Source organism: Netta rufina, assembly GCF_964035555.1.
Source record: "Netta rufina genome assembly, chromosome: 8".
Lineage (NCBI taxonomy): Eukaryota > Metazoa > Chordata > Aves > Anseriformes > Anatidae > Netta > Netta rufina.
The window spans coordinates 6,144,836-6,721,551 of NC_140131.1; the positions used below are offsets into that span (position 1 = coordinate 6,144,836).

General features: G+C 40.4%; 16 protein-coding genes across 29 annotated transcripts; 9 read left to right on the plus strand and 7 right to left on the minus strand.

Annotated features, from left to right (window-relative positions):
* Positions 1–19,363: 19,363 nt before the first annotated feature.
* On the minus strand, positions 19,364–29,849 carry SHISAL2A (shisa like 2A; the record flags this gene model as incomplete). Its single annotated transcript, XM_084291154.1, has 3 exons — positions 19,364–19,545; positions 21,433–21,572; positions 29,668–29,849. 3 exons carry the CDS (start codon positions 29,847–29,849, stop codon positions 19,364–19,366), a joined length of 504 nt encoding a protein of 167 aa, XP_084147280.1.
* Positions 29,850–42,523: 12,674 nt separating this feature from the next.
* Positions 42,524–50,644, minus strand: GPX7 (glutathione peroxidase 7; the record flags this gene model as incomplete). The annotated part of the gene is made up of 3 exons (XM_084290683.1): positions 42,524–42,687; positions 43,917–44,178; positions 50,438–50,644. 3 exons carry the CDS (start codon positions 50,642–50,644, stop codon positions 42,524–42,526), a joined length of 633 nt encoding a protein of 210 aa, XP_084146809.1.
* A 3,544-nt stretch (positions 50,645–54,188) lies between these two features.
* On the plus strand, positions 54,189–97,922 carry TUT4 (terminal uridylyl transferase 4). Of its 3 annotated transcripts, XM_084291345.1 has the most exons (30): positions 54,189–54,304; positions 62,590–63,265; positions 65,055–65,218; positions 68,507–68,623; positions 70,875–71,052; positions 74,210–74,298; positions 75,309–75,360; positions 75,981–76,050; positions 77,189–77,315; positions 78,487–78,606; positions 78,961–79,182; positions 79,325–79,499; positions 81,450–82,189; positions 82,623–82,773; positions 83,197–83,283; positions 84,695–84,798; positions 85,169–85,226; positions 85,321–85,424; positions 86,035–86,124; positions 86,623–86,736; positions 87,851–87,928; positions 88,287–88,464; positions 88,743–88,790; positions 88,882–88,964; positions 89,424–89,539; positions 89,886–90,046; positions 90,972–91,069; positions 93,512–94,037; positions 96,606–96,779; positions 97,818–97,922. In XM_084291345.1, exons 2-30 carry the CDS (start codon positions 62,704–62,706, stop codon positions 97,907–97,909), a joined length of 4,878 nt encoding a protein of 1,625 aa, XP_084147471.1. In that variant the 5' UTR covers positions 54,189–54,304; positions 62,590–62,703; the 3' UTR covers positions 97,910–97,922. The 3 variants fall into 3 exon arrangements, with proteins under 3 accessions (XP_084147471.1, XP_084147472.1, XP_084147473.1); XM_084291346.1 differs by lacking the exon at positions 68,507–68,623; XM_084291347.1 differs by lacking the exon at positions 96,606–96,779 and having other exon boundaries at positions 97,818–97,921.
* A 1,471-nt stretch (positions 97,923–99,393) lies between these two features.
* PRPF38A (pre-mRNA processing factor 38A) lies at positions 99,394–103,521 on the minus strand. Its single transcript, XM_084291348.1, has 10 exons — positions 103,345–103,521; positions 103,102–103,261; positions 102,474–102,595; positions 101,886–101,971; positions 101,613–101,723; positions 101,078–101,190; positions 100,534–100,560; positions 100,359–100,456; positions 99,978–100,026; positions 99,394–99,731 (listed from the first exon to the last, which is right to left on the minus strand). The coding sequence occupies exons 1-10, from the start codon at positions 103,472–103,474 to the stop codon at positions 99,689–99,691; spliced, it is 939 nt and encodes a 312-aa protein (XP_084147474.1). The 5' UTR covers positions 103,475–103,521; the 3' UTR covers positions 99,394–99,688.
* Positions 103,522–103,673: 152 nt separating this feature from the next.
* On the plus strand, positions 103,674–120,388 carry ORC1 (origin recognition complex subunit 1). The gene is made up of 17 exons (XM_084290921.1): positions 103,674–103,757; positions 104,677–104,781; positions 105,191–105,318; positions 106,734–106,903; positions 107,392–107,767; positions 108,427–108,727; positions 110,002–110,106; positions 110,463–110,664; positions 112,260–112,366; positions 112,917–113,018; positions 113,505–113,676; positions 114,695–114,802; positions 115,565–115,714; positions 116,677–116,796; positions 117,990–118,156; positions 118,934–119,021; positions 120,048–120,388. Exons 2-17 carry the CDS (start codon positions 104,693–104,695, stop codon positions 120,240–120,242), a joined length of 2,580 nt encoding a protein of 859 aa, XP_084147047.1. The 5' UTR covers positions 103,674–103,757; positions 104,677–104,692; the 3' UTR covers positions 120,243–120,388.
* Positions 120,389–121,417: 1,029 nt separating this feature from the next.
* Positions 121,418–154,629, plus strand: CC2D1B (coiled-coil and C2 domain containing 1B). Of its 2 annotated transcripts, none has more exons than XM_084291583.1 (25): positions 121,418–121,474; positions 121,723–121,827; positions 124,708–124,849; positions 128,299–128,411; positions 128,650–128,769; positions 129,838–130,008; positions 131,990–132,263; positions 132,716–132,840; positions 133,002–133,077; positions 134,221–134,331; positions 134,636–134,766; positions 135,376–135,448; positions 137,585–137,697; positions 138,510–138,702; positions 141,011–141,183; positions 141,848–141,973; positions 142,480–142,538; positions 142,791–142,907; positions 143,191–143,264; positions 143,947–144,005; positions 145,081–145,132; positions 146,025–146,124; positions 149,504–149,594; positions 150,162–150,293; positions 151,232–154,629. In XM_084291583.1, exons 2-24 carry the CDS (start codon positions 121,762–121,764, stop codon positions 150,279–150,281), a joined length of 2,679 nt encoding a protein of 892 aa, XP_084147709.1. In that variant the 5' UTR covers positions 121,418–121,474; positions 121,723–121,761; the 3' UTR covers positions 150,282–150,293; positions 151,232–154,629. The 2 variants fall into 2 exon arrangements, with proteins under 2 accessions (XP_084147709.1, XP_084147710.1); XM_084291584.1 differs by having other exon boundaries at positions 129,871–130,008; positions 151,232–154,627.
* A 121-nt stretch (positions 154,630–154,750) lies between these two features.
* Positions 154,751–210,779, minus strand: ZFYVE9 (zinc finger FYVE-type containing 9). 2 transcript variants are annotated; one of them, XM_084291581.1, is made up of 19 exons: positions 210,643–210,774; positions 194,962–195,066; positions 187,771–187,875; positions 184,862–186,939; positions 181,064–181,163; positions 178,173–178,349; positions 177,664–177,833; positions 176,763–176,886; positions 174,850–174,972; positions 173,503–173,658; positions 165,623–165,847; positions 163,061–163,143; positions 162,223–162,327; positions 159,634–159,784; positions 158,112–158,192; positions 157,037–157,199; positions 156,119–156,224; positions 155,690–155,866; positions 154,751–154,921 (listed from the first exon to the last, which is right to left on the minus strand). In XM_084291581.1, exons 3-19 carry the CDS (start codon positions 187,838–187,840, stop codon positions 154,760–154,762), a joined length of 4,251 nt encoding a protein of 1,416 aa, XP_084147707.1. In that variant the 5' UTR covers positions 187,841–187,875; positions 194,962–195,066; positions 210,643–210,774; the 3' UTR covers positions 154,751–154,759. The 2 variants fall into 2 exon arrangements, with proteins under 2 accessions (XP_084147707.1, XP_084147708.1); XM_084291582.1 differs by lacking the exon at positions 194,962–195,066 and having other exon boundaries at positions 210,643–210,779.
* Positions 210,780–232,338: 21,559 nt separating this feature from the next.
* On the minus strand, positions 232,339–239,654 carry BTF3L4 (basic transcription factor 3 like 4). Of its 2 annotated transcripts, none has more exons than XM_084291485.1 (6): positions 239,541–239,654; positions 238,711–238,774; positions 237,711–237,824; positions 235,106–235,307; positions 233,420–233,479; positions 232,339–232,512 (listed from the first exon to the last, which is right to left on the minus strand). In XM_084291485.1, the coding sequence occupies exons 2-6, from the start codon at positions 238,762–238,764 to the stop codon at positions 232,466–232,468; spliced, it is 477 nt and encodes a 158-aa protein (XP_084147611.1). In that variant the 5' UTR covers positions 238,765–238,774; positions 239,541–239,654; the 3' UTR covers positions 232,339–232,465. The 2 variants fall into 2 exon arrangements, with proteins under 2 accessions (XP_084147611.1, XP_084147612.1); XM_084291486.1 differs by lacking the exon at positions 239,541–239,654 and adding an exon at positions 239,228–239,532.
* Positions 239,655–240,225: 571 nt separating this feature from the next.
* On the plus strand, positions 240,226–252,900 carry TXNDC12 (thioredoxin domain containing 12). The gene is made up of 7 exons (XM_084290919.1): positions 240,226–240,475; positions 242,531–242,591; positions 248,583–248,635; positions 249,348–249,421; positions 249,983–250,052; positions 250,142–250,225; positions 250,700–252,900. The coding sequence occupies exons 1-7, from the start codon at positions 240,388–240,390 to the stop codon at positions 250,777–250,779; spliced, it is 510 nt and encodes a 169-aa protein (XP_084147045.1). The 5' UTR covers positions 240,226–240,387; the 3' UTR covers positions 250,780–252,900.
* Positions 244,665–246,862, plus strand: KTI12 (KTI12 chromatin associated homolog). Its single transcript, XM_084290858.1, has one exon. It carries the CDS (start codon positions 244,691–244,693, stop codon positions 245,402–245,404), a length of 714 nt encoding a protein of 237 aa, XP_084146984.1. The 5' UTR covers positions 244,665–244,690; the 3' UTR covers positions 245,405–246,862.
* Positions 252,901–258,691: 5,791 nt separating the features above from the next.
* Positions 258,692–316,371, plus strand: RAB3B (RAB3B, member RAS oncogene family). Its single transcript, XM_084291269.1, has 5 exons — positions 258,692–258,773; positions 271,117–271,344; positions 305,178–305,296; positions 312,926–313,050; positions 314,855–316,371. Exons 2-5 carry the CDS (start codon positions 271,117–271,119, stop codon positions 315,040–315,042), a joined length of 660 nt encoding a protein of 219 aa, XP_084147395.1. The 5' UTR covers positions 258,692–258,773; the 3' UTR covers positions 315,043–316,371.
* Positions 316,372–319,310: 2,939 nt separating this feature from the next.
* NRDC (nardilysin convertase) lies at positions 319,311–346,242 on the plus strand (the record flags this gene model as incomplete). The annotated part of the gene is made up of 31 exons (XM_084290761.1): positions 319,311–319,639; positions 323,666–323,987; positions 324,173–324,254; positions 325,130–325,283; positions 327,010–327,083; positions 328,495–328,590; positions 329,451–329,573; positions 330,520–330,577; positions 331,543–331,616; positions 331,811–331,880; positions 332,260–332,337; positions 332,791–332,911; positions 332,993–333,051; positions 333,682–333,736; positions 335,118–335,222; positions 335,519–335,642; positions 336,183–336,269; positions 336,928–337,047; positions 337,806–337,857; positions 339,038–339,188; positions 340,265–340,392; positions 340,721–340,883; positions 341,574–341,605; positions 341,903–342,041; positions 342,511–342,558; positions 342,916–342,968; positions 343,581–343,664; positions 344,374–344,464; positions 344,774–344,890; positions 345,125–345,214; positions 345,495–346,242. The coding sequence occupies 31 exons, from the start codon at positions 319,311–319,313 to the stop codon at positions 345,690–345,692; spliced, it is 3,477 nt and encodes a 1,158-aa protein (XP_084146887.1). The 3' UTR covers positions 345,693–346,242.
* A 189-nt stretch (positions 346,243–346,431) lies between these two features.
* OSBPL9 (oxysterol binding protein like 9) lies at positions 346,432–406,950 on the minus strand. 3 transcript variants are annotated; one of them, XM_084290762.1, is made up of 24 exons: positions 406,804–406,950; positions 397,140–397,190; positions 393,154–393,232; positions 381,433–381,509; positions 372,737–372,832; positions 370,612–370,659; positions 365,809–365,838; positions 363,210–363,260; positions 358,889–358,927; positions 355,883–355,976; positions 355,255–355,356; positions 354,958–355,117; positions 354,183–354,295; positions 353,751–353,869; positions 352,187–352,272; positions 351,770–351,944; positions 350,226–350,310; positions 349,858–349,968; positions 349,441–349,504; positions 349,192–349,332; positions 348,219–348,297; positions 347,808–347,899; positions 347,337–347,472; positions 346,432–347,230 (listed from the first exon to the last, which is right to left on the minus strand). In XM_084290762.1, exons 1-24 carry the CDS (start codon positions 406,912–406,914, stop codon positions 347,156–347,158), a joined length of 2,214 nt encoding a protein of 737 aa, XP_084146888.1. In that variant the 5' UTR covers positions 406,915–406,950; the 3' UTR covers positions 346,432–347,155. The 3 variants fall into 3 exon arrangements, with proteins under 3 accessions (XP_084146888.1, XP_084146889.1, XP_084146890.1); XM_084290763.1 differs by lacking the exon at positions 358,889–358,927; XM_084290764.1 differs by lacking the exons at positions 381,433–381,509; positions 393,154–393,232; positions 397,140–397,190; positions 406,804–406,950 and adding an exon at positions 379,206–379,270.
* A 20,745-nt stretch (positions 406,951–427,695) lies between these two features.
* EPS15 (epidermal growth factor receptor pathway substrate 15) lies at positions 427,696–474,386 on the plus strand. Of its 7 annotated transcripts, none has more exons than XM_084291040.1 (26): positions 427,696–427,791; positions 435,375–435,416; positions 439,055–439,144; positions 439,494–439,541; positions 440,545–440,640; positions 441,068–441,133; positions 441,538–441,663; positions 442,098–442,157; positions 442,478–442,678; positions 444,291–444,436; positions 445,296–445,455; positions 449,009–449,094; positions 453,970–454,042; positions 458,864–459,025; positions 459,657–459,854; positions 461,712–461,909; positions 462,467–462,544; positions 462,895–462,985; positions 464,955–464,990; positions 465,521–465,657; positions 466,686–466,755; positions 467,302–467,378; positions 467,934–468,096; positions 470,406–470,584; positions 471,146–471,196; positions 472,487–474,386. In XM_084291040.1, exons 1-26 carry the CDS (start codon positions 427,765–427,767, stop codon positions 472,631–472,633), a joined length of 2,808 nt encoding a protein of 935 aa, XP_084147166.1. In that variant the 5' UTR covers positions 427,696–427,764; the 3' UTR covers positions 472,634–474,386. The 7 variants fall into 7 exon arrangements, with proteins under 7 accessions (XP_084147166.1, XP_084147169.1, XP_084147167.1 ...); XM_084291043.1 differs by having other exon boundaries at positions 470,484–470,584; XM_084291041.1 differs by having other exon boundaries at positions 467,308–467,378.
* Positions 474,387–489,318: 14,932 nt separating this feature from the next.
* Positions 489,319–522,608, plus strand: TTC39A (tetratricopeptide repeat domain 39A; the record flags this gene model as incomplete). Its single annotated transcript, XM_084290710.1, has 17 exons — positions 489,319–489,419; positions 495,597–495,728; positions 496,395–496,471; positions 496,961–497,028; positions 500,024–500,088; positions 502,503–502,602; positions 503,357–503,422; positions 509,736–509,844; positions 510,504–510,571; positions 510,702–510,761; positions 511,532–511,693; positions 513,384–513,475; positions 514,541–514,661; positions 516,628–516,739; positions 518,686–518,800; positions 519,344–519,460; positions 522,488–522,608. The coding sequence occupies exons 1-17, from the start codon at positions 489,355–489,357 to the stop codon at positions 522,606–522,608; spliced, it is 1,650 nt and encodes a 549-aa protein (XP_084146836.1). The 5' UTR covers positions 489,319–489,354.
* A 10,231-nt stretch (positions 522,609–532,839) lies between these two features.
* On the minus strand, positions 532,840–563,339 carry RNF11 (ring finger protein 11). The gene is made up of 3 exons (XM_084290920.1): positions 562,871–563,339; positions 534,616–534,785; positions 532,840–534,060 (listed from the first exon to the last, which is right to left on the minus strand). The coding sequence occupies exons 1-3, from the start codon at positions 562,991–562,993 to the stop codon at positions 533,889–533,891; spliced, it is 465 nt and encodes a 154-aa protein (XP_084147046.1). The 5' UTR covers positions 562,994–563,339; the 3' UTR covers positions 532,840–533,888.
* Positions 563,340–576,716: the final 13,377 nt, after the last annotated feature.

The following is a 576,716-nucleotide window of genomic DNA, read 5'->3' on the forward strand; positions in this document are numbered from 1 at the left end:
AATTTGGGAGTCAGAAATGACTGAGCGCATCACTAATATCCCTCAACACTCTTCAGTTTTCATTCAGCCACTGGAGAATACTTTAGTGGTTGAGTGTCGGTTTTTAATTACATGACTTTGTTGGAAAAGCTGCTTTATTTCAGTCCTCTGCCCTTCTGTGCCGCATAAACAGAACCGGAAATCTGAACTGCTATTTGAAAAATGGCTATTGTAAGACAACTTGTGTACAATGGCAGTTCACATACTTTTTTATCACTCAAAATCACATGGCGCCCAGATGTGCAGTATGCTGTTGTCCAAAATGCTATAGCATTAGAATCATATTCTGGAATTGTGCTGAGGGAGTTACAATGCACTTTCTCTGAAAATTGGTATGTATACGTAGGTTAGGTTTCATTTAAAGAAAGCACCTAGCAAGATGAATTCTCACTCCAACTGCATCAAGTCACATTAAGCGAGATTTTTAATTACATCCAGGTATCTGGAGGTGCAGTACAGTGCCTAACTTGCAGGAGCTGGAGAAGAAGTATGCTATGGTGTGTTTCATATACCTCACTTCAGCTTTGTTAAGACTGGCCCATCTTGTTTCTCTTTTCCAGCTCTTTCCCTCGGCTTTCTTGCCAGCATTTCAGGCTGGCTGTAAGCCACACGGCCACAATAGCACAGTCCTGAAGCTGAGCAAATGGAGATATCAGCATAGAGGCAGGGCTTTGCTAACCTATTGTTTGAAGATAGTACTTTCCTAGGAAGAACAGAGTGAGGTCATGTCTGTTCATAAAAATGTGTAGGCAGACCTCTAGATATCAAGGTAAATTCAATTATTCCTGCAAATTGCTGGCACATGGAGCAAAACAGAAATTAATAGCAAATCTGGCCTTAAAACTGTTTATGTATTGTGCTACTCAGGACTCAGCAAATGTTCTCAGCCAGCAAACCCATTGGGAATCCACTTGTTCTGGCTATCAGGCCCAGGACCATAAATCATTGTAGTAGAAATAACTAACAGTGAACAACATCAGCATGATTTAGCATTGTACAGCTCGCTCTGCAGAGGCGATACAGTTGCTAGAGGGATTAAACCCATTTTATGGGCTTTGGATTTGCACGGTGTCTTGGCAAACGGAAGCTGGGCCACCAATTACATGCTGAGGACTTCAGTGAAGTCTTTACTAAATAAAGTTAGTGGGAGCTCCCTGTCACTTTCTGTTAACCTGGTGTGCTGATATAAGCCTTCAGCTACAGATTGTGCTTCTCAAGTCCCTGAAGAAGTTTTTGGAACCTGCAAGTTCGATTCTCATCGATCCTCTAGCTACGTCTTCAGAAGAAAGTATCCATGCTAGTAGTACCCCTCAGTATTTTTCAGTGCTGGTCTCGCACTAGAAAGTGCAAACAGAACAGAAAACACCATCCATCTTTCCTAGCACCAAACGAGACGTTTTCCACCTTTCTTATGTGAGCAGCACAGCAACCTAGTAATTAGTAGTATGGGGATTTTTCATTCTGCCAGGCCTAATGAACATTAGCGATGTTGAGGAATACTGCTGTGAATAACCTGCTGTAGTTGTTTATCAAAGAGAATTTTCAATGTAGGTCAGACACGATGGGTTAAAAAAACAGTTTATCAAGCAGTATTGGGTAAAAAAAAGGACTTGCTGCAAAAACAAAACACAGGAAAGTTATTATGCAGGGTGCTAAAGAATTTCATCTTTAAGTGTCATTTAATATCTGTGAGGCATTCTGTTCTGGGACCCTTATGCCACAGAATTTGATCAGTTTGCATAATAACAATTGTATGTTAATACTGCAAACAGTTTTGTCCTGTGTTTTTTTTCTCTTAAATCTATATTCACATCAGTGGCTTCACAGAAGTCCTTAGGAAAGTAACAGCACCACAGTAGATTAGCTCAAGTGAAACCAAGCTGGTCATGTTTTCACGTGGATTAAAGCCTTTTCCCAGGTCCTGGTATTTTGCATTTTTGCCTACATGGACCTACCAGTAACAAATAAAAAGCAGTCCTATAACAGCCCCGTCAATATGATCAGAGTGTATACAAAAATCATGATTTTTTTAAATAATTGTTTATGTCCTGGAGGTTTGGCAAGAGGGAAGACCCCAGCAGGCAGAATCGCAAGCCCTCCCCACCAAAGAACACAGCAATAACTGTTCTTTTCTGGTTTCCAGCAAAACATTTGTTATAAAGCTGGGAGCGAGGCCAGATGTGGTCACAAACAAATTTGTGAAGGTGAAATAGTTATATGCTGAAAGTAATTGCTTCCTATTATGATTACCATAGCAATTAGTGTAATTCTCTAGAACACTGAGTAACATCTAATTTACCAGAGAAGAATAGCAAACAAATACCTCTGTCTGCTCTAGAAAACACATTAGTACCAAATCTGGTTTGCTATGTGGACAGCAGGGGAGCTGCATTGTCCCTAGCACTTCACTCTTGCTTTTAAATGCTTGGCTTAGCCAAAGTTGGAGTCAATTAGGTTGCTGTCCCTTAGCAACCACAGCTGGCTTCAGGAGCAAAGCACTTGGCAGCAGACGATGCCTGACTGCTAAACATCGCCACTACAGCACACCCAGGACCACTCACTCTCTCCTGCTTACAAGTGGGGAGACTGGGGCGCAGAAACAGAATCAAATGCCCTTTTAAAAAAGCATTCACATCCCATTTTTCAAGCTACTGCAGGAGCTTTATCTCCCTCTGATTTCCCACCATCCCCTCGCTCACACAGACTGCTTTCTGAAGAAGTGTTTGAGACAGTAAGAACACAGGTAAGAACCTAAGTGTGTCTCAAGGCATCTATTTGCTAACAGCACCAAAGCCAACTGCAGTTGAACACCTACGTACTGCAGATGTCCCTGTGGACCCCTCCTTCCATGTACTCACATGTAGCACTTGTGTGTTTTTGAAAATGCACCCCTCTGTACTTAACTCAGTCCTACCTATGCTTCAGCTGTCTCGTACCTTCATCTAATACTATTGGAAAATATTATACATGCTGCTCTGCCACCAACTGCAACATGGGGCTGCCTTTTTACTAACCAGAGTTGGGTTTTCTTCAAAAAGGTGCTTGCTTCAGCTGTGAAAGTTGTCCTGGAGTTTTGCCATCAAGCACAACATCACAGTATTCCAGGGATTAAATCCCATCTCACCCTGACTACTTCAACAATCAACCTTTTTTTTTGTCCATCAAAATTTCTTTAAGTTGAGTCTAGCCATATGGAGAGAATCTTGCAGCACAGTTCTTCAGTGACTGATGCTGGAATATTTTAAAGTAGGTACTTAGGATGTCCCTGCATAAAGAGGAGGTTTTGAATGAAAATATTTTTATTGTAATTGTACATTTCCTGTGAGTTATGGAACTTTATGGTACTTTAGAATTGGTAGACACTTCAAACAGTGGTGACAAAAATATCATTCCTATATGTAAAAGTACTCTGACTAACTCATTTTTCCCTCTCCTCAAGATATTCTAACTCACTGGATTTATAAAACCCCCACAATCCTCTGTCTACTCTTGTAGCATGCAGGAAGTCCTGGAGAAGGGAGTGGGCCCACAGAGCAGAGCAGACATTCTGTCCTAGACCTTGACACATACCCACAGCACAAATAATTAAATATATGCTAAGGGTTATTTGAGAAAATAAAGTGTATGAGACAGAAAAGTGATGCATTTTGAAGGATGCTTAGTTAAGATTCAGGGCCTAATTCTGATATTGTTTAAAGCTGTTTAAACCAGGGGCTCTGCAAAACCAAGGCCAATGTACACCTGTGCATAGGAGTGCAGCATCAGATATCTTCTGCTTACAGCTGTCAGCTGACAAAAGCACTCTTGAATCACAGATGCAGAGCAGAAGGCTCAGGGCCACACAGCACCATCCAAGAGTGAGAGAAGTGCATTTTCCCCTAGGAATTTAAACACAGGTTTGAAAAACATGTGACATATTACAGGAACTCCCAGTGCAAGCTGAAGCCCAGTGCGTCTGGTCTCAGAGCAGTGACTGGTGAGGATAATTTTGCTCTGATATTCTAGCACCCAGCTAAACTGTTCCAATCTGGAAGATCAAATAGATGTAGCTGAAAATACTTGTAGCCAACTCTTTCTCATTTCTTTTTGCAGCTGGAAAATACTATAGAAAACAGAGAAAATTAATTTGGCTGACACATGCGACGCTTTCCTGGTAGCCTTTAGGTATTTTGTTCAGCCCCAACACACAGGAAAGAAAAATGTCTCAATGTATTCAGTGAGGATCCAATTCTCCACTTGTGACACATGGCAGCAAATCACACATGGCAGCAAAACTCTGACTGGCAGGAGAGTGCTGCTGCTGCTGCCTGGGGAAGAGCAGCTCTCTCTTGCTACACCATGTCATCTAATCTATCGCTCTACTGACCTGCTTATTGATCGTTCCCTGGAGGTCCAGCTTTACAAATAGCATCTGCCAGGGATGCAGGTATGCCATAGAAATGGAGTCAACAGGTATGAAGTGGAATCTGTGGCTATGGGACATTGGCAGCTAAAGAGCTATTGCTCAGTCCCCTGGGCATCTCAAAGCAGTAAACAGAAGCAATCCACAGGAAAAGCCAGATTCCTTTCCTCACAATCACAATATCACAAGTCTACATCTACCTGAATCCCTTGCTGCCTCATCTCTTAGCCTCTGACCAGCTATGTTCAAGGTTGCATGCCAGCTGCATACATTTTGTGTACATTTTAATTCTCTGCTGCCCAACCAAAGCAGTCATACCAAGTTGCCCTGTGCTGCTGTAGATCCTTCTCCATGCACAAAGGCTTGTGCACTTCTGTTAGTCATGAACCTGAGTGTCTTCTTACGGAACAAAGGATTTTGAACTGAAGGAAATGGCACAGGATCAACATAGACAGTGGAATAAGAAATGCTTAGAGTCCTGTCTAATGACACTCGTAGGCTTTAGAATATGATGTTCAGAGCTCCTGGGAACTGCAGTCATAGCAGAGGCAGTGAGATGAGAAGTGATCATTTCAATGTAAACAAGGAAAGTTCTGTAAAACTGCTAACACAGAGCTAGCAACTACTTAGGGATTCGAGGCTTCTGTGTCTGAAGTTCTTGTGTTTTGAAAATGAAATTATAAGATCCAACAATATTCCTGGTATATAAGACACATATTAATTACGTTCTATAGAGAAATGAGATGACATTTAAATTGCTTCCAGTAATATAATTGCACAATGAAACTACTATATTTCCTTATGCTAAAATAAGAAACGGTTATGGCAATGTTTTTGTTTTAATGAGATAGATATATATATATTAAATTTACACTCCCGATTAGCACAAAATAATGGACAAACATTGCAAACTCAATTTATGCTTAACTATACTGTAACTGCTCCTTAACTGTCAGAGAAACATGTGCTCCCTGGTTTTTCCCTTCCAGTTCCCTTCTTAAGCATGGGCAGCATTCCTGCCCCCCTCAAAATTTGTTCTGTAAAAGGCTATGTGCCTTTGATACTGTGGGATCCTATTCTTCCTAGTCATCAGTCCTGAAAGTCTATTTTTTACCCCAATATTTGTTAAAATATTCACATCCTATATTGGTTTCAAGACTTATCTTGAATAAGCTCAGAAGAGCTTAGATTCTGAAAGTTACCTGGGATTAATACAGTGTTTTCCACTCAGACCCCACAGTCTTACATACTGATCTGAACATAGTGTTCCTGAAAGGGAAGGATAAATTGGAAAAATGTAAGTGTTAGGGAAGGCATTAGCCAGAAAAGAAAACACTACGTACTTTTCCTGCATCATCTTATGCTGTGGGACTGGAAATCCACACAACCACTGTTCTATCTTGAAGCAGAAAGAAAGAAATTTTTTTAAAAAGTGAAAAGACTGGAAATAACTTTCCCCCAAATCTTTCCCTCACATTTCTATTACTGTGTCAGACACCAGAAAAAAAGCACAGGAGTGGGTGAATATTTGGATTTTAATTTGCCATTAAAAATGAAGTCACAAGGGTGACTAACACAAGCATTGCTGACAATGATACTGTGAGCTGTGGCAGTTACAGAATCACACAGAATCACAGAATTTCTAGGTTGGAAGAGACCTCAAGGTCATCGAGTCCAACCTCCAACCTAACGCTAACAGCCCTCCACTAAACCATATCCCTAAGCTCTACATCTAAACGTCTTTTGAAGACTTCCAGGGATGGTGACTCCACCACTTCCCTGGGCAGCCTGTTCCAGTGCCTCACAACCCTTTCAGTGAAGAAGTTCTTCCTAACATCTAACCTAAAACTCCCCTGGCTCAACTTAAGCCCATTCCCCCTCGTCCTGTCACCAGGCACGTGGGAGAACAGGCCAACCCCCACCTCGCTACAGCCTCCCTTGAGGTACCTAAAAAGAGCGATAAGGTCACCCCTGAGCCTCCTCTTCTCCAGGCTGAACAAGCCCAGCTCCCTCAGCCGCTCCTCGTAGGACTTGTTCTCCAGGCCCCTCACCAGCTTCGTCGCCCTTCTCTGCACCCGCTCAAGCACCTCGATGTCCTTCTTGTAGCGAGGGGCCCAAAACTGAACACAGTACTTGAGGTGCGGCCTCACCAGAGCTGAGTACAGGGGGACGATCACCTCCCTAGCCCTGCTGGTCACGCTGTTCCTGATACAAGCCAGGATGCCGTTGGCCTTCTTGGCCACCTGAGCACACTGCTGGCTCATATTCAGCTGACTATCCACCATCACTCCCAGGTCCTTCTCTGCCTGGCAGCTCTCCAACCATTCCTCTCCCAGTCTGTAACTCTGCTTGGGGTTATTGCGCCCCAGGTGCAGGACCCGGCACTTGGCCTTGTTGAACTTCATGCAGTTGACCTCAGCCCATCGGTGCAGCCTATCCAGATCCTCCTGCAGAGCTTTCCTACCCTCGAGCAGATCGACACACGCACCTAACTTGGTGTCATCTGCGAACTTACTGAGGGTGCACTCGATGCCCTCGTCCAGATCATCGATGAAGATATTAAAGAGGACCGGCCCCAGCACCGAGCCCTGGGGGACGCCACTAGTGACTGGACTGCAACTGGACTTGGCTCCATTCACCACGACTCTTTGGGCCCGGCTATCCAGCCAGTTTCTAACCCAGCGAAGCGTGCGCCAGTCCAAGCCAAGAGCAGCCAGTTTCTTGAGGAGAATGCTGTGGGAGACGGTGTCAAAAGCCTTGCTGAAGTCAAGGTAGACCACATCCACAGCCTTTCCCTCATCCACCCAGCGCGTCACTCTGTCATAGAAGGAGATCAGGTTCGTCAGGCATGACCTGCCTTTCATAAAGCCATGCTGACTGGGCCTGATCGCCTGCTTCCCCTGCAATTGCTGCATGATGACTCTCAGGAGGATCTGCTCCATGAGCTTTCCTGGCACTGAGGTCAAACTGACAGGCCTGTAGTTTCCCGGGTCTGTCCTCCGGCCCTTCTTGTAGATGGGCGTCACGTTTGCTAGCCGCCAGTCGATTGGAACCTCCCCTGATAGCCAGGACTGTTGATAAATGATGGAAAGTGGCTTGGCCAGCTCCTCTGCCAGTTCCCTCAGTACCCTTGGGTTGCTCATAAATAACATGAAAGCAGCTTGCACTGAATACTTCTGCTATGGGGGTACATCCACATCCCCTCTGGAGCACTACGCCCCATGTTCCCCAAGTGCAAAACCATTTCATCTCTCGCCTGGTCCTTCTTTTCTTCTTTATGTGCTTTTCAAATAGTACAAGAAAACAGATGGAGTACCACTGGCATTGCTCCTCACAGCTTTGTCCCAAAGCAACCTGAACCAAGGGACTTTTTGCAAATTATGATAAAGCTGGACCTAGGCCTCTACTGCCCTGTGTCCTTGACAGGACAGATCAATACAGCTTTACAGATTGTACCTCTGAGGTAAACGACCAGACAGACCAAGGACTAATGCCTTCAGCAGGCTTTCTGTTATCTCATATCTGCTTTTGAAAAAGTCTTCTCCAACTCCATCCTTTCCCAATGTGCATGCTTGTTGCTACTCTATTTCCCTTTTCCTCTTCCTGTATGTTACTGTGTGGAATTAGCAGTGGATGCTGAACACCATGCAGATGCAGCTCAATGATTTGCCAGGGAATCCTCTCTACAGGTGTTTGAATACCCCAACTGCAACTTTCAGATTTAATTTAGTCTCATTATACCACTGAAACAGAGTTCTGCACTTTTATTATTCTCTGTCCTGGGATACTTTATGCTTCCTTTTGCTATTCCAAAAAGATATGGATGCAGATGCACAAAACATAACATTTTGTGACATTATTTTTGGCTGGCTCATAATTAACAATTACTGCGCAAGTTAAATTATCATTCCACCTCCCTTGACTAACACTTCATAGTGACTGCTCAATGCAACAACTTTTTCTTTCTTTTTTTTTAAAAAAAAAAAAAAAAAAGGATATTGTAGTCTTCTGAGTAACTTGGAAAATTACATTATTGAAATGCTACTGCTGCCACTGAGGACTCTTCAGCTCCTCATATAACTTACTGTTGCCAAGTTGATAAATATGAAATACCACCTGTTGATAACCCGAAAGGAACATTATTTTCCTCAAGTGGAGCAAGCTCTGCAGTTGAGATGCATTGGAGGGACCTTTACAACAACCGCCACCCATTAGCTTGCTAATCAGCAACAAAGTGAAGAGTCCCAAAACTCATAAGAACTTGAAGGAAGTCACTTGCACGTTACCAGTAGGGCTCGCATACATTTGCTGTTAACATTATGATCCTTCTGTGGTTGTTTTTTTTTTTTTTTTTTTTTTTCTCTCCACGGAATGGAGATGTTTGAGAGAGGTATTTTCCATCCTGACTTGATGCTTTAAATTCACATGCAGAAGAAAGAATAGTAAGTGATAATGGTGGATCACATGAATGAAAAGTGGAGTCAGAGGGGAAAAGGGCATAACAATTAGAGATTTCCCTTGCCATCCCAGAACCCCAGCCCCATCCTCTTCTACCCCCCTTTCACCTCCCTGCATATCCCCCAACTATTTTTTCAAATTGCTGTCTGAGCAATTAACTCACTTTCACTCGGTTTTCCCATTAGTGACCTAGACTCCCTATCCCTCCCAGGTGACCTGATCACTCTATCTCCAAAAATGTAGTTAACACACCTGAAAATGCTTCATGACTATCTGTCATACACAGTTTAGCAGTGCCATTCTTCTCCATAGGTCCCTGTTTGCTGTATGCGTTCTCAATTGGTAGCCTTCTAAGGTCTGCCAAGGCAGCGTGTGCATGTGAGTTGGCCAAACACTAGGTCACACCACTCAGGGGTTTAGAGATGAAGTTTTCACATTCTCAGATTGAACTCTCAAATTTCTTACCTATCAACTGAGGTAAGATATCAACTGAGACATACAATTTGTGTATATTGTTTTTGTCTCTTACATGAAATGAATATCCTCCATGTGCTGGCTTAGGTGCATTTACCTCCACATTTCCTCATCATGAATGCAGTGTAGGTGCAGGTAAAGCTATACAGGAGGCAACATGCTACTTCTTACTGACTGCTCTTTAAAGCTCCATCCTGGAAAGGGCTGAGTGCTCTCAAGTCTCCATCTAGTCAAAGAGAAGCAAAGTCACTTAACACATTAGAGTCCAGCTCATATCTTACAAACTCTATCTGCTATAAAATTACCGAGTGAAATCTGTCATTCTTCATCCGTTTAGCCAAAATGAGAAAATATTGCTAGGATATGATTGAAACTCAAGAGCTGCTAGAGAGGAGTTTGGGTCTCATCCTGCCTGGTACTGAGTTCACAACCTGGCTCTTGTGGCATGAAAACTGGCTATTCCCAGCAGTTTTTACATTTATTCTCTCAGTTCTAGCAGAAAATCAGACTTTTCCATTCCATCCGTCTGCCCCCACACACACTTTTATTGTTGTCATAAACACAGCCATGGTGTGCAGTCATCAGACGCTGAGACTTAGGACAGACAGGCTGGATTTTTCATGATGCTGATACCAAACGAGTGTCACACTGCTCCAGCATTTCAAATAAGAGGTCAGTAGAAACTCAGAGGGCTGTACGTTTCTTTCTTATTTTGCTCCTTTTTTTCTAGCCAATCCTACTGGAAGACCAGGGTCACTCATGACAAACCCCAAAGCCTGTCACAGGGGGACCTTGCACTTGCTGGAACCTTCTAAATCCTGCAGGGTTACTTTTCAGCATATAGGACTCCCATTTCAAGCAAAACTCTCTCCTGGGACCAAACAACTGCAGATGAGGCAGCAGATTCTGCTCTGCTGGGAAGAGAGAGGCATGTGATGGGGAAGAGAAGGAAAATGCTGTTTTCCTCTAACCCTTCTCCCCACAGTGGTGGTGCTGTGGGGAGAACACCCATACATCGGGACACCCGTACATCCCTGGACAGAGAAGGGGTGAGAATGAAAACTAAGGCTCAGCAAGACCAAGGCAGACCACACCAACAGCCCCAAAAAGGAACATATATCAACATACAGATGTGTCTACAGTATATACATCTTTAAAATCACAATCCTACCATGGTATTGTAACAGGCTTTGCCACCAACTTGTGTACAGACTCAGTATGTTTAAAGGTAAAGATCTGTAGGACTTACTACTTGTGTACTTTACCTAGCTCTTCACAAGATTTAACCAGACCTCCCAACCTTTGCTTTCCCAGTTCCTGCTATCCCATTGAAACAGAAAATAAAGATGAAATACACATAAATTACAAAATCTATTAACTTGTTCTTTAAAAGAACCACATTACTCAGTTGACCTCTACCTGTACTCATTAGAGTCAATAACCGTAATAATTGATTCCCCAGCTGTGGTTCAAACAGCTACTATTACATTTAAACGATGTTTTACATTGATATCAAATGTGTTTCTTGGAGTTACTTAATGTCTCCCATTAGTTGTGGAGAGATTCTGGATTTCTTGCATTCCACATAAATAAATCTACTTAATTTACTGAAAATATATCTGGCTTTTCATTCAGTATGAAGCACTCAGATCTGACCTCACGTGACATTAAAGGCACTGCACCATATCTTTCAGCATTATTAAAATAAGGTTTTTATATTTGCTCCAGAATATGAAGAAAAATGCTTCACGTGCAATGCTGTCTTCACTATGGATTTTAGGATGACTGTTTTTTATTTTTATGTTTTAAGAATGGCAACATGGAAAATGAAAAAAATAACAAGTTCCTCTACCTGTTTTAAAACCCACATATAAGAATTGTGACTTTTTCTTTCCCTCCCCTCATTCTTTGCACCTAAAATACTTTTTAGCAAAACCAGTAACAGACTGAAGGGTGTGCAGCTGATCTATGAAACTCAGAAGGGGTAAAAAAAAAATTAAAAAATTGGATTCTAAAACTTTGCTAGTAAGTTACCCTGAGTGAATTTTCCCATCTATGCTGCTCTTGTCTGTTCTCATTTTCCACAGGTAGTTACTGCATTGGCAATTTGAAGTATTGCATAAATAACTTGCTGGTATTCAGCATGTTGCTTTATTTCCTCTCCTATAATTGAGTTGTGTTGGTTTGACATTTTGATTTAGCATTGTAGAAAGAGCAGACTCAATTTACTGAAATTTCTGTGGTTGATGCATTTAGGGAAAAATAATGATTCCATTTTGCAGTGCATTCATTAAGGGAAAGGTACTTACCTGTTTGTTTGCAGAACCAGGTAGTCATCAGGAACAAGAGGAACACATTCCTCTTCACCCTCCTCTCTAGGCTAAGCAACAACTTTGGGCAGGGTGGTCCTGACCTAAGGCCTGATTTCCATGTGTTTTTTTTTCCTCCCTGTTTTCCCTGGATGGAGTCCAGTCCTATGTCTATTTGAAAATTATTTGCAGAGCCATTTTGGTACTCTCTTGGTCCTCACCTGAATATATAAAAGGTTTCCATCTGTTAAACACTGCCCAAAAGCAGAGGCAGAAATAATGGCAAAGGACCATGTAATTGCAAGGTTTTATCTGTGGAATCCAGATTATCGTATGAAATATGAGAACTGACAACATATTGCTTATCTGTTGCATAGCATTCTCATCCTCTGTTTTCAACGCAATACAACATTAACAGCTCTTTAACCACCTATTTAATGCCTGTTAACATTTGAAGTTTACTTATATTTTCTACTTATGTTTTTCCCTAATATTTTAAACTTAAAAAAGTACATCTTCCATGTACACCTACTATGTCTCCATTCCTCTAACCTTAGAGCTATAATCACTTCTGAATTTATTTGACAAAATATTAAATTCCTTACCTGCAATTGAGAGAGATAAGATTTCTTTAAGCTTCAGGCTTATAGATGGAAACTTAAAAGCTTCTCGTTTCTATCCTAGGAAGAAGCTGAATCTTTACGCTTTTCCTGCCTCATGTGCTCCATAACTCGAAGGATTGAGTCATCTCAGGAATCTTGAGCATTTGCCATGTTAGGAAAACAATTAAAACTGACATTACTTTCATTCAATAAACCTGTGACCTTTTGTTTTTAGTCCCATAATTTAGAAGTTGCAAAGGCCAAAGAACCTAACTGAGGTGATGAATTATGAAAGTTGTTACAAACTTGACTGATACTGTAGAACCATTATGTATTTTCTACCTAGACTAGTATTAGAAGTGAACAGCAAGTTAGTAATACTGAAATATCTAGAGAATGACAGGGATGACAAGGGTAGACCACTTTAGAGTGAGCTATTTCTACCAGTGTGACTTCAAAGAAAGATGCAGCCAGTCCCAGAATTACCAGTAGCACCCAGCCTGCCCAGTCCCAAGGAGATCAATCAGAGGCTGCTGTTTGTGCTGCTCTGATGATATTGGGTAGGTACACAGGAAGATAATGCAGACTTTCTATGCACAACAGTCACTGAGGCCTATTGCATATTAAGTCATTCTCCCCTTTTTATTTTGACCTTATAATTAACAAAATTCTTCCACTTTTAGGGGAAAAAAACTGCTCACAGCAACTCTTGCAAGTTCTTTTTATTAACATTAGTATACGTAATGGTAACAGAATAGCCTTGAGTTTGCTTTACTACAGTCATTTAAACAACAAGCTTAAAATGCTCCTTGAAATGCTCCCAGGGCAAAAAACAGGGCTATGCCTAACAAGTACATTAAGCCTTATGTCTGTAAAGCACAGGGAGACACCTTTGTTGTGATTGCACATTTGAAAGCAATTATGGGCAACACACTGAATCACCTAATGAAACCAGTGTAGGAGGTACTTTTTAGTGGTATTTAGAGACCCTTAATTACAAGCTAGCTAGCTAATAAATTGATTTTCCTAAGAGAAAAACAGAAAAAAACAGGCATTAGAAGTAAGCAAAACACTAGTGCTTTTGTTGTTGGTGGTTTTTTTTTGCCTTCTGGTTTTACAATTTGTTACTTTGGTATCTTAAAACACTCAAAATGAATAAGAAGCTCTGTATCCAAGGGATGATCTTATGAGAAATCAAAGATTGAGAAATTGCCCTGGAGACAAAAAGATAAATATTTTGATCTGCAACACAAAATACCTTATCACTTCACAATTTAAGAACTACAAGACTGCTAGTTCACTAACTAGTTTGAGTTTGTATGAAGTTTAAAGAACTTGAATCCTCTTTGTTCTAAAAATCTTTTACTGGTGGTTTAAAATGAAGAATACATTTCTCATTTCTATATGAATCTCAAGGCTGAATCCTCAAAGGAAACCAGATGGCAAAATTAAAATAAACTGGCAAAAATCATTTTTCCTTCTGCTCTTTGACTGGCACTTTTTGACTAACTTCATTTGGTAGGGAAATTTTCCCATAAAAATAATTCTAAAATCCACTTTGAGAAGTTCGAGGAAATAAAGTTGGGGAAAAATGATAAATGAAGAAAAATGCAACACAAGCAAAAGCCTGATTTTATTGAGGTACTGCACTCACATTTTTGTGTACCGAGCCATCGCATTTGGTTAAGTAGATCATATTAATGATGTGAGGACACCACTTTAAAATGGCACACAGGAACAGCTTAAAACAAAGCTTGGTCAACATGGTGTACCAAATTATGCTCTGCCTAATAACTGTTATCACATTGGAATTGCACATGATAAGACAACATAATTCACATAATTACACATAGCAGCCATAGCTGGTATGTGCAAATCAAAATATACACTTCCCAGTACAGTAGCCATATAAAAATACATATCCCAGCACAGCTTCAGGTTGGCCTCTGGTTATCAGTTGTGGTTGTAGGAACCAGGAAATAACTCTGGAAGAGTTGGTTAGGTTTTGTGGGTCTTGGTCCACCCTTGTGGCTTAGAAAATCTTTTGAATCCAGTTGGTTCTGCCAACAGCTTGCTTTGGTGGGGACCTCATGAAAAATGCAGCTCTGTACCTGCAAAATAACAAGCACAGTTGAGAATCAGATTGCACAGGGGAAGATTTTCCTCTGCTACACAGCACAGCTAAGGAGATCCTACAAACAAATCCAGAACAAACCAAACAGCTCAATGCATTTCACTGGGATTATTTATTCCAAGCATCTCACCGTGTTCCTAACCTTTATCATGTGAAATATTATACCTCTAAAGGGCATCACTGCAGCTATGAACACTAAGTGCCGCCTCTAGGAACATAACTGGATAGGTAGATCTGCTGTTGCTCCTCTACTTTGTAATTGGTGATTTCATCCTGGATGCCATAAAAAGTTAAAACACAATGGTGCTAGAGCAAGAAAAGAGGCCTAACAGACAAGGCAGTCTCATCTAACATTTCTACGCAGTACCTTTTGGAAAATTATCTACTATTTACATTAAACTCCTTTTTTTTTTTTTTTTTTTTAAGGTAGACATAATATCTATTTTTAAACCTGAAGGATAACAAAAAATATTCAAAACTACATATACAGAATTCCTACACAAAGAAATGATTCTACTGCTCATTAAAAAGGGATTGCTTCTGAAGTGAAGCACAACAGCTGTTGGCACAGCTGGGTTTAGAAGCGGATGTTTGTCTGGGTAGGCAAAAATAATAGGTATGCACTAAAGTCTGGCCAGAAATCTCAGCTAATTCAGCTACTGACAGAAGTTCTGAAGTGTGAAATCCTCGTTTTCAAGGCAGATGGCTACTAGCAGCAAAGAGCATCCTAACTGGCAAGAACATCAGCTCAATACTGGTTTGCTGGGAAGAGTGATGCTTATCTGAGTGATACTTTTTTGTAGATCCTAGATTTTCTTTTGCCTCAGGCTCCAGGGCTGATTACACATTCTGACTTGTATCAAAATGCACATGACAGATGTAGGCTTAGATTTGAACCCTCCCCCTGGCATTGCCATCTCTAAATACAGCATTTCCAATTAAATATCAGATCAGAAGGGACCTCAGATATTCCTATTATAGCCATCACTTTCTCCAGACTAGCAAGAAGACTCACAGGTACTCCGACAGCACACAAGTCTGTTTCTGCTCAGAGCAGGTGGACAGACATTTCCTTGCCAGACCTGGATGCAGTCTAGCAAGAGCCAAGGTCTACTGGTGTCACCTAAGAGATGCCTGGGGCTAAGACAGCCTCCCACACATCAAGGCTGTGAAGATGCTTCACCCATTTCACCTTTGACAAGTGTGAGTCTAACCTGCTCGTCAAGATCCCTTTTGAAGAAAGTCCTGTCTGCTGCTTCATTGCGTGGTCTAGTATTTCTGGTACCTTTATAGTTTGGAAGTTTTTCTGTTACTAAATCTGGACCTGCTTCAATGTAGAATCCAGCTCATTACTTACCTTGCCTGCCACAGACAAAAAAATCAGTCCTCTGCTTTACTTATCAGAACAGTCATCTTTTCTAAGCCAGCTTAGGCTTGATCTGCCTTTCTAAAACCTTTATCATTTTCTCATTTTGTCTCTTCTCTGGTTTATTAACACCTGAAGAGCATTGCTGTATCACAGGTACTGCCAGCATTAACTGGAATAAATACCATCTTACATCCTGAATACAGCTTCCCTCCTTAGTATGACGGACAAAAGATGGGCACAGAACATCAATACTGTTTATTACAAACTATAAATTCAAAATAATTTTTCTCCCACATTACTTAACCAGTTATTCTCCCTCAGGTAAAAAAGAAAAGTCAAATCCTGAAATAAGTACAGTACTTGGCTTTCATCTTTATTGCATTTCACCTTTTTGATTTCAGAGCTTTTCTTCAGGGCACCAAGGTAATTCTGAAAGGTAGTTTTATCCCCACAGAGTCTTGCAGCCTCTCCCAGGGTGGCATCATCCATAAATTTTATACAAATACTTTTTATTCCTGGAGCCAAGCTGTTAATATTCAACTGGAATGGTATTGAGACACCCTTCCCTCCAAAAATGTCTGCGAATGAGCCACTGAAAACTTTGGGCTAAATTTTCCATATATACTTGTAGTCAGAGCTACTTGTTCCCACTTAACTGACAGACAAAATTACCTTGACAAAGAGGTAAACTGGCTTATCGTGATTTGTCTTCATGTCAGATGTTTCTCATATATAGCTTAATAATTTGATCTGTTAACACTACAGGCTTGAATTAACACCTCCAGTTCCTCCCCTTTCCCTTACCTCCCCTTTCCCTTATTAAAGTAATGGCTTGTTTGTCCCTTTGATGAGAAAGAACATGCAGACAAACTTGATCTGTGTGGTGAGCTACATACATAGCCATGGTATAGGGTCCTGTCACCAATTTAAAATCTTGACTTGGACAGAAGAATGGATGTTAAATTTAAGTGCCATGTGGTGCTTTCTCACAGCAGTTGAAGGTTTGCAGCTACTGGTGGATGCAGACTGCACAGTAAAGTGGCTCCTCATAATAAGTGAGGGCATGGAATCTGCAACAAGTGGACATCAAAAGCAGAAGACAAAAGCAAATAGAGACCTGGATTTTTCCACCAAAAGTTCACCTGATTATCAGTTAAAGCTCAGAAAATATCCTTGCCTCCCTTTTCATTTTCACAGAAAGTTCCCAGCTGATGTATTCTAGATCTGGAAGCCAAAAAAAAAAAAGCTGACTGCATGTTTTTCCTTGTTTCAGCACAAAGAGGTCTCATGATAAAGCCAGCCTCATTTTGCCAACAAAGAAGAATTGGATAATTCATGCACAAAAAAAAGCTGCTAAGGTTTTTGGTCTTGATATAATGCATGCACTCAAACCATACAATGAAGTCCTTTGCAGCTGGCCTTTTAATTCTTGCCTGTTGCTCTGTTTCTGTAAGCAATAGTGTTTAGCAGGCTACATTTTACAGCACTTCCATAAACATCAGTCTCTATAGCATGGAAGAAAGCAGGCAAACTGAGGCACAATGAAACGAGAGGCTCCTGGCCTTACAGAAGAACGCTCCATTCACAGACCTGAACTGTGGTCTCATCTAAGTACTTAGTGCCTGACTCAGATATTTTTGAGTTTTCCTACTACGGAGGGCTGCAGGAGCGTTTTAAGTCTTCCTATGGCATTTTTCTCCCACAACGCATTTCCATTGCCACAGCAGAAGAAATGTGTAGAGGGGATTAGAAGTTTCAAAATGAGTTTTGTTACCACTAAAAAGCAAGGTAGCAAAAATAGCAGGACAAGCAATCCAAACCAACTTGTTCTGCTGATAAGAGTGCTGAGAAGGATGTCTTTGCACTTCTGATGCATGGGGTGGCTCTTTTTTTGAAGGATACAGGAGAAAATACACAAAGCAGGAAACTGACACATTTACTTTCCTACTGATCCAAGAACAACTGCTGAGCAAACAGAACCAATTTATTTCTGTGACAGACAATACTGATCTATGGCATGGATCCTCACATTCTGTGATGTTTAGCCATAAGCTTTCACCCCCCTGCAGGAAGGGAAATAACGTTTCATGCCAGCTGAAGTCTTCTGCATTATTCATTAATTCCTCTCAAGTCTGAAGTACAATTCTTCTGTATTGGCGTACATTTTAAATACTATTTTGCATGGTCTGTGCCATAGGCAGTTTGACCTTTAAACATGATTTCAGCATAAAAATCAAGTTAGCATATGAAGACTCATTTTTTGCATGATAACCCTGTTCATTTCTCTATCAGACTTGACTCAGCACTCACAGGCAGCATCACCAAAACATATGATTAAACTACCAGCCAGATACTTCACTGCTCTCACCCTTTGCCATACAGGAGCCTTTCTACCAGTTCATTATAGAAGAATTTCTTTTGAATAACTTACAATGGCTGCATCCTCAGTAAGGTCTAGTGCAGCTCAGACTGCACCAGGGAAAGGACAAAGACACCATTGGGGAAATGTAATGTTCTCTAGCCCACAACCATGAAGTACTCATGTACAAGTAATTCAAGATTTCTCCGTTCACGACAATGTAGTCATCTCTTGCATATCTTCACAAAGGAGTATGGGTGTATGTCATGTAGAGACTGTTATAAGGTCCACAAGCATGACCCAAGGTCCCCCAGCCTTTTCTGTTAGTGCTTTTTGCAAAACTAAAAACCCATATAAAGAATCATAGCACTTTGAAGAACACTTTTCCTATCTGCATCACTACGTACTGAACAGAGCAAAAAATATAAAGATACAATAGAGAATGGTGGAAAAGTGTTGTTACCATACCTGCTTCCATACAGCACTGGTAGAATCCATCCAGTACTTGTATTTTTTAACATATAGAACTCCCTCTAGCCTCACTGTCTGAAAAACAAAAGCATTTAGTAAATCAAATAGGATTATTAGTCTAACAGTTACAAGTAGTAATACATAGAAGCACCCATTGCACTAGAAAAAAACATTGAACACCATTGCTCAAAGCTAAACAGGCAAATTCCAGCTGATAAGCCTTTTGCAGAATCTGAAAATTTAATAGAAGTTGCACATCCATCTTGTTATATTTACTACCAAACTTTAAATTACTTATGTAGAAATTCAACAGTTCTACTTCCTATTTTTAGGAAGTCTTTGATGAGCCACGCAATAACCAACTTTTTGACTACTACATGAAGGAAGAAAGGCATACAATAATCAATTGTATGTTTAATGAAATACAGAAGTCCATCTGAGATGATATATTTTGACTGAAAATGCTTATAAGTACTGCTTTCATAAATGAGCATACACTGAATGCTACGGGGGTACTGACACTGATCACTGACCATCTGATGTGTGACAGGCTTCATCCGAAGGCAAGACTACTTTAGTTCAGGAAAAGCAGTACTAAACTGAATTCACAGGTAAAACCCATCATCCTAAGGCCTAAAAGCTTCTGAAGCTCCTAAAAATTGTTTTCATTTTTACTGCCTATAGAAAGAGCAGAAGAGAGGTTGCTTTTATTATTCCTTAGGCCTGAAAGCAGCTAACCAGCCAACTCATAAGAGGCTCTGATCTTGCATAACTTCCACGCAGAAGAAACCCAGGTATGATGAAGATAAGCACTCAGGCTTGTCAATGAAATCCTTCAGCTTTTTCAAAGATCTCTCAACCTTGGCAAAGCAATGGGCTTTCAATTTCTGGCAGTCTACCTCATCAACAGCTAAAGCTATCAGAACTTCTGTGTGAAATAATTGCCATTCAGAGCAGTCAAAGCAGCAGAATAATAAAAGTGAAAACAGGACAAGCAAAAAGTCAAACCAGTGCTTAAACATGAAGCAATGCTGTCTGAATAAAGCTCAAAACAACATGGGAGATGGTTAAGGAAACAGAGAGATCTCTCAACATCGTGAATCCTAATACCTGGAACTGAGAAAGAGAATACCTATGTGAACCCTGCAGTCTGGCACAAAGACACAAAGCATGAGAAACACTGCTGTCCTGGCAATAGAATAGACCAAGAGCTAATAACACAGCAAAAAAAAACTGAGGGGAAAAGTTAAACAGCAAAACATTGAAAAGCATAATGCCAGTTTATAAGAGTTCACTGGGTATTTTGTTCATCCTACTCAAGTGTTTATTTAGGCTTCTCTAGGTAGCAGGTCCTATTTCCACTGTCTGTCTCCAGGACAGGTGTCAAGTTTTCAATTTGCAGATTAGTAGCAGTTTGCTGAATGTGTGACTTTTGCTTTTACAGCTTGCTCAGCTTAGGTAGTTCCAAAGGAGGCTTTCCGTTTCCTGAGAGCCCTATAAACTGCATTCTCTAGAGAAAAAAACAAGATGTAGGAAGTTTGGTATGAAGTAAACTGAGTTAGATGCTTATTACTGTCTGATAGGCTATAATTACAATAACTCATTGGTCATCTATTGGCATTCAAGTATGGAAGCACTTTAAAAGCTAGTAAAAAAAAAAAAAATTGTTGAATTTGAGGTGATGGGGAAAAAGCAAGAGATTTCTTTCCATGAATTATTTCCCTTTTTCAACTTGTTCTACTTATAAGGCCTAAGTAAATAAAATCCAACAAGAGAACAAACATTCACTTTATTTCCAAAAACTTTACTTGTTGAACTAAAGCCAAATTTACACATTTAGAAAGCTCTCTCAAAAAAAGCTGAAACTTATCACACCACATCCTGCCATCAGAACTTGCAACTCGATTTCACATATGTAGGTTTCTCACATACATGTGAAAATAAATCTTACATAAGCCTAGCCATGCCTGCTTCCACTCCAGCTCTGCGATCGAACACCTGTACTCTTAGAGCAGAAACTTTTCTGCCACTGATCTGATAAAATGTATATATGGTACTAAGGCAATGTCAGCTTATGCCAATGCTTCCTTGGTTCTCTCAGATTTGTATTCAACTGAGAACACTAATTTCTAACTAATACCCAACAAGGTGACCTTTATAGTCAGTGGATAATGTATTGTACTGGCCAACCTGCATAAATGTTCTAATTCTTTTAATTAATTAAAAATAATTGTTAATACAACCAACCATCAAGAATGTCATCTTTGGAAAGAATTGTGAAACCCGAAGCTTTTAGTTACCATTACAATCTAAGCCACAAATACTGGGCTGAGGTAGCCACAGTTTCTCCTATGCCAGTAGGTGACATGCATTTTTCCTGTAGGTGTCTGCTCATCCACAGTCCATGCACAAAGTTAAGGCATGAAAAAGAATAATTCCTTGTCAGGGAGGAATCACACAGAACTTTTGAGAGTCTTATCCCTAGAATGAAATCATTACCATATGTTTGTGCACTTGGATAGGAAATCCAGAACAACTCATTTGGCCTCTTGCTGACGATGGGATTTATTTGTTGCATCCTTAATAAGGATTGCAGAATTTTACTCTTCCTACTAATTAAATATATTGAGCTTGTGCTAAATATTTTCATTTGAGTTCATTACAGATTTCATTTAGAAGTTAATCTAGCAAAACAGACTACAACCTAGGGCCACCATCAAGAAGAAAATGTACAGTTGGATTCTCCACATGTGTTTTCGACAGAGTGTTATCTCCTCCAGAGGAAGAGCTTTATTCTGTCAATATCCAGCCTTACCTGCCATCTGTAAGTGTAAACCAGTATCCAGCTTGCTGCGAGGCTTTGTGCTGATAAACAAGTAACAGAGAACACACACAGTGATGATAAAAGCAAACAGGACCACTGCTGCTATTGACAGGCCCACGAGCGCTCCAACACTAAGAGAGAAAATAAAGAAATTAGGTGTACAAACATGCTGTGATAGCCATTGAAGTAGTGGTCAGGATTATGCCCAGAGTTTACATGTACACAGGTAAGGGAATGACTGTACATAGAAATTTAGAGCTCGATACTTAGTTTGCATAAACTGCATTATTTTGTTGCCCTCAGAAGGGCTGATGATATTACACAGCAGTTGAACCTTTATGATATTTCATGTAACCTATGCACAGTAGCCCTCAGCTTGATTTCAGCTATGTCTATGAAAATCAGAAAGAACTTAATGCAGTAACTGGTGCCAGTGAATCAAACTACTCCAAAGCAGTGCATATTCCCAGATAAACCAAATCCAGGAATACAGGCACTGTGTTTCCCAATTGAAAGTACAGTCTGAAGGACGCAGAGACTTCACACAATATTACTATCTGTGCAAAAACTGGGAAAATTAACAGTGGTCTTCCCAAATAGACAAAAAAAAGCAAGGTATTTTGACAAGAAAATTAATGCAAACTACTGAAAAAAAAAATGGTCTTTAGTTTGTTTTGTTTTTTCTTTTTTTTTTTTTGCTTTACCTTTCCCCAATTTTTTCAATTCCTTAACAGAATTTTGACTAATTTTGAGAGTTGCTAAATATCACAAGGAAACAAAAAGTGGAATTCCAGAGCTCCAGGCAGTTGATGCAAGCTCCTTTTTCTCAAACATGATTATTAAAGCTGCATTTTCAACCTGAAATACCACATTTATTGCTAGAAAAACTTATCATAGGACTTCAAGCAAAGTACTTGTTTGTAACAGGTCTTCCTCCAAAGCTGACATGTCCATAAAAAATGGGATAAATGTGAAAGCCACATTATTCAGTTCTACTAGCAGCTCTGTAGATCTAGGTAGAATACTGTGATCATGGTTGTGGCTCTTTGTTAATATAAGAGACTTCTTAGGAAATTAAAAGTGGTGTTTTGATCATGGTTTGAGACTTGAGAATCCTTATATTACTATTCCAGTGTATTTATGATTTTAACATAGAAAAAGGATAGAGATGAATGTCTTAAGTTCTATGATATGAATTCTAGTGATAAAAATCCCCTAACACAGCACCACTATCAGAATTCACTTCTACTGAGGCCTTGCAGGGAGATGGTAAGAATTGTGTCTCAGGATGTTTTCAAGAACATCACATTCAAGTTACTGCAAAGCTTTTCTATGAGCTCCCATGACACAGATATATGTCCAAAAGAGAAACTCTTAAGTCCAGCAGGTATTAGTATGACTTTTACACAAAGTTCTCATTTGTTATGCCAAATCCATTAACAAAGTCTGTACAACATTTAGCTCTACACACAAGTAAATTGGTATCAGTGAAACAATTGGTTCTGGAAAAAATTATTTTGCCTTTATGAAGATTGCTCATGGTATTCAGCTACACAAGCTAGTTTCACATGAACACATTAAGTATATTTTTTGGCTCAAACAGAGCATAGAGGCTAGCAACGTTCTGATTAATATGGCATTTGATGATGTTCTTACAATCAGGGATCTCACACGGATTCTGGCCTCATTTTTTCATTTGAAACATCTTGACTCCAAGGACAAAACAGAAGCAATGCACTACGCTGGGCTAAGGCGAGCAGCCAAACCAAGAATGATCTCCAAAGCTGATTGATTCCATAAGAGGAAGTAACACATACCCGGAGGCTCTTCAGAAATAGGTATTTGTGCTTTTTTCTTCTGTTAGAATTAGCCCTATTTTAAGATTTCTTTCAAATAACAGTCTGCAGTGCAGGACAAAAGAAGTTGCTTATCTCCTATCCAAATGTTAAGCAGAGTCAGCTGTTCTAAAGCTAACTAAATCAGGTACATATTACTTTTTTTTCCTCTATTCAGGCATCCATTACTTCAGTTGTAGCTCTCCTCCATGCAGAGGCAGATGACACTGTTAAGCAGTACAGCTGAGCATTGTGCAGCACAATGCCTTGGCATTATTACTGTGCAAGATGCCTTGCAAGCTACGAACAACAAAGGTAAGAAAAAAACAGTTCTGGGGGGAAACTCTCCATTTCCTATTACAAGTCAGAGATTTATGATAGGTTACACATCACTAAAAAAATGTTTGTTATGCAGCAGCAACATGAAGAGATCTTACCCAAAACATGGAAATTGGCACCACAAAATCAAATACAGACATCCTAGATATCACTTCCTAAAGCAATCAGCAATTAAGAATCGGGTTGTACTTAGTTGTCAAACATGGTATGTCAATACCAGATTGTTCTCAATGTGCTGAAGCAATCAGACCTCTTAGAGTGTATTATTAATTTCTAAAAGGTTGATTTGAGGTTAAGGTTTGGGAGTGAGATTGTTTTTTAATTTATTGAATTAATTCAGGGGAATTTAAAATGCCTTCTACATTTCTGAACACTGAAGCATTCTAAGACAGAGGTACATTTCTTTTTATAGTTAAGATAGTTATCAAACAAAACGCCTAAATAGCCATCATTTTAATGCTCACCCTTCCCTGAAAATAAAGACAACCCTGCAGCAGGTCCCCTGCCTTCTCCAGCAATTACTCCACCTAGTAGTAATGTAAAGCTCTTGTTAAAAACATTTTGCCATGTTCACTTCAAACAGTGGGTGTTTAAAGTCTACACAGCAGTCCACATAACAGCCCACAGGTCTCAGGATGAGTCTTCAAGATCAGGCTTCTGGCAACACAGCCATTAAACAAGAAAACTTAAAAGTTGCTTTTGTCCACAGCTGTGGCCTCACTAACATTATCAATTCCCCACCCATCCTCAGATCTAGCATAAAAAAGCAGCTGTGAAGGCCTAGCAGTAATCCTGGTGCCATTTACACAACATGAGCAACTCTAAGTTTGACAGAAGATCCACAAACCAAACAAAGCTCTCCCAAGTTTTTTTTCCCTACATACAACAACACAGCCATGCACCACAAGCATCGCTGGTGCTCCTGGTGCTGTTACACTGAGCACCACGTGTGGCACTGCCACAGCTGCACTGCCAGAGGCTTTATTGAGCAGAGAGGCTTCACCATCTGCAGGCTCCCCAGGGCTTCCTCTGTGCTGTCTGGAGAGCTCCTTTGTGGGTCAACATTTCTTGCAGCAGAGGCTCAGCAGCCACCTGCAGTTATTTTTAGTCCTTAGAACTACTCCGTCCACACCAACAACAGCAAGGAACAATTTAAATATTGGATAAACAGATGCAGCACATCCACCGAAAGATTAAAAGGAAGCTCATGAGTCATCTGGATCTGAGTGAAACAAATGTTCCCAATACCATTGCTGCGGTGATGTACCGTACGTAGTACTTGGGAAGCAACTGATAAATATTAACAGAAGATTGGAAGAACGGACAGACAGGAGTAAAAGTCTTGCTATTTTGGAAAGCCAAAACACTCACGAAGATCTGTGCAGCTGAGCAAAGTCTGGCTAGAGCATTAGGTCACTGTGGTTCTACAGGTGTTAATAAAGTATCCTGATTGAGAGCTATACTTGGCATGCCTCAGTTTTAATCAAATATTATATGAAGCTAACAAAAGATAAGGCTTTGGAATGGACACTGTAATTCTATTTGATACTGAAAGAAGCCATATCATTTGCAAAATAAACTTTGAGCAATAACAATAAAGAACCCTAAGATTTTAAAACGAAATGTATTGACCAAACACACCAGCATCACAGTTCAGTCCAAGTGCTACCTGCTCAGTGCTTCCCCCTTCCACTCAGTTTGGAGGTAAAGATGTCCTAAGTACATGTACATAGCTCTGAAGGGGAAGTTTCTCAGTGCCCTGCTCACTAGTGATTTGTAGCATCTGTTTTGTGTTTCAGAAGCTCCAAAACCTTCTGGCAAATTCTTCACACCGCTACTTTTTTGCTCGTGTTCCTTCCCTGTTCCATGGGCTCCTGACTTGAGACAGGAAAAGACATCCTTCACTTTTCCTCCCTGAGGTCAGCTTTCCCAGAAAGGTAGAAAGAGCCCCTAGACCACAAACCAAAAGATACATTACTTGATCTTAACTACCAGGGGAAGAAAAAAGATAAGCAAGAAACAACTAATATTACAGATAAAAAGTTTAAAAGCTACATAATTTGTAAGAGTTGCTCTAAGATTTTTCTTGTGATTTTCCAGCAGCTCCTAGGACAGCAGGTGTTCGGGAACACTTCAAAGATCAGTTTTTGCAGGAGTGAGAAGGGAAAAGAAGGTTCAGTTTTGCCAAGAATAAGTGAAGCATATAGCTATAAACTTAGTACAGGCAGTAGTGATTTGGCAAAAAAAAAAAACAAAAAACAAAAAACAAAAAAAAAAAAAAAAAAAAAAAAAAAAAACGGTAAGCCTGCAAGAGACAATTGCTTCAGGTTGCCTAGGCTGCTGGTTTCTTCAGGAATTACTTCTGTCAGAGCTGGCTGCCAAGTGATTTGGCAATGTGTCTCCCACAGCAGGAAAAACACAACAGAAATGCACATTAACTGCCTGAAGCTGTTCCTGGTGTGTCAAACAGAAGTAATCCCTGAGATACCACCAACCTCTTGGTGGTGCGTTCAGCCACTGCTTTCAAATTAATGGGTGCAGCCAAGCAAAGGAAGATGCAGGATGAGGAATTTCAAGCTCTGGACTAAAGAAAAGCTTGTAACAGTTTCCCCAGAAGATCTTCCAGTTCCTTTCCTTTTTTTTTTTTCAGCAGTTTCACAATCTCCAGGCATATCTTGGCTGGGTTTGGCAAGCTCCTGAAAAATTTTAAGTCTTAAGGGTTAAGTCTTAGAAGTGTACCCTCAAAAGCTGTAATAACCACTTGAAGGATTATTTTAACTTATGGTTCTGACACTGATGTAGGCAACAGCCTGAAACAAAGACAAACAAAGCAGGGATCACCAAAATATTGAGAGCAATCAGAAAAATGTTATTTTAAACATGTCTTCTTTAAATGCCTAATGGAGCTGTCATGTACAAATATATACAGTTTAAGGTGCTGCAGTACTGTACAGCTTCCAGTGTTAGGAACTAAAAATTGTCCTTTCATTTGTTACTGGGAAAGCACTTCAGTAAACAGATTCTAACCATTCTGTTAATTTGCTTAGAGAAGTAAATTACATTTATTTGCCTCTTCTCTATGAGGGATAAAAACGGTTATGGCAGAACTTAAGCACAACCAAAACCACACCAACTGCAGTTTCCTCAGATCCCATCAGCGGCTTAGGGCCACCATATTGAAAAAATAATCAAATCCTGAAGTTTCAAAGTTTTGGCCCAAATTTCTGACTCAGAGGCTTAGAAGTCACTTCTCAGACCCTAGAAGATCTTTGTAAGTGAAGTTCCTTCAGAGAGGTACTTCATCAGAGCCTCTCATAGGATTTTGCCCTTTGAAGTACTTTCTGGAAGATCTAGCTTTAACAGCCTTCATTACACCAATCCTGGTGCAAGAGCATAACAAATCTTCATTATACACTAGTTCTGCCATCTTAAGAAGGCTTCCCATGACCAAAACAGACTATCCAAAAAAATTATACCATATAAAAGTTAAATAGCATGGTTATTCAATGAGAAAAATGTAAGAAGGACACTTGGGAACATCCTCTTACAGCAGGAAAGCTGAACAGTTCTGTATCAGTCTTCAGAGATGAAGATGCTTGGGAAACTCATGTTCAATATCAATGACACTAGATTTTAAATAATTGTATGCTCTCATTTATCTAGTGTACAGTACTGGACAACAAGAGCCCTGAAGAAATTGAGGTGTGAAATTGCAGGACCGCTGGCCAAGGCACTCCACGTAAGGCACTCTGTCAGAGGACTGGTAGGCTGGAGATGCAAGTCCAAGCTAACATAGGGCTCTAGGGGTGAACCCAGAACTACATACTAGCAAACCTGACTTCCACTTGGGCAAGAAAAAGGTCCATAAAAAAAGAGTAAGACCACTAAGCCAAGAGATAGACACAGCATCATGGCCCTCATCGCCCACTTCCCCAGTGCCCTGGATGCTCCAGACCAAGCCTATACAGCTGGTGGCCCTCAGGAGAGCTCTCCAGGCTCTGAGGGGGCTGCTTCTCTGTTCCTCCTTCCCTTGGGAGCTGCCATTAAGCTGAGGCTCTTACCCTGCACCAGGCCAATCCGTGTTGATCCAGGCCCTCACTTGCAGATTTACCTCCTGATTTGAGCTTGGACTTGCCTGGTGGGGATCACCAGGCTGTGACTGACTGGTTACTGTCTCCAGACCAACTCCTGACTTGCTCACTTAACTTCTCAGCTTGCCCTTGGGCCTGCATCACCACTGTGGACTTGCTTGGTCCTGGCTACTGCTCCAGCCAGGCCTGCCCTGCTCACCTCAATACAAGGGACAGGTCCCTCGCTGGTGAGGTCACCTCTTCAGCTACTTTCTTACCACACTCTGCCCTCAGGAAACTCCTGGTGCTCACTGCTTCCAGACACAAACTTCTGTAAAACAGCCAGCATCACCGCAGGGGGAAAATACTGCCTCGCTAACCTGCAGGATGGAGTCTGTGAAGTGTCAATAGGCAGATGGATAAAGGAACCCTGCATACATTGCCAAAGGCTTTTTGAAAATCTAACTATATCCCACACACAGGAGGTGGGAATAAAAATCCTGAACTGACACAGGATTGGGGAAAGTATTCTGTTCCAGATCCAAAATGACTTAAAAGAATAAGGAGCGGAGCACAGGGCTAGATGGTCCCTTTCCAGTACAAAAAGTCAGTGCTGAGACTTTTTATTCAGTCTTCATCTATGACCCGGAAAAGAACAAAGTCTGAGTTTGATGACCCTAAGCTACTCAAGTGATCATATTCTATGAGGGCAGGGAGTGCTAGGAGGCTCACAGGAAACCAATTGAGCAGATAGAAACAGTGCAGATGAACTTAAATGTACATAACCTACTGCGAAAATATACACAACCAAGCCTACATGACAAAGTCAGAACTGCCAGTTCTGAACGCAGGAAAAAATGTTTTAGAGTCAGTGACAGTTCAATAAAATCAGCATCAACATGAAGCAACAGCCAAAGACATCAACAAAGCATCAGCCATCAAAAGGAAGGATTTTGAGACCAAGACAGACGGCAACATTTTGCCACTGTGTAAAACCTCGCCTTACCCACATCTTGAGCATGCAGCTCCAGATTACGCACCTCAAGAACAGCACTGTGAAAAGGCAACTAAAACGATCAATGGGACAGAGTAACCCAAGGATAATCTAAAATGGAATAGGACTTTAAAGACTAAATTACTAGGACTGTTTAAATTTGGAAAGGTGAAAGCTGGGGGCTGATGCAAATGCTTATAATGTTTTGAGTGTTTTGCATAAACTGAACATGTAATTGTCGTTCACCAAATCCCACAATGCTGGAGGGCCCTCCAGAAAACTACCAGGAAACAGAGCTCTAGAAGCTTGTAAAGGGAACTATCCTCAAACAGCAGGTAGTGACTGCTACTACTGGGACTGCAGAAGCAAGTCCAGAAAGGGTTTAGATACATATGGGGATAACGAGACCATAAAGGAATACTGAAAGCATGATGCCAGGGTGCACCAACACCCCGACACAGCCAGCAGGGATGCTGGGCAGCCTGAGAGAAACCTGGCACAGACAGCACCAGGCTGGTGTGTGCTCCCCTACCAGCACCTCTGGAGATCCAGATGGACCCCAGAGACCATGAGTATAGTTACCTGCCATTTTCCAAATAGAAACTTACTCAGTGTTAGGTCATACTACACACACAGAGAAGTAGTTGAAGTCACTAGAACTTTATGCACAGACCAGCTTACAAGCTCTGGCCACAAGACCCAAGTTCCCCTCACACCAAAAGCACGGAGGGATGCTCCGTCCACAGGCACCACACCGACCATCTCCCACCTCATTGCCGGGATCACGAGCCATCTCCTCCAAAACCCACCCTGGCAGAAGCCCCTCTTTGAAGCAAATGCAGCCTGAAAGACTACAAGTATTTCAGAAATAGACCCTCAGGCAAGTCCGGACCAACACAGGTCCCTCACCTCCCGGAGCAGCCACCCAGCCTCGCCGGCGCATCCCCCACCTCCATGCCGGGCAGGGCGGGCGCCGCTGCTCCCCTACCTGAGCCACCACATGTAGCTGTGCTCGTAGGGGAAGAAGCTGTGGGGGTCATCGCAGCAATACTTCACGTCCTGGAAGCCGCAGCAGTACACGGCGCGGGCGTCGCCGCCCGCCCGCGGGCAGCTGAAGCCGCTCACCAGCACCTTGTCGGCGTTAAGGTAGCTGCTGCACTCGGCGCTCATCGTGCCGCGGCCGCCCGCGGGGCTGCCCGCTGCCTCAGCTCCGCCGGCACCCGGGCTGGAGGTGGGGCGGCGAGCGGGCGGAGCTCGGCCGGCCGGGGGGCTGCGGGGCCGTGAGGGGCGAGGAGCGGGGCAGGCGGCGGGAGGCGGCCGCCGGCCCCCTCAGCGCCCTCCCCGGGCGGCGCCGCGGGGAGAAGCGGCGGGAGCCGGGCGCCGCCCGCGCCCTGAGGTGAGGGGAAGAGCCGGGAGCCGCCCGCCCTGAGGGGGTTGCTCGCAGAAAGTGCTCTGATCGATGGGGTTTGGGTCTCCCTCAGCGGTCAGTCCGAAGTTGAGAAGAGACTTCGAGGGTCCACCTCTGCTTATAAGCCTCCGAGGGGTCTTGGTGAAGTGATGAGGTAGTTGAGAGGGATCACACCTTGGCAGCTGTGCTCAGAGCCCCTTGGTTTTATGAGGGATAAAATTACCCACATTATAGTTTGTTTCTACAAGACCTGTCTCCAGCTCATTTCTGAGGTTACTTACTCTCAATATTTTAAACTTAAAAACAAAACAACAACAAAAAAAGAAGTGGGGCCCAAGCAGTCATAGCATGACCTGTTAGAAAGAATAGATCTAACCTCAGGATAGCACATGTGCATCCATCACATGCCTCTGGGTACAATTTGGCTCACAGAAGGAAGGGTAAGAAGTAGTCCTCTGGAGAGCAACGTATGTACAGTGCACCCTCCAAAGACCCAGTCCCCAGCACTGCTGAAGGTGGTTTCTGGATTACAACAGAAGCTTTGCCACATGTGACCTTCTCAAGAAAAAGTTCAGTTCTTAGAGATGAAGGAAGTTGTACTTAAGAGAGCTTGAATTGTATTAACAAAACCACAATAATCCAACTAACACTTCACATTTTAATCTCAGGTCTTACCTTGAGATGAACTCCAGGCAAGTGAGAGTTTCTTGTCTTCCAGCTAACTAGAAAGAAGCAGTAAGAGCCAGAGCAACTCCAGGAGGAGCAGTGTCCTCGTCAGCCAGGGTCCTGTCCCACAAGGTCTGAGCAGGACCTAGCTGGTGGCAGCTGCCATCAGTAGCCTAGGCAAGGTAAGACACTGAGTCAAGTCCAGCATTGACTCAGGAGACAAAATGTGAGGTATGTTACCAACAGCATAGGTCTAAAGTTCATCAAGGAGGACCAGCAGTATGCTAAACTAGTAGGAAACGGGAGAGAGCACAGACATATCTCTGGTGTAGCTTTGGGAGGGCTAAGATGCTTACACAAGAACTTAAATGGGAATCCTGGACCAATGAGTAGAGAATGTGGGTAGAGGATGACCCAGGTGAGGCTGGTCAGGGCTTGGTAATAGTTTGAGCTCTGATACTGATATCTTCCAGTACTACATGCAGTCCCTCTACTTTAGGATGTTTTAATGTACTTGTTAAAAAATATAAATATTCTTTGGAATCTTTATGGATTTGCCAGAAATTATGTGCTTCTTACTTACCAGTCTTTTATGATTGTCATTTAACTTAAGTTTGCGTTATTTGCCCTGCATGTAAAATATGATTATTTTTAATTTTAGAGGTTCATTTATATATTGTAAAGCAATTTATACTTAAATAGAACTGTACAAATTCTAAAGAATTTTAGTAAGTATGTAATTTCTTCATATAGGGGATGATTATAAGGATTATTCTGAAACTGAGATACACAGTTGTAAGGAAGTTAGAAATTATGGACCTATTATTTCACACCTTTCGATTTAAGCAGGATAGCTATCAGATATAGCACCTGCAAAATGTGTAAATTGTTTGATCTTTTAAGCATTGATTCTATGTTAATAGAAAATGATATAGAAATAGAAATAGAAAATGATACGTCCATAGGTTCATAATGAATTGTCACTTTCTATCACAGTTTGAATTTACCCTGATTGAAACTGAAGATTAAAGAAATAGAATTTATGAAAACAAGTATGAAGCAGTGACTTCTAGATATCAGTGAACAAATAATATGTTAAAAAATCTTCCCACGATTTTCATCATAAAATTGAACCAAAGCTTATTTATTTCCTGTGTTTGGCTCAACTTCTTAGACAATTTAGATTCAGTCTTTTTAAGAGGATTTTTTTTTTTTTTTTTTTTAATCATATGCTGATTTGCTATATAGTTATATCAATATTTTTAAGTTATCCTTTTGGCATATTTTTGTGTACCTTGACTCACGGTTCTTACACTCAACCTTCATAGAAAACATTCATTCTAATTTATAATTCAACAAAATTCAGACATTAATAGCAGCAAGAACTCTTTCCTATTTAACTTTCCTACACAACTGTTTTTTTTATTTTATTTTATTTATTTATTTTATTTTGGGTGTAGGGGAATCATCTATTGGTAAAGTTCTGCAGCAAGAGAGAGGCTGTTTAGAGGTGCCTATTTACAATGGCTTCTTATCTTGCCAAACTTGATTATTAGGACTGAAGTTTTCTGTCCCAAGTTTCTCTCTCCTGTTGATTTTTTTTTTTAAATTTCATTCAGAAGTATGTTGTGAGGCTAGAAGACATGGGAGAGAGATTGAGACTGAATGAGAAGTCTGAAAAAGAGAAAGAGGGATTCCAAGGGAAGAGTTAAGGGAAGGGAGCTGGAAACAAAGAAATGGAAAAAAGTTCTGAAAGCTGAGGTAGGGGAGTGACAGCTTATGTGGTAAGGCAGAAATTGAGTGAAATAATATATTAGGGACAAAGATATGCAAGGTCTGATTTAGGTGGGGTAGGAAACTGAGAGTGTGATGAGAAGCTGAAGGATCAGGGGCTGGGATTTAGTAGTTAATGAGAACGGGGTTAGGATGAAGAGATGGGAATGGGGGAGAGTGACCATAGGCAAATTGAAAGGACTAGGCAAAGAGAACTAAGCTTTGGAAGAATAGGAAGAAGTCTGAGCTCACTAGGGGTCATTTATATGTAAAGTTTGGAAGTGAACACAGCTTTCCTGCTTGTCTCCCTTCCTTTTCTGTCAACAAGTGTATTAAATCCTGTGGTTTCATTTAGTTCTCTTTCACACATGTGATAACAAACAATGGCTCTTATTTATTTCATAAATACATGTGGCAAAGTTCTGTATGATAGTTTGAAATAAGCCACCTGACTCACATGGTTGCCAATGCAAAATTCCTCTCCTATTTTCTCTATTTTCAAACATAAGAAATTACATGTAGAAAGTTACATTCAAATAACACTAGGTTACTTGGAATTTAGAAATGCCAGACTTAAAATTGATGACATGATCACACACTATTTTTTTTAACAGATTCTATTTCACTTGGCAATGGGGTTTTTAAGTATTTTATTTTTTTATTCATTCCTAATGCATGGTTAAAAGTTTATCTGCTGCATGTTTACTGCAACTACTGTGAATACTGAATTATTTGAGCCATGTTTTTGTTCAAATAGTTATGACGGCTTCACAGATATTAATTAAACTTTCCAGTGTCCTGTGAGATGAAGGAATGGGATATTTATCTATTTTGTAGATATCTGAATATTTCATTACCTACCTGTCTCTCATACCTGACTCTGGAGGCAGAAATATCTATTGCAAGTCTCAATCATTTTTCTTCTGGTAGGAAAGCCAAGGAAACATACTTATTATTCATAAAATGCATGAGACCTTTGAGCAGAGAATTATAAAAAAGTTCAAAGTATTGCTTCCAATTACTACAACAGCATTTTATTAACGTGCAAAAATATTATTAACAGCCCTGAAGAGGGACCTTTTCTGTCTGCACTTGGCTGACATCTGGAATGCATGTTTCCTCTGCATTTAAAAATGCATTTTAAAAGTGTTCTGATTTAAAAAAAAGTCAAGATACTGCAAAATTACGTAAGCAATCAGAATCATAATATAAGTGTCAGTTCAACCTCACTGTTGATGACAGTGCTATAAGTTTGATGGGAAAGAAGTCAAGTAGTGTATTCCTTCTTGGTTCATGTATTACGTATAATTACAGGAAGATGGGAATTTGGACTTTTCACTTCTGATATTGTTATTGTGTTAGTCACAAGCAATGACATGTCTTTCTTAACATTTTTATTTTTTCTTGACAGTTCAGTTTTATTTCCTAGCTGCTAAAGCTCATTTTTATTCCTCTCTGGTGCTGAAGATGAGTTTGTTTGCCATCTTTGGAATACCACTGGATTTTGGGATGATCTAAAGAAAATCAATTTGCATAACCCTTCTACCTTTGTCTAAAGCTAGAAAGCCATTTTCAGTTTCAAATCCCTTTTCACTTTGACAGCAAAGAGGAGATGTTGTCCAGCATCAATGGATAAAGATAAAAAGTATATTCCTTTTTGTTTTTGTATGTCTTCAAGACACTCCACAGGTCTTTCAGATCAATTACATTTTCACAAAGTTGTTAATCACAAAATGGCTGAGGTTGGAAGGGACCTCTGGAAGTCCAACTTGCCAGCTGAAGCAGGCCCACCCAGAGCAGGTTGACCAGGATCATGTCCAGGCAGCTTTGGAAGATCTCCACAACTTCTGTGTGCAACCTGTGCATAGTAAAAAGCACATTTCCTGATGTTCAGGTGGAATCTGCTGTGTTGTAGTTTGTGCCCATTGCCTTTTGTCACTGGGTACCACTCAATATAATAATAATATGCAACTCAGGCATGTGATTATCTCTTGCTTATGTGTTCCTCCTGATCACAGCACCTCATTACTACCGAGTTGTAATGGGTGGAAGAGCTCTGAGGGATAGACTAGGCCTTTTGAAACTGCCACATGAGCTATTGGTCAGGTCTCCACTTCATCAGTCTTGGTTTGGTGAAATGCTCACTAGTTACATCTCAGATGAATGATTCATTTAATCTGATAGCCTTAGTCAGTAGTCAGAAGTTCTCTTAGAAATTGGATGGGGAACTAAGATCTATTCTATCTGTTCATCCTAACTGTCTCCTAGATACTACTGTCCACCTAAAACAGTTGACAGAACAGCATGAGCATGATTCAGCACTGTCTCAGTAAAAAATTGCCCTCTTAATTCAAGTATCTGAAGAGTGCTCTATAAAATGTCAGCTGATTTTGTGTTGGCTTGGATGAAGAATGCTCATGTGCCTTTGGTATGGAATGCTTTTTTCTGGGAAAGAAAAACTTCAACACTTCCTTTTCATAGGAAATGAGAAGAGGACTGGTTTTGGAAAGTGACATACTAAAAGGTTCAAAACCTGAAAAGTAATGTAGGGTCTATCTGTATAACTTTTTCATTGGAGTTATTAATCAGATGAACTGTGTGGTCCTTCAGCAAGGAGTAAGGTATGGTTTAGTGTGTTCACTAATATGATATCAGAGTGTCTCCTCCAGCCCAGACTAAGCCAATACACCCTTAGTGAAGTCTCTGACATGCATCATTCTTCTATACCTGGAATTTGTACCAGGCATTTTGACAGGAATTGTTTCTGTGTTGCTACTGAAGCAGAATGTATCAGTGCAGCTCATTGTCACAGACATGACAAACATCTCGACAGACTTAGTCAAAGCAAAAGCAAGCTAAGTTATCAGATTTACAGTAGCATTGCTGTTTGTTTTGTGGAAGGAAATGTAACTACTTCGTTTTCTGTTGTCTTCTTTTTGTCATTCTAAATGCTGCCAAATCAATCAACTTTTACATGATAAGACTTGCCTTTTTGACCTTTTTTAATTATTATTAACTAGAGGTGATATATCTGTACAAACTTGGAATCAAACAATGCCAGTTCTGTTCTTTGCTTTTCCTTTGCTTGTTACATGCTTTTGGAAAATGGTGTCACTCACATGCTTGGTTGCTTCCTCTATTAGATCAATATCAAGTCCTTTTTCTTGCTGCTGTGAGGTTTCTACAAGTCTCAGGAACAGAATATACTCATTAACATCCCTGACTAAAAGTGTTCAACTTTGCAATTCCTTATTATTACTACAGTTCCTGCATCAGTAGCAAACGTTCTTGCTTAAATTCTCCTACAAATATTCTTGTTTTGAACCATGTGACATTTGCTATGGAATAAACTTAGGATAAGACACATACCACTTCTCAAAATAAATGAAAAAAATGCATTCCACAATTAAAAAGGACAGTGGTTTGGGGCCTTTCCCTCTTTTTTTTTTTTTTTTTTTTTTTTTTTTTTTTTTCCGTAATCAGGGATGGATTTGAAGGTTAACAAAAAGATCTGCCAAGAAATTGTGTTTCTAATAGCATAAGTAAGAAGCCATCCTACCGGACTGTGTCAAGTCTTAATTGTTTAATTGAAAATCAGTCCAAACAGTGTAAATTTTTGAAGGCTGCTTTGCAGCAGCCAAGGCAAGATACATGGTTATGTTGAGCAATACCTACATAATGTGAATTGTAAAGAACGAGTGATCCTCAGGTGATGACAGCATTGCATGACTTGTCTTGAACTTTCTATCTGCATGTGCAATGATACTTGCTCATTGCATACAACTTCACACCTTACACTTGGGAAAGCTTTGTCCATATAAGATGAACATCTACTAATATTCTCTTAACCTCTTTTATATATATATAAATATATATACATAAATCTCTATTATGTTCTTTGTCTATTAAAGTTATTGAAAATATATTGTTACGTGTTTATTGCATGGATTATTCATGTAACATTAATTTTTAACTGAATTTTCTGATATATTTTGATTTTCTGGAACTGATTCTACAAACTCTTGGTTCCCAGTTTCTTAACCTCAGGCTTGCCAAATACATCTATTGTGCACACAGTTAAAAGCTATCATTGGTGTCCTCTAATTCCTGGTATTCAATAAGACTAAGTGATTCATATAATTCAGATGCTTGATCTTGCAATTTTGCTCAATGATTTATTCCTGTTCACTTCAGCATAGCTATTTGCTGAATAGATTGGCAGCCTCTAAACTTAGCAAGGCCTTTTCAAAAGAAAATTTTGTTATTAGAAATGGTCAATTCTTTTCTAGCCAAGCTCTTCCCCAAGCTGAAACTTGTGAGAAAAAGACATGTTTTCAAAAATTCACCATATCAATTTAAAAGTTTTCTATACATAAATACAAAAAAAAAAAAAAAAAAAAAAAAAAAAAAAAAACCACTATATTTATCTGTAAATCTATAAAAAAATAAAAATAAAAAAAAAGATTGAAAATCTGTATATCAACTTTGAAACATACCTCATTGACTTTATCCAAACAAAATGTTTCAGCTTAACCAAACTGATAGTTTGGGAGTTACTTCTGCTTGAAAACTTAAAATATTTATGTTCTGTACTAATTTGGAAATGGAGACTTATGTGACATGAAGACCTTTCGCTACCTAGAGATTAGTGGTCCTTTGAGAGAACAGTAAAGTATCAGTAATAGGATACTAGTATTTTCAATATAAAATTAGTAACAAATCAAAATGAGCGGTGCAACTCTAACTAAGGGTTAGAAAAACTGATCTGTAATTTAAACTGGGAATTCAGCAAGCACTTTAATTACAAGAATAGTTTGATAATTGTGCCTACTTTAGAAGACAGATGAACAATTTGTGGATTATGAACATTATTCCTCTACAGTTTTTCTTCATTTATCATTGTTGGATTCACCTGCTTGCTAAATAAAAGTGAAATGGCTTATCATATGAGTCAAATGAATGTACTTAATTGTGATGAAACAGCAATGCTTTTAGGGAGTGCAGAAAAAAGATGTAGGACTATTTTATATAATACGATAATAGCTTTCACTTAAGGAAACTATAACTGCAGCTCCTTGAAGGTAGGATTTTTGTTTGTTGTGTTCCACAGAACTGAATTTATACAGCAGGTGTTACAGAAGTTTGTTCTTCTGGAAACTGCACTTCAGTCTTTTCTATTGTTGTAGAATACTATTGTTTCCTTTTACTATTGTGGATCCATCAATTACAGCTTAGGAAAGAGTCTGACCTGGACACTGTTGATGCCATTATCTCTGAGTGGAGAGAAAAGAACTTGTAAGCAGCAGTATCTCAAAAACTTTCATGGTGTACTTACCTTTCAGAATACAACTCTGCTTACTTAACATACAATGATCTTTAACTGTTCTCATTTTCTGGTATTAATTTAGGAGATCTTCTTGTTGAGCAGGTACCTTGCAAGTGTTCTGAGATAAACCAGCATGCCTTATCTCTTAGGTCTGTAGGTTGACAGCTTGGGTCAGGTTTTCTAGGCTAAGAGTGGAAAGTTACTCAGGGCTCACTCCACTAGGCAGGTCCCCACTGTTGCCTACACCTAGCTGCTGCAGGGCTTGCATTAGTGATGTAAAAGATGAAGAGTAGAGTTGAGTTGTGTTATTTCTGATCCTGCAGCGTAGGCAGTGCTATGTTTGTGAGCTGGCTAGGTGGATGCATTAGCTATGTAGTATTAGATTACAGAGGCACTGCCACTGAATAACAGTTTTTCAGGTATAACTCAGGTATTTCCTTCTGCTTTGTGTAAGTCTCTGCTGAGGAGCTTTAATATGGTTCAGAATTAGTTCTCAAATCTCTTTGCACTTTCAGTACCTCTTCCATCAATGTGTTTGTAAACTGCTTTCTGTTTTGTCAGTGTTGTTTTTACTCCAGGATCTATTAATATCATGTCACAGAGAATACCTGATTTCTCTGCTTACTCAACTCTTTCTGTGGATGAGTCAGAGGTAAGCTTGTTAAGTTTCATTTGGCTCTATGAATAGCTGCACTATGCATTTACTTGGGTATAGGACATATTTGGTTGATCCAAGAATTGAAGATGGCATAAAATTTGGTTTGCTTATTCATACAGATACCCAGTCTTCTGAAAGTGCTGACTATAGTCAGCTATTTATTGAACCAGATGCTGATGTGTTTAAAACAACAAACTGGGTACCATCCAGGAGACAGAAATTAAGTTTGATTTGCTACTAATGTTTCAGACCAGAATTGCTACTAATGTTTCAGACGAGAATCACAATAGAAGCTTGAGGGAAATGTCACTAGCATATAACTAAAATACCAGAGGTGGATATAAGAATAACTAGGCCATGTGGTTTTGTTCTCTTTATGATGTTAAAAAGGAGGGGTTTAAAATCTTCTCTATTGCTCCATTCAGTTGTTTTATTTTAATGTAACGTATTCTGTTTCAGAACAGTTTTGGATATATGCAGGTCTGATTTTCCATTATTTATGAGACAAAATTCTGAAGGTTTGAATGTGCCCTGACTGATTTTAAACTCACAGGTAGGCTTTTAAATGCTTTATATCTCCTCTGGCATGCCACAGGGGGCACGACAGCATACAGTCATGTGTCTAGGTGCTTAGCTTAGCATTTAAATCAATGTATCAAGGTTACACCTTCAAATTTGCAAACTGTAAGAGATCAAGTCTTAGGTGATCAAGATACTCACCCTCCATGCATATATGTGCTCATCTGTTAAGGCACACTGATATTTTCTCTGCAAAGCAGACGAGCTGCAAAGCAGATAGTTTCATGCTATATATTCAGTGCTGTTTTACACTTTTCAAGACTTGCTATAGGGAAGATCTCTGTCAGATTGAAACTGTGTTTTGAAAATTTCATTTGCAATTTTTCTGAGCCAGTAGTCATAAAGAACTTATAACACGACTAGATGTGAATTAAACTGCAACTAAGAATATTTACTTTTCCTCTCTAACTTCCATTAAAAGACCACATTTGTTCTGCAAGCTATGATTCCAATGTGACAATGGATGGGATGTATGCCACATTTCATTTAATCACAAAAATGTTCCTGATAAGTTTAGAGAAAGTATCCACGTGCTTTAAATCATGTGCCTGTTCAGATTTCAAAGCTTGCATATGTAATAATTACCCAATTCCCTTTAAATTGCCAAACTGTTAAGAACAACACCAACTCCAATAGTCATCAGTATTAAGTTATTCATAGCACTCAGGCATCTGCTCAGACTTCAGACTGCAGAACTTCTTATCTAAAATCATGACACCAACAATTGCAGCTTCATTGTTCTGTGACAGAAACCTTTTAAAAATCTTGACAGCAATAATTCTTTTTATCTCAACTAAGTCACAATATACAGGTCCCTTTGTCTTAACCCCAGGATACTTTAAGATGAACCTAGTCTTGCCCAACTGCAGTGTTATTGACAAGTGAAACCTTTTTTTTTTTTTTTTTTTTTTTTTTTTTATGCTTAATAATGCCTTTGAAAGCAGCCCAGACAATATTTGTCTCTGTAGCATGAACCCTTTCCAACTGATCATTGCCATTGTATCTCTTTAGATTTTTAGTATTTGTTTAATAGAGAATACAAGATCATATATACGTAAATCCAGAGCTCTATTTGAAGTTGGCCACCCTAAAATGAAATAGAGAGGTCTTAAAATGTCTTGCAAAGTATGGTCTGGGCTTATCAGGGCCAGAAATATACTTTCTATGGAGAATATTTTATGGCTTACAGCACCTGCTAAGAGCATGTTGGGATGCTGCATTAGCATCAATGAACAGAGAAAAGATAAACAGGCTACAGAGTCATAAAAGACCTCCTTATCTAGGAGTTGGGTTCTCTGTCCCAGCATGGGATCAGTTGGATCCGATTTTGCTTTCTTTGGGATTTTCCTTTGTAGTAATTGTCTTAGAGTGATTCACGTTAAGAACAGGCTAAATGACTGAATGGGCTGTAGAGTCCACTTTCCTCTCCATCAGAGGAAAACACAGGCATATTCACTGCCACTGGCACTGATTTGCTGCACTCTTAAGTTACACTCCAAGTGAGAAATAGCTGACACAGCTTGGAACATAGTTATTAGTTTCAACATGACCTGAACTTCCATCTCTTATTTGTCCTCAAGAGTCTTTGACTGTAAACTGTTTTAATTTCCTTCTCATTTCTCCCTTCTAACTTGATCTCTCCTTTTGCTTTTGTACTTGTTGCTTCATCCTTTTATTTTCTCCTACTGTGTTTTTTTTTTGTGTGTATGTGTGTTTTGTTTTATTTTTTTTAATTTTTTTTTTTTTTCCCTACAAATAATAAAAGGTTGCTCTCAGTTTCTTTCAGGCAAAGCTTGTTTTGTACCATACAATCTCTCCTCCTCAGGGCCTTTCTTCAAACCCTAAAGTATCTCTAGCTCTTATTTCTTTGGGGTGGTCTACAGAACATGCCCACTACCTCAGCAGAGAGCAGCTGCTCAAGCATTGGAACTATAAGGTACTCTAAAATTAGCTCTTTTATTTCCCAATAAGTCTTCTGTAATCTTTCTCCTTTTCTGCAAGCCAGTGCATGCCATATTTGCCTTTGATTTCAGCTAGAGCCTGTTTGGATGCTGAAGAGCTGTAATGGCAGTGATGGGTTGGAATAAGTTCATACTGTGGTCAGAGCAATTAAGGGTTATTTATGCACCTGGGCCCTGACAACAATATGGATAAATATTGTTTGTGCTACTTTAAAAAGCATTACAAAGCACCAAAAAAGCTTTCACTTGTCAATAATGCTGCCATTGGACAGGGCTAGATTCTCCCTGGGGTTAAAAGTAGAGGACCTGCATATTGTGTTTTTACTGAGATAAAAAGAGTTCTTGCTGACAAGATTTTTAAAGAGCTTCTGTCAAAGAACAATGAAGCTGTAATTATTAGTGTTATTATTTTAGTATGAGCTAAGAAGTGCTGCAGTCTGAAGTCTGAGCAGATGTCTGAGCGTACATTTGTAAAGGGTACCATTAAATAATTATAACATTAACATAACATTAAATACTGTAACATTATGCAACAATCAGACATTTGAAAAACGATTTCCACAGAAAAATGTTGATTCTCTAATGTTTATCTGCACATGCAGAAAAATCACATGGGATCATAAATTGAAAAATAAACTTAACATCAATTGTAGGAGATAAGAGTAAGTCTTCTAAGCCAAAAAGTTACTAGAAAAAAAGCAATAGCCATTTCTTACATGCTCTGATGCTATAGATGCTCAAATGGCTATTCAAATATCATCTAAGAATCTTTACTGGATGAAAAAAATGCAAACATTTCCTTGCAGCTTTTAGAGATTTTTTTTCAAGAGCTTGTTTTCATATTTATTTCAATTAAGTTTTATAGATGTGTTTTCCTCATGCCCTTAACAACTGACTTTCCTGGCAGATGAAATTAAATGTGTTTGACTTTGGTAAACATACAAAACTTAAGAAAAACATAAACTTTGGAAAAACATATGTTTTTGTAAGTCTGCCTGGTTTGAAGGAATCTGATTTGGCCTTCTTCCTAATACATGCCTTAAATCAATCATGCACTTTTTACTCTTTATTTTTTCATTCAGTTCACAATCAAAATATGACAACAGAATTGTAGATGTGACTGAGATTCCAGTCAGAAAATTCTTATTATTACGAGCCTTTTTCCTCGAGATACTTTAACTGACTTCCAGTCGTGTTATCAATGATCAATAATTTGAGTCGGGAAAGAAACAATTGCCGATGAGGTCTTCCTTCTCAGAAAGGTAAAATAGAATTCAGTTGCAGATAGATAATTTTAAATTACTTTTAAATTTAAATTACTTTTGGTTGATTTCTACATTCTGAGGAGAGTGAATATAGATTTCACTGGTCGTGTTTTCCCTTCCCTGTATTCCCACTTTTGGAATGTGAAAAGTCAAAGTCCAGTCCTAATTTTTAATGAAGATGTAATTAGCATGCTGGAATTTTTGAAAGTCATAATTCATCTTTTTTCTTCAGGATGATTTTCCTTACAAGTTCTGTAACGTAAGGTCTTATTTCTTCAACAGAGACAGTAGAGTCCCAGGCCTTTACAACTTTCCCATTGGGGCCTACCAGGTATTTCCAGAAGTTCCAGGTTGGTTCTTCTCCTGTAGAATCTACAGGGAAGAAAAAACAAAGAAACAAACAAAAAAACATTAGCCTATTGATTACCATCTCAGAGTAAGAAGGAATGTAAAATTAAGAGGGAGTTCAGAGTGAATATTAAGATGAATTTTCTGACATGGAGATTTAACTAGACAGTAGTGCCCTGGAAAATGATGGAAAACTAACAGGGAAACAAAAGGAACGCAAGTTTCACATGATGTGTCTGCAATGACAACCCCACTACAAAAAACAGAAATGAAAGGACATGAAGGGGATTAAGGCAGTGTTGGCTAGCAGAAAGATCTACAATGGACACCTAGAGGGAGGAGTACTTTGGGTAGCCAAAAATAATACTAGCAGCACACCTCTAAATTCAGTGGAACATGGGTAAACATTGTGGTGCTGGCAAGAATAAGAAACAGTATGGTTCTTGCAGAGTACAGCTCATGTAATGCCATGTCATATTGGTCTTTACTATATATCATTCCTGGAAGATACTCCATTCACATTGGATAAAGGTTGTTATTTTAGTTTGGCATTTAAATGGCATTTAGAGCATCCATTCAGTGCCTGAAAAGTAGATCCTTGAGAATATTTTGTTTTACAGTGTATTTTGTTAGCTGTCTGCTGAGAACCAGCAAAACCTCTTCAGGTCTCAGTGCTAGCTATAATGCAGATTAGAGCTGGAAGAACTGTGCAGTAAGGCTCTTTCAATGTTTGGTAAGGAATGAGGAAGGGAGTATTCAAGGTCATCTCTTAGTGCTTGGTTTCGCCTTTTGATTGAAGAAGTAAATTATACAGACGCTTTTCTTCCACTTATCCTCAGCTCTTCACATGACTCTCATAAATCCAACCTGCAGCAGTTGTGTCAGAGGAGACACATTTACTAGATTACAAAGTGGAAAAATTAAGATAAGGGGTTGTATGCATACAGGAGAATATTTCAAGACCTGTATTCCACGTAGAAGTTTATTAGACTAGCCTTACAAGGTGTTTGTTATTGTAGGGTCTTTATCTCTTGAGATCTATTTAAAAGGCTAAACAAATCTGTCATGGATGCATAGACAGAAATCCTGCCTTGTGCAGGAGGATGGACCGGATGACTTTTGAGCTCTCCTGACACTTATGAACTGTAATTCCGTGAACACAGTTATAGGTAACCTTTTTTGATGAGATGGTGTCCTATGTCAGAGGAATTCTGTGCTGGGGAAACAACCCTCCAGTAGCCCAGATTACTCACCAATTAAGTACTTGAAGGCAGGAATTGCACCAGCTCCACTGACTGCGATTTTGCTGAACATAGGAAAGGTGGCACCATAAGTCTTTCGTGCAAAGCTCTCAATTTCTTTATTAGTGTCTGGTTCTTGCTGCCCAAACTGATTGCATGGGAACGCCAGCACGTTGAAATGATAGGGACCAAGGTCTTTCTGTAACTGTTGCAAGGCCTTGTAGTGGCTGTCTGTAAAACCACATTCACTTGCAACGTTGACAACTAAGGACACCTGAAGAACAAGAGAAAAAGAAATGTGCTGCATGTGTCAGTTTTCCAACAGGTAGGCTGGGATGCAGATTATTTTCAGAAAATAAGAATGTCTGCAGAACTGGGACTGAACACTCATATTTGAAACTACATTGAATTGCCAATAGGTAGCCATGAAAATAATCAAGAAACTTAAACTCCCAGTTTACAGAGAACTTGCATGTCTCTGTTCTGCCTTTTGGATAGTTTCTAGGCATATTTAAGAAATGACCATCTGACTGAGGTACTCTGAGCTGCATGAAAAAAATAATTCAAATTAGTGTTTGTTTGTTTTGACTGTCCATTTCTCTGTTGTACAGCATCTGTTGTGCAGCATCTTCCCTTGTGAAGAATTTATTACTCATACAGAACTGGTTGATCCATTTATCATTGCCAGCATAGATATCTTGACCTGGAAGTTAATAGCAGCAATTAGAGGATTTTAGGTTGGTCTATGCCATATGGACTGTAAAATTTCACACCCTGTCTAGAATAAGTCTACTCATTTGTGATGAAATGGCAACATATTTTGCATTAAGGTTTATTGCCTCAGTTACAGATTCTGAGTGGTGAAGAATGTACCCACTCTCCTTTGCAAGAGTTAATCCTGTAGATGACCATCTTTGATGATGTGTGCATCATGTCAGTCAGACAATGCCATCAGGCACTTATCTGCCTGCACAGATGAGGCAGAGAGGAAAATGCCAAACACAGACAAGCATTGTGTGGAAATAGACACACATGTAAGGAGTACATGGTAGAACAGAATGTGCCAAGAATTTGTTGAGGAAATTAAGTGATCTAACCCTGAGCTGATGCATTTTACACAGTTTCTCAAGGCCATGAAGAGCTTCCCGATGTTTTTGAGATATTTTATCCTTTAACTCCTAGAATTTGTTTTTAGACTTACAGGTTTTATTATCGTTATGTATTTTTAAATTTACAACTCATTCTACATAAATTGAGCCCACACTAAAGTTTTCTTGAGAGTGGATTCAAGCTGAATGTTGTAGACCTTTTAGATACGATATGAATTTATTAATAAAAATAGCATTACACCGTTTATAGTGAGATTTCTTTTACATATAACTACATGCTGTTCTTTTTTCAAACCATTCTGTAAGAGCAGTAAGCCAATATTTTTATGCACCCAGAAGATGAATATCAGGCATAGTGCAGAAGAACCATTATGATTTGGGAACCAAATTTCTACCTGGTTTACAGCGTATTCAGTGGGTTTCTACAGATTATACATCAGCCCAGCAGTTGCTTCTTCATTCTTAAATTGAAAAAAAACTTTGAATTCAATTTGGTGTCAGTGGGAGTCAGCAGTGCTGGAGAGCCCAGTGCAGCAGGCTTTCAGGAAAGCCTGAAGCTTGGACACGTTAATTGACCTGATCAGAGTTACACAAGAAGTAGCTGCAGGGCAAGAAAAGAAGTAAAAAAAATCCAACTCCAGTCCTCGTACTCATGTCTGTGACTATTGGCTTTGCTCAATTTAAACTTAGGATTCGAATATTACTATTGTTCCATGTTCCTATGCATCTGTTTTTTATATAAAATATATGAAATATCAATGGAGTACATCAACATAAATTATGTAATATATGAAAAACAAATGAGTAATTGTATATAGCACTTTTAAGGCCAAAACCCCCAGTGGCATATAAAAGCTCATAACCTGGGTAAGGCAGGGATAATAGGGTGATATACCTGAGGGGGTAGGAAGCAGTAAAGAAAAAAGGTAAGGAGAAGCCAGTGTTTATAATTTCTTATGCAAAACATTAGCACTTTGTGTATTTAGCGCATTGTATAAGTATGTGGCAGTATTTAAAATGGTTTCTGAGTGGCACTTTGGTTTTCCCTGGAAGACAGGTAATCTTACAAGGCAGAAATTGCTGTAATCTTCTTTGCGCTGTAGTGTCAAGAGAATGCAATCTAAGCAATCCCTGTGGACTCACATATAAAGTATTATCTGGAGCCATCTAGCTAACCTTCAAAGCATCACATTCATTCAGATTACATTTAGAAGCTCTATTTGAAAGTTTAAATATATGCCGTATAACTTGTTTTTGTTCTTTTCTTTTTCTTTGTTTTTTTTAAAGAGGTAGTGATTTTACAATGCATTTCTGTTGCTGACGGTCAGCATTTCATATAAAATATATGTACTGAATAGAATGATTGCTAAAAACTTTTTCCAAGTTATCTTTTAAGTGTTTCTATCTGGTACCACAAGCGATAAAATGTGGTGATTTGTATTTAATTTTAATTAACAACAGTTACTCTTTTTGTTCTCATTAAGAGACTGTACTTCGACTCCTTACAACTATTAATGGTTGAAATTAAGCTCAGTACTCCTCCTGACTGACTTCTCTCACACCTTAGACTCAGAGAGTGCAAGCCAAGCACACCACCTAGTGTGCAGCACCAACAATTCACCCTGGACCTTTCAAAAACGATTTAATTTAAGCTGAATTCTGCATAAACGGTTGTCTTATCTTTTAACCCTATCCTTTCCTTCCCTTTCCTTAGAAAACCCATTCATTCTAGTACTGAACTCATTTAGTTAACATTGCAAATGCAGTTCTTGGTTTACTTAACGTTTACAGTGTATCACCTTGAGGAAATCCACAGAGATTTAAGAATCTGCTATAAGCTTCAGGTAATCCTTTGTGGATCTTTCAGCAGAGACAGTAGATACTCGGGATTTTAGACCAGGAGTTTCTTAATTGGCCCCTTCTGGCTGACGGGAGGAGAAACTGCGAGGGTCACATTACACCAACTCAGAATTGTTAACTTTAGGGACAAAAATAGCAATAGTCTGTACAGTAATTAAGTATCTATATCCTGTATTTACACACATTCAGTGATACTACATTCCCTGCCTGCAGAGAGCTATGATGCAAAGTGCCTCCCATTACTTTCAATAGTAAAACAATACTTTACATTGTTAAAATGCCTAATGCTTTACATTATTATAGTACCTTTGCTTCAGGATTCCCAAGGCACTGCTCTAGTGTGCTTAATTATGCCTCGGTACATTGTACTCAGCTGTGGTAGGCAGGCAGGTACTATTATATGCAGATGGGTATAAACAAAGCAGGGAACAGTTGACAACTGGGAGTTCTGGCTCCCAGGTAAACCCTATTTTTGGAAAGACTGCTGCTTACTTAGAGCACATCTGAGAGAGGTCATAAAATAAAATAGGGGCTTTCTTGATTTAGGTAGGTGTTCTAGTAAGATGAATATTATCTGAACTCTTTTAATTCTTTTCTAATGACTCATCACTACCCGTCATGTTTAAGGCAGGTGAGTCAACATCACTCTGATAGCCTGGATAAAGTATAGGAGGATGGCCTTCTGGTGTAACAGAGCAAAACAGACAGCTTTTTGATCTATGGCACTTGTGGTATTTTTAAAATTCTATTTTACTAATTATAATGGTCCTCCCTTTCTCTGCTTTCAGGGAGATGTAGTATCATACCTATTTTGTAGCCTGTACCAAACTTTTAGAATTCTGGTAAACGTAATTTCTTATGCCTTCATAAAAAGAGAGTTCTCCCTCAACTCCTTTGATAATTTTGTTAAAGTGGAGGCCAAGTTATGTTTGTGCATATTTACTTCAGGAAAAAAAAAAAAAAAGTTGTGTTTTAAAAATGTTTATTATTTATGAATTGTACGTAGTACATTTCTTATTTACTACATAAGTTGTGGTACTCGTAATTTATATCAAAATGCACTTGACTGGAAATTGAATTAATATCAGTCAGCCTCACTTTTCTTCTGGGTAAGAAAATTTTACCTCTGTGATCTGAGTATGTGCTAATTTGTATCAATAATGAGTTATTGAAGAAAGATCCTGCAAGCCATGAATTGCACTTACTGGTTCTACTCAGCATGGCTCTTGTGTTTTTAGAATTAGCAATTTTTTTTCTTCTCTACTCTGGAAATTTTCTGAGTTTTTCAAATCCCAGTTAGTTTCTTGACTACAAAACAAATAACTATTCAACTAAATCAGTTGAGTGACAGAGTTGAAGAAAATACTTTCGCTACATCTGCTAGAAAGCTTAAGGCTGTTAAATCTGGTTTAGCAATTAGCAGACTATTGTTCCAGGGCTAACTAGTGACTCACTTTCTTTAAAACATCAGCAGCACGTACATAGTACTTATATATTATTTGCATTCTTTTAATTGTTTTAAAATAGTGTGATAAGCCTACATCTTAGCATTATCTATCTAACCACAGATTGAAGCAAGTTTATTTTAAGAAATAAATGGGAGCTTTAATTAACCTTTGTTTACCTTAATAATGAGCTCTGACAGTGTAATGACAGAAAGGGGGTGTTTTACTGTTCTAAATTAGCTACAAATTCTGATGTGCATTCTCAAACAGCAGCTGGACTGAACGTTGATAGGCTCTCTGAATGCAAATCTCTTTGTTCCATACAGAAGCTGGTCATCCCTTTTTTGAAATGAACTATTCCATATAGCCTAGCAGAGACCAAGGAGGATGGCGTTACCTTTGCCAAGGTATGGCTCTAGAGCTCTCCCTTATGAAACCAGTCACCCATCAAGGACAGGCTGCTGTCAGTGCCAGTGGAGATGCAGATGCACACCTCTAATCTGTTATGAGACACAACAGCAGGCTCTGCAGCTTGTTAGGGAGCGGGTAAACACCCACAGATCTCTGTGGAGTGGCTGGAAGAAATTCCTCTGAGTTTCCCTTTTACTCCTCTCCATGTGGATTCTGGCCCTAAAGTAAAACTGCAGGTGGTATTTGCTTATTCAGACAGATTTGCAGATGACCTGCAGACAAAACACACCACACTGACAGGTTTTATTGACAGAGCCTTTGGAAGGAACTCCTTAAAGGGGGTGGGGGGGCAAATATTGCTTCACATTAGATTTTTTTTTTTTTTCAGTATAGGTATTTAGGTGTGCATTAGACCAATTCTGCCCTATCCACTAACTAAATTGCAAATGCCAGAGGAGGAAGAGGACTTTGACCAGATAAGAGGCTCTCATTTGATTCAAATCCACGAGTATTCCCCTTTCTGCTTAGCTCAGGAAAATGTACCTATCCCATGGGCCTTCTCTCATCTTCCTGCAAATGCTTGTGACCCATCGTTGTGGAGCAGTAAGCTCAATAACCTCAGTGAGGTACCCGAGGAGAGTGAAAAGGATGGTGAAAACACAAAGCTGAGGCTAAAGGTGAAAGTGAGTAGTGGCGCCTGCCCTTCTGGGTAGCAGCTAAGCACTTGGAGCACCTGGCTGTATCACTTAAGATGTGGCACTTGACTGCTAAGTGTGGAGGCTGATGTTTTTAGTTTCTGGAATTTGTGAACCTGGCTACAAGAACTTTATAGTGTTATGTCCCCCTCCTTGGGCTAACCTCCCTCTTCTCTCTTCCACGGGGACTAAGCATCTTTCTTAGATTGTCAAACCACTAAAAAAAAAAAAAATCAAATTACATTCAGGGCAATTGTTTTTAAACTGGTAAGCTCTGCCTAGAACTCCTTAACGTAATATATAAATGAAATTTAGAAGACATCATAAAATAATGTGCATCTTCTTGCCCTTCTTCATATTGTTCTCTGTCATTCTAAAATCAACAAATGGAATAGGAGGATGTTGCTACAGTTTTACTGTGCACCAATACTAAAATACTTATTTTATCAATAAATCACTTTTTTATCACTTTTTTTTTTTTTACTAATGATGGCAAAATGTGTTAAGTCCACTAACCACTGGTTAAATCCCTTTGTAAACGCAGAACTTCAAAAAGAGATGGAATTCAGGGAAAAATAATCTACTGAAAGTCATGCAGTAAAAAGGCAGAAAAAAACTCCAAAAGTAAGCTGTACAAAGGTGCAAACTTCCTGTGCTTCTAGTTTAATAGCTGCAATCCAGTGCAATTCATCTTGCTGCACGAAGGACAGGCACAGAGGCATTCCTTGCCTGCCACGTATACAGGGAGCAGCCTGCAGAAGGAAAAGACTCGCCACACACAGGGGTTAGACTTGCAAACGTTTTATTTACAGTGCAAAGACCTACGGAGCGCTATCAAAGCAAGCTTACAGGCAACACTCCAGATCAGTTAAAGAAGAGTCGTAAATACAGATCTATCTGCATGCATGCACCGAGTTAATAATGAACAATCTCTTCTCCCGCACTTGGTTTCCGCAGACATGCAAGGACTGGCTGCTAGCGCCCCAGAGCTGCCCACCGCCGTGCAGACTTACCGAGCCCCTGTACTTCTCCAGAGAGACTAGCTTGCCCCTGATGTTTACAACTTTGAAAGTGTAAAAATCAGTCTCTTTCTGCTGCGTAGCGGAAAATGCTAAGAGCAGGAGTGCTGCAATTGCAAGGAGCATGGCTAGAGGGATGAGAAAAACTTTGGGGAAGGAAGAGGACGGCTTGTGCTCCACACTGCCCTCAGGATCTAGCATGCTGCACGACCGCGCTGCAGAGACACTTGCCACAATAGCAAAACCCTGCCGGAAAGAAGGGACTGCTGCAAACGGAGCTTTTGCAACAGTCTGGCTCCTGCAGAGGTTTAGTAGAAGCTGTGTTAACATGCAAAACCTCAGGGGCATGTATTTATGGAGGATTCAAATAGGCTAAACCAGAGTGTTTCATTGTGGTAGTGGTGTGTTAAGGGAGGCCGTTTATGGGTACAACACCTACTTCTTTCTGCTTGAGAATAGCAACGCTGTGTCTGTGGGATGCCAGATCCAGAGGCTGGCTTTAACCATGTCCTAGGGAAATAAGGGATAGAGGTTTATGATTTTTGATGGAGCTGCAAGTGCATTACTTTTTTTTTTTTAGTATCCTGACTATAGCATCTAGTAACTATGATGTAATGTCAAAGGATACCGGTGGCTTGGTTGCTAATGGTTACAGCTGCGAGTGCTCAGAGCAAGAGTCCCAGCATACAGTCGGCAAAAACTGAGAATTACAGACATGCCACGCACAATATCACGTGCAATGGAGCACTGTTTGTCAGGCCTTCAGGAACTTCTCCTCTGTGAGCACTTGGTTTGTGACAAGTGACAGGGTGATCTAGGAGAAAGCACATTACCAAGGAGGTTTCACGTGAGAAAGAAGCATTAAGCATTGGGAACTAAATTTGGTACCAAAGCTTTCAGTTTTCAGAGCCATGCCACTGCCTCAGGATCAGTGCACTAATGCCCTCCTTGGGTTGTCTGCATGAAAAACCAGCCATTTCTATCATTTGCTACTGTGCCTGCAGGAAGAAAAGGATTTGTATGTACAAGATAACAACAATAGAAAGCATTTGATGGTCATTGATTATTTTTTTTTTCTTGGACTAAGAAACTGGCCGTCCATGCCTCTGACTGATACTTCTTGGCAAAGAAGAGCAAAATGCAGAGATTTACAGAAAACAATTAAGTAGCATATCCAAGGCATATTGGAAATCCATCTTTTGAAGAGCAAGTTTTATTTCTTAATCTTACTGTGTGATTTTTCTTTTTTAACTGGAAGTTCTGGTAGATTGTTGGCAGCTTGATTAAATTTGGTTAGGTAATTCAAGCATAAGTGGCATTACTGAAAGTGCAGAAGCCATGTGTAACTAGTTCAAACATTAAACGACAGGTTTTCAATATTTCAGATTGAGCATGTTTTTATGTATTTCAGCTTCGGTAGACATCTAACATCAAGAAATCATGCAATATTCTACATGGATGAAAAATCTTCTACCGTGCTGCCTATGGGGAAGATACCCAGTGCTAAGAAGCTGAAGTTCTCATCTCCACAGGTAAATGCCATTTCCTGTATACTTTTCTGCCTGTAATATTGACCAAGAACTAAGTATGATTTCTTCACTTTATAAATAAAACATCTAAGAAGCTTTAAAGAGTTTCTTAACACACATCTGGAGATAGAGAATGGGGCTTTTATATACTCCGTACTTTTAAATAAATAAATACAAGTGAATTCTAAAAATAATCAAATTAGTCCAACAATTAAAATAATGTAACTTGCTTATCTTTTTTTTTCTTTTTTTTCTTTTTTTTTTTTTTTGCCAGAAAATTAAAAATAAATCTACAATACACTTCTGCATTATTTTTAGGTATAATGATATAGTAGTTTTGGTATGGAGCTACAAATAAGGCATCACTCTGCAACATGAGACAAGCGAGGTTTTGCTCTGGATAGGGACTTCATAAATTCTGCTTCCAACAGTTTCATGTTTATTGTCTCTGATTCCTAGACAAAACTCACTTGCTTTTAGAATTACATTTTCCTCCTACAAACTCAGCCCAGAATCTGAATGCTTTTGATCACTGTCACTGAATTAGGAATTCTTTAAATAATGGCCAGCTGGCAGTGGAATTCAGCTTCCTCTTTTACTGCCATGTTTCTATACTACTCCCTGCAATAAAACATTCAACATCAGCAAAGAAAGCAGAATTGTTTCTGAAAAAACACAGCAACTATGTCAACGACCATTGGTTTTCTGGCGGTTCAAGTTTTCAGAGCCAAAATGCTCTAACATGTTCAATTAAAGTCTATCCAACAGTTTGAACTAAATTGTTGAAAGAATCTGATACATTCTAATAAATTTCAGCTTGCAGGAAAAATGCCATTCAAGCTAACAAACTGGTGTCTGTTTGCTCAGTAGCATGTCTAAATATCGATCTAGGATGACAATATCCAGTGGCAAGTATAATTTAGTTACTTTTGCAATTTACTCTTTGGCCTACTAAACCTAATAAAAATATTTGTCAAATAGGACTGGATTGAAACCACCACCCAGCTAACCTCAGCTGATCACCAAACAGCACTGAAGCACTTCAATTTTTGTCGCTGCTGATTTTGACAGGATTAGGCCCATGTTTCTAAAGGCAAAAGCTCTGCGCAACTTCCCATTAGCAATACCCTGAGGTACCCATTCCTCGTTTTGTAAAACTTGAACTTCAAGTGAACCATGAGAAAGCAGATTAGCTCTGAGGATTGCACTGAACTGACAATACATTTCAAAGGTTTATTCCACCAGCATTTGCAGCATCCACTATTACAGATTTTGCAACTTTTACCTACACAGACTCCCTGAGGTAGTGTTTCCAGCACTGTTATTCACATTGTTTTGAGTAACTTCCTTTCAATCTCTTCAGTAGCTCAACAGCAATCTTTTATGCCCCTTGTTTTTCTGGACAGGCCTCCTTACCCTGGGCTAGGAGGTGCCAGCAACATGACATTTCCCTGCCAAGAAGGGGTAGTGCTGTACTGCATCACTGAGAGATTTGCCTTACGTAAACACTTGCCAATTTCTTTAGGTCACCCCCCAGCACTGCCAAGAGCTGGGCACGCCAGCTCTTCTCCCCTGAGACCTGCGCGAGTGCCAGCAGACACGCTGGCCAAGCCGCTGTCCCTAGCTGCAGCTGGGGCCAGCTTCGCAGCCAAGGTCAGGGAGCGTTTCCCTCAGTGTGTCCCGTGTTAGGGAAGGGCCCTGGTAGGTTCAGGGTGTCCTGCAGCTTGTTTACCACAGGCTGCTTTGTGTGGAGCACACCAGCCCTCCTGCAGCATGCAGAGCAGGCGAAGGGGCAAGAAAACCCCCCAGGCTCGGGCTGTGGTGGGGGGCAGACCCTCAAGGAGCCACCACAGCGGATGAACAAGCCAGAAGCCGGCTCTACGGGGCATGGGGGGGGGGGGGGCGGGCATTCCCTCACGGCTTGTGAAAAAAAAAAAGGGGGGAAAAATGAGGGGAAAAAATGGAGCAGCTGATTCCCTCAGCCCCCTGCTGCAGCACCGCGGGAAGGCGGGGGGAAGGCGGCAAGGGGGGCGCTCCCCCAAACCGAGGGAGCCCCGGGGAAGACCCGACGGGCTGAGGGAGGCTGAAGCGAGCCGAGCCGGGACAAAGAGAGCCCAGCCGGGCCAAGGGGAGCCGGGACGGGCTAAGGGGAGCCGGGCCGGGGCGAGCCGCCCGCCCCCGGGGCTCTCCCTCCCGCCCTGCCCCACAATGCAGCGCGCGGCGCGGCTGACATGGCGGCCGGGCCGGACTGAGCCGCTGCCGTCGGGGCCTCCAGCAGCCGGAGCCGGGCATGGGGGGGGCGCAGCCCCGGCACCCTTAGGGCCGCAGCCAGGTACCGGGCCCCGGGGGGCCGGGAGGGGGCTCCCCCCGACGGGGTGAGGGCGGCTGGGCGCGCTCTGCCCTCTCCCCTTTCCCCTCTCTCCCCCCCGTGCGCGGCGGGGCGAGGCGGGCTCGGGGGGCTCGGTGCCCGCGGAGCCCCCGGCCTCAGCCCGCACGGCCCCGGCCCCGCCGCCCGCCGGAGCCTCGCAGCCCTGGGGCCGGGCGCTGAGAGGCTGCGAGGGGGGGTCCCGGGCCAGCCTCGCCCGCCGGGCCCCCGTCCAGCCCGGCCGTGGCCCCTTTTGCTCGCCCAGGGGAGAGGTTCGGGGTTGTGGGGGGTCGTGGGGTGCCCGCAGCGCGTCCCCCCGTTGGGCTGTGGCTCCTTTGTGGGCTCGTCTCGGGTGCGGGGCTCCGGCTCCCTCAGATGTGCCAGTTGGCTCCATGTGTCACAGCCCCCGAGGCCTTCTTGCTGCTCAGGTTGTTCCTGGGAATAGCGACGGGGATGAGCGGTGAGGGCGCAGAGGAACAATGTGATCAGGTTCAGGCTGAGGTATTAGGGAGGGACTGGTATGCGAAACAATAGTTTTATCTGCGCGGGGATCCATTAATTCTTTTTGTTTTTCACGCCACCTCCACGTCACTTTGCTTCGTGAATGCCTTGCCCTGCCTTTGAGGGTCATTGCATCTGCTTGGAAATAGAGGATACATGATGTTTTTGTTTGACTTATGTTCCCGGCTCGGGTAGGTGCTTTTGGATAGTCTGACCCCGGGTAGTTATGACATAATTATTTCCGAGACAAGAAAAGTAACCCAGAGGTGGAAATATGACTTAATTACAGTACCTGACAGAAGAAGCTATATTAGGAGTGAGAGGTCTCCTTTTCAACCATTAGTTATGTAGCGAGCTTTTTTCTACCTGACCTTAGTGATAATCGCTTCATAAAATTATTCTTAGGATGAAATTGCAGTTTCCCAGAGCATACGTGTTGGGATATGATCACAGAGGATACATAGAGAGGGATCAGAAAGTTCTTTCTGTGTTCTGTCCTTGCACAGACAACAGCAGGGACTTTGTCTCCTTCCCACCTAGCACAGGAACAGAAACTGCCAGGTGCCACGGGGCACCTGCACCGTACAGAGGGTATTTGCCTGGTTCTTCCTCTGAAGGGAATTGTTGCTGCAGGGACAAAGGGGAGAAGGATTTCCCTGTGCCCTACTTGAAAGCAAGATATCCCTTGGGAGCTCTTCTTAAATTTCTTGTCGATCTGCCTGTCGTGGTTTTGGTTTGTATATTCGTATTGGTAGGTAGTTCAAAATTTTGCCCAGCTGAGAGTATATCCTGCTTTCTAGTTGTGCTTGCTTTTACATTTTATGAAGTGTTTTTACTAGATCAACTTTAATTATTGTCCCCATCTTGATGAGGTAACGCAATATTGGTATGGAGTATTTATTTTTTTCATGGAAGGACAGATCTTGCGTTTTGCTTATTGGATTAATTTGCAGCATGGAAGCCATCCAGGGGAAGTCAACGTTTCTGATGCTTTTGGCGCATTATCAAACAGCATACAATAATAATCACAAGTTGTTTAATTGTACGTAAGTGATAGATCAGTAACTCTTTTAACACAGAAGTACTGAAAATACATTGCCTGAGTTTAGTAACAATGCATACAAATCTCATTTTTGCTTTTGAACAGTGCTGCATACACAGATGTATATGTACCTGCACTGTACCCTTTGTTCTGATGTTTTAGTAAATCTTTGGAAAAAAAACAATGCATCACATGTTACTAGATTACTTAATTTTTATTTCTGCTGCTGTGTGAAAGAAATTTTGCCAACAAGAAGTAACTTTCAGATTTCAGTTTTTGGTGTCGGCAAAACATGACTTGGGAGTCTGGAATCAGTTTAGTGGTACGAACGGTTGTGAATCAATCCATGTGCCAACTATATGAGTGTATTTTTGACAACTTTTCAAAAGTAACAATTTCCAGCATATTTCTTTCAGAAGTGAAAGTGCTGGATCCTAGTAAAGCCGGCGTAAGGATGCTGGTGGTGACAGATCCGTTTGCTTTGGCTGTGGTTTGTGAACTAGTTTGCAGCTGGTACAAAGCAGTGCAAAGGATGGCCTCCTAAAGGATTAGGGTTTGGGTGGAAGGATCACTGTTAATACAAGATCCAGATAAAGTTCTATGCCAAAAATACACGCTGTTGTATTTTTATTGAGCACAAACAGCAAGTAGAAACAGCAGTTTAAGAACAAGATGGATACATAGAGTTTAAATATGTAGCTGCTATTTAAGCCAGCTTCATGATCAGTTCAGGCCTCCAGAAGCTATGTTAGCCTCTCAAAGACCTTATGCTTATGTAGTGCTGTATTGTGTTTTTTTTTCCTTTTTCCTTTTTTTTTTTTTTTCTTCTTTTCTTCTCCAGCCTCCTACCCTGTATTGGTACAAATGTTGTGTTTGTTCTTAAAAGTTAGAGCTAACTTGGATCAGTTTCCTGATCTGGTTACAGCATGTACCTTGCAACACAGAGCAACATTTGAGGCAGGTGGTACCCCTGTTTTTGGCTGCAGTGCTTAAGCCGATTGCGAAACTATGGTGTTTTTCAAAAGTTTAAACGACTAGTACAGTAAAATTGGGGTCAGACCCAAAGCTCAATGAGGCATTAGGTATCTTTATATGAAATACAGAGGGAAGGGAAGACGCAGTAAAGTAGTTACACAGCTGGTGGGACGGAGGGAGGGTGGCTTTCCTCTGTTTAGAGTGGGATTTGTCAGCAGTGGTAGGTTCAGAAATTAGTCCTTGGCATTTGCTGGTCGGTGACACACCTCTTTTATGCCTTCCCAGTCAGTCCGACCAGCTTGTAGGAAACACAACGGCTGTCAATGCAAATAGGAGCTAACCTGTATCAAGCACATTCTGTATGGATTTCCTGTCGTGCATATCTGCTTGTTTAAGGGCTTAATTGTGGGATAGTTATACCTAGATAAATTAATGCTAAGCTTTGCATAAAGCAAGGCCCTTCCTGTTACTTCGGTTACAAATGGTTCTTGCCTAATTCAGATACAACCTCATTACAGTTTTATATCCGAAGTTGTTTATCTAATGAATCCTTCTTAGAAGTTTTTAATCCTCCACACTCATGTTTAACATCACAGCTTCCTACTTGATTATGTGTCTTTGCTAGGGCCAGAGTGCTGGCTTGCTGTGTCCCTGTTTGTTTTTTTTTTTCTTTTTTTTTTTTTTTTGTGTGTTTAATTTTACGTGCGTGGCACTGGCTTCCTTCTCGATAGATTTTCAAAGTATTATACTTATTAGCTTAAATCCTGTCGCTTCTAGAAACAGGAAGGTGAGACACGGTATAGCACTTACATGCTTGTTACTAAGAATACCTATGGGTTTACTGCTGGTGGAGCCTGAGGCGCTTTAGTGGCCAGTAATCTCTGATAGTTTTAGTTTTAAGTAGTTTGGAAAAACACCAGGGACTGATAACAGTTTGTGCTAAGTTACGGGTAGCTTATCATAAAGCAAACATAAACATATTTTTTTAAGCAATTGGCACAGGACAAGGGAGAAGCTTGAATTGAAGCTTGTGTAAGTTCTCAGATGCAAAAAGGGGCCTGAGGCTATAACCAGTCCCGAAAAGAGGCTCTCCCTCTCCCCTGAGCAGATAGGGCTGTGTGGAGAAGGAGACATTACCTGGGATGCAACATGAGCAGAGCGCACAAGAAAGCCTTCCCTTTTGTTTCTGGCTGTTGCCTTTGTTTGTTGAATTTCATTTTATTTTGTTTGGAGGTTCAGCTGGGCTGTATTGGAAATCTGCCTGGGGAGGCTGAGGTTTATCAGCCCCCTTGCTGCTGGGTGGCAGGGAGGTTGGAGCTGAAGGGACGGTCTAATGGGACAGATTAAAGCAGGACTCGGATAAAAAGACAGGTCCCTCTATCTGTAGGGAGTGAATACTTTACAGAAGGAGGGTGATAACAGTTGTGTTTATAGTACTTTCTCTCTTAATATTTAATCTAGTTGTTCCCGAGGAATCAAAACTTACGAGGCTGCTCAGTTTCCCTTTAGTTGCTCTTCTGCACTCTCGGAGATGTTTTTGGATGTTTTAGTCAGTTGGGACCGAATTTTAGAACAGGCTTAAAATAATGTCAAAAAAAAAAATTGCTGAGTTCCTGTATGTTTTCTGGGAAAAATGATGTCTCACTAGAGGAGGGATCTTTGCATTTCCTCTTAGGGAGAAGCAAAGGACCAGACAGCATGGGTGTTCCCTGAGCTGCAGCACATCTCCACCTGCCCAAAGGACCGTGATGTGACAGGGAAGCACAAAAATGAGAGGATAGGAAACCAGGCATCTTTAGTTCAGCTTCTAAGAATGGCCTGGGTTGGAAGGGACCTTAAAGATCTAACAAGGAAATGATTAAAACAGAAATGCTTTGCGAAAGAGCTTCCTGTCACAGCTCAGCATGCAAGAGCTCAGTTTCGCTTGGTCTTCACCTTTGATAAGGCTGTGGCAAAATCTGACCCAAGATGTGGGGTTTTTAAAGGAATTAAATACAGTTGAACAACTTGGGATGAAGGAGTAACAGGGCAAATGGGTCGAAGTATCTTACTGAAAATGGGTTTTGTGTTGTTTTTTTGTTCGTCTTGTTTTGGAAGCGTTACCGTGAATTTTTGCAATTCAAATGCAGGATTTTCTAATGGTAGTCTGAGGGAACGAGGAAACAAAAGAATCTGGCAGAAATGAAAGTGAAACAATCTCGCTCCTTCATTTTGTGAGCCTGAAATTAATTTTACGATGGAGAAACCTAAGCCGATTTCAAACATTTTAAACATCGATTGTTGTAGGTGTGTATAGATTTAATCGTTTTCCAGAATTTGAGGTCGGATGGTGTGTTGTCTGACCTCGAGCTGCTGTATTCCAGCCAGATGATTTTTCTTCAGAGTGCCAAGAACTGAGCTAGATTTCAGAGGAGTAACTGGCACTGTGCATTCAGAGAAAAAAAAGGGAAACCGAATCCCCTGTAACACCAGGACATTGAGGAATAAGCTGAAATGATTTCAACAAGTGAATCCTTCCCCACATTGCAGATGAAAAACTCTGCTTTTGTTGCCAACCTGCCTGGGAGAAAATCCTGTTTTCATTCCAGGTCTGGCAATTGGTATGGGCCTGAGCTTGTGAATAAGACGTGCCATCCAGGTTTCTAAAAAGACGCCACCTCAGCAGTGATTCACTCTGCTCCAGCGTTGTGTTTCCAACCGTGTTATTCCTTTTGGAGGCACTCCTTTCTCTCCTCCTCCCTCTCTGATACCTGGATGCCAGGTACCTGGCAGAGGAGGAAGCCTCCTTTTTAGGCTGTCTTGCGTTTAGTAGTTATCTCTATTTTCTTTTTAGTGTTGATGTTTTGTTATTTGATTCATATTGTAGTTCTTTGTTTGCTGGGTAGCGAGGTTGATATTGAGTGTGTTAAAGCAGTTTAGATTATTTTTAATTTGCTAAATCACTTCAGTATTAATAATAATAATAAAATAAATATTAAATTATTGCACGTGCATTTAAGATTCGAATTTTATGTGGAACTCTTATTTTTTTGTTACGATCTTGACTAAATTGTGTAAGTGATCTTTATTTTTATTTCTTTGGTATAAAGAATAGCTCTGTGTTTTTTTTAACCTTAACTACTTGCATTTGATTATACTCGCTCTCTTAACGTGTAACTGTGTTATAGTATTCAATTTCTTGCTGAGTTATAAAGATAGTTTTAAACGTGGCAGGAAAAATCTAAGGAAACTGCTAATAGAAAGTATGTCACGTTTGTGCATTTGATTAGAGCTTATATATTCTTCGTGTAACTATATCGTATTGAATGGATGAGATCAAACTGAGTTCAGAGTAGTTTTTGTGCATTTTTTTTAAGCCTTCTTTTACAATCTGAACTTAACAATTTGTCATAGAAGAAGCAGAGCTAAATGAAGCTCTCCTTTTGCTCCAATGCCACGTTTTTATGGTAACTTCAAGCTGGCCCTCCTGCCAAGAGTTGTTGTTGCAGGGCACTTGTGCTGCTTTGCTGTTCCCCCCTGCTGCTGCTGCTCCTCCCCGGTGCCAGCGTGAAGTCCAGCTGGACTGGGCTGCAGAAGCGCTTGAGGGAGCACCGGAGGATTGGGAGTAAGGAGCTGGGGCTGGAAAAAAAGGCTTCTTGCTCCCATCAGGGCTGGTGCCAACCTACAGCGAATGCAGAAGCGTGGCCTGGGTGTGCTATAGTCCAGGGTCAAATGGTGGCATGTGTGTCAGAAATGAAAGTGGAACTGCTCTCTGCCTTCCTTCCCCATGCTCCCCACCCCAAAAATGAGCAACTAAAGCATAAGGAGGAATTCAGAATTTGAAATCTTTGCCTGCATTTTCTTTTGTTTCCATTAAAAAAAAAATCTTTGCAGGAGAGCAGCGGATTGTTGGCAGGTAGCAGTGTGCTGCATGTAGCTGTGACATCTATAGGTGATGGAGCAATGCTTCCAACAGGTGGCCAGGCACACGAGGACATTGAGCCCACCCGTGCCCTTCTCCCTGAGTGACTCTGGTATGGGTGGGCCATCGTTTCTGGTGCTGGGCTAATAAGAATTGCAATGGGAAAGGCCAGCTGCAATCCAAAGGCAAATACTGCTTAATATTCTGGATTTTTTGTCTAGAAGCGTGAGCTGGGTGTAATCAGTGTTTGATAGAGAACAGTTGTAATATTAAATACATGACTTTGTGACCTAAAATGCCTAGCTGCTGGAATGGATGTACTAGTATAGGTTTTTTGTTCTCTTTCAAGATTTCTTATTAAACACTCTGATGCTGTCATTAACTGCATAACAATTCTTGGTGTTGCTTTTGGTTTTGTTTTTAATTTTTCTGAAACATAATGCATATTTTTGGTGATATTAACAGAGGCTTAAGTTATCCATTTTTAGTATGTGGTTTGCATCCAGAAGTATTTCCTGGCTTGCATCTCTTTAAAGTGAGAGAGAGAGTAACTGCATTATATAGCCTGAAAAAATAAATAAATTACTGTCCTTTATATTGATGATATTCAGAAAAATTAGATTTTTAACAGACATTTTAATCTGATCCATTTGTTTTTTTCCTTTTTTAAGTACAGAAGTACGTTGTGTTACTCCTAATTGTTGTAATCCATGGATTTTTTTTTTGTTATTCCTTCACTAAATGATAAGCTACTTATTTGGATAGTTTCTCTAAAACCCAGAAATTTCCATGGATCACGCTTTTAACTACTAAGTATGTAGGTGGACAGGAAAGAGAGAAACTGTGCTCCAGAATTCCAAATCTTGCTATAGCTCTACAACATTGATTTTATTTTGTGTCTAATTCGTCGTTCTCCTTTTTTATTGCTATCTCAAGGTTGTGTTTTTTTTTTTTTTTGTTTTTGTTTTTTAAAGAATCCAGGCTTTTGCTACAGATTATTTTTCTTCATTTTCTACATAAGTGAGTGTAATTCCTTAAAAACAGGTTCCATTATTCGTGCTCAGCTTCCCGTTGTAACACTAATCTTTGAGTTGTCTCCAAAATAAAAATCAGATGATATACCACTTAAAGGACAGAGGTTTAGATAAGTCAAGGTAATCTGCAGCTAAACAAAATACCTCCTGCTTCTGTTTTTTTTTTTTTTTTTTTTTTTTTTTTGACTAATGAAAATCTTACTTAATTGGTGGCAATTAACATGTGAGAATTATATGTGTTAAATGTTGTGCTTAAGTATCTGTGGATGTAGGTGGCAGGTCAGATGTCAGATTTATTCCCAATAGTTTGAGTTATATCACTAAATATTTTTTCAGTTAAGAAAATGGAGCTTGTATGCTGGAAACTGAATTAGCTTTCTTGAGCAGTGTGTTTTGTTGTGTGGTATTTTTTTTAGATGTGTTATATTCTTTTCAAATTTTCAGTGTAGTTGCAGATATCTTGTTTTTAATTTTTTTTTCTAAAGCCAAAAATAGGAAAGAAAGAAAAAAGCAAGCTGTTGGCAGTTTAATCAGAGTGTTTTTATACCACATTCTGCCATTTTTTTTGTTTCTTCATATTGCCCCTTCTTTTATACAGAAGTAAAGTTTATAAAATTTTCATGAGTTTTATTTTAATGTGGAATGTGTTATGAAAATTCACTTATGCCTGTAGGGGGGAACATGCTGCCTCTATAACCATTAGGAGTTTCACTTTTCTTTAGAGAGGCTTATTTTAATGTTTCCTATGTAGAGCTTTGGTATTTTCCCTTCAGTTTACAAACGTGTATCATTTCTTCAGCAGACAATCAGCCACGATCCTTGCCTGCACAGTGGATTTAAAATCAACTTTAAATTACTGAAGAATTGCACTTCAAGTGGTCTCAAGAGACTGGAGAAGCAGGTCTTCACTATAATGGAAGAGGCCAAGAGCTCAAAGAATGGAAATCATGACCCAAGGAAGTCTGTCCGTCTTGTCTGTGAGGAAGGCAAAGCAGTCAAAGTTACAAATAATCAAAATTATAAACATAATAGAAATGACAAATCTGTGAAGGATATTGGGAGAAGTTCTCCAAGCGGGAACAACAGCAAAAAAAGTAAACAAAATGATGTTTTTCCTGAAAAACAAGGAGAAAATAAATCATGCAAAGTTAATAGTTGTAATCCTGGAACTAAAGATACAGTATCAAGCGTTCAGGATCGAAGTCATGGAAAAGCAAAAAAAAATTCTAATATATCATCAGCAGTGGAAAACCTGAAACAAACAAAAGCTCAACAAGTGGGAGAAAACTTTCCAGGCTCCCATGTTTCAGGGAATGGGGTCAGTGCGGAAACCTTAACAGCTGCTCAGAAAGGGAAACTGGCATTGGAAAATCCACTGGGAGTTCATGCGTTGGAGACTAGTGTTGATCAAACTGGTGATCCTGGTAAGACTGCTTCAGATCAAAGAAAACTGGAACAGAAGCCTGATGACTTCAGTGAGTATTATTCAGCACTGCTTTACTTGTTTTTGTTCTGGTAAAATGGTTAACAATCTGAAATGGGCTTTGAAATGTGTATATTGGTGTAATTTTTTCTTTTTTTCTTTTTTTTTTTTTTTTTTTACATATAGTAAGTTGCTGACTGCATTTACAGAGAACATATTAATATAAGCATGTTACATAGAGCATAAGAGATTATGGTAATAGCTGTCCCTTTTTCTTCTGCCTAAGACCTAAATGTCTTTGCAAGAGACTTAGAGTGCGTGGGTTTCAGGCAATTTTGGGAATATAATGTCTTGGGCTGGGGGAGAACCCTTCATAACATCACTGCCATTTATGGAAATGCCAGATATTCCTGCTTTTCAGAAAGAGCAGGAGAAAAAATCTGCAATAAGTCATTTTTTTTTTTTTTTATAGGTATGAGGAAAATATTTACCTTTTTTCTGAGGTTGTTACATTCTTTTTATTACTAAAAATGCTTAAAAGATGGTTTGGCAGATGGCTGTTTAATTTAGGGAGCTGTGGAATGCTTCCCATCCATCAGTGGTTACCCTTATGAGTGTTCAATTTTTGTGTCTTTTTCAATTTCAAAATTAAATATCTGGATCAGGATTTGTCTCGTTTTAAGTTAGCTCCTCATCACAGACTTAGTCACGCTTCTTCAGAACACAGTGTTTTCTAATAAAATACTGCTTTACAACGGCAATGTCAGAGTGCAGAGCTTCTACTTGAAATATTTCCCACTACTGCAACAGCTACAGCAGTGGCTTGTGGAGCAATACAAGGGAAAATATTAAAGTGCATTTTTTTTTTTAGCTATGCTTATAAAAAAAAAAAAAAAACTTAACAGGAAAAACAAGTTGAAATGGCAGCGTCCTCTGATCAGCCAGCTCTTTGTAGACTGCCATCATGTGCTGTAGGGACCATCTGTCACCGACAAACCAGGACTTGAAAACTTGCTCACTTTTTTATTTTTTTCCTAGTTAGTCAGGGAGGTGGAGGGTGTAAAGATCTTGGATTTAAAAAAAAAAAAAAAATAGGGTGGGGAGGAAACCCTCTCACCTTTGGTGATGCAAAAACTACTGGAAGAATTTAAGATGAAGATGTTTGTAGAGCTTAATGAGCAATGAACAACTCATAGGCATCTGGAGGAACTGGACTTTTGGAATTGACTGGTGTGTGTTTGTGAGTAGCAGCGTTCCAGAACTCCGTGGTTGCTAGCCCTTGGTGGCAAGGTGTCACGGTCTGTTCAGATGCAACTCCAACAGCCTTCTGACCTGAGCGGTTGAAATATCTGGTAACTGGCGTTGTAAGGTCATTTGGATGAGTGTCTTTAAAGCGATTTTATGACTGTTTCTATAGCAAAATGTATTGGGTGGAAAAAAAAAAAGCCTAGTATTTTTATGTCTGTTAAGTATAGCATTAGGATCTCGTGTTTTCTATTCTGAATAACAAAAAAAACTTTTTTGCCTTGAAGAACTTTGTAGAGATTATGAAGCTAGGACTGAAATACAGAACAAATCCACCTTGTTTGTTTTTTTCTTCTCTTTTTGATAGTGTGCTTAGTAGTACAGTAGTCTTTGAAGTCTCTCCAAAATACTGGTTAACATACTGGAAAGATTCTAATGTCTAAGGTGGTCAGATGGTCAGACTTCGGACAAAAAAACAACCCTAGAATATCGCTCCAGTTTGTGTCTGGCTTCTTAATGAGATGCTCTTAGCTGCTTTGGCTTCTGTACTCTAACCTTTACTTTCCTCTGAAGAAAACGACTGTTTCTTTCTCTAGGTAAAATAAAGAATTCTGAATCGACTAAAGAACATACCTTGGAAGCTGATTATTTAGAAAACACTGCTGTTATTGATGAATCTAATCTGACAGCTGAACAGCAACTGGGATTGAAACAAGCTGAAGAACGTCTGGAAAGAGATTATATCTCCCGACTTGAAAAAGTAGGTTGAGTTATTTATCCGTTAAAAAAGAAAATGGATGTCTTCTTTCACTGTCATCACCATATTTCAGGTTAGGTGGTATTTCCACTGTAGCCTGTTGCCTCTGTTTCTTTCTTCTTTATGGTGAATCACTTAAGTGATACTAACCGTAGTAGTTGACTGAGTCATTCATTGTGACAAAATATACAGACTGAAAATTTACTGTGCCTTTTTTGGTACGTGGAGTGTTTATAGAACAGTATTTTTTAAAAGTTTGCAGACCTGAAGGTTTTCAGTTTTATACTTTTGGAAGATTTTCTAGGAAGTCCATTTACCTGGAAACTTGGGTTATAGGATTGAGAGGAACTTCATTTTATCTTCAGTATACTAGCCTTTTACAAGTACAAATCACCTCTATTTAAGACAAAACCTTAAAAATGTTTTTTCTAAGTTGTTTTAGTAATCTCAAGGGAAACAAATTTTGATGTCATTATAAGTGTAACTCAGAAGTTTTTTCTTGATGTCTAACTTAAGTGTCTCTTGGAGTATTTTAATCCCTTGGATGCTGTCCTAAGATCTAACTTTCTTCAGCAATTTTCTACACATTTGAAGATCATTACTTTACATCTTCTTTTTGAAGATCATTACATTATATCTCCTTGCAGGCATGTCTTCCAATAGGATTTTGACTTAGAATCATTAAGCTTGGAAAAGACCTCCAAGATCATCTGGTCTGGCTTGTAGATTGACCAGCTCCCCACATCCTTTTCTTAAGAAATGTCCAACCAGGTGTTCCCTGCACTGTATTTCTTGCAGTTCACCATTTCTAAGGAAGAACAATACTTTGATACTATTTAATTGCAAGTTAATTACTCCATTTCTCTCATTTGCTGTGATCACTGAATTATTGTCTTACAAAGTCTGTAGTCTCACAATGGTGTTTTTCTCATGTGTAGTCAACATACGCTGTATTGCATTTCGTAAGTCTTTAACAAAAATGTGAAAGATTCTCACCCCAGAAGGACCTCTGTTGAAAACTATTTGGCACATGCTTTTAGACTGGTGGTGAACCAGTCTAAGGATGCGTGCTATGAGGACAGTTTTCTGAGCAGCTTCATTCTCACCTTATTCTTTATTTAGATAGTATTTATGGTCTCCTTTTAGAGTGATACTGTCAAGTGACAAAAACGTTGTAAAATTCAAGATGCAACATCTGCTGTTTCTTCAAGCTCTATGATTTTCTTTTAGAAAGGCAACCCTGAAATAGGTTTAGTACAGTTTGTTTATAGCACCTATGACCCACTTTTTTCCTATATGCTTATTAATAACTTATTTGTTACAGTATTTTTCCGGACACTAATACTGACTGGCCTGTAATTCATTGGTTCATCCTTTCTAGCATTTTAAAGATAGTCTCGAGTTTTGCTTTTCTAGTGATCTGGAACCTTCCCATTAAAATCTATCTGGCTCTGAGGTGGATTAGCACTGTGAAGAGCAAAGCACAAACTTCACCAGACCTGGCTTCTTCTAAGGCATCTGATTTACTGAAATATTTGTGTTTGTTTTTTTTTTTATTGTTTGTTTCTCATTCTTTCATTGGTCTTATGCATAACTAGATGGTGAAAATAGGCTTTATGACAGAGGCAAAATAAAAAAGCATTACGTGATTCAACCTTTCTGGCAATAATATCTGTTGGCATAATACTACAGATCAGTGTAGGAAAGAAATATCCAATCATTTTTAATACTGTTTTTGCTGATAGTTTCAGAAGAGTGTTAAAGTATTATTTTTGATCTGCTTCAGTCATCGGCTATTGAATACTTGAGCTAGCCAAATGTAACTGTAGATTGTGTTCCAAATAGGTATTTAATTTCATTTTATTAGGTAACAATCTCATTAAAATAAGGATGAAGAGACTTAGCGATGAGTGTCATGACAGTGTTACTGTAAATTGATCTGTAGTTGGAGACTCAGGGCTTCATTTTCCTTTTTTTTTTTTTTATATTTTTTTTTCCAAAAGCGAAAGATAGATTCATTATATGGAAAAACCTGCCCAAATTCAGCAGTGGTTTAGATCTTCAGTATAAGAAATAAGTGTTCTCTGTTCATTCATTGTTATGTCACTGTTTAAACAGCTGGTGTTTTTGGTATACTTTTCAGAATTAGTAAATATGGATATATTAAAATTAGGATGAAAATTCTAAGTAGGTGTGTTTTGCTCTCTTCCTATTATAGCTGATAGCAATTATTAGAAAAGCCCTAACAAGTCTGCAGGAAAACGAAGGCTTTTCTTTGGGACCCGTTCAAGAGCAACATGAGGAAGAACTGTCCCTCTTGGTCTTTGACGTGAACATATAAAAAGGTTTCCTATAGCTGTGCTTTATTAGAGTAAGAAACCATAACTGCAGGATGAGAGAGATTAAAGTAGAATTTCAAGAACAACACCACATCTTCGCAGAGACTGTCCTTTCTGCCTTTTGATCTTGTAGTTCTCTGTGTTTTCCTTGTTGAAAAACTCCACATTGTGCCCTCCTGAACCCTAAGAATATGAAGATTTTTTTTTTTCCGTTGTTTCTTAAGGCTTGTCTGCTCAACTGCTTCTTGCAGACTCTTGAGTCCGTCAGGCTGCAGCTCCCCATTTGGGTACTCTGTCTCTCCCAGCCTGTCCATCCAAAATGCTGAGCATAACAAATTGTTACTCAAAATGGAATAATTTTATCCCTTGTCAGAGGATCCCACCTTATCCAGGGTATAGTCATCAGTAAGTCAGAAACTGGCTATCTTTCTCCTTGTTGGCCAGCTGAACCCTTTTAAATAGAAAAAAAAATGCAGTACTTGCACAGCGCACTCTGAATATGCTAGCCAAACAACAACACCATCTGTCATAACATGTATAGTAGATAATGTGATGAATACTTCCTATTTTCTCATCAGAGAAAGGCGGATAGATGCTGAGATTTAATAAATCCATAGTTATTAAAAGCTTGAGCTGACAAGGGAATGGCTTACTGGCCTCTAGTTCAGCCTTAAGAGGCATAAACTCTTCAGTCTTAATCTTGCATCACTAAAATCTACTGGGAAGTGTAATGTCCAACTCATCTCATTTCCTTTCTTCATGCTCCCCACGTGTCATATGGGTAAAAATCCATTTCCACCGTGTTTTCTGAAGATTAGTTAATGTTTGCAAAGCACCTTGACATTACAAATGTTACATAATTGTTACATAGAATTTGTTATTCAAACAGTTGAGTTTTTCAGACACAATTGGCAGAAACATTTTCTTTTAATCTATGGCCATTTTTCCCCAGCGCTCCCCAGAATACACCAACTGTCAGTATCTATGCAAGCTCTGCTTAGTTCACATTGAAAATATCCAGGGAGCTCACAAGCATATTAAAGAAAAGCGTCATAAGAAAAATATAATGGTAAGTTAACAAATAAAAATTATGAATGATTTTTCCTGTTTTTCTTAAAGATTTTTTTTTTTTGTTATGTGGTATATTCTCTTTGGTCATCTTCATTTAGGTGAAAGTTTGTGTGTGCTGAGCAGAGATCCACAAATTTCTGTTGCTCCTTTTCTGTTTGAGAGGAAGGGCTTGATATCTGTCCAGACAGAGAGGAAAGAACATTTTTGGCCATTACTTCTGAATTAGTGTCTCTGAGTAGTGGGCAGTTCATCGCACTTAGTAAGAGAAGGCAAGGTAACTTAGGTGAGAAATGTATTTAGTTCTTCAGTTTCTTTCAAAAGTAATACCACTGGTAGCAAGACCTCCAGGGGCTGGAGTTGGGGTTGGGATTTTTTTTGTGTGTTTTCATGTGTGTGTGTTTTTCTATTTTTTTCTCTTTTGTCTGACTTGTTAGGTTTTATCTATATCCTTTCTAGGATGGGAAAGCAGAGGGGATAGTATGTCTGGATGAAAGAAAGAGCTAAAGCAGAGAGGGATTCATTTCCTGAGATGTCACTCATCAACTCTCTGGGGTTACAAAGGGGTTTGATATGAAAAATATCTGTACAGTTCTAAGGTTTTCAGTAAAAAAAAAAAAAAAAAAAAAGTGGTTTCCTTATTAGATACTCTTGTTACTGTTTGTGTTGTTTTAAGAAATGTTACATGCACAGATTTTCATGCCAACCCATTTTTGTAAATGTTGATAGAACTACAAAATCACAAATACATAGTTTTGTGTTTCAGATGGCTTGAATAATCTTCCTACACCTGTTTCCCAAAGTTCAGTCTATTATTCTTGTTTCCGTGCATTTCTTACCAAACTGGTTTGTAATTAATGCTCTATTTCTCTTAAATTTGCAAGTCATCACCTGGAAAAGTGAATGCTGTAGATCCTAAGAATCTTGTAAAGGAACACTTTTGTTTTTATGTTCAGTTACTAGTTGAAAAGGATACTGTTTTTTTTTTTTTTTTTCCTCTTTCTGGCTGTTAACTTGCACCAAGGAAAAAATAAATGACCAACAACTGAACAATAATGGCAACAGACCATCCCCACATTTGATATGGAAACACTTCTGTACCATGCTTTGCATCTGGGCATGGAAACAAAAATTGAGAGGTTTCTTTACCACTGAATGGAAATGCTAGAGAACAGGGAGTGGTTTCAGTTCTTAACACTTGCCTTCAAATAGTTTTATGTTGTACACCACATTGCAGTGGTAAGTGGTGTGTAACTGTCTAAATGTAACAACATAAAATTACAGCTCAAATTATTAGATGTAGGACTGTCAGATAAGCTTTGTAGCAGCTCTCGTTCCTTGATCGAGAAAATACATAAAGCAGTGACATTAAAAACAAAACATAAAAACAAAAACCTCAACCACTCACTTTTAAAAATGTGCATATTCTGTCTTATCTTTTCAAGTGAGAAAAGAAGAAGAGGTGATAGATGAAACCTAGTACTAATCAAACATTATTTTCATACCGGACTGATGTGTTGTCTTAGTGCATAAATATTTTCTGGTTATTATTTATTTATGGTGTCAGTCAGATTTTGTTTAGTTGATGAATTTGTGGAAAAAAGTTGTTTCACTTGTCCCTAAATGACTTGATGCATCTGACATATTAATTGCTGTTGGATTAAAATTCATTTTAATCTGATGCACTAAACCCAGCACTTTCTAGCACTGGCTGTTTAGGCATCAGTGGGAGGAGATTCAACTTCTTAAAAGCTTCTTGGAGCTAAGAATATCTTTTCTGCCACTGATACCTTTCCTTCAGATACAATCCACTCGTAAAATCTGTGTAATTCTAGAAAATCTTTTTCAACTCATTTTCAACTCAGTTACTTTTATTATGTAGGAACAGTTAGAGCTTTTTATTTCCTTGGATGATTTCTGTTTCAGAACTGTCAGAAAATGTGGTTCAGGAATGTAGCACACCAGATTTTTTCCCCAGTTGCCAGCTGTGAGACATGTTCTCTTTTAAACACTGAGCATCTACTGTCATTTGTGAGCCGCACTACTGCATGTGCCAGTTAGGCTGGGCAGAGTTCCTACCTTTGAAAATGTTTGGTCAGGACCCCATGTAAATAAGAACACAAACAGCAAACGATGCATTGCTTACATACCATGCAGTACTATGAGATACATACATTGATACATATATACTACGACATAACCTTTTCTCTTAAAATATCAGTTTTTACTTTTATCATCCAACAATTATTCAGGAAAAACAAGAAGAAAATGAGCTGCGTGCCCTCCCACCCCCTTCTTCTGCACAGTTGGCTGCTCTGAGTTTTACACTCATTGAGGCAGCAAATGAACAAGGCATATCAGATGATGACTTCAGAATTCGTCAAGAAATTGTAAACGAGATGGAGAAAATTATTCAACAGCCCTTACCAGGTATCCATAGTATCCTCCATTTTCTCTAGGTGAAAATTGTTCTTTTTATTAATGGTGAATTAATACATTTGAGGTTAAAGTATCTTTATATCATATGATATTAATATATATAGGCATTTTAATACTGACTGGCAGTTGATTTTTTTTAAAAAAAGCTAACAAATCTACAAAAGGAGGAAAATATGATTGTCCTTACCTTTGCTTCTTTCTGGTATGTGTTTATTGAAGCTATTGATCCTCTTTTAACATCATGATTTTTGATGAAGGTTGGAAATTTCCACCAAATATTTCCTTCCAGGTTATGTTTAAAGCCTCAGCCACTGAGGATCTCCCTCAGGCTGTAGTGCTACAAATCTTTCCACCTGTATCTAACTTAGCAGTTAGGTATAATTGTCTGTGGCTTTTATAATGTGACTTGTTTTTCAAGTGCACTTAATTATGCTAGCATGAATGATGGAAGGGGTTAGGAGGGAAAAAATGAGAAGATGCTTGAAATCAAATGAAAAGAATATGTATCTTTTTTTCCTACCAGTCCTTAAGTTATTTGTGGTATCTTTCAGACTCTTTCCTCCTCCCCCCCCCCCAGCCCAAATCTATGCTTTAAAAAAATAAAAAATAGACCTCAGTGGTTTTGGTACTAATCCGTAACTGTTCATTAAAACAAGTCATTCAGGTCAGCAAAGGTTATTGTTTAACAAGTATTTCTTCTTCTGTATATTTATAACTAGTGAGCAGTAAATGGAAGGAGGTGTACTGAGAGGTCAACTGGTGCTTCCAAAAGTCCCTTGAATTCTAGAGGTCTCTTAAAAAGGTCAAAATACTACATTTACTTAGCTATATATAAATATCATACCTCATCTGCCCTCTCCTTGATCAAAATGCGTTATGTTGATTAAAAACAAACAAACAAACAAAAAAAAACAGTCTGAGTAAGTATAATGTTTAGTCACGTTTATGTCTTCAGTGGCTCAATAAAGTTCCTAAAAATTGTCTGGATAAGTTAATTTTTTCCCCTTTCATATATGCAGTGTGGTACTGTAGTAGAACATGTTAATTCAAATCTAATTAATAGTACTGTTGGAAAATAAAGTAACCTAAATGTACACATAGACAAACATATAGACAAAATAAACTCTGGGACTTGTCTCTTTGCATTGATTTCCCATTATCTTCTGTAGTGCAATTGATACTGGAAATTTGAGAGCTAATTTTTGGAGCTGCCATAATGTTGACATTATGTGATCAATGGTTTGCTTTTCAGTGAATCTGAATGGAACAAAGTAATAACGGCATTGAGAAAAACTTTTTATTTAATCTGTATTAAAACTGGGTTGATTTTCTGACTTTCTATTTATTTTAGAAATACCTTACTTCTTCCACTTTGCTTTGTAAAAATATTGTAGTAAGAAGGATATTTTTTACTTTCTTTGCTGTAGGATTATCAGCCTTAGTTTTAGGAGCTGTATTATTTTTTTTAAACATAAGAATGCTAAGTAGAGGTAGGGTTTGTAGGGTAGAACTTGGATAAATGTGTTTGCTTTGTGGTATTGCCACATGTGGCTCCTATTACAGACTTCTGTTCTGACACACTATTGAGTTTTCCTCTGATAGTATTTTAATATAAGAGAAAACAAAAGAAATGATAACTATTTTTGTAAATAATTGTGAAGATTACTGGTGTCATTCAGCTGCTTGAATTGTTTGGGGTGATGAGCTGATGTGGAGCGGTGTGTCTGTAGCAGTGAGTGGCAACTTACTTCCCATTTCAAAGCCTATAGTGTTTTAGTGAATGTGTTTTCAAAAGTTGTAAATTAGGAAAAAAAATCAACTCACATATGGTGTAGCAAACACGGGATGTTCTGACATGGTTTTCTAATGCTTGAAGTCGTGATAGAACTATGCAAAAATTACTGCTACTATGAAAATCTACAGGAAGCAGTTACAGGGGATTGTTTATTCATATATTTAGTATACGCAAATTCATTTTGAGAGAACTAGTTTCCACACAGTGAGAAATAGACAAAGGATTTTTTGAAGGTGTGTATGTGTAAGGTTTATTTTCTCTTATGAGTTATTTTATGGTGGTTCTGCTGGAAAGTATTTGGTCAGAACACAAAGGCAATATGAAAAAATGCAAGAAAAAGCCGCTTTGCTCTGAGCCTGTTTGAACACTGGAACAAGTTGCTTAGAGAAGTTATAAAGTCTCCTTTTTTGGAGATATTTAAAACCCACCTAGACACAGTCCTGAGCATCCTCACCTCAGGGTGACTGTGTGTGAGCAGGAGGCTGAACTAGAGGGCCTTCAGAGGTCCCTTTTGACCTCAGCCATTCTGTGGTGAGAATCCTTGTGAGGGGTTCTGTGATCCCTCCTCACTGCCCCGAATGATAAGTGATTTGGAAGGGGTTGAGAATAGTCTTAATTTTCAGATGGCATAAATATGTCAGAGCCTTAATATGTATACATTAAAGGAAAGTTTTAGTCTATAGAAATTGATTAATGAAGTGGGATGAATTACTGTTTATGGACTGGAATGACATTTTTCATCATATCATTACTGAATGGTTACTTTCTAATTAGTTTAGACTAGGTCTGTTGTATATCATTGCAGGTAAGGAACTGTATTAACTACAAAAATACTGTTAAATGGGTACTCTGGCTTGAATTATGTTGAAGTTTTGTTTTATATGCATGTTTCATAGTGAATTGTGCGTAGGAACTTGCTAATGTCATTGGTGGAGTTTGTAGTTTATATAAAAATATTTGACAAAAGTGTATGAGGCAACAAAGAACTTTGTAACTGGCTAACTGCTCCTGTAAAATCACATTATTAACAAAAAAAGTAATTAAAATCTTGCACTGAGATGATGACACTTACTGTAAGTCCATAGTTAGTTTCATTAAAAACTAAATCTACAGGCTGCATTGCAAAATTATTTCAAAATAGCTTGAAAAATTTTAGACATTTGGCAGTTTTACTATTTGAATTACTAGTTTTCCTGTGATGCTGTGCTATACAAATAACTAGACTTCACAGGAATGAGAAAGTGGTTCAGTATTTATTAATCTGGGAGTACTACTTGGGAGTTAGAGTATCACCATTAACTATTTTTTTTTTTCTAGCTAATAATTATAAATAATTGTTTCTCTGTCTTCCAGACTGTTCACTGAGGATGTATGGCTCCTGTTTAACTCGGTTCGCTTTTAAAACCAGCGATGTTAACATTGATATAAAGTTCCCCCCTAAGGTGAGTAGATATTATCTTGTTTTAACTTAAACATTTTTTTAATCGAGTCCATTTGTTTCTTCTGCATTGCCTTAATCTTCTGTTGGGACCTACTCTTTTTAGAACAGCATGAAGTGTATAATCTTTGATTTGGTGTCAGGTGTACTATGAATCAAGTGCTAAAGTGTTCCATTATTTACTAGACAACTTGAATTCCATGTTTTGCACATTCTTCTGCTAGCCTTTCTTAAAATTTGTCGAAGAAGCATTGAGGCAGTATGAAAATAGTTGGCTCCAGCTAAGAGTGCTATTATGCACTCAGGATTCAGACAGCAGAATCTCCTAAGTCTTAATCTCCTGTCCCTTTTTTTTTTTTTTTTTTTTTTAAGAGGTTCATCTAACAGTGACAACTTTCCTTTGATGTTTTAGACAATTACAAATAGATGCCATATCCCAGGTTACGGTTCGCTGTGGTGCAGAAATCCTGCAGAGCAATATAACTTCCCTTTAAATGTTGGAATTGTTAGTTCATGTTTAGTATGTGATATGAGCAAGATATTTGTTAGAGACACAGCTGATGAACTTGCTCTTGGCCAGTATGTGTTCTGGATCTGGATACATATTTACACATAAAATTTTGCAATGATACAGCAGTTAGGAAATGAAATGAAGCCTTTTTCAAAAAAGTGTTTGTGGAGCATGTTGTGTCACTTCACAGAAGCTTAGAAATGGTGCTAATTTGTAGTTTTCTTTGAACAATTTACAGTGTATCCTTGAAACACTACTTCAAAAGTTATAGTTGATTTCTGGGAAGAAAAGCAAACTCATTGAAAATGTTAACCTTTAAAAACCATTGGGAAAGAAAGTTCTGACATCAAATACTTTGTAATTGTGCATTTCTAGTGGCATATTTTCACCTTGTTACTATATGGCATATAAAACATCATCACCGTGCAACTTAAATAGTTTGAAATCAAGTGTAAAATAGGTTAGTCTGAATAATGTAAACTGTTCTAATTTTGTCATTTTAGATGAGTCAACCAGATGTTCTGATACAGGTGCTTGAAATCTTGAAGAACAGCGGTGAGTCTTAGATGCATCTTATTCCTATTTAATTAAAATTCCAATTACTATTCACTTGTTTTTATGCTTAACTTTTTATTAAACTTTATTAAAAAATATTTTCAACCACATTATCTGAATTGTTTTTGAGTGTGATTTTTATGACCATCAGTGCTTGTCTAAGTGCAGCAGGAGGATGGCCACCCAGGTAGTCCAGCCATTTTGGACTGTCAGAATTAGCAGCAATACTTTTTGACCTGGTATCTCAAACATTTTCACTTTATAGGAGAAATTCCAAGCAGTAAACTTGGCAGCCACTTTCCACTTATATACAAACATTAGTGGGAACTATTACAAGACTTCTGGAATTTTGTTCTGTCAGGAAGTTATCTAGCTGCTTATCTTGAGCCAGGTGACACAAGTAACATTGCATTTTTGATCTTTTAGACAACGTATAATAGATCAGCTCCACTTGAAAGGAGTGAAAGTAACCAGAAAATAATGCTTAGTGGTTAGAAATGCAGCACTTAATTTGAATTTCTTTGTAAATGTTTGGTATAAATGTAACGTTAAATTTTGAAGACACAACTGGGAAAACTATGGACAACTTCGATGTCTAGTGTTTTTTTCTCCTTGCTTAGCTGTCTACTCAGACGTGGAGTCAGATTTTCATGCCAAAGTTCCTGTTGTCTTTTGCAAAGATATTAAAAGGTATGTGTCATTGGAAAGGATTTTAATGAGATTCCGCTTTCTGCTATGCTTGTTCATATCGGCTGCTTGTGTGCACTTGTGACGATAAGTGTTAGCTGACTTTCACATCAAAAGGGAATTGCTGATAACAAAAATAAAATCTAGAAAGGAAGCTTAGCTATGTTCATGTGCCTGGACTAGACAAGATACATAGATCTCGTTGGTTGTAGGAGTCTGAAAATAAAATTTCTACTTGTAGTTAAAGGAAATGTGACTGAACGGGACTCAGTTTATTTTAAATATTTAAATTAAATATTTAAGCATTAACATTAAAGTTTATTTACATACACTTAATATTTTAAATTTAATATTTAAATTTAATATTTTAAATTCAATACTAATATTTAATATTTAAAGTTTCTGCCATTAGATTAATCCAATTGTTTGAAAAGATTTTATAAGATTCACATTGCCAGTAAAGACATGTCATATGTCAGTGTTGTAAATTCCTAAGCAGTAGCAACCTACAAAACGAAATGTAGTTGTTGAATGATGTTCACATTGTTTTGACTGACTAGAAGCGTATGATTGAAGTTCTGGGGAATTAAATGCAACAAGGATGGGCGTATCTTTTTCTGCATTTGTAGATTATACAAATACATTTTAAGTATTAAGAGAATTGAAATAATTATTTTGAGAATCAAAACAAAAAGTATTTAGATAAACTTTTCTGTGGACTTAACAACTCTTACATGAAGCTGACCTGGTTTTATATGTTTATTTAGTGCGTGGAAGATGTACATGGAGTTTGTGAGTTGTGTAAGATTGCACAATTAAGTAATGGCAGAACTTGAACTCAGAGCAAATTCTTCTGTATTTTTAGTTGTACTGTAATGACATTTTTTATTTTTACATTTAATGAATTTCTGTAAGTTCCAGATTCAACTGATGAGTTAATAGGAAAGAAAATTAGAGTATATTCCATAGCTTTTGTTTAAAAGATCGGGATCTTTCATAGGGAGACACCTTAATGAATGTTTTTAGTATGGTGGAAATGCCCGCCCCCCCCCCCCCCCCCCCCCCCCCCCAAGAAAATGTTTGGGTACTCAAAGAGTTAACTATTTTTTGTTTCTTTTCTGTCTTGCATTTGCAATTACAGTGGTTTGACATGTAAAGTAAGTGCTAGAAATGATGTGGCTTGCCTTACAACTGACCTTCTGGCTGCACTTGGTAAACTGGAGCCTGTCCTCATCCCCTTGGTTTTGGCTTTCCGCTACTGGGCTAGAGTAAGTTTATAAACATTGAGGATATTTAAATATGTTTATTTCCTATTTTTAAGTACTGTGTACAGTGTAATGTATAATATACCACAGATGTATTTGTAGAACAGAACTTCATACCATTAGTTCACCTCTGTTACCTCAACGTGCCAGAATGTAACTGAAGACTTTGTTGGTGAAATTATATACGTTTCTGGAGCTCCCACTATTCTGTTGGCAAGCTAGTGTTCTGGTTTCTTAAAAATGGTTAATTTTCCTTAAAAACTAGCTCAGCAGAACAAACAGGTCTTGCAAACGCCCTGCTGTTGAGGTAGCATTGAAAAAAGGTACATTTGCTCAAAAAGAGGCTGTTGCCATATCCTGCTGTATTTCTTACAGATGTCAGTGGAGACCAGAGGAATCAAGTTAGTGTTCACAGCCAGCGTTTAACTGCCATGAAATGGAATAATGAAATTGCTGTCAGGCCATAGTTAAAACGTCTTTGCTTTATCAAAAAACTACTTTTTTAATGCTATTAATGTTGTATGATTTAGTAAGGTGTTTTGACTAAAATATCTGCTTTATAATATTTAAAGAAACAGCAATAGAAACTACGAAGAAAAACTATTTGACATCTGATACATATATTACATGTCTCATGAGTTCCCATGAGAAAGATCAATATCAAATTACAACCAGATGCATAGAATCTCCATACATGAGATACCTACCGCACAGTAGCAAGTACCTGGCAGTTGACTGGAATTGTAGATAGGAACATAAATGTGCCCTACAATCACAAAATGTGAAGAAACTAAGGAAAGTAATAGAAAATAAATTAGTGTAACTAAAACTGTATGAGTTATTTTAACTTGCATTTTCTTTATACATGGCCTGACTGACCTATGCTTTTAATTGTGGCAAATACTACAAGAAAAGTGGTGTGTTGTATTATGATCTGGATCACAGATGAACAATTGATGACTGAGAATTGATTGTACTACTTTACCATTTTTTCTATGCATTTCTAAAAATAAAATGAAACACATTGTTGATTGTGGTTTTTGAGAAAAAGGGTTTTCCATTTGGCTTTAGTGTTTATCTCACATCGTTTCTTAAATATTTGTGTTTTTATGATATATCTTAAATTGAAATGCTGATGTTATACCAGAAAAGTAATGGTTTTATTCTCTTACAGCTCTGCCACATTGACTGTCAGGCTGAAGGTGGAATTCCTTCATATTCCTTTGCCTTAATGGTGATATTTTTTCTTCAACAAAGAAAACCACCTATTTTACCATCCTATTTGGGTAATTGGGTAAGTGTTTTGATAATACAGTAACCCTACTGTTAACATTGAAATAATCTCAGTAATTTCTGTAAGGTCATAAAATATGGAAAAACAATTTGCTTGAGAAATTTGTAAATAGAACGTACTGGTATTTAATCCTCATACAGGTGATGCCTAAAGACAGCTGCTATAGCCTGTGCAGTTGTACCAAGCTGTATTTTGGAGGAAGGGGAAATACTTTGTACTTTAAATTTACTTTTCTGTCGTCAGTTATTCTTGAGAGGGTTAAATATTACAAATGTCATTGTTGCTTTTGGTGAAAACTTTTGGTTGTGTGTGTTATATACAGTCTTGTTTCAGAACTGCTCTAATTGTTGTTAGATTGAAGGCTTTGATTCAAAGAAGCCAGATGACCACCAACTGAAAGGTATAGAAGAAGAGAAGTTTGTACGGTGGGAGTACAAACCACCAACAAATGGTTCAGCAAAAAACTCAGTTGGAGCAGAAGGTAAAACTAAAGTTGAACAACAAAAAGGTGGTGGTAAGAAGGTAACCAGCTCAGAAGTGGAAAGCCAAAATAATACAAAGGAGAAACACGGCAATGTAAGTCAATGGTTTTATTTCGCTGAAATCATATTCTGTGTCCTAGTCCTGTTTTTGATCTTTAAACATTATACTGGATGGAACCAGGAAAAAAAAAAAGGCTGTATTAGTGCAGCTGAGTGTTCTTATCTGTCTATTTCAGTCACTCTTAGCATTCAAAACCCCTCACCAAGTTTCACTGGGGCAACTGTGGTTAGAACTGTTGAAGTTTTACACACTGGAATTTGCTTTGGAGGAATATGTCATCAGCATACGGGTACAAGAACTCTTAACCAGAGAGAACAAGAACTGGCCTAAAAGGCGGATAGCCATTGAAGGTAGGATAATACCTTTTTCTAGTTCTGTAGTCATCATACGTTATTATCTTCATATACCCTGTACTTAACAGGTCTGTCGCAGCATATCTGGACAGTAAATTAAATGACATTGGAGAGGAAAGTTTTCTTGTTTGTTTTCTTTTTTTGGTATATTCTGTCAACTGTTTAGACTGTTTACAGACCATTTTTCTCTGTAACATTACTTTTTGCAATTCTAGTCCTTAAAAAAACAACGTGTAAATTTTTCTCACCGTTTCTTAACGTTCTGTTCTTATCTCCATCTATTTATTTCTGTAAACCATTAATTCTGTAAACTGTTATTTTTTTCCTTTTTGTTAATTCTGATATTATGAATTTTTGGCATCTCTACATGCATTGCCATAACTGCAATGTATTTTGAGTGTTGCCAGCTATCAGTTTTTCTGATTCTGGTGCAGGTTGGGCAGAGAGGTTAACTCTGATCAGGGTGAACTGGAGCAAACCACTGAAGTAACCGCTGCCCCTTTCCCTGTTGGTAGTATTTCCATGCTGTGAAACTGAATAGCATGTCATAGACTATGCTTCATGGTCTGAATACCATGGTCTGAGAAATGCTTTTGTGGGGAGAAGACCATGTGAATTTAATGGTAATACGTAACCTGAGTTATGTATGTTGGGGAGAGAAAGACAAAGAAAGAAATGTGTTTTGTTTGTTACTTCTTTATAACTGGAAGACGTCTTTATTTCTGTTCCTCAGCTCAGAAAAAATATGTAAACGATACTTAACAGGGAAAGTCACAGAGCAATGCATGGCATTCTGAATTGGCCTTAAGAATACAAGAATTGGGGATGTGAGGAAGGCTAAGAAACCATTTAAGGTGATATTTTTATAAAAGCATGAGTAATGAATTTTGGACACAGTTGATACAGATATGTTGATGAATTGTGTTTTCTGTAACACATATGAGGTGAGAGAGGGGTAAGGATAAATAGGTCAAGGAGAATCGTACAGGTAAAGAACAAGTTACTAAAGGAATATTGAAGGACCAGTCAGTAAGGTTTTCCTTCTCCTTACTTTTCCTTCTAATTCAGGTAATGAATTGTTGAGGCGTATGTCAAGTAGAGGGTCTTGAAATCACTCACAAGGCTTTCTTTTCCCAATTCTTTTCTTCCCACTACTTTCCTTCGATAAGTTTTAGCTAGAAAGCTTTAAAATTAGACTAGTACGTAGTCAGTGTGAGGGAAACTAAAACCTGTAAGATGAAAGTACAAATTCTCGAGAAAGAAAGATTGTATTGGGCTTCTGTTGCTTGTGTTTTTTGTGTGTGCAGTAGTGTCTTTGTTTTTTTAATGTAAAATTTGTAACTGAAACTTTGAAGTGAGTAACAGAATCTCAATTTGATGCTGTCTTCCAAGGGAAACGTAGAGCAACTATGTAAGTGCTCTTTTTACTTGGAAAAAAATGTTTGATCTAGAAATTGCTAGGAAGGACTAAGAATGAAACCTGGTGAGATTAGTTCACGTCATACTTATAACCATAATATTACTCTTAGATAAATTAATTTTGTACTGAAAATGCAAATCTTCTTTAATGAAGAAAAATGTGCAGGCAGACTTACAAAGGCAAAATACATGTACGTTTATTTTCATTTCTAGCTTAGAAGTTCACCATGATATAGTGGCATAATGTACCTGTGTTTTTTCCTTTTAAAACTAACTCTATTCAGGGTAGCTTATGTTAGTTGGCCATTTGTGGCCACACGTGTTGTTTTGTATGGAGGAAATCCAAGAAGCCTTATGGGCCCTACATTGTTTAAGTGTATCCAAATGTGGTTCTGGATTACGTTATAAGAATCTTTCACTTTGAACTACTGTATCATAATTTAAGTGTTTTAACTACTTTAGTCTGGATTAGCTATTTGAAATGCAGCAATTAAAGATTGCTAATGAAATTATTGTTTTTCTTCCTAGATCCTTTTGCACTAAAGAGGAATGTTGCACGAAGTCTAAATAGCCAGATGGTATTTGAGTACATCCTGGAGCGATTTAGGACAGCGTATAAATATTTTGCATGTCCACAAAGTAAAGATGGGATTAAATCCAAGCCAGATACCAGAAAGAAAGAAAAAGGGAAAATTAATAAGAAATCCACAAGATCTGAAGAATCTGTTGCCAACTGTTGCCTTCCACAAGGGAAAAAAGTTGTAGATAAACAAAATACAGGAAGTGGATGTAACATACCAGAGAATGATCTTGAATGTAATGAAATGGTAGAATGTGTAGCCAAAAAATATACTTCCAAGAACAGAGACTCTTTGCTACTTTCAACATTGGACTCTAGTTATGATGAAGACAAAGAAACAGCTTTATCCCTTATTTCTAACGAGTGCTGTGAATTAAAGCAAAAGTCACTTAAAGAGAGGGAGGATCTAGAAATTTCAGAAGCTTGTCTAACTGAAGGTGAGCTAAGCCACCATTGTAACTGCAGTGAACATCAGTCCTATGACACAAATTCTAGTAATGAATTTTCTGATGCTGAAAGTAGACAGAATTTGGTAACAGAGTCTTCTCAGAATCAGTGCACTGGCACACCAGCTACCTCGCACAACTGCAAAGCAATGGTGGAAGCTCACGATCTCAAAGATGAAGGCAGACTCTCTACGGAAGAAATGCATTATGTATTTGATAAGTTTATTTTAACTTCAGGAAAGGTAAGTGGCTTATTTAAGCTGTGCTGGTATGAGTGGGCTGGTATTCTCAAATAACTAAAATTAAGGGTGGATGGGTAATGGGATTTTCTATCTGTTGTTCCAGTCTGTTATGAATGGTAGCTCTGGCATTTTTAGAGTACCTGTTACTCTGGACTGAAAACCACTGAACATTTACATCATTTATACTAGGCAGTCTGTTGCCCCCATATTATGCACAGCTTTTTGATTTCCACATCTACTTGTAGAATTTTCAGGTACTCTTATGCACTGTAAGAAATAAATGCAGCCTGTTGAGACGTGCTCGTGTTCTATGTAGATGCTCTGCTGTTCAGATGTTAAATATTCTTGGTTGCATAACTTAAATGCAAATGCTAGATCTGCTGAACAATTTTAAAAGGAAAATGGTGTTTGTGTTTTTTTCTTTTTTTGTAAGCCTCCAACTATAGTATGCAGCATCTGCAAACGGGATGGACATTCCAAAAATGACTGCCCAGAGGATTTTAAGAAAATTGATCTAAAACCACTACCACCATTGACAGACAGGTTTCGAGAAATACTTGATATCGTCTGTAAGAGATGTTTTGGTAAGTTGAACTGTGATATGTGATCTGAAAAAAAAAAAAAAGTTATAGGGTTAAAGTGCTCGTTCTAGTACGTTCAATGCGAAGTTCTGCTAGGTTAGTTACTAAGAAATTGCTGGTGTTCCCAGAAAACTTGTCTCTGGGCAGAACTAGATCTTGTGTTTGTCAATTTGTACGTCATCTTGTGGGAAAATCCCCTTTTGGGTGCAGTGTTTGGCTAATTGCCAAAAGATCAGACATTTGAAAGAAAATCCTAGCAACTGTAATGACATCATAAAAAGAAGGAAAAACATTTTAATTGATATTCAAGGAGAGCAAATGTTTGTTTAAAAAATGTATATAATCAGATTATTTTAATTAGCTGAAAAGATTTTTGAGGTAGCAGAATGTCACAGGTTGACTGTGTTTTAACTTGTTTTTATTTAGATGAATTATCTCCTCCTTTATCTGAGCAACAAAACAGAGAACAAATTCTGGCAAGTTTGGAAAGATTTATTCGAAAAGAGTATAACGGTATGTAACTGTAGGTAGTGATTCTTGATACTGCTTTCTCCACTGAAGTTGTCCAGTGTGAAGTTTTTTAATTCACCTCATTAATGCTCATTGTCCATGTTTAAAGCAGTGGCATCTGGTTTTAACTCTGCGTGTAAGCCTATCTTGTAGTCTTCTAAAGCGAACATCCGTCCTGTGCCGTTCCATGGGAGAGTCTCCAGAGTGTAGGAAAAGCTGCAAGAGTGATAATGCAGATACAGAACTATTGCAGTCAGGACAAAAAAAGCAAAAGACTGAATGGGTCCTGGCCAGCTGGGTTTCATGTTATCTGAGTTGTGGGCCAAGTACTTTAGTTGCCAAGTCACCAGTGTTCGAGTGTCTTGGAAATCTTAGTTTATATCTTCATGTCCCTTTTATAAAATAGGAAGAAGTATCATATTGTAGTGATGGAATCAAGGCATGGAGATGAGAAGTGACCTTTTTGGAGATGCTATAAAATAGTGCTAGAGGCAGGTACCAAACACAGGTCTCCTGAATTCCAGTCCATTGCTTTACACAGAAGACCATTCATTTTGCTGTAGCTGGCCAGTGATCAAGGAACTGTGAATTACACTTCTGTCTGCTGGCTGTGCCCTCCACTTACTGGCAGCAGCTGACGATTGAGACCTGTTACAGAGCCTTGAAATACTTTAAGATTTTGGATTCCATTAAAGGTTTAGGGCTCCAGTTTAGCAGCAAAATGTATTTTAAGAAGAAATTGCTTTCTCTTGGCTACATAACTTTCTTTTCCCTTACAAGAATGGAAATGCATTACAATATTTTGTTTCAAACAAAAATGTGTGTTGTATATAAAACCGTTTTGAAATACTGCTCTGTAAAGTATTATTATTCTTACATTGTTCAAGAAGATAAAAGCAATGTTATGGCTATAGAAACTTAATGAGGGCAAATTTACATAGTAACGGGAACAATATGCAACATAGATCCGGTAATATTTTTGGTTCCATTTATATTTTAAGTACCTTACCCCACAGACAAAGCAGAGCTATTTTGAGTTTTACTGCTGTCGGGGGTTGCACGTTGATTTATTTAAAAAAGGAAAGTGCAGTTGCATATTAAAAATAAATAAATAAATAAAATTACTGCGCTTAAGGATGACATTTAAATGGCTAGTGACACTGTAACACACCTCACTCAAAAATTGCATGTTTTTTCTTCCTACCTCACTTTGTATAAATCAGTTCAAATAGTATGCTTCTTCCATCATCAAATACAAATTGTTAGAAATGATGTTGTAAGATTGTCTAAAACTCATTTTTATGTGCACCCAGACATCTCAAGTAAGCAGTATTCCATGGTAAGCACTTACTGTTAAACCGCAAAAGAACTCTGTTTTACTTTATTTGATTTTTTGATCTACTTTCTTGATCAGACAAAGCCAGACTTTGCTTGTTTGGCTCTTCAAAAAATGGATTTGGATTTCGGGACAGTGATCTAGATATCTGCATGACATTGGAAGGGCATGAAAATGCGGAGGTAAGAACTCCTGAAGTTGGTGTGTTTTACTGTTTAAATTCAAGACCTCTATAAGGTTTTTCATTCAGTTTGGATTTCTGTGCACAGAGCAGGTAGGATTTTGCTAGTAGCACACTGGCTTGTTGTACTCCACACAACTGAAGCAAGATAAGATACAGCTTAGTTTACTTAGTGCTCTGTAGGTAGACATTCAGAGCACCGTAAATGTCCACACAGAGAGTATGAGTCACAAGTTGACATAAATGGCTTATTGATTTTCTTTTTTGTACGTAGACTTTTCCTATACAAAATACATGTTTGATGGTAAGTGTGCTTGTTGGGACAGAATCAATGTTTAAACATCTGAAGCTGTGATATTTATTTTCCCTAGAAATTGAACTGTAAGGAAATAATAGAAGGTTTGGCAAAAGTTCTCAAGAAGCATCCAGGTATGTGTTTTAAAGTATTGTCTGTTTTATACTTACTTTTACTATATACGTAGTTAATAGAAATGTTTTATGTACTAAAGTGTTGCCTCTCCAGGTTTGAGAAACATCTTGCCTATAACAACAGCCAAAGTGCCTATAGTAAAATTTGAACATAGACGGAGTGGCTTAGAAGGGGATATCAGTTTATACAATACACTGGTAAGCATCTGTTTGTTTGCCTTTGTGTTCAAGAAAACTTTTTAAATTGTTGCAACTCTTTCAAATAATCATCTGAGGGAGTAATTTTGAGTCTGGAATTACAGTGTTTGTGTGTATTCCTTTTTTCTACGTTATTTAAATAGTAGCCACACCCTAATCCCAAAGAAAGTAGCATGATGGCATATCAGTATCATGATACAGCATTTATGTGAATGCTTCCAAAAAGCTGTTAGTCAGTGGCCTTTCTGCCATCATGAATAGTACATCTCATCCCAGCTTACGCCTAGTACAATGAACTGCACTATTTCTTATGTAACGGGCTCACATTCTCCTATGAAAATTGAATTAGTCGGATTTGATCCAGTTGTGAGTCATCTTACAGACTTAGTTTTTTTGGTGGTGTTTTCCACGGTTATTGTTGTTAATGATGTCCTGATTTCACCTTTCAGTCATGTTTGTGCAGGAAATGTTGCATGAATATTGTAGAATAGCTGTGTGTGTTTCTTTATCCTCCAATTGTATTCTGCATTTCCTGTGCTTCAACTGCAGACTACACTATAGTAAACCATAAATTACATTGAAAAACCTATTTAATTTTGTTTTTTTTCAGGCACAGCATAATACAAGAATGCTGGCTACATATGCAGCTATTGATCCTAGAGTGCAGTATCTGGGCTATACAATGAAAGTTTTTGCAAAGGTAATATTAAAAGGTCATACTTATTTGTATGCGTGTATTTGTGTTTTCTGATACAACCACTAAGTTTATCTTTCCTTTACAGTTGCTATTAAGCAAGATAGCAGCATGCTGTTGATATGAAGACTCACACTTTCTTAAGCTGACTATACTCCATCTGATTATGTGTGTCAGAATCAAGTTCTAATCTCAGATTTCAATTGTCCATTTCCATGAAAGACAGTAATGTTCCTAACATGTATTCCAGCACGTTATAAACCAAAAATATTTTGTCTATTAGAAGGCTTTCTGTTTTTATGTCAGTCTAATTGGGTTCTGGGCTTGCCAGATGATACTTAATTCAAAAGCCTTTTATTTTTCATGTTTCATAGACCAATTTTTAGTTATGAAATAAATGCGTTGTTTATTACTGGTGGGGTTGTGTTTGCTCACTGTCATAGTTATTACTCTTGAATAACGTAATGTAAATTCGATACTTTATTTAAAATGTATTTTTTTCAGCGCTGTGACATTGGTGATGCATCCCGTGGTAGTCTGTCTTCATATGCCTATATCCTTATGGTTTTGTACTTCCTACAACAGAGAAATCCACCAGTTATTCCAGTTCTTCAGGAGGTAGGTTTACAGAAAAATAGGCTAGGAAAATAAATGCACTGTTGCTTCAAGCCGGACCTGAGAAATCTGTGCGTTTTAGGGTTAGAGGGATGAATGAAATACAAGGTACTTCCTCATTAGCAGGCTTCTAACTCTCACATGGTTTTAGTGGGTAAAGCTTAACAGGAAAGTCACAACAGAACCAGGAATCTGTTAGATTTAAATTCTGCTGTTAATTTACTTTGGGATTGTGGCTTTAGGATGATATTTACATAATGAGCAGGCTTGAACGAAAAATAGGCAGGTGAGGGAGGGAAGGGAATTGTAATAATAAGATTGTGGCAGATGCTCATGAGATGCAAGTCTATCAATTACTGTCAAACTTTTTTTTTTTTTTAAATGTTCAATTATTCATCTATAACAGAGTTCATTTTCTGTTTTTATAAGGTAAGGGGGGAAAAAAGGGGTAACGATTGCTTAGGTACAACTTTAAAGGTACTGTTTTGCATATGCCTGGCAACTTTTATTTAAGAAAATAACATTCTGTACCTTCTTTGTGTAAGTGAAGGAATATACTTAGTTAGCTATCTGCCTCTCCCTGGATACGCTGTAACTGTTGAGCACTTCCGAAAAATACCACTCTTGGACTTTCTGCTTGCCTGCTTACAAGAAGAGAATTGGTTTAAACACAGCAGTTGAGATTCTGACTTCCTTGGTGATACTTCAGTAGCGGTTGGGGGTTGTTATTTTATTGCTACCTCTGAGAGTATATTTAAATAACAGTGGAATTTCCCCTTGGCTTTGCTAAAGCCGATGTAATAGAAATCTCATAAAGTCTACTTACAGATTTTGCGGGCAAGAGGGATGTCGGAATCTTGATGTGGTAATTTAGTCATATTTTCGTAGTTGTAAGGAACAATTAAAAATAAAATATCCAAGGACTTTGAGAGAGAGAGAGAGATAGCAATAATACAAAAAGACTCCCAAGTTCTTTACCAATTGGAAATACTGCCCATATAACAAGTAATAGCTAAAATGAAAAGATTTCTATTTTTGTGCAGTTTCTTAACAACTGCAGGTCCTCTATGGTGACTTTGAATTAGAGTGGTAACTGTGTACCTTTCTATTTTGGCAGATATTTGATGGAAAACAGATTCCACAGAGAATGGTGGATGGATGGAATGCCTTTTTCTTTGATGACATGGAAGAATTGGTAATATTCTAATTCCAGAAGAGTAACTAAAGCTTAAAGATTGTTTTTATGAGAAAGTGATATATTTTTAACAGTGCAATTCACAAAAGAGTAGTTAAAATTCTGTATCCGTATTATTACAACTTACCACGTTAACTCTATTTTGCTGAAAGGAGGGTCTGCCTTTTATATTCATATAAAAAATAAATGTAATGTTAAATAATAACATCAGCCCGATCCAGGATTGCTTTTAACTATAGTGACTTGTTAGTTGCACCTTACGTTGGCCTGTCCATGGTAGACAAAGAAGTGGTTTGAGAGTAGAAAAAGTGTTTTTTTTAATACTGTACCTGTATAAATTGTCTTCAATTGCATGTAGAAGAAGCGTCTGCCTTCTCTTGGGAAGAACACTGAATCACTTGGAGAACTCTGGCTAGGGTTGCTGCGGTTCTACACTGAAGAATTTGACTTCAAGGAATATGTCATCAGCATCCGGCAGAAGAAGCTGTTAACTACGTTTGAGAAACAGTGGACATCCAAATGTATTGCTATCGAAGGTACTTGGTGAATTTTGATTCCATTAATGAAAGAGTGATGTATGCTGTTGTTTTGGGATCTGTTCTCATTGTTGCACAGGATCTTTATGTAAGCAAACTACCATCAATGTTTAAAAATAAAAAATTGCAAGTTCTACAGCTTACTAAGTGAGATTGGACTCCAGACTTTTAATTATACATCTTTAAAGTGCTGTTAATAAAAATGAGGTTAATAAAAGTTATGCTGCATTACATTTTTTTCAACTCAGATTTGTTTTTCCCCCTTTTTTTTTACACAGATCCTTTTGACTTGAATCATAATCTTGGTGCTGGAGTCTCTAGGAAAAGTAAGCTATTAATTTCTAATTATTAAAAGCTACTGTTTTCTAAACTGTTGTGCCTCTTCTGTTTCCTAATAATTTTATCTTTCTTCAATAGTGACCAATTTCATAATGAAGGCGTTTATCAATGGGAGGAAATTATTTGGTACCCCATTCTACCCAACTGTTGGAAGAGAAGCTGTAAGTTTTCATAGTTTTTAGTATTTTTTTTAATCTTCCTCAGACCACTAAAAAGATGTGTCCAGAGAAAATCTCTTGTATGTATTTATCAATTTTATCAACTTAATCTGTGCAATTATGCATTGCCTCTATAAAATGTACTGCTTAGTATTGGGCTTCTGTGGTATAAAATTCACAGGAGTAGTTGGGTGGCTGATGGGTATTTCTGGCAGTTTGGTGAGGAGTAAGCTTATTTTGGTGTTTTGTTTTGTCGTCTTCTCACTGCGTGGCATTAAGTATTGCAGAAAACAGCAAAATCAGCTTTAAAAGCTTTTGTAGCTATTTATGTAGCTAAAAAAAAATAAAAAAGACTCACAAGATGTGAACAAAAGAAGAGGCAAGCTTTCTATTATTCTTTCATTTATCAGTCTTTTTAAGTGACTGGTTTATACATTGTATCTGTCTGATGCATTTTGATAGGAATACTTTTTTGACTCGAAAGTGCTGACAGATGGGGAATTGGCACCCAATGACAGATGTTGTCGTGTCTGTGGAAAAATTGGTCACTACATGAAAGACTGTCCAAAGAGGAGGAGGTAAGTAATACATAAAGCTAACGTTTTAAAAGTTAAAATCTGAGATTGTGATCTGTTCTTCACAAAAACTGCTGCCACAGTGCAGCCACACAGACTCTCTCTCAAATTGTATGTACAGCTCATAAAATGGTACTAATATTCAATAATCCTAGAGCCCTCATGTTGAAGAAGACCTTTGCCTCTTGTCTTAGATCCTGATCACTAATAATTTTCTGGTATTTCCGAAGTACTTATATGTTGGTACAGCTGTTGGTTATGTAACAGTTTCCTTTGCACAATCTAACAACTCAACAGACATTTTTCTTTGTGGTTTTTATAATAGTGTTAATAAACAATTACCATTCAGGTTGAAGAAAAAAGAGAATGAGAAAGATGATGAAAAAGAAGTGAAAGAAGAAGATAGAGAAACGAGAGAGAAGAGGTGTTTCATCTGTGGAGATGTGGGTCATGTTAGAAGAGATTGTCCTGAATTCAAGCAAACCCGACAGAGAAATAGTAGTGTGCCAGGTATGGAAAGCTTTTGTTCTTAGTATCGTCTGAAAGTTCTGACATCCCTTCTTTCTAGGTTTCTATTCAGACCTGGTAATTAACTTGTGAACTGCAACTAATGTTTTCAGTCATTGCAAATACAGCTTTTAGATTAAGTGGTGCTTTTCTTCAAGAGAAGTAATACCTTTGTATGAGTGGTAAAAACATACTCAGCAGTAAGCGTAGCCTTCAGAGTCTTGCATTATTTGACTTCCGCTCTCAATGGGTGCATTTAGAAGTAGTAATCATAGTAATAATTGAATGCATTTCCTTTTCTAAGTGTTTCTTAAATGTTAGCTAACCCTCTATCATCTGTGAGAAGTAAGTAAATGTATTTTCACAAAAAATCAGCGGTCTTAAGTATCACTTCTAAAAGCATACAGATCCATTAAGAAACTAGATCCAGTTTTGAAATTATTTTTAGTATTTAGAGACAAATCTAACTGCAAACCCGTTCAAATTATGTCCTTCAGGGTCCATGGTACTTGAAAAGTAGGGAAAGACATGATAAACGAACTGTGGAGAGAACCTTGCTGCTTCTGTATTCTGATTATCTCCTTTTTTCCTCTTTGACGAAAAGTTTCTGCTGTTACTAATGTCGTTTGAAATCCCACTACGCAGCAATAGCGTGGAAACCTGTGTAAAGGAGCACTCCCACCTGTTAGCAAAGTGAACCTTGTTCATGCTAGGATTTGTATTACACAGAATTAGATTTTGGCTTTAGCTGGTGTCAGCTGTTACCAGTAGATGGAAAGTTTTCCCCTTAAAGGCAGGAGAGGTTAAAGTGATTTACCTACACTGTGTCACATGAGACTTACAGTGTCACTGACTCCCAGTTCTGTGTTCATACTGTAATCCATAACCTTGTGGTTTTTATTTAATTTTTTTTTTGTTCCTTGATTAGGCACCCAGTTGGTCCGAAGCATGGTAAATTCACAGCTAGTGACTGTAAGCCAGCAGCAAGTGGAACGACCCTTGCGTACTAGACAGTCATCAGAATGTGTAAGTTCCAATTAGCTACAGTATCAAAGTAAGCTTTAGCAAACCAGCAACCTGGGCTGCACTAGGAATAGATTTGCCCCGATTTTTTGAACAGATTCTGGACTTCATAATGACAACGTTGCACTCTACATTGCCAGTTAATGAAACTTTGATTTATAACGCAGTGTCTCTTTGAGACTGTTCATGGTCTTTCAATATGAAAACTGTATAGTCACATTTCATAGGAGATCTCAATTCTGAAAGGTCAGCTTCACTATTTGTCAAATTTAAGTTAGGGTGGGTTTTGAAGTCTTAACCTTAGTTATTCTGGCAACATTCTGGAATTACAAAGGGAAGTAAAGCTCAGCTTATTGTTAATGTGCTAGAGATCTAGGTTTGTGACTGTCATGATTCTCTGGTTTAAAAAGAGAACTGTCTGAGGGGACTGCCGTGAACAGACTGGGAACATGGGTGAATCATTGCTCAATTCAGATGTTATACAGGGAAATAGTCTGCCAGCACGAACTAGAAGCGCAAACAGGACAGTGGGGGAATGTTTGGTAGTTTTCTCAGAATTTGTTCAAGTGTATATAGAAGCAGATAAGATGTGTTTAACTTGCTCCAAAGTGTGATAGATAGCAGAGGGTATTTGAGTAAATACAGCTGTTAACATTTAATGTTATTGAAGTATAGCATACAGTATACAGTAGAAACTTAGTAATTTTAAGCTAGTAGCATGAGAAACTTGTGCCTGCTCATGAAGCTGGCAAGTAAGCAAATGTAGTAATTGGGGCTGCTGATTCCTAATGCTCTTTGTTCAGTTTACTACTTGAGGTGTAAAGTATTTTGTAACTGATGAGGCATTTATTGGAGTGTTTGCTCCAGTAACAGACCTTATAACATCATTTAAGTAGGGACTGATACAGTCCTAACCTAAATGAAGGAGTATCTCTGGAGCCTTCTGTTTCTGCTTGGGAAATTGAAGCTGGACGTGTGGGTATGCACGTAGACACATCAGATGCAGTAGGTCCAGTGTATGTGCACAGTCTTGTCATCTGGATGTCTTGGACTCAGTGCATGTGTTACATGGCTGTCATTTGGCCGGGATTTCTTGGAGAATGTGTGCTTAGGGTTGTTTGAGGATAGGAAGGGGGAATGCTAGTGGATCAAGAGGGAAAGAAAATAGAAAATAAGGCTGCAGAAGCAGACGTAGAGGCTGGAGCCTAACATTCCTCCTCTCCTGCTGCTGGCATGTCCGATACATGCCTGTGATAATTTAATATTTGCAAGAAGGCTCTTCCTTGTTTGATGATAGAAAGGTACAGGAGGCACTACAACAGAAACAGGTGGAAGAGCAGCAGGGAGCAATGCCAGCTTCTGGGCTTCAGCTTTGCTTAGGCAAAGACACAGCATGCTGCTCAATGTAACACACTGAATGGCTGGCGTGGGGAAGTCCTACTGGTTATTGAAGAAAAGTAACTGCCAATTTAAACAGTAGAGCAGTCATGGGTAGTGACAAGCTGCTGAGACATTTAACTTCAGATGTTTGACAGCAGCTGACTTGGAGCTTAGCTGTCTGCTGTAGTCTGTGGAGGAAAGCAAGCACCTCTAGGGGAAGATGGAAATCTGAGAATCAGATAATCATCTCTGACCTAGGCAGACATCTCACATATGAATCTCTCTTTGGAGGTACATTTCTCATGCCATCACTGTCTCATCTGAGTGTTTAAAAACAAATTACATTAATACCAGTAATAAATTTCTGCAGATAAGCTGGGGTACTTCTTTCCCTGTCAACTGAGTTCTTGAAGTGCTTCTCTGTTTAGCTGTAACACCAAACAGATGAAGTAGGCTTATGCCTGTTTCTGTTGCTGGTGAAAGGGAAAACTTTGTAAGAGCTCTGTAAATGCTGCAATACCGGCTGTTTCTGTTCCTTCAGTCACGACATGACATCAGGATATAGAGATTGAAACTGAGCCTTAGGAGGTTCAATTTCTTGTTTAACAGGTTATATAACAACTAAAGAAATATTTGAAACTTATTTTGGAATCACTTACAAAACTATCTGTAGTAATAAGAACAACTCTGTTTATAACTAAGTTACCTCTTCAATGAGATTCTGGGCTGTAAATAAACAGTGTAGGGAAGGCACTGATGAAAAAATCAGAAACAGATGTGTGAGGAGTCTAATGAAGAGCTTGTGGGTAATGTTTGCTTAAAATGATGATTTTGGTGGTGGGATGGGCCATGTTGGCAGGCCAAATCATCTGCTGGGGAAAAAGAATGTCAGCTGAACTGCTTTTATTTAAACCACCAGGATGTTGGACTTAGTAGTTGGGGTGTTGCTGGGGAGTGCTCTGCCTTTTTTATAAATAATCTAATAAGTTGGTTGCTTATTAAAGAAAAACACCATTAAATAGATAGTGAACTAATCAGAAATACATACTTTTTTTTCCCCTCCAGTCTGATTCGCATCAATCATCTTATTCTCCACAACCTCAACAATTTACACAGAATTCCTCTCAGCCAGCCTCCATTAACCAGACTCAGCCACAACCAATATCCCAGTCTAAGCACGTTCCACAACCACAGCAGGGTGCACAGCCACCCCATCAGGTCCAGCTGCCTTTGTTTAACTTTCCCCAATCTCCCCCAGGTCAGTATTCCACCTTGCATAACCTGGGACTACTTCAGATGCACCATCACCACCAAATTCAGCTTCCTAACACTTCATGGCCTATTCACGGGCCCGTTATTCACTCTGCACCGGGTAACCCTCCTCATTCTACAAATGTTCCATTTTCTATGAGATCTGGCAGCAGCACCACCGCAAATAACCAGAGCAGTGTAAGCTTGAATGATCCCAGTATCATCTTTGCACAGCCTGCTGCCAGGCCCATGGGAATCCCCAGCACTTCTCATGAGGGACACTGGCACAATCCTGTGACTCCAAACTCACTGGTGAACAATGGCACTGTGGGGAATTCAGGTAATTCTTCTCTGTTGTATCAAACCTCTCACACTTTGTGTACAAATGTTAAGTGTTACAGAAACAGCTAACTCTTCCAGTTTGTTTTACATTTTTTAAAAAAAAAAAGATGCTTAAGAAACTAAGTCATTACCTTAATTGTCTTAATTTCCTATAATTTTTATAGGAAAAAAAATTACGCAAGTTGGATCTCTGTAAAATTTTAGGCATGGTCCTATCAGCCATTAATGGCTGTGCAACACGTGAGAAAACATGCATTCAATAGAGCAACGTTTGAATAATTGTTTGAGTCTAAAGTACATTTCTGTGAGCATGCTTACAAATGCAGTTTCCATTTATGTTGTTACATAGATTATTAGATGAATGCTGAGATTGCAGCTATGATGTTAACACTGGCAGAATTAAGGTTGTGCAAGCTGAGTATTGTCCCCCTGTATTTAGTGCAATATGCGTGGTCTTATGCAGTCATTCCTCTTACAGTTTATCCTGCCTCACTTCCTTAATCTTGATGTTATTTCCTGAGAATACATCATAAATGTTTCCACTGCAACAGGTTGGCAACAGCCTTTTGCCTCGTAAGAATAAAGCCAAGTACACATATATATTTGAGGCTTAGAAAAATAATATTTGGTAATTAAAGCCCACAGTTTTCTAAGCAACTTAAAATGTGGCAGCCCTTGAACCTGAATTGTTATCTTTTAAAGCATAATAATGTTTTTTTGATTTATTTTAACTCTTCCTATATTTAAATATATATATATATATATGTATATATCCATCATATAACATGCTGATGCAGTTGTTCATCAGAAGAGATGGAAACTGGGGAAATCTCCTGCACAGCCTTTCTCTGCACTAACAGAGTAATTGGCAGCAACAATTAGATTTTTCAGATGTGAGTCAACAGCACTGAATGAGATGCAATACACCAGTGAGTTTTTCACACATTTGTTGAAGTGCAGGAGATGCATGTTTTTGTTTTTGAAGCTTTGTGGAGAGTGTATTTTAGAGGGTACAGGAACTGCTGCCAGTGTGCTGAGCTTTCAATGTGCTTTGTCCCTAACCATCCACCACTTCTGATCTTAATTCTCTGTCCAGACACCTCTCTCCTCTATGTCCAGCCCAGCCCTGACTTTTTCTCCAGTACCTTCTTCCAAGCCAACTCTTCTTACTTGGGTAGCTGCTTTCTTGCACACTAGCTCTTTGAATCCTAATTTCTCCTCCATTTTCCTTCCTCCCTTAGCTTGTCCCATTTTTCATCATGTAGTCCAGTCAGTCTCTGTCTTCAGTCTTTTTCCTTCTGCTCTGTTTCATTGTTTGCTTCCACTGCTGTCTTGCCTGCACAGCAGGTTTTCTCGATTTTTTGTGCTGTCGGTTTCAGTGCTTTTTCCCTCTCAATCAGCTCCATCTATTTCCAATCTTATTGCACTCCTTTTCCTACTACTCAGTCGTGCTATTTTTCCTTCTTGTATTTTAATCAGCTTTGTTGCCTTTATGGCTTAGATGCCATAAAGGTGGGGTCACTGGGTAGGCACACAGTAAAGATGAGCTGTCTGCTCTGTTTGAAGCCTGCTTTCATACTTGCTTGGGACAAGTTGGTAACACTGAGTTCATGGAAAATTTTGCCTTGGCTCACGTAACCTTGAATACTTTCTTTTCAGTAGACAATCTGATCAGGAGTAAGATCATTAGAAGTTTCAGACGGGGATGACCTTTTTATTTTTACTCCAAAGCCATTCTTCATGTTTTATGGTATAAAAGTTACAATTTTGAAACCTGTAGCTTGCTTCTATTTAATGAAAGTTGTCTAAAAGATTTCTGGTGAATCTGAAAGGGAACTGACTTACTGTTAGTTACTTAATTTTTTTTTTAAATGTACATTGATCATATTTCTAAATTAGCAGGCATTGCTGTATCTTACAAAACTGGGAGCTATGAGCAAAAAGAGCAGAGTTAATAGTACAGCATTTGGCGTAAGCTGTTCTGTGTCCTGCCTCCTTGGATGCTTGATTTCTCATGCTAAGTTCTGCAGTGAAATGAAATAGCTTACAATTTGTGTACTTATCTTTCTCTCTAAAAATGAATTTTAAGTTGGTCCAATGATCTGTATGATCTATGTATTGAGTTTCTTAAGCATACAGGTAATAGTGGAATTCCAGTGTATAGCTTCTGAGAGTTATTTTTTGCAGGATAATAGCTTTCATGTCACACGTCAGTGATAGTGAAGATTTGTGTGGGCTCAGATGTTAATAACGTTGTTCAGAACTTGTATTTTTTTGTCACGAGAATGACAGTCTAATTTATTTTTGTGTGAAATTGTAGGTCTCGATTCCACATATTGATTCATCCTGTGTCTTCCCCTCCGATAAATCCCATTATAGTGAATAATGAATTAATTTAGGTGGTAACTTTTATTATGTATATTTAAAAAATAAAAAAATAATAGCACGTCAGACTAATCACATTAAGTCCCCTGCAAACTGTTATATGAGATGTAAATTGTATTTGTGACTTACTGTTTAATTATTTCAACTTGCAATGTGCTTTTCCCTTTCAATTGAAAAATAGATCAGGGTTTCCAAGGACAGTTTGGTAAAATGAACCCTCCTTCTGTCCCTTGGGACCATGGGACCCCTACCCATTTTCCTCTCCTCCGAGGAGCGTGGCCTTACAATATGCCTCAGAACTACATGCAGCAGGGAAATGCCAGCTATCCACCGAACAAACCTTTCTACCCTCAAGGTACTAGAACTAGTATATGAATCAACAGCTCATGCAACATGTCTCTTTACTGTCTCAAAGGCTTTAAAAGCCAAGGATCATGTTTCACTTGCCTAGGCTCCCTGGAACCATAGCGAATCCAAGAGTCAAATCAACACTTCGGCTTCCTGTATGGATGGATGCAAATCTTTGTGGGAGGGAAGGGGCTAAATCCTTCTAAATTTGGAATCAGCTTGCATTCTGTTGCACTTCCAGCCTTTTTCCTCTTCCACTGCTGGTGTCTCACTATAGAGCCACCTCTGCTTCGCTAGAGATTAAGATGATTTGCCCATGAATGTTAAGAACTTGAAGAAAATTTTGTGCTGATTCATTTTATTTGACTTCTGTACATTGCTTGTGGAATGCCTTACAGACGTGAAAGCTTACAACTTACAAGACCATAGAGTAATTGAGGTTGGAAGGGACCTCTGGAGGTTATCTGGTCCAACTGCAATCAAAGCAGTGCTACCTTCAAAGTTGCATCAGGTTCAGTTATTGAGGGAGCATTGAAGAACTGACTTTATCTCAACTCTTTCTAATACTAGTGAGGTAAAGGTGTTCAGCATCTTGCAGGATTGGGAAAGGCAGTAGGAAAACGACCTTTTTCTCTGCTAAGAGAGAAACCAGGCTGAAATTTTACTTGGAAGCTTGCAGTTGCTGTGTTGCTGGGTCACGTTGTGTAAAATGAGATACTGGCACCAAATCCTTTTCTCAAAATCTAATTTGTTGGATGTAGCGAGGTTTCCAATTGAGACGCACATTTAAAAATTGTGAAATTATTTTTGTTAGCTGAGATTGAAATAATGAAACAAAATGATGTATTGATGATTCTGAGGGAGTGTTGGAGATAGCATCCAAGTAATACTGCATTGTCCCATTAAATGGGTTAGCTGTTCAGATAGCACTTGTGTCAGTCTTGTAAATTACTTATTTGCTAAGTAAGATTAATGCATTTAAAGTAGCCAAGCACTGTTAAATGTGTTTAATTTGCTGAAGTAATTGTAATCCATTTTCTTTTAGCTGGTCCACTGATGCAGAGTAACCAGCGGTTCTCGCTTCTGTCTCAAGGACACCCACACTTGAATCTGAATTACATTCAACAGAAAAAGTGAAATTGAAGGGGGTTGTGGGTGGGTGGGTGGGGGAGGGGAGGAAAAATTCAGGTTCTGATCTAAAATCTTAATGCAACATGTTTAGATACAAGATTATTTAAGACTGTTTTTAAACTGTATCATTTGTACATAGATACGAACTATAGTTTTTACTAGTATCACAAAACTAAGTGATACAAATTTCATCTATTTTATTACCCTATTTTTAAGGGGAATTGTGTTTTGTTTTATCTTGATAAACTGTAAAGAGAGAGAATTTTTAAAATTAAGTTCTTTATTTTCTATTAGCTGTATTCATACTTTGGTTGCTTCAGACTTTATATATATTGTTCTAAAAAATAAAATTAGAAAGGGATTTCATGTGTTTAAAAATTTGTCACTTCTATTCTTTACAGAACTATGTAGTGCCAAAAAACTTTTTAAAAGAAAAATAAAACTGCAAAAAAAAGGATATAAGACTTTTTTTCCTCTTCCCTATTTGTATGTATTTGACTGTAATTAGAATAACAAAAACAACTTATATTTAGGTATTAAAGCTAGTCATCTTTCATCTCATTTAAAATGAGACATACAATCAGTGCGTGTTTTTCCCTGTACCGTTTGCAGGCTTGTCTTTCTTGTAGAATACTTGATCTGAGGGAAATGTACACCTCTTCTGTTTATACCCTTTCTAAACTAATATGAAAATTATCTTAAAAAAAAGCTGTACAACGAGGTAACTCTAAAATGGACCTTCCATAAATTAATTTGGCTTACTACTTTGTGTTGTCAACACTCATTTGGCAGTATGTGGAAAAAATAAGATAGGCAAGTTGGGATGTTTATGTAGCATTCAGGTGATAAAACTGGCTGCCCACGCTCCTGAAGTAAGATTACGAATAAAGGGGTGATACAAACTGGACTTAGCACAACTGTGTTCCTGCCATATGTCATTAAATGTACTAAGAACCGTAACTTGAATAAGAACTTGAATATTTTTCATTTGAAAAACAGGGTTTCACTGAATGCTAATGTTGAGGGATGCTAGAGCTGAGCTATTGTGGGAGAGTGACACAGGTAGGCCATAAATACTCTGTTCAAAGTAGTAGTTTACTGTCTCTAACTGTACTTGTTAACAATGCTTTTCAGGTAAAAACTTTTTTTTTCTACTTGACACTTTTGAACTGTCTGATACTGGTATCAGAAGTGTATCATTAGACTTACGGATGATTTGTACAAAGGAGCAAGTGACAGCTCTGTGTTAAAGAGCAGATTTAAGTTACCTTCGGCTTTTAGTAAGCATACTGGATTTTCATAGCATCACTTCCTTTTCTGTAATAGAGGGTTACTATATTTTAGGCTAATAGTTCTTCACTGTTCGACCTAAACACATTCTAACTTTAGTAATTTAATGCAGCAGCTGTTAGTCAAAACATTACCTTGATTTGAAAGTAAAGCCAGCTTCAATTAGAAATGTAGAAGTATTACAAAAGAAACCAGAAGACTCCTTTAAAGACAGCTTCCCTTTTATTATTGCTCTTCACTGACTTTTACAGGCCTTGAGAAAAACACTTTAAAAACAATCCTCAACTTCTATCACAAGAGTAAGAAAGTAACTACCTAAAGAGGATCTTTAGCTTTCTTTTAGTTAAAAAACAAAGAAACAAAAACACTTATACAAGAGGAGATGGACTAAAGAAATGAGCTGCTAAAGCAGCCAGTACATATTCAGCTGTCCCGTAAAGCGGATAGGACAGTATTAGACCATACTTCCAGGTCCCCAGATTGCTGGAGTTACCATTATTCATTCCCTCGGCGACTCTTCTTGTGGCTTTTCTTAGATCTGAAACAGAAAACAGTTATGTAAAACAATGATTAGTGCTTTGTCATAAAATCAACATGATCTATAGTGGTTCAGCGTTTTCTGCAGTCAAATATGGATAATGACTTCAGTATTAACACAGGAGGAGGTACCCCATGAAATACTTTAACACTGTAAGAAGATCTTCAGTTCCCAAGATTCAATGACACTTGTAAGACTACCTACAACTGTAAAGCCATTCTTAAGAAATACACCAAGAAATACTACCTTTCAGGGGATTTGGAATGACTTCTGTGTCTGTGACTACGGTGGTGCCCTGTAAGAATAAAAAAAAAAAAAAGTAATGATTACTTCCATAGACCCTGGAATTCTTTTGTTTTGTCAATGCAATCTGCTTCTGGTGACAGTATTGTAGATAATAGCAGAACTCTAGCTTTAGTTAGGCAGTCAAATACCTGAAAAATGCACTCAAGGCAATTTGGTATGTATTGAAGGAGTTCTCCAGCAATGCTTTCATATAACTAATCACTTTAGGCGGTTAATCTACCTTATAAGCTAGCTTCTTGATACCATGACACAGATTTTTCTTGCAGTGGATATTCTGCTGATAAAGACATGCAACACTTAACGTGTAAACTACAGAAATACCTGGAGATTTAGATCTTGATCTGTGGCGCCTCTCCCTGGATCTGCTCCGGTGTCGTCTCGGGCTTTTGCTGCGATGTCTCTCCCGGCGTGGTGATGGACTGAGAGAAAAGAATCTCATAAGATAGCCATACTAAAAACACACACACTAAAAATAAATAATAGAATAAAGTAATACCTTCTTCTCTTTGGAGAGCGGCTTCGCCTGTAGTGGGGGGAGAAAGAGGGTCATTAAAGAAGAAACAGAACCAGCAGTTTCATTTCCTGCATTCCCCGGCAACACTACCACAGCTTCCCTTGCACCTTCCCATATTCCTAGTGTTTGTTTGGCCCAATGCACGAGAGGCAGTGCATGCTTCTGGTCTGGCCCATACAGTGAGCTGAAGAGTTAAGTCACGATTTTTTCTGGCTCCTACCAGCAAGAATAATTGGATTTTCTCTCCAACCTTTGGCTTACATGTAAACAAGCACTTGGTTCCCTTTAGTGTCTTCATTCTATTGTTAGATCTAGCTGACATTGGCCAGCAAGTTCAAGAGTTACTGAAGGACAAGGGAAAGGTACAGACAAATGTTGACTGCAGCTGTGCACTGTAACTCCTTACTTTAGGATGTGACTAAAGGAATTAGGTGTAGGAAATTCTGCTGAATTGTCACCTTCACTTTCATGCTTCATGCTCTGCAGCATTCTAGGTAAAAGTATTGCTTAAAGAGCCATGCGTCACCTTCGTGGAGACCTGCTCCGGCTCCGCCTGTATCGCACGGCTGGAGATCTGCGAGGTTTATCAAGGTCCCTGTAGCCTCTTCTGCGGTGGTCAGGAGAGGGTGCTCGCTCCAGCTGGTAACAGTGGGGAAAAGTATTTCTGTAACTGTTGTTTCATTTTTTTTATTTTTTTTTAATTCATGAAGGACTTCTGCTGTACTTCGTTTATTTATTGTTCATAACTGACTATGATCATCACCATAACTTTCATCATCACCTTCTCCCCTATGTACATAAGACAACTGACATGAACATATTTAGGTAGCACAGAACAGATCCAGATCTGTGAGTTTCAGCAGACAGGAAAGCTTGACAAAGCACCTTAGAGTCTAAAATATTCTCAGTGGCAGCTTATATAAAAATCCATCAAGGGAAGAGGTAAGAGCTGTAAACAGCCTTCTGAGGCTTCCCCTCAAACATTTCTCATAGGCCACAAAGCCTGGGGTGATCCATCCAAGCACCAGTTTAAACAATCCCTCTGCAAATAGGTCACTAACCTTTTCGTCTTCTTCCTCTTCCTCCTCGCTAGATTCTACATCATCCATATCTTCTTCCAAAGCACTAACACGAGGCTCGAGTTGCTCAGCTTCTTCCAGAACATACCGTTTCTAGAAGAAATTACGGCTTTATCTTACATAGCTCAAGAACAAACACCTAAGGAGGCATCTGATGTGCCCGTTGTACATGCCCTAAGGGCCTGAATCACAGCTTCAAGCAACAAGCCAGTAGCTACTAGATCTGATGCAATTAGACCATCCACTTTTCCGAACCTGTAATCGAGGCAGAATGATATCACAGACACGTTCCTCATGGAGTAGTTCATCAATAAATTCATCCACGTGCATCAACTCAAATTCTAGCGGGGGAGAAAGAAGAATTTAAAAGACAAGATTAATGCTAGCTGATAAAGATGAAACGCACCCTCAATGTATATGAGCCTCAACTTCATTGAGGGTGCTGTACATATAACAGTTTTAAAATCATGATAAGGGAAATCATTAGATCTGTCTTGCAGAAATGGGAAACAATGCATAGGATATACTAGGACTAGTAGTGCTCAGGGCTCACATGAGTGGTGTTTCTGGTATTTGTGGAACTGAGTTTCAGTGTCCAACAGAAAACACAAGCACGTGAAGAAAGCAAAATAAGCAAGGCAGTTGTTTGTACACATCGAGAAGATCAGCAACAAACTAGCCAAAGAATGAACACTGGGGAAAGAATGAACACGGGGAAAAATGTTTTTCCCGATTTTAAGCTGTATTACTAAAAGAGAATATTTAACCTTATCACGTTACATTTTTCTAACAAGAGGTCATCTATGAGGCATCGAGAAATCATAACAGCATAAGGCTGCTTACCCCCATTTCTGTTCTGACTTTTTATTTTTCGATAATCATTGTAGAGCGGTTCAAGATACTTGTAGCAGTCAATAGCTGTGCCTGTCAGCCTCATGTACAACGCACCGAGCATTCGGACGTACCTAAAAGGCAAACCATTCCACTTATTTACATTGTTTGCACAGTTAGCAGTTTGGGTAAAAGGAATTTCTGAGAGAAATTTCTCAGAGACCTCTGAGGAAAACCAGTACACTATCATAGATTTCTCCTTCAAGTACTCAAGCAGATACATGTACTCTGTGCAGGTTGTTTATGCATGCAGGAGTTGCTTATCAGTCCCAGTGATTAGGGAAAGAGAAAGTAGCTGAGTCCGGCTGCGTTAATGCACCTTGTTATGCGTACTTCAGCCAGAAATGCCTTAGCACAGACAGCACACACCATAAAGGTGAGCAATGTCAACAACCTACACGACACAGAAAACAAGCTCTTCAAAAGCAAGATGAAGGCCATGGACTAGGAAGAATTTTACCACACACAAGAGAAAGCTAAACCTTGTCTGGGGTTTCTCTGGCTGTTTGGGACAGCCGCGTTTTATTCATTACAAGAAGTTACAAATAGAAAACCACCACGAGAGCGTGCACAGGCTTACTTGAAGTCCTCGTTTTTGATGAACTCCACGATGATGTCCTTCTCGGGCTGGATCTGCAGCATCTTCAGCGTCAGGCACAGGAATGGCGTGGGCTTGATGTTCCCGCCGTAGACGCCCCCCACGTACTTCAGCTCCATGGCCTTGTCCACCACCAGCTCGGCTGTGAGGGGAAAAACAGCCCGTCAGGGGGCGAGGGGCGGCTCCTCACAGCCCCTCAGAGCCCCCAGGCCCGCCCCGCCGTACCGGTGAGGCCGAAGCACTCCTCCTTCCAGTACTTGGACTCGTAGATGCGGGTGCGGATGATTTTCTCCACCAGGTACTGCGGGTTGGTGCCGTGGATGCTGTGCGCGTCCTTCACGGTCCGGTTCGCCATGGCCGCCTCAGCCCGGCGGCGGCGGCTCCCTCCCGCTGCCCGCTTCCGTCACGGACCGCGACCGATTCCGCTTCCGACTCCCTCACCTTATTTTCGGGCAGGCGCCTCCTTTCCGGCGCCGCTGTTGGGCGGCGGGTGCCAGGTACAAATATGGCGGAGCTCCTCCTCCTCCTTCGTCGCTCGCCCCCTCCTCCCCGTGCGCGCTTTGGCGGGAAGTTCCACCGCGGAGCTCACGCTGCTGCTGCCGCCACCGCTGCGCGCGCGGGGCTCGCTGAGGGGAGCGGTGAGCGCGGCCCCGGGCCTGAGGGGAGCGGGCGGGTGGGGGGCTTTGTGGGGCGATCCCATACGGCCGTTACGGCCCCTTCCCAAAGCACGGAGCTCAGGGAGCAGGGGGCGGGCTCCCCATGAGGGAACCGGGGGCCTCGCTGATGGAGAAAGGCTCTCTCAGCGAGTAGGGTTCCCTCTGAGGGACTGGGGCTCGCTGAGGGAGCGCCCTTAACCGTCGTCGGTTTGCGTTTTCCTGAGGCAAGCGGCACGTTCCCAAAGGGAAATTTCTTCTTTAGGAAAAATAAAAAGCAAAAGCGAAACGTTCGTCGCCGTTTCACCCGCCTGGCCTCAGGGAGCTGGGTGAAAAGCAGCGATAAAATGGCCCTTGGCGGGCTGGGGGCCTTGTGGTGATGGGCGCTGAGGGGCCGCAGCCGGGCAATTGAACAGCCCAGTGCTGCTGGGAGCTGAAACTGCCTTCAGAGAAGGAGATGGGGGAAATAGAGCTTGGGGAGACGGCAGTAATGCTGCATCTTAGCCTCCAGTGTTTGGGAGAGTTTTGGTAGCTGGTGAAACAGAAGGCATCAGTCCTGGTAACTTGATCTGTAAACAAATGAGCAAGCTGATATCAAGGGAATCGTTTGTTTGTCAGATGTGTTAATCAAACGCTGGATTTAAAAAAAACAAAAACAAAAAAACACAGAGTTAAAGGATAATGCGCTACCAAAAACTTTCCTTTTTTCCTCTTTCCTTGAGGGAGTGGTGTCTGCAGGTGTCAGGTATGGTAGGTTTCTGTGGATCAACCGATTTATGCCAGCTCCTTCATATTCACTGGAAGAATTTATTTCAGTTCTAGCAATCCAGCAATCTTGGGTCTTTCTTTGCTTTTCTTTAAAAATAAAAATAAAAAATAAAAAATGTTTGTTTATTTGTTTTAGCTTTTCCTTGGGAATCATGAACACCCGGCAGCAGACCAAAATTATTTACTCCTGGTATGGAAAACCCACAAGCTCAGACAGAAAACTGAGGACTTTGCAGTACAAGTAAATAACATTAATTTCTGGTTTCTCAGGGGAACTTGAACGGTGCAGGCTTCTTTAAATTTTTGACATCATTTAGGTTACTGTGGCAGGAGGAATATTACTAAGGAGTAGTGGTTTTGCCATACTGTGTCACAACGCTTTATGGAAATAACAAAAAGTTGTCGTAAAGCTCTTGATTTGTAAATTGTATAATGTTTAAACAAGCATTTAATTAAACTTGAGAGTAAGTGTTAACTTACTATTTATTATTTAAAATCTATGTGATTTTTAATAGGGAAAATGAATTTTAGCCTTTGTAATTGGGCCATAACTAGCTATAAGGCTGGCAGGCATATCACCAGTTTTAATGATATGTGAATTATAAAGGATGTGAAATCCTGCTAATCTGCATGTGTGTGTCACTTTCTAGGGGGATCATTATAAAATCAGAAAGAACCAGAACAGAAAAATGTATACAGCTTGGAGAGTTTGTTTTAATAGAAGGGGAGAATGCAGATCGGCCTTTTGTGGCACAGCTCCTGGATTTATATGAAGATGGTAAGAAATAACTTAAAAAAAAAAAAAAAAAAAAAAACCTTCTATCTGAGAAACGTTAAATTAAAGACGCTTGTATCACGGAAATGTAGCTGGCATTAAAAGTATCACTGGCCAAAGTTATGAAGGAAACTAGGTTTTGGTAATCACTGCATCTATATGCACATACTCCCCAGATGTTTGCGGCTAATGGCTAATTTCAGCTAAATTGGAGAGTTAAAGCAGAGTTGAAAGGCATTAAAAGGCAAAATCTTTTGCTTAGTTGTTTACTTTAAAAGAAGTGGTCCTTGAGGAAGACGGTGTGAGCTCATGCTTTATTTAGAGATTGGAAAACTCAAACAGAGCAACAGTGCTACAGCCTTGGTACTTGCATCTTATTAGACACCAGGGACGTGAGGTACAAGGCTGAATAAATGGGGCTCATTACTTCTGTCCCCTGTAGAACTACTTATTTATAGAGGGAGTTATGAACAAATGGACCATGGCAGGTAGGCAGCACAAAGTTTGGCTGAATAAGAAACTATACGTTAGCTATATCTGATTTCTTTGAACACCTTTTGTTTGTTTTGGGCTGTGGTAATATTTTGTATTTTTTTTGAATTCTTTACTTTTTTAAACATAAGCTGGAGTGATACATATTTACTAATGCACATTTATTGTAGCATAACTGAACATTCTTTTCATTAATTTCTGCATTTTTGACAAAGTAAAGATATGTAGCTTTGTTTTATTAAAGAGTTCATCTTTGAATATATAGAGAGGAGCATATTCAATTGTAATATGTTCAAAATGCTTTTTTTTAAATATATCCACATTGAATCTGCTCATATTGTTTATTCAGACTTCTGTATATTTCACAGCAGGATTATCTGATTATATTTTTAAGGCAGCAAACAAATGGTCCTGGTTTATTTCTAAAATAACACTGAAATTACAAAAAATGTTCTGAAATTTCTCAGTTCTCCTTTTATGTCACTGCGTTCAGTTAGTGGAGTCCAGCTAGAACACATGCATGCAAATAAGGAACCTTTTTAATTTGTGACAGTGAGCTGGTGGATTAGTTGGTCTGCAGGTGTTGTGTGTTCTGAGACTCTGTGCAGGTAGTACCTTAAGCCTTGAAAGTCTCAACTCAGACTTCAGAGACCTGAAGGTGGTTCCTAATTTTGGTATTGACTCTGTGCGAACTTGAGCCAATTTCTCTCCTTCTGTCTTGACCATCTGGAAAAAGACAGCAGTGATATTTTCCATCCTGTTTTTTTGGTCCTGTCTAAACTAAAAGTTCTTAAGGAAGAACACTGCCTTTCATTACATGTACGTAAAGTGTCTTGTCCAATATTTCTGCAGAAGTCATTGAGGTAATAACTATTTCTGATGCAGCAAAATTCTGAGTGTTCACTGGTTTCTTTTCATTGTTACAGGCGCTCAGCAGAAACACGCAGTTGTGCAGTGGTTCTCTCATATTACAGAGATACCTCAGAATAAACGGAAACTGCTTAAAAGAGAGGTTTCTTGCCAAGAAGTATTTTTTGATCAGGTTTCTGGCTACGACAATGATATAGCTGTGGAGACAATTATTGAAAGTGTTCTGGTATGTATGGCTGCACATCTATACCTACAGGAAAGAAAGAAACCACAACGATTTGGAAAGTGTAACAGAACAGTGCATCTACTTTACTCCTTCCCAAACCAAACGTGTGATGTGTATTTGTATGTTAAAGCAATTGTATAGGAGAGTTCAAAATCGTTAATGTTCCTTCCTCCATCCCATGACTTTGGTTGTTGGCAGCCAGCTTGTTTAGAGGATTGCATGGAAAGAAATGTGATGGGAGGCCTGTAGTACAGTAAAGTTATGCTAGGCTAAGTATACCTAGACTGAAAGCATTGCCTTCTGTAATGAAAGATAGCATGAGTTTTAGGTCAGAGGTTGGACTCGATGATCTTGAGGTCTCTTCCAACCTAGACAATTCTATGATTCTGTGAGTTCCAATAATAAAATATATAAATAGAAAATAGTTGAATGCTAAATTAATAGGAAATGTTAAGGTATGTGTGTGTTGGTATTTTCTCCTTTTGTAGGTAATACCACTACATCCAAAGGAGGAACTACCCATTACATTAAACAAGGAAAAAATTTTCTATGTGAAACAGTCCTGGGATGGGAAATGCTTTAAGGCTTTGTCCAGTGACACGTTCTCTAAGCTGAAAGAAGCTAACAAGAAAGGAGATGGCGTCCCAAACTCTTTGAACTCGTTTGTTCCTTTGGACATCATTTCCTCCATGAAAGAGGAGACCAAGAAGGTTGCTCGGAGTGTCATGAAAACAAAAAATGTTGAGGTAGAAATAGAATCAAAACATTCTGCTTCCAAGTCTTCCCTGTCTAAGGAGAGACATTCACAAAGAGTGGCTAATGGCACCAAAACTCCAACAGCAAGGAAGAAGCTACAGTTGAACAGTATGTATATGTCAATCTTCTGTCCATTTGGTTTTGAATGTAGCATGTTTTGTGCCTCTTCATTTTTGGGTAGTCTAAACAGTGGCAATACTGTATTTTTAGCTACTTTATCTAAGCTTTGGGATGAGCCCATGTGTTTGGTGCTAGCAGTTCTTTGTCTTCTTATATGTCTGTTATTTCAAGCAACTATACTGCTTATGTTGAATTACTGTTGCAAATGTTTTATTTGTAACTGGTAAGTCTAAATTAATGTGTGTGCTTTCTGAAATGCTACCAGTCAGACTAATTTGACATTGTAATGTCTCCATTTTTTTTTTTTTTATATCCTCAATCTTCTAGCTAATGGTATATTAGAATGTAACTGGGCTGGCTGAGTAAGCACATTTGGCCTTTTGTAACACACTATATTCAAACTGAAGCCTAAGTAAAGTTGTAAGTGATGGAGAGAGTTTAGAAATGGAAAAATCAGTCTGTAGTACTTTTTTGTCGTCTTTGGAGAAGGACGCCTTCCAGTGAGATTTTCTTTGTTCCTGAAGCTTAATGCCATCACTTTTCATTTAAACAACAGCCACCAAGCCAATCATACTACATCTTCTGAAAGTTAACGAAACCATCCACATTACAGCCTGATAAAAGTTCATTTTGCTCTTGATTCCTAGGTCCCACAAGATTTCCTCAAAGCAAGCTCCTGGACTGTGATGTTTTGGAGCTTTTGGATGATGACTTTGATTCTATAGTAACGTTAGAACCATCAGCTGCTAAACGAAAAGTAAAATTCACTGGAATTCTAGGCTCACCACCAAAAATGCCTTGTCCTGATGATGACTCAAATTCAGTGGGTGATGCTTCAGAGCACCAGCAGAGGTTTAGTGATACAGTACGATTATCCCCCTACTATAGTAACGTCCAAAAATCTAACGAAAAAGCCAAGAATCGTAATAGTAAAGATGACACTATGTGGTAAGTGATAGCATTTTCGTAATTATTTTTTGTATGGAGTATCTTTAAGAGAACTACTTAGAAATAGCACACTTAGGAAAGAGCTCTGGAGAGAAAAGCAGGCAAAGTCCCTTTGTGTCCCACACGTTGTCTGTTAAGATCAGTGAGAGAATAGGGCATAGCCTCAATAGCTACAAACGTGCTGTGGTGAAGTTATAGCAAGTGTGTTAAGTGGAAGTGAATGGAAGATTGGGGAAGGTTGTAAGAGGAGCTGATGTTAAAACTGGGCACAAGCAGCTCCCAGTTAGAAGAACAGAGAGAGGACTGGGAATGGTAGGGTGATGAAAGGGATATGAAAGAGAATTGAAATATAACTGATCATTGAGGTTTGTACTCAGCAACCTGGATAAAAATCTTTCTCTGCAGTCTCTGTATGTATGTGGTACAAGCTCAGATGTGCCTTATTTGTGACAACTACTGAGATGTGCCAGACTGTAGGAAGAGCTGTGATTGCCTCATAAGAGTTCATGTGATAATTAAGTGTATACTTTCATACTACTGTTTGGAAAAGAACTCAAAGTGTAATTATCGTGTAAGTATATCTTCAGTCTTTAAAAATGGAATTAAGCTGGGCCAGGGGGAGAATGGATCAAACACCTTTACATAAAACAATGCAGGAAGCCAGAAACCAGTGAGGTTCTTCCTTTCAAATAGTAAATTTGTGGATGCAACACTTGAGGGATTCGCCCCCTTCTGTCAATTATTATATATAGCATAAAAACTATTGCTATTTCAATTTTTAAGGTAAAGCATTTCAGTGGCACTTGTAGACAGTTCTCAGATTTTATTTTTGTCTACAAATAATTAAAGCATATGTTAAAAACACATAATGAGATGAATTACTAATAGGAAAACCAATAATGGTGAAATGTTTCAACAGTAAGGATCAAGTTCCTAAGCTGACAGTGGAGGAGTCTCAAAACTCAAATAGAAAAATTGACTCTGAAGGAGAACAGCCATAGGAGCACTTACTCTATAATAGGAAATCTTTCTAGTGTAGACCATGAATGTAAATATTTGTTTTTTTTTCTGGACAAAGATGTGTCAAAGCGAGTGCCAGTGAGGGCAAACTATGCTGCCAGCATCCATGCCATTTCCAGTCAATAACAAGTAACAAGTTTGTAATGGCTGTTACTCCAACACAACTGTGCCTGAAGTTTGAAAGGCCTTGTCTCCATCTTTACAAGGGTGATGCAAAGAGGAAATACAAATAGCTTTCTGTTCTTTCTTTACAGCTTAAATGGCCTTCAGAAGCTGGGTAGTCTGAGCCCTGTACTCACCCCTCGTTCTCGTAGAGCATGTGCAAAGAAGACAAGTGCTCTCATTGCGCAGCAAATCAGGTACATTTTCACTTCCATGGTATCTTGTTCAGGTTGCTTTTGATAGCCTGAAGCCTTGAGAGTTTGTATAGCATAATATTGAAATGCAAATGATTACAGAAATAAGCTTAATTGCAGAGTGAAAAATGTCTTGTATTCAGAAACATTAAGCTGACTCAGTGTTCATCAGAAAACTGACTTCCTTTAAACCACTTTATTAAGTAGCTATGCAAAACTTAACAGCTCAAGTGGAGAGCATGTTGACTTGCTGATTATGGCAACTACAGGAAAAGCTGAAAATGTATCAAATGAAACTCTGTAGTGAGTAGAATTGCATGTAGTCTTTCAAAAACTCATGCCATTTCTGTTTTTTATAGCTTATTAAATATGATAGAATCAAACCAGGAAGAGGATTTTCTGTCTAGCTCAGATGGATCATACTCTTCAAGTAGCGAGGAAGAAGATAGCGATGTGCTTTGTTCGCCAGAAAAGAAAACTAAAGCAAGCAGAACATCCAGCGTCCCAAAATCTTCAAGGAAGCCTTCAGTTCACACTCCTGCCAAGACCCCAAAGAAAACTGTAAGGGTCCTTGTAGCTGTTGACATTTTAAAAAGTTGTTTTTGTTATTTCTAAGCCAGTTGTTGGAATGCTCAATACGATTGTACCAAAGTTTAGTATCTGAATCCCGTAGTTTTGAATGAAACAGTACCTTGATTCATATGAACTTCAGCACAGTTACGAAAATGCAGTACTTGCATATCATGAATGTCGTGACAACGTTGATCAGAAAACATCAGTCTAAGAGAAAATGTTGGATTAGGCTGGGAGCTGACTAGTGATTTATGCCCTATTCTCAGCCCTTATTCTCAAAAAAAAAAAAAAAAAAAATCAAGAGAAAGGCAGGAAAGGTGATGAAATTGATGGATTTGATTCTACATGGGTAACAATTGATAGCAGTATGTGAACTGTGAACCTAAAAGTGAGACAATATGGGAAGAGATAACGGTAAGTCTCTGAAATCATGAGTGGCAGAAGGGTTGAGCAGAAATTGACTATTTTCTCTCCCAATATAAGATACAAGCTCTCAAATAAACCTAGTAGGAATTGTGATCAAAACAAGAGTAATTAATTATTCAGTGAGTAGTTAGACCTGTGCAGCTCTTGGGCAAGGGATATTGTTACTGTAAGAAGTTTCACTGGGTTCAGTGAGAGACCATGGAAGTACCCAAGAATGATCCATGGGGGTGGTTACTAAAGAAACTACATCCATTTCTTGGAATCCTGTGAAGTCAAAATAGCTGAAGGCTGAAATTTATTCCTGTCCTGTTCTTACTGTTCTCTAAGCATCCATTTATAGCCAACATTTTGACTCTTACTGTAAACTGCACACAGAGACACTTTAGTGCATTTTCTGTGTAGTCTTTATTCAGCACAATCTCTATATACAGCAGTAAGCCATAAACCCAACTTTGTGCTGTCCTGATTCTTGAAGGCTTCCCAATGTGCTGATGCTGCCAATGCAGAAGGGGTGCTCTACAGGGTTCATGGCCACACCAAAGATAGCATGGCTGGCATTGTCTTGTAGTGTCACAGCCACTGGGGATGGACGTCCCTGGGATGAGATTCCGGGTTTGATGGATCTTAGGCTTGACCTGTTAACACTCTTCAGCACCTTTACTCAGGCTCATACTGACAATGGGTAATTTCTTCTCTATTTATGAAATGTCTAATGCAGAAGCCCTAGCATAACTAGAACCTGTAAGCACAATAAGGAAGAATATTTCAGATATTGCATGGCTTTTTTCTTTGTACAATGAAATTCAGATTGATCAGTTTCTATTTGCTTGCTGTTTCTTAAAATCCAGACCACTTTGTAACATAGGACTTCAGAAGAATATAAAGAACTTGACCTTTTAACTGGCTGAAGAATTTTAAAGTTGTCTGTGTCACCATTCCCCTCCCAGTTTCTTTTTTTCCCCTCAAGGAAGAAAAAGACTGAGGCTTATGTGGTAATTTCCTTTTTAAGGACTGTTTCTCTTTTAGTCTTCCTCTTCGATGTCCCCAGGTAGTCATTATGCATCAGTATCGTTTTGGAAACTTGTATGAATGATCAGGCTCCAGTAGAAATTCTTGTATCTAGCAAATCTGTTTGAGGTTCTAATTTTTCTCTGCAGTCTTTACCAGGAACGCCTAAGACACCCCGGAATGCAACTCCTGAAATTCCCAGACGCAGCCACGCAGCACAGAAACCAGCTAGTATGCTAGAAGAAGCCAGATTAAGGTAATGTTTGCTGAAGGGAAGAAATGATAGTTTTGTTTCAGGTATGCAGAACAGTAGGCTGTGCTGAAATAGGGAAATGTCAACTTTTACAAGATCGAATAAATTGGGTAAAAATGTGCCTTTCTAAGTCCTCACACAGTGGGGAAAAAATGCCTACAGGATTGATTGTGTCTTTCAAACTGAGTTTTAGCTTTTTCACCCCTTACTCTAAGCTATTGTACCTTTCTATCCCTAGTCTACCTTGACTTATTTTTCTGTGTGAATTACAACAGCTAGATCTTTATCATGTATTTAATGCTGGTTGCTTACAAAGACGATCATTCAGCCTTCTTATTCTAAAAGCTTGAAAACTAGAGAGAGACTAGTCTATTTCTTTTTGGATACTTGACATTGGTGTTCAGACTATGTAAGACAGATTTGAAAAGCTACATGCAACTGTAAAGGGGGGTGGAAGGTGGCTCTTTGTTTTTCACCAGTTGGCCCTTCAGGAAGAACTGTGAAAAATGCAATTCTTGGACTTCCAATTTTAAATTTATTTATTTGTCAAAAGGCTGCATGTTTCTGCTATCCCTGAATCTCTGCCCTGTCGTGAAGAAGAATTCCAGGATATCTATAACTTTGTGGAAAGCAAACTTATGGATGGTACTGGAGGGTAAGTTTGTTGCTGAGGCTTTAACTTCTACCTGTGGCATAACAGCAGTCAATCTACACTGCTTTTATTTAAAAATATATCCTTGTTTGACTAAAATAAAGGTCTTAGTGGAGGTTTTCCTACTTTTTTTTTTTTCTACTTGAGTGGGTTGTGCATATAACTAATATAGGCTCCTTTATTTTACAGATTCAAATTTAAGACAAATACCTAGTCAATTTTAAACATCTGGGAAAGTATTTTTTTAATTAAGAGATCAATTAGCATTTATAAAGTATTTTAGATTATTTGCTTCAGTAATTATAAAAATTCTCATGATCTTGCAATGTGTGGCATGCCCTTGTTTGCATATAAACTAACTGAAATACAGGGAATTTTGTGAAGTGACAGAGAGGTGAATAGTATTCAAGGGTGGTCTCTGAGCCCAGGAATTCCATCTTCTTGTCACAATTTTGCTCAGACTGCTAAAAAGGTGTTCTGCTTTTACAGGTGCATGTATATTTCTGGAGTGCCTGGAACAGGTAAAACTGCAACTGTTCATGAAGTGATTCGTTGTCTTCAGCAAGCTGCAGAAAATGATGATGTCCCAGCATTTGAGTTCATAGAGATCAATGGCATGAAGCTGACTGACCCTCACCAAGCTTATGTGCAGATACTAGAGGTAAGCAAAGCCTCTTTGATGGCTCCCTGCTTTGAAACAAGGGAAGTCCTATACTTTACCATCAGATCCTCGATGTGTTTCAGGATTTGAGACAATTAACAATCAATACTTCTAAAGTAGTCTCTCTGAGAGACAGTATGCTTTTATCTGAGAGCAGGTTAAAAAAGATTTGTTTAAGGCTGTGCCCAGCTTTGTGAACTGTCTCGCTTCTAGCTGCCTAAGGACATTGGCTGGGAAATAATCTGATTTATAACATTTACCCTGGTTTAAATAATAATAAATCTAAACTAGATTCTTTTAATATTTACCCTTCGACGGCTTTTTCTGTACACATGTTTAGAAAGTTACTGAGATGACAACTCTGAAAGTCAGTGTAACAGAGTAATTACTTAGATGGTCTTAACTGTAAATCAGTCATAGCAATCCAGTGAAAGAAGAACCATCTCTAGCAACCATACTGTATTTCAAATGTTTATGACAAACTAGTCTGCAGCGTATCACCTGGGACTACGGCTAGTACTTACACAGGTTTGAGTTACCCTTCTGAGGAATGGATTAAGATGCCAGTTAGAGAGTAACTGCACCAAGACCTTTGGCAGTCTAGACTACCTTTGGGCCAGTGATCTGGAAATGAAATGATGTGTTTCTTGAAGCATCCAGTCCCTTTCCTTAAAAACTTCTGCCCCATTACTGCAGTTACGTCACTTTCTTAGGAAAGCATATAATAAAGGGAACAGCAACACAAAGGCCTGGACAGTGAGAAAGTTAAATGCCTGGGTACAGTAAGTGTGCTTTTTTAGTTGTTTTCTTTTGGTTTTGTTCTTTTATGGACAGTTTTTGGTAGAGCTAAGTGTCTTCATGAGCCACGCTTAAAAATAACAATAATTCTGTGGGGAGTGACCAAGCATATGGTTGTTCTTGAGTGTTAGAGAAAAGTTGTAATCACATAAGAGTGAATCACACCAAAACCCTGGAAATCAGAAGTTTAACCTTGCAGCATTGTTTAATCCTTGTCCAGCTACTGACAGGTCAGAAGGTGACAGCAACCCATGCTGCAACACTGTTGGCAAAGCTGTTCTGTACTCCTGGACCAAAGAGGAAGACCACAGTGCTTATAGTGGATGAGGTGAGATGAGGAATCCTTCATTCTCTTTCCTATGGTATCATAAGGGGAAAAAAAAGGTTGTGGAGGATGGAAAAAGTGTGTGTATTTAGAGTATGTCATACATGGCCTAAAATAAGTAGACTTTGGAGAGAAGACACTCTAATAGTTCCTCTTAGTCTTATTTGAAAACTTGAATGTAAATAGGCAGGCATCCTCATCCTACTGCCAAAGTTGTTCTTTCCTTGGTTCTCATGTTGTTTTTTGTTTTGTTTTTGTCTAAGTCATGGAATGTGTGGTTCTGTGAAGTCCTAAGTACCATAGAATTCAGCACTGTTTTGTCAGGAAGCTACTGCCTTCTCCAGTGAGAACATTCACAATGAAATATCTGATTTCAAAACTTTTGATGTGCTTTATTCAGTAACAAGCAAATATGCATTTATGTTTTTCCTGTAAGCTGATTCAGGTCCTTGCATGAAAGGTCTTTTTATCTTGTTAGATGTAATATTAATGTCACAGTAGTGTTTAAAAATTCCAGCTTAATACTGCGATGAGTAGTGTTGAAACATCTATTGGGACTGTGCTTTTCCAAGAGATCAGAGCCCTAATTCAGAAAATGCAGTCCTATTAATAGATGAATAAAGGAGACAACAGAGACAGCTTGTTCAGTATCACATAAGAAGTGTTCTGTGGCAGAACTAGCTCTCTCACACCCCCAGCGAGTATTGTAAATACAAGGCCATCTTTTTTCAGTCAAATTTTTTCTCTCCCTTTTTCTCTCCTCAGCTTGATCTTCTGTGGACCCGAAAACAGAATGTGATGTACAACTTATTTGACTGGCCAACTCAAAAGCACTCCAAGTTAATCATCTTGGCCATTGCTAACACCATGGACTTGCCAGAGAGAATAATGATGAACAGAGTAGCTAGCAGGCTGGTATGTCCTCTAACAGTTTTGTTGCTATGCTAGAAAATGAGAACCGATTAAATATTGTATGTAGTCAAAAGTAATATGGGAGAAAGATAGGGTGGGTTATATAGAACTTCTATGTACAGAAGTTAATGCTTTTTTAATGCCCTCTTCTCTCTAGTGGGCAGATGATTAACATATTAATCTTAGCAAAGTAAGTACAGGAGCCAGCTCACTAATCAGATGTTATGCTGTGTAAGAATACTCTGTACTTGTAAGAATGAATTAAGAAAGAGAATGCAGATGTCTCTTTAAACATATTAGTATTTGGATAATCAAATGCCATGCCTCATGGTGAAGCTGCTTACACTGGAGTTCAGAGAAATTTCCTTCTGTTTTCCCTTCCTCTTTCCCTTTCCATTCGAGGCACCTAATTACTTATCCATTTTCCATTGTCAGCTGGTAGATTTTCTTTGTTGGATACCTGTGGACAGAAAATTGGATGCTTTACCACTCTACACATGTGTTTTATATATTTTCCTAGGTCATCGTTTCAACACTGCTATAAAAAGTGATTTGCAAAAACAGTGCTCTGTGCTTCCATCCTTCTGTGACTCAAAGACAGTTGCACAGTAACTGTGAATTGTTCTCCCACCCACTAAACCTGCAGACTAGCTGAAGATCTGAGAGTCTAGAAAAGATTCTTGTGACTGGGTGGCTTTGATTTGTTTTGTAATAGAAACTTGAATTCTAATAGCAAGCAGCACTTGCTCCTCAGGCCTACTGGGGAGGTGGTCCAACCACAGATCCTCACTCAGTCTGTTGTATTTATGGATGTGCACTTTTATTTCACAAATAGGAACCAGAAGAAATAATAAAAGCTTATCAAAGCTAGGAGGAGAAGGATGTGAAAGAGAGTGGTCCCACCAGAGAAATTAAAGCTACTAACTGTACAGGTTGTGCTTACTGTATTTTATTGTTTTCTGTAGGGCCTTACCAGAATGTCCTTCCAGCCATACACCTATAAACAGTTACAGCAAATTATTTCATCTAGACTGAACAGTGTGAAGGCATTTGAAGAAGATGCGATTCAGCTAGTTTCCAGAAAGGTAAATGCACACAGAACAGATTTGCATTGTTGTGCTAGGTAAAGAGTACAGGGAGTCACTGAGGGAGAACTTCATAACAGTAGTTGGGCTAAAAAAAAATAATAGCATACAGGCATGCTGAAAAATACCTATGTTATTTTTTTTTCTTTCTCAAGATGTTTAAGGCCTCAGTGTAATATGTTCTATTTTCAGTCTATGTACTCTGTACAAAAAATAATGCTTTAGGGATCAGTAGCTTTTCAAATGGGAGATGTATGCATTATCCAATGTCTTACGTTAGAATATGTTAAAATGCATTAAAATGATATGTTAGACCATCTACAAAACAGTATACTCAAACTGTTTTCTGGAAAACACTGCTTTACGATTAAAAACAGAATTCCCTTAAATAGGTCAAAGTAAACAGCATTAACTTTTTGTTATGAAGGACACTGTTTTTTATGAACAATAGTGATGAATTTGCAGACTAACCTTCTAGTACAACTTTTCTTCAGAAAGTCTACACAAACAACTTGTAATCAGATTTTTCTATAGGGTTTTTCATTCTTGGTTCCAGGAGGGTTTTGTGGCTTCCATAAGCCATGAGTTTCTACTGGGGAAAACAGGCCAGCCCTATATCTAGTGAACATTCATAACTATTAAAAATTGTAAGCCATAAGCGGGATTTTAAGAAGTATTTTGTTTCAGAAATTCTGGATACTCAATATTCTTCAGGCATTTCTAAGTTTAAATTCACTATCCCAGGTGTTTCTTTGAAACCTATTTTAAGAAGTCTTATACTCCTAAAAAATATTCCATTATATATGGGAAAACAGAGTTGTTTCTCACCTTCTTTCTACGTGAACATGGATTGTGATTGTCTCCATTTTATGTTTCTGAAAACTTTTGGTGCTCAGTTAAACCGTTCATATTGAATTTCCTGATTATTATTTAAACCTTTGACTTCCATGGTTATAACACCAAGTTGAGTCTCAAATTTGTGATTACTACATCAGGACGGGGTAGGGAGGTTGCTTTTGTTTGGTTTTGATCAATAAGACTGTTTTGTTTTTTCAAATCTGGATTTATTTGACATAGTCCACATGAACAATACTCTCCAGTTTTGTTTGTTTGTTTTGGTCTGTTGATTCTTGCTAAATATTTTTCTCAACTTATAGGAAATATTGCTACAAGCCTGTCATGTTTACTTTCAGGTAGCAGCATTGTCTGGTGACGCAAGGCGTTGCCTTGATATCTGCAGAAGGGCCACTGAGATCTGCGAGTTTGCTAGCCAAAAGAATACACCTGAAATAGTCAGGATGGCCCACGTAACAGAAGCCATAGATGAAATGTTTTCATCACCATATATAAGTGCGATCAGGTAAAAACATTTCTTAGAGGTGTTTCTTTGCTTTTGTGTCATTTTTACTGCTGATTTCCACAGAACCTTCAGTCTGCCCTTTTATCCCCTTTGAGTGGTGTATGTGATGCATCATGCTTTGTTAGAGCATGATTTAAAAAACACAGCCCGCAGCACAGCTAGAAGAGGGATACAAAATAGGAATGAAAGATGGGAAACCAAGACACAGAAATTGCTTGTTGAAAGTTGTACAGGATGTTTGCCTATCAGTGTCTGAATCAGGGATTTTGAAATTTCCCTGCTTCTTGTACATTGGGTCTGAAAAATGTGAATAGGTCATTAATAAATGTAAATTGACCATAACACACTGCAGCACAGGTATGGTGTCTGGTGTGGGTTCCCCCATTCTCAGTAGGGGGGTTGTAATTATTAAAGTAGCTACAGACTTGTCCTGCCAGCACAGCACATACACAAATATGTGGCATTACACAGTGATCAAACTTTGCATGGCATTTTCATTGAGTCATTAAGCTTTACATTCTGTATGGAATGAAATGTCTCCTATAGATAGTGAAAAAGATGGAGTGAAACGCAGTGTTCTGTGGTGCCAGAGCTGCAAGCTGTAATACTGGGTAGTGGACATAAGTGGAATGTCTTGCATTTTTCCCCTCTCAGATAGAAAAATGCCCTATGTTTAAATATTGTTACCAGGTAATTTCCCTTCCAGACATCTTCCTAAGGATTCATGAGTTCTTAACTTGGCAGACTAACTTCTGTCCCTTTTGTTTGGATATTCAGGAATGCCTCATTGCACGAACAGATCTTTTTGAAAGCAATTTTAGCAGAGTTTCGCAGGGCAGGAGTTGAGGAGGCAACAGTTCAACAGGTATGTTAGTGTTTCACGTTGTTTTTTTGTTTGTTTTTAAGGAAGGGGAACACTGTCAAAACTGTCAAGCATAAACGTTAAAATATCTGGGATTTTTATTTCTAGAATTTGATGGAAGACAAATGTAGTAAGGTAAACTGGGACATGGTAGTCCAGGCCACCTGTAAAGCATAATTGATGTTACCCCTTGTTTTCATTGGGACCAAATACTTGTCATTGGAAACACCTGCTCTTGTGTTAATATTACCAGTGGCCTGGCTCATGTAATGTTCTAGTCTGCATCTGAAAATAGTGTGCCTTTACCTAACATATTTCATAAGGGAGGAAATAAATGATAACCTGGAAATACCAGGTAACATAGATGAGGGAGGAAACCTCAAAGTTAATTCCAATTTCTGCATCTTCCTCTTCCTCAATGGAGGCAGATACATCACTAATAGCTTCAATTTTTTTGAGTAGGCCCATAAAATACACCAGCAGAGTCAAGTACAGAGTCCATTTCATGTTTCACAGTATGGAAGCTAAATGTTAATGCTTAATGATGATAATGTAGAACTGTATATTTACATAAAATGTTAGCGGTATCTGGTTCTACAGGTTTGTAAGTAAGACTTACAATTAGGTTTTCTGTCCCTTCTTCCTGAACATGTGTGTCAGTTGATCGCACTGATGCAGTGGGCAATCAATTCTTGAACATCAAAGAATATTTTGTTAGACTGATCTTTTATCTTTCTTCCTTAGTTTTTCTCTAACACCAAAAGGGGTTTTGTTCTGCTTTTTCTAAATAGAAAAGCCAATTCTTGGTAGAGGTTTTCTAGTCTGCATATTCAGTGACAGGTGAATTCTTCTGTGTTTAAAGGTGTATTGTGCCCTTCTGAGCTGTTTGTGGGTGTGTGCAGTCTGTTAAGACAACAGACTGAAACTAGTTTTTCATAGATGTGGAGGGAAACTTACCTTTTTCACCTTGGCCTACTATATTGCAGCAGGAGTTTAGCAGGAATTACATATTCTTTTTTTTTTTAATAGGTCTATCATCAACACATATCATTGTGTAGAATGGAAGGCATGCAGAGCCCCACGGTGTCGGATATCATGTCGATTTGCTCAAGGCTTGGTGCCTGCAGGCTCTTGCTGGTGGAGTCCAGTAATAAGTATCTTCACATGCATGTGCGACTAAATATCAGCCAGGATGATGTCATGTATGCGCTCAAGGATGAATAAGGCAATAGAGATTTTATTTTTATATTTGTATAAATGTTTTAAATATTGTGTATTTTAATTTTTTAAGTGTTGATAACATGGAAATAGTGGAATGTATTTTTCTAAATATTTTTGCTTGATGTATCCAAGCACCTTTTGTACAATAAAGAGTGTGCTTCGAAGCATTTTAAATATTTGAAATCAAACTATCTGTTTTAAGGAAACTTTTATATGCTGGTAAGTGTTCCCCTTTCAACTGAGGTTTATAAATTGATTACTTGCATCACTACCAACAAGCTTAATCAGTAAGGAGCTTTTTTATTGTTGAGACCAGCAGTGTCATTTGTGGCATTATGATGTATTTATTTCCCTCATTGAATGTTGTAGAGTATAAAACACATGACTAAAATGTGCCTAAACTTTTACTATACTTTGGAATGAAAATGAACTTTCTATTTGCAGTCAAGACTGGATATTTAAATTGGCTATCTAAAGGAAACTGCTTGATACTAGGAAAGTAAAAATAAGAAACTGGTCATTTAAGCAATTGTTTGCTTTTTCTTTGTTTGGATTGCCCTCTTGCCTTGGTATTGAGGATTGCTTTAAGGAAGTAACCTCAGGTAATTCATGGCTGTTTAAAAGCTGCCTCCATAACTGAGCTGTTTACCAAACCCTGGGTATCTGTTGAAGAGGGGTAGTTTGAAAACTCCTGTGGAACAGACTCCAAATGTTTGATCTTAGTAAAGAAGAAAATAGAACTGACTTAGACTGCACCTGGTAGAAAGCTTCTTAGAGAACTCCCTTCTCTAACGTTACTTTTAAGAAGCAGGGTATAATGCTTCAGATGGCTGGGCACCTGAGATGGGCATCCATTTATTTAGGGGACTGGAACCCTTGCCACAGCAGCTTCAGGAACCATTGAACATGGATGTGCCTGGCCGGAGAAGGGGCTCCTTTATGGCAATGCATATCCTAAATGCTACAGCTCCTTATTAACGCGTTTATTAGCCCAGCCTGGTTCCTCCCCGTTCTGCTATGTGCAGGGGCTGGCCGGGGCAGGGTGTACGGGATCTCCCATCGCCAGGGATACCCCAAGGATCCCGGGGTCGAGGCTCTGGGGTTTTGTCCCCCTTCCTCCTGCCCTGGGGTCAGGCCCGGCAGCCCCGCCCCCGGAGCCCCGGCGCAGGCGCTGTGCTGCGGCGGAGCCGCGGCCGGGTGGTGCGGGCCGGGCCGCGCTGCAGCGGCGGGCGGAGGTGAGCGGGGCCCGGCGGGGCTGTGCCGGCACGGGCCGGGCCCTCGGCGGCGGCCATTTCACGGGGCTTGGCCTCCCGCGGGCTGAGCGGCCGGGGAGGGCCGGGCGGGAGCGATGGGGAAGGCGGCGGCACCGCTGTGCCCGCGGCCGGGGGGCGTTGTGGGGTGCCCCCGGTGCCTGGGGGCCGTGCCCGGCCCACGCCGCCAGCCGGGTGCTGAGATACTGACGCTGGGCTCCTTGTGCTCTCAGTCCCTTAGAAACGCGGCCCTCTGAGACTCGGGAGCCAGCATGCTTGGCAGGAGGCACAAGAAAAGCCCCCAGGCGAAGGGGCAGGGCGCTGCAGTTGCAAAGCAGGTAAGGAAGGCGAAGGGGCAGGGAGGTGTGGTGGTACGGCACGGAGGGGGCCGTCTGCTCTTCGGGGAGCTCCTACCGCTCCTGTCCTGCTAGGATGTCCCATGCACTGATACTGTAGGGCTACGAAAACTTCCGAATTGTGTATTGATTGTTTTTCGGCTTTCTGCTTTAGCGCGTTCTTAAAGTAGTGATCTGACATGCAGTAGCAGAGGCCTTGGAAGGAAGCCACGATGCTGTAACACTGTAATCTTCGCATGAGACCGCATGACTCACGCTTACAGTAGTTTCCTACTTCACCTACATTGAGATTTAATAGCAAATTCAATAACTATATTGGGATTTTTCTTACACATCTAAGAACATAGAAATAAGAAGACTAGAATATCTAGTAACAAATCCAGGGGCGTGTATGGGATAACAATAAATCGACAATTATTTCTTATTTCCCTCTGTGTAGTCATTTATGTACCAGATAAGCTTATCTGGCTATGTCCCCGTCATGTAGCTGTAATGTAATCTCAGGGAGCTTAGATGTGTCAATATGTTGTTTTTTCATTCTCTTTACCTTTGGATGTGGTTTTGGAAGTCTGGAGAAGGGAGGCATGATTTAGTTAATAGTTAGGAGGTGTAGGAAGTCAGGAAGCGGTGTCAGAAATGGAAATCTGACCAAGGCAAAATTCTAGATACAGGAATGGGAGAAAAAGTGAGCTCAGTTAAACGTATAGAATAAGTTTGAACCATAGCGGAAGTTTAGAAATCTTCGAAGGTGGAAAAGGGGTAAGTCTGATGAGAAGAAATAGCTGATAGAAAAATAGGGAAATATGAGAAGAGATTGGAATGGGATAATAGCCTGGAAAAAATAGGTAAGATATTCCTTGTTGGTGACTTCCCAGGAACCAGGTTTCCTATACAAGAGGCAGAATGTTTATGTTAGAGGTCCATAACGTCAGCATTGCTTTGATACAAAAACTTGTAGTCATCAGTTGGAATAGTAATATATAAGAAAATGTAAAAGGTAAAAACATCTTTCACCCTCCCTAAAAAAAAAAAAGGGGGAAAAAAAAAAAATCTAATATTTTGCTAATTTCTAATGCTCTATGGTTAGTTATTTATCCCTTCTTATTTATAGCTTGGAGGGTCATTTTCTTGAATATGCTAATAGTTTGTTTACTTGCAAATGAATTTTTTTTTTTGAGCTGCATGTTAATACTAAACAAATGCTTCATATAACAGAAAAAAGAAGTAAAACCTAAACTTCGCAGTTCATGCGCTAACTTAATTGGAAATGTGCCTTGCTGAACAGATTGAGAAAGTCAGAGCTAGAAATGCTGGATTCTGTTCTTTTCTTCATGACTACACTCGCTACGCTTGCAGCGTAGTAACACAGGTCACAGCAGCTCCTGGTTCATTTTGATAAAAGATACATGTGTGTGTTCTATAGAAGGTGAATCTTTAGATCGCCATTAATAAATGTTCCCTAATTAAATCTTGTCTAGCCCTTCTTTCCATTCTGCACAAAGCTACGAATGGTAGTTTTCTTTTACAGAAGATGGACGAAGAAGGCAGGGGGTGGCCAACTGATTCGCTCTGTGCCTTACAGAATGTCAAGGGCAGGATCATGGCTAGGCAACAAGTAGCTGCTGGTTTTGAACGTTCTTCCTGATTCTTGGAGGCAGTATTTCTCAGCTGTGTTTCAGCTTCTCATTTGGGATTATACAAGGCTTCAAAGAGAGCATCAAAATATTTCAGGGCAGTAGCCACCAGCACCACAGTTCTGACAGTTGTCATTACTGATTCATGCTAATTGATAAACTGACAGCCAGCTTCAACTTCTGGCAGCACTTCAGGTCTTCTAAGGCAGGAGGAGGCTGTTAACCCTTGCAATAATAACTTTTTTTTTATTCCTCTGCTTGAAAGGAGCTGAACTGCTGCCTGCTTGGCCATGTAAAGACCAATAAGCCAAAAGAGGCTTGTGCTTTGAAAAAACCTGAGGAAATGTGTTCCACCTACCTCACAGGATGAATGGAATTCAGTTAATTCGTGTTTATACATATATAAAGCTTAGTGTATTTTGCATAAAGAACGCTTAGTCCTGGTTTGGTTGGTTTCTTCATCAGTGATACAAAATTCATTTCAAAATGGCATCTAGAAGAATGTCTTTCAGATTGCGACCTCAGAGGTTTCTTGGATATTTATATCCTTCTGCATATTTCGCCAAAATTGAGAGAACCACCACTACTCTGTCAAATTCTGAATACTGTTAATAATAATCTTCCCTGAGGTGCTGTCACTTAGCTGTAGTGATCTCTTCCTGCATAGTGTAGGCATTGCTGGGTTGGCCAGGTTTCTGTCTGCGTACGCTTTCCTTGTGTTTATGATTTACATACAGAGATCATGAGAAATAAAGAACAGTTCAGTATATGTAAATACAGCTTCTTCCAAGAGATAAGGGAGAAGTCTCTGTGGTGCACACGTCAGACCTGTATTATGTGAACCATGATTAAATATTTTTTAGCTTAGCTGTTACCGGAACTGCCCTTAGCTTCCTTGATGATATCTGCTTAATGAGGCTCAGTATAACAGACACTGTTTTATTTTACCTTGTGTCAAACTATTAGATAGGCTTTATTTTTAGAAATCATTGGTTATGTATCATTCTAGAGGGAGTATTTGTTGCTTATGAAGATTTACATACCTCAGCTGAGTTACATATGACTTGTACGCATTGCTCTGGTAATAGAAATGGTGTGATAGTGGGCTCTAAAAAAAAAAAAAAGCAGCATCCAGAATGCATGGAAATGTTTAATCTATGCAGTGTGATGCTTTTGAGCGTCATCTCTGTTCTCACTGCTGTATTTTTTTTCTTTCCCTTGTCTCCAGCTGGGGCTGTTTGTAGATTTCAATCCTGAAGAGATGCTACTGGGCGCAGAGGATGGTGAGGATGATGGTGACCTAGAAGCAGAGCTTGCAGCTATCACAGGAGCAAGGGTGAAAGAAGGGAAAGCAAAACCAAAAGTGAAAAGTAAGTTAAAGTTTCAGAATTTCACTTATTAATGAGCTGAATAATATATTAAAGATACTTATTTACAAATCACAAATTTATTTAAAAAGTTTTTTCGTCACTGATAGAAGCAGTTTCCTTTACTTTGAAAGGCTGAAGTTGTTACTGCAATAAGGGTGTTCTTGTGAACATAGGAAAAAGATAGACATGGCTAGCCAATTTAATAATGACTAAGTAAAGATGTGCTTCGTAATTTAGCATGTGAAGTCATAAGTGGTAGAAGGTGTAAGATCAATTCAAAATGGAAATGATGTTCCTAGTGGAAGGTGGGTTGTTTGCTTGTTCTTCTGGTTTTGTTTAGAGTTATGTTACATTCTTCAGTTACTTGGATTTTGTAACCAAAACAGAACTTGCTTTTAAGAGAGACATTCTGGAAATGATGGAGTTACCTGGACAACTCTGTAGCTTGCATTATGTGTGAGAGTAGAGTGTCTGTTGGAATTAATCATTATCATTCTTAATATTGTAAGAATCTGTTAATTTTGTCTGATAGCATTTGCTTAGAGCTGTTCAGTGTTTTACAGGATTACTGTGAGCTACTGTAAGTCAAGATTGCTTCAGAGTTTGGGCAGTTTAGTAGTGAGCAAGCTCTACCTCTGAAGTAGTACACATATTTACAGAGCTGCCTGGTGGACTGGTTCAGGAAGCTCATCTGTAAAAACAAACTTCTGTTGTGTTGGGTTTTCAGCTGAAACAGTTCCTTGATCTGGTTTAGGGCCTGGCTGTGTGAATGCTGCAGTGGTTACAAGGAGGAGGGGTGGCAGTGATGGGAAAAGGAGAATGGGGCCTGCCCGTGCTGCAGGTGCTGGAAAGAAGTGTTAGTGCAACTACAGCCTTATTTTCAGCTCTGTAGTCATTTATCTGCAATACTTGAAGGGACTTTCAGATGAAGAAAAAGGGGAGTAAGGAAATTAAAAATTATTTAGGAAAAGTGACTGATTAAGCACTGTAATTGACGAGAGAGAGAGAGAAAGTGGGTATTTGATTCTAAAACTAAATTGTAAATCATTTCCACCATCTAGATTTCAAGATTGTAGTAAATAAGACTACTAAGCACAATTATACTAATAAGCACAGTAGCAGAACATCTGTCTTTGAACATAGGTTGCTTGTGGTTAAGACCCACACTGTAGTGTTTTGGTGACGAATCTGGGCGTCAGGAACTTCTGAATTGTCAACATCTCTAGTGCTGAATTCCTTTGGCCCTGATCATATCAGACTGTTTTTTTTGGTCACTTTTTTCATAAGAGGGAAATGGAACTTCAGATAGAGGAAAAATTAATGCTAACTCTGTTTTCTAAAGGTGTGTGTTATGGTTCATAAACTCATCTACAACTACTCTGTTTTCCTGGTAGAACTAGGAGTATATAGACCAGAAGTTTGTGGAAGATGAACAACTGGGCAGCAGGCACTGGGTTGGGATCACAAGACCTGGTGCAGTGTACTGATGGGGGCATGATGCATGGGGGCAGGATGCAGTCCAGCACCTGGAAAGGAGGAGGGTCTAGCAGGGCCAGGAGAAAAACAGACCCTCTCTGGAGGAGGACAGAGAAAAGGGACACAGTGCAGTAAGTACTAGTGCTCAGTTCTTGGCTGAGCATGAGGTGCAGTAACTGGCTCCTAGATTTATATTCTAGAGCCATGATGAGGGAAAAAAAGTGATCTCTCTGTAGCTTGAGGACACAGGCTACAGAAGCTGTACTGTTACAACATCTCAATCTCTGCTATCTGTAAGTGATAAATGCCAGTTGGTGAGCTGCTCAGGTATTTGAAAAGGTAGCCTCAGCTTGCTGTACCTCCTTAGTGCTCCAAGGGGGCTTGGTTGGCTTTTTTTTGCCTCTAGTGGGGCTTCAGGTACAAGATACTCTGACCCTTCAGGTACAGCCAGTTCCTTTGGATATGGCCTACAGCCTGGTTGCAGAGTTTTGCTAGGGGTCGTATATATGAGCTGCATGTTTGATAGAGGCACTGTAGCATTGATACAGTAACTTTGATCGTTTGATAAGAAGCAACTTTATTTGGGTTAGTTTTCAGCTGATTCAGCAAATGCGGGGGAGGGATGGGATCTGTTTTAGATCTGCTTAAATCAGCTGTAAAGCTCTGCCCTGAAGATCTAGATTTTATTCAGTGTTTGCTGAGACTAGTGAAGTCAGGGTCATGTCTCCACAGAGAGCTATCAGAGGCATTTATGTGGACAGTAGGGATTTCTGTGGAAAGAACTCCACCTTTTGAGAAGGAATGGAAGAAGTGAATAGTTACAGCTAGGCACAGCATGAAGCGGAGATGAGAACTCAGCAAGGAGGAGTTCAGTGCCCTTTTTCAGGGCAAAGACAGAAGCTTGAAGAGAAATAGCAGCATAAAGGAACTAATAAAGATTTGGAGAAAGGGAAACCTCAGGGAATGAGATAGCAATGAATAAAATGAGGAAATGTAGTTAGAGAGGCAGAAAGAGCAGTGCTTTTCCTGATTTGTGTAGCAGATCTCTGTACCAGTAGTCTGTTTCTGCACTGGGGCTAAAGAGGGGAATTTCCCTCTAAGGATGAGTTTGATGCCTTGAGTTGGAGTATATGAGTTCTATATGCCAAGTATTATTTTGAAGCAGGGTTTGATGTTTGAAGTATCTATCATCAGCTTAAAACTAGTTCGGGTGTTTATTTGTACTGTGGACAAAGGCTGCTTCAGTAATTCCCTTTCATAGATAGAAACTTATAATCAGATTCATTTATGGAATAATTATATTTATTCTTTTGTGGACATTGTTTTTTATCTTAACTGAGAAATACGGCTTTGACATAACATCTAAGAATAGCCAGTATTATTTTCCAACTTTTCACTGGAAAACTGAAGTCTTCCATAATGACCAAGTTTCTGTTCTTAGTTATTTCTGTAAATAATCATGGAGGTATTTATCTGTATCTTAAATCTGCCTACGAACTTGACTAGCAGATCAGACTAATTTTTCCCGGATCCTGTTGTTTCCTCCAGGCCTACTTGTCTGTCTTCCTCGGTCTTAAACATCCTTACTGTGCAAACCTGCCATGGTATCTTTCTCTTCTGTGGCTATTTTCTGAGCACTGTTGTGTTCTACCATACATGCTAGTCTGTTGTGGTACTCATAACTTTTCAGTTCAGGCTCCTTGTATTAATAAACAGATGTTATTTCCCCCAGATACGTAATCTCTGGGTTAGGTTATTAGATGCAGTCATTTTCCTGCTGTCACTCTCAGAAACATTAGCATTGCTTTTTTTGTGTTCATTCCCCAGTCTTTGTCTATCCATGAGTATATCCTCCCTTACATCTGAGTCTTGTCACAGAGATGGGAAGCAAGAGATGTCAGTGCTCTCCTTCAGCCAGTAGTGACTCCTTTAGAATTTGTACCTGATGATTGCATAGCTGTTTCTTTTTGCAGCTCCTCTGCCCATGGATCATATTGAAAAGTTGGCTGCAGACTGTATGAAGGATCTGAATGAAGATGAGGAGGAAACAGAGGATGAAGACTTGGAGAAAGATACAGACCTGTTGGTACGTGTAACTTTGTTAGCGAGAAGTTTTAGTGTCTTTATTATTGATTTTGTTTTGTGGTTACCAATGGAAGCAGTTTCCCTAAAATAAAGAAAAAAATGTCTGGGATATCAGGTGATAAGACTCTCTGTTTGTGTTCAACGTTCAACCAAAGGTTTTGGAACTTGAGAGTTGATTTTATTTTATATTTTGAGGAAAAAGAAAATTTTGAGGAACTGTTGCGTCTTTTTTACATTAGGCAGAACTGCAAGAAGTTCTGGGGGAGGAGGGCGAGACAGAAAGCTGTGGGGATGAAACAACAGCAATGGAACAGTCCCCAGCTGAATCAGAAAATGAGGAAACTGGACTGCAACCACAGGTAGGAAAGAGCTTTATGTTTCTGACAGTCTTGCTGAATCACTGTTAGGATGCAGATTATTACAAGGGTAACAAGCAAAGATGCACAGAGATCTTCTTGTCCTCAAAGAAACTAACAGCTATGCTGCTACTGTCTTCTCTGTGGAAACTAGTGCTGTACTGGTGTAGTTGAATGATTATTTTTTGGTTTGTTCTGAGGATGAATTTTAATGTAAGCATTGAATTGAGGAGGTAAACAGGAGGTAAATCAAGCAAGTGCCTCATTTTATATACGAGCATGCAGACAGCAGTGCAGACTTCTAGAGTTCGTATCTTCTTCCTCTTTGTATTAAGCAATTTGCTGAAATCATGAGACTTGTTACACCTCAACATCTTTGACATCTTTGTGGATTTTTTTCGTGGTAGCATTAGCTTTCTCAGTTTAATTTGTCAGTTCTCATGAAGTCAAATCCTTTATTCAGTTACTGCCCTGTTTGTGTTGTGTGCTGCAGACTCCAGTGCTTCTGTGCACTGCGCCCATTAATAAGTGAGTCTGTCAGAGTTTCTATAGAGATAATGGCAATAATTACATCAGTAGCCATCCAAAATGTCTCTGGAGCTGTGGGGTGTTTGTAAGTAGCTACTCATAACTTTTGCTGCTGTTGTCACTTAACTGATTGCAAGCTGTAGGAGGAGGAAAAAGAACTCCTAGAGTAAAATCAGGTAGGAGAACCCCTGAAGGGAGTGAACTAGCATGTTTAGAAAATGAGAAAAGAAAAAGTCAAGATTTGTGCCAAACTACTTCTTCACACCCTCTGTTATGTGGTGTTTGAGAGACTTCACTGTTCTCCCTCACCTACTCTCTAACCACATGTCTCCTATTACCCTGTTTTCTAAATGTCTCCACCCACTCTTCTCTATTACGCCTTTGAGAGAAAGCCCAGAGGTGGATCCAGGGACCGTTAGCGTAGTACAAGTACTCCTCTGTTTCAGAGAGGCTGTTTCGTCCTTCATTAACGCGAGAGCACGTAGAAGAGGAATGTTTGTTTTTCAGTGCTTTGCAAAAACACATATCGTTTAATTAAATAAGTTTTCTTCATTTGTTTTATTATTTTTTTCTGAGACCACCTCACTTCCTGCTGTTACCAGTGAGATGCAACAGACAATAGAGAAGAGAATTGCTAACTATAGGACGGCAATTTCAAACGCAAAGGAGTCGGGTGAGAGTGTGAAACAACGCCGATACGAAAGAGGCCTTAAGGTAAGTTGGATTCATAAGTTATGTGAACGAGAGGGAGGCAAAATCCATTCTCTGAGGTGTAGCTCAGTCTTTCCAGATGTGTGAAATTGCTCAGATGGGAAAGAAATTCTAATTTGCTGCCTTAAGCTACTTTAAAAATATTTCCTGCTACTTACTACTGGTCTAGTGTGTAAGTACACAGATAAAGTGTAACTTCAGATGTCTTCTGCGCATCAGCTCTGTTGAATGTGGCAAGTGGTAGCTGGAGGCAGGGGATATGGTAAATGCTGATGTTAAACCTGCCCATCTAGATGAGAATTTCCCCTGTGATGACTGCTCAGTGTTACCTCAAAGCGAAGTTTCAGGGCTTTCCTAGCACAAACACTTGCCAGTTCATCACTGATGCTTCAGGTACTAACCTGCTCAGCTGTGTGAGATAAAGACAGGATACCTTTCCCTGGGTGTGTCGGCTGCGTTTGGAATTGAATCCAACAGGCTTTTTCACAAGGACGATTACAAACTGTGGTGAGGAGCAGTTTCTTCGGCTTTGCATCTTCTCAGCCAGGTGGCGTGCTTGTAGTTAGTTTGTAGTGCCCGGTGTTTACTGCTGTGCAGGGTGCCTCTATTTCCCTGTTTGTTTTCATCTGATCTCCTGCGTCACCTCAGATGGCAGCAGCCTCTGTCTGGTTAAGCAAAACTATAATCCAGCACTGTCCACTGCAGGAAGATTGTAATGTTTGACTAGCTACCAAGGGGCTTAGTATGCAAAGGGAACAACTGAGTGTGTCTACTTGCCTACCAGCTCTGAAAGGAATGTGCACAAAACCACCTGACCTTTCAGAGGGGTAGCCAAACCAACTTCCTTCACCAAATACAGAAACCTAATGCTCTGTTTGCCACTTCTTTGCTTTTTTTTTTTTTTTTTTTTTCAAGCTGGGGAGTTTCCACGTACTTTAGTGGTGTAGCTAAGGTTAGTAGGCTAGATCTTACTTCACAGCTTTCAGTTCTTTAATGAGCTAGATGACACACTAGAAAATGATGTACAGTTATTTCATGTACTTGGTTCTTGGAACTGTGAACTTCAATCTCAGAGCGTCTTAATTCCATTTCCAGTCAATTTGTCATCCCACACGTGGTAAACAGAGAGCTGCGTGTGGGTTGCTGGACTGGTCTGAACCCCAGTCTCACATGCAGTCAGTCCAAAGTGTATTTATCACTATTGCTTAATAGATTAAACAAAGCCATGGCTAACTGAAAATAGCAGTGATTCTGGCACCGATGAGATTTTGTTGGTGGTTTTCCGTGTTTCCATTTCAGTTTCAGTGGAAAGTGAAGGAAGTAAAAACTTCTGCTTTGGCATAAAGAACATGGTGCTCTTTTGTCTGACTGTTAGTTTTAAAAATAATTCTAAAAACACTGTGAACACTGTGCAGGTAATACTCATTGTGGAAGAAGGATTTTAAAGAAAAGGAGCACCAGTTAACCCAAGTTAACAGATGGTGAGAGATTCTTGTCATAGGTCACCAGCTGAAGTCCCGTGTCCTTTGCTCAGATTTAATGGCTTTTCTCATCCCCATGAAAGAAGTATGCGAACTCCTCCTTTCCCTAAAGCCATGTTTGCAGTGACATTTCAGTGTAGTTTATTTTATTTTGTTTTACAGACAAAATGCATATACAGTTGGTATAAATGGCTTCCTTGGTGACTGTGACAAATCTAACTGTATGCATATCAGCTGTCTGATAATTCTAGGTGCTGAGGTACTTCCAGTTACCTAGTTTGTGTAGCAAGTCCTTTGCATTGTTTGCTCTGATAATCGGGCTCCTTTCACAAGTGCTGAAGTTGCCCTTACAGAAAAATAGGGAATGCTAAAGGGCAACAGTTTCTAGTGATGGGTTTAATAGATCCTACCATGAATGGGGGAATTAATGTCGTTTGATGATTTTATGCTAGCAATAGGTTTGATGAAAATGCCAATTAACTTTGCTGTTTCATCTCTGCCAGACACTGGAAACCATGCTGGCTGCAGTGAAGAGAGGCAAAAAAATCAATGAGGAAGAAATTCCACCTCCTGTTGCAACAGGAAAGAGCTCTTCTCACATATCTCAAGCCACAGGAGCAGAGCAGGAGATTTCAGGAGATTCAGTCAGTGTCCCACCAGAGAGTAGAGTTGAGTCTGCTGCAGATGATGAGCAGAAGACTTCTCGTGAGGCAGAGCAGCATCTGGAATTGGAGTCTCTACAGGGTCGTGCTGTTTCTAGTCCTACCACGGAAACAGGTACCATGATCTGAGAGGATAGGCAGCTGCAACATGAATGTTCATGCTACATCTTTCTCTGTTTTAAATTGCGTTGCAAGGCACTTCTTATGTTGGCACTTCCCTGCTGAATATTTCAGGTACGGCTGTCCATGGGATGCTGAATTTCTGGCAGTGCTATCACATACTGTTATAAAACTCTGGTATACAGTGTACCAGTATGTTTCACTTAACATTTACTGTGCCTCAGTTTCTCATTCAGTATTGTGACATGTAGGATTCCAAGCTTTAAAGAGTTTTTGAACCCCTAAGAGATGATTTTTTTTTTCTTTTTTTTTTTTCTTCTTCTTTTCATGTGATTTTTTTTTCATGACATATAATTGAAAGCAATGCAGGAGTGAATAGATGAACATAGCAAGAGAAACACATCTTGCGTATTCTGTGTAAGTCTCAGTACTATTTCCTTCTCACAGATCTCCAGAACAGCAAGACACGGGCAATATTACTGATGAGGCAGAAGGAGTATAAAATAGCAGCTCTGAAAGCCAAACAGCAAGGGAACCTGGAGAAGGCAAAGGAATACATGAAGACAGGCAAGGTACGCACATGTGAAATCCTGTGTGAATCCTGTTCTAAATGTAACTGTGCTGTACTCACACACCATACTTATGTATTCATTGAATGTCAAATGTTCATTGCGACAGCTAGCAAGTCGTGGACATACTAGAATACCCCTTCTGTTTTGTTTTTCTGCATTAGAAATTTGATGTGGTCTTAGAAGCTTTGGACAGTGGGCAGCCAGTAGACCTCCAGAATATGCCTCCATCTCCTCAGGGTAAGGCTCATTTTACAGAATGTTTTTTTAGAAGTCTCTCTGTGCTGTAATGTAAAATGATTCATAATTGATAGCAAAACTATGAGAATTGAAGATTACTTAGGTCTGAGACTTGCTGAACATTCAAATTCTAATCAAGACCATCCAAGCAAAGTGATGTATCATTTTTTGTATTAAAGTTACTCTCTTTGAATCACAGAGTTCAAGTAAGTAACGATGTCTAATTTTCCCATTTTTGTAATTTTAGATAAAAGCAGCCAATCTTTGAAGAGGCAGGGAAATGGGGTTATGACAAATGCTCAAAGTTTGCTGTAGTATTTAATGACTTTATGTGTTTCAACTGAGGTTCATAAGGTTCTAGGTTAAAAAACTAACAGATACACTCATTCCGGATACAGATGATTTCAGTGCATTAGTATAAATATTAAGGGAAGGTAACAATATTGAAGATATCCTTGTAAGAGACTTATTAAAATGGAGCTAATATTATTAGCAACAACGGTTGCAAGTCAGTGTTTTAGGCAGTTTACTGTGAGTGGTAATTATTTTATTTCAATATTTTTATTTATTTATTATTTATTTTATTAATTAAATATATTAATATTTATTAGGAGTTTTACGACTTCTCAAGTTCTAAACTGATCACCAAGTGGCATTAGAGAGAAACTTCACCCATGGCATATTCTAACATTAAAAAGTGGAAGATCTTTGTAGTGGATAAAATAACTGCTATTGCACAGTGCTGGAAACTTGTTTTTCTGAATAGACAGTATTACTTGCTTCCCTTTTTGGCACATTGTTTGTTACTAGGATATTTTCGTCAATTTAGCAATCTGTTTCACACTTTCCATCTGCCAAGATAGCAAGTTATGTTTTGGGAAAGAATTCTTAGAATACCTGAACTTGTTTTACTTTTTTTCTTTATAAGCAGCACCAAGCAAAATTAAATTAGTATTTGAGATTTTTCTACTGTAAAGCATTTGCTCTGAAACTTTAGACTCATCTTGCCACCCAAATATTGTTTTGAATCCAAAAAGCTTTCTGGAAGAGGATGTGATCAAATTGATGGTTTTCTTACTAACATGGGTTGTCTTGCTGTTTATAGAACATGCTGTGAATCTTATTGCTTTCCTTGCTTTGCAGATCTTGAAAGCTTAGGAAATGTACAAGGTACATCCAAGCAAAAGGTACCAGCTCCAGTGGGAAGTTCCCAAGGTCTTACATCACCTGAACCTCGGAACCAAGAAGCTTCAGGTAGGACTTGATTTTTTCTAGGAAGACATCAAAACAAAAAAACAAAAAGGGGGGGAAGGCATTTTCAGGTCTGCTCTTGCCAGTCAACTACAGCAGGATTGAGAGTACCTAGCTATGTTCCTGAATATTGTTTGCTGATGATCACATCTGTACTTTTTGTTCTGGACCAGTAATGCAAGCAAAAATTAGTAAGACTTTGCAATTAAGTTTTTGTCTCTGCAGAAGGTAAGGAAAGGTCTGAAAAAGGCAGCTTGTGTTTTGAAGTCTGAATCATGTAGCTTTTCATTGTCTGTCTTATTTCAAGCTTCTCTGCAGCAACCAAAAACAGTGCTGGAAGCATTGCAGCAAAGGCTTGAGAAGTACAAGTCAGCAGCAGCACAAGCTAAAGCAAGTGGGGATGATCGGAAAGCCAGAATGCACGAGAGGATAGCCAAGGTATATAAAATGACATTGTAGAAAGCTGCTTGCATCCAGCAAAGCCATTTGAATTAATTATCTTGCTGAAGACTTTTTCTGGGATAAAATAATTTTTGTGTTGTCCTTTTGTTTGGCAAGAATTCCACTGGGGAAACTGAAACTTACAGAGGAAGGAGAAACAAAATACAGGTGTTCGGCTCTGCTGATATAAAACCAATTCAGAGGCGAGGCACATACTGTAAATGAGGAAAAGCTCTTTGGACACTTATGCCAGAAGAATTTTAAAAACCTGTTGTCCATTTCTGAGCTGCAGAAATTTCAGAGCTGAGTTCCTATCCAAAAATTCTGCTCCATAATGTGTTGATGAAGTAACTTAAAGATCTAAAATGTTAGGAAAGTTTAGGTTTCAAAGCAGTATTTTTACTTTACCATTTTCACTATGTCAGAAACACGTGTAAATAATCACTGAAGAAGCATTGGCTTCAGAATTAAAGGGCAGTGGTATGCACATACGACTTGATACCAAAATACTGAGCATTCTGCAATATTTATGCTGGTTAAATATGATGATTGACACAGTTAAAATTAAACTCCACTCTATGTCTTACTGAGTGGCTTTTATTACAGCAATACCAAGATGCTATAAGAGCCCATAAAGCGGGGAGAAAAGTGAATTTTTCCGAGCTACCTGTTCCTCCTGGTAAGTGTGAACATAGAATGTCCTGATCCCAACTTCTGTATGTCTGCTGGACTCTGGAGGAGGTGTGCAGAATACAGCCTCCTCGTCCTGTGGAACAGCTCCTCATTTTTCTCAGTGAGTGGGCTGGCCTTACTGTTTGATAAACAGTTTTAAAACGTATTCTTCAATGCCACCAAAATGCTCCTAAACTTTCACTCTGGTGAATGTTCCTGGATGCTTGTTTGAGAGTGTCAGAACTGAAAGCAATCCTGTTCAGAGAATTAAACAACTTAATCATGAGCAGGTGTTGAAAAAGGCACCTGTCCTCTGTCCCAGCCCTTCTAAAGGAAAAAAGTAAACTTCGGATGTGTTGTCTCTTTAGTTAACTGGATGGAGATTTTTGAAACTGGAAAAAAATTACCTGATGTTTTCAATTCTGTTTCTTCCCAGCAGCAGCCTCAGAACTATATTTAATTAAATAGCTCCTTTCAACACCTGACAAGTCAGATCAATATTGCAGTTCTCAAGGCTAGTAAAAGTAGTATCCAGAGATTAAACAAATCATGCCTGTGGTCACACTGAGACAGTGAGAGAAGCAGAAACCAAACCTGCTCCATGAGACACTCTGCCTCCTGTTTATCTTCTTCACAATGTATACTGCTGTGTCTGTAAAGATTTGGGCAAGGTCATCCAGGAATATTTCACCTCTGGCTTGCGTGATACTATTTCCTCCCCTTTGAAGCATCATTCCTTTTGCATTGTGCCTAATGAGTTGTGATAAGATGCACAAAGCACTGCAAAGTGGTGCCTAGATTTTCTAAGTTAAAAAAAAATCCTCGAGCTTGTGGCTTTTTTTGTCACTGTCAAATGTAACAACAGGAAACACTGTAGTAGGAGTAAAGTAGTACTAAAGTGGACAGTGCTAGCTCTGTCAGGTCATGTACCGGTTTGAACAGTCCTGCTTTGAAGCTGTCCCTGGAAAGCAGTTCAGCAACCCTTGCTCTAGAACGTGATCTCTTTTGTAGTGAATAGCAGGTCCTGTGAGAGTGCGGTACTCCATGTTTAGCATTCTGGAAATATGCATAACTCCGTAATTTCCTTACTCAGCTGTATGTTTTCCAGCCGGCATTTAAAGGCCATATGATTTACATTGAAGATGACAGTAAGGCAGTCACTGAAACCACAATGAGATTATAATGGACTGACTGCATTTCATTGCATCTGGATGATGATAAGTAGCAGCTTTGACCTTCGTGGAGCCAGAAATGCTACCTACTAATGGATCAAGTGTCACATGGGGGCATCAGTATAAGATTCTGCATGCCTGTGTACCTGAAGCTTGTTCTGTCCCCTTAGCAGCCATCTCCAGGCTCAGAAGCAGTTTAGTCGTTATTTCTTGTCATTTCTAATGAGACAGGCAACAGGAATCCTTGCTACATATTAACAAGATAAATCTTTTTAATTTAGAAAGCCGGTAGTGTCTCTGTATCTCGTTGTTTAAAGCTGACGCTGAACTGGTAGCATGGAAATCAGAGTTTATCTTCCATCATCCAGCCTTCCTCCCATCTGTAAAAGGATGCCTTACTTTGCAACCTCTCCATTGCAGTAGATTTTCAGCATATACTTCAAGGACTAGTGTTACAGTTCATTTTTTGGGCTTCAGTGATGCGTTATTTCTTACTGTATGGGACAGCACTGATTTTTCTCATGGGTCATGTGCCATCTAAGGTGACACTGTAGTGAGAGAGAAAAAGAGACAGCAACTTCTTGTACAATCTGCTGTCCTTCTATGTAAAGGAGGGAGTAAATTCTTTGCTGGGTCTGGAGGTACCTCTTACCAAATTCTTGGGGTTGTAAGGTTCCTTGGCTGCATGTCAGTTGCTGAACTTAGAAAACCATGCTCTGTTGTCATCATTTTAGCATCATCCCTTTAAGCCTGGGTATCAGGGTGAGGTCTGATCGTAAGCCCACCAGTCAGACTGTTTAGCAAGGGTTTGTGGCCTTGGCCTCAGTCTAGTTATACTGCCTTCTGCAATACATGTGACAGTGTTACCTGGATAGAAATAGCCTTACAGAAAAAGGGGAAAAAACAAACAAACATGAAAGACATACAGTGTCTTACGTAACCCTGTACTTCTATATTCTTTTCCTCCTCAGGATTTCCCCCTCTTCCTGGTGTTGCAGCATCTGATGGCGGCAGCACAATAGCTGCTGTTCTGGAAAATGCCGGTCAGCTGGCAAGCATGGAAGAAAATGATGAAGAAGAGGAGGTTAGTCTTTCTTTAGCACATTTAATAGTTTAAATGTTGTCTCTTCTGGTTATGGAGACGAGTCCATTGGATTTCCAGTCAGGCAAATCCAGACAGTCTGAGATGAAATATATTTCCCAGAATTCTGAAGAGTACAGGATCTCAGATTCTGAGAGAGGAGTAGTTTATCTGCATTACAGTGTAGAAGAGAGAGATGAGATGGTTATTACAATCAGTACTTACAGACAGAATCCAGGGATCTGGAGTTTGGTTTGTTTCTTTTTCGTATCTATCTTATGTGTGGGTCTTACTTTAAAATAAATACCTCAGATCCTGGCCATCTCTTTATGTTGCTCTAAAGTACTTAAATATGTGCTTTAAATCCTGCATCCCAGTAACTCCTATGTTTGTGCTTCCCCAGGATGTTCAACACTTACTGCTTCTTTTTACACAGCATTAGCTTTTAGTCTTTGGTTTGATTTCTTTCTCTAGCTGGATTTGGTAGCTGAACTGTGCTTTCAACCAGAGTAGTTTTTAATGGAGACAATTCCTGGATGATGTTTTTTCTGCATGCGTCTGTTCTTTTTGAAATCACTACCTTGTCAAACATTGCTTTTGTCCCTTCTGTAGCAGAGGTTAGGTGCTGGCATAGATCAGCTACTTACTGGCATAGCCCTGCTTAGAAACCCCAGAAGTTGAAATTAGCAGTCTGGAATGTTACGCTACCCTCAAAAGTGATACCAAAAGTCTGATACACTGATAACCATGCTTGAGATACTGTCTTCCTGATTAGATTCTATGGATTTAATATGAAATTACTTCTGTTATGCTAGAATGAACCTCTGACACAGGCCCCAGTTGCCAAAAAGCCTGCTCAGCTGCCTGGAAAGCCGACTCAAGTTGTTAAGCCAATTACAGTGCCATCTGCTGTAGCTGAGGAGGAAAGCTCTCCTGAGCATGTGAAACAAACTACATCGCCCTCCACCCTGGACAAGGCAGAGTCAGTGGATCATCTCCCTACAGCTGGTAAGGTGAAGGGCTCATCATTCCCAGTGATGCCTGTGCAAGTCCTTTGCACGAGTTTTGTTTAATTCTTTGGTAAAGACTTCTTTTCATTATATTTTGGCTGAGAGCTTGTGAGTGTGTGATATAGATTTCCTCTGACAGGAGCCTCAATATATTTGCTTGCTGAATGGCAGACCCAAACCATCCATGCGGTTTTATTTCACAGAAGCAGCACGTGTAATTATAAGGTTGATTGGGTTTTTAATTGATTTTGATGTAACAAGCGTATTGATTCATAATATTCAACTCTGTTCATAGTTGAACTGCGCTCTCATTAGAGTGAACGGCTTGCTAGCGTGAATTATTCATTGATCTAATGCAGCTTCCTACATGAAACAGTAGCTGCTGTCCAGTGTTTCATCCAACGATATCAAACTGCTGTATAGGCAGTAATTCATCGATCTCTAGCCCTTCTATCACTAAGGTCACTAAGCAGTTTTCTGTACAAGATTAATTGTATAGATAGTAAGGGATGGCCACTGCCTCACTGGGTAGTTTGGGCATGCAGCAGCAGCATCTGGGCTCTCACTGGTTCTGTTGTCATGCCATGATTGTAATCCTGTCCTTCCGTCCTGCCCTGGGCATTTCCCTCAGGACAAAGCAGAACTGCCTGGTTGGCTGATGCAAGTTCTTGTGCAGAGCGCAAAGGCATTTCACAGTGCCACCTGACAGCTTCTCTCTAGAAAATTCCATGACTCATTTTATGAAGAACACTAAAACATAAAGTTGTCTATTTTGGCTTTGAAAATTTATGAATCCTCATGAAATTAGGTTTGTGCAACATCAGATGGCATTTCTCTTAAATTAATTGACCTGGACTTGGTGAAGGAAGTGGTAACACCTGTCTCTGGTGTTACCTGGTAATTAATTACTCAATAATCTCTCCTGGGCATTTCAAGTACCTTAAAATAAGACCAATAGGTGTAACAAAAACTTAGATTCCTACTGACTTCATCTTCACAACAACGTGCCAGTACTTCTCTATCATAAAGCTATCTTTCACTAGTCAAACTCCATTCTGTGATCCAAACATAACCTTCTTCCCTCCCCCAAAATTAAGAAGTACAGCATACATCTGACCATAAACTGAATTTTTTTCCCTTTTTTCTTTTTTTTTTTTTTTTTTGTCAATGTGTGTGAGGCGTTAAGAGGTGTGGGAGTGGAGTAAAACATTTACACTTAGACCTATGCCAGGAATGTCAAGGAGCCAAGATCAGTAGGATTAATGGCTTTGTTCAGTCCATTCTTCACAGATTTTCTTTGAAAATACCTGTGTTCTGCATCTCGGCCTCACAGAGCACACTGTGTTCTGGCTGTTTTGTCTCAGTGAAAACTGGGCTAGCTACCTTGTCTAATTGGTTGTGGCTGATTGGGCAAGTTGCTCACAACAGCAGGGCAGCAGGCTCTTTTGCAAGGACAGGACAGGATAGGATAGTCATCTGACAGCAGTAAGCAGTATGAGTGTCATTGGTGCATTTATTTGCTGAGACAGGCACTTCTTGCAAGTGCTGTTTAGCTCGTGTTATCACTAAGCTTGTGTAGTAGAGTGCACTGGTGAATACAACACAAGTATCTTTGGAAGTGGCTGTAATCAGCTCTTTCCAAAGTGAGGTACACAAAGAGGCAGAATGCACTGACCTGTTACATGGTAAAGCAATGTTTTCTGACTTGTGGGATTGTTCTTATTGCTTTGGGAAGGAAAGAAAAGACCCAAGAATGAATAAGAAACAAAAAGATAACAGGGAGTTATAAATAAGCAGAGGTGGATATGTCTGAATGTGCCTGCACACATTGGCTTATCTGTTTTCTATTACAGATCAAGGGAGAGGATAGAAATGAGTATAGAAGAACCCTGTTTTCAGAGTTCATGTGCTCATGCAGGGTTCATGCGCTATTCGCTGTCCTTTACAAATTTAAATGTCAAGCTGAAAGTTTGAATTGAGCTTTTGCTATTTACCAGTCAGCAGTACTGTAGTCTGTGTCTTCTGCCTACAAATACGGGGCTGTAAGTTCTGTTTTGGCACTTATATATGAGTATCTTTGTGAAGTGCCGTGAGATTCATTTATTTTTTTAATGTAGGATGCCATGATATAAGGAAGTGTGTTGTTTATTGGCCAGTGTCAATTTCAATGAAGTGCAGTAAGGAAATGTCCTTAGCTTATGCCCGTACTTTTACTGACCTTTCTCTGGCTAAAAAATGAACATGATAAACCTGTTTCAGGGCCATGGGAGTGTCAGATGAGTGAGTTATACAATTTTTTTTTCCAGCTAGGCAACAGCTGGAATTTCTGGAGAACAGAAAGAAGCAGTACATGAAGGCAGCCGTCAAAGCAAAGAAGGAAAATAACCTTGAACAGGCTAAAATGTATCTCAGAACAGCTAAGAGCTTTGACCCAAAGATTGAGGAAGCAAAACGTGGCAAACCTGTTGATATTTCCAAGGTTAGTAGGACTGCTAGTATTCTGCTTTGTATCATTTTCTTGGACATCTAAGTGCATACTTCAAACACTGAATGATTTAATAATATTTCTTGACACAAACTTAAAATCAGTTGAAACTGCTTAAATAGCAAATGTGGATACTGAGCCCTGAAATTCCCGTATATCGTGGTCTTGTTTGCTTTTCTACTCCTCACATATGCCAGGTTCTGAAAAAATTCAGTTTCCATGAACCATTTGCTCCCTGATGTACAGTGGCACACCTAAACCATGCAGCTTGGAAGTATTTCCTGGGTTTAGGGTGTGAGTACACCTCCTGGTTATGAACTAACTCCATTTTGGGATGAGGATCGGATGTATGTGATCCAGTGATGCCCTAGTTCTTATTGGTTTATGGGTAGCTGTGGAAACCACACTGCACTGTAATAGCTCTCATGACCTGAATAATCAGGGAGCTAGGCCTGTGAGACATTTTGCAGAGTCTTATGACTTAAGTAATTGTCAGACAGTGGTATAAGTAGTGGTTGGTTTGGAATTACCTTGAGAATAAAAACGGCTTGTCTCCCTTCACTGACTTTTCCATACATTCTGACTGCTTTTCCGCTACTTCATTATTTCTTACAAGCCCCTTACAAGGGCTCTGAAATGTGGTGTTCTTGTGTTGCAGCTGCCATCACCCCCCACAGATGATGAGGGTGATTTTATCTTCATACACCATGAAGATCTCAAAGTGTCCCAGAAAGCAGAGGAAGTATACGCACAGCTCATAAAATTGCTGAAGGACCAACATGAGGTAACCGGTTTATCCATTTTAGAAATGCCTTTTTAAAACAAACAAACAAACAAACAAACAAAATTTCCATGGGTTTTATTAATATTCTTTTAAGATATTTCTGATTATGTGTCCTAGAGCAAACAATTTTTAGAGTTGTATTCTCCACTAGTTGAAGTTAGAGGGTATGCTTGGAGGTTTGGGACTGTCAAATTATCACTGTAAGATGTGGGTGATCAGGTTTGAGAATAGTACCTGAATGAGTAAGACTAGCCCTTGGGTGAAACTCATCTCTAGAAATTAAGTGATTTAAAAAGTAGTAGGACAGCGCAGCTCAAATAAATTCTGTGCTTGGCTTTAGACTTAAAGTACTGGGGGATGGATGGTTTTGGGTGATTTGGGAAGACTCTGGATTTTGGCTTTTCTTAAATTAGGTGGTCATCAGCTTCAAAACTTGCTGCCAATGATGAATTTGTGAGTAAAGATCATTATTAATTGCATCTGTATTTGTGTGTTTCTGTCGACAGAGATGTTTGCAGTATTCCAAGCAGTTCATGCACCTGGGAAATGTAGCTGAAACAACTCGGTAAGACCTGCTGCCTGCTGTTAGGCTTCCCAAAATGTGAGCATTTCATACTTGGGTCCCCTGATGCCCCTAAAGATGACAGGGGTACAGGTTGCTACAGTTCTCCTTGTGAAAGGCTTGGTAGCTGTGAGGCCTACAGCTCCAAGATGCTCTCAGAGCTCCCCTGTGAGGCTTACCCTGTGCCCTGTATCAGGCAGAATGCTCTGTTTGATGTTGCATTGTGTGTGTAACTTTTCTATTGCTTTTACTTAGGTTTGAGAAACTGGCACAAGGTTGTAAAAAGGACTTAGACATCCTACAGCTTGCACAAGCACAAGGAATGGATCCTCCAAGCCATCACTTTGAGGAGAGAACCTTTAAAATGATAAGGTACGCTCTGCTGCTTTAGCCACTTTTCCTTCCTCTGCCTATCTCACTCAATCTTGGTGTCTTTGGGCTCTGTTCTTGGCATTTTCCACTATTCCTTAGACGTGTTTTTTTATCTTTGTTCGTGCTCTTTTCTTGCTCTTCTGTAACTTATGAAGATCATCTGCATAGGAATATGCTATTGAAAAAGTCCTGACGAATACCAATGGCATCCTGGTCTGGCAGCAGATCAGGTGGTGTTGGGATGCTGGGGTGAATACACTTCCTTGTCTTTATTTTTTCACAGGATATTTTCTGAGCTCAACAGCACAGAAATGCACCTTCTTATTGTCAGGGGGATAAACCTCCCAGCTCCGCCAGGTATGAAAGCACAAAGTAGTGTGGTCTTTTTCTCTGAGTATGTAGGGGAAAGTAGTGAGGAACATGATCTTCTACCTTGAAGACCACTCAAGGATCAGACCTTTGTAGCCAGTACTCATTAAAACAAAATAGCTAGGTTTCAGGCTCAAACAACACAAAACAAGTACCACCCTTAAGCAGTGTTAAAAACACAAACTAAACCAACAGAAGAATAAAGAGAATCTGTTCCTACTGCACAGAGGGAAGAACTTTAAATCTGTCTAAGGTTCACTTACAGCTGGGTCATAGTTTAAATTTCATGTGCATATTGTATTTTGTTCTGACTACCTTCTGTAATGCTGCACCATCCTTCTATGTTCTGACCCCTCAGCAGACAGGAGTTGCTCTTGTCAACATCACTGCTGCTAGTTCCTTCTTTTGAGGGGCTTGTAAACAATTCGTGCTAGATTAGATTGTCTAAGGGCTAACAAAAGCATTAAGAAAGTGAGTGTTTTCTTTTGGATGCCAGCTTTCTATGGATTTCAGTTTGATGGATGGTTTTTATTTCAGTTGCTGTTAAGTAACAGGCCACAAGTTGGGTAGAAAATCAGTTAGGCAGTTCTGAAAATCCTGCTCAAAATTACAGATGCAGTGAAAATATTTGTATTAGCTGTTCAGACTGACTTATTCTTCTCTCGTTCAGGTGTGGCACCAAAAGATTTAGATGCATTCGTGAAGTTTGAATTTCATTACCCAAGCACGGTGAGTGTGTGTCCTGACTTCTGTTCCTCAGTCTGTGACCCTTGCCGTTGTATTAGCTTGTGAGGGCTTCTAGGAGGGAGTGCAGGCTTTCTTCTGGAAAGGGAGAAAACACTTCTAGACATACTGCTTCAACATATTTAAAAAAAACAACCTTTTTTTTTTTTTCTTAACTTTTTTTCTTTAATACTTAGCTCTGTGACAGTCCAAAGTCTAGTTTCTTACCTACTAATAAATTTAGCAGCAATTCCACTAAGATAGATTCAGTTACCTGTGGGAAATTGGTCGTGGCCAGATCATGTTTGTGTTTGAGTTACACAGGACTTCAATGGATGAGCACGCCCCATTAGGATGGCTGAAAACAGCATTGGACTGTGGGAGCAATTTTCTGGGGAATGAGTAATAATCAACAAAATTGATTTTAATCTGTTTTGTTATTAAAAAAAAAAAAAGAAAAAAGAAAAAAAAAAGCCAGATTTCTACTGCTTAGCTAAGAAGCAAATACATGACCTTTCCCTTCATAGCTCAAGTCAGTTTTACAAAGTAGCTGCAATAATTAGGTCACATTGTCCTTGTGCAGTCTCCAGAGATTTAGTTCGTACTCTGCTTTAGGTTAAAAGTTAATTTATTTTGGTGACAGATTGATTGTCAGGCAAAATAATAGTAGGACAATTCCCTGGATGATTTGTGATGAATTCCTTATTATTCCAACTAATGCAGAAGCAACAGAATTACTGTGTCGCAGAATGTGCATAGTTTGTCGTGTGACTTAGCAGCAGTCAGGAACTTCATGATGATTGGATTGGATTGAATTGAATGTGACCATGCAGCTTATCTGGGGCACCTGTATTTAATGTTTTGTCGTCTTCTTTATCTAGTACTATTATTGCAACCACAATGAAATGCAAATATTTTAGTCTTCAGTGTACCATGAATCCTTTTTATCATTTAGATAATGCCCTTCTGAACCTCAAATTTCTTGTATAGGTATAAAAAAGAGCTGGTAATAAAATAGTTACTACTCTTTATATTGAAACAGTATCTGATGTTTTTATGTAACCTGTGTCTCTTTTAATAGGAGCAACCTCAAAAGAGCAAAACACCTGTAATTAACAATAACAATTGTCCAGGTTAGTACTTCTTCTGGGACAAAGGAAAAAACAACATGCATTAGAAATTACTGGAGAGGACCAGGCAGTCTTACGCTACGAATCAGGCAGGAGGGCCTCCCACCACCTTTTTTCATGTTTGTTATCAATTGGCATGTTAGAAGGTGAAGTCCAGCAGTGACAGCACTGCTTCACCCTCATCCCAAAATTGGTGGTAGCTATTGTGTCATGAATTAGTGAAATGACCAAGTTACCACTCATGTTCCAGCTGTTGCTGTCAACCCTGCTGGGGGATGGTCCAGACATTTTCCTATTACATAAGTTAAATTACTAATTCCAAACTCTCCAGGGATCAGATCCTTTTCAGTCAGATTCTGCTGATCTGCTGGTGTTTCCAAATCTGTCAAAGCATCACTGTAGAAATAGGGTGGTTGTTTTTGTTACAATGGTGTGTCTTGAGACTGAAATACTTTCGTTGTACCTTTTGAAAGACATCCCTTTGTACTTAGAAAATACCAGTATTAGACTTACCATGCACAATCATCTTGCACTTTGAGTTTGGTTTATCACTATATTATTTTTTTCTGTTCTTGCAGCAAGTGCCATCTAGTATCAAAACTTTGAAATCAATACACAAATTGCTAGTTTTGAGTTTATCTCAAAACTAACACGATGTTGTAAGACCTTCTGATAAAAGGGCACCTGTTGCATAGTTCTTACTATGCTCAGTAATGAAACTGATGCTAAAACAGCATTAGTTGTGTTGTTAGAACACCCATTCCCAGTCACCCCAACCTAATTTCTTAAATGAGCCAAACAGATAAACAGAGATATGGGTATGTACACATAATAGAACACTGAGCTTAATTTGATTTTCACAGCTTTCTTTCATTTGTCTGTATTTTGACTGTAGAATACAACCAGTTGTTCAAGCTGAACATCAACCGAAATCACCGAGGTTTCCGACGAGCAATTCGCTCCAAAGGAATTAAATTTGAAGTATTTCATAAAGGGTAAGTTCACAGTTTGCTCCTCCTCATTGCTTCTTTTGTAAGGATTGGAAAGGGTGTTGTAGCTGAAATTTATGAAGCAAAAGCATATGATTTATCTTTAACTTGGCAATAAAAAGCTGTCTCGTTCTCGTGTCTGAGAACTCCTTTCAAAATACGCCTGATCTCTGTATCTTCCCCTAGGGGGGAAAAAGCAAAAGTTAAGTAACTTGGCTCATAAGTAGAAGATCAGTTGAGGATTAGTGCATTAAGAGAAATTGATGAGAAGAAGGTAATGATTCAGCATCAAGTTGTTTGATTCTTGTCCAATTTGTTTTTAATTATCTGAACTAGAAGATGTAAGTGCTGTATGGAATAACTTCGTAGAATAATGAAGTTCAGGTGACAGCAAAATATTAACAGCGGTAAAGCAGATGACAGAGGTGGCAGAACTAGTTTTATTTTCGGAGGATCTTAAAGTATGTGCTGACTGCTGCTAGCAAACTGTTAGACTATATTGAGAGAGAGAGAGAGAGACTGCTCTCATCTCAGAGATCAACAGGATGAGATAAATATTAGCTATTGGTAACACCAAAGGGAATCATCCTATGTCTAGGCTCATTACTGATTTGTTCAAAATCTGGATGACCTCTACTCACTAATCCCACTGTTAGCTGTGATCCATGACTTGGATGAGATGTTAGATAACCTGTTTCTGTCTTGGCAGCTCTTTGTGCTGTTCTTTGCTGTTGGGATATGCAGAAATGATCCATAGTTTCTCTGAGATGGTTTTAAAGTCTCTTAATTTGTGAGGAAAAGCCCCACTGTTTTTATTACAGATCTTCTTTTGTATCTCCATTGAAACTGTAGCTAACTCTTCCTCTGTCAGTCCAGACTGCTCCTCTGCTCTGTTGTTCACGATTTCACTGTTGGAGATCCTGCCTGTTTTGCACAGATCTGTTATGTTTTAAACAAATGTAAACACTTTTTTTCCCCTTATTTTCTGCATACCATTGCACACATGGGGCATATCTTAGGCTCTTACCATCTGGAACTGTGCACGTTCTTAGGTTCTGAGCTCGGGCTTGAGTTCACCCATTGGGAAATATTCTCCAGTGATTCATGAAACTGTGTGCCAGCTCCAGATTGGCCTTTGAAGCATTTCTGAAGATAAGCACAAAAATCTATGTGAGATTTCTCTTCTGGCTCTGAGGTTTTTTGTTCTTAGAACAGGAATCTAACAAGTTAATATACGTTTAGGAATATAGAACAAACATACACAAAAAAAGGGAGTGGGAGGTGGCAGTTCCCCATGGCATATAGCAACAGGGAAAGAAAAGAAGAGATGCACTGTAACCACCTCCCCTTCCCATCTTCTCAGGACAGAAGGGGGCTGCCACTCCCCCTATAAACTGTGTTTATGCACAACAGCTTACAGAAGCTTACAGGGCATGCTTCCTGCTGTGGTATGTGACACCCAAGATACCAAACAGGCCCACCTGCCACCCCTTCACAGCAGTATTCCTGCTGTCTGCGTTTGCTTCTTGCCGTTGATTTGCCTGCTTACCCACAGCCCTGGAACAGTGGAGAAAGGAGAGGATCACGCAATCCAGGCTCTTTTCAAAAGACTGTCAGCTCATGGTCTTTCTCCAGAATAATACAGAAATGCTGGTGGATGTTAGAGATTAAGGGTAGCTCTTTGTCCATCTCCCACGATAGCTCTTTGTCCATCTCTGATGAATTCTTTTCTCTCAGTGAGCAAAGAGAACTTTTTTTCTGGTCATATAAATTAATCTTCAATTTAGAAAACTTTTAAGTGAAAACCCAGCAATGTATTTTTCCAAAGGAGAAGTCTCTCCTTAAACTTCTGAAATCTTCTGAAGATAAAAGGAGATTTCCCCAGAGTTGTTTCTGAAGCCATAGCCTACAGCATGTTCGTTCTTCACTGCAGACTCCCTAGAACTGAGCAGTGAGGAACCAGTTGTTACTGCTTCTTGGACTAGAAAATGGAAAAATGCTAAAAAATCAGCTAGAATAATCACTACTTCTCTTCTGAAGTCTATGAACAAAGTGTCCAGCATGCTGCAGTACAGTTATGTAATCCTTCATTTTAAGGTGTGTGTGAAGTAAAGTATCCTAGCATGTAAGCCAACCAATTCTACTCTTTTCTAAACAATTTTGAAAGTCTACGGGACTATTAATGGAGAATACAGCCTTATTTGGAAGGCTTCCTGCCAACAAAATTACTAGGAGTCATATTTGGAGGCATCACATACAGCCCTTGATGTACTTACGGCATTGTTTGTCTCCCATAACAGCAATTTCTGCTGAGATGGACAAATTGACAAATAAGTAGTCTGAGCAACTGATCTAGAGCTGTTCACTCTCTTTCTCATTCTGCTGCTAGTAAAGCGACACAGGCAAACCAAAAAACAGCTTCGGTGTGACCTCCCCTGGTCATTCTCAGATGTCTTTGGAACATAATTCTTACTTCCTCTCAGGATCCTGTAAACAAAAAGTGCCTTGCAGTAGAACCCATGTCTGGAATCGGTCTGAAAGCAAAGAGAGGAAGTACTGGTTGTGTTGAGGTTTCCAAGAAGGTGATGCATGTTCTTTCAACAAATTAAAAAAAAGTAATCAATGATGTCCATCCTCGAGGCTCTGATGAATGAAGTGCATCGAAGATGGACATCTTGCTGGTAAAACTGTTAAACAGAAGTGCCTGTAGCAGAGAAAAGTCCAAAGCTGGTTCTTTTCCTCGCAGATAAAAACATTCTGTGTTTAATTTCAGCAGAAGAGAAATTGTGAAGTTACAGTTCTGTAGTGTTAGAACAATCAACTTGAAGGTGAATCAAAATAATTGCCAAAATTAAATGTTCTTACTTGTTGAAATTGAGTGTTTTAATTTATCAAGATTAAACAGAATGATTCATGTAACTTTTTCCTAATAAGTAGTTTGCCAAAACAAGCATGTGCCTGTGAAATGTTTATTTTCATGAAATCCAACTTCCTCGGGAAACTCTTCAGCCTGTTGTACTGCCCCTTGTAGAAGACAGCTGTTTGTCCTGGCTGCTCAGCCATTCTTCCTCATCTCCTTGTGCAGGGACGAAAGCTACTGCCACTGTGAGTGGTAGTTTAGGGCATGACTGTCTGTCCTGACTGTTCTCCTCTCCAATTTGGTTGTAAGAGAATAACTAGAAAATGAGTGCTTCAGTATCTTGCCCTTGTAGTCCAGTTAACTGAGGGTTTGCCCCTTTCACCCTGGTTGTATGGTTCTACTAGCGTGACTTGACAACATCTTGGATGCCTTGATTGTACAAATAGTGAAGGCATCTTACTTTTCTTTTTCCTAATGGTCTGAAAAACTTTGCCCTTTCCACTAAGGAAGATTTCTTTGAAACAGGTCCTTCTTCAGAAGTGACAAGCAGGTGGGGACAGCACATTTGAAACTGGACAAGCTGGAATCAGAATGTGAAGTTAGAGAGATCATCGAGGTAAGTTTTTTGGGTGAGGTGTTCTTCTAGTAAGTAGTGTTTGAACATGAAGGAAAAACGATGGCTTTCTTTGCTAGGACCAGAAATTCAGGTGCTCCCCAGAAATGCTTGTGTTAGTAGCCAACAGATCAAAGGGTTGAACAAAGACTGCCAGAGTGGGTAGAGAGCTGCCAGAGGACCCAGTAGGAGATCACAGAGAAAGCCTTGAAGTCCCTGAGTCTGCAGCACAGACTTGCTCTGGGCACTGCTGTGCTTCGTGTCCCCTGGGCTGTCCGAGGAGTCTGTTTGTACTTGGGGGCAGGACATGTGGTGCTGGGCAGGTGGAGCTAACACAGCCCCTGGGAAATCTGCTTTGCACGGTGGTGTGGAGGGCCTGCTCTGCTGAATTCTGCATTGTGGATGTGGGGAGGCACGTGGCTGCAACGCCTCCCAGCCCTGCAGTCATTTGCAGGTGATCCCTGTCATCTTCTGGTTACAGAGGAACAGTCAATGGTTGCCTGAGGCACTATAGTTTGACATTGCTGTTTGTGTGTGTGCTAACTGCCCTTCTTTTTGTGGTTCTTTCAGATTTTTGATGGCAGGAAACCCACTGGAGGGAAACTGGAGGTAAAAGTGAGACTCAGGGAGCCCCTCAGCGGTCAGGATCTTCAAACAATTACAGAAAACTGGCTGGTCCTTGAACACTAGTTCCTACATGAGGTATGAATATGGCATCTGAAGATGGTCTGGCCAGAACTTGACAGGGCTACAGATAAACTCTGCATGGAATTAAGTCTTTTGTTGACGTTGACCTAATTGCATGGCTTTAATACCATTCATCTTTATAGTTGTAGTGGTGAGCTGATACAATTTCAGAAATGAAGTTACAGAATCTTCATCTTATTGGTTTGTATATCAGAGGTGCTATTCAATCACTTGAAATGCAGGGAGCATCAACTTCATTAAGGATATTTAGAAAATAGGATTGACAAGCCCCTTGGAAGGCGCTTTCTGTCCCTCCTTACTAGTTACAAGGAACCCTTCATAGTCAGCAAGGAGCTTTCTTCCCCTACAAGAAGCTAGAGAAGGGCATTTGGTCCATGAAGTTCTGAATGCTTGGCTCCATCTGAGCCAATCTCTATTGGTAATCAACTTCTTTCTGGATCCTTGAGAGTTTTGGGGAGGGAGAATCTAGAGTTGAATATAGGCTACCTAAAGAACTGTGCCTGGTGCCCACTGTGCTCTGACCCAGTACAGAAGAAAAGCTGTGTGCTGCCAATGTGGCTCTGTTCAAAGGATGAAAACAAGGTCAGCTTCCTCTTTCTGCCAGCCCTGCCATTGTGGAAACTGCTTGTGTTCCTTTCTCAACCTCTGCTTTTTAGGTATCACAAATTCTTCTTTAAAAAATAATTAGTGATTTTCTGCATAAGATTATTGAAAAATAAGTACCAGAAATCCAGCTGACTCTAATTCCATCTATTGTCATCTATGTCTTAAAATGACTTTTAATTATATAGTGACATAATTTAATTTCTCCAGGACTTAGAACACAAATTGGAGACACGTGGCAGAATTGCTGTTTAATGTGCTACTGTACTTACTGCTACTTATCTGCTAATACTTTGTCAAGCAATTTTGTTTTCTTTTTTCTTTCCCAGATCCACAAGAATGCTAAGAGGTGTGGGATGGACGCGTGTGTGGAGATGCTGCTAGCTGCAAGCACCAAAGACGTTAAACGAATGCACTACTGAACCTAATGTCTATTTTGGTAACAGCCATAGTGCTTATTAACAACTTTAAGGCAACTGTAAGGCTCTGGAAATTTGCTGCTGCAGGGTGTTGTTCTTTGTCTACACAAAATAGACAGAATTGCCTTAATGTGGGACTACTAACGTAGCACCAGGATGAATGTTACATTAACTATGCATAGTGGTGTGTGAAAGGTTTAGCCCTGTAAAAAATTCACCAAGACAGTGCAAAAGCTTTTCAGTCATTTCACAGGTAAGACCTTCACTAATTATTATTTTTTTAAATGTGTACGAGCACCCAACACGGTACAGCGGACAGTTTGCTACCGTTTCCTTGTGTCCTTTCTTATCAAGGCCTGTTGTTCCCACCACCCCCCACCCAGTATCAGTCCTGAAATAGAGTGAGAGCGCAGGCAGAAATCTAGCAGCAGTGTGTCCCCCCCCCTCCTGTGTGCATGCTGCTGCAACAAGAAGTTGAACTTCTCAGGATCCTGCCTTTCAGGAGAAAAGGACACAACGTGTCTTAGCAGCAGGTGTTTGCAGATCTATGTTTTCATTCTGGCTGCCATGCTTGCTGCACTGCTTATTCCAGTGCAGCCTGGGTACTGTGCCTTCATCCTTTTTATTTTTCCTTTGTTGGTTTATTTAAAAAAAGAAAAAAAAAAAAAAAAAAAAAGGTATGCTAGATTGCTGCTTCCCAGATGGTTTTTTTTGTTGTTGTTTTGTTTTTGTTTTTTCAAAAATAGCCTGTTGTGGTTCTTCCAGGTGATGGGAAAACAGCCACTCGTTGTTGTGTAGAAAACTGGATTACGACCATTTTCAGGAATGCTTTTAATTAGCAGCATACAAAAGATGGTACCAAATAAGTTTCTGTTCATAAATCTCTGTGAGCTAACAGAAAGGTCTGATCTCAGAGGAGAGGATGTGCCTGCACTGGGGAGTGGGGGTGCTGCTGCGCCAGCTGTTAGGTAGGGCGAGGTTGTAGGCAGAAAGGAGTCCAGACACATAAGGCAGCGCTGCCTCTGTCTTCCTGAGCAGATGAAGACAATACAGTATTTAGTTTTTAATTTCAATAAATTTAATATACAAAACTACATGTTGAAAATAAAAATATAATATGCAGTTTTTTGCAGTGTTAACTAACTGAATTTTAAAAGTACAATTTTTTTCTAAAACAAGTACTCATTTCTTAACAACATGGTAATTAAGGTCATTTAAAAGGCTATGGTTGAAGCAAACATGTCAGTCACCAGTTGATAGTGTTTTGCACAAACATAATCCAAACTTAAATGACATTTGGGGCAAGGGAAGAGAAGATAAATTTTTTTTTCACCTCTTTTACTGCATCATTAAGCATAACAATGCAACTAAGGTAACTGGGAAGCTGCTGCTGTGGCAAAGCTGGAGTGCAGTCTCTAGAAGGATTTTTTTTTTCCTTAGTTTATGGAACTCTCTTCCAGATACCGAATCTTTGCCTACACCATGTAGTGCTGCGCTGTGTCCTGAAGTGTGCAGGTGCAGTGTGCAGAAGGGAGTTTGAAAGTAACCTTAGTCCTGCTCCACTGCACAAATACGTAGGAAGGCTTTTATTGATTGGGTAATAGCTTAAGGTTTGTTGATCACGAATGGTTAAGCCACCTTTTCCCAAACGCCAGAGGTAAGGTTTTACTTGGGTGTACACGTAAAAGGGTGAGTGGTTCTAGTGTGCTACCTCTTGCTGGCCAGCTTTTGTTTCTGGAGTTAGACCCCAGTACCGTGGCCTTTCTTCTCCAAATGTTTGGTGGTGACAGCTGTAATTTGCTACAAATTTGTAAGACTTTGTTTTTTTGTTGTTTTTAAAGCAGTAGCCATTTATTCACCAATGCACTCTGTACATATTCTGTGCTGTCTTTATGTAAAATACATTGCTATGTGTACAGTTACCTCTTTGTTTGCCCAGCTAATGCTGTATACGCGTCTAAAAAACATAGCATCAGCCTCACAGTAGCCTTGCGCTTCCCTTGGTATTTGAAAGGACACCTGTATGACTCACATACAGCAGAAACCAAGCACTCCCCGCTGCATCCACCAGAGCCAACTGCAAGTAGGGCCAATGCAAGGTCAGAGGCAACTGTGTTAACCCTAAATAGTCCCTCCCTTTCCAAATCAGTTTTCTGTATAGACAGCAGGGGAGATTGTTCATCTCCTCCCTGGGAGAGACTCAACAACTGCTTTGCATGGCTCAACAAACCTGCTTTGAGTTTTTTTTCCACTAGTTAGCAGCAGTCCATGGAGACGATTTAATTCACTAAGACTGTGGAACCACGCCTCCTCTGGCCAAGTCTCAAGTCCAGCTTCACGAGGTTGTGGCAGACGTGAGCAGCTGCTTCCCTTACTAATGCCCTCGCAGGTGAGGCCAAGAGCACTGGGCCAAGTGCAAGTTTTCAGAGCTGACCAGAAAGCCTTTTTCAGCGAAACATGCAAAAACAGCCACTCTATACTTGTATCACAGGTAAGCTATTACATGGTGCTGCTAATATGAAGTGCGAGCTGTCTTGTAGTACATGACACTAGCATTACACTACAGCATACAGCAGGGAGGAGACTTAAAGCTGCCCTGGGTGTTACTTCTCTTTAAAAAGCAGGACCTACTGGGGAAAAGGAATGAATTAATAACTGCACTTTAGGGCTAATATTTCCTCTGCCTGTGACAGGTATCTGAACTTCATACAGATTTGTAAACAAAGTAGAGAATAGCAGAGCTGTTCTAGGCGATTACAGAAGTCTGCCAAGGTGACAAGTTTTTTCATAGTAAATGGGGGGAGGAAAGGTAAACTAGCCTATTTCACACACAAAGCTGCAGTTTACATAATACCGCTTCCAGAGAGATGCCTGCCCTTCTCATTTGGACTCACATACAAACGTCATTATGGCTAGGTAATTTTTCCACATCTCTCAAAGGCTACCCTAAACAGCTTTCAACCAATAATCTGGTCAAAATAATGTAAACGTTACTTTTTAATGTCTACAGAATAATCAAACACGGCATTATGATGAGGTCAGAATGGAGGTCTTGATTGTTGTTACTTACTTGTCCATCTACAACCAGTACAAGATTGGAGTTTCACTTTTTATTTATGCCCCAGTGATCTTTGCACCCGTTTGAGCATTTAGAGTACATGACTGTAAGTCTTTAAACATGAGCATTTTTCTAAACAATAACAGAAGTGTATTAGCTGCAAGGATAGCATAGCCATGTTGTAGTATAGAAGCTGCCCTGATCCTCTGGTTGTTGACAATGCATAGAAGATTTAGAATTATGGAACAACTGTCCCTCCCACCTCCCTCCCCCCAATCCCCTTAATAGTGTTACCAAAAGCTTAATTTTCCAGTTTTAAAGTGCAAATGATTCAGATACAACTGCTGCTGGAACAGGTCTGAACAGAAAATGAAGTCCTCTTATGAGATGTTTTCCAGAATATAAAAGATGAGCTCCATTATGACTGGCCCCTCGTTCAACTGACAGGCCCCTCCATGAATCACTGGAACTAAGGCACTGTCCAGGTCATTCATGTACTGCGAGGGCAGTGGCTGTCCGTTACTCCCAGCTTGATAACCAACCTAAAGAAACACAAAGCACAAGTGGGTTTCGCACAGACTAGGATACAAGGCTCTGGGTCACTGAATGCCATGTAGCCGCTTCTCCACTTGGTTTTGGTCTGCTCTAGCTGCCCAAGCACTGCCTAGACTAAAGGAGCTTTTACTCTTAACCCTGCTGCTTTACCAAAGCAGATCTTTCAGATCAGCAAGACCTGCACTGCGCGCTATCAGATTCAGTCATGCAGTATTTAAAAGCAGAGTAATGCTGAGAACACTTCCACTCCCAGGCAAGGCCAGCTGTAGCTGTCTTGCCAAGAGACCTCTCTGTGCTTGTAGCGGTTGCTGTAGGGCACTGTCAAGGGGACCTCCCCTCCCTTTCTCTGCCTCCCATGCAACGTGATCTTCTAAGAAGGGCTGTCCTTGGGCACAACGTCTCATGCTCACCCAAGAATACATTTAATCTGCTCCCATCTTTAACTTCTGGTGGAAAGGCGAGCTTAGAGTCTTTTTGCAGCATGTGGCAAGCCTCCACCTTTGAGGGCTGTGCACAGGTCTCTGACCACCAGCAGTTGCTGCTAGTGGCATAGAGAGGGTCAGGCCTTGCTGCTTACTTGTGTGCTGCAGTAGCTTTCCTGTTTTAACTGATGGCCCAAAACACCAAATAACAGCACTCCTAGATTAGCATCTGATAGTGGTGGTACTTTAACCAACAGAATAGTTTTCCTTGTTTTTGTGGGAAAAAAACAACAAAGCACCCCCCAATTATTAAACAGACTATTCAAGACTTACTTGATCCGAGTCGAGAGTAACACGCAGCCCAAGCTTAGTCATTCCATCTTCTTTTAAGAGTTTAAGATGAGGACAGAGAGCTAAGCAGAAAGCCTTTGCCACATTTTCAGTCAATCTGCTGTGATCAGCTGGGTCACTCAGACCATTATGTTGCTCATCATTTTCCAGAAAAAACACCTTAAGGAAAGAATTAATTGAGATATTATTTTCTAGAAAACTCCAAATGTTATGTTACTGAGATGCCATTTAAACTTTTTATGAAAGAATACTTGAAGAGATTCTCAGGGAAAACAAGTAAAAGCTTCTGAAGACAAGCCACCGTAGGGAAAACAAACAAAACATCTTCCAAACAACAGATATTTAATAGTTGTGTTGCAGTCCCCAAGTGCTAAGTGTCAGTTTACTTGCAACTCAATTTGAGTGACTTACCTCTGTCCACCAAATGACCTTTCCATTTGCCTTGTACTCTGAGCCATGGAATATCTTCACGCTCGTTATAGACTCCATTGATTTGCCATCAATAGGGCTTACAACACTGCAGAGGGGAGGGAAAGTGGTAAGTTCCTACTTAACCAAGGATACAAGTTGAACAGAGAACACTGCAGAGGAGAAGTATGTCACAGATCAAAAAGTAGTGCCTCTGGTACACCAAAGCCCAACAGGATTGCTGCAGGTTATTGTCATAACTGCAGTGCTCTGCAGTTTGAACTACTGCTGCACAGCAACTTGCCGCATCAGCTTAACAGGGCACAGACCAAAACTAGCCTCAGAAGAGAAGTCCCTGAACAAAGGCTTGTCTCAGGGTGCCAAAACCAGTGATCTCGCATACCCCTGCTAGTTGTGCCGATGATGCTAGGCCTGAACCATCATAATGATGAGTGATGACTCCTTAACGCCTGTACCCGTCACAACAACACTTAACCACCATAAGCACTTATGCTGCCGTACACGCTTTTCTTTTGGCTGAACTATCAAGGTAGGAAATGTGCTGTTGGTGTTCAGCAGTTTTCCTTCCAGCACCACTTAATGCAAACGAAGCACCAAGAGTGCAATGTGACCATGACACGCAGGGTTCGGCACTGAGTGTTGGGGCCAGATTAGTGGTTTCCAGTAACTGGATATTAGCAATGGAAAAAGAATCCATAGCACTGACAGCTTTCTAAATTGATGCCCCAAAGCTTTACTGTCTCAGTTCTAGTCTCATTATGTTTAATTGCACCTTGTCACTCAAAACAGAGCCACAAGCTTGTAATTCCTATTGATTTGAGGGCCCATGCACCTTATAAGATCAATTAAAGTTTTAAACAAATACAGTCAAACATGTTGAGCAATTGCTCCTCTGCTTACCCCTTACTAAAGTTTTTATCATCTTCTACCCACTGAATGTGAACATGTTCCTGAGGATCTTCAGCATCTACTTTGCCACAAGTGATGGTGAAGTCTTTCATCTCTCTCAAGGCCTGCCTCAAAGAGTCCATGTTCTCAGCAGTTATCTGGACCATCACTCCATCTAGAGAACCAAAAAATCCTCATAAGCCAAGATAAGCCATAATGAACAGATCCTACTAAAAAAATAAATAAATGCATCCTTCCATCCTTCCTCTTACAAACAACAGAAAAGTTAAAAATCCATTTTAACACTACGCAAACCCATTTCTGAACTCAGATTCCTAAAACATGCAACACTGATGGACGCTGATTAGTAAAAAAAAAAAAAAAAAAAAAAAAAAAGGATAAAACATGAAGACCATTTACCAGGTAAAGTCAGCTCTATAAACATCCACGTTTGTTTGCCCCCAAACTGACACCTGCTCCAGGTAACACTCAGAAACCACATGTGACTGCCTCCATTCAGATACCACTCCTGCTGGCACCAGAGGCAGCACTCCAGCACTGACAGTTTTCAGTCTGGCATATGGTCATGACTTCTTTCTGTCATGTCACACGTGGTAACAGAAGGGTGAACAAAACCAAGAGGCACCACAACAGTGATCCTGACTTTTCTTGTTCTCATCGCATCACGCAGTAACCTATAAATGCACATTCATAACCGTACATAATGCAGAGCTATTTGGGAACACAGTAAGGTTAGTGGGGCTTCCTCTCCCGGTCTGTGTATTACACATTCCGTATTTCTTAGGCTCACAATTTCCTCATTCAGCCCCAACCAGTACACTGGTACCACAATCACAAGCCAGGTATTTCATATTTTACCCTCATTTTCTTGTGTCCCTGTCCTAGAGCATCTGGGTAAGTTCCCCCTCATTAAAGGAAGCAGTTTTCTGGGCTAAAAAGTAAGATAAAGCTGAAGCAGCAGCGTGATTCCAATACCCAAGGCATAACAGCAGAGCCCTGATAACTACAGAGCTGAGCAGCGGTAGAGGGGAAGCAGCGGGCTTGCAGCAAGCAGCTCAGTTCTTACCTTCTACTATACTGGATTTGGCAAGGTAGCCTGAAGAGGATTTTAAAGCTCCACTGAACACAAAGAAGCTGGCACCAGTCACTGCAACAACAACAACAGGAGTGATTTAGTGAGGCTTTCAGCAAAACAATGCCTTGTATGAGAATCAGGCAACACAGCTCTATCATCCAGAGAGGCGATTAATTCTAAATCAGAACAAATGCTGCTCAGAGTTACGCGACTTTGACACGTTACACACTTGGATATGGAAGGGCAAATCATCCAGTTATTTTCTAAACTGGACAGTAGTTCTGTCAGCATTAATACATGTTCATATTTTGTGACTCTCTCTCCCCACAAATGCCTCTGTTTCAGGACTATTAATTTAGGATAACCAGTTACATAATTCACTTCTAGAAGTTCTCACACAACTGGCTAAGATTGTGTGAGCTGCCTATGGATCCCACTGACACCAACCCCCAGGAAAGACCACAGCTCAAAGCCAGCTGATCTAAAATAAGATTCTCTTAAATGATCACTGAGCATCATGAAGTACGTGCTGGAAATCCCTCCGCTCATCCCATATGTAAAACAAGCAGAACTCAGGTAAGACTACCAGCCCCGAGGGATATCCCATGCCAGTATACTCCCTGGATATGGGGATACTTGCCAAACAAAAGCTGTTCTCTGTCTTGCTTGTTCTCATAAATGTCTTTGTCAGAAATTTTCCCCAAGCCCCAGTACTGACATTCTCAGAACACTGCTGCTGCATCATTTCAGCCTTTTGTACCAAGCATAAAGCCTGGAAATTAGACAGTTTAACTGAAGTGAACACAAGGAGCTTCCTGAAGATGCACTGTTAGAAAGCTGCTGCTATTGGTTATTCCTATCCACCTTTTCCTCCCACTAAACCTCATCTTCCTCCTTTGAAATAGTTTTATAGAGGTAGAGCACAGGCAACCACAGCCCCACCTCCAGGCTCCAACAACGCCAAAGGCTGCTCTTGCTATTAATGTCGAGGTGTTGCCTCAGCCAGTTACAGCACTGTGACCTCTGGAGCACCGCACGTCCTAAGCTGTATTGTGCAAGCAGCATTACCGTATTTACGAGGGAGCAAGCTGTTGGGGGCTTTATTTTATGTCTGCTGGATCTACGGAGCTGCCAGCACACCTCAGACAAATTCAGAACAGCACTGCTGACCTAGGAAGTGTAATGTGGACTGTACACAGGACACAAACGGCATAACATGCTCCTCGACATCTGAGGTCATGGATTCTGCAAGGGGAATAAAGCACTGAGGCAGTAAAGGGCATACAGAGCAACGTGGTACTGTCCCTTGTGTTGCAGGTCTAACTCACAAAGCTGCCCATTCAGGAACGCCAGTAGTCACAATTACTTTCTCTGAACTTCTAGCAAAAACAGTGAAATACAAACCAACCCCGCCAGGTTCACAAAGCCACATGCTGTAATGGCATAAGAATGGCAAAAAGAAGTCATGCAGAGCACCATGAGGGAACAGCCTCCTCGTGAACCCTGTCCTCACCCTTCCTCGGCTGATTATGGATGCTGATGGCCTGCGTCTGGTAATTCCCGTCATCGTTCTGAACACACACCAGATGCGAGTCTGCTTTCTCGTTGAAGCACGCTCCCCCTGCTAGAACATGCTCGTTGGATTTGTTCATGGCTTTCATCATCTGCAAACAAAAAGGTTTACCATTTTTACCCTGTTTGTCGAGCAATACCATAAAGAGGTGACTCTTGGAACAGTTTAATCAGACAGAGAAAGATTCTCAGGAGTGCTCATAGTCCTGTGCTGGACAGACTTAAGCACTTAGAACCATAAACTGCTTTTGAAAAGAGGGTTCAGGTCTTATATCATCTAGATGCTTTCAAGTGTCACCTTTCATGTAATTAAGATAACTGGTACAAAGGACAGATGACCTACAGGTTGCCAAACTGCCTTGTCTAGCTGTTGTAAAAAAACACAACAGCTTCTTTCATTTTCTCCTCTCTTCGTGTAGTCTTAGACTATGAGATTTTTGATCTTAAATGAAAACTGAAGGAGTCACCTATATCTGGAATTAGTTTCAAAACCAAAAATTATATACTTGCTTAAAGGAAAAAAAAGAAAGCTAATTAAGTTACATTTCTCCGGTGAAAACCCTGCAGAGAAGGAAAATGCTGACATCTCTGAACAGCGCTCAGATTCCCATCCTCTGCTTTCTGTAGCTGAGAGCACGCACGCTACACACAACACATTTATCTTCCTCAGTCTAACATAAAACCTTAATTACAGTGTCAGAAACATTAGTTGATGCTCACTATTGACAAATGTGCACAGGTGTAATGTTTGGGGAGGAAACTTAATTAAGATTTTGCATTAGACAGCAGCGTATTTCATTATCTAGTTTATCGTGTCATGTTCCAGAAACAAGATTTTAGCTCGACAGCAGCCATCTTTATGGAGTCCAGCAGCTGCTTTTAGCATAACGAGAAACAATTGGACATGGCAACTGTATTTAGTAACAAGGCAACTCATTAAAAAAAGGGCAGTTGTCTTTCCTGAGGGACTAAATAGTTTCAGACAGGCAACTGAGTATCACTAGAAGTTATAGAAAGCTAAAATCATTTTGAAGAAAAAAATATGCATTTAATAGAAAAACTAGAGATTAATATTTAATCTGTTAATTGCAGTCTGAATTCTCCACATTTAATGCATGCAATAGATTTAAAATGAGGTTTTCATTTTCAAGACAGTTTGAGTGACACTGTCCTAATTAAATATCACTCTACTTGGGAGAAAAAGTAAAGGTCTGGTGGCTTAATCCAGCTTAATTCAAACTACACTCAGATGAAAAATCTCTAGCAATTCAACCTTACAACTGGATTGCAGGCAATAACGTTAAATAAATAACACTTTCTCCTTTTAAAAAGCTGAGTCCTCACTTCACATCGGAGAAAAAGCCCAAGCACAATGGTTCTGCTATGCTGCATAACACGGGAATTTTCTCTGAGTCCAGCCTAGTGCAATATCTAATACCAGGCTGACGCTAACGGACTTATAAACATCAGGCACAACTAACACTTGCTGAACTGCAGCTTGTGTGCTGTTGTTCTGCTCACTGCTCTGCAATAAGTACAACATGACTGTGTTATCAGCATTATTTTATTCTTAAATCCAAAGCACAGCACCATACCAGTCACTAGGAAGAAAATTAACTCTATCCCAGCTGAAACTATGACATGTACCAACACATATCTAGTGCAAGCAGACTTCACTGACCTTCTCCATTTTCTCACAACAGCATCGAGAATCAATACACCCTTTAACTGAACCTTCATCAGTGTCCTCATTTTGAATTTCCATAAAAACATTTTTAATATTAGTTTACTCAAATGCTTCTTGCAGGGGAATTTTCTTATGTGATAAAGCTGTATTCTGCTCTGATACTACAAGAGCTTTTAAAAATACCATTTTGCCCAGGAGCTTTGTTCTTGTTCCTACTTCTGACTGGTTTCAAAATACCACATTTACCCCCCTCCTGTTCAGACAGACCACAAAATTAATCACTCTCTCCATTGCCCTCTTTCATTATTGTTCAAATATTCTGTCACTCAGCTTTCTCAACAGCACTAAATCCTAAAGAAACTGATTGATTTTCTCAGACTAGAAATCAAGTGTAGCATTTAGATGCAGAGAGAGATTTTACATAAACAGCAATCCAACAAATATGAATAAATGCTGCAAGTATACACACACACAACATAGATGAGAAAAGTTAATGCAATTTTTCCTCCTAGTTTACCTCAAGTGTAAAATTTGTCAACTTACTTGCTGAAATCAAAATAGTATTTGCAATCCTCTAATATTTTCTACTCTTTACACTTTATATGTAAACAATTAAAAAGCCTGAAGAAAAAAAGAAATAATCTCCAGCTTTATTAACACTGAACTGAATCGCATTTTTCCTGCAGAGCCACCATCACTTCCTCTCAAGAAATGTGTGCATCATGCATTTATCATCTGAGTTTGAGACAGTTTTCCCTAGTGAAAGAGAATAAAATTCCTTTAGATCTCAGGTCCTCCAACCACAAAGAAACTGTAAATAAATGTATTTCTTTTAAGTGTTACCTCATTGTATCTGTTGCTGGGAATTTTGATGCTGGTTTTTCTGACTTCCATATCAACCACTAAACCTTGGACCACAGGCAGCGTGTACTGGTAATTTCTAAAGTCCTGGTAATTAAAACAAGTTTTTAAAAGTTAGGCATGATGATCGTAATTAACACTGTAGGTTTCATAACTTTCCTAATGACCAACAGTTAGCTCATTAAAATAATTATCATCAGTGACTTGGAAAGCAGGGAGGGAGGGAAACATCCCAGCTTGTAACCTACAGAATCAAAGTACACAAATGAAAAACCATCATTGTGCCCGTTAGTCATTTCACCGATTTTCTTTCATCAAAATTAATGTTCTCCAGCCTTGAATACAAGGAAATTTGTTCTCTGTGTTCTGTTACGTTACTGGACAGCATTATTAGTTCTTTTTTTTCTAGCACTGAGATTAAGTCATGCATCCAAGAGAATTTTCTATACTGAAAATATTAGCAAAGCAGGAAGAGCTGATAAGTTCATTTAGTTGAAGCTCTGTATAGCTGAGAGCTGTGACTGAACACTGTGATGACCTAGCACTTCTGAGGAAGGAAGCAGAGCAACTGTCGCACTTATTTCCAGATCCAAACATTCTCAGGTCACCAGGTTTGGGGTGTTTTGGGAACCTTTTTACAATTCACCTGCTGTCAAAATCAAACTTCCAATACCAGTAACAGCAGGCAATTCACCCAAATGCCCACTACCTCCTCTCATCACCTTTTAAGCATGCCAGCTACTACATGCAACAGGAGTCCAGTTCTCCCCACGTGACCATGCACACCGATGGAATGAACAAGCTGAGTCTCAGCACTTACTGCAAGAAGGTTCATAATCGTATGTCCAGTCTCTCCAAACAAAGGCTTACGAAATCTGACACTAAAAAGTGGGCATGGATAAACTAGGATAAAATAAAACAGAAAAAGTCAAATTCAGCTTTGCATACTGAGATTCTGCAAAAAACAGACTCAAATACAAGCTCCTCACTTGAACGTGGTAAGCAGCAGCAAAAGAAGAGATTGGAAAGAAGGCCAGAGTTAAAAAAGCTAAAGCGAAGAAGAGTGTAACATCACAATGCACCTCACACAGGTCATAGCTCCTTGCCCACCACACTAGAAGCAGTAAGAACAAATACATGGAAAGCTAAATGCCATGCTGCAAGACTGAACCTCATGACCTGGACCCTGATTGCAAAGATGGCTTTTCTGAATGCCTTTTTCAAAATACTTCTTAGAAACATCTTCTCCCTTTTTTATGACCACTCTCCACTATAGTATCCTAAGCCTTTCGGTTCTGTTGCTGGCATGTTACATTCAAGTAATAATATTGAGATTATTTCATGTTCTGTTTTCATAATTTCATACGAGTGTGGCAAATTCTCTACAGGAGTATGTAAAAACAAATTAAAAGGACATTTACAGTATGTCAACAATGCAGAATACCTGCATTCCTTGGCTGACTTGGCCATACCTGTAAAACACCTCTGATGCAATTCCTCGTGTAGCATATGAATCTGGATACATTACATTATGTTGCAGCAGAAGCCCTAACAGAGCTTGAAACATGACTCACGCAGTAATATGTAACGCCAAGGTCTTCTAAACGTGTATTTGAAGGAAGGTTCCTAAACTATGTTCAGGCAACCACCCAGCCCAATTTTCCAAAATGCTGTACATCTTCATAGTTCCCACTGCAGTCAGAAGGGGCTGCAAAAGCTCAGCAATTGGAATTAAATCATCAGGATTTCCATATAGAAATGAACTCCAGCTTCTGCACACTGATGCGGCATCTGGAATGTATCACAGCTCCTACACACACACTGCAGAGCTGACCAGCTTAGGCATGGTGTCCTGATGCACCAAGAGGTGCTGAATTTCCTGTGTCTGCCACCCTGGCTGTGTACAGCAGCTCAGCTCCATCCCAGACACGCTGCATTCCCTGCCTTCGAGCTGTCTGGTTGATCTGCAGATGCTCAGCAGCCATTTTCTGGCTATCTAGCAACCCAGCATGACTCCTGCAACTCATCTGCTGCACATCCAACAGAATTGGATGGGTGGCAGGAATCTGACAAATTCCACCAGAAAAAAAAGGATGTACCCAAGGACACCAGGGACACAAATGCAGCCCTTAGCTGGAGGGGACTGAAGGAGTGCTCTGCATCACAGGAGAAGTGAATATGCCCAAATCCAACTCACGGCTTCTATAACCCATGCTTCTATAAAAGCAACTCAAAGCCGTCTTCCCATTAAACCCAGAGCAGGCACTTCTGCCTGTGAATATCAGAACATTTATTTCTGTGCTCAAAAACAGATGTCACAGCCAAAAAACAGATGTCACAACCAAAATATGAGCATCTTTGTTTGTTTTTCTAAATACTGATGGGAATAAATATACTACTTAAAAACCTCATGGATACACACAAAAATGTACACACCTTTAACACTAATGTTTGTTTGGACAAGTTTAATCTACATTCCTCATCCTCAGAAAGGAAGCTTTGAAGATTTCCTTTTTCCCTTCCAATAACATGTGTTTTATGAAAATTCCCAAATGGCATTCTCTACACATCACAAGTTACATTTAACAATGAATGTAGGGCATATTCTAAAAATTTCTTTGTTAAATTTATGGAAATATTGATAAGTGCCTGTGAAAAAAACATTAACAACGATGTAGGAATTCCGATTTACAAGATGTGCCAATTAAAGCAGCAAATTTTTGGCCCATCACGGTGGTCAGACTTCCAGTAATCTCTTTGCTCCAGTGATGGACAGTGTCTTTTGAAAAAGATTTTATCATAACTTAATGCTAATTCCATGCTAGCTGCTAAGGTTTTAATTAGCTGAAACACTCTCTCCATCTTAGTTTTTATTATTTGCAACAGAATTTTCCTAACAAATTGCCACATCAGTTGTCCGCACAAGCATATTGTTATTCTCAAAATAATGAGCATGGTTTTACAAACCTAAGAGCAAACACACTTCCATTTCAGCATGGAAAGAACCTAACATCTCAAAGGCTCTCATTTGCCCTAACCACACCAACTAAATCAGACTTGTTCTCCACAGTACCCTGTTTCAGATCACCAAGTGAAAGACAAACAATTACTCAGAACTGGATTTGTCTCCATGAACATCTCACTCACTGATCAATTCTTACAGCTGTAAAAAAGCTGTAGGTCATATCAAAGACCTCAGGACTGCTGTGCTAGTAGCTGGATGCAATCTGGGTACGAAACACCAGCAACAACAATTTTTACTTGCCCGTTTAAGCTTGCGTGACTTTACTAGGTAGCAATTTAGGGCTGGGCCTTTGTGCTCTAAATCAGAACGGATTCTCCTGCAGAAATAATTGCAGTCAAATGAGCACGTGTTACTTACGTCTGTATTCAGCTCCAAGTCTCAACATTAGCCGAATGGGGAACACTTTAGCCCAGGGCGTCTCCCACTTCTGAATGAGGATGCCAAATAAGTAGGGCGGGGTTGGGAGCACCAGGTCCTGCAGGGACTGATACGTAGCTGCAACGTACAGGAACCCTCCGTGTTCTTTGCTTCCAAGAAAGCTCTGGCTGAAAAAGGAGTGTCCCAGGTTGCCCACAACGTTACCTGTGAACAAAAATACTCATTACATCACTAGACTGAGAGCTGTATCAAGAATCTAAAGAGTTTTTCAAGAGAAAAAGAATCATTTAACTCACTTTGCTTCCTGAAGCATTAATGCCTACCACTAACAGAAGAAGCAATGATTTGCTGCAGACAGGAGCTCAGGTCCCCTTTGGGAAAAACTGTGCCATCTGTTATGAAATAACTTGTGTACTAGAGCCATCAGAGCCATGGTTATCACCGCTTGATCCCCCTTTAGTGATAACAGATACTCACTGACTGCTACAGGTAGGAAGTCAGATTTGTAGGAACATGCACAGCTTCTTTTCTGCACCTGCCTGGCTGAGCCGCACCTGCAAGCGTTACCAGGACAGTACGTACAATCACAAACCCACCACCACTCCTTTTTTCTCCTTCTTTCCAGCTGCACACATGTATAAAGCAATACATTCCAAAATATGTACAATGCCTACTCATTTTACAAGGAAAACAGCAGTACCTTGACATACATGTACACGTCTCAGAATGGAGCAATTTATTTATTTTCTAACCGATACATACTTGAAGAGGTAAAGCAGAACTGAGAACTGAGCTGCCATGATTTGACAGCTTCTTCATGGCTGGCAAAAATGGTTCAGTGAATTAATTTCAGTTAAAAAAATAACAGGTGGAGCATGAGGAATGTGCAGGGAGGGAGACATGTCTTGAGCATTTCAGTCATCTGCCTGTGTCAAGTAGTCAAAGAGGTGAAATGGAGGGGATGGCCAGGAAAGAGGAAGGGTAGCTCAGGCCAGTACTGCTGCCTGCAGCCTCCCCCTGGCACTACAGAAGCTCACTGAAAACCTGTGTTCAGCACCTCCCAGGCACTCACGAGATTTCCACTGCAGAAGCTGCTGATGACTGAACCAAACTTTCAGACCCAACTGTGATTAAAGGAGGTGTGTGCCTGGTCAAATGATTAATGCCCACTGGTTGTCCTCTCATTTAGTCAAACCACTGGGGTGCCTGCTCAGTCGTATTGAAGATCTAGGTCATTTTAAGAACTACACAAAAGAGTATTCGCTTAATTAGTATACTTTATGTAAAATGCAACCGAGACAGACACAGGGGAGAAACACCACTAATTTTTACTCTAATTCTTATTCTTTGATGCCCTTAATTTCCAAAAATGTTTATGCTGGAACAGCTGAATGAATGTGAAAGTTGATTAGATTATTACAGCAGCCAGTGCAGCATTTAACATCAGAGCAAAGGACCACAGTGTAATTCCTTTTATCAAATGACAACGACAGCATGCAAATAATGAGCAGAACAGCCTGCAGACAGAGGGGCTGCTAAGTAGCAGTGTCTACTCCTTCCTCACCACCTCATAATGGGGCATTTGTATCTGAAGTCAGAAGATACAAAGGAAGGGAAGGCAGAGAAGGAAGCAACGCTGTCCCCCTTCTTCAACATGCACACAAACTAGACACAGTAACTGGAGTTTTTCTCCTTCTTAGACACTGGCATGCCGAGACAAATGACACACAAACACTAGGTCTCAAGTAAAAACATGTCACAGAAATGCAACTATGACATCCTCAGTAATACAAAAGTGATCATTAAGTAAAGCCTTCTCAATTTTTATACTGCAAAACAGCCTAAAAATCATATAAAGGCATTTACAAATGCAGTAAAATAAATTCAGAAGGGGCGGTTTTGGCCAGCAAAGGAAAAATTAGCATATGAGTCCTTTCAAGACCATCCCTTACATGAATGCCCTGTGAAAGTCCCAAGTCACAGCAACACTCTCAAAGCCAGCCCTGGCATGAAAACAGTACAGCTATTCCTGGGCACCTTGCTGGAGTTGTCTTTGTTGTTGTTGTTGTGCCCACAAGGTGCTGCACAAACAAAGCTCTTCAGTTCTCTGGTAAAGGGCAACAGGCTTCAGCTGTGCAGGCACCCCGTGGCATGCTCAGGCTCATTCATCGCTTGCTGCTATTCTGAGAAGTTGACTTTTTAATTTTGCAGATACACAAAAGGCAGAGCTGCCACCATCAACCTGGACCAGGTTCCAGAACTCTTACAGTGGTTACAACTTCCATGATGCTCAGCTGAGCATACCTGGTGTAAAATAGCCATTCATTAACCTAAAGGATTAACATGACTAATAAGAGCTACATCAGACCCTGTGCAAACGGATTTTTGTTGGCCTGTGCTGTGACACTACAGTCTGCTTGGTGAATACATTGCTAATGCTGGTGAGTGCAACCCAATGCTTCAATTCGTGTTCAAGAAAAAGATTTTCTCTGATCTAAAATAGCTGTTGGCACCTTTCTATCTCAACTCCACTCATTTGCTTTAGCAGTTCCCACCTACCCTCAATAATCTCCTTTTCATTTATATTTCCTTTTTTCCCTTCCCATCTGTTCTTAGCCAAACAGAAGCTACAGGCCTGATAGTAAAATTAGTTGGTGAGGTTCTTGGTTCCAACGACATGGTCATAATGTATTAAGTGCATGAAATGCTAAACGAATTAATGCTGGACCCTTTTCTGAATTATTTTTTGCATGAAAGAGGCCAGGCAGAGGGAAGCCATAGAGCCCCATCCGTGAGGCGAGGTGCTGCCCACTGGAATGACAAAGCAAGCAGACATTTCCACTTGTGACTGATGCCAAGTGCTGCAGCAGAAGGGGACGACTACTTATTTTTTCCGTTTCAGGAGATGGAACTTCAAGACTCACATGCTTGGGCTGCCTTAACGAGAAGCTTTTCAGCTAAGAGAAATATGAAAAATCCCCTCAGTGGAACCTACACCGAGCTGTTCAGCACCTTGCCCCCACAAGCCACAGCAGTACGGGGTATTCCTACAGACACAAGCAGCCTGCAGTATGAGCTCTGATACGTTACCACTATTAAAGGGCCAACTACGGGGATGATGCAGTTGTGCTGCAAGTCATTATTGATAAGACCATGCAGCCTGCTTTGCAGAGAGCATGGGAACAATCAAGGGAGTGTTCTCCCAAACACCTCTCTAGCACCCTTTTCAAGCAGCAAATGCAAGTCAAAAAGCTGGGCTTCTCCCACAAAATATTTCTGACCTGCCCAGGGTTTGACAGTCTTTCCTGTCATGTCTTTGAAGGTGGTTCTAAGTCAAGGTCCCACCAGTAAGTTACTAAATACTCATATTTGTCAGTAAATTCCCATTCACTTTTTATTTATGTGGATGCAAAGTACTTAAAGCTATCATAATGCTACCTTAAATAAAGGACAGCTATTAGCAACTTGATGAGGTCAAACCCCGCCCACTGCACTGTTACACATTCGAAGCACAGAACTCTATTTCAGAAGCCTGTAGAGAAAGTGTAGCCGTCAGAAGAACCATCAAAAAAAAGCTATCATTCTCAAAACCATGTAATTTCATTTACAAAATATCACAACTTCCTTTCTAAAGTAACTCAGAGTGAACAGAAGGGTGCCTTTCCTTACAGTATGTTCCAGCCCCTGACACCAGCCAATTCATATTATTTAGGAAGTGTATAAGTGCATCATAAGCGTGTATGATGCAGCTAAAGCAACTCTGCAGGAGGTCCGTATTTATTCTCTTTCTCAGTTATACTAGGTTACCCTGGACCTTAAATCTTAAGCACATCTACAAAATCCTTTAAAAAAACAAACACACTTGCATCCACTGATGTGACTGTCTCCGGTAATGATCCATAGTGTGTTGTGAATTCTTCACTTAGGTGTCTTCCTCTGATGAACAAAGCTCTTTGCTTATCAGTTTGGCAATCCCTTCTGGGCTCAAATAAAATAGTTTATACCAGGAAAGGTGAAGGAAAAAAAAATACTCCTGTGTTTGTTTACTGCCTTCAGTACACAATGAAGCCATTTCAGTGCTTTTACCAAAACCAGATGCAGTTAAATTCCTGATACATGCTCCGTGCCACTCGGTTAATCCCAGGTCAAAAAGCTGGTACTAGCATCCAGTCTCAGGGAATGCATATATATGTTGCTTGGAAGAGAGGAAGCTGCATCTACCTGGCCTCATTCCACTGCCACCAGTAACAACCAAGACCTGCCAAGTACCAAACACCATGCCAACATCCTGAAAGTTCAGACATCCTAGGCCTGCAGCCGGAAATGCAAGGACCAATCACCTGGGATCAATCTTGCCAGATGGATTTTCTTCAAGAGCAAATGAGCACATAGCCTTTAGAAAAGCAGCACAAACCCAGTCCCTACCACACAAATGTCCACAAAGAGACATAGAGGAGACAACTGTGGATGTAACTTAATCACACAACACATCTGTAGTAGATGCCATTATTGAGAAAAAAAACATGAAACTCAACATTCAAACTTCTGACCAGACTCAGTATCTTTGCATTGAAACACATCAGCAACTAATTTGGAATTGCCTTACTCATATTAACAACAACATAATGCTTCACTTACTATCATTGTGAGCAGCAGTTACATCAGCATCCAAAACTTCCTCAGACGAGACTGTGGCAGTCTTCCAAACAATCACTCTCCTCCCTTATATGTTTGATTTTGTACCCATCTTTCCATATCACACTTGCAGGGGTGTGTTATTCACTCAGTTCACCTGTTCTCTGTTCAGAATATCTACATGTATGTGGACTTCTCCATAGCTCTCACCTGTTTTAGCTACCAGCTTAACAAAACCAGGCTGGGTAAAACATATCCAAAGCTGTGATTGGGGTAGAACACCCCCAGAACCATGGGGATCACAGAGCCATTTCAAGCTGCTGCCATACTTGCGCTTTTCCTACAGAAGTAACAGTAGCATTTATTGTATTCCACCAGAGCTGATGTACTGAAGCGTATCTGGCAGCTCTGTATTAACACATCCAACTGCTTCAAAGTACCCATTCACAGGGACAGAAGTTCTCGTTTTTCCATTCACTAGACCTCCTGCCAGGCTTATAGCCAACAGACAAGGATAATCATGGGATTACTACCACAACAGTACAACTACTACAACTACAACAGAAATCATTAGCTTTCAATTTCGAAACAAGAAAGGGAACACAGCAGGGAGCTCGATGATGGAGGTGCCAAAGTAAAAACAGAACAAGAGAAACAACAGCAGTTAATACTTGCCTTAATTAACAACTTTACAATTTATTATACCTCATATACATACAATCTATAGTAAAAAATGCCATTTTTCCTTCAAAATCTCTCAGTTGTTTTACAATTAGGAAGCCTTAACACTAGACTAGAGCTTGAGGTTGAGCACTTCCCCTAGGAAGACAACTGATGAAGGTTCAGAGTGGTTTTGCACCCGACTGACACCTTATCCACACTGAAACTGGAGACGAAACTGAAGGGCAAACTGCAAACATTAAGCATCCAGACCAAACGTTTCAGCTGGCGGCTCGGAGGCCTGAGCTCTGCTGCTGCTACCTGCACATGCCAGAATCGCGTTCTGCAAATGGCTGAGTGCACAGAGGACAGGACTTGGTCTCCAGAAACAAAATAGACTCTGAGGAGAGAAGTATCTGGGGAGGGGCAGGAGTACACACAAGTTTGTGCTTCCAGGTTTGAATGCAGAATTCAAAATTCAGCAGGAAAAGCTAGTAAATAAGTGTGACTTGTGAAAAAAAAAGGAATCACTACGGATATGGACTTTACTTAAATAAACAAGGGGAGGGAACACTATAAATTTTGGTTCTAAACAAAAGCAGCAGCAAAACCAAAACTTTTCCAAAACAGAATCAATATCACTGTATGCAAGTCTTGTTACCATTCCAATAAAAAATACTGTATGTCTTTTTATTTTATGATGGTTTTTAAATAAACATTTACTACAGGACATAAGTAAGAAACATCAGAATTTACTTCAGTGTCCTCATGGCAAAATAAATTTAAACCAATATATAATGAAGAATGAGACTGTGAGGCAGTTTCAAATAGTTCGTAATTTCTAGTGGGATTCTCATTTACTCTTAATGTCTAAACTCTAAACTAACATCTAAACTCAAGGAGAGATGCAATACCTCTGAAATGAACAAACTTGGAAACATGGATGCGTCTGTAACAGTACCTAAACTGCTAACAGCTTCCATGGGATTACAACCACCAAACTGAAACCCTACAGCACCATATCCTGTCTCTCTGGCTGAATGACACTGAAAATGGCTAGAGCTGCAAATACGCTCATATATACTTCTCCCTCTCAAACACACATGACTTGGGGAAAAAAAAAAAAAAAGAAAAAAAGAGGAGGAAAGGAGGATGCATATTGAGATTGTGCATTACACAATGCTGCAGGAATTTATTGACATGCATTGATCTATGAAAGTTTCAGTGCTGTTTGGTATTACACACACCTTGAGCTGCTATACAGTATCTATTTCTACTGCATGTCTGAAACACAAAACAGAGCAAACACTGTCAAAACAACATTACACTTAAGCAGTGAAGTTTGGCTTCTGATTAAAAATCGTACAATAGCAAGCAGCTCTTTGCACAACTGCAATTGTAAGATATCAAATTACTATCATGAGAGCACTAAAAAAAAGAATTCCAAATACATTATGGAGAAGATATAAATTATGTATTTCTGTAGTGTAATTATACAGAACACCATTGCAATATACACACCTAGCTGCATTTATATCTGTGTATACATATGTGTTTTCATATATAAATATATATATGCACACACAAAAACAGAGCATTTTGTACCTCTCTCTGAGTAACACCATAATTAGAAAGTAAAGCATTGTAAATGAAGTGAGGTTTGGAAGGTTATTTGTTTCCCGTGTATTTGAAATCCATTATGACGAGATAATAGTACATTCCAAACCTGGCAACCTCTCTGGACAAGATGACCTTTGTTTTATCAAGATATTTTAGGAGACAAAGATCTTTTTCATTATTTCAGTTAAGAATTGGATTCAGTCACTGCAAAGGCATTTCAAATGACATGCAGAACCCTTTAAAATGCTATTTTCAGTACATAACCCTAACGCAATGCAATTTAACCTCTGGGAAACTAGTTTTAATTTCTTATTACTGGAACCAAATGCTTGTTTTTTTCTTAACTTGCAATAGTTTTTGAACTCTAAGGTCTAACAATAGTTAAAAGTGGAAGCCCATTTACTCCTCAAATATGAAACTTGCGAAAGGTTACATAATACAATCTTGTAATTCAGATACTAAAATTCAAAATTCAGGGATAATTTCTGCAATGCCTTACAACTCATTCCAGGCAAACACACACATACAAAAATCTGTACTACTTTACAATATGAATAGTATCTCCATAGTGTGGCAATAAACACACACTATAGGAATCAAACTTCTAAGGTACTTGGTTTGGGGGCATTTAACATTCTGTCCACAGTGATGCTCAAAATATTCTTTCTTATCTTTGAAAAAAGCTATCCAGACTTAGCTTTCTTAAGAAAAATTATTAGAAGCAATGCAATTACTGTTTCCAGGAGCTCTTCTAAGCATCCTACTACACTTATTGCTAAACAAAGTAGAGAAATATGTTAAGGTATGTGTTATCTCTATTCAATTTCTTAGGCAAAGACCTGGCGGAAATGCCAGGGCAGACGATAAGTAAAGGCTGCTGAATACAAAATTGCCACAGGGAGAGTCTTCCTTTTGAAATCATTTTTAATAGATAGCTTTCCTACCTGCTAAGGCATCCCGATAAAGTTGCACAAAATGGTTAAAGATATCCTTGGGCAAACATTTCTCATCAGGCAAACACTGCAAGAGAATGACTATCTCTGACTGCCCCACCGCGTGCATTCCTTTTGTAGTGAAACACCAGCACTTTCTGTTCACATCTGCAGAAAGGAAAATTGTATCAGAACAGAAAATCAGAATTTCACAAAAATATGCCTAAATTCACTACAAAAAGACAGTTCAATAATCAGTTTTACAGCATATTTGGTTGTGATATCTGTCACATGGACACATTTAGATTCTAAATCTGGCATGCAGGCATATCCAAACCAAAAGCAGCTCAATAATTCCCAGTTGGCAGCTAGGGAACAGCCAGAGCATTACAACTCCCAGTCAGATTTTGGGATTAACTCCACAGAGCAGACTTTTAACAGTTTCTGTATCCAAATTAAAGGGCGGGATTTAAACGGGAATGAAGGAACCTGAGAAAAGGCGAGGCTGTTGGCTGTGCATATGGTGACCCTGACAGCTACACAAATTTCAGACAGTGACATCTTTCTCATGAGGTGGATCGCCCAATCACTGTGTTCTTCTTCACATGGATGTTAATGATGACACATGCTCTAGGCTTCAAAATTTGTTTGTTGAGGATACTATGTTATCAGAATAAAGTCTTTCATCTAAATATATATATGTAAATGTACTGCTATTTAACAAGATGCTGAAAGGTTTATAAACAACATGTTAGTTTATCATATGAACTTTTCACAGAACCGAATCATTTTTCTCAAAAATTGACCTTTTGAGTTGTTCACATCTTTCTATGTAACAGAGATCAACTGAGGTACTAACACAAGAAGCCATCTATATGCCTCTTCGTTGTTCCTCCTTCTTTCAGCACATGGACACACACACATGCGCCTGTACAGTATAGAAAAGGATATGAGATGTGCAGTAGCACAGAACTTGCATATTACTATGGGATCCTACATACTCTTCCCAAGATGGGTTGACGGTGAAATGAGTTAAGCAACCAAGGGAAAAATAAGTGATGTAATATTCTGCCCTACCAAGTTGGACAGGAGATACCTGTCTACAAAACTGATTGGCGGCTCTATCAGTCTAGTTTATATTTGCTAAACAAAACTATATGTATCAATGTCAAAGCACTGGAAATAAAAATATAATTTAATTTAATATGGCTAAGTACAAAGTTTTCAGTCCATGCACACTTTCTTAGACTATACTACCAAATAAAAATGCTGCTTTTCCTAGTAATAATATATACAAAATTTCCCCTCATATCCCAAGGCTTATTTAATTAAAAAATAAAAAAAATAAAACCAACTTACAATTTACAATTTTTACCATAGACAGCAAATTAGCATTTAAAACAAATACAAGAGGGTCAGGGCCACCATCCTCCAGTTGCTGCATGACAGAGATCTGAGAAGGCCTCTCTTCTACTGCATAGTCTATAAAAGAACAGGTAAACACATAGTAAAGTCCTCAACTTAGTTATACAGTACTCGGTATTATAATCAGTTAGCCCAGATACTGATGCTTTTTCCTTTTGACATTTAAAAAAAAACTTTAAGTATTGCTGATTTGATTGTTTCCTAAGCTGGTATTTCCAAACTTCAATAGCATTTATATGCATAACACCTGTACATCCCTCAGAAAAGTACAGCTTGTTTTATAAATCAAATTTTTTTTTAGTATCAACTGGAGGAGAAAATGGAAATCAAATTGAGAAATGTGTCATGATGTCAACTGAAATCTCCAGATGACAAAGAAGTTGGCAATTGCTATTTATGTCACAGTAAAGCACAGGACCACCAGTCCTGCACTACAAACACAACATATGGGCTACCCCAATGTCACAGAACTTAACATTTTCAGTGCATTAGCTAATGGGAAGATAACAAAGGGACGGTAACAAACTCTATATAAAAGTGTTTTTCAGAGATCATAGAAGGTCTAAATGTGGTGTAAAATGGATTCCAGCACGAACATTTGAAGATGTCTATAGTTCCCCTCTATGACTAGATCCATAAGACTACTAAATTAAAATTTGTCATCCATGTGATTATAATCTATTCTGCATTTAAGATTTAACAAAAAACAGTTACAAAGATAAAAACAGGTTTTGATAAAATTATATTACCTTTCCAGTTCGAATTATCTAGAAAGAAAGGTAATTTTGCTTTCTAATGTTTAAGTGTTTTTGGAATGTTTTTAAATAGAATTAAAATATTGGAAGTAAAACACCGCAAAGAATAGAACCATAGAAAAATCAAGAAAATCCAGTATGTGACAGCATATGAAAAAAAATCAACTTAGCATACAAAATGTGATTTACATGAGGTTACCTATATAAAAGCTAAAAGTATAGTGTAGTTTCACTCCTCCTTTTTGTGGAGGAGAACGAATAATCAGGCACCCACATGAACAGCTAACACAGGATGGAACAGATTTGTTTTGAAATGAAATGCTGCTTGCATTTTGGTTTTGACAATATCCTACAGTAAAAGGTTGCTTCCGGCTTAACATTAGAAATGCTCTGTACCAGCAAAATATTTAAAAGGAATATCTGTATATAAATAATGTATGCATATATATATATATATATATAAAAAAAAAAGATGAAAAAATAAATTAACACCAGGAACATATTAAAGAACATCACAAATTAGACTGGAGAGCAATTGCCTGATGAACAAATATATACTTTTTTTAACCTTTTGAAAATTAGTTTTTCTTTTTCAGAATCCTCCACTACTTGGATACTCTGGAAGGCTATATCACAATTACTGCATGCTTCACTGCAGACCAAGATGTGAGATAGTGCTGTTGCATTCAGTGCTCTGGGATGCCTCAGACAGAACAGATATTCCAAGAGAATTTCAGAGAAGGGAAGCATGAATATTCAGAAGGCTAATTAAAATGTATCTCTGTATGAAACATTCCCTACAGTTCAATTAGTGAAGAAATTAGCCCATATTACTGGACTGAAGTTAATTTTCCTTTTGCTTTGTATTTTACTTCTTACAGTAATTTCATTGCAACATGAGATTCTTCCTCATTGCTAATAAGGATCAAGAGTGCAAATGAGTGTCATGACATTTAGTCACAAGTACTTGCTGTGAATTTCTTCAAATATTCAGCATATTGCCATTGTCTTATTTTTAAAATAAATGTAGTAACTATTGGGTTAATTGCAACTGGTTAGTATAAAAGCTAGCTATCAACTTATCTCCCTTACCTCCTTTCACTCCAGTGGAGATGAGAATTGGAGGAAGACCATCTTCAGGAATTAGATTCATTGCACTGCCAACAGGACTGCCAACCTGAGTTATACTTCCCGAGAATACAGAAGCATTATCAGTCTACAAGAAGCAAACAATAACAAAAGACAACATTACAAATGCAATAATGATAAACATTTAAGAGCTCACTGACTAGATTACTAGACGTAGGTGAAGGACTTCTGTGTCTGCCAGAGAACCAGAAGCATCAAGTAATCTGGCTCTTTAAAAATAGATGATAATGATGATTATTCCTGTGTGCAAACTATTACTACAACGCCTGCTTAGACAGAGACTGTATGTCCTTTCTCTAGCACCACACATTCCCTTTTCCTTACTATATGTACATGTAAATGTACATTTTAACTTGGTGAAGCCTCAATGCCACTCACACAGGGTATGATGTATTTCATACCACTAAGATTGCACCTACATTTTCATGCGTAAATCATTTTATGAGAAGTCTCAGGCAAAGTATGTTTCCATTTCATGCTATGACAATCTTCTGTTTGAAACTCCCTACTGACCATGACTCTGCTTTTTTAAAGACCTGAGTTACACAAATGTGCTTTATACACAAGGCTGTACAGCCAAAAACTTGGAATCCACCTAGCACACAGACTTCAAACATTGCTTAGCACTCTGTCTCATAATAGTTCATTTCAGTCCAAAATTATTTGGCTGTTTCAGCACTATGTAAATGTCAAAATAGGTGAGGACGCTTGCTGTACAACACATGAAGTCAAGCCTCAACAGATTTCCCACATCAGTCCTCCTGAAATCACAGAAGCTAATATAATATTCATGACCAAAACAGGCATGGTATTTTGAGCAGTGAATAGCATAATGTCTCCTTACTTCTGCTGATAAAGTGTTGTTGGTCACGGGCTTTGTTGGATCATGTGATACTGCTAAAGTTCCTGTAGAAGTTGTCCCAGCTACTGTCAATTTTGCTGCATCAGCAACCTCTCCATTGGGTAATATCCCATCAGCAAACCAAACACGCCTTTGTTCTCTAGGTTGAGCCACTAGAGAGAAAAAAAAATAGTATTTAACATCTCACAGCAACACTGACTGGAAAATCTGGACACAGAAGAGAAAAACTGTAAATTAAAAATAATGAAATGTGGATTGGAAGGGACTTAGGACATCATCTGCTGCATTGCCTATGGCGGCAACATGTATAAACCGAGCACTCCTCTGCTGAGAATGGTTTACCTGTCCTTAAAAACCTGATGTCTCTGCTGAGGGCAGGAATGTCACAACTGGCATTAGTTAGAGTACTTGGAATGGATGAAGTGCAGATATTCTTACCAACTTCTTACTGCAGCTAAACTGAAAGAAAAAAAAAAAAAAAGTACTCTTACCTTCTGCTCCAGGATGCTTTAAAACTCCCACAGGTACCATGACGGTGGGAGGCGGAGAGCTCAGGGCGCCTGAGGCCTGAGCCTGCTGCAAAGGAGGGATAGTAGAACAGTATTCAGCGGGATTGTTAGGGTTAGGACTCTGGCTTGAGGCACTCATCATGTTCTCCCAGGCTTGAGCTAAAGCAAACAAAGAACAAGAAACATGAACAGACAAAAGTACCTAAGAGTCCAAAACACCACATTAAGTTCTCAGCTACAGCAGCTCCAAATTCTGACACCTTTCAAAGACCATCTCTCTTAATTTAAAAGCTGAGAGCATAATTAAACAACGAAATGCATAGCAGGAAGAGAAAGAGCACTCAGCCTACACAATGAAACTATCAGTTCATACACAAATATTTTCTGAAAATGATAACAGAACACTTGACCTGAATGTTGCTTAGTTTCCTGTGCCTCACTTTGGTTCCTCTTCATCAATGATTTCATTTAGAACTCAACTCAGGTATATCTTTATCACATTGTATTCCATCATACATTACAGATGGAAAATGGATAGACAGGCATTCCTTCTACAAATATTTTATAACCTTCAGGACACTTGAACAGATTCATCTTTTGTATATAAGAAAAAGCACCTTGCATTTCTTTATATTCAAGGCAGATCACTACGGATCAACAACTTATATTCCTAACTATCTATAAAAAAATGAAAGCTTATTCTATTAATTCTGAAGGAGTGACTTGAGCCTTAATTCAATTGCCCAAACTAGAACACACAAAATTCCTCTGTCAACAACATCCATCACAGCAAAACCTCTCCTGGAGCTAGTGAAACAGACTGCACATCACTACTCCTTTTTCATCTGTAAGAAAGGCTTATAGCTATGCAAGGTACCAGCAAATTCAAATGTGAGCTAGTACATTCAACCACATTAGTTTGTTACAAATAAATGCATTCTTCCAATCAGGCATAAACATTGTGCCATCTGAATTCTCAAAGCAGCTAAAAAGCCTGAATAAAATCACATACATCTTTGGGTTCCTTTGGCTATGAAATGTCAGAAAGCCAACATGAAGACTGAAGAAAAAAAAAACAACCAGAACACAACAGAACATGAAACTTCCTGTTTCTTTCCATCAATATGCAAAATCAATAGAGTGAAATACCTATCAATAGAAAAGTTATTGACATTTGAGAAGAAAGATTAATTAAATACATTGAAGTATTTTTAACAGCAATTCCGTATTCATTTAGAGCATAAGTCCCCCCAAAAAGGACGCGTTAAATATGCAGAAAAAAGTTACATCACTAGAATCCCATTATTAAAAAACTTATAGCAGGGTAAAAGAACATTTTTAAAGCCTTCTCTTGAACAAGCAAAGTGCCAACACAGCATATCTACCAATTCAAAATACAGCAAAAGTGGCACTAGAAGCTCCTTAATTATGTAGCCTGTCCATGGAAAAGTATCAGACAGCACACAACCCTTCCTCAACATCCCACTAAAATACAAAGTGGGTACTGAGCAACCAAATGAAATAACTTTTAAAGTGCCATTCCTACCCCAACTCTCAACCCGTGCAGAGATGCTTAACCTGCTGCATTGAGTGGAGAAAAAAATATAATATCTATATATATATCTGTACTGACAAAGAAACTGCAAGAATTTGGAGAGATCAGACACAGTCAGGCTACAGGGTACATAACCAGTAACCACAAAGCACTGCAGCAGGAATAGAAACACAGAGGTAGCCCAGAGGCAAGTACACCTCAGTATGCAGACAGCACTCTCCCTACAATAAACCAAGCAGTGGTGTCACTCTTTGCTACCATTAATGTGTATCCATCTTGGCAAAAGGACAGAAAGGCTTTTAAAAGGAAATCATTATAACATGATCAATTTTATTATGCCTTTTTACAAGAACACTTCTGGTTTCAACTGAAATATTTTCAGATTCCTCCCTTCCCCCAGCTGAAAACAAATCCTACTCATCACCAAAAGGAGCCAGTTGTCTGCTGCCAGGTGTGTACTTCCTTGTTCCTGTACACCTTGAAATATGCTATTTTCTCCGATTCAAAAAATGCAGTATTTTAGCACCCTTTCAACACTGCTATTGTTGGTACTTGCTCTTAATTTCTAGATATTACAACCTACAATCGCCTGTCACCTTACATAGTTGGCCTATAGGGTGCCACTAGATAAGAAGGACATAAGACTATTAGATAGTGTCCAAAGGAGGGCTATGAAGATGGTAAAGGGTCTGGAGGGGAAGATGTATGAGGAGCAGCTGAGGTCCCTTGGTTTGTTCAGCCCAGAGCAGAGCAGGCTGAGGGGAGAACTGTTTGGACAACGTTCTCAACAGATGGTTTGGTTTTGGAGTGGTCCTGTGTGGAGCTAGGAGTTGGACTCCTTGATCCTTGTGGGTCCCTTCCAACTCAGGATATTCTGTAATTTTATGAATTATGGATAAATAGTACTTTCCCAATTTCTCTATTGTGCATAATCTAGAAGAGGGACAACTGCAATACTCTTCTCTTCAGTAACCCATACAAGAGTCTTAACAGGTTATCCACTTACATATCAAAGACAGAGAGTAGGCTCCTGAATCAATACAAATACCCAAAATCACAGTTTCATGAAACCTGGTATAGCATTCACAACCAAAAGTTTCCAAATGCATGGCAATCTTACCAGTTTTTGCCTTTTGTTATTCAGATTTAGTTGAGGAGTCCTAACTCCCAACAGGGATTCCAAGATTCTCAAGTGCTGATTTAGTATACTTACCAATACAAGTAAAGTATTGTAATTAAAAAATAAAAATAAAAATCATCACTGCAACCCAACATGAAGCCAGCGAAGCTCTGCATTTCAGATTCTCTTTCTACTTACCATTCATTAGTACCGAATGGCAGATTACACACACTCTAGCTTCCTTTCGATCCATGTAAAGCAACTTGCACTTCAGGCTACAGCATGCTGCACAAAAAACCTGAAACCGAAGGGGAAAACAGTTAAGCGTCATTCAAAAATACGCAATGACCTGATGAATTCAGATAAGAGAATATCTATAAAACTCTAGACATGTAAAATAAGGAGACAAATTATCCATATTTTCCCATTAAAGCCTCCAGGAGTAATATCTACCCAAGACTCCCTTCCTACTAATTCTGATGATGTAGTAGTAATTTGGAAATTAATTCCAGTCTTAGAGCAATACTTTCTGGATTCAAGTATGTTTAAATACACAAGTTTTCTCTACGTAATAGATTACTGTGGCACAGATGAATTCAAATAAATCATTTTTATTTGCAGCAGGGCAATTCATCTATATTAGCAACTCTGGTTATTTAATCTCTTAATATATATTCCTCAGTCACATGAGCATTGATAAATCAAAATGCTTTAAGTGTTCAGTAAAACAAGACAAAAATGGCATCGGTACTGCTGGAAATCTTGCTTCATTTATTAAAAAACATAAAATCCTCCTATTTACTTGATTACAAACACTAAAGCATCACAACGCTAGAGAGAAATCAGAAACTGCATTTTATGCACACTGGCTGCTAAAGGGGGACCTAGTTCAAAATCCTGGAGAGACAACTAGGTGCAGAGATGCAGTTGCATTACTAGCACTTCTCACCTGATCTGCCTCTAACTGGGCAGGGAACAGCGTTGAGGCTTCATCCAAACAAGCAGAATCACAGAACGTAAGCACAGCTTGTGTGCCAAAACAAATGCTTGAATACAAACATGTTCCTACAACAGCACTTGCAATCTCAAAAATCACATAGAACAGATAACACAGGGTGTTTCAATGATTTTTTGTTGTTGTTTTAAATATTATTTTTTTTTCCAAAGGAAACCAACAAGATTTTCTCAGGGTTGTTAGTCAGGTAACATGTGGAGGAAGATACTGATGAATACTCATTTCATGCAGAATGATAATACCACATTTGGGAAATCCAGAAACAGCAAGAGCTACAAAATGAATGAGTCCAGATACCAAGACAGACTTTCAGATTTTACATTTAGTTGGATTTTATATGTATAGTTAACTATGTGTTATTACAATTTGGAATGCTTCCTTAATTCTTCCATCATCGCTTCAACAGCAGTGCTTCTGTAACACAGATAACAAACTACAGAAGATTCTCATATAAAAATGCATATAAACCTAACTAAATTTTAATCAAGTTGATCACACCAAATTATGACCACCTTCCAGGCAACTTCAGTCTTTTAATGGCAAATGTTTAAAATAAACACATATAAAATAAGCTCCAACTTTCATTGTCAGAGCTGGAAATCGAATATGTATAAAGAGCTCACCCTATCTCATTTTACTTAATTTTAATGTTTCCTAATTATGTCAATGTAAACATTTCAGAAACAAAAGTGTGCATATACTAACATTTTTATGCCAAAAAAAACTCAAGCCTTCCACATACACGAATTAAAAAAAAAAAAAAAAGTACTTCAAAAATCTGATTTCTGCATTTATACCTTAACCCAGTTTACAAGATTGCTAGGCAATATTAACATTAATATCACAGCATAGTTTAGAGGCATTTTTTTCATTCCAGTTCTCTTGGAGAAACTTCCAGTTGAAAGTTCAATATTGAACATGGAAAAATCAATGTCTTAATAATAAATGACTGACTACACCAATTAATAGCTAATCTAGGACGTTTTATCAAACAATACATTGTGCATTCAGCAAAGCTCCCGAGTGCAACAATCCCTAAGACCTAAATATTGAGAGTCACAATGACAGAAAATCAACACCCTGCTCTCCTAGGCTGTACCAGCTTTCTGCCAGCAGTAATCACAGAATGGCTGAGGTTGGAAGGAACCTCTGGGTCCATCTGGCCCACCCACAGCAGGGGGCCCAGGCTCACGTCCCCGCAGCTTTTGCAAGATCTCCAAGGAGGAGACTCCATGACTTCGTTGGGCAGCCTGTGCCAGTGCTCCATCACCTGGACAACACAGAAGAGCTGCCTGATGGTTAGACAGAACCTCGTGGGTTCCAGTTTGTGCCCGCTGCCCCTTGTGCTGGCACTGGGCACCACTGAGAAGAGCCCTGCTCCATCTTGTTGGACCCCTCCTTCAGGCATTCACAGACATTGCTAAGACCCCCCTGAGCCTTCTCTTCTTCAGGCTGGACAGTTTCAGCTCTCTGAGTCTCTGCTCACAGGACAGGTGCTCCAGGCCCTTCACCATCTTGGTGGCCCTACACTGGACTCTTGTCAGCATACCCATGTCTCTCCTGTACTGGGGGCCCAGAACTGGACACACAGTATGTTAGGTGCGGCCTCACCAGTGCTGAGTAAGGGCAAGATGCAGGGGAAGGACATAATCCACTAAAACTGACAACTCAGTCTTGTTATTAACAATCACCAAGTCATTTATCTCAGTATCTCATGCTACAAAAAGAAATGACACAGCAGTGTCAAAGTACATTTTTATGTTACTAGGGTTTTCAGGTTGATTGGGGGTGTTAAATCATTAGTTGTTTAGAGTTTAGGTGATTTTTTAAATATATATTTAAGTGGAAAATACAGTTTCAGTTGTTAGTAAAAAGACAACATACAAATTTTCTGTTTTTCCTATTAAGGATAATTGTTTCATCTGACAATGCAAAATACATAAATATATAAGGCAAAATTTACAGATGTGTTCACACACATTCTTCAGCCTCTTAATTCCAAATTTAAGTGTATTACTTCCTATCATTCCCCTGAGGTTCATATCTTCCATTAATTTTGCAATTATTATCCTGAAATTAAAAGCAGAGGCAGACTTCCCAAGTGCCACTCAACTATTTTTAAACGCAATTTTCACTCCCAAATGAAACAGATACATTCACCACTACCACATTTTGTCTTTTTCCTAATAAAGCTTAAAAGCTTAGTTCTGTTATGCTAAAGCTTGCATTCAAAAATCTTCAGTCCTGTGACTTCCACCATTCCCCCAGAAACAAGTAATCACAAAACATGAAAATGTAGAACCAGTGCAGGTGTCACTTTGATGCAGCGATGAAATACTTCTTACACAACACAAGCCAGTATAATAATTATGTTTTAAGCTTGTCTTAACTACAAAATTTCTTACTATGCATCCATCCATCAGATCACGGAGAATTTACTATACTTTCCCTCCCCCACGCCCCTGGATCAAAAGATATGTTCTTTACATATCACATCTTCTCATGAGAAATACATGAAAAGATAGTAAAGAAGGCTTAAAAAAAAACAGGGTTGGAGATCCATCTAAACCACCGAAAATGCTGGCAATTCAGTAGCACACCTCCAATTCCCATCAATATGTTTCTGTATCTTTAGTGGAATTATTGATGTAGTAATTTCTGCAGACTAGTTTCCTGCACTTAGTCATTTTACAGCAGTTGTACATGAATCCAATGCATGTTGATGATTGCAATCAACTAATACACTGCTCATACAGCATAATCATTCTCACAGTTATGAATAACAAACAGTTATTCTATATTAGAACCCTAAGTAGATTAAAGCTTAGAAATTCCGTTTTTGCCTTCACAAATTAAACAGCTTTTTCAGGAAGAGATGTCACGGTTAACTATAGCCAGTGGCTTATGAAGTCCTATTTTGATTTCATGCTGTGTGATAAACAAAAGTATGCTTTGAGCTTACTCACAGATTATGAACTCACCTTCCCACAAGCTCTGCAATGATGCCTTCTTTTCGTGAATGTAAATCTGGCCTCGCATTTCATGCAGTTTGGTGCTTGAGAATCTGGAACCCAAACTGGAGCCACCTCACCCAAAGTAGTAAAAGGCTTTCTGGCTGGAGCTCCAAACTGCCCAGCTCTGAGATCATTATCTGGACTATCTGGGGCTACTGCAAGGCACGAACTACTAGAGACTCCAGATTCGTATTCTTCTAAATGTTCCCCATTAGTATCAGTAACAGAGGCATTCAATGATGTTTCACCAGGAAACACATCTGCTGTCAAGGTATCCCCTAATTGCGTCTTACCAAACACATTTTTATTTTTACTATTACCTCCACAGTTTGGGGGAACAAGATCATTTTGTAAGTGGTCCGATAATGGCTTTGGAATTTGCAATTTAAGATTTGTAGGTTGTTTGGGTCTTGCACCACCAAAAGGAACACTGATAGACTGCAGATTAGTCACTGGTTTTGGTGAACTTTGCCCTTGCATGGATGGCACCTGACTACAGAGGTTATGTAAATAATTTTTCTTTACGTGGTCACCAGTGTTGTTTAAAATAAGACCACTCCCTTCTGTGGTCTCATTTCCTCTCTGTTCATAAACATTAGCATAACATTCTGACTTGCTCTCCTCTATTTCCTTCTCCTCTGTGACCGAGTCTTCCTTGGAGGGTAAAGTCTTTGGAACATGAGCAACAACTGGGTTCTGTATTCCATAGGAATCACAACCATTAGACAGAGAGCTTGCTGCTGATGTACTCATCGTATCAGAGAGACTGGACCCTTCAAGCTCATCTACACCAGTCCCTTTTAAGTCTACGCCTGCCTCCATCTTCCCATCCTCACCATCTTTACTATTACTACATGCCTCATCAGGCTGTTTTGTCTGCAAAAGTCTTTCATTCTCTCCCAGAGTTTGCTTATTATTCATCTCATTCAACCTAGTCAGTTCCCAATTAGTCATCTCCTGAGATTCAGGGCAACACTCTGCCACGCTGAGCGATTCAGTTGTGCTGAGATTTTTATCACATTCAATGACTTCGTTTTCAATGGCACCAACATCCTCAGAGGCAAAATGTTCTGCTACACACTCCTTGTAGTTGCTGCTTCCAGCCACATTAGGTTGACAAGTTTCCACAAGCCCTGATAGCCTAGAATGTATTTGTTGGGTTGTTTCTTCTTCTAAGCTTCCATTACTTGAACCAGAAGAGTTTTTAGCTTCTAGATCCGTTCTCTGAGGAATGGCTTTACTAGTAAAACTTTCAACTGATACACAATTTTCTTGCATTTTAACAGTACCATCAACAGGTCTCTGAAAAACAGTCACTGCATTAATCCCTGCAGCTGTAGCTTCTGAAAGCAGTGAATCTTTACTCATATTAAAATCATCCTTTAATCGAGAGGAGGGGCACGCAACAGTCAGGGTTTCAGATGAAGCATTAATCAAATGACTTATAGAGTCATCTTCAGCACACAGCTGATTTACTTGCTTTTCTGTATCTATATCTTTTTCCATGGCTCCATTTACAGTAACACTAAACTGATCACTTTGTCGGTTTTCATTATCCAGTGTAAAGCTAATAGTATCCATTAGGGACTGACTGTTGTAATTTTTACAATCCATCAAATCGCCACTTTGTAGTGTTCTTCTGTCACAGTTATGCATGACTGCCACCACTAGCACATTTTTCTCTTCTGGCAAGCAAGCTATAGTTCCACATTTCTTTTCTCCTGTTTCCACAGTGTTACACTGATCATCCTGATTATTATTTCTTTTAATTAAATGATCATCTGCTGCTGCTTGATCATCAATCCACATGACTGGAGTCTCCGGGCTTACGCTAAAATCCTTTCCATTAGCACAGCGATCCACTCTTCCTGTTGGTGTAGTCACTGAGTGAGACAAGGAGAAAGACTTTATTCTCTGCTGACATTGATTAGGAGTTGTAGCTTCATTCACATTGGCCACGGACGAGTTATATGACAGACGACGAGAAGGCGGATCTAGAATCTGATTCCACTTTGCACCCAACAGTGTAGGTGAAACAGCGGCATCTGAAAAAATGTTTAAATAATGAGTAAGAGAACTAACTGTCCTACAAACTCTAGAGATTCTATTAACTCTGTTGCATTAGAATGCCCCAAATATAAAACACATCTTGCAAAACTGACATCCTTGATCAACCATTAATAGTCTAGTTGCATAATGTTTCTGGAACACAAGAACTTTAGAGCTACCCAATTTTCACAATTTTAAAATTATCAATTAATACATTTTAGATAGCTAGAAATGCCTACAGAGGCTCCCATTCCTATTAAATGTTCAACCTCTTTGACAGCACAGAAGTAGCAATTATACTAAGCAAAATCTTTTATACTACATATATGATACCTTTCATTATATGATTTACACGACATAATAAAATATTTCTCTGCTTGAGTCTCCCAAAGCTGCAAAAGCTGCAAAATAAAGACATTTTGTTTCATTTGTTTAAAATTAATCACAAAAAAAAACATTGTCACTGAGAGCTCCACAAATCCTTTCTTTAAAAAGAAAAGTCTACTCTACAGAAGACTTTCTATGAAAAGAGCGAGAAACAAATTTTTAAACAAGTAAACAAAATGAATGGAAGCAGAAAAGAATACTACTAACAAACACTGAAGATGAACTATATGAATTAATATATTATATATTAATATATATTATATATTAACTGTGTTTTTTTCTTGGTTTTGTGGTGTGGGGTTTTTTTTTGTTTGTTTGTTTTACAAATTCTGAGCTGAATTTGCAACTCAAAACCAAAAATTGTATCATAGACCTTTCCCTTTTCAGTGCTGTCCCCTGTAGAACATCATGAATCTATGATTTTATTCACAAGGACTCACCTTCGTTTTGCTCAAATTCATCTAAAACCTTATCGAGGTTATATGCCTCTGCTTGGAAGTAGTTCTCCATTTGTCAGGGAAAGACCACCAGATTCGTGTCTGAACCTGCCAAACATAATAAATTACAATCAGATATCTACACTTTAAGTCAGCAGTATTCCACTACGTATTACACTGATTTAAGAGGAAAAGTAGTCACCTGTAAATCAAATTTTAAATATATTACATTCATAAAGCATCTGTATTTTCAGTTAGTAAAAATATTTGTATGATCAAACATGCTTAATTCAAACTAACAACCTCCCCAGATTTGCTTTGGATTTTAATATCACCTCCAAGTTTATAAAAGCATTTTTAAAATGTTAACATTTAAGCAAAATCCATATTTTTTTTTCTTTTTAAAGTTTGTAGCATTTGCAAACATTTATAAGAGTATGTTTTTAAAAATCCTGCCACACACAACGTGGATGTGTTGACGTGAATCAGGTGTCTGCAGCAACATTTGAGTAATGCAGGTTCATTCTTCCATGCTGTTAGAGGAACAGAAATTTATAACAGCTCTTATTGCTGTTAGTGGAACAGAAAATATCCTTACCAGAGGAATAAAAAATAACCAAACTGAGCTTGCAACTCTGTGTCAGTTCAAAGCAGAATGCATTCCACACCACAGAACTTATAAAACACTACACGCATCTGTCCCTATACCTCCCTCAGTGCACTTTCCAGTTAGTGACAGGTCTTTTCGAGAGGCCAAGATTAAGGTTGGTTGGATGTTGTTGTTGTTTTTCCCCAAGATTTAGGAGAACAATATAAACAAGTAGCACATCAAATTGAATTCCGAGATTTAGAAATTCCATATTTAGAAACTTCTCTTTAGGGCAACATAACAAAAATGAAAGCCATGTAGTTCTTTCTTATTCAGCGTTAGCTTAAGCTCTGTAAAATGCAACCTATATAGGAAAAGTGTATTTTTTCTCTTATCTCAAGCTTTTATTTTCATTATATATCAATGCAATTTTCAGTCTTATTTAGACCACTGAGATTTTCTTTCCACCACAATGAACATGGAGGAAGGGAAGAGGAGTTTTTGTCAGTAGTTACCAAATGCTACGGTAACCAATGAGCAAAGCTAATATTAAACAATATTGCACTGAAAACATCAAAGCCAGTCCTATGCATTTGCCCTCATTGCCTCATCTTCTTACATTCAAGGAAAACACTGACCCCACCTGAGCATTTAAACAGAAGACATCAAGGCCAGCAACAGCCTTTAAGACATTTTAAAAGTCAAATGATGATGCCAGAGCAACCCTCCTTGTACTATGGTTAATGTCTAACCATAAGGACCACCATAACGGTAAGTGCAAAACTGCTCCAACATCAGTCAGAAAATAATGTCATCCAGAAAACTATGAAGTCAGCTAAGTAACAATTTGAAAACCCAGCTTTTGGTTTCACCCTACCACTGATTAGCTCATGTGGCTTTGAACAAGTAGCCTAAACTTCCTGTGCTTCTGTTTTTTTTAATGCTTACTAGGCTTGCAGTACTCTGTTTCACTCCTCATTTCCCAGATTCATAGATTCAAGATTCATACTTGTAAAGTTGTTAAAGGAGTACACGGGTGTTACTTGAATTATGCTAGCTCTTAAAATGCCTGCCTTAATAATCCTTGTTTCCATGATAGGCAGGCACCAGAAACATAGCAAAGAGCACAGGAGTAAGTACTCTCATCAAAAGATAATACTCACAGGCTAGAAAGGAAGACAACAAGTGAGAAATGAAAAAGAAAAAAATCTAAGCATTTAAGTAACCTTCTACACCTCCACATAATAAATACCATTTTTGTCCTAACAGTAGGAAGATGGTCTCGCTACTGGAGGCTTCTAGCAACAAGACACCACGATTCATTTCTTGAAAACACTCACTACCAGCGAAGACATTTTCACTGCAAAATGTGTGCCATAACCTATATACCATAAAGAGTGACCTCAATTTGATCTGTTCTCTGAACATCATCCAAAACAGCCTTATTCTCTCCAGAACTGGCTTTCAATGTTGTGAAATACAGAAATGGAGGAGGAGAGGGTGAGAACCTTGTTTTACAGTAAGAAACAGTGTTAGACCTGACAGCTAGACTCCAGCTCAACCAGAAACTTGCTCCTTTACACTAGAGATACAGCACAAGAAACAAGTCAGATGAACTCTCCAATTTAGAAGTAGACATTACTTTCCTTATAGTATCTGGATTTGAGGGAAATATCAACCAAGATCTTCAATTACAACATTAAATGCAGTTTTGTGTTATTATGGGCAACAGCTAGGATTAGGTTGTTAGTTCAAAAAACTCATGCAATACAGTATCACTAAATGCTTAGTTCAAGTTTTTTAGGTTGACCTCAAATTTGCTGTGTGGTGTTTTTAATAGGACATCATGTTACAATGTAAATACATCACTATGTGATCTAATCAGATTAAATTACACTTTAAAGATATATGCAGACAGCCAACTTTTTTTTTTAAAAAATAGTGTAATGGCAACCTAGAAATTGCAAGAAGTATCATCTAAAAAAAAAAAAAAAAACATTTGCAAAGTAATTCAGAAATAAAAGAGTTATTACCTTACAAACCCCCAGATTTCCCCTGTCTTCTATAATTGAAGATTAGCTCCTTTTGCAAGAAAAATATCTAGATGATTAGCCATATCACCTATTGTACACAGATGCACATATTACAACATAAGCAATGGAGAAGATAGGCACAATGATCAAAGGCCATATTTCAAAAAAAAAAATCAACCTTTTACATTCTCTAACATACCTGCTTTCCTGAAGAATGCAAAGCCAGGGTCTGACCTCTAGCTCTGACAGGGTGTACTCTTTGATCCCTTAGACACCTACTGTAAGGTCTTCCCAAGCTATCCAACCTGCCCACCAAGTCACTGTATTAAAAATCTGTCATAGCACTTTAACTGAAACAATTACATTTACTACATAATTAAACCAAAATAACATTAAAATGCAGATATTTCTCATTAGACGTACAAATACTAAACTCATTTAAACTACAACCAAATTGCAAGAGTTTGGAGGTTCTCTTGCACCTTTCCCTCTGACTCATTTCCATACCTTGATGGAAGCATCGTTACCAGCTCTGTGAATACCAAGTACTGAAAAGTTAATTAGAATCTGCCCCAATGAATATTTCACTTGATTTTTTTCTTCCATTCAGATTTCTAATCATCAACCTAATTTAATGCACCATAGTAAGACCCTTTTGTACTAAATACGGTATCATTTCACATCCACTTATAATGGACTTAATTTACATTATAATGATAATACTCCAGTCTAGCAAAGGCCCACTACTAAGGTTAATGATGCAAAGACTATTTGTCAGTGGAAGCAAGACTGAAAAGTATCACATGAAATTCTTTGTGTTCCACAGAGTTAAACTGTGCCACTGTCTGAAACCACTGCCCTCAGATTTCCATGCACTTGCATTGTCAAAAAGGGCATCCAGTCATTTGCTTGGCCATAAACACAAACCTTAGTAGTGGTGGCCCCAAAGAAACAGAGGCATTGCAATGATATTTTTGTTTTGCTTATTTTAGGGAAGATAATGATTAGTGACAAGCAAGTTGATGGGGAGGGAATGCTATGCTGACTATACAGTGGGTCAAAACATGCTTTTAAGTAACTTTGAACCACTGCATTTTGACTTTGGGTAGCTTTTAGACACCTAAAAAAATTCTGATCTGACTATTCATCCAAATTTGAAACCTGACTGAAAGCCTGATGAAAGTCAGAACCAACTCAAATCTATATACACTGGAGCAAGTACAATCTAAGTCATGTTTGCCCTAGCATTTCCTAAATCTAGTCCTATATTAGCTGGTTGTTGATTGTCATAAAAATCAACAGGATTATACCTAACCAAAGAGCAATGTCAGAAGCTCGCAATAAGTGTTACTATTTTGATTTATTTTAGTCAAGGTTTGGCTTTTAAATTTTATGTTGTGATTTTATAACATTAAAAATACAAGCGTTCAGACTTAGGAAACCATGTTTAACAACAACAAGGGCATAATATAAACAAGACTTAGAATTTTATCCCCACTCCCTTACAGTCCCAACATAGTTAATACTTCATAACAACTCTGAAATTATTATCTTATTAAAATATGTACTATCTAAGAATGAATCCCCTAATATTTGTGAGTTTAACTTTGGTCCAGTAGGATAGAGGGATTTTTTCTATACTTTACTTTTAAGAATTCTAAATAAAGAGAACCACATGTAAACAAATAAAGGTTGGATGAGGCCCTGAGCAACCTGGGCAACCTGACCTAGTGGGTGGCATCCTTGCCCGTGGCAGGGGGTTGGAACTGGGTGATTTTTAAGGTGCCTTCCAACCTGAGCTGTTCCGTGATTCTATGATATGTAACCATAGGAATTCTGAAGTTCAAATGCTAGTGCATAAGTACGCAATGAGCCAAAATCCAGAGTGATGGATGCTCATAATCCAAACTGGGGAGAAGAGGCCTTTTATAACATTATTGTTATTTCACTTACTGATGTGCCAGGATATATAGAGAATCTTTTATTTTTAAGCTCACAGTCACTAAGCTGACAGACACTCTAAATGAGATCTCCTTGTCTATGCAAGTAGGTAGGTCTCAGAAAAGGCCAGCTGCAAATCCTCACGTCTAACATTTAAAATTATTATTTTTATATAAAAGAACATTCTCCCCCCCACACACACTTTTTCTGATTTTCTGTCCAAGAGTAAAAAAAAAAAAACATTGCCAAACCCACAGAAGTCCTTACTGCCCTCTTACTGACAGAAAAGGAGGACAAGGACTTATGTTCCTAAGATACCTGCAATGCTTCTTGACCAATGCATTGTCAGCAACTCAAATATTTGCCAGTTTAAGTGGTAATACTTCAAGTCTGCATAGCCAGCAACTCAAGATCAAAAGAGATAACACAAAATGCTCTAACACAGCACACTACAATAATCAGGTAGCTATTGTCTCCATGGTTTAGAATTTATTTTAAATATTTTTCCTATCTAAAATAAATAAAACCAAACTTATTCCTTTACAGGTCTTTGGAAACTTTAATTGTAACTCACTGGTACTACTATAAAAGTTTGGACCAGGTTTGGCATTATTCTAGTCCCAAACTTTCTCCTAGTATAAAGGCTGAAATGACATTTTTAACGGATCATTTATAGTTATGCATCTCTTTAATGTTATTGCTCAACTATCCCAGGCCACTGCATGGAGAGGAGCTGAGGAGCAAACACACAACTGAAACTCTGGAAAGGTGAATATGAAGACATGAGCAAATTGGAAAGAAAGTTCAATGGTGATTTTAGCTTTATGCTGCCAAAAACGAAACATTTCCTAAATCGGTATATATTGGGATGAACAATATGAAGAAGAGGATATGGTGCCAGTGCGAGCAAAAGAAGACATAAATCACCAGCCCTGTGAAAACCACAAGATGAAGTTTCAAAAACACAGTTCAAAGTCCTCCATGGATCTGGCAGAAAAGACAAATTATAGGCAAAAAATGCTCAGTAGCAGAATATTTTCATTTTGTATCCCCCCAAAAAAAGAATATAATGGCTACCACCCATTGCACAGTAAGGCCAGAACCCTAGATCAACTTTCACCCATTGCAGAGCCATCTCCTGTCTTTCACAGCAAAAAGCTAATGGGAACATGCAATCTGTCAATCAGATTATCTTCAAGCTCCTGTTGGATCACAGACCATGCATAATCCAGAAAGTCTGTTTTACTTATCAATTTTTTTCATACAACAGCATAGGGCTTATCTTCTTAATCTGTAAAACTTAAGCACTTACATTTTATCAAGCTTATATGCTCTACCCTCCCTTAATGTCTAAATATAAAGGTGCACGTACCAGAATGTTTGTGTCAGAAATACATCCAGAATCACTATCCTTGCCATCTGAGCATCTAGACATAAAACAAACTTTAACTGATTACTGGAGACGGAGGGAGAGAGAGGGGAGGGACACAAAAATCTTCCTTAATATTACTTGGTATCCTGAACAGGTTTAACCTTGGAGGCTGCCTCTCAAGACAGCTCCTACATGCCTGCTTCTTCTTGGGAAAGGATGTGTACAAATAGGCCTTGTGTTATATCTGCAAAGTGGCAAGACTCTTATTTGCTTTGGTCTCTACAATGAAGAATTAGATTACTCATGATCTTCTGCTCTGGACCTCCCACATTACCCTCAAGAATTTTTCCCCACTGGAACTGACAGCCTTCCAATTTTCTTGGCTCTAAGAGCACAGAACCAGCACACGATCACACTAACATATCACACTTATGATAAAAAATGTGCCACAAGGTAATAATATAACTACCAACCTCATAGAAAAGGCCTACAAATTTGGGAGCATACAAAGAAGCAGAATAAGAATTCAGGACTTCCTATAATGCTGCCCTGTGTGCAGACTATTCTGTTTCAATATAAAACTCTAAATATACACGTTTCAGTAAACTCTTGCTAAACAAACTACTGAAATAGTTTATAATAGCACTCAACAAAAATATATAAGACTCCTAATATGAAAGTCACAAGGGGCATGATCAGACTGAAAATAAACATTGTTCATTCATCCTGAGTTTCTGAGTCCAGAAAATGTGATCTTCTCATAGTGTAGCAACACAGATCTGTGTATCAACTGGACAAATTGATTTGTTAGATCCAATGCTCCTGAGGACTTCCTTCAACCCCGGGAAACAATGTCCACATATTTTTGCAGCTCCCTATAATGATGTTTATATTATTTGCCCCTGGGAGGAGAAAGTCAAGGACCTCTATTGTACTGAACAGCTTGCTGAGAGAGTTCAGCAATAGCTGTATTTTTAACTGATGAGATCTGCCTACAGCACAGACTGAGGAAGAAAGACTTTGCCCACTTCCCACCCCCAAAGAAAACAAGACACATCTCTGCTCTAAAACAAGGCAATTACTCTCAGTAAAGAACAAAATCCCAAATGCTAAAAATACTCCATCGTCTTGTACACAAGATAATGTACATATACATGGGTGTGCATAGAACTATACATCCACAGGCATACATAAGAACACATGCATTTCACATAAACACCGCTGAATCATTATATTCTAAAGCAGAACTTGCCTCTTACCTTTTTCTCCTATACATATGTTAAGAAACGAATGACCCTGTGCCTACTCATGATGACTGCAGCACAACCAGCCAGTTCTGCTGAATCAGTGTGTTCTACTTGATCCTAAAAAGAAAATATAAACATGCATTTTATAACTGGTAATTCTGCCACAAACCAGGTTTTTTCAATGCATGACTGCTGCTAACACAGGCACATTTGGTAAATGCTGCAAGCCTTTAAATGATTTACATTATATTTGCAGCTTTTAATTCAGGGATCTATGCACTGTGTCAGTATTGCACTCCAATATTCTGACGAAAAAACACATTGCTACCTATCGACAATTATTCTTCGTTTAATTGTAAACCCACAGAGTGAGACAGCAATTCCAACTGCCCTTGTATCCCCGGTGACCTTGACTGTAGCGCTTAATTTATAAAAGTAGTCTCTGAAGTTAATTATGCTACACTACAATAGGCCTTCCAAAAATAAAAAGCTAGTAGCTTGATACTCTAGAAAAATTCATGGCCCTCTGAATTCTGTAAACTGCATTTATCAGCTTCCCACTGATTCTGTTATAACTAAACAACTGTTTTTGTCTTCAAATTATTCCTCCTACAATCCTAGACAACCTTCACTTCCAGAATACTTATTCTCTTAAAAAACACAACGGCATCAACCTTTCATAGCAGGGAGGACACAGGCAAACAAGAGTCTTCAGAAGAAAGTACCTTGTTCTCCTAACCAGAGCATTTCTCTAGGTTTGGTGCTCATTTTCCTAGTAGTCAATACAGCTCAAGAATCCAACACAACCATGAACAAAGAAAAAAAGGCTATTTATGACAAACAACCAAACAAGAACAAGGACTGACTGAGAAAAGTTTGTGTTTTAAGGTTTGCTGGTGCTGGTGTTCGACCTGTTAGGTAGCTGAAACATTTACTAGTGCTCTGATAAAGCAGCAGCATGTTAGAAAAAAAAAAATACCTTAGAACTCCAACAAAATAAACAGAGCTGAAAAAAATCATTTTCCATGCATGAAAGCAATATTCAGCATTATACTACAACTTTCCCAGGGTTGTTTATTATTCTTTTCAGAAATAAACTACAGCAATAATTCCAGGAAACTAATGAACTGAACAGCAGCATTCTTAGTAGTACTCTTTCCCAACTCAGGAAAAAATCACTCAGCTGTACAAGCCAACAGAATTGGTGTACCTGCACGCAAAGTAAATTTCTGATGCCATGTATATTTCAACTTCTATAAGCTAAGACAAATTTCGGATATTTGGGAAATAGTAGCAATTATTGCATTACAAGGTTCTTCAGATGGATTTAATATGCATGCAAAAATGAAGGTCTAGGAACATGTAATTCCACTGAAAGGCTTCAAATTATGAGTTTTTTTTAAAGGGATGTGAAGTACATATGGCAGGGCTACTTGTATCATCACCATGTTCCCTCCTGGCCTGTAGATGGAGGAAAATGATTCAGTTTCCATGACCCCTTTAACAAGATGGATCAATTAATGACAATTCTGTTTGTGATTTATGATGAGGCCTGTCAACTGGGTCAGGAACATCAAACATATTTCCTGCTAAGCAGTCGGTCATACATTAACCACAAACTTCCATCCTTACCAACCAGGAATGGATCAGACCCAGCAACCCGCAGCTGAACCATGCTGTGCTGTTAGCAGTGCCCTAAGCCAACAAGCTGGCGAGGCAGGCGGTGCTCAGGGCAACCATACAGCTTTGCTACTCCTTGCTTTTATTCTGATCCACCTTCCTTGTTCCATTCTTCCCATATGACTTTGTTACCCGTAACGCAGATGAACACATTCTATCAACTGTTACCAGTTTCTGAAGAAAGCTTTGAAGTATTACCTGGAGGTCCTAGAGCTTTCTGTTTACAGTTCAACATTTACTCTCAGCAGCCGTTTCTCCTTACAAAGATCAATGCTTAAAATCAAAGCATGCTTACAGATATGAATGCTGCATATTTATACACAGAGCAATTAAAAAAAAAAAAAGTAAACTGTAACATTTGAGTTCCATGAAAAAATTACCCGTAAGCTGACAACAAAGTTCTTTTTCCAATAAGAAGTTAACGTAAGGGATATATATTAAAACAGAACCTGGGACAAAAAGAATAACTACAAAGGAGAGCCAAGAACATTCACAACAGTGCAAAACCTAGTGATTATAAGGCTTTTCATACACACTGCTAGAAAAGGATTCCATCACACTTAAAAAAGGAAAATAAAACACATATATTTCCACCTAAAACTGTGTTCCTATTGAACATAAGATTCTAAAAGAAGGAGGCCCAGTGTCTCTGCTGTTCCATTTTGCTTACTTTGAGCATTTCTCAGTTTCTTATCTCTTGTGCTTATGGTTGGCTGAACTCTCTGTCTCCTGCCCTACAGTGATATCACTCAGGTGCTGCTTTGGTTATAACCCTACATGTATGATTTCCCTCAGGAGCTCCAGGAGGGTGTCTGCCAATTACTGCAAAAGCAAAACAGAAATTGAAGAGAAATTTGACAAGCAGAGACGTGCCTAGAATAAAAAGAGGATGAAGAATAGAAGAAAAGAGCTCTAAAAATATAAGATTAGAAATATCTTCCACAAAAAAGAACGTAAAAAATGTTTACAATACCAAATGGAAGGAATCTGAACTAACACAAATTGGAATAGCTTACAATAAATGGAAAGAGACTGAAAAAGCAGCAATTTCAATACTATGTAAAAAAATGCAGAAAGCTCAAAGCATGAAGAGATGCTAAAAAATGCTTCCATCTACTGGCAAGGATCCAACTCTTAACTACACTACAGCTCCTCTATAATGTGCTACCAGTGAGAAGATGTCTGAGTAGGCAGGAATACATCTGCAGCCATTTTAAGGCACTTTATTGTTGCAAGATTAGTCAAATAAGGCATTATCTTAAATGCAAACCCAGATTTCAACGCTGGAATCTGAACTTCCTACTTGTCTACACTCTGGAACGATGAGATGGGAGATTCAGGGACACAACATACAGCAGGCATATTCAAGTCCCAAACGCTGCAAGAATAAAAACCGCAGCAAGAAACCATAGCAGAGGCTTGCATTAACAGCAAAGTGGTAAATTTAAACACGAGTGGAAATAGGTAGCAGGGACACATCAATTACAGAGTATGAATTATTTTAATCATTTGATCAGTTAATCTGAAAACTAAGTACTCACTCATGGAAAAGCTGCGGCTTCTTCCTCACTCAAGTGCTAAAATGTTTGGAATAATGGCAATGTACCTTGCACCCAACAGTTTGGCACTTCATAACAGTTCCTTTTCTCAAATGAAGCAGCAACTTTTAGTCAAGTTTTACATGAATATGTGTTTGTATTACTTGTTAAGAATTAATGTAAGTAGAAAGACAATTTACTACCTAGGAAAGCTGCTCCCTCAAAGCAGCCCTCAGACCAGTCTTGGGACACACTGTCACAACAGCGCCCATATGGACAGTGCATGTCCATACTAAATGAATGAAAGCAAGCTTCATTCTCCAATGCAATTATCTTTCTGAACTTCATCAATTCTCAAACGTCTATTCATTCTGCACAGAGACAGTACAGGGCTGTTCTCCTCTCGTGGGTGCCAAACACAAGAAGGGCAGATGTTATGAATTGTTTGGGACCCAGCATTAGCACTATCTGATTCACACGCAGGAAAATGCCTGCAGTGGCAAGGGCTTCAGATTGGGCCACGAAATAAACATTTCAACACAAATTGTTCTCTTAATAAATGAAACCAGCAGCCATGAAATGTGACCAAAAAAAAAAAAAAAAAACAAAACAAACTAATTTATTAATGGAGGCTCAGAAAATAGCAACAGAATTTTTCAAAAATACCTTGTCTAAGAAACACTTCAGGATTAAAAAATACCATCAAAGTTTGTCTTAGATCCATTTAATAAGAAATTCTAAAAACAGCAGCAAGAGGTGAGATATAACAAATATTAACAAGACAGTCTCTGCTTACCCTTTTCCTGCACCAAAACCCCATGATGACCAAGTATTGCTTGTTTTATTTACCTTAATTCCCTGACGTTCCTCCTATTCAATGCAAATTAACCAAAGAGTAGATTAGGGCATGGCAGGCTATTTCAGTGGAACACAACACTTTGTACCAGCTCTCTACCCGCAAATGCTGACAAAAGATAAACTATTTCAGTGTTGCATTGGTTTGTCTTTTTTTTTTTTCCCAATCAATTCCACAAATAGAGATGGATGACGCCTAAAGCAGAACACAGTTTCTCTAATTATTTCACTAATGTTTGCATTTTTTCCCTTTACTTTTCCCTGTGCCATTTTAAAGCTATTATTTTCACTTTTGTCTCCAGCCAAGTTTCCGTAAGGAGACATTCACGCATGCCAGAGCAGCAGTAAGGCAGTCAAAAGAGCAGCAACTTCAAAGAAGCCTTGCAGAAAGTATCACAGTCAAAAGTAACAGGGAGACGAGAAAAATTGCAGCAACCTTCCCAACCTTTGTCCTTCAGTAAATAAGAGAAAGCGACCCAACAGAGAAGGACACCTGCTTTATAAGACCTTACAAGAGAATATAAAGTCCATTTCCTACTTTCTTACTATTTCAAGGAGAAAGAAAATGATTTATTTTCTTGACACAAAAACCGGTCTTGCCAAAAAGCCCATACTTTCTCAGCACACTACAGAGGCCGGGCCGTCAGCACCTGGAGACAAGAACCACATGTCCTCCTTATATAACTGCTTTCGACTGGCTCGAAAAGTATCCACAACTGGCTCCCGTAAAGAACAAATAGCTAGGTTTACACCGCAGCGCTGCCTTCAATGCAAATTTTTCCAGAGGAGTAGTTAGGTAAAAGAGAAAATCCTTTCCTGAACTTACTCACATGCTCATACAGCTCAATTCAAAATGTAATGTCTTACATACCTGCGTTGTCAACACTGCTTTACACAACTCTAAGTTTAAAATATTGTAAACCACAAAGAATCCATTCACAGTGTATTAAACGTTAATTAATATGAAGCTATGTTTCTTCATTTGTGCATGGATTCCACATAATGTTTTCAATGCCAAAATTTGCTTTTTAAAAACACTTGAAGACCATCATGGACATGTAGCTTTTATTCAAAGGCTTGAGATGTTTCTGTACTTGAGAAACAACAATTTGACTATTAGAAGTTAAAGCTTAAAAGATTTGAAGAGTAAAATTATTTCAAGTTACACGCTATACATCTCAGAGCAGATTAATCCTGTGTTGTAATAGTTTTTAAGTTTTTCCTTCTTTCTAATGTAGGGTAGAAGCAAGAACAAATCCCAAACACACAGATCTTTGTTTCAGGTATTTCTTAGGCTTGGGCAATACGTGAGAAACTGACTAAGGTTGCCTAAAATCACTAATTAAACGCCAAGGAACTGTCCTTTTTCTAAAACCCCAGGGGAGCCATACTTGCAGGTGCCGTTAGCAAGATCTGTATCTGATAATAAAAGCCAGAATTGCCACACAACCAGAATGGGACAGATAAAAAGGACAGCGGGCAGAGGGAAACCGCTTTGCTACCATTTCCTAGCCCATCAATTCTGAGTTGTGCCCACTGGGGAGAGAAGCTGCTAGAAGCAACACAATTTATGCACTCAGCTGCTCTTTAGAGAAAGGGCAATCTGTACAGAAAAGCAGTCTGAAAGTCTACTGGCACTTTTTACTGAACATCAGTCAATCTGCTACTAAAGCTACCTTTATCAACACGGCTGGATACATCCTCTTTCCAACGCTGCTGTAGTCATCTTTATTCATTTAATAGCTTTGTAACGACAGCTTTCTATAATCTTTCCCATATACTCTTTTAATAGGAAATAGCATCGTTAGAGGCAGCAAGCAGTTATTATTTCCCAGATCCTGTGTTTTGCAGAGCTGGATCATCATGTGTTTCTGAAAATAGATTCAGAGATCTGTGAATGTTTCTCTCACACTCCCTTCAACCTGAAATTATCTCAAAAGAAGTAACTTTTAATTCCTACTAGCAGTTTATTTCTCCAATTGTACTGACCTATTTATAGTATAGTATCTGAGATTAACCTGCTATATACGCATATATACAGACACACACAGACAATCACTAACACATTATGAACAATTCTTGTCTTGTCAAACGTTGAGAAGTTCATTCCCACATGTTTGTGACCAGGACCTACCTACCCTACTGATGCTCACCGTGCATTACGTCTCAAGTCATCTGTAACGAGTACCTCACTCCATACACCTCGACACAACCATGGCAACAGTGTGTACTGAAACTGGCTGCACTGCTATTTCTGAGCATGATTCTCATTTGCGCTGAGGTCCATTAACATCCTTTTAACAGTGCTGAAGGGACTAGATACTAACCAACAGAACTGGTGAGTGTCTTGCATTCATATTCACGTCAAAGCTTTTTTTCTTGCTCCAGTGGTGCAATATATCAATCAGGACATTTGCTCAAAATGTATGTTAGACTCAGAAAAGTTTTAGTTATAAAACTAAGTGCCCATAATTCTGCAACATTGTAGTCAAAGGAAATAAAGACTTAAAAGATACAAAACAGAATTTCAGAAAGCATTCATTATTAATGAGTCAAGACATTGTTTCCAGAAATCTTTTGGACTCTAAGGTCTCCAAATCCTCCAAAAACTCAGATGCAACATTTCTCAGACACCCGAGAAGTAAGAGACCTTGGCAATTCCTTCGCCCACCAATAAGGTGGTTCATTCTGCACTGCCATGGATCCCTACATTTTTTCTTTCTTCTCCCCTTTCAGACTACTGTTATATTCTTGAGTTCCATTCTCTGTCTGTTCGTCTTGTTTTCCCCCCTTAAGTACATTCCTTCCTCACTCACTTCTTGCTGCAACCATTTTCTTTCTCCCTTACCCATGCTTCCTTCTTTCTCTGACAAAAGGAATGAAAAACCCCATGTTTCAACCTCACTGTTCTCGTCATTATTTATTGATGTCATGGCACCTTCAGGAATCCATTTAAAGCCCTCAGCTGTCTGCAGTGTGGAATATGACTTGGGCATATACAACACCAGGTGTCCAACAGCCAGGATCAGCACACCCACCTGCTTCCCTCAAGCATCTGTCTGAAAGCCCAGGTTCAGAGAAGTTTCATTTAATACAGGAGTGCCACTTTTTGCATTTCCTCAAAGTAGATGGTACTACCACATCTGCAAGTCAGCTGTACAGAAATGAAGCTTAATGGTAAAAGAAGAGAGAATACAACTACGAAGTGCATTACAGGTGAAGAATGAGGGAACAAAGACACTAAATATACACATATCTATTGCCCACCAAAGTTTTATTTCTCATCATTTAACACCCAGGTTCATTCTACAGGGGTATACAAAAATAATTAAAAAAAATCTATGCAAAAATATCCATGGTAGGTTAAAATGTATTTTATAGGTGATATTAACTAAAACTAGAGTAAATACAATGTAAAGGATATTATGTCAGTATTAATTATATTAAATTTCTTGGAAGTACTAAAGTATGTAGGTATACTGATGCTACAGTAATGACATTAAGTTACATTAATAAAAGAATTGAGGAAGAGCAGCATGATACATAAGTATACAGGGGTTTTATTCAGTCTTCATCATTTAGACAAAAATACAGTAAGAAATCCTTACAATCAATGCAATTTGACGTTTCAGTTAAGTGGCTATTTCAACATACATGCTGTTTAAAGCAATCTGATAATAGTATAACCTACCAAGCGTGCTTTATGCATACTTTTAAAATCACCAAATAAAAGATCAAAACCATACTCTTTATGAACTAACCAAGATCCCGCTCACAAAGCAACTTCATAACACGCTGACCAGTAATGTGCTCTGCAGGGCTATCCAACCAGCCAGCCCCCAGAGAGGAGCTATGCACTGAAGCACTGACCTCAGGAGAGCTCCAAGTGAGTTAGCTGTGTCTTTTGCTACAAAACACAAGCCTCAGAAGCAGCCAGCAGCATGCATTTCCATCGTAGGGCAGAAAAACGTGCAATTTCAAAAAGACTGCTAAATATATTCCCAAGAAATTAACAGGCAGAGGGAACTTGTCATTTATGCAATCTCAGTTCATATTAAATGTTCGTTTATCTGCATTACAGTGCAGATAAGGAATAAAAATTACATTGACCTGACTGGTTCACTGGGTATAGTTTAAGTGGTATATTTTAAACATGTAATTTCTGTGTCCTCTCCATCCTCTTAAGAAACCTCAATATTCCCAGCCTCAGTAACACAAATTAGAAGAGGACTTATGTACTGGGCCAGTGCTCAGTACTATTGCTTATCAAGTGTTGTATTTTTTATTTGACTTCCCGTGGAAATGAAGATTACGGAAGCACATTGTTTGCTTACTATTTTTAATGCTGGTCTTTCCCCCCCAAAAAAATTGTTCATGAAAATTAGTATCTGCACTGTAAAAACAAATGCAAATGGCTCTTCTCTGAGGGAAAGGCAAGCAGAATTCAGCTGCTCTATGTATTTTTGGCAGCAACCTGCTGGGCAATCAATATCCACACAGCTCTGGAAAAACAGAATTAAGGTGTTATGTGAGAATGTCGGGGTTACTGCAGAGGAGAAGGAAGGGAAGAGATACTAAGGGGCAAAAAGGATTTCAATCTCCAGGATTACAAGCTTTTTTCATTCCAATGATGGTAGAACAATATGCTTACAAATAAAGCACCTCAGAGAACTCGGGTACATATAACATCAGATTCAGTTTACGATACAGAACTCATTCAACGTATCTTCTACTTCATAATGAAGCACTGTTCTCTCCATGTCTAGATCTTTAAAGAATTCCCATGCTACTTACAAAATCTCACATAAATTCTGAAGGATTACAGGCAGAAAAGAACTGGCCATCAGAAATGAATGTGGTTTTAGAATCCCACTGCTTCAGCTAGAGTGATGGGAGTTCCTTTATCAGTCTGCAGGCCTGGACCAACACGCTGCAATGACTCTACCCAAGAACCATTAGGCACTTTTGAGCATCAGCTTCAACAAGCCCAGCTCTCTGTCCTCAGTCTTGCATGACATCAGGCAGCGTACTCCCTGGATCTGTGATGTCCTAAGACAAGCAAACATTGCCCTTTTTCAACAGTTAGTGGAGCGGACACAAATGGAGATGTAAGATCCAAGTTCTTCAAGCCCACTTGCCTTTCTTGCTCTACAACACAAGAAGAAAAAACAAATATGCTACCTCTTCAGTCACTGCACTTCCCAGTCTGGTGTGAAAACAAATTTGATTTTGTTTAAATTGATATGCAAAGCTCCCAACCACAGCACTTGAAGAGGGAACACATTTTTTCTTCTGCCTTGTAGCAGGGGCAGGGATTACCCAAGTCACCCCCAGACAGATCAGCAGAGTGCACCTCTTGCAGGTGCCAGATGCGCGGCACACCCAGGATCAGAATGAGGTGTGGGCACAGCATAGACCGGAGGAATCCAGATCACCGGAACCCGAGCCCCACAGCTTACTGCTGATGACACCACTCCTAAACCTTCCTCTTCAAGTCCAACTATCCAAAAAATAAGAGACTGACAACAACAACAACATGAAGATGTTGAAGAAGAAAAGGAAAGAAATGAGAGGACAGTTTTGTTGACCAGGTTAAAAGAAACATAAGAAATAACAGTACAGAAGATAATAACTAAGAAACAAAAAAATCCCAGATCTGGAGCTATCTGCAATTTTTGTTCTATAACATCTCCCAAGCTTTCAATAATCTGACTGGCCAACACATTAAGCAATACATCTTATGCATATTCACCTGATTTGCCAATTCTTCTTTAATTTATCATCACTTTGTATTTACTGTAAATTCATAGTTACAAATGGCTTGGCCTTTATTTTAGCGATCCTAAATCAACCATCTAGGTCACTTGTTGAGTGCAAACAGGCAAAGTCAACATGTATACTGAGTTCAAAGCAGAGTTTTGACACTACAAAACTGAATCTGGAAATAGAAAAGCTCCTCTAATAGTCAGTGTCATTCACAGATAGAGAAGCTATTATGGGATTTAGAAAGCTCTTTGATCTGCTCCTTGCACTGAACATCACCAACTCCTTTTAAGTTCACTGTACTATTTTCTAGAGAAACATATCAGCGTACGTTCCTCCATTGATAACCTCCTGTGAATTTTCTAACGTATTTCACCCTATCACTTCCCCAAATAAAATTTTAAACTTGGAGTGAAATATGAACGGTGTACTCGGAACTCACGTATAAAGATTGAAGTCTATTATTTATAAGAGTTTCAGTATATCATAGAAGTAAACAAAAACTTTCACATTACAGGAATTTTAAAAACTGCAAGAATCCTGAAGTAAGTATTACTATGGCACTTCAGTAATTGAAATAGCACACATCAATCTCTGACATAAATGTGGCCTAACTTCAAACCATCACCTGGTAGGAAATGACCCTAGATTCTTTGTATGCTGGGAAGGTGGAAGGACAGGTTCCAGCCAGCTACCACTTCACTAACAACAAAATGGCACCGCACTTACAATAAATACTAAATAATTTGCCTTTTTAGGCAGGCCCCCAAATGCTCTCTGGCAAAACTGAAGTACAGGAAGTCATTAAGTGAGATTCATAATGAAACATTACCAGTAAAAATAGTCATAATTTGGTAAACTGCATTTATTTGCTAACTCTTAACAGGGCAAGAGATTTTTTCAACACGCAAAGGCTCAAAACATTGCCAGCATCTCTGATCGCGCCTAATTCCTCTGTCACTAATCATCAATTGCTGGGAAGCAGTCCTAAAACAGTTACCAAAGTGAAATCTACCAAAGTGAAAATACACAGAAGTATTTTCATATGCAGATATTAGAAGAAAAAACAGCTGCAGCTTTGTCTATATTAGGCTTTAGTTCTTTTTTCTAACTACTGCAACCAGCAGTTCAGCTCCAACCCTGCTAACTAACAGGAAGACACTAGTGAAGACACTTTACTGCTTTGTTTTATATACAAAGCCATACCCTAAAACAGGGTTCAGCAACACTATCAAAAATATCGGTTGATGCCTCAAGCCTTCATTAGAAAGCTTTCCATCTCTGTTACTTTGCTGGAACTGAACCAGTAGCAGAAATCTAACAAAACAATTTTAAGAAAAATTCCTACTTGTAAAGTCCTACTCCACTTCATTAGGCAATCAATCTCTTCAAAAATACTCATCAAGCTTCCTGTTAATATTAAAAGGCATGGGGGGAGAGGAGGGTAGTACAGAAAATAGAAATAAAAATATAAAGTGTTAACATGCAATACAATCCTTGACAGAAAAACAAAGCTGATGTTAGCATTGCAAACCAGAATGCTTCTGGACCCTCAACAAACTCCCTTAAATAACTGATACCATCATGACCCCTCAGGCTCATAAGGCAGATTTGTAGCTTCATTTCCCATCGAAGTATCAGAGATATAAAGAATATTTATATATTCTATATACAACATAGAAGCAGCATACCGAGAGTACAGCCATTAGCATTACCTGAAAATGATTCTATATGGAGGTTAGTAATTGCTGCTCAAGAACACAGAGAAAAGTACAAAATAAATACATATATATATATATATATATATATATATATATATATATATATATATATATAAAAGCAAGTAGAAATCCAGCCTGAAGCCCATATTGTCATTTGCCCAATGTACAGTGGACACTGGGGATAGGATATGAGAAAAAAAATAATATATGGACACCAAAACTTCAAAACATAAGATAGTCAGACTGACATATTTATTACCAAATTCCACGCAGAATTTTACACAGCAGCAAAACAATGTTAAAGGTCCTCATGGGTCTTTATAACAGAATTAAACTAAGGCAAAACAACCATTGCCCTAGTTTATACTTACACTGAAAGAATCACGGAAGCTATTCAGAGAGCACTGTAGCTCCACACTTTCTAAAATGCAGAAAATCTACAGATTGTGACTCCACACTTGTTTCACATGGTTTACCACTTTTTTTTTTTTTTTTTTTTTTTTACTCTAACAGAACTATGCCTGGGGTGACTGGATTTCTTTAAGTTAAATCCCATTTGAGCAGACCTAGAGAAAGAATTCTGAAGGAACAAACTGCCCAGTGTTGTCACCCATAAGCTCCTGGCCACATACTATTTGCCTTTAACCTGTGTTTATAGATTAGTAATTACTCTAGTAAAGATCTTTAAAATAGTGTAAGTGACCATTTATGGATTTTCTTTGCCATTCACCTTCAGCCTATTTCATGCTGATAGACTATTAGGAGGGCTGTTATTTCTGAAAAATAAGTATCAACATTACATGTTTCTACTTATCTCTTCTAGCAATACAACAGCAAAACAACACTGGAAATATTCAGTGAAAGAATACATTTAAACTTTACCCAAAAAGTATTCTTCCTATTCCACCTATCTGCTACGGCAGTCTAAATAGCAACATTCCTCCCCAAACCTAGCACGTGTGTGATGCAAAAGAGAGAAAACATCATAAAGCACATTCAGGAAACAAAGACAAAAGCCCTGAGTGCACATTCCATTAATCCCAGGTCACAAGATCTTCAGTGTTTCAAAATTTTCTCTAGAAACTAACGTTTAAAGGAATGACAAAGTTTAATACCCTAGGACAGTCACACTCATTCCTCCTCAGCTCCTCACCAGCTGACAACTACGCTCTTTAACATGTAACTGTGCACATTACAATCTATAAATGTGAAATGTTTACGAGGAATCTCAACAGCCAAATTAAAAATAAATAAATGTTAGACTTTGGTTCGTTAACCAGACACCTAAATAATAAGTAGGAAAAAAAATTGTCTGTAAAAATAGAATAATTCTATCTATCAAATACTTGTATGTATAGTGATACTGGTTGTTTACCTTTATCTCACTCAGAATAATTTCTCACACGTATTCTTTGGATAACAATATAGCATGTTTTGCTCCAGTTGCTAGTCAAATACATTTGTATGAATGTGTATCCTGAATTCTAATTTAAGTAGACACTTCAGTAGAAACAACTATGTAAATGACGGATTCTTTGTATATCTTTTCAAACTTCCCATCCATTGACATTAGTTGACATAATTTTCCCAATGCTGCAAGATGTAACCAACACTTACAGCCAACACAGTTTTAGTTCTAACTTTGCTTCTAGAGGTGTTTCTATGACCTAGGCCTCATACTTTAACTTAGTTTCATCTATTTACCCTTGATTATACATTTCTTACCAATACAAAAAGCTTTTTGTAACTGTTTAGTGTCTGAAACATTTCTCAATGCATAACAAAAACAACAGGAGGGAAAACTGAGCATGTCAGTTCATATTTCTGTTCATTCCAAAGTTCAAGTCTCACAAGGAATGACAGAGTTCTAAAACAGGCTATCTTAATTTCTTTAGACAATTTAATCGCAATCGCAATTAAAACAAAACAAAACAAAAGCAGTAATTTTCACATAAAAATTTCAAAGTAGTCTATAAATATACAGGTATCTTCCAACAGTGTTCTGGATCAGATCCCTGATTCATCAGCACACATACTAACTGTGTACTGCAATTTTTAGCCCTCATCTATTTTCTGTCAAGCAACTGACACGTATTTGAAAGATTCTCACCTTAATGCATCAAAAAGATTATTCTGATCAACAAAATATGAATACACAATTTATTCCAAGAGACATTTCTTTCTAGCCAACTTTTATTCAACAGCAAAGCTTTTGCAAAATAATTTCAAGTAATTTTTTCACAAAGAACCTGTAAACCAGAAAACTAGCAAGTTCTTTTATGCTAAAGTTTACACAGAACAGGCCACAACGGACATTAGAAGCTTATCATTCCTTGGCCACAAGTTTTAATACTGCTTTTTTGTTTAGTTTCTACCTTTGTTCCCTGAGACAGTCACAGCCAGACGTTATGCCAACCTAAAAAAAGCCACTCTATTTCATGTCAGCCTTAGCTCCAGGCCTCAGATCCCAAAACATGTGTTTGAAAGTATTTAATCCCCAGCCTAATAATTGACTCAAAGCTACTCCAAATATCAGGACTCAGTACTGCAGCTCTGGGGTGTATTTTCTTCCCTTTTCACACACCAAAGAAGGCACCGTAAAGCAACGGGCCATTATAGAATCCAGTGTAACGTGCCTGAAGATGTAACTTGTTAGATTTAGATCAGAGCTTGAATTAGAGGGAAACTTGCCTGATTTTAGGCCCTTTTTCAGCTTCCATTTCAAATTTTCCAAGTCTCTGAAGAGACTTTTATTTTTGCCTCTCTGGTTCTTGTAGTTTTGTATGGCATAGCATAACTTTAAAAACAAAACAAACAAACAAATAAAAAAACAACAACACACCATTGGCTTCATACAGTAACAAAGGATTTTAATGTTGTTTCAACCACTGGAGGTATATCTAAAATCTGGATTCCTCCCATGCAATCAAAAATGATTTGGTAATAAAAGTTAATTATGTTTTAAAACATCACCTAGCCAATAAAATTCTAACCAAAGAAAATAAAAGGTTTTATCTGAGTAGAGTGTCTTTCCTATTTTACTTGTTTATATAGGGCCCCTTCCAGTTTCGGATGTGGCCTGAAACAAAATATTGAGGGCAGTGTCATTCTGCGATTCTAATCTAATACAACCATGCTTAATATAAAGACTGCCAGATCTTGAGATCCCTTATTCAGTCAGCTTCTAATATCTGAATTGAATGAAAGTCTGTGTAAAAAATAAATAAATAAATATAAAGCTTTGTCATAAAATAACCAGGAATATCTATAAATAAACAAGATAGTGAACGCTGAAAGCAGAAAGGCTCTCAATTGCCATCTGCTACTTGTTTCTCAGCCTGGTTAAGAGATGAAAACAGCCCTTCGGCCACCCTCCATCATGTGCACCTATCGAACCGTAACGTTTATGAGCAAGTAACTAACCCACCTCTGCAGAAAGCCTGACACGCCAAAAGTGCCGGTTATTCCCCGGGTGAGATCTGACCACGGTGGCACTCATTAGAGATGTTACAAAACGCATGCCGGCGCTCGCCCCATCCCCCTCCGGCACTACCACCATTGCGGGAGTGACTTGTTACACATCGCGATGAGCGAGTAACATTCAGCGCCCGGGGCCGGAGCAGAGATCAGGCCATAAAAAGGGCACCAGATGCAAGCAGGGCTCCTCCCCTCCCCGGGCTGCGAGCCCAAGCTGCCCGCTGGCTCCCTCCGGGGCGAGCCGAGCCGAGCCTTGCCCCGGCGGCACACGGGGGGTCCCGAGGAGGCTCCGGCTGCCAGCCGCGATGAGCAGGGCGAGGGCTCTTCGTCCTTCTGCAGGAGCCTCGGAGCTGAGAGAAGGGGTCGCCTACTGCAGGCACCCAAGGACGGTGGGGAAGGGGCTCGCAGGACCGGCCGGAGAGGGCTGAGGGGCGATCGTCCCTCTCCCCTCGGCGGCGTGCGGGGGCCAAGGGCGGCGGGGGAGGAGGAGGCACCCGCAGCCCCCCAGCCCCGGGCCGAGGCGGCGGCAGCTCGGGCCGAGGCGGCGGAGCCCTCCCCGCCCGCGGGGCCTCGCTCCGGGCGGTAGGGGCCTGGGGAGAGGGGTCCCCCGGCCTCCCGGGCCTGGGGGCGGACGGCTCGGCTGGGCTGTGCTCACTCACCTCGGCAGGCGGCAGGCGCCGCCGGGTCTGCATGGCGAGGGGGATCCCCCGGGGCCGCGCTCCGCCGCCGCCACCACCGCCGCTCAGCTCCCGGGCGGGCCCCGCAGAGCCCCCTGCGAGCGCTGGAGAGAGGCCGGCGCCCGCCCTCCCCGCCCGCCGCCGCCAGCCGGCCTCGCTCGCTGGCTCCGCGGCCAAGGCCGCCGCAGCTGCCGGCAGCCAGCGCCCCCTGGCCGGCCCCAGAGGCAGCGCACGGCACTGCGGCACCGCCGGGGAGGCAGCGCCGAGCCTGCCGCACCCCCGCCCCGCCGCGGGAGGGGTGACCCGGCACGGCCGGAGCCCGCCCGGCCCCCAGCCCCGGCCAAGCTCCGGGGGGGAGCCGGGGGCGGCCCCGGCAACGGGAGAGGGCGAGGCGGGGAGGGGACCGCGGTCCCCCGGGCGCTTCGTGGCGACGCGCCCCGCAGCCAGCCGCACCTAGGGGCTGTTTGGAGCCGTCCGTGTTTTATGTGTTTGTTGTGTTTTTTTTTGGTATTTCGAAAAATAATTTCTCCCCCCCACAGCCAGGGATGCGTGTCCTGCGCAGGCACGGCCATCCGCAGCCGGCTGGGGAAAGGCGCAGCCACGGAGCCACCTGCTCAAAGACACGCAGAGCAGGCTTCCAGAGGAAGAAAAAAATAAAAATAAACCGTATTCATCCCTCACAGAAACTGACTCAAAGTGCAAGCTGACAGGTACATATATGCGAAACCAGTGCTCGGAGCCTCGCCGATTCTTCCATTACACGGAGGGAGCAGGGCACCACCTCACCCCCCCTTACCCTGGCTGCAGGCGCCCAGCAGCCCGGCTGTGGAGACGAAACATCCCCGTGTGTGTGTGCGGGCCGCCCGCTGCGAGGGGCGGACGGGTCTCGGCCAGCCCCGGGCTCCCGCAGCCGCTGTGCCGCCTCCAGCCGCCCCCTGCCGGGCGGAGGGCCGGGGGCTGAGGCACGGCTCTGGCCCCGCCGCCTCACGAACGCCTCAGCCGCGTGCCGCCTCGCCGGGCCCGCGCTCTAACGGCTAACGGTTGACGGTTAACGGCTAACGGCTCGCGCCCCGCCGGGCTCTGAGGGGGAACCGCCTGTGAGGGCCGCCTCAGGGCGCCATGTCACCCCCGGCACGGGGGAACGGCGGGCGTTGTGTTCTGTGCTCTCTTCGTTCACCCCACAGCATGTCTTCAGGTCTTCGTGCTTGCTGGCTAGCAGTTTGCAGGAGTTCGGCTTCTCTGCTAGCTTCCTACTTAAGACGGTGAATAAGGTGTAATGAGCCCTGGTGGTAACATGTAGGCCTTATTGCTCTAGGAGCATCAGTTCATCCCGCCTGAAATGAGAAGGAAGCTCTTAATGTTTATTCATTCATTCCGGTAGAACTTTGTGCTTTTCAAGCAGAAAATATAAGATACTCCCAATCAACTGAATCATCAATCCATGGGCGAAGAGCTGATGAGATAAAACATACTAATCAATCATATCTGGTAGTAGCATATAAATGGAGATGGGATTTATTTTCTCCCATAAAGCATTCCTGGTTAACCCCATCATGCTGTCTCCTTAGCAGTTAGTGGTGTCATGCTGGTAAAGCATAGATGAGGAGCTCTCATCCAGTCCAGTGCACAACCACTGTCCTCAAAACAAGTCTCATAAACAGCTCCGACTGCTAAACATGCAATCTGCCTGGCAAACAAAAAGGAAATAAATTAAAGGATGATTAATATAACACTTCATACCCTGTAGGCAAATGCACACAAGTGCATAGGTTTTCCACCTACATATGTCTCAGAATCCTATCACTACCCAAATTTTGATCTGCTTTAATCCCTCTACATGCAACTGTCACTGGAATTCAGCAAACACTGAGTGTTTTTACCTGAAGATCATAATTGGCTGTTCTGCAAGAAATCAATCTCATGAAAGCAGGGAAAAAAAAAAAAAAAGAAAGAAAAAAGGAGTTAGGAGTGATGGGAAAAGTCTCTATGAGTTAAGGTGATGAGGCATGGCCTCATAGTCTGTCCTCTCTCTATCTATGTGCATTTTGGATGCCACAAGACTTATTCCCAATGACGATGATGTATCTAGAGAAGCAGGAACTCAGAAAAACTCAAGTTGCTTCTTCAGGCAGTTGTGGTGCCATATGTCTGAAGTGAAAGCAGGAGTCTGTCCTTCCTGTCTTCTGATTGTGCTCCCTCTGCTCGTGTTCAAACAGAAAGTATTTGGGTATGATTAGTAAAAAAAAAAACTAGGTGCAAAACAAATCAATAATCTTGGTCCCAAGTCCCAGCAAGCCTGTAAGACACGGACCATTTACTTGGCACATTCAGTGAGACTGATAGTTACAAACTCTGAAAAAAAAATCTTCATCTCTTTGTAGTGTATCTGCCTCACGTCAGTGAGCATCTACAGTGTTGTGACAAGAAAAACAAGCCAAATAGTACCCCAGATGATAGCATGGACATTTGGTATTGATCCACCACTTCTTTTCTAAGTCTTTTACCATCTTTGCCCAGCTCTTTATGAGAAGATAAAAAGAAAGAGGCATAAAGGAGAGTGTATGGATGTGGAGACTCCAACCTGCAGAAAGGTAGTGGAAAGGAACTGGAAAGTGGGTGACAAGATCACAGTTAGAAAGGTGAGGGGAAGCTGTGGGATGCCATCCTTGAAGTGGGCAGCTGAGAGCTACGAAGTCAATACAAAGACATGTTTGTAGCAACAAATGTACGTTGAGAGCTAGGAGATGATACAGGATTCAAAATAATGCAAGAATAATCTATGAACAATAGCTATGGAGAAACAAAAATGTTTAAAGTACTTGACAAAACTTGCAGAAACTTGGGGGAAAAAGAAGCTTTCCAATGGTTTGAGTCTGTTACTAGATGGAAAAAGTAGAAATGCTAACAATAACACAGGAAGGCAGAAGAGCTCAATAAATATTTCTGGTCTGTATTTGGAGAAGAGCCAGATGATACACAAATATCGTATGATGATGATGAAATACATTCCATTACAACAGGCACTGAGGGGGATGTTAAACAGAAGCTAATAAGGCTGTGCATCAGCAGGTATAGACAACTTTCATCCAAAAGTTTTAAGAGCACTGGCAGGGTGTATCTTTAGACCATTAATGTTGATTTTCAATAAATCTTGGAATGCTGTTCAAGTTCCAGAGCACTGGATGAAATATTGTACCGATATTTTAAAAGGGTAAACAAGGTGACAAGGGTAATTACAACTTGCCAACCTGGCAAGAATTCTGGGTAACATAATGGGATATTAGCTATATTACTTGATTAAAAAAGAATTAAAAGATGGAAACAAAATAAATGCAAATTAATGTGGAAAATAAATCTTACCAAAATAAATTGATTTTTTTAATGGCATTACAAGTTTGGTGGATCAAGGTAAGTAGGTCTGTAAAATATTTGTTTTGGTAACATTTTAATTAAGAAACCAGAATGGTAGAGACTCATCACAGCACGTATTAAACTGTTCAAACTCTGGCTAACTGGCAGTTACGAAGTGGGGAAATAAGAAGTCATCATGAAAGAATGCGTTTCTGTGTCATACAGTGATTAGTTCTGCACTATACTGTATGGATAGTAATGGCTTTAAGGAAAACATAAAATCATCACTTACAAACTTTGCAAGTGATGTAAACAAGGATTAACAAATAACAAGTCACAACGGAAAGTATCTGAGACAGCTTGATAACAGGTAGCATGCATTTCTGTACAGCCAGATGTAAAAACATGCACCAAAGAATAGAGACCATGATTATAGGATGGGGGAATTTGTGCTATAACAAGTTAATGCTCAAAAACCTTGAGTGTCATCACATATAATCAGAAGCAAATGAGCAGGTGGTGCAGTTCCGTGGCCAACAGGCTAATACAACGCTTGGTTTTATAAATAGGAGAATATAAAATAATGTCTATTTTTATCTGGCACTAGTCCAACTGCTCCTGAAATCTGAGAGACAAATCCCTTAGTTCTTTAACCAAAGCTGAAAATTAAATGGTTTGGAGAAGATCAATAAGAATGATTTAGATGAAAACTAAAAACATTCAATCTACTTTCATATATAAAAAGAAGGTGAAGGGACGACTCAATCACAGGTTTGAAGTACTTCCAAAATTCAGTGACTATGCTAAAGGCAGACTTATTCAGCTTCCCAGTAAAGTCTTTTACCAGTGAAGGTAATTAATTACTGAAACGCTTCAGAGAGGAACAAGTTAAATTTCCCAGCACTGGGACTGTCAAAATCAAAACAAGGTGCTTTTTTAAGCTATTTTTGACACATTTTTTGACACTAGGGTTCATTCCTATAAGTCTTTTACCCATGAGAGACAACGAGTTGATCACAGCTGTGGATTCTGGTTGCTTGTCTATGCAGAAGTTGATTTCCTTGGGGCACTACGAAGCAGCAACCTGTCATCCCCTTCAGCATCATCTGACACAGATCATGTGTCCCTGAGCACATGACAGGAGCAGCCATGTGGATGCTAATGTTTACATGGGTAGAAGGGATGAGTGTGCTTGTTCACAGAAGGCAAATCCTTTGAAGTGTACTGCATAAAAATGTAACAGTTCTCACTCCAGAAGCCTGAGACACGCATTGCTGGAAGCTGGGAACTCCTCAGAATTGTCACTATATGATTATCCTGCTACTCAGTTCTTTATCTGGCATCTGCCTCTGGCTGCTCTCACAAGCAGGATACTGATCTTTCTCATGCCAAGCTGTCTCTCTGGTCTATGGGAAAGCTGACTCGCCCCTGATTTCTGAACAGAGCAGGAGTTTTGGTGGGAGCAGAGAATAGATGCATGATGATAAGTTGGCATAGATGCAGGAGAGGACAAGAGCCAAGGGACAGAAGAACAGGAACAGCTGATACTAGAAAGTCAAAGACAGACTTGGGGAGGGAAGTGTAGATGAGGCCCTGAACCCTTCCAGAATCTGACACAGATTCAGGAGGCTCCTGGGCTGAACTTGTATCATCAAACAATCAGGAAACTTCACAGCAAATGTTGATTACTCTCCCAGTGTAGTTCCCGATCCACATACTCAGCCTCTGACTGATACACGTAAGTGGGGAAGGCCTGTGCTGTGATCCTAAGGGTCCAAACTTCTTGGATGACTGATGGTTTTATTCAGTTTTGTGGAAGAACAGATTTTTTTTTCCCCATAAAGTTGCTAGTAACTGCTTGCATACCACTCTGACAAAAACAATATTGTAAATATTCATTACAATGACCACCGCTAATGGAATGTTTAATGATCCCTTATCTAGTTTCTACTGTAAAAACCATCTCCTGATTACACCCATCCGAAGACACCAAGAGACCTTCAGTGAAGATTACAATGTAATGATTTTGCCCTCTAGTGGCTGAATGATATAGCCCAGCTCCTTCCACATCTGCCTTAATACACCTTTATTACATCACCAGCCTTGAATCTTTAATTTCCTAAATTTTATGCAGGGTTCATCCATTACGCTCAAGTACTACCTGCACCAGAACAATCTGAATCAATAAAAATGCTTGGCTAAACATCCTCAGAAGGCTATATTAAGGTTAACCCAGTACTTAGTGAGTCATGCAATAAAGCCACTAATACTCGGGCACTTAATTAACCTATGATGCATTTTCCACCAGATGTGATTTAATCTCTAGAAAAGAAAAAGACCTGCTCTATAACACCATCTCAAGTGTATGGGTCATTTTAGAGTCACTCTATCCTTATCTTGTCCTGTTTAAATTTTTAAAATGCTGTGTATTCTTAGGAGAAATAAAGATGACATTTTAATCCTTTCCAAAAGTACACTCTCATACGTTATACATTTAAAAGGGAACATAACTGGTTTACTAGTTATGCTGGCTACATCTTGAAACATCCATCAATTTTCTCTCCATATTTCTGACACTGGCCCTGAGGCTTTAAAAGATCTGTCTCTGTATCTGTGTTAAACTTCTGTGAGAGCTTAAGCTAGCGTTTTGGGCTTTAATTACATCTTGATTTTTTTTTTCTTTTCTCTCCCTCTGGCACCCATTTTAGTTTATTAGCCTAGGCTGCATAAAGAAACAACACATTTAATTAAATTGTTTGTCTTTCTCTTTTGCTCTCTCTGCATATCTTTAGGATCTCTTGGCCAATTTCTGCCCCAGCTGAAAAAATGATAAGTCTCAAAGGAAATTAAGTTCATACAAGTTTTGTGGCAATCCACAGGCAGGCATAAAGGGTGAGCTGAAGCAAGTTGAACTGTTACATATTCAGCGTGGCAGCAGCCTGCTTTTTAATAACCAGCGTGTGCTCAGGCTGCTCAGACAGCACACACACCCCACCACGTTACTTACGCCCAGCGTATGCTGGGGTGGCCTCGGAGTGTCACAGTGAATTTGGAGGATGCTGAGGTCATTGTTGTAGAGAGGATCATCGTGGATGTGGCAGGGCTAGTGTTAGTGCAAGGAAGAGATGAGAAGAGAGTGAAGAGACAAATCCCTGTGCAAACAGGATTTATTTTTCCAGTATTCATACCAGCTTCTTGAGGGCTATTATTTGGACTCTGTAATTGAGACTGAGATGGGATACTTGGATTATTTGTAAGCCTCTGCTAAGCAAGAAGTCAAATTAAAGGATTTAGTAGTCCCTTTTAATGAGGAAACAATAAATATTTGGATCATTTCATTCTCATTGTTTATTTTGCTATTAATCTCTATTTGAAAGCCCCGGAAAAGCTTAAGAACCTTTCTGATTATATTGCTGGTCTGGCCAGAAGCTGGTAATGCCTTTAATGAATACCCACGGGGTTTGGGTATTCATGACCGTGTTCCCAATGAACATGTTTGTGCTTAGTAACAACAACAACAACAACAAAAAAAAGCCAGGATTTTGAATCGGGAGAAACAGGTTCTTGTTCGACTTTGTAGCTGACTTGCTGAGTGACACTTAACCCACCTGATCCTCTTCCCTTGTGTGTACAGTAGAACTACTTGTATGGACAGCATGAGTAAGTGCTGTACGAGGCCACATCAAGGTCTGAAAAACTGCTCTGAGAGTCTCCAATGAGAAGCGTTATGATGATGATGACATGAAAAAATTTCATTTGGAAGATATGATGGCATCGCCTAAATATGTGCTTTCTGGTTCACCGAAACAAAGGACCCTTGAGATTCAAAAATGGACAGAGTTTGAAAGATTAACTTCATCTTCCTCAAATGCAGAGAAATATGCGTTTCCCGTTTGAAGACCTTTACAAAGAGTTGAAACCTGTTAGTTCCCTCAGACAACCTGTTCCATATCACTCAAAAATACATTTAAGATTTTGGACAAGAACTCTAGATTGTACTTCATATCCCATCTATCTTGACTATAGCATTATTTAATTTCCTCAATTATATAACCTTCCATCTTTCAAAGACGATAGTACTCCAGGAACAATGTTGGAGCTGGGCCAAAGGATGGTGGACAGCAGGAGAATTGAGACTCTCATTGTTCAGATAGAGGTTATAATTCATGCCCGGTTGGTCTAGAAATTGCCTTAATTGTGGGATATTGATGGAGGATGAACCATGGAGGATAAACCAGTGCATCACACAGCTTCCAGAAAGCACATTCTGAGTTGTTGATAAACTACTCTAAAAAGCCATATACACTTTTCCATATGTGCAACAAACATACCATGCTCCATGGCCAACAGGAAGCACAGTGGTGAAGAGCAGGTGATTTTTTAACGTAGAATCTCCAAAACTGGACTAGCTCACAAGCTCCTAAAGTAGGTCTACATGAAAACAGTTTCAAGCATTTGTGTGGGCTTCAGTGAATGTAGTCTGGGCTCGACGCACTCACTGGGAGACGCAAGGCTTACTCAGTATGCTAGCTGAGGACAAACTACATCAGACGCTTCAGAAAGGAATTCCACCAGCAGAACAGTAGCACAGAGGATGTTTTGTGGGGGATTTTTGAATGATTGTTTTTGTGAACAGAAACCCAATCCCTCAAATGTCAACACTTTAGATGCAAGGAAAATTCTAAGGACAGTGCAGTTTTAGAAAAAAAATATATACAGCTTGAAATTGAGTCAATTTTAATTACATATAGCTACAAAATATTTCAAAACAAAAAATCCCAAACTGAAAAATAACCCAGTATTAAGAATGTTGACCTGACATCTTTTGACATGAGTCTTTCCTTTTGTTTTTTCCAACATCACTATATATTCTGACCAAAAAACTCATCTGGGTTTTTCTTACAAGCTTGGTATACAAATTACATCAATTCATTGTTGGACTTATCAAATATGAATGAAAACATTTTTTTTCAGAAAAAGATCTAATCCTTTTCAAATCCCGTTTTAATCTGTGTGATATCTTGTAGCAGCGAGTACCATGCACTAATTGCAGTACTTTGAAAGTATTTTTTTTTAATCAACTCTACATGCTCTATTGGTCAATTTAAGTTAATGCCCTGTGTTTTCATATGGGAATCAATTTAACTTTCTCTACATAAACTTCTTTTCTGTTTATTTCCAGAATGTTCCTTCTGATAGCTCTTTGTTTCTGCAAAAATTTTGAAAATTTCTATTTCTCTTCAAATCACAAGTTTTCCTGCATCTTTATACAACATTTTCAGCTTCTAGATCCTCAGCTGTATCCTTATTGACAAGCTAAAGGCTACGGCCAGAGCTGAGCATGCAGCTACATATTCTGATGAGTTTTGATTTTTTTGCTTGAAGGATGCAAGTTAACAAAAGTATAAACCTTGATATAGAGCTTTTTTTTTTCTTTCAAAGTTTATGAGCAGGATTTAATCTAATACATACTTAAGAATTTATCCTTTAGGTATTTCTGGATTCAAATGAAGAGCCAGGTTTTCTTTAGAAAGGAAAAGAACAGAAGCTTACTTGAGAGGAAGTGGTAGATGCAGTTGGCTCATTGTTATCTTAAGCATTTCCCTTTTTTGTTGCACTAGAGATAAATGAATAGCTTCTATGCATGGACATGCATGACTCTCAAGTTCTGGCTCACGATTTCTTGTTATTAAATATTTGAAGGCATGATTTGAAGACAAACTCCCGCAAAAGGGATTTAATTTTTGAAGGAATCTGGCAGACAACTTTTGCAACATTGTCTTGGATAATTTGCTGTTGGCATGTTTATCTTTTCCACCAGACTTCTCCTTTCTGCCAGATTCATGACAGAGTGCACAGTGGGCATCAGAACCATCACCATTTATGCATTTTTTAAGCTAAGCCTTTTAAAGAAGAAAAGCTTGCACAACTGTGCTGCAGATGGAGGTTCATCTTCCTCTCCTCTTGAACAATTTAAGAATATGTCTCTCAATTTCAGCCATGCTTGAAAGAGGCAACTGGTGACTGCTTTAGGAGAAAGTCACAAATGACTGCCCCTGCTGAGGACACAGCAGAGAAAAGGCAGCTACTACACATTCCCTTAGCAGCAGGGGGCTTGTTAGTCAGCAGCATGTAGGTCTAGACTCCTTCAGAAGGTTAATTCTCCCCTTTCAGAACTGCCATGGGAATATGGTGCCCATAACTCAGGGGAAAGGCACGATGGAAGGCAGGTAGTGAAGGAGATGGTTAAAAAAACATGGACTCCCCCTGTCCATCATTAGTTCTTTGAGCAGTGAAACTGTTCATACACAAAAATTTGTATAAGTACACCCTAAAGTATTCAAGGCATTAAAAATCCAAAGCATCTTGTTCATTTCAATTGCTTCTCCACCCACATTCTTCATTGAATTAAAGGATATCCTACACGCGCTTTTGTTTCACTTATTCCCTAAAGATCGTTTCATCACACACCAAGCAAGGATCCTCAGCGTACTCACAGTAACTTCACAGTCAGAGCGTTCAGCATTATGATGTTCCTGGCACAAGGGATGTTATTAAAGGATTTAAGAGATGAATAGACTGCAGCTTTCCCCAGGGCAAGACATCAGAAAATGGACATCAAAAGAACCTGGCTCAAAATGCAGCGGGCATTACCAGCTTCTGGCAAATCCCACTCGTCTCTGAACAGTAATGCTGTCAGGCTGCGTTAGGGATGCGTCTATCCCGGAATACCCCTGTAGAACTATGTTTGCTTACCCGGTAAAAGCACTCCCATTTCAATACCAACCCCTCTAGTTCAAGCCAGCATAATCTTCGTTAATCAAAAGTACACTGGGCCAAATCCAGCTACAATCATACTCAAATCTTCAGCAATATCCCAGAGCAAATATGACACAGGCTATACAGCCATCAAAATTACCTTTGTTTTCTCCAGCCATAAACCCAGTCAGACTGCACAAAGAACCATGCTGATCTCCGAACGTGTATTTCTTACAGGAAGTGTAGTTTGTCACACATCGCACGTCATCTTCACAGACCCCAACAGGATGACAGGCCCGTGACAGGATTTATTTATTTATTTATTTAAACTTCTATTTCCTCTTTCACCAAGATCTCATTGGGACTGATTTTCTTACAGCTATTTTGAACAACATGGACATCAATTCTCGAGTAGGCACTGAGGAAGGAGAAGCACACATACTGGCATGATGTCACCACCTGAATTATTATGCGAGGACATAAAAATAGATTGAAAAGTAGCATGACCAAAATTACCATATCATTTAATTACAGCCTACTTTCATGACAGGCCATCAGATAATTAACAGTGTCAAAATGCTGAATTGCCTCCATCTTCTACATGCTTTGCAAATGACATGGAAGTCATCTTTTTAAATAGCAACAGCTTAACTGAAAATGTAAAACCCATAGTGAAATACTTTGAAAAATGAAGCAGTCAGCTGAACTGACACGAAATTCCCCGCACCATAAATTCACTAGGGAAGACAGTTAAAATCCATTTAATTTGCTTTCTGAAGATCACATTCACGTGAGGATATTTTTGTGTTAGAAACTATTTTTCTGGAATTGATAGCTTTTTAAAAGAGTTCTAAAAAAAGGAGCCATAAGTGACTGTTCTGTGCAGCTATGCACATGGCCTGGTTCCAGCACTGGCACCTTCCCTCCAGCCTGCCACAACACAGGCAAGCATAAAGCAGAGAAAGGCTGAAAAAGGTGGGGTTTTGTTGATGCTTAATGTTTTTTTTTTTTTCCCCAGATATAACTCACCTTCCCTGATTGCCAAGTAACACATATGATACTAGAGAAAGCTCTCTGGAGAGAGAGAGAGAGAGAGAGAGTGGAGGATATTGGAGTAAGCTTAGAAAGTGATACAATTGTTATCCATTTATTATTAGAAATTAACACAGAATAGAACAGTGGTCCCTGATCATTTTGTGGAAAAGGGCTTCTGGCAACGGGAAGGAACTGTCCTTCCTTGCCTCCACTTACCCTCCGCAAACACCCAGCCAGTGCCAGGAGTACCTGTGAGAGGTGAGAGCAGAGCCCAAGCACACAGACTCCAGAAGCATGGAGTCCAAAGAGCACCCCTCCTCGTCCAAGACAAAAACAGCGATGGGGAAGGCAGTAACAGAAAGAGGAATTCTCTTCCCTTGAAGCACACCTCAGCTGGCATAATCCCCCCATGCAGCAATGCCAGTTACGCATCACCTTTGGCATTTAGCTATTTTGCAAATCCCCTTTTCTCTTCCCTCCAGCATTATCACTGCAGCACGCAGGCCTACCTCCCTCTTTCATATTGCCTTTTGCACTCCTTAAAAGCTTCTTTCCTCCCCATGCCATTGTTCCCCACATCTCTATACAGCAATCTCATAATTGGCACCAAATTCCGTATTCTCTTTATTGGACAGAGTTAAAATAAATATTTTTTATATAAATGATACAAAATAAGTTTTGCATAAATTGTAGCAAAGCATAACTGCACTGGATAGACAACTCATGCCTGAACTAGCCATCAAAAGATAAGAATGGTGCCCAAATACAGACTTAAGCTCTCCTTTGAAGGGTAAGGAAGAGAAAAACAATCTTGAAACTGAAGCGAAAACAGTGCAGCCTCTCTCCTTCATTCTTACTTTTGTAAGATGATGATTCCTTTGTTGAAGAGCCAGAAAGAAAAGTTTTGACTTGTTTCCCCAAAGGAAAGCAAGTGCTTAACATTGAGAAAACTGATGAGCAAACATCCCCTCCCGTAGTTTGCAAAAAGCTGGGCACTTTAGTAATAATGAAGAGAATCCTATCTCTTGGATGAATAAAGGAATCAAGCTAATGCTAAGCCAGAATTTTATGTCATATGGCAACAAGGGAACATACATGTCAGGTAGAGTGCTTAAATAATAAAGGATAAGGCTACTAGAAAGCAATCTGAGAATACAGGAGAAAATCTGGTGGGTGGATTCATAGCTTCATGACTGTGGCACTATCCAGGTAATTAACAAATTAGGGGCTAGAAAAGATGACTGGAGTGAATTCCAAGGTAACTCAGGTGTGAGACCAAGGGGAGTTCCTTCAGCTTGTAATTTATGCAATAGGCAAAGGGCTTCAAATACTAGAAAGCAGTGAGTGAGCGAGCTTCTTAAGATGAGTTTGAAGTGGTCTTTATAACTGAAGTCTTTGATCAATAAATTTGTTTAGTAAAAATGCCATTTAGCAGAGCAGGCTGTGAAAATTACAGCTGACCAGTAAACAAGAATGATTCACTTGGCCAGAATGAAAAACACCTCAAAGCAATTTTTACGGAATGGGGATTGTTCAACAACTCTACCTCTATTCCATAGGGAATATGTGTTAGATGGACCCTGTTATCCGTGTCCTCTTGAGCTAGGACACTATTGCTCTTTTTCCCTGCAAGGAAGCCGTGAGCCCTGCACTAACTTTTTAAATTGCTGAAAACTAGTTGGTATTAGCTTGACTATACCTTAAATTATAACCTCTCCAGGGAAGAACCATCTTTTACCCTGTATTTTTTACAGAAAGCACTGTAACAAGGGATTAGCATCCAGCAAGGTGTATTACACAATATGATGATGCAATGTTAATTGCACATTGCATTCTCCTCAACCAGGTGTTTAACCAGACAATCCTGGAGATACAAGCATTAGTCCAATAGTGACTGGAATGGCATTGGCTTCCACTAATGGTGGAAGATATCCCACAAACTGCAGCTGCACCAGCTCAGTGAATATATCAGGATAAAGGGTATCAGCCTGTGCTATACCCCTTATTCATGGAAGCATACCTACAATTCCCACTTTTCAGGAGTGATGTTGAACTCTATGGACTGAGGGAGTCAGGAAGCCAGCAAACGTTGCCATATAGACACCATATCACAGATAAACTAAGTGAATAAAAGCCACAATGCCGCTGGTGCCACTGTACAGATCTCCATGCTGAATACAAGTCACTAGTTACTCCAGGAAAGTAGCATTGCAACCTTTTTTTCCCATTAGTTCATTTCTTTCACTAGTAAGTATGAAAACAAAAGCCAGACACATGCTAGTCTTGAGCATGTCATTTATTAGGTCAGTAGTGATGGCAAATGGGGAATCATTCAGTCTTACTGTCACAGACAAAGCCCACCACTAAATCACATAGAAGCGTACACGTGGAGAGAACATTTATAGTGACACATGCTCCTTCCGCTTCTCTAATGAGCTTCATGGCCCTGCTTGAACCATCCCGTTCTCCTCCTAGCAATGTTCTGACTTCACAACAGAGTGTGGCAACTCCCTGCTCCAGCAAAAGGACATTGCTTCACTAGGTGTAATTAGGCCTATACAAAACAGGCTTATTTATGCCTTGCTAAATCACATGATTGGGATTGTGTGAAGTGCGGTGAGTCAGAGCACTTTGGAAGCCCTGCCCAGCTATTTCCTCATCTCAATGAGAATACAGTCTGTAAATTGTTCAGGCTTATGACTTAAAAGTCAGTCAGATGAATATCCTAAGTTTGCTAAAAAAAGGCTGGTACTTTATTTCAAACAACCAAGATTGTTTTGCAAGGGTTCTAGCAATATTTGCTGCTTACATTATGGCTTTTTACAATAATCGGTAAGTACACGCTAGGGTTTTTTTTAGCTAGAAGTTTGGTAGTACCAATAAAAGTATTTGGTCCTTGAATAGAAGTTTACCCTAAGGTAAGAAAGGTCTTTTAAGATGTATTGCTTAAGAGTCATCTGGATAAGCAACTGTAGTACAATTCTATTTTGACCAGAAATACTGACAAAAAAAATCATGTTCAAGGATACAGAATTAAACACAATGTTTCTTGATAGAATAATGCATAGTAAATTAATAGTAAATACAGCAGGAAGCTGCTTGAGGGGGAGTGGAGCAGAAAAAAAAGTACTTTAATCTGCCATTTGTTTTAGCTTTTACCAAATTAGGGAGATGTTCTGAGCATAAAAACCACATTTTTGCTGTAACAGGATTACTTAACTGCAGTAGTAACAACTGTTAAAGCTTGTCTACCTGCACAATAAAAACAATGCACTAATACTTCCAACAGCTATTTTCCATGTGACTGTTTAGAAGGTTAACACTAATTAAAGATAATTATTTCATCACCTCTCTCATCTTAGCTTATCTAAGCTAACACAGAAGGGCAAAAATTTAATCAAGGCACACATCATACAAAAATCTAACACGAATTAAAGGCTCAGGGAAAGTAATACCAAAAAGAATGTCTAATGTTTATTCGAGGCAAGTGAAGTCTTGTTCTGAATGGCTACTTGTTCGTCTGCTCTTTCCTGTCAAATACTGGTCATCCCAAGGAATTAAAAACCAAGGAGGCCCTAAAAGATTCAAAGTTTTAACACATCCTGTGATGTCAGGCACCCAAATTCAACAGCTGCTTCTCAGGCAATACTCACAGCAACCACAGAGAGAGGAAGACGACAAAGCAGTTACAAAGGAAGACGCACTTGGTGTAGATTCTTGATGACAGGGTTGTGAGCCACTGAGATAACATTGGTGTAAGACATCTAAGCCTTATTGCAGTTTACTGCAAATTCGGAGTATTTTGCAGATTAAAACCAGAAAGAGTACACACAGGAAAGTTTCTGCCAGTTAAGATGTCAATGACATACCTTTGCTTGTTGCCACAGAGCAAGCAATCCTGCTCACAGAAGTCACAAGTTCTCAGTGACCAAGCCTGCACTATACATGTAAAAAAAATCTTCTATAATTTAAGAACATCATCAGGAGAGAACACATACCACTAGAAACAATAGCTAGATTATCCCTTCAAATTTGACTTGTAGCCTTTAAAAGAAAAGAACAGATGGAATATTTTTTAATGGAAAATCCATTTTAAGGTTTTCAGGAGAACTGAGCTGGAAAATCACCATGCAATGGGATAAACTACTACAATTTCAGAGTTGGAAGTGGCCAATGTGACTTCTCAGTGCACACTGCCAATGAAAACAATTCTGCAACTCAAAGGGCGGGAGAGATAAGGGTTATAATATTGCTGTGTTCAAATGTTAATAATTTACAACACAGAAACCATGGGGCAGGGAGAAAAGCGATGTAGAAAAGGCTAGAATATGTAATACATTCCCCATTTTTTCAGAAAACTGACATTTCTTTTTGTGTCAAAAGAAAAGTCTCAGCAAAGTACTCAAATGTCCAGCAGCAGATGCTGAGAAGTCCTGGTCTTTCAGTCAGGCTGAGGAAATCAGGTTGTGGGAGACTTAAAGACCTTTAATATGGGTTACTTTCCTTTTTTAAAATTTTATTTTAATCCCTACTTGCTTTCTTTCAGAAACATGCAAAAATGCAAGCCATTACTAATTACAGCTGTCACTCAGTCCCCAGAAACAGTACAAATGCTTTAAAATGAACAGAGAAGAACCTTTAGTTGCATTATTATTCCCTTGAGACTGTAAAAATGCTGTGAGCAAGTCACAGCTATTTTTGATTGTAAGACCAAGTGTCAGAAACCCGTTTGAAACAAGATCTCATCGGAGATGGCAATTTTTTCTGAAAGTTCACATTGAAAGCTATTTACTGTCTGAGGTTTTCAATGAACAGGAACCTGCAGCATGAATTGAAACTCCAACAGCTTACCCCAGAAAAATCACTTTTCACTTTGTAAAGAGTCATGCAAAATGGGCACAAGGGGAAGGCTGCGTTCAGGTGCTGTGGCTGCAGGGCAGGGGGATGGCTGGGTCAGAGGGTGGCTACAGTAATGGCACACTGAAGCCACGTGCAGCATTCAGCTCATCAGCCCATGCTGCAGGCACTGCCTACACATCACCAGTTTGCCAGCACTTACCTCCTGTTTCACAATTAAAAGTTTAAAAATAAGCTGCAAGTTATGGAATCTGACCAGATCGGTTGCCCAAGGCATCAATATGGTAAATCCTTCCCTTTTTCCCAAACTCAGTATGACCCTGGCAGCAGCACTGCAAGCTCCCCCCTATTGCTTCACTAAGAGAAGCCTCAGAAGCAGAGCAAGCAGCAGCAGCATGAAAAAAGGCTAGCTCCATGTGCAAGGCCCATTTGTGTGATAGCCATCGCTGCCAAGCCTACACAGAAGGACTCAATGCAGATGTTCTCCTTTTAAAGGAAGGTTACAATTTATTTCACAGTTAAAGCTGGCCATCTATCAGGTGGTAAGGCAAAGACGACCAAAGCAGACCCTGTACAGACAGCTTCCTCTGCAAGCAGCTGCTCCCTGCGGGAGATCGCAGGCTCAAACACTGCCACCCAGGTGCAGGATGGAGTTTCACAAGCTGGCCAAACCAACCAAAGCAAGCTGTCAGGATGAGGAATGACCAAGCTTTTAGCACATGTTACCATACACAACTGCATGGTCAGCCTTAACAGTCAGCTGAGCTGAAAACCTATTGAAAACTAACCAAAGAGAGTCATTTACAACCAGCTAAGCTCATCTAGGTGACCTCTCAGATCACCTACTACTGTTGGCACTTGAGAAAGTGAAGCAAGGCAAGGGCTGCCTCTTGCTGGTTTGGAAGCTTGGTATAGGCCTTTCATGAAACTTTAGCCCTGGCGTGCAAAGGCACTGACAATCTGTTCAGATTTTAAGCCTTCACTTACCTATGTCTGGAAATAATTTGCATCGCTTGGACATTTCGAACTTCACATGGCCTCAAAGTCAGATCTGATTTTCTGAAAATGTAGTTTGTGCAACATTTCCCAGTGTCTGGAGAAAGCAGGTCACATGGCACTGGCTCTTCTTTGTCTAAGTTGCATCAGACCATCTAAAAATACATCAAATACTTTCTAATATTACTTTTTGACAATAAGCAGTTACTATAGCTGCTGCAAGCATGTTGCAAGAAAGGGTGAGAGGTCACCTAACTCCTATTCAGCTAGGCATACACTGAAAAGTCAAAGGGCTTGGAATCTAATTTTTTTTCTTTAAACTTTTGCCTTTGTTGATACCTTATCAAAAATATGGAACAACTTCAAAAGCCTCAAGCAAGCAGGTAATCTCCTTTTACTCCAAGGATACAACAAATTTAGCATAGTTATTAAATCCATCCTCAACGGGGAGCTCAAGGAAGCACTAATATCTGAAAACCTGACAGATACCAGCTTGCAAAGAGAAAATTGTGCCTGAGCAAGCTGTGGGTCTGCTGTTTAGTGAGAGGGTATTTGATAGGACTGGCAGCCCCCCAGGCAGTATGTTTACCATGTAGAAGTAGCTTTTTGTGACATCTTTATAGGTGTAGCTCTTTTCTGAAGAGCCATCTCCATTGTATATTAATTTACATACTACATACTTGCATGAGGAAGAGCAGTGCTCCCAAAATGAAGGCAAACCAAGGCACTGTAAGATGTGTTTGTTTCTTCTTGCCAAATATACAGTGCCAGAGTCCAAAATAAAAGCCCAGTTCCCAATAACCCTGCTCTAGACATAAACCCAAGCTTCCACCCAAACATACCAGCAAAACTGACTTAGAGTTAGTGTCTTCACTTGCTCTGCTTGGCTAACTGAATTCTTGACTGGCACTGCAGCCCCCATGTTTCTGAATAAATCCATGAAGTTCTTCAGTGTCTGCAAACTGGTCTTGGAAAAGGAGGAAAGAAGTGAAAAAAATTACTTGTTGGGCATGCAAATAGTTGAACGTGAATAATCATTCCCTGTACTTCTGCAACCACTTCCATAAAGCTGCCATGGCTGTTGCAATGTGCTTCTGTTTCTGCATCACTTCATTTGCTCAATTACAAAACATGGATCATTTAATCAGTGTAATCCTGATCTCCAGAATAATCTGGCCACTTTGCTCAACAAAACACTACTGTCTTCATATAATAAAATGATGCTCATCTTAAGGGCCAGTGGAGGAGTTCTATAACCCAAGTTCACTTACAGTGCATGGTTTATTAAGCCCCGGCATGTGTCCCTACCATCTGGAGCAGCATGGGCTGACTGCAGGGAAAAACAGGAGAATTCCTCACTAGGAGACTCTTTAGTAGAGGCATGAATTCAACACTCACATAAAGCACAGATTTACCATGCTGCTTTATAACTGCCTTGGTTCTTTCCTGTAAAAAGCAATACACCAGTCAATCAGTACACTGCTCAGTAAACAAATCACTATTAAAACTGCCAGTGCCCAATTGGTACATACTGAATCCAAAACATTTTTGAAGATGGTGGCAGAAGGGATTTAATTAACAGCTCTTAGTTCCCATTGAAAGTTGACAAATAGTAGTGAATTAACGTATTTCAGTAGCAGTTCTGATTTCACCCTTACCACTTCTATGCACTCTTCAATTAATCCTAGACGAAGTCTAAAGTTTTCAGAAGTTGAAGAAAAATGTACTTCAACCGTATTTCTCCAATCTGTTGTATATCAAACGTTCTGTTATCAACTTCTACACTACTGCTTTTCTGCAAACTCCTTCTGTCACCAAGCACATGAGGAATCGCAGCACTCAGTACCAAGTCTCCAGCACCACTGACTGAATTGTTCTACTGCCATCTGTCATTCACGCACATCTTTTCATAGAGCAAATGCACAAGTGTTCTACAGACTTGCTCTTCTGCCTGAGGCCAGTCAGTCCCAGCTTTCCTCTTCATAAACTAGGGGAATACAGACCTAGTGGCAGTCACAATAGAACACCAGTGTTTGCAGTCTTAGAAGTTTGCCAGGTTCTTGATTGTTTTAGTCTTCTGCAATTCGGCTTTCTCACATACAGTGCAAGAGAAGTTTCAACCTAGACTCTGCTTTCCAATACTATTTCCAAATTATTGCCAACATCTTTAGTATGTCAGTAACTTTATCAATGTCAGTAACTTTATCAGCATCTTCAATGTCAACAGCATTTAAGTAGTGAGCAAGTTCACTACAGAAACCAAGCAAAGAACATTTTAATGCACCACCTGTCCACCTTACTGTGGGGAATTTTTACTGTAGCAACGCTCCTCCGTCACTACACTTCATAACTCTGTATTTCCACCAGCATGTACAAACACTGAGTTTACCGTGAACAAATATGAAGAAAAATAGCTTTTCCCACAAGAGCCTTGATGGGTTACTTTTAATTAAAATCAGTTTAATGATTGATAAGCTCTAGTTATTTCCAGCAGCAAATCATAAGTGGTTGACTGTTTTCAGATACAGTGAAAAACTGAAGATAACGTAACTACATAAGCTAGCATATTTAGTTAGTTTACTGCTTGTCAAACATATGAAAGAATGACGGTTTAACATGTAAATTCTCATGACGACCAAGAGCAAAAATTAAACGAATATTTTGTAAGAATCAGGAAGTTCAACTATACAGAAGTTTACCAAATCCAATGCTTACTCTTAATCTCTCACAAAATTACTTTCAACATACTTCCTATATCAGAAACCAACAAGCATGAATTTTTAGTATCTGATTAGTATTTGGGAGAGAGGGGGACAACCCATACCACAAACTCAGTACAGTTGCTACTTTGAAGTGCTCTTCACTCATGCCCCTTAAGCAAATGGCAGAACACCGTAAATACCTGTTTCCTAGTATCCTTCATTTGCTCTTTGAGCTTGCAAAGGAAGCAAAAGGCAATTCAGTGTGCCTGCGCACACGTTAATGAAGAAATCTCTTCCTTATAAACCGAAGAATCTGCAGCCGATTCAGAGTTAGCCATACAACAGACCAAAGTTCCATTCAACACTGCAGAGAAAATAGGAGAGTGGATATATGGGAGTGTGAAATCCTAAAGCTCTATCAGGATCTTCCCTAAACCTGCATGTATCTTTGTCAGGAGCTGTCAGCAAGGAGGCCCTGCTGTTTAAAACAGCAGCTGCACCCACCAGTTGTTCCTCAGCTACTGCTGGTGGGAGGATGAGACAACATACAAGAGGGGACATTTCCTCTTTTGTACTGCTGTTTTATTTTGTAGCAAGATCCATGTAGTATATAAAATAACAGAAAGAAATTAACAAGACCTATAAAATAAATTGAGGAGTTCAGATGACAAACCACTACAGCTCTGCTTTCATGGCTTTATGATGTCATCACCAGGACTCGTGTATTGTTTACCTTGTACTTTTACAGTTTTCTAGCCTATGAACCTACATAAAAAGCTGATATGTTCCAATTAAGCCATAGTTAAGTGACAGATGTAGAAGGAAAAAATGGCTTTCTTAAGCCACAGCTGCCCTTGACACAGGTTACAATGATGTCTAACTACACTGTAATGCACATTACATTAAGAACCTTGAAAGAGCCTCTGAGAAAACAGGTTCACATTAAGCATTTTGAAGGAAGGTCATAAATACTGCACTGTACCAATGGTACCTCCCAATGTCCCTCTTTATGTCCGAGGAACATTTGTGGTTTTTTAGTAAGCTACTACATAGATGACACCAAACCTAGAGGTAGGTTATAGGCAAAGGTAAAATACAGGCAAAAAAAATCCCTTTAGAGCTAGTCATTGCACAAACTGCCCAGCAGGAGGCAAGGCAAAATGTCAACAACTCTTTCCTCCCACCTTAAATGTTGCTCACATGGTGCATTTAATTTCTAGTGACAGTGGATCATCAGTTGCTAGTAAATGCAGTCATGCCAAGAGAACAGCTTGAAGTTATTCAAGCAAAAATCTGTTACCGTGCAAAACTGGTTCACTGGACTATTACCAACTAGACCTCCAAGTTTCATAAGTGACCTGATGGTAGAGGACTAAGGGACTTGTTTTCCTTTTGACGTGATATACTCTACACAATCAACAGGAGAACATAGAGCTAAGTGTGTGGAAGGAGTCAAAGTTGAGAGAGGAAAAAAAAAAATCACTTTTCTGGGACTGAGTTTTCTTTTTAAAAAAGTTTCTGTACCAAACAAGCTGGAAAACTAGCTCATCTAAGGTATCATCTGGGATCAACATACGGTTGATAACAAATACCGTGTGCACTTCAACATGGATAAAAAACATCTGAAAGTACAATAGTTAGAGCAAATTAAACCCCAATTTTAATGGTGTAACGCCTTCAGGTCACAAAATGCGGACAGAACTTATCTTCACTGCCTTCTGTGCACTATTCTGTGATAATCAAAAGTAACAATGCCGACGATTTGTTTTATTTCTACTTCCAAAAGAAAAGGGGGAAAGGTTAAATAAGCGTTCTCCAATTTGTTCTCCACTATATGTACACCCACACACATACACACACGCACATGCACACACCCCTCAAACTGCACTGACATTTCGTTTTGACCAAAAGAGTAGATCTTGGGAGTAAGTGCAAAATGCAAAATCAACTGACAGAAAATGCTGAACAAACAGCATCATAAAAATACAAAATATTTATATTACTGAACTATTAACAGATGATGTTCTCTGTTTCTTTAAAACTTTGGAACCACATAGCTGATTTCTTAAATCTAGTCCATGCCAGCTTCCAGAACTATTAATGATTTAGTTAGCTTCATTCTTTGATGCTTCATCAAAATTTTCTACGAGATCTGAAAGAGATGAAGATATTTAATACAGTAATGCCCAGTAACGATGCCTTCAGACATTTAATGAAAAATGCACATATTATATGAAATGTTAAGTAGTTCTCAACTATACTCATGCACACTTTAAAGGGGGGATTTCAAACTGCTTTAGAAAATGGAGTTTGAATATATACAAAGAACTAGACATGCAGAAACACCCAGAAAGAGTGCAAGTTCTAACACTGAGTAAGATCTGATTTTCAGAGATGCTCTACTATGTGCAGTTGAGTTTTGAGTGACAGCCACTCTTAACAACTGTCTGAAGCTATGCACCTATTAACTGCTGTACTCCACCAAACAGAACGTTTTGAAGAGACCTGTACATTTTTATGTAAGGTCAGAAAAATCAAGTGCCACAGCAAAAGAAATCAAACATCTGAGTCACCAACTCTTTGTTTTGGCTAACACACCATACTGATGATGTATGAACAAAAGAACGTGGTGATTTATATTTATCGATTGACAAATTAACAACTTAGAATTAAAGTTTCTCAAGACACCAATAGGCACTGACAGAAGCTAAATTTCTTCTACTGCAGAAATAAGAGTCCCAAACCCCGATTTAAAAATACACCTATTACATCATTTTACAGATACTCCATTTTCCAGCCCTAACACCATATTTGGGTATTTAGACCACCTGTTCAACCTCCCTGGAAGTATTTCAAGTTGTTTCTACTTAAGAATTAAGCAATTTGTGCAAGGCAAACTACTTTCAAGAACTGGAATCTGAAGTCATCACTATTGCAATGCTGCCCAGCATATGAAGCCTCCCTTAGCAAATCAGTAGAATAATCACATCAAGAGCTAAATACTCCAGTGCATGAATTGAGTATTTGTACATCAAATAGACATGTAATTTTGTGCCTACCTGGGACATCATCATCTTCTTCATCAATATCTTCAGATTTTGGTGCTTTACTGTCCAACACTGTAAAAAGAAAACTGGTGCTGAGTTTTCATTGTACAGAGTTACTACAACCACACAACAAGAACACATAACATACAAGCAAAAATAGAAGGCATTCCCTCATTCCAAGAAACAATGACTGGGTATCAACAGTAATTGGCATGAATAAAAGGTCTATTTGTGAACGTTCTGATATCAAAGTATTAACACTGCCACTTCCAAATGCCTAGGCATATTAATGCAGAACTAACAAAATATCAAATGATACAGAAAAACCCCAGTGTGACTAAATCTTTTAACTGAAGCCATGTGTTCTCATGCAACGATAACATGGTATCAATCCAAGGCCAACATATCACCATTTCCTAGAGGCCACAGTTGTAGGAAAAAGTATTTCCACATCAAGGGTCCTATATGAAACCTATTCTTCTGTAAGTCATGATCAAACTGGGATCATGTTACACGTAACCTGGAGAAATCCAAGAACGTAAAATAAAAAGAATTCCTTCACACTGGTCCACTTATTTTAAGACTAGCTTTCTGTGCTACCTAAGGAAACACAAAGAATTTATTGGTACTGAGGTTGTAATAAAGTAGTATTATTACAATGACCCATCTTTCTACCTATTAATAATAGTAAAATAAGAAGGAAGAAGAAAATCTACTTTCAATTAAACTCTGAATATGAGATATAGATGAGATTGAAATTACTAATTTAGAAGAAATAGATTAGTTTGTTGAAAATATTAAACTAAAAAAATGTATTTTCTAACTCCCAATAGGGACAAGTGCAACATATTCAATTACAGCCCTTTTAATGGCCATTTCAGTTACCATTCAAGACAAAAAAAAGTCTAAAAAACGTTTTTCATATTTATAATGTCCAACTTCACTGGGACTTGTTATTAAGAATTAATTTTGGCAACACACATGAAACATGAACTCTGACATAGACTTAAAATAAAAAGCATACCTATTCCACAGTCAAAGAAAGCTTTTACAAACTCTTAGCAAAATCAGACATTACTTGCATGCTTTAAAATACCGTTTTATTCCAATTTCATAAAATATGAAATTTCAGAATAAACTCCCATTTATTCTTAAGATACAAACTTGCTTAGAGAGAATAGCTGAGACCGCTACAAAAAAATGATTAGAAAATGAATCACACCAGAAGATTTGATTTTGAATTGCGAGTGTTGTTTTTCTTCCAAATGGAATTCCAAAATAAAAGATAAAGAACAAGTTCTCTTCCTCCACAGTAAAAACATTTTGTGGAAGAAAGAAAACAGACCTGGTACCCTGACAAAGAGAACCTGTTGAGATTTTCTATATGAAAACTAAAATTATTTCTGTTTTGCGAAGTATTTTGTCACATGCAGTTGTATGCCTCGAATTAAAACATGCCTGACCTACCAGATTTTAATGTTAATTTTAAATGAGGGCCAGCATATACAGTCTTGAAACAATAAGAAAAATTTGATTATCCCCTCATCACATACTGTATGTCCAAAACAGTGGCCAATAAATAAAACCAAATAGGTTTTTCACTGCTTTTATGTCATGTATTATTACTAAATGTGGGTTAAAGTTTCAACACTGCATGTATTCTCTCAATCATCAATGAAAAATTCCAAAAACACCTACCTTGTCTTGGGAATTGTTCAGCTAACTTCCTGAGACTTGTTAAGCTGTCAGCACCAAGCTGGCTTAAGATGCCTGGAAGCATTTCTGTGATCGGTTTAGCCTCTGCATGACCAGTAATTGCAAAAGTGTTGGCAGAGAGGGATGCCTGAACCTTGGGGTTGTTGAAGTGAATAACTGTTCCATCATCTTTTATCATGTTCACCTGTTTAAATAGATAAACTACATTTACCAAAGTGTTGCAGCATCTCCCTGAACAAGTGCAATAAATTAATTCAAAACTAGATTGAAATCTTAAAATATAAATACAAAATTAGTACTCCTAGAGAATATAACCACACATAAAGTACCTAGAATTAACATCACCTGAATTGGAAGTAAAATGAGTTAGTTGTCTAGAAAGGGCTCACACATTCATGAGAAGTCTGAATTTAACAGCTATGATTGCCTTATACTCTTATCTTTATAGTAAGCAATACATGTGCAAAGGCTTGTGTGTTATCATACAGTCCACATTTTTGTGGAAGGCAAAAAATATATACAGGCTATTAGCCTTTAAGGCATAAACCAGTTATTGTCAAGAATGTCTAGGGAGAAAAATCTCCAAGTCTGCACTCTTAAAAACTAAAGCTCTAACAAAAAAGCTTTGCCGTATCAGCTGTAAATGGCAGCGTCTTGAACTATCTATGTCACCTATCAGGAATAGGTTATTGTTTCTGGAGCAGAATTGGCAAAGGCACACAATTCACAATCTGGCCTCTTCGCTGAAACCACCCAATACAAAGACTTCCCCCTCACATCTCTTGCAGTGTTCTAGATTCATAAGTTAGCTGCACTGGAACAGGCTTCAGTGCCCTCCTAGAAGAGTCATCACAGAATTATTGAAACCAAGCACAACATACAATGATTCTGCTCCCTTTGCCTGGTGCTCTGAATTACCAAGAATTAAGTTTTACAACCAGTTTTAGTTCTTACAGCAGCCTGCTTTGGTTCTTACAGTTGAAATTTATTCTGTGTTTTTGTTTTTTGTTCTGCATTTTTTACACAGTTTTGAAGAAGGGAAACTTAGAAGTTTTTTTTCTTCCTGGGCATGGTTGAGCTATGGTTATGCAGAAACCAATTTTATCTGAAGAAAAAAAAAAATTGAAGAGTTTTACTCATCCAAAGGAACAGCTGTACTGAAACTGATGAATTTTATAACACTGCTTTTAGCAGAAGTTACAGGGAGAAAATAATGGAGGATTAAAGAACACATCTAGAACACAGATTTAACATATTGAACTTTGAAGATTAATAGCTCTTTTGAACAGAAAAAAATCAAACAAAAAAATAAACAGAAAAAATAGGTGTCACCTTCCTGCAAGACTGAGGGGAAAATGATAAAAGCTGGATGTAAGCAGTCATCTTAAAATCCTCTTCCAACCAAAACAAATCAAAAAAAATCTGCCTTCTCAACACTACTAACTTCCCCAAACTCTATTTACATAGGTCAGTTTAGGTCTTCCTGAACAGTAAGGCAACATACTGTAATTATGTACCCAGCTATCAAGGTAGAAGGATTTTGGATAATCTTCCTTCACATCAACACATTTTAAGTCTTAATAACTGTGTCTGAATAAAGATCTTACATCCTGTGTAAAAAGAACGAACAAGGACTGGGTTTTTCTCTGTACTTGTATAGCATAGCATATAAACATCATAATTCAGTCAGCCAAATTAAAGTGTTTCTATAGCAGAGGTATGAAAGCTTACAGGCAAACCAGGCTTCCATACTGGATTGGTATTTGCCTTTGGAGGAGAGATACCCATAAAGTGACCTCTGGAGGCACCTTGCAACACTTCTTAAATTAATTAATCACAGATTAAATATTATGCTTCAACCACGTACTACAGTAACATGGAGCTCACAGTGAAGTAACACCTCCTCCCCCACATGAGCATCACACTCTCTACAGCACTATGGAAATAGTTTCTATTCCAGCTAATACTTTATACGGAAAAATTTATACACACAAAAAAAAATACTCAGGCAATACCTGAAGCCTCCGTATTGCTGCTTTATATAACAGAAGCTGGTTCTGTAGAGTTTTGCTAGTGTTGTAAGAAATATCAGCCTTCTATAACTTCAACAACCAAATCTAGTTTATTTTTCATGCCATGAAAAAACTTCCTTTTTATAATGCAGACTTGCAAGTTGTTACTCCAAGCATTTTGATTCTCTACCTTAAGTTTTGCATCACATAACTCTTTATTTACGCATCCCTGTGCAGTAAGATGTACTTAACACTTCTATTAAAATTAGGCAATTGATTGCATGATGTTATGAATTAAGGGAAGTTTTGTTTTGCAATTAATGCAAGAGACATACATTACAAGCAGCTTACTGGCTTCTGTGATCACAGTCTGCCCAGAAACTCTTCCCTTTTCTCTATAGATATGTATGCATCAATGTAAATGAGACCAAAAAAATAAAGTAATTTCACCTACATGTAATCACACCTGAGTTTGAGGGGAAAACTTGTTAAGAAAGAAAATTAAAAACACAAAACCAACACCAAAACAACACAATTAATTCAATTTCACACAAGAAACATTTTTCTCACTATACCTCTTCAATGCCAGCAATGTTATTTACTGCCAGTTTTTTGAGGGAGCTCTGAAGTTTTTTGTCATCAGCTGTTGCCGTTCTGTGCACCACCTTCTTCTTTCTGCGAGCTGTTCCCTGGAAAAGAATCAAGAGAACACTCAGCAACACAAACTCTTTCAACACTTGAAATTTAAGTCATCTCACAATCCAAGCAGAATCTCTTTAAGCTATGAAAAAGCTCTAGTGAAAAACGTTTCTTGTCTTTCTTCCCTTCACCTACCGTTTCTGCTGTCAGTCTCAATTTTGAGATTTTTCTTAAGCGTAGAAGACAAAAAGACACTAAAAAAATAGCAGTATTTTCTCTTTCCACAAGATGGATTATAAAAATACTATTTACTATTAAGCAACATATAAGAATGCTTCCTGAGAATTTTAGTTTGTCCAGGACAACACAAATACAGTGATTTTAAAACACTTGTAACTATGCAACTTATGTTTTTAAACTGTTCCACAGATAGCAATGTTGGTATTCCTACTTTAAAAACTTCTATACAATCCCTCCAACCCCAATATCTCTGGTTAGGAAACAAATGCCCACACTGAACAACCTTTATTGCTTTTTTGTCACATTAGCTACCTGCTGGCTCAGAGAAAAGATAGAGCTCAATGATAAGTCCTGGAGCCGATACAAAGGAAGAAATTTTCCAACAGAGAGAATACAAAACTAGAAAAACCAACAGGTAAGCTTAGCTTGAGCTTTCACAGGTCACAACAAGTCACAAGGTTTAAAAAGAGCATACACCCTGGAAACTACTCATCCAGCAGTTGTGAGCTAAAAGAAAACTGCCTTTCACGTAAGCAGTACTACGATCCAGATCATGTTAGAGACCTTAAAAATACGGTTTTGTTGAAGTATGTATTCTCCCCCTCCTAAACTATGTTTTGAAACAGAAGTTTTAAAGAGATTTCTCTTTTAACACATAAGTTATAGAAGACAGTGCATCTCTGGTGCTTTTCTTACCTTTCCTCCTATTCGGACTTGAGCTTGAAGCTTGGCCAGTTTTTCTTGATTCATAGTGTTGCGTCTGAAGAATGAAATAGAAATATAAGTTAGCTGCTAAAACATTAAGGAAAAACCCTCAACGAAGCAGGGCAAACAAACAAAAAACCTTTAAAGCCGCTCCATCTCGATAGCACAAAGCAGTGCAGCAGCAGCTTGCTTAGCTGCAGCGCGTACCACAACGAAGCAAGCCAACACATTTCGTGTTGCATCAGTTTGAGGTATTAGCTGCAAATTTCCAAGTGCATCAGTTTAGCATTTGGCTGAAGCACTCAGACGAAAATCAGCACGTAGAGCACAACTGCTTCCAGGAACATAGCACCTTCGTGATTAACAGAGCCCAGGCAGCGAGATTCATCGCTGAACTACCTCACGAGCTATTTCCACATAACGAACCCCTGCTACTGGCAGCTGATGACCCCGCCGAGCCCTCCCAGTGCCACAGCGATCCCTGGCAGCTCCTCTCCCAGCTCAATACCTGGGAACTTTGTTAACTGGGTCTCCCACGGGCCAAGCGTGACCTTTAAAGGCTGAAGACCTCAAATACCCGCAGCGGGGGGAAAAACCCCCTCAGGGCGAGGCGCCCCCCTCGCGGGCCTGCCCCGAGGAGCCCTCAGCGACACCCCCGGGGCGGCTGCAGCACGCCAGGGGCGGGCAGAGCCCGCAGCACCGCGTCCCGGCCTCGCTTCCCCCCTTCCTCTCCCCGAGGCCGGGCAGAAGGGAAGGGAAGGGGCCGGGAAGAGGCCCGGGGGCCGCCCGCACTATGCCGGGGGGCGCGGGGCGGTTCTCACCTGAGCCCGGCGGCCCCTCGGCGGCCCGACACGCGGTGCGCACAAGATGGCGGCCGAGGAAGGAAAGAGGGGCGCACAGAGAAAGGAAGCTTCGCGCCACGTGACGGCGCGAGCCGCCCCCCGCCCCCGCCCGCTGATTGGCGGCGGCTCCGCGTTGGATTTGCATAGAGAAAGGAGGGGGAATGCCCCCCGAGAGCGGGGCATGCTGGGAGTTGTAGTCTGCAACTGAAGGGGGTGGGGCGGCCGGCCGCTGGCACGGTGCTGCGGTGTGACCCTGCCGTGCCCTTTGGTTTTAAGGGGGGGGGGAAAAAACAACCGCTTACGAGGCGGGAGCGTTTGTGGAGTTCGCAAAATAAATAAACGTTGTGTGCTGCAGCCCGCCCAGCCAGGGAACGGCGCCCCTGCCCGGCTTGCAGCGGCTGTACCCGTCCCCTTCCTCTTATTGAAGCCCCCTTCCAACCAAAATAACCGTTTATGGCCACTTTTACCCTCCCAACCGCCCGGTTGAGAGCTGCGGAACCACCAGGTTTATTTGTCAGGAGGAAAAAAAAAGTCGACACCCCCCCCTCCCTGTACCCTGCCCCGTGTCCCGGCTGCCTGCCCTCAAGGCAGCGGGCTGGGCCGGCCCGAGGAGCAGCCCCCACCCCGCCACCTCCCCCTGCGCTTTCCAGCCGAGAGGGGCTGGCAGCACCGCCCACATCCGTCTCTCATCACTTCCTGGCCTTCAAAGATAAAAAAAAGGAAAAGAAAAAAAAAAAAAAAAAAAAAAAAAGAAACGAAAAAGATCACCGGAGCCGGTCCGACCGCGTCTCGGAGCTTCAGGGTCCGCCCCGGGGGTGCCGCCGCCATGAAGGCTCAGCCCGCGGCTGTCTCCATCTTCTGCCTGTGCCTGCTGCTGGCGGCCTCCGCAGCCGCCTCCGAAGGGCTCGGAAAGGGTCAGGCAAACGTTTCCTTCGTGCTTTCCTCTCACCCGCCGGCATTGCCGGGGAGCCGGGCGCGGGGGTCTCGGCGGCGAGGCTGGAAGGGGACCGGTGGGAGGGGGGGGGTCCGGGCTGGGTACCCCGACCCGCCGGCACTGCCTGCACAGCTCCCTGCGGCTGAGGGTGGTGCTGCCCTTCGGTACCAGGCGGCTTTTAAGCGGTTTTTGCCGTTGCAGCTTTTTTTTTCTGCTTCCACCCAAGCCACAGGGGGCTGCCCCGCTCTCAGGCAGCGCAGCCCCTCGGCGCCTGAGGTGCGCGGCGGCCCCGCCGCTGGCTCTTGGCAGGCGATGAATGGCACTTGCCCGGCTTCCCTGCTGCCTGGCCTGCCCTCCCCGTGTAATTAATTGCCGTGGTTAATGGCTGGCTCAGGCACGGCTCGCCAGGGCCCCGAGCTTCACCCTGGGCGGGCTGCCCCACGGGTGAATCTCCCAGGGCTGTGGTAACCCGCCCGGACCGCGGGCAGCGGGGCCTTGTGGTGCGAGGCCCCGTTATTTCCGTATCGGGATTGGCAAACTTTCATTCTGCGGTTAATCGACTTTCATTCAAAACAAACACGCTGTAACGTTTCGCGGAGTGCTTTTAAAATCGGGCTGATGCTCATCACAGACTGATTTTTAGTTTTAAAAAAGGCGCTTTCTTGCTTAGAACAATAGAAGATTTCCCGTGTTTGAACACGTTGGCCTTTGCAGTACCTGGTGTGTCAATATTCTGAGTAAACACGACTTCTGCTAACCCAACAGCTTTTACCTGTGCCACCATCAGCAAGTACGAACATAGCCTCATGTCTGCGGCTGACTGCCACGGATACGTGTGCGCGGACATGGAGGAGGCATCTCCGCCTTCCTATTAGCACAATTAAATATTTGATGTGTTGCATCATACATGGTCGTGGCAGTTCGTATCGGGAGATAAGCTAAGGTGATACAGATACTGTGCCAGCAGTTCAAACTTCCTGGACGCTGAAGTAAGGAGGCTTTGCTGGCCCTGCATTCAGCTTTCTTCAGCTGCCTTGCTGCAGGTGTCTACTGGAGACAATGTCCACTTGTAGTTGTGTCAGCAATGGGCAGGCTGTGGCTCCTGGTCCCCGTGTAGCTCCCAAAATCTGCCCCCTCAGTGAGGTTACAGCCTTTCCCAGGCATTGGGGGTTGCTGAGCATACCTCAGCGATGGGAAGGGGCATGCCAAGGCTGATGTTTGCTCTTTCAGCACAGCCCCATGTTACTGGAGCAATGAGACCTCTGGGGAAGTCTTCAAAAGGGGTTCATCTCTGAACAGTTCCCAGATCTCCTTCATCTCAGCTCTCCACATGGCTTTGAGCCGCATGATGGTAGTGGTGTGTTGGCTACAGGGTGAAAAAAATGGCAGTCCCTGCTTTACTGTTGTTGACATGGGCTTGTTTGGTTTATCTCAACAGACAAGACACAACAAGTCTTATTATCTGCTTGTTGGGTAGAATGTGTCCTGTGTTGTTCAATCACTGTAACATTCAGCAATCTGCATAACGGGGTTCTTTCTTACTCTTTGGTGACAATTATCATCAGTAGTAGTATTTAATGTAATAGTTATAGAGCAATTAATAATCATTTATTGGCCTATGTATTTTTTAAGGCCTAGTTATTTTGTGCTAGTTCACATTCAGTGGGATTTAGGAAGCCAGATGGTGACATGTTTAATTTGTCAGTAATCAGTTAATAAATGTTCACAGATCGAGGAAGAATGGAGAATAATCAGAAAGCACTTCAATTTTAATCTCTGCTCAGGGAATTTTGATGTCCTTTGCATATGTGTAAATATTCATGACTCTGTGGTTTGTTTTTGTTAATTAATTTCAGTGGGATTCCTTGTAAGACCATGTAGGTTGTAAGTATTCACAGAAGTCTTCTCAGGACTGGGATTATAATTTCTGGTAAAAAAGATTATATAATGCGTTGAAAATGTTCAAAGGGTTGGACTGTTTTCCTCTGATGATATGTTAAACTATGCAGCATTTATAAACCTTTCTCTCTGGCAGGTTTTGGAGATCATATTCATTGGAGAACGCTAGAAGATGGGAAGAAAGAGGCAGCGGCCAGGTATGTTACCTAGTTTTAAATACAGAAAAGTGGCTTTAAAAGTTTGTCAAGATTCTGTATCAATCCTAAATTTAGCCACAGAAAATACTAATTATTAACCAATATAAAGGTGGTTTAGGAGACTATTCAGATGTGGAATTAAATTATTGAAGTTCTATCATGTCTTTGAAAATAAAATATTTTTTGTGCATTTGTCACAGTAAAGATATGGACCCCAAACCCACAAACACATGCGTTAATGGTACTCAGTCCCCCTGAACTCAGCAGTGCTGATAGTTTCCATCAAAGTGGATGTGCCTATGTAGATTTGAGACCTCAACATGAGACAACTTGTTTTGTTACTGTCTGCAAAAAGAAGTCTTAAACTATAGTGAGCTGATAAGCTGTTTAAGTAGAACCTTCTGTAGGCTAAATTCTAAAACAACACTGTCTCTATGAAAACGTTTAAAAAATGACATTTTGGCGTATTTTTCTCACAATGTCTTGTTAAAAGATGAGGAAGAAATTTGCATGCTTATAAATTCTACTTACATTTTAAAACTTATAACCTAGATCTTACATTATTGTGACATTGGTGGAAATTCCTTATGCTTTCCAGGTTTGTAGTTTAATTGAATTTTGCTGTCAAACTGATCCACCTGTTGATTTCCACTCACTGTGCAAGGTCTAGTGATATTAACCCAGATGGTACAGTTCAGAAGTCTAGCAAACGTTTATAACTGGATATTTTAGCATTCATTTGATACACATGTACAAAAAAAAATAGACGATTTTGGTATTTGCAGGAACAATTGTAGTGTTACCTTGCAACAAAGCAGAGGAAGTTTTTAAATGGCACAGATAAAGGAGAGAGTGCTTAGGCAGGATGAGCATTTGTGCTCACAATCCCCCCTGGGCAGTGAAGAATGTGATGCACACTTGATTTGCCTTGCCAGAAACACAGACCAGTTCACTTGATGGAGGTTAGCAGTCTGACCTTAGGGCTGGCGATGAAAATTACATGAAATTATCTGTTATGTAGCAAGATGTATTGGGGACAATAGTACAGGAAGTTTCAAGACATTAAATCTGGCTCTGTAAATAGCACTCCCTGGATGTCTTGGAGGTCCTGGAAACAGTGTCTACATACGCTACAGGTTATTGTGGAGATGGAGACAGTTCATGCAGTTCTCCTGTGAAGGAAGGCTGAGAGAGCTGGAGCTGTTCAGCCTAAAGAGAAGGCTCGGGGGTGACCTTATTGCAGCTTTTCAATACCTAAAGGGGGCTTATAAAAAGATGGAGAGCGGCTCTTTGCTCAGCCAGATTATGACAGGATAAGGGAGAATGGTTTTAAACTAAAAGACGGGAGATTTGGATTAGATGTTAGGAGGAAATTCTTCACTCAGAGGGCTGCCCAGAGAGGTTGTGGATGCCCCATCCTTGGAGATGTTCAGGGCCAGGTTGGACAAGGCCCTGGGCAACCTGACCTAGTGGGTGCTGTCCTTTCCTATGGCCAGGGCTTGAAACTGGGTGATCCTTAAGGTCCCTTCCACCTACAACCATTCTATGATTCTGTGTATTTCTGAAAGCATCTCATTCTCGAAGATAACTACAGTACGATTGCACTTTTAAACAAAACACTTTGCAAATCGGCGGCACCACACCAGGGGCTGTGTGGTGATATCAGTGTCACGGTGCCAGGGGCTGTGTGGTGATTTCGGGTCTCACAGTGCTGGGGGCTGTGTGGTGATTTTGGTGTCACTGTGCCGGGGCGCATGGTAATTTCGGTGTCACAGTGCCGGGAGCTGTGTGGTGATTTCGGGTCTCACAGTGCCGGGGGCTGTATGGTGATTTCGGTGTCACCATGCCAGAGGCTGTGTGGTGGTTTCAGTGTCACCGTGCCAGGTGCCGTGAGGTGATTTCGGGTCTCACAGTGCCAGGGGCAGCCTCCTGGCTGCCCACGCCGCCCCGCTGTGAGGAGACCCTCACGGGTGCCCCCTGTGGCGGCGCCGCGGGGCCGCTGTCAGGCCGTGCCGCCATGGCGACGAGCCGGAGCCCGGCGGAAGCAGTCGCGGCCCCGTCCGGGTCAGGATGGCGGCGCGGTGGGCGCTGAGGGGAGGATGCCGCTGGTGGTGCTGTGCGGGCCGCCGGGCAGCGGCAAGAGCCGGCGGGCGGCGGAGCTGCGGGAGGCGCTGGACGGCCCGGAGCGGCGGGCGCACGTCGTGACCGAGGCGGAGGGCGGCCGGGCGGCGCTGAGGGCCGAGGTGGAGCGGCGGCTGAGCCGGCGGGACGTGGTGATCGTGGACGCGGGCAACGAGCTGCGGAGCGGCCGCTACGAGCTGTACTGCGCGGCGCGGCAGGCGGGCACGGCGCTCTGCCTCCTGCACTGCGCCGCCGGCCCCCCCGAGCCGCCCTTCGAGGCTCCGGATCCCCGCAACCGCTGGGACCGGCCTCTCTTCACCGTGCGGGGCGAGGAGCCGCTGCCTCTGGCCGAGATCCGAGCCGCCCTCTTCGACAGCACCCCGCCGCCGCCGCACCGGGCCACCCGCAGCCAGCCCCTGCAGTCGTGCGAGTTCCTGCACCGCCTCGACAGAGCCACGCAGGACGTGGTGGCCGCCGTGGTGGCTGCCCAGAGGAGCGGGGTGCTGCCCGGGGAAGAGGTGCGTGTCCCCGGGGTGGTGGAAGGGCTGGTGCTCACTCGGCCCGTCAGCATGGCCGAGCTGAGCCGGCTGCGCAGGCAGTTCATCAGCTACACCAAGATGCAGCCCAGCGATGAAAACCTGCCCCAGCTGGCCAGCATGTTCCTGCAGTACCTGAGCCGCAGCATCCAGTGAAGACGAGGCCCTGGGCCAAAGCGCTGCCAGCAGCAGGAGTGTGCCTCCCAGCCACTGACCTGAGGAGCTCATGGCCCACCTGTCGCATATCGTGACATATAGCAGCAGCAGGATGCTGTGTCCCTGCTGACATTTTACTGCTAAGAGGATCCCTATGGAGACTCTCCTGCCACCCTCCCCACCGCATTCTCCCCACGTGTGTTTTTCCAAGAGACCTTGTTGCATCCCCAAGCAAGCGAAGTCTCCTGTGGAGACCTAAACCCCAATAATCATGTAATATATGAATGTCAGAGGCTGAAGATAGAGACCATAAGGAAAACTTGTCCCCTGTGCATTGGCTGTGTGTATGTGGTTAATAAGAAGATTGCTTTTCCAAGGCTGTCTCCAGATATGTCAAACTGCAGAAAGGACTTCAGTTCCCAGACTGGAACAGGCTGTATTCTTAGGATATAACTTCAAAAAAATCCTATTGAACCTAGGAGACAGATTTGCGAGCTCAGCACAACAGAAGGGTGCTGGCTTAGCCAACTTAAACCTCTCTATTTCAGGTTTAACAATAAAACGTGCCTTAAATGGAGTAGATTTAATTTACCCGTGGGACTGTTTTATTGAAATAACTTGCTATGGCTTTTCTGTGCAAGGTCATCATTAAATGCTTTTAAAAACACTAATTGTTTCAGAGTGAGTGCTCTTGTGCTCTTCTAAGAAGGATGAACTAAAAAGGCAATGACTGCTCTGGGTTAAACTCTCTCTAAGTCTGTACTGGCTGTGACTGGGTAACTCATTTTTGTGCTTAGTTTCAACTAATTCAGTCTTTGCTGTACTGCATTTATGGCTTAGATACGCTTTTCACGTTCTTGTGGGTTCTTCATCCCTCATTTAAATAAATGTTGTTGGGTTCTGTTTTTAATTGTGTAGTGCTACCTGGGAGGAAATGGTAAAGTGGGGCAAGAAGGGACACTTCACTGATTTGCTTGGCATTGGCTATTTATCTAGCATACCAATTGCTAAATGGACTTAGGCATTTCAGAACTGAGAAATGACTACAAAAATGTTTTGATGTAAATAAAATTAAATTATCTCTCAAAGAGAATAAAGCTGATGAAATACATACAGTATTACTAAAACTTTTGTGAGTTCTGTCCAGCTAAGAGTTTGTATTCCAGGACTCTGAGCAGTTGCATTTAAAATCTGCATTGAAAATCTCTCTTAAAAAAAAAAAAAAAAAAAAAAAAAAGTAAAAGCGTGGTGCAGTACCAAGGATCATGTGTTTCTGGTAACTCTTCTGACATGAAGATCCTTGATGATAAGGACAGTGCATATTTTCCAGACTTCAATTGGCGTCATCTTGAGAAAGGAGCAAAATCATGTTGGACTGTATAAAAACTGAAAAAAGTATATTTTTGTCATCAGGGAGAAGGCACAGATGTAACATGAGCTTTACCAGCAAAATGTGTGTTCTTGCTCCTTACTGCAAAGTCCTATGTAAAGAAGACGACAGCAATTGCTTAGTAATAAATGCCAGGCTTCTGTTTGAACTATTCCAAATGTTACTTCCTTCCTCTCCACGCATTACTGAAAGCTGTAACTTAAAGCTGGTAGGGAGTTCTTTTCATACCAATCTGCAGATGAAGGAAAACGTGTCCTTCAGATCAGCTAGTCATTATTTGCCATTGTTCACAGTGGTGTTTGCTTGGTGTTACCTTAAAGAAGTATCTATATAGTATGTTCTCTGTGTACCTTTCTAGATTCCTTCTTTTATTTTGCCTAATTTTAGGTTGTTCTTACTATTTTGAAAGCTGTATCACTATTAGTAGCTTCCCTTGGATACTCTTCCATAGCTAAAGGGAATTAATGGTAAGAGAACAAGGATGAGATTCCCAATTCCTTGTTCTTAGTCTTTTGTAGTTTATTGTGCTAGTCTGCTCTCACTACTTCAGCTGTTTGAAAAGTGTTTTGAAGGACTTCCACCTGCAAAAAGTGTGGAGGTAGGTATTGTACTACGTAAATGTATTCCATAGCAATAAAAATCACCTGTAAGTGTGTCACTTTCCTTGTTAGAAAGGTAAACTTCATGTAAAATAGGCAAGGTATTTTAGTGAGAGCACTGAAGTGGTGGATTAATTGAATCACCAGCATTTACAACAGGAAATAGGTGAAATTCTTTGTGTTTAAGGCCTCTTTGTCTAATCACATAATGCAGCCTGAATGCATTACAAAGGAGCTTAGAGAATTCAAACTTGTTAAGCTTGAATTCGTCAGAAGGTGAAATGCTAAGGGGATTTTTTAGAACAAGGTTAAATGAGACATAGGCAATGGAATCAACCTCCAGGTAGTGTAGGTAGTGAAGGTTAAGTGAAGACTTCAGGAAGAGAGATGGAGAATAATATTCACATGATGTACTTGTATTCACATGATGTACTGGACACGCTGAACTTAATACTCTGAGTTGTCGCAAAAAAAGCATTTCTCTATATTCATTCTACAGTGAACTTAGGCTCTTCACTTTGGTCCTTCTACCTTTTACTTTATTTAGGCTACACTTCCACACAGCTCCCTTCCTTCTTGGTCCTGGCACTTCTCACACTTGTTTCAGCATACCAGCACGTGGGAAACTAGCCTGGAAGCTGACGGGTTTGCCAGGTTACTGTGTTTGATTGTTGCTCAGTGATCCCAGATCTTAATCGTGGGAGGCTGCAGAAAGAAGTGTCTGAAACATGCAGACCATAACGGGGAAAGGGGTGGATGGATGACTGTCACCCCCTGCATTGGCTTAAGTGGCTGTGCAAATCCCTTCTGAGATCTCTCACGTAGCTGGTGTGACTAACCCCTGCCTTTTTAAAAAAAACAAACACATGACCAGTTGTGCTTCTATGCATGTCTGAACTAATGACACCAAACCTTTCAAAAAGAAAGTCTCCTACTCCACAAGTCATTGGTTGGCATTTCTAATAAATTATTTTGATGTGTGTTTAAGATTGGAAAACTTGCGAGGCAGCAAAACCTACAAATGCAGATGAATCTCTCTGCATCTCCATATTTGCTATTACATATAGCCTTTGTAGAAGGCCTGATTGTTAAAATGTACAAGTAATAGAATTTAGAAATAATATGGTAATAGTTGAGATGCTTGGCTGTAAGCTTTATTTGACAATTATTTTTCTTTTTTTATTTGAAGTGGTTTGCCTCTTATGGTTATCATCCACAAGTCTTGGTGTGGAGCTTGCAAAGGTGAGTGTATTTAACACTAAAGCTTGATGGAATTTCTAATGAACTTTTGTATGCAGATTGTGTAACGTGAGAAACATGAACTTTGCATTCGAAATGCAGTTAGCTGTCCTTAAATTTCATGTGGAGCAGTGCAATATCACACCACTTAACCTGTTAGCACTGCCAGAAGTCAGCCATGCTTGCACGCCGGCAAAGTAACATGAAATGCTGCCCGTCTGTAGTGGCTGCAGATTTTCCTGCACTTTGCTTATAGCAAATGGGAGAGAAGGAACGATCTCTGAGAATTAAGAGATTGCCCTTAAATTGCCCTTACTTTCGGCTGGTGGTTCTTCGAAGGTGAGGCTTTTTCAGCATCACAAAGGAACAAGCTAGTCATAATGACTAGACCGAGGCTGAACTAGCTGAGTAAGAAATGATTTACAGCAAGCTTTTTGCTTCTGTTCCATTGGTTCCAAAATGACTGCATACATGGATGTCTGTTGGCCAGGCTTCATCATGTGGCAGGTCAGCAGGGATTGCTTCAGTTACTGCCTCTTCTGAGCCTGACTTGAACAGCCTGACACATATATTCCATTTACCCACTGCTCATTGAAAATTACTAGCTCTCTAGAGGCAGGAATGGAGTAGAGTTTCTGTGTTGACCTGAAAACCTGAAATATTTTCCATATTTACACATCTCTCTCTGTCTCTCTCTCCCTCCCTCCTTAATTAGCTTTGAAGCCAAAGTTTGCTGAATCTAAGGAGATCTCCGAACTTGCCCATAATTTTGTTATGGTCAACCTCGAGGTAGGATACGCTCTGATTTGTATCCACGTTACTGCTTAGTAATTAAGTATTTGGAATCCTCATTAACTGGTTGCATCTGTTTTTTGTCTACGTCCTAACACTTGCACTTCTGAGTAGGTATGCAGGATGGTTGATGTAGCTAATTGTTTTTATTTTTTTCAGTATAGTTATATTAATTGTGTTTATAAACCTGACTGCCCTTGTCTTTTTAACAATTTGTACCGCATACCAGTCTGTCGCCACTGTAAAGGAATTCATATTCATTCTCTCCTGATGTATAAAACATTTCTAAACCAAAGCAAAGTTTAATGCAAATTGACAGGAAAAAAAAAAAAGAAAAAAAGAAAAAAAGATTATTTTGATAAATTATACTTGTTTAGGTGGAAATAACCTTATTTTCTTTGAAAGTGGAAGATACTGCAGTACCTATTGTCTGTTCAAGTTGTAAATTGCTCAGGGTAAATGGAATCTGAAGGCAACAGCTTGTTTCTTTAAAATGAGTACTGTGTTTTGTTAGATATCTTTCTAATACATTCTCTCTTTTCTGTCTTGCTTTGATAGGATGATGAAGAGCCAAAGGATGAAGCCTTTAGTCCTGATGGAGGTTACATTCCTAGAATCCTTTTCATGGGTAAGACATTCACAGCTTTTGTATCCATTCACAGGATCATGTTCTTACTATTGCCACCCAAATTTCCTGTCTGATTTCTTCTTTCATAGACCCCAGTGGAAAAGTTCACCCAGAAATCATAAATGAGAAAGGAAACCCCAGCTACAAGTATTTCTATACCAATGCTGATCAAGGTATGTGAAAACTAAGTTGAAGTGTAAGAGCTCCAGGTGGAGTTCTGGGTGTGTTCCAAGTGAAGGACAACACCTTCACTTTTTTGTGGAGAAAAATGATACATGACAGCATAACTAGGAGCTGTTACATCGGTGAGTGAGTGACTCTTTGTGCTTTGAGGAACCATGTTCAGAATCATGATTCACCTTAATACCTACCATAATGTCTCTAGGACCTAAGCTGCCTCCATCTGTCACATAGAAAATCATCCAATTCACAAATAGTTGAGAGAAGAGCAGAAGCCTGTTTTTTTGTTCGTTTTTGTTTGTTTGTTTGTTTTTGTTTTGTTTTGTTTTGTTTTCCCCTTGGGTAGTTTTGTAGATTTACATTCTGTGTACACATATAACTCTGTTGATTTGAAATACATTCATTACCAGGACACCTTGTTTTTCTCTTTAGATTAATAGTTGATCTCTCTCTGTCTGATCTTTCAGTTGTCCAAGGGATGAAGGAGGCCCAAGAGAAGCTCACAGGTGATGCTTTCAAACAAAAACACCTGGGTGATGAACTATAATGAATACACTGAATGACGCTTTCCCATCCCTTCAAAACTCTAAATGGCAATGATTAAACTGACCAAGAATGTAGATGCACTGGAGGGACGTGATTCTCCTGTCAACAATGTTAGGTTAAACCCTGTTTGGAGTTCACACACATGCATCACTTTCAGTGTTATCTCCTCCTCTGCCTGGCTGTGTGTACTGTAATGATTTTTTGCAACTAGATAATGTGCAAACACATCAATTCATGTGTTTGAGCAACCACTAATATTGGTGTTAAAAGGGAGGTGTGTAGGGCAAAACATTAATTTGAAGACAAACAGTGTGATTGGAATAACTAGAAGTAGCCGACATTTTGATGCTTAATCAGGGTTGGATCCCTCTTTTCTCACTGGTATTATTGTGTGATCCCATTGTTTTATTGGGGATTCATATGAGTGGGACATGTACCTGGGCCAGGTGTTTTCTAGACATCCCAAACCATAAATTTTGCCACTAAGCCAAGTAGAGTAAATTTCATCAATGTCCAAGTAGCATGTAAAATTATTAGCTCTGCAAACATATTTTTATGTAAAACTCTGTGTGATTCATCCTTATTTGCCTTTGGGCAGAAACTGAATTTACTCACCTTTTGATTGTCTGACTGAGTGAAGGTGGGTTATGTTGAAGCATTACGGGGAATCCCCTTTTATTCTTTGAATGTTTTTGGCTAATGCCTTGCCATCACATTGTACTGTATTTTTGTACCAGGGTGAAAAATTAAACCTTTTTAAACATAAGCATGCAGTGTTTTTTGATGAAGGGCATAGTTTTCCATTCTTAAAGACTGGGGAATATATTTGTGTTTATGTTGCAGTGGTTATTAGTGCTGAATGTCACAGCTGAAGAAGGTTTCTCTTTTATATAATTAAAATATAACAGTTGCTTTTCATGTAATTGTAATTCAGCCATTATTACGCTAACAAATACTGCTGAGGTCAAGGTTATACTTAGTGTTTATCTACTGGAACTGAAAAGAAAAATAGAGGGGAAAAATCCCTTCACTTTACCTGCTGGTAAGGGTGCATCATTGGTTCATGTTCAACTTGTTCTCCCCCACATCCCTTCCTGCAAAGCTGCTTTCCAGCCTGTTGGCCCCTGGCCTGCACTGATTCATGGGTTGTTTCTCCCAGGGGAAGAACTTTGCATTTCCACACGTTGAGCTTCCTGATAGTTCTCTCTGCCTATTTTTTTCCAGCCTGTTAAGGTCTTTCTGAATGGCAGTACAAGTGTCTGGTTATCAACTGCTCTCCCCAGTTTCGTATCATCTGCCAGCTTCCCAAGCATGTGATTGACCTGTCCGTGCAGGTTGCTAATGGAGATGTTGAAATGTCCACCCTTTGGTTACTCCACTAGCAACCACACCCTTTGAGCCCAGCAGTTCTATCAGTTTCAGTCACCTCACTGTCCGTTTACATAGCCAGTGCTTCAGTTTGTCTATGAGAATGCTATGGGAGACAGTCAAAAGCCTTTCTAAAGTCTTAAAAAAAAATGAAAGTCTTAGTCTTAGACTTAGTAAAGCCAGTATAAACAACACCCACTGCTCTCCCCTCATCCACTGAAATAGTCATCTAAAGGAAAAAATCCTGTCCAAGAGGCACTTGCCATAACTTCCAATAACAAACGCAGAGAGATAATTTTCTACAGATAATTTTTTAAAAGCTACCTGAGGATGTTAGTTGGGAAAAACTGTTGAATACAATAAAACCAACATGCCTACTGAGTCCATTTTTACTGTTAGTAGTGGTATGAATTTTACTTTCCAGACCATTCTGCCTTAAAGGGTTTTTAGACAGTAATACTCAATTGAGCACTAAAAGACAAGGACTCAGTGGAGATAATGGGATTATTGCACATTGCAATTACCCTGTTCAGCTACTAAAAGTTGTTGTACAAGTTTTATACTCTGCTCCTCTTGCAAATTGTCTAATAAATTGTCAGATTGAACTCAGCAACTGTTCTCAAGTTGTATCAGCCTTCAAAGTAAATAATTCTGTGTAAGTCCTGAAAAATGATTTGTGTTCTGCAAAATTGTATTTTTTTCCCAGATGTATCAGTTGACCTAATAAAAAACAGGTCCTGTCTGATGCTCCTTACTTCCTTTATAGCCTTTGATGAACACAACTGTAAAAACTCGTTGCTATGTGTTTTTCTGCTTGCCACCAGGGGGAGGACTCTGCTTGCTCATCTGGGATATGATTCAACAAATAATAATTATGAAAACCAATCTAGGTTTCAGAATAGCAGGGTACAACTTTGTGATTTTCCAGGCATGCTTTCTCGGCAGCTCTGCATTTGTCTTAACTCTGCAGTGAAGTTATAGCCTGTGACATGCACATCATTTGTCCCAAAGCCTTGCTTTACAAATGCTCTGATGTCAGAAGCAAACATTGCCTCTAAGTAATTTTTAGAAAGTTCTCTATCTACAGAGATCTCCCTTTGGTGACAGATGTGGGAAGTGTGCTTCATCATTTAAGACCATTCTTATTCAAAATTAATCTCCATCACCACTTCTCTGATGCATCCCCATTTTCTCTTGCTACCTGCTAGTTTTATACGTGGAAATTTTAGCTACTAATTCCTAATGCAGATTCTTTACACCCTTCTGTTTTTTGATCTAGTGGTTGGTATTTTGAAATAGTGGTTGGTATTTTCTGCCATGCAGAGGGATACATCTTGAATCTTTCTTCCAAGAGCTACTGCATGTATATTGTGTAACTTGATGCATGCAAGCAACTCCATGGGGTTTTCAGGAGCTTCTTCCAGGTCACTGTTGTTGTAGTTGAGTCTAAAGTTAATTATACACTGCAGCAGCTCGACAGTGCACAGTAACCAAGGCCTCAGATTAGTTTGCCCCCATCAGCTTCATTTTGCTTTCCTGTCTATTTGCATATGACTTGCAGTAAACCTCCATCCTTACGTAACTTCTGTAGATACGCCACAGAAATCCCCTTGGATTCTCAGCTTCTCCATTTATGGGGATAACAAAACCCAAAGACACTTCAAAATTCTTAGTATAGACACAGGGAAGTGCCAGGCCAAATCAATCTCGTGTAAACAAACATGCTGTCAGCTCCCTTCTTCCCAGAAACAACCCACAGAGGAAAAATGCAAAGTTAATTAAAGAGTGACTAGATTGCAGCTAGCCATCTGGCTGCTTAGGAACAGAGGTTGCTCTGTGCACCTGGGGCTGAGCAGGCTTTAAGGAAGTGTCAGCTAGAGACTCGGGAAACCTTTCCTTCACCACGTTTCACAGCAGGGAACAAAAGTGCAACGGGGAGGAACACCAGCACTGCCAGAGCAACCTGTCCGTCATTCTGGCATGCTGAGAGTTTAGGAGGTTCCTAGTCAAATGCACTTTCATCCCCATGTCTGTTTGGCTGCCATTGTATCTAACTTGTATCAAACTGCTAATGAGCTTCATTCGTTGTCCTCACAAACAGCTTATGCAACAAACAGCTCTGCAGTGAGATACTAGTAAGTCTGTGTGGATGCAAGTCATATATCCTTGGAGGTGATGGAACTTTTCACTGCCAATTCACGTGTATTTCAAGGAAAGGGTAAGGTCAATCTAAAAGGTTGCATCCCTCTTCCAGAGAGCTGTGTAAGTTGTCTTAGGGGCTAGCTAGCAGGTGAGTTTGCTGTCTGAAGGGAACCAAGAAACAACTACGAAGGTCTGTTAACTGGTGAAAGTCACTTTGCCTCAAAACTATCTGGCATATTATTAACACATTCCCCCTTTCTTTCTCCAAGAAACAGGTGCCAATTTGTTAAGCAGTTTAGTCAAATAAACTCAGTTTGCTTTTCCTTTCAAAGTTTGTCTAGCGTAAGGAGTGGCTGCGCGCAGTTCCCAGGCCTGCCATTGTCTGGGGAACACCACTCCTAGAAGAGGTGGTGATTCACTCCTGCGCCGCCAGCCCGCTGCCACCACGTCAGCGTGCCGAGGAGGAGGCATCTCAGCTGCCAGCCAGTTCCTGTGGCCTGTCACCTGTCACAGGCAGAGGGGACAGGGTGCGAGGCTTCTGCGATCTCCTCCAGGTTTTGACAAATACGGCATCATTTTGTAATGGCTAAATTTGTGCTAGATTGCTTTGATTAGGGACAAGAGAGAGAGAGAGAGAGAGACAGAGACCAAGCTTCTCCATTCATAACTACCCTGGAAGCAGAAACTGGCTGACCTGTGCTTTAAGCATTCCAGGTTGTGACTCAGAGCAGCAGGAAATGTGACACGCCACCGGTGCTGGCACTCGTCCCGGGACAGGCGCAGAGCAGCCCATCAAGGTGCAGGGAGCAGGCAGGGTACGTCCTGGGCACGGGATCACCAAGGGGTGGCTGCTGTAAAAACAATTGAGCATTTCTGAGCTGCTCCTGTGTTCTCCTTCCTCCAACCAAAACAGGTGACTCTTCCTCCATTTCCCACGTCTCTGCGATGATGGGATGAAAGGGAGACAACTTGCTAGAGTTTCCCCCTTGTTGGAAGGGCGTGATGCCATTGCTGCCACCCCAGGGAAGGGGATGAAGGCCTGTGGGAGCTGGGCTTCAGGGCAGCACAGGCTGGACTGTGCCTGGCTAGGGCTGTAGGTAACCAGTTGCTGGTTAGGGATTGTTTACTGGTATGTACTCATTTTTGAGCCATTTAGTACAAGCACAGTATGAGGGAGGTAGAAGTGCTGCAGAAATATTAATTGGTGAGAACTGCAGATGTTCTCCCTGCTTTCTGAGCATGTTTCAGGACACAACATAACATGCTGTGCATAAGAGAAACTCTGTTGGCAGCACAGGCAAATTTGGATGTCACTTTATTGTGCAGTTTCTGGTATGATCCGTTTGCAAATGACATTTTTAGGAATTTTGGTGCACTAGTTCTGATGAAGAGGATGAAATTCACACACCTCTTGGACAGACAGCATGGGGCATACATGCTGCTTATTCCTCACTGAAGTGAGGAAGTGCCTGGATGTGTGCTACCTATTCAAACGAAGATGATTCGGTTTTCTTCTTGCAATTGGCATGTTTTCATCCAGCTTCCCCAGACAACAGCTGGTAATGAGCTGAAGCCATTGCTCTGTGTGCAAACTGTGCTTCAATGAGATACTGCTTTTCCTATGTGACCAGAGCTTATCATGAGTTTGGAGAACGAGCCTTTTCGACCCAGGGTCATTAGCATTACTACTGCTTACAGCATCGCACATAGCAGGCCATCGTCCTTGATTTAAGTGCTTTGGTGCTGCTCTTGCTGTAGTCATAAATAAAATACTGTTTTGAGAAACGAAGGAACTGAAGAGATTAAAATTGTTTCTCTAGGTCAATTGCATTTTGTGTGGATGCAGTAACTTGAATTAGAAACATTGGCAGAGTAGTGGAGTATGCATATCATGCTTGATAAATATGTTTGCTCGACTGCTGTGAGAGAGTCAGGGAGATCCACATGTCAGAAAACAAGATAAAGTGTAACATCTGCTCTTCCCTTCCAACTCTGTGTGCTTGTGGGAGTTCTCTCCCATTCCCTGTCTTCATTTGGCCCCCAATAAATCTAAAATAATACAAAACTCCCTCACTGGAAGCCATATAAGCAACTGATGACCACATAATCAAATCCTAGAAGGAAAGTGCACTAGAAGAACAAACAATTTTCTCTCCATAAATTATAGAAACAGGGCAAAACTGAATGATAGACCCCAAAACAGCCTTGTAAAACAATCACTACAAATTCCTCTGTCCCCTAATTACCAGGGTGCATCCCTCCTTTCAGAGAACCCTGACTGAGAAAGGGCATTTTTAATCCTCCAGTGCAGCTGGACATAAACACTGGCATTTCAGAGAGAGCGTGAAGTCTGGAAGTGCCTTTGGAAGTAGGCTGCACAGTGCCTCTGCGCTTGTTGTGGCTGCTATCCTTGGTTGTTAAATTAGGTGATCACTAAGCAGATGCCCAGATAAGCCTAAATCTTCATGTGTCCCACCCCTCAAAGGTGAAGATATCTGCCTATGGCCTCTTACCTTCCATGGTGGTACCTCACAGGGCTGTTGGCTTGCAATGCTTTCTAGATTGAGCATCAGTCAGCAGATGGAGGGAAAAAGCATTAGCGCCATCGCTGCAGACATCATGCTGGGTAGTGTGGAACTTGGCTTTTGGAAAAGGTGGAAAACATTTCCCAGAGCAATGAGAGGATTGCAAAGAGCTAAAAAGACTTCTGCAGGTGTCAAGCCTGACAGGATGTCTTTGAAATAACTATTCTAATGAGTCTTGGGTTTTGTTACAGTATTGATTATGTCAAGTTGCCTACACAAAGCTGATGTCTCACTTAAGGCTTGAATCAGGGCTGGTTAGATTCTTCATGACTGTATCCTGGCTTATATAACAATATTTTTTGTTGTGGTGTCGATGGCAAATAAACATTGCCATTCTAGGGGAGGGTAGGAAATCATTTAGATGCTGGGTAGAATTGTGCCCCGAGCCACCTGCCAAGTAGCTCCAACTTGAGTAAAATCAAGAAGCCATGTGGCATCTCTGATCTGCAGTGGGAAGAGGTTTTCCTGAGGCTTCCCTGCAGCACTCCTGTGTTGCTCCTAAAATGCAAGCCTTGGATGTTTTCTAGGTATGTAGCACTGCAGCGCTCTCTGGCTTCCTACCTTCTCACCAAACTGTTAACTGGTCAGCTACCCTGGGGAAATCGTAGCAGTAAGAGTAATTTACAGACTCCTTTCAAGTGGCTGAGCTGTTATAAAGTGAAAGTTTATCCAAGGGCTGGCTGACCTACAAGCCAGTCCAAAGATGGTCAGTTCAGATCACTCCACGTGCAAGAAGCTTTTTGCAAGCAAAGTGTGGGCAGTATTTGAGCCAAAGTGCCATACACCAAACCAAACACCCCACCACGATGAGATGGGGCAGGAAGAGAACAGCACTCAGAGCGATGTGCTGAGGGCACAGCAGCATCTCTGCTCCGGTTTAGAGCCCTGAGATCAGAGGTGGTCCCTGGAGGCTGCAATTTTGCAGTTCTTGAATCTTTAGGTGGCCCCTGTGCTGACCTCCCCTGACAAGAGCTGCTCTCGTGAACCAAGAACCTGCTCTTCGTGCTCAGGTGCCTGCTTAAAGCCACATGTTGCCGTCTTGGCTGGCTGTTTAGGAAGTGCCTCGTTAGTCATGCCAGAGGGGTGTTTAAAACACTCATGATTAATTTTTGTTTGCTTTCTCTCAGGGATCATCCCTGAGAGCTGGTTTGGTTTCCCAGCCAGAGAAAGGTCACAACAGAAATCAAGTCTCTGAGGTTGAACTTGGGGTCTGTCTGTAGGATTTTAAAGACAGAAGGGTCTTCATTAAGCACTTTGTCAGACCTCTTTCAGACAAGCAATTCAGGGAGATCACAGCTACCACCTCATTTCTTTTTCCTTCTCAATAACAGTGCAGTAGTTCATGCCATCACTAGGCTTCAGAGTCAACACTCCTACTGAAGAGAAACGTCCTCTTGAAGCCCTTGCAAGATCAGGAACCGCAAGTTACGGTCCCACCGGCACAAAGCTCTCCGCATCCCGAGCTGTGGGGGCTGCTGAGGGGATTCGGGAGCTCCTGAAGAGAATCGGGGGCTCCTGAAGAGATTCGAGGGCTCGTGAGGGAATTCGGGGGCTCCTGAGGGGATTCGGGGGTATCCTGAGGAGATTCGCACCCCGCGAGGAGCTGAGCAGCGCCCCGAGCCCTGACGGGACCCTCGGGGGCTCACTTCTCCCCCTGTCCCCACGCTTCTCCCTCAGCCCGGTGCCGGGACTCCCCCCCGGGGCGGCTCCGCTCCCTCCCGGGCGTTGCCGGTTCCCCCCCCCCGGCACAGCTCCGCCTTCGGGGCCGCCCCAGGTGCCGGCGGGGGGGCGGCTCCCGCCACGCTTGCAGCGGCCGCGGGACCGGCGCACGGCTCGGCTCAGCTCTGCCCTTCCTCCTCCTCCTCCTCCTCCTCCTCCTCCTCTGCCGCCACCGCCCCAGGTAAGAGCCGCGGCTCGGCGGCCGGGCTCCCTCCGCCCGTAACGGGCGCGTCCGAGCCGTCGGGGAGGGCGGGCGGGCTGCGGGGCGCCGTCCCCTCAGGCGCCGTCCCCTCAGGCTTCGCGTGCGGGGCGGGAGGGCGGGAAGGCGCCTGGCGTCGCCTCGCCTCGGGTTCCCCCCTCGTCCTCGCCCCCCTCAGCCCCTCAGTGCCCGCTTCGGACGGGCTGAGGGCTCGGTGCCCGCGGGGTGTTAAGGGCAGCCCCCCCACACACACTTAGAGAAACCGTGAGGAGAACCCAAATGCAGCCCCAGCTCTAAAATAAATATTTATTAGAGGTGATAAACCGTTGCGTTATCTTTTAAATAACCTAGGCGGAGGGGGGGTGGGGGGCTGGAGGCTGTGGCCTCCCCGGCTGTTTTCCAGCTGGTGCGTAAGCCCTGCCAATTCCTGTCATTCTGCACGGATGTTTTCCGCTGGGCGAACGGCAGCGCTTCAAAACTGCCCGGCAGTGAGACGGACGGGGTTTGGTCCTGCTGGTGCTGCTGTGGGAAGGGCAAGGTGCTGGTTGCCCGCGGAGCACCCGTGTGTCCCTCACCCACTGTACAGGAGGAGGACGCTTGGTGTGTCCACAGTGCCCAGCAGCAGCAGGCAGTGAGCCCACCACATGAACCCAAGCAGATCAATCATCCCAGTTTCACTCGCTAAAAGCACCAACTCTCCGTTTCCTCCGCTTTGCACGGTGTCAAATATGCGGTCTTGCTGCCACCTGTCCCGAGGCCACGTGTTTTTTTTCCTCAGTGTGCCAGCAGCAAGGCAGGGGCGCGATGCCCGTGGTGGTGGTGTGCTGTGGGATCACGGCGGCATCACCAACACCACCGCTGTCGTTCCTGTCTCTGCCTCCGGAGGTTCTTTCCTCGTGCTCTCCTTCCCTTCTTCACGGCACGTTTGTGCAGTGAACCAGGTTGAGCTGACCTCCATTAAGACTAACCTGACCCAAAAGAGAAAAAAAGGTTAATTTGAATGTGAATTTTCCCTTGTCCCAAGACTGTGACAGCAGAGCTTTAATTCATGTTTCTGTACACGCTTTCTTGGTGGCAAACCTGGTTCAAACGTCTCCAGCCTTGTTCCTTGTCACTCCTTACCCAGTGCTGCACCCACGCTTCTGCTGATAACTCTTTGTGGGGCTTCATACTAGCCTGGGCTAGCCCTGGGTTAAAATAGCCCTCTTTTTTCTTTTTTTCTTTTTTTTTTTTCCTCCTTCCCCTCCATCCCAAGTTAAAAGATATCAGTGGAACATAGTCTTGACTCCTGTGTTTGTATCTCGATGCAGATCATGGGGGTTCTGTCAGGCTGTAAATTGGATCTGTATACTGCTATGTGTGAGTGTGTAACTAAAAAGCTTTTTTTTCCTGTTATTTGTGCTCGCTGTCCTGGAGACAGTTGTATATGCACTTACTGAGACCTTGGTGTGATCGCTGCCTTCAAGACTCTGTTTTATCAGGGCAATTTGTATTACAAGTCAGAAGAGAGTTCCATAAACCAATCTCTAAATCAGACTTCCTTTGCGATTTGGACAAAACTGTGCCGCCCTTTTTGCAGATCTGACACATTATCAAGTAACAAGTTGAGAAGACTTAATGTTTTGAGGTTTTAATAGCAGTATTTCTTTCTGAGCCTTAGGTGTAGCAAAGCAGTGCATTCATCAACACGCTAGCCATCACTGTCCTGTAGTAGCCGTGTGAGTTGAGCTGTGTGTTTTGTGGTGTTTTTCCTACTTCCATTTTGCCGTGGTCTGATGCAGCCCCAGATCAAAAAGGGGGGATGAGAGAGCTGCTTGGCAGCAGGCCCTCGTGTGAGGGGATGCATGTCTCCTGAGCCTTCCCGGGGAGGCCAGGGGTGCTGTCTGGGGGTGTTTGCAGGAGGCACGTCTCAGTGGCTAAAACTGAGCCTGTCCTGAGCTGGCCTTTCAGCTGTACTTCATGTACACGCTGGTTAAAGTTCTGCAGTACTGAGTGAGCTCCTGTAATGCCTGCTGAGCTCCCTGCAGCGCAGTCGTATTTGGTCTTTGACATAAGCAGTAAGACGTACGTTCAGGAGTGTTAGCTAGTTAAACCTGGGAATTGTCAGGGCACTTGTAATCTGCGTTAGCAGCTGGCTTACCTCACAGCACGGACAGCGTAGCACCGAGAAAAGAAGTAACATGTCCCTCACAGATTTTCAGCTTTGAGGCTGGGGCCAGAAGGCAGCCAAAGTTCACCTGCACCACAGTGGTGTTCTGAGCTGGCCCTGTCTCCACGACACGAGTGTTACTACAGGACAAAGCCAGCCTCCTGTCACCTGATTCAGTTCTGATTCTTACATGCAGGTGGAACATTTTGGACCTGGTGTTGTAGGAAAATCTGCAAATGTCTCTTGCGTGCTTGAGGGACAGGTGTCTGAGTCAGCGTACAGCCCGCCGGTGGCTCCGAGCAGTGTGAATTCCCTCGTGTGGCTGAACTGGCGTTGTTTGCCAGCAGAGTGGGAGGGCATCGTGGCAACTTCGCTGTGTCCCAGCGCAGCTCCAGGAAATGCCTGGCTCCTGTGGTTTCCAGGCTTTCTGGAATATAAAGGGAATTGGGGAAATCTTCCCTGCAGCTGCTCTCTAGGGCACAAAGAGGATGTAAGTCTTTTGCATCCTTTGGGGCAGAGCTGAGCCAGGCTCAGCTAGCAGTTCCCCTGCAGAAGGGGAGATCCCTGTGCTGTTAAATGGTGTTCTCTGTGCCTTCTGAGCAGCGTGTTTGCCAGCAGGCAGGAACCTGTGTGATGTTAAAAGAGCCACAAACAAAACACTCGTAGCAGAGAGTAAACAATGTGAACGATGTGGAAACTCTTATTACTTTCCTTTTTTTTTTTTTCCCACTGTAAAAATAGAGTAAGAAATTTATTCTTCCTGAGAGTTTTGCCATGGCTCTGAAATGGACATTAAGGATGTTGAACGTTACGGAGGAAACAGGCGAGGCATGGCTCCAGACACCCAGAGAGTGTTTTGCTACTGGAAGGAGGGCCAGGCGTCATGGAAAGAATACAGGGATGCTGTTCGTGTTTGTAGGGAGAAAGTTCGAGTGGCCAAAGCACAGCTAGAGTTGAAGCTGGCTGTGTCTGTGAGAGAAAATAAAAAGGGTTTTTTTAGATATGTAAATGGAAAAAGGAGAACTAAAGAATACATAGGGCCGCTCCTTGATAGGGAAGGTCTCCTCACAGACGATGACATAGGCAAAGCAGAGACGCTTAACGCCTTCTTTGCCTCTGTCTTCAATGCCGATGATGGGCTTCGGGACCGAGGGTGCCCTGAGCTGGAGGACCGGGACGGTGGGGATGACAAACTCCCAACTGACCCTGAACGTGTGCGGGATTTGCTACTCCACCTGGATCCCTACAAGTCCATGGGTCCGGATGGGATTCATCCCCGGGTGCTGAAAGAGCTGGCGGATGTCATCGCGGAACCTCTTTCAATTATTCTTCAACGATCCTGGGAATTTGGAGAGGTCCCGGTAGACTGGAAGCTGGCAAATGTTGTGCCAATTTTCAAGAAGGGTCAGAAAGAAGACCCTAGCAATTACAGGCCTGTCAGTCTCACGTCAGTGCCTGGTAAAATCATGGAGAAGTTGGTTCTCGGACTTATTGAGGCGCACCTGGGGGACAGAGCAGTCATTGGTCCCAGCCAGCATGGGTTTGTGAAGGGTAGGTCCTGCCTAACTAACCTGATTTCCTTTTATGATAAGATCACCCGTATGGTGGACCAAGGGAAACCAGCTGATGTGATTTTTTTGGACTTCAGCAAGGCTTTTGACACGGTTTCCCATAGGATCCTACTGGACAAAATGTCCACCATACAGCTAAATAAAAACATCATACGATGGGTGAGCAATTGGCTAACGGGCAGGGCCCAAAGGGTTATGGTAAATGGGGCTGCGTCAGGCTGGCGGGCGGTCACCAGTGGGGTCCCTCAAGGCTCCATTTTAGGGCCGGTACTTTTCAATATTTTTATAAACGATCTGGATGTAGGAATAGAGGGTATTTTGAGCAAGTTTGCTGATGACACCAAACTTGGAGGAGTTGTGGACTCAAATGAGGGCGTAAAGGCCTTACAGAGGGATCTGGACAGGTTGGAGAGCTGGGCGATCACCAACCGCATGAAGTTCAATAAGAGCAAGTGCCGGGTCCTGCACCTGGGACGGGGAAACCCTGGCTGCATGTACAGACTGGGCGATGAGACGCTGGAGAGCAGCCTGGAAGAGAGGGATCTGGGGGTCGTGGTAGACAGCAAGTTGAATATGAGCCAGCAGTGTGCCCTGGCAGCCAGGAGGGCCAACCGTGTCCTGGGGTGCATCAAGCATAGCATCGCTAGTAGGTCAAGGGAGGTGATTGTCCCGCTCTACTCTGCGCTGGTGCGGCCTCACCTCGAGTACTGTGTGCAGTTCTGGGCACCACAGTATAAAAAGGACATGAAACTGTTGGAAAGTGTCCAGAGGAGGGCTACGAAGATGGTGAAAGGCCTGGAGGGGAAGACGTACGAGGAACGGCTGAGGTCACTGGGCCTGTTCAGCCTGGAGAAGAGGAGACTGAGGGGAGACCTCATCACAGTCTACAACTTCCTCGTAAGGGGGTGTCGAGAGGCAGGAGACCTTTTCTCCATTAACACTAGTGACAGGACCCGCGGGAACGGGGTTAAGCTGAGGCAGGGGAAATTTAGGCTGGACGTCAGGAGGGGGTTCTTCACAGAGAGGGTGGTTGCACACTGGAACAGGCTCCCCAGGGAAGTGGTCACTGCACCGAGCCTGGCTGAATTTAAGAAGAGATTGGACTGTGCACTTAGTCACATGGTCTGAACTTTTGGGTAGACCTGTGCGGTGTCAAGAGTTGGACTTGATGATCCTTAAGGGTCCCTTCCAACTCAGGATATTCTATGATTCTATGATTCTATGTTTGACTCGAGGAAGTCTTTCTGACAGCAGTCCCAGCCTGCTGCCTGACAAATTGTGGTTGTAAAGTTAAGAGAATTGATGGGATAGCCACCGATTCTGGGCTTTTGTTCCACACTCAAAAAATTCTCAGCACTTTTTAAAGCTTGCGTTCCCAAATCTGAATGAGCAATAATAAACTGCCCATGTTGTTTAGAGCTTTCTCTTCTTCAGTTGTCATGCATATATTGAACTCATTCACAGCATGTGGTTTCCAGCCTAAGTCCACTACAAAAATCTAATTGTGAAGACTTCATTAATAAATCAATTTTAGCTTTTACTGTCAAGATGAGGGGCTGACATTTCTAAAGCAGCAAAACAGTGGCTTTTCTTTCTGTTTCCACTGTTGACTTATTGTTGTCCTGGATCTAGCAGTTAAGTGATTTGGATGAAGCTTCAAAACCAAGTTCCCTGAAACTGTGGACGGTGCTGAAGTGAGAGCCAGAGGTGGTCACAGAAATACCTGCTGCAGAGGCCAGGGCTGGGAGAACACAGGGAACTGTAATCAAGAAAAATGTGGAGTAGTCTGGGCAAGAGCAAGGTGCCGTTTTGTGTGCCAAGCGAGGTGATTGTCAATTGTGTGGATCGTGAGAAAGGAGTTGTCCTTGCCTGATCCAAATTCTTACCTAGAATTGGTGGCTGCAGCTTATTTAGATGAGGTCTGGGTTTGTCTGGGTGCTTCAGCAGCCTCCACAAGGCAGCATAAAATAAGTCATGGTAACAAGTGGGGGTTCACACTTGTCTGCTGGAGAGGAAATGCACCAGAGCTGAAGTTGGCCTTTAGATTATATTAAACGTGAAAATGAGGACTGAATTTTGTTATGTTTTTGTTTTTGTTTTTTTTTTTTTCCTTCTATATCTGGCACAACTATTGTTTTAAGGCAGTTATTTTTACATGGATGTGCTGTAAGTGGGGTTGCAGACGTTTACACGTCCTGTTGTAACTGGCATTTGCTGTGCAGTAGACTTTGACCCAGGCTTTGTGTGGAACAGAAATACATGGAGATGTATTTCAGCTCTTCCGTGGTTCTGTTCCCTTTGCTGCCATTCTGTGATGAGGGTGTAACAATTCCTATCTGAGGTTTTGCATCCCCTTCTAGAATATCTCTGGAAAGTAAAATTTAGGTTAATCTAGATACTCTCTCTGTAATAAATTCTAAACTGATGGCTTCAAGTGTCTACTGTTATCTTACTAACTTGAGTACTGTCTCTTTTTTTCTTTGTACACTACAGGGCTTTCCCCGTTACCTTCCGTGAAGGAAGTTCAGACCTTTCCCCAGCAGTGTGTTCCCAGTCTAACCTATCCACCCATTAGTAGCTTCTGTAATATTCTCGTTACCCATCTTTGTCTTAAATATTGTAATCCTTCTGCTTCTACATCACAGGTTCAGCAGTGTGACCACTCTTGATTCATATAACTCACAGCAAAGCCTCCATCTGTCTCATGGATTATAGATCTAAATTGGTAACTATCACTTGCTTGCCATACTTATTAGCAGTTATGTTAATTGCTCATTATGTTTTCTGCTTCTGGTAAATCTCTCTTGTAGTACAAGTATTTGTATCAGACTTGCTAAGGTCACAGCCTTATTTCCTTTATGAGCTTTAGTCTCAGGACAGCGTACATTGGCTTTAAAAAAAAAAACAAACAAAACACACAAACCAACAACAAAAAGTCATTAGGAGATAGAGATCTGATTCAGGACTTAGTTTAATTCCTGAAAAATTATAAAAAGTTTTGGTTTTCTTTTCAGATGACAGAGCACATAAAGGAGTGTTTTTAAATTATTTCTCAGTGGAGAATTGACTTCGATGTGTAGTTTGTCAACTAGAAATTGTTAATATAGACATGCTGTAATACTTCTGGGGAAAAAACACAAGGTATTAACTCTTTTGAAAAGAAGTTATGCTGCATGTCAATAATGTCTCTTGTGAATTACTACAGAACTCTACATACTAGGGATAAAGGAATCTTTTGCTTTCTGTTGTTTTTTTTTTCCTACTGTGTAACCGACTGAATGGTTTTTCACAACCAGTTGCAACGTTCTCAGAGCTGTCCCCAGTGCTCCTGTCTGTGCTTCTCTGAGAGCCTTGGCAGACTGGGGATCTGTCTGACTTTAGCTCTAAGTGTTGACTTTAGCTCCATGTTCTTTTTTTCTACCTTTATTTAGCCTCATTATTTCTGCTTTTAAGGGAGTGTATCTAGTAATATTTTTTTCCTTCCACGTTTGTCAGTGGCTGTGGATGGCAAGGAGTCGTACAGGTGGAGCTGTGTTTGTGACTTGCCCCTTCTCTTGTTCCATGCTGCCACCACTTACCCCTTCCAAACGACGGTCACCTTCTTTGTCTCTTCTTCTCTGTTGCCTGATCTTGAGTGCTGGAGCTCAGGAACAATAAGATGGATGTAAGAGAGAGGAGATTATGACTCTAAAATAGGGAATGGTTCCTGCCAGTTGCAGCTCCGTTAGGGAGTAAAATACTACGTCAGGAGAAGCAGTGGAGGCTCAGTTGCTGAGCAGAAGAAGCTGGGCTGGAACCAGCCTGGAGAAGCATGCTGTTGTAAGGTCTTTGACTCTTAATACAGAGGGGCAGTTTCGGCCCTGTCATCCCTATTTTATGGGTAAGGAAAGAAATGTATGTGTGCTAGCAAATGATGATGAAACGGTTAAACATTCACGTTTAAATTGCCACTGGTACATAATACAAAGCATTTGTGGTAAATTTCAGTTTTGGCTTTAAAAAGAAAGTAGTTACAAATATTAAGGGATGCTGTCACTGTTAGAAATGCACAGTGTGTGTAATATACAGCATACAGAGTGATAACGTTGAAAATGCAGATAGTTCTTTCCGTGTAGTTTTAAGTGTAAGTTCCATTGATGTGACTGTGTTCTGCTGGTAACTGAGGTGCCTGGCAGCAGGCGAGGAGACCCTTTGCCAAAGGCAGTTCAGACTTCTGCCTTGCAATGTTGTGAGAGATGGTGGGACATGGAAACAGCCGTGGCTGTGAACAGGCACGTGCAGTTGCTAATACAGAGATGTCTATTCTTCCAAAACAGTGATCAGATTTAGTGGGTTTTGTCTGTAAGATAGAGAAGTGCCAGCCCTCCATTAGTTCGTAGACAAAATAATAAGGACTGGAAACACTTGAAGTACATTTTTTTTTTTCTTTTTTTTTTTTTCTTTTTTTCCTGGAAATAAATTTATGGCAAGATATACCAGGTGATTTCTAGGCAGCACCATCAACTTTACCCAGTCTGTGTACCGCTTTTCACTGCAGCTATCTATAGGCTGTAAATATTGCAGAAGTGGGGCAGTAGTGACCACTTCTACTGGCTGGTAAGAACAGTAACATTTTGATGGTTCATGTTGCACTACAGAACAGGTTGTTCACCACAACATCAGTCACAAATTAAGGAGCACAGCTGTGTGAGGCCACCTATATGGTGTATGTCAGTGATTATGGAAACTGGGGGAGGCTGGTTTCCCAGGGAGGTGTCTTAGGGTGAGAGGCTCCTTTTTTTTTAATTGCATTGCAGCGAAGTAGGGAATAAAGGCAGGAGAGACACCTTGACTGTGGAAGGTATTCTTTGGTGCCTAATAAGCTCTGATTAAGATTTTATTGCTTCAGAGCATTTGTTGCATCCTCTTCCTGCGTGAATTCTCTGGCTAACAACAGACGAGCTCACGCTGCAGGCTTTTTCCTCAACAGGGGAATAATGAGGTACTTACAGCTACATAACTGCCTATTCTCACACAACTTCCATGAAACGGATGTGTTTAAGGCCTTGTTCCCATCGCTGAAGCCCCTGGGAGCACAGGTTGTGGATATTTGTATGCTGTTACCTACTAAGAACAGGGTGCAGGGTCTCACCAGAGAATTCTCAGCGACAATCTCATGGGCAGGTTTCTCTTCTTGTGCGTAAGGAGCTTTCTGTAACGTAGCCAAGTCTTCTGTTAGCAGCATTTTGTTGAGGATTACTCCACGGCAGTTATATTAGAGCCAGCACAAGCCCCTCTTGCACTCCATGCTCCAGCTGTGGGTGACTTGGTCTCTGGTAAGAAACCCTGGTTTGCTTGGCGTGTCCTAAGCAAAGAGTGGAGGTGGCTGTGTACAGGATCTGTGTTGCTATCTGAACAGCCTTTCACCACGGGGAAAACACAATTTATGTCCGCAGCAGCCGCACCAGGACATCTTTGTGGAGGACGAGGTGTGTGGTGCTGTGCGGCGATTCTCTGCCGACCTCGACAGGAGGTGTCCGATGCTTGCGAACCGTCACTTTCCCCCTGCTGCCAAGGCTGAAGCCCTGCCGAGGGCCTGCAGGAGAGGCGATTTGGGGACCTTCCTCTCAGTAGCATAGCAACTGCCATCACTTCCCACCGCTCCGTCCCCCCTCTTGGCTCCCTTGCTTGTATTGGAGCAGGAGCTGAACCCACTTCAAAAACAGCCCTGCGAAACAGGAGAAGTTGTAGGAGGAATTATTTTTATCTGGGATCTGCCTGTTCGCCGAACCAGCTCCATGCTCCCTTAGTGCTGGCGTAACAAGGGAGAGCTTGGGGCAGTGGTGGGACACCGAGTGGGTGAAAAAGGGTCTCAGGGACTTGGCCTGAGGAATCCCATGAGTTCAGGGCAGCCCCGTGAAGGCTTTCAGCCCAAATGCTTGCCGAGTGCAACTTCAATAATGATCTGCAACCAGTAATTAGTACTGCAGCCCTTCCAGTTTCACTTTAGTGACCAGAGGAGGGGAAAAGGAAATGTCAAACTCAAGCGAGGAGATGGAATTTTCTTTGAGATGTTGGTGCGCCAGCCGCCGCTGCCTTAATGCTTCAGCGAAGCGACCCGCAGCATCCTCAGCACGAGCGTTGTGCTTCTATGACAACAGCGCCGGGCTCTGTGCAAGCAGCGTTTGATCTTATTTTCTGCATTGTGCTCCTAACAAAGCTGCTCCAGCTGGTCACATTCGGTAATTGCTTTTTTAACTGGGGCTGGAGAGTGGCATTTGTAGCCAGGTACGCTTTTGATTATAGCAATCTAGGGGGTTAATGGAAGCAGCAGCGTTTCGTTTGAAAGATCAGCTTGAAGTTTGCGACTGGATTCCACAAAGGTAGTGAGAGCAAGGAGGTATCGATCTGTATATGATTAGTGGAAAACACCTTCCTTAAATGTCTACCACTAAATCTTGAAATGACCAGGCTTCCAGTGATGAGGGCATCTCACTTTTCCAAGTCTCTGCAAGTGGAATGGAGAAGTAGAGTTGTTTTTTTCCCTCTGTTACCAAGTGCACGTGTGTTCTCAATGGCATTTGTGGGCTTACATATGTGTACGAGGCACATAAATTACTCATAACTTCTCCCTGCCTTCCAGCTCGGTGATGGTACAAGCCAACTAATCACCTAATTCCTAATTTCCTAATTTTTGCAGCTGAGATTGCTAAGATTTGAACCGAGGCAGTGAACACAAGGGCCTGAGCGTGCATGTGGAAGTTAGTTGGATGTCGAGCTCTTCCTTGTAAAAATTCCTGTTCAGAACTGCAAGAGAGGAATAGAAGAGCACTTTTCTGATGTACTGGTGAGAGGCAAATTTGTACTTGGGCTTTTTTGGAGTGCTTGCAAAGGACTGTAGCCTTGCTGAATAGCAGCTGAAGTTAAGGACTGCGTATCAGAGTGGTATTGTATCCTACAGAGAATTGCTTGTGGGAAGATTTGACTGCATTCAGTGCAGCTGTTGAATATTGAGCTACTGCTGAAGCTCTTCAGAGCTGTCCTCATTAATGCAATCTGTGAAAGGTCTGCTGTGCTGGCTCCTTCCTGGGTGAGAAAGTTGCACGTGTTTAATCAGAGATAAACCAAGAACAGCTCCGTTTGAACTTAAATAAAACACGCACAACAATTAGTTTCCCCTCTGTTGGGAGCTGAATTTAAATTGGAATGCCAGTTTAGCTTTGGGCAGCATTTTGGTTTATAGCTGTTTAAATACAGTGAATTTTGAACTTCTTTTCAGCAGGCGGGTTAAGTCCTGTGTGTGAGCGAGCCTTGATAAGAAGGAAACTGTTTGGGCACATGGTGAGAATAGAAGTTGGTAGGAGTTTTGTTTCTAAAGATGCCTGTGACTATGAATTGGGGGGAAAATTGACTTATTTCTTTGGATGTTTGTGAATAAAAGACTTCAATCTCCGCTCAAACTTCGCTTTCTGGCACTGCACACAAGTAATGCATGTCCTGGCTTGGTGGACAAGCTGCTTATCAGACCTGCATTGTCATTGCCCCAGTTTGCACACCCCCCTGGCTGGCTATAAGGACCTTCATCTGTTTGACACGGGAGGAATTCAGAAACAGCTTTAGAGATGAAAATTGTGGCAAATGAAAAGGCAGGGGCTTGGCTTCTCAGGCTGCGTGTCAGCTCTGAACGTTGCAGCAGCCTGGGGTTGCTTGGTGAGTCCTAGCTGTGGTGATGTTTGATTCCATAGAATTGTTTTTTTTTTTTGGTTGATTGGCTGCTTTTGTTGCATGTGTGTGCTTTTTAAATCCAGTTCAGGATCACAAGGGGAGGAATCTCTGAGTCTGCACCTTTCTTCTGCACTCACTCACTATCTGCATTCACTATCCCCTAGAAATGAAAAGGGATCAGCCAGCCATTAGGGATGCTGCCTGCAGCCATGCTGAGCCTCACATTTTATGCGTGTGCTGTTTACTTGAATTGCAGTCTTCAGAGTAGATAAGTGTCAGATGGTCTCGAAGTTGTCAGCTGAAACTCCTTTTGTCAACTGATGTTTCTCCTCTCATAGCTAAGTGTGGTGTTTTTTTTTTTTTAATCCGTAAACACTGAGGACAGAACTTTCAAAGGATAAAATGGTGGTGGTGCGTGAGCTGGAAATGCAGATTGTCCCTAGTAGTCATAAAAAGAATTATTTAGATTTACCTGCCTCAGTGGCTGCTTAATGAATCGCATAACTGGTGGATGCATTGTCAAAGATTTTAGTTTTGGGTTGCAGCACTACAGGTTATCAGAGCAACAGAAATGGCACCCTCCACTGGGGTAGAGAATGCTGGTTCCCCAGTAATATCTGAGCAAGCTGCAATAGCCATCTGTTACTCTTCTAAATACAAAGCAGTGCAACAGGTGGATTTCTTGGGGTTGGAAATCTTAGCAGTGTAAGTGGATAACAGAAATTTAAAGTTGGGCTTTACAAGAAGACTTAAAGGTGTGTTGCTCTTTCTTCAGTAGATGTAGTGTGTATGTTATTAGAAAGAAGAGAGATAAGTTAAACATACGGTACGCAGTTAAGGAAGACGAGTGCTTGAACTGCTCCTAAATCTGTTCTTTTTCAATGTCTGTCATTTTTCTTAGATGGCTTCAGTAACAGATGCCAGATACAGGCAGAAAGATACTTCAGATCAAAATTTTGATTACATGTTCAAACTCCTGATCATTGGCAACAGCAGCGTGGGGAAAACATCCTTCCTCTTCAGATACGCCGATGACACTTTTACACCAGCCTTCGTTAGCACAGTAGGAATTGACTTCAAAGTGAAAACAGTTTATAGGAATGACAAACGAGTGAAGCTGCAGATTTGGGTAAGTGCCAGCATTTTCGGAAATGATTTATATTAAACCCAGCAAAGATACAACGGTAAGAAACAGCTTGCTTGGAGATGATTTTTTTTTTTTGTAGTATGAATACCAATTTTTGTTTATATGTTTTGTGTGGTTGTGCCTTTTTCATCCCTGCAGTAAGTTCTCTCTATATTGCTGTCTCACTTGACTGATGGGACTCTTGATTTGGTCTGCTCTTCAATCTCAGGGGTTAGTGTATTATTAAACTGAAACAAAAGCCGAAGCAGATCTGGAGCCTTTTGATAGCACCTTTTGAGTGAGCACTAGTAGGTGAGAAAATTCAGTGAGCACTGAATGAGTGATCTCTAGATGTAGCTTCTGCTGTCAGCTGGCGTCCTCCAAATGAGATACTTGTCCCTTCCTGTGACTCATGTGTCTGCAGAGGTGTGCTTCAAACCGTTTTGACAGAAGTGACTTCTTGGTAAATTAAACGGGAAGAGAATTTGTGCAGGTAAGCTGGAGGGTTCCTCTGCTCAAGCACCCCATCATGGGTCCTTGTCCAACTCTGAATGACAGCCTTCTTGCCCAGTTTAAAAAAAAAAACAAAAGTTCCTGAGCTGCAGAGTGGAGGGCCAAGGCCAAGCAATTGTGTCAATAGGTTGTGATGCTCCTTTTTATGGAAGGCAAGGGTGTTCTTTTATGCTACATACTGGCAAATGACTTAAATTGAATTTGTACCATAGTGTTTATCCTAATGGTGTTTAACCCTCTATGTCCTAACGAATTACGAGATGTGTTTAAAAAGCATAAGCTTGGATTGCTGTGTTTTAAAGTACCAAAGGGCTCCAGCTGCAATACCAGTTAACAAGATTCTTCCCTTCTGTTTTGCATAAAAAGAAAAGATCTCAAATAAGAGATCACGCTGTCATTGTCTTAATTGTTATTCTCATAACAATCTCCAGGAGGTAGCTCACTAACGTGAAACAGCTGTCTGTTTAGAGGTTTCTCCCACAAGTTAAGCTTAAAATTCAGAATTAAAGATTAGTTGAAACTGTGTCGCATTTCTACCAAAACCCTGTCCCAGCTAAGACCTTAGCGTTCTAATTGATTTATATACACTTGATTTATAATTAATCTCAGGTTATTGCATCTAAACATAATATCACAGTAATCACATTTTTTTATTGTGACTATTTTTTGAATCCAGAGTGAGAATCTAAAATGAGGAACTCTATTATTATTTACTGCAGTGGTATGATTCATTTTATTTCTGTGTTGCTGTGTTTTTGTTGCAGCAACCATATAATAAAATATCCTCTCCGTGTTGCTGAATTCTGACACTGAAACTAATGCAGATAACCTGGCATGGACCTGCTTGATTTCATTTAGGGGTTGTGTAATGAGAATATTCGAAGTTCAGGCCCAGTAAGTAATTAAAGAAGACTTCCAATCCTGCGTTTGATTTTCTTGGCCTCAGAACACCAAATTCTCTAATAAATTGTGTAAAAGCAAGAAGTAAGAACTGTGAATGATTTTATATATATATTTCAAAGATACCAGGATTAAAATGAATTAAGCAGGAATTTTAAATAAATGTTTGAAGCTTTCAGGAAAAAAAGGCTTTAATAACCTTCAGCTTCTTACAAAAAGAGATGCCAGGCAGATTCCTCAGCGTGTGCTAACTGTAGGAGCTGTAATACTGGAGTTAATCAACAGTATTGTTGATTTAAAATTTCCTTTCAATAAAAGGTTTATGTAAATGCTTGACAGTTTCTAGAGCGACTTGTGCGCTTTCCTTCTCTATTTCTGTGTTCCTTGCATGGATCCCTGATGTGAGTCATGATTTAAGGACCTTAACCATCAACTTTGTGTGTACTGCTTTAAAAAAAGCACAGTGTCTGAGCTTGCTTACTTCCTGCCTGTCCTGAGACTAATATCTGTAATATCCGTGTATTCTTCAGGTTACAAGCAGCAGTGAGGGCCAACAGTATCCCAGAACTGTTTCTATGTGTAGGAAGGAGATTTCTCACCGATCTGCTTTCTGATTGCTTTATAAAATGATTTACAGCTGCTGTTGAGTTTCTGTGAGTGTGGGACCCTGCAATTTAGCGCTCTGCTTTTACTTGCAACTTTCCAATTATGTTGACATTTTTTAAACCTATGACCTGCTAAGCTTGATTTTAAGACTTGACTGAACCAGGCTTAATGTGGAACTAAGGGAAGGAGAAGTTGCAGGTGTTTAAATTAGCCACTTCAAACTTCTGTATAAAGCCCAGAATATATAAAGGACTTCTAGAAAACCTCAGATGCTCCCTGCTCCGTGGAGCTGCCTCTCTTTCTATCTGTGGGTGCTTGCAGAGCTCTGTTAAGTGTATGCAGCTGGAGCAGGCTGGAGGTGCTTGAGCTGTGCACATATAACCTTGGTTTATGTCACATAAATCTCAAGAGAGGGGAAGTAACCATGTCTGGCGTGCTGTGATCGAGGAAGATCAGTGATCGTTGGGGCTTTCTACGTTGACTTACTTTTGCCTTTTTGTGTTGGTCAGAAGAGCAGAATATTTGGGCATAGTGCCAACCAAGTAGAGCTCCTGGGATTTCTTAAAGGTAGGAGAAACTCAGCGCTTCAAGTGCCAAGCTGTTGGCTGTCAAGATCAAAGAAGGGTGCTGCTCTGTTTAATTTTGATGTAATCAGCAGGCCTTTGGCTCTGTTGACATTAATACCTCAATCACCCAAATTGATATTTTAATCAGGTTTCTCTCAGTTGTGCTAGTGACTGAGCAGTCCAGGAAATCATCTGCTCAGTTGAAGAGACTTGAAAGGAAGCTCTCTTTCTCTTGAGTTGGGCAGTGGGAGGGATGGCACCAATCAAAGATATTGGTGGTGGTTTTAAGGTAGAATGATAGCTCTGCTGCTAGAGAACAAAATGGTAAAAAAATGGTCCTGAGAGGGATTATACAAAATAATGTTTTGTCCTCTTATTTTCTTTTAAAAAAGAACTCAAAGATCAGTCGGTTGTGTTTTAATTCCAAGTCTTCTGTCTTGTTTTGAAATGGTGATTTTACGTAAATGGGATAAATGACCTTTACTGAGAAAGTTCACATTGTAGTTGGATGAGGTTGGATAATTATCCCTTCTAATTTAAAACATTTTAATGTAAATATATTAATATTATGCAGATATTCTGGTATCTGCATAAATAGAATTTTTGGATTAGATTTTTTTTTATAGCACTGTCATCTGTAATAATACTTCCATATAAAACACCTCCCTCATGGTATATTTATATGGGGCTGCTTCGTTTCCTCTCTCTGTATGCGGGGCATAAATGCAGGTACTTTCTTGACCAACAGTTCTGTTTTCTCAGAGTTACTACCTAGTGATCAGAAAGGAAAGCTATAATATTATCAGCTAAGTATAGTTTTTATTATAAATAAATCTCAAAGGTAGCATTATTATATTCTTAGCAAATGCGTTCGGTTATTACTAAATGCGGTGCTCAGGTTGCCTAGCAGCTAGGCAAGGCCACTCTGGCCAGATCCAAGTGGAAGCAGGGTGAATGAATAAAAGTGATTTTGGTTTCAGCTGAGAACAATGAAAGATCAATTTTTTTTTCTTCTGTGCATTTCAGTGTCTATTGGTGGTAAGTAATAACAGCAGAACTCTAGAGCAATGTTGTGCTACAGCATGCTCTGAGGTTAAATGCTGAGGGAAAAAGTCTGTCCTTCTTGCTGGCCCAGTACAGATTAATCCCATGGGCTCTTTGTATCATATCACAAATTTACTGATGGAAAATCAGCGGCAGTGTTGAGCCCAGAATAATGCACACCACAACACTTACAATACACAGTTTGTACGAGGAATTTCTTTACTCTTCCTTATTCTTTTACACCCTACATGTCTTAATTTTTGTTGCACTGCTATAAATATATGTGTGGTTAATAACAAACATCACTAAGTACAGGCTTTGGCAGATGATATTGCAGTTCAAACTACTTCCCGTCCCCTTTTTAAGTCAGTGAGAGGTTAAATTTAACTTCAGATTAAAAGGCAAAAAGGATGTGATATTCAGATGGAGACAACATATTTAGACTGCAGTACGATTTCTTTTTAAGATGTTGCTTAACAGATTTAAACTACTAGGGTGAGTACAGCTTTTTTCTTTCCCATTAACAAAAATGTTTCTGTTGCTTAACTGCTGCAATCCGTAGGGGTCTGAGATGAGCTCTGGTGGATGTTGGAGACACGCGTGCTACAGCTTCTGGGCACAGCTGGGAAGAGGGTACAAAGCATCATCGCTCTGTTTTTGTGGGCAGGATTTTTACCAACAGAAATATGACAACTGCTAATTATGCTGAGTGGCAGTTAGCATTACAACTCAAAAAAGTGTAAGCCAAAATAAAACCCAAGCTGTGTAGCCATCTCCAAGGCAAACTTGCAGTGTTTTAAAAAGCTTTTTGTGTCAGTTTTCGCCTGGAAGACAGGATGTTACTGAGCAGGGCGCCTCACGAGGAAGGGATTCAAAGAAGTAACACTGGTAACTATATTCATTTTTTTAAATTTAACGGAGGTAAATTTAGAATGCCATCATACTTGATTGTAAACTTTTAATGTTAATTGCACACTTAACCACAGAAGCTAATTATGCATTTCAGATGAGAGAATCATCTATTCCCCTGGCATCCTATTCCCATCCTGTTTTTCATAAGTTCCTTGTAAGCACTGACTTCAAACTTGAATGCTTGCACAAAACCTGTTTCTAAAAAAAGAGCTAGGAGTTCTGTAGCTCCGAGTACAGATGTAGTAGTGATGGATGTCTCTGAAGACCTAATGGGTCTGATTCGGCTCAGTAGGTTCACAGCTGGTGTGAGATCCTCTCTCTGCTTTGCTCTTTAGACAAAGAACTAAAATGGCCAAAGTTGTGATGGTGAACAGACAAGGTTGATCCTTGTAAGGAGCACGTCTCTTCTGCAGCCCTGAGGATTTAATGGGTCCCAGGAGTGAAAATCATCAGGGCTGAGTGGGCATGAAGCACCACTTCTGACGTTAAATCACAGTGCATAACATCTGACCAGAGGATGGATACAGAACTGTCTGTAATTCAAGCCAAGGTTTTGCTTATATCTCAAGTGGTAATGCTCCTGCTCTGGGAACAACTTCGCTCGTGCCACTCTGAATGTTCTTTGGGATTAGACTCCAAAGAGTGATAAAAGGGAGAGAGAGAAAACCCTACAAATAAGAATAACCCGGATGGTTGGTTATTCCACTCAAATGTATTTCTGCTGATTTTATTGGGGGGTTTGAATTTATTTAACAGCCTAAGCTTGCCCTAAGCAGGGCATTCCTGTGTTTGCAGTTAAACAGTTGGCACAGAAGGTTTATTTCTGTTTATAGTTAATCACCTCAATCCCATTGTTATCTCATTATAACTCTGCGTTACAGTGAAGGCCAAATTCAACTTCACCCTAAGCTCTGATATCACTGGATTTATTCCAGTTTATGGCATTGGATTTAATCTCGCTGTGAGGTGTAATATCTTTGTGCTACATCTTCGCAGAATTACCAGGAGTACGGAGTGTTTGCCTGTGTTTGGTGCACTTCAGGAAAATGGAACGAGTTACAACATTGCATTCAGAGGCACCGTGTCCTACCAACTGCTGATGGTTCCAAGGGCTAGCCCTTTCCTAGAAAAAAATTGCCCATGTTAACTAGTTGCCCAGCAGGGGAAAAGCTTTTCTTGGAAAATTTCAAGGGGAAATCTTCCACTGATGTAGTTGCTGGCCTCCTGACCTTTTGCGTGTCATGCTTTTTACAGCAGAAAGCAGAACAGATACTTTGGTGCTTTCTGGTAGAATTGACTGTCATTTTACGTAGGGACTTAGAGTCATGTGCCTCCAAATGTTTTCCTGTTGTCCCTGTCTGGTCAGAATCACTGTTGCTATGATTTTATTTCATAGTTTTATCTTCTACATTATGCCTACATTCTATATTTAGATACGCTTGGTTATCCTGTGATCAGTTACAAGATAGTACAGCGTGTGAAATCTATGGCTGCTCACAGTATTTGTGTCAAGTGAGCACATCCTTAACCCGTGGCATGTGTTTTTGGTCAAGTGAGAAAATGCAATTATTGAGCTGAGTCTCATTTCTAACTTTTGTGCATTGTGTTGTCTGCAGTACAGCGTCGTGTTCATGCAACGCCTACGGGTAGGCTGAAGGGCTGAAGGTAGAGACAAAAACCAGGGCCACAGCAACTGGTTTTGGGATGCGAGAGGTTGTACCCTGAAGTACAGTTGGGAGTACCTTGAAGTTTAACAGTAGGAATTATTATTTTCACTTATTTTCTGTTGTCTAGCTGTTTGAGATCATTCCGTCCCATTAAACAGCATGAAGTAAGCTTCCAGATGTTGACCGCTACTTCTGTGTTCCTAAAACTAGAGCTACTTCCAGTCACGGGGAGGGAGGGTTGTACAAGTACTCCTGCAGCATCCTTTCCTTTGTTGGAAAGGGAAATGAGTGATGATCCTTCTGGTGCAAGGGAAGCGGTGACATTATTCCCTCTCCACTACATAAAATCATCCGTTGTTGTTTTTCTTTTAACAAACAGGTCCCCAGCACGACTCTTACTTGTTTTTTGCAGTTCATTTGTGCTGCAGCATAACCACAGCGTGTGCAGAGGTCCACCAGCCTGCTGGGTGTAGGGGTAACTCCATAACTTCATGGGGTGTAAGGCTCCAGCGACTGGACTTTGAGTATCGCTTAAAGAAGGATCAGGGTGGTGTTTTCTCAGCCAGATTGCTGGCTGGCTGCTCTGTATCAGTGCTGGAGGGCAAAGCCATAGAGGGAGAGCAGTGTGTGCAGATGTGGGCATGCACATGTGATTCTGCCTCTGCTTTTCCTGTAGGCAGAGTGCTAAAATAAAAGGGACCGTGCAGAGGATCTGCGCAGAGGATGCTTACCAGGCAGCTTGTTCACCCTAATGCTGCTTTTGCTTTTGCATGGCTTGTTCAGAGACCCAGCTGCTGCCTGCTGCCCGTTGGTCCATAGAGTGGCAATAACGCTGAGGCTTTTCTGAAGTTGCTGGGTGCCCGAGTGCCATGGTAACAGCATTGGGCTCCGCAGAGTGCCCGCGGTGCACGGAGCCCTGCCCAGCTCCGAAAAGAAGTGCTCCAAGTGATGAACTGCAGTGTGCTGATGCGAAGAGCTCTGTGAGGCTGTGCAAAGTCCTGTATCTGCTTGTTTTGGTGGTCTTTTAAGAGGCAAGAAAGAGAAATAACTCCAATCAAATGTGTTTGGGATTTGATTTTTTTAGTTTTTAGTTCTAAAACTCTTCTGCATTACTGGATTATTGTAGTCGCCACCAAATGCTAACTGGCATGCTTGCTGTGCATTTTAGCCTCGTGCTGTACGTGTTTCTGTGAGGCTGAGCCTCTTCTCCTGTAGTTTCACTTGGCTCTGTGTTACTCCCCCTGGCTTTTTCCAGGTGAGATCAGATAGCACCTGTGGAAACACTTCTACGTTAACTGGAAGGAGAGATGTGGCAGAGTACAGCTGTAACAGAACTGGAAAGAATTGAGTTGTCCATAAGAGAGTAGAAGAACTGGGGAAAATAAAAAGTTGATTTATGCGTTTTCTTTTTTAGAGAAGAGGTATTTTGATATAAGACAGCATGCTGGTGCATCATCTGGTTGCGTGGAGTAACAGTGCTGGAAACTTAGAGCCAGGCAGGACTGGCAGAGGATTGCCTTGTAAGTCTCTCCCATGTCAGAGTAGAGTGATGGACCTCATGCTTTTTTCTACCCTCACCCAATCCTGGCTGGCTTGTGAAATTGGCAGGATTGCTTTCATTTTGCCCTGCAAAATGCCCCCCCAGTGCAGCACAGCGTGGCAGGGCCCGTTCCAGTTGGGAATGGGACGAATGCTAAGTGCGGGTTCCAGCCCTGCTATGTCTCTGGCTGATTTCCATGTTATTTTTAAGATGCCCAAGGCTGAAGGCTTGTGTCACACGTCGCTGGGAATGTGTTATTTCAGAAATCGCTGCTTGCAAGAACTGTGGGAATTTGTTTATGATTGTCAGGGAGCGAGTTCTGGCTGTGTGCAGCCATCAGACAGAGGAACTTAAGTACAATTTAAGGTTCAGAAACTGAAATGCCATCAAGTGTTTGGATTTACAGCCTTCTTTTCTCCTGCCTACAATCCCAAAGACACCGAGCTAACAGTTAACAGAAAAACAGGAAGAAAACCAAGGAAGGTTTTTAGATGTGATTCTCATCTCTTACACTGATGGAAACTTGGAGGATCTGCAGGACAGGCTTGGGTCGTCCGTAGGGTTTAATGCTGCAGTAGCCCAGCCTGGAGCCTTCAGCTGGGCAGCGGTGCAGTAAAACAGAGGGGAGATGCTTTGTCTGAAACCCAGGCAAGTTATGTTTGGTACAGCAGGGGGCTTGCAGCAAGCCTAATGTAGTTTATGCCCAGCTTCACATGGACACAGCTGTGCCACCTTCATCTTCTGGAGGCAGCGTGGGCTCTGGGAAGAGAGGGCTCATGTACATGACCCCACTGCACGGTCCTGGCCTGCCCTGAGCCTGGCAAGTGAATGGGGTGAAAACTGGCACAAAATGGGAGTGGAGCCAAAGCAGGACTGTCTGTTATTTTTAAATTTGTATTAGGATTTCTAATTAATAGAAGTAACAAATGGAGAAAAAACAAACAAACAAAACACCAACAGAAAGCCAACACCTTTGTAATAAATTAAACTTCCCCTGTTAATTGCAGTGGAAAGCGCCAGAGAAGCAGTGCCCGTAAGTGCTGCCTTGCAAGGAGTGAGGAGTGGCCCAGAGCAGAAAATTCAGGAGGGGTGGGCCCTGCAGGGGTGAAACTGCACCTCAACATGTCTGTGGCAGCACAAAACCCCTCTGGATCCCGGCCTTCCTACGAGGTGGTGGTTGTCTGGGCTGAGTGCTTCCAGGGATGAGGAACCAGGCATTTCGCAGAGCTCTTCAGCCTGTTTTTATACACCCTTCCTGACCAAAGCTGCTTCCTAGGTTGCTTAACTAACTGTGAAATGTGGTGTAAAGTACAGAAGGGACTTGATTGGGTTGGCTGATAATAGGAACTCGGTGCCCTAGATGAACGGTATTTCTATACTGAACTTCCCAACTGTTGTGCTATAATTATGTGACAGCTAAAAATCTACGCCTGTTTAAGGCTCCTAACCCTTAGCTAAAATGCATCTCTTTTTTACAGGAATACCCATCATCTTGAAAATAGCATGCAGGGAAAGTCACTACTGCAAAGATATTAAATGAGGTAAATTTGTGAGGACTGCTTAGTCTTCCCTGAGGCTTCAGGATTTGGAAGTGTAAAATTAATCTTTTATTCCCCCCTGTCCTGGTTTCAGTTAGCACAGAATTAATTTTCTTCCTAGTAGCTGGTGGAATGCTGTGTTTTGGCTTAGAATGAGAAGAGTGCTGATAACACCCCGATGCTTTAATTGTTGCAGAGCAGTGCTTATACTAAGCCAAGGACATCTCAGCCTTTGCTCTGTCCTGCCAACGGGCAGGCTGGGGGGTGCAGTAAGAGCTGGGAGGGGACAGACCCAGGACAGGTGACCCAAACTAGCCAAAGGGGTATTCCATACCATCTGACGTCATGCTAAACAATATATAGGGGTGGCTAGCCGGGGGGAGGGGGCCGGACTGCTCGGGGTTAGGCTGGGCATCGGTCAGCGGGTGGTGAGCAATTGCATTGTGCATCACTTGTTTGTACATACTATTATTACTTTCGTATTATCCCCATTGTATCATCATTATTATTATTGTTATTATTATTTTTGTTATTTTTTTTTTCCTGTCTTATTAAACTGTCTTTATCTCAACTCACGGGCTTCACTTTCCATTTCTCTCCCCCGTCCCAGAGAGGGAGGGGGGAGGGTGAGCGAACGGCTGCGTGGTGTTTAGCTGCCGGTCGGGTTAAACCACGACACCCCCACCTCACTTGTGCTGGCTAACAATTTATTTAGGGGGAAAAGGAAGAATCTGCATAAAGGTCTGCCCCTGTGATGTACTTGCTGCTGTTCTGAAGTACATATACAGCATTCTCCCTATTCAACGTTATCACATTCAAAGCTGTGGCCATCATTCTGAGGCCTCGGAGATTGATAAAATTATTTCAGATCTTCTACTAAAAGTCTAATCTAAATGTGTATGGGAACTACGTCATTAATCTATCAAGAGACTGCATGAAATCAAAAGGGAACAAATCCAACAGAACCCATCCATGCTGTCGTGGGTGGCAAAACTAATTTGAATAATTTTTCACCTAAGTGCAGAAATAGTCTTGGTCTCCCAGACGTTTGCTATTGTGATGGGTAGTTTCCCCCGAAGCAGTGGGACTGGCAGAACCCGGCTCTAACTTAGCCCCAACAGCACCCGTACCGCTGCGCTGTTGGCTCCGAGTCGCTCGGGGGCTGTAGGAACCCTCTGTGTGGCTGGGACGTGGGGAGGCGCAGGTGCTCCAGTGTCATGTCAAAACCTGAAGGTGCTGAGCGATGGCGAGGTAGGCACCTCTCATACCATTTGCAAAGTTCGGGTGCTTAACCAGAACAGGGAACTTTATTTTCTACTAACTTCATACAAGATGTTTATTCACTCTGATTGATTGAAAGTACCAAACCTTTGCACCTCTTTTACTCCTACTGAGATCTTCAGAGTTTCAAAGTTCCCGGAATGGCAGCCCTTCCTCCTGGCTGAAAACGTGCCCTCCAAATGTACAATATTATGTTATCCTGTAACGGCGAGAGAGTCGGTGCAGTCAGCTCGCTGATTAAAAGAAGCAGTGTGTGGATTGGTTTTCTTTTTTTCTTTAAAAGAACATCCCTTTATGACCTAAGGGAAAAGAGGTAGTATTTGATTTGTTGGTTATAATGTCAGAATCCATGCAACGTGGCCTTCTTGGTGTGTTTTTTTTGTTGTTGTTGTTTGTTTTTTTTTTAACTGTACTCTGCATGTCCAAGAAGCATTGCAGCATTGATTTCTTTTTTAATATTTTTTCGTGCAGGAAATTGAGAATAAATCCAGGTTATCATATTTGCTAACTGCTCTGGGACTGTTACTGGGAAATATGAGAAGCAGGGGATTTTCACTTCTAATTTATCTACTTATTTTATAGATAGAAGAAATTTGATATAGATTTAATTGCCTTCATACCACAGGTGAGTCATGTGTGTTCCACTAAAATCTGTCTGCTCAATAAAGCATTTGTTCAAAATAGTCCCTCAAAGGGAGATGCTGAGTGACTTTTTCAGAGTCATGACTCACTGGATCTCCATTTTTTAAATGAAGAGATTCCCAAGACATGTAAATTTTAAGATCTTATTTATTAAATTCTTGATTAATAACAATACGAAGGTTAATTTTATTGTGTCAAGACTTGAGGGATTTGTATAACTGGCGTTCGCCTTTCAGAAAAGGAGGGGTAGTTCAGTTTTCACCAGAGGTGAACTTGCACAGATGTAGCTTTGGAACTAGGGACCACCATGGGAGAGAACATGTTCTCCCTGTGAGGAGAACACATCTCCCCATCAGCATGGTCTTCCCTTCATCCTGAGGATGCAGGGTGCCTGTCTGTCTGCAGAGGAAAGGGCAGGGGGCTGCAAGAATGAAACGTGTTGGAGACACATCATCAGTGATTATCTCCTACCTCTTATTCCTTAGAAATCTCAAGTTTTGCACTTCTGCACAGCACAGATTGCACTTTGAATTCATACTTGCAATTTGGAGCTGTTTCCAGCAGTGACTTCTGACTGCCGAGTAGCTTTCTCCCGGGGCCAGATGCACGCTCTCTGCTGAGAGCCTTGATTCTCTGGTTCTTTGATGGTACCAAAGTATCGCCCAGCTACTGCAGGTTGCTGCAGAAATCGTCTGCATTTAACATTGCTTTTATGACTGACCTCTTCATTCACTGAGTAATGAATGGAAAAGAAAATTGTTTTTCTTTGTTTTATTGAGTAATGAAAGGGAAAATTGCACTTCTTTATCTTACAGCACAGCCCTTGCTAAAAATAGCACCTGACTATATTTTCTCTGGCTCTCTTTACTATTATTTTACTATATTAAATGCAATCTTTTTTTCCCTTTGGATTTCTTTCCATTTTTGTGCCCCGAAGCTTTAAGCACCAAGTTTTGTGAGTCATAAATGTTCTGAGACATCAAATTAAGTAGAAACTGGAGAATGAGTTCTCAAAAGGTTGTGAATGCTGCTGACGTCAATCTCAGATTGAAATAAGAAAGAAGATATAGTTGACAGATCTTAGGAGCGAGACTGTAAGGGCACTTATGCTAATTCTGTTGTTGGAACAGAAATTGTGTTTTTATAAATGAAGGCAATAGTCCCAACTGGAGCTGTAATAGGCATTCATCGTAGTAACGAGATGATCTTGAGCTTTCATACTTTACGCTGAAATTTGCCTTCAGCAGATTTAAACAAAATTGTTTCGAAGTGACTTAAATGAATATCAGCATGCTTTCTGCTTTATCAACTTGTGATACAATTCAGTTTTCCAGCTCTAATTTTGCAGGATTCCTCACAGGATTCCTCCCTTAAAGCAGCATTGCAAAGTATGTTCTGTGAACAGAAACTTGGGACCTGTTGGAGATTTTCCTTGACTGCGTTTGGGAGATAAATGAATTTTGAAAGTAAAGAGGAGTCATGAATATCAATATGTCTTGAGAATTATTTTGATAACATGCAACATTTAACTTCTTGAAAGCAATTAGCAATACTGTTCTTGAAGTTAAATGCCTGTAGATTCTGTGTTCATATTGGTTTGATGATGCTGTTGAAACTTTCTGTAGATATAGTGAGATGCAAAAGGTGACAAAAGGGAAAAGAAACCACGAGGAAGTCATTCGTTATTAGTTATCAGTGCATAACTCATTTATGTGGTGCTTGTTTTGGCAGTAATGAGTGTGGCAGTTCAGAGTGACAGATAACTCACAGACTTGTTGCATACTTTATCCCAGCTCTGTTCAGACAGTTCACTGGAAGTCTGTGTTTAATTGTTTGTTAATAGTCCTGCAGTGATCACGCTGAGTCTAGAGATGTGCTTTGACTGAAGGTACGCTTCCACTGGTGAAAGAGGAGTTAGAAGATGTCCAGCAAAATCAGACTCTGTTTTGGAGAGTGTCTTACAGCAGCAGATGAAGAAGTGTCAAGTTTAGAGAGACCAAAGTGAATTGAGGTGAACCCAGAGGTACTGAAGGAGCAAGGTAACGTGATTGCTGGTTAACTAGATTGGGGCAGCAACGTGAATGCCTCCACCAGGTCATCTGTAGTGCTGTGTTCAGGTGTTTTCTGCTGCTGGGAGAAGCCCTTTTGGCAGATTGTTATGGGAAGCCACTTTACAGATTGGTGGCATTGCATGTACCTGTGTCAGAAAAATTGCAGTCATAGACATTACAAAAATAAACAAGAAATCTAACTTCAAATTTAGGGATTAAATACAGGCTAGATTTACCTGCAGGTGGCCACTAGGAGCTCAGCAGGAAAGTAATCAATAGGGGCTGACTAGCTACGTGGTGCAAAATGTACTTCTGCTTTCAAGGTGAGAAGAGTGCAAGGGAAGAGGCTGTGGCTCCTGAAGCCTGTGCACAGCACCCTGTGAGCAGAAACACAGATGAGCAACAGCCCTGGGATCTGGAGCTGCTGCCAGGGCAGGTGTGGGGGGGACGAGTGAGCCTCTTCGATGAAGTTGGGTGTTCCCTGTCTCCTGCTGAAGGCTCCAGCTGAGAGGGGACCAATCCCCATCAATTTACAGTCCTTCTTCTGCCAAAACTCCTTGGTTGCCATAGAAAGGGAGAGGTGGGTTGCGATGGTAGATAATTTGACTGAAAATGATCAGCAAGTGGTATATGGTCAGGGGGCATCTTACAGTCCCAGCATGCAGTCTTAGCAAGGCACGGACCTGTGAAGGGAATGGTCCTTCACAGCACACACACAGGAAAAAGGAGGAGGAGAAGTTCCAGCATTTCAATTCCACACGAAAAGGAGGTTCACCACCAGCTGGTTTATTAAGGATTGGCTGCCAAGGTAGGAAAATGCTTCCCCCGTTGGTGAGGTTTTACATAATTGTACTTCACTGCCATTTTGTGTCTGTGCTGAAACATCTGGTCTCTGGTTTGATCAGAAGCTTGCACAGTTCAGGACCAGGTGCTGAAGGACTCCAGCTGCTGCTTTGAGATGGCACGGCAATTTCTCCAGCCCTTGGTGATTGAGCACAGAGGCAGAGAAGAAGGCTTTCTCCTTCCCAAAGCTGCTTGTTTGTGGTTAACCAGCATAAAAATGCATCTGTGCTGAATTGGTCCTTATCAGGATTCCTGAACAACTCTCCTGCCTCAGGCAGTGACACTCGATTATGTTTCTCATTCCTAAGCTTCTTAGAGGTTTAGCATTTATGAATCTCTTCTAATACTGTTTGCTTGACACATTTAGTAAGGCATATGACAGTGATCAGCTGAGAAAAAAACAAGTCCTCTAAGCGAGTGCAAATTGAGGCTTCTAGTAAGGAGAGTGGAGAGGCAAGCAAAGGTTTTCTGCCACTTGAAATCAAGTTAGGACAGGGACATTAATATAACTGAAATGGATTTAATGCAAAAAAGGGCCGTGTGTCTGCTTCCCAGTCAGCTTCAAGCAGTCCACGGCAGCTGGTTTTGTCAGCAGTTGTGGTAGTGAGGCTGAGGACTGTAGGGACTGCGGAGAGGCCTGTTGGGTGGCTCAGCTCTCCACATCCCATGAAGGTGCTATCGGCATGCAATCCTGTGTCTGATACCAATTTGGCAGCTAAACTATGGGGTTAAAAACCAACTGCAAATCTGCAAGGGGCTGCCTGCCCAGCTTCTTCAGGAAGGCAAGAGGGATGGCTGTAGGGCCAATGCAGGCAGCTGGTCCTGGCCCTGGGCACTGGTCCCCCCTGTGGGGATTCGCCTCCAGCACTGGCTGCTCGCCACCTCTTCGCTGTGGCTTCCCCATGGAGGCTCCTGACCAACAGAAATGATGTTAAAAGTAGTTGGTATTGTAGGCAGGTGCCTTCCAGCTCGGCATACCTTGAAAATTTGACAGCAGCCAGATGTCTAACTTGGTAGAGTAAGTGATGACTCTAAATACCGCGATGTAAATCTTGCAGACGCTGCTGAGGCTCCAGGTGCGCCCTGCGAATTGCAATTTCTGGGAGGAGGTGTTTGATCGGAGACTGAACTCTGGGCTTTAACCCTTGATTGGGCCCAGAGGAGGCAACACGTGCTCCGATGGGTCGCTGCTGACCAATTCCAGCAGGTCAGGTAATGGATCTCCTGGAGCTCCATAGGGCTGGCCGAGAGCAGTTATAGGAGGGGTTTTTTATGGCAATTGACCCAACGTTGCTGTTGGAAGCTTTCTGCAGCAGCACAGTTGTGTTTGGTGTACGTTTCAGCCAGCATACGGTACACATTTTAACTGAACACATGGAGAATTAATTTGATTTAAGTTGATTGATGTTGATTACCGACATGAGGATATGCTAATGAGAAACAATCAATTTCTAAAAGACTGTTTCAGTTCCAAGCCCAGTTGACGCATAGCATTTGTATGATAGGCATGGAAAGTACAGTAAAAAGCCTCGGGCTATTTTGCAGCGTTCTCAGTGGTTCCTCCTTGATGAACGCGTATCGCCCTAATTGCAGCTTGACAGCACGTTCTTGTCACTACAAATAAAAACATGGTGCCGGTGTTTATTTTCACCACTTTTTTTATAGAACAAAAAAAAAAACACAACTATGGAAGTTTCATGGAAGAGAAGAAGGCACACTGAGCAGTTGTGTTTCTAATGCAAAGTCAAAGAACTCAGCACCCTTTTCTTCCCCTTCTTTTTTTCCCTGCTACTTTTTTTGCTCACAGTAGCACGTAAGCAAATTCTGTCCCAGGCAGCTCTCAGAGATTTGAAGCTCATCCCGGTGGTTTCCGAGCCTTCAGTGGTTCATGGGCTTTTGGGGCAAGTTATGTGCTGGGAGCAAAGCCCGTTTTATTTATTTTTTTCTTGCTTACTTTATTTATTTTATTTCAGGTTCCCATAACTAGCAGCATCTTTGTGAGCTGCAGCAGGGGGGCTGTGGCTGTGCTTCTCTGCCTGCAAGTCCCCTCCCTGCCACGCTCGGAGTGCCTGCAAGTTGCTGTTCTCCCTCTGCTTCAGCAGAGCAGCTGTTTCAGGGCTAACCTGGCTGGCTTTGCACTCCTTCAGAGTGTGGGGGCTCACAGCTTCCCACCCCCATGCAGAGGTGTGTGAAAACCCCCGGCTGCTGGATGCTAACAGCCTTCAGCTGCCACGCTCTGTGTTTGGAAAAAAAAAATGCTGGTTTTCAGCAAAACTCCTTGCTACGGGCCAGGAGGTTGCATTGCCTGGGCAAAGCGCCATAATAACCTCTTGTTTCTAAAAACTTTCAGAAGGAGGCTTGGTTCAAATGCAGTACTGAACTCCCACTGAAGGTGCGTGAGGTAGAGGCACCCTGCTCAGAGGAATCTTTGAAATCGTACCTCGAGTTTTTGATTAAGCCAGTTCCCTTTAGATGTTTTTTGTGCACGCTGCTTAGGGAGAAGGAACGTAATAAGAGAGTGGAGAGTTGTAGGAGAGAGCAGATTGTTGGGTTCAGCACTCCGTGTTCTCAGCATCTCAAACCTGGGGCTAAAAACTCGATTTCTTGTGAGCATTCACTTTCTAGGTAGGAAGCCTTCCTGGTGTATTGCAGGGATGTAAATCGGTGTGAGGATTGTATATTGTTCGTTTTAAGTAGCTAAAAGTGATAGTTTCTTCCTTGATGTAGCTATTCTTCGGTGTGCATCAACTTATCTATGCTATGATCCTGCAAACCCTTAATAAACATCCTCTGCTTGAAGTATCTGAGTTAGAACAACAGGCTCCACTGTTCTTACCTGTGTGAATGTGGTATCAAGTTAAAAAATCTTTCCAAATGGCAGGTAAATGAAATTGTCATGGCAAATCAGCTCTTCTTATAGGGGACCCGGCTAATGTCTAATGCTTTCCACCTAGGCAAAAGTTCCCATTTTCTTAAGGAGATAAAACCCTTATCAGGAGGGGGTTCTTCACAGAGAGGGTGGTTGCACACTGGAACAGGCTCCCCAGGGAAGTGGTCACTGCACCGAGCCTGTCTGAATTTAAGAAGAGATTGGACTGTGCACTTAGTCACATGGTCTGAACTTTTGGGTAGACCTGTGCGGTGTCAAGAGTTGGACTTGATGATCCTTAAGGGTCCCTTCCAACTCGGGATATTCTATGATTCTATGATTCTATGATTCTTATTTATATAAGAACATGAAGTAATAATCCATCGTATAGTCATTGATAGCAACTGATGCAGGTGATGTGCAAATAATCGCTACAGACGTAGCTGCTGCAGGAACAGAAGAAGGAGTGGGATGTTTTACAGCTGGCTCTGCTGCAAGTTTTGGCTACAGCAGTAGAATAATCACACTGCCTGTGCTACCAAGGTAATACAACTAACAGTCATGGACCAGAGTGCAAAGGACATCTCATTACGTATGCATGATTTTCTGTCTTGTATAAAAGCTCCGCTACAAGATACGTAATTTAAATGTTTACATATCTGTGCAGCTATCAGTTTTGTTTCCCTCTTTTATGCCCACTGCTTGCCTGCCCAAGGGGCAAGACTGTTGGGATCAAGTAAATACCTAGATAATAGCAAGCAATTATAAACTTGGTTAGATAGGTATAAGATAAAGGATTATATATTGTCCTCTACTTGTATATCTCAGCTTCTGGTTCTTTGATTTTTCTTTATGTTTCAGCACTGGATTGAAAAGGCATGGTTATAAGTGGATGAGTCTCCTGTATTGAGCCTGATCTGGAAGACGGGAGTTCTCCAGGTCCCTCCGCAGGTTCAAGCTGTGTGCTTGTCCCTGGTGGGGAAGCAACTTGAAGGGTGGGGAAGCTGGTGAGCGCCCACAGACCACAGAGCTGTGATTGCTTCCTCCTAGGGAGGCTCTGAGGCAAGTGCAGTGTGTGCTGGCAGCACAGCTTGTAGCAGTGCCAGCGAGGTTGATTTGGGCACTGCCCTGAAACAGAATAATGAATTTCTGCTACTTTGAATGGTAGAAAGTCCGGTCTTTTAGGTGGGGGTGTATCCTGGCAATGGTCAGGGAAACAACGTGAATGATGTGGAGGTGAAACTTGTAGAGTTCTCTCACCACCAGGCAATGGGATGTGCAGAGGGGAAAAGACTGCACTGCTGCGAAGGAGAAGGGCATGCCAATGGGTGAGGTCACCCCGTAGCTCAGTCTGGAGTTCTCCTTGGGCACAGCACGAAGCAAGCTGACTTTCTTCTTTATATGTTTTGCAGGATTTATTCAAGTGACATGAGCACAGTTACTAAGACAGGAAGAGGCTTGATGATATTTAATTTGCTCCTGTCAAGCAGCAGGGTGGCATCTCCTCCTGGATGTGGCAGATGACAGCCTTGCTATGACCATGAGGCAGTTCGTGTATGATATTTGGGGAGTAAATCTTGGCAGTTAACCCCTGTGTTCATTCAGGCGGGTGAGCAGATAGTAATGGCAAATGAAGTATGCTCATAATGGGAACCTATGAAATCTAATGTTTCTTTGTGACAAAACCAATCTGTATTTCCATATAAATGAGTAGCTACCTCCAGGCTGGATTTTTTGATTGATTGTTGTTTTGTTTTCTTCTTTTAATGTATCGATTTCTCACTCATTGAAGAATTTCCATTTTACTTCAGCAAGTACACAAAGCAGTCCTGGCTGTGCCTTTGTCACATCTCGGTATGTCACACACACCCCAAATTTAAGTCTTCTCTGCACTGCAAGGACCCTGGGAATAGAAGCAGGGCTGGGGTGCTGGAAGTGGCCAGAAGGCTAGAGGTAATCAGTGGAGGCAGGAAGCCGATTGTACAGCTGGGAGAAAAACACTTGCTGGTAACAGATCAGTGAAGAGAGACAGCTTCTCACAAAGACTCAGTAGGAGTCCTAAAAGGCCTTGGCGATGTTCGCTTGTCTCCTTTGCTTAAATACCGTATGACACGCTTTCTTCTCTCATTTTCTGAGCTGCCTCTCTAGCGCTGTCCATCTAAAGTGACAGGAGCACACTTCCTAATTGGCAGGTTTTTGTTGCTGTTGAACAAGTGAATAAGCAGTAGATCTGCTGCTAATCTGAGCTGAGATCAGACATCCAGACATCCATTCTCCAGCAGCACACCCAAAAGCAAAATCTGGTTCAGATGCTCTGTCTGAAGTTACCTTGGAAAACTGCATCCAGGTACCACAGAATTGATTTCATTTTCAAATGGTGGAAAGGATAATGAATTATGAATAACAAGCTGGTGACTTCTGTGAGCAAAGAAACTCTGGAAAAAAAAATCCTCTGCTGGTTATTGCGGTTTCCCACAGAAAAGGATGAATGAGTTTGCAGTGCAGAAAGTACAGCTCCATGTTGCCTTTAATGTATTCACTTTGTGTTGAAAACATGAAGCTGGAAGGAACAATGGTACCATGGTAACTTGTGTTCTTTCTAACCTTTCTTACAAAATTGTAAAACTGTTTACCATGGCAATATCAAGTTAATATAGCACATTGTTTTTGAATTTCTTGTTTTTCCTTTTATTATAATTGTGTGTTTGAAAACTCTCTGATGCTCAACTACACTGCTATTGAAGCTTTCTGATACCTTCAGTAAAACAAAGGTGCTAATTATGAGCATTATGACTGTGCCTGGTTGATTTTTTTTTCCTTCACTTGTTCATTTTCTTTGTTTTAACAATCCTATTAACACCTGAGAAGTCTGACCTAAGCAGTGTAATTGAGACACAATGTGAAGCCTATAATTGAGTTTCTGTTTTCTTTAAATAATTTCATTAATTGTATCTCCATAATTTGCTCCTGGAATCTGAGAATGATGTCTGAAAAAATGTTTTTTTCGATAACCACATAGATGTAGAGGTAGTGACGGTGTGGATTTAATTCTTGTGCATAGTGTGCACTAATCTGTGTTGTTCTATGATGAAATTGTCAGCATCCAGATTATGTTAGATTGACAAAATGGAAAAGCTCCAGGGGAATGCTGCTACACACCTACAGGCATGTGTCAGGGAACATCAAATCCTCATCTGAGTCTCTTGGATGTAAACAGAGCATCAACAAAATGCATCTTTGACTTTCAATATCTTATGCCTTACCAGATTTCTTCATAATCTAAGTTTGGCCAAACACCCAAAAGTGACAGGAGAAACTCCAGACTGAGCATGACCAGGCTAATACAGTTTGATTATCCTTAGTTTCTAGTGTTGCTTGGGAGTTGCAGAAATAACTATTCAGCTGGGCAGAGAGACTCTGAAGCCCCAGTCCTGGCTCATTTGTGACACAGGTGAAGACTGGTATCTGTAGTATGATCCCTTCCATTTCTTTCCTGGGTGCAGAGGTGAATTTCTCTGCCTGTCAGATGCACCTTTACTACTTGCTGGCTTTCTTCTTTCCACACAGAAATGTGTCCCCTTCCATTTTCAAAGTGGCAGAGCAGTGAACCCGTCACTGAAGCAAGCGTGGATGGAGGTTGCTCCTGCAGGTCTCGTCATTCAGCTGTTCTGAAAGATAGGGCATATGTGGAGGTTGGTTATGTTTACATCGGCTTCCAACTAGTCTGTTCGTTAATTAAAATGAAGTAAACAAGTGCCAGAATGTTGTCTGAGCTTATCTAAGAAATTTTATATAACACTTGCTGTCTGTTGATGCAACTGTCCTAATGAATGCAGGGCTGATTTGATACGACTTCGTTAGTGAGGTGCAAGGCTGCTTTGAGATCAGAACTGAGGTGTATGTTCTTTGTCATCTAATATTTATCGTCTGACTGTTTGACTCCAGGAAGAGTACATACTGTGGATTAAATTTTGCAGCACATTTATTTATGCCCCACTTGTGGAAGATAACTAGGATCCGGGAAATTTTCAGTCACTCAGCATCAGGAAGGCTGGCCCAAGGTGCTGCTCAGCTGTGGCAAAGACTCTTTGTCAAGGATCAGATCTTAGGATTCCCTCCTTCAGCTGCATGTGCTGGCTGAAAACGGGCTCTGGTGGTACCAGAGGTCTGCTAAAAGGGCCTGGTTAAGGGTGCTGCTGAGATATGCTGGGGCTCTGTTTGTAAGTCAGGATGTGCTTGCTGTCTCTCCCTTTTCAAGTGCATTTGCAGACAGTGCTGATTGGACAGGAATGCAGGAATGCTGCTTTCCCTTCGGGCTTCGTCTGGAGAGCCAGCAAAAGGAGACAGCTAAGCAAAGAGATCTAGATGTTATTTTGGCTTCTGTCATTTTTAAACTGACTTGCAAGATGACGAGAAAACCTTTGGTCAGGGAAATGACCTTTAGTATGCTGGATGGAGAAAGAAGATCTGGGTGCTGTGAGGAGAGAAGCTCTTCTTTTCCTTTCTGTTCTTTGCATTAATTTTATTAATGCTTCAAACAGGGATATGTTTTGTTCTCTGAACTCTTTGGCAATACTGTTCAGGTACGAGTATCCCAGTGAAATAGAAACTAATTATTGGTTTCGTGCAAGACCAGATCCTGTCACTGCCTGAATCTTGGTAAAAGCATCAGATCCAGACAGCCAATGGTAAAGTTTCCACTGCTGCTCTACAGCCTCCAAAATTGAGTTAAGTTTTAATACTTCGACATCAAAGTAAGGCAAAAAAGTGGTGGGGAAAAAAGTGCAGTTCACTTAAGTGTAGTTTCATCATGTTTAGAAGCAGTTATACTGTTGAAGTCAGGTCCCGTTAGTGTTAAAATGTCTTCAGGTCATTGGCAGATCTAATTCTGCTCACATATAGGTTATGCTTTGCCCCAAAGTTTGCTTCTGCACCTTTGCAGTCAGGAGGAGTGATTGTAGACTGGAGTGGGACAAGAACACACCCTAAGGGGCTGCTATTCGTCTGTCATAGTAAATAACTTGTGTTCCTCAAAAAATCAACTTGTTGGACCTTCTCCAGGCAAATTGCATGGTTACACATGAAGGCAGAGAAGCTCTTACTACTCAGAGATTAGTTCTTGCTAAGAAAGTTGGCTTTGTTTGATAAATATTTCAGTATTTTTTTCCCCCAGTGTAACAGGACAACATCATTGCCATGCTGGGAGGTGTTTCTGAAAGTGTGATGGTAACGGAGTGTAGAATTGCCCTACGTTGAACCGAGCTGGTGGTCCTGAGAACCTGCTATCAGTTTTCTCCTGGCGGACAGTCTGGGTGATTTAGGAAGCAGCACAATGCTTATGCATGAACTTGTGCTTGCATTGTGCCTGGTACTATGATTGCTTCAATTACAGATCTGTTGATAGACCTTTGCTTGTTTGGAGTGATGCTGTGCAGTTTCCTTATTTTGGGAAGCTGTATGAATGTAAAATTGGTAGAGTTTAATGAAGAATGATACCTCACTATTTATGATCTATAAAACATGCCGTACTTTGTCTTTTGTACAAATACGATCCCGTGTAGTCCCTCCTGCACGTAGGATCTTTACTTGCTTTAAATAAGGCAAATTGGAGTTGTCATTAACAACTCTTTTTACAGCCTTCTTTCGTTGGGCTGTTAGGTGTTTTGAGAAACAGATTACATGGCCAATACTGTATCTGCTTTTCCTTTTATCTGTACATTTCATCTCATGGGAGAGGTCAAGACCTCTGCCTATACAGGGCTATTCACCGAGGTCACTGGATGCAGGCAGCACCTGATAATTTGGGGTTTATTGTATATCAGACTTCAATCACCAAATGCAACTTGCCAAATCTGTGCTGAACTGAGCTGTGCTGGTAAGTGCAAGAGTAGGCTCCAAGTGGATCTGCCCCTGATAAAAGTAATTTTGTTGCCCTGACTAGAAGCTAGCTCCAATCCTTTAAAAATGTGTAAACAATGCTGCTACAGCAAACCAAAATTCTCCCCAGTAGCTAACGTTTTTCCTGCTAGGATGACAATTCTTTGACCTTTACCACTTGTGTACATGTACGCATATTAGCCTAGCAGCAAATTGGGTTTGAAATGGTCTGTAGCTTTTATGCCTTGCATTGCTTAATAAATCATTAGAAATGTGATAGTTCTCCACCAGTATTTTTCTTGTCAATATTTGTTTGTTCTTTGTTGGCTTCAACTGTTTGAGTTTCACACTGGTGGGAGCATCCATTAGTGCTCATTTTCCAGCTGTTTATACTCAAAAGCAGTGTAAGGTGGGCCCAGCAGCTTCTGTAAATGCTGATCAGGACTGAAATCCTGATCACCTGAAGTGCTGACGTGATATTCTCAGGAGTGTCAGAGTCATGGGTCTGCTGCAGAGCATGATGTGATTGTCCCAGCTGTCATCTGCTTGCTAAATCTGTTTGAAATGTACTTTGACTTCTTGGGGCCTTTTTCAATGAGCCAGCTCTTCCATTTTTATTTTTTTTTTCCTTTAGATGGGGCTTTCTTTCCTTTGTTTGCTGGATTCCTTAGCAAAACTGTTTGTCCTCAAAAAGGGGTCTAGAGGAATGGATTTTGTTTTGACTTGCTCATAAAAGGGCTTATGTGCAGTATCCTTAGAAGGAATACGGTGTGATGCCTGCCAGGAAGTGCTGCTAAAACTCAGTTTTCTAAACAGTTCATGAAGAAAGCAATTGAAACATTTCAAATAGGTAATTGTGGCAGGGAAAATCTGAATGTAGTCCCTTATGATCTTAGAGCAGGGAGGAGCAGTTCTTGATAGGCTGGGACTGGCTGGGCAAGGACTGGAACTGGCGTAGAATTTTATTTGGATAAATTAGAGTTACCTATATAAATTAGTCATGTGCTTTTTTATGATGCCAACAAAACGTTTTCTTCAGTTGGGAAATCTGTTGTGGTTTTCTTCTGTCTTTCTAGAAAGGTAGATACAAAGATGTGCTTTTCATTAGTAAAATTGGAGCCATTCAGGCATTCAGTGTGTTCTCTGGCTAAAGGCTAGGCAGCAGCACGTGGCCTGGAGAGAGCAGGGGGGTGTTGTGGGGATACCCACAGGAGCACCAAGAGGTGATGAAGTGATTAGTACCCAGTAAAATTATCACACAGAAAAGAATCCCACACAGATATCAAGAAGTATTTGCTCATGACCTTCTTTCCAAATGGAAAGGAGGAGTCAGCGTCAAGCACAAAGGTGGACGAACTTAAAATAGCCTGCAAAAAAGACAGCAGACCGAGAAACCCATAGGCATTGTAAGCGTGTGGCAGCCCCAGAGGGACCTCACAGCTGCTCGCTGAACTGCCTCAGGAGCACAGCACAGCCATCTGCAGTTCAACATCTGGACTTTGTGGTTAAAATAGAAAACATTATGGTAAATGGTAGCAGATTTTCTTTGTCTTGTGCTGTTACTGAGCAGCATCGTGCATGTGCTGTTGTGGTTAACAAAGTACTTGTAAGCATCAAAAAATGGAGGCTTAGAATTCAACTACTCCACAACAGCTGTCCTTTAGATGAAAATTTTCCTTTCTACTCTCAGCAGAGATCTGAATTTACATGCAGAGTTTCAAATTCCATTTGATTGGCTTTCTTGAAATGTTTGTGAATTTAAGCAAAACCCCTTTCATTTCACCAATGAGAACTGTATCAGATTTATTTTTTGCATGGCTTTTCAGAGCATGTGCACATCTCTAACAATTGTGAACTTATGAGCTAGTGGGATCTATGTCATTTCTAAATTCCAATATTTGGAAACCATACTTCAAACTTTCACTGAAGTGAGATGCAGGCATTTGTTCCTTTTTATTTACCTTCTGGTTTATGTGCTTCAGATTGCTTTTGGGTTTTGCTGTCTTTAAGCTTTTACTCCACTTTCTTGAGTGCTAAAACCTTAAATGCTTTTATAATTTCATTTAATGCTGACCTGAATTCAGCAGTGGGGCTTCAGAAAGATCGTAGAAACATGGACAAAATCCTAAGTTTGGTAGACCTTCTGTGTTCCTGATACAAATGCCTCAGAGAACAGCATTCAGAGAACTAGAAATGATTCCCTCAGTGCTTGGGGTGGGCAGCTGCTGTCCCTGGGCACATTTATTTGGCAGTGTGCTGTTATGTAATGAGTAACGTGGGGGGCAGTTTACCTCTGGTCCTGTCCTGTCAAAGACCCTGTACTGGGGAAAACTGGGGGAGAACTCTTGTCCCCTTCAGTGGGCTCCTGGTTCTGGTGTTTTCACAGCACCTTTGTCCTGTTGTGGCAGGGTTCTGGACAGATGTCCCACCTTCGACTGCAAACTATTTGAATTATTTCTCAGTACAATTTTAAGTGAAACTCCCATCCCTGCAAAAATTTTGAGCTATAACTAATCTGCTCTTTTTTTTTTTTTTTTTTTTTTTTCTAATTTGGAAGATAATACACTGGAAATTGCCTGATCAATTCTTAATTTCCACCAAGTCTTGAAAAACAACGTAAGGGTTTCAAAGAATATTTTATGTGGTTCCTAATGTAAACAGTCATTGGCTATTTTCTTCTTGCTGCTGCCCTTTAATTCAATGTATGCTTTGTTGCCCCTAGCCATCATTTAGTTTGATCTTCTAATCTGACAAAAGTCATAAAGATTTAACCAAAATCACAGAGTTGTAGCATGGCTGAGGTGGGAAGGGACCTCTGGAGGTTGTCTGGTCCGACCGCCTGCTCGAGCAGAGCCACCTAAAGCAGGTTTTGCCCAGAATTTTGGAGCATTTATTTTAGAGTTGACACCCTTGACATAATATGTACTGGAGGGGGAGGATGTAAAGTGTGAGGCCCAGATTTAGCCTTAATGCACTACCAAATATTCTGAAATCTCTTGTAGATAGGAACATTTCCTTGGAGTGATGCTCACAGCAGAATACTAAACTAAGTTTCCTTACCGTTAGGGGTACAAACAGCTCTCCAGGCGTACAGCCATTAAGCTACATGAACACCTTTGCACATAAATATTTACTTTGGAAATGAGTGAACCGAAGGCCTTGCCTGGAGCCATGCAGCAAGGGATGCAGGCAGCAGCAGCAAGGGCTGGGTACCACCGTGATGTGAGCCGGGAGCTGCTGCCCGGCCTCGCGCAGACCCGAGCAGCCCCTGTCGCTGCCTCTCCTGCTGGTTACCATGACATTTGATCACCTAGAAATAGGCTCCAGGAAGTCTGGGTCTCGTTCTGCTGCTCTCCTGGCTGGGATTTGCTCTGTTCTGCTTGCGTGGGTTTGAGGGGGAGGGAGGCTGATAGCAGGATAACGCTAATTCCCTTCACCTGCTCCTGTTACTTTCCAGATCAAAGAACCAGATTACTGAATTTAGCCAGATTTGTATCACAGATCATTTAACTTCCTCCTCACAAATTTTGCATTTGTTCTTTTGTCAGTTGATTTATAACGTATAACGCATTGCAATTTTCCTTTCAGTTGTTTATCTCCATGGTTTAGCAGACAGCAGTCATGACCCAAACAGTGGGAGTTGGACCAGCCCGCATCTATCCAGTGCGCTGAAGTCCCAGCTAGGGTGTCCAGGCTTGCTTGTTCACAGTAATGTAGTGCTGCTTCTGAGGTACTCTGCCTGTGAGTGATTTATCTGCTTTCCAACACCTGTAGCTGTAATTAATGCCCTTATAGTGGCTAACATAGCTCAGACATTTCAGGGTCGTACAGCTGTTCTTACAGTGGTTGATTAACAGAATTAATATATGTGGAACAACTAGAAAGGTCATGCAAAAGAGGCAAACTGTTCTTATATAAAATTGCATTCAGTGCCAAAAATGCTTCTTATTCTAGACTCTTACTACTTAAATATTTTTCATTGCATCAGTGATGATTTTCTCACTTGCCCTCAGTGGATGGTCTTTTAAGAGATGTGATGCATTTGAATTTTGTTTGCTGTTACCTTGTATTGTTTATTTGCAGTTAGAAGAGTGGAAGTTGGGAATAGGTACATGGTATAGATGCTACGTATTTTTATTCTCGGCACTTACTTATTTTTCTGTCAAGGTAACTGGAAAAATCAAAAAATACCAGAATGATCTTCATATTAATCCTTTGCTTATGAAACATAGAACTCTTCAGTTTCATAAGAATTAAGAAATGCATGCAATGAGCTTAATCTCTAGGTGTACCTTTTCATGTAATTCCTCTTTTTTTTGCAGCCAGAATCTTTTAAATCTTCTAACAGAGAAACTCAACCTATAAAAAGATTAGAAGAGCAGATAATGTTCATAAGTAAACAGCCCAATTTCAGTCCTCCTTTGTACTTAACAAATCAGGAAGAGCAACTGCCCCTAATCTTTACTAGAATCTGAAGGCACCCAGGAAAATGGAAGTATTTTTCTCTTACTTATTAGTAGGTCATGAGCAGGAGAGTTAATCACAGTACCTTGGTTTGAGTCCAGTTTGGAAGTTACATTTTGCTGAGAAAATTCACCCCTCTGCATTTTCAGTTATTCACTTTTTGTCCTAAATGGTGTGGAGCTGATGAGCAAGTTCAAACTGATGGGGGTTTCCAATCCCCCAGGCTGCTGTAATGGTTGGTGAAGTCAACCTGTGCTAACTTTTTCTCTTTGTCCATCAGCTGAGTTTGCAGAAGTACTTTAATGAGAAAAGCAGTTGGTAGGTGCAGAGCCTCACCTGGAGGGACGCCCAGCCACCAAGTTTGTACCCCGCAGAGCACGACTTCAGAAGTGGAAGGGGTCAGGATTGAGGTCCTTGAGGACTGACTAGGTGGTGGTGAGCTGTTGTAGGCTGTGCTTGTATTGAAAGTCTCTGATTGTCATGAACCCTCCATCTCCATGGTGGAAGCAGTTGTGTGGGAACACTATAGAAAACAGGGTGGCAGCAGCTGCTGTACAGCCCAAGCATAATAGGATGGGAGAGTGAAGTGTTTGCAACTGGTGGTACTGAGATTTTCCAAGGCTTCTCATTTTACTTCCATTTAAAGTGAAGAAGGGGCAATGCTTAAAAAACACTTTGCAGGGTTAGAACCTTTTATATAAAGTACAGGGATTTTGTGCGTGTGTTGCTTTTTTTCTGGCAAAAAACCATTTTGCTGCACATTGCTAATATTGCTCAAAAGGAACTGGCTCTCAAGGTATCTAAATGTGTCTGAGTAGGTTCCAGTGACTCCTGCGCAATGGGAGCACTCAATAGCAAGAGAGGAAAAAAACATGCTCAATATGATCCATTGAACTGGAGCATTTTAATCAGAGTGGAGCTCTGAAGGAACCAGGTGTTATTTTGCTCCTGGCAGCAACTGAAACTTCACAGACTTTTCATGACATCACATCTTTTCCATGTCTTAACCAGTGACTCATCTTGCTTGTCTGTTTGTTCCTATTTCTAGCTGCCAGCAGGAACAGTAAGCTCAACATTAGCATTTCCTCATTAATGTCACATACTAGTCTGCCACAGGTCACTCTCTTCACTCACCTGTGTGATTCTCGGTAGATTTTTTCCCTCCTACTCCAAGTGACTTCTGTTTAGCTGATTCTTGGTGGCTTTCAGTCAAAAGTCCACTTTTGCGGAGGAAATACGTGCATGTTCATGTAGTGTGCAGGAGGTCTGATGGCAGAGCACCACACTGAGCATTAGGCAAACACTCAGCTGAGGAAGTCTCGGCCCCAAAGCACGCAGGCTGACACATACATGCCTGCTGAGATGCAAGAGGTCGGACTGGAGCATACTGGCCATCTCGCAGCAGGCATCAATAATATCGAACAAACCAACTAGAACTGCTGGAGGTCACGAGAAATTTAACACTTCACGTTGCAGCAGTCCAGAAAAGTGAGGAAATGCTGGTTGATTCCCTAGATTTGAGCAGCTAACTAAGAGTGAGGAAGGAAGGACAGGGCAGCAGCAGAGAAGGCTGCACCCACAGCCTGAGGGATCTGTCTGCAGCTGGGAAGAGAGCAGCAGAGGTTATAGATGCAGAGCAGCACTATTTTTTCACAGCAGTGATGCTGACATGGAACTGAGAAGGCTTCACATGAGCACAGATGTTTCCTCATCCATGTGGAAAGGAAAGTAAACAGGTTATGGACATAAATGGGTTGAGTAGGAGCCCCAGATTGCCCTGAAGCAGGACAAACAGCCCTCTGCCTGCAAGAGGTGCCTTTTTCTTGCTTATTTGGGTTACCTGTCTTGTGGAGAAAAAGAGCTGAGGTACACAGTCTTGCCGAGAGCTGAGCCCTGGTGGCAGGGAGACAGGTATCTCCTAGCATTTTGATGTCTAACAACTGGCTGCCCCTATAAACACTGGGTCATGAAGTCGATTACCCTGTCTCCAAGGCTGACCAGACTTGGAACAAGGTGCAGAACGCTATACCTAAAAGCTATAGGAATAGCCTTTGGCAGTTGTGCTTGGTGCTGGTGACTGAGGTAGATACAAGCCTCTGCTCTGAGTCTCTCAGCAGCCTACGCAAGGAAGGTGTTAAGTACATAGCAGCAGTGGATTGCCGTACGTGCAGTTTGCAGTTGTTGCCATCCAGCTGGACAACAGGTAGCTTCTGTTCTTAGGTATTATTATTCTTTGAAAAACAACAACAACAAATCCTTCAAAGAAATGCAAGGTTTATTTGTTATAAAGACTGTCACGTACACTGCTGGAAAAGTCACGGTGCTGAGGGGATTAAATCTGGTGCAGATGAGAACTTTTGGTGACATTTTATTTTGTACAAAGGACTTGTGGCTGGAAAATCTTCATTAGAAGAGCAATGGTAGGGATTCTGACTTTTCAGACCAGCAGCAAAGATCATCTATGGGGCTTTAAAAATTCAAGTCTGTTTCCTCTGCAAGTTCCTTGCTGTTTCTGTTGAGACAGCCGAGTAAACAACAAAAAGATGGTTGTGCTCATCTGAATGTTTAGGTGATGGACCTTGTGAGCAGAGGGCATCTGCACATGATGCAGATGCATTTAGATCTTTTTTTCCTGTGATAAACACTGAATTTTGATCACTCATTAATGCGAAACCTTCCATTTTTTTGATTCAAGCTCCCAACTAATGGTCTTGCGGGGTTTGTTTAATTGTTTATATCAAGGACAGGCACATATGTAAGCTCCAAAAGAACAGACTTGTTAGCACATTAGCGTAAATATACCTCACAGAGGCCCTTCTGTGCTTGGCTATAACTAAGCTATCTGATTCCTCATCAGGGAGAGCCAGGCAGGCTTCTGGATGCTGAAGGCTCAGGCTCTTCTTCCTAGGCATTTGGCTAGACTGTTAATTAGAGTTGCAGCAGGTTTCTGCTCGTCCCCGCCTGTGCCTTGTCTGCTTGCTTTTCTGGTCCTCTAATGAGTTTGTGTTCTACCTGGAAATCTTGCAAACAACTTGAGGGGTGGAAAAAAAAAAAAAAAAAAGCAATCTGCGTCAGTTATTTCTCTCCTTCATTAGATAAATGTCTCGTACGCAAAACTGAAACGCCTAATTACCTGTGGCTCGTGGTGTTTTAAACAGATGTAAGGGTGGTTAGTGTATGAGCTGAAGAAATAGAGCTCAGATTCTGCAGTTTGTTTTCTTTCATTTCTGTTTAAAAATCTGTGTGTGTGTTTGGGGGGGTGGGGGTAGTTCACACAAAGACAGCGTAAAACAGAGTGTGAGACAGGGAAATTAAGTCCTTTTAGAGCTGTCTAAGAATCTAACATAACCTGAGGAAAAAATTGATGTTAGGGTGATACTAGGAGATTCAAAGGGCTTTGGAGACATGTGACTAAAAACCTTTATGGGGAGAAAAGGTGCTCTGTTCCTGTGCAGTAAGCCAGAGCTGGGAACCCCAGTGTCATGTAGAGATGAGTGGCAGCTCTGCTTCAGGCCGCCCCAGGCAAGGCTGTGAAGAAACTTTACGTATCATGAAATATAGGATGCTTGGTTTTGGCCTCCCTCTTCCCAGATAACCCGAGGAGGTAGGCACCAAAGTATACACTAATGAACGTGCAAATTGCCTTCCTAACGAGGGCAGTGCCATGCCCACCCAGAGCAGGCTGTCACTGAGCAAATGCCTGCAGCCCCCCGGGGCTCTGTGCCCCCTGCTGCCCCGTCCCCACCTCTCACTGAGGTACACATCAGGGCCACCGGGTTTCATGGGGGGATACAAAACCCAGCAATCTAGAATTACCAAACTTGACAGTCTTCAGGCAGCCCCACAGCCTCCCTGTCACGCAGATGAAGTCTGGGCTGAGTGAAGTTCCTCCATGAACACAGGCACTGAGCTTGTGCCAGCGCCTGGTTTGGAGGGTCCCTCGTCCCTTCAGGCTTCCCAGGACCTCCTCAGAGCTGACTCCTTGCTCCAAGCCGTTGTTGAACTGTTTCTTTCCAAATTATTCTGTGTGTAGCTGAACAATGCTGCTTGTGGTTTCCTACTGCTTGATCAATCTCCTGCCCTAAGCCAAAAAGGGGATATTTAAACAGAAAACATGAGGTGAGAATTGGGAGGTAGAACCAGCAAACAGTAACTCTGTGAGCATGTGAATTAAAGAAGCCTGACTACTCTTGGATTTTATTTTATTTTTTTTTCATCCTTTGTAGTATCTGAGAAGTTATTTATACTGATTTAGGTCTTTCTCCTAAAGAGAGAGGTGTTTTGTCCTAATGAGGCATGAAGAAAACCTCTCCTGTGGATCCTTTTGTGTCTGAGAAAGATAAGCACTGCACTTGAGCTTAGTGTGTGCTTAATGTCTCTCCTCTCCATTCCAGCTATTTTTATACCATTTGTAAGAGCATACCTCCAAGATTGACTTTTGATCAGATTTGACTTGAAATGCATTCGTAATTTCCAGAGTTAGAATAAGCATAAACACATACGTGTGTGGAGACCAGTGGTTTTATAAACCTTGTGTCCTCAGGAAATCAGGCTAAAATAAAGCAACTATCATGTCTCTCCTTATTAACAGAGTGAAAATATTGCTCAGAGACCCTTCCCACCTGAAGGAGCACAGGCAGGAGCCAGATGACCCAGCTGGTTTAGCTGCTTGGCAGCTAAGTGAGGGTGCAGTGTCAGTGAGCAGGAGAGCTCTGTGATGGATTTATCAAGGGCAGGAGAAGAAATGGCTCAGGCTGCAAGGTGGTGTCTACCTCACTCTGGTGCTTCTTGTCAGGAGGGAATCAGAGAAATATTTCTTAGCCATAATGCCTCAATATGGTCAGCCAGTGGGCTACCCTGCCCTGAAAGAAGCACACAAGTCCCAGTGAAAAATCTCTTCATCTTTCCAGGGATGTGGTGGAGACCCAGCAACATTCATGCTGCATAATCTCTGCCCTGGGAGATTGACTTTGTGTTAGAGCTGTGGATAGTCTCATGGCAGTGCAATAGGCTGAGCCTTTTAAGCAAGCTGCGGGGAGCTTATTTACAAGCGCCTTGCTCCTACAGAGAGCCTCTGTGATGTGCTGGTGCCAAACAACAGGTGATCATTGATGTTTTCCCTTTTCATATACTTGCTTGAGTGTGTTCTGGAAGGGCCAACACTGTCTCTTGCATGCAAATAAATAAATAAAGCTGCATTCATGGGACCTATGGACTAGGATTTTAAAAGCTGGATTTCCCTCCCATTGTACCTCATGTATTTTCTCTGGATTGTGGTGTGTTTGATCAGAAACGTACCCTATGCTCCTGGAAGAGTGCTCTGTATGGATTTATTTTTCTCTTCCAGGTAGCTATGTGAATAAGTCCTTTCTGGATCTTTTTCTCTAGAGAAAGAACGTTTTTGTTAATCACATTTTAAACTAATAGCAGCGAATGCTTTCTAAAGTGGGGGTTTTGGAGGACTTCAGGGCTCATCTCAGATCTGATGACCTGTAAGAGTAACCAGCAGTCAATACCGTGTACTGAGCATTCCCTTTGAAGATAAGGTCCTACGCCACCCTGCAGCTATTTCATGCAGTTGCTCTTTACCAAAAGGTGGATGAAATGTTTTGTTCAAACGGTAGATACATCCTACATCCTATTTGAAGCATGTAACTTCTGTCCCCGGTTCAGTAGGCAGGTTCAGAGGGAGCAGATTGGCTAGAGGACTACTGATCTGATGTAGAAATATTCCCCAGTTTGAGCAGACCACTGGAAATGCGAGGAATAAATGTTGTTGTCATCCAGCAGATGGTAGTTGGCATATTTTCCAGCTGGTGTGAGTATTTTGAAATTCCTCTGTTGTACGTGCCAGAGCCAGAGCTTCACCTTTGTGCTGTCAGGCTGAACATAGAAATGCAAACTGCAGATAAAGTTATTCTTCAGCGCTCCACAGGCGAAGAGAATTAAGCTGCAGAAGAGGGTAAATAAGTCTTGAATTAGCATATGCCCCTCAGATACTGTGATCAGGACAGTCCATATCAAATTCACTTTGTATAACAATTTTCACTTCATCCAGCCTTTAATTGTTGTCTCTAACCTCAGGTAAGAACTGAATCACCCACATCATCCATCTCAATGATGTATTTCTGACCGTGACACTAAATTGCACCACAGATGTCTTTTTCCAGGTACACTGCTGGACTGTTTTCCACTGCCTCTGCTTTGAAGTGCCATCTTGCAGTGAACTCTGCTAACATTTGGTTATTGCATTGAGGCTAAGGCAGAGAAGAGCAATTGAGAGGTTGACATCTATGTTTTTTTTAATAATACACATGTCAAAACACATTTAAGAGATCATCATTGATGCAAAAGCCCAATTAATGCTAAGATATAAGTAGAGCTCATTTCAGTGAGAACAAATGATAACTTTCATATGTACAATAATAAAAAGGGATTGCCTTATTTTAGATATAGGACCTAACTACAAGTCCTGTTTCTGAGAATCTGAGTCTTAAAGCTTAAATATTCCTTTTTGTTCCAGGATACAGCTGGACAAGAAAGATACAGGACCATCACTACAGCCTACTACCGAGGAGCTATGGGCTTCATCCTCATGTATGATATCACCAGTGAAGACTCTTTCAATGCAGTGCAAGACTGGTATGAAATAAGTTATTGTTGTTAAGTTTGTGTGTTTGTTTTGTGTGATTCTCTCTTCACAACTGTTTGTTGAGAACATCTGCCTTCCCACCCTTCACATAGCTTTACAACACCATATTCTTTCTTCACCTACGGCTAACCTGTGATGTAGATTCTCGGCTATTATAAGCTATTCTGGCTCCACTGAATTCAGTACAAAAGCAGAAACACCAGAAAATGATTTCTGGACTTTTTGGTTACAACAAGCCAGAGTGAAAAAAGAAAGCACTAAATCAGTCCCTTGAAAAAGTTTATAGCAGTATCAAAGCTGCAGTGGTACCCAGGCGTGAATTCCCGTTTCTTTTGTGCACTTTTCCTTCCCAACCTGGAGTCTCCCCTCCACCTGTCTTCTTCCTTGGGAAGAAAAGCCCTGTCTTACCCCATGCTGCAATTTGATTTTGGAGCTGTAGCCCAGACCTTCTTCCTTCTGGACAAATACATACACAGAGCAGGAAGAATAGAGGTCTTCCCAGAAGAGCCAAGGTAATGCTTGCAGCCCCCATGGTGGTAGCTGATGGGAGGTGTTCTCTCACCAGTGCAATGCTCAGCGTGAAAACACCAGGGCTGCTGCTGCAAGGTAGCAGCTGTAGGCACAGCACAGATAAGTGGGAGGCTGGATGCTGTTGCTGGAACTCATTTTTTTCCATGGCATCCTCTCAGAGGGACTCTGGGTCATAGGACATGGGAGTTCCTTCATACAGGCCCACAGCTGGAGTCTGTTCAGAGCTGGGCAATAGGGTGTGGGTGTCCCTGCTATAAAGAACTGTCAAAGAAACCAGATTATGTCTCTGACTTTTCTGTAATGGCACTGAACACTCTCTGACATTGGGACATCAATTCTCATTATGACTATCGTGTTGACAGGGAAGACTTGGAGACTTCAAGTATCTTGCAGTCATTCCTGCTTGTTACCCGTTGCTTTATACTGCAGATAGGCATTGCCAGCATGCCAGAAAGGCAGTGCAGAGGGTAATGGAATCTCCTAAGTCTGACAGATTGATTTGCAGTGATCTCAGTGACCCCCTGGAGAATGTGATGGTAGCAGGTGGGTGACTTAAAATTTCCTTACCTGGCACTGGTTGTTAGCACCCAGCTCAGTCTGGCTTTTTGTCAAACATTCTCCTGTATCTCCTAAACTAGGCTGTAACTCAAAACCCAAAACAACATGGTTTGTTGTTTCTAATAACTTGGTCTTCTTCTGAGGTTGCCCACTACTTGTTCCCACTGTCCACTCAAGCAGCTGTTCATGATCATCATATCTAAAGATGTAGTCTCTGCTTTCACCTTATCTCCAGTATCACGACACCATGTTGCAGAAGGTGGACTGCAGCTATCAAAACAAGTAACTTGAAGGGCTTGGCAATGGGGTAGTCTATGGAGATTTTTTGGAAGGAGGTGTCTGACTTGATTATGTAGGTTTCCTCGGAGTTGTACAAATGCAGGTTATTAATACACTTCCTGTATCTCAGAAAAGTTCCTTTCAGGTGTTTTTTTTTTTTTTTTTCCCTACATTTTATATAGTTTGTAAGTAGTGCTCTTAAAAGCAGCTGATTTTGCACATCCTTGGAAATAAATTCACAGTGTAGAGTAAGAGACAGCACAGGGTCATTGACTTTTACTCATGTCTTAAAATCAGCCAACTTGTAGGGAATTTTGGTTTGGAATTTTGTTTATCAAATCCAAGTCTAAGTCATTTTTATCTTGTGTGACTACCTTTCAAATTGTTTTTCTTCTATTTGCTTTTCCATGTTTCTGAAGTATGTCTAGATATTGAAGGTTAAGGTGTTTCTTCAGATCTTTGAGATGGGCAGAGCTCATACAAACCTCAGTCTTTTTATACATATTCAATACTTCAGTTAAATGGTCTTTTGGCAAAATATAAAATAAAATAAATCGATATCTATGAGCTACTACTATGAACTTATATTTTAAAGTTTGCACAGGTGAAGTTTTGTACTGAAATGGTCTAACATCTGTTCCATCAAAGAATGTACCAAGGTCAGCTTTGCGTACTTGACTCTCTTCCAGCCCCGGAGTATCTTTGCTAAGAGGAACTTGTCAACCAAAGCATAGAGGTGGACCATCACTGCTGAATTTCACTTGGCTCGTCAGGAATCTTTCCAACTATTAGCTTTAAGATTTTGAGGCCATATGGTGGTGGAGGCAGGTGAAAATGTAGTAGTAGCCCATGTAGCCCATTTCCTTTCTTTGAAGCTTGTCCACAGGAGTGGAAATAATACCTGCAGCAAGCCAGCATAGCTGTGCCAGCAGAGTCCTCTAGTGGCCATGCAGCCACGAGACTTTTTTTTTCCCACACTTCAAAGTTGTTTTTGAAACTTCTGAAGGGATGAGTAATGCAATCCAAAGCTTTTGTCTTTTGCTGGTGCTGCTGTATCAGTCCCTGGCACATTGGTAGCAAATATGCAGGATTTTTTTTCCACTGGGTGATATTGTTATTGTTTCAAAACAAAACCTATTGCATTGGATCTAGTCTTCAGTCAGGAACTACGCTCCCTGGAAAATGAAGGTATCTGCTACGGGAGTGGAACAAGCTCCTTGAGCCTAGTCCCTCCTCAGGTCAAGTGTGAGAAGGTAGCAGTGTGCCTAATGATAAAAACAGGCCTAGCAGTCCTGCTGTGCTTCTCCTTGGTGAGAGGATGGAGCAGCAGTTGGGAAGCTGCAGAGGCCATAAAATCAGTAGCATGCCCCTGCCTTGTCCCCTGCATCCCACCTGGGTGTGTCACCTTCCTGCTGTCCCAGCAGGAGGGAGGACCTCTGTAACAGGGATGGAGCATCGACCTGGAATTACATCAGCAATAATCTTGGCAAAAGTGATCAGCTAAACTCATCCCAGGTGTTTTTACATCCTGCAAATTTCCAGAAAAAAAAAAGATTACAGCAATCAATCCTACACATATTTTCTCTCTTTTAAATGTCCTGATATTCTGGCTGGTTAGTAATGCATTTTTTGGTGTCCAGCTACAGTAAATAAAGAATTCAGTTAAGCTGAACATTTTGTGATAGATGCAATATGGTGTGGCAAATTGACTGACATTTCTAGATACTGAGAATAAATCAGCAGTATTCAGTTAATGTGAATTAAATCCAGTAAGAGGAACCTGTTAATCTTCCCAGTTATTTCTAAAATAGCATGCGAGGATGGAATTTTAGTGTTCCTCTGGCATAAAAAAACACAAACTGAATAAGCTACTGATGAGACCTGCGTAATGAGCTACAGAATGAAGCCTGCTGAATGTCCTTAAAAAATTGAAAGGTCTTTCTGTAAATTTAAAAATAAACTACAAATTAACAACTGATAAGTATTTTCAAATTAGGTGACATGCTTTCATCTAATTCAAATAATTTATTTCTGTGAAATTGATGAATATATTTGGAAATGACGAAAAAGGATTTAAGCTTTTATAAGTAGGAAGGGCTTCAATTTCAAGAACCTTTATGTTGAAATATTTTCAATACAAAATATGTAGAAAAGGATAATTTTAACTGAGGTGCCCACATTCATGCACATTTAATGGACTGTGTGACAGATATGTAAAAGAAGTTGGAATTAATATATTAAAATTGTATTTATGTGGAAATTGGGTAGAAAGTAGAAATGGAATTTTTTAAAAAGTGCACATTCTCAGATAGAACAGATACTTTAATAGGTCTTTTGTGAACTTCTCTTGGGTTTTCTTTCTGTAGTCTTACACTGATTTAACCAAGTGCATTTTCCAACAATTTAGGGGCAAGTTAGCATATAGGCACAGTTTTATGATATTTTACTGTAATGCACATTTATTACAAATAATTAAAAAGGAAATTAATATTTTTGAAACTTCTGCATGTGAGTGAGTCATCTGGCATGTGATCATGGAACTGGGTTCATTAAGTGAATGCAATCAAGCTTAGGAGCGTAGCTCAAGAAAATGAGGAGCAAATAAATAGAAATGATGCCTCTTCCCCTGACAGTTAGCTGCTGTCCATCCTAGTACGTTCTCATTGGCAGGTAAGAATTTCCCACCTGAACATAATTCCTGGGTCTTTACTCGTTCGCAAAACCTTGTAGTGCCTCCAGTTGTACACAGTAATCGTTTAAGTGTTTTACAGTAGGACATTCTCCAGTCTAAAGCTTGTTCCTTCTTGCTGGTGCCCTGCCTACTGCCGTTTGGTCCGTCAGGTTTTTTAAGCTGCTGTGTAAGCAGGCTTTCAATGTGAGTCTCAGCCCATCTCACTGCTTTCTCTTATACCATCTCTTCTTGCAGAGTTTCCTACAGAAAGCAAGCCAAAAGTATGAAAAAACAGCTGAACCAGAGACCTAGTGCTCCAAGTAAGCTCTTGCCCATGGCAAACTTTTGTTTAGCTCCCAGGGGTGTGCAGAGATCTCGCAATCCATCTTCATCACTACACTGAAGTTGTGGGGAGGCAGATTTGTGCAAAGTCAGCTCTCAACCAGAGAGAGGTATTTTCTCTTGTAGTCCTCTCTAGTGTCTTAGAGCTCATATCCTCCCTCTAGGTGGGAAATTGCCATAGTAAATTGTGTTTGCTAGCCTAATTTTTCTCCAAGCCTTTTTACGAAGCTCTAACATCCTCTCTAAAACTTACCCCATGTGTGTGTGGTGGACTTTACCTCTTATCTCTGGCTTCTTGGCAGTGACTGTTTTAACAGCCTCCTGCCCTGTCCACAAATGAAATAGTCTGCCGTAGGATTTCTTCCTTGGGTGGTCTACACCCATCTTTTGAGTGGAAATCCTAAAGAGGATTCTGGTTTGCTGTGTGTCACTCCAGAAATACTTCATCTGAACAAAATAAAGGTATTCTATCCCTTAAATAAGGAGGATCATACTTATATCTTAGGTGTTTAGATAAGCTCTTGATATGATACACGAACACAGTCTTCAATTCATTCTCATGAATCAGATGTCTTTCCTGTTGGGTGAGTGAATGGGTTAAAATGAACTTTTATGGCTTTCAGCTCAGTTTCTAGATGTGTTAGACAGTTATTATTTGATGCTGCCTTGATAGTTTTGTGTAGATAAATCAGTGTGTTATACATCATTTGAAACCATACAGAAAGTAGAATATATTCAGAATTTGCTACTGTGAAGTAAATGGAAAACATTGTAGGAACAGCTTTGGATAATCTAGACAATTTCATAGAAGGGAAGGGAAAAATAGGTTAAATTTGTCTTAGATTTAAGCAATAGGTGGGTTCACAAACCACTAGCTTTATTTATCCTTAAGGCTGATCTCCAAATTAGGTTTTTGATATATCCATGTAACTGTGAACCTGAGGCTATTTTTCTTCTAAGCATGAATTGTAAAAAACATGCTTTATCATTAATTTGGGGAATTCAGCACAAATAAGGCATAACATTATTATTGTCACATATTTTTTCTAGTGTACATGCAGGACTGCCATGATATTTGTTGAACCATCTCAATTGCACAAGCCATTTTTTTTTGCTTTATTTTCCTAAAGCTCCTAGAAATTTTTTCACTTTTTGGAGAAGGATCAGGATTTTTTAGACATTCTTCTTTGTAAGTAAAGCTTTATTATTATTATTATTATTATTATTATTATTATTATTATTATTATTATTATTATTATTTACAATAACTGTAAACGGCAGTGTTCTGAGCGAGGATTTTCACTAACTTGTACAAAACAAGAACAAGATTCAGTGGGAGATCCTACATGTTTGTCTCCTCTTTTTCACGTTCCAAGTAATTCCATTTAGATATCTAAGATTTGGCAGCAAGTCTTCGTGTGACCCCCCTGAAAGGCTGAATCCAAACCAGAGAGAGGAATGGGAGTCAGAAGAGCCTGGCTATAGGTGCTTTAAAAGGAACATAGAGAGACTTACGTTCACTCTATTGTTTACAGAGTGAGAGTGGGAAGATTTCATCTTCCTGGGCTTTTGGCTGATTTCTGAAGTCATTTCCTTTTGTGATGAGCCTTGAGAAACCCCAGAATACCATATTAACTCATTACGTAGCTCTCACGGGACTTGTCTACATGGGGACAGTAGACAGTTTCCAGGACAGTAAGAAGAATTTAAGTTTCACAAAGTCCTTGTTCATTTTTGCAAGGTGCGTTTTGGGCCTGGGCTTGTGCGGTGTGCTTGGTCTGGGTTTGTGTTTTCCAGTGCAAACTGAGTAGGCTGCTGCTTAAAGGCAAGTTGTACAGGGATGTGACCCCTTTTTCACAGATATCTGTGGAGCAGTGTGACCGTCTGCTTCCATGGCAAAGGCAAGTAAGCAACTGAAAACTAATTAAAATTTATCATTAGTACATCAGAGCTGGAGGCTCCCGCTAATTGAAAAGCGAAGGAATCGAGTGCCTTTATTGTTTGGGGAGTTCAAGCAAACTAAACAGAAGTTAAACTCTGAGGGCTTTCCTGGCTTCCTGGGAAATGGTAGATTTGCCCAAAACCATGATGGTCCTGTACAGAGAGGAGTGGTGAGCAGGGAGAAGGAATGGGAAGTGAGTAGGGCCTGGACCTGTGTTTGGAGGAGGGGTGGAAGAGGAAGGCGTCTATCTCTTCTGGCAGAACAGCCTAATTACCTTTGGGAAGGAGGGAGACTTCAAAGATAGAGCTGACTTGGTGAAGATAAAATAGGTTGGGCCAGCCTGAAAAATGGATGAAAACATCCTACTGTGTTAACACTGTTTCACTGCTCGCTCTGTGGCACCATGTGTGTGTGTATTTAACTCCTCTTTTGTCAAAGAAAAACTATAAAGAGGCTAAGTGTAAGGTCAGATCCCTGAGGTCTGCAGCCAGCTCCGCTCCTTTTTCAGCACACTGAGCCCCAGAGAGCTTCAGAGGCTGCAAGTTCATCTCAGTGCTCCTGCTTCAATTCCCGTGTACTTGATCTCTTTGTCATTGATGTTGGCATTTGTCAGATACATGCTGTCTGTCACTGCAGCTGCTGTTTCCTGCATTAGGTGTCACTTAATCCAGCTGGGTTCAAATATTAGCTCGCAAAGCCTCACCTTGAGCCTGCATCTTCCCAATTTGATAAATTTCTCTTTCTCTTTAGCATTTGTTGCCATGTTTCTATGCACCTTTCTGTCTCCATGACAGTTTCCTGTTCAAGCAAAGATGACTTGATGCTTTCGTCTACGTTTGACTCTCAAAATACAATTTCTTAAGGTGTTACCAAAACTCTGCAGAAAAACAGATATTTTTTTCTCATTATGAATTATTTTCATGTTTTGCAAGGGGTTGTAGAACTAGTACAAACAGACTGTAGCTGAAGTAGAATGCGTTTTAGAATGCTCCCCCTTCCCCCCGACTTCAAAAATTATTCTGCTAATTTTTTGTCTGAATCTCAAGATCTGCAAAGCACTTACAAATTCATAAGGAACTTTATTGTCACACAAAGCTAAGGAATAATAAAATTAAATGGTGTTGTAGATTACATTGGATGAATCCTTGCTTTATGTGTAAGCTTAGTCATTTGTCTTCCAGCTTACAGTCTTTGAATATGGATATTTTATTTAATGGCATTTATTTTCATACTTGAAACATGATTGTCTTTTGGCATGGCTGATGGAAGGAAACAATCTTTCTTGTTCTGCTGTAGGGCCACACAAATCAAGACTTACTCCTGGGACAATGCACAAGTGATTCTTGTTGGAAACAAATGTGACATGGAGGATGAAAGGATTGTTCCTTTGGAGAAGGGGAAGCATCTGGCTGATCAGCTAGGTACGTGTCATAGCTCTTCTATTTATTTTTTCTTTTCCAATTCTTCATGCTGTGTTCCTTTTGATTAGTACAATAAAAAAGTCCTTCCATCAGTAACGCTTTAATAGTGACATAAGGTGATTAATATATTCTAGCTCAAAGATGATTAATATATTCTAGCTCAGTATTTTCCTTGTTTAGTGCTGAATAATACCTTCTTGTAGGGTGGCTGTATTTCTAATGCTAATATGTAAGGGTATGAGGAAGATGAAGTTTATCTGGGGAGAACAACTTCTATTTGCTCATCTGAAAGAAAAAAGGACGGGAAAATATACCTGGTTTTAACAGGCAGCATTTCTGTATATTAAATGTGATAACTGTTCAGCATTATCTGAAACTGCTTTGTGTATCAGGTAGGAAGAATCTCTTTAATTGCCTATTGACTGCTTAAGCTGTTAGCTTTCATCATAATGATTCACATAAAGGTTATCCTTTAGCGTTTGTCTCTAAACTTGTGTAGTGGCATTAATGTCACTGAAATCATTTTCCAATCAGATTAAGAAATTTATTGGCCTGAATGTGAATTAAATCAAAACAGCTTCAGCCACAGCAAAAGCTAAAACAGTGTTGGACTGACAAATACCATTGTTTTGTTGCCTCATTTCTTTTGCCTGTTCCATACATCCTTAATCATCCTCGGAGATGGCAAGTGGGGCAGGCAAAACCCTTGTCTGTTACTTGAGAGCTCTCCCCACTTATTACTAATGAAGCAAACATTTCCACCATCGCTTCACCTGTTATCCCATGATTTTTAAAAAGTGGATACCTACTTGCATCTCACGCAAGATGACTCAGGTTACCAGCAGTGGTAATCAGCTAAGAAGACTTTTCTTTCCCTTAATCTGTGACAGAATCGAGGAAACTGATGCAATGGAAAATGCCCCCAAAAGACAGAATGTCTCTTACACCAAAACAAACAGTGTGATGCTTGTACTTTTGCTGTTGGTGGTATAATAGCCTGGCAAACAGAAGCAATAGCCATTGTAAGTTATGGTTGGTCTTTGAGACCCTTGTGGTTAGAAAGACAAAGAAGTGTGTGGCCTGAAACAGCACAGGTAACGCTTTGCAGTTCAGCATGGTGCTCCTGGCTGAAGCCAGGATGCTGGTTTTGCATAGCTCTGGGTGTCAGCAGGAATGGCTGCCTCCGTGCCATCCCTACCTCTGTGTGACTCCAGCCTTGCTGTAGGTCTTTTAATCAGAAAGAGTCAGCATTTGGGAGTCTGTGCTCATTGCTGCGGTTAGGAGCTGTCTGCTGGCTGCTGATACTACTCTACTGGAGACGCACAACATGAATTTTAATCCAGCAGCACTGAACAGCCCTTTTCAGAACAGGTGTCAGGATGTGTGCTGTACGGGCACTGAGCACACTGAAGAGCTTTGCACTTAAACTGACAAAGAACAGGAGAAAACAGGACCAAAGCACCATTTAGTTGCAGGTTATCATGCAGCTGCAGCCCACTTCTCAGATGGGAATGAGAGAATTCGACTCCCTTGTCCTGGCTTTATTCAAATCCATGTTGTCTGCAGAAGTGTTTACCAGTGCTCTGGTAAGGATCCATTTACACCTCTAACCTTTATAGATGCTTGATGAACTTAGAAGTACTTCTGCTCAGTATTCTGAGACTGTGAGAGTCAACAGAGACATACAATTGTCCAATATCTTGTTTTCTTAAGCTGAATTCTGAAAAAAATGGTTAGTATTTTAAAAGTCATGTCCCTAACATCAGTGTCTTGATTATTTTTTTTTTGCATTTTTTTCTCACAGGTTTTGACTATTTTGAAGCTAGTGCCAAAGAAAACATCAATGTAAGGCAGGTGTTTGAGCGTCTCGTGGATATAATCTGTGAAAAGATGTCGGAGAGTATAGAATCAGACTCTTCCAGGGGCACTTCTGGAAGGAATGTGCGGCTCACAGACAACCCACCCCCTTCGCAGCAGAACTGCTCGTGTTAGTGACCTTTCTTGCTGAGAAATGTCCTTCTTCTTTCCTGACTAAATTTTCTCTTTTCATTTGTGATGGTGCATTATCATGTAATCCAAAGGCAGAAGTCTCTGTTGTAGGAAACTGGTATGTTTGTTTAATGTGCTGGAGTGTTTAATATGTATTTCCTCATCCGATAATTTAAAAAAAAAAAAAAAAAGAATAAATATCGTAAGTGCACCTAGTGTTAATGTATGAGTTACACTGAAGAAAAAGAATTGTATAATGTTGCAAATGTCATTTCCACAGAGAATGTTGCATTTTTAATGATAAAGTCTACTATGGCAGAAAGAATTTTGTCAGCACAGCAGAAAACCTAAAAGGAGGGAAAAGGTCTAGAAGAAAATGGGGATAAAACCATCTTCTCTTATAAGGCAAGAAATCATTGTTTTTATTTTTATATTTTTATTGTTTACATTATTAAAAACAACAACAAGCTATCCCCAGATATTTTTGGAGTCATGGCTGGTCTCCTCTAGACATGGACGTCGTGTTTGTCTGTATGATGGAGCAGAGCACCATGTATTTCCATCTGATGGTTCAAGGTCCTTCAGAGTGCCAAGAGCATGAGGGTTGTCGCAGTTTGTGCCAAGCCTCTAAATGGAGGAATATGATGTGGAGGAATTGAAGCTGACAAGCAGGGAAGGAAAAATCCTTGCAGCCATACCTGCCCTGCCCTGTGCTCTTAGCTGGTGTTGGGTGAAGGACTGAGAGCACTTCTGGGGGCTGCTCTGTCCTGCAGCCTTCTCCTCAGTCTCAGGTAACCGCTTGTGAGGCGCTGCCAGTGTCACTGGTCAGCACCTTGCTGTGCACAAGCATTTGAGCCACAAGAGCTGACTCTCCTGCAGCTTTTTCCCTGTTACCTGTCTAGGTTTGGATCTACTCCGAGCAGCTGCTCGATGTCAGATACTTTGCAGGATGAAGGAAGGAGGATGTGGCTGTTGCATGCTTGGTTGGAGACATTCTGACAAGTAAGACTTAGAACAGCAGTATCTCAGAAAAATATCAGGAGAAAAAATCTTGTTGCCAATATTATTAGATTTTCTTTTTGCATTTTGTTGATTTCTGTTTTTAATTTGTACTGGATGGGTGCATGTGTGAGCATAGATTTTCAGGTTTCAGATTCAACCACAAGGTACAATTTTTTTTAAAAAAGTGTGTGTGTGTAGGGAGGGAAAGATGTGATTAATGAAACTTAAACTACAAAAGAAAAATGTTAAAGATATCCTATCAGTTATGCTACAGACATTTTGTTCCATGATTTTGTTCTCTGAAGGGACGCACATTTTTTAATATTCAACAGCTAAAATATTCTCATATTTCTGAAATCTCTAAAATTATAGTAGTCTATGTATGTGTGTAGAACTCTGTATATGTGTCCTACCCACATGCAGAGCTTGCATTTCTCTGAAATGTATGGAGGAACTGCTTTTGCAAATCTGTGAAATTGTGTCGAGTGTATGCCTTTGTTCACGATCACGCAGTCATTTGCCCATCCCAGCTCCAAACAGTGACTGCAAATTGTGTCTCTGAGTGCAAATTAGGTGGATATAGAAAGATTTGCTGTCTTAAGGGTGAAAACTATGAAAAGTTTTATGGCTTTTCCTTAGGCCTATGGACTCCTCTGACCAAGGAGAATTTCTGTTAGAAACTGGAGTCCAGTATCTGCCCACTGCACTGTGATTTGCTGGATCATTGCACTAGTGAATGCTTTTGTAATTTTGTTCTGTCATGTCTCAAAGCATAATAGTTCTAAGAAAAAAAAAACACGGTATTCTGGAGAAAAATATAACTACATTGATGTAGTTTGAGCTCATTGTGCTCAAGGCTTGATCCCTTTGCAACAGAGTTTGTTTGTATTTGTTTGCTTTCAGAAATCTCTACTGTGACATTTTGGGTGTGTATGATCTAGTACTGAAAATGCGATTTGTGCAGTGCAAGGACTGTGATTATTGTACCTAAACTCCTGAAACTGCAAAATAAAGAGAAATGTCATCATCAGGTGTGGCCAGAGAGCTTCTATGAGCTGCATTACTGATACCAGCCAACCTTCTGTGTATATAACGAAGGTGTTTCGTAATGCTCTTAAAGTAGATCAAACTATATAAGACCGTTTTTTGACAGCCTGATGATCCTGGAGCCTAGTAGCCAAGAACCACTACACAGATTTAGAACAGTGAAGACAAGGGTTATTTGGCCAATAAATGTGCAGTGCAGTGTTTTAGTTACAGCAGAAGCAGGATTTAGTGTAACTTCTATAGTCAGAAAAAGAAATAAAAACTTCCACAGCAGAGAGTGATGATTTTGAGCTGTGAAGGTGTAAGAGAGAACATCAGGGAAAATAATGAATTTTTCAGCTCAGTAACTTGATGGTAAAAGAAAATGGATTCAGCAGAAATTGAATTTCAATTCTTGCTTTTCTACCCAATAAATAATTGTTTCATCATGTTCCAGTAAAATTAGATGTCTCTTTCTAAGAAGAATACAACTGTGTTCCAGGCCCTTCGAGCTAGGAATTGTTAGGCTAGGCAGAATTGTTTTTTACAGCACAACCCAGCAAGTAACTACATGTCGGAATTGTCCAAAGGAGTAGTGAAGAAAATGGTTATGAATTCTGTCCTTCCCAGTATGGCACGCATGGAGATACCTTGCATTTTATGCAGAAATACTGAAGAGCTTATTTCAGATCGAGAATCAATCACAGGCAAGCTTGCAATACAACATATTCATAGAGAGATGGATTTCCTCATCTTGCATTTGCAATAAAAGCGACAAATGGAGATAAAGCCTTTTGTCTTAATGGCATCCAGCTGACTTCAGAGTTATCAGAGTCAGTAATAATTGCTGTTTGTGTCAACTTATAAAAGATAACGGCAAAAAGTGAGATGATGTGTCGAGGCGAGGGAAATAACTGACTTGCTTCCACAGAAGACAAACCTGAAATATTTGATGCATTCTTATATTTGACTGCCTTCCACTTGACTAGCAGTGCCCTAGTTATGATAAAGACGGTATGGTTACAAGATTTAAGGAAGAAAGAAACGAAGGAAAAAAGGAAGGACAGATGGACGGACTGCTCTCTACAAGCTTCTCTATTGCTTGTACCATCGCCTAGAGCACTCAGAGCACATTTCTGTCAGAAAAGCTGAGAAAAGGAGGCTGCAGGTGAGACGTGGTCTTGGCTTCCACCTAGCGGAGAAGCAAGGCGCTGAGCACGGGGGGAGCTCCTCGAGCCTCTCACCCCTGAAACCTCTGTCTGCATTCCTTCTACAGGCAACGCGGACACAGAAGGTAACGAATTACAGGAGAGTGAAGTGCGGAGCGGTGCAAAGGGGCTGTCACAAGCGGAACGGGAGGTGTGAAGGGGTCCCGAAGGGGAGATGCCGGAGCTGAGGTGCTGGGGTTCCTGCTGGGGCCGGACCTTGCCACACAGGCGCCGGCAGCTTGGCAGGGGGGAAAGTTTGTGTACCGAGGGGAAAGTGCTTGGGACTGGGTCAGCACCCACAGGCACCGAGTGCAGCAGGTCTGCCTTTTCTGTTGCATGTTTTGTGTTTTTTAGGAATAGAATTTAAAAAAATAATAATAATTAAAAAAAAAAAAAAAAAAGGCAGGTAACGGGCCACGAGGGGCCGGCAGCGCCTGTGAGGGGCGGGGGAGGCGGGGTAAGGGGAGGGGCCTCGCCTCAGGCAGCCACCAGGTTCTGGGGGCGGCTCGCGCGAGCTGATTGGCTCTGCCACGTGAGTGGCATCCGTTTGGGCCAATAGGCGAAGGGAATGAGGGAAGGGCTGGTTGGTCGTGTCGGAAGGGAGCGACATCTGCTTGGGCCGGCCTCCGCAAGGGGGCGGTTGGACTCATCCAACGGGCGGGGGGGATGGGGGGTGCGGGTGTCAGCGAACACAGAAGGCGGCCACGATGCTGGACCGCGATGGGAGAGAGCGGGACTCTGGGATCCCCTCTGCCTCCCTCCCTGCCTTCACCCCGCTGCGCTCCCCCCATCGCCTGATCCCCGAAAGTCGCCTGCTCCCCCCCCTCTTATCCCCCCCGATGGTTCCTCCCCACCCCCACCAATCACCGCCCGCTCCGGCCACGCGCAGCGCACGGGGGCCTCCCCGTTTCCCCCACGTGACGCCGCGGCGGGCGCTGACGGGACGCGGGGCCGGGGCCCGCCCAACCGCCACCGCCACTTCCCGGCGGGGCGGGAGCAGCCCGCCTGGCAGCGGGGCCCGCCGGCCGGCCGCGCATGCGCAGACTCGCGGCAGCCTTCGTGAGGAGAGGCCGGGCGGCGGCGGCCGGGACCGGGACCGGGAGCGGGCCGGGGCCGGGGGTGTCGGGGGGGCGGCGGCTGCCGCCGGTTCTCGTCAGGGCCCGGCCGCTGTGGGCGGCCATGCCCGGGAGGAACAAGGCGGCGGGCGGCGGCGGCTGCCCCGAGGTGCCGGGGGGGCAGCAGGCCGCCGAGGCGGGCCGCGACGCCGCAGGCCGCTCGCCTCACGGGGACGAGGAGGAGGAGCGGGGCGCCAACCTCGGCGACCCCGACATCGTCAAATCGCCCAGCGACCCCAAGCAGTACCGGTGAGCGCCGGGACGGGGCTGGGCGGGCTGGAGGCCGGCTCCGCTGCCGGTGAGGGCCCGGTGCGGTTCCCGTGCCCCCCCCTCCGGGCAGCTCGGCCCCAGGAGCGCTGATCCCCAGCGGGAGGCGGTTGTCGGGGGGGTCCCGGAGCGGCGCCGAGCTGAAAGGAGGCTAAAACTGGCAGCAGCGGAACTCTTCCCATATAGAGAGGTTCCAGGCTTAATTACAGCTGTGAGTGGGGACCCTGCGCTGCCATTTTGGTGGTGTTTTTGCTCGGTGCTCCCGTCAAACCTCCAGGAGCACGGAGAAGTTACCTGGCCCCAGGCAGCTGGGCCTGGGTGAGAGGCTGCTGAGCGCTGCGGCCAGTGTGAGGCAGCCCTTCTCCGAGGGATGCTGTAGGCAGGTTACCCAGCCTCTGCAAGATGTGCTCTTCTAGCTCTACCCTTCATAACACCTCCACTGTCTCCCCAAAGCCCAGCCTGGAGCTGAATTTTGGACTCACAGTGACATGGGCTGAAGTTCCCTGCTGGCTGCACAGGGGCTGTGCCCATTGTCTCTGGGGGAAAAACTTCCTCTGTTCTGATCCTACTTCCCTGCTTCTTCCTCCCTGTTTCTGCCTGCCTCCCCTGCTGGCATCCTCACTCACGCTGCTTTGCAGGAGGTGTTTTCCTGTGGTTTGTAGCTACAGAGATTGTCAGGTTAGGAAACTTGTGCCTTTGCTACCTGGAATGGCAGTGTGATGAAACTTGGGAAGTCCACTGAAAACTGGCAATCTGCTCTGAGGCTCAGGAACCTCCTCCACATGCAGGGAATTGGAGAGCACATTTGCATGCAGTATAGAGTAGACAAATACCGACGTCTCTCAGATATCCTGCTCTCTGTACTTAACAGACGTTTTTCCAGCTGGAAGCCAGGAGTCGCGTCTTTTCAGATTGATTTCTGTGTATGGGAAGCGAGCCTTGCACAGACCAGACACAAATGTCTCCCTTAGGAAGACAGCATTGCTAAAAGTAAAGTATACCTTTGTGTTCCAAACCCTCTAAGTAAATTTAAAGATGAGATTTAACGATGTATATACAGTTTCTCTCCTCTGTTCTTGCATTGGTGTTGACATATGCTGCAGGCCGTTCACAGTTGATTTAATTTCTCTCTGTGAACATGGATCTTAAAACAACTTCTCACTGAATTACCATCTCAAACACACCATTCATAAAAGCAGAGGAATTCTGACAGCCTGCAGAATGTATTCTCAAAAGTGAGTTTGCTGGGGCAGAAATGATCATAACCAAAATTGCTTCTGTTGATGGAACAGTCTCTCAGAGCTAAGAGTGGGTAGTTAACTGGATTTTTTCCCAAAATTTGTTGTATTTAAGTTCATCTTTATATGGGATTTCATGAGTTTGTATCGCTTGTTTTGTGTAATTTGAAAAATGAAGACATTTCTCTAAGTGTTCACTGTGCACTATTACGTATTTCAGTATTTTCCTAACTGCCTACCACTGATGTAAGAAAGTATCTCAGTGTGAGAACAGCAAGCTATTCCAGTTTACCCAGGATATATCTTTAAGAATTTGAGTTTTATATGTCACAGATTCTTTGTATCAATGTCTGTACAGTCCTTCTAAAAAGCAATGGGACTACGCTTGCTTCTCTTGCTACATGTGATTGCGTTTTTCTTACTGCATTTTGCATACTAATTGATACTTCTGTATTGATTACACTTGTTTTTTTCCATTGGACTGAAACACGGAAAAAGAAAAGAACACCGCTGTCAGTTGGTGCCTCTGCTCAGCATGGCCCCAACTGTTCCAGGTGCTCCTTCAGTGGAATCTGAGACACTTTGACAGCAGCATGGTTAAAGTGTTACCGTGCTTTCCGTGCTAACATGTAACACTGACAAGCCTGAAGATGAGTAATGTCAAATTAGTGTTGCCTGCTGCCTTAGTTTAATGGCTGTGTGGGGAAAGGAGAAATGAGAGCCTCTGGTACACCTGGCTGTGCAGCTTTATGGCAGTCCTTGTGGAGGAATAGCACCGTACTGCTTGTTCTCTGCCTTCTGTGGCTGTACTGACCCAGGGAACTGAGTGCTTTTTGTGGGACGTGGAAGCTGAGGACAGCTACGCATGGAGGTGCAGAAGGTGCTGGGCCTGCTGGAGGATGTGCTGTAGCTGTGCTGACTTGCACCATCTGGGGCTCTTGCTTGGATTTCTCCAGAGCCTGAAGCACCCGAGCACGCAGTGCATCTGGCTTGTAGGGCCCTTGCTGTATGCTCAGGAGTGCTGCAGCTGCATAATGAGACGTAGGGTACGAGCACGTTGCTATTCAGACATTCCAAACGTGTGGATGATTGACCTTGTACCCAGACATCTTAGCATGGATCTGGTGCTATCTGTGCCTTCTGCCGTTAGTCGCAACATCTCTGCACATTAACACTGCTGTGGGTTAAAGCAACAAGAAAGCAACTGTGCTTTCATGTGGTTGGATCAAATTCATGCTGTTCAGTGTCCTGTGCTACACGTGGTGGGTGTGTTAGTCATTCTGAAACCCTGGGCCAGAGTGGGTGCTGTCACTTCCACATCTGAGGAGCAGTCACAATTCCTGAACTCAACACAACTCTTAAATGTTTGGTCTTCAGCTTTTTTCATAGACTTGATAGTCTAAGAAGTGTGATGTGTAATCACGACATTCTCTTTACTGCTTTCCTCCATATACTTCTTTGTGAAATTCAGCTGACAGAGAAGCGCTCCGTGCGATGTGTCTTCAAGCAGGTCTGTGGGCTGCAGAGCTGTAGCAAGTGTCTTGCATCTCTGTTCAAGAGTGAAGCTTACACTGACTTCAGATTTTGAACTGAAATACTGATAATAGCACACGCTCTTACTGGTGCAAACTTTGAAACTACATAACTATAGCAGTACATGAAACAGGATGGGAGAGCTTTTGGGAACCGTGGATTTGGAAATCAAACAGCACACATTTCACTTTTCATTTGCGTATTTACCCTGTAGCTTGATCTGCAAATCTACTTTGAAATTTCTGCTGCTGAGTTAAAACAGTGACCACGTTGTAATGTTCTCATCTGACATAAACTTACTCTGCTGTTCAGATTTCTCTGGGAAGGCGGGATGAGCCCATGGGTTAGTTTTACACCACCAGGGTTTGTAATGGATTGGATACAACCAGTGTTAGGTTGGATCAGGTATTTTCTCGATCCATAATTCCTTTGTTTCTGCAGCGCAGCAGCTCTCAAAGAGGGTGCTCCACCTCACGTGACAAAGTGTGGCCGTGTCTATTCCTGATCTGGCATGAACTTTCACTGCTGAGAACTCTGGTCAGGCAAAGTATCAGCACTAACTGTCATCAGCCTGAGGAGCTGTAGAATGGTGCTGGATAGGGATTTATACATACACGTGTACATACCTAATTTATGTAGGGATGTCCACATGTGGATGTAAACACAGAGCTGTGTCAGTTGACTCCTGATGGCAACCCACCCAAATCACTGTGACTTTTGAAGGCTGGGGAGATTTCTCCTCTCTAACATGTGCCTGCAAATCTGCGGATCCCATCTGATGGAAAGCATTCATAAAATCAAATAAAATTGAGTCTCCAGGGCCTGCTTAGAGGCAAAACCAAAGATCTTAATTCTGTCATGTAATATATGTTCACAAGAGCCTGCCAAGCATAATAGGGTGCTGAAGTTTGGGTTTGCCTATTCTGAGTACATTAAGCTTTCTCTAACCAGGTGCTAATAGCTCAGATATCTCACAGAGAGAAATAAAAGCCCAATCAATGTCCTTAACTGTATGGGCAGAAGGGCTTCTGCTGCTATCTTGAATTGCTTGCTTCTTTCAGCTGCTAAATATCAGAAGAGTATTTTTGCTTTTCCATTCTGAATCTGCTCACCTTCTTAGCTGCCCTTACTTCATTGGGAAGTCTCAGTTGAAGAAGGGAAATGTGGAAATTTCTGTGCTTTTGAGAATTTGGATTTGGGAAGTGAGTGCATTCATTGCAAACAATTTTTCTTTCAGGTATATCAAACTGCAGAATGGCCTGTGTGCACTTTTGATTTCGGATTTGAATTACTTGGAGGGTGCCCCATCTGCATTGTCTTCGGAAGAAGAAGAAGAGGATGGTGATGAATCTGAAGAGGAAAGTGATGAAGATGACGACGACTCTGGAGCTGAGATCGAAGATGGTAGAGAAGGGTTTGATGATGAGGACTGTGATGAGGGGGATGAGGGTGAGGACAATGATGGAGATAATGAGGATTTCAATGATCCCGATGACAGTGAATTAGAGGAGCTAGCTGAAAAGGAAGAGACAAGAAAGAGAGGCTGTACAGAAAAGCAGGTATGTATTTAAAGCTATAGAGTGAAAAAATATTACATACAGAACCTTCTTGTGCTCTGAAACCTTGTGATTAGGCATTCAGAGTCATTCTTTTTATTATGCCTGTCCTGATTGATTTACATGTCTGTCATTTTCCTAAAGTATTTCTTGAAGCAGCTTTTACTGAGACTGTTGTATTTTCTCAGTCTGCAGCAGCCCTTTGCGTCGCTGTTGGCAGCTTCTCTGATCCCGAAGATCTGCCTGGATTAGCACACTTCCTGGAACATAGTACGTATCTGCCTCTGTTTCATCTTCCCCAGCTGCAGTGCAAAGTTAGGGATATCTAGCTCTGGATGTCTATGGCATTTTTAGTGCCAATTCATATTTCAGCTACCTAGAATTTATTTTTATTAGTTAAATAAATGTGTTTTTATAAAAATACTGATCTAGTCAGGAACTCTTAATGTGGGAGAGGGAGTCTCATTCCCTTTGGCAGGCTGTGCCAAATGTACACTTTTCTGTTAACCACTAAATGTGGGGATGAATGCTGTGAAGTTTCTGACCAGACATATCCATAAAGGCTACTTGTGACCCATTGAGTCCGGTCATACCTAGAAAGGCGCTGTCTATTTGGGCCTTCTGCTAAAGGCAGGTTACTCTATTTATTGGACAGGTTACTCCAATTATTGGTCTTCTGTTAATTGCTAGAGGAGTGTACCTTCAGTTCTTGCATATTTTATTTAATTTTGATGTTGTTCTGAAATGCTTTGTGTTTAAAAAAAAAAAAAAAAAAAAAGGTATGTTTTAGCCTGGGTTGTTGCAGATGAGCAGTAGAAATGGCGCTGAAGTACAGAAGATGTAACTTGTGTTTCTTGCCGGGGGATGGTTTGTCTAATCACACCCTCAGGCTGTTTGTTGGCATCGCTGGTTCCAAACCTGAATCTGGCATCTGCTATGGTCTTCTACGTCATGTTCAAAAATGATGTGAGAAGTTAGAATTCAATTTAGCCTTGGATTTGGGCCCTGTCGAAGTTAATCCCTGCAGGGACCGTGTGTTAATGCCTGCTCGGAGCTGCTGTGTCAGCTGGGCTGGGGGGCTCCTTGCTGCAGTGAGGACTAACAAATTCATGTGGTCGTGGTAATTTGGCTGATTTTCATTTCAGTGGTATTTATGGGCAGTTTGAAGTACCCAGATGAGAATGGGTTCGATGCGTTCCTGAAGAAGCACGGGGGCAGTGACAATGCTTCAACTGACTGTGAGCGGACAGTCTTCCAGTTCGACGTGCAGAGGAAGTACTTCAAGGAAGCGCTGGATAGGTAACTGCCCGCAGGTGCTGGTGGTGTGTGCGTGTCCCTGCTGGTCAGTTCTTTATTTTGGGGCTGGCTGCTGCTGAACTTGTACTACAGAGACCCCACAGGGACTTGTACTACAAAAGAGGGTACCAAACACAGGGAAGTAAGATTTCCTTGTGGCTATCTGACTGATGTTGTAGTGCCTGCGGTAGCTGCTGTGTGGTTACCTAGGATCCGTTTGCAAGTCTTACTGCAAGCTCTTTGTCTTGCCATTCTTAAACTGGTGGCTTTGATGAAGTGAGAAATGTTACCCAGTGCGACAGCTGTTTGGAGGGGAGGTGCCCCCAGAATCCTGATGATTCATCTGTTGAGTATCTGTCCTGAGTTTGGGGTTGGCTTTTGATTATTTTGGCTTTTGATTATTTTGTTTCCAAGTCTAATCTATCAAGATGGGTGGGAGGGTAGCCTTGAGTGTTGTGGTATGGTGTACGTGCCTCAAAAGGGTACATTTAACCCAATTCTGATTATTCAGTGAAATGTGGATCTTTTGGGGGTGAAGTACTTACCTTGCTCTTTTGTGCTGTGAGGTACGTTAGGACAACGCTGCTCCACCTGTCGGAGTGGTTTCCTTCCATGAGAAGAAATTGCTCATTCATGAGGGCATGTCAGCCAAATATTCCTGATGCTGTGATTTAGCTCAGGAGGAAAGTAAAGCAGACTCCACTGTGAATTCACTTTGATCAAAATATATTTCTCTGATGAAGCCAAGATCTAGTATTTGCACATTTTGCCAAGTATTGCCTTAATCTTACTTTATTAGGCTAAATTCAGTTTTCATTCACAGATTAGTCCAGGCTTTAGGTATTTGAAAGTGAGAAAGAATCAAAAAATATAATTGCAGTTGGTCACAACAGCTCACTTGGTGTATTGGAAACATAGAAATTAGGAGTTCTGTCAGCTGTGGGATAACATACAAAGAAACTAAGTGGATGTTGCTGGTGATTTCTGCTCATTCAGTCAACTTGGGAATTAAAGAAAGATATTACATTTCAGTGGTCTTTAGTTTAATTGGTTCTGTAGTCATAGAACTCTGTCAGCAATGTATTCCTGCTAACATTTTGCTTCAGCGAGTTCCATGAAACATTGAAAAAGTACAAATAAAATAGAAATAATAGTTTGTCTAGCGGCCGTCTGCTGTCTCCATTCACTGCAGATGTGTCCCTTGCCATTGATCTGCTCTCTAGGGGTATAGGAGAAGAGATGTATCTGCAGGTGTCTGAACATTTATAGTAAATGAAATTGTAATGGATATAAAAACTTATGTTTCTGGTCATAAATCAACATTTCTTTTTATTTGGAGTTAGGAAGAAACTTCCTTGTGGTTACTTTGTTCGTAACGAACAACAGGATTTTTCTGCATTTTCCCTCTGAAGCATCTGATACTGGCCACTGTTAGAGCCACAATCAGACTAGATGGATCACTTGTCTGATCTGGTGTGATTGTTTTTGGGATGTAAATGCCCTCCTCCTGCACAGCAGCCTTGCCCTTTGCTTTTTGATGCTATCAGAGAACTGGCTTTTATCTCTCCTTAAGACAATACACTCCAGAACTGCATAATTTGTAGTGAGGCACACAACTTTATAAACTAAAAATAATAGATGTTGAGTTTAGTTGTTATGGTGTTTTGTTGTTTGTTTTACTTTATCTTAAAAAACACTGAGGAAAAGCACATATTTTTCTCTTTCATAGGTGGGCACAATTCTTTATTCACCCGCTAATGATCAGGGATGCAATAGACCGAGAAGTTGAGGCTGTAGATAGTGGTAAGAGTTTCTTCTTCTGTGCGTTTACATCTTATAAGACCTATTTTGTAGCATTGCTTATTGCTTCCTATTTGGGATTACCTTTCTGAACACTTCAGTCAAGTTCATCTAACTCAACAGAGAAATTAAACTCTTGGATCTCTTCTTAACTTTCATGGGTACCAGTGGCTATTAGAGGAGAAAGACAGCATGGTGCCATTACTGATAGAGCTTACTATCTTATTTTTTGTACTGATAATTAATAATTCTAGGTTATTTGGCAGTAACTGGTAGGACAATTACATAAGCATGTGTGTAGTTTTTAATGAACAACATGCCTGTGGCTCCAGCACAGCCCCAGTGCTCCCCCCAATCCTATGTGTTTGTTATTATTAATACAGTAAGTCTGTGTGATTGTACTTGTCTCGTTCTCCTAATGCCTATAATAACTACAAATTTGCTTCACAGAAGGAAGTTGGCACAGAAGTGAGTGGAGTGCTCACTTGATTTTTTTAATACATAATGAATACTTACAGACTGCCTATAAAAGCTCACTGCTTTAGAATAAAAACCTGTTCCTGGCAGATACACTGACTGGTTCAAATATGGTTTCGAAGTCTTTTTTCTCTCTGATTAAAAAAAAATGGGCAACTTGATCTTTGCATTTAACTAAGTGTCAGTATAAACAAGGACCTGTCTTGTGATTTAAGGTGTAGTTTCTTCAGCAATTTAAGCTAATTTATGCCTTCACTTGCACTACCTTCATCATGCAGTTTTACTCCTTGGCTTGTACTGACACTGTAGCAGTGAGCTGTCAGGTAACTGTGTCATTTTGAACTGGCTGCAGAATAACCTGACCAAAAGAGTTTACAGCTCTGCTGTGCATGTTTCTTACTACCAGAAGAACATGCAGTTGGAGAGGGTAAGTTTTTAATTTTCAGCAGAAAATCCCTTATTTGGATTAGTGTAAACTGCAAAACTTCATTTTTGAAAACTGTCTTGCTCAGTTTTCAATTTCTCATTTCATTATTATGCTAGAAGTTACTCCTTGTGTTATGCAGGAGGAACAGATTTGTAATTGATCTCTGGCTTTTTGTGCAGGGCCTGAGTGTAGAATATTGATGGCCTTGTGTTCCCATTAAATTTAACAGATTGAGAACATTCAGACAGGACAGGCTGGGGCTTTATATGCTTTTCCTGTTTATCCCTTTCTTTACTTCTCAGCAATGAACTACATTTTTTTCTCTTCTCTTTTCTTGGCTTATTTTCATTACTGCTAGCAAGTCTTGTTTCTTATCCTATTTCACTATTTCATCATCCATTAAAACAAAAGTATTCCAGGCTGCATCTATGTTTTTTGTTTTTGATTTTGTTTTCCCCATGGGAACATGACCTCAAATTTTGATTCATGCCACTGCAAAATCTTTAACAGAGTATCAGTTAGCAAGACCCTCCGACGCAAACAGAAAGGAGATGCTGTTTGGGAGTCTTGCCAGGCCTGGACATCCTATGAAGAAATTTTTTTGGGGTAAGTTCTGAATTAAAGTTTTAAGTGGTTAAAAGTTTAAATACTTTATAAGATACACTAACACGAGCTGTCTTATCACAGCAAGCATTACCCTTTCTCAGAAGTATGAGAGCAATTACTCATTTCACAGCAAAGCCATTGGGAATAAAAGCAGCTGCTTGCTTCTTAAGATATTTTTCATTCTGGTACTGCTTTTTGCTCATGTTGGAGCTGGGTTGCCCTAGGCATAGAGTCACGTAACTTTCTGCTAATGTAAAGGCAGCGTTCTCTGAGTCACCTCTGTCTTGTTTAAGCTTGTTTTTGCTATTAAAAATCCATGGATAAATAACATATTCCTGGATTTTAGTCTAATGAGGCTTTTCAAAGTAAATAATTCACTGTCAAGGTTGCAGAAGTAGACCTTCAGTCATGTGAGAAGGGAAGCTTGTTCTTCCTATGTAGGGCAGTAGAGTCCCTCTGAGAACTCTCTCACTTTCATGATGCTGGTGGGTATATAAATTATAGTGGGATGAGTAATAAAGATGGCCAGCTTTGAAATGTAGATCATTTTTTGGAAGTTGTGTAGTGACATATACGAAACATCATTTTTTCCCCTCCCCTGCTCTGCAAGTTCCATTGGCAAGCTGGTAACAGACAATGAGCTGTGTAGTACACGGTATGTGTGATCTGATAATACAGGAGGACTTTGCCTTCTCTTGTCCTAGAAATACCAGCTGTCCTAGAAACTGGAAAAAAAGTAAATTTTGGTTAACATTCCTCTAACTCCAGATTTCTCAGTACTTTTAATATGCTCACCATGACCAGGAGAGAAGAAATTCTCAGTATGTCTGGTCTTGACTAACCACTTTTAACTTTTACAGGTAATGCAGATACGCTCAAACATGAGCCTAAAATGAATAATATTGATACCTACACCAGGCTGAGGGACTTCTGGCAGCGCCATTACTCTGCTCACTATATGACTTTAGTTGTCCAATCTAAAGGTAACGTCTGTTGTTCCTTATAAACAGGCTCATTGCTGCTCTTGGGGTAGTGCTCTTAGAACTAGTTCAGCTTTAGCCCAAGCCATGCTAGTGGATTATCCTGTCCTGCAGTAGGTACTTAGATGTGGATTTTAGCCTGGTTTCCAAATGAAACAAGACTCCAGCAATTGTGCTCTTTTATTACCATCCTGACACTTCTCGAGAAGTTTTTAACTAAAACTGATGAGTAAGTTCCATATAAACTCAGAAGGTAAAACCTTAGTTATATTTAAAAGAGAAACTTGCGGGATTGTAGAGTCAAACCACTGAAAATGACTTTCCTTGCTGGGGCTCATTCAAGAGAGGTTTTGAAATAACAGACTGGGAAGAAACTAGGAAGTTTTTTTACTCATAGACTGAAAAATTCTGTGCAAATAGAATTGTGTTTCAGCAGAGAACTTCAGACCTATGGGTTATTTCTGCTGAGACAAAAGGAAAGAAATTGCTTACAAGTTAAGCGGGTAGTGTAGAGTTGTGTTGAAAATAAAGTTGTGTAAGTTCAAGTTAGGTTTGTGCTTAGGGGTTTTGTTGAGAGCCTAAAGCTTATTGCAGTTCCCATCCGTGAAAACTGCTTTGTATGTACTGGACATAGGATGATTGGATGCGTCTAGCAAGTACGGTTGATTTTTCAGATCCCTAAGTCAGTAATTCTTGTTCGCAGTCACACCAGGTACTACCAGAATTTAAATCCTAGTAGTATCAGCCCCACTTTTTGGAATAGTATACAAAAACAGACATAGTGAATATTAAGAAATGACTCAAACCAGTTTAAAGCTTATACTTTGCAACTTTGCAATTTTAATATGTACTGACTTGCAGTCTCTTTAAAATAACTGGTGAGATAAGATAAAAAAATTGTCTTCAGGAAATTTCAGGAAATTAAATTTATTTTTTATTTCCTCAATAGAAACACTGGATACATTGGAAAAGTGGGTGACAGAAATCTTCTCTGAGATCCCAAATAAGTAAGATTTTTTTGATGCATAGAAGTATTAAAAATTATAAAATTATCTGTGCTTAAAATCACAGGGCTTTTCATTTTTTTAAATCTCTTACAGAATATGTTAAAGAAATTAACATTTGTTTATCCTTATCCATAAAAAAATAATGGCTAATTCTGAAACTTAAAGACTGCTGTTTAATTGTTTTGAGGAAGATTTTGTTTATGCATAGTAATCATTTAACTTGCAAGCTGTGTGGTGCTAACTTGCAGCAGTGTTTGTTTAATTTGTGCTCACTCCTTGATTTTACGATAAATCATTTAAAAGTAGATTATCATTTCATATTTCTTATTTTTGCTTTGTGTCAAAAATAATTAGAAACAAAATAAGATGATATCTTGAATTTAAATGTTGTCATTAAGGTGGCAACTGATCAGGACTTGATTTTTTTTTTTTTTTTAATAATTCACCACCATGTGCTATATAAAAAGAGGTTTCTGCAAAACCTTAACTTGGAAATAACTTTATTCTCCCTTTCATTTTCCTTTGTTGCTTGATGTTTATTTCTGTGGTGCGTAGAAAATGCTCCTGTAAAAGTCTAATGCTATGCGGAGACATCTGTCTTTCTCACCCCTGTCCTTCTCTTGCTCCTACTGCACAAGACAATCCATCTTGAGTTTCTTACTGCATTTGCTTTCCCAACAGGGAAAGGGAAAGCCAAGCTTTTTCTTGTTACTGCCTTGGAGGGAAGGAGAGGGAGGAGTTGACAGGGTGTCTAAATCTTGGGTAATTGCTCTGTTGTGTTGGCAGAGTGCAAGTGAATGACAGGGTTCCTTCCAGTTTGGCTTGGGTGGATCCTGCATTGCACCCTTTGTTAAGGGCCATTTTCTGCTTGTCTGGTGTACCGCCTCTGTGCTGACGTCTGGTGATTATCTCAGTGTATCCTTGAGTCTTTGCCAGTAACACCACACTTTAATTTTGCTTTCAAGTGGTTTGCCCAAACCCAGCTTTGGCCATCTGACTCAGCCTTTTGACACACCAGAATTTCACAAGCTTTACAGAGGTAAGTAAAATAGATCTGTTTGAATATTTTGAATACATACGTTCATATTTCCTCTGTGTTCTGAAAGGATCTGTGTGTTTTGTAGAATAATTGTGTGGTTCTTAATAACTTTTATCCATTCTTCCTGCATTATTTAAAATTTCTTTCCTATTTCTAATCATGTATTTATATTCAGTAAATTTATTTCTGTTTAGTTGTTCCAATCAGGAAAGTTCATTCATTGAGTATCACCTGGGCCCTTCCACCACAAGAACAGTATTACAGGTAACGTGATGTTGTATTTTCCTTCTACCATGTTATCTTGTGAATAATTTTACTGGATTTCACAAGAAACCAAAGAATCGCATTTATTTGTGTTAGATTACTTTGGTTCGGCTAGGAGAACATTTTTAAAATGAACTGAACTGATGCAAATGCGGTTCTTTTTATAAATTGGTGCACAACTGATTTAACGTCATTCCTCTGTGACTCATATCAGTCATCATGTTCTGAACTCCCACATCCGTAGCTTGTTATCCTAATGCTACCTGAAAGTGTAATAATTGTCGTAAAGAAACTGTATTACAGCTGCTTGTACTGTGATTTGAATTCCTCCTTTAAAAAGTATTACCTCTTGGCATTTACTTTTTAAATTTTCTTTTAGAGTGAAGCCTCTTCATTATATTTCCTGGTTGGTGGGACATGAAGGCAAAGGAAGTGTTCTTTCCTTTCTCAGGAAAAAGTATGTATTTTTAAGCTTAGTAATTAAATGCTTTGGTATGATTAAAATAAAGGCAAACTATTTCTCACAGATCCTTCTTTTTTTTTTTTAAATATATAAAGGCGGGTCAAGTCTGCCTTTTTCTGTGAGCATTTTGTAGTGATATTCTTTAAATTGATGATAGTCCCAAGTGAGAATTAAGTGGTTTCTGGTTTGTGGTCTGTGGATCAGTAGCATCTGTGACTGATTTTTAAGAGATGTCCCAAAGGTAACTCAGCTTTTTCTTAAATTAAATTAAAAAAATGTTTTTTCTTAAATTCTGTATCCTGAGGTTCACATCTTTATCCTGAAAAACTTTGTGTGACCTGGTAACAAATTGGAAGCCACTGAAGTAAAGCTATGATATGCTAATTGTAACTAAGCTTAGATAAAGCTGAAATGAGTAATTAATAAGTGTCTTTAATTCTTCCACAGATTTTGGGCTCTTGCATTATATGGAGGAAATGGTGAGACAGGATTTGAGCAGAACTCTACCTACTCCATCTTCAGCATTTCCATAACTTTGACTGATGAAGGTTACAAGCACTTCTATGAGGTATGTTTTTGTAACTGTGACTTGATTTGGCACTGTTTTCCTAATGTCTGGAAAGAATAATCTGTTCCTTTCTGTTTGCAGGTGGCTCATGTTGTGTTTCAGTATGTGAAGATGCTGCAGCAAAGAGGGCCAGATAAAAGGCAAGTGGTTTGCCACTGCATCAGCTATTGGCAAGACCATTCCTCTCCATTAGCCTTTTATTTGTAGCATTTATGTTTTTTGGTGGGTTACTAGAGTAGAGCTGGTTGGTCAGTAGTAAAGCTTGTCAGTACAAAAGGTAGTGAGTAGAAAAGCTGTGTGGGAAATGTTACAAGTATTTAAGTTTAAAAATGAATTTATAAAATGTTCATGGTAGTTTCCTTGTGTTTTTAGTTTGGTTTATTGTGATCAATTCCTAACTTTAATAAGGTGAACTAGTTGTAGATGTAGGGTGTGGTTTTGCATTGATTTAAATAAATTTTGTTGAAAATCTGTGGAAGTCCGTAGTGCTCTGGTGTTAGCCTTTATATTAATTTGGTATCAGTATCTGACTCTTTGTAGTTAAGTCTCTGCCTGTTCGGAAAATAGCAGAACTTATTGCTAGTTGTGAAATGTCCTTTTGGAGGTAAAGGAAGTATGTGTAAGATTGCTTCTAAGTCTAGTGCCAGAATGAATCACTGCAGAGAAACTCACCCTTGATTCCTTTCCTAGATGACTGCTTTTTTCAGTTTCTCAATAATGCTGTGAAGTAGTGGAAGAAATCCACTTACTCTCTCCTCCCTCATTTACAGAATATGGGAAGAAATCCAGAAGATTGAAGCTAATGAATTTCACTATCAGGAACAGGTATTCATCCACTGTTTTCTGTTGGCATATAGGTAAAGCATAAACAGGATATTTTTTCATTTAAATTTTGAACTATGTTTTCAAAGTTCTGTATGACTAGAAACAGATTATGCACTTAAAATAATGAAATAATGAGGTTGTTTTTCTGAAAGAATTGTCCTCAACAAATTGGGTTTTGTTTTTTGTTTTTTGTTTTTTTGGTCATCTACATAGGCGCTCTTCAACTTCCAGTAATCAGACCCTTTTGTATGAGGTTCTGTGCCCATTAATAGAGCTCTGCCAACTGTCTGGTGCTTTTCTGTATTTTTTCTGTAATTTCTGTTGCTATTAAGCTGTTTTTGCACTGCTGATTTCCAGGAACAGAAAAGCAGTGTTGTGTGAAAGGTGTGGCTAGTGACCTGGCCTCACAAGGGCTAAGATGGTAATGATCCCCTTGTCTGCTCTTAGAACAATACACAGATAAATTCGGTTTTGTGTTAAGGCTTGCTTGGCTTATTAATATAACAGTTATTAAAAATCTTAGCTGTTGCTTTTTCATTTTCTATCTTTAATAGAAAGGAATACAAATTCTACTAAGGTAACTTCATTTTTTTCAATGTTGCTAAAACTTTTGGGAAGACAAGTCCATATATTCTATATATGGCTTGAAAACATCACTGAATTTTCTTGGTTTCTTTAGAGTACACAGATGCAGGAAGGACAAAAAAAAAATAGAAAATATTGGAAGGAAATATCGGAAGAGTTTCTTTTCTTTCTAGATACTCCAAGTCCTTTCAGACACTTTTAAGATCTGCCGGTCTGCACTGAGCATCAGGATGTTAGAAACATCATTTTTAGCAAATCCTTCCATCTGTAACTCTGCCTTCAAAATAGCATATGGAGGACATTGAGTGTCTTGAGTGGCCTTTGAATAACAGAGGAAAGTGGTATTTGCAAGTGATACAGACAGCAGGGACCACTGCCAATAACCCTAAGTAATACATAACAGAGTAGAGGATTTTTCTGCTAGGAACAAGTTTCCGACACTTGCCAAGTGCATTTTTTAAATGTGGTGTTCTGTTTTGTTTTTCATTGCAATACAGCTTTTATGAATTTGTTAACAAAATGCAATTATTAAAAAATTAGAACTGCCTGTCTTCTAGCAAAAGCTTTCCCCAGCACAGTAGTTTAGGTAAATAGGCATGAGTAGAAAGGTATTTTAAAAGCTCATTTTGTCATCAACAGAAAAAACATTCTGCAGATGTTCAAAATGCACAATTCAACAATTCAAATGGTTTCTTTTTTTTTTTTTTTTGTCTGACTGATCAAGCTCTGCTTAAAACAGAAAATTGGTATTTTAGTTTTCTGATTATGTGAAAAAAAGCTTTTTGTTTGTTTTTAGACAGATCCAGTTGACTATGTGGAAAACCTCTGTGAGAACATGCAGTTGTTTCAGAAGGAGGATTTCTTGACAGGAGACCAGCTTCTGTTTGAATACAAGCCTGAGGTAAATGTTCTTTAAACTCTGATTACATGTTTTGATGTAGGGAAAATACAGGCATACTGTATAATATAGGCACATATAAGGATGCAATTAGGCATATTGGTGGCATAGGTTTTGTACTAATTGAATCACTTTTTATATTAAGAAAGCACATCTCTTTTTTTTTTTTTTTTTTTTTTTTTTTTTTTTTTTGTAAGTTTATGATGTCTTGCTCTTTATACGTTCAGATTAAGAAGTCTCAGCTGGGTCAGGCAGAGCCACAGTTGCATTTGAACTGAAGTGTTGTGTTGAACTTGCAGATCATTGCTGATGCCCTTAACCAGCTCAGTCCTCAGAGAGCCAACCTCGTTTTGCTGTCTGCTGCCAATGAGGGCCAATGTCATCTAAAGGAGAGGTGGTTTGGAACACAGTACAGCGTGGAAGGTAAAACAGCAACAGAAACATAAAGAATGTGTGATGTATGCATTAGAGCTATTAAAAGGGTAACAACACAAAATGCAACCACATGGAAGCAGGGAAGTGAATCCTCAGTGCTAACTTGACTTCATCATCAGTCAAGTACTCTGTTCTCCTGTAATTGTTCTTTGTTTAGTGTCAGTTGATTCCTGCTCCCTGGTTTACAGTTGTAAGGAGGCAGGGATCCCAGTGAACCCTTCACTTGGCTGCAATTCAAGTCCTGAACAGGGAAATGAACACACACAATGAAGGACAGGGTGGCTTGGCAGCTGGGTTACTAATGTGGGCAGGCCTGATTTAATTGTGAGTAGGACTGCTTCAGTCCTACTCCAAGGGAGCTGTTAGGAACAGATTTAGAAAAAGTTGTGATGAACCAGGTGACATGAAGAAACTCTTACAATACTGCAAATGGTCATAGAGACAAACTAAAAGATGAGATGATTTGTCTAGGAAATAGGAAAGCATTAGCCTTCCTGCTGAACTAAATGCATTTCATATTTTTAATAGATATTGACAAGTACTGGAGTGATCTATGGGCCAGTGACTTTGAATTAAATCAGGATTTACACCTTCCAGAAGAAAACAAATACATAGGTAAGGCACCTGAGCATGAATTAAATCTTCCCCTAGTAATTTGTTTGAGTTTAACGTGGTTTAGAAACAATCTTTATTTCCATCTGAGCATCAAAATGACTTTGAAAATTAAAATATCTGGGAGCTGTGTTCACTTGAATTTCATTTAATGCTCTCTTATGTATAAATTTGGGAACTGACTTTTTATAGTACGTAAACTTGCATATCATACAGCTCTAACAGATCCCACAGAATCTGTGGACTGTGAGTGTGAACACAGAACTGTGGATGCATAAATAGAGGAATTTTATTTGCTTAATCCTTCTCATTTTGAAAGTATGTAAATAGCATCTGGCTTTGTTGCCAAAAAACAAATAAAATACAAACACATAATTTACAGCCTATATAGAACATTACCATTTCTGCCTAACCAGTATTCTGGTGTGAAAACTGAAAAATGTTTTTCATTTGGTGTTCATCTGGTCATTCATTTTCAGTGCTGTGAAACTCTAAATGTTCTTTGGGCCCAGGGAAACATATGCTGTCATGTATAATGTAACAAACTGGGAGGGGAAAAATGTATTTTGCTGATAAATTTGCAGGCTTTTATTTATATAGCCTGGCTGTGTCTGTGAAGCCCTCTAACTTCTAGTTTTGGTTTGTTTCTTCTTTTTGTTAGCCACTGACTTCGCTTTGAAAGTTGCTGATTGCCCTGAGACAGAATATCCAGTCAAAACACTAAGCACACAACAAGGCTGTCTCTGGTACAGGAAGGATGATAAATTCAAAATCCCTAAAGGTAAATGAATGCCTTCTCTAAGAATAGGAAGTCCCTATTTTTACCAGCTGGAATTTATTTCAAGGAAAATAACTCATAATGGTCTTCACCATTTATACTGAAGTGTTTACTACCAGCTCTTCCATGGTCCTTTTGATATATTTATTAGCTACGATAAAAGAGAAGCAGGTAAACTACCTTGCAATAAAGAAACCCTGCTGATTACTCAGATTAAAAGGTGGAATCACTGAAAAATACTGGTTTCTTCTACTGTCTGTGGACAGAATTTGGCATATAGAATATGTTACTGAGACTGGGGCTTGAGAGGAACTTGAACATCGTAGAAAAAAGCTGTAGTTTCTTCTACAGAAAGAGAAAGCTACAGCCTGCCTTTGAGACAAATGTGGAAAATATTTTGATTTTTTTCAATCAAATTTTTAAGCAGAATGTCATTATTTTTAGAGTCTGTTAAATGTATATTTTGTGGAATTTTCTTAGAGTTGTTTTGATTTTTATTGGCCACACCATGTGAGTTAGTTTTCTACCAAGTGCAGCTTTATGTTTGTTATTATTTGGTATTTTTAAGGAAAGCTTTTGAAGTGGAAAAGAGAAGGCATTTGATGATGACTTAATAAAAGAAAAATATGTTCTTATAGCTCAATGACCATTTTCATCAGGCTTGAATTGTGACCAAAGAATAACCTGATGGATATATATCACCTTGGAAAGCTGTCCCTTGTTATACAATTGCTCATGTAAGTCTCATTTTTCCCCACCAGGTTATGTTCGTTTCCATCTGATCTCGCCGTTGATACAGCAGTCTGCAGAGAAGTAAGGGTTACGTTATTTGTGCATAGCTTGCAGTATAACTATAGGCCCATACATAGTGAAGAAGCATGAAAAGAGACTAATTTTAAACTGGAACAGAAAATTCCAGTTCCTTTTCTCACCTTCTTGCACTTTCCTTCTAGTTTTTTTCTGCAGTTTGGCAAGAGTGGTTTTGCAGCAGGCCATTGGTTACTGTAGCAGAGAGGTGTGTTTGAGATGTGGTGTGTTATTCCCCAGTGCAACTGTAAAAAATAATGTAACAGCAGCAGGGTGCATGCCAGAAGGAAGTGTTTAGAGAAGGAATTGGTCCTGAAAACTGCACAGTCACGTCTAAACTAGTGACCTGGCAGCGTGTAGGAGCAGGTGAAGGGACTCACAGCAGCATTTAGAACCCTTTGGTCCTCAAACCTCAGGGTTATAGCTCTGCCCATGCTGTGCTTTTGCTGATCTAGCATTGCTATTAGTAACAAATTTCACAGCAGTTTTATCCTAAGCCGCTTGAGACCTGCAGGAAGAATGTTTCAGGAATGTCTGTATGAATCTGGTTTCATCAGGGCTTTATTAGTTTGAACTTTGAATTGGAATCCAGGCAATAACAAAAATCTGAAAGAGGACAGGACAGCAATTTGCACATTGCAGTCCAATTCACTGTAACTTATTTATTTATTCATTTACATCTTGATAGACAATGATCTCATTACTCAAGTCTTAAGCATAGCAGAAGCTTTTTCAGAAAAAAAAAACAGAGACTGGCTATCCTCCATTCCTTTACACAAAAGTGTATCCTCTGTTCCTTTACACAAAGTGTAAAAATCTATATATTTTTTTTGTGATTATTCAACATTTCAAGCATTGGCACATTACAATGTATCAATGTGTCTACTTTGAAGAAATCTAAAATCATGTGAAGCTGGAATTTTATTCATTGCAAAGAATAGTTGAATGTCAAAATAATTTTTAGTAGTGTCATGTGCATTCAGGATGAAGGGAAATTTGCATTTTGTATTTCCAGATTTGTTGAAAATTGGTTTTGAATCTCCTTTTACTTAAGTATTCATTTCTCTTAGAGAATTTCTTTTGTGTACAACCGAACTTGTTGGCCTTGATATTTTTTCCTCCTTTTATTCTTTCATTTTTTCTTTTTTTTTTCTTTTTTTAATCCTCTGCTCTTTTCTCCCCACAGCATAGTATTGTTTGATACGTTTGTAAACATCCTTTCCCACAATCTTGGTGAACCAGCTTACGAAGCAGACGTCGCCCAGTTGGAATACAAGCTGGTAGCTGGAGAGCATGGCTTAATCATTCGAGTGAAAGGATTCAATCATAAACTACCTGTAAGTACTGCTGATCTTCTAAACACTTTTATGGATGCTTCTTTTCTGCATATGTGCTTTTTCTCCTTGCAGCTGGAGCTTGGCTGGGTAGACCTTAAAATGTTTAGATGGGGCATCTTAAATGGGAAACTTGTTTCCCTGTTCAAATACATGAAATGGCAGCAAATGCTCTTTCATGGCTTACATATATTTTATTCACTTACAGAAGCTCAAATTACTGACTTTTGCCTGGCTTAAGAGAAATCTTCCTTTAAGTAATAACTGTATCTCCATTTAGACTATAATAGCTTTTCTGTTAAAAAGAGAGATGAGTCTCCCATATTCTTTTAGAGTTAAAGCCTTGCTGTCAACAAGCTAAGGCTATTTGCATGCTGTCTGGAGAAATGTCTGAAAATAGCTTTGTTTACAATTTCATTTTGGAGATACAGATTCTGAACACGCTTATTTTGGATGCCATTTTTCTTTGTTGGGTTGTTAGGACTTTACAAGGATTGGGGGATCCCTGATCCCATTCTGTGAACGCTGGCCATGTAACACCTGGTAAGCACAAATGGAGAGAACATACAGATGGAAGAGCAGAGAACCACCAAGCTTCCTTAGGCTTCCATTGCAGGGCTTGAGTGGAGCTTTAACAGGACTGTCCATCATCTCTCAGACCTGTTAATATGAGATATAAAAGAAAAACACAGAGATGTAAATAGCATGCTCCAAATATCCTTTTTAATCACAAATGTCACTCTGTTCTGATCTCATTGTGCTGGCCAGTGATAAAAAGAAAAACTAGAACATCAAATCAGTAGTGTTGGAGTCAAAGGCTAGGTTTGTTTCAGTAGAATGTGGAAGCTCCTCTTGGTTTGTAATACTGAGCTTACTTCATTCACTGACTAAAAATGCTATCCTGTGGAAACTGTAATTTGGTGTATAATTATTTAGTGAAAAGCATCTAGCAGAACTGAGGAATGTGCTTTAGTAACAGTGGCTTTTGTGTTGATCAATGTTTTTTTTTTAATTATTATATAGAAATAAGTTTAAATCTGTCATTTCAGAAAAATGACTTTAAACTGTTTTCTTTACAGCTTCTATTTCAGCTCATCATTGATTACTTGTCCGACTTCAGCTTTACTCCAGCAGTTTTTGAAATGATAACGGAGCAGTTGAAGAAAACATACTTCAACATCCTCATCAAACCCGAGACTCTAGCCAAGTGAGTTCTGGGGGAGGGCAAGAGGTGGCTGTACAGTAACTGTTCACAGTAAGTGTGGGGTTGAGTGGATGAGCTCAGAAATCACTGCTCTGAGTTCCTGGAGATTTGTTCCAGGGTTAGTGGTCAGACTGGACACCCAGGTAGCTGCCGTTCTGGTGCCACCTGCAGCCAACAGCAGCAGGTGCTGAGGCAGGGCAGGGTGAGCCTATGGCAGTGCACCTGGGTGCCATCCCCCTGTCTCCTGTACGTTCCTGGGTCAGAAATGGGATCTCCTGCATTAAGCAGCTGTTGATGGCTTGTGGTTTTGTTTTCCTTTCTTGCATTGCAGGGATGTGCGTCTGCTGATCCTAGAACACAGCAGGTGGTCCATGATAGACAAGTACCAAACGCTGATGAACGGCCTTTCCATTGAGTCCCTCTCCTCCTTTGTCAAGGCTTTCAAATCGCAGCTCTTTGTGGAGGGTCTCGTACAAGGAAACTTCACGAGCAGAGTAAGTACAGCTTCAGGAGCTGAGCTGCACTGGAACTTGTTCTGAAAATGGACTTAAACACAGCTGCAACAGCTCCTAATGCTCACCAGCAAGCTGACTGCCTCTTCTGTACCGACAAACCAGAGGCTTGCTGGTGCAGGGCAGCTTCATCTCCAAAAACTCAGGAATGCTCATGCAGATGACTCTCTGAGGGGTCTTCATAGCTGCCCACTTATTTATTTATTTTATTTTATTTTCAGGAATTTGATTTAAGGGGAAAATGTGATAGAAATATGCCCTGCAGCCTTTTCCCCCCATTGCCACCATTCTGTATAGTTTGATGTAGTACTGATATTGATAAATATTATTGGTTTATTTGATATTGAGAAATGTCCATGGTGGAGCTGATGTCCGTGTGAGCTAAGCTCCTTTTGCAATGTGGTGCGTGAACCCCTGTAGGTCCTGGTCAGTTTTACTGTGTCTCTTCCTGGATCCTTCCCAGAGCTCCAGCTCTGGTCCCAGAGAGGGGCCCTTTGTGTGCACCCTTTACTGTTGCATTGGCTGTTGCTGTTCCTCAGGCTTCTGCATTCTCCTTGCAGAGAAGTTTTTTAAAAACAAAAACCTGACTGAAGACTCTTTTCTATTTTGTTTGTGGCTGTGAATTGGGGCTAATAATTCTCTTATGAATAAAAATTGTATTTTCTCTCCTAGGAAGCAAAGGATTTTCTGAATTACGTTGTTCAGTGAGTATCTGACTCCTGCACCATGCATGTGGTAACTGTAACTGAAGTCAGGATTCTTTTCTGGAGAACGGGGTTGGGGTGGGAGCAGTGCAGATGTTCCCTTCTCCCTCCCAGGGTACAGCACTGCTGGCAGTTCTGGAGGTGACTGTTGCTCACAGCATTATAAGCAGGACGTTGTTCTGGTGTGGGGGTGGGGAAAGCAATGTCAGTGTGAGAGTGTAAATGTCTGGGTGTTGGGCTGGTTTTGGCTGAGACGTGAGCAGGCGTCTGACACTTTGCTCTTTGTGCTCCCTTCAGAAAGCTCCAGTTCGCTCCCCTGGCCCACCCCTGCCCTGTGCAGTTCCGGGTGGTGGATCTGCCAAATACACACCTGCTCTGCAAGGTGAAAACTCTCAACAAAGGGGATGCCAACTCGGAAGTGACGGTGTATTACCAGGTACGTGTCAGCTCTGTGTGTCCCTCTGGTACCTGCTGGTGCTGTAGTGTTACGTAGGTGTCAGCTGAGAGAGGTTTCTGGACAACGATGTTACAGAGTGCACCAAAACCCTGCATGAACACAACACAACCCTTGGCCCTCCTGGCTAAACCAGGTGTGCTCTCACTGCATGTGGCACTTCCTGAAGGCAGCACCTTCCACTCGTGGCCTTGTTCTTGTAGCCTGGTGCTGTGCTGTGGTTATTTCCTGGAGTCCCTACACTGAGCTCATGGTCCTGGGGTGAAACCCCCCACCTCGGTCCTGCAGGCAGTACTGGGCCCCCTCAGAGACCAAGCATTTTTCAGTTGTCCCTGCTGTGAAAAGTGTTTAATGCTGTAGTGCAGCTGACGTACATCACACTTGTCACCATGAGCTGGGCTGCAGCTTTTAACTCCATGAAATCATCCGAAATTCTTCCTTTTCTTTGTAGTCAGGTGCCAGGAGCCTAAGGGAGTACACCCTTATGGAGCTGCTTGTGGTAAGTTAGCCATCATGGCTCACAACCCGCGACATTTCTGTACCTGCAAACGGTGCTTAGAGCTGAGATAAGGCCTGGGGGCTCAATGGTATGAAGGGGGGAGCGTGTGCCCGCTGCTCATTCTCATCAGACTTCTGAGCGTTTGGGACAGGATACCCAAACGGCTGCTGGGGAGGGCAGCTTGGAGCAGTTTTCTTTACTGACCCAAAGACTGAGACCCTTCTTCATTCAGCGGGTGTAGCTGGAAAGGCAGCAGTGCAATTTTTTCCTGTGTTGGGATTTGTGTTTCTTGGTTGAGCCTGAGGGGCAGCTGCAGAGGAGCATCACCCCTGCCATGACACATCTGCTTTGTTTCAGATGCACATGGAGGAGCCCTGCTTCGACTTCCTGAGAACCAAGCAGACCCTTGGGTGAGTTCAGCTCTATGCTTTTGATGTTCCCCAGTGTTGTTATCTGGAAGCCCTGGAATTAACCCTTGCAGTGGTTAATTCCTGCCTTGTTGCAATGGGAACAGAAACGTCTAACTCATTAAAGCCACAGGCACCCATTGACACCAGCTGCAGCTGAGTTGCTCTGGAGTCCCATAACAATTGGTGTCTGCCACTGGTGCGTTAACCTGAAATTACTCAGCACAAAGTTGTTCCTTCCCCTCCTAAACCAGCTCACTGTTCCCCAGGGCTGCTGCCATAGCAGCTCTGCGGTGGCAGGACTCCCTCAGAGGCACCTGGCCGCCCCACAAAACCGGAGCAGGGGAACAGGCCTTTCACAGCCTTATTGTTGTGTGTGGTAATTCCTGCAAATGAGTTCAGAAGCAGTTACTCTGTCAAGCTTAAAAGGGTTTCCCAAAAAATGAGAAGACACAGAAGTGTATTGATGCAGGAAATAATGGGAATAAGACTGTTAAGAATTTGTATGAGATTGTTGGTGTAGTACCAACACTGTTTTAACTTATCCCATATCCTGTAAATGAAAATTTAATTGTTCCTGTGGAATGACTTTTTAATTTATTTATTTTTTTTTAGCTATCACGTGTACCCCACCTGCAGGAATACTTCTGGGATCCTTGGCTTCTCAGTCACAGTAGCAACCCAGGCAACTAAATACAAGTAAGTGTGTGACTGTGGCTGCTGTAGACTAAGAAAGGCTTCACTGCAAGGCACTTACAGCACGTGGCTTTAGGAAGTGGTGCTGAAGGAGGAGGTCAGCAGCCCTTGTGTGAAGGCTGTGATATCTGGGCCTCATTTGTCTCGTGAGGTATCAAACTACGTATGACCATGTCTACATGTGTTTTGTGGTGTATTTATACAGCAGCCAGCTGAGAGATTTCATTTAACCGTCTATTTGTTCTACTGGAGCCAATGACAGCTGACTTCAGTTGGCTTTTGCTTGCACTTTTGAGCGCACCCACTCCCATTCAGAGTTTGTGGCATTAACGTTCAGCTGCTTCAGGCCACCAACTTCTGCTCTATTCATGTGCAAGGCTGAGGGCGGCAGCTGGGGCCTGACAGCACCCTGCAGCGCGTGCTGCTGCTGGGCATGCTGCAGGCCCTGCACCACGCAGCTCTTCCTCTTGTGGCTTGGTTATATCACATCTCTGGGTTTGAACAGGACTCAGTATAGATAAAAATCAGAGCACTATTTTTATTCCTCAGTATGGGGGAAAACAGAAATGGTGGTGTTCATAGATGTGGGAGCTTTGTTTGTCCTGCTGCAAACATTCCCTTGGTTGAGGACTGTTCTGCTACCTTATCTCTCAGTATTTTTGTTGTGTTTTTTCTCTGCCTGAGCTGATTTAATTTTTTAACTCTCATTTAGTTCTGAATTAGTTGACAAGAAGATAGAGGAGTTCCTTTCTTGCTTTGAGGAGAAAATCAAGCATTTAACTGAAGAAGCTTTTAGCACCCAGGTAAAAGTCGATCATGAGAAGTTTTTTCCTTTAATTGCTGACACCTAAAACTGAAGGCTTCGGTTACACTAAGCCAATATTTTTCTGAGGTCCCAAACAAAGGACTGACCTTTAGGTCCTGGCTCTTGCTGCATGCGATACTCATTCTCTAAATAGTTGCCCCTGGACATTTCCAGAGAATTTTGAGAACAACGAACTGTCTTGTGCATGTCATTTGGGTTTTCCTTTAACTTCAGTGAAAGGTGGCTGATAGATGTAAATTGAGGTTGTTGAAACCTGTCAAACCTTTTTTTTTTCCCCTAAATATAGGTTACAGCTTTGATAAAGCTTAAAGAATGTGAAGATTCCCACCTTGGAGAAGAAGTCGACAGGAACTGGAATGAAGTTGTGACCCAGCAGTATCTCTTTGACAGGCTTGCCCGTGAGGTAGGGAGTTGCTCACTGTTGTCAAGCGCTGCCAAACTGAACGCTTGCATGAAGCTTTTTGCAGCAGTGTTAAATACAAAGCACAAGTAGCTGGTTTTATGCTATTAGAAACATAATGAAGTAGAAATATGCTATTTTTAAAAGGTCTAACAGAATAGCTGTTGTAGAGAAACCATTTTTATGTTTAAAATGACGTGAATTGTCACTGTGCTATTTAAAACCTCTGCGTTTCAGATTGAAGCTCTGAAGTCTGTTACAAAATCAGACCTGGTCACTTGGTTTCAAGCTCACAGAAGCAATAACAAGAAAGTGCTCAGTGTACATGTGAGTATTTCTCGTTAGCTCTTTGTTACCATCTTATGACATGCCAGGCTTTGATAACCTCAGAGGGGTTATCCCAGTAAGGGATGGTAGAAGTCACCTTGTCTAACCTTTCCTCTGGTTGTTAGCCACACTACTGGCTTTATATTTCCTACCTAACTAATACTGTCCTGTAGATTGCATTGATGTATCTGCATTTAATTTTCAGGGCAGATGACCACTGAACGATACCCATATTACAGCATCTTAGAGCCAAATTGTTTTATGTTAACTTTTTTTCCAGGTGGTTGGCTTTGGAAAGCACGAAGGGGATGCAGAGGTTACAGCTGTCTCAGAAGTACAGAATTCTTCATCTGGTGAAATACCTCATCTTACTTTCTTGCCCCCATCTTCCCTGATGACTAACGTTACTTCCATCAAGGACATCAAAGCTTACACATCAACTCTCAATGTTCTCCCTTACCATAAGATCTTAAAATAAAAATGACATCGTGCCCTGCAGTAACGTGTAATACAGGTGCTTTCTGCAACAACCAGTCCAAACCTATTTATTTCTATTAAATCAGGGCTGTAGCGTTAGCTGGGACAAAGCAGCTTCCCTCAAGCAGTCCTCAGCCAACCTTCCATTAATCCCCCATGGTCACGCCAACAAGGCAGCGCCCCGAATTCCAGCTGGAGAGAAGGGTGAGCGTCCCCTGCCACCAGAGAGATGCTGCGTTCTCCTTTCCAGCTGGCTGAAGGTGAGGGCTGCCTTTGTGCGCACACAGTCCTGGGCATCGTTCCTCCAGTGCTGTAGCAGTTAAGAGCAGTAAGTACGTCTTCTCCCAGGAAGAATGCTGTAGTTCTCCTGCAGGAATTACAGTGGGGGGAGGGGGGCACCCCAAGGCTTTAACTTCATGCTGCTTTTTTTTTTTTAGTTTTTCTGTATGTCCAGAATAAACAAAACTGAGATGAAATCAAATAAAAACCAGATTTAACTGTGTAAGGCAAAATAGTTTGATTGCTACAAGTAGCTACTTACTCAAACATAACTTCAAGCTAAATCAGAGAAAGGCAAAAATTCCCCAAGTGCCAGGCAGTAGCAATGCAAGGCCAGTGTAGTTTCCAGAAACACTCCTGTGGGTGCTGCAAATTCTGCTCCTATTGCTAGCTTGTTAATTCCTTCAAGAAGTAATTCTAGCAACTTCTGGAGGAAAATTAATATTAATGCTTTTCACATAAAACGATCATCACTCAGCTGCAGTCTTGCTGTAAAGGTTTATTATGAAATAAATAAAAAGTCCATAAGAGAAGTTTGAAAAATCTATTTTATGAAGCTTTAAGATGCATTGAGTAGAATTATCTATGGTTACATTTTAATCTCAAAATAACAAAGTTATTTTGGGCAAGACACTGAAATGCCAAAAGATTTGATTATCATACAGGTGGAAGATAACATTTATGTAGCATTTTCTAACAAACTTTCCCCTCAAAGGAATCCTCCTATTTACACATTGCAAACATTACCTAGATTTAAATGACATCTTGCATTTTCTTCTGTGTTGTTTATATTTTTTAAATATGTAGGACCCAGGAATATTATGCAACTGATACCAAATGTCATGGCCTTCACAGTGGTTATTCAAAGTGTATAGCTCACAGCCCAGATTCTCCATGCTTCAGAAGCACTCGTAAAAGGGCTCCAAGAGCCTGCCTTTGAGGCCCGAATACACTACTACCAGTCTAGCAGAGTCCCATGTAAGTTACTGCACAGCCAAGACGTTCCCTGTTTTGTGTAACTGTTTATCTGCATCAGTAAGTCCGGTATCCCTGAGATAGGAACCACTGCAACGGGAGGGGACAGGTTCTCCAGGAGTTACGTACGTGACAACGGATGACTATCTTGGTATCAGATGTAAACTTCGCTAAGCCAAGGCTTGAATAGGTTCGGTTTTTATAACCCGCTTAATGTTTACTGGCAGCAAGTCGTTTCAATAGCGGCTCATCATAAACCCAGCATTCTCCATCTTCATGGAATAACTAGAGGAAAGGGAATAATTAAATGTAGGCTTTTTATGCCTAAGGTGGAAAGGACAGTAAAATGCTACAGGTTTAAAGACTTTTACACTGTTGGAATAAAGCTCACCCGTGTTTCCCACGAGGTCTCATTCTCCTTCCTGGCTCTGGCTTCAGCTCTCTGTCTTTCTTCAAGTGCGTGCTTTGCAGCTGTCGCTGCATCAATGTCTCTTATTTTCAAGTTGTAGGTTACGTCTTTCCATAAGCTTAAAAAGTTAAATGGAATGGAAAGAAGAATGCTTTAGAGATGTGAAGTGCTACGAGGTTGTAAAGACAGACTATTGGCTATTAGTTGTTACTGTTTATTTGAGTTAGGGTAGGCCTCAACTATCCCAAGGACAGGTAAAACCAACAAATATTAAACCACAACTGCACTGTATAGTGCCAGAAATGGGAGGGCTGTAGTGAAACTCTCTGGACCCCCCAGGTAAATTTGGTCCCAGTGAGGATGTGACCAAGAGCTACAGGTCAGTCAGACTGCGTACTGCTAGCCTACAAAAACCCAAAGGTCTTAATTCATCAGTTTAATTGAAATTCTTACCAGCGAGACTCAAAGTCCTCTTGGTCCTCCAGTTTCCTTACCTTCTTCTTAATTGTAGGCATTTTCTTGGTATCTATAAAAACAGCATTCTCCTAGTGAGAGTTAAAAGAAAAAAAAAAAATCAGTTCTTCAGCTAGACTTAAAAGTTATATACCAAGTTATATACCCTCTTACTCTAATACAGTGGTTGTCAGAAAACATATCCCAAACAATCTCTTGATTTTTTTATAGCAAGAACAGAGTCTAGTTATCTTAAAAATAACAAAGTAAATTTGGGACTTTTATCTTGAATTCAGTGTTCCTGTGATCTTTTGGGCAGTTTCACAGGAGTTGTCAACTACTAATGTTTATTTTGTTTTATTTTTAAGCACAATCTTCCACTTTTGATGAAGGAAAAAAAAGCTGCTTTACCCCTGTTGCATATTTTGCATACATGACACCATTCCATTCTCCTTCAACTGAGCAGAAGGGTTTCTTGTCATTAGGAGAACTGAAAAAAAAAAAAACACACAGACATTTCTCAGTTGTATTACAGCAACAGAGAGACCCCAAAGGATCAAAACTCTATCCTGGTTGCTGTACAGTCTGATCTAAAGGCCTTAAAAATGTCAGCTGCCAATACAGAAAACGTGAAAGCTTTGCAAATGAGTTTTTTTTTTCATAAATTAGTTCAACTAGATAAACATTACAAGGAAGTGCTCTTCCAGCATGAGCCAGGTCTTGCCTTAGGGCTGTATATGCATTCAGAGTTCAGGAAACGAGTAACAGGCTTTCAAAACAGATTTAGTGATAAATTTAAGTTTTAAAAGACTTCAAGAACTCAAAATTTTTTTCCCTAGACTACTGGGAAACACACACAGTAGTTCAAGAATGAGGTGTGTCAAGAAATGATTTAAAACCAAGATTTCAATCTCTTTCTGTCAGTGCTGCTTACTGACATTACAGCAGATCTCTTAAGTAACACGAGATTCTCCACTGCTCTGGTCACAGGTGTAGTGTCTAAGGAAAATTCACCAAAACACAAGTATAAATCAATATATAGAAGTCTGCAGCAAGCACTTTAATGACATGCAGTCATGAAGCAGTATTACAAGACTTGCTTTAGTATTTTAGTAGGAGACGTAATTATTAATACATTTTGGATGATTCAGGACTGAAAACTTAAAGTTTTTTTGTAAGCAGCTGAGAATGTTTGAGCCTGGCAAGCCAGGATGCAGATTTAGGCAGCTTTCCTCTCACAAGTCCTGGCTGTAAAATGGCAGTCCAGGACAAGCAATCATAAGCTTAATTATGAGGACAGCTGTTTCACATTGTTGACTTTAAAAGTACTGTCAGCATTTATGTAGAGAAAAATCAGGTTAAATGGAGAAACCTGCTCTCTTACAAAATTTCAGCAGTAATTCTGTGCTTCTTTCCTCCATAAAATGGTTTTGTGTGGAAGACAATGGAAGCATTGTAGCCTGTCTTTGAGCAACTAATACTGCATTCTCCACCAAGTTCTATCCATGGCACCGTGAGAATAGACCTGTAATTACAAACATATGTATACATGTATATATAGCCTTTTAAGAGATAAATATTAAACATCATCTGTTACAAGGCATTAAAAATGAAAATACCGGAGTTTACTTGCCTTCCATAGCCATTAGGAAAGGTCAAAATGTAGTGTTCGTCATAATCTAGGCAGGTGACACATCCTATCAAAGAAAAAGAAAAATAGATTTAAAAGACATCCAGCAAAATCTCTGTGAAGCTTTTCATTATGAAAAGCTTTCACAAAAGTGAAGAGCTTTATTTCTCACAGAGGCTGAGAATGCCTCGCCTCTAGAGAAGGCAGGGAGAATTGTGCTCTTCACAGGAAAAACTGGGCCCTAAGTGGTTTCAGCACACACAGTCTGCAGAAGGAATCTCCGGTTCCTAAATACATGCACCCTGAATTCATAATTTCAAACATTTGTGTTTTATAGGGTGACTTAAAATAATTTATATAAAAATTCTAGTAGCCTAACGTAAATTTTTGTTCTGTTGTTAACTTTACACACACACATACCTTGCCCTATGTTATGAACTCCAATAGACATTCCTAAGAATTTTGACTTGGTCCATATGTGAGCATTGAATTGTATCCTCTTGTTATAACACTCTGCGTAAAATGCTGAAACTGAAGATAAAGATATTAAAAACAGCAGCACAAGACAACAATACTGTTGTTTCCAAATTCCTGTATCAGGAAATCTCTGATATTTATGTGGCAACAGAATTTTCAATTTGTTTCTCTCTATGACAAAAGTTCATAGAGAAAACTTTCAGCTTTTAAATTCAAAGAGAAAATTTAAATCCAAAATTTAAACCAAAAGCTGACTTTACTTTTGCTCCTACCCAATGCCAACTCTTTTAACCAAGTTATTGTCAACTTACTTGGAGGATGATGAGAGACCTGCTCTGCCACAAATGTTACACTGCTTTTACTGACCCAAGGAACTGGTCCTTCTGAAACTTGCTCCTGTGTGATGACAGAGAGGATTTTCATCATTGAAAGTGTTACTAGAAAGTAACTGGATGCTTGAAGTTTAAAGTAAACATACACCAACTGTTCTTTGTGTATTTGTTGATTTGCTAATTTAATGTGGAATAACTCCTTCCTGAAACTATGACATACAACATACAGTTTCTATTCTTGTTAACTATAAATGTATTTGGGGAGATGTCTATGATCCTGAAACAACAGTTAAACCCAAAGAGCTATGTATAAGCCCAGCTACAAAGTAATATTTATATTTACTTATTCAATTTCTTCAGAAGTGATAACAAATAGGTGACAGAAATAGTTTTCATTTCTACTTCTGAGAAAGTCTGATGTGCATATTAGTAACAGTAAGATCGTACATCACATACAACAATTCATTTCCTGTGGCAAATCATAAAAAGTGTAATTCATTGTTAGGAGTGGAAGGACAAATACAACACTGTCTTTATGCAAACAAAGAAGAGTTCAAAAATTCACCTTAGAAACAATAAATATTTGGGCAAACTGGGGAGAGGTGGGGGGAAAAGGGAGAGAGACTAAGTACATGAAATATTATGCCTCAATCATGTTTAAACCTACTACACATGGGGTACGGGAAGTATTCCAGAACAGTACTTCCCACATCTTCATTTGCAATTTTCCAGATTTAGAAGACTAAATGAAATGTTTTAAAAAGTAATAATAAAAATAAAATATAAAGAAGACTGCACTTTGTATATATATTTAGTGCTACAACTTCTTTCTAAAATCATTGGGGCACTGTGTTGACCATAGCTTGTGCACCGGTCTCTGATTACAAGGGAGGCACTGCTACTTGTCCTTCACTGAACCAGACATACGAAGTAAATATGAAGTAAAATACAAAAGGAGGAGAAATGGGCAGACAGATGTACAACTGAAGTATTATCCAAGCTCAGAATCCAAATCTGATAAGACTTCATACCCTTCAAAGTCTACAAAACGATTTTAAGACAATAATTAAATATATGTAAAATATATTTATATTTTCATATATATAAAATATATATGAAAAAATGTGTTGCTCTCCAGGTTTTACATGATGGAAAGAAACCCCACTGTTAAAAATAAATGGGATTAGGGAACTGATACAAATCAGAACTTTGGAAAGAAGAGAATTAATATTCAGTGCTATGAAATGGTTCAGGAAAACAAAAAGAGAATGTTTTCAACGAGTCAAATCATTCTTAAAAAAAACCCTAATGGCTCAAATTTTTGTTATGCATGGTATTTTAAACCTCTGTCCATAGAAAAAGGGAGGAAAGGAGGGATGGAACTATCATTTAAGAAATTGCCACAGGTTCTAGATTTTGCTACTGAAACACAGCATATGCCATTGCAGTCAGTAAACAATAAAGCTTTAGGAATCTTTCTCATGCGTTCTAAACACCAAAAAACATACCACTAGAAAACTAACCATATCATCTTCACCTTCAGTGCCTGGTAATACCCAATGACATCGGAAGATCTCGCCCAAAATGGGGTTGTAAGGCTTTTTAGCAACCGACCCTTTTCTTCCCGCATGAAAAGCTGAGAGGTACCATTTCACCACTTGAACCATTCGCTCCTTTGGATCCTTCTGGTCACTAATGCTACACGAGACAAGACAGAAAAGAACAGGCAACATGTAATACAAGTGGATACCCTAAACGCGGGAAGCTTTCTGGATCGCAGAATCACAGCTAAAGGTTTGAGTAGACTACTTGGAACATTTTGCAAGTTTAGATCAAAACTTGAGCATTATTCTTCAAAACTATTAACTTGTTTTCGACAGCCCATGAGGGCCATTAACAATAAAAGAACCAGTTAATGCTCTATTTTAAACATAGAATACCTGACAAATAAGTCCGGATGTGCAAAGAAGTCAGCATACATTTCCAACAGTGATCTTCTTTCCAGGATAAACGTTGGAAGAACCACCTGCGTAAAGAAAAAGGGCTCTTACAGATCATGGTATTTCAACATCCTGCACAAAAGCATTCTACATCCTAATTGTAACTGGACTTACAAACCACCCAAGGCATCCTGTACCCATAAGGTGATTGTGTTCTCAAACCTACTGATGAGTTCTCACATAACGCAGGTCAGTTGGATCTGCCATAAAACCAAAGATTTAAGCTGAGCTGCCTTTGTCTTGCAGATGTTCTAGTCCTACTCAGGGCATATCCAACCACATGGCTGAGCTTATCAAAAGCTGATCTTAATTACAGTAACACTGATCATTCAATTTCATCTATATGAACACTTAATTTGCAGTTAATAGTCAAAATCTCATTCCATGTAGTCATATTATCTTAAGTGCTTCTATCAAGATGAAGGTTAATCTGTCCCCCACCACTTTACTTTTCTTCCACAACAGCATCTGTAGGATCCATTCTTGCGGATCACCCTCATCTGCTTCAACGTGGTATAAACCACCGTGGAAAGCAGCATGGATTGCTATTCTTGATTTCAAAGTGGTGCGGACAAGAAGCACACTCATGATGCTTCTTGGCAGTTCGAGTATCTTTTCAACTACTCCAGGAGTTCCCAAAACAGATATATTTTGTAGCAATTCTTATTCAGAACTACCTGAAGTTCAGAAGCCTTTGGTAACTTATCTGTGAGCTGCTGGCTATTTCCCCAGAAATACAGATCTTATTGTCTATTGTAAGTTCCAGACTGGACAGTTAAAGTCATCTACTTAAGGAAAACGATGGTAGGATTTATTACCTCTGTTATTTTTCTATTTGGAATCAGTTGTTTAAATTTAACCAAGCTGACGAGAAAGATCAACACTTTGAATGGTGTTCATGCAGTGTTAAGACAGATGCCAACATGAATCATATTCAGGAAATACAGCTCTTTATTTGCCAGTCCTATGGTACAGTGGTTTATTATGTATATATGTATATATATTACATTATATAATTTACATTATATATAACGTTAATATATATAATATATATTTATATATATAATTACATATATATAATTTTTAAAAATATACAAATGTGTGTGCACATGTATGTGTGTATATATATATATATTTACAGTGAGATATTGAAGATCTTCATTTTTTTTGAACCTGATCTTTAGAGTGCCTGTAAATTTGGGGTAAGAGGGATGCTGTATCCAGTAGTAAAGTTTTACGTGTCCTTCAGCTTCCTAAAACAAACATCTGCTTTCCATAGCAAACTCCCTTCCTGATCAGATTTTAGCAGTTGGACATATTTATTCACCACTTATTTCCTCTCCCAGTAAGAATTCCAATTAAAAAGCAATCACCATACTAGAGAGATTAAAGCTTAACTAGCTGTAAGAACCACTGTAAAGTTAGGTTATCACTTTAGTATTAAACTAATTCATACAGAACTCAGTTTACTGCCTCCCTCCCCATGAACAGTCGGCAAGCTTACCTTTGTTAGGTCCATTCCTAATCTAACTTGTGACAAGAGATGCATGATAACACTCTTATGTTCTTCCACTGATTCTCCTTCCCCATCATCATCTCTATCATCAGGAGGATCAAATAGATCTAAAAAGACAAAAATGTTTTTTTCTCTAAACCTTCAAAGACTGTCTACATTTAACTAGCACATACATATTTCAGCTGTCAGAAAGGCCTTACTCATAAAACTACGATTTTTAAATTTCACCATTCAACAATCTTTCCTTAGTTAAAACAACTAAGTAGGTTTATCTACAGTAAAGGTTTATCTACAATCAGTAGATAAACCATTTTCCACAAGTATCTCGCCACATACTTACGATCATACACGTAACAACACAGTTTACAAATAGAAGAACAATCAAGAGCTCCTTACTAAACGTTCATGCAATCTACTCACCAGCGTCATTTGTCCCATTCGACATGGAAGAATTGAGGGACTCTGTGGTATCCGGACGTTTCAAACTACTTCCTGTGCTGCTGCGAGTCAGGACTGCAGCAGAACCTGAAGAACTGAAGAAGAGTAATAAGGACTCAAGATTCACAATGAACAAATTCAAACCAAATTATCAGATATTGATACACACAGGCTTCAATTTCCTAAGGAGTTTACTGACAGAGCTTAGTATATGTGCTGCAGGCTAATTTAAGAAAACTCTAGCATCTCTTAAAATTATTTTTCTGATCAATAAAAAAAGAATAAATAGAGACTTTGGGGGAAGGCAGCAACTTAAAGGTTTTGTTTGTCTTGTTTTTCTAATTAATGTGACGAGTAATTAGCTATTTATGAAACAAATAGCTATGAAATACTCTGTAGTCTCAGACTAATTCTCTGAGCTGGTGGCTCCCCTAGTTCAATGTGTGTTAAAAGCTTTGTCAACATACATGTCTGATGGAATGGGAAGGAACAGGGGAGGAAACTGCATCCCTGACAGACAGCTATGCTTGGGGATGAGGTATTTTTATTCTGTTGCATAAAGAGTGGATTGGCTTTTTTAAGCCAATCTGTCTTCTTTGCTTATTTAGCTTAAGTAATGACTACAAGTAGACAAGCCACGTACTTGGAGATTTTAAAAAATCAACCAACCAACCACCACCACCACCAAACACACAAAAAAATAACCAACCAAACAAAAAACCTATTCAGCATATACTGTGTTCTTTCAGCTACTTACTCTATACATCTCTTTGGGGAAGAACTGCTCTGGTAGAATTCATCAGCATCATAGAATTCATCCTCACTGCTTGAGTAAGAAAAATCCGGAACTGTGTTCGGAGAAAGATTGACATGGCTTGGAGAAGTGAGGCTGCTGCTCGGTGCTGATTGCCCACTTCCTGTGGAGTATTAAACGTTGTGGGTTTAATTAAACCAACAAACAAAAACTGTCAAAGTCAAGGATGGAAAAGCATATACAGAAAGCATATATTCAGTTTCAGTTTCTTGAACACCAGACATTCAGACAGCACTGTACCTGTACTATTTGGTGTTGGAGTCTGATTTCCAAGAGATGCTACTACAGGTCCCACTGGCAAAGACGAGGGTCGCTGCTCTGACTTGCATAACTGAGCGGGTTCTAGGGCACAGTTTGATACGTTAAACCCAAAAGTCACATTGAAATACGAGAATTATACTTTTGTTGGGAAAGAGATTCCGCATTATTTCAACTGGCCTTCAAAAAATAAATGCTTGCCTACAAAAGCCACTCAGAAAAAGCATGCTTCCATTGTTGTCAGCTAGCGCTTTTTTTTTCTTTGTGAAGCAAAGATGACGTTTTAAAAATTGACATTAGTTATCTAGAATGCACTTCTATTTACACAAAACTGTAGTTTAATTTCTTCTAAGAAAGTATAGTATAAGTGTAGGCAGGTAACTTAGAACAAGTAAAACAGATCAGCTTATCCACAGAACTAGTGGCACTAACTCCCGTCCCTTCCTTTGCACCACTGTGGTGAGCATCCACCACCACGTGCAGTGGGCACCTTTACACAGCGTGTCTGACACAGAAGCTCTCCACCTTTATGTAGCCCCTCCAGTTAGAGCACAGTTGCATCCTGCTTGTTTTTCTACGTTTCTACTGAGCTTGTCTCTGCAGAGCATACCTGGAGGTATAACAGTCTGGGAAGGCATTGCGCTGATCACCGGCTGCTCCAAAGGACTGGGCTGATAGACTGCGTCAACAGGGTTTATAGTGCTCTGAGATGAAAAAAAAACAAAAGCACATTTTTTTCCTCAATTAAAAAAAAAAACAAGCATAGATAATGAGAACACTGTGAGCACAAGAAATGCTCAAATGCAAGACAGCAAATTCCTGAGAGAGAAAGCGAAACACAAATCGACAGCTGAGGACATGAGAAATACGTTTAAAATAGTAGTAGTTTGATTCTTTGCACAAATTTTTAAATACTGAACTGAATTTGCTACAAATTTTACTAGTCTATGAAGAATTCTTATTTCAAGTTCTAGGTTCTGGTATTCCTTTTAATGTCCATTAATAAATACTGCATGCAAAGAGCAGAAAGGTAAGACACAAATCATCTGGCAAAAATTAGGATAGGTAATCAGTAGTTTGAAAACATTTTGTTCAGAAATTAATTTGTCCAGACCATAATAAATCAACCCATGAATTAAATCAGGAATCATCAGCACATTTACAGCCAGGAAGCACCACTTTGTTGCCAAAATTCAGCTGAATGCAAGCTGACAGTTTTCAGAGCATCTCCAGTGATGGACATTTCGATGTACTTGTGAACACGGGCACTTTGAAAGCAAAGCACCAACTCGACTCATTATTCACTGACTTCAGGATGAGTGCTTGGCTTTTACACAGCAAAGACCTCTCGGAAATCTCAACTGCAACGCCTTTTAATCCAAACTGGCAAGATTTTGCCTTGCTTCACTGACTTTTAATCATCTAAGCATTATTTCTTTCTGTTCCAAGTAGGCTTACTTGCAACAACCAGAATTTGGGTATTGTTCTTGGATAAGAGGCATGTAAAACCCTTTTCCATGTATTTTGCAATTAAAAAACATTGATCTACGTCAGAACTGTGAAGATCTTTGCCTGCTTGTTAGATCTTGCTACCAGGCTTCCATTTAAAGATTTCAAGCCCAGATATTAAACCCCCAAAAACTGGCTAAAAAAAAAAGTTAGATGAGCTTTGCCTTTAAATTTAATCTGTATGCTTACTTCTATCCTCTTAGATTATTAAAGCACTTAGAAGCTTCCAACTGCTCTTCCCTCCCTTCATACTGTGAGTTTTCACATGCATGCAGACTGAGGGAAATGGAGTCCTTCCTACAACAGGCAAACTGCATTCTTGCCTCTTCTCCTGGATAACCACTATTTGGAACTTGTCCCATGTTAAAAACCAGTGAAGCCGTGACGATTTATTTTTTTTAATAGCACAGAATTTCTCTCATTTGAAAAAAAAAATTATTGTTCCCTGGTTATCTTAAAAAATCTCCAGTTAGAAAAAGAGGCATAAAAATTGCTTTCCAAGTTTTTGTTGGTGTCACTTATTGGTATGCAAATAAATAACCCAGTGCATTTACTGTTACTCCATGGCATCCCAACATAAAACCAACCTCCCTCAGCCATTACTCCAACTGGTTGTGCAATTACGCATGCAACACAGGCAGGTTCCTGTCCCAAAAACTTCACAGTTCAAAATTATGATCCCATTTTCAGAGCTAAGAGACTTAAGAACTGAGATGGCCCTACGATACACAGGACACTACTGCTATCTCCATCTCCCCCAGTTGTCAGGGAAACTAATAACATAGATGATATTGGACACTGGTGTGATAAAAAAATAAAATAAAATTGAAGTAACCTCATCTTTGACTTTGTATGTAGGATTGTAACCTTATTCTTAAATAATTCTACACTCCGCAACACGAACTGGAGCTTCTCCTTAGGTATTTTAGGGCATGCCTCCATAGTCTAGAAACAAATGAAGGCAGATCTTAAAGTATTGTTCTCTGATTTTAATGACAATTTAAAAACAGCCACCCAAAGAGAACAAGACTAATTCCACCATGGCATCAAACATTCCTGCCTCAGTTTAAAACAAAATCCTGACCTCTACACTCAAGCTGACGTTGATCTCAATAGCATCAAAATTTCAGCCTTCACAACCCCTGCTACATCAGTCCATGTATTTTTTCAGCATAAGCCAGCCCACTGACAATTAGAATGGGGGCTAATCAAATTCAGACTACGTTGAGTTGTAGTAACTGTATGAAATTTCCAAGTTGCAGATCTTCTGTCCACATCATTCCTACCGCAGGAAACTGCTGTAGCCAGACCTGCGTGACCTCTCTTCTCCGGGGCATGCAACAGAACCTGCCCTGTTACACAAAGACCTAAATTATGTGACACAGGGTAGCTGTGTATTTTACAACAAGCATCTTATCTGCATCTTTACTCCAAAGTTCACATCAGAACACCATACCAGTAAAGCTGTATATAATCAAAAGACAAATAAAGCTTGGGAATTACTGTCAGCTGTAATGAAAACAAGCCATAATTTTCTGTTATGTTTTACAGAACCGATCTCCTATTAAAAGCATCTGAAATGTACTCAAGTGACAAATAGAGAACAAAGAAAAAGAAGTCACATGTGACTGAAACCAAAGAGAACAGAAGTTACACTGAGAATGCAGAAGTTGGATTAAAGAAGAGCCATGGCTTTAACAGACAGAATACAGCTGGGCCAAATGAGCAGCAGCACTGCAGAGGAGACAAACTACTTGAAGCACACAGATAGCTCATCTATTTCATACACAGATATTCCGATGGAACACTGGACTATTTATATCCCAGTAATTTCCCTTTCCTCTGTTTATATGGCAGATTTTTATCTAGGTGTTCAGTCATAACACTGCCATTTAAGACACTCGGCATAAAACTGGTCATTATATTTTCTAATGGCAAGGGTGTTAGGCAACCTCAGCAGCTAATGACTCAACAGTAATTTTAATGAGACACTTGAAGCAGTGTATTAGAGAAAGGAAGAAGTATGTTGTAAAATGAGTGGAAATTCAGGTCTCTGTTCACATGTTCTGCAGAAATAAAGGGAGATAAAGATTAGATTTAAACTTACTATAAGTCCATCTGCGTGCTTCTCCTCATTATTTTGGTCCTTAAGGAAAAAATGTTAAGAATATCAACATATCAATCTTGTACGACTTATCAGTTCTGTGTTACGTGACAGCTCTAACAGCAAGCTTCTCTCAGGAACATTTACATTTTCAGCCATTAAATGTTAGTGCTCCTCATCAGGTGATAGAGTAACTCAATTTAGAAGAAATAGCTCTATACATTATCACTGTACCTCTGCAGATTAGTGTTTTCTCAGGATCTTCAACCAAGCTCAAATAATTTCTAAAATATTCCTTCTACACTGCTTAAGAGAGTCACATTTTACAATGCAGGTCATTCCCAAACAGCTAAGAGTCCCCCAAAACATGGTCTATAGCACTGGTGAGTCCCCGAAAACTGAAAGACACAATGGTCTTGGTTTCTGAAGAACAACGATTAGCATACCGAACAAGTTTTCAGAACCACTTTTTGCTTTCAAAAGGCAAAAATGCCTTTATAAATAAAATGTTTTGAACTTCTGCTCTCATACCTATTAGATTTTCAAATCTTTTTTATTATTATTATTATTATCTACAGTCTAGCATGTGTTTTTGTTTGCTTCTGCCAAGAAGCATATGCAAAAGAGCAGGCAACACATGGAGTAAACTGTCATCAGGGAAATCACACTAGCAACAGGCAAAAGTAATACCAAAATCTCTTCACTTCCACTGTTAAGTTCATATTAGCCTGTATTATCAGTTCATAATTTTCTTTTCTGTAAACCTTATTTCCCCAGGCTTCCAGTTGTTAACATTATGAAGAGGATCAACAATTTATTATTATTATTTTTTATTTTTTTTTTTTAAAGCTGTAGGTAGTATTAACAAAGTTAGCACATAATTATGCTTCAACATTTTATACACCCTTAAGCTTATGCACTTGGCAAAAAGGCAGCTTAAATTTCATATCTGCTAGTTGGCATTTCTTATGCAAGGCTGACATGCTAAGGGCAGTGAGTTCCATCGGGCTGTCAGCTTATGAACAAAGAAGGAAAATCAGCAGCATAGTCCAAATATATTGACTCCTCCCCCCCCCCCCCCCAACACACCAAGTTTCCACGTTTTGCTATCACCTCTACGACCTGAGAAACCACGACAGAGCAGCCTCATTCACATCGCTGCTCGCTGTCCTATCTCAGCGACGTGGCATGTGGGTGAGGTGCTGAGGGGAGGAACGCCAGAGGCAGGCAGGAGATGACGGAGTGTGTAAGACTGCAGCGTGCCAAGTCACTGAGAGACCAGGATGTACACGTACAGGCGGGTAGCAGCGCGCCGGGCACCTGGAGCTGTCACACGCCACACACGGGGCTCACACGCCAACCACTGCGCCCGCCCCTCCTGCTCTGTGTGGCTGGGTTGCTTTTTGGGACGTGAGAATGTTGTAATACATGCACGTGTGGTATTTGCTTCGTTATTTTCAAAATGCCTTGGGTCACCTCAAACACAAGTGGCATGATTACACCCTACACTCACCAGAGAGTTTAAGGAAGACTTAAGTGCCCAAAACCTAACACAGACCGTTCTCATCTGTGAAACAGCTCAGCAACACACAATAAGAAAACCTGTTTGCCTCCCTCAGCACACCAAAATAGTATATTCTATACCAAAATAATCCAAATAATATATCATGGTTGAGGTTGGAAGGGACCTCTGGAGACCTTCTGGTCCAAAACCCTTGCCTAACAGGGTCCCCCAGCGCATGTTGCACAGGATGGCAGCCAGGCAGGTTTTGAGCATCTCTAAAGAATACTCAATACAAGGGCATTTAAAAAAAAAAAAAAAGGTAATTACGAAGTCTGTCTCCTGATGAGAAATGCACTGTAGAAGTAAAAAGGCAGGGGCATTTGTGCATGTGTTAATATTATGATTTAATTTCAGTAGTGTAAGTCAGCAACAATACTTGCCTAACAGATTTGGGGAAAAAAAGACTTCCAGAATCTTAGAAGGTTAGATACTGGAGAATGGAAGACTATCAACGGGGCACAATACTTTTTTACATATATAAAACTTCATAGACATGCAACTAATGGAATTGTAGAAAGAAGGGAAGGAGGGAAAGAAAAAAAAGCAATGTATATTTAATTACCTACAGCAGTACGAAATCAGGTACCAACACAGGTAGGGGAGGGGGAAAGGGATGGGACAGAAATGCCAGGTAGTCAACAAGTACATTTGCCTAAGAGAGAGACAGGAAGAAGATGAAGAGATGAAGCAGAAGAGGTTACTGAAATAGTGGGAAGATTCATAGAGGGTAGTTTTTCACTATATGTGAATCAACTTTTCCAATTAGCTTTGCATAAACCACTCATTTAAAGCACCGTATCTTCACTAGCTCCTCAAGATCTTTAGATATGATTATTCCTTAGCAAAAAAAAATAAAAATTTACAAACCTGTCCATTTACACTGGTAATATGAAATTACTAGTACCGAAGGAAGAACTTCAAAGTCTGATTCAATGTTACAGAAATTGAGAGTTCTGGCATTTTCCTGAGACCCAGGTTCCACCTATGTTTATGGCAGCTAGAACAGCAAAGCACTGAACCTGATCACAAATGACTACAATTGCCACAAGTCCAATTTTGTCCATTCTCAGCAAACCACCTAACCAACTTCAAAATGATATGTTTAGCATCATTACAAGAAAAGCAAACATGTTGGTTCTTAACCTACTAAACTTACCAATAACACATAGCAGAAGTGGGACTTGACATTCAATGGGAAAAAAAAAAGCTAACTCAGCCACTATTACCAGCTTTGATCGAGAATCTGAAATGGAGATTGTAGCTTCACTCTTTCAGTTCTGCTACTAATTGCACAGCAGAGCTTTAAAAAAAAGTGCAGTATTTACAGAAATTAAATCTTTCTGGAAATAACAACTATCAAATGCATTTATGTAGAAGTAGCAAAAAAATAAGCAAATAATTGGTTGCGCACGGTTTGTCCAACAGCTACCTTAACACTGCAAGTCCCATATATCCATGTAAGAAAACCAGCATACTATCATGCAGTCCATCTCTAACTGAGTCCTCCAAATCCCCAAAGAATGACGCGTCATCTACCAGTTTCATTATGCTAAAACACTTCTAAATATACTCAATACTAAGTAACAGCAAGCTATTAGGTGCTGTCAAGGCTCCCCTTGCTGTTACTACTGTTAAAGATTCAGATGGCATCACCATACCTTACCCTCAGACTGTTACAGCTCTAGAGTGATGTGGCACAAAACTATTTCTGTGTACCTTACTACTTGTAAAGATATTTTTGGCTTTGTATAAACTTACTAATGTACTTTCCCTTCAAAACTTAACCACCTTTTTAAGCTACTGATTTGAAATCTGAATTCTACAAAAACATGCAACAATACATAATGACTTCTACCTCCAAAAGAACCTGATTCCAAATACTTCTGTTTTCACTAGCCTCGGAATTTTGAAAAAATGTATCTGGTGTCTAGAATGATGATAAACAACAGCATTGTATTTGAAAGCTATAAAAAGATCAATCTAGAATGCAAAAAAGAGAGCCTATACCTATTCCTGAATGTGTTCTAATAGTCTTAAATTCTCAAAAAGCATAAAGTTTTGCAAAACACCGCCTTCCTTCACTCCTGACATATAAATTAGCATCGTTTACTTAACATATCCTAAATACTGTACATAAAGTCCTGTATGAGCAAAACTTGACCAAAGAAAAACAAAAAGGAATACAAATCTCACTAGTTTTACAAAAGTTAACAAAATATTACAGTGAAAAGCCTAAGTACATTACCCATATTGCATTCTCAAACAATACAGCTTATTGCAAGAAGTTCCAACATGGTGAAGAACTTCAGTCCTATTAAAACACTTGACAGACCAGTTTAGATTAATAACATCACCATTTTCCCTATTCCTATTTATGCTAGTCACATCCTTAAATGAAACAGAAAAAATAGTTAGTTCCATTAAGTTTATTTTCTGCTAGCCTTACATTTGTTGAAGTTCTGACTTAGTCTGGAAACTCTGCAAAAGAAAGTTTCTCTCTAATGAAAAAAAAAAAAAAAAAAAAAGCTTTGTCATCAACAAAACTGTCAATAGGAACACTGACACAACCGTCTTCTGTGGAACTCAGTCATTTGGAAACTTCATTACAGCAGTAGCAGAAATCAACGTATACCATTTTTTGGACATACACCCTGGATCACAGAGAGTGCACTCAGATTTCAGATGTCAGAGGGGAAAAAAAGTTCTCACACAGATTAATGCCATATGATAAAAATTTAAACTAGTTTAAAGCATACTTACTTTAGCGATCTGTAGCAACACAATGCAGTGTTTTATTGATTCTACCATGCTCTAAAAAAATAAAACAGAAAAAAACTTATATCAGCATGCAATAACATTTTTTATTTACAAGTATTTTAATTAGTTACAAAGAATATTAACGGAAATATTTGATGAAAACTGAACAGACACTCACTTCTAGAATCCCTGCTCTCCCTACCTCCAACCCCTTGACCCCTTTTGCCAGGGACAGAAGCAGAGCAGCAGGAAATTGAAGTTTCCAGAAGCCACATAAAACACAGGGTGCCAGAGAGAAATAGAAGTCAGCTTCAAACTTTCAAAGAGATGTAAGAAGGCAAATCCTCAGCAAGTGGTGAATCTAATGCATTTATGCAGTACTAATTGCTTTAGTTTTAATTAGAGGTACCCCTCATTTATATACTTGACAAGTTCTCTCTGTAAGCTTTAGATAAGGGGGAAAGGGAAGGAGAAAAAGCAACAAAGATAATTAGGATTAAGATAATGGAAATTCTACACAAGATTAGACAGTGCAAGTTTTGATACTTCACAGAAAATAACAGAGTTATAGGAGAACAGCAGAGCCCCTGGGAAAGAGCTGAACACATGGGGCAGAAGGGACAGTAAGTATGAAGAAGGAACACTGGAAAACATTAACGTCAGCATATAGAGAGATTTGGGATCACAAAATGGGGAAACAGAAAATTAAGGAACAAGTGAGAAAGTTTGCCTTCCTGAGAAAGAGAGTTGGCTGATGTGTTTCTGCAACGTGCTTCCTGAAAACCAGGGGCTCTACACTGAATTACCTTGGGCTGTGCTGGTTGCATTTGGTCCATGCTGGGCACAACTGACAGGACAGAGCCACAGCCGTAACCTGTCCCAACGTCCTGGGTAAAGCAGCAAAGGTCTGGCTCACAGTTAGTCAGCACTAATAAGCTCAACTAAATTCCAGCAGACTCCCGGAGAGCTGTCCGAGCCCATACAGCACTTCAGGGCAAGTACAAAAAAAGACCTGGTACTTTTTTTTTTTTTTTTTTTTTTTTTTTTTACTGTGGGGATGATCAAACACTGGAACAGGCTGCCCAGAGTGACTGCAGAGTCTGTCCTTGGAGTTATTCAAAACCCAGCTGGATGAAGTCCTGAGCAACTTGCTCCAGCTGACCCTGCTCCAAGCATAGGGTTGGACTACAGATCTTCAGAAGTAGCTTCCAACCTGGGCTGTTCTATGATTTTATGATTCTAAGATGCTAGACGTAAGTCTGCATACAGCACCAGAACCAGGCTGCCGCTTTGATGTTACACTGCTGGACCTAATATCGATCCCTAGAAACCAGAGCACGCCTCAGGATGGTCCTCTACGGGAGCTAGCCTTGGTCTGATCTGAGAGCTGCCAAAAGAAATCAAAATCCAGTGGGGCCCAAGCTGACCCTGTACCGTGCTCCTTGAAATCTACATTGTCCAGAGATTTTCCCATTGCCCTGGGTAATCCATTCAGCACTGCTTCAAGCAATGGACAGGTGAGAAAGGAAGGAAGATGAGAACAGCAGTGGAAGATGACAGATAAATCAGTGCTGGGAAAGAGTTCAAAAGTATTCAAGAAAGAAACAGATCCTGTAAAAATCTCAACATAAGTGGTAAGGCGCGAAAGATTTAAAAAAATCTAGAATATAGCAATAACAAACTTTAACTGGAGAGGAGGATACTGACTTATCAGAACTCAAAGAAAAAAAATCAAGGCAAAGTGGTCATTTTCCACAACAGTTACAGAAACAGGACATCCCAATCACTTATGAGATACAAAGAAATACTGGGAAAGGATTGGAAGAGGCCTGGAACAGACAAGTAGCTTTCAACTGCATAAGCCAAGCTGATGAGAAGGCCACCAGACATCAAACTCAGCTAGCAGCAAGTACAAGAGGAAAATCGGAGGCAGGAAGACCAGACCCCATTCCAATAACATAGATATAGAAGAACATCTCAACACTTATTCCAAAGTAAATGTCCAAAAATAATGAGCTGAAGGGTTGGAACAAACCAGACAGAATGATAGAAAGGAACCTTCTTTGAGCAAAGCATCCATTCTCCTCCTTGCAGGCAATTACATCAAATAAAAAGTTTTAAAAGATCAGAAGGGGAAGCAGGTTTTCAGTGTTAGTAGAATTAAGGAGAGGTCCCTATCATGTGCCTCTTCTAAAGAGTGTATCTGTGATAAGAAGTGCCTTCTTCTCAGAAGTTTCTACTGGAAAAAAATGTGGATTTACTGAAAGGTAAAGATAGCCTCTTTTTTTCACTTCAAGAAAAATCATCTCTTTCAGTTTCAAATTTCTATGGAACTAAGATGTAAAGTTGAAATCTGATCAAAAGACAGACTGCTCACAAACATTTTCCGCCTGGAATTAGTGAAATTAAAGGTTCTTTTACTCCAGCTCTGACTATGAAGTTTGAAAATTCTTCATCATTCAACAAAGCAAATAAATACCAACTTCCTCTTGTACAGCTAAAAAAAATTCCACTTTTCTGTAACAAACTTTAGAATCTTCCATAAGAAAACAAGGTGACTTTTCAGAATCTATGTAGCAGTTAAAAAAATTAAATAACTTACACTGGTGGTTTCTTTGAGGCTTTCAATTTTCTGTAAAAGAAAAATCCAAACAGTGTGGTTAAAGAAAGAATTTCCAGCATCTAGTTTGACCTAAACACTATACAAATACTGTATTTTATTATTAAATGAGGAAAAAAAACAACCAACATGATTAAGACTATTTCTATATATAGACATAATTTTCATTTTTGTAATTGAAAGGACAGAGATCAAGCTGACAATTAAAGCTTGAAGACAATAAGGTTAGGAGTTTTGGAGCAATGACGTTACACATTCACCTTTGCATAACATTATCAGCAACAAAAATGAAATTCAGTAGGAAGATTCCCTCTAACTACACTACTCTAATGCAGTGTACTGAAAGTAGCACAGTCCAACAGCCAATATGACTTGACATTACCGTGATTTGAGTGCAATAAGCACTGTTGAGCAGTTTAAAAAGTATCACAGAAAAATAACAGTGCACGCCTATTGATCTTTCTAAACCTACAGTTCATGCACCTGGAAACCTGCCTGCTTAACCTTATCTGGAACCACTGTTCATAAATATTTCCTGTGTGGAATTACACTTCAGGCATGCAAAAGGCATCTGCATGCCTTTTTACACAAAGGCATAACTTATCGGAGAAGCATATGCATCCTGTTGATGTCTGTGCCTATCTGCTGAAGGCAAAATTATTAAATTGGACTCAGCATCTATCCTGTACTAATTCAATTACAGGACCCCTTTGTTTTGATTAATATGAATGTCTCATGTGACTTGAATCAGAGTCTTTATGATTCTCCAGTAATCAAAGTATGTAGAGGAGCTTTTTGTCCCCACACAGCATTGCAAGCCAACTTCTGCACCATGAGAGCAGCATGCATCTTATTTATTCTTGTAGATTCATAGCCTCTGTTTATGTGAATGTTTATGCAGTGATGGCTTCCCAGTCAATGCCTGGGGAAAAAATCAGTTATACTCCATTCTATACACTATTCATAAGGATGCTGTAGATTTCCTTCAACCCCTAGTCTACGATTAACTGGCAAGAGGTGGCCAAATAGGCACCTTTTCCTTTTCCCCAGGAACACTGGACCATAGTGATCTAGGAAACTGCATCAAGCAGAAGAACAAGACAACAGCTACAAATTCCTTTATTATTATTTTTCATGTCTCTACCATCTCCCAGGCCAAACTTTATGAACATGTACTGAAAAAAAGCATTTGAAATATAATGACAACAGTTCAGTGAAGTTTTGAGCCTTAGAGTGACAAAATAGAATGGGTGACATACCCAAACACACAGACAGCTCTTGTCAGCTGAAAGACTGAACTGCTGAAATGAATCATTCAGCCTCAAGGCTTTATAGCCAACTGTAGGCAGACATCAGCAGCTTTGATTATTCTTTACCTGTTTTTTCCAATAAGTCCCAATATTTTCACACCAGGTAACCTAGTATCTCGTTCCCTTCACAGATTTGAAAGTCTGAAGGCAATGACAGGCCATGCCATATAATTTGGTGACGCTGTTTTCCCCCAGTCCATCTGTAATCTCCCCAATAACAAACTAATGAAGACATTGCTATTTTTACACACAGGTACAAACATGGTAACTTCTCTGAGGTCACACAGAAGATCCAAGGTGGGATAAAACTCAGGTCATCTGCTTACCAAGGCCTACCCACAAATTATGCAATCATAATTTTTTTCCACTACCGAAATGAAGTTTCTATGAGGAGTCCAACCTAAATAGTAGCATTATGCATTAACCCAATTTATTTTTCCACATTTGTGCCCAAGAGCTACACTGCAAGAACACAGTATGTGGAGTCAGAGCATTGTCTTCTTGATACGTGCACACAATTATGCGAACAATGCAGGGAAGGCAGACAAGCTCAGTCCCTATGAAGACCCTTTTAAAGGGCACCAGCCCTATTCTTTAGGGCTAAGCAAGCACTGATTTGGAAGTCACTGTATTTCCATGAGCAAAGTGTTATTCCAGACTGGTGAAGCAAGCAGCCATAAAATTGCAGTTGGTTTGGAGGAGACACCTGCAGAACGCTCGTACCTCTTCTCTGTGACCATACAGAACCCCACTGCTGCGTATGAGCACGGCCACTGTGCTGCAAAGGCTGTGCTTAGGCTCTCATTTGATTAAACTTGCATTAAACATAGATCATTTGGAAAATACTAAACTGGAAGTAAAATCATAAACAGGTAAAAGAAGGTGTATGTTGAAGATTAAAAAAAATAGACAATAAAAATAAAATCAAAGAAAACCATTTACTACTACAAGATATCTCAACTTTCTCTTCAACATCCCTGTTCTCTGAATACCAATTAAGACAAAATATAAATAAGACAGTTTCCCTAGTTTTAGGTAATAAATACACACCTTCTCAAACTAAATATCGATTTCCTGCAGAAATGTGTTATTTTCTATATCTGTGTCCCTTGCAAAAAAAGGACTTCGGATAAGGAAAACAATCTTCTTCCAAATCAATTTACATTTGCAGAACGCAGCCACAAGCTGGATCTAATCTAATTGCAGGCTGCCACTGAAACTGCTCCATCTACTTACTGCTATTTGCACCTACCTCCTTGACATCTCATTTTTTATGAAGCCCCTGGTGGTCCAATAGAAAGCTAATTTTATTTCTTTGATCAAGATTTTTGCCTAATTCAATAACCACGTGGCTACAGAGTTGGATCAGCATGTCTAACAAAAAGAAGTGGCTGACTCACGGGCAGGATTGGGGAAGTGCAACCTAAATCCCTAAATTCAGCCTTTGATTTACTTCACAAAACCTACTCAGTGTGAGTCAAAGAGCTTGATCTGGCTACATTTCTCCCACAATTTTCTCAAAGTCTTCACAATTCCTCAAGTCTACATCTTCTTCCAAAGTCCAACAGATTGCCATGTCTGAGAAAGAAAATATCCAAGAGAACCTGATGCATCTCAAACACCCATACCCCATCCTGTATCATCATCTTCAAAAGACAAAATAGGTCTCATGTTCTGTCCAGTGCTCTCACAAAAACAAGAGCTCAGGTTTTCAATGCCTGGCCACGAACAGCTACAGCAAACAGCACACCGCTACTTGGGAAACGCACACCACACAAATAATACCAAATCTTGTTTCCTCACATGAAAAGATTATGGGTTGGATGGCAGTATCCTGCAGGTTAGACCAGCAGTCAGCCTGAGAGCTGAACCATGTTTACATAAACAAACAGAAAAACTGCTAAATATGGTAGCAAAAAGCCTCTTAGCTGCCTCAGTTCAGGAAGAGACATGATCATAGAAGTGCTCTGCCAGGTCTCTTTCATTTTTAAGAGAGAGTAAGTGGAATCTACAGTAATAGCAACACTGAAAGATTTAAAACGCAGGGAAGCTGACCTCTTCGAAATCAGCCTCTCCCCTTCTACAAAGTCAACCTTTCTGTTCCATAGACACCTTGCAGAGACGAAGAAAGAAATCAGCACTTCATGAAGGAAGTCTCTACAGATTAGGCACACTGTCACAGGGAAAAAACAAACCAAAACAAAAAAACCTGCCTGATCTGCAAAGTAGCATCTGGAGAGAGGTCAAAACTGAAGGAGAATTCTTCCCAGTAAGAAGAATGGAAGGAAAAATACAGACGTTTTAGATCGTGCTCTTTTGATCAGTTGTCTAAGGATTAAACACACACAGAGAACGCCTGTACTTCAAAGATGTTCTTCGAGGCTGTGCATACTACAGAAATCCAGAAAGACCTCTGGTTGTAAAGTCCCTCAGATGCCACAATAATGTGTCAAACAAGATGCATAACACATGAAAGGTCACAGCTGTTTTAAAGTAAACTAGTTCCAGAAAGGACCAAGCTTTTAAAAAAGTAAACCAAACAACAAGAGAAAAATCAGCTTGTTTTCCACAAGCAAAATGGGGGAGGAATAACTAGGATAAAATACTGCTTCTTTATGATATTAAAATTACTACATTTACTGGAAAAAAAAAAAAAAAAAAAAAAAAAAAAAAAAAAAACCTCTCCAGCAATAACTCCTTTAAAAAGAAATCCTTCCTCTACACCACACAGATGTGTGTATAAAATGTGCAAAAACTAGCATGCAACTTTATGCCAAACCCACACTACCAAAGGTATGTGCTAACCTTTCTTAAGCACAATGGTTGAATTCTGATGTACAGACTTGATTTTGAAATGGGACGGGATTCCAAAAAAATAAATACACACACACAATGAGCAGTTAAGTGAATTACAACCTCGCTAAAAAGGTTATGCTCTCCAGGCAGCAAATTAAATTTTTGGGCATCCTCACCTAAGGTAAATTAAATCTGGTATTCTCAGACTTCCAACAGGTAGCATGCTAGTCACAGAACTAGACAGGATGCAGACATATGAAATATACCATTCCTGGTGCTAGGAAACCTTAGAACAGGTTTGCTATTCCTACAAACACATTCAATGTTAATCCTTGAAAAGGGTTAAAAATAAATTTGTGATTTTTTTAAATCTTAAGTTAAAATGTTTTACAGTTGGACAACTGAGGAGAAATTGTTTCCTACAGAATAATATATATATACTTTTTTAAATGTTATAAGCATGACACCCAGTATTACTAAAAAAATTCAGTTTGCCACCTATTCACAACACAGGTTATAATGTTATGCTATTCAAATTGCTTTTAATGATTTTGACAACTTGAGGAATCTGAAAATAGACAAGAATATTTAGGTATCTAGTCCAGTGATGCAAAAAAAAAAAAGAAAAAACACACAAGAGCAAGCAAAATAAGCAATATTTAAGACAAAATGTACTTGCTTTTCTCTGTTCGTCATCTTTGCAGTTCTGTAGCTTTTCATCAAAGCCCTGAAAACAAGAGATTCTTGTGAAAATACTGTTTTATTGCCATACACTATTAGCCAGAATCACTGAAATTCCAAAACAAAATGCATTTAATAGTTATAAGATCTTGCTTTTATGACTCCAAGCAGTTTTTGCTTACTGTTTCATATAGCATTTATAACGTAACAAGCTTGTAACTCATTTCTTACATCATCGCATTCTGCAAGAGACAAAGTCCCAGCTCCTGAGGCTAGTCCCACACAGCGCAAGCTGTCACAGTTCTACCACGGTTTCAACAAAAAAGTAAAGTTAAGTGACAAAGGTGACACTCATCAGAACACATTGAACTGCCTTTCTTTTATTTCTGCAAAGATCTTTGTGACTTACAATGTGCTCACCAAAACAGCTTCAATCTTTATCAACACTTCCAGGAACCTTCTAACTCAGGTATGTGATTCAAATCATCTCAGATTTGTAAGCCCTTCTTTTCAAAATGATTCCACAGCATTAACTTAATTTATTTTATTAGAAGTGGAATACTAGAAGCAGCTAAATAAAATGAAGCAAATCCTTACTCGAAAGCTTGCATGTGTATTTAATACAGACTGAGCTGAAACAGCTTAAAATTGCTTTTGGGAGTGTGCTAAGGTGAACATACAAATAACCATTAACCATTAAGCTGTTCAAGGAAAAAATATGATCAACGGTAATGCTCAGAAGATCATCGTATCCACCCTTGCTCAGAAACGAGGCTGCACTTTTGAGTGGTAAACGAGTTCTTCTCTCAATTGCCTGCCTATGACTTAGTCGCTTCTTTGCTCCCCTTTCTCTTGAGGGCTCATTTCTACTTCTTTTCTCTCCCCATGGTCTCTGAACATCCTCAGATTTGCTTTTCTTACATTATTAATTCAATTCCTATACTCCCTCCCCCCAGTTGTTCTGAAATAAAATTTAAAGGCATTAGATTTAAATACCTTCCTTCAGTGAGGCATGCTCCTGTTGTATATTCCTGCTAGGTGGCCTTGAAAAAGGAGTTAAAGCTAATTCCCAAATCAAGTCTTTGCAGTTTAGCTTTGAATTTTGCTTGCACCTCTTTGCCCCCCTCCATTTCTGTTGTGCTCTTCCCTCCTCCACCCTCCCCTGCATCTGAATTTTTGCTGAATATCCCACATACAGTACTTGTCCGTTGTATCAGAGGGGAAAAAAATCCAAACCAGCAGAACTGAAGCAATCCCATGAGCAATTTTAACCTGCTTAGTCATGGGAAAAAGTGTCCTAACCAGCAGCAAAAACTTTGTTTTTCTCAACAAGGTGAGTTCTGTGAGATATGACCTTATCATCCCTCACCTCCCCACCAACACTTAAAACGCACGCACGAAGTGGAAGAGGACAGTATTCATACAAAACCTCTACAGAATGTTTTTGCTCAAGGACAAAGAACAGTTTTTCTATCACTGTTGCAACAAAGTCTGAAACTGTCTGCAAGTGCAGTTGTATATTACTTGACAAAACCTTCTTCAAGATAAATTCTAAAATGCTATGAGCAAGACAATGATTTGTTTAAAAATTAAACTTCAGTAATCTGACATTTCCATGCTGTTACAAAGTATTTCAGCCATTGTAAAACATTCTATAAAATCAGTTTGATTTATTTTGATTTTCTAACTCTATTTCAATAATCACAAGATTCAGTCTTGTGATATATAAGATATATATTCAGTCTTGTGATATATATTCAATAATCACAAGATTCAGAAACAGAGAATACTATTTTCAGCTCATTCCGCTTTTAGCCTATTAGAACTTTTAATTTTCTTATTCTAGTAAAACTGTTTATTTCAGAAGTAGTTAACACTTCATGTAACATCCTAAGATAGCAAGAAAGAGAAAATTCTAACATCAGACTTGACATATTGTAAAGGTATGTTTCCTCCAGCTCTCATTCAGCTCAGCCAGATGAGGCCTCTGCCTCCCATATTTACCAGAACACGTGCGAAGCATAAAACATGGCTTTCTCCCCCTGCTGAGCTTCCTTTCAGGCAGACTTTGAAATCCACACTGACAACCACACTCACAATACAGCAAATGCACCGTAACTTACCTTCAATTGGTCTATCAAGATCTGTAAGTAAGCATCTGACTCCGTAAGTTTCTTATCAAAATCATGAACAGTAGGAACAAATGCTGAATCGACACCCTGGAGAGAAAAACAAACAAATAAAAAATCAAATATATAATTAGAGGGTTTTTTTTGGGGAAAAAAAAGATAACAGCAATATGGTTTTGACTGCCAAGTGGCTGATAAAATGTTGCCTTGCCTGCAATGTATAAACACAGGCAAACAGCTGAGCAGATTTGTCTTCTATTTGCAGCTAAATCAGTAACTGCAAATTGCTGCACATTTTCAGTGTGGGTATAGTCAGCACACAGCAGAGCATTTCATGACTTATAATTGGAAAAAAAAATCTCCTAAAATGACACTAATTAAAGTTTCTTCAGAAAATGTAAAAGAGAATTTAGTTTTCTGCAGACTGCCTTGTGTTTCCGTATTCAGAGATTTCAATTAAGGATGGACAAAACCATAGCCAAGTGCACGACTGGACTTCTCACTCCTCAAACAGAAGCTTTGCCAATTACAACATAGCTCATCTCAGAGCATCTTGGTGAAGGACTGTACAAAATAAACCTCTTCTTAAATACAGGATAGCCTTTAAACTGCAAAAATTTGAACTGGTTACTCCTGGCTGCCCTTGTTCCTTTACAGCTGCAGTGATTTGCGTCCTCTGCACTGGGTTTGATTTATTACATTTCGTTGCATAAATACCAACAAGGGCAAAATATCATTGCCATGAGAATGATTACTTTTCTGTTTTTTTACTTGCAAATTTACTTTCCTTTTTAATGTAAAATTCAAAGCACACTTGTGCATATAACTTGTTCCCCACATTTAAACTGATAAATGGAGTAAAGACCTGAACAAACTCCCACTGGGCAACCACATCTCTAATTAAAGGAAAGAAAGGGAGAGAATTCTTGAAATCGATTACTACTGACTTCACACAGCCTCTCTATGTAAACGTATTTAACATTTATTTATATAATATTTTAAATGCAAATCAAACTTCTAAACAAGTATTAAAGCACTCCTGGCCTGAAAAATTGTACAATGCAAGTTCAAGGCAGGAGGTAAAAAGCGAAAGATACAGGATGAAGTATTTAGGCTTTCTTATTAGCCTCAATACTCTCACATGTTTTCACACTGACCTAAAATATGATGTTTTTCACTTCAAACTCTTAAGAAACCATCAGCTGTGCAGTTTTGACTGCTGAGAATCCCCTAAAGTCTGAATATGTAAAGATCAAAGTGTGGGGGAAAAACATTTCCGTGGGGGAAGACAGGCAATTCATACCTGTAAAATTCCACATTACCATAAAATGTTTGACAATATCTTCTCTGTCAGTGCAGATAGTTTATTTTTGTTTTTGTATGATACTGGGCTGTCTTATTAATTAAAAGCTTTATTGACAGCTCTTTGGAAGCAGGAAGAGTTGCATGCAATAGATGAATGATTTGCTCTTACTCGAGGTTAAGATGCATGCATATGATCATGTATACCCTGAAACAAATCCATACCCTGACGTTAGGGGGTATTTATTCATGGCCATAGCTTAAGCTGTGCTACAGACTAACCCCAGATCTTGACAACAGTTCTGCATGATCATACCAATAAGCCTGTAAACAAGCGTTAAAACCCAAAACCTTCACCCTGCACTAGACAGCCCATTCTGGACAAATTTTAAAACATTGTTCGAAATGTGGACGAGGAAAGAAGAAAATAAAGCAATCACTGTGACTACTCCAAGAGAAAAAGACATAAAAACACCCAGGGTATCGAGTTAACAAAAGCATTAATGGACACGAGGGAAAGACCTCCCAAACAAGAAAGTTGGGACACTCCCCCTTACTTGTCAAGTTTAAAATACACAGAAATTAGATCTAAAGCTGCAAGAAATTCGTACCCCATTCCCTTGTTGAAGAACGAATTGCCTGTACAGCTAGCAGCCTGCACCACTATTTCAGCAAATGGTCCAGCATGCTCTACTCTGTGTTACAGTTTTATTACCAGATGAGGTACCTGCAGAAGCAGGAAAGTTATAAACTTCTGGTCTGCCTGCTGGCTCCCGTAGCAACACATTTGGTATTTCACTCCTCCCCATGAAAAATCCCATATATGATAAGCAGTATGCAGAAAACATAGATCAATAAAATGGCATTCCTTCCCCTTGTTTCCCCACATCCATTTTCTGAGATTTCCCCTTCAGGAGATACCACAAGTTAGAAGACTAGGCCACAGAGGGCTCATGCCAATGCTAACCCTTGTAGGTAGCAAGGAGCCAGCGGGGCCCAGCAGCGCACCGACCGACCCCATTAACAGTCTGCAGCAGGACCAGTGTGACACCCAGTAACACACGGCTATCCTAGCTGCACACTATGGGTCTGCACACTAGCCAGGGATTAAGTAAAGACATCTCACGCTAGGAGTCCTGCAGAGTAATTCCCTTCATAGACATTCCCATTTGGGAGGGGGTAAACTGGAGGGCAATAGCAAAATATAAAACAATTAAAAGATACACAGTTATGAGCTTTATTTTCCTTACAGATCTGCTAGTGCTGAGGGATTTTTTATGTTGTTCCCGTGTCCTACAAATTAGAAGTCATGCACACCACTAACGCATTTGTATTCAAAATTTGTTCATGCCAAGAAGTAGTTCCAGCCTAATGTAAACTAGTTCTTTCAAATAAGATGGGATACAAAAATGCCATCACCCTTTGAAGAATCACAACAGAAAAATTCTAATGTACTTCTCAAATAAGAACACCGCAATAAGGACCTCTGTAGAAGATGAACTGTAACAAAGGCAGGGAAACAAGTAAAAAGACAGAGGCAACAGCAAAGACTTGACAGGCTTTGTCTTTCCAGAATAGTTTTACTGGGGGAAGGAAAGAGAAAGCTGTCCAGAGCAGGCTTTCTTATCTTTGTATTTTTGCTATATTCTTCATTTAATTAGGATCCCAAGTCCAACAAACAAGTTTGTGAAAGTCAGTTTAGAGAAGCAAGTGTTCTCAGCTCCCTCTCAACACCCCACCAGAGACGTCTGCCCTGCCTATAGCACGGCTGACTTTGCAGAGGACACTGACAACACCAACAGAACGGAAGACAGGACAAGGTAGCTAGTAAGCCACTCAACAACGGTACCGTCGTGTATTTCAGTTGTGACCACAACAACCACATTTTTATCTCTGTTAGATTTTTAAGCTCTATTAAAAGCTCACAATATACCCGTCTTGAGTTCAAAAACAAACTTGTAAGAGCTCTGGGAGGCCTATGAGCCTTCCAAGTAGTCAGAATATCGTGCTTTAAAAAAAAAATAAAAAAAAAAATCTGCTTTGCAAAACAGAAAACGGTTAGCAAAGACTTTATGAGGCTATAGATACTATCCTATCTTACGGGTCAATAGAAAGAGTTCAAAAAACAGAAGTATTTACATACAGATACAAAACTGGCTTTAAAGCAGAAGTTGAAAATACTTGTGACAAACACTACATATACCCTAGAATCCCAGTAATTTACCTACGTCATATTCTAGATGTAGGAAATTCAAATGCACTACTGTGCTTAATCAGTATCATAACTTTTTTTTTTTGTAGCAAAATTTGGTAAAGTGCTGCATGTCAGCTAACTATGCCCTCCCACCAGCACTTTAAATGCCTATATTCAATATATTCCTAATCTAAAAAACACTATTCTCAGTTTTACCTAAGTATTCTTGACTCAGTAGAAACGGGGTTTGAAAGCCAGTGAGAAACAACATCATTTACATGTACTTACGAGAAATTCATAAGAAAGTTTTGTTCTGTCTTTTATTCGTTTTTACAGCTTTGAAGCTCGTCACCCAAAATGGTGGTTAACAGGAGGCCAAGGGAACTGCTAGCAGCACCGTTCCACCACCACTTTGCACCAGAAGCACATCGGTTCCCCTGCTGTTTACTCCCCTTTTACTCTGCTCTTTGGAGTAAGCATAAAGGTTTGCCCTGTGACAGAGTCAACTCAGTATGGAAACTAACACAGGTTAAAACTACACTAGGAAAGGGAGGGCAGCAGGAAAAGCAGTTTTAATTTGGGCCCATTCTGACTCCAATTCCCAATTCCTGCTGCGCTGTCTCTTCCCCTCTGCTAGGACACGGCAGGACTGCTTCCAGCAGCAGCACCAACAACTCGTAACATTTAAGCCACTGTATCACCCTTCACAGTAACCATCCCAGATCCATTTCTTAGAATATGCTTTTCTTACCTTATTATTTGCTACCTACAAGGTAAATTTCTTGTTCAAATTATGGAGACATCAAGCTATAGAAATATATTTGTGTTTTTTGTTTGTTTGTTTTTTGTTTTTTTTTTTAAGAAATGGCATGCTTCTTAGTGGCAGTCATTTCAGGTCCTTCGTCTCTTCCGAGAATTCACTAGCAAATCAGGAAGAGCCCTCAACAGCCTGTGTCAGTACCTCAAGGATTTTCTTAAGTGTGGGTAGGAAAGCCTTTGTAGCCTGCAAATCTTTCAACACTCTTTAATGTGGATTATTTCTGTCATTATCTCGTCAGAAAGCACAGAAGACATCTTATTTGTAGAATATGCAAGTTTCAGCTCCGTATTTTGATATATTTACTTATTTTAAAAATCAAGTTGGAGTTGTCTTTCATGCAGTTCTCAATAGCCTCTTCAGCTGCCACTTTCAGACACTTACCAAGATGCTCTAGCAGCACTGGAATGACAACGGGGAAAAGTACATCTCAGGACACGGGTTCTAAGGCAAGAATGAGTGTGAAAGTTTGAGCTAACAGGAGAAGACAAAAAGAAAGGGAAAAAAAAAAGGAAAGAAAGAAAAAAACAGCTCACCCATCCATCTCAGGGTGGACATGACTCCTATGAACAGGATCCTAACACTACAAAAGCACCACTAGAACACAAGAATACATTCAGCTCAAAAAAAAAAAAAAAAGCTATGTTACTGTCATCCCAAGAGACACAAATTATCTTTGAGAGGTTTCCACAGGGGAGAACTCTGGAGCCAAAAAGTGCATGTAGCACTGGGCTGTGACTTGAAAGACAGAAGAGGAAAGCTGCACATTTATGCTAAACAAGAAGACCAGAAGCACTCCCTGCTTGAATGGGAGGGATCACTGGTTGACAAATTCTGATGAGGAACAAATGAAAATTTGAGATAAGTTATCACCCACCTCCGCCCAGGCAAACAAGAAACCCAAGCCACAACACATCTTACACCACACACACCCTTCCCCTTATCCCTTGTGAGTGGAGGGCAACCGATGTGCTGCCACCGACCTGGCAGTACCACACCTGTAGTCTTGGGACAAGTACAGGGCAAAACGCTGCGGGGTGCAGAAGGACACTGCCAGCACTGTCACACCTGCTGCTGCTCAAGGACAACATACAAAAGTAGCACTAGAAGAACTGAGCATATCTAACTTTCAGTATAAGAACATGGAAAAACACAGCAAGCAGAACAGAATTCAATTTCAAATTTCAGAAAAAAAAAACAGATTACAAGTACGTCTGAAATGTTTCCTTCCCATTCTTGTTTCACTTGAATACAGTATGACTGAGCATCAGCCCTCTGGATGGCTGGGATCACTTCACTCATTTCTACATACTTATGGCTCACTTCTTCCACAGCTCCTTGACCACAGTTATTTCTCACAAGTTTCTATTTTTATTTGTTTCACAAACACTTCCATTCTAGAGACTGACAACACAGTGGGGCATTTAGGCAAAAATAAAGTTAGCAGGGCTAAATCGGAACAGAGAGCACCTGGCAGCGCTTCACCTCGCGTTAATTCCTTGCCCTTTGCGGATCCGGCTCACCCAGCACACCAACTCCCCAGGTTTCAGCACATTTCCCCACATCTATCCCAGGTCTGTTTGAGACTATGAAGAAAACAGCCTAACTTTCTGAACTCAAACACCCCAGGAGCAGACCGAGCACGTTTTGGTCTGCATGAAAAATCTGAAGTTGCGTAAAAACATCAACAGAGCCTCAAAAACCATGCATCATTCCAGACACAAGGAAAAAAGAAAAAAGAAAAAAGAAAAAAAAAAAAAAAAAAAAAAAAAAGCCGTAGATCTATTTGCGTGGTTCTGCGTGACAGATATCCACGTTTCTGTTTGCAACACTGAAGAAAATACCCGTACAGAAACCATTTCTCTGACAGCCCTCAAAGCCCCGTAAGCCAATAATCCGCCCAAAGAACTATTTTTTTGACTTTATCGTGCGACGAGAAAGCAGCAGAGCAGCCAGAAACGGGGTTTTGTTCAAGCGCTCACAGAAACAGGCGCACTTGGACCCAACGGGCTCCGGCTGAAAGCACCCCCAAAACCCCAGTGGCGAAACCCCGCGGCCCCCCGAAGCCGGGAGCAGGGCGGCGGGGGGGAGGCAGCGCCCGGCTCCCCGTCAGGAGGCTCCGAGCCCCCCGCGGGCCCCCCGCTACTCACCCCGGCCATTCCTCCCCTGCGCCGAGCCGAGCCGAGCCGTGCGGGGCTGGCGGAGCGCCCGGCCGGGCAGCGCCGCCTCCGGCGGGGCGGGGAAGGGGCCCCCGAGGCCGTGGCCGCCCGGTGCCCGCATGACGGCCGGAGCGGCCGCCGGTTGGCTGCGGGGCGCGGAATGGCGGCCGCCGGCCTGAGGGGAGGCGCGGCTCGCTCGCCCCTCGCTGAGGCGTGCGGGTGCCGCAGTGCCGGGGGCTGGAGAACGCCCCAGGCGTGTCCCCGCCGGCACTCCCGGCCCCAAAATGTCAGCGCCGCTGAGGGGAAAGGCTTCAGGGGGGCCCTGCAGGCGGCCATCCTCGGCAGTGCTCGCCCCTCTGCACGTCCCACTGCCTGAGGCACCAGCGCCTCAGGCACCTCTCTGAAGCACAAAAGGCTTTGCAAGGAGGTATAAAGTACAGCCCCCTTTCATTCTTAAATCAGGATGTGCTCCGCACCTCCTGTGAATGGGGATGGCAAGCCCTAAAAATCCCTGAATAGGGAATGTAAGGGAATGCTATTCCTGCTACTCTACAAACAAGTGCCTCAAAAACAGAACGTTTGCACAACTGGCACGTTGAAGGTTCTTGAAAACGGATGCTGAACACGATACAGTGGTCCACAAGGTGTTACTCTCAACGCTGAATATACTTAAGAGGAATGAGGTTATTTCTTAGTAGTCACTTAGAGATTTCTGGTTATTCCCCCAAATATCGCTAGATAAGTAACTTGTTTTGTTTTTGTTTTTGTTTTAAATCTAAATATGCCTTGCTCATTTGAAGAATTCCTCGAACAGAAAAAGGTTACGTAATGGGAAACAGTTCCATTACTAGCTGCAATCATGGAACAGTGCCAATAAAACTACAACGATTTCTAAAGAGGGATACACATTTTGACAAACCTTATAGTATCTTTTGTTGTTTCTGTATGTCTGTAGTCTGTATCTCCAAGCCATAGTAAGTTTTCTGGATGGAGAAAACTGCAAAGACTCCTTTTCTCCCCAAGCAGAGGATAGGGAAAGAGGCATCTCTTGGAAGCCAGCTCAGACTTAAGTCAACATGTTGTTTTCTACACAGTCTGTTTCCTCACAGCCACTGCAGAGAGGGGTTCTTCTGTTTGTGGCCAGCTACTATGGATAGAGAGATTACGTCTAAAATATCTGTGACATAACTAAGGATACAAAGCCGATTGCCATCTTGCATTTTTTATCCAGGGATCTGCTATCCACAAGAAAATCTGCAGTGGTCTTTACTAAGTCAAAAAATGTTGAAAACTACTGTTTAGCAGGAAATTAAAGTAAATTGACTGAGAAAAATTCAGGCTTGCTCTCATTCTTTAGACTGGGTAAATTACATGTAAATCAGTCTTTATAAGCTTCTTCTCTTTCTGTGATATTAAGGATTTTAATATATGTTTATACATCGTCAACCTTTAAGACACTTAATTCTCTTGCTGTACCCCTGAAACATACCAAACGTTTATTCAGTACAAATAATGAATAGCTCTTTCATATTTCTACACTGTCATCACACATCTTTGTGGTACAAACCAAGTATGAGAAAATTCCTTCCTGAAATCTGTGTTTCTGTCCAGGGCAAAAAATAAAGGCGTGTTGAGTCTTAAGGATGTGCCCATGTCTAGAACAGCACCAGGAACAGATCTTAGATAATTAATCCCAAGAATCCTCACTCCAACCATCCATTTTCAAAACCAGAAAACTGCCACTATCCAGTTTACACCATGGATTCAAACATTACATGTAAGTACCATTTTTCTCATCCATAAAGAGGTCCGATGCTGCTGTCTCATTTTAATTTCAAAATTTAGATAGCGTACACACGTACAACAGGCTTCCAAATGTCTCATTATGCTTGACCACAAAAGGACTAACACTCAATTTAACAAAGAAAAAAAGAATTAAGTATGTAACTATCAGTCTGGAACAAATTAAAATATGAGCTAATAAAGAGAAGTTTCATACTGACTTTTCATGATAGTAGGACAAGGAAATAGTAACAGAAAGACTAGAACCTAATTTCAGGTACCTATACTGATTTCTTACGACATCTGATTGTATAGGCCATGGAACTACCAGATGTTATAGAACATATGTTTGCTATTAGCAGTCATACCATTGTATTTTTGTTTTTTTCTTGAAAAGTAAAGTAAAAAAAAAGTTAAGAGTGAAAGTGAAATTTACCTGCAGCTGAAGGGTATGACGGAGAATGGTGTCCTCTAAAGCATGAATCCACTTCTCTCTCTCATCAGCATCTCGAGCTGAAAAAGTATTCAAAAGATACTGTTAAGTCACATGCAGTCTTATATACTAAAAGCCATAAGCAAACACATCTGATGTCCTCACTAAATATGGAAATAAAATCATATTATTTATCTTAAGTCATCGATGACATAATTCCACAGTTTTCTTAATATCCTGTTTATTTTTCTGTGGTTACAGCTCCATAGCGTTACTGTGTTGATCTACATTACTGGAGAGATGTTTGAAATAATCATGCAAGCAAAAAACTTTTATGCTTTGGGAGAAATTTTATTTCTCCGTAACATCAATACTCTCAGCTCCTGCTCAAGTTAAGAATTTAATATTCCTTTCCTTGTGAATTTAAGCTTAAAACTTTTTTTTTTTTTTCCAATGCCACTTTTTCAATGGTAATAAAATTTAGTGAGCAATTTAGATGCAGTAGCTTTCTAGTATGTAGATGCTTGATGCTGCATCTCAGTGCACTTTAGTGGGACTTTGTATGCTCAACACTTTTTTAAGCATGTTTTTTGACAGGGTATTAGTTCCTTTTACAAATATCTAAGGTTCGTCAATCAAAGAAAAAAAAAAAAAGGTATGCTTATAAAGAATGACAGCACCACACAGGCAGAGAGAATAAAAGTAATGTGTTACTGTATCACTGACATTAGGAGCTTGTTTCTTCAGTTTCATTGTTACAATGGAGGAAGTGCTGTTTGTTAAATAAAGAAAAATATTGTAAACAGAGCTAGGTGCATCATTTTCTGCTCAATGTATATGTAATATAATTTAAATATAAATGTAAGAGTATCAGAAACATAAGAACAGCTCTGCATTTTTACTCTTTCAGTGATTATTTGTCCCTTGTCCATCTTTAGGGACATACATGGGAAGAGTTTGCACAGACATTTCCTCACTTAATTCATTAATTCATTTTTTAAATTTTCCTAGTTACGAGAAGCTGTTCAATCTGTAATAAATTACTCTTTAATTCTATGTCAGTGTGAACATAATAACTTCACACAATGAAGTGCAAAGAATAATCTGAAGTGTTATATATATATTTATATACAGGCACATATAAATACAGACATGATGCCTTTACTTCACTAGTCTGAAAAGAGCTCCTTGCTGTGCTGGAGGGGTTTAAAAAAGAGAGGAGCAGACAGAGTCAGCAGACTCCAGGTGCATTAAAAGAATCCAAAGGCATTAGTAGACTGTAGGTAACTTGTCCATATGCAGGATTAGAATAGTTACTGACGATTGTTTCTAGTTCCTCATTCAAGTGGAAAATATTTAAAAGAAACAGGAAGTCTGCTAAAAGCAAGGAAAAGTTAAGTGGGTAGCACCTATTATAAACTTGAGAACTAAGATTCCTATCTGGCTTACTTGTTATGAAGCTCAGAAAAAATATCCCTAAGTTTTTATACTGAAATATACTCTCAAAAAGCCTTGTTTTCAGTGTCCCCATTCTCATTCTTATGTTTCCATTGTTTTTATTCTGCAGCTGAAACTCACCCAATACTCAAAACCACCACAGATCTTCCAAACATCTAAAATAAACATTATGTAAAATACTTATTACTTTTTCCTACATCCAATCCTATAAAAGGTAGTTCATTGGCCATTGGAATGCAAAAAGGAAAATCAGAAATCCACAGAAGAATCCATCTGCTATGCCCTCCAGCCTTTGGGAGGGGGTAGCCGTAGAGATTTCTAAAACTCTCTCAAGAAAACAAAAACCCACCAAACTTAAAATCAAGATAAACATACTTCTTCATTTAGTATATATAGCCACCAATAATGTCAATTAACAAAAGCATCAGGAAAGATGTGTTGTGAGAAATACATAAAAAAATATCTTTCTAACATAGACACTTTCTCCAAGTCTAACTGATAATGACGCCTCATAAAGCAGTGAGGCAAAATTTTCACTATGTGCAGGGTAAAGATAAAAGCCTACTTTAAAATCTAGCTTTTTTTTTTTTTTAATTGTATTTTTCGTGACTCAACAAATCAAACCCTATTCATTGTTCTTTCAAAATAGCAAAGCGTGACCATTTGCCACAGGTGTTCTGGTAATGATACCATTAACCAACACAAATAAAAAACCTACACACAAGGGAACTTGACTACACAAAGTGCTCTCACATGTACAAAGGAAGCTTGAAGGAAGAAGTTAGGGTAATTAAATGTTACTTGGAACACCACGTAAGTAACTTTCCTGCAGAAATTGCAGCAAATACCTAAGAGCTGGACTTTGCTGCTTGGAGTACCCTCAAAAGCTCAGCAGTAACTTCTAACTTACAGGGATTCACCCTGCTAATTCTCTGTGTTTTAACTGAAAAGCTGAACCAGCTGCCAAGGAGTAGTTTATATTGCAGTGAGACTAGACAGGATGGACAGAAGCCTTCAAATTCTTAACAGCTGACTGCCAAACATATTTTTCACTATGCAAAGTATGATTTTTCTTTTCACTTACATACAAACAAACATCCTGTTCTTTTTTACATAGAATAGCTCGCACTTTAATTTCAGAATCAGGTACATTTTCCTCAGACGTAGATTTTGAATCCTTATTAGCTTCTTTAGTTCTGCTTAGCAAGAGCTGACCCCTTTGCCTAGTCATATTAATCAAGTTTATGCTTCTTACACCAGTCACCATTGGGCTGTGAATATACGTAGTTACAGTGTTCCTAACTTTTCAAATGTGTGCTCAAAGTGGCAGTGGTTAACATAGTTCAGTTTGTATAAGCTTGCTTGGGTTTGTTTCCTTGTTTACTGAGTTCTTTACTAATCATCTCCCAGTCCCAAAGAACATCCTATTAGGGAGCTGTGGTGCAAGTCATTGGGCCAGGCTAGTACGTAACTCACGCGATGCAAAAATCCTGTGTTCAAGCTTTTCTGCCTGTGATTACTTAAACAAAAAAAGGAACAATTAAGCTGCAGAGCAGTGAATTAATCTTTGTGTTGCAGCAGACTTCCTATGACCTTCCAGACTGCCAGCAAAAGGAGGTCGCTGTGTTAGTTAAATACTAATCTCAACGTACAGTGGCCCATTAATAAAGGTTATCACATTAAGCCCTGTATATATAGTGATGCACCAACAGAAGCGAAAGGTTACAGCAACATGGAAGACCTAGAAACCAACTAATCAGTACAGTTCAATAACAAAAGTGACTTTTCCATGCTCATAAATAAGCTAAACTTTAGGAGCCTCTTTTCATTTAACAGCCCTTTTTAATAAAACCTGTCTTTGCCAGGGTTCAACATAAGGAAAAAAAGAATCAAGCTATATTTTTTCTCTATAATAGATATGGCAAATCTATGGCATAGTATGGTCAATCTATAGTTAAAAAACATGAATTTCACCAACCTTGCTACTAAGACAAAGCCTTGACCACTATAAATCCAGTAATGCTGCCATGAGAAGACTGCTTACAGCGCATAAATGCAGCATTGTAACCTTTTAAGCATCCTCTGTTCAGAACAGTTTTAACTTTCAGACCATCTATCACCACCAGCAGGTCCTTCTGGCTCTCCTCCACACACTCTTTTAAGAAAACCACGGAGAAAAACAGTAGGATGCAGTTTTTAGTAAAGCAAGCTGCAAGAGAAGTTATATTAAATCTCATCAAAATGGCTGCTGGGAGATTAGGTGCAAGTAAAAGCTCCCTAATGGTAAAAGCAATTTAGAACTGAACGGCTGCCAAAAGATCACTGATGAAAAAAAAAAAAAAAAAAAAAAAAAATCAATGGGAACATTCAAAAAAGAGATTAGCCAACATACTCAGAAACAATTTATGGGAAAAATCTGCGCACAATGGTCAGAGATCATTATCCACCTATCTGTAGGGAAAGCTACATAGCCAATGCAGCTCTGGTTAACTTCGGGCAGAGAAAACGCTCCAGTTATCTTTCCAGCTAAAAAAGTCTGTGGCGCACACTGCCTCGTATTCACTCTGCAGCAGCAAGTGCTGGAGGCTTTCTTCAGCAGGTAGGGAACAAGAGCACCTTGCTCATTAGTCTGTGATCGGTCCTAAGGGCCCCCAAATCAGTCCAACCTTCTCCAGGATTTGCTCAGGCTCCATTTTGAAGGCAGTACCACCCCCTCATCCTCTGGACATCTTATGGGAAAGCTATTCCAGAATTTCTTTCTGCCAGTATGTTTGGCATAAGGCAATTACCGCCAGAACCACAGAATTTCACTAATACCTGTGCTTTTTTAGAAGTAGAAGAACAACATCTGCTCCTTCCTAACAAACAACTCCAACAAGGAGGTGGGTAGGGAGCAAGGGACAAACCCCAGAAAGTTTTTCCAAAGCTGATTCTTGCTAGGCTAATAGTTACAACAGCCAAACAAGAACCACAGACATCTGTGCGAAAATTATCTGGCATTTAAAAACCGCAGAGGTGTTACTTCAGCTGCTTATAGGTGTTTCAAATGCTTTTACACTAATGAGAAAAAGCAATTAAATATAGGAGCCCACTACATGAATATTCACTCTGCTCTTAGTCTGGTGGGTTAATGCCATAATTACCTTGCCACCCAAAATTTAAATTGCACTGGGGTGCCAACTGTCCACAGAAATACAAGTGTGTCTGCAGTTTAGAGAACACAGTCCCTGTGCTTTTCTCTATTTCAAATACCAGAATCATCACCTCAGTTTTTCCTGACTTGCCAGTGAACATTTGCACAGAAATCCACACAGAGCTATATATTCACTGCTGGATGGAAGAGGGAGGAATCACTGATTGCTGAAACACTGCAGATTTACCATGATTATGCCAGTTAAGCTACTGCTACATTTTCCTAGAAGAACTAGTATTTATGGAGGAGATTACAATTTGTTCCCATACGCGTTGCATCCACAGCACATCCTCTGAAAGCTACCGGAATAATTTCCTGTGACAACTCAGGCATGGCAGAGACAACCACTGGGTACTTAAAGCAATCCCAGTCCTATTTATGGCCAGTAAGAAAAGCACACTTAACCAGTACGCAACTGCATTACAGCCAGATTAAATACAAGGATATCTGATGTCTAGTTGAGCTTACTCCTAAGACATATTTTAACATCATTTTATATTTAATGTATATATACACATATACTCTTTCATGGATGAGGTACCAAGAAAGAAAATCAACTATTTTAAGGAGAAAATTATAAAATAGAGAAAGTACTAAAGACAAGAAGTATGGTTTCTACTGAGGGATTTCTATCACTCAGAAAAAGGATGCCTTACGAGCCCCCAAATAGGTTCTCACTTCTGAATTTCCCGAACTGCCCAGTCAGGTATGACAGGGATTTTAAAAGGTTTTATTTTATGAAGATAAGGAGGCAGATGAAATGGCACTACAGGAAATGCTCTCAGCCTCTATTAATTTCCCAAATACAGAATAATTCTGTACTTCAGAGTTCCTACACTCTTTCCTTTGTTGTGAAGAGCTTCTATGCATTTATATAATGCACACCAAATGTTAAAGTACAGCATAAAGCATTATTTTTTCCAGCCTAAGCTTGATAGCATCTAAAGATTAGATACAAACAAGTTTGACAACTCTCCACAATACAGCATTTACCGCTAGCATTTCTAGGTCATGCACAGCAGTGCTTGGAACACGGAATATACAAAACACCACCTCACAATTCGCATGCTGGTGCTTGTTTTTTTTTTTCCCCTGTGTTTGTCTACATGGGCATAAGGATGAAAGAAAAGTCTCGAGAATTAGTTAAAAAAAATCACTAGATTACTTATAAATACACCATAGTGTCTCAAAGTGAAATGTGTGGTTTATTTTCATTCCCTGTGACCTACTTACAGGCAGAACTCAGTAAAAAAAAAAAAAAAAAAGTCTATTACACCCACAGAGTCAATAGTCAATTATGCAGTCTTTATTCAGACAAACTTCCACTGATGTTTATGCAAAATTCCTGTATTTTCTCACCCTAGTTCAGAAGTGATGTGGTATCTTTACACACGAATGTGTAGTTTGCCAGATGACACAGGTGGAACTCTGACTGTACTGAGCCACAGGATTTTTTCCACCAATCTCAACGAAGAGATTTTAATCTGTAGCACCCAATAAGGTGTAAAAGTCACACTTCATAGACAAAGCCAAAGGGTTATTCTGTGGCAAAACAAACAGTTTTTTAAAGCTATTGAAGGTCATTTAAACCATGGAAAAACGTGACATGAAGAAGGGTTTCATACAAACCTACCAAAACACCATTATCTCATTGCTTGCACACTCCCTTCTACCATGCAGTTCCCACACCTGTAGGTAGGCTGAACACAGTCTCAGTACCTTAGGCCTTCTGTATCATTTTGGGGTTGTCACAGCTGTTCTTCCCCCTTCTACTCATCTTCCTCCTGATGCCATTCTCACCCACACATACAAATCAACCCTGGCTTTGGTCTGCAGGTGTTTGTCTCAGCTCTTCTCCCTCCACCTACTGAAGACTCCAGGGCAGTCACAAGAAACAGACGCCTCACCTTGTCCAAAGAAAGAGCACCAAATGGCGTCCTGTGTACAGTGCGGTACTAACATTGATCTGTGATCTTGAGGAATCAACTCAACTGCTGTTTCACTGCTACCTGATCATCAGCTTCTCCATTGCCTCTTAGGCACAAAACACCTGCCACTTGAATCCTTCACTTTTCTAAAAACTGCCTGCCCCCAATTTAGTTCATGCCACCAGTGAAAATGAAGTGGGTATGGATACCTGAAAAATGACAGCTATCAGGGTTCTTCCTCCTTTTTTTTTTCCTTCTTTTTTTTTTTTTTGCATTATTTTGCTGCAGGTTGCTAGAAAATAGTTTGAACAGTAGACCATTGTAATAGAGGATGCTGCAGGTGCAAGAAGGAACTGCAAGGAACAGTGAAAGCACAACCACGCATCATTCCCTGCACTCTCATCACAAGTTCTGATTACTCAAAATGGCAGGACAAGAATTCAGTGGGAAAAAGCAGGTAGACTGAATAGAGAGGATGACAAAAAAAATCATACTGCGGAAGATACATGTGGTTTTAGTTCACAGAGGAATTTCTGCAGTGTTGCCAAAGAGGAGAGGACCATTTCAGCCCCAGTGCTTTGTGCAGCACAGACCCTGTCAGAGGATATATTGGGTTATGAGAAGGGAGGAGGACTGATAACACAGCTCTGCTGCAAATGTATGAAGAGACAAGGCTGGAAGTTTTGCTCTTACATAGTTGCTCATCTTCCTCTCCAATATATTAGCATTGTTGAGCATAGCATAAAGAGGAATTCACTGTTTGAGCATCACCAGAGCCCCAAAATCCCTGAAAAACGTTAGGTTGGGACAAATGATACAGTCATAGTAGTTACAAAAATCTTTGAGGTAACCAGCACAGACCAAGATTTTATACCAAAACCTCCTATTGGACAGTGTATAAAATTTAAAAAAGCTTTCAAGACTTTTGGGGGGAAAGGCTGCAATTCATGAATTGTTATTTAAACTGGGTGATCTGATAGATTTATGTGCCTCATTATACCACAGGGGCAATCGTGTGTCTGTCATTTATTCGGTGGCCAAGAGTAAAGTTTCAAATACTGACCATTTCCCCAAGTAGTAGTAAAACACAGATCTAAAGGATTACATGTAATTTTGTTACTTAATACAAACACAATCTCAAATTCTGATACTGCACAGCAATTAAGGCCTTTGTGGGCCTTATAATCCTTAATAAAAGCTGTATCCCAAGTTAACAAAAAATCCCTGCTTTTATAGCACTAAGACAACCTCTTGCTGTGCATATTTCTCAGCTGGGGTGGTAGGCACTCACAAAATAAGCTAGAAAGTGGGGCAGGATGGGGAAGAAGGAGAAATCCACCTTTGCCAGCTGACAGCACTCCCGTAATAAGAAAATAAACTGCACTGCAACATTCGTGCTTCCTCTCTCAGATACTTTTGCAGCAGGAATAGGAGAAGAAAGACAAAAGCTAAAGCTAAATCATCTCAGATCAATGCACTGGACCACCTCCAATCCTTCAATCCCTTATTACACAAAGCAGTGGAGACAAGACTGACTTGCCTTCCAAGGAACTGTGCTGTGAAAAAAAAGAGCTGAGTTTTCAGGTAGGAGTTTAAATGTATGCATAGTGAAGTACTTCTCTACAAACAAAAGCCATTATTGTTTCAGGTTAGACAGCAATTCAAACATCAACAACTCCCTTGCCAAATTGTCCTGAACATCATGTTCCCACCCTTGAATTCAAGTCATGAGCATCCTAGTGAGCAGAAAGAGCAGCTAAATGATATGAAGGATAGAAGAACTTGCTTTCCAGATGGGAAGAGCTTATAACTGTGACAACATGGATATATTAAAAAGAAAAACAAATCAGAAAAAACAGTGTTTGAAGGTTATGGAACTTTTAGAACAGGGACCTGCATTACAGCAGAAAAAAATACATTACCAAGAAGGAGCTTCCTGACAGGAAGGTGCATTAGACATCATCCCAAATGTCTTCAGCAACTTGAATGGATTTTCACATCTAATCTGAACAAACCCATGAGGGAATGCTTTGAGATCTCCTTCATTCGGAAGTCTTAGAATAAAGACATGACACTGGATATGCAGTATGACTACACAACCAGGAGGTTAAATACATTACTTTTAAATATATTTTAATATGTCTGTGGATATCCTGCCCCTCACTGCCCCCTTCCAGAGTGAGCAGGTATCAATATTGCACTAACGACAAAATAAAGTAAACAAATCTGCTGGGCTGCCTGGCAGAGCCCAAATTAAGCTGACGGTAAAATCAAAATATGCCACAAGTTTTATTGCTCATATTTATTCAGTTCACTTCCTTTCTTTATGCTCAGATGTTAAGTGTACAGATACCATATGATACATGTGCAAAGCATCATTCAATGCCTCTATTTTCTTTCTCATAAAAACTTCTCAACTTTTACTAACGCTCAGTATAGACACACCACTAGGAAGCATAGCTGCAAACAGAATAGAGGGAGGTTGTCACAAGCAGCAACAAAATATAAACTATGCACTGGGAACACTGAATTTCCCAAGATTCAGTGAGAGGCAAATCTTAGTGGGAGATGCTGGAGGTTTAGTGCTTCAGAAATTCACTTACGCATGTATGGAAATAACATCCCCGTGACAAATTATTCAGGCATCTTTAAATGACTTATTTGCCCTTCATCTGACTATTTAAATCTCTGGAGTGTTAGAGAGATGCGCAAGCTTGAGCAACTGATCCTAAGAAACAATTAACCCAGTATGAAGCTCTTCCTACGTTTCCTTCAAATTCTATCGTCGTTTGTCAGCAAAATTTCACTAAGGTCAAAGAAGATTCAAGTCTTTGCCAATCCATACTTAAAAGTCTGAGTATGCAAAAACATTTTTCCGGAGCCTGAAAGAGAAATTGTTCCACTGCAGATGGGACCCTAACTCACAGACAGGTCAGCAGATCTTGGTACTTTTAAAGTTCTGTCATTTTCCCAACTAGGCTCCAGGTTGTCTGGACCCCTGTCTGTCTTTGAAAATGAAAGACAGTGATGAGAAGGAAGATACTGTGGGTTTTTTTGTTTGTTTGTTTTTAAAGTTGCTGTTTCTAAAGCACTCCTCTAGTAAAAGTCTCCTTTTAAGAGAGTGAATATATTTATAGCTATGACTATCTTACAGAAAAAAGTTGTATCTGAATAGTGTACAGAAAAATGTTAGAAATCGTTAAGAATACTGTACATACTCTATTCTATATATGCTATGCAGTCTCAGATTACATACAGTAGTATTTACATATATATCCACATATATATCCATTCCCTATTTATAACTGATAGTCACCTATAGTTCACATAAAAATAAAGCCTGTATAGTACTGAGTGAACTTAATGCAATGAACAAACACTGCATGAGGCATACAGCACACATTTACAGTGACCTTAAGAACAACAAATATAGTTCCCTAGAACTGTTTCATACTGAAATATCCCAGCACTAATATTATATCTATCATTTTACATATTCTCTTTACAGCTATATATACTGTGCTTGCATCATTATAATTTGCTGGGTGTCATGAATGTCATCTTCATAACATACTAACAGGAAAAGCATAATACATAAAATGCTGTACAAGATCTTAGTTCTATATTAAAGGAGCATACATGAATCCTGACCTGATACAAAACGCACACAGATTGAGACTATAAAGCATAAGAGGTTATGTGACAAAATTGGAGTTCAAAAATTAGCCATATAATTTAGAGCAGAACATCACGTATACCAAATAGTCTTCTTTTAAGGCATCTGGCTAACAAAAAGAGAACATAGCACATAAGAGATCACTGCAAGGAAGAGATATATTACAAAAGGTATACTCTAGTAGCTACAGATTTCTAGATTTACCTGTTTCAAGTTCTCAAATATTCAGCAGTATTTAGCTTCATTGTACTGAAAGACTGCCAGAGTACTGCATTCCATTACTGCATTAGCAATTAGCTTGCATTTTATCTGTTACCCTTTGGAACAGTAGATTTAAGTATTACTGTCAGCTCAGCATTATGAAGGTATGTTTACAAGGCTTAATGCAGTGAATAGGCAGAGTACAGCAGCAGCATTTAGGCAGAACTGTAGCACAAGGAATACAGATGCTAGTGACAACATGGTGTACAATTAGTATTTATCATTAGAAACATTCACACAAACACACCAGCATTAACAATAACTCCCATTTCCAAATCACTGATTTAAAAAATATATACAATACAAAATAGGCTACAGTATTATTCCAGTTGATAAAAATTAATAAGACTGCTTACATGCAAATGCGCCTCTTGGATATTTGCAGATTCCAGCTCTATTCAATTATTTAGCTACTACATTTTAGAAGAAAAGCAAAAAGACTAACAAATGTTACTTAAAAATTATTTTAACCCAACTTCCCTAGGATTTTAACATTAGGAAAAGAGAAATTCTCTATACAATATTATCACAGTATTTTATCCTACTGCTGCAGATAAAACAATTTAAGGAGTATATAACAACGATAATAGTACCTTACCCTTTCTACCGGTGAACCATAGCATGCAATGACGAAACATAGCAGTGGCAGATGGCATTGGTGTTAGTAAATGTGAATAAAACGATAATACCAGAGAAATGGTGACTGGCAGACAAGACACAGAAATGTAGATGAAATGAATGCAAGCTGGTAAATCTTGAAGCAAAGCTCCACCTTTAAGCCAAATGTTGCCTCTAGTCTCCTCATAATTGAGCATTAAGTTCTATTTGGATACAAATTGCAACCTTCAGACCAGTCTTGATTCTCTTCATACAGAAATGCATAATTGTATCTTGATAACGAAGATCAGAAACGTTTTGTAAGCGAAACCCATAATCAGAAGCCAATTACTTTTTCCCCTTGAGTCATTTATTCTTTACATTTTAAATCTCCGAATCCTGCCAGGACTACAGTCTCTTTCTAGCACATATGTATCCACTGCAGATGCAAATCCCTGCCTAACCTGCAGCACCCCTGGATCCAGAATGTTCTCAGTGTGCTCATTCATGCTGTTCTGTTGCCAAACATTTAAAATCATCCATCAAATACAAGTGGAATCTATTATAAGAAAAAAAAAAAAAACAACACACAATCTCTTCTTTCAGCTCACCCTGAAAATGGAAGGTTTTCTGATCAACAGTTATTGTGAAGGTGCTGTCGTCCTCATCGTCTATACCAATCACAGCTCCCTGTGAAACAAAGAACAAAATCCTGATAAGGCAAGCAGTGACATCAGCAGCACACACTCTATCACTACACCACCGGAATTTAAAAAGCATTGACAAATTAGAAGCACACTGAATACTGTAAAAAACAGGAAGATCCTCTGTTTAATCATGGGATGTAAGTCAGTTCTTTAATAGAACACATTTTTAGTTGCAGAAAAAAATAATTATTATTATTTGGAAAACTTTATGATTTTCTGAATGGGAAAATGAATCTTTTACCTTTGTAACGGAGATGGCTTTATGCTACAGCATCATTATAGTAAACAGTGTTCTACTATTCTCTACTACATTTCAACTTATATTTTGAAGAAAAGTGGGGAGCAATAACTTATAAGTACTTTCCGTGTCTAAAAATACCAGTTCACTGATATGCGACAAAAAGAAACTCTTGACCTAATTTTATCTGCCTCTGTATAAAAACAATCATTCCAGCAAAATGAATTCAGCCCACCATGTCATGTCACTAGCACACTGCCTGATCTCATTTCCAGCCCCTAAGTAAATATCAACAGTAAGCTAACAGGATGCATCAAAGGCGGCTAGCTTTGTCGTCCAATTGGTGACGAATTTTTAGAAGGAAATGCAAAGATTACATAGAGTTAAAGACCATCTGTGCTCAGCTATTTACAAACATATCCACATGTTCTGCCATTCCTGCCCCTTAACCCCAGTACATAACAAACAGCACAGTTGCACCCAGGGGAGGAAAACACTGAAAAAAAAAAAAAACTTTCCAGGCCTCTACCGCCTCTCAGTAAAATCATGACATCTAACCCAAAATACTTCAAAAATCCCCAAAGGATTTACTCAGTTTCTCTTCTCCTTTCCCAGGAGACACAGCATCAGGCTCTGTTTCATCTTTCCTCTCTCCCACAAAGCAGAAAGACATCACTGGAAGGCACATGGGCTTGAAGGGTAAATCCTGCTCTTACATGCAAGTAAACAGCCAGCGATGAGACTGCAGGCTGGCCCCAGAAAGTGCTGGCCCCATTTAGCCAAGCGGGGCCCAGCAGCTGCCACACAGGTATAGGTAAGTACCAGGCCTGCCCAAACAGAGGAATCTGCTTCGTATAGACCCAAGGGCAGGGAGATGTGAATTGATCATACATGTCCTTCCCAGCCCCATCAGAGGTTTCTGGACCGTGTGCGGCTGGGCCTGTCACAGGCACCTCAAGGCCGCAGAAGGAGCAGGTCCTCTATGGGAGCAGCACCAAGCACACGCTGTAGGATATACGGCAGGAAGGGATAGCTCCGAACTGCTTCTTCCCCTCTGATGCCCTGCGTGTACCACACAACTTCTCCAAAAGAATATTTTCAGGCTTTTACAGGTTTTTCATGGACAGCTCTGTGATTGCTATACAAGAGGCACCCAAAAAGTACACCTGTCCATGGTCATTCTGAATACTTGTAGTACCAGGACATTACAACAACCAGAAGACCACCTGTTAAGTTCTGGTAATCACGCAGTGTGCCAGTTTCATGACATTTCTGGCCAAATTCATCTTGTCAGAATGCTTTTTCGTTTCCTCAGTAGACCTCAGACAAAACATGTCTGGCATTCACTCAGCTTTGCTATGCAGAAAGTCAAAAGATCACTTCAGATCTTACCAAATCATGGTCTGGTTCCTCCACACCTGCTGTGTCAAAAAACTGTAAGTCATACACCAAGAACGTGATATTCTTTCCCAGTTAATGTAGGTAAAACTAACGCAAGGCTAAGAAGGCCAGATTGGGACAGCTGAATCCTGCCTCCATCCCAGGTGGTGGAAGGAAACTGAGAAGCAAGAAGCACACACTGCTCTCTGATGCCTCAGCACAACGCTCCACAAAGTGCACGAGCTCAGATCACAGCACTAAGGCTAAGTGAGCATAAGCAGAGAAGATGCTTCTTTTGTCATATAGACAATACGTATTGACAAGTGAAAAAAAAAAAGCACATGAAACTTGAAGTGTTTATTACAGAAAGCTTAGGCAGGACCTAAGCATAGTACAGATGACAGATTCCTCCACCAGCACACCTTCCTAAATACACCATGACAGTAAACAAAAAACATAATTTGAAGATGAAACTCCATGACCTATGAAACATGAGTATAAAACACAAAAAGGCAAGGAACAAGCTTATAAAAATCCATTCAAGAAAAAGGAAGGTATTTTAGGCAAATTGCTTAAGCTACATGCTTGTTTATGTTCACACCTAGAGTTACAAATCAACAATTGCTCTCAACAGAAAACCTCTTTGATAAAATTTCAGGTTGCAGAAGCCCATCTGTTCAGCTATTGGTATCATTGTCATCTGCCAGAAGAGCTGCTTTACAAAAGCAAAAAGACAACGACCCCTTCCTCCCTCACAAAATAAACCCCACACACACATTCAGATAGAGTCAGCAAACCTCAGCAAAACTCCTAAGAGTAATCTGCTGTGGGAGAGTGGCAGATGGGGAAAGAGAAATGGATTGTTTTATCTTAAATGCATATAAAAATGGATAATGCAATGTTGAACAGATTGTTCACTTTTAATATTTCCTAAACTGACAGGCTGAAGCCAACCTCCACATTTACATGCTCACAACACAATTAAAGCAGGCATGCTTTTTCAGACTACATTTTTCTACACAATGCAAAAAAGCACCCACAAATCTTTGGGAACGTAATGTTGTAGACAGTGGTTTGAGTTTACATTACCCTTTAAGAAGTTACGTATTATGTTACCAGTACCCTAAAAAGACAAAAGTGCAGTAAAGTCATCTGGAATCCAGATGAATGGGGATTCTCTGTATGAAGCTCAAAAGGAGACCCCTTTATTAGGCCCCCAGAAAGTGGTAACAACTTAATAAAGGAATAACTGGGAAAAAAAAAGAGACAGAGTTCTGCTGCAACACTCATCAGATTGTGACAATCAGATTGTGTGACAGATCCCCTTCTCTACATTTTTTACTTCAAGACTCAAAATGCTCTCATTTATGCCCATTACCCTCCTGACTCATTCCCCCTATTTACATCAGCATCTCACAAGACCACTGCATACTGGAGCCACAGACTCTACGAGAAACAGGAAAAAACACAGCAAAAGGACTTGTGCAAGAATATTTTTTGGTAAGTGCACAATCACAAAGTAGAAACTGAGCATGTGCAAAGCCACCACAGCATTCCTGGCTCTCTGCAGTGCTGTCACTTCAAGCCACAAGAGCAGCATTCACAGCTGAACGTCCCAGGCCAGGACGGGTAACACCCAGTTTTCCTATGCTGTGTCTTCCTGCCTCTGTTTCCCCATTATGTAACCCCCCTCAGCTGACATTTCAAAACCTTTCTTCCTTCCCTTTCCACTCCTCTTTTGTTTTGCTTCTGTAAAGACCACGTGCTGTGTGACGTTACTACACAGCACTACAGCACCCTGAACGAAGCACAGGCAAGCTGCAGGCCTAGAGTGTCCAAACTGGCAGAACAGAGGGCTCACAAGCAGAATAAAAGCAAACCAGGACAGAAGGAATGCAGTTTTACAACAACTTCTGAAGGTACAGAACATATCTATACACAAACATATCCAAACACACAAAGAAATGAGAACTGCAAACAGCAACTTTTCTGCAGCATTTTACTGCCAACCCATCTTACTCTGTCCTATGATGCTTTTTAAGACAACGTATAAAATGCATAATACTTTTATACAATATATAAAATAACAGAATGCAATCAGCCCACAGTGTCATTTGACCTCTAATGTTTTCCATCTTTAAGTACTTTCACTATTTCAGTATTCCGCAGAGTCAAGAATAGAGCCTAAAGCTCAAAAGTCTCCTTGCAGTTCTCTCCAGTAGGCCATAATATCCACAGTATGTCATTAAGTACCGAAGAAAATAAAACTTACCCTGAGTCTAACACATCCTCGGCGTGACCCTCTCATCATCTTGTCTTTTGACTGAAAAAGCAAAAAAAACATATCACTGGATTAACAAATATTATAAGAAGTGCAAGGAGGAAGTTATTCAAGGCAATTAAGAATAAACCATGTTGGTATAATGCTTTATTGACTGATTGAACGATCTCTGTTACAAACCAGGTTTGTTCTGACACAAAAGAGAGGATAACACCGTGGTATGACAAAGTAATTCTTCCAAAAAATAAGAATACGGTACCATGCTTCGAAAAATGTTCAGAGATATGTTGAAGAAATAATTGGAAGATGCAGTCTGCACCTTTACAGAAAGTCAGAAGATGTGAAGAAAGACACTGATTAAGGAATACTAAAAATTGGCAGAGTGCTGATTTACATCTACCTCCTGCCTCTCCTGCTCTTGGGAGAGCGCCCATATAACATGTTTCTGTCAGAAAGTTCCCTATAGTCATTCCCCTTCACACATACATAAATGTCACGTCTGGACAAGTTTCTAAGTCTTATTTCCTGCTTTTATTCCAGGAGTTAGAAAATTCATGTCTATAGCCATTCAAGTGATAAGATTGCAGACCAGAAACCAGGATTCCTCCGTCCAGAACCAGTGCCTAAACCTGTAGCCTAGCCCACCTTGCACCTAAATTACTGAATCTCTTCTTTAGTAGCTCTGTTTGAAACACTGACTAGCTAATTGTAAACATCCCACCCACTGCTAGCTCAAAACTGTGATCTTAATCTTTCAGCTATTCCCAGCACTGCTTAGGGTAGATTTTGTCAGCACGCGTCTGCCAATGCCATGTTATTGGGCACTACCGGCAAGCCCAAGTAGTACACACACAAACCTGTTGAGATAAATAAAAAGGAAAAAAAACATCTGGAGGAATCCTAAATATTTTGTTTTCTGATAGATGCAAAACATCTTCTGGTTTTCAATTACCTCCCCCTTGTTATTATTTTTTAATGATAACTTTTATGCCATCGTAACCTTAGCTACAAAGTCTTTACTCTTGCCTAATACAACCCTTTCTCTGTCACCACCCAGATACAAACTACATTTGTTCAGGTCATGGAAACACAGGTAATGCTGTGGTGGCACGAACAGGTTCTCTGCCTGTCACCTCTGAAACACGCTCTTCTCTCCACCAGGATCCTAATACTTCCATGTGCACAATATATCACTGTGATTATGACTAGCCATATTTTCACTGGAGCCACTAGACAGTGAAATCTTATTGATAACAGTGGGAAAAGACAGGGGGCAGAACTATCAGCCTTAACAGCAATAAGTTATTCTTCATCTGCCGTACATCTGAGAGACAGAGCTCCATCAGAGCTATCGATGATAGCTGCTTCTCCCACAGAAAGCCCGAGGCACTCACGGCAAGGCCTGTTCACTAGAGGTAATTTACAAACACAGCACTCCAAGCTTCAAATGAAGTGAAATTTTGCTTCAAATGAAGCGAATTTTTGCTGATCTCTCCCTCAATTTGGTCTCTAATTTACCAAAGAATCTTCTGAGTGTTAGAAACCATCAGTATCACTCTCCGTGTTCTCATATCGACACGGGTTAGCTGATCAAAACACAGTGGGTGTAAGGACTAGCAGGGCCTCCATAATGTATTCTACAGATGTATGACTTCTTTGTAGATTGCCTGCATGAAAACTTCTACATTGGGAAGATTTTTTTTCAAATTTTTGTTTTGTTTTGTTTGTTTTTTAAAGTACAAGACCAGAGGAGTATCCACAAACAAAGCTACTCCAATAATTTTCTGTCAGAACTTGTATATACCTGGGACACACCTCACTAGAGTACACCTACACGTAGATTTTCGCTATTCATTGCCATGAGTGAGCTCCTAAAATGGGAGAGGGCTACTGAGAGCTTACTGCTCCCTCTGGTGGTTTCCCTCAGAAATACTGGCATGATCTCAGCAGGAAAAAAAAAAAAAAAAAAAAAAAAAAAAAAAAAAAAAAAAACCAGTACCTGGGCTGCAGCTGCAACTCCAGAGGAAAAGGAAAGAGAAAAAGAAGCCTGCAGAGCACAGGGTGGGCACCAAGCCTCTGGGCTTGTCCTGCCCGGATCCCTGAGCCAGACAAGGGGAGATGGGAGCCAGTCCTACAGCAAGGAAGGGAAAGACCCCAACAACCCCAACCTGCCCTGTACAGGCTGAGCATCAACTCGACCACAAAAGATCCTGTAATAGCCTTTTTTTCTTGTACATCACATTTTAATGGAGTAGAAATTGAGTTTCAACTTGATAATGCTTAATGTTCTTAGTCTGAAAAAAGATTTACAGGATAAATCACGGGTTCAGCGTGTGGTCCTGTATATTTACAATTTCCTCATCTTCAGACAGAGCTTTAATTGGTTAACACAATTACAATGAAATGGCAAATCCAATTCCTTCTACCTAAGCAGCACGAGTACCTGCCATTCTAGGATCTGAACGAAAGCACGCAGCTGCCCTCACAAATCGAGCTGTATCCTCACAGCAGAACTGAGCAAATCTTTCCAAACATGGCTCATTTGACATTTTAGATTTGCCCCCACCCACCAGTAAGATTTTATAAAATGTAAAATTTGGACAGCTTGCCCTTAATATTTTCTGCTTCTACTCTTTGGCTGAAGGGGAAAAGATCAGGCGCTGATATAGCATGTCTTATACTTGGTCAAATATTCTTGAATAATTAAGGGGGATTACAATAATCCCATAAATGTTTTGAGGAGTGGTTCCACTTCAGGGAACAAAATCTCCGACAGCTGAAAGACGTGTGGGAATAGCTACCAAAAAGTCACATTTTCCTTTCTTTTTATATATGAAGTCTCAACACGCAGCTATCTTTTTTCAGTGATCAGTTTTAAAACTAGGGAAAATGACATTTTCAATAAAATTCCCATACACACTGTACTGATTTTGATGATAACAGACTTGAATAGGTTACAAGCAGGGAGCAAAAAGAGATAAATCTCACCTGAGGCTCAAATAAAAATTCATAAAAATGAACAAAGATATACAGTATTACTGCAGGGGGAATGCACATATCTGCCAAATAATCTGGCCTTTATTGGTTTCTTTTTTACGTCCACACAAAGAAGTTTGATCAAGTACAGAACTGACCTAATGTATGGCATTTCAGGTAACCTACAACTTCTTAGAGAAATGAAAATAATGCCTGGGTTTATTTTAAAAACAAACAAACCCAAAACCAAATGAAAACCCCAACTTCTCCCCTTCTTTTTTGGATTTATTTCCTTTGAGTTTCTGAGCTGTCTGGGAAGTCTGACATTTCAGCACAAAACCCAGCTGCTGCCTGCCCCCAACACCTCTCGGGCCCCAGTCCTGCAGTGCCAAGGTGCACAGGACCCGCAGAGGTACCTTCTTCACTCACACAGCACTGCCAAGGGGATCTCTAACGTAAGCACACTGATGAGCAAAACCATTTGTGTCATTTAATTCCCTTTAGGGAGGGGGAACATGGAACAAGCTCTATTTATAAACGCTGATTTTTGCAGTTTAACTACATCTGCAGGACAACTTTCCATAATAGCTATTGTTTTCACCAAACGCAAAGGCAACCCTTGTTTTTCAAGCCAAAATAAAACCCGACGAATTAAAAACTTAACATGCTGTTCCTGTAGCTCCCTGCTCTCAGGAGGGCCTCCTTGAGCACGGGGACAGCAGTAACACCCAGCCCAGAAGAGCTGCAGCTTCTTTGACCCCTCCAACCATTGTGGGTCAGGCATGAACTACAGGGGACAACGGCAGCACCCCGAAATTGCTTGAGATCTCAATTCCTCTTGAATTCAATTAAATTTGCTCTGAAATTAAAACTAAACACAGGCAGCTGGTGTACCTGAAGCTTTGACTTCTGTGGATGCAGTCATACAGCAGGAACCAAAACCTCAGCTACCACCAAACAGCAACTAGAAGCAAACACTTCCAAGAAGCATCCTACTTCTTAGGTGTTTAGAGTCTCAGTTGCATTAAACCAACGCGTTTCTTGTCTGGTAGTGCACGTGAAAATTTACACTGAAACAAAGGCTGCAACAATTAATTTCCAAGAAATTACACACAAAGTTCGACTTGCTTTTTGAAAGGAAAGTGTAGGCAGGCATCTAAAGATAACAACGAACACTAGAGGAAAAGTTGCCTTGTATCTGCTGGAAAAGTTTCCTCCCAGAACAAAAGTGCTCATTAGGCTCAGGGAGTTTAACTGCCCCGCTCTCAACCTGTGCCAAGGAAGCTTTCAGATCAGTGGGGCAGGCAGCATGGCTGGCTTTGGGGGGACAGCCGACATGCAGGTCAGGGTAATAAGTGCAAAATGAACCCATCAAATGTTTCCAGACAAATCTGAGCAGGCACAGCATGTTTCTACCAGATGAGAAATGCCACAGATGTGCAATGCACAGTGGTGAGCAAGTACTGGGAGACCTAAAACCAGACGTATTGCGTAAATATTGCAGAGAGCAGTATTAATTCAGCATTACTGAAAGCAAGTCAGGCAGCATCACATAAAAATCACCTGTTTGGTTCCAGGAAATAAGTACTGCTCTAGTATTTGAGTAAATTTACTCCCCAGGAGGAAAACCTAGCACTAGTGTCAAGCATTAAACCCTAGCTATCAAATTCCAAGGAAAAAAAAATTAAAAAATCAGATTTTGGAAAGATCACGTTTCCAAAGATACTAGAAGCTGTAACGGGTCTTAAGTTCCATACATAATTAAGGTAACAGATTGATGTATCAGTTGCAATTTGTTGGATTTATTTCCCAACTTTAATAAAAAATTCTACTGCAGGAAGATAGGAAGGGATACCATGCTGGCTGGCAGAATCCTGCACCTATGGCCAGCAGATGGAGAAACACCTGCTTCTCCTTCTCCCACACCCCTACCCTACAGGGAGATGCTTAGGGACACAGGAAAAGAAGGATAAATTGGTTTTGGCTCTTCTAATGCTTACTGAAAGTATATCTTTTATTTTTTTGCTGGGAATTTTACATGTTACTGTCATAAGGGTATGTACCTTGATTGGTACAAGCAGATTGTTATTAATTAAATTATAAACCTGTAATAATTTATTAACTGCATGGAAACCTTTGAAACAAACAGTTGAAACTAGGCACAAAATTCAATCTAGCGTTGAGTAACAGCCACCTTATTATTTTTAACATGTGAATTCAGAATTACCTTCCTTACCATACGTAGTTTGCAGACAGTTTTGTCTGGTTTTATTCGACTCACTGAGCTGGTTGCAGTGCATGGGACAGATCAAGCTCTTGCAGAAAGAAGTGTCACATCAGCTCAGAACGGAAAGCAGAGGCCAAAAGCAATGTTTGTACAAAAGCAGAGCTTTTTTTTCCTGTTTTCTTCAAATTTTTGCACACAGCTGTTGATTGAGAAACTGTATTTGCAAAAAGCCAGAAAATGTATTCAACTGAAAGGCTCTAACAGAGGGGCACTGAGCCATAACTCCAGCTTCAGAGGCATCATTTGAAATCAAGTTAACGAGGTTTGTTCCCATTTTACCACTGAAATGAAACCAGAACAAAATCTGAGCCCCTCTCCTCAGTATGTGGATCGTACACTCCACGAGCACTTCTTCAAGGCAGCACCTCCAGCATTCAAGTTGCCAACTAGCAGAAATCTTTCAAAAGCACAAGGGGGGAAATAATCTTACAACACCACAACCGCTTCCTCCTACAACGGGTTTTGCACAGATTTTGCTCCTGAAAGTGACTAACCAGTTGGTGTATGTTTTCAGAAGTATTTTAATGAAACAATTAACAGAAACAACAACAGCGTACCAAAGCCATTAATCTATCCTTCAGGAATTTATTGGTACAAGAACCATAAAATGATTGGAGGCTACCCAATTTTGTTTCAAGAACACAGACTCTGGAGCTGTCACATACATCTTTTTTCTCTTTCAACCCTCATTCACTACACCAGGCAGCGTTAAGTCTGCAACAGCTTGAACAGTTCTCCTTTCAATACTGTCATGCATCAGATATCTACAAAGATTTAAAATATTTTAAGGAACTGACCTTCCTATCTACTGACCCTGGTCTTAGCATTGCTTGCACAACTATGCCAGTTCAGCTGTTTATTATACAAGTAAAATATTTATTTAAAGAATACAGTTAAAACAATAATTTTAATCAGATTTTCAACCCTGAGGGGTTCTCTGGATTATTTCTACGGGATTCCCAAGGGTAATCAAGGCTATAGCTGATGTGTATTTAAGGCAGCACTGCTGCCAGAAAACACAAACAAAAAGCAAATCGCGTTCACCTCCCTCTCCCTCCCCAGCCATTTCTTTGTCTTCATGCTATCTGCCAGCACAATGCCAACACAGGTTTTTATACTGACAGGCAGAAAACAAACTACAAAATGGATTCAACTGAAAAAACAAATCAGCAGAAAGTTATTTTTCAGCTGGAATCCAGCTTAGGGAACAACTTTACAACTCTTGTGACAAGGCAGAAATGATCTATTTGGAAGCTTTTCTTTTAAATATCATCCATGCCTCCAGCTACAGCCTGAAAAAAGTGCAGTGCATCAGGAGACTTCTTGCATCTGCTATACCTCCAAAAAGAAATATTGGTGGATTCACAAATCAAAGAATATTGAAGGAATAAAAAGTCCTTCGTCAAACTGATCCGAAATGGGATAGTCATTTATTTCATATCTTGCTCTTTTGAAAATAAAACCAAACCGAACCAAAAACAAACAAATGAAAACAAACAAAACGCCAACCACTTACTGATACTAGACAATCATTTATTTGAACAAAACCATGCAAAAACAATCAATATTTGGATGACAAGTCCAGGTCATATTCTCTGGAATATAATTGGATTTGTTTATAAGTGATATAAGTAAATTTGAGTGATTTTTCTCTTTTAGAAGAGGAATGTGCAAACACAAACTACAGAAGAAGAAAATTTTAAAAAGCAAACAATTCGGCATTGTAAAAAAAAAAATGTAACTGCAATTGAATTAATTTGTTTCTGATGTATGTATTCAAAACACATTTAGGTTAACATCTACTCATTCTACTAAAAGAAAGAAATACTAACTTAGCTGCAATACGATTGTGCACTAACTCTGAATGATCACGGTGCATCAAGGGTACTTTTCTGCAGTCTGTTTTATGCTACTATGAAAGAAGATTAAAATACAACCGTGCAGGGACACATCTCTGAGCAGATCTACATGTACTTTTCTGGGTCTCTCTCTAAGGAAGAGTTCAGCTGCCTCAGAAGTTGTTACCTTGCAGCCTTCCCCAACTCTGCTGCCAAAGGTTAAGTGGCTCTTGGACCTACTGGAGAAAGTTCCTGCATGCGCAACTTTTTGGATTGCAGTGGGCTAAGGAGTCTGCAAGAGGTGATGAGAAGGTAAAAGCTGATCAGTTAACTGTAATCTCTCCTATCAGCAAAGCTGTTTCCAGGTTGCATGTTTATGAGCCAGGTAGAAACAATCTCGGCGCACCCCACCCATGCATTGCGCTCATCGGGAAGGGCCAGTTTCAGGCTCAAAACCATTCAGCTGCATGTACACAAGCAGACTACGACAACAATATTGCTTCCGACTGAAACTGGCTCAGAAGGAACAGAGTAATCGATCTTAAGTACCCTATAAAGCCTTCATTTCCAAATACATGTGTACGTACACAGAATCATAGAGGAAATCAGGTCATTTCCCCGCACACATAAGGCTCCCAAAACTTCTACCATTCCAGATTGATGTTGCTTACTTACCACAGTCTTAAAAACTAATGTTCCTGAGTTATTACTCTAAAACTGAAGGTGTAGCTGAACGAAAGGGTACCCCAGTACCTTCCATCAGTACTGGTGAGGCATGTGGTCACCTGGGACCTGATGCGAGTTCCCCCTCCAGCCCTACCCTGCAGACCACGCAGGCCCATTAGCAGAAGCAGCCTGCCAGCAGCAGGACCCCTTCTTCTGGCAGCGAGTCTTCCACTACCTTGAGTTCAACACGACACAGGACACACGCCCTCAGGTACAGGAAGGAATTCAGGTATCTAGAGAATGGCGTAACAAGTACTTCACAGACGTGCAGAAAAGGTTGATAACAAAGCGTTCCGAAGTAAATCTTAACTGAAGGGCTTTCTTGGCAGTAAAGGCACAAAGCAGAGACCATGGTTTGATTTCTTGATCCCAAGCTGAACTTTTAGGGCAGGTGGTTAAAAAAAAAGAAATCTTTAATCTGTGAATCTGTAATCAATGATCTGAGTCATTGGAATAACAGAAAACATAGTAAGTTATACAGAATAAAGGGGTAATGCATATGTAGGGATACCTAACCATAGGAAATAAGGAAATTTAAGAACTGGTACTTATTAAACCGGCAAAGACCAGACTGAAAGTGACCGCAGTATCCAGAGTCATGACATGCCCCTTCACTAGTCATCAGCGAGTGTTTCTATTCCTGCAGCTGAGCATAAAATGACTTTGCACCTTGGACCCTTACTTAGACTACCCTCACTAATTCGGCTCGATCAAACAGCTGACATCTGAACAGCCACTAAAGAGCAACTATAAAGGCACTTTTATTTCTCCGTCATATTCCAGATCCAGAAAGGATTTTTAATCGATGTGAATCAAAGCTGCTGTACAGTTTATAGCTGGCTTATGCTGAGGGGTACAAACTCCCAGAGCCAGAGACCTAAGCTCCTTTTGAGCAGCGCTGGAAGCTCAGATTTAGGGAGCAGAGGTTTCCCACGCCGTGCTCATGTACCTGTGCCTTCACAAACAGGGAAGGGCTGGACAGGCACCCCGAGCTGTTATTTGCCATAAACCTCCTCCAGCTCCTGACAGGCTGAGCGTGCACGTGTGTTACGCGGGCTGATAACCCGATACACAGACCGAGCGCCAGCTCTCGCTCCACACTGCCCAAACTTAGCTGTGCACGCAGGGCCCTGCCAGCCGCCTCGTTTTGGGGCACATCCTCAAGAAAAACAAACAAAAAAAAAAAAAAAAAAAAAAAGAAAAAACAAGCTGCGCTGTTAAAATACTTGTAGGAATTTTGACTCCGGCCGCCGGCCAGCGGCCAGCAGGGAGAAGCCTCGCAGCGCCTCTCGCCGCTCCCAGCGCCTCGCTTCAAAACTTCGCGGCCAGGAGCCGGGAGCCCCTGTGGGGACATGGGGGGGGGAACGGCTGGGGGCGACCCGCGGCTGAGGTAACGAGCCCGGGGCGGGGGCAGGACCGGGGCGAGGGCTGCACCGGGGCAGGGGAAGGACCGGGAGAGGGCACTGAGGCGGCCGGGACACCTCGGCGAGGCTCGGACCCCGCAGGGCAGCGGGGCGAGGCCGCTCCGGGGCGCGGAGAAGCCGCTACCGCTACCGCCACCGCCACCGCTCCCCCACCCTCGGGGCCGCTCCGCCACCGGCCCCCCCCGTCCCGCCCCCGCCCCGGTACCCCTCGCCCCCATCCATCAATCACCCCGCACGGCCCCGCCATTGGCCGCTCCCGCCGCCTCCTCCTTCCCCATTGGCCGAGCCGGGCGCTCGCCCCGCCCCCATGTCCCCTCCCCGCCCTCACCTCCCCCCTCCCCGCTCCTCCAGCGGGCTCCCCGGGCTGGGCTGCCCGAGCCGCGCTGCCCGCCGCCGCCCCTCACCGTGTAGTAGGAGAGGAGCCCGGCGTTGTAGTCCAGCACGAACCAGCGGTACTGCCAGCCCTTCATCACGTTGGTCCATTTGCTCAGCGGGCCCTCCATGATAGACGCCATCTTAGGCACCGAGCCGCGCGCGCCCCGCCCGTGCGGTGAGGGGAGCACAGGGCACAGGCACGGCGGCGGCCGGCAGGGGAGGGGCGGGGCACGCAGCGAGGGGGCGGGGACAAGGGCTCGCGGCCCCTCCCCAGGGGGCGGGGCTAACGGCTGCCGGGGAGGCGGGGCGCTGTGAGGTGGCGGCCCCCTGAGGGGGGGGGGCCGGGGTCTCCTCAGGGCTGTGGGGAGGGCGGGAAGGGCGCGACGCCCCGTTTCGGTGGCTGAGTTGGGCGTTTTTCTGTCAGATGAAATAAATGGTGCTGCTGCGTGTGGTGGTGTGGTTGTCTCTGAGCCCCTCTGTCTGCACAAAGCTCCCCTCTGCCCCTCAGGGCTCTGCAGTTAACGCCAAGGTTCAGGGCGTCCCCTGAAGGGGCTCCGTGTCCAGGGCGTATTAAAAACATCCAGGGCTTGAGGTGAAAATCGCAGTCTCGTTCGGCACCAAAGTAACCTTTTATGGGCAAGGCTCATTTAAATGGGACACAGCTTTCCTGCGGGCCGATCCAAGAATGTGGAATGAATTCCCCAGGAGCTATGGACAATTGTAAATCTCTGGCTAAATGCAAGGCATGTTCTTTGGCACGGGTCTGCTCGAACATAAATGCGTAATTCCACTTGTACTTCAGCACAAAAACTGCCAAGGCGCATTAGAGACACTCGTGTTCCTCCCCGAGGACAGACAGCATAGCAGCAGAAGTGGTGTTTGTTGTATGAACTTCTTTCGTGGTTCTTTCAAGCAAATATAAAACCTTTTTTTTTTTTTTCTCTTTTAATGATTTTAATATGAAGAGCCCTTTATGGTAGGGATTAAGTGGATATAGTGTCATACAATACTGGACCTGTGTACTGAATTCAGACAATTTTAATAGAAAAATCACCACAACTTCCCCCCTTGTGAAAAAGCATCAGTCCAAGGCAGAGTATCTATGCTTGACTGTAGAAAATAAGAAATACTCCAGTATTGCGAATTCATCCTCCCATTCGCATCACATTACCTAGTAGTTTGTTTCCAAGTGGCGTTTATAGCATTGACTTTGCAATGCCCCTTGGAGTCAGCTGGTGGTGTGTTTATGCATAGTGGTGCCGGTTTAATCTAGCTAATGTACAATTCAGTCTTGAAGCCCAGTTTGTTCATTTTGATAACGGTCCTTTTTCAAGCTCCATATGACCTCAGAGGTCTGTTTTCTTCTTTAGTTTCACTGACTAAACAAAGCACGGCTGCCTAGAGATTATACCCAGGCAAGCAAAACAAAAAACATCAGATGGTGCCAGAACATTACTAGTACTACCATGTAAAGCTTCAGTTGGACTGGAGCTTTATTATCTCAGATCACAACTTTCACTGCATCGTACCACAAGCCTTGAAACTATGCAAAGAGCTTGTGCAAAAAACTCTTGGCTTAACTGTGAAAGGGTTGTCTGTAAGCAGAACGCTCTCAATGAGAAATTCTCAACAGAAGAGCTTTCTATTCACCTTGGTTTGCCAGAGGCTGAAACTGCTAAACTTCAGCATGCACTGGAAATCTTACTTGTTCTTTGTTCTCTTTGACTTTTTTTGAGGGGAAGTGTGCCAAAGACTTGCCTTTGCTTGAAAAAAAAAGCACATGTACTTTAGCTAGCTCAGCTTGACTAACAAAAGCCCTGCGGTAGATGGAGAAGTTGTGTTAGCAGGTGTTAAAGGGAATTCATCTTGAGATTTCTTTTAAAAGATAGCGTGGATATTCTCTTTAGGTGATTTGGCAGAGATAGGAGGATCATTATTTTTAATAATAATAAAAAATGAAATAAATACATATCAAATTATAGTCTGTCATTAGCATTCAGGTTACAATATCAAATAGTATTCTGAACTTTCTTGACATGCCAGGATGATGTGTCTGTGTATATCCAATTATTCCCCTACATCTTGAACGTAATGGTGTTGTTGAAGGGATTAGACTTGGTTTGCTCCTTCCGATCAAGACTCTAGGTGTACATTCAAACAGTTTTGAGAGATCAGTGTAAGCGTTCCTTAATTGTAAGCAATTAACAAAATGAAATCAGCTACAACTGTGAGACAACTTGCCTCTATATGCTCAGTATATTACATCGTAATTACCAATAATTTTGAATAAAAAATACTTGAAATAGAAGTAAGTTACTTCCTTAACAGAAGAATTTAGTTTGCCCTAAAATGTTCCGTCTGTATTCAATTTGGAACAGTTACAAAAAGCTGATATTTTTTGTAATTATAGACAGTTTTATTGTGATGTTCTCCATACTTTGCAAAACTTGAATTAGAGCAGTATGTCACTGTCTTTAACATTAAGTAGGGTGCTTACTGTCATCTGAGAGGATTACATATTACAGAGATCAACAGAGCCGAGCAGAAAGCAGCAGCTGTTACCTGGTGCTGCCCTTGTTCTGCTCCATCACTGCTCCACCAGCTGCAAATCTTGTCCAGCCTCATTCTCTTGCCACACCAAGGCCTCAAGTAAGTCATTTTGCTGGGGTGTCCCAGCCACAAGGCTCTACAATGCCCATTAAGTGCCCTTCAAAGTACTCAGACTGTCCGAGCAAGAATGTAGTGGGAAACCTCAGATATGCCCAATCCTTACTTTGTTTTCCAGGACTTCTCAACTTCCACCCTACTTTTTTCATTTGGTCTATTTTCTTTACCTGTGTCAAAGCTTGTACAGTAAATTGCATCTATGATTTTTTTTTGTTTTGTTGTTTGTTTGTTTTTGTTTTTTGGTCATTGCAGTTTAATTGTGTATGGTTTCTAGCCAAGAGGAAGACACTGCTGATTTAGGATAAATACCAGTGGACCAGAGTAGAGGGACCGAGAAGCGGGAGTATACCAGAGGAAAGTCTGATGCTTTGAGGGTGAAAATGCTTTTGTATTGTAAATTTGCCTGAAATTATAGCTGAGCTAACTTTGAAGAACCTCAGTGCTGGCTGAAATTGTGTGGCTTGTGGGTTTCCTTAAGGGTGTCTGGCAGTGTGACTGGCAGCAGTGAAAGCAGCTCTGGCTTCTCCCAACAGCTGCAATTGCTTGGGGTTCTGCAGAACATAAGGAAGCCATTTGAGGAGAGAACAAATGACATTTTGTTTCCCTTTCCTTTACCACTTCAGGAATAGGCTGTTAGTTTCATTTTGTGTTTCTTACCCTATCGGGTCATGGTGTCACCAATGATAACAGTCATTGTAATTAAGAAATTATGTTTTAGCCTGATGGTGGATGACTCTTTTTCTGCTTGTTGGTAGCAGATAGTGTCTTTTATTTGTACCTTCAGGAAAAACAAAACAAAACAAAATCTTCATTTGATTTATGTTACATACACATTAATAAATTATGAGTAAGAAGAAGATGAAGCCTTCTGCACCATCTTCAGTCTCCTGCTACTGTCCTGTAGAGATATTTTCTGGTCCCTCTGCACATATACCAGACACACTAAGAATGGAAACAATGGCAGAGCCTGAACATTTTTATTTCCTCAGAATTATGTTTGGTTCAGAAGATTAGGAAGAGGAATATAAATAGGAGAGAATCACCTTTACCTGACTAATAGTCATTCTTAAAAGAGGATAATTAAAGGAAATTAAGTGTGCCAGTAAGGGCCATCATAAGTAGATTTTCTCAATAGATTTATTATGCTGTCACTGTTTTTAATACAAGTGCTTATTAAAAAATCATCATTTGAAGTGTCAAGAAAATAGTAGCTGGTTCTCTGTCTTTCTAAGGCAAACATAATTGCATCTTGGGCCTTTCTTGCCAATATCTATTCCTGTACCGTCCCAGCAAATAAAAGCTATTAGCAGTAAATTTTCCCAGTCCTGTCCAATTTCTTCTAGTTTTTCTCCCATCCAAATGAATTGTTGTAAACTCCTGTATGTCAGGGTTGAGGACAGGTTGCTGAGGGCTAAGCAGACCTTTCTGACTCTTCTAAGTGACTACATGTTAGCATCCAGCAGAAGAAATGAAATTACTATGGGTTGAATGGAATTAAAGCTCTTGGGCCTGAGAATCCCTGTTCTGTTTCTACTTACAGCTTAGAGCTGTGTTGGGTTTGAGTTTTCTCAGGAGAAGGACTTCTCTTTCAGAACATAATAAAGATCAGCCTCACTACTGTCCAGATGCTCTTCCTTTTGTGGCACATTTGGAGCTGCGCTGGAGAGTTTTATGACATTGGAGCTGTTTCCTGAAAACATATGGAATGGGTTCAGCCAAAATATGGTACCGTTTAAGAAAGGGCTGAAGATTATCTCTTGTATTTAAAGCAGTGATAGAGGTGATTCTGAAACAAAGATTTATTTTATTGTTAGTTATTGAGTTGTCTCTAGTGGTGCTGTATGTCTGGGGGTCAATCCAGCAAAAAGGCAGCTAGCTCACCCATCTGGCCCCTACAGCACTAGGAAACGTGTGTCAGCTGTTGCAGTATGTGTTAAAAACGGGGTGTGATGATACTCACTCAAGCAACTTGAATGACTCACTTAACGACCAAATCCTATTATAAGGCCTGTAGAGGAACACATTTTAAGAGCATTAGAAATTCAAGCAGCTTTATAACAATAACATAACTTTCATTTTGTTCTGATCTCATATAAAAGTAAATTCAGATTACAGTTGACAGTTTTGCAGGACAGTTTGACATAATGTTATCTGGGAGTTGCAAGAGATGTAAACTGACATTTTAGGACTCAACATTTCTTCAAGAAGTATGTTTCTGAACTTGCTGAGGGGCTTTGCCATTTAGGAACGTGGGTGTCTTCTGTACTCCTCTTATACAGAGAAGGGCAAAGAATTCCCCCCACATGTCCCCAACACGCTGGAGATCTTTTAGTGTTCAGAGATGGAGGCATTAACAGTAACACAAATATAATACAGAAAGCACTTTCTAACAATCTGTAACTTAAATACACTACAAATCTAGTCCAAAAGATTTAAAAGATTTGAATTGCCTTTATGCTGAAGAAATACGAGCTATTTTCCATCTGCATATACACTGAGCTCTTAAACTCTGGAAATCAGTCTAGCAATTAGAGAAATGCTGGAATTAATTTTGCAGGGTGAATGATTCACTGTTATACTAGTATTATTTTATTATAAAAGTTACAACAAATCATAATTTAGTCTTGAGAACAACAGGCCCAATATCTTTGCTGAGTACGAGAGTTTAGAGTTCACAGCATGCTGAATCACATTTTATACTCCTAATGCATTGCTCAGATGGGTAATGTCTCAGCATTTGATTTAAGCATCTGATCATCTTGTGGGCAGAATTTATTTAAAATTTAATGCAGAAGTCCATGCTATTTTCTCAACCGCAAATAAGTGATTTCTACTTTAGTCTCCACAGAGACTTTGAGGAGATACAGAGGAATGCTGCTCAACTGGAATATTTACTTCCCTGCAGCCTCCATATGCAGCCCACTGATACAAAAAAGCAAATAAGCATAATCTCTGTTCCCCAAGCTTTTCCACCATTACCTCTTTTCATAGTGTTTGGCCTATTAATATGTTTCAAATAAAATTACGTGCTCCTTGTAGTCAGTTTTGCAACTGTGCAATAGATGCATTGTCTGCTCACAAAGCTTAGCATATTTACAGAGGAGTTTGGTGCATAGCAAATTTAGCAAGGGAAAAGGTAAGAAATGATGTATTGCCCCGAATTATAAGCATTATATGCTATGATTATTTTCAGCAAGGAGCATTTCTTTTTTTTTCATTATAATTATACTTATCATATTATATATTCATTATATATATATCATTTTTTATTAGTAATGGATACTGCAATATCAACATTTTTAGAACTAGTATATATACATATACAAGTAGGTTCCAAAATATATGCATATTATGAGGCTATTATGAGCAGTATCCATGGTGCCTGGTACAAAGTCTTATTAAAAACTAGAGGAAAAACATTTATTTTTCTTCTCTCTCTCTTTTTTTTTTTTTTTTTTCCAATTTTTATTTTTTGTCAAGGTAAATAGCAGAAATAATGTAGTAAACAAGCATAAATCTGACTATGGTAATTTTTAGAGTACTAGGTAGAAAATCTAAGGAGATGAAAAGGAAGATAAAAGGAAAGTCAAGGAGACCTAGGGCTGAGCAATCAATCATAAAACACAAGTATGTAGAATGAGCACTATCCCATGAGTGCTTCTATTATTCATTGTTTTCCATAGCTAGCAGTATTAAAGAGGTACCTGCTGAAACTAGGCTTCAGTTGTGTCAAGTCAGAATCAATTCCTGGCTCCTTCTACATTTCAGATCTGGAATTTAAGGCCAAATGGTTTTTCCTTATATCTAGAATCACACCCGGTGGTTTGCACATAGGAGGGACCCTGTGTAAGTATAATCCCTCATCTAACTGTCCTCATTTTGGAATGTGGAAAAGATCTTTCTCTAGAGTTACTGTTTCTTGTCCAAGGACTGGGAGACAAAGGTAGCAAGGCTTATCATGCCATAAGTTTCGAGAAGGCTTTTTCTTCTTATCTTAGAATGAAAATAATCCCTCTTGGTGCCTGCTTAAGGGATTTGCTTTGTACTTGTTCTGATGAAAGCAAAAATGCAGAAACAATTTGTTCATCTTACTCAACTCTCTCTGTTCTGTCAGAAATGGATAAACGAGCAGAAAATTGATTTTGTGGAGAAAAAAAAAAAAAGTAGCTATCAGAATTTGCAGAGTAAACTCAAATTGCTCCCCCAAAATCATGGTCAGCACTTGGACCTCAAGTTTAGAGAGGAGATGGACATTTTGCTATTTTGCAGCTATCAGGAGACTACTTCAGCAGTGTGTGAACTAGCTTACAAACATGCAGAAGGCAGCAGCATCTGATCCCCAAATTAAGTGAGACCTGGACTCACAGCAGCATCTCCTGCAGCTTCACAATCTTTCTATCAGCAGGAAGAAAACCCAGGTTCAAAGAGCAGGGGAAAGCCCTAGCCCACCCTGTCTAGGTTTCCAACCCTAGTATTATGATGGCAAAAGCCTGGGACAGCCTGGGACATTTTACAAATGCTCATCAGATGTCTAGACTAAAACAACCACTCACACCAATTAAACAACTCCAGCTCAGGTAATTTCTGATCTGCAAGTCATTGAAGGTTTGGAAAATACATCGGGGCAGTCTCACTACATGGTTAACTACTCCTACCATCTTCCATAACTGTTGCTACTGCTGGAGATGGGATACAGGTGATTCGGACGTTTGTTCTGAGCCACTTTTTATATTGTTAAATAATATTCTTAGTTTCATAGTTAGTTAAGGGACTCTAAAGACGCCTTTCCAAGGAGGGTTGTTTTTTTGTTTGTTTGTCTTGTCCAATAAAAGAGTGGAATTTCTGTGGGGATGTTTAATGGTACTATAGCCTAATTTTACACTTTAATAGTAGAACCTTATTTTGCGTGTTTTCTAACATTTCCAGGTTCACAGACTTTCACTGAAGCTCAGAACTGTTGAAATAAACCCAGATGCTATGGACTGAAACAAAAGGAATCTTACTCAGCTTGTGGGCAGAAGCACACAGAAGCAGGTAGGAGAGATGTGGCAGCTCTGTTAATCAGTTTGAAAGCCAGGAACTTGATGAAAATCCAGGCCTAATTTCATTTATTTGTTTCCAAGTTTCAAAAGTTCAGTCTGTTCTATCCGTACTTCTCTGTGCCCTAATAAACTATCTAATCTGTATAGTAATTGCTGCATAACTTGTAAGCCAATGCTAGAATAACTAATATTATAATCTGTAAATGCTACTGAAGTTAACCAAAATCTGAATGATTGTCAGAAAATGGGGAGGTACAGCATTTGCTTTCTGTTGCCCAAGGGAGGTAATTTTTGAAAATATACTTGTGAGGAATACATTAACAAGCAAGTCTAACTATAAAACAGTTTGCAGTATGCAGAGAGTCGATAATTTCCATAGCAGAAATTGAAGTTGGTGAAGTTTAGTACTTAAAAGTTTCTTACAGTTGTGTATTAACTTGAGGTATAAACAATGAATAGTTTGTTTTAATTTACTGGCCAGGCTTGCAGTGTAGTTTGTAGATTAGCAGCATTAAGTCTTTTGAAATAAGATATGAAAAAATGAGAACATGACTTCAGTCGGGTGTTTCCAGTTCAGGCCTAACAGGCCAAAAGTTGTTCGTACTTGTGCTTTCCATTGGTGTTGATGTGGTTATGTGTACATAATGAAGAACAAAATTTATCCCACTGACTTAAAGATTAAAGCATGTAAATAGCCAAAGTTAAGCTCTGGTATTCATATTGCATAAGAAAAGAGGAGGATCTGAGCTTTTTGTTAGTATTACACTCCCTGGTTTATGCTGATAAGTTCTAATTGCACTGTTTCTGGTTGGCAGCTAGAGAAAAGTGCAGTTCTTCTGAATACAGCAAAATCGGTAGCAACTGTACTGTTTGTTTTATCAGTGTTACAGATTTTAGTTTACATATCTGACAATTTTAGACAAAACAAAATCCAACCCACAGTTTCCCTTATCCAAGTCTCATTTACATATTGATAACATTAGCCTGTTCTGTGTGTAAAATGTCATGTCTACTTGGCTTTACACTTCTGGGTGGGAATTTAATCTGTTAAATATCAAGAGTGATGTCTCATACATTTAATTACTAGTCTTTGCTTTAAATTTACTCATTGCACTGAATTTCTAAAACAAGAGGAGGACAGTGTTATTTTTCTTGCAGGTAGTAGACCAGCCTTACCCTGAGTCTATCTCTTGGCTGTAGAATTAACTCAATTTACAGTTCCTTTGCATTTTTTTAATCTTGAATCCCATATGCCCACAAATCCTTAATTCTAGCATTATAGTACTTTAAAGATTTCTGAGGATAGTGCAACGTTGGCTGTTACAGTGCTTGCGTGAAGCTTAGGTAGCACTCCACTGAGCAGCTGATCTAAGTAGCGTTTGGCTGACTCGAGTGATGGCTGTCATTTCTGTTCCCGGTAGCAATATGCACATATTCTGCACAGTGAATGCTCAGACTAATTGCTTTTCAGAAATGATTGATTTTTGTCATGCATAGGAAACTCTGCCGTATGCAATATGCCACTTTCTGTGGCTTTTGACTGTACTATGCCAGGGTTCATGATGGTAAGAAATTCAGACAACCAGATAGAGGTTGGGGCGATGGACAGATTAACAGACAGATATGTATGTAGATAGATGTGTGTGTCCTCAGAAAGAAATTCCAGATGGAACAAATTGGCATATCTGGGCAAATCAAGACATATGGTAGCTTTAAATCAAGTTCACTTTACAGTGGATTTATTGCCTGAGACATAATAATGCCTGCAGGAACAGTGCTTCCATCCACTAAGGCAAGCTGGGAACCAAGTGTTTGGCAGGGGGTCCTGTGCGAAGGCTAGGAAGTATTACAAGCTGGGGAGAACTTTCTGGTAACTGTTTCTGTATTGGACTGTTTAAATGGGAAATCATTAGACTTCATATTCCAGGCACTTTAAGTTATTTGTTTGTGCTTAAGGCCTGCCAACCAAAGCATGAGTTTAAAGAGAATTTTGGTTTCTGAACTTTCACTATTCATTTACATTATATTTTCAAGCTTTCCTTGGTAACCTGGAAGGTCAGAAAGGTCCTGTGTTTTGCTGTTTTTTTTGTTGTTGCTGTTGTTTTTCTTTTCCTAATTAAAACTCAAATAACCCATGCAAGCTCTTAACTCCAGGGGCTGGAGCTTTATTAGAAAAAACAAACAAACAAACAAACAAACAAACAACAAACCAACAAGAAATTGGAAAATACAAAATCTTGGTAGCTGGTGAAGCTGAATTTGTTTTCTAGAGCATGCCAAATTTGAGCAAAATAAGTAGAAAGGTAGAAAATGAGCAAAGAGCATCTTCCAAGCAGGTAGGCCTTTTTTATCTAAAAGTGGGACAAGGAAAACTTTTATCCCACTTAACTTTTACTTTTGGTTGGCATTTGAGCAAGCCTTGTATGTTTGGCAGCTCATCTGTTGAACCATCTGTTGCAAATCATGCCTCCTCAGAGGGCACTTTGCATCCAGGGACACAGTTCCCCAGAACACAAGAAATTTGGATTGGATTTGCAGTCTAGCTCTCTGTAAACATGGATATGCAATCATACATCCAAATAAATTCTGTTCATTTTGGACAGATGGAACCATTCATATAGCTGGAGAAACCTGAGAAAGGATGTGAGTGCAGAGCCTTAGGCCATATTCACTGTTTTGTGTCCCTCCTACAGTGCTCAGGAAGTGCAAAGAGAAAATCACCCAATGTCTCCAGGTAGGAAATTTCTCTTGTAGATTGGGAAGTTCTTAATGGACTAGGAGCCAATATAGTAACCAGTTTTACAGCCCATTTTAACAGTGTCTGAAAGAAATCAGAGGGTAGAGAAAGTGCAATTTGGATCCCTCCATTGATGAATTATCTCCAACCTCAGCACAGTGCGAGGGACAAACTGGGTAGTGAATCAGAAAGCTATAACCAACTCTCTGAGAGCCTTTGTTGTGCCAGTTTATCTTGGCCAGGAAAGAGGATTTGATCCATAAACTTTAGTGGTACATTAGGTAAATTTTGTATTATTCCTGGCATACTAGTGGCACTTCACTTTTTCATATGCTATCTACTTTGAATATACTTTCTTTTTGTCATAACATACTGCTTGTTCAACCCTTCCCTATTCCTTCCTTTCCCCAGAACGCTGACTCAATTCATTTTACTCTTTCAGCCAGCTTGCAGTTTTAGGCATTTCCTTGTCCAGTTTCCAGTGGAACACCATCCTTCCCTCTCAGCAGCACTGGGCAGCTCTGTTGTGGCTGCACAGACCATAAACTCTTCTCTTCACAGAATATACCAAAACTATGGACTTGAGTAGCAGATGTGTACAAGAGAAAGAAATTTTACTCATATAATCTAGTGATGGAAGTAATGGTAAATCTAGAACCAGCCAGGAGACTTGAGGGATAAATGTCATTTTGTCTAGGTTCTCTTTCTAGACTACTACAAACAGATTGACTGCATTATCAGCAAATTTTGAGTGTTCTGGTGATGAGGATCAGACTTAAGTAATAGAGTATATAATAAATCATGAACAGAGCCTTAACCAAATGGTGAATCCATTAAATTATTTGGGCAGATCTTACTCAATGTGATGTACATGAAGAGTCTCATTATGACGTCAGGTTGAGTGAGGTACTTGAAAATATTTATTTCCACTAAAATTAGCACACATTGTTCATTTAATCAAATAATTGTGTGTGTGAAATTTATATACTTAAAATTTTAGGAATTTTACTTTTTGTAATGTATTTCATTTGGTCATCTGATAAAAATAGGTCTTCACATTACATTGCTTATTCAAGTATTAAGTTGTATTGCTTTTTAAATTAGCAGTCCCCAAAAAGTTATAGGAATTGATGAGTGTTATTTCAGCCATGTTACCAAATCGAGATACCTGAGAGAAAAAAAAAAAAAAAGTTTAATTAAAAATGTGCCTTTTGGGATCTTGTTAGTAGAATAAATGCTTTTCTCATACGAACAATTTGTCAAGTAGCTTCAAAGCTACAGGGGTAGGAGACAAGTAAAAATGTCAGATATATAATAATGGTAAAGGGGAAAGAGAAAGACAGAGATTCTCTGCTGTTTTTAGAACGTGCCAAGGGTATGTTTTGGACAAGAGAAATCTTTTAGACTAACGCTATCTGGCTGGCTTTTGTCTGTGCTAGTTGTTATATACTCCAAGCCCCCCGTCCAGCCTCGAACACATTTCTTGAAGTAGAAGTTGGATTAAAAAATAACTCCGTTACCTGACTGGAAATGTACCTGTCGAGTGCCTTAGAAACCCAAGGAAGCGGTCCAAGCTTTAATGCTTTTGTCACAAACTTTTATCATTTAGACTTAGATATCTTGTGTACCTGAGAATCACAACTACAAAAATAAGGAGACTGGAAAAGCAAAAATAAACACCAGGTACTTATATTGATAAATGCAGCAATATAGGTTTTCTTGACTTTGATCTCTGTCAGGTACTTGTCTGGTTCGTATTTTTGAGCTGATGTTTATGTCACTTGGCTAATAGATCTGTTCTGTAGTCCTGTTCAGGAGACCCACAGCTAATTTCTAGCCTTGGATTTATTCCCTGCTTAGGAAAATTTAAAATAAATTAAGTAACTCATATATTCATTTTAAGTAGCTCTACTGATGCTTTTTTTCTCCTGCTTTTCTGTATATATGTAATTTACCATCATCTAGAGCTATCACAAGGAAACAATACAGAAGCTCATTCAATCATTTTTTTTACAAATATTTCTGTAAGTAAATTCACTAGGGTAAACTTGATTTGAACAGGAACTAATTATCTCTCTCCAGTAAACAGGAAGAGACTGACATTCAAAAGTGTTTCAGCCTTGAATGTAATTTGAATGCCTTTTGAATCATGGGGATTCTTTTAGCAAGGCACATCCTTTGTTTCTGCAGAACTTTCATAGTTATCTGATCTTATCTAGCTTACATGGCTTCTTCCTCTGTTTTATACTGAAAACCTCATTACTTTCCTCTTTTGGGCCTCAGTGGTCTTTGTGTCATTTTCATATCTGTTTGTTCTGTGAGCACTTTGGTTTTTCTTCTAAGAAGGACAAATTTGTCATGTTTACACAAACTAAACTGACACAGGAATCTGAAAATCTGACTGGTTTCATACTTGTATATCATCAGTAACTTTAAGAAATCCGATGCAGATTTGTATGTATAAATATACGGATACACTCTTCAGTTGCTTCTTAGCTTATGTGCCTCTCATTTCAATTAATATTACCAGCAGGAATTAACTTGGATCATCTTTCACATTCTGGAATGTATTTTTAAGGCCAGAATACCAGAATATACTTAAATATAATTTTATTTGTTAACCTAGCAAGTTTCATCAAAAAGCTGTCATGAAACCACTGAGATCCATGATGTAATTTTCTCAGTCACAGTGATTACTACACTGGAACTGTTTTCCTTGGCTGCTTCAAATGCTGCTAAAACTCAGGCAAAGATGGCTTTTTTTTTTTTTTTTTTTTTTTTTTCTTTTAATGAATGGTCTCCAGAGCTTTGTAGTTATGGCTGTTACATGAAACAGGTGAAGCTGCTGCAATGGCTTTTACTTCTCACTATGAATGATAGAAAAGAAATGTAAGGTCACGCAGAGGCATGCAAGTCCTTGTCAGCTGATGGAGTTCAAGTTCCACTCGTGTTCTTTTGCATCTGATCAGTCATGTGCACACCTTAAACAGTTCCATTAAGGCTGAATCATTGTTGCATTAGTTTTGCAACCTGATCTCAAAACAAAACGAGACAGAAAACAAATGAGTCAGTAAAGGAATAAATTGGTCATCTCTGAGGGTATTTCATGTTTCAATTGCATGTGTATGCAACCAAAGAAGAATATATATTAAATGCTGAACTTTGCACTGCACTTTGCAGCAATGAGATAATATTCAGGCTTTGATATTTAACAGAGCTACTCATTGTATGTGTTTAAAATATTTTGCATAAAGGAGCCTATTTTAGGTCTCATCAGTCATATTACAGTACTAAGGTTCATAACACCGAACTGATTTAGAAGAATTAAGAAGGAAAGGTGGTGCGAACACAGGTATTTTAATTGCATGTCAGTAGTTCAGGAGTCTACAAAAGAGAGTGAGATTTTAAAGCAACATTTCTCACTCTTACATGCTGACACCAGTGGGATTATTTGTTTTGCACTTAAAGGAACATTTTGCCTGCCAGCGTTGTGCAATAGTTGGCCAAGGAACAGAACAGATTCCTCTCCCTGCTACAGAGCATTAAATCAAAAATAATCCCACAAGGTGGAGGTTTCTGGTTTATGGACATACAGCAGGACTGGTTCTGAGCAGGGGGAGAGCAGCAGAAAGAAATTCCCACTGAATCACCCCAAATTCCTTCTGTCTGGAGAAGGGTCTGCACTCTGCCATCTGACAGCCTTCATGAAGCACAACCTGCAGTCTCCCTTACACATATATGCCTGGTGCTGATGGAGGCAAGTAATGCCTTGCTCTCACTTCTCCCTGTATTGTCAATAATTTGTGATCTTCTCCATAGCAACAAAGACATTGAAACACTTTTAAATTAGCTCACTTTTAAATGTAGATTGACGATGGTTAGCTAAAATAGTGAAATCAGCCCTGTCCTTGTCTACTGAGAGCAAAATCATTAACACCTTGTCAAATATCATTGATTTCCCATCATCACGGGCTTCTGACCCATCTCCTCACCATCCCTTTGACAGTCACAGTACCACAATCCAGCTGACAACTCTGCTCTGTCACCAGTGGTCTTGTCACTGTAGTTCGTGTATATGAGAGATTATTGCTGAAACCAAGCAGAATGTGATTTAAATTTAGGAAAGGTTTTAAATTCTAGTGTAAAATTTAACACGTGACTATTGTGCTGTCCTGAACAGGGATGAATTTAAACATGCATTTAAGTGTTTTGTTATGTTAGGGCTTGAATCATTGCTCAGCTTGAAGAGTGGCTTGCAGGTCCTGGCTCAGTGATTTGGGAAAGTTAACTTTTTTTTTTTTTCCTTATGACCCATATTATTTAATCAATACTAATTTATTTCCATAATTTCCAAACCATTTTGGTATTCTTGGAGTTGTAATTAAGAGTAGGAGAAAATGAAAGAAAACTGAGAAGAAGCTAAGAATATATAAGAAGAGAAAAAGAAACAGGAGGACAATAAAAAGGAGAGGCTCAAGATTTATGGTAATGCCCTAAAAACAGCAGGATGCCATAAATAGTCATGAGTTTGTCTTAGATAAAGACAAACCAATCTGTGGGAGGAAGACAGTTTTAAGGGTCAGTAACACGCTCTTTTACCTAATACCTTCATGTACCTTATAATTCTGAAATGAAATAATCATCTTTCTGATGTGCAGAGTGAATTAGTTATATGTTAGGAGAATGCTGGGAACTCAGTGTGTAGGTTTTAAGAAGACACTTCATATTTATTTAAACATAATAGACTTGTAATTGTTTTAGAAAGGCAACTCATGCATTCCCTGGACTTACGGTACAGACAATATGCCTCAGGAAAAAGAGAACAAAAGAAACTGTTGGCACAAGCCTTTCTGCTTGTTTCTTTGTAAACATATTAGTTTTCAATCCTCATTTTTGTCGAATATGCAATACACATTACAATATTGATGTGTTTAATTTATAATGAAGACTGTTGCTGTTTCATCAGTGGTATTGCTTTTTCTATTTTTGTCTGAGCATATATTAAGCTGTACAAGGAGTGGCTACATCTCCAACTGCTATACTAGCTGGGCATCATGTCAAATCAATGCTTGTTGAAGATTTTTCTGGTGTTCAAATATGATCTTGAATGAAAAATTAAGTCTTGTGTAAAAAATGTCATTCTGCTCTGTGTCATCCATCTAGCTTATAAGAGAACAAATTAGCCTCTTTTATATATCCACATTTTGTTTAATTTTTTGGGAGCATGAGGTGTAGTCCCATAAGATTGACTCACACAAATTAGAGAAAATATGCTTACAGTCTTAATGAAAAGATAAATTGTGTATATTTTTAATGGTGTAGATGAGGCTGTAGTGTTCCTGCATTTTAAGTTTGCTAATTTTTCCATCAAACATAATTGTTTTGAAGAGATTCACTCAGGCCTTATTTAGGTTTTTATCAACCGTAACATTCCTGTCTCTGAATAAAAATTCTAATTATCATAGTTGAAAAAATACTTTTAGGGGGGATTCTGAATATTTGCAATACAAATTGCATCATTTTCCAAAAACAAAGAGGTAAAAACAATCACTCCATCCTGTACTCTATTCCTATGTGACATAAGACTACCAGAGCAGAAAACACTGTTCAGATGAGTAAATGTGCAAAGATACAAATTTGCAAAGATGCCTTAACATCATAGTTCATGCTTCTTTAATACTGCTCTGGTTTTGTCTAAATCTGATCATCCCACAACCTCTTTTAAAACATTTTCAAAGCAGCTATGACTTTGAAAGCCTGCAAACTGCCAGGAGGAATCAAGAGCACAGCACATGAAGAATTGGCAGAGATTAGTCATTCGTATGCAGTTTTCATAGTGATCGCCGTACCTTGGCTAGTAACTAGGCATCTCCCTACAAGACACACCGAAGGACTCAGGCATCATGGACTTTATACAAAAAAAATTAACAGATAACTGTGGAAAATCTTATGAAGAAGGACAAACCAGCTGTTTTAATGGTTCCCTGTAGCCTTAAAACATACCAGCCTATCAGTAACCCTACATCCAGGAAACTTGTAGCTGCATATAATGTAAAGAGCACATAAAGCTGGGGCGTATTACTAGAGACACGCCTGTAGCTGGGATTTCCTAAAGCAACTTGTGTCATTAGTCCTGGAAAGTACTTGAGATTTCTGATAAAAGATGCCTTCAGTCCAAAAGGTCACTGAAATTTTGTGCTGATCTTCCTCATTTCTCAGGAGGGAACTCTTGATACCAGAGGTGTGGTAACTGCTGGTGTGTGTCAGGAGTCCAGCTGTGGCTTGGCTTTCTGAAACCTGGGCAACCTAAGCTAGTTTTTGCTTACCTATAAGTAGTTCTCTTTCATTTCCACTCTTTGATATGAGGATTGTAATTCTCTTTTTGCCAGGATGTTTTGTGTTTGTGCATATGGTTCCTTTTGTCCTGTGAAAATCCAAATGGTTTAAACCTTCTGCTAGGTAGATCCTTCATTTGGTATTTGCAATACTGGAGCTAATCTGCTTTGCACTGAAATTCCAGAAAGCTGGCAAAGTCATTTCATGTTTGGGTATGCAGGAGGCAGGAGTGAGTCACTCCTGTAGTCAGCCTCCTGAGCGTTCATGGGCTGTAATAATGCTTTTCCTGGAACAAGCAGAACAGGTCACACTGAATACCTATGTGCTGTTTTGGAAGGGGAAAAAAAAAAAAAAAATGCTTCCTGTGTGCTGAGCCATAAAGTAAACAAAGCTATGATAAAGGAAGATAAAGGAAGGCATGGCCACTTAAGATGTTATTTCCAAGAGACCAGTGGATCTGATTAAAATGTTATTAGCCTTACTAAAAGTATTTGGTGACTGTAAGAGGTGCATAAAACACAGAGGTCATTGGTGCCTGATTCTCACCTGTATAAAAGCCTTTTTAAGCTGTCTAGCTCGGGTTTCAAATTCAACTGTTCTAGAACAAGTCACTTTATATACGTACACAGTGTCTTATAAAAAGGGATTTGCACTGAAACAGTTATGCTGTTGCTATTGTAGCTATGCTGGCGCAAAGCCCATGCTTCACAAACCATTTGCCTGCTGTTGATTTATTAGTAGTCACTTGTTTGTCCCATGTAGGTTTAACCTTGGGCATTTTGCTTTTAAAGAAACAATAAAGAACACTGAGATCTGGTATCCATTTGCCAAAATGTCAATACCTACAATACCCATACAAAATCCTGTTATACTTAGAAATAATAGCATGCTAATACTGTTTGTCATGTTCTTTTGATATCAAGTGTCCTATAATAGGGGATCTTATGGCAAGTAGATCAACATTTAGCAGTTATTACATTTATTACAGAGCAGATTACACATAAACAGCTTTCCTGCCGCAGAATTCTTATTGAAGGTGACAATACATAAAATGAAACTGTTAATTTTAGTTTTTACCTAGTTCATTGGCCTTTTGACATTCTGAAGTTCTTTACAAGCTTCCCCCAAAACCTAGCACAATCTCACCACCCCCTTCCACACTACATAATTCTCAGAGGAGATACCGCAAAAGGCTGTAAGATTCATGGGGTCAGCAAAGGGAGAAACAGGAAAACAGGGTTTCCATGTTTAGAAACTCCCCCAGTCCCAGATTTCCACCCCAGCCAAGCCCTAGTGAGCTGCTCTTGGTTCAGCCAAAGAAGTAGTAGTTGTTTTGCAGTCCTGCAAAAGGTTTGGGATAGATTGTAGTAATTGTTCTCGTTATAGAAAATAATCAGTAACAGGTTACTACTACTTTCACAGTATGAAGTTCGTTTTTATGACTCCGTATCAGGACATGAAGTTTTTATTACAGCATAGAAGCAGATAGCTGTTTCCTCCCAAGAGCTTTCATTCCAGGTTCACACCAATCTGCCATACAGTGGTGGATTGGCATCAAGCTGCCAAGTGCTGTTGCAATTTTTACAGAGATGTCTGAGGCCATGAGCAAGCTGCTTTAACTCAGGTGCTTGAAGGCCTCCAGGACAGTATTTGCCTGCAGGAGGCATGCAACGCTTAACCCCAGCAAAGACCTACGTGACCACACCAATCCGGTGTTGACTGAATGGAACTAGTTATTATTTTAATTTGCAGAGACCACAGTGATTACCTTGAGTGACTCTCACACTCCGACTCTGGACAGAACAGTCATGAGTGATCACTGTGTGTTTTGAAAAGCTATCTACCTCTCAGAAGAACCAAACCTGCCATACACATGGCCAGGGCACGAAGGGACGTAGGCACATTTCCAGCACTGCTCGCTAGCTCCTACCCTCACTGGGGGAGCAGCGAGGGCAGCCTGTATTGCTGATGCTGCCCAGGAGAGCTCAGCAGTGGTATGAAAACCCTTGCTGGATCAGCAGCCTGCTGTGCTCTTCAGTTTGAGGGAGCAGAATAGTGGGTTTTGCTGTTTTTTTTTTTTTTTTTTTTTTTTTTTTTTTTGCCTAACGCAGAGGTTTCTGGAAGGTCAGGCCCTCACACACGTATCTCCTGGACAGCACGTAGTGCCCAGAGGGGACCTGTGACTTTTAATTGTGCTCTGGGTGAGGCTGCTCTGCATGAAGGGCTGTGCAGGGAGAGCTGAGTGCCCGTGCAAGTCTCCGGTGTTCCTTCCCAACCCACCCTGCACCCTCATTTCAATAGCCACAGTGGGTCTCGGCCTGCACCAGCTGGATGCAGGACCCAGCAAAGAGCCAGGGACCAGCAGCAGGGACACATCTGCCGAGTCAGGCAGCCTGCCCACAGAGTCTGGCTCACAACAGCCTCCAACATTAAGCCTGTAACCCCAGAGCCAGCTCCCATTACCCTGTTTTGCACTTTCCTTCCATTTTCAGTGAGAAGATGTCAGCCTCAGCGTGACCGTCCCCCTCCTGAGGGGCTGCTAGTCTGCTGCCGACTTGTAGCTGCTCTCAGCTGGGGAGAGGAGACCAAGATGGGGAAAACAACACAGAGAGCAAAGGGCATCCACGAGAGGTTGTGGCAATTAACAGGAACCCAGGCCCTCTGATTCTCTTCTGTGGGCCCCCCACAAATGCTGACAGGCTCCAGTGCTGCTGTCCCCTGGAGACAAAGCTGTGGTTTGCGATCTCCTGATTTAATTTCCAGATAATATTATTATGGGATAGTATTCCAATTTTAATCAAAGAAGAAAAAAATCAACCTAGAGAGGTAATAGCCTCTGCTGTTTTTTAGGGTTTTTATTTAGGAGGAAATGAGTGTGAGGTGGAATAGAGGTGTGAACGTCAGCGTGAATGGTATGGATATTTTTATTTTTATACTATTTGCTTTTTGTATTCTTCTCTTTTGTATCTTTTTTCTTGCAGAAATGATGACTGAGAAAGAGGTCAGTAACGTAGAGCTTCTAGAAAACCTTTGTTAGAGAATAGGTGGGTGAGATCCCACATGTATCATGACAGATGTGAATAGCAGCTAACAATGACTGCTGGCTGAGGAATGACGGGATGCAGAGGTGGGGCGTGAACATTAGCATAAGCATGAAACTGAGCTGAAGATTAAAAAAAAAACAGCAGTGGTAGAGAGAATGAAGAAAGGAGGAAGAAAACAATGAACACTGTGAAACCTTTCCAGTCAGCGTGACTCCTGATAATTTATTGGTCTGAATGTGTAATGCAAAGATTCACGCCTGGTCCACCTTTGGCTAAAGCACAGAAACAGGGGTGTTTTCCCTCCACCCTCAGTGGCTGATGTACGAGGTGGTAGCATGAGGGGGTCAGGAAAGCAGCCAAAATGGCCAGCGGGTGGAAGCAAGCAGGTACAGGAGGGGCAGAAAGGCCATGGGCAGAGATAGCCGGTGGTGTGTATGTTGCTTTCAGACAGTCTGTGTGAGCGTTTCTTGAAGGTTCAGGTGTAGTGCTGTTGGCTCTCCACTCCTGCCTGCTCCTCTTTGTCTCACTGTGATGTTTCCTCACATTTTTTTCTCCCATGAGGCTTGTTCGCCCCCCTGCTTGTGCTTTCTCCCCAGCAGGAGAAAGCACAGAGAGCCTTGGGGAGTGACGGGCGCCTTGGCCAGCGTTTCCCTTCCTGCAGGACCAGAGGCAGGAGGCCAGGGCTGACCCCAGCTGTGTGGAGCCATGAGAGGACGCGTTGGCTCAGCTCATCCTGCCCGCCTCACGCTGCTTCCTCTGGGCCCCGTTCCCAGTTCTGTCACAACCAAAACCCCACAGCCATATAGTTTGGGACGGTTTAGCTGATGGCTAACCCAGCGGGGTATAACACTTTGGCAGGCGAGAAGCACCCACAAAGCCCCACACAAGAAAAGGCGGCAGGCTCCGATCCGCACCAACCATCCTCCCGGCTCCGCCTTTTCCCTGCAGCTTCCTCCCGCGCGCTCCGGCTCCAGCCGCTTCCACCGCCCGCTTTTCCTCCCCGGGGGCGGGCTCCGACTCCATCGACTCCGGGCGGGCGGGCGCGGATCCGGCGCCGGGTTTTGCCCGGGGCCCGGCCGGGGAAGTTGCCGAAGTTGGGCAGCGGGCGGCGGGCGGCGGCGGCGCGTCCTTCCTGCGGCCCGGCCGGTGCATGATGGAAGCAGCATGGCCGCCCACCTCTCCCTCACGCAGGTACCGCCCGCCTCCCTCAGCCCTCGGGCAGGAGGTTCGAAGGCTCAGGGCCCCTGGGGAGCGGGGAGCGGAGCGGCTCGCTGCCGCCCCGGCCGCCCCTCAGCCTGCCCCGCCGCCTAACGGGCGCCTAACGGCCGCTGGCGCTGTCAGGTGGCGGCTGAGGGGGGCGTGTGGGGAGGTTGGGACCCCCCGTGTGAGGGAAGGAGGGGAGAGGGGGAGCCCCGGGGGTCGCGGCGATCCCCGCCCGGCCGCAGGTGCCTCTGCCCCGGGGCAGCCCGCGGAGCTCGGGGCCGCGGCTGGCAGCGCCCTCGGTCTTTTGTCTCGGGGAAAGGCAGCGGGCGCCGGGCGCAGATAAAACAAAATAGAAAAAACAAGCAAACAAACCTGCCCCCCGCGTGGTGGAGGGGGCGTGGGGGGCACCGTGGCTGTGCCTGAGGAGCTTTCGGGCAGGGTTCGGGGGTGCTGGGGTTGCGCTGGGTGCAGAACAGCTGCGAGGGTGTTGCTTAAAGGCCTGTTGCAGCGGTGTCTTAGCTCCAAAGACATCGCCTTGGAAGTCATTTTACTTCTTTTTTTTGTTGGCTGTGTGGTGTGGGGGCACCCCTTCTGCACGCTAGCTTTACAGGTGCCTAATGGTGAAGGGCTTTGCAGGTCCTTGTGATGAAGGACCTTGCATGGTCCTAGAGCTTGGACAATTTTGGCATCTTTAGTGTCCAGGTGACCTCTTTGCCTAAACCTCTTTGTTGCTTGAATTTCTTCCTTGATGGTAGTAGAATTCCTCCATGTGCGTGCTTGTACCCTGTTGAGACTGCTTCGTATTCTCCAGAGATTTGTTAGGTAATAGACTGTACTTCTGGTACTGTTTTGTTTCATGTAGCAGGAACACGAGAAGTTCTCATTTCTACCTGACACAAGCCCGAGGCAGGCCTGTCAGTGCACACGCTCCTTGCTTGGAATGCTTCAGTCTGATCGTCAGTTGTCACACGTATGTAAAAGCTGGTAAAGAAGTGTGACTCACTTACACATGCATGAGGAAACCAAAAAGTTCAGAGCCAGACTACTCAGCTGGCAGTTATTCCATTCTGTAGCTGACTTGTGAGGAAATCCTCAACCATTTCAAGAAAAGAAAGGGTTGTTCATTGAAAACATGAACTCAGTGTTCTCAAATACATTGAGAAAGCATGTCTTTAAAGGTCTAAAGAAATAAAAGAAATATACTTGTGAAGGTAACAGTACTCTCTGTGAAAGTATGCTTTGATAGTCAAAAATGTTAGGTTAGCATTTTCTGTATCTTTTTTTTTTAACGGTCTTCAAGCAAAAGAAAAATGTTTAAAGCACGCCTTTGTTGAAGAAGGACAAAGTTTTCCTAGACCAGTAATTTAATTCTATGGGCTATTCTGTGGGTATGGGCTCTTCTGGCCCTTTTTTGGGGGAGAGGGGAGGAGTGCCTGATACAGTTCTACAGTGAAACGTTGCTTGCAGGCTGTGTAATCCTTTCATTGTAGAATTTACACACTTTTTTTTTTTTTTTTTGTCACGTGAAACGGGGACTAAATAGAAATGTGATAACATTGACGGGAGCAGAAAAATGGCCAGTGTCCTTAAAACCACTGTGACTACAGCTTACACCAGCGGTTAAATTGAGGAAGCTATTTCTGTTGTTGTTGACCATTTGTGTGGGGAGTTCTTTTTTGGGGAGTGGGGAGAGGAGGAGCGTGCTTTGAGTAAAAATAATCTAAGAAAGTCAAGCAAGCCTAAAGATCATTTCTTCAATATGGGCTCTAATTTCAGGCATTTTAGAGTTACGAAAAGTCTGAAGTGTTCTGAATCCATTTCGATGTAGTGTGAGGAAGTGAAAGTGAGTATGGGGGTGGGAGGGATGGTTGCTGGCTGCAGTTAGATCGATTACTGACACCAGCAAGACAAACTGTGCAGGATGGTGCTTTCTGTTGTAAACAACGTGCAGAGAGTAAGAGGCAGTTCTGCTTGACTTGCAGCCGAGCTCACAGTTGTCTCAGATTTTCTTTTCCCTTCCCATGTGGTTGTGACTGATTTAACACAACGAGGAAGTCGGGTGTTTCCAAAATCAGACTGGGGTATTTTCAGATGGCTTTGCAGCTGCGGTGTCTGAGAGTGCTGCCCATTGTTTATTTGAATGTTACAGCTTCATTTAAGTAACATGGAGTTTTCTGTTGGTTGATAAGTAGAAATATTTCAGGCCTGTGTAGCTGTAGTGAAATTCATGACACCAAGCATGCTTGAAGAGTGTTGCAAAATGAATATACTTAATCTGAAGTATCTTGTTCTCCAAATTTTGAACCCCTTAAGCAATATCTTGTTGCCACTTGCATTTGCTGGGTGAGTGTCGTGGTCTGAGCAGAACTGAATTAAGTGTGGAACTTCTAAGAAAACTTGTACCAAGTGAATGTTTTGTTGTGGTTGCCTTCAGCTTGGAAACAGCATCAGTGAGAAGGAACTGTTCATATCTAGCAGTCATCCCTTGTTGGGAAACTCAGATTAAGCTATAGCCAATGAGAAGAATTTTATTTTATTTTTGATCTTCCAAATATGGCTGCTTATCTGGTTTAATTAATTTACAGAGGAAGGAAGTGAAGACAGAAGATGCAGAAAATACGTATTAAGAGTGTGGGCGATGTTTGAAGGCTGGTGCAATGTGGACATTCAAAAACTTCCTGTTGCCACTGAAAATTAAAGTGGTAGTTCAAAGAAACTGCTCGTTTGTGTTTGAAAGTTTGAGGAAATTAAGGTGGGTCTCTCCCGAAGTATTCAGGGAGAACAGAAAGATAACTTCTTGCTTTCCTGATATTATGAAATACGCCTTTTGTGAAAAAGTGGTGATCACCTTAAAAAGTAGCTTTGAGCTCCTTGAATAACCAAGGCGGTCACGTAACAAGTGACCCTTACGTACCCTGTAACATGCCCCGTGTCTCAGTTCAGACTTCAATATGTTGTCACAGGTCCAGAGCGCTGTGTTCCCTTGTCTAAGGGATGCACTGTATTATAACTGAGGCTAAAGTGGACACCCGTCTGATGCATTGCCAGTTACTGGAGTATATAGGACGTAAATACAGTATGAATGAGTCTTGTAGTAACGGGTATGATGTAATGCAGAGCCAAAAAGCAAAGCTTACCAGTCACTTAATTCTTTTTCACCTGGGGTTTGTGGCAAACTTTCTATTTCTGTTAGGAATCAACATAATAATAGAACTAGGATCCTGATCTTTATTATTATTTTACAGGAGTAAGAAGTCTGGTGTTCCTCTTTGTCCTCTATGAAAGATGAAGAAATCTGACTGTGTGCACGTGTTTATGTGTGTTTAAGCTTGTGCATGACCAGTCAGCCTCTCCTAAAAAGCAGGTAGAACTAAATTTTTGATTGATAGCGCACCAGCCATGTTAGATAGTAGCTGAAAGGCCGTGGAGCTGCTTTTTCACATTTTACAGAATTTGTTCAGTACTGATTATAAGATAGTAGAGGCTTCCTGTAGTGAGTTGAAAATGGAATTGAACCATATTTAATTAGGCAGTGACAGCCATCTGCGCAAAGAGAAGGTGGCAGAGTTTCTGCGCATGCTTCAGCTGTTCAAGGGGAATGAAGGTTCTGACTCTGAAGTGCATGGCAATATATGTGCATATAAATTTGCTATAAATACTTTCTTATCTTGTGTTATTGCTGTAGGGGAAAACTTTAATCTCAAGGAAGCTTTCACTCAAGAGCTCTGTTAAATGTCCTCAACATAAATGTAAGGGAAACAATGTGATTGCAGCAACGAATGAGCTACTTAAAGTACGAGCACATAAATCTGGAGAGAACGTCTACTCTTGTTTAACAGTTTTGGAATATTTAACGCTGTGTCATCAAGTGATTGTAGAGGAGCAGCATGGATTTTTTTTTCACCTAGGTGGGATAAAATCTAAGACTGGATGGAAACAAGTGAATGTGCACCAATACTTGTCATTTTGGTCCTGTGTTGTATGGCCTGGAACAGTGACTCTGTAGCTCCCTCTGTGTCTGTGAGACTAATAGTACCAATGTCAGTGTAGTAATAAAAAGACAGTACTTGGAGGAAGTTTTATAGTGTGTGTGGGGGAAAATAATACACAAAGGCTGGATTCAGATCCTTCTTTCAAGGGACGCATTGTGTGTGTATGTCCTATAACCAAGCACATCGACTCCAAGCTGAAGTCGGGTTGTTCTTGGTCACAGAACAGAAAGTGGTAGAAAGCTTTGCAGTGAGGCACTTCAAATAAGAGAGAAAAACAACAGGAAAACGTTTTGTTGTCCTTTGGAAAGGGCATCATAATAAAAACCAGCTTGCCTTAAACTTACCTGCTTTTTGGCTTTCTGCCTGTTATTTTTCCTTACTTGTTTAGCTCTTGCTTGTATTCCTACACACTGCTGTAGAAGGGATTCCAGGCGGAATAATCCTTGGATGTTGCATTTGTCTTTCTGGGTTAATTTCATGCCGTTCTCAAACTTTGAGGGAGCTGCATTTAGTGGTGGAAGAGCGCTGAGAGGAACTCCTTGGAACTACTTGTACTTTATCCTTCCTTCCTTTTTATTTTTCGGAAGTGGAGAGCCAGGGTCCGTGCTGTGCTGCAGAGGAACAGTTCTTTGCCACCCTAAGGCTGCCTGGGACCCAGGAAAGAGCAAGAGGCTGTCTACATGCAGGACACTTACTGCCAGGTTGTGTCATTTGGCCTGGAAGCTGTTTTTCTCTGTAGACAGCCTCCCACCCTGGGCTCTTTAACTTAGTGCAAAGGAAGGCTGCGGATGGCGGGGTGGCCAGCCTGGCAGCAGTGTTGTGTTACACCTAAATGTGAGTGTGCCGGGGGTGAGAACCTGGGGGCACGAAGCCTTGACTGGCACCACAAGATGAAAAGGCAGGTGTCCCTGAAGGTGGCTTTTATTTCCTGGGTTAGTGTTCTGAAGCTGGTTTTGTCACAAAGGCTGTAATTACTAGAGCAGACATGACTCTTGTGAAGTGATGAACTTCTGAAGGGAATCCTAATAACGTAATTCTATTTTTGTGTGCAGTGGAATCTGACCTTTTCTCCCTCCTTCCTTTCTGCGTTGAAAACAAGTTGAATTTACTGTCTGCAACTGCGCGTTATAAATCCCACAAAAAGAACGCTGACTAGAAAATCTTACAGCAGCGCTTTAGAGGGTGTAGAGCAGCGTTTTTCTTCTTCTCTCAGAAGATCAAGAATATCCCAGACATTTATATCTTTTATTTTATACTTCGCAGGAAAAATAAGTCTGTAACTAGTAAAAAAAAAAAAAAAAATAGTCTGGGAATTTTTTTGTTACTATTATTCTATTTGTCGTCACAGGAAATTCCAGTTATTACAGCGATACTGATGGTCAAATGAGTATTGGACACATTAATGAAATCAACAAGAATTGCTGGCCTGTGCTCCAAGCGCTGAATGAAGAGATTGTTTTGCACTTAGTGTTTTCGTGGCAGGACTCGATATTTCCAGGAGTGACAGTGATAGGTCTGGCTGTAAGAATGAAACATTTGGCTGAACAAAGGGGGATATTGGGCAAGAGGGATGATGGATTGATACTTCGAGGGTGTGTGCTGGCCAACGTTGCTCCAGTTATTTTGGTCGTAGCTCTAATTTGATTCTGTGTCTATGCTGTTACATTACAATGAATTAATGAACTTAGGAAATATCTGAATGTTCAGGAGAAGTGCTCCTCTAGATTGCCACTGAAGTTGTAGCTGAGCTGGTAAGCAGAGCATTTGTCGTTCAGTAAATATAAGTATGCTTTGGGGCACGCTGGAAAGTGGCAGAAAGTGGTGGCGTGTTGGTGCTGCGGTGGTCAGGTCTGGCAAAGCGTGAATGTATTTCGTCAGGCTGGTTTGAGGGGTATGTAAATGCCTGCCTAGGTGGTGGCTGAAACAATAAACCTTTGGGTACTGATGGCGGTTTCCCAGCATGTGGAATTTTGTTACCACCGTGACCCCAAAGAAGTAAACAAAAACCCCCAAAAGTAGAGACCAAGCAATGCTGCAAGGCTCTTAGAAACGGAGTGCTTCTGGGGCAGCGTTCTTGCTGAATATTCAGGTTTAAAGATCTGAAAGCAGGTGCTGCTGTTATCTCTAGCTATTCTGCCATCTGCCTCGTGAGGTGCTCTGTTAATACAGCACGCTTCCTGTACTTGAACAGGATCACACTAAAAGCCCCCTTTTCTAAATAGTTTCTGAAACCAAAGTTTCCCAGTAAATATTTTTTCTCAATAAATGTTCTTTGATAATCAGCATGTGTGGAAGTCTGGCAGCTTCATTAGCTGTTGTTATAGGAAAACATGTGTTTGTATTTAAATAGTTGCAATTTACATGTGCTGTAGTGAAGCCTTTTCTCTAGCTCTGTGATTGGCAGAGCCTAGCATATTGTTGGTTTCCGTCTTTCAATGCAAATTTCTAAACTTTAAACCAGGAGAAGCTACCTTGTTTGGATTCAGTTTCTGCAAAGGTCTGTGCGTGTGACCCAGAGCTTTAAGATCACATTCCTCTTAAGGGGCAGGAAAATTCTAGTTTTTTGGATCATATTCAAAATAATTTTTTTTATGACATGGAACTCACTAACTTTTGTTGTGCTTATGTTTTCCAACTGGGCTTGCAACGGCACCCCCATTGCAATGATTCTAGGCTCACCCTCTTCATAAATGCACCCAGTCATGCACACAATACACAATTCATGCAGCGTGTACTTCATGAAAGCAGTATCTAATTTTGTGCCTCTTACTTCAGGGAAAGTGAGGGAACCCTATCAGTACACTTCTGGGGAATCTCTTGACCAAAGGTCCTTGGTACAGGAACAGATACTAGTTTACTAACTTCTTTGTGGTTTCAGGCTTTTTGTTTGTTTGTTTGGCTGAATAGAGTTTCTAAGAATGGTTCAATTTAAAAAAAAAAAAAAAAAAAAAAAAAAGCCTTTACCAAAGATGGCATTTTATCTTTGTTCTCCTAAGTTTAGGTGAACGCTAAGTGTCTGGTAGGTGGCAGTGGATTTAAGGCAGAAGTGATCTCTGGCAATGATTCAAACTGGAGAAAAAAAAAAAGACCTTAAAACATATATTTTTTTGGCATCATTGATTTGGATTTACTTGTCAATCCAACTAATTTGGGTATCTGCAAATTTTGCAGACTAGTTGTGTATGGCACTAAATTCTAAAGAATGAGGTAGTAGATAATGAAATAAAACTGGCTTTGTATTTATTAGTGAGCACTTCCTAGACTGTGTCACTTCAGGTTTCTTCTTGTTTGTCTGTATTTGATGTCACTCAGGAATTGCTGTCTCGTACTGCCTAGCCTGCTGACCCGTCTGATAGTAATCTGATAGCGGTTAGTATCGCTGCCTCCAGAAAAGAAGTCTTCTAAAAGTTACTGTATAAAGAGCAGTCATAGTCCTAATCGTTTTGCAGAATAGAATTATATAAATGCTTCATGTTTCCCTGAAGACCAGAAAAAGTGTTTTCTAACTTTAGCTATATAGGTTGAAGACAGTTGAAGTATGGATTTTATGGTTAATTCTATCTTTTTTTTTTTGTATAGCTGTCAAGTGCAAATCCTGTGTATGAGAAATTCTACCGACAGGTATGTATATTCTTGTTGAGAAAATGAAATTTATTTTATACAGAATATTATTCCATGCTAGACTTCAGCATGGCTAGCAGTGTGTCAATGACTGAATTCCAAGGCAAACACTTCACAATATATTTTTGTAGTAACTAACACTTGGGTCTGAGCTATATCAGTATAAATGTAGTTATAAGATGACTTAATGTGTTAGCAAACTGCTGTGTGTGTGACATCCATTACTTTACAGTTATACCAGACTGTTAGCTGTTGGAATGGAGTATATCCTTGCTAAATACTGCGGGGATATGTTTTTTTTTCCTTTTCCTTTGTACAAATGAAGCTGGTGTTCTTGTATTTGCGGTCCTGATAGGTTTATGTCAGACTTGAGTCTCTTTTAAAGTATGCCCCAAGGTTCTTACCAGTTGCTGTGAGGGGTGAACTTTGGTTGGAAGGCCACTGAATGCTGAAATGAATGTGTAGTTCTTGCAGCTCCCCTCAACAGATAAATCTTCTGACGTGGGAATTTTATTCATTGCTTATCTGTTATAGTTAGATCCTGCAACAGTAAAGTGTACGAATTTGTATAAATATAGCTTTTTGGAAAGAAGGCCATTTAAGCTACTGTATTACATCAATATTTTGTATTCTGCACATCTAATTATGTAATGACAGATATATGATAACGTTTAAAGAAACGCCTAAATGAATTATATAAAAAATATGCCTGTATATATAAAGACTTCAATAGCTATCGAATCTCAGAAGAAACCTAGTAGGATGCTTTTTCTCCTTTTGTGCAACTGATAATGTTCCTGTCGGTTTGTTGTAAGACAGGATATAGTGCATATAATGACCTTTTTATTTAAGAAATTCTTTTGGTTATCAACACTAGAATGCAAGCTGCTCTGCTAGGGAAGAAAGAAAACCGTGATTCCTATCAACACTCCTTTTGGATTGTGCTTAGAGGATTAATCCGTTTCTCAAGTGCATAAAACTGGATCAGCCTGTGATGTCTCAAAAGTTTGAGCTCTTACTTTAAGGATTTTTCTCCACTAAATGGGAGTAGCAGTTTTGAAATTGCTGAACAGTAAGAGAGAGTTTACCTTGATCAAAGTTGGGATGGCTCCTGAAGGTTGAAGGAGATAGTATCACCCTTGCAAAATTGTCTTTCAATTTGATGAACAGACCTACTGTGTATCTGTCCCTAGGAATTAAAGTCCTTTAGAGAATCCCATATTGTGGTGAGTGTTACAAGGTCACAAGGCAAGGAACTCGTCTTTCTCCATGTTAGGTTTCCTAGCCCAATGCTACTGACTGTGTCACTGCCTCGCATAATCTTTGCCACATAACTTGTCTGTCTCTTCCACTTAATTGCAATTGTTTAACCATTGACGTGTGAAACCAAAAGATGGGTACAGAAAGTGAATTTCAGCACAGGTGTGATCCTGGTTCTGAAGTCGCTTAACATTTTGCATTCATTGGCTTACACAGCCTGATGAAATCAGAGCACTGTTTGTTGTCTGGCAGCGTACGGTCACGGGGATTCCTTGAACCTGATGCTACTGTTCGTTATATTGTGCCAGTGGATTTGTTTTCCGTGGGATTAGTCTTCTGACTTGCTCAGCCAAATGCTTTTTCTGCAAGCGTTTTTCCTAAAGAGTAGCTTTGGAATGTACTATGTCTAAACACTTCCAGTTGCACTAGATGACTTCTTCCTTCTCCCCCTTTTATAAGGATGTGTCAGCTTTTCAGAATAGCCATGTGAGAAAGACATTTCCCTCTGTCTTCCAGTAGTAGCAGAGCATGTCTTGCTTCTTTCATACCAGAAGCACCTAAGAGCATTCCATACAAATTGAGAATAAATTCATCACCTGAAATAGCTCTGATGCTTAGTACTCTGCCATTTCTGTCACAGAGTTAGTCATTCATTTTACATAATGTGTATTGTGAAATGGCAATTAAATCCTGGGCTTTGTACTTAGAATGCGGTTGAAACCTTAACCTCTCAATAGGGATATTTCTCTTTTGAATAAGTTCTTGGTTTTCCTTTTTTTTGCTTGACCATACCTAGACTGATGCTCAAAACAGCATGAGGTTAAAGGATACGTTTAAATATGTATGATAAATTAGCAGGCAGTTATTTGTGCTGCATTGTAACAGGTAAGCAGTATGCCTGAGCTGCTGCTGAATTCTTGATGAGTCTGAATTGAAATACTTTTCACTGTTACCTTGTGACCTAAAGAGGTCACGTACATTTTAAAGTTTTAATCATTTCTGGCCCCATAAAAGACAATTTGCAGCAAGGTAGTTGTTGGCTGATACAGCTATGAAAAAAACAACTCCTGCCTTTTGCACACTGGGGTGGGAAGAAAGCTGTACCAAGCTGATAAATACCAGCAATCTGCTCAGTGCAATGGTCAAGCATAAGCCAATTTTCTGCATTATTTTAATACTTCGTAAGTACCTCCATCCCAGCATACAGGAGTCAATAGTTTGTTAAGAAATGGAAATCAGACTTTTTTTTTTTTTTTAACAAAAAAAAAACCCTACCACCTTCATTTTAAGGAATTATTTGAACAGAAAAGAAACTGTATCCACATCAGATTAAGTAAGAAGCTTGCTTAATTCCCTCAAAATCTCCTTCCTTTGGGTTGGAAGTTAGGAAATTAAAAATAAACACAGATGATATTGTATTGCTCTGACTTTCTTGAAAGCTAAGAAAAATCCTAGGTTAAAGGTTTTCTGAGTGGATGCTAAGAGTACTTGGCTTATGTGAAAGATGGGCTCCTCTAACTGAAAATGGGACTTGTTGCAGTGACTTGGCAACTCCTTGCCTATATTATGAACAGCTCTCCGACACAAACAGAAACAAATGATTTACAACTAATTAACAACCTCTCCTAATCAGCCATATTAGCTGTGAAAGTGAAAACATCTTTTGTTTCAAACCTATTAAATAATGTTTTCAGGAATGCTTTTGGAGTTTTTTGATGTATTTTAGAAGCAGAGAAGACAATCTTCAATCTTTATCCACTTCAGCATACTTTGCAAATAATAAATTCTCTGCAAGTCTTTTGCTTTCTAGTTCTAAACACATATTCGGGAGGTGTTTGCTTTGAGCACCTCATGCGTGAACTTTGAAAATTGGATTTTTGTTTGAAACATAATATTGAATATAGGCTTTGTTTAAAGAAATCTGTGGGGCTGTAGGTGATGGCTTTGCATCATCACCAAGTGTTCTGCTGTATGTACTCAGTCTTGCTGTTCTGTGTGAAGCATCATTCACGCTAGTTATTCTCAGGCTAATCCAAAGACAGCCATGATGACTCAGTGGTCAGCAAGCACTTAAAAACCAATGGGCTTCAGAAGGGGGTACCAGCAAATGTAATGCTGGGGTTAAGTTACTAGCATGTCCTTCAGTTTTCCATGCACATAGATTTATTGGTACAATTTCAATTTTGGTTCTGTTTCTTCCTCTCTAGGAAGTGTAGAAAACATTCTCTCTTGCTTCTTTTCTGTCCTTTGAAATGTTTATCACGTCTCAAATTCTACATAGTTTCAGTTCTTCGTGGATAGGAAGACTGCTTTTGAAGATTATCTATATTTTTAATCTACAAAGCTGTTTTGTGATATGAATTGTTTTCTGCTCCTAGGTTGACTCTGCCAATACTGGAAGAGTGTTAGCTTCTGATGCAGCTGTTTTCTTGAAAAAGTCTGGATTGACAGATTTGGTACTTGGAAAGGTATTTAATGACAATTGTTTAACTCTGCTGTCTCTTGCTTTAGTTAGTATCCTTTATAAATTAAAATACTTAGAGTGGTAGCACAGGATACATGAACTTCCCTAACGTGTTTTCACTTGTGCTATCTAACCCTTTCAAACTTGAGCAGCTCTGCTTATTGCAATGTGTATGTTGTTTGTGATGGAAATTAAAGCAATATTTAAATTTGTCACCATAAGTAACTTCTATCATGGAAGTTAAGAACTAAACTTTCATCCAAGAATTATATCATCGTTAAATTGAGTGAGAACTTGCCAGATTCCTTTCAATGTTGTAGAACATCTTTGTGAATATTGTTTTTATGTTCTAGATTTGGGACTTAGCTGATACTGATGGCAAAGGAATCCTGAACAAACAGGTACGGTTTTATGATGAATGAAGTTACTCTATGCATTAGCAAATCTAGAAAAAAAATATAAACATTAACATTTCTGGTTCAGGAAAGCAGTTTTTATAGTGGGATTCTTTTCAGGTATGTACTCCCCATTTCATTGTAAGCTACAATAAATTAAGCAGCCTTCAGCTACCTCATTTATTTCTCTTGAAGTCACAAAATGAGCTGTTACGTAGCTGTGCAGTACCACTGAGGAGTAATTTAAGGTCTAATGATCTGTATTAAGGTAACTTTTCCTCTGAATCTTGGGGGGGAATGTAATGCCAAAATTAAAATTCTAGTAAAATCTTCAAAATTTCTCTTGATCTAGTTTTGGTGGGTTTCACATCAGTTCATTCTGTTTGGAGCTGTTCTTTCAAAGCTGCAGCTATGAGCAGTGTCAGTCAGACTTCCATATCAGTGGTGCATGCGGTGTGATCTGCTGAAAAGCTCTGATGTGATGTTTCTGTTTGATGGTTTGAAGCACAGTTACTTAAATAATGGCCTGCAGAGAGCTAGCTGCTTTATTCCATGGTAGGAAAAGATGATTGTAGCATCTATTAAACAAATCTTTCATTAGCCTTCTACTTGAGTTCACCTTTCTTGTATGCTGTATGTTTCTTTCCTCCTCCTCTGTCAACTGTCACCTTTGAGATTAGCTCAGTTCCTTCAAGATAAACAGCTGTAATTGCTACTTCAGATTTCACCGCTCTGTCATAGAAGAACATAGTGTGGAGAGCTGATTACACTAGCCAGGAACCTACTAAATGCTTGGAGCTAGTAATTACAAGCTTTACTTTGCCAGAAGAATTAATCAGTTTTTGACTGCTGCTCACTGTCATCTTGTGACACATACCACTCCTCCTTCCCCCCAGCCCTTTGTGGCCCTTGTTTACATAACGATACTAGAAAAGCTCCTAATTCTTCATAAACTTGTGTGTTTTAATGTAACAAAATTTTCACCTTTTTTTTTTTTTTTTTCCTGTAGGAGTTCTTTGTGGCTTTACGACTTGTAGCATGTGCGCAGAATGGATTGGATGTTTCCCTGAGTAGTCTTAATTTGCCCGTTCCTCCACCAAGATTTGTAAGACTGATGTATTTATTTTAAATGATCATATTAACTCATTAATAAGAACTGCTTTGAAGATAACAATTAGGGTTTAGTATAAATACCAAATATTTTTGGAAGTGATGTTGTAGGGCAGGGGAAAACAGGACAATCCAGAATTAGAGTAAGGTGCTATGTGTTCTGGTCAGGGACTTAAATATATAATTGTGTAAAATTAGAATATATATGGTATTTGTTCTATTAGTGTTTTCCTTAATGGAAAAAACTTTTTAAATTTCTTATTCTAAGTTTTGGTATTCTTCACTTAAGATATGGGTGACTAAAATGCAGTACAGACTTTGAGAAGAAGTCACTTCTCAAATAAGGGAGTTATTTTGAAAGGTCAGAACCAGTTCTCTTCTGATGTGTTTTTTTTTCCTGTTTTTTTTTTTTTTTTCATTAGACTGATACTAGCAGTCCTTTGCTACTCAATGCAACAGCATCAAGTGACGTACCATGGGCTGTTAAGGTAAATACAATATTGGTTTGTGATCTAGAACTATGATGTGGTTTGCAAGCAAACAAATCTTGAGAAAAATATGATGCTGGTAACTATAGTTCACAAAGTATGACAAATTGCCATTTCTGTCAAATCTGTAATTGGTCTAGTAGACCTGATTTGATTGGGTTAGGGGAAGGGAATGACACTTGGGAAACCTTGGGAAAAATCTGATTTATTCAGAATAGTTACCTGAAGCTATGAAAATAAGTGAAAGACTAAATCTCAGCGGGTGTTGTGTGAGCCTATGACTCAAAAGAAAATACAGAAAAAAAATCTGTCAAAAAAAAAGCTTACTACTTCTGAAATAACGAGTGCTTCTTAAACTGTGAGTGATTGTTTCCATAATTAGTATTTTTCTTCTGTTCCTGCAGCTGGAAGACAAGGCCAAGTACGATGCTATTTTTGACAGCCTAAATCCCATTAATGGACTATTGTCAGGGGATAAGGTGAAACCTGTACTCCTTAACTCAAAACTGCCAGTGGATATCTTAGGACGAGTAAGAATCTTTTTAATTAATCATTAATTTGCAGTTGATAACTATGCAACACTCAGCATTGTCTGTTTTTCAGACTGTTTGTAGTAATGCACCTAACTTGTAACTACTGTCTTACAGAGTGAGAAAATGCAAAAATAATCTTTGATATTCTGATAGAGACTGCATCTTACTGTTAATGTACCAGTTTTGTGTATGCTTTAACACTTTGTTTAGGACAGGGTGTCATTAGCACACTCTGTCTCCATCTTCAGATTCTCTTCCTTTGCATGGTTTCTATGAATGTATATTGCTCACTGAAAACTAATGCTGTTAGATTAATAGAACTTTGGATATACTTGGGGGAGGCTGTTCTCACATTTGTTTTTATTGAGGTTGTAAATAGGCAAACAGTACAGTTCTGGCAAAAATCCCTATATTCTGCTTTTGGTTGGTAGGTGTGGGAATTGAGTGATATTGACCGAGATGGAATGTTGGATCGCGATGAGTTTGCAGTGGTAAGTATGTTTTGGGATTTTGGAAGTCTAATGACGAGTTTAAAATGGATGAGTTGTATGTTAACTTTTGCCTGTATGGTTTCATTTATTACCTTTATTTACAACCTTAATCAAGTCTTAGTATTAAATTAATGTGAGACTCAAAAATAAGTAGTAATAAAAAATGCAGGTCGGAAGACAATAAGCTGCAACTCTGTTCAAGGGGCTTGTAAAGGAGAAACATAACAGAAAACATAATGGAAAACATGCTACAAATTTATGTCTTAACTAGTGTCGTCCCCCCCTTCTCCAGTATTCACATGGTTTGTTTTTGTGTTCAGGCAATGTTTTTGGTGTATTGTGCGTTGGAGAAAGAACCAGTGCCAATGTCCTTGCCTGCAGCTTTGGTGCCACTATCCAAGAGAAAACCCATTAGTGTTCCAGGAGCAATGCCATTAATTCCATCTTCAACATCAACCAAAGATTCACATCAGTCCTTGCCACCTGTAGGCATTTTAGCTGCCAAAACACCATTATCACAGGTACAATTCTGAAGTGAATTGGGGCTGAAAGATTTGTTCTTAATGCTGTGCTTTGAGGTCTGCCTATGTGAAGCGTCTTGATATACGATTTTAATTTCCTTCTTGTCCTATTGATTTGTTGATAAAGTTGAGGAGGCTGATGGGAAAACCAGGTTAAGAGAAAGGATAGCACAAAATTTATCTTCTACTGTTTTTAGATGCCTTCAAATATAAATGGTTGGATAAAAGAATTATTTAGTAAAGATTTTTCAGATATTTAAAAAATAAATTATTTCAAAACATGAAGTGCAACCCAAAGGTCAGATTACTAAGGAAACAGTTTGTGAATGTAGTCCAAATACACTTAGGCAGAACGTAAGTGTTCTGGCTGAAGACTGATTTGAATATGGCCACTTTTTAAAACAAATTGTACTAATGCATGTGTACGTACATGTATGTTGTGTATGAGTGTAGTTTGAAAAAGTTATTAATGAAAACAGAATAGAGAAGCAGAATAGATAAATGAAAGCTATGGATAAAAGAAGACTAAAGGTCTGGCATATCCACATAAATACAGAGATCCGGTGTTCTAAATGTAATGATTAAAAAAATTAACTCACCCAGAAAAGCATCTTACTTAATCCTGGTCACTTTAGAATCCAGAAATTGGGAATGTGTCTTTACAAGTGGATTATAATTTACTGTTTATATTCAAAAGAAGAAATTACTGAGAAGGGAATCTGAGGTAAGAACTGTAGTACTTTATGCATAAGATGCTGCCTGGATATTTGGGCACCTGTATTTGAGTGATCAATAAAAAAAAATCAGCATCTTAATTCTGGAGGTTCCAAGGTTTTCATCTGTCAGTTTGCTTGACTGACATAAGCCCGTGTACAATATGTATTACAAAGCAGTGCCATTCTGGATCAGCGTCTTGGTGTATGTTTTTTGTACAGTACCATTTGGAATTCATATATTGTGTGTTTATACGCTGAAATTAATTAGCGTCCACGAGCATGCACGTATGCAGCAGCTGAAGCCATTTTCACTCAAAAACAAACAAACAAACAAACACCCTATCTCTGTATAATAAATAGTATGGTATTTGGAAAAATTGCTGAAGTAAGACTTGTGGCTCTAGTTCCCATCTTTACATTGATGAGAGCTTCAAACCTACAATTTAGAACGTCCCAACTGTTAACTCCATGCTTGACCAGTTCTTCAGTCCCTGCAGCTAAAGCTCTCCAGCTGTAAAGAGGAATAAAATGGATGGAGCCAGCCTGGAAGCAGGGCTTTGAGTACAGTGATGAGGGCACAACTCAGTGCTAGGAGATATGGACCTCAAGGAATACTTCTAATGGATAGGCAAAGAGGTGGAGCAGTATCAATCATCCATGGTGTTTCACTGTTATAATACTTCTGCTTTTGGAGTTGCATGTGGATGTCTGTACAGGACTATTTTGGGCAGTAAAACTGGTTCATAAACTAGGCATCTATACTACTTTTTAAATATGTGCTATAGTCCTTGAGTTATGTAACTTTGAAAGCATATAACTATCTGACAGAGCTGTCTTTATCTTAGCATTTATTTTTTTTTCCCCCCTCTTCTACCTTCCCCCTTCCCTCCCCTCAGTGGGTTGTATCGCCTGCAGACAAAATTAAGTACGATGAGATCTTTGTGAAAACTGACAAGGACATGGATGGATTTGTGTCAGGTGTGGAAGCCAGAGAACTATTCTTGAAGACAGGACTGCCTTCTGCTCTTCTTGCACATATCTGGTAGGGATTATTTTTCCTTGACAGCTGTTTAGACGATGGCATGGTTCTTGCTCTTTCCTAGCACTTCTCATGAAAAGTGGAAGCTGTTATTTTTGTATATGATAGTGTGGCATCTTTATTAACAGTGGTAACTTACTTGCTTCTAGTAATGGACAGAAGTGGCGGGTGAGGAACAGGTTTATGCTGTGAGTTATTTCCTAGCTGGAGGAGGTAAAGAACCTGAACAGATGGTTACAAACAAATACTACACTTTAGCTGAATACCTGATTTAAGGCAACATAATGTATCAGCATTCAGATGCACAGCAACTAGCCATCTGAGGATTATCTGTGTAAAATTCTTAGCATGTAAGATTTATGGCCCATATAACTCTGTGACTCGTTTATCTTTCGTTATAGTCAGTAATGACACCCGCTGTGTGATGGTGTGTTTTTCTAAATTTTTCCCCACTACATGTATAAACTATTTCACGACACTGGTAGGAAAAATGTCATTTTTTTCAAGGCATGATTAGCATAACTTTATTTAGGGAAGTCAGAAAAATTAGACAAACTTGTGTTGGCTGTGAGAAGTGCTTTAGTTCAGCATTAACTTCAGTTACAAATATTCTGGTATTATGACTCAGTCCTGATTCTGCCTTTTACGAGACGAAAAATTGCTGTAACAGCTGTGGAAATTGCACAACCACTTTCTCTTTGCATTCTATGTTTGTGTAATGTTTTCTATTTATTTCCTTGCTGTACGTATGTGTTGCATTTTTTTTTAGGAGAGGAGATCACACAGTAGAAATTGTTACATTTCTAAATAACCGCAAGTACAGGAAACTTGTATGATTTATTTCATGTGTATCTCTGTCCAGGGCTCTCTGTGACATAAAGGACTGCGGGAAGCTTTCAAAGGAACAGTTTGCTTTGGCTTTCTATTTAATCAATCAGAAATTAACAAAGGGCATTGATCCACCTCAGGCTCTGACTCCAGAGATGATTCCACCTTCAGACAGAAATGTCAGTTTACAGAAGGTAAGGACAGGTTTGGCATATTCGGTATAAATTTCAAACAAAAAAGGTTAATTTCAAAAACTACACAGGAAACACCTCAAGTACTGGCAGACCTAAGTATATCATAACATCAGGAAGAAAACAAGTCTTGATTGCAAAGAAGTGACAAAACACTGCTCCATTCATGTTTCGAAATGAAGCTGTCATTTATTACACCTGCCAACCAAGCGGAGAGATCTTATGTTGAGAAAGCATTATTTTCTATTTTGAAAGAATAATTCTTTTCCTGTCTAAAGAAATCTTAGTTTGCATCTGAAGTAACACGCACAAGTTAAATGTTGCTGTCCTAATGTGTTCTCAATTACCTCTTTTGCATTTCTCTTTTTCAAAAAGTCTCAAAACTGAATAAAGTTTAAATACTTAAAGTTTTAAAAGTAAATGATCCACCATTTTATTCTTCACAGATAGTTTAAATGTCTTCATAGCCTGTTGATTGCCATCTATCTGAATCCAACAGTAGACTATATCTCAGCAGTTCAAGTTATATTTATCTGAATGGCAGAGGTCATTGCAAATTCCTACTTGTTTTACACATCATAAAGTCTTATGTTTGTTACCTTTTCTTGGTTGTGCAAAACATTGACCTAATTCTACAACTTTCTTGAACAGAATGAGAAATTTACACCTGAAAAAATTTAGAAACTCAAAATTTGGCACTACTTTTGAGTTTCTGTAACTGGTATCTTATTTCTTTTTACATTCTGTTTTTAAAAAGTAATTGCTTTATTTGCAACTCTACTAATCTTTTTTGTATGTTTGCTTTCCTTTCTATGTCTCTTTTCTAGTTTGGACTGTTTTTTCCATTCTGCACCACTCTGCTTTTCATCCTTATTATTCTGTCAGTTTGTTAACTCTGCTTTCTCAAGGTTAGAGAATCTTTGCTTTTCTAATATTTACTGTCTGTTGGTTTAATAATGAACATCCTTCTAAGACTCTTAAATAATCACTGAAATAGCACAGCACTTTACTGAAGTGTCATAACATGTTGCTGTCTCAGATTATTGCTGGTTTTCCAGTTTTCCTCATCTGGAAGAATTCCAAGGTGCTTTGCAAATCTGAACTGCCATAGTGTCCTTAATTCGCTCCTGTGCAGAAAATGATTTGTGGGGTGGACTTCTGTGGCTGTTATGTGTTGGCAATGTGTGCTGCTTAAACTTAAGAGAAGATGCTTTGTATTACTCGGTTGAAATTGCTGGGGAAGTGATGAGAGAGTAGTAGCCCGGTGTGACAGTTGACAGTTTCCATTAGGACTGATACCCATGGTTTTGCTGATTATATTTCAGAAAATGTAGTGGTCAGAACACATTAGATGAGATCAGCATTGTTTACTGCTACTCTATGTACGTTGTCGTCACAGAGATCAATTGAATTTTGCGGTGGTTTTGCACTGCTAACATAAAACATAAGAGTAAGAATACTATGAAAGAAGGTAAGAGATGCCTTCTAGTTAGCTTTGTAAATCCTCAGCAAGAATTAATTTTACTAGATTGAGCTGGAGGTTTAGCTCATTTTGAGGTTTTTCCAAAGAGATGCTGCCCTCTTGGTTGATATGAAAGAACTCTTTTTGCAAGATTATTGTTCAAGAACTGAACCAAAGGATAAGAGCAGTGTGCAGAAACAGATTTTTAGCTTGTTTTCTTGAAGCGGTGTGGCTTAAATAGTAAAAAAAACACTTAGGCTTCCTCTTCTGACTCACCTATATAAGAGTAGTAGCAGGAATATCAGTAACTATGATGGTAATCCATTATATTTTTGAAGTATGGAAAGTTAACTTGCTGTCCTTCTTGGTGGATGTTCAGCAATATACGTGCATACAAATTCTGTTCTCTGAAGTTTTGTTTATTTACAGAATTTCATTACCACAGTAGTATGACTTTTATTTCAATTGTGAAGCTTGAATGCAGATGCCATAAATTGGAAACAGAGCAGCAGTCTAGTATTTGTTGCCATTTCTTTACCTAAAACTGTCTGTAGTCACAAACCTTGAGCTTGTATTACTAGCCATAAAATTTAACTTTATATGCAATTTCCTTTTCTGGAATTTTGACAGGAATTGACTTTTATTGCTATTTTGAGTTAAAAACTGAAGTGTTGCTTGCATGGGTGTTGCAGTGTGGTAAATGGCAGCAAGTAATTCCAATTCCTGTCTTTTTTTTTTTTTTTTTACTTGTAAAATTAAAGCTAAACTTGGCTTTTGTGGACTGCCTCTCTCCCTAAAGTTCTTATGAAGAATTGAAGATGAGATTGTACTATGTTTTGTTGAAGTTTGAATTATTGCATAGAATTTCTTCAATTGACTAGAGCGAGAAGCACAGAAAGAATTTGTAGTTGTAGCTGATACCACCAAGTTTTCCTTCCTCCTTCTTAGGAGAAAGAAAAACTTCCTCGTTAGAACACAATGAGCAACTCAGCAAAACTCTTCTGATTTTTTCAGGATAGAATTGAACTTCATAGCTATTTTGCCAGTTTGAGAAGCTGTACACTAACCAGTTTAAGAATAGCTGCATTTTTTTAACACATGCCATTTGCTTTAGTAAAATATGCATGAATAATGTGTAGTTCTGCTGAATAATATTCTCTGCTGCTGTGTGCTCAGATTTACTGGTTAGGTCTTTTGTTGACCAAAGCTTTGTTACTTTTTCCCCCAGTATAGGCTTGAAAAAATATATAGTTAGGCTTTTATTTTTATTTTTTTTCTTTTTGCGGTATCACCTGCCTCTTAACTGTATGTATATGCCTTTCCTCTGAACTTTGTGTTTGTCCCGGTTAACTTTATTCAAAGTTTCAAGGAGTGAATGTATTATAGAACACAGTTACAGTGACTCTGGCTTCCTAAATATGTTCATGTTGTAGTAAGGCAGACTAGAACAATTACAGTATTTGCTAATTTGTGTCTTCAGAACTTGTTCTGTAGTCTTTTATATATACTTTTTTGAAATGGAAATAATTTGTATCATAGTAATTGTCTTATTATAAAGATATTAAGGAAATAAGAACTCATGGGCTATGACTTTGTATTATTGAAGTTTGTCAGTACTCTGGAGATTTGTGTTAACCTACGTAGATACGACTTAAAGCATTGCAAATGAAGCGTCTATACTCTGCAACAGGAGGATCACCAGGGTTGAAGAAATATGTATATTAGTAGTAAACAAACTAAACGGTTTTAAATGAATGGTAATAAGCTGTAGTTCTAAAGTGAAATGTATTTTACAGTTAAGACTTTTTGGTATGATGAAATGTCCTTTTGTGGAAGACGTGCTTTCAAGAGTTTACAGGAGATAAACTGTTTGAATTACTAGATGTGTTTGATGTATGGTGTTTCCTGTTAATTTAGCATTTTTTTTCTGTTAATTTAGACTGTTTTTAACATTTTTTTAAAGATTAAAGATTAGCAAAATAATGCTACGAACAGTTGTTACTTCTTGTGATAGTACAAGCTATTTTTTAAAGTGAAGATAGTTGTCAGACTGCATAAACTATAAACTAACAGTATGTTTTCTTTATCTTTCAGGGTACTCAAGGACTCAATTCTGTAGCAGATTTTTCTGCAATTAAAGAACTTGATACATTAAACAACGAAATAGTAGATCTGCAGAGGTAGGTAAAGGAGGGATAGCTACAGTTGCCTCAGGTTCAGTTGTTATGCTTACTGTTTTTTTGTTTATTTGTTTTTGTTAAGCCAACTAAATACATAAGAGGAAAAAATAGAAGGTAATGTAGTTTGTTTTGCTAAAATCTACGGTAGCAGGTCTGTAAAATTATTCTAATATTGTTTAACCCCTCAATTCTTTATCTCAGATGGGTGCATTTATTAACAGCAAGATAGTGAAAGATCTGTCTTGTGTTCTGGGTGTTTCAGGAAACTGTATATTCTCGCATCCTGAGATCAAAATACTCTTGCTCATCTTAATTAGTAGATGAGCATACAGCAGATCTGTAGGGCGTGGGAGCCATGACAAATTGGCATTATACATGTAGGTCTTGATTTATAGAGGGAATCCTAAGGGCTTTTTCTTAATGGAGGCAGGGAAGTGAGACAGGAAGGCTCAAGAACAATACAGAGACAGAGTGGCAAGATGAGAGTTTGCACTTGGACCTTGGCTAGGATTTTGATGGGGATAAAGATGTAAATCCTTCCCTTCTGTATGGTTGTACTGAGAAAAATCGTTTTAATTAGAGGTCTGCAGACCTTTGGTTTCCAAAAATTATTTCTAAGGTAATTAGGATAATGATTTCAAGTGACTAAGAAAATCAAGTTCATATATACTGTGTAGTCTCTGTCATACTCTCAAGACAGCAGATATTTTTCTTCAGTGATTTTTTGGTACTATTGTAAATTTACTGTAAATTCCTTCTGTCAAGAACAGTCAGTTAAGATGCGTTGTCATGATGAAATTGAGTGTCTTACTCATGTCACTTGTAGGAATGAATTAATTGTGCGATGTGTCAAAGCACAATCTGTTTCCTAAATAGATAAACGTTTTTTGCTTCAACTCCTTTTTACTCCCACTGCCTCCTGGCTTGTCCCTGCTCTGGTTTCCTCTGTTCTTCCTTAGGTTGTATTAATACCAATTTTGGATTCATACATTTATTAACCTAAAATCTGATTTACAACTATATATATTTGCCAATATTATCTTAGAGAGAAAATGCTCACTAGTGTCAATTTTCAAATTGTTTTTTTTACCATGTGTGTTTGCAGCCTAACATGCAAGCCAATGAAATTCTGAGAGCCAGTAATAGAAATTGTCTATTTTTGAAGTGCACATTTAAAACAAACAAACAAAAAGAACAACCAGAGGAATTTCTTCAAAAGAATGACAATGTTTTGAAAATTTAGCTTTTTGAGAGACTGAACAACAAAATACAGAGGTGATATGTTTGTGGCTCATCAGTGTGTGTGGGAAAATTTCTGGTGGCCAGTAGCTTTTTAATGCAATTCAATAAAAACATAACATGAAGAAGACCGAGGTTTAGGATTAGATGAGGAAAAAATGCAGAATACTTCTTAGTGAGGGTAAATCCCCTCTGGTACAGGGAATGACTTGTTTAGGGAAGTTGTGGAATCTGAATCGTTTTGAACCTGTCAGCAGTTCTGTTTTCTTCGGAAGGCCTCAAAGTTCCGTTTCAGTTGCACTATATTTCTGGAAGGCTATTTGTGAACTTTTTTGATCAGCGCTGTGGGAGGCCAGACCAGATGTTCTTAATATTTTTTTTGAGCCATAGAACCTTTTTCTTCCCCCAGCAAACCCTGTTTTGGTTTTGTGCTTTAAAGCTAGCTACAGCCCACAAATGAGTGGGATTCTTTCAAGCTTTACCAATACCACATTGCTCTAAAAGTGTGAATGGTTGAACTTAATAGGTATGCCTCACCAGAGGTGCCATCCTTCGCACATGTTGGACAGCAGCAGTTACATTGTCTTGAATACAAATCAGGTTAGAAGGACTGCATAGCTGGTAAGTCAGTCCCTGAAAAGTGAAGAAATGGCAAAATGTCTCTAGAAAAACAGGGCAACCTCTCCCTGCCATATGTTCACATCAAGACTTTGTTTAAAAGCTACAGCTTCATAGCAAATTAGTGGTAAGAATTTTACTATCAACTCTATGAAACTATCAGCTCTATGAGCAGTTATCTATCACTTTTTATGAAAAAGAACTCTGATATTTTTCTGCCTTTTTAACTAATGTGGGTTCTAATCGTTAGCCTCCACGAAGCCTGGCCAGGGTTGTTTCCTATGTAGCTTAAAAATGCCGCTACTGACAAGGACCTCCTCAGTTGTCAGCTGTCACAAATGTTTCAAATATGCTGGCTCCCATTCATAAATACTTCTCCATTCACAAATTGTTATAAAGCTTCTGGAGTTACTGATATTATTTCTTTTGTAAATCATGGTGTATGTGCATTAGAGAAACCACGTATTGTTTTTGTTGTGTTTGTTTTTTAATTTTTAATAATCCCTTTTAATTTCTTTGGTAAAAGGGTCTCTCGACCTGACTGCAATTAAGATATGTAGGGAAATTGTATTGCTTTCGTAAATTGACTTCAAGTTGGTTACAAATGTTTTTGTCAAGACCACAGGTGTTTTTGTTTGTTTTCAAGTGCTGTGGTATGGGACGTCAAGATCCAGGAAATCTTACACGGCCAATAAATCAATTTTGTTGCCTGCTTTTGATTCTTTCAGTTGCTGGGCGTTCCTACAGGCATATAGTAGATAATTTGTAAAAGAAACAGAAGCATTCAGAAGGATTAGTAAATTGAGTAGGTTTGTGGTATTATTTTTGAAACAAAGACACATTGCTCCAAGTGGGAGTGGGTAGGGTAGACACTTTTTTTAGACTATATATGCTCAATTTGTTCTGCTCTGCCTGAGGCTACTGCCTAAGCTGTCCTTGTGCTGACTGACAATAGTTCTTTCACTTGATTTTTTCCAATTCATTGTTTGTGTTAAGATTTTGCCAGTGTAAGCTGGCTGTGAGTGGGTGTCATGGCCTGTTGCTTGCTTAGGGTCATCCAGATAGCAAGATTTAGGTACCTGACTTCCCTTGAAATAGAAGGGAAGTGAGCTTTATTTCTGGCAGTCTCCTCACATAGATGAGTGACAGTGTATATTAAGTCATGCTCACCTGCTGGCATTTATTTCCTGCTCAGTTTTCATACTCAGGCTGGAAAAACAACCAAACAACTATTTGTTTTTTGTTTTTACCTAATCAATTATTCAATCTTTTATCTTCAATTAGGAATAATCTGCCTGAATGCCTGCTGTGCTTGATAAGCATCTGAGAGCTCGATGGCATTTTTCAACTTGACTTGTGTTTAGATCTGTGGAAGTGCTTTGTTGAGATTGAGCCCTTTTGTTTATGGAAAGTTACAGAAGGCAAAAGTCAACAGAATTTTTTTCAACCCTGTGATGCTTCAAATATCTAAGTAAAACTATGCAATAAATATTGGTTTGTTAGAGAAATGTGCTATAGCTTTGATGGAAATGGCAGATCTGTGTCATATTTACATGATGATTTCATTCTGATGAATCGGAGTGAGAAGTTATGTGGAACTGGAAGGTTCACACTTAACAAAATAACTAGCCTTGTTCTGCAGTGTCTCTGCAACTTGTGTTTTCTTGTCCATGTAAGCCTTGCCTCTAGGCACAGCAATCAAGTTAATCGGATACTGAGACAAACAATAGTAGAACATAATATACAGTAATAAACAAGCATTTGCTCTGAAAAGATTAACATCTGTGACACCTGTTTTTTTCATCTTCCATTGCGTATGGTTTAACAGCAAACAACCATGGCTTAGCCTGAGTAAAGACAACTTTCTCAGAGCAGATACCCCCTTTACTTGGTGGACAGAAATATCTTATTCCTTATTGGAGAAGAGTAAACAATAAAATTAACTGTTTTGGATTGTTTACCAATCTGCTGCTATTAACAGACAAAGTTACCTTAATTTTAATATGCATTAATATAATTTATATCAATTAATATCATTTAATATCAATTTAATATCAATTTGATATCAAATTGATATTAAATTGATATTAATTTAATATCAATTAATATAAATTAATATCAATTAATATCATTTGATAGCCTTTCCTTGTGGTACTTCATTTAGATATGTTAGGTCTGTAATCACTGCTCAAATTCTATTCAATATATGTCAGAATTTAATAACAATCTATAAAAGTGGGTATCTATATAGAAAAGCTGTTGCTAAATCTGTAAAGCGTAATGCTTTAGTCTCTTAATTCTCATATGCTTTCTTTTAAACAAGCACTTCTGAGTAGTGTGGCTTTTTCCTTTATAAAGCTATTGTTATCTGACTGCCAAGAATTTATTGATGATAATTCCCCTGTCATCAACGGTCACGTTTAAGTTTGCATAGATGTCTGTAGGGACAGACTTGATATGACACAGCAAATAACTATGTGCGGAGTCCCCTAAGCATACTCTGATTACGGCAAGCTAACTTTTCTTCTTCTGAGTGAATTTATCAACAGATACATCTAAAATATGATAGTCAAGGTTAATAATCCACCAGGTTGGCCTCCTGGAAATGTTTTCTAGCTGCTGTTAGTGTAGGAATTACTGTATTTGCAGGGGTTAACAGATGGAATCTGATGCAATCCCTCCCACTTTTCCCAGCAGTTTTCATTAGACAAGTGCTCCATAGCAACAGTGAGATCACTGAAGACAGTATTTCATTGATTTCTCCCTCCCGCCCCCTTCCGTTTTTGAGCCATTCTTATCACTAAAGTGCAGTTGGCTGAAGAGGCATCTTTTTTTATGCAAAACGCTTATGTGGGCTTCTGTCTTGTAAATAATTTGGAAAGCAGAAATCCCTTGCATCTCCTGTGTTTAATGTTTCACTATGTATTTAAAGAGAGATACAGGTTTAGGAGGCTGGATAACTGTACCTGCTGTAGCTGATGTTCTGAAGTATTCTTGCATTGTTTGCTGGTCTTCTAGGGAAAAGAATAATGTAGAACAAGACCTGAAGGAAAAAGAAGATACCATCAAACAGAGGACAAGTGAGGTCCAGGTAAGTAAGGCACAGAATTATTGCTCAGATATCTGATACCAACCAATGTGATGTTTTAATGGCAATGAGGTTATTGAATCTTTAGATCGCATCACTTACTGAGTGGTAGCTAAGAAAAAAAAATACTCTGAAGTGTATTTGATATATGAATGTGGATTGGTGGGGTCTGTATATTTATTTAAATTTGTGAGCTTCTAGAATATATCGGCTACATGGAGTTTTAAATTAAAAATATTTCAAAATATTTTTTTAAGCAAGACTAGCTAATGTCTAATTAAAACTGAAGAACATACTGTAGTACTGCAAATTAGTAAACTTAAGTAGCTGAGTTAAAAGGACTTGGATATGGGGCTGCTACTTAAGAGTCGTAATAATTATCTGCTCGAGAGGAATGCTGCCACAAGTTAATTTTGCCTAACATAAGTGAATTTTAAATAAAATCAAATACATTTTTTTTAGAAGGATTATATTGAACGTTTCATAATTGAATAGAAAATTTGATTTTTACAAGTGTTTTATGAATAAAAAATTATATAGTCAACATCACTGTATAGGATGCTAACGGTGTTAGCTCTGAATTAAATGCTGCAAAGCATGTTTCAATTAATCACGAGGTGCAAAAGCAGATGGAGTTGCTGCATTAAGAAAAAAAAAAACCTTCAGTGTTATATCTGATCCTTTACATTTATTTGTGCATTTGTTTCAGGAATCTTTATTAGTTCAAATACTTGTTATTTGATTAAGACTAAATAATGCAAATTTCTGCATTTTACTTTGCCTTGGAGGTTGGGAGGTTGGGGAAGAAAGCCAATGTGTTACAACCATTGTGACTTTTGTGCTTGGCTATTTAATATCCTTAAAGCCTGGCTGATAATTAATAGTCTGACCTCTCGGAAGATAATAAGATGCTGGCCTGTTTGTCACAATGGCAGCCAGATTCAGCAGCTGCTGGAATGCATGCAGAAGTTGACCCAGTCTGTGATTCTGTCTGTGCATGCACTAGTCATTCCTCTCCTCACCATGCAGATTCCCTTTTCACAATGTAAAAAATTCTGCTGGGCATTTCTCTATGAGCACAGAGGGTGATTTTGTTAGTTTGTTGTAGAATGTTTGCCTTCATGTGAAGGTTGAGCTCTGTGGTGCCTTTGTACAAAGCTAAATTAAATCCTTACTTTTAATGATAGAAGGCCTAAAACGTAACAACATTAGTGTGATCTGCTTGTTTATTGTGTAGTGTTTGACAGTCAGCAGCATCACAGAATGAATGAAATCATTGTATCCAGAGCAGTCCTGTTGGAAGCAACTGTCTTAGGTCTTTAACCTCTTAGTGATCACATAAGCTATTTATATATGGTTAAATGTAGAGCTAGAGTTCTGTCAGTCTGCAGAGAAGGAACAGTCTATTACTGGATTGTCAGAAAAACGGGAAAGCATCAGGATCAAATGGGATGTGACTGCAGCATTTATTCGAGCTGGTGGCCCCCTACCTCTGGTCTCCTTGTTCCTGAATGCTGGAGAACCTGCATATTTCATGAAACTTTCTAGAACTTCACAGAATAGTGGTGACAGACTAAGAATATCTTTACATCGTGTTCTCTTTACATCATGTTCTTCTGTTTTTATTCTAATGGTGATATTTCTCAGATGGTTTTCACAAACACAGTGTTCCACAGTGTTCCAATCTGTCACCTTTGATAAAGCTAATTTAGTGGCATCACACTCTAGGTTTCATGATACCAGGGTTGTATCCACAGACACAAATTATAAGCTCATGAATAGCCAAGGTTTGTGATGGATTGAACAGATTTGTATGGGAGGAAGGAAAGGTTAAGTGTTTTTCTCCATAAAATAATTTATACACTATGTAAATTGAGGCTAAGAGGCAAAAATGGAAAAAGACTTGGAGGGAAAACAACATATTGATAAATTTTAATACATATTTTATTTTATTAAAATATTAGCTCTCTCTTAGCAACGATTAAGGGATGTGTTTTTTCATAAGAAGCTATAGGAAGAGTAGCAAAGATCATGAGAAACTGAGGCATTTCACTCATTTATTCTGTGGTGGAGTTAGTGTTTTCTTACAAGGACCGCACACCAAATAACATTTGAAAGCAAGCATCCCCTCTCTCTCCAGCCACCCATTTGCTCTTCTAGAGCCAGGTATTGGTTGGAGCACTGGGTGCTGCCTCAAGCCATGGGCTTTTGGCCACCTTTGCAAGACTCAGATCCTCTGTGGAGCACTTCATGTGTGTAGGGTTTACCAGTCTACCCACGAAGACTCTGAAATAAATGGTGATTCTCCTGGCTTTCCCAAAAAGGATTGTGTTCCTTAGAATTTGATTGACATGAAGCCAAAAGGTTTGCTTCCCATTTTAAATGGAACACTGAAACTTTGTAAAGAGCATTTTAGAACAAATGCATGCAAGTCCTGAACAAAAGTTAGTTAATATAAGTTCACGTCTATGGAGGAAAGAAAATGTATCTGCATTTGCAGTGCCATTTCAGAGAAGAACAAAAAAGTGAAAAGCATTTTGGGACTATGTCCTTCCAAGCAGTCTGGCTTTTTCTTCTAGCCTTTTGACTTCTTTGTTGTCCTGAGTTTTCATAAGCAGATTTTTTTTTTCCTCTGAGTATCCCCCCTCAACATTGTACTGTCCTTACTCTTTCTTGTTAAGTATGAGACTGGCAAGCTATTAAATCTATTGCCTGTCTGTGGAAATAGAGATCCCTACTCAATTCCTTGTCTGCCACTACAATGGAGAGTAACAATAATCATAAACCTAACACTGGGATTACCAATAAAAATACTAGTTTGTACTCAAATGTGTTACACTGGGGGTAATACTTTGATCTTCATGAAGTAAACTGGGCTTCTATTAAACGTCAAAGAACGCCTTCAATGGGAGAAGCATCTTAACAATCAAGCTCTGAATGAGGTCCTACATTGAGACATTTGTTAAATTAAAACAGTGTGTGCAAAATTCAGTGCTTGGGTTGGGGCCTGGTTTACTTCATGAAGATGTATGTTTGAGAATTGCACCAGGTCTGTGTGTTGTGTCCACTCTAACCTTTACTTTTGGAGTAGCTACGTGATCATGGTCTTGTTTATTATATGTGTGTTAATTTTTTTTGTTTGCTTTTTTGTTTTCTCTCACTTCTGGGAGGTATCGGGCTTAGTCAGGCCTTTTCAGAGCTGCTTCTCTCCTGCTATGGCTAGGACAGCTACTGGGATTCAAGAAGCAGTAGCAAGGTTGGAGGTGATCCATATTTAGCTTGTGTGTATGTGAGTGTTTGCTTCCTTTAGAGGAAAAGAGACTGAAATCTCTTTAAGGTGTTACCTCCACCTCCACATCCACCCCCTCTCGCCCTGGTTGCTTATGTTGTGTGTCAGCTGCTATTTGATTTTCAAAGTGATGTGAAAAACAAGTGCATCAAAACAGTTTCCCAATTATTTAAGTTGCTAGCTGCTGTCAGAGCCTTTTGTGCGTGTTGGTGTGTCTTCCATAAATTAGAAATAACTAGTAAGTCATCTACTCTGACTGCTGTACATGGATGGAATGTTTAACTATTAATGTTTTTACTTAACTTGATACATAGGTTTTTGAACTTTTTTTGCAAATGCATTTATGAAGCTTCTTTAGGTAGTCTTCCAGTTGTCTTGAGGTCCCCCATTTGTCTAGCATCCGACTGCCTTTCTGTTTCTCTCATTTTTTTTGTCCTGATTATTTGGAGGTGTTAACATGTGTGGATTAACTGTCTCACCTACAGAATAAAAATAAGTAAATAAAAATCACCTGAAAATGACAACAGGATCTTAGCTTAGAACAGCACACACATGCGTGATCTAATCAGAAATTCATGTCAGCTTGTTTTCTTACTGTCATTAATTTTCTTTCATCTCTGTTCTTTCTTTAGTGTTGTATATGATTCTTCCTTCAATTGCCATATTTTCTTGGAAAGGCTGCAATCTTCTCTTTTCATCTAATACTTTTCCTTTTGTATTAATATTTTTTTGATCTCTCTGTATTACCTCTTCCTCTTGACTTTGACAATTCTTTCTTCTTTCAAAATTCTTGTCTTGATTTTTTCTTTTAAATGTTATCTCTGGAGTTTAACCAAGTCTAAACTTTGCTGTTGCTCAGAAGCGAACTAATTATCGTATGATGCTACTCCATGCATTTAAAATGCAAGATACGTAACTACAGCTGTTTCTTAAATTAAAATGTATCTTATTTTCATGTGTGGAATGTTCATTTCTTACAATTACTGTTACCTGAAAACAAAATTTTGGCTGATTTGTGGAAAAAATTTGAGTTTGGGAAGATATTGAAGGAAGTACATTTGAGTTAATAAGGTGCTGGCTTTCTTCTTTACCATGCTGCTCCAGCAAGTTTGTATTTCGGAATAGGTATTTCAAAGGGGAGAGGAGCAGAATAAAGAATTTCTGTTGTTAAGGAACTTGTGAAAATGTATTGCTAAAATACCAGAGAGAGATAACATAGGCTAAACAAATGCAACTTACAGATTTGAGATAGAATCCTATGTCCCTGGGAGTAAAACACTTAATCTCTGTGTGGAGGTGTGGTCTTCAATATTGCAGTGAGAATATTTTTACTAAAGAAAAGAAAAAGCAAATAACATGGTTATTTCTGTCTTAAAATTAAAATGAGAATACTTGCTTGCCTGAATACTATTCTTTGAAAGATAACTTAGTGATACTCTGAAATCTGACCAATCATTACCTCAATTTATAATTTGGAATTCAGTGGTAAGAAGGAGTGGGGAACAAATACAAAGCAAATCTTTTTTTTATTACAGGATCTACAAGATGAAGTAAAGCGGGAGAGCAATAATCTGCAAAAGCTGCAAGCTCAGAAACAGGAAGCCCAGGAAATCCTTAATGATCTTGATGAGCAGAAGGCCAAGTTGGAGGAGCAACTTAATGATATCAGGCAGAAGTGTGCAGAGGAGGCCCATTTGGTAAGGTCTAGTGGCTAAGGCCTTTGACAGAGAAAATGCCTCTTTTTGAAGAACGTAGCCATGCAGTGTGTTGCAGCTGTTGGGAAATGAGAAAAAAATTTAAAGAATAATCAGCAAGAATTTCAGGATTTTGTGGACAATAGAGAATAGGAGATATATCTCTGATTTCAGCTATGTTTGTGATATTTGGTGCTCGCTGATGCTACATCGTGTGCAAATGTATATCACTAAAATGAGACTGTGCAAGCAAATGCTGCAAATTTATAATGCAATGTAAGTGAAATTAGAAGCAGTACACAATGGGACTGATTTCCTGAGAGTTTGGGGAAAAAGTGATTTTCTAATGTAAATCTTTAGTATTTCTTTGCTGTCTAAAATGTTATCTTCAATATTAGAAATACCAGTGTTGGTTAGGAGAACAACTTGAATAGTTCATTGAGACCAATGGTGAATTAACCTCTTGTTCAGTTATGATCTATAATATCTGCAGTAGAGGTTTAATACCTCTTTTGGTCATAAACAATATTTGCTGGACATGTTTGGAGTTTGTTTTTGTTTTTTTTTGTTTTTTTTGTTTTGTTGTTGTTGTTGTTGTTTTAATTTGGCCTTGAAATATTTGTTTATGCATTAGATTGCCATGCTGAAGGCTGAAATAACAAGCCAGGAGTCAAAGATTTCAGCGTATGAAGATGAACTGACCAAAGCTCAAGAGGAGCTGAGTCGTCTGCAGCAAGAAACTGCAGAGCTTGAGCATTGCATAGAGTCTGGGAAAGCACAGCTGGGACCTCTTCAGCAACATCTGCAGGATTCACAACAGGAAATCAATTCCGTAAGGCAGTGTGAAAAGATGAGGGGAAAAAAACAAAGGAACAAAACCCAAAATGTTTTAGCTGACAACCTTTAGTGTTCTTTTCATAAGGGGAAGGCACTTGTTTATTTCTTCACTGTTTGCTTGTGCCTTTCCACTGCTTGCACAGAATGTCTGTATAGTAGTTAGGGTTCTTAGAGGCTGACTTAAATTGCTCAAGGTATTTAATGATATCTCTCCAAGTTTTGATAATAAAAGGGAATTTATTATACTTCATAAATAATTTCTCTTAATGTAATGAATGACAAATGGCTAGTGCCTCTTTAGATTCCCTACTACATGTGTAGGGAATTTAAGTTTTTGTCTTTAGCCATGGCCTGGGGCATGGTCTTGCTATTCTTTAACTGACATGATGTTGGTATAAAATTATTAATGACATAGTGTATTTTTGAAGGAGGAAAGTGAAGTGAACGTAAGAAAAAATTGTATTGAGACTAAATACTGAGAAACAGGTTGCTGTACTGATTTTGAGCACAGAACTGCACTTTGTGTGTGCGATCGATGATTTATTACTTCAGTGATGTTTTAGCTTGCGCACCCTTTTGTTACCATTCTTTTCCTTCTCTCGCATACCCACAGTCTGCTAACGTGAGCCGGAGCCATGTCATTATCAAGTTGAAAACAACCTTTCTATTAACTTTGAACCCCAGAAATGGCTGACTTCTGGATCAGTTCCTTCACTTGATTCATATCTAACTTCTTAAGTCTTTTTTTTTTTTTTTTTTTAAAGACTTCCACTGCTAGGACACTTTCCTCTGTTGAAGAGGCTTATGACATACACAAAACCAAGTATAAAAACTACGAATTTCTTCTAGGAACTGAGGAGTAAAAAATTGATGTTGTTTTATCAGAGGTAGAAGGAAGGTAGTGCTATTTCAATATCAATAACTAATAATCATAACAAGAGATGATTGCAATTAATGGATCTGATGCAATTATGTAAGTGACTGGTTATGCCTGACTGTACTAAAAACCTGTTTTTGTTGTAGACTTCTTTCATATAAATACTCCTGAGTTCATTGCTCTTGGCTCAGAAAAAATGAACAAGAGGTCCTTTGATGCTTTAGGCAAGAGTTTCTAATGGTTGATCTGAGATCAGCATATTTGAAAGATGCCTTGCTATTGTCTTTGCTGTCACCTGATCTGTGATGTGCAAAGCAAGGAAAACACTATTAGGTGATTGACGTAGTAGAAATCAGTGGGATGTAGATGCCTAAATATCTGAACTGTGTGCATCCTTCTGCATAATCTGCCACGTTCAGTAATTTCTTCAGAAATTGCAGATTGTTTTAGATGTTTGCTGTGAGGTACTGCATTATGCATGTTGTTGAAATAACGACATGGATGTAGCTATCTGCTTAGGAAGATATATTACGGATTCGATAATGAATTTGTAATTTTCTTTGGAAGACAAGAATTCTTTTTAAGCAGCCTTTTTAATTTATGGAGTTTAAGGCAATTTCAAATGAGTAAGTTAAAAGGAAAAAAAAGCTTTGCAAGGGAATTCTTCTTGTGAGTTTGAGTGGGGAAAAAAGGGAACAAGTCTTGATGTTTCCAGTGACTGCCAGCAATATGGTCTGCTTCCTCGGCAGAAGGTTCTCAGGTCTCTCTTTCAACTATGCTACATTTCTTCTAGGCCTGATTTGTACTGCTTTCTCAAATGTCACCCTTTGAAAGAACATGATTTTTATTATACTTGCTTAAGGAAAGTAAGAACTTTAGATACACGTCTTCCATTTTATGTTTAAGAAGGTATGGTTATATTCTAGCATTTGTGTGCTGCTGTATAGATACATATACATTTATTTCTGCTTACAGGTGCAGACGAAACTTCTTGAGCTCAAAGAATTGGAAAATAACCAATTTAGTTGGCACTCTCAGACTCATAACATACTTGTTAATGGAACTGCGGATCATTCTAGTCTTAGCAACAGCAGCAGTGAAACTGCTAACCTTAATGAGAATGCTGAAAGGGAGAGTATAGCAGAAGAAGAACAAGTAAACAATGCATCTCCAGTGAGTACAGTGTTTTGCCTGCTTGATCATAATGCAATGCAGCTGTGAAGTTAAAATAAATTAAAATATATATTAAGATGGATTATGTTTTGTTTTTAAACAGTTGTAGAAGTGAACTTTCAGGATGTTATTCTGAGGGAGTATTTCAGGATCTGAAAGTTGATAATCAGAAAAAGAGGCAATGTTAGCTTGGCTGGAAAGTGGCAACAAAAATTTGTCTATTTGTTTCCAAAGCAAAATGTCTTAAATTGAAGAATAGAATTAATATTAAAGAAGAGCAGCTGTTTTCCAGTTGGTGCAACAGAAATGGAATGAGGAAGAGGACAGAATATCTGAAGACGTCTTGCTTTCTAAACGTCCCTCTTTGTCTCAGTAGTTTTCTGATTTTTTTTTAATAACTTTCACAGGGTTTATGGAACACTTCAATGTGTTCTATTATAGCTATGAACCTACTGAGGTATCTTTTAACATACTCTTACAGCTATGTGATACTTAGAATAGTACTTGTAGTGTAGTCTTCTATTTATTTATACTGAATTGCTTTTATCTTTACATAGGCAAGGAATAGTCCTGAAACAACAGCTGCTGTTGTGGAAGAAGAGAAAGAGATCCCAGCTGCAACTATTACCAAAAAAGTGAGTTTGATCAAATCTGAGGGAGGAAAAAATGTAATAAAAAAAAAAAAAAAAAAACCTATCACCAACAAAACATAACCTAGTTAAACTGTTTGAGGTTTGCATCATGTCACTTACATGATGGCTATGGAATATCAGAGAAATAAATGTCAGTTGTTACTGTTTTTAATTAGAGTATGATGTCATCAAAGCATTCATCTTATGTAGCAGGTTGATTTTTACTGAGAAATACTTTGAATCTCTGTTGATTAATTCTATAGAATTTAAACTCTCAGCTTTAAGAAACTAATAAATGGTAACAAGACAAGTGTCTTGAACCTCATACCTCTCTCTTCTTTTATGTTCTTCAGGAGGATCCATTTGATGCTGAGTCTCATCCATTGCCTGATCTAGTTTCTGAAGCCAGTTTAGAGTTCTTCCAGTCTGACCCTTTTGTTGGCAGTAAGTAAACTTCTCTACAAGTGCAGATTTGCAGAAATGTGTTTTCTGGGAACATGTCTCATCCAAATTCATCCTGCACTTTCTCATTAATTGTGAAAATTGTAACTTTCCCTCACTGGTCTTCCTGAGGGCCTTTTTTTTTCCCCCTTTCCTGGGGGTTGCATTTTGGTATTAAAGGTGTGGGTGTACTTGTGCTACATGTGATGTCAATGATCTAGTTAGCAGTGCAGAGCCACAAACAGATCAACTGAGGGTTCAGTGAGCTGTGGTGTGGGGGGGATGTGGGTGGCTGAGAGTGAATGGCTGTGGCCTACTTACGGTGAGTTTGGCGCTCAAAAAAAGGTAATGTGGAACTGCACCATCTGTTCATCTTATGGAAGTGCCGTGCTTTATTTTAAGAACTTGACACTTAAGGATGCTGTTGCTCTGATTTTTTTAACGTTGGAAGGAGTGATCTGTCTGTGAGCTATGGAGACACTTGGAGTATGGGAGAAGGGGAGCTAATTTGGATTAGCCGTTGAAGCAGATGTTTTCAGCTACGTTAATATGATTTGACAGGCTTTTGGAGTCAACATGGTCTAACCAATTTAGTTCAGATTGCTTTGGAAGGAAAATAAGCTAAATTTGTTTCATATCGCTTGGCTTCTAAAAGAATGTCAGTGCAGATTTCAATACATTTAAATGGGTAAATTAAACTAATTTAAAACAGCTTCAGTGTTTCCATGTAGATATTTCTTTTTTTGTTTATATTGAAGTAGTCTTACTTACAGGATGTGACAACCTTTCTTTCAGAGGAGAAGGTATGGCTGCTGGTAGTCAAACTTTTGGACTTTGTGTGATCTGTATGTTTACTGGTAGTTACCTGCACCTAAGAGACCATAGATACATGAAATGAGGGAGTAAATTGATGCAATTGGAACTGTGCATCTAGTACAGAAAGGAATGCTTTAGAGCTGCCATCCACGGTGCTGTGAGAATTGCCAAAACTAAGACTAGACTGCTGTCAGTGGTTAGCTTGGATTACTGTGGTGGTAAATACTGCACAATGTGGTCACTGACAACAGCCAACAAAGAGGCATCTTTGAGAGACGGCTGCTTTTGTGTGCTTCATGTTGGTAATAAGCTACGTGATGAATATTTGCTTTGTCTACTACCAGCTCTTATAGTTTCTCTGAAAACATTGAAATTATTCTGAGTGTGAGAAATTGATAGAATGGATTGAGAGCAGCCCTGAGGAGAAGGACTTGGGGTTGTTGGCTGATGAGAAGCTCGACATGAACAGAGTGCAACTTACAGCCAAGAAAGCCAACCATATTCTGGGCTGCATCAAAAGGGAGGGGATTTTCCCTCTCATTCCCATCTCATGAGACCCCACCTATATCCAGCTCCCCAACACAAGAACATTGACCTATTGGAGTGAGCCCCAAATATCATCTAAGGATGATCAGAGGGCTGGAGCACCTCTTCTGTATGAAGACAGGCTGCGGGAATTGGGGTTGTTCAGCCTAGAGAAGAGAAGGCTCCAGGGAGCCTCATAGTGGCCTTTCAGTACCTAACAGGGGCCTACTGGACAGCTAGAGAGGGACTTTTTACAAGGGCATGTAGTGATAATACAAGGGATAATGGCTTTAAACTGCAAGAGTGTAGATTCAGATTAGATGTTAGGAAGAAATTCTTTCCCATGAGGGTGGTGAGGCCCTGGAACAGGCTGCCTGGAGCAGCTGCGGATACCCCATCCCTGGAGGTGTTCAAGGCCAGGCTGGATGGGACTTTGAACAACCTGGTCTGGTGGAAGGTGTCCCCACCCATGGCAGGGGGCTTGGAATTAGATGATTTTTAAGGTTCCTTCCATCCCATAGCATTCTGTGATTGTGAAATTTTAGCTCTAGAAATGATTTTGTGTCCAGAGGACTGTGACTCAGTACATGCTTTGTGATTAAAAAACAAGTCACTTTTTTTCTTTAAACAGGTGATCCCTTCAAAGATGATCCCTTTGGGAAAATTGGTAAGCAATTTTGTAACTTCTGAATTTTTTTTATTTATTTTTGTAAAGGATTCCTAGTAGAACAGTATGTGGGGAGAAGTGTTACCGCTTTCAGCATGAAAGAGGCCATGGGTAGTCTCTACTGAGACTGGCTGTATAGGCAATGTGCCTTGGGGAGTGATAAACTGTGCTTGGGGAGTGAAGGAGAGGAAGGTAGGAGAGTGGTAAAAAAAAAAAAACTAGATTTTGTAAAAATATTTCTTTTTAATTGTTTTTTAAGAGAGTTTGATTAAAGAAACTATATATTTAAGTGATTCTGGAGCTGAACGATTGTTACGATCCATTTTTCATCATGTGTGGAAGATGTTGGCTTGTCTAATTTTTGAACCACAGTATGCAAATTATTTGTAGATACATTTGATGCTTCAGAAATCCTTAGTCTTAAATGTGTCACCTTCTTGCAGTATGAAAGCAGCAATATAATGTTTCATTTTTAAGACACCAAGCTAAATAAAGCTAGCAGAAATGGTAATGAGATGTTTACTTTTTAGATCCCTTTGGTGGTGATCCCTTCAAAGGCTCAGATCCTTTTGCAGCTGACTGTTTTTTCAAACAGTCCTCCACTGATCCTTTTGTGACTGCAAGCACTGATCCATTTAACACTGCTGGCAACAGTAATAATACCACAGTAAGTTTTGATAGCAAGCCTTTTACTTTTGTATATAATTTGGACAAAATGAACTGTTTTGTGCATTTGGACATGCCTTGAAATACTGATATTCAGAAATGATGTAGACTAAAGGTACCTCTCACCCCATGGCTCTGTCTTGTCTCTTCTTCTGTTCTGCTTTCTAGAAACGGGAGCAGATAAAAATAAAGAAAAAAAAAATAAATGTTTCAGTGTGGAGCTTCATTGCTACACAAATTAGAACCTTTTGAGTATAGCGAGCTAAGCTCCATTGATAACTGGTGAAACTTATTAAACATTGAAAGAAACCCAAGATTAATCTGACCAGGTTATATTGAGACATTTGACTCTTTTGCTTCCAAAGCTTATAGGATCAATAAGTATGTTATATCTTATTTAAAATCTGATGTGGTATAGGATTTTCCCCTTGAGAAGTCAGCTTGTACTTGATATATGTTGCTTTGGGTTTTGTGGTCTTTTATTAATAAGACTTACTGAAACTTTGCCATAATGTGGAGATTATTACTGAATAGCATGCTCTTTCAGAGGTACTTAGGTGTGACTTCTAGCTGTTCACAAGGTCATGTTACACACTACAGGCTACTCCTCAAACCTTAAAAAAAAAAAAAAAAAAAAAGTCTTCAATACTTACTCTGCACACTGTTGTTTCCCAAGTCACAATATTCTAATACAACTAATTCTTAGTCATACTACAGTCTGACAATAAAAGAAGTATAGAGGAGTAAAAAAAAAAAGTGGTCAGAGCTGTAGTGTGGGATTCACAGTCTGTAGCAGTCGATTCTTGAGAGAACTGTATTTCTGAAGCTGCATTCATCCTAAATACTTTACTGCACCTTTGTGTTACTGACATCCTGTAATAATATCTTTATGAAGAAAATGGAATATTTTACTTCTTTTTGGTGCTGGACTAACGTTTTAACTGAAATAAATTTTGATTGTATTCTTAGTATGAGGACTTGTTTAAGCTGAAAACCACATTTCCCTCTAAAGTTATTTTTTTATTTTAGACAGAGATATTGAAGAAAAATGATCCTTTTGCTCCTGGTGGAACAACTGTTACTACATCAAATGATCTAGGTAAAAGTAGACTATATACAGCAAACTTTACATGCGTTTTCTGATTTTTGTTTCTAGTCTCTTCCCAAAGTTTTACTGAGAAATACTTGAATCCAAGACATAAGGCACTTTTTCCTTGTGTTTTGTGGCACATACGAATGAATTGCATTGTTGAATTACAGACTGAGATCATAAAAGGTTTAAAAAGTTTATTCCACAAATGGGTTTACAGTTGGAAGTGAGCTCTTTTTCATGGTCATATTCATGTGTGTTCACAGCCACAGATGCACACACAAAATACACATTGTGTGTGTGTACAGATATCTCAGCTAAACCTGTTCAGGAAAATTACTGTTCTTAGTCAGTTGTTAATACTTAGTTTTTGTAAAAACTTCTTAAATAGTGAGTGTCCCGCTCATTAAATATTTCACTTGAATTAGTCTATACTGCAAGATAAGTAACAGCTGCTTTTTTTTTTTTTTTTTTTCCTATTGTGGGATCTTTCAATGTTCTTTGCAATGTTTAATTTATAATCCTGTTCTGTTTGCTTGATTTGTGTGTATTTAGCTACAGACCCCTTTGCCTCTCTGTTTGGAAATGAATCCTTTGGAAGTGGTTTTGCTGACTTCAGCACACTGTCAAAGGTAATGTGGAACAACTGTCACTCAGAAAATGCATGGAACTCTGCAGTGACAAGACTAAAAACATTCTCTACTCTGATGCTTTTATTGTTACAGTTTTGCCACTAATAATGATTTATAATGGTTAACTTCCTTGAAAAAGTTTTTAACAGTAAATTATCTTGCAGTGTCACTGTGAAAAATGCAAAGTAATCTTTGTGGCTTTGTAAGTGTTTTCTCTGTATTTGAAATGATAATTTTTTTCTTGAAAATCTGCTGAATGTAATTGCAAAAGTGTTACTTTTGCATCTATAACTGTACTCAACTTCTTGTTGCTGTACACACTAAACATTCCTGATTTTCATATAATTTTCATCAGTGTGGGGTTTTAGTATCTCCCAGAGTAGTTGGATGATGTCTTTAAAAACAAACAAAAGTATTTTTGTATTAGTCCAAACTCGCACTTTTAAACAAATACTGTAGTATTGGAAAAAATAAAAAAAAAAATAAAAAAATAATAAAGAAAGTATAAGTAGAATTGCGCTGAAAGTGTGTATGTTACTGTTTTCTTTGTTGAAGGCCAGCACCGAGGATCCCTTTAGCTCTTCCACATCAGGTTCCAGCAACAATGTGGTCATAACTAAAAACTTATTTGAAGAACCACCATCCAAAAATGAGGATGTTCCTCCTGCATTGCCCCCTAAAACAGGAACTCCCACAAGGCCCTGTCCACCACCACCTGGTAAGAGCTGAAACTGAGATGCTGTTAACCATTAGATTCTTCAATATTGGTGGTACGACAATTGCAAGGGGATGGTGAAATACACTGAACTAAGAATGAACGAGGAAGGTATAAAACAAGTCTGTTCCAGATCTGTTGTTGTTTTCCTCAGAGTTAAATTTTGTGTGGCATTTAGGAGCAGACCTTCAGTTTTTTGATTGCTGTTTTGATTTTTGAAGGGGGGGATGAGAAAAAGGATTTAGAAAGTGGGAGAATATAGGGTTGTTACAGATATCTGCAAGAACACAGAGCGGCTACAGATTAAATGGTTGGTAATGTGATAGACTGAATGAATAGCATACTAAATTATATTTCAAGTGAGAATTCATTGTGTTTTACCCATTGCAAAACCTCTGGTTTTAATTCTGTCTTTAAAGAAATATTAAAACTATTTAGCGCTTACATGGCTGGAGTAAAATGAATTAACTAGGGATAACATGACTGCCTCAGATGTTCAGATCAAATTTTTCCAGATGGCCTCGCCAGGTCTGTAGTATTGAATCTAGCCAACATAATAGTAATAAACCCAGGCTGTTTTCTGTTCAGAGATAGCTGAATCCTCTGGTCTGTTCCATGACACAAACCATTCTTTTCCAGAAAACACTATGCTTGTCAAAGATAACACCTTCTTATGGTTACAACAAGTTACGGTTATAACAAGGTTAAAACACACTACTTGCCTTCAATAGAAAACTGGAAAATATATTAGTGTTCTTTTAACTTTCCATCCGCTGTTTCATTCTCTTTAAAAAAACAAACAATTACTGCGTCATATTTTTTCACTATTACACTATATGGTTGAATCTTAAGGTGTTTAGGAAAAATTAAATTCATCTTTTTCCCTCAAAAGTAGGGAGTGCAGTAAATGTAGGAGTATTTAATACTAAGTTTAAAAACAGGTCCTAATTTCTAATGCTGCCATTAGGAGATCTGGCTCATGCCTTGTAAATAATCAGTTGAATTGTAAGTAACGTTAAAACAGTTGACTAGTTGTGATAATTTGAATGTTTTATAGTATTTTTGTTTATGGAGGCCCCTCAAAAGGGGGTGTGGAGACTTCTGACTTCATTCTTTAGGAAGTGCCTACAAAGTGGTGTAAAGATGTGGTTTTAGAATGCAAGCACCAAGTGGCAGAGCAACAGCGCCGTTGTTGATAGATGACTGGAAAAATAGCCTGTTTTGGTTTGCACATATAAAAATGATACTGTGGATACCTTGATAGCCATTCCTAACAACTTACTTTACTTATGTAAGTCATAAATTGTGATAGTTAAGTGTATTTGTTTTGAGTAAATCTCTTAGTCTAATACAAAACAAGAAAATGCTTTTTGAGGAACTGCCTGTCCTTTTAATTCTACATGATACTGGAAAGTGTGCAGAAGGCTTATTTGCTTGTCTCTGAAATCCGCTGGCTTTCCCGATACTGATAAGCTCTCCCATTTCATGATTTTTCTGTGGGTTTGGAGGTAGGATTAACATTTGTAGGGATATGAAGTATAATTTCCCTATAGAAATGTTTTTGCTGGATGTTCAAAAATTCAAAAAACTGCAATGAAACCTTTTCTGTAAGTAATAACATCTGGGAAGAATGGTGGGAAGAAATTCAGCTCAGCTTGTCTTGATCTTGGAAGGATTTGGGTTAATGAACTCAAAGGTGTTGAAAGTTGACTGGGGTTAAACTGAAAAAAGAAAAAGGGGGGGCTCTTGTCTGGTTCTGTTATATCTGTAGCTACTTAGGCAAGGATTAACAAAATAGCCTGTGATTGCTGTATGGCTTCATTTTCTTAGTTTAAAAACTACAGAAATTCTAGGTGTTAGCATAGGAGAAGATGTTGTATTTACTGTTTTGAAGACATACAAGTATACAACTGTCCTGAATCAAATTGTGTTACTTTGATCCAAACAAATAATAAAAAGGAGCTGGAATTAGCACGGACATTCTGTTGATAAACAGAAGAATAATTACTGTGCTAAGAGAATAGGGGTTCAAGACTTAGAAATTCTCTTCCCCAAATACTGTTACATCAGTACATAACTGTGCTCTTGAATCATTAACATACATGTGTTCCTTTTTGATCAGATAGTGCTTTAAGAAGCTGTGGACCATACTCTCATTTTTTAAACTAGCAACCCTTCCTCTGAATTCATTACAACTCCACTAATTTTCCAGAAGAGGTTGCATTCCAAGTAGTTTTGGATTTTTTTTTTAACTATTTTGGCATGTTATTACCTGCTATCTTAAATTCATTTTAAATTCATTTTAATCTAAGGGAAAAGACCTATCAATCAAATAGACTCTTCAGATTCCTTTAAACCGAGCGATCCATTTCAGCCTTTCCCCACCCCAGACATTCCCAAAGAACAAGAAGCAGATCTATTCTGTGATCCATTTGCTCCCACCAGCGTCAGTAAAGAGGCTGACCCCAACAATTTTGCAAACTTCAGTACTGTGAGTAAACAATTTTTACATTTGTTTCAGTATACTGACAGCTTTGAATTGTTCACACTGAAGTCTTCAGTCTAATTAAAAAGATTAAAACATATCCCACATACAAAGGGGATATCGCTTCCAGGTAAAACTGTATTTACTTTTAGTTTACAACTGAGGCTGTCCTAAAGTAAAACACTGCAGAATGATGTAGTTAATGTTTAAGTTGTATTGCTTTTGTGAGTTTGAGACTTTTCTCATGAAGGCCTCCTAACCTTTAGAAGACATTTTAAATACGTGTTCTCAGAGTTGTTCATTTTATCAATGCATGTAGAAGATATAAAATATAAATCTATATAAAGCACACTGTTATTTATTTGTTAAAAATACAACCAAAGGTGTGACTTTAATTTTGTCACTGAACTGTTTAGTCATAATATTGAAATATGACTGAAATACGGATAAATAGCATCGGAGTGGTGTGTGTTAATGAGATCTAATTTGGTGAGTTTTGAATGGCTACTAAATTCCAGACCTTATGTATGATGCAGTGAAAAGTAGTAAGTGTCTCTTTGTAACCAGAATCCATTTCATAGAAGTCGTGGTGTCCAAGCAGTAGAAGCAAATCTAAAGGTTTGTGCATGCCTTTATTTACTTATTTATTTATTTAGAGTTTTTGCAAATAGGAGTTTTGGAAGGCATCATTTCACTTTCAAGCTTGATATCTGTTAAATGCAATTTGCATTCACAGTAATCGTATTGCTTGTATTGTTTTCAGGTATAATAAACTATTTGCTTTATTGAAGTAAACTGAGGATTGACAGGCTCTCAAAATTGTCTTGCACTGGTTGATGTGTCTTATGGCATGACAATTTCTGACATACTATTATCTGACATATTATCACTTTAACTAGCTAAAGGAACTAAGAAGTTAGTTCAGAGGAGAGAATGTGAACTGTGGAGGGGAAGGACAAGTGTTCATTATTTTCATAGACGAAAAAGCATTCTTTTCCATCTGCAATTACCGAAAACACTAAGTGAACTATGGAGAAAACTCAAGCTTTTCTATGTTTATTCCTTAAAGAAGCAGTGCGAAAGCAGAAACTAACCGTAGTATATAATGATAACCTTTTAGGACTTAACACGGGGACATTCATGAAGACGTGGGCTTCACCTACCTCTGCTTTTTCCTGCATGCTGAATAGAAACAAACTTTAGCATAATCTTTTGTGTTTTATGATCATACCCTAACTGTTTCTGACCTAACAATCATTGTACCACAGCAATTCAATTAACGTACCGTTCTCGTCTAAGTATGTAGAATGAATCTGTTTTTTCTTTTCCTCGTGTCACACCTTTCTCTGTATTATTGCTAGGCTTCTAACTGTACAGTTACCTTAATATTCTCCTTCTTGGCAGAAGTGTTTTTCAGTTGCACAAATAAAGAGTCGTTCTACAGCTAACTTTTACAGTCACTGTCATCTGGAATAATCATCCCTAATGAAAGTAGGATTAATCAGGGTGTTCCATAGTGCTGGATATGGGTTTATTTTGCAATATGTTCTCCTGATTTATTCAATTTTTTTTCTTGCATAGGCTGGCTTTTATCCAAATCGGTTTGCATTTAAATTATAGCACTTGTTTCTCCAGTAACTGTTTAGAAACTTAATGAATTTTGAAACTCAATGTATTTCGTTAAAACAAAAACAAAACACACAATATAGCAATAGGATATCTTCAGTGCATTTCTTGATGGTTAAACCTTGAGCTAAGCTAATAGTGATAGCATGCTGAGAATAAAACACAAATAATTTGAAGGCTAGAGTTTGTCCAGTATTTTGAAAAACTGTAAATGTCACTTAAGCCAAGAACAGGATTTGTTATTGCATTATTAATCTGGTTATTTTGTCTTTTAAAATGCAGTATTCTACTGAGGAAGACATGATTGAATGGGCTAAGAGGGAAAGTGAGAGAGAAGAGAAAGAAAGATTGGCAAGACTAAAACAGCAAGAGCAAGAAGACTTGGAACTGGCTATTGCACTCAGTAAATCTGAAATATCAGAAGCATGAAGCTTAGAATAAGATTTGTCTTATGTCAACTGTTTCTGTCCCTTTTCCTGAATACCTAACCTATTTAAATGTTAATCAGAAAATACGTATATACAGGAAAATAAGAAAGGTTTTAAACTTCTGAAAGTGGTGTGAATGTTTCTGCTAAATTCAATCCTTTTGTTTGTTTTTGTTTGAATAACTTAATTTTAGCATTCAATTCCACTCAAGTTTTCAGGAGAACAAGGAACTTTTCCCAGTTGTAAGCAAATCAGTTTTAAATGCAGCAAATGAGATTGTAGTTTGACTGTAATCTGTCAGCAGTTGGTAATTGAGCATAAAGTGAACATATCAATTATTTTGCCATGGCTGGCTGTCTCCTGTCAAGCAGTTAGCCATTTGAAACCTTTTATCCTTCTTCTAAAGATATTAGTAATGCCAGAGTTGTGGAGTGCTTCATTTTATATGTATGCATATAGATTTTTCTTTTCATTGAAGATTCTATGTTTGGACTTGCAATAACAATCTTCATAGAGTCTAAGTTTAAAAAAAAAAAAAAAAAGTGTGTGTCTTACTGAAACCTTTAATGCTTTTCTTGCATGGCCATAGGTTTTAAGACCAGTTATTTTGTTTTATAAAGAAATTACATGGAAGATTCATGTGCGTTTGCTGTTGGCCAAGATGACGGTCAAATTACAAGAACCCACAGCTATTTGAGCCAGTTTTGCCTGTGAAATATGCAGTTGAACTGGCAAGATGATAAATTGAAATTGAAATGGGATTGAGAATAGAAAGAAAACATGTAGTCTGACTTTTTTTTTTAAACCACATTTTTTTTTTCCTGTATGTATAATTTATTGAAATGCCAACTGATAGTTGCACCTTAAACTGAATTTCTTTGTGGTCACTGAGTAGGATTGATAGAATGTTAATGAAAATAACTTAATGAAAATAACTTATTGTTCACTTTGGAAAGAACTCCATTCTGGAGAATCAATTTCACTAAAATTCCAAAAAGAATAATCTTTTGCCCTATCTTAGACAAATGGATGACAACAGCATAAGCATCAAGAGATTTTTTTTCTTGCACTTTTAACTTGTGGTATTTCTGTTGAGAAAATGGAAAAGTTTCAACGCACAGCACTGAGTAGGGGGGGGGAGAACTCAGCCATGCTTCAGTATATTTAAGCTCTTCCTATTACCTATCAATGCTGCTGTTGAAAGAGTTTGGTAGTTTTCAATTTTTCAGGAAAATAAGTAACCAGACTGAGAGGTTTTTTTTCTTTTGCACTGGGAAATGAGCATTTAACCACCTGCTCAAAAAGGTAACTTAAAATTTTGCAAGGATTAAATCGTTGTAACTTATCTATACATCTTTGTAATGAGTGTACACTAATCTTGCAAATCATATGCTTAACTGGATTACATAGTTTCTTATCTTTTGTTAAAAATGTATACTCAGTGGACCAACACAATATTATTATGTATATATTATATATATATATTCCTGCTTTCCTTTATGGAATTTAAAGTTTTGAGTCATTTGATGTTACATTTCATGTTACTGACTCTGACTATAGTACTTTTACTCAGACTACCAACAAACCACTGCTGTGAGCTAAATGGCATTACTTATGAAGTTTTAACTGTTTTTTTTTTTTAAAGAAACTTGTTCAGGTGGGATTAGCCTCTATTTATAGATTTTTGTTTAAAAATTCTAACAATAGCCTGTAATTATGAAGAAATAAAATTTAAGTACATAAGTGTGAAATGTTTGCCTGTTTTTTCAAAAGGGTGCTGTGAGCTGTAAAATAAAATGTAAATGTAATGTGAATGATACAAGGTCTTCTGTTTGTAGTCTGATGGGAGGTGGTTAATTTTCAGAGAAACAAATTGCTTGAATTTGGTGGTTAGCTGAAATGCACATTAATCCCATCTGTCACTTGCTTTCTTAAGAATTGTGGCAGCTTCAAAGAAAAATTCAGACTACTTTTGCCCAAGGATTTTTGCCTGCACAAAGCTTGCAGTGCCGAGATGTTTATGTGTCTAGGATTCATTTGTGACATATGTACGGATCTCCTACTAGCTGCTGGCAACATAAAGCAGATTCATATGGTTTGGCAGATCTTTAGTTTGACCCAGAGTGTATCCTTTTCAATATGTCAGCATAATGCCTCCTTCATATCAATAACTTGATATCCTCACCATCTTTGTCTAATTTACTGTATTATGAGGTTATGTCATGTAAAAGTTCATTGAATTCACAGCAGACCATTGTACTCTTTATGTAAGAGATAATCTAATGTCTAGCAGACAAATTGGCCATTTCCAATGCAAGGTAACTTTTAATTAAAAATTGTATCAGTGGTATATGCTGGCAATTAATGTTAAAGATCTGTTACATCACTGCCAAGTATTGGCATGGAATAAAGTGGTGATAAAGGTGCTTAATAAAGGACCTGACATATTGAGTTGACTTGAGTTGTCTAGAAAGGTTCAGCATCGAGGACTTTAAGCGAGGAAACCTGATGTGACAAGCCCTTCTGCTTAATACTTAAAATCTGTTGTGTTAGATCTCAATATTGGGCATAACATTTTCTTAGGTTTGTAGACTTCCCTGCCACCCTTTCCACCTGACACTACAGCTGCATGTCACTTCTTTGCATAAGTAACATCAGCTTGCAGAACCATGTTGCCTACTGTTTTTTCCCTGCTAACTTCTCAACAATTTAGCTACTGAAATTAAAAATTCACTGTTTCAGAATTTGAATTTTTAGCAAAACTACAACTTCAGTAGTGGAGTGTTTTAGTTATGCTTTAGCCTCAATCTTCAGATGTGCCACCTCGTGTTTTGCAATACCGATAGAGTGGTATTTTTAGATGATTAGATGATGATACAGAGGGAACAGGGCTAACATATAAAAGGATAAAATGAGAAAAGTAACTTATCTGTTCAAAACATTGGCAATTCAAGACATGTCTTTAGAATTCCATAATATGTCAGTGAATACTCTTGAATTTAATTTCATTTTTAGGGTGATGGCTGGCATTCCAATGTATCTATTCATTACTGTAAAATGGAAGAGGATTTACCTTGTGCAATTGTAAAAATACAGGAAAAATTCTAATTAAAAGCAAATTGTCAACAGTTAGAACTAGAAGTAGACAGTAACCTTCTGCAAGTTTGAAATACACTCCTTTGGTATGTAGAGTGGAACTTTACCTATATGGGTGTTACTGACCTGTTGAACTCTGTGCAGGATAACTTGCATGTTGCCTTCCTTGTTGGCAGCATGATGTAAGTGTTAAAATTAAAAGGGCAGTGAGGGGAGGGCAAAACAAATCTTTGAAGCAGAGGCTAAGGGCACAATTTCCAGTTGGGCAGATACAGGTTTTCCAAGCTGTAACACCTGATACTTGTGCAAACAAAGTCTTCACATCTTTCTGCCCTAGGGATGTGTCTGGCATTTGATCTAGTGAAACTCTTAAGCTATCAAGAGAGCTAGAGAGCTCCTGTTTCCAGGGAGCTTTGCGGTTAGAAAGAGGAAAGCCACTGTCTGCATTTGCTGCCCTGTACGAATGGTAATTTGGTACCTGTGCAGGGAGAAAGGACAGCACAATGTAAGCAATTCTATGTGCAGAAAAGTCAGGGAGACAAAAGAAAAGAAAACAAACAAAAAGCAATACTTTTGTGTTTATATATTGATAGTGAGGCATGAGAATTCCTAGTTCGGAATTTTTGTGGGAAGCTTCTCAAAGAATTTTGGCTTGTATCTGTTATATCCCAGAAAGATGTGAAGGAACTTTCCATCTTCCCTGTTATTCATTCCCACCAGGAACTGATCAAGTGATGGGCTATCAGTAACAGCTGCATTGCCATTTCTTGCTCAGAACACAATTCTTCTTGTGCAAAATTGAGACACATTGAACTGGCAGGACCTGACATGGAAAATGAAAAGCATTAGTTTTTAAAGAAGGTAATCAAGGAGCTGATAGGGAAAATGCTGCATTGTTTGGATGTGTATTTAAGAGGTCAGGATGTTGTTTCTACTTATCTCACTGAATTATTGAATGATTTTGGACAAAATACTTTTTAATTTTAATCTCCTTCCTGTTTTCTAAATGACAAAGGGTCTGATAGTGTATTATGTAACTGCTGAAAGTAAGAAAGACGTTGTTGTGCAGAGTAGAAACAATATAAACCTATTTTATTTCTGCGTATTCTAAGGTTAAGAGAGATGGTATTTTTCTCTGTTAGTATATCAGCCAGTTGCACTCCAGGACTATACAAACAACTGGAATTAGATTAAAAAATTGGCAGAAACACTTCTCTGAGCAAGATATTCTTGCTTGACGATTTAGTTTGCTGATAATTCAGGTTGAAATTCTTACCTTCACTTCAGAGGTCTGTCCCAGCTGCCATTGGCCAGCAAGAGATCCTTGTAAGGACATTTATATACTGACAGCTTTCTCTTTTGTGTCTGACAGTGCCCAAGTCAATAAAAGAATTCTGATCCACTTATTCAGACTGATTTTCCTGTGTGGACAGACTCAGTATTTACTCAGTATTTATTCCATTGCGACTGTAGTGTTAAAACTTCTTATATGCATCTTTGTCATTAAAAATGTATTACTCAGAGCCAAAAGGTCCTTAGGATCACTTTCCACAGACTGCAGTCACACTTGAGATGTGACCACACCGTTTACATAACTCATAAACTAATTTTGAAAAGTTCAAAGGATCTTTAGGTAAAATCCGTCTTGTAAGTGTTAAGGAAAATGACACGAAGCTCTATCAACACCTCCTTGTTCTTAAATACTCTTCTAAAAGATAGATTCATGTTTCTGAGTTCTAAATGGTTCTGAGAAATTTGTAGTATGAAATCCCATTTTTAGGCTCACATTTAATATTTATTTACTGAATAAATAGCTTGGTAGAGGCCTGAAAATTGCATGTAAAATATGTGCTGAATATTAGAGTTGGAGATTAAAAACCTCTAATTTCCTTTAATATGCTATTCATTTTTGTGAAAATATTTCTGCGTCAGATAATGAAAGTGTAACTGGTGTGTTCATGAACGTACAATGACACACTCAGGAAAATAATACATTTAAACTGCAGTTAAGTTATTGATGCAACCCTTGTTTTACTGTTCTAGCTTTTTTAGCTTTGTCCCTACAAGAATGAATTCCTAAAGGTTGGGGGAAAAATGCAATTATATGCTGGGGTGACTACTGATTTAAAAAAAAATAAAAATAGTTAAATGCAACTAGCTATTGAAAACGGGCTGTACCTACACTGTGCTAAGGAATTGTCAACTATAGGAAAGCTTTATGTATGTTACAAGTATCCTATGCTGAAAAAATGTGGGTTTTTTTTGTGTCACGTAGCTGTGAAGGTGCATGTCACCACTTCTTATAATGCCCCTCATTTATTTAAAGTGTTTGATTTAGTTAAGACTTCATTTTTTCTCCTGTCTTCAGCTCTTCAGACTAACAAATCATGCTCAAATGGATCAAATGCATTCTTCTCTATTTGCTTCGCTCAAAAAAACTGTACCCTGTGCAGTGGAGCTTGAGGCAGGGGTGCCACCTACCTTGTATTTCACACATCATGAACCACATTGTCAGTGTTCAGCTAACAAATTCTTTTTCCTTTTAACCTCATCCACCCCCTTCTTATTAATGTGCCCATTGTTTCATTATGTCAACCACGTCCTTTCTGTTTGTCCTGCCACTCCCTCCTCTGTGTGTACCTTTCTCTTCTTTCCCCTGTTCATTTCCTTCCACAGTCTGTTACCCCTGTAAGCCTGAAGCTCCCTGAACACTGATTATAATATATGCAACTAATGGTAACAGTTGTGTCAGTATTCCATACCGGGGTGTAGTTTGTTGCTTTTTTTTTTTCCCTACTTTGTTCTTGAACTTACTCTCCACTTGCTCATTAACTGATAAATTTCAGCTGTGTGCACTGCTGTGGTAATCGTTTAGTACAACCTGCTCACCTTGTGTGGGGGGCTGCACGCGAACCCCCCTTTACAAGTGCTAACCCAGTGTAGGTTGATTCAAAACTCTGGGAAATACGGATTATATTTTGCTCCCGTTTCTTCACAACAGGAATTAATGGCTCCTGTGTTAACACAACGGAATCAATAATGCAAAAACAAACTTTAAAACAATCTTTTAATTAGCCGAGAGCGTATTAAGTAATAGCGCATGATTTCTTCGCAGTTTGTGTTTGGAAACGCTTCATAGCTTAGGGCTGAATTGAAAAGCTGGTAACGTGCCCTTGAGGTGAAGGGGCTTGTGCCACATTAGCTCACCTGCCCACCTCCCCCTTCCCAGCACCCAGACCTCCTCCTGTCCCCCTCTCCCCCGGCTCCCCGGGCCGCCCTGTGCCCCCCCAGCCCCTCAGCGGCGCCTCCCCGGGGCGGGCGCTGCCTCAGCCGCTCACCTGCGGGGGCGGCCCCGCGGCGGGGCCCGGCCCGGCCCTGCCCGAACATGCGCCGAGCCTCCCGCCCGCCGCCGCTCCACACCATGCGAGCTGCCTGCGGCGGCCGCCCGCGCCGGGGAGCAGCAGCAGCAGCAGGAGCAGTACCCGCAGTAGCAGCAGTACCAGCAGCGGCCGCCCTCGGCTCCGGCCTCCCTCTCGTACCACAGCGGCTGCAGCCGGGGCCGCCGCCTCCATGGAGCCCAGCGCGGCGGGCGGCAGGTGCGGGGCTGAGGCGGGGCGCGGGAGCCGCCTTCAGCGCGGCGCTGAGGGGGCCGGGGGGCGGCCGGGGGCGGCGCTGCGGGCTCGGGACGGCCCCGTCCCGGCTTATAGGGGGGGGACAGGGGGCGGCCGGGCCTGGCTGGGGCATGGCTTTCCCCCTGCTGCTGCCCCCCTTCGAACGGGACCACCGAGGGGGCAGCAGGCGGCTTGCTCTTGTAGGTACCTTTTTTTTTTTTTTTTTTTGCGTAGGAGGTGTAAGCAAATCACCTACCTGCGCTTGCAGTCCTGCAGTAGCTGCATGCAAATTTAACTTTGTCTTCGCCGTCTCACTCACGAGCGGGGCGATTTCGGCCTCTGAAGTCTGTGGGAGAGCCCGGAGGAGCGAGTCCTTCCCCGCCGAGCCGCCAGCACCCCCAGTCACCACAGGGCTCCCCGCCACCCGCCCGCAGCAGCAGGGGGATCGCTTCCCTCAGCCCTTCCACGTGTGCCCCTAAAAGCCTTCCCCTGCCCCTAAAGCACATAAACTTGCACTGTGTGCCTTTGAGGGAGTTGTTCCTACATGCGCTGAATCAGTGTGCAAATAACGTTCTTCCTCGGTGGTGACGACACGTTGCACGTTACAGGCAGGTGCAACGAGGCCTGTTCATGGCTTCCCTGGCTGACACGACTTCTGAAACCATCTGCTTTATGGGCTGCGTGGGGGAAAACTTGCAGGGCTGTGGTTCCTGGAGGGCATTTCTCCACTCAGAAGGGCAGTCGAGGGTCCGTTTGTGCCTCTTGGAGAAGTGTCGAAGAGGTGTTGTGCTCCGTCTCTTCCTGGGTGCTTTCCTCGTGTTTTAACGTTGAAAACAGCATCGGTCTGAGGCTTTAAGTGGTCTGCAGAAACCGTGGCAGAAAATATTTCCTGCATTTTAGATTATATAAGCTATACAGTCACGCTCGTTTTTTGTTGGTGTCACATTCTAGCTCAACAACTCTTTAAAGGAGCAATATTTTTTTTTATTATTATTATTTTACTCTCCAGGAGGAAAGTTAGGTCATATGCTTGCAGTGATGATTTTAAATGACATTGTTTGAAGACTGTTGTGCTTCCAGCTCTTGTGCTTGCACTGACAATAGCAGGAGCAAAAAGACCGAGAGATCGCAACCCTGGCTTCATGGTGCTTCAGGATGTTTTGAACATGCAGAAGGATGTTTGCAAAAGCGCTCAGAAGCAGCAGCAGCTTGTTGAGTGGTGTTGGTTTGGGCAGGCTGTCCCAAAAGTCAGGGTGTGCTGGTGAAGCTGTGGAGAACTTGGTGCTGGGTCCTCTTCTCCTTTCTGTAGCTCCATCTACTGGAATCAGCTGTCGTGTTCCAGCCTGGAATTGCCCTGGGATGTCAGGTACTTCAGATGTTTCAGTTACTGTGCTACAAAGTGCTGAAAACAAGTTGCATTATGTTTCAGGTTTTCACTAATTATTGGGAAAAATATTACTATTTCCATATTATACTTCCCATTTTACTCAAAACCGCACCTTTAAAACTGCACCTTTAAAACCACATTGAAGATCCTAGAAAACACTTTTGTAGGGCTGAACTTGTGGTTTCTTAGGTTTTGGACGTGTTTTGGGAACAGAGTGAAATTATTAGGTCATGTTTGGAGGACATGATGGTCTAGTGGACTGCTTGGAACTGAAAACAAAATGCCTTTTTTTTTTTTTAATAGAGGTGATGGAAAATGACCTCGCATTTTGCAGATTTTCAGCTTTTGTCTTCACTTTGATAATAACAAAATTTCGGTTGTCTTTTGTGGACAAGCAATAGTGAAAAGATGGCCTGAATATCAGGGTGGGCATTCAGATGTACTTGGCTTAACGGCTTAAATCTTGAATGCAAATCAGATAGAAGGCACTACAGACCTTTCACATGCTTCTTACTTTCTTTCTCTTTGGCTCTGAATAAAATTGTTTTCCTGAATTGGTGAAATCTTCTCACTACATCTGTGTCATTTTTTTTTTTGACCAATGTCTGTTTCTTGTCAGAAATGGAAAAAATGCCAGAAAGTTCCCAGACTGCTCTGTTTCCGAGTCCCAAATCATCCTTGCTTTTTATTTTTTCAGTCCCCATGTAACTTTCTCAGTTGTTTCTTCACTCTGTGAAATGGGGAGAATAATAACTGTCTGCCTCTTGAGGCGGTTGTGCCTAAGAATAATGTTCAAAATGGCTTTAGAAGCACTGATTGCCAAGAAAACTTGCTACTAGTGCTTTTTTTTTCTGTTCTTGGGTATTGATTCAATTCTCAGGTTCAAGAGAATTATAAAAGGGTTGTATTGAAGTACTGTGCTTGAATTTTTATTTAATTGGAGAGAATGTGGCATTGTTATTGGCCAAGGTACCATGAAGTATGCTGTGCAGATAACTTCTCAAACACAAAGTTAGTTTATTGGAAGCTTTCAGGGAAATATGCTCTGAAATGTCATGCAAAGCAATGATGAAAGGCTAAGCAGCAATCCCCTATTTGTGCAAAATTTTTTGTGTTGTTCCTCCATGTAATTTTGATGAGAGCATAAAGCAGTTCAGCAATGGAGTTGGAACAAAAACATGGTTTCTTTTTTTAAGTTGCAATAAAACATGACCGAGTAGTTCATTTAGAAAAAGATTTGCATATTTTTAACACAAAACAAACAAAACATTGCAGCTCAGAATAAATAAGGCTGGAAGAATACATTTTGGGCCAAAATGTATATTTCATCCCTTCCACATTTTCATCTCATTGAAATCTGAACGAGCCGGAGTGTAAGCCAACATGAAAAAGTACAAACCAGACTTTGCAAAACGCTGAAATAGGATGTAGGGCTAGCTATTTTGGGACCTACCAATCACTCTTTATTCAGTTGATTATTGGTAGGCAGTGGAGAATCCAACCAAAAGTGAATATTCTCCAATATCGCTCCCTCACTTCCCGCTGAATCTTATGTCAGTAACTTCACCTCTAGCCTGATCTTGCACTACTTTAAAAATCGAAAATAATGGATATTTTCTGGCTTCTTATGATGAACATGGCAGATATGAACTTGCATTTTGCAAAAGCCTTTTTGTGTGTGCATGCTGTGTACCTAGGTGTGCTCAGCACTAGTGCAGGACAATGGTCTGGCTCAGCTCTTGTTGAATTCTCATCGGTTTTAATATGAACAGGATTAGGCCTTTAAAAAATCATAATCAGAGGTGTAGGGTGACCACACGTAGTAAAACTGAGACAGAGGATTTGGGAAAAAGGGCAAATGGGTATTGTAAGGTTGTCTAAATACCTTAAAACTCTTAAAAAAAAAGGAAGGAAAAAAAAAAAAAAGAAAAAAAGCCATAATATGAATTACATTTGTGTTTCAAATTGTCATAAATTGTAGAGTATTTGAATTGGTAAAGAGGAGCTGGTAAAAGTTAAGCATTAACGCAGACTGATTTACAGATGAAAATTTACTCTGAGTTGCAGTGTTCCTGTAAATTCCTGTAATGCTAAATGTATTTGTTTTCTTTTAATATTGACCCTGTGTGAGCTGTGTGCATTTTTCTGTGTGCATTCCAACCGGTTAGTGCAGCTTTAGGAGGTTGGGTTGATAATCTTAATTTTTTCTCGTTGTGTTTGGTGCAGGCAGTTTGACTAACTGGGACTGATCTCCCCCAGTGCTGCATTTAGCCCTCCGTAAGCAGCTGTGGCAGTAGAACACTCCTGCTCACGGAAAGGGAGCCACAAAAGTGACACAAATACTTTTTCATTTGTCTGAACAAATCTACCTAAATGAATTTATTGCATTGTTTGCCTATTCAAATACAGGATGAGAACTGTCAATGTAATGCAACCTAGATCCTGCTCGGTGCAAGTTAAACAGTGGCAGGACCGAGGGCACGACAGAAGTCTTTGCTGGACTTTGTTCCTCTCCCATGACTTTTTTGCCACATCCCATTGTTCCGTGAGCTGTTTCTGAAACGTGAGAGCCAAAAGCACGAGTGTATTTTTAACAGAAAGTTTCCAATGTTGCTGAGACACCAGCAGCTTGGCACTTTCAGAGCTGAGTTAGCCGTGGAAAAGGACTGTGTCATGGTCCCTGTGCAACCTGAAGTACTGACTAAGGTCTCTCGAATTGCAGAATTGCATTGCATTTGTGTTTCCATACCTCAAACCTTTCCAATTGCTGTGCTGTTGGTAGAAGCAGTGACATTTCTGCAGCACCCGGGAGTGTTAGTCACAGGCCACAAATGTGTTCAAGAGCACAAAGATAAATGCTGAGGTATTTCTCGCTTGGCACACGGATCAGGAAGGGGTATGGTAGAATTAATTTTCTTGCATAAACTTATTTGCTTCCAAATTATGAAAAAGTTTGTGCATTGTCTGAATGCGAATGAATTATTAACCAGACTGGTTCTTCTTTTCACGATAATGGAGCAGATTGGTTTGGTTCCGTTCTGTTCAGTGGTGGTGTTTCTGAAGATGTGCAGTGGAAAGGTACCCAGTGTGTCGGCAAGCCAAGCTGTGTTATGTTGGAGGTGTCTTAAATCAGATCCGAGCACATACATCACAGTTGCTTAAACAAACTTGTGAGCTGAATCTGCAGCCCTTCAGATGAACGGGACGTGCTCCATGCCTTCGGCACAGCAAGGCCATGTGCCGAGCAGTCCCTGCTGGCTGCAGAAATACTTTGGTGGAAGAGCAGCAGCAGAAGGCAGCCGTGCTCTGCAGGCAGGTACTGCTGGGGTGAAGGCAGAACCCAGCCTGGCATTTGCTGGAGTAGCTCTGCTGATGTTTCTGCCTAAGATTAAAGCGGTGCCAGTCATTACTGAGCACAATTGTGCTAATGCTGTGCAAGCCCTGCAACAGAAGGTCCCCGGTATGATTACAGAGGTTTTGCTGAGAAGTTCCTTTGGAACTGGAAGATAATCTTTCCCTTGGATGCTTTTGTCTGATCTTGCCTCTCTCTTGTTTTACATGTTAGTGACTAGATGTGACTGTGAAAAGAGGGGGTGCTTCCACTGCTCCCTGTGTCTCCTGGTTGTGGGGGGAAGAGGTGGCTACCGAGTCACCAGCACTTGGTTCTCTCTGGGGTGGTTTCCATCAAGGACTGGGCAGTTTGGTTCTGTTCAACTCTGTTTCTTATTCTCCTCCTTCAAATTAAGGCATCCGTGTACGTAACCTAAGCTGATTTACACAGATAACATAGATTTAGCAGAGAAGTGTGTCCATATTTTTGATATGACTGATTTAACTTGCTCTCGGCATTTCACAATACTGAAAGAGCTCTTGAATTATTATCAAAAGCATTATTATAAAGGTTTGTAGCCACAAACTTCAGGCTTATCTTTTTTTTTTTTTCTCCAAAGGTCAGATAAATACTGAGTTCAGATGGGTCAGTGGTTCAGCGTTTTGTAGAGCATGAGTTTCAAGATTCTTTTTATTAAAGAAATCCATAAAGCCAATGACAAGTCATATCAGCATATGTGCTGAAAACTTACAGTAAGAAATGAGTGAACATCACACGTGCAGGAAAATAAAACCTATGCAGAAACATTGTAACCCCCATCCTCCAAAAAATCTCCCCCTCCCTTTTTTTGACCATGCAAAACATCCTGGTTCTTGTGCTTTGGAGAACGCTTTACTTTTCGTTAAGATTCATGGATTTAATTTTGCTTAGCTTGCTTATATATTTCATTCGATGTTGCTGTTTGGATAAAAAGCATTTGATGTTTAAGCAAAAAGAGCGTTGCCCTAAGCTGTCCTGAGTAATTGTGCTTCTGAGTAGAGGCAGTGGGGATGCAGTACAGTGGGATCAGGTCTTACACTAAGCCACAGGATATACTGGAATTGTGATTTGTGAAGCACCCCAGCTGTGGTCCCCAGGGCAGAGAACGATGATTTCATAAATAATCAGGCCACAATGAGAACCATCTGATTGTCCTTACAAGACCTGCAGCCAAAAATCAGGAAACGGAAAGAAGCTTTCAAAACTGAAGAGAAAAGAGCCTAAATGTGGAGATGTTCCTGATCTTAATTTCTTCGGTTTGTTTCCTTTAGTTCAAAGAAAACATTGGTATGTGTGTTGGAAGAGAAGCTGCATGCTGAAGGTCTGAGAGTGTAATTGTTACTGGACAAGTGATGCTCAAAGGCAAACCAGCCAGCTCAAGTCCTGAAGACCTTGGCAGGGACAGGCAGAGCCTTCACCATGCAGAGCTCCAAAGGACAATTTTGGCCATACAATATCAGCTAGACATGCGATAAACAGCTAGTGAAAATGATGAACAGTCCTTCCTGAGTAGCTCGGGATCATGGTGTAGAAGCACCTTGGTTAATTGTAAGTGGTAATTAGCAGTTATTCACCAGTGGGGAAAAAAGCAGTGATGTCTTTTATGTCTGGTTGTAGCCCAGGTATGCGCTGCTGTTACAGACTTGTAAGGAGCCATTAAAGGGCAGCCTGTGGCTCTATTAGGATAATTTTTATACCAAATGCAGCACAGGCTTTTCCTGTACAGGATGTCATAAAACAGCAAGAGATTTAATCAGGTGTGTTAATGTCTCAGAGTATCTTCCTGAAATTATCATCTGCTTGTTTATCGGTTTTTGGGTCTTCCTTCAGCAGCTGACATCTTCAGGATTGCCGTGTGTAATCTAACAAATAGGACCATGTACAGGAGGAAGAACACATAATTTTTGACATTAGATTATATGCTTTTGGAGAAACTAACTTAGATAAATTAGATCATAACTGAACAACTTGCCCAGTCCAGCTGTCTTGGTGAGCGAGCTCAGTGCTGCCGACTGCAGCTGCTTCCCTTGGGCCCAGGACCAGCGCTGCCGATGTGCCAGCAAAGCAGTTGGGGAGCATACACTGCTTTATTTTGAACAAAATCGGCCAGATGAGCTCACTCCACTGATTCAATTGTTTATGCTAACCCATTTTGCGTGACTCTAAAGAGAGAATTTTACCAAGACTGTAAAAAAATGTATTGCATCAAAAGCAGCGTGGCCAGCAGGGTGAGGGAGGGGTTTGTGCCCCTCTGCTCTGCTCTCGTGAGACCCCACCTGGAGCCTGCATTCAGCTCTGGGTCCCAGCACCAGAAGGACATGGACGTATTAGAGCAAGTCCAGAGGAGGCCACGAGGATGATAAAGGGGTTGGAGCTCCTCTCCTATGAAGACAGGCTGAGGGAGCTGGGGTTGTTCAGTCTGGAGAAGAGAAGGCTCTGGGGAGACCTTATAGTGGTCTTCCAGTACCTAAAGGGGTTGCAGGAAAGCTGGGGAGGGATTCTTTGTCAGGGGTATAGTGATAGGACAAGGAGGAATGGTTTTAAACTAAAAAAGGATAGATTTAGATTAGAAGGAGGAAATTCTTTACTCAGAGAGTGGTGAGGTACTGAACAGGCTGCCCAGAGAAGTTGTGGAAGCCCCATCCCTGGAGGTGCTCAAGGCCAGGCTGGATGGGGCTTTGGGCAACCTGGGCTGCTGGGAGGTGTCCCTGCCCACGGCAAGGGGTTGGAATTAGGTGATCTTTGAGGTCCCTTCCAACCCAAACCACTCTGTGATTGCATGAAAGCCTCCTGAAGCTCTGGGAACCCCCAGCAACCTGCAGTTTGGTTGTGGACTCAAGCCTGTTTTGCGGAGACTCCTTGCTGGGAAGAAGCACATTCTTGTCTCTCTCACCTGTCTGCTTCTCAGCAATTCCTGCCTCAGCTCTCCTGCGTTTCGCCTGGCCTCACTTGACTCTCCCTCCTGGCTCCCAGGCTTCCGACGTGGTCCTCTGCTGCGTGCAGTCGTTGTCATTGATTCGGCTCCCTGATCACAGGGATGCTTGCCTTCTGCCTCGCTCGCGCTGCGTGACAGACAGCTCTGCAGATCACAGCCCAGGCTGGCAGCTACCAGCACCTTCCAGACCAGCGGTGCCTGGCGGTTCCTGCCCCTTGCGTGGGGCAGCGTGGTGCCCTGGCGGGGAGCAGCGAGATGCTCAGTGCCCTGCCCTGCCCTGCATGCGCGGAGCAGCGCCCGGTGCCTGCTGCTGCTGCTGCTGGGTGCTGCTGCCCGGCCGCCCCGCGGGCGCAGTGCGGGTGAGGATGTCAGAGCACGCCGGAGGGCTGATGGAAAGGTAGGTGGCCGGGCTCCCGGCTTCCCCTCTGGGGCAGGGGTGGTGCTGATCTTACAGTGGAAAGCAGAAGAGGATCCGCAACCCGCTCGCTGAAGCATGACTAATCACTTTGCTAAAAGGCTCGGCGTTTTTGAGTTGGAAGTCTGGCTTTTTTTTCCCTCTTTACAGCTATAAGCGATCAGTTGTAGCATTGATGAGAGGCGTGTGCCCTAGTTCGGGTTGTGAGCCCTTTACCTGGGAGCTACATCAAATGTCTGCTTTCTCTGGAGCACCGGGGAGGTGCATAACTTGGGTTTTGCTGCTGCTGGGGGTGGCACTGTGCTAATAATTCTTACTCCTGTAAAGATGCCAAGTAATCAGTGCATCTTGTTTGTGCTTTGAGCTTCAACAGCATGTGTTGTTTTTTTTTAAAATCATCTTTCTGTTTTAAAAGGAGTACTGTGAAAAGCTTTAATTGTATTGAATGGAGTTTGATTTGTAATTCTCTGCGTGGAGGGAAACATATCAAAACAAAAACATAAAAATGTTGCTAGTCTAAATATTTTAAAGCAGAGGAAAGTATGTTTTATGCACTTCTAAATCTGCTGTTTGTTTCAGGGCTACAGGTTTAAAAAGGCATGCAAGAACTGCAATACACACAAACAGTGATTGGCAAAGTTTTAGTTATTACGGTAAGCGAGGCTCAGAATAGATTCCAGGAGGTGGGCAGACGTGATATTGCATTTTGTGTGAGGCGGATGCCAAGACTTGGTTAATCAATGTTTGCAAAGCACTTGGGGAGTCTCCTGGGTGCAGGACGACTTGCAGCGTATCTCAAGTGTGAAGTCAGCAGCCACTGTGAACGGCGTTGTGTGATGTTTCTCTCAGATTTATAATCCCGATTTTCCTGTGTATAATTTTGCCCTTTCTTCTTTGCAGTCATTATTCATAAAGTCAAAACTGAAACGCAGCTGAAGCGGTTATTACTGATGCTATCTGTTTGTTCTGTGCTCCCCTATCTTTTTTTCCTTAAGAAGATATCAGGATTTTGCTTCCTGGTGTTCCTTTCAGCAGGCTGTGTGTTTTGGCTGGTGGAGTCAGAAACCCAATGAGGATTTTTTTTTTTAATTTTGTTGTGGTAATTTTGTGTACAGACTTGGATACGACATATTAATGCAATATAGCTCTTTGATCATTAGATGCAGATGTTTCATCTGTCCTGACACTGACCAGGTTACTTTAACTTTGTTAGTGCAAGGTCTAATTTGTTTCTTCTGTGGTTTTTTGTCCAGCAGTTCTGATGGTGAGGAAGTTGGGCCAAATTTTTTCAGCTGGCCTGTCTTATCCCATTGCCAGTAACCCAAAGATCAGCTGAGAACCCCCGTGAAAGGTCAGGCTGACATCTAAATGCTGTGAAGGAGAAAAGTACAGTCAGACTAAGCCACAAAGATAATCTTCTGACTTCTGAGATGCAGCAGCAGTTTTTTGTTTGAGTGCAGCATCACTTCTTAAGGACAGTGACGTTCCCGGGAGCACGCACAATGTGAAATTTTAGCCAACCTGTGAGCAGTAGTAGTCTACTGGGCAGAAACCAAGCTGAATGTGAGCTGAACTAAAGCAGCTGTTCCAGCAGCAGGCAAAATAATAATTTGATGCAGTTTGGAAACATCTCATCCTTAAGAAAGAGGCAATCAAACTAAACTCTCATCTCTGTGAGCCTTACACACAGTCAAAGTGTGTGTTGTCACCCAGTGCTTCTGTGCTCATGAGAAATGAGCTCATAAAATTGCTAGAATTAGGAAGGCAATGGGAAGGCTAGCACTGAAGATGGGAAGTTGAAATGTAGAAGTAATGCACTGGTAGAAGGAGAACAGATGTGCTGAGTTTATTCTCTCTTCTTCTGGCAGGTCACCAACATCAGACCTCAACACGGCATTGCATGAGTGCATGGCAGCTCTGGATTTATTTCTTAGCAACAAGTTCTCAGATGCTTTGGCTTCTTTACAAGCAAAGTAAGTTGGTTACTTATACCAGTTTTCCTTTGTTTATCTCTCCTTGCTTCACCATCTCACGAGAATTGCCTAGACAGCTAGTTCTCTATCAATAATTGATAAGGCTATGGTTTTGGTTCAGAAAGGGATGGTAAATAATATATTAAGTTTTTGGCAAGACAGAATAAGTGCTTTACATGTGGTTGAGTAAGTAATGTGATTGATCAAAGGTAACTACAAAAAGTACTGAATTGCTATCCAGAGAAGTAACCATTTAGCTATAGCACAGTATGTGAGATTCTTAACTCTGGAAAGAATTAAGTCTGACTTCTGTCACCCCCCACCCCATTTTCTCACATACAGCCAAGTTTGTAGTTTTGTGCCTAAATCAGCAACTGACAGGGTGTCGTCAGGCTTGAGATGTGTTACTGTAGGTTTGAATTTAAATTTATAAGTTTACTTTGTGACTGAATTATTTATTTATTTTCAAATACCTAACTGCTTGCAGAAACTTTCTCACAGCTTATTTTACAGTTCAGTGCTGCGGTCATGCATTCTGTTTCCTAATTACATGTTGCCTGGCTGCAAGCAGTGAGGTCAAAAAATAACTTCTAAAAATTGTCTCATCAGTTTCTGTGATTTTTTTTTCATACCCTGGCCTTAAGTTACCTGTGCTCTTGGATTCTTGAAGTCTGTGGTTAATTTGCATTTTTTTCCCTCAGTTTGCACCATGTATTTTTGAGCTAGCAGGAAATGACATTGTACGTTCTTCCAGGTCACTGGATTATCAAACAAGTAAAATTCACAGGTGATACAGGTCCTCTCTTTTGCCAGTTCAATTTGTCTTTTCCTTTATCCTTGACTGCATGACTTGAGAAGTGTTTGAGGTTATCAGTGATCTAATGGGTCACGTAATAGAGCTCTGGGTGCTTGCATGCAGAAGTTCAGAGAAGGCACATGCAAACGCTTTTCAGCAAACATTATGACCCTTTATATTTGCTACAGACCAGGATGAGGCCTCAGATGTCCTCAGCAGGCGCAGCAGGTCGATCAGGTTGCATCAGCTTCCTTTCCACCCAATTACCTTTTACTCGCCTCGCTCGTGTTATACATGAGTGTAGTCGTCAGTGTTCTGCATCTCCTTTGCTTCCTCTTCCCAAGTCCTCCCCAAGCTGTGACTGCCCTGGCAGGAGCATGTGTTAGAAATGCATCAGGGATAAATCTGTTTTGCTTTGCTGGGCTATCGGCCTCAGTCTTTGGCACCAGAATCTGTAGCTTACCCATTTAAGTACACAGTGTGGAAGACATTCATAATAAATGGTAGGCTCAGGCATATTACTAACACTGGGTTTATTCACAGCAGTGTTGTTTTGTGTTTATGTATCATCAGAAGATATCATTGAAATGGCAAGAATAATTGTTGTCATTAAGTTCTGATGGTAAAGCCCCTGTGCCCATCTGGAAATGCTTACTCAGTGTTTAGCACAGAATGGGGAGATACTTTTGGAGATCCCAAAGCACTGCAAAAGCTTGTGTGGCTGTGGTATTTTTTTACCCCATAAATCCATTTTTCTTGTATTGCATATGGTTTCCATTCAGCTTTTGTCGGGCCCTGCAGAATACATTTCATGAGCTGCCATTCCATTTTTGTACCTGAGTGTGTTGCATATTGCAAAACCATTTTGAAACAGGTTTTTCATGTTAGCCTGTTACGAGGAGTCCTTATTCCTGTTGTCCTTTGGCAGCAGGGAAATACAGGCTTATGATCTTTGCAAGTGTATCGCAGAACCAGGATGCTAAATTTCCCCACAGATGATATCCATTATGAACACACTCCATCTCTTCAGGGAACGACAAGAGCTGTGGAGTGGGCACATGTGGTAATACTGAGTATTTTCTTTGGGAGTCATCAATTCCTCACTGCTGCCTTTTAGCATGCTGAGATTTGAAATTGGTTTTCACAGTCCATAAACATACTATCTTTGTTTAAAGAAATACTTTTCAGTTTTTACACGCTTGTAAAGAATATCTTATCCTAAATTTTGCAGCTTTGCCACTTAAGATGTTGTAGGACATACTCTGCTCTGTATTACATTGCTGCAGATTCACTAAATTACTCACATTTGGCTTCCACGATAAATGTATTTCCAACTGATTTGTACCATGTGTAGCTGAGAACAGATTTTGGCAATGGATGAGAATTAAAATCGGAAGATCTCTCTTAGCAGCTTAAAAAGAAATATCTAAGGATATTGTCTAGACTTGTGTTGAGATAAAGCTCTTTTTTCCTGTTAGAAAAAAACATATGCTCCATAAAGATGAGGACTTGTTTCATAAAAATCTTAGTCTGATGTTTTTTCTTCATGTTATGTAACATTTTGTTTCCTCAGCTACCTTTTAAGTTTTAGTTTTCTTTCTTATCATTAAAACTCTCGTTGCTCAACTGTGGGCTCTGGTTCTCTTGTGGTTCCTGCAGTAGGTTTAATTAGTTTAATCTCTTATATGGAATATTCATATTCAGACTAAGAACACCAAGAAATTCCTTAAATTTAGCTCCCAAACAAAATGTTTATTTTTAATATACACCCTGGTAACTGTGACAATGGGTAATGCTAAAACTGACTTGTCTCGGGGGTGGGGACAAATCTTCTGTTCCTCCTCAACCCCAAGATACAGCAAATCAATTAAAAGCTGACTAGGTTTTCGTTCTCTTGTAATTGCGAACAGATAATTAGCACTGAAAGAGTTGATAACAGTGAGATTTCCCCTTCCCTTCTGTGAAACAAATGTTTAATATTTTAACAATTATCCTGAAGGAAAGCATATCATAATCACCTGATGGTTTGCTGATGTCAGATTGCTTGGGAGAATAGTAAATAATAAAGATAAATTCATGATGCAGAGCAATCTGGATCATTGGGTAAGCTGCAACACATCTGGCTTGCTGCTTGCAATATTATAAAAACGAGAGTGATTCATTCTGGGCAGTTGACTTGAACCTGGAAATAGTCTCCCCAAAGCCCCTGCAGATGCCAGTAGAATGTTAATTCCAGAGAGACTGCGTCTGAAAGGTAAGCTCAGTCCTGTGATGTATGAATATGACAGGTGGGTACGGAGACATTCTGGTACTGCTTTGCTGGTTACTTGCACAACTGTTATACTCTGCACAGCGGAGTTCTAGAATACTTATTTACCATCACTGGAATTTTTTTAATCCAAATTACAATATTCAATGTTATTTTTTGTATTCTAAGTTTTTAAAGGTTATTAAGGTTTGAATGGGAACCTTTTAATGTCTGCCTTCATTGTGTGGTGAAGTGTTCTTGTACTGTAGAGCAAAAGCAAATATGATGCTGTTCAGTGAGGTGTTGGAGCGTGCCATGAGAACTAGCCAAGAAGGTGTGTGATTGTCATACTGAGCAGTACAAGAGTAAGGGGGAGAACATGGAGGTAGCTTGAAGGTCTAGAAAGTGTTTGGATAAAAATGTCCTCCAACAATGTCCTGAGGGGGAAAAAAAAAAAAGGCTGTTATATTTCATCCTGAATCCATCCATATAAAATGCAGGCCTTAAAACAAAACGTAACTGGCAGTTTCAGTTATTCATTTAGTATAAATAGCTTAGATAACTGCTACATTTGTTTTCAAATGGTTGCATTGCTGTCTATCTCCCAGATGAAGAAAAAAAATACTAAGTTTTGATACTGATAAATACCAGTTGCATAATGAGAAACATTAACCTACTTTAATATCCTGTAAAATACTATAAGCAAAATAGATGAAACCATTGATTAGGGAAGGAGTGATTTTGCATCAGAAGCAAATTGTTGGAGAGAAAAATCCCTCTTCACCATCGTATACTTGAAAGTATAAATTTTCCTTTCAGTACAGTGGATTTTATGTTTATCTGCTTTGATTTTGAAAGCAAATTTCTAAAATTTTGGAAGAGGTCTATTTTAGTGCCTTTCCTGTGCATTGAATGTGAAACTTGGAAAGGGTTTTATTTTAATAAAGGTGAGATGAATTGTGTTTCTTTGTGCCCGCTGCGGCTGATGACTAATCAAGTGAACAGGAACACTTCATCAGGTTGGCATATTACAATATGGTTTTTTTTTTTTCTGCTTTGCATTGTCAGTCTACTGAAAGAATTTTGATCCAGGAGGCCAAGACAGAGCTGTCATGGCTCTGCTGGATTTTAAGTTAATTTCTCCATTATTAGTTTGTTCTTTTTTCACATTGGAAACGAGATGGCTGTCAGTATAGTTCAGGGGCTCCCAGTACTTACAGCAGTAGGTGATTTCCCCACACAGCTTTTCTGCTAGATGGGTTTAGAGGTTGCTTAGAGCAGCTTTTTAGGTAACCTGTGGACATGGTGTGGGCAACGAGGAATTAAGGACAGTCACAGAACATGGACTGCTCTGTGGCTTAAAGATGTGCACTGCACATTTCTTCGGTACAGCCCGCCTGCTCTGTGCCATGTGTGTTGGAAAAAGTAGCCCTTTGGCATCGTTATGGAGGGTGGCGAGGGAAGCACCAGGTATCTGTGTAATGCTGTCTGTGCCGGTACCAGGTATTATTTTAATCCCTAAATCTCAAAACATACATATAACGAGGCAAGTCAGGATCATATAATCACTGGGATTTCTTTTTGGTGATTTCATTGTGTAGTGTCATTGAGAGGGGGTTACTTTAGATATAGAAGAGGTTATTTTTTTAGTCTCCGGAAAATATTAACCGAACATCAGGGACTCCTGAGGACATTTCAGGGTTTTTCACTCCACCCAGCGAAAGAATCAATGCGTGGATTCAGACCAGCACTGTGAGTTACCAGATCACTGTTGGGGTGACTGTCCAGATCAATGCAGGGTTGTCTTAGGCTACCATAACATTATCTTTCAGTACAATCCAGGTATCAAAAACTGGGGAGGCAAATGTCTTCCTGGGAGAGGAAGTGGGTGAACTGAGGTGTCTTTAGAGCGTGGCTTTTCTCCTTAAAATAAAATCACACAATCATGGAGTGGCCAAGGTGGGAAGGGACCTCTGGAGGTGGTCTTGTTCATCTGCCTGCTCAAGTAAGGTCTCAGCCCAGATTGCTGTTAGCTCTCAAGGGCATGTTGCTGGCACATCACTTTCTGCTTGGAAAAAAAGCACAACGAGGTCACTCATTTTGAAAAACAAACACCTGAAGTGCATGTATGGAGAATAGGCGTACTGTTTGATTGCAGGTATTTGTGTATATTCCCTGCAGTAGGGAACTATCTGATCCATTCTAAAAGTGTAAACAATGGAAATAACAAATGTAGCTCTTTAGCAGTGTTTGTCTAAGTCATGGAGTTTGTCATGGGTGAATTAGCAAGCCCCACAGAGTTCCTGTGGCAGGAATTCATCTGAGCTTTCTCTTCAACCTGTTTCCCAAGTCATCTTGATTGGACCTCTAGGCCTGAGGATATTTTGATTCATTCACAGGTGGTTATAACATACATGGCTACTGCATGAATGCTGGAAATGCAAGCAATATGTAAACCCTTCCCAACAGAGAAAAGGTGCTGGTAATGGCTGCAGATGGAATTTACTTGTCTTCCCTTGCATTCTTGTCAAAGTTTTTAAGCTTTCTGTAAAAGAAGCATCATCTGACATCTCATAGGAATGCATGGGGCGGAAGGTTAGCAGAAGCGGAGAGGAGGAAAAAGCTATAATGTTTGGTTTAAACTGGAATGCTTCTGGTAGGAAGATCTGTTTGAAAAAAGATGCTATTTTGGCCAGGATTATAGTATTCTGTTACATGTCTCCTTGAGTCTGTCCTGAGTAACTGTCCTAAAATAGAAGAATGATGTCTAGATTTGTGTCACATGCTGTAGAGTTCATTTAGGTAATCTATTAAAGAAAAAAAAAAAGATTTGATTTCCCTGAATGGTTAGCCATGCAGATAATTCCTGTACTTCAGGCATGTTAAATACCTATCTTTAGCTCAGAACTGGAACATTTTAGCACAGTTTTTGAAACTGGAGATGCAGTCGTATTTTCCTGCACAAATCTGAATCTGTTAGCATTTCTTGATTATAGTAACTGTTTGTATGTCCTTTGTGTTTGATTTCTAGTTCAGTTGGACCTAGTTTTTGGAGTTTGATTTTTTTTTTTTTTTGGTAAGTAATTATGAAATCAAAGCAGCTGTTCTTTGAATCTTGTGTTTTTTCTTGCAGAACTAAAGACAGTATGTATCATGCACTGACTTATGCCACCATACTGGAAATGCAAGCTATGATGACATTTGATCCTCAGGACATAATGAATGCAGGAAACACAATGAAAGAAGCTCAAGCCACCTGTCAAAAGTAAGTATGGGGCAATGCAGTCAATAAATAGTCCATTCATGGAAAAGCCTTGAAAGACATCCAGGTTAGAAAAAGACATGTAATTTCATAGGAATTATAGGAAAACAGAAGTTGGCAGGGACATCAAGAGGTCATCTAGTCCAGCTTCCTGATGAAAGGAGGGTCAATAATGAGGTTAGACCACATCACTTAGGGTTTTCAGCGTTCTTGTCCTGAAAACTTTTGTTTACTGCAGTATCTGATTTTTCTTGTCAATTAACTTTTTTGTCCTATCTGTTGCCCTGGTTCTGCAGTGTCTGGAGGCTATTTACCGTTTACAGTTGCAGCACAGTTCTTCCCTTTAGTGATGGTTGTGCTGTAGCCATCTGTCTTTGAGCCAGCAGTGCTCCCAGTTCTGTACACACATGCACGCACAGAATGAATCAAAAGCCTCTTTATCCCCTTCCACCATCAAAATGGATTTCTGTGCACAAAGGACAAAAGACAGATCTCAGGAGGATCATGTTGACCAAGGTCTATGTGGAATATGCTCAAGTTTGCATATGTAGTGAGACGACAGAGGGTTGGTGAATACTACAGGTACGCTGGTGACTATAGATGGCCAGCTGAAAGATAGGGTTCTCATCTTGCTTCACGTTCAGAATGACCAAACTGACTTTTCTGCAGATTTAGGAAGAAATCTACAGTAGCTGATTCCATCAACAACCTTGTGCATAGACAAAGCCTTGAACACTTCACTGAAGGTAACATTATCTCTAATTTTCCTCTTTTTTTGCTGGAAGTGGAATTGTATTGAATTGTTCACACAACATGTTCTTACAGTTTGCTGACTCATTGACAAAATTTCTGATTTGTCCTTTACAACATCACTGGATCACTGTTTTGGTAATTGCTGTGTCACCATATATAAAATCTCTATTTTATATTGGTTGCTGACTCAGTATTTCCACAAATTGCTGTGTAAGGAAATACCTAGAAAGAAGCAGGAAAATGCCTAGAAAGGTTCTAGAGCCAAGAATTTCTGGAAGTCATTATTCCTGAAAAATTTCTCTAACTGTGTATCATTATTGTTTGGAGTTCATTTGATAGTCTAGAACTGAAACACTGCAGCCAATTCAGAAAAGATTTTTCTCAGTTTGAGATTTATGAGTTTATTCCTTTATTAATGGTCTAAGTATTTTTAAATTATTTTTCATCTGATTTTTGTTTTTTCCTGCTCCATGTAACACTAGAGGAAATCCATGCAGAAATTTGCTATGCTGAATGTTTGCTTCAGAGAGCAGCACTCACATTCCTCCAGGTATGTTTTTTTTTTTGCATGGCTCATTACAGAATAATACACACTGTACAGATTTCCTTTGTTAAAATTAATAGAAGTCTGTGGTTTCACCTAATGATCTATGACTCCTTCATCTGGATTAAATCTGGATTTTATCTGGATTATTTGCTGATGAGATAGTGACATGTTTTGTTATGCCCAATGATTATCTGAAAAGGCTTATCTCATTAGAAATTGGACTGAGTTCCCTGTGATGCCCTTCTCCATTCCCCTTTGGTTGTGTGAAACGTTGCTGCGCTAAGCAGTGATTTTCAAATACGGTGTGCTGGGATATCAGATCTCTAAAAAAAACATAAAAAAACAAAAACAAACAAACAAACAAAAAAAAAGAGAGAGAGAGAGATGGTCATTGAAGCTAGGCTAGGCTGGAATGCAAGGGAGATTTTGTTTCAGTCAGACTGGTGTTTGCTTTCCCAAGACTTCTTTCTCGCTTGTTTGTTTTTGAACGCTTCTATGGTCTGCACAGCTATTAAGCTCTACACATTCTTTTTGCTGAATAGTGCTGCCTGTCTTTAAAAGAATGGGAACTCTCCCTCTGCTTGGAATTTTATCTGTCTGGACTAATGAAGCTTGATTTGTTTGAGAAATCAGTATTAGCAACACTTATTCCAACTATCATTAACAATGTAAGCTGAAATCTAGAGCCTGGATAACTGATTTTTCTTTTTGATCTGCCTCAACTTGCTATGTAACATCAGGCCTCTTCATCTGTGCAGAGGGGATAATAGAAGTCAGTCACATTTACAAAGAGCTTCTGCTTCTTAGGTCAGAGATGCTGATAGAGAATGAAATGCAGGCGATGGATTTATAATGACTGGGAGTTGCCAGATGGGCTCTGATTTGTGTTGCTTGCAGTTCAGTTTATGAAACTTCACCCTTTTCTGCTATCTGCCTTGCCCCTCTACTAGAAACTATTGCTTCATGGCAAAGCCAGTAATCAAAATAGCTTCTTCTGAAGGTTTTCAGGATGCTGATAATGATGTCTTTATGGTAAGATGCTTGAATTTGAAATGGCTGAGGTGTATCTACCTATTTTCATATTCCTACTTTTTGGGATGAGTGGCCTGTGGCACTGAGGACAGTTCGGGTGATATCTGAAGCTATGGCCGCAATGTTTTCCAGAACTTCTGCATTATGCCAGTAAGAAAAATGTGTTTGATACAGTGCCTCTTGGTTTTAAGCACTGTTTCCACAGTTTTCTATTTTAAAAAATGTTTATAAATACATGAGAAATTTAAGAGTAAGAAAATAATTTATTGTCTTCTTCTGCATGAGAAATAACTGGTTTTTGCTTCCTCTTTTTCTCTGTGTTTAATTTTTCATGAACCCATGAACTGGTTTTAAAAATTAAACGAAAGCACTTGTCTCCAACAGCTACTGCAGTCAGTTAATTTTGATGCTTAATGTAAATGACCAAACCGAATTGAAAAAACATAGAAATTAGCATCAGGATTTTGAGGGGGAGGCTGAACTATTCTTGTATTGGTTACCTCTGTTGCTGGTATCTTGAGTATTGATTTAAATATTTTGCTTTAAACATTTTAAAATCATCTTCTTTCATCTTCCATTTTCTGTTCAAAGGAAAATGTACTTTTTTTTCTATTAGAAGGAAAATACAACTGAACCTTTACATATGAATAGGTATGCCCAACCCCTCCCCAGTTGCTAACACAATTTGTTCTACAGAACAAAGAAAAACAGGGTCGCATTGCTCTGTGATTATTTTGTCTGCATGTTACTGGGATTCAAGTCTCTGGGGATATATCAGAAAATACACGTTCGCTTATGGGGTGTTCTGTCCTCATTTATCACTCTTGACAACTCTGCTTAAGGATGGCTGTCAAAGACATGTCAGTGGTGATGTTGCAGTCTGCAGAAGTAAGCCCCTGCCCTTCAGTTCAGGCCATTAGGCTTCCTACACCAATTCATAATTCATTTTCTTACAGACTTCACAGTTTTCTGTAACTTTGATTGGGTTATCTTCCTGACTGTCAGAAGGATGGAAAGCTCTTTGGGGCAGGTTCTGTCTCTTTGTTTACATATTGAAGAGCAGAATTGGGCCCCATTTTCTTGACAATAGCAGTTAAACAACTGAACATTCATCTAATCTATGCTGTTTTCACCTAATCTATGCTATTTTCTCCACAATGGGTTGTACAGCCTCTCAAAATACCATCACAGAAAAATCATTTGCTAAAACGCATGTAGCCTTCCTATTCCAAAGTAATAGCAGATACCAAAACAAACCAGAATGACCGATTAGATGTGATGAATGAAGCAAGAAACTACCACCAGAAACTTATGAGACTAAAGAGTTTTCTCTTTGGGATACAGCTGTTAACTAAAGGTCCCCCAGATACACTTTTTTGTAAGTTCTCAGTTCATTATAGCTAGTAAAGTAACATGCTACCACACTAGTATGGGTCTCGGAGGCACTTAATTCAGACCAGAAAGAGCATATCCTGCATAACTTTACTTACCCTGCTTCCTTTTTAGGATGTGAAACTATATTCTGTAGACTCCTGAGGACAGGCAGTTATTTGTATCTGGTGCTGAGCCAGGAAATGTTCAGATCTTAACCATGCTGAAGGACAAATGAAAGAAAGCTATTTTTTGAAACAGCCACAAGTGCATGTACCGTAGATGCTATTCATTAGTTTAGTTCCCTGTGTCCATTAGGGAGATTCAAATGGTCCAGAGGTCACAGGGGCTATACAAATCACAGAATGCATCAAAGTAAAGCCAACAGATATCTGAAAAGAGTAAAACTGTTTTAATATAAAAAAGAAGTCATAAATGCATGTATTGTTTCATAGAGAATTATATTGTCAGTGTAATGATGCTTATGTTCAAGGCACATGTTCATCTCTGGAAGACAGAAGACGTTTGTAATGCTTATAAATGCTTATAAATTTGCTTATGAATTCTTATTGCGAACATCTTTCATTTCCAACAGGATGAGAATATGGTTAGCTTCATAAAAGGAGGCATCAAAGTCAGGAACAGTTACCAAACATACAGGTATGTCAGAGTGATGACACTATTGTGTGTACTCTTTCCATAAAAAGTGCAGCTGGTCAAATTCTCCAATTCACAAATTACTTTCTGATATATTTATTGCAGCCTTTATTATGGGCCTCATATCTAGAGCCTTTCTCTGCCCACACAAATTCCTTCTTTGCAAAACAAAAGGCATTGATATTATGGTTCATTTGGATTTTAAATTTGCATTAGGTAGACAGGGAATAGAAAAAAGAGGTAGTGGACCCTTCCCTTGTTTACTGCCAAGGTTTGCCTACTTGAGATATGATCAGGCATGAAGCAGGTCATCAGGCTTATGAAATTGCATTTCTTTGTAGTTTCTGCTGCAGCTTTTTGGAACGTTCAAACCCAGTAGCTGAAGCACAAGTAATTCCATAATAAAGGCATGAAACTAAAAATGAAGAGAATATAAAATGAAGAGCTTGCAATGGAAAATATAAATGGCTTCAAAAAAAGATTTAAGCAAATGTACAGGAAATAGATTTATCAGGGCTAATTAGCATGATAGAACAGATGCAGTCTCTCCACATCATGAAGTCCCCGAACAGACAATTCATAGAGGATGTTTTTCCAAGCATATGCCACTGTCTGTGTGAAATATTGGGTTAGCTGGACCTTTAATCTGGTTAAGTATGGCAGTTATTCTACTCTAAAGAGAAGGTGCATGCTATTAAAAATGATAAGCAGGGTTGCTTATCTAAACTCACAGTATATCTGTTACTTAGTGTCTAGAAGCCAAAAACATCTGCCTAAGCATATTTCTTTTTGGGAGGTAATGGAGAGAGGTTTTCAACATGTGCAAAGTGTTTTGAAGTGCAGTAGTAAATTCTGCAAAGGTAAATTAAAATGTACACCATGGGAAGCATACTCTATTGTGCCTCAATAAATTAAGAACAGCTCTACTATATGTAAAAACAAAGTGTAATAAATCTAGTTGGACTTAGGTGGTCTCCCTCAAAAGAATGCTAATAACAACTTCAATATTACTAAAACATACTTTAACAAAGGGGAAGTTTGTATGTGAGACTGGCAATTATGATTTTTGTACTGTACCTTTGATGTGGCAAGAAGTAATTGTTTTCAGCCCTGGTGAGAGTGTGGTGCAGAAGGTTGCGGCAAAAATGTGGAAATGAGCCTTTGTTTGCTTTGATTGATTAATATTTATCACAATAATTTCTGATACAAAAAAGTGATTTTTGCTTTCCCTGCTGTCAACAGAACAGGTTGGTAATCCACAACAACAGCAACCCTGACAAAGATAGTAGGGGTAAACATTACAAAGATATAAAACTCTCAGGGAGGAAAGGTTACCATAAAAAAAGATAGAGTGAAATAATATGGTAATTTAGAATGAAACATTTGCTTGCTGTCAGTACATAAAAAGTATGAGAAAATTTTCATGGTAGTAGAGACTAATGAAAAATTTAAAAAGATGAAAATTAAATTTGCATCATGTTTTGTTTTACTTTAGGACTTAAAATTTGGCCTCAGAAAAGCCACAAAAAGTCACGTGTATCAGACAAAACAGTATCCATTCCAGGTTCCGCAGAAGTGTACTGAAAGGGAGAAAGATGACAGTGTCCATGTTCACGTGGGTTTAAGGTGACTAAATGCAGGTCCATTGTAAAGGCTGCAATTACAGTGAAGTGTCTTAGATCTATTAGCAACAACCAGCTGTTAAAAATGTGACAGCCTGCATACAAACGTGTGGCTGCGATTGAGAGTGTTGTTTGTGTTTTTTTCCCTATGCATAAGCAAATTGAACTAAAACAATAATGTGAAAAACACATAACTGTGGAAAGCTTGGGGGAAAAGAAGCTTCAAATCCAGTTGGCTTACACAGGGCAATAAAGGGACGCTACCAAGTTGAGACCTAAAAGATTAGAAATATAAATAATTTCCAATATACCTGCTCACTTTTTAAAATTTCTTACAATTGACTTTTCCTATATATAACACAATGTTCTTTTGGTTGAACATGCACAAAATGGGAATACATAATCTAGAAATTAGTGAAATGCAAATCAAATTAATTAAAAAATTGCGAAGTCCTGTCTTCTGCACTGCCCCGTCGTCTCTTTGTAATAGTAAATCCCAAAAGCCAGTCTTGGGACATTTTCAGGCAGAAACGTGGTTGCAGATTGACTATGTCTGTTTGACAGGAATTCATCTCCAGGACTCCATATTTTTGAGTTGATAGTAATATGACAGAAATGGTTTGTTGATAAATCCAACAAAATGCTGTAGATGTTGTTCATCTGGGTGAGATGACAAATTCACCTTTTTTGAACTACTGTGTAGGTCAAGGTAATTGGATTACTTTCTTACTGAATTGTAATTAGTGTTAATCATTTTTTTTACTGACAATATGACAAAATCTTGTGCTTTTTCAGAGAGCTGGACAGTCTCATACAATCTCCACATTATGTCAAAGGGGAGAACCATCTCCATTTTGAGGGAGGTGTAAAGCTCGGGGTTGGAGCGTTTAATTTGGTATGTACCAGCAGTTCTTCTCTTAAGCTCAAGGTCTGCAAACTCCTGAAAATGTTCTTAATGTAACTTCCTGAGAAGTTCCACAGACATCAGGGTTACTATTCATGGGGTTAAAATTAGGTGTGTGTGTTGATACCCGCAGGATCCCAGTCTCTGATCTAACACTGGCAGATAGTTATACACTATAGAAATAAAGAGACTGCTACCCATAACATGCCAATACCGTTGTGTGTGTGCAGGCCCATGTGCACGTCCTGATGGAGAAATTATAAATTGAGCAATTTTCTTGTCTGACACAGGCTAAGAACATGTTCTTTGATGATATAGCAAAGTGCCTGTGCCCAGCTGCCAGTGGAGGTGATCTAGGTTAGCCCAGTGACCAGTGCTGGGAGGCACACAGGAGTGGGTTGTAGCCTCATGAGAAGGGAGCCATGGGGATAAGGGCTGGGAGAAGCCTTGCTCAGGAGCAGAAGATGCCGGTGCTTGTTGACTTCCATTTACTATTTAATTGGCACTGAGGGAGCAACCAAGGACAGGGAGTTGTCTGTTGGCAGGACAGTTGGTGGGGCAGGATGCGTGAGTGGAGCCTGGGATGCTGTTCAGGCCACTGTTTGCTGCTGGTGCTTGTGTTCTGGTCAGGAAAACAAGGGGTCAGATGTGGTGACATGGCACAGGATGTCCTCTGTAGCAAACCACAGGATGGCTGATGGTATGAAAGTGTGTAACTGTGTAACTCTTGCATTTCTTTCTATAGACATTGTCCATGTTTCCTGCACGGATTCTGAGATTGCTGGAGTTTGTTGGGTTTTCTGGAAACAAGGTAAAGGTGAAATAAATATTTTTGGTACATTTCTTTCAGATCGAGAGAGAGAGAGAGGAGTTTCTTCCTCCTCTCATTAACTCTGAAACACTGATTAGTATCACAGCATGTGTGTTGCTGACACTGTTTTCATACAGTCCGGTATTCCTTTATATTTTTGTCTGAACTATTACATTTTAAAGGTTGTGATATCATTTTTCAATGATAATACACCTTTGAAACATGATACAAGATAATGGCTAATACAGTGGTATTGACAAAATCAGGTTTTGTTTTTTTTTTAATTATTTTTAGTTACTGGTCTTTTGATGTATGCTTGTGCTTAGAAGGTCATAGCCAAAATCATATTCTTAGCCTGTTATAAATTATCTTACTTGATAGTTGCGGTTATTAGAGGATCCGAATGACCCTGAGAGGTTCCTGCATGACATCCAGTTGGAAAAAAAAGACTTCCAGTTTCATTTGATTTATTTTTCTCCATGTCTTTAATGATTTCTGTGGCACCTAAATCTTCTTTGCCTAAAGAGTAAGTGCTTTTTTTTTCCCCAGAGAGTTACAAGTCTGACCTGTGTTGCCTGTGCATGCAGTTTAAGGCCAGTTGTTTAGCAACGAAGCACCAGTAAGCTTGCACAAACTTGACTTACTCTGTCCAGCAGAGGCACAGAAAGTATCCAGAAAGTAATCTCTCTGTGTTAGTATTTTGTGGATACGTTGTTTCAAAATAGGATAATAAACTGTGGGTAATTAATTAGTGTTTTTGTTTGTTTGTTTTTTTAATCTTGGCCTTGATACCTTTTACCTGTCCTTATTTCCCATTCCACCACCAGACTATGAGATTCAATCAAAATTTGGGTTCTTGGATTAAAAAAGCACTAAGGTTCACTTAACCTGAACTACCAGTTATGCTTATTTCATAAATTTTGGGTAAGGTAAATGCTGTGTTTGTGGGACATCAAACAAAAGCATAAACAAGTTAAAACTCAACTCTTTTTTATAATGTTTTCTATTTTCAGAACAAGTTTCAAGGAGAAAAATATTTCTTTAATCAGAGCTGCACTTGTAGGTGACATGTGGGTGAATGTCATTGCCACTTTATTAGTTTATTGGAGGGATGTTAGATCTGAAAATAAAATGTCATGTTTAAAAGCAAGGAGCTATTGCAAGGGCATGGATTAGAACTTGGAAATGCCTGGGAGCTTGACCAGGAGCTGTTTCACAGGCAGTAGAGGCAAAAATCAAGTATTTACACCTGTCAGTTATGAAAACAAAATGCATCTAAAGCAAAATATTCTCCTAGAAAATGTAAGGGCAATTTGCATACCAGCAGAATTCTGAGAATACTCAGAATTGAACTCTCATTCTATTACTGCAGATGAAAATTTTCCCTCTAATAGAATTCCTGTTCTTTTCCATTGGCCCTGGGGTTTGTTGTATGGCTATGAGTGGGCTGCTATTTGTGTTGATGAGTCAGCTCCTGTTCCAGTTTTTCAATAACTGACTGAAGCATGACCTAGATTAGCATAAATTTAAGCAAAAACATGGTATCTGTACACCATAAAAAGGTGCATTTTAAGCATTTTGATCAAAGTTCATTGATGGTCATTTATTTTAACATCCCAGAAAAGTCTTTCTGCATAGGACAGTTTGAAACTAGATGCCCAAAGTGAAAAGCAAGATTGCAATTACATTCATAGTCCCTTCCAGTGGTGCTTTTCCAAAGCTTGCAGAAGGAATCTGTCCTCTGCAGTACAGACAAGAGGCTTGAAGGTGAAAGTAACAAAAGAGAAGAGAGAAAGTGTGTGTGTCATATGCTGCACACCATCCAGAGGAAAAGAAATTTTGAGTACATCAGCGTTTGACCACACAGTTTTTTCATTTAAATGCTTGTGGTGAGCATCAGGCTGTGCAAAAGCCAAGAGAGCCTTGAGCTGCTTATGATTTACCCAAAAGAGTTATATTTCACTCAAAGACAGTTTGCTTTTAGTGTGGATCGTGTGTGTATTAGAAGAGGATATACAATTGTATTAAGATATCTTCCACAAAACTAATCTGCCTTGAAGCTGGCAGACTTGCCCCTAGCAACTCTCCTTCTCACAGACATGTCATGTCTGCTAGTTACTGAGGATGTGCCCAAAGCTGCATTACTTCCTCAGTCATTCATGGGCACTGGGGACAGCATGATCAACTTAACAGCAGTCTGGCGTCCCAGAATAGTAGGAAGGATAAGATCAAGAAAGTATAAAAGTAGCCTGAGGCCACCCTCGTTCCCTTCCGCTCCGAGAAGTGCCAGTTGTGCCACGCTCACTGTCTGAGCTCCTTTCTCCTGGTATCGTTGGTCAAACTAAGGGCTTATTTGTGTTCCGTGGCATAGACCCTGCATTTAGATATTGAGATTCAAGGCATGGGAGTGCAGTTTCACCTGATTTCATGAGAAATTTTCTGTGGGTTGAGGTATATATCATGCATTGGCTAGGCCACTAACAGGGAAGGCAGGCCTCATCCACTCCGGGCAGCGGGTGCAGAATGTGTCCCGTCTGGACTTTTTGTGCTTAATGGTGACTAACTTCTGGTGTGAGATCACAAGACTCCTCAGACTGACATGTACAGTCATTCTTAGTTTATAGAACGCTACAAATTTTGTGGTGCTAAGTTGTAGAAAAGTTTGACATGGGTCCACCATAAGTTAAGTGCAGCTTGTCAGAGGGTCAGCTGGCAGCATGATTTCTGGGGAAGGCAGAAGAATTTTCAGATAGAACCAACTTCTTTCAAGTTATACTTTCTGATGTGGGAGGACACTTTTTCCCAAAGCAGCTGAGCTGAGGAATATTTTTGATGTCTCAATTTGTAATAAATTGAGTTCCAGTTTCTGAAGAAGCATCTTTTTGATTTGCATTTTGGTCTTCTGCAAATTTTAAACTGAAGTTATTTAATACATTCAAGTGCCCAGGCTACTGGTTTAATTAGTTCTTCATAAAAGCTATTATTCATCCTACTCGCTACACCTGCAGTAATGTGATCAAGTCATGGGACATGAACAGTGACCTTGTTTTGCTTCCTTTGTAAAGATCTGTAATTAAACAAGAATGATTTAAAATATAATTGAAGAGCTTTCACTTCAGGAAATGAAATGGATTTTAGTCAGTCACAGCTGAAATAGATAGGAACCAGCCTGTATGCTGTCTAATGATGGTTTTGAGCATTGTCCTTGTTTGCACCTCATTCACTGTGAGAATCCTCCACTGCTTGTGTGGGACACTGGAATGAGAGAATAGTGGATGTCTTGGAACAAGGATCACATCAATGGGATATTGCTTTTCCTTGTCATGAAGTGACAGTATAGGGAATTAAAAGGGCATAGGATGTTCTGAGCAACTTGCATAGAAAGGTAAGGGATACTGCATTGGGTCGTGACATTTGTCTGTAAGAAAAGTGTGTCGCTTCCTCCTTTGTGTTATACCTTATGCTTTTCATGGTAACCTGCCTCTTGTGTTACTGTTGTTTAAGTATTTTAGAGAAATTACTGCTACTTGTTACCTTGACATCTGTTTTATATTGTAGCAATGGACTGTTTGGAAGCACATCCTGGTGGTTTGTCATAGCTCCTGTCACCAGTGGCATAGGTGTGGGAGGTATTTACAGGTGTTAAAAGGTGCGTCCTAACAATTAGTGTAATGTACTCGATTATACCGACTGGCACCAGTGAGTATAATTTGTTCACAGAGGCTCAAATAGTAGCAGTCTGTGATTTGGTGCTGAGATCCTCAGCTGATCCCCACTGAGGATCATGTGGGTGTAGTAGCATTGTCCAACTCATGACACCTCATCTACCTGATTAGGTTTGCTGGCTAATTTCTTTAGGCTCCCTGTGGAGTAAGAGTAGGTGCTTAAAAAAGGTGAATCAGAGTGTCCGACTTGGGCTTCTGTGCTGAATCGTTCCTTCCAGGAGTAAATCTATCTCTACCAGCCACAAAGGGAGCCTAGGGAGTCTGTCTGGTTGGACATGGTAGCTAAAATGTGCTTCTTACAAAACTCTTTGTCATCCCACTTTGGAGATCTTGCAACAGCAGTTTGCAAGAGTGTTTTCAGGAGAAGCAGCTTTGTTGCAGCCTTCTCTACAAGCAAGCATTGCAATACTAGTAATAACTGCTTCTAGATTTCTTTTGTTCAGACTGTGTTTACTGATTATATTGTTATTTTAATATAGAAAGCTTGGGGTATTCCAGTAGCAGAGTGAAATGTAAGCAGTCTTTAATTACCTGTGTGGGACAAAACAGGATTCTAGACATGACAGCGAACTAACTTGCTCAGTGAGCTTCCCATACCTGTGTAACTACTCAGTTTAAGAATTTAGGCTGATGTATGCCAGATTTGCAGCTGTCTTTTATAAAGAATGAGCAATTTCTTAATCGATTTTCTTCACAGTTACAGCTTTCCCAGATGCTGTCCCAGATGGGGTGGATATGGGCTGCCTTCCTGGTTCATACAGACAATAATATTGTGTTTGGCTATCTTAAAATACATTTTTTTGGACTAAAATACATCAGTGAGATCAACTTGACAAGTAAATTGTTTTATATAAATAATACAGTTTGTTTCTCTGTCATTCTTAGTGCTATTTACAAATATGAGCAGCAGCTATTTTACCTGTATTTTTATATTAACTGGAAGATATCTAACACTGTAAGGCCTTCTACTGAAGTAAACGTCTGTAAAGACTCAGTAAAATATCCGTCCTGAAGATTTTTCATTTGAAAAAATCTACTTTGGAAGTCTACTTTGGATTTTTTTTTCTGACAAATTCATTCCACAAAATGTTTTGTCTTCTACCTTGCAGTACAACAGTGTTACTTTAAAAAAAAAATCCAAGTATTTGTGGTTTTCATCTGAGCAGGTGGAAGGAGCTGAGTGCATCATATTTTGTTAGTTATTTGTATCAATCAAACTTCTGCTTTCAGCAGAAAATGAAGTTGGCTTTATTTCAAGAGTGCTTGCTTTCCATAAAGTCATTGATTTTCAGTTATGATTTTCCTATCTTTTAAATTTCTTCTGAAGTGATGTACAAGTCAGTATTTTCATTATTTTATCCAGGCTAGATGTCATGCTAATTCTCTTGCAGGTGTGTGTGTTAATGGTACGTGTTACTTTCCCCATAACAGTAATAAATAAATAAAGATTTATTAAAACTCAAAATAACTGTATTTACATTAAAAAACAAAACAAAACACTAGTTAAGTAAAAACATACATGTATGATCAAAATTAGAATATGGTTACAGGCTTCAGGATTTGTACAGTAAATGGTAAAGGTCATGTAGTGTAATACCTTTCCACGGGCAGGGACACACAAAAGATGAAAATCTGTGTTGAGATCATGCACTGAGTGCTCCCTGTGATACCTTCTGCAGTGGCTCCAGAGACATCCCTCAGGGTCCCTATTTATAGTGTAGCTGGTTTGAATGGATGTCTTTATAGTTGTATACATCTTGTTCCAGTAGTTTTCCATTGCAGTTGTAGTGCAACTTTTAAATGGAATTTTCCCCAGCACAAAGTGAACATCTTACTGTGTGTGTTTACTAAGAAGCAAATCTTATGGTTGATATGTTTGCATGTTTATATTCTTACCATTGACACCAGGGAACCAGTCCTAGAAGGGGATTGGTAAATACTGTTGTCTCAGGAGCTTGAATCCTTATTTCTCCCTTTGAATATGAATACAGCACGATACTTGATCGCTGTAGTTCTTCCCAAAGAGAATAGGAACATTCTTCTTTCCGTGATATTTTTCCTACCTCTGGTAGAGGGCCAACACCATTGCAAGGCTTCTTTTGTTGACATACTTACAGACATCCTTTTGCACTGCTATCCTTTGCCCTGCTAGTTGCTGATATGGTTTTCTTGATGTCTTTAACCTGCTTCTGCAGTGAATAACAACAAACATGGACACACGGCACAAAGACGATCAATATTATTTGCCAGGCATTTTAAAACCGTGCTTTTTTCATTATTGAAAAGTGGTTTAGCAGCACTTTGGTGATGGTGATAAGTTGTTTCACATTCTCTTACATTAACCAAGTAATAAATCACAAATTGCTGCTCTGTCTCAGGATGTTTTCCAGAGATGAAGCAGTTACTCCATAAAAAACCGTTAATATAATCTCTCTGATTGCTATACAAATAATTTACATCAGTGTATTTTGGAAATTTGAGAGTGAGCAATCTATAGATGACACTGCAAAGGGTAAACATATATATATATCAAAAATTTGCTTTGGTTCTTTTCTAATACTTTGTCCTTCTCGCTTTTGTTTGCACAGGAGCATGGTCTGCTGCAGCTTCAAGAAGGAGCGTCATCATACAGCTTTAGGTCGGTGCTGTGTACCATGCTGTTGCTTTGCTATCATACTTTCATGACCTTTGTGTTAGGTAAGATTGTTTATAATAACTCTTGGATTTGATTAGTTCTTGTGGGAGACAAAGGGGAAAAAGATGGTTTCAACACCTATTTGTTGGTGAAATACTTGTTCACACTCAGATTAAATATACATCGTTTTGGGGTGATTTTACAGTAGTGATCATAACCAAAGAGAGTATCTTAATCTACAAGATGGAGGTTTGTTTAATGCATAGATAAGGAGAAAATGGGGGTAGTAAAAGAAGTCATGAGAACTAAATCTTTCTTCTCTAATCAGGTGTATTAACTGGGAAGCTGAAATCATGGCTGTGAGTGAGATGAGTTCCTGAATACTTTGCTCATCTCTATCTTTTTTTAGAGTTGATAGCTTCTCTCTGAAAGAATATACTTCCCAGTCATCTACTGTTAGAGCTTTTTCAAAGTGTGTTTGTCTACTCATAAATTAATTTTCAAGTCACTAAGCACAATGTTGTTTGAATCTTCCTGCTTGCTGGCTTAGTGAAACTGTATTTATACCCAACATAACAGATAGAGGAACTTCTGTATCGGCCAGATGAGGATGGCTAATCAGTACATTGCCCTCCTGTTTTTTGTGTTTTGTATGTGCGTGTGTTGTGTTTTTTTTTTTTTTTTTTACTGTTTTTATTACTTGCATTATTATGCATTTTAGGGACAGGAAAAGGAAATGTTGAGGAGGCAGAAAGGCTACTTAAACCTTACTTGGCTCGCTATCCAAAGGTAAAATCAATCATAATTCAGACTGGTATGATTGTTTAATGTTTCCCTGCCAAATAACAAAGATCTAGACTGTATGGTCAGCTTGAAAACTGTTAAAGAATACTCGTATTTTTATTATTATTTATTACAGGGAGCCATATTCCTGTTTTTTGCAGGCAGGATAGAAACACTGAAGGGTAACATTGATGCGGTAAGTAATCCACTTGCTCTTGGAAAAAATAAGCCTCAAAAGCTTCAGAAAAGCTCCTACAGGAACAACGTTTCTGTTTTAGTTAATGCTTCCTGTGTCTCTGGCCTGTATGTAATTTATAGCTCATGAATATGAGTAGGAATTTTGAAAACTATTTTGACCAGCTTGTTTCACCAGCTCATATCATTATCCTTGATTTCTGGTGATAACCTAATCCACTACTATTAATGACACAGTTTTGTCATTGTCTTTCCTATCCTGAAGTGAGTTGTACCTTTAACAACATCCCATGGTAATCATTTGCCTTAACTCTGAATGGAGAGTCATACGAGACTTGCAAGAATTAGGGTGTTGCAGAATACACGTCAAAAATACTCCGAGACACAGTATCAGCTGATATGCAGTGCTGTAGCTCCCTTGAAGTCTTTGGAGCTATGACAAATGTCAGCTGAGCATCTGTCCTCTGACTTTAGTTTCCCAGTTTCCCTAGGTACATGCATTCATTTTGCCTGTACTTAGGACTTCCATAAAACTTCCAGAAATGGGGAGCTCTGTTGCAGGGGTAAACTTGCTAACCCCAGGATGACTGTGGAGCCAAGGAACTCTTATGTGAAGCCAGCAGACATGATCTTGGGGAATACTAGGCTGTTTTTAATTTGGAAACTGCAGGAGCTATGGAAGCAGATCATGAAGACCAAATGTCTGTTACAGCTTTGTTGTACATGCATTTACATGTGATTAAGGCAGTGTTTGGAAATCTCTGTGTTCAGGCAGTTAATAGGTATGAAGAATGCTGCGAGGCTCAGCAGTACTGGAAGCAGTTTCATCACATGTGTTACTGGGAGCTCATGTGGTGCTTCACCTACAAGCGCCAGTGGAAGATGGCATTCTTTTATGCAGATCTGCTAAGCAAAGAAAACACTTGGTCAAAGGTAAGTTGAGCAGAACAAGAAGGAAATATTTAATGACAGGTATAAGGCCCTGTATTATCTATTAACTTTTAATCAAATAGAGTTGACTTTTGGTATCTGTGAGCTGGGTGAAAATTATAAAACAAATACAGGTCTGCTGTGGCTTTTTCAAAACAATGTGAATTGTGAACATTCGAATCTGAACAGATTGTGGTCAAATGGAAACCTTTTGGGCCTTGTTTGTAGATGAAGAACAGACTGTTAGAGATGTTCTGCTGTGGATTAACTGATTGTTTTGTCAACACATTGCAGTTAGTGGCAAGTTGTCATTTCTTTCTTAACATTACAAGCTCTTCTGGTGATGAGTGAGATTAGCCATGATGGTGCCTCTAGGATAATAAATGCAACTAGAAGCAATGCAGCTTTCCCTGTGCATCTGAAAGGGAGAAGTTCTCAAGTCCAGAACCCTGGTAGACTTCTTCCCTTCGCCTTCACTTGAACCACAGGAAAATCTGTCAGGCTTTAAAGTCTGGTGAGTGGGTGGGTGGGGTTAACTGGTGTTCACTGGTTTGTTTCTCCTCAGTGTGATCACTCTGGGTGGATAAGGAGGTGTTATCTCTGTTTTTTTCTACTGCACATGGTATATATTGGCCAAGTGCAACCAAAGCTGACATAAGGTCCAAACAGCCGGAGAGCAGCTCTCACAATGCTTCCAGTTGGACAAAATCTGGAGCAGGGATTCATGCCCCTGGGTATTCCAGCAACGCTCTCAGTCAGATGCATTGGTCTGAATAGCTCCCACAGGACTTTTGTTTAGTGATGGACCACTACCCGACTAGAAGCTTTAATATCCTGAAATGCTGTAGGATTAATATTAATATATGTCCTTTTAAACTTTATGTAGAGTTCTTCAGTTTATTGCACAGGCCTAGAGGCAGCAAAGGTGCTTCTTATCAATAGGTAACCTATTGCAAGTACAACCTAATAGGAGCAAAATACTAACTACATGAACTAAGTAAATAATGGTCACATAAATGGACTGTTACATTCTGCTAGAAATAGATAGGAAAAATATTTTAAGCTTTGACTGAAAACTCCTGAAACTTATGGTTAATGTAGACTCCTTAAAGCAGTCTTTAAGACTGCTCAAGAACTCACAACTGTCGTTTTCTGCTGTTCCAAATATTGCAATGTCCTCTGCTGCTTTGCTTTCCTTGGTTGCTGAATATATAATTGCTCACAAGTCCCTGTGAAGTCAGTACATTTCATAATCTGAAATAAGGAAACCTTTTAAAAACTATTGTGCTTTTTCTAGAACTTAATATTTGAGATATGCTACTAAGTTGTGACTGGACGCATAAAACATATGGTTTGTTTATTTTTTTTTCTCCAACCTTTTCGTAAGGTTTCCAGTGTGTATTCATGAGAGTAATAAAAAAATGTATTTTATACAAGCACGATACATAGTTGTACGCTTGTTCTTGGAATGTGAACATGAGCTGATAAAGAAAACAAAGGCATCCAAGATTTAAAAAGAATACCTTTTTTTTTTTTAAATACTTATCTCCTGACTAAAATTTCATAAGATTATTTCTATTTGTGAGCAAAAGCAGCAAGTTCTTCCTCTTTGTTACTGTTTTGTTCTTTAAATCAATAATGGTGATGCTGTAAATTCATTTTTCTGTACAGATATTCTTGATTGCATTTGCAGGCTACCTATATTTACATGAAAGCTGCTTATCTCAGTATGTTTGGACCTGATGACTGCAGTCCTTTTGGAGACAATGAAGTTGAATTATTTAGGTAAAATTTGTTAACTCTCAGTTAACAACAGTTTCATATCAAGTCACGGTATATATGGAAAAGAGGCAGAATTACTCATTGTGCAGTCTGGAAGATCTGCACAAATAGCATTGGAATTGGTAAGAAATCGAAGAATGAAACACTACCCTTAGACTAAAAAGACCCTGAATTCAGACAGGAGATTTCTACCGACCTGGAAATACTTCAGAGACAGGTATTAGTTCTGTCAGCCATACGGTAGCTGGTGTAGTTGCATGTACCATTCACATTCTTTTTCAATTGTTTCCTTTGACCAAAATGGCATGTAAGATCTGAAAGCCTTAATGGATTACGTTACAAGATGGATGCCTGTAACAGCTAATGGAGACTAAATCATTACAATTTGATTTTTGGGCTTTGAGTCTGGGACCAATATTAAATAGTTACATGTGCAAGTAAATGTTTGCATTATTGACCCAGTAATTTAATATATTTCTAATGATCAAGCTCAAAAAAGCCTAACTTTTGCTGGGCCAAACAAAATTAATTACTTTGTTTTTCTGAGAATGTGTCTATAAAATTTCAATATCACTTCTTAACGTGCTTAAAATATATTGATACTTCTCAGGTCTTCCATATCTTACGTAATTATTAAAAGCAGATTTCATTGGATTTGGGATCCATTGCAAAGGGAATCAGTTTGGTCTTTGGGAGAATGCGAGGAACACTGACAAAAGCCAAGCTTGCCTCTTTCTTAGTCTGTGAAGATGGGCCATTTATAAGTTAGGTGCCTCACCTAATTTATTCTTTTGGGTGGGGAAGAGTCCTTATTTCTGCTGCTTGATTAAAGTGGAAGCTTAAAAGAGATATGTATGTCCTACATAAAGACAGCTTTTGTGAATATGTATTGCTCTGCTTCCCTAGAGACAGCAATAGCTGGGTGTGTAGCAGCTTTTTAAAGTTCTCTTCACTTAGATTTTTTTATTTTTTTTTTTTTTAGAGTTTGAATATTGTTGTCCCAGACGTTCATAGAGGAAAAACTCCTTACTTTTTTTCCTTACTTTTTTTTCTTTTTTTAACTTTCAGGATTGTTCCCAGCTTGAAACTGAAAATTGCAGGGAAATCACTGCCTACAGAAAAGTTCGCCATTCGGAAAGCTCGACGATATCTTTCTTCAAACCCTGTTCCTTTACCTGTTCCGCCTTTGGTAAGTTAGAATTCTGCCCCCCTGCCCCCTACCCATTACATTTTTTTTAATTTATTGAAACAAAAACAAGATAATTAGAATACTATCTTTCCGTGTTTCTAAGGTAAAACCTCTGCAAGAGACTGGAATGTTCCCAAAACAAAGCCAAATGAATGCAAGGAATGCTGTAAAACTGGGGCATGCAGCAGCCACAGGGAACTAAGCCAGTTGTTTGTGACACATAAATGTGTTGCATGTGTAACTCATTATTCTAGCTATGGACTGGCATGCTCCTATCAGTATTTTTTAATTACCTGTTGAGGAACTTTGCCCTTGGTCTCTTCTGTCATGTGTCAGTTACTAAGACTATTAAAAGAAGACTCTGAGGTACAAAAGAGTGGAAAAAAATCAAGAAACCAATGCTAGAACTGGGGGCTCTGTGTAAGCGATTCCTTAATGTGCCCCTGAATGTTTGCAATGTGGTGCTCTTCAAAGCAGCTTGGGGTGGTAGGATGAAACACAGCCAAGTCTCTTTAGATACTCCAGAGAGCTATTGCATACAGTTATTTTTTATTTTTTATTTTTTGCCTGTAGTGCTGGCTAGTTCCCAGTTGCCAGGTAAGATCAACTGTATAAGGCCCCCATTGTCTAGCACATGGTGCACTTACAAAAATCTGTCTGCAAAGACCAAGTAAAAGAACATAAAAGATTTTGACTCCACAGGTCTGCTAAGTTCAGTGGCATTAACATTTGCAGTGCCTTGAGCTGTTTTATCTGAGAAACAGATGGATAATTAGAAAATACTCTTTAAGAAAATGCCTGAGCAAGGAGATCCTCTTGGAGACACCAGTGAGTAGTCATTTCTCAGCCCACCAGCTGGTTATGTGACACACTGCTGCTTGAACAAACATAGTCTCCTGCAAATAAGGTACAGCACAGCGTGAGTATTCACTGGTGGCCACTTTCAACCAAGTCATGAGCCTGAAATGAGAGGAAATGATGAGATTTTTTTGATTTGCCTTTCAGGTTTCAGAAATTGTAGAGAGTCAATAAATATACACACCTGGAGTTTGGTTGGGCTATTCTAATGGAGTTTTAACAAAGCGGGTTTCTGTGCTGAAGGCTTTCCTTGGGGTGATAGGGACACTGCAGTCTTTGTTTCTGATGCAGTTGCATTTCTGAGGCAGCAGATGCCGCAGCTGAACAGCTGAAAGCACTCAGGATGTGGAATGGGTGCAGAATCCCATTTTAGGATTTTTCTTTTCAATATGAAGGGACTTGCTGAGAGGAGAGAAGTCTTAAATATTTAGCCTAGAATAAATGTGATTTGAGTACTTGTGAATCTAAGCCATGGTAATAAATTTACACTAGAACTGTTGAACTACAGTAAGTTCAACATCAGTTAACATTAACATCATTTAATAATGATTAACATCATTTCATCTATTCTAGCCTAACATCTTGTTGTACAGTAGCTCTAGAAGTCAGCTATTCTGTACAGAAACTTTAAATAAAAGCTCTAAATTATCAAATTCATATTAGGTCATAAAAACAAAAAACTTATCATGAGGACCAATGGGAAATACTATAGAAACTGGCATCATTAGCTTTGCAATTGCTCTTGGCAGTTGCTACTTCAATATATTTGGTCTGGTGATGTACTCTAAGGGAGAACCCTAATAACAACCAGGAATTAAAACAATAGTTTTTAGTTAAAGTTACCCTAAGAACAGTTGAATTATGAAAGAAGTTCCTGTTTGTCAGAATGTCAAAATGCAGTAAATGGCTCTTCAGTTGTTTTCCAGGACTAATTTGTTCTGACAAACAATGTAGCTACCTTCCATTTGCAATGAAAATATGTTTAGATGAACTGAGTTTTTAGCTAAGGAATCAGTAACTTTTTCATCATACAGAGATAACAAGTATTCGATAGCTGTGTTTATCCAGCACTGTAATTAACAATGCTGTCTTCTCTCCCTGACCTTAGGAAATGATGTATATCTGGAATGGCTATGCTGTAATTGGACAATGTCCCAACCTAACAGAAGGCATGTTAGAGACTTTAATTGAAGCAGAAGAAGCATTGGCAAGAAGTCCAGGTAATCAGTGATATGGTTTAAGCAGGTATTTTACGGTGCAATAGCTAAAGATAATATCTGTGAATAAAGAGAGACACTTGTTAGGTAAGTTAATCTGATCATAGGAGGAAGGTAGATTATGAAGCCATAAACTGTTTGCGCAGATAGGACTAATTTTCCTCTTTTATCATAGCAATAACTTACAATAGTAGCAAGCTATTTTCCGCCCACAGATGTGTATTAGGAATAGTTTATGACATGTATTAAGGACTGTTTATTTTGGTAGATCAAAATCAGCATATGAATTGACTCGATTACTTAGATCATGAAGCTTTGTTATCCTTAGATACTGTATTTCAGTTTTGAAGGATAAAGAGGAAAAGATGACTGTCAGTCTTCTGTTCTAAAAGTGCTGTCAACTTACGACATGACCTTGGAGTGATATTGGGAGTGTCCTTGGAATGGACTTGAGTGATATTTGTGTGTTGAAAGCTGAGATATCAGGGATGGGCTTCCTTTGCACTATAAAGGAGCATAAGAAAGGAGTTAATACTGACCTGGAAAAGGCTTTGCTACCACATCTTTTGTCAGTCTGTTAATTAGCCATCCATGAGAAAGTTGAATTGCCATTTATTTCTTGCCAATCTTCCCCAAATTCTTAGAGAAGTGCATCCAGTCTCTGCAATCACTAAGTCTCCCCTTACTAAACAGTTGATCTTATTATTACATACCACCTTCCTGCAAAAGGATCAATCCCATCTTGACAAAGGAATGTGGGTTAAGTCACTGCGTTGCAGTCTTTTCTAGGACCTGGTCTTCCTGTACACATTGTTACACAAGTATTCTTCTAGAGTTGAAAGAGTTGCTTGAAGAAATGGCTAAAGCCGTCTCCTTTTTAATTGTTTGAGAACAGACAGAAAAATATTTTCACTGAAAGTGACGTCTTAGTAGAAGTCATTTGACTGTTTCACTTTTTGTCACACATTTTGCTACTTTATTTTGGATAAGTGAATTATTTCACTATTCATTTTTTTCTTAGTTGGTAAATAGTGAACAAGACTAACTTTTTGCAGGGATTTGTGGAAGCTGATTCATGTTTGCAGAAAACTCTGAGACATAATTGAAAAGTGCAATGTATTTTAAACACACCAACAGTACTGCGTGACAGTGTTACACCAATAAGATGTCAATCTGTTAACAGAAATAACATCTAGAAATGGAAATCCGATATGCACAGTTGTGTCTAGGGTAGGTTTATAAATGGTTTGGATTTTTTTATGCAGTTGGGAGCAGTTTATAGGCTGTATTAGAAGGAGAGGAGATGCATGCATATGAACATGTTCATGGAACAGATGTCCAGGAGAGATAACTGATCTGCTTTTTGTTTTTCTTATGAAATAACTCTTCTGTGGCCCTGAGACATCTGACCGGGCACATACTCAGTGTATCACCTTTTGCCCTCTTTCCTGTTCCTTCTAAGTTAGTGTGCTGTATAGTCTTTGGGCATCTTCCCGCAGTTTTGCTTTGGTGATACATTATATATAGATGTTTCTTTTGGATTTAGCAATACATGTACAAGTGACTGCAATTGGATCAGGACCTCCAACAGCACAGTCCAAAGGGGAACAACTGTTCCATGTAGAATGTGTCAGCATTAATCAGCTGGGGTGGCAGAGGAAGAAGTAGGTAAAGGACTCCAGTAGTAAAGATAAGCTGAAATTCAATAGCTCAAGATGTGGTATCATACATTTTGCAGAAATTCCTATTAGCTAGTATTTCGTGATACAAGTTTGTCTGCGATAGCAGGAAACTGCTCTTAATGAACTTAATGGATCATTCAGTTCCTTCTGTTTTGTGTTCCAGTAAAGAGCTTTTACTCACACCTACCTGTGCAAGTTTCTCTGTAGGGAGGAAAGTCTCCAGTGCTCTAAAGTTTTCTAAAATGTGCCATTTGCTTCATCTTGCAGTTACAGAATTGCTAGCAGATGACCAGTGCGTGATAAAACTGTTAAAGGGTTTATGCCTCAAGCATTTGGGCAAGATTGCAGAGGCAGAAGGCCATTTTAATTACATCTACTTAAAGTAAGTTGTCATACCTGGTGTGCAGGAGAACTCTTGAATTTCTCAGAAACTGCCAAGTAACTACAACCTGAATACAAATACAAAGGGGAGGAGTGCAGTATCTCTAGTATTTATTTCATTTGTTTCTCTATCACAATTTTGATTGCCAGTATTGTTAGCCATGTAAGGAGGAAGTGTAATTCTGTACTTTTTACTAAGAGATTTTTTCTTCTTTGTGGGCTATACATGCATAAAATTTTCATAATATATTTTTTTTCATAATATAATATATATATACATGCATAATATTGTCACCTCTTCAAATAATTCCCTCATAATAAAGGGAATATTTTTAAAATCCCGAGATAAATTGTATAGGATAGTTATGTAAAGTACACTTTCAATAGCCTGGTAGGTAGCTTTGGGTAGCGAACACAAGTGTGATAAAGATTGATTGCTCTTTCTGATCTTAGCTAATCTCCTATTTATTTGTTTTTGGAACTCTTAAATGAAGGAAATAATATATCGTTTCAAGATCTTGAGGCTCTCTCTTTTCCAATGTAGTGAGAAGAAGATAAAATATGACCATTATCTAATTCCAAATGCCTTGTTGGAGCTTGCGTTACTGTATCTGGACCAGGATAGAAGAGAAGAAGCAATAAAACTACTGGAAAGAGCAAAGTAAGCAATTAAAAAGTCTTTGTTGACGGGTCAGTATGTTATTTTACTGATGGGTAGGAAGCAGACATGATAATACCGCACAAGCTCATTGTTTCCTTTATTCAGCAGAAGCAGACATGCCCTAGTTTTGGCTGGGGCCTTTTCAGGTAGTAGACACTATCTGATCGTTCAGTCTGTGAGTTACCAATCCATTCTGATAAGAGCAAAAATAATTTTAAAGATCTTGATATGAATGTCAAGGGCTTCCATAAGGAATAATCCACGTGTAACTAAATGTAATTATCTTTGTAGTCTATTTATTTATTCATAGAAGATATATTAGATGAAATCAAAGCTCTGTGTTAGAGCTGAAATAATATTACTCAGATTGATAGCTAGCAGTGCTGTTTTTTTCCTTGATGAAATACACTGAAGATGATGTTTCAGTTTTCGTTTATCTTTGTGTTCTTTCGTCCGCATCTGAAAGACAGCTGAAACACCTGCCATTGCTATTTTCGTTGTGATTGATGTTTCTATCCAAGTAGGTTTATCAGGAATAGTTGGACTGGATCATGTATGTTCTTTATTATAAAATCAACAAAATAGAATTTTGCCTCTGTCCCAGTCTTTGCTTCTCTGCTGAGCCAAGATTTCTATGGGGGGAGGGGAGGGAGGGAGAAAAAGAGAAGAGAAAAAAAAAAAAAGGCAGTCCAAACCAAACAACCTTCATCTCCCTCAGGCATCCTGCACCAGGGCAGTTCACCTCTCTGCCTGCATGCTGAATGAGGCCAAATGTTGCACGTTTCCAAGTGCACAGCATCACACCAGCCCCTGCTGCAGGTGTGTTGCTACAAAACTGATCTCTGGCCCCAACTTCCAAAGAAGTCGCGGAGAGTTTTTTCTGTTGAGCTTTTGTCCAAGTCAGTCCAACATGTATGAATGGTGAATCAGTCTGCTGAAGCTGATGCCAAAAGCCTGTCAACACAAAAATTAAAATATTGCAGCTCTTAATCTCCTGTGCTCATGAGCCTGATTCTCTGTGGGCTCATGGAAGTTATTAGGAATAGCAAAAATTGCATTAGCAAAACGCAATGGAAATTGTTTCAGTCAATTTCACATTCCTCAAAGCACGCCTTGCCTCAAATCCTCAGTTTCTTTGCTCAAATCTTAAAAAGAAGCCTAGAAATTACTGCTTCTGAGCTTCTCACTCTGTCTGGTACAGCTGCCAGTCCCTGCTCAGCCTTCCCACCTTTCACCTGGCAGCTTGTGTGGCTCAGATCCCCTCAAGGGAATATGTTGGCTTAAAGAAGGGCACAGCAGATAGCAGCTCTTAAAAATCTCGTTACCCAGTGTTTGAAAGGCTAATACTCGGGCTTGTTATGCTCAAAAAACTCATGGAAATGTGGGAAAAAAAAGGGGGGGCTGTCTTATTTCAATTCGTCACTAAAAAGTACAACCTTTAAGTTACCACCTGTATCATTATATATACTTGATCAGAATGCAGAGGTTTATAAGCCTTCAGCTAAAAATGCTGAGTGTCTTTTCAGCCACTAGGGGGAGAAGGCATTGTCTGTGGTGGATTTCAGGATTGCAAAATTATGCTTGCTGTTGGCAGGAGTGGAGATCAGAGCTCTGCTTGTGCATGATGCTTGATTTACTTGACCTAAATCCACGTATTGCTGCTGGCTTGAATGTTTCAACTCTAGGAGAAAGAGTGGAATGAGATAATAAACAGTTTTGGCTTGATCATGCATGGAAACATTTCTATTTGTATTACCATAAGCAATAAGCAAGAATATCAGCCTGCTGATGAGAAATACAAGAGGCATTTTTTAATATCTGCATGACAAAATCTACTTAGTTTTCAGCAAAATCTCCAAAGTGTTTCAGATCAGCATGCAGCACAACCCATTCATTTCCACGCCTCAGCCAGCCTCTTGAGTGCTGCATACATAAAATTCCAAGCTGGTGTAGGATGGGTGAGGAGTCCCTTGTTTTTGCAGAGACTGACATTGCCACAGTGGCAGATGCTTGCCTCCATGACTGATTTGAATTATGAATTCTGAGCTGAAGTGCTTTTAAAATATACGGACTGCTTAATACTTGATGTAACGTTTCTGTGAAGATGATGGTATCCGCTAAAAGAGTATTAGCATGGTCTAATCCTCATTGGTATCTAGATTCTGTTTCCATTCTTCAGGAGTTGAAATGGTGGTTCCCAGTAAGGTCTGCATTTTCCCTGTGGTCCTGGGAACAGCTGATCCCACCTCTGTTGCTTTGGAAGTCTTGGAAATCTTATTTTTATTTATTTTTTTTCCCTAGGTGTTATTTCTATTATGTTTCTTAAATTATTTTATTGTGATTTGGCAAGTAGCTTGTAGACAACTATAGGTATTCAGAATAAAAGGTATCACTGAAATATAAATCTTTCTTTTTACCACTGTACCAAATGTAGGCAATTTAAAACATCATCTTTGAATTACAAATTTTTTCAGCTTTTTAATAATCTAGAAATACAATGTTCATTCTACATTGACTAGCAGTTATCAGTGGTTGTCAGTCTCATTCCTGTCCTTACCATACTTACCAAAGGTTCATATCACTGCTGCAAAATGTTTAAATCCTTGCTGTTAGCACACATTCCTCATCTTGTTAAAATGAGGAAAAAAAATAATGAAAATATGTGTTCAAATTCATCAGTCATACTTTGGGAGTGAAAAACCACCTAATTTCTGAATGCAAACTAAGTGGATGTTATGGATATTTAATATGGACTCAATATTTTGATTGAGTGGAACAGATTCAATTTCTTATTAAGCTATATTTTTCTGGTAATTGCCAGACAGTAGAACTACAAATAAAGAACAAAGAGCTACATTGTTTGGCTAGAAACACATGCCTTGTATTTTACAGTAGGCAACAAAGGAGCTTGTGAAGAAAAGGCTTTTTGCTGTCTACAGTTGTTTTGCTTAGAACAATAATATAAAGATAACTTGAAAATATTTAAATATATATATATTCATCAGAGTGGATCTGCTTTTGTTTTAGACATAACTACAAGAATTACTCCATGGAAACGAGAACACATTTCAGAATTCAAGCTGCCCTGCATCAAGCCAAATCCTCCCCAGAAAATGGAATGCACTCTGGAGCCTCGGCAGTGTCGTAACTTTTTCTTCTTTGATGTGCTGTTTGTTGCAAACTTTGGTGCAGACAATTACTGACACTTCAGAATTATTTTTCCTTCTCTTTCAAGTCACTGAGAAACCAAATCATTTAAAATTTTAAAGGTGATGCATAAAACATTAATCTAATGTGATAAAATGGCAAAAAAACAAAAAAAAAACAAAAAAACTCAAACCAACTATAACCCATAAAAATATTGTTTTTTCAACAGTGGCTTTTTGAATACTTACATCTGTGTAGTTCTCTTTTCAATCATGTGCCTTTTCTTCCTTGTATTCACAACATCTGCTAAGCGAGATAGAACATAAAGTGGAACAACTGGAAAAAAAGCAACACTAAACTTCTCATGGTTCATGGATTTAATCAAAGTGAGCTTTAAACATTCATTTGAATTCATACTGCTAGCAGTTGAGAAGGAAGCTTCTCTTTTTCCAAGTCTCTACTTGAAATGATGTGAGAAAATCTCAGTGCACAAGAAACACAGCAGGGAGGAGCTCTCAATCCTGGGCATTTTCAATTGTGCATAGAATGTCTCTTTACTAGCTTTTAGTAGTTGCTTTTTTGCTGCTGTAAGAAACTTGCTGGTGAAGAAAATGTTCTCCCTTATGCAAGTATCTTGACATTTTCTTTAATCTTGTCTTCATGTCAAGTCTGCTGCTTGTAGTGCCTGAATGATTTACCAAGGATTTTAGAGAGGGGAAAAAAAAAAAAAAAAGAATAAGATGGAAGTATAAAACTGCATCTCTTCTTTGACAAGTTTAAAAATGGGAGGACTTTAGGAAACAACTCTGCCGTCAGAACAAACATGATTTGAAGCTTATATCGTATTCAAAGCACAAGTCCATGAAGGTCACTTAAGAAACAGCAATATTCCACTGGCTGCACAGCCATACAGTTACTGTGACAGTCAATTTCTTCTTAAAATGATTGTTCTTAGAGATGTCCTACTTGAGATGTCCACGTTTAAAGAGACCGTATGGCAGTGATTCCTGTGTTAAGAAACTTGGGTTGGAGCAGAAGCAGGCTCTCTTGGCAGGGTGCTCTGCCATTTACAAAGGAGATCTTTTTCTTTTTGCTCTTTATTATCTTTTTGGAGAACCTGTGAGGAAGTAGGGCATTGAGAATAGAGCAACGGGCTAGCTCTCTTTTCCAGTGCTGTCTGCCATACAATTGCTGCTTTTCTGCAAAACTGGTAAAGTCAAAAAACAAATTTGCACTGTACTTACTGTTCTCCAGGCTAGCTCTTTGTGTACACCTGTGTTTTTTGAGGGCACAGTTCTACCTCCCTTTTGAAGGAGATTCTTCCCCGTGAGCTGTTCTGGTATGTGGCAATGGGAGGTCTTCTGACAGCCCTTTTTCTCCAGTGGAGATGCTTGTCAGGAAGATTCATATATAAGTACCTCACAGTGAATATGCCTTCTAAAGTGATTGTTCCCAGCAGAGGAGAAAATTGACAGTTTGTAGCTCTGCTTTTACCTCTTCTAAAGAAATGACATTGTTTTATAATGCAAATTAATATGCACGGAGACAGAACCACCTGTTCCTCAACAGTGAAAACTTGCATTGTATTAAAAATAGACACCCTTTATAAAAGTCTTCCCAAGTTAAAATTATAGGTGAAGAATGCGTTTTTTTTAAAGTGACTTTCTCAGATAAATTCTCAATTCAGATACGATTCAGTACGAACAGTTATGCTATTTACGTTTGCACATCAAAATTTACGTGTAAAAACTCAGTCATTCTTTGTATAGAATAAAAAAGATTCTTGTTCTATTTCATGCATATAACGCCTCTTCTTCCAGTTGTGTTCTTTTCAAACATTTTGGCAGTCTTAGCATCTTTTGAGCAAGCAATGCTATGAGAATTAGCATAATCTGTACTTTGCAGAAAGTGAACAATCCTTGTGACTGTAGATTCATCTCAAGGCCACTGAAATGCTCTTTGAAACTTCACCCACAACTGAGTTGTGCCTGTGCTCTCAGATGCGTTGCACAAAGGCCATACTGTGCGACATGCAATCAACTTCCCTGGTTCTTTGCAGTGATGAAAATCCCGAGATTTTCATACTCACCTTTGGTCGAACATAAACACCCGTCGTATCACATGCATGATCTCCAGCTTCAGTTGGGGACCTCGTAGTTGGTCATGACCAAGTAGTCTGTGCTTTTACTCTCACATTTTCGCTCCCAACCAGGAGGAAACATCACCTCCATCATGCAACAAGGTCTTACGGACTGTACTATTCTGAACTCACTAAAGGAGAATAAAACCTTGCTTGCTAAAGGATGCATGGAGGATCTGGTATGCTACCACCGTATGTCAGACTTGATTTTTAGATACGTTACATTTTGAATTGTCTGCTTTTACTCTTTGTTCACGAGTATACTTCATTTTGCTTCTTTTCTGTGGCTAGTGATCAGAAACTCAGTGGTGTCAGTGTGGGCTGCAGCTAATATATCGATATCTGGAACTTCTGTCATGGGATTGTCTTTCAGGCTGGAGGAAACTTTCCATTGTTACTACTGAAGCTGCTGCATTCCTCCCGAAGGAGCCCTCCAGAATGGTAAATTGCTTTAAGTACAATGAATTAGGGGAAGCACAATTGGTGTGAGAAGTTCTCAAACAGCTTCAGAATTCGGTGTATTGACCTACAAGAAAATAGTGGATACCCTAATGGAATCACGGATCAAGGATTTTCACCATGGCCTAAGATTTAGGAAACCTTAGGTACTGCTTCAGATGGATATAGCCAATGCCTCATTTGAAGAAGAAGCAGTTCCTTCTGCTTTCAAACACTGCATAGTCTGACTGATGTTCAAGAAACCCTCTGTATATAATAAGCTTTAGCCAACAAGTGCTGGTATCAGCTCTCAATTCTCAGCAAAGACAGAGAAGTTAACCAAACGAAAACTACTAACTCATGTAGCAGAAAGTAGTGTTCAGTATTCTGCACTTAGTAGGACTTTTATCATAAAACTTGCATACTGTATTTTTTTATTTTTTATATATTTTATTTAGTAGCACTGATGTGTGGTTTCCTGTCAGTAGCCAAGGAGAAATTCATATTTGGTCTCCTGGATGTCTGCAGCAATTGCCGTGGTTCGCCTTGTGCTATCAGTGTCTTCTGAATGTGGTAGTGGCAAGGGACGGAAAAGGAGTAAAATGAAGATAGATAATTGTTATCATTAGATCTGATGTGTGGAGTCGTGCATATGTGCCCTCTCACTGACCCGAAGGGAGGATATGGGTTAGAAAGCTAGCAGCAAGCAGCTTATACTGAGGTCTAACAAAATCTAACTGTATGTGAACAGCTCCTATAAATAACACGAGATGAGAGAACCTGTTGGATAAAGAACAGCGGGGTGAAGCTGAACCTGGTTTTCTTGATGATAGAAAAGTGTGATGAATTCACAAATGTGATACAGCTACTGCTATTTGGAAATACCCATTTATGGTTGCTCAACTAAAGCACAGGAACACACTTTGATTTATTACTGATATGCAGTCCTATTATGACCTGCAATTAATGCATCCTGTCACGGGTGGTTAGTTTAAAGCCTGCCCCATTGTAACGCTGCCCTCATTTACACTGCAGTGATAGAGCATTCTAAACTTTGCTTTGGAAACTTTGCCTTTTATGAAATTTAGCAGCATAGAACAGGATCATATCAAACACTTCCTCCCATTTCACACTGGTTTTGGCATTAAATTCTGTATTAAGTTCAGTGCCTTAGTACTTCTAGTTGACCTGTGGCCTGGGTCCAAGATAGCTAAAAGATCGTAGGGTGATAGATTTGACTGCTTGCGTATCTCGGGCCCAATGGCAGCATCTGCAGTAAAATAATGCTCCTGTTTGTGAAGCAAGGCTTTCCTAGAGGTCAGCCCAGAATGCAAAAGGCACTCCCAAGAGCTTAAATACAGCACTCTCAGCCTCCTGTTCCACCTGCAAGACGTGTTTCTTTGCCTGGTCTAGCATAAAAGCACAGTTGCAATGCGCATGTATATGAAATGACCAAAACAATGCGTTCCACAGTTCCCCCTCTGGGAGGAAGAGAAGAAGATAAAGAGGTGAGTCATGTTGTTTACTGCTGTACAGGAAAATGGTTAATGGTTGGAAACGTCACTGATGAACAAGATTGGAAAACCTGAACAGGCTAGAAATGAACTTGCTTCTTTTCTCATTATGTTCTGCAAATACCCTTTTGTGATAGATAACATGCAGAGTGTGTATTGGCAAGTATTATAATGGAATGATTTGTCATTATAAAATATTTTTAGAAGATACTCTCCAGATTTGCTTCAGGTGCTTTTAAAAAAAAAAAAAAAAATAGACGTACTTTATTTTAAGTCCAGTCCTTGTCTCAAAGATTTATGAACAGCAAGAGAACTAATAAATACCTGCATTGCACTGTGGTAAAATTCTGCATGGTGTTTGCTCCGAATTCAACATTTTTGTAGGAAGGACCAGGCTTTGTTCCATTGTTTTCTGTGTGTTTTTTTTTGTTTTTTTTTTAAATCTCTGGACCTACTTTCTTTCATTGCTGGCTGAACACAAGCAAAATGTTTATTTAGAATTATGTGTTGTGTTGAATTCCACTTGCTTTCACTCTCCTTGACTACATTACAGAAAGAACGCACAAACCAAAGCAGTCACAATCCAGCCAGCACACTGGCTTCAAAAAAAAAAAAACAAAAAAACAAAAAAAAAAAAAAACACAAAAAAAAAAAACAGAAAAGAGGGAAAAAAATCATTTATCTCATGTTAGTCAAGTACTGTAACAACATTTTCATGTAACATCTCTTTTTTTTTTACATCTTTTACGTAAGACTGTTTCTTACCAATTCATCCAAATAGTAATCAGACTCAAAAAGGGGCCATAATATTCAGCTATTTTAGAGAAAACAGCTGTTCAAATGTTGTGTTTGCATTCTGTACTTGTGAGAGCCAGTGATAGTTAAAGATTATGACTTTCCTCTAAATAAGTCGTCCAGGCTCTCTCTTTCTGACTTTTGTTAAAATAAGTGAGGTTGCTACAAAAATGTCGATTTTGATATCATGGCTACTGACTTGTTTCAATACCTATCAGAAATGGTACTTAAACTTTTGTGCAGGCTTGCTGCTGGAATACAGGTGGTAGGGGTAGGGGCTCCTGGATTAAGGCATGTTAACAAAAATGTAGTTGTGGCTGTTTGGAGCCTGTTGTTCCGCTTATCTGTGCCTGCCAGTGGTTGCGTGCCAACGTTTCGTGGACTCTGCTTTCTGCAGAGGGCCAGTGCAAGAAGCCAGCAAATGCAGAGTCTCTGATCCCAGTAACATGGTACGAAGGTTGTTTGCATTCATGAGGGAGAGTGTGGAAGGTGTGCAGAGAGCAGAGCCCCAACACGTGCGTGTGCTTCAGAGCATCAGTTTGTTATTTCATCGAATGCTTGCTAACAAAAAGTCCAGTTTTGGTGGTGTGGGCCTGAGAGGGATGATCACAGACCACAAGCGTTGTGGCATCAAGGTTGCGTTCATCCTGGAAGCCACCAGGGAAATAACCCAGTGTCCATCAGCCTTCATTTGCTTTTGCAAACCCTTTTTGATGGAAGAACTCTCTGATGTCATGTTATCCCCACCCAAAATGTCCAGAAATGGACAGGGCAGTTATCAGGAGTGAAGGGGAAAGGCGGGCACAACTGTTAGGTCTAGTAAGGACTTGGATTTGGATTTTTTAAACAGCAAGTAAACGAAAAACCATGCAGACTGAATTCTGTGGGTTTCAGACTAATAGTCTCTGACTTGGCTTTGCTCACTCACTTCTCAATTCTTTTGTAGAAGAAACGTGCAGAATCTCCTGTTGTTTTGCTTTTTCTCCCAGGTCATTTCAAGCAAGATGAGCAGTGTGTGCATCCTGAACACAAGTAGGTCCAGCAGGACATCAGGTCCTCTGCTGAGGCAGGTAACTTGGATTTGAGCCTTTTCTCTGTCGAGAGAGAGAAGTAGAAGCTGCAATTTTCTGGATGTTTTTCACCTCTCACTGATCCTCTTACACAGCCACACATAGAGTGTGGAGGTAAGAAACGCCTTAGCACACCAGGGCTGTATTTGATGCTTGTCTGCAGTGCTGGAGCCACAGGAGCTGTGCTTGGTTTTGATGGTGCTGTAGGTGCAGTTCTAGGATGAGCTGGTGTTGTGTGTGTTAATGCGGTGCTTTTCCTGCCCGTTTGGTGAAGGTGGTGCTGTGGCATGTCTAAAGGGAACCTCTGCTGGTGCCGTGCAAAAATGGAAAATAGGGCCAGAATCTCCAATGCTCAGCAAAAGTCAGTAGGTGAAGCAGTGATGACTGTAGAAGATACAACATAGGGGTTGTGTTCAGTGTCATCTTCCAGCAGGTACTCAGTACTGCTCTCATCACTCCAAGGTTACACAGCCTCCACTTGGCAGCTGCAGACTTTCGAGAAGCAACCACCAAGGACAGCTGCAGTTTTGGTATTTGCTCTGGCCTCCATTTTTAAGGCTTCCAGGTACCTGGGAAGCCTTGGGGTAAGGTTTCCGTTCCGTGATGCCGGGCTCATCACTGATGCAAATAATCCTTGGTTCTTCTAAGGAGCAGCAGGAAGCCCACCCGTAATGCCTTTGCTAATACTGAAAGCTTGTGATCTGTGACATACGTACATATATGTTATTAAAAATATGTGCATGCGTGCTCACACACAGCAGCATTCTTGATTAGACAGGCAGCCACCACCGAGGGGGTCTGTGCAGAGGAGTAGGAAAAAGATGCTACAAAGGTGGGCGTCTGTCTGTCTGTCTGCAGAGAGGGCCTTGGCAAACGTGTGGTTAGTGAGCAAGAGCAGGGCCTGTGTCCAGAACAAAATACGTGGTGTAGGCAGGCAGAGTGCTCTTAGTATGTGCTGTGGATTGAGCAGAAACTGGTGTGTGCTGAGTTGTTGTTGGAATGCTTTCATTTAAAATAAAGGCAAACGCTCTCTTGGGTTTGGTGCTGCAAATAATAGTTTTTAAGTGTTTTTTTTTTGTTGTTGTTGTTGTTTTTGTCTGGGGGCTTTTTGGTTGGTTGTAGCATAGTTGATCCGCTCTTGCTGAGTGACTTACATCCCTTTGTGCTGCTAGATACACAGGCAGGCATTTTCACTAGTGTTTTTTCATTATATAGACGCCTTTCTGCAACTTTTACTTAGCAGTGTAGGTACAGAGTGGATATTGTAACAAACCAGTTGGCAGCACGCAAATATAGTTACTCCTGCTTAAATCAAAAGGATGCTTTTGTGGGTTATGTTTGGACCATTCCTTTTATCAAAAGGCTTTACATTTCATACCAAGAATTCCAAAGCCTTGAACTCTTATCCCAGAACATATTTAAATGCAAGATAATCTGCAAAGGATGGTTAGCATAAATTATATTCTTCAAAGTGAAATTCTATATAATAGGAAAGTTAAATCTTTGAAGATTATTTTTATTTTGGGTATTAAGAAGTGTTCTTCTGGACAGATTTTGTTCATGTTTTTTATAGGTTATCAACCAGTGTGTATGTTTTTAGTACAAAATTGGTGTTTGTAATAAACTGTATTTTCAGTTGACTAGCATCCACTTTGTAAGTCCCTTTTAATCCAGGATTTAACTGATCAGAGGCCTTGTGTATGTTTGGTTTTAGCCGTCTTGTTTTTTATTTAACTGCCAGTCCAACGCAGAAGTACTTTCATCTTTACCACCATTGCACAAGGACAGGAAATGTCGAAGTCTTGAAACTGTGGCAACTTAAGTTCAGGTATTTCATAATGCTTTAGCCTGGAAGTGTACACTTCTACCACTGCAAAGAGAGGCCTGTCAGATTTCCAAACACATAATTGCTTTCAGTCTTGTGAAGTTGCAAGGTAGTAGGAACTTTGAAAATTTTATGTGGTTAGAGCCTTTCCACAACTCCACCTCTTCACCAAGAAATTCCCTGCACTTTTTTTTTTTTGTCTGGGTACAAACTTTCTGTTTGTCTCTCTGATTTACCTCATGAACTGGCAGAAGGTAGTCAGTATTACCCTGTCTTTAGACATAAAATGATTAAAACGATAATTCCAGTAGCATGCAAGAACTTCTAAGCATAAAGGTCTTTATGAAATGGAGTATCTTTTGCCTCAGATTTGTGAGGATTTTGTTTTCTTTCCTACTGTAAGCTGTAAATATAGCCCAATGATTTCCCTGCTGTGCATGCACCTCGGATGGTGGCCGTGCCCTTTATCCCCACCTGCTCCATCTCTGTGGCAGGTCGTGGTCCTTGACTGGGACTGCGGGTCGCAGCAAGGCTGCGGTGTCTGGCAATGACAACAGGTGGATGGGTTTTCCAGGTCTGTGTCTCTTGCATTGTTGCGTGAGATTGCAGGGGCTTCACCTTGCTGGTGCACACAGGTATTCCTTGGGCTGTGCCAGGGTTGTTCTGCCAGGTACTGGTCTAAAGTATGGCCACTTTTCACTGCAGTGCACACCTCCAATAGGGTGCTTTAAAGCAACATTTTTCTAGTTCACTTTATGCAACTACAGTCTCGATTACTTGAACACAGGGGCTAGGAGAGTATTTTTTTTCTTGACATTGTTTTGCAAACATTTAGCTCTGGGCCTGTCCACCTTGAAACATGCAGCACTGTCAGAGGAGTGGCTGCAGGCAAACAGGGCCAGAAGAGCAAGAGCCAGCCCAGGGCTGCAGCAGACTCTGCATAGGAAGCAGCAGTGCTGCAAATGAACTAATATGTTTAAAGTTCAAGTAATTTATTGGACACCTCTGGGACAGGAGGCAAATATTAATTCCACCATCTGTAAGATGAGGATAAGACACAGATCTGGTTTCATAACTGTAGCTAAAATTCAATTTACATGTTATTTTGCATTGAATTCAGATAAATTACTTCGAATTAAGAATCATCCAGAACAGCATTGCACCTAACAACTTGAAAAAAATCATTTGATTTATTTGTTATATTTACACATTTGTTTTTAAGCTAAGATTTGATGTTGTTGTTTTTTTTTTTTTTGGAATGTTCTTGTGTAATCAACTCTAGTTTTAGCCCTTCACACCTTTTCATTATTTAACAAACATTTTAATAAAAGTAATTTTTTCCCTTAGCCCAGTAAGTATATCAGTGTTAAAAGTTCAACTATACAAAGTGCCTAAAAAAGCATTCAGGTCAGTAACCAGTCAATATTTCTTTCAAATCTTCCTTAATCAAGTCTAGTAATAAATAAAGACTAACACCCATGTGACAATGATGCTTTTTAAAATTGTTCATTTGCCAGTTTTAACAAGATAAAAGAAACTAATACGTAATGTGGACATTGTTTTACGCTGAAAAAAAAAATTGAAACCCCAAAACAAAAACAAACACCCCAAAACAGACAAAGGACACAACAGAACACACATGGAATGATGAAAAGGAACAATTATTTCGCACTGAAAAATATTGCACAACTTCAGGTCTGTCTGCCCAGATTTTGCTCCACGTAATTAGGTATGTATGAATTAAGCACAAAATTGTGTCCAGATAGATCCATAGCAATTTGAGTGAATCTAGAACTGTAGATTGCTTTGACTTGCTTCTGACTGCAACTTGGAATTCTTCTCTACGTGAGCAGGTTGCTGTCAGCTACAGGTTTGATAAATAAATCAACGTGTTGATTCTATATTTTGCTGACCAACCCTTCAAAAGTTATTGGTGACATGCACAATTCTTCTAAATGGTAAATACACAAAGTCATCAAAGTACTTGGGTCTTTAAACACAACTTGTTATATCGAGTCCTCAAACCATGTATGAAAAACAATCAAGAACATTCCCTGATTTGTTGTGGTTAACTTGAGACTGCATCTCATTTTGCAAGACCAAGACTTCTCAATGTTATCAGTGTTGCGTTTGAAGGTATAAACGTCACTGCAGGGTACAGTAAGGAAAAAAAAACAAACATGCTAAGTGAATAAAAGGCCTTTACAGCTACAATCTTTGCTAGCCCATCTCTTAACAAGCACGTACTTTTTGCTGCAGAAATAAGCTAATGGTGTCATTCTGGCTATAGCAGTACTATTTTCCCCCTCAACTGCTACTACGACAGTCTGTGTTTATATAAACTTTGCGCTATATGCAGAGCAAGTTTTTTCTCATATCTGATTCTTATCTGCTTGGTGGACTGATGTGTCAGCCAGCAGGGCTTAACAGATACATTTAATACAGGAGACTGAGATACAGTATGTTTATTCTTAACTTCTGATAACCTAAGAACTACAAGAACAAGAGATGCAGTATCCATTTCCTGTGATTAAAAACAACCATTTTTAGGGAGAAAAAAGTAGAGTAAGTGATCAATGCTAGTGCTACATTAGTTCCAAATATCTTTTTCCAATTATGGTAGCTTAACTATTTATTGTCCATCTGTCCCCCCTTTTAACTTGATCAAGTTAAAAAGTAGACATGCAAGTGTAAGGACTGTTTCATCGAAACCGAAGCAAGTTATAAAAACCATAATAGCATAATTTAATTTGTAGGACCAGTTTTGTATCTTCATATCCAGCATCACTTGCAGAAAAGGGATAATGCATCTCAGTTTGCTTACAAGCTAGGAGATCACTTTGAAGTCTGCATATTCCTAACTGCAAACAAAATATAGCACTTTTAACAGGTTATAAATAAACTGGTTTTCAAGCATAGAGCCAGCCCAACAATAACAATACACTATTAAAAAGACCTAAGGCAATGAATTCCATCTCCAATGGAAAGAAAAAAAAAAGAAAAAAGAAGAACTGTGCAAACAAGCTTAAAACTATTTCTTTGTGCCAGTGTTATAAAACGTAGATTTTAATAAAGCCTTGACCCAAATGCCAGGACTTGTGAAAAGAATCAAAACAAAAAAAAAGTTACTTTATTTAGGAAAAAAAAATACTCTTATCTTACTGCTAATAAAATTGGATACACGCAGTTTAAACATTTACATTGCTGTAACACTTTACAATTCCTATATATGGGTGTAAGAACAAACATTAAAAGACAATGGTGGGTCAAGGCTTTACATTAAAAATAACAACCTACTTTTTCTATAGTCTCTAAAATACTATGTTTTTTTTCCCAATATTTGCAGCCATTCAGGAATATTTTTAATGTATTTATTAGGAAATGTGTATTTTGTGCATGATCTTAATTCCTAATTCCTGGCTCTTTGGGCTGAATGACAAAAGGATCAAACCCATTAAAGTGGATGGCCTCCTCGAAGGTTCAGTGGAGAAACCCTGGCTCAGTTAGTCTCATAGGATGAAAGCAGTGCTGCATCCACTGGCTCCATGCAGGATGGGCAGGTAAAGGATCTCATCAACCAGTCATCTATACAGTCCAGGTGGTAAATGTGCATGCACGGCAGAAATCGGATAGGGTCCCCATAAACAAAGTCCATCATACAAATGACACATCTGGGGAAACAAAAATTGTTAACACATTTAAGCTGCTGTTGCCGTACCACGTTGGGAGGAAAAGCAGTGTAAGATCTACTGGGTATGTCTACGTGAAACAAGCTTTGACTACTTGTAGATACAGCGAGGATTTCTTAGTTACGTCAGTGCTGGCTCCACCAAGCGCTGCGTCTCTTGGTGTTCTCTTTGCACAGCGTGCCCACGACTGCAGTGTTAGCAGAAGGCAGGAAGCCTGCAGGCATGGAGGGGACAGCTCAGCAGACTGCGTAAAATTAGTAATGGGAAAAGGGAGTCACAAAGGTGAGGAAGAAGCAGCGTGGAACTACTTCCCGATGAAGAGAGGATAAAGGGGATGGTGAAAAAGACATACATTGTATGGACGAGAGAAAGTAGATTTAATTCGTAGCAGGAAAGCAAAGAAGGATGAAGCAAAGAGACTTCTGCACGGCCCTTTTTTCAGAAAGCTGTGTCAAATTACACCCAGATCAGGTTTCCTATGGCAATATCATAAACCAATGCAACACCCAAATTATTTGTTAGTTTTCTGTAACTTACTCTCTGATCTTCTTCTCGGAGCCGTCTCTCCCAGGATCATAGACTCCTTTAGGTAGATGCTGAATAAGGCCTATCCTCTGCGCTATTCTGATTTGTTCTTCTTCTGTCAGCTGTGTTGCTAGCCGAGTCTGGCTAGGGGTCGGATGATAAACAGGAACAGGGACTTGCTCCTAAAATTAAAATAGTTCAATTAAAAAAAGGCTTTCCTGGTATTTCCTAGCACACAGACAATGTGCTTAACTTTTCTTCTCAGTCCTACAAGTGATTCTGTGATCTCCCACTCCTACTTTACAATTTTGGGGCTATAATTATAGACATAATGGGATGAAGGATTGAGGCCAGCATCTTGGGCAAGCAGCTGTTTGTGGTTGTTCTCTGCAGAAGCTTTTTGTCTCCATGAGTCATTCACAGATGAAATATGTGCACGAACTCCACCTGAGAGCAGGCACATAAATCTTACAGGCACCTGGTGAACTGGCAGCTACTGAATCAAACAACGTAATGGCTTTAAGTTGCAAGTGGAAGAAGCCCCGATACTTGTACCAAAAAGTAGTTTTGCTGTTACATTTAGGAAGAATTATTTGCAAAGAAGAGGACAGCCGAGTACGAGAGCTTCAGAGAGGAATGCTTTATGACTTCTGCGATAACAAAAAAAAAAATAACGTGAGCTATTCTAGGCCACCCAAACTCCAATCCAGAACTGCAGACTTGAATTCTTGCATGTTTAAAAAATGTTACCTGGACAATAAAAATAATTGCTTAAGTAAATAATTGATGTTCTACATTTTTTCTTATGTTTATATAATTTTACAAGTTCTCCCAAACTGGACTTCAGCTGATGTATGTTCAGAACACTCCTTTCCCAAGCAAAAACTACGTGGTGTGCAGGTATTCTGCATTCCTTCCTCTGCCACGGTCTCGGAAGCTTCTTTGATCATGAAGGAGCTTTACAGCAGACATTTTCACATTTACATTAACACCTTGCCTCGCTTTTAAAGCATTTTTTGAAAGTAAATACTAGTTCTGAACAGGAGATACTCCTAGGATAATACTGACCAGTAACCATAAGCCTACTGTTAAGAGAGACAACTTCTTGCAATAAGTCTATTAAACGGTGCTTCTTAAACAGCAGAAAAAAAATTGACTTATAGACAGAGGAGCTGGACGGGCTGTCCCCTTGTGCTGCCCCTGCACCTGGCTGCTGCCAAAGGTGTGACATGGGACACGTGGACACAGCACCCAGATGGATTCCTCCAGCACACAGCCAGCTTAGAGGGACACCAGCACCAACCTGCTGGCATCACCACCTGCCTGCTCCTGAGCTAAGGTGACTCTTCTGCTGCTGCAAATCGTGGCGAGCAGGAGCGCAGCTGGGGGCAAGGCTCCAGGATGGCTGGAGGAGGCTCAGAGCCGCTCGCTGGCCAGAGCCGGCGATGCCTGGCAGTAGAAGCCCTCACCTACAAGAAACACCAGAAATAAAAGTTTCCCTGGCAATGCTTTTAACACAGTGCCTACTGCTTGCAGCTCACCGATGGGGTAGAATTCAGCCCTCTCCTAATTCAACTACACCAGGGTTTCCCCCCGTAATCTCCTCACAGAGGGCTTCTGAGAAGGTTTGGAGAGTGCTGATAGAGCCACGCTTCCAAAGAAAAAACGCCAGTGGTTCACAAAGTTTGATTAATTTCCTGACTGCTCTAGACTGCATTTCACAGAATCACAGATTTCTTTCAGAGCAGCTGCCTTCTAATGGTTTAAATTATCTGAAGTATTCTCTAATCGCTGCTTGGCTAGAGAAAATCACCAGCTGAAGCTAAGGATGACCTGTCAGATATAACAGTACCCACGAAATGGCTCTGCAGCCTGTGACGCCAAGGAAATGAAGCAGTTTTTCTCCTTCCCAAACGCTGCACACCCTCTGCACTGAAGACAACAGCCTGAGGCAGGGCCCTGTCCTGGTCTTACACTGCAAGACCCCACAAACTATCAATAACTTTTTATTTTCAAGGCGCTGCTATACCTCTATGGAAGCACGATAATTAAATCAATAGGAGAGGAGGACATTACTGCTGGCTCCTTCATTTGTCACGGAGGAAGATGCATGAAACGCTTCACACCGGGAGACGGAGGCACCCCCCTCCCTGTCTGCAGAACAAGAGCAGAATAACAAGCACCACGCGCTGCCCAGGGCCGTGCAGGGGCAGACGAGGGGAAGGTTGGGGTAACGCAGCTCCCCTCAGTATGGCCACAGCTGCAGGTTTTTTTCACAGAAACATAAGGAAGGCAAAAACAGGAGAAGGAAAAGAGATCAGGAAACTCAAAAACATCTGAAAGCAGCAGGAACACCGACCTGCAGGTGAATGGTCCGTCAGGGCAGCAAACCCACCAGCTCAGCGTGACACATGCAGCACAAGGAGATCACAGCTAAACGAGGATCTGTCACAAGGCTAAAGCTGTCACATCTGGGACAGCTCTGAAATGAGCAATCAGGCCTAACAGGCAGATGGTGGCTGCTTCAGGTTAAGTTTTGGGCAGTGAACGAGTGTAAAAGGCAGAAAATGAGCAGGACTTTAAGCACAGGAAGGCCAATCAAGGCAGAGATGCCTTTCCCTTGCTCGGGTCGGTTACAGGGACTTGCTGTCAGCAGGCCCCTCACCTGGGGGCCCCTCGGGCACCACTTCAGGGCCCCTCTCCCCGGGTGACTTCTGCCCACAGAGAGGAGCAGAGCACGGGGCTGGCAGTGCACAGACCCCTGTTCCCTCCAGATGCCAAACCCACAAACGCTCTCCCCAGCTCTGGCACTGTTTGCAGCGCTCGTCCCTTGGGCCTCCTGGTTCAGGCTCCCTCGGAGCAGAGCTGCAGCCTGCCCCATGTCTGATAGCCACGTCTCACACACCCAGGGGAGGCAGGAATTTATTATGGTTGTCAGCTGTGAGCCCCTGCAAGTTCACACAGCAGACAGGAATCTCTTGTCAGATGGGCGAGGCTGGGTGCAAACCGTGCTGTCTTCCAGCATGAAGCCTTCCTACTTGGGAATGTGAAAACCCAGGAGGCGGAGGGCTGCCGAGCTGCTGTGAAAATGCATAAATCGTGGTGCTGTAAATAAAAACGAGTGACCGCTCAACACCCGTGATCCCCTGCACTTCCTTAATGTCTGACGGCACTCTCATCTCCTCCGGCTGCTGCAAAAAGCCTGGAGGAAAGACACCACGGAGATGGAAGAGCACGGCCCCGCAGAGGGAACGCAGCAATGACCGCTTCACGCCCGGCCTCTCCCCGCGACAGAGGCAGACGAGGCGTGCCTGTACCTGCCTCGTTCTGAGAGCACCCCAGACTGTTTATTCACAGCAATACTCGCCCTCGGCAAATCTCCTGCGGTTTTTATCAGCCCAGGTCAACGCGAGGTCCCGCGCAACCCAGCGGGGATGTTCCGGGGTAACGAGCTGGGGATTTAAGGCTTCGCTGAATCAAATTACATTTGTGGCTACAGGCCCTCTGACATGCATATACACAGAAAAGATCGTATTACCCACGTAATTATTATTACAGTCCAAAGACGAGCAGGGATTTATTGCTCTTCTGTCTCACTTTTCCCTTATCTCCCGTGGAAAATGCTTTTGCAGACAAAATTATGAAACACTGGCTTTCTAGCCAAAGTCTCTGTTATTTATCATCGGATAAAGACGTCAGGCGTTTTGAAGGGAGATGAAATTTCAATCTAACTATTCCTCCGTGAGAAAAAAGAAAAAAAAAAAGGAATGATAAAGAAGGCCAAAACAATCAAATCTACATGTTAGTGTCAGCCAAAGAAGTAAAAATCACTCCCTGGCACTCACCAATGACTACATCCATACGGGGGGAAATAATGATGAAACACCTCAGATGGCCACGGTCCCAGGGATGCACCCGCTGCTTCTGCCTTGTTCAAAGGCAGATGCTGTCAGCACACCTCCCCCTGGCTTTCTGTGCATACAAAACCTAATTCCTGATCGTCCCTCATGTTTATTTGGCCCTCAGATGACAGCATAAATTCAGACTCAGGACTACAGTGGTGTTTGTATCTCCACTCCACCCTGGCTTCTCCACCCCCAGGGGTAAGGGGGGCCGTATAGGGCATCTGGAGGTCTGCGTGTTTCACTTCTCATGAAAATAAACGATTCCACACTTTGCTTGAAAGGCCCAGACACTGTTCCTGCATGTGGATTCCCAAGCGTGCTTTGGTTCTTGCATAGAAAATGAGGTTTCATTCAGCACAATTTTTTGTTTGAGGTCTTCTCATCTATGCAACTTATCCTGGTTATTTATGCTGCTGTAAAACAGCTTTTATTTTGTTTTACAGCACTCTCATCTTGTTCTTGCCAGTGTAATGAATCTGTAATACTCTGAAAGCAGGTCAGTGGTAGATCAGAAACTCTTAATCCCTGGATAAAGATTATTTTAAGATCCCTCTACGCCACATATCAGCAGTGTGCTATCACGGCTTTTGTTTGTTTGTTGTTTTTAATAATTGCACCAACATGCACGACTCACCCTTTCAGGAAGGGCAAAGGTGAGACAAATAATTGCTCACATTTCATAGCTCCAGAAGTTAAAGCCTCGCTGCCATCCCTGACAGCCTGCCCACTGCCACCCGTTTTCCACGACTGACCAGTTTGCTTCGTTTCCATCTTTATATTTTCTTCCTCCAATGCTCTCAGTGTGCGTCACCCTGAAGTGCTTATTTGCACTTTTACACCAGCACATCTGTTCGGCAAAGGAGACAAACTTCCTCCTACCTACACTCATCTGAAGTCTTTTTTACACTTCCCCAATACCGGTAGGTGCAGCACTCATGCTCCTTGTGGCTGCTGCTAATTAATTAACACAAGTCTAGCAGTTCAAATTGAATTTCCCCAATCGCTCCCACAGCTCCTTTTTGAAATCCCTTCACTGTACAAATGCCTGTCTCAAATCGTGGTGTTTGAAGGCAGCTGCTTCGCGTTACGGCTGCACCAGGGCCACGTCTGTTCCACTGCTCATGTCCTCGGCCACCGATGGCGAAGCCATGCGGCAGCTCTGTGCCCGCTGCGCTCACCTCCTGCGTGTCCCACCCTGGACGTGAGATGCAGAGAGCCTGAACAACCCAACCTAGGCATAAACAGCTGCAGTTTACAGATGTAAAAGGCAGGAGGTGAGAAAAAATAAATAAATCTTGGTTTTTCTGTCGCTCGCAAAATCCCCAGTGAATTTCATGAAACGTTCTCCTCCTGCTACTTTATTACTCATAAGAAACTAACTGGGATAATGGTCCAGAGGCCTTTTCTGGAAATGCCATTCTGATCTGGGTGAAAAGACTCAAACTCCATCTGTATGTTAATACACACTCTGAAATAATATCCTCCCCCAAGACATATTACTGTAAAACCACTCGCCGCTATAATGTGCATTATACTGCAGCTACAGCTTACTTTAATAATCCTTAGAATATTACGAGCAGGCTGCCAACTATAAAAGCCTTTTTCTGCCATACAGAAGAGAACAGTTCATTTATAAAGCTAAATACCAGCTGCTATAAAACATCATGTAATGAAATCGTTACCCAATCTTTTATATTCCTGCTTCCAGGTAGCCAGTCAGTATAAATAACTGCGATAGCTGAGCACTTACTCTAAAAAGTCCTTTTTGAAGCAGAATTCCCTCGTCACACCTCTGCCATTTGGAAGAGGCAGCTGAGACAGACAACCAGACCCAACACATGAGCACCCCAGAGCCGCCCTGGCTCCAGCTGGAACCTGAGCATGGGTTTGCCCAGCAGACCCGCTGCATGTAACAGTAACACAGCCAGAAAAGAGATCAGAAACGACATTAACACCATATTAAGCAGAACTGTAATTGAGGCTTTACCAAATTTGCAAAGGAGCCAAAGAGTGGTTCCCTTTGTTCGTGGGAGATGCGTGAAGATCCACGTAGCTCCCCCCTGCCAATGGCACCTCTCAAATGGGTTCATTGCCTGGTCTCCTAAACACACATCTGCCTTGGAAATAGTTACAATTTCTTGCATTTCTCCACAATTGCATCTCTTACAATTTCCCAAATTCCTTCCTAAAGAGATTAACTACACAATTTAAGTTTAAAAGTAAATTTGATTCATCTGGAACTTTAAGGCCAATAAAAGTCTATTTAATTTTAAAGAATTATTAAGGTATCTATCACTGCTTGCTAGAGAAAGTTTACTTTAACTGTTCGTGACCATTTTAAACAAAACCACCTTACTTTTATTTCCCTTTGTTCCTTGGTAAAAACTGAGAGCACTGAAGGACGAAAGAAGACCACAATATAAAATGTTTCACATCTTAGTTTTGCGTTTATAGTTCAAGTAACACAATTATCACTGAAATATTAACTTAAACCACAGAATTGTCATGCAGAGCAAAACGTGCACTTGCCCATAGCAAGTAGGCGAGCAAAGCACGAAAGAAGAGCAAAACCCCTGGCATCTGGGATGTGCTCAGGTTTGTGCACGCTTCCCATCAGGGTGCTCCTGAGGAAGATGAATGAGTTGAATTCTGAACTGGGTGTTGTACACATGGGTGGTCATTGCTGTAGCAGACTAAGAAACTAGTTTGCAGCAGAGGAAAGGAACAAAGTCCCCGTGTTGTTTCTCCAGCTAGGAAGCAGCACCTGGTTTAAGCCATTTCCTTCCAGAGTTCTTGGTGTAAGCCCTGGTGGTTCTGCAGCAATGAAGTAGCCTTACTTAAACTACTACTGCTAAAACTGCAAAACAGCCCTCTGCCTTTTTTCCACAATTAACCCGCTGAAATGTCTGGGAAGTGCACCTGGGGAGTTCCAGCAGGCAAGCACCAGCAGTGGGTCCTGGCTGCTGGCTCTTCCACCCCGTCCTACCTCGAAGATGGAAATCGCCTGCTGCTCTGTAGTCACCTTGCCTGGAATCTGATTATCATCAATGCAAACCTAAATACAAGAGATTAGCAAGAAGGGGTGGTAGGGGAAAAGCAGTAATTAAAAAGCAGTAATTAATCCCTGGAAGCACAATCTCCTGACACAACCAGACAATTTTTACATTTCCAGGCTGTGCAGCAGGTTTCTCTGGCTCTAGGGCCGTATCCGTGGGCACGTTTCCACTGAACAAGTCTGCTCATCAGCTCCATGTCGGCTTCAGCTGTCCTTGCTCCCTTCTCCACTGACCCCACCAAGCTTCGGGGTGTGGATTTCTGCAGGCTAACACACACGCCAGCACATCCTTACTAGTCTCAAGCCATTGAATTGCCCAAGAGAACTGACTCCATCTCCAGAAAGAGCTCCCAACAGCTCTGCTTGTGCCATCAGGCCACAACTAACGAGATAACGAAGTCCTCTCACTACAGCTCCCAGCGTGTTTATTTTAACAGGTTATTTTTATATGGGGAGGGGAAAGATCCACAAACAATTTACAAAACTTCACGCATTTCTGTCAAGCTGTTGCAATGAGAGGAGCCAGGGAAGAACAGTTGTCCCCAAACGTTAAATTAGGGGCACTCACAGACAGAACAGCCTCCTCGCACGCCCCAGGGGTGACACAGCAAGGCAGACAGCTGGGTAAGGAGAACACGGAGCAGACAGGGCCAGCAGTCATCCCTGCAGCTGGTGGTAAGAGAAGAGCACATGTACGCGAGTCATCCTACCCCATGAGCAAACCACAACATCTGCATTATTGGCACATGTTCTCTCCTACTTGCACCAAGTGGTTATCTCTGCAGAAACCCCTTCTTAGGTCTGGCAAGCAGAGACAGTTATTATAGCACCACGGCTGCCCTGTACACAGCACTTATGGTTCGAGCAAGATGGTTGCTGGAGAACTGAAGGGCAGGTTCAACAACAACAAAGCAACTGAAGTTTGGGGAAGAAGAAAAAACAGAGAAGCTTGGTCCTAGACAGCGGTGGGGAAAACACCTAAATCTCAGTGAGACCGACTCCTCTGCTTGAAGGGTCCAGAGTGAAGCTGCTGTGTCCTGCTGACTGCTGGGGAACCACCGTGACACGTCCCAGACACCGTGTCCCACGCACACCTACCCGAGCCACCCAGGGCTGTGACTCACTCGGGCTGCAGCAGACAAAAAAGCCCAAGCTCACACGCCTCTGAGACGTGAGCCTGGCCCAATCCCACCGTCCTGTGGCCCCGAGGCACCGCTGTGCTCAGATGCTGTACACAAACCAGTATCACTGACTGCACCATCACTGGAGCGCCCGAAAAAGCTGGAAACCAGCAGCCCAGAGGAAAATGCACAAGTGTCCCTTTTAGGGACTCAGGCCAATTGTGAAATATTGACTCCAAACACTTAAGAAATAGCAAGAGCACTAAAACGTCTAAAATGTATCTTTGGCACAAATTGGTTAGGTCAGTTTGAAGGCAATTCTAAGAACAGAACTGGTATTTGGAGTACTTGAGGAACAAGGTAGCAAAATTACAGAAATCAGCCCTAATTAGCTGAGAGGGATGGCTGGGGAAAAAGACGGAAATAGAGAGTAAACAAAAATGCACATAAGTGAGAGACGAGCGATCCATCAGGGGAGGGCTGCTCAAGTGTAAACATATACAGGCTGCGCTTCTGTGTATAAATACAAGATGTGTGTGTATGTGTATATATATATATATATATATATAATGTATATAAGTGCATAGTACAAGAGCCCTTCAAAACTAATAAACACATAATAACAGAAAAATATGAGTAAGATTGATATGTAGAAGTAGGAATGCATTTTAGCAGGAGTACAGGGTGCGCAGAACAAAGGCTCAGCGACATGCTGGGACGAAGGATCTCATCTCTGGGATCAGCATTATCACCCCCGTGACACAGCAAGCATCTTCCCAGGGCAAAGAGGGCCACCCAGAAGACAAGTTAATGGCCTTGTCTAAAACAAGTTTCAACATACACCCAAACCATAGCATCAGATGCAAGTCCTCACACACCAGGCTCCTACAACAGGCCCGACAGACACAACAGCCGGAGCTGGGACAAGATCACCCTGCGTACAGCTGTCACGGGGGTGCCAGTTCAGCTGATAAGAGGTTACACGGATGACGAAAACGAACAGATCAACAGCAGCTATCTCCGATCATCTGCCTCCCGATGTATTATCCTACGCAATGACACTAAATACTTCCCTGTAGCTACCCAGTTACAAGCAAGTATCAAAAAGGAGGTCTGAAAGGGGGACACAGTAGATCTTTCTATAGATAAACACTCTGCTCCCCACCTTCCCAGTACAAAACAGGCAACGCAGCAGACTGCTTTTGGCAAACCCTGGCCAAGACCTTCCCCTTACTCAGGGAGCAGGCAAGAGCACAGCACCCAAGCTGCCCTAGTCCAGTAAAGTGGGGAGCGAACAAGACAAGATAAGCAAAACCAAAACTGTTGGAGACTTTTCCATTGGGCCTTGCAGCAAGCAAGAGTCCAGGACAGCAGGACTCTGTCACCTGGTGCAGAAAGGGTACAAACCCAATCGTCCTGCTAAGGTTAAATGACTTCAGAGAGAAGTGATAAAAATCCTCGTCCTAACACAGAAGAGCTTCAAGAGATGGACGGGGCTGGTGATGAGCTGGGTCTGGGTAGCCACAAAGCAAGAAAAACTGCAGCAGAGAGACTGCTGGCATGTGGCACCTGCTCTGAGACCTTGTCAGCCAGCAAAGCAGCCTGTGTCAGGAGGGTTTTTTTCAAAACTCGGGAATCTGTGTTACACTTTACTTGATCATAACTTTGTACTCAATTTGAAATATTTTAATTATGTTTTAAACAAAGCCATCTTCAATTACGAGTGCTTGCTCAAGCAGGAAGCTGCCACACCTTGGCAGTTCCATGGTACAGTCAGATCCGCAGCCCTTTTTATTCCCTCTCAATTGCATCTGAATTTCTAACACAAAGTGCACATCCCTAAGATCAATGTGCATGACTTGAAATCTCAGCCGAGGCAATGCAGCAGGGACCCGGACCATGCAGAGAATCCAGCAGCCTTCTCAGGCCAGTAAAAGGACACAGTCACTGCTGGGTTTTGCAATGGCTTAGCCATAGGGGTTGTTCAGCATGTTTCCGCAGTAGCTCGTTAGAAAGCCACAGATACGTGAAGCAGACATAATAACATACCAGCTGTACACCAGGGCACCTAAATGCAGTATGAGTCTCCCTGAAGAGCTGTCCCTGTGGTGTGCCAGTGTGGAGATGATGTCCCCACTGCCCACCGGATCCCTCCCTTCTGCCCAATGCTAGCAGTGCGATTCCAGTGACTTCTTCTGCACTTGACTTCTGGTGTGCCCTGTGAGCTGTCATGTTAATGGGGTTTGGATCAGGTAGTGCTGCCAGCACCACCGGCTGCTGGGCTGTGCACAAAGGATTTCTTCGCTGGCGATGCCCACGCGCAGCCCGGGTAACACGCTGTGAGGATGCAGTCACCTCTCCCAGGCACGCATCCACTTCCATGCCCCACTTCTCTGAGAATTAACACACACAAAAAAGGCGATTCGGCTATTTGTTTGGTGTCATTTGATAATAACAGTAATTATTTCAGCTCCGAGGTAATGAGCAGCAGGAGTAAATAGCCAGAGGCACTGCTCCAGGCTATCAGCTCATCTCTGCTGGTCAGTTATTAATGTTGAAGGAACGTCTCAGGCATTAACTATTATTGCTAAATCTGCTTTTGGTCATTGTTTTTTTGTTTTGTTTTTATACAGTGCTCTATCTAAAAGCAGGGAATGACTGGATGGAAACTAAGGCATACTAAAGCATTATGAAGTTCCCCTTCCCAGTGCAGTATTAGCAGTGAACACAAGGGCAATGTTTCTATTTTTTTCCGGCTCAGTCTTGTCCTCACAAGCAGTGACTCTGCATTTTTAGCTCGCAGGGCACAAATCCAAGAGTGATCTCATTCAACTGTCAAACCACTTCTAACAGAAAAAAGGTCTGTGCCAAGAACAGGTAGAAAAACCATAAATAGCTCTCTCAGGACTTGGTTATACAAGAGTAATATTTCCAGAATGTATTTTCCCTACTTATTTTAGAGTTTTCAATTCACAGAGACAGTTCAGTGAACATCTGCTCTCTCCCTAGTCTGTCCCCAGAAAACACCCGTCCATTTTACAGTTACCTATGAGGCACACATTCGCTCACTGGCGTAGTCAGGATGAGCTGCAGACGTTCAGCTTCACAGCTGAATAAGTTATGATGGCCATCAGAAACTGCATAAGCAACCTCCCCTCTAATGAAAATTTCTAGTCTGTCATTTCTTTAACCACTCTTCTTCGGATCTTGCCTGTGCTTGTTTTACACCAAGGCCAATTGTGCTCATTTCAGCGCAGGCCCTTTCACAGTGGGTGCTTTTGGGTGAGACCCGAGGGAAGCCCAAAGCAGACGGAGCTGCACCTGGGGTCCCGACCAGGCTCCTGAGGGGCCATGGGGCTGCGGTGCCTCGTGTTGTCTGCCCTGACTGAGAGAAAAACCTGCCTGCAGCCAGCCTGCCCCCCTGCTTCCACATGCTTTCACAGAACATGGAAAGAGCTTTCCTGGCATTAAGACCAGCTATCTGAAGAAGACTTGAGGCCGCACCGCTACCACAGCCACGCAGCCTTGACGGGGCCAAGCCCACCGAGCGCTCTCCTCACCACCACAGGAGCAGGGACGTACAGCTCCATGCAGGCAGCTCCTGCGCTCCGAACAGTGCCAAAATACCTGCTTTTGACCCATCCCTGTGCTTGCTCACACAAACGCACAACTGGAAGCTGCCAAATGCCACCCACAACAAGCCCTGGCCTGAGGCAGCCAAATGAACGCCAGGCCCAGGGACTCTGGTGGCAGCAAGGCGCGTGCTGAAGTGCCCTCCTGGGCCAGGGCCTGCTGCCACAGTGGCTTGAAGAATAGAAAAGCCATTGAAGTGGAGTGCTGTGAATACAGAGGGGTCATTTTTCTGAATATGGACTGCCTGATGGGAAGACAAAGGCCTGATTTACCCTGAAATACCCACATCCGAACAGCTGCAAGACTTGAGGACGCCCAGCACGGCCTGAGCTCCCCCACGTGCAGTCGGGGGCTCTCCACGTTAGGTGGAATGCATCAGAAATCCCCAACAGCTGACGGGGTGCTAAATACGTCGCTTCAGGTTGGGGTTGAGACTGAAATCCCACTGAAATAAGGTGGCTACCTGTGCCAATTTAAAAGCATTCATTTCCCAAGATTGTTACGGGTGACTTTCAAATCCTCTGCTTTGGACACATGCACACACGACCTCCCCAGCCATGCACTGAAGCACAGCTCACGCAGGGGAGGTACCCGCTGCTTTTGGGGCCACTAACAGACAGAAGTGAACACCGTACAACATGACACTACCCACACTGTTTCGGGTATTATGAAGATGTAAAGAAATACTTTCACTTACCTTATCCTCTTAATGTTTGATGTGGAATAACCATGCCCTGCTACAACCCACACAATCACTAAAAGACACTTTGCCAGTTTACACAAACCCGTCATGATAGAATACCAAAATGGAGTAACACCGAGGTACAGATGGAGAGCTCTGAGACAGTAAGTCTGGAGGTACTCAGTTTGTTATTGTGTCAAAAAAAAAAAAAAAAAAAAAAAAAAAAAAAAAAAAAAAAAAGAGCTACAACAAAACAGCTATCAAGAAAACCCTGGGAGTTTTTTTAGGTTTAATTTTTTGACTTTTAGTCTAGAACATGCCTTGTTACTTGGCTAACTACAGAGATAACTGTAGTAGCTAGAGAGGTTTAAACAGAAGAAAAAGGTGGAAAGCTTCTTGTTGGGATTCTAGCTGCATTAGAAGTACAGTCACTCAATTACTACAGAAATATTTTAGTTATCTTTCTAGATTACTTAAAACTCCTTTGCTAGGCTGCACCCTGTCAGCAATGCTCTCATGAAGCATTTCCAACCACAAATCCCTTTTCAACATTACCACAGAACTTGGGAGACCATGGCTTATTTTAATTTCAGGTTATTCCAAAAAACCCCAACAAAGCAGAAATTTTACCAGAGGCTTGTGTCTGAACACCGCTCCGTCCCGCTGGGGCTGGGTGTACCGAATCCTGACACTAAGGAGGGAGAAGTCTGTGGCTGCATTTTTCTTCTTGAGCATTTAAATGAAGCAACAAAAACATACGTACCAAATACAGTAGGGACTTTGCTCTCCCCTGAAGCTCCCTGGATGGTTTCCAGAAGGACACCTATCCTAAATGCGTCTCTTTGAGAGAGGACAGTTGCACCACAAAGGTGGACGTGCTTCTGCACGGTCATCAGATTTCCCAAGTAATCTCTGAGCCAACAGACAAGGTAATAAAAGCAGTCTAAATGCTTTTTATCTGGGATACCACCTCTCCTATAGGCTAATCTCCACTACAGTGAAGAGACTAACAGAAATTGCTGCAGCTAACAGATTTTTGTTCTCTCAGTTGTTTTGCATCAGGCACCAGAGGCAGAAACAACGCGGGGAGATGGGCAGCTCTAGGAACTCCCTGGGGGCAGAAAGAGCTGGGCACAGCTCTGTCCAGGAGCCTGATGGTCTTCAAGGGAAATCTGCTGAAAGCCCAATGCAGCAATTTCAGACTGCCATAGCTGGTTAAAGAAACTTTCATTGCTCAGCTGAAGCTTTGTATAGAAATTAAGTCTTGAAATACCATATAGGCCTGGTCCTGACTTTGTATCAGTTCACACAATGCTGTGCTCCTGGTGATGTCTGGCATGATGTAAACTGGTTTAGTCTAGAGAGAGAGGGTAACGGCTGGGAGCACACTCAGGTGCTTGTCCCTTGGACCTCTGAGCTGCTTGTTCTGCAGGTTTAAACTAAATATTTTTATTACTTCCATTATCAAAATTCACTGCAAGATGTGGAGCAGTCAGTCATTGACCCTTCCATCACTTCAAACATGTCTTGCTTTAACCTTTTTTTTTTTTAAATAAAAGTACCAGTGACTCCGGATGAGATAGACTTTGTTTTTCAGGTAAACCAAGTTTCTTGAATATTATATCCACTGACAAACAAAATAAAAATAGAAGCATTAGCCTAGAAAAACAAAGGCAGAAAGGGATACATGACTGAGCTCCAAATAAACTAGGAGAGTAAACATCAGAAAAAGAAAAACAACTAAAGATCTGTTTGGTACAAAAATAACAGGTTCAAGCTGGCCATAAATATCTAGAAATGCGAAATAGCTTCTTGAGCCTTAGTTCTTGGCTGATCAAGAGGCTCCCTGCAGGAGTAGTAAGGGCAGAGCTTGATCAGCTTATTGCAAAAATTACATGTTGTCTGCAGAAAAGAACTTTGCTGGGAATATGTCTGACTACCCACCCTTCCCCTTATTCAGCCACCAGCCCAAGAGCTACTCAATATGCAAATTCTAGTACCATAACGAACAGGGCTGCTATCCAAATTAATGCAATCTATGATGTAGTGTAATAACTAGCAACAATACTCATCATATCTAACTCAACCCAATTTAAATAAAATAGAGAAGGCAGTGCTCATTAAATCTGAGCACTGCTTTGCTGAAGTTATTATAAATGCTTGCAGATGCTCTCATGAGTGACTCCACCTAGAAGTTTAAGACGCTAAGAAAAGAAAAGGTTTAAGAATGAGAACATACATTTTTGGAAAAATCATTTTGCATTACTAGCTCTGGAAATCAGGACAACTGCTGAGAAAAAGCCTTTGATTTTGTGATCTAGCTATAGACAGGGTCCTCCAGCGTACACTGAATTAGCCTCTTTCACAGCAATTACTCCGTTCGGTTCACCGGGGAGTTCTGACTCCTCTATTCACCCAGCCCAGCTGTAGAGGCCTGCATGGATTCTGCAGCTTCGGATACATTCAGGTTCAGCACTGCACATGGCAGGAGCCTGAAAGCACACCCAAGTCCTTCCTCCTCCCCAGGAAGAGCAGCAGACCTGGCCTGACCTCTGCTGGGGTTCTGCTGGCCCGCTGCTGGAAACCACCTGCAGCAGAAGCACGGCGGTTTGGGGGCAAACCCTGCTTCCTGCAGCACACTTGACAGGTCGAGGCAGGAGACAAAGAAGCTGGAGAAACCTGCTGACAGTGCACTAGCTGGAAGTCCTACCCCATGCGAAAATCTCCAGCCTCACAAACCTACTTGTGCTGCTTGAGCCCCACTCCTACAGCCCAGCACAGCCCAGCAGCCCTCTGCTCCCTGGCTACCAGCAGGGGAGGGCAGCCCTGTGGCCCCAGCCTCGGGTGGCCCATGGGCTGTTCCTGTGGGTCTCTAAGCCAAGAAGTACGCCTGACCTGACAGAGCTCATGAGATCCAAAAAAGCTGTGAAGTTGCTCTTTACCACCTGTGTCCAGTGTTGCTAGCTCTCAGTTCAGAAAACTGAGGAGAAAGACACTGAGCAAGGAGGTGTGATCCCTGTGAGAGGACGGCAGAGCTGCAAACTTCACAAGAGTTGCTAACACTGTGTGAGCAGACGTGAGAAAAAGCAGCCTGATTTGCTTCTCAAATTTACTTCTTGAAACAGGGTTTTGTCCCTCAACTTGCTGTAAGTGCAACTGGCTTCGATAGGAAACCACCAGAGTCTCCTGAGGCACACCGAGCTAGAGTAAGAAGTCACAACATGTAAAACAGGACTGCTTCATGGAGACGGCTAGTTTAGCTTCTGCTGTTGTATAATCATACAATTTCTTAATTCTAACCGTTTTAGACAACAGGGAGGTTGTTTCATTAAAAGCCACATACCCTGGCAGTCCTCACATACATATGCACAAAGGTAATCAAACTCTTAACAGTACTGACAGGGCTTGCCAAGTTATATTCAGGCTTTGGAAACAATCCACGCAGCAATAACTGGAAGGCTTGTGTGAGGGAAGAGGCACAGCAGCACCCCACAATGCAAATGAATGATGTTACTGTAATCATTTGCGTCCCAAGGGAGATCACAGTCTGCTGCACAACATGAACAGGCTGTGAAAGTCTTCACCGATTCCTGTACTTACCAAATATACTCATGAACTGTTAGCTAATGTTAGTGAAGTTTCTTTAAAAAAAAAAAAAAAAAAAAAAAAAAAAAAAAGCAGCAAGGAAATGCACCTAAGCTCCTTTAACAGCAGTTGTGGCAGACAGCTTTATATTCTTTCATTCTGTTCTTTTTGTTTGCTTGCTTTTAAACAGGAAGATCACAATTAAGAACAGCATTAAGGTTTTGTCTACATTGGAGATTTGTCCCAAAGCAGCATAATCCCTGCAGCTGCAACCACTGCCCCTCTGAAGTCAGCAGTGGCAAACTTGCAGCGCATTTTATGCACAGACCGTTCCCAGATGCACTCGCTCTCCAAACTAATATCAGGCTTCCATTCCACGCATGCTCTGGTATGCAGTTAACTCCAACTATATTCTATGGAGAAGCCCAAAATCCTGTACCATTTTGTGGAAATAGAACATAGCCGTCATCTCTAGACGTTTCCAGAGATGCCACAAAGTAAACTGAACGTATAGACTGCAAGAAGTGCAGATAAATCCGACCTCCACCAGGATGTCAGTTTGGCCCACTAAAGCTGACAGAGGAAAATGAGAGAGAACTTGTCTCAGATGCCTTAATGGTGTGAGCTGACACACCGAGGGATCAGAGACGTACCAAAGCTACCAGAAAGGGACCGGGGAGCACGTGGCTGTAAGAGGAAAGCAGGAGGGAAAGGTGAAACAATCCACTCTGGCTGCAGCAAGGAGTTAGACCTGACTTCCTAGCATCAGAAACACGGAAGCACGCCGTGTGGATGGATCCCAAGGCACACCGCGTTTCAGCCTGTATTTCAGCCCATGGTACGCTGAACACAGAGAGGGCTCCCGAGTCTTTTCCTTGGCTTCAGCTGCATTCGCTGCCCGGTACAGTCTGTCAGAGCCATTATTTTTAAGTGGTGGAACGGAATCCTGTATTAAATCAAGTTAAGTGAACGCAGATCCTCATCCCCCCACATGCCTGAGGTATACACACACACTACCATAGGGGCATATATGGTTTTAATTGGCGTTGGTCCCTGGTGTAGCCGAGGCCCCGGGACAGGAGTATTGGGTTTCATGACACAGCAGCACTTTTTTTTAGAGACAAGGAAAGTACCCCTCTCTCCCAGAAATACTGTACAAGCCCAAACAGCTCAAGTTACTGACACGCTAAATCAGATAAATTCCCTCTATTTAAGAAAATGTCTTACCCTGACAAAGGAATAGATGAATTTCCCTCCATCTGCAGTACTCTGGCTGCTTGACTAGATGGAAACATTTGTCTGATCCCTCAACACCAACAACCTGTTTGGAAGCATCTGTTACATGGCTGTTACTACCACTTTCCCAGCTTTTGCTTCTCGATATGAAAACACCACCGCAGCAGCTCGAGTGCTTAGGGAAATCTCCAAGAAGAAAAACAGCCTGTGCCATCTGACTAGGGAGAAGCAGGCACTGACCCCACGAGACCACAGTCTGAGTCTGAGTCCACTGCAGAAATTCTTGCCAGCACAAACGCTTGATCCAACTTGCTCTTTAATGAAGAGGTAATTGGTCATTACTCGTCCACAAGACACTAAGCAGACATAAAGCTGAAAGAAACAGACATTAAGTTCTTGATATTGCAGCTGGGAGTTTGAAAGTCTTACCTTGACTACAGTGGAATCTAGATAATGGTGTGTACATAAAATTTAATAGACAGCAAAAAAAAAAAAAATAAGGATAACACACCCTTCTTTCCAACCTCAGCATAAAACTACAGCTCTTTTATCCTCAGTTTACCAGCTCAGAGTAGGTGACAGCTTTAGCCACATGAAGAGACCTTAGGAGAAACTATATATAGGGTGAAACGAACTTTTCTCCAGGAAGCTCTAAATCTAGGTCATCTTGCTTCTTCTGAGAGGTAACAAAAACAGGTTACTCACTGAACAAGAGGGAAGATTACAGTTTATAGAGGAAAACAAAAATTACTTGAAGCGTGAAGTTTTATTTTTGTGCAAGTGGATACTATATTTTCTTTCCTAAAAGATTCTTCTGGAGGATTCTGTAAAATAAAACTCCTCATATTTAACATGGTGTCTCTGCACAGCTCACTCCACCTCCTGCACGTCAATAAAGCCACAATATTTACAAAAGGAATGGGCATTCTTCGGTGAATTTATTTCCTAGTTTAGCCACACAGTAAATCAAACAAAACCTAACTTATTAAAAATTCCACAGTTTGCCTAAATTCAAACAGTGAAAAAAATCTCTTCTGGCACCTCACTTTTGGTTCTTGTAGATGAGTGGCTGGAAGGACTCTATAAAAAGCAGAGCTGCACCTGAGTTACCAGACACACCCATTCCAGCAGACTACGTATCACAGCACTATGCCCAGCTGAAGGCAGGGTGGCAGAGCAATGGGGCAGCTCACTCGGGTTTTGGGCCTGAGGCCATCCCACCCGATCCAGCTGGCAGAGGGCACATGGCCACCACAGCCACTGGAGCTTCGACCATGCTGCATCCCCAGGTGCTGCTAGCTAAGGTTTGCTTTGTGCCATTACCAGAGCAGGCTGACACGTTTCCTTGGCTCAGGACAGACCTTAAAGCAACACTACTTATGCGGTGCTTTTTCCTCTTTTCTAATTTGCAGACCTCTGAAGAAATCTGCAGCAGAGGTGTGTGGACCTGTATTCTCAACTTGATGACTACGGATAGGATTTTATGACTTCGCTGTTGTGAGCACTGTAACGCAGCTTATAGAGCCTCAGACATCCAGGGTCTCAGAGGTGAAAAATCATTAACCTAGAAAATAACTAATATTTAAAATAAGTATTTTTTCTTGAGATTTACAAATGATAATGTTTCCTTCCAAGAAGGTCAATATACTTCCAAGAACGCCACTCTTCACAAGACAATCCACGACTGCCTCAAGGTCCCCAAATGAAGATGTACCACTACAGAACCTCATGAAGCAGACACTGAAAGCGATGACTTAGTCATGTCTCATAACCTAAACTGAAGATAGACAGATGCAACTGCAATACAAACTGTAATACCTGAACAGAAAACAACCAAGAGAAATCCCCAAACATCAGAAACTGGTGAAGCAGTTAAGCAAGTACTATTAGCATGCAAAAAATACAGTCTACAAGTGTTAAGATATTAATTTTGTCTCAGCTAAATCTGAATTTTCAGCATTTGTTTGCCAGTCTGAGCCTTTTATATAGTTTCCACTGAATTCAGCAGTTAACTGCTTTCTGTTAAGCAACAGTACAGACCAAACCAGTTTCACAGTTGGCTGTCTGTAGTCAAGCAGTTCTTACACCTGTTTGTTCAAAACCCAGGAGCAATCACTTCTCTCTCTGATCTTCAAATAAAATGCATTTATTCAGACAAAATAAATATTGGTCTTAATCTATACTGCAAAGTCAAACTGTCTGAATTACAATTTCAATGACTGTGTTAATAAAACGCTGTGATTAATGTTCAGCGCGCAGAACAAGCTCTGTATCTGGGTTTAATTACAATGATGAATAAAAGTCAGACACAGAGGCATCATCCCCGAGTAGTCATGTGTTATACTGTCCTGTAGATATTGAAATGACGGAGTCCGATGCACTTTGATCTCTGAGATCCAAGTCTCCTGCAGCTCTAAATGAGAAAGGGCAAGAGTGCCCAGCCTCATCTGATTCTGCGACATGCATACACTGAGTCACAAGGGATTTGTATCCCTACCTACCCAGGTGCACCTTAGAGGAATAAATAAAGGCAGATAAATATTGTTCCAATTCCTTCTGGTTAGAGCTTGTACAGAGTCATCAGAAGAGCCACACAAAGTGGTAGCAGTGAGGACCACAGAGAACCATACAGCACCTACAAGCTACTGTCCAAGTATGTGTATTTTATGTGCAGATATTTCTGGTCTATCATCTATTTGGCCATTTCTTTTTAAATCAGTTTTGCCATGACAAAACTTAGTATTCATGAAGCTGACAGTATCTGGCAAAGTTTTGGTGGTTTTAATCACGACTGCAGGAGAGGTGATTCCCACCCTTTGAAACAGCGCCGAATGGGTTTTTACTTACACTGGATATTCACGTGACTTGGTTGGATTTTTATTAGTCATAAAAAAGGCATTTCCTTGATGCTTCTAGGACTTCTCTTAGCAGTCCAAACTCTAATGGCACATGGGCTAAGCTCTGGAAAACTCAGCACTGTCAGCCAGCTGAGATTCATCTTTGAGGACGAGGTTGTCTCTGCAGATACTTGGCCTTTGAGTTCAGTGAACTGAGCACAGGGACTGCTTCTGAACTGCGCCTCCAGAAACACAAACTGCTCTGGGTGGGGAAAAAGCAGAAGGGAGGACATGGAGGCCTCTTCAGTGTCCAAAAACTACGATCACGGGAAACAAGTTTCATTACTGCAGAGATAATAGTCTGCACATGCATCGCTGCATGCTGGGGCTAAGGGAGGAACTGAATTTCCTGAGTCACAGTTTCTCCCATTCCTCCCACAGTTTCAGTCCTCCCTCAGGCACTTCAGGGCCTGAACTAAAGCAGTGGCTAAAGACAGGCAGGAGGAGAGGCTCAGAAATCAGACTAGCCTTTGGTACGGTTTCATGCATATGTGCACGTGTGCAAAGCAGGGAGCGTGCGCGAGCTTTCTGATGGCTCAGCAGAAACGTCCAGTGCAATAAACCAGCTGGTTGTGATTTGGCTGACGCAACTGTGGTTGAAAGGAAGGCTCTTTTATCTTCTCCTCCAGTTGCTGCACGCATCTGTTGTTTGTCCATGTCACTGCTCGTGGATTGTGGCCCAGCAGCTTTTCTGCCACCGGCATTGTAACTTTCTTCTTCGTTGTCGAGAAACAAGAGTGGCCAACAGAGATTCCTGTGGAAGACTGGTAAATAAAGCAACCGTTCCTTGCAACTCCTTGGTCTCTTGGAAGTTGTTTCATTAGCTCATAGGAAAGTCATGGCCGCTTTGCTTTAGCCCATCCTGCAGACCATTATCTCTTCAAAACACAAAACTAGTTTATTTTCCGTGGTTCTGAAACCGAACTGCAGCTGTATGGCCAGCAGCATCTGCAGATCCCATCAGTGAACTGGCAGCACACACGGGAAACGCAACAGCTTCCTAAACACAAGGTGGTCCTGGATTTCGGGGAGGGCGGTGTTGTTTGTTTTGATTGGCGTGCCTCAAAGAATGCTGGATCTCCGCGGATAATGAAGATTCATTATCCTGATTAGGCAAGATTTTTTATTACCATCTCCACAGCCTGCTCATTCCTACTAATCGAGCATCTGGAACACGGGCTGCCAAATAAAAACTAAATTATCGGATTCCAGAACAGATTTTAGTAGACATCTATTGTCTTAACCAGATCTTCTGATAAAGCTCCCTCTCTACAGCAGCAGATTTGTTGTAAATTCCTGCAGAGGTTCATTTTGTAACGGAGGAATATTATTTTATTAAAATCAAATTATCACAGAACACTTTACAAACGTGAATTAAATTATTTTGCATGTCTGCACTAAAGATAAGCTTTATTGCTCCTCATTTTACAGATGAGGAAACTAAAGCACAGACCAGTTAAGTGATTTCCCAGAAGTTACAAACTGAACAGCAGGCTGAACTAAGAATGACTATGGCTTACGCTAGGGCTGCTCAAGTGATTTTATTATTGTTGAAATCCACAGTTTCACCCAGCAGGAAGCTACACGTGGACTCAGGTTTTGCCCACCAAGAAGCTCTACATCAACTCCCCTCTGCCGGGCCATGTGGCTGCTGCATTTTCCTGCTGGTGGCAGCTGCCCCCCGAGGCTGGCAGAACAAGCTGAAGGATGGCGTCTTCTACAAAAACACATCCTACCCTCAGGAAGCACAACGTATCTCTCACTTCTGAGACTTTCACGGTGTCAGGGCAAATTTTTCTTGCAGTCTAAATCCAGACAGGAGCTTGCTTTGCCTTCCAGAGTCAAAGAACAGTGACTTGCCAGCTTTTTTCCCCTGAAGACGTTTTACTCTAACTCAGCCATGACATCCCTAAAAACCTGCTCATTTTGTAATTCCATGGTCTCTTAGGAACTGTTTCATTAGCTCATAGAAAAGTCACGGTTGATTTGCTTTAGTCTATTCCGCAGCTCATTAACTCCTCAAAACATAAATACGTTTCTCCGTGTGTCCGTGGGGAGGCAACAGTAAGGACAGGCACTGCGACTGGCAGATACCAGCCCGTCCCTGGCAAGCAGTGTTATTTTTAGTTTCTTGCCCTTACATTCTGCAACCAGTTTGCCTAGAAACGTTAACAGGGTCTCTGACAGTGTTCATTAAGCCAAGCCTCTTTCCTTCATCAAAGTGATGAGCAGTGACACAGCAGACAGGGACAGACCTTTCCTAAGAGTTTGGTCCAACTTGGACGTTCCTTGGGGAAACACGTGCAACGCAGCGACCAGCATCCCATCAAATGGGGCTATAAACACATTATCTTCTTTTCTAAATTCCTCTTGCAAAACCTCCTGGCCAAATGGTTAGGGACAGATCCTTTCCGATTGCTGACTCAACTACAGTAGGCTAGAAATTGACTCCAATATTCATAATTAGGAAGTGTTAACACAGAACTCAAACGTCAGCATACACATCCCATTTCTTCTAGCCATGCCCAGCGGGTATTTATAACTGACCGGAGTCTGAGATCTATTTTAAGCTGCAGAGAACTCCAATATTCAGCCAATGCTCATTAAAATATCCATTAAAAACAATTTTAAAATGCTACTTTCACTATTATTACACCAAAAAAAAAAAAATTATCTAGCTTTGCAATACCAGCTGGTATCCTTTATCTTCAGATTTGCCCTTCTGCCCCTCCTCTCCTTATCCCTACCCCTCAGCTCCTTTCACTAGCAAGATGAAGACAGCAGCGCTCAGCCAGCCTGGCAGCCTACCTGAAACCACCGTGCATTAAGACTGGAAATACAGGTGCACAATTTTTTGTTTTAAATAAATACTGCCCAGAAAGGAGTTTACACTCACCACCCACGGAAAACTTTCTATCTAGTACTCATTAGTAGCAACAAAGTTATCTACACGACTTGCTAAATTCTTCAGACATGCACAGTGTATTGCTCAATAATGAAATGATCTTGAATGCTATTATGAACCACGGAGTTCATAATATATGTATTTCATTACTACGCATATTTCATTTCTATTTCATACATATATTTCATGAATAAACTGAATATCCCTCTACAGATATTTAAAGCAAAACAGTTTGCTATTGCTTGCACATGCACACAATTTACCAGAACAGCCCCGTAAGATACCGAGGAATCCCAGGTTTTCCCAATGCAGCTGCCCAAGCTGTATCACAACAGTCTACCAGGACTGACTTCACCATTCAGCGCTCGGTCTTTCACAGTTAGAGATATTAATATAGCACTTGCTCATTTCTGAAAACAAGTTATGTAAGGCAGCCTAAGCAATCATATTCTTGAAAAAGAAGTAAACAACACAACACCGCCTTACTCTACCATTTCTCCTCCGTGTAGCAAATCCTAAGCTTCAGCTCCTCCATTGCTCTTCTCGTTGCAGCTGATGGCCACCTACACCCGCGGTGTCAGAAGGCACACGTGAACAGGCAGACACCCCCTGCGTGCACCCCCTTGAAGTTTCCACCAGAATGAGGAATTGGGGGATACAGCAGTATTTTGCTAACTAAATTGTAACTCATACACATATCTTTAGCAAGGTGTGGAGGACAAGCAGAGAAAATGATAAGACTGCATGTGCAATATTTAATATACACATTTCTCTTACATGAAATTTCTAGTAGTTTGGGTTTTGTTTTTTCCTCCATGGCTAGCACTCGTTATGCAGAGTTTTTCCATCGCATCTTTCCTCCTTTTATGCTGTTCCGATATACACCAACAGTTCCAGTGCAACGTTGTACTTAATTTATGATGAGAGAGTAATAAAAGCTTTGTTCTTTTGAGCAAAGTACACCCAATACATGCATCCACAGTGTCAAATTCCAGACAGAAACGGAGCAGACTACACTGAGAAAAGTTTTGGACTGAGCACTTTCCCAGGGTCTCAGAGAAGCAACGCTGCAGGGCCACATCTCCTGCACTGCACCAGGCATTGGGAGGGGGGCACAGGGCACCTTGGGCACAGACCGCTGTGCTGCAGGACAGAGGGACCAGGACAAGAGCACAGCACATGCAAGTGATGCTCATTTCACAGAGCAGGCCCACAGAGGATATTGCAGCAACCTCAATTTAGGGGAAGCCATGAGACAGCCTGAATTGTGCTTTCAAAACCTGCTGTCACCAACAGCTTTTGGAAGATTATGGGCACACAGCGTTGGCTTAAGCTCATGTTTCTGATCTCTCCTCTCAATTTGTGCCTACAACCTAATCAAGCGACTATCCAGGTCAAAAGGTTTTAAATGAATCCCTCAAATGAGAAAAAATAAAAATAAAAACCCACTGGAATATTTTATCTGGGCCTCCAAGACAACACAGGGCAGTACTGAGCACCAAAGTTAACTTTGGATCTCCTCAGATAAAGGGGTGAAACATTTTATCAGTCCATCTTCCCTATCAATGTTTCAAACATGCTTTTATGAGTTCAGTATCAATACCAAGAACTTACACTTATTTCTCATGCTTTTAGCTTATTAATTTCGCAAGTGTTACATATATATATTTTTTTTTAATATAAAAATATTGCAGTGTATGTTGTCAACAGTAGTACCTTTTAGAAACTCGGGTAGAAAAGATGCATTCTGCACTTTACTGAACACATTCCAAAGCTCTATAAACTCTGAAATTGTTTTCTGCAGCTAAGGAACTATTTAAGAACAGAAATACGAGACAAGGATTAAGAGAAGTTGCACATCTGTTCTGCAAAATAAAATCTTCAGGAAGAACTGCTAAAAGTAAAGAGAAACTAGAAAAAAAAAAACAGTGAACTTCTGTGGAAAAAACAGAAGGCATATTGCCAACAGATGGCGAAGAAGTCAAACAGAAAAGAAAAACAAACTTGAAAGCACACGCAATTTTGAGGACTTGAGAAGAAACAAAACCAAAGCTAACTTGTTCCTAATCAGATTCACCGGTTAGAAATGGAGTTGCATGTGCTCAGCACTTAGAAAAACAGTTGTAATTCCAGGATTCTAAAATGGAGGCATCCAAAACCAGCCTCTGTCTGTGAAAATGCTGGTCAACTCTTAAAATAGTTTCCTTTTCCCCCCAACACATACAAACACGCTCTTTTGTGTGTGTTTTAATTATTTCCCATGTTAGCCCTTAAGCTTGGTGCTCTGGAAAATGGCTGATGTTCTCATGGACCTCTTTCTCATAAATCTGGATGGCTATTTAAAAAGATGTTTTCCCTCTGAAGCCTTCTTCCTGTAGCTTACAGTGCACTGACAGCAGACAGGTATATGCAGAGCCTCTGAATGGAAGGCATATTCCTCATTATGTCATTACAATGACAATCCAATTTTCAATCTAACTTCTGGAAGCAGAAATTTTATTTCTGAGTGATCTGATATCACTCAATCATAAAGTAAATTTGACATGCAATAATGAAGTGACTATTGGAAGCGCGTTTTGCTGTTAGAAGTTAACACCTGAAAAAATTATGGCTTAACTAGATTCCCATATGGATGCCCTCAGCACAAGCGTGCCAGGCAATTTAACATGTTTTAAGTGTCAGAATAACACAGACTTGAGTTAAAAGGGACGCACAAGTCCTTCTCTACTGTATCTTTACCTCTTCATCAGCAAGCTTCCTTCTCTTCACTTGCATACCTTGCAAGAGCTGTTCAGGAAGTTGGCACATCACTGCTGCAAACCCAAAGGAAGCAAACCAAAATACGTCTATTTCATGACTAAAGCTCCAGCAATTAGGTTTTAATCTTCCAGTTTCTTGCGCACTCTCCAATTGCCACAAACAAGTTTTCAAACTCACTTTGTCCTCTTCCTTGCCTTCCCTCCTCAGGTCTGTACGTTCTCATGTACACGTTAACTCTGGTTAAACCATTGTGAAATAAGTATTTATCACACATAAGGACAGAACTCCTACATTCCCATTTGTAACCCTGAATCCAAGCTGCCATTTGGAAGTCAAAATGAGATCATAAGCTACTGCAGCCACAACAGCAATAATGGAGCACAAGGAATCCCCCAAGTTCAGCATTTGGCCTGTGCATTAGGCCTAATACAATTCAAAGTTATCAATCCCCTTAACCTTGAAGTGCACAAAATACTGCACAACACTGTAAGTTATGTCTTTTTTAAAGTCACAAATCACTGTGGTTTAAGACTTATGGAACAAGAACCTTTGAATTTTGATGAGGAGGCACAAAACACCATGTTACAGTGAGGGTTTAGCAATCGGTAGATTTGTGTATGGGGTTTTTGGATAGCGGTGCCATTCAGGACAGCCAAACACCTGTGTGCACATGACTTAATGCTAGACTGCTCTATTCAAATGCGGAAAGTTTGGGTATGAATGCACTTACTCAATAACAGAGGTCTGAAAGTTCACTGATTTTACTGTCTACAGTTTTCTCAGTCAACCATCCACGCTTACGTACAAATTCTTTGTTTAAAAAACGTAAAAAACCACAACACCAGCAGCTGAGGAAGATGTCTGCTTATCTACCACTGAAGGTGACGTGAGAAGGCCTGCAAAATGGAATTTCTCAACTCTCACAAGAGCTAACAGCTTTTTTTCTTTTGAAAGACTTTTCCAAGTCTTCCCAGAAATCGCAGATGCAAACGCAACAAAAATCAACATACCAAGTTGGCTGTCCACGCTGTAACAAAAACACGATGCATTCCTAAACAGAATGGACAATGAGGTTTAGCTTAGAACAACACGACCTTTAAAAATATTAATCTGCTGTCAAACACTTTTTTGGTCAGACAGTTCAGAATTCAGAGAAAAATAACCCATCTTGGGAAATTCCTTCTAAATGTTAAGCTCCTGCACTTGTGCAAAGCAAACAGCTACACGGTGCCAAGCAATACCAGCGCTGTCCCCCTGCATCACCGATGACTGCTACGCATGTGGCTCCTCTTGAGCACTTAAGGGACTTCCTATCAGAGCTGTAATTCTTGAGCTTGTAAAGCACTCGCAGATTACACGTCTACCCAGTTAAATACTTCCTGCAATTTTGTTAATTATACGTCAAGGTCTGCAACTACTGAACGACTCCCACCCTTGACAATAAGGAGCTCTCAAGCCACCCTCCAGAATTTGTGTCTCAAGCAGTCATTTCTTTTAGATTTCACTGATCTATCCCATTCCACCCTTTCAGATAGGAAGACACTTTTAAAACTCGAATAAAACGTGCAGCTATACTGTTGACATTCTTCCTTGTATTGTTTTCTTTTTTTTTTCTTTTTTTAGTGCTGTGCAGCCTTCAGAGGGCCTGTTTAACGCCATATATATGTTTTTATATACGGGGATGGAGATCACCAGGAGTGGATGAGTGCAACCACAAGTCTGGCTGCCTTTTTGGGGAGCCATCGCATTGAACAGAGGTCAAAAACAGGCTTCTGGTTACTACTGGCATTGGGATTCTGCATCGCTACCCTCTCCTGTGAGGGCTATGATACAGAAAACACCCAGCATTTTTCTCCCTGCCCGGTTACTCATCAAGATGTGCATTAACGTATCCTTTCCAGACTGAAAATCCAATGGGAAAACCATCCCTTCCAGGTCCCCCCCCGGCAGCCGAAGGGAATAGGATCTACTGGATTACAAAAAGTTCCTCGCTACGGATCAGCCCCGGCTAAAAATAAGCGCGGAGCAGAGGCTGGAGTAAATAGAGCCAGACAAAGAGCAGCTCTCCTGCAAGTGCCTGTGGCCTCCCGTTCGCCAGCACCGAGAAACGAGCAGCACCAGCCAGTGATGTCACCGGGCAGGGACAACAAAGGAAGCGGCACTGCCCCAAATTCGGGGTCCTCGTTTCTGGAGCCGAAACCCGGAGCCGAAACCCGGAGCCTCCCCCCCGCGGGCCCTCGCCTGCCCCTCCGGGCCCGGCCCCGGCCCCTCAGCGATTAGGGCCGGGATCTCGCCGCCTCCCACCCCCCATAAGCCTCGAGGCCGGCCCGAACAAAGCAGCGGCCCCCGGGGGGGCGGCTTCAGGGACCGGGAGCTCCTCAGCTCGCTGCCCGGCACCGGGACGAAGGCACCGAGGGGGCAGAGCCGGCCCCGCGGGGAGCCCGGCCCGGCCCCGGTCCGCCCCCCCCCCCCCCCCCCCCCCCCGTACCTGATATGGCGGCGGCGGCTCCTGATCCGGCTCAGCCCCGTCCCCGTAGCTGGCCCTGTCCGACTGCGACTCGTGGAGCAGCGAGATGTCATCCGACGTGGGGGACTTGAGGCAGTTCCCCATCTTCCACCCCCTCCCACCCCCCGGCCCTCGGGAGCGGGGCTTCCCCTCCGCCTTCTCCGCCGGACCCCGCCGCCGGCGGCTGGGCGCCCTCAGCCTCCCCGCCGCAGCGCGCAGCCCGCAGCCGCCCCGCCGGGGAGGCTCATGCCAGCCCCGGCCCTAAGCGGCTTAGCGGCAGCCCGGCCGCCCTCCCTCCTTCCCCCGCACGCTCCGCAGCCGCCCCGACCCCCGGCTGGGCAGGGCAGGGCACGGCAGGGCACGGCTCCCAGCCCCGGGGGGCCCCGGGAGCTGGGGGGCAGCGGGGGCTGAGCTGGGGTCCGCCCGCCGCCCGCCCCGCGGCAGCCCGGCGCTGTTGTGCTTCCTGGTCACCAGCTCGCTGCGCACTGGGCTTTGTCGCACGGCCCGCCCCGGCTCCTCCTCTCACTCCGCCCCGCCGGGCCGAGATGGCAGCCACAAGGCCCGGTTCTGTCCCCGAGCCTCGCCGGGAGCACGGCCCGGCCCCGGCAGGATAAGGCGAGGCCGAGCTGGGGAGGGCTCCGGCCCGGTTGCCGCCTGCGGGGTTGGGGCTTCTGCCCTCCCCCAAAATGGAGGGTGCCGCCGTGCTCCACCTCCCGGGGCTCTGTGTGTGTTGTGTTTGCTTTCCGGGCGGCCAGGGAGGAAAAGGCCGCCCAGGCACCGTGAGGGGACAGCGGGGTGCCCGTCCTGGGCTTCTCCGGTGCAAGGCTGGAGGCTCAAGGGCCCGCCCCGGCCCCGAGTTCCTCAGGAGAGGTCCCCCGAAGATGGTGGCCTTTGTGCTGAGCGCCTGGAGTTGCTGGGAGGGCACGGGTTTAGAGCCCACAACTCCAAGTGTAGAAAGAAAAGCAAAAGGCATTCTGTTACTTCTGTGTCTCTGTGGTGGTGTTTTTTTGTGTTTCATCACCTTTTATGTGATGAGCAAGTATTAAGTATTAACCGCACATTTAACTCCTGTACTAAGAAAACACACAAACAAAAACACCTTTTGGTTATAAGTACCTGCAGACTCCAAGAGAGTAAATGTCCCCTCACGCTAACACAGACCAATGTAGAGGGGAAACTTTTTTCATTTACAGGACAACCCTTCAAATGTTCCCAGCTTTGTCAGTCCCAATGAGCAGCCATCTTAGGTCAAAGTATCTATAAACCAGTTGACCACAATGAAGTATTTGGCTCTACAACATTTACTTTAACATTCAAGAGGTCCTGTGGTGGCTGAAGAACTTGGAGCAGTGTTTCTGATGATCGTCCATGTGAGCTCCTCCGTGAAGATTTCCCTTCATTACCGTTCAGAAGTTTTGTTTAGCTGCTTACCACTGGATAACCTAAACACCTTCAGTGTAAAAGCTACAGCAATTGAGAAGTTATTACTGATGTTTATGGCGTTCAAAATGGTTTTAGACCTTTCTAAGAAACTAAGACTAGAAATGTTGCTGGAGACATAAGCATTGCTTGTGATAGAAAGGCTTTGCAATGGCCTGATGTAACTAATAATGACTGCTGTCATGATGCGGTCATTTGGGTGTTCATCATAAGAGTGAGTTCACTTGGTTTAATAGGAGAATTAGGAAGGCAAACAGTAGTTAGAGAGGAGCCGTTGCCTAACCCAAGAATGGTTTCAAGGTGAAAGCAATGTCAGAGCTGCCACTGCCAGAAACTTATACTGGATTTCCAGCCCTATTACAGAGATCGTCAGTTGTGCAGGGGCAACATCAGCAACAAGATTACTGGCAGCTAGGAAGGTGTCTGTTCACTGCCACTTCACACCTTACTCTTTCTGTGGAGCTCTTGTAGTCGCTGTGGCTGCATCCCCAGTGTGCCTTGCATTCCTGATCCTGCACAGTGGAGTGGTCCAGTGGGGTCCCACAGAGCAGGTGTTGCCTGTATTTCCCTTGAGCCAGATCTCCAAAAGAACTATCACTAACTGCTACGCCCAATTAAAACTTGCACCTAAGTAGGTACAGGATACCCTGAACTTGGGCTCCATTTAAGGAGGAGACTTGTCAAATGGCAAAAGAGGTCTGCTTTTTATGACAGACTCACAGAGACCAAAGAGGAAGCAAAAGTTCACGTTTGGCCTTGCAACACGAACAGCTCTGCACCTGTGAGAGCTTTGAACAACGAAGAACAACTACCAGCCACTGCTGAGTTCTTTGAAGCGGAGGTGGTTTAAGCCACTTGTTTTTCTGTGCCATTTACTCCTGTTACGTCAGGTAAGTGGTTAATAATGGCTTTGCACCACCAGGTCACAAGTTGAAAAGTGGTCCAGGAGACGAAGAATAGGAAAACTCTTCTGTTTATGAATGCAGAAGCGTTGTCATTTCATATACATATGCCTGCTGTGGTGTGACTGTCAGGCTACTAGTTTTTCTACCACATTTTCTTGCAGTATGGGGACAAGAAAGCAGTCAAAGAGTTTTTCAAGGTAGAAGATGATTGTCCTTAGTGCTCAGTAACCATTTGACGGGAGCCTCTCTTTAGGGAACCCATGACCTGTTTTCACTGTTTCTGGGTATTAAGTTACAAAAAAAAAAAAAAAAAAAACAGATCTGGCAGGCTTCCCTCTGTGTGCTTTCTGTAGATAACTATTTTTAAGTACACAGGCTGCTTAGAAGGATCTGGTTTTGTGGGAATAGACACAGAAGTGACCCTTGTTCATACAGAATGGTAGAGGTGACTATAGACCAAATAGGTTTTGCACCCAAACAAATCATTTATGAGCTGTTCATGCTGTTCGTGTTCCACACAGAATTGGAAGCTCACAAGTAGGTTTTATATTGTCTATTTTTTCTGAGAAGATTTACAAGTACATTGGCCCTGTTCCTGCAGAACTGTAAGGCAATTAAACCAATGGCTGCAGTTCTGTTTTTTACTTCCTCCCATAGTTTGGGGAACAAGTAACTATCGGACTGGATACCGTAGTCTTAAAATGATCTCACAGATACAAGGAAGAGACATATATTAATTTAGGGCAGCACAGATATTGCTGGTAGAAAAGATGAAAGCAAATATGAACATTTATATCAGACTGATAGTAATACGGAACTGGTAACCTATGTCCATGAACTTTTTCTTACCTGTAAACTTTTAAACTACTGGCTCTAATCAGTTGTCAAAGTGGAAGTCTGGAAGCCTTAGTCTTGCCAGTATACACGATTAATATTCTGATAAATTTTAGCATGGCAATGTTATACACAGGTCTGTGCTGACCACTTCAGTCTATTTGTCAGCTACAGTCTTCTAAGTGAAATGTATTTTTAAAAGGAAAATTGAAATTCATGCAAAATATTTTTAAAGGATTCAAACAACTAAATGTTTGTTTTATTTTAGTATTAGGGTTTTAGTATTAGGGGAGATGAGTTAGATGACACTGTATTCTTAAGACTTGTACAAGCTCACCAGAGATTATGAGCTATTTTGTCAAAAAATCTCTAAAATTCTTTTGGAGTTAAAAATCTAAAAAACATTGAAGACCTTACGAGTCTTTCTTCTTAAGAGTTTTTCTGCAAAACTGACGACATCATAATTTGCCTAATTTAGAGGCAAAAAACCCTCTGGTGACTTCATTTTACATGACCCATTGCTGTGTTATTTTTGGGCAACGATTTCTATGTTTAATGCGTCATGCTCAACAAAAATTTTTGAAAGACCTTTTGTGTCCTCAGCAAGAAATACATTATTTGATTACTTTTTTTCCATCAGCCTTATCTTCCCAGCATTTATCATTTCTTATTATGTCTTATCTTTCTTCTGGATAAGAATCATATACAGAAGCCTAGTTAAGTTAAGTTCTGAGTAAAATTTTTCCATGCCATGGTACCCGAAGTTTCACAGATAGCACTGTTTGCTCAGGCAATGTTGGTGAATAGACAAGTTATTTTAGAACCTTTTCCTGGAAAAAAAAGGCCTTGTATACCTTTGGAGAATAGAAATAAATGACATTCTGCTGTTATGCATGTGAATCTTACTGTGGGAATGGACTAATCAATGAATTCATTCGCTTGGTTTTAAAGAACATGGCATTTCTAAACTGAATTATTGTTTTCAGTTTTGTTGACACTTTAGTAGAACCATAGGCATTTCTCGGTATACATTATATTTGTATATTGTTTTCCAAGAGAGACTGAATTGCAGCACAATAATGCAATGACAAAACTAATATATGTCCCTTAAATCCATTTTTAATGCAGTATTTTGCTCATGTTTCTAAAAATAACTTAACCTTCTGCTTAAATTATCACAAATACCGCTTATCTCGATTTAAGTTAAGTCCTGGTAGGGCTGTGTTTTCCATTACTGGCATAAGTATGTTGCCTTCCATAATACCTGTTGTCCCCAAATCTGAAATGTTTTATCACCAAGGAATGTAATACTCCTTGTTCTGGGGCACCTACACTGTATGTCACAAAGAAGAATAAAGACATGTATTTTGGCATTAGAAAACAAAACAAAATGCAAAAATCAACCACAAAAACAACCAAAGCAATCATCACACAAAAGCAACCTCTTCAAACAAGTCCCCTGTCACCGAGCTTCATGGTAAATTTTGTGTAGGAGTCAATTTTCCTTTTTCTCAGTGTAACACATATTACCACAGGTTCAACTTCAAGAGTGATCAGAGACCTAGAAAACATGATCTAAGAGGAGAGGCTGAAAGAACTGGGGTTGTTTAGTCTAAAGGAAAGGAAAGTGTTAGGAAAAGTGATAATGATCTTCAAAAATGTAAAATGTTTGTGCAGAGAGAAGGAATAAATTGTTCTTCCTATTCAGGGGATCTAGGGCAAGAGGTAATGGATGTAGAGATTTAAGGTAGACATTAAGAAATTATTTCAGACTGCAAAGGCAGTTTAGCGCTGGCAATTATTACCTGGGAATCTCACTTCCTGAAGGTTTTGAAAAGCAGGTTAGGCCAAATGTTTCAGGAATGGCTTTAGATGAAGTAGGTTATATACAGATAATTTCAAGAGGTTTCAGATTATTTTATATTTTGTCATTTGTCTCAGGTGATTTACACCGGATGTATTATTGCTATGTTATTTTAATTTCCATTCTGCCCTATATCGCCAGAAAATGCCAGTACGAAAGGATGACAGTAGATGACAAAATTGGAGTAGAACGAGTCATGAAGTTCCCAAAAGCAAAATATTACGGGATCACAGTCACTGCAGGGTGACTGTTCTGTTCGAACGGGGGTGTGAGGCACCGATACCGCTGTGACAGGCCTCAGGAGGTTTGGTACTGGGCTGGCATTCAACGCGTAGTGGATGGTCAGTAACAGAAAATCTCTTTTGAATCTCAATTTAATTGAAGTGTTGGCCTTTCTTCACTATTTGCTGTGTGTAAATACTTTCTGAGTTGGCAAGCAGCAAGCTCTATCCAGAGATTGCTAATGGCCAGCGTGCCAGTCATCAGGTACCATCACTGTGGGTTCAGCAATATTCTGCCCACGATGTGGGGAAAAGATGGATATTTGGAGTAGCAGGTCCATAGCCAAAATTACCTCAACTAATGAAGAGTATTGCTGTTTGATATGATGTTGTTTCATCTGAAGTTGACTTTTATCTTGGAGACTTTATGTTCCTTATGAAGCTTTCAATGGTCAGGTGGTATCCAAAATTTCTTTTTGAAACAGTATTGGGACTTTTGTCAGCTGAGTAGAATGTGCCTTCTGCTGCTTAACTTAATGCACCTCTTGTTCACATTATTGTAATTCTTCAAGTTTCTTCAATTTACATCATTTTTGCTGTGGCCTAAAATGTCCGTAGATAGCTTACCGTAGATAGCTATAGGTCTTCTGCAATAACAGAGTGATTAAATGACACATGGAAAGATTCCTGAGAACCTCTGTAGTGCATCCTTCTGATACACAAACCTGTCCCAAGGTCATCTATGGCTTTATCATTTCTTGTTTCTGAAAATTGTTTCCAGATACTGAATGACTTCTGTCGGTACTGTGTCCTAATCCCTTACAATTAAAAACAAAAACAAAACAAACAAACAAAGAAACAAAACACAACTGAAATCTAAGATTGCTACAGGTTAAACTATTACATATTCTGCCTGCATTGTAGCAGTGATTCTAGGTATCTGAAGACTGTTACCATGCTTTTTTATTTCAATCTTTCCCTATAGATCATGATTTCTAAATCTCCTATTCTTTATGTTCTCCTACGGACTCTTTCTTTGGTCTAGTTTTTCAGTAAGCATGACATCCAAAGCTGGTCAGAGCACTCCAGTTAAAACCTGAGCATTGAATAGAGAGAGCATTATTTAGTAAGTGCAAAAATGCCATTTATCAAACTTAGTGCACTTCCTTTCATAATATAATGTAATCGACTTCAGTTTGAGGTGCACTGTCACTCTTTATCCTTTTCAGTGTAATTCCTGCCTCCTCAGATCTTCTTATTTTCTATTTCTCCAGATGGTTATTCTGAAGGGTACTATTTGGCACTTCTGTTGCAGCTTTGGTCTGTGATGACTTATCTAGCTGAAGTGCAGAAGACAAGTTACTGAAACTGAACAGAAGGAATGTGAGCAGAAATCACTGAAGACTTCCTACAGAAAGTATTAGGTGATTGTGAGTGACTGCCTCTGGCACTGGGGAGGACTTAATCTTTGGAAAATTAACTTCACCATCTGGTCAGAAGTGTTTCCTCTTCTTAACATTCAATTTTACTTTTGGAATAGTCCTTTCTGCATGTGTGTGTACCCTCCTCTTGGAGGGAGAGCAGGCTGGAAATATGAACCAGAGTTTGGTTTTGCATGCACAAATACTTCTGTTGTTTGTCTCAATACTGTGCTTCCTGCAAAAATCTCTAGCAACTGCATCATGCAGAAAACAGGAATGATTATAAAGGAAATCTTCATGATTTCTCTTGTTCTATGAAAAGGGATATGAGAGGATGGCTGTACAGTCCCGGTTAGTCTGTCCTGCTTTTAGCAGTGTGGAGATTCCTCTAGAACATGAAAATCTCAGTTGTTTAAGGTTACTTACCTGACAACAGAGGAGGGAGGATCCTAGGACTTGTTTTTTAGCAGAACTAATCACATACTGATTAAATAAACACTTCACACAAGTGAAACAAGACAGCAAAAGGTAATGTAAGTCTGTTCCTGTTTTTGTTTGTTTGATTGTTTTTGTTTTTAATTGTGTATAGGAATAAATTATTTTTCTTCTCATTTATTTTGAAGTGCCTGCCTACAGCTACTTTTGTAACAACAAACTTTTACCCTCTTTCACTTTAGTTTATAGAAATTACAAACTCTACAGAGTGACTTCCTCTAACTTGTGTTGGAAGTGTTATCATCTTAACAGCAGCATCCTATATGTTAGGGTGCATATTGACTATGTTCCATTGTCCCAGAACAACATACACTTCATTTGGTGTTTTGGACTGCATACGTTTCCATAAAAGCTCATGTAGAAGTAAATCACCATACAGAAGCTCTGAGGGACATAGGATGATTGTCACGGTGGATGTAGTGCTGCTGAGCCATTAGCTGTACACCAGCGCAATGCAAAGGTTAAGGAAAAGGTGACATCACTTGCTGCTGTTTTGATTTATTGACGGAATGTTTTTACCCATGAAATTGGAAGTGGGGGCACAAATTTAAATCCTGTGCCAGAATTTGAAAGCATGGTCTAAAGTGTTCCGGTCAAATGTGATACCATTCATAGGTTCTGCATCAGAATCTTAAATTTGGACACAGAGATCCTCGTTGTAGAAGCCCCATCTTGTGGACAACTGTGGTGGTTTTACCCAGCTGGGCTGCTGAGCTCCACCACAACCACTCTCTCACTGCTCCTCCTCAAAGGGAAAGGAGGAGAAAATACGATGGAAAGGGCTCAAGGGTTGATAAAAGGACAAGGAGATCACTCAACAATTATTGTCATGGGCTAAACAGACTCAGCATAGGGCGATTAATGTAATTTATTACCTTCTACTAACAAGCTAGAGTGGTGAGAAACTAAAGACAAACTGAAAACAACTTCTCCCCATCCACTCTCTTCTTTGTCTTCCCCCTGAGCAGCACAGGAGAATGGGGAATGGGGGCTGCAGTCCCAAACTGCTCCAGCACGGGTACCCCATGGGCAGCAGCTCCCCCCAACCCCCTGCTCCTGCGGGGACTCTCCATGGGCCGCAACCTCCTCCAGGCCACATCCACCTGCTCCACCAGGGGCTCCTCCACCCATGGGGGGGCTGCAGCGTGGAGATCTGCTCCATGTGGGACCCATGGGCTGCAGGGGGACAGCCTGCTCCACCAGGGGCCTCTCCACAGGCCGCAGGGGAACTGCTGCTGCGTGCCTGGAGCACCTCCTGCTCTCCTTCTGCTCTGACCTTGGGGGTCTGCAGGGCTGCTTCTCACTCCTTGTTCTTCCAGCTGCTGTGTAGCAGTAGGTTTTTCCATTTCTTAAATCAAAGAGGCACAAACAACATCGCTTATTGGCCTGGCTGTGGCCAGCAGTGGGTCCCTTTGGAGCAGGCTGAAACTGGTCCTTACCTAGCATGGGGCAACTCCTGGACTCTTCTCACAGAGGCCACCCCTGTAGCCCTCTGCTATGTAAATCTTGCCATATAAATGCAATACAACAACCAGTCAGTGACTGAGGATATTTTGGAAGTCTTTGAAACATACAAACGTCATTCATGTGTAGAAATCAATATATGTTTGCTTTTCAAAGACTGTTTCAACTGGTAAGAAATAGTGAATTACAGAGAGAAGATAGATAGGGATGGAGACAAGAACATTGTCTCCATCTGCTAAATCACTAATAAGCATGAATCTGGCCTTGAATTCCCCAAATGGTTTTCTGTAGCATTTGTGTAGTACAAATGAGTCTTCAGGTGACACAATTGTGTAAGAGCAGAAAAATATTCTTGGAAAAAATTGTTCAGACAGAAAGAATAGCAAAGTATGCATGGAAATTGAATCTGGAAACTGTGGGAGTATCCTTAAAGAGATGCTTGTTTTCAGCACAAAGTAATGGAAACGGGCTAGCAACTCAGACTTGATGAGCCAACATACTTGGTAGGAAGACTATTAGGAAGGTGAAAAGAACATGAAAACAAGCCTGTCATATACATGTAAACTATTTTCAGATGTAACTGTGGCTAATATACCATGCTATATATATGCATAGTATATTCTATTAGACAGAATAAAATATGTATGTAATTAGAGTATAGTTTTGTCATTTTGGAGAAGGTAGGTTCTTATACGATAGTTTTCCATTTAATAATAATAAAGACTAATAAAATAGCCAGAAAGCATAGTGACATCTAGGGAAAGTTTGGCAGAAGTGCCTCCATGCTAAAACATCTATAGTTCCATGCTTTACTTCTTAGATTGTTATGTGACAGACTTATTCTCCATGCACAAAAGAATAATGTGTTGAGTAACATAACCTCTTGAGAAACAAGCATAGTGAATATGAGGAAATGATCTTTTATTTTAAGATTTTAGAATCATCCCAGTAGGAGTTTTGAACGGGGACAGTAGAAAAGAGCTGCTCTTCACTGCATTTACAGGTTAGGAGCAGTAATTCGCTATGTGCCTGTGTCAAAACTACACGTTAAAAGACACCCTACATTTCTAACATGTCAAAGTGAGTGTAAATCTGCCACTTTACAGTTCAGTTTAAAATAACTATTAATTTCATGTTGAATCTAAACTAAAAAGTTAGGTTTTCATTCATTAGACCAAGAATTTCATAATAACACAACTTGTTCCTAACATAAACAGATTTTAAAAAGTGACTGTGCTTAATAAATTGACTGATAAAACTGTAAACAAACACTACTGACAAATTATAAAGAAAACTTCATGGAAATGCCCGTGATTTAAAAACACATTTATTGATTTTGAGGAATTCCTGACTGACCCTTTCTGTTTCTCATAACAACCCAAAGCCTTTTTTGAGTTCTACATTTTGGTGAGGGGCATCTTGAGGAATCATCCAAGCCAGGGCAAAAACTTTGTGAAAAATGCACGGTTTCAATTTTGATCTCAGGCTGCTCCTTAAAGACAGGAATATTAGGACTTCAGGAATATACAGAACTAAAATTGTTGTCTGAAAGCAAATTCTGCTGGAAACCAGCAAGTGCAATAAAAACAAAAATCCTTCTTAGCGTGGAGTGAAGCCACAGAAGGAGTACAGGGTGTTTTTCTTCCTCAAGAGACTGAAAGGGAACAGCAGATGCCAGTTCACCCCTCCCGAGAAGAGCATTTGAAGTAGGAACACCTACTTATAATTCCCTGCACTTAAATAATGAAGCACGAACAATTCAGCAAGAGAAGTACAGACAGATATTAGTATGCATGCAATCTAGAGATGAAGCTGTAGCTCAGGAAAAATGAATATGTAAAGCATGTAATAAAAGGGGTTTGGAAAGCAGGAGTTTATTCGAGGATGTTCAGGAGGGAATGGCTGTTCAGAATCTCTGCTCCAACAAGTAAATTCATTGTAGTTCAGGGTAAGGACAACCACTGGCATAAAACACAGACTATTACCTTATTCTAGGGAAAAGGCTCTTGAGAAATCCAGTGTTGATAAAAGCAGAAGTCTGAGGAAGAGTAAAAGACAAGGGCAAGCATTCAGTGATACTTTTCATTTTAAATTGTATTAGAAATTATAATTGCTTGTTTATGCCTATGTAAGAAGGAAGGAAATTAATGATGTGGCTCCATCAAGACACTAAAGAGTAAACTGTTGTACATTTCCCAGCTAGTATGATCAGCTGCAGTGTATCATAAACAGGAGGTTAATTACTGGAAGTTGCAGAGTAATGTGCATTTCTTGTTGTACTAACAGATTTTATCAAGAAAATACAGCAGGATTGTAAACTCAAAGAAGTGTAAATTGGGAGAAATATACTGGCAGAAGGGACGTGTATAGAATTAATTTGAAAGGGAATTAAGAGGAGTGATTTGTGAATTATTACTTCTTGAAGATGGGTATAATGATCCATAAATTAATGCAGATGTAGATCTTATTAAAATAAAGGAAGTAAATCTTCATCCTTATCTCTTTATTTTACCACACACATTTCTGTGAATGTTTTATTTGGTTCCCTCTAGCCATTCTACTGTTTTTAATCTTAGCATATTAAATTTTTATTGATATATGATGTGATGTGGTGTGGTGTGTTGGTATGTTACCACAAATTAGATGTATGCAGTTGAACTCTGAGCTCTTGTGTTCATAATCTATGAAAGTATTCTATTAATTCTGTGTCTGCAGTGACCTTTCAGTTCCAATTTTTGTATGTAATTTTAGCATAGTACTTTACATCTGATTTTCAACAATGTCGGTTTTTGCAGCTGGGTGACTTAAGAGTTGTTTCAAGCATTCGATTGCCATTTCTGTTTGATTCTTGTTTGCTGCCTGTCATACACTTTTTTTTTTTTTTTAAACCAAATTATTAACATTTTATCAATAGTTTTATTTAACGTATTAATGTATATATTCTTATATTCTTGAAAAGACTAATAAATAGACCATTAATCTTTTCTTAAAGTTCTTTTTAAAAAGGAGTTTCAGCCTGTCAGTCACAATTTCAGAACACACTTCTGGTTTGACAAGATTTCAAGTCATGTGTTTGGATGAAGTAAGGCACTTAAACCTTATCTTTTAATAGGTGGCAAGTTAAAATACCAACTCAATCAGAGTTTTGTTATAGGGTAAGTAGGTGTTATGTGTCTTATGTTTCTTTTTCAACATGTTGAGGGGCAGAAATGGAGAGGAAAAGGAAGAGGGAGGGAAAATTCAGACCTGTAAGGTAAAAAGTCCAGAAGATAACCTTCATAGGAGTATGGATCAACAGTATAAAATGTCTTAGTGATTTAAAAAACTGCGCTGAAACCACAGATACTTTAGCTGACAAGTCTACCTTGTAATATGTCCAGCATTCTGGAAAAAAGCGAATATACTGTCCATATTGCACATGGACAAGACTTAGCTTAAGCAAGGAAGGTATCATTTAAAATTAATGTCTCACGCAGAGCTCCAAGGAACTGAGGGAAGGGACTGTTGTATGGCTCAGTGCTGTGTTGCTGGGCATTGAAAGGATTGCCTTCCTCAGGGAACCCTGGTACTGATTAACCAGAATATGAGAAGGGATTTTCCTTTAGCTTCTGAAGGGAAATATTTTAGAGGAGGAGAATCTTACGTATCTGCAAACAGAAATGGTTATGTCGTCAGAACTCTGGAGAAGTGGGTGGCAAACTTCACAGCACTTCAGTTTTCCCTCTTTTCCCAACCAGGAAAATAATGAAGCTGGGAGATTTGCAACCCCAAATCTGCCCGCATATGTGGAAGCTGGTTGATTTATCTTCTTTAAAAAACAAGCATCTTCTTTCACCGGTTTTCCCATTTCATCTTAGGCTCCCTACAGCCTATAAGTGGATTCTCCTTTGTAATCAAAGGGGAGGAAAGCTTGCGTTCTACCTGTTTATAAACTCACCAGAGCAAATTCTTCATGCCAAAGCTCACTTTTTTTTTTTTTTTTTACAAGACAGTGTTGTGGTTTTGCAATTACCATCTGTAGGATATAATGCTGTAGGAGCTATTAAAGAGCGATATTGATGTTATGTTAATATTTTACCAGAAGAGTAGGAACAGTTAGTTACTTACATGCATGTCTGATATCAGCCTCTTACCTGGCTCTGCACCTTACTGTCTCTGCCTCATGTGCCTCCCTCTTCCAGCACTGTCCCTTTCTCCAGAGCCATGTCGTGTTAACCCCACTGCCATTTGTCACCACCACGGTGTCCATTTCCTCAGAGACAGGTCCTGTTCATGAACAGATCAGGGAGTTAGGGAGGGGGAAAGGCCCCTGTCATCACCAAAGACATCTTCAAACTCTTCTGTCCCCCATCCAAAATGTTTAATAATTTGGCAGTTCCTGATGGTAAGACACTTATTCTGGTATTAGTGTCGGGAATGTTTTAAAATATCAGCCATTAATCACTATCACAGCTTCTAATTCTGGGTTTCTGTTTCAAATCTTCCCCAGTTCAATCAGAACCAAAGTTAATGCCCACTGGCTGATCTCCAGTGCATGCCTGCACAGAACAACTGTTGCCTTTAGCTGGTGGGGAGATCAAGGCTTGAACTGACGAAAGACATCTGTATCTTGGAAAACAAATTAATGTTTATGTTTTAATTTATAAGTTCCTGGCTCTTTTATAGTTCCTGTTTTTCAAGTAATATCTCTTTGGAACCCTAGCTGATGGAGAGTCAAAATGGAAAGGGCCCATGAGAGAATTATCACAACGCAACATCTGGTCTGCATTGGAAAAAGCTGAGAAAGATATTCAACATCTCTGAGACTAAGAGGCAGTTACAAGGCACTTTAAAGTCAGTCCATGAAATATTGTGCAGGTTGTGGCCACCTGGGCCAATCTAATGTTGTTTTGGGAAGAGCTACTCTGCTTCCTAGCATCTGAATTTTAATCTCACTTCAGCGTGGATGTGGGAGAGCTGGGAGTAATATGAGAGGTGTTTGCTTTTCATAATGTTAATCTGATTCCCAGCATTGTCCTAATTATATTGTGTTTTTTGCCGTTCTCTCAATTTCCTTTTGAGCAAGTTAGCTGAAGAGTTAAAAGGCTTTCCAGTTAGCATAGCTTTATAGGCCTTTTTAGCAACAAAAAGGACAGAAAAGACCCTGATTCTCTGCATCTTCAGAAGAATATTTTGTTTTCTTTT

Excerpts from the sequence above, each read along its gene's own strand:
- TUT4 (XM_084291345.1), top strand. The coding sequence starts at position 62,704 with ATGGAAGAGGCCAAGAGCTCAAAGAATGGAAATCATGACCCAAGGAAG. Across the intron at positions 68,624-70,874 it reads GTCATAAGAAAAATATAATG|GAAAAACAAGAAGAAAATGA; the intron begins GTAAGTTAACAA and ends ACAATTATTCAG. Across the intron at positions 85,425-86,034 it reads TCAGTTTATACAATACACTG|GCACAGCATAATACAAGAAT; the intron begins GTAAGCATCTGT and ends GTTTTTTTTCAG.
- PRPF38A (XM_084291348.1), bottom strand. The coding sequence starts at position 103,474 with ATGGCGAACCGGACCGTGAAGGACGCGCACAGCATCCACGGCACCAAC. Across the intron at positions 103,262-103,344 it reads GGAGTGCTTCGGCCTCACCG|CCGAGCTGGTGGTGGACAAG; the intron begins GTACGGCGGGGC and ends TTCCCCTCACAG. Across the intron at positions 101,191-101,612 it reads AAGAGGAAGAAGACGAAAAG|CTGGAGCGAGCACCCTCTCC; the intron begins GTTAGTGACCTA and ends CACTGTTACCAG.
- ORC1 (XM_084290921.1), top strand. The coding sequence starts at position 104,693 with ATGAACACCCGGCAGCAGACCAAAATTATTTACTCCTGGTATGGAAAA. Across the intron at positions 105,319-106,733 it reads CCTGGATTTATATGAAGATG|GCGCTCAGCAGAAACACGCA; the intron begins GTAAGAAATAAC and ends TCATTGTTACAG. Across the intron at positions 108,728-110,001 it reads AGTAAAGATGACACTATGTG|CTTAAATGGCCTTCAGAAGC; the intron begins GTAAGTGATAGC and ends CTTTCTTTACAG.
- CC2D1B (XM_084291583.1), top strand. The coding sequence starts at position 121,762 with ATGCTTGGCAGGAGGCACAAGAAAAGCCCCCAGGCGAAGGGGCAGGGC. Across the intron at positions 137,698-138,509 it reads AAAATGATGAAGAAGAGGAG|AATGAACCTCTGACACAGGC; the intron begins GTTAGTCTTTCT and ends CTGTTATGCTAG. Across the intron at positions 141,974-142,479 it reads TGCTGAAGGACCAACATGAG|AGATGTTTGCAGTATTCCAA; the intron begins GTAACCGGTTTA and ends TTCTGTCGACAG.
- ZFYVE9 (XM_084291582.1), bottom strand. The coding sequence starts at position 187,840 with ATGGAGAACTACTTCCAAGCAGAGGCATATAACCTCGATAAGGTTTTA. Across the intron at positions 181,164-184,861 it reads ATTGCAGAGCTTGTGGGAAG|GTTTTTTGTGCAGCATGCTG; the intron begins GTGAGTTCATAA and ends CTTCGGTTTCAG. Across the intron at positions 165,848-173,502 it reads TTATCGGGATGCCTTAGCAG|GTAACGTTGTGGGCAACCTG; the intron begins GTAGGAAAGCTA and ends TTTTGTTCACAG.
- BTF3L4 (XM_084291485.1), bottom strand. The coding sequence starts at position 238,764 with ATGAATCAAGAAAAACTGGCCAAGCTTCAAGCTCAAGTCCGAATAGGA. Across the intron at positions 235,308-237,710 it reads ACATTGCTGGCATTGAAGAG|GTGAACATGATAAAAGATGA; the intron begins GTATAGTGAGAA and ends CTATTTAAACAG. Across the intron at positions 233,480-235,105 it reads TGAACAATTCCCAAGACAAG|TGTTGGACAGTAAAGCACCA; the intron begins GTAGGTGTTTTT and ends TTCTTTTTACAG.
- TXNDC12 (XM_084290919.1), top strand. The coding sequence starts at position 240,388 with ATGAAGGCTCAGCCCGCGGCTGTCTCCATCTTCTGCCTGTGCCTGCTG. Across the intron at positions 250,053-250,141 it reads TCCTAGAATCCTTTTCATGG|ACCCCAGTGGAAAAGTTCAC; the intron begins GTAAGACATTCA and ends CTTCTTTCATAG. Across the intron at positions 250,226-250,699 it reads CTATACCAATGCTGATCAAG|TTGTCCAAGGGATGAAGGAG; the intron begins GTATGTGAAAAC and ends CTGATCTTTCAG.
- KTI12 (XM_084290858.1), top strand. The coding sequence starts at position 244,691 with ATGCCGCTGGTGGTGCTGTGCGGGCCGCCGGGCAGCGGCAAGAGCCGG.
- RAB3B (XM_084291269.1), top strand. The coding sequence starts at position 271,117 with ATGGCTTCAGTAACAGATGCCAGATACAGGCAGAAAGATACTTCAGAT. Across the intron at positions 271,345-305,177 it reads GAGTGAAGCTGCAGATTTGG|GATACAGCTGGACAAGAAAG; the intron begins GTAAGTGCCAGC and ends TTTTTGTTCCAG. Across the intron at positions 313,051-314,854 it reads GCATCTGGCTGATCAGCTAG|GTTTTGACTATTTTGAAGCT; the intron begins GTACGTGTCATA and ends TTTTTCTCACAG.
- OSBPL9 (XM_084290762.1), bottom strand. The coding sequence starts at position 406,914 with ATGGCGTCTATCATGGAGGGCCCGCTGAGCAAATGGACCAACGTGATG. Across the intron at positions 393,233-397,139 it reads GAGGATGTGTTAGACTCAGG|GGAGCTGTGATTGGTATAGA; the intron begins GTAAGTTTTATT and ends TTTGTTTCACAG. Across the intron at positions 381,510-393,153 it reads GAAAACCTTCCATTTTCAGG|CTCGAGATGCTGATGAGAGA; the intron begins GTGAGCTGAAAG and ends ATACTTTTTCAG.
- EPS15 (XM_084291040.1), top strand. The coding sequence starts at position 427,765 with ATGGCCGCCCACCTCTCCCTCACGCAG. Across the intron at positions 442,679-444,290 it reads CCAAAACACCATTATCACAG|TGGGTTGTATCGCCTGCAGA; the intron begins GTACAATTCTGA and ends CCCTCCCCTCAG. Across the intron at positions 470,585-471,145 it reads ATTTTGCAAACTTCAGTACT|AATCCATTTCATAGAAGTCG; the intron begins GTGAGTAAACAA and ends CTTTGTAACCAG.
- RNF11 (XM_084290920.1), bottom strand. The coding sequence starts at position 562,993 with ATGGGGAACTGCCTCAAGTCCCCCACGTCGGATGACATCTCGCTGCTC. Across the intron at positions 534,786-562,870 it reads AGCCGCCGCCGCCATATCAG|GAGCAAGTCCCTGTTCCTGT; the intron begins GTACGGGGGGGG and ends TTTTAATTTTAG. Across the intron at positions 534,061-534,615 it reads TCCGAGAAGAAGATCAGAGA|ATGTGTCATTTGTATGATGG; the intron begins GTAAGTTACAGA and ends TTGTTTCCCCAG.